Source organism: Saccoglossus kowalevskii, chromosome 13 (assembly GCF_978046115.1).
Source record: "Saccoglossus kowalevskii chromosome 13, keSacKowa6.1, whole genome shotgun sequence".
NCBI lineage: Eukaryota > Metazoa > Hemichordata > Enteropneusta > Harrimaniidae > Saccoglossus > Saccoglossus kowalevskii.
Window position 1 is genome coordinate 8,376,218 of NC_140653.1, and position 576,716 is coordinate 8,952,933.

Genomic DNA, 576,716 nt, shown 5'->3' on the forward strand with positions numbered 1-576,716 from the left:
AAAAAAAAAACATAAAAATATTTCAGATGTAATGCCAACACGGTGTAAGCTATTGCTCATGCGTTGTTTAATGTCCTTGCCTATGTATAACCACGTCGCTCCAGGCTCTAACAGCATAATAAAACTAGTATTTCTCCGGGGTGGATATTTCTTTATTTATTTATGATTTTGTGTTATATACATTACTGGTTTGTCTGCTGCGTCTGTTTTCTACCCTTATAGTGTCCAACGTAAACAATGGATTGTCTTTTAGCCTTTGAATGCTGCCCGCTACCTTCATTCTGTCCTAATATACAACTTTTAATCACTTTACGGAATCACGTCGTTAATCATTAATAATCAACAAACAACTGAAAAACATTTCAAGTCATATTTCAAGTGGAGTTACATTTTCTTCACAAACAGTCTCCGTTAATTTATTGTAATCTAGTGTCCCATTTCATCTTATTGATACTCATAAATGTATTATTGCCACCGATATGTGTAAAATATTCATCTATGTGGTTACGTCAAAAGCAAGTTTGTTCTTATTCTACATCTCGCAAATTCCCAGTAGCGCCAGTAAGAACAAGACTGAAGCCAAAGTGGGAGTTAAAACTTGAATTCTGGATATAAACAAATTAGTGGGGATGTTAATATTTATATGTCTTACACTTTTCACGCATAACCAATTAGAGCTCAATTAGGTGAGAGTTGTCTACTCATTTAACGATGATTGACCTGGTTGCTACGCTGAGCCGCGGAGGCCTCGCGTGCGTACATCGTAAGACGCGCGTCTGTTTCAATTTGGAAGTGTTCGCATTTCCAGGTTTATTTCCTATTATCCAACCACTGTAGCCACTTACAAACATAATAACGCTATAACATAATATAACTTATGATAAAGTATCTATTACTGGGGATGTTATTTTTACTTTGCATACTATTAAAGCGGGGCAGTCATCACCTGCGCATGCGTTAGATGGCCATAGCGTGTCATTGTTTACAAACAAGCGTCTAGCCACGAGTCTTTGCGTTTTTAGCGTGTGCTGTTAACGTCGCTTAGGACGACCCTCCTGCATTAAACTTTTTTGAATTGAACAGTTTGCTCTGATGTATTGTTTATGAACTGTTAACGTCTGTTGCGCTGCCATTTATTTCAGGTAATAATTTCATTTCAGCCATTTCATCAAATGCTAACGGCGCAGAAAGAATAATTATGTGTTTGACATCACAACATCAACAATTCTCACATTTGATCGCTATCGTCATTCTTTTAAACCAGAACGCGCAATCGAATGTGGTTAGATTTTATTTACTCAATATATTTATGTATCCGATACCTAGTAGTAGTTGACGTGATGGATGTCTTATAAGCCTCGCAATATATCAACAATATTCTGTACTTTTTAAAATCAAAACAACATTGCTACAAATTTAATCTCATTTCATTACAATGTACCTGTAATTGCATGGGAAAAGTTTTGATCAAATTTTAAGAAGCAGTGTCTGCCGGGTGACTTATTTGGGGTAAATAAACTAAATCTAAGGTATTTTTTTTAATTAGTTCGTTCTCAGTAATTACATACCATTTAACTTGATTTCAGGTTTTGACAAGACAATGTCAACCTAATGCAAAGACAACATAAAAATGATAAGACAATGCCAACCTAATGCAAAGACAATATAAAAATGTCAAAACAATGCCAATCTAATGCAAAGACATTATAAAAATGTCAAGACAATGGCAACCTAATGCAAAGACAATATAACAATGTCAAAACAATGCCAATCTAATGCAAAGACATTATAAAAATGTCAAGACAATGCCAACCTAATGCAAAGACAATATAAAAATGTCAAGACAATGCCAACCTAATGTAAAGACAATATAAAAATATCAAAACAATGCCAATCTAATGCAAAGACAATATAAAAATGTTAAGACAATGCCAACCTAATGCAAAGACAATATAAAAATGTCAAGACAATGCCAACCTAATGTAAAGACAATATAAAAAATATCAAAACAATGCCAATCTAATGCAAAGACAATATGAAAATGTTAAGACAATGCCAACATAATACAAAGACAATATAAAAATGTCAAGAGGGTGACAACCGAATGCAAAGACAATATAAAAATGTCAAGACAATGCCAACCTAATGTAAAGACAATATAAAAATATCAAAACAATGCCAATCTAATGCAAAGACAATATAAAAATGTTAAGACAATGCCAACCTAATGCAAAGACAATATAAAAATGTCAAGACAATGCCAACCTAATGTAAAGACAATATAAAAAATATCAAAACAATGCCAATCTAATGCAAAGACAATATAAAAATGTTAAGACAATGCCAACATAATACAAAGACAATATAAAAATGTCAAGAGGGTGACAACCGAATGCAAAGACAATATAAAAATGTCAAGACAATGCCAACATAATGCAAAGACAATATAAAAATGTTAAGAGAATGTCAACCTAATACAAAGACAATATAAAAATGTCAAGAGGGTGACAACCTAATGCGAAGACAATATAAAAATGTCAAGAGAATGTCAACCCAGTGCAAAGACAATATAAAAATGTCAAGACAATGCCAATCTAATGCAAAGATAATATAAAAATGTCAAGACAATGCCAACATAATGCAAAGACAATATAAAAATGTCAAGACAATACCAACCTAATACAAAGACAATATAAAAATGTCAAGACAATGCCAACCTAATGCAAAGACAATATAAAAATGTCAAGACAATGCCAACCTAATACAAAGACAATATAAAAATGTCAAGACAATGCCAACCCAATGCAAAGACAATATAAAAATGTCAAGAGAATGTCAACCTATTACAAAGACAATATAAAAATGTCAAGTGAGTGACAACCTAATGCAAAGACAATATAAAAATGTCAAGACAGTGCCAACATAATGCAAAGACAATATAAAAATGTCAAGACAATGCCAACCTAGTGCAAAGACAATATAAAAATGGTCAAGACAATGCCAACCTAATGCAAAGACAATATAAAAATATCAAGAGAATGTCAATCTCATACAAAAACAATATAAAAATGTCAAGAGGGTGACAACCTAATGCAAAGACAACATAAAAATGATAAGACAATGCCAACCTAATGCAAAGACAATATAAAAATGTCAAAACAATGGCAATCTAATGCAAAGACATTATAAAAATGTCAATACAATGCCAACCTAATACAAAGACAATATAAAAATGTCAAGAGAATGCCAACCTTATGCAAAGACAATATAAAAATGTAAAGAGAATGTCAACCTATTACAAAGACAATATAAAAATGTCAAGTGAGTGACAATCTAATACAAAGACAATATAACAATGTCAAGACAATGCCAACCTAGTGCAAAGACAATATAAAAATGGTCAAGACAATGCCAACCTAATGCAAAGACAATATAAAAATGTCAAGAGAATGTCAACCTAATACAAAAACAATATAAAAATGTCAAGAGGGTGACAACCTAATGCAAAGACAACATAAAAATGATAAGACAATGCCAACCTAATGCAAAGACAATATAAAAATGTCAAAACAATTGCAATCTAATGCAAAGACAATATAAAAATGTCAAGAGAATGTCAACCTATTACAAAGACAATATAAAAATGTCAAGTGAGTGACAACCTAATGTAAAGATAATATAAAAATGTCAAGACAATGCCAACCTAGTGCAAAGACAATATAAAAATGTCAAGACAATGCCAACATAATGCAAAGACAATATAAAAATGTCAAAACAATGCCAACCTAGTGCAAAGACAATATAAAAATGTCAAGACAATGCCAACATAATGCAAAGACAATATAAAAATGTCAAAACAATGGCAATCTAATGCAAAGACATTATAAAAATGTCAAGATAATGCCAACCTAATACAAAGACAATATAAAAATGTCAAGACAATGCCAACCTAATGCAAAGACAATATAAAAATGTCAAGACAATGCCAACATAATGCAAAGACATTATAAAAATGTCAAGAGAATGCCAACCTAATGTAAAGACAATATAAAAATGTCAAGACAATGCCAACCTAATGCAAAGACAATATAAAAATGTCAAAACAATGGCAATCTAATACAAAGACAATATAAAAATGTCAAGTGAGTGACAACCTAATGCAAAGATAATATAAAAATGTCAAGACAATGCCAACCTAGTGCAAAGACAATATAAAAATGGTCAAGACAATGCCAACCTAATGCAAAGACAATATAAAATGTCAAGACAATGCCAACCTAATGCAAAGACAATATAAAATGTCAAGACAATGCCAACCTAATGTAAAGACAATATAAAAATGGTCAAGACAATGCCAAGCTAATGCAAAGACAATATAAAAATGTCAAGACAATGCCAACCTAATGTAAAGACAATATAAAATGTCAAGACAATGCCAACCTAATGTAAAGACAATATAAAATGTCAAGACAATGCCAACCTAATGCAAAGACAATATAAAAATGTCAAGACAATGCCAAGCTAATGCAAAGACAATATAAAAATGTCAAGAGAATGCCAACCTAATATAAAGGCAATATAAAAATGTCAAGACAATGCCAACATAATGCAAAGACAATATAAAAATGTCAAAACAATGGCAATCTAATGCAAAGCCATTATAAAAATGTCAAGACAATGCCAACCTAATACAAAGACAATATAAAAATGTCAACACAATGCCAACCTAATGCAAAGACAATATAAAAATGTCAAGAGAATGTCAACCTATTACAAAGACACGATAAAAATGTCAAGTGAGTGACAACCTAATGCAAAGAAAATATAAAAATGTCAAGACAATGCCAACATAATGCAAAGAAAATATAAAAATGGTCAAGACAATGCCAACCTAATGCAAAGACAATATAAAAATGTCAAGACAATGCCAAGCTAATGCAAAGACAATATAAAAATGTCAAGAGAATGCCAAGCTAATGCAAAGACAATATAAAAATGTCAAGAGAATGCCAACCTAATGCAAAGACAATATAAAAATGTCAAAACAATGGCAATCTAATGCAAAGACATTATAAAAATGTCAAGACAATGCCAACCTAATGCAAAGACGATATAAAAATGTCAAGACAATGCCAACCTAATGCAAAGACAATATAAAAATGTCAAGACAATGCCAACATAATGCAAAGACATTATAAAAATGTCAAGAGAATGCCAACCTAATGTAAAGACAATATAAAAATGTCAAGACAATGCCAACCTAATGCAAAGACAATATAAAAATGTCAAAACAATGGCAATCTAATGCAAAGACATTATAAAAATGTCAAGACAATGCCAACCTAATGCAAAGACAATATAAAAATGTCAAGACAATGCCAACCTAATGCAAAGACAATATAAAAATGTCAAGACAATGCCAACATAATGCAAAGACATTATAAAAATGTCAAGAGAATGCCAACCTAATGTAAAGACAATATAAAAATGTCAAGACAATGCCAACCTAATGTAAAGACAATATAAAAATATCAAAACAATGCCAATCTAATGCAAAGACAATATAAAAATGTCAATACAATGCCAACCTAATACAAAGACAATATAAAAATGTCAAGAGAATGCCAACCTTATGCAAAGACAATATAAAAATGTTAAGACAATGCCAACATAATACAAAGACAATATAAAAATGTCAAGAGGGTGACAACCGAATGCAAAGACAATATAAAAATGTCAAGACAATGCCAACATAATGCAAAGACAATATAAAAATGTCAAGAGAATGTCAACCTAATACAAAGACAATATAAAAATGTCAAGAGGGTGACAACCTAATGCGAAGACAATATAAAAATGTCAAGAGAATGTCAACCCAGTGCAAAGACAATATAAAAATGTCAAGACAATGCCAACCTAATGCAAAGATAATATAAAAATGTCAAGACAATGCCAACATAATGCAAAGACAATATAAAAATGTCAAGACAATACCAACCTAATGCAAAGACAATATAAAATGTCAAAACAATGCCAACCTAATGCAAAGACAATATAAAAATGTCAAGAAAATGCCAACCTAATGCAAAGACAATATAAAAATGTCAAGAGAATGTCAACCTAATACAAAGACAATATTAAAAAAAATGTCAAGACAATGCCAACCTAATACAAAGACAATATAAAAATGTCAAGACAATGCCAACCTAATGCAAAGACAATATAAAAATGTCAAGAGAATGTCAACCTAATACAAAGACAATATAAAAATGTCAAGACAATGCCAACCTAATGCAAAGACAATATAAAAATGTCAAGACAATGCCAACCTAATACAAAGACAATATAAAAATGTCAAGACAATGCCAACCCAATGCAAAGACAATATAAAAATGTCAAGAGAATGTCAACCTATTACAAAGACAATATAAAAATGTCAAGTGAGTGACAACCTAATGCAAAGACAATATAAAAATGTCAAGACAGTGCCAACATAATGCAAAGACAATATAAAAATGTCAAGACAATGCCAACCTAGTACAAAGACAATATAAAAATGGTCAAGACAATGCCAACCTAATGCAAAGACAATATAAAAATGTCAAGAGAATGTCAATCTAATACAAAAACAATATAAAAATGTCAAGAGGGTGACAACCTAATGCAAAGACAACATAAAAATGATAAGACAATGCCAACCTAATGCAAAGACAATATAAAAATGTCAAAACAATGGCAATCTAATGCAAAGACATTGTAAAAATGTCAATACAATGCCAACCTAATACAAAGACAATATAAAAATGTCAAGAGAATGCCAACCTTATGCAAAGACAATATAAAAATGTCAAGAGAATGTCAACCTATTACAAAGACAATATAAAAATGTCAAGTGAGTGACAATCTAATACAAAGACAATATAACAATGTCAAGACAATGCCAACCTAGTGCAAAGACAATATAAAAATGGTCAAGACAATGCCAACCTAATGCAAAGACAATATAAAAATGTCAAGAGAATGTCAACCTAATACAAAAACAATATAAAAATGTCAAGAGGGTGACAACCTAATGCAAAGACAACATAAAAATGATAAGACAATGCCAACCTAATGCAAAGACAATATAAAAATGTCAAAACAATTGCAATCTAATGCAAAGACAATATAAAAATGTCAAGAGAATGTCAACCTATTACAAAGACAATATAAAAATGTCAAGTGAGTGACAACCTAATGTAAAGATAATATAAAAATGTCAAGACAATGCCAACCTAGTGCAAAGACAATATAAAAATGTCAAGACAATGCCAACATAATGCAAAGACAATATAAAAATGTCAAAACAATGCCAACCTAGTGCAAAGACAATATAAAAATGTCAAGACAATGCCAACATAATGCAAAGACAATATAAAATTGTCAAAACAATGGCAATCTAATGCAAAGACATTATAAAAATGTCAAGATAATGGCAACCTAATACAAAGACAATATAAAAATGTCAAGACAATGCCAACCTAATGCAAAGACAATATAAAAATGTCAAGACAATGCCAACATAATGCAAAGACATTATAAAAATGTCAAGAGAATGCCAACCTAATGTAAAGACAATATAAAAATGTCAAGACAATGCCAACCTAATGCAAAGACAATATAAAAATGTCAAAACAATGGCAATCTAATACAAAGACAATATAAAAATGTCAAGTGAGTGACAACCTAATGCAAAGATAATATAAAAATGTCAAGACAATGCCAACCTAGTGCAAAGACAATATAAAAATGGTCAAGACAATGCCAACCTAATGCAAAGACAATATAAAATGTCAAGACAATGCCAACCTAATGCAAAGACAATATAAAATGTCAAGACAATGCCAACCTAATGTAAAGACAATATAAAAATGGTCAAGACAATGCCAACCTAATGCAAAGACAATATAAAAATGTCAAGACAATGCCAAGCTAATGCAAAGACAATATAAAAATGTCAAGAGAATGCCAACCTAATATAAAGGCAATATAAAAATGTCAAGACAATGCCAACATAATGCAAAGACAATATAAAAATGTCAAAACAATGGCAATCTAATGCAAAGCCATTATAAAAATGTCAAGACAATGCCAACCTAATGCAAAGACAATATAAAAATGTCAAGAGAATGTCAATCTAATACAAAAACAATATAAAAATGTCAAGAGGGTGACAACCTAATGCAAAGACAACATAAAAATGATAAGACAATGCCAACCTAATGCAAAGACAATATAAAAATGTCAAAACAATGGCAATCTAATGCAAAGACATTATAAAAATGTCAATACAATGCCAACCTAATACAAAGACAATATAAAAATGTCAAGAGAATGCCAACCTTATGCAAAGACAATATAAAAATGTAAAGAGAATGTCAACCTATTACAAAGACAATATAAAAATGTCAAGTGAGTGACAATCTAATACAAAGACAATATAACAATGTCAAGACAATGCCAACCTAGTGCAAAGACAATATAAAAATGGTCAAGACAATGCCAACCTAATGCAAAGACAATATAAAAATGTCAAGAGAATGTCAACCTAATACAAAAACAATATAAAAATGTCAAGAGGGTGACAACCTAATGCAAAGACAACATAAAAATGATAAGACAATGCCAACCTAATGCAAAGACAATATAAAAATGTCAAAACAATTGCAATCTAATGCAAAGACAATATAAAAATGTCAAGAGAATGTCAACCTATTACAAAGACAATATAAAAATGTCAAGTGAGTGACAACCTAATGTAAAGATAATATAAAAATGTCAAGACAATGCCAACCTAGTGCAAAGACAATATAAAAATGTCAAGACAATGCCAACATAATGCAAAGACAATATAAAAATGTCAAAACAATGCCAACCTAGTGCAAAGACAATATAAAAATGTCAAGACAATGCCAACATAATGCAAAGACAATATAAAAATGTCAAAACAATGGCAATCTAATGCAAAGACATTATAAAAATGTCAAGATAATGCCAACCTAATACAAAGACAATATAAAAATGTCAAGACAATGCCAACCTAATGCAAAGACAATATAAAAATGTCAAGACAATGCCAACATAATGCAAAGACATTATAAAAATGTCAAGAGAATGCCAACCTAATGTAAAGACAATATAAAAATGTCAAGACAATGCCAACCTAATGCAAAGACAATATAAAAATGTCAAAACAATGGCAATCTAATACAAAGACAATATAAAAATGTCAAGTGAGTGACAACCTAATGCAAAGATAATATAAAAATGTCAAGACAATGCCAACCTAGTGCAAAGACAATATAAAAATGGTCAAGACAATGCCAACCTAATGCAAAGACAATATAAAATGTCAAGACAATGCCAACCTAATGCAAAGACAATATAAAATGTCAAGACAATGCCAACCTAATGTAAAGACAATATAAAAATGGTCAAGACAATGCCAAGCTAATGCAAAGACAATATAAAAATGTCAAGACAATGCCAACCTAATGTAAAGACAATATAAAATGTCAAGACAATGCCAACCTAATGTAAAGACAATATAAAATGTCAAGACAATGCCAACCTAATGCAAAGACAATATAAAAATGTCAAGACAATGCCAAGCTAATGCAAAGACAATATAAAAATGTCAAGAGAATGCCAACCTAATATAAAGGCAATATAAAAATGTCAAGACAATGCCAACATAATGCAAAGACAATATAAAAATGTCAAAACAATGGCAATCTAATGCAAAGCCATTATAAAAATGTCAAGACAATGCCAACCTAATACAAAGACAATATAAAAATGTCAACACAATGCCAACCTAATGCAAAGACAATATAAAAATGTCAAGAGAATGTCAACCTATTACAAAGACACGATAAAAATGTCAAGTGAGTGACAACCTAATGCAAAGAAAATATAAAAATGTCAAGACAATGCCAACATAATGCAAAGAAAATATAAAAATGGTCAAGACAATGCCAACCTAATGCAAAGACAATATAAAAATGTCAAGACAATGCCAAGCTAATGCAAAGACAATATAAAAATGTCAAGAGAATGCCAAGCTAATGCAAAGACAATATAAAAATGTCAAGAGAATGCCAACCTAATGCAAAGACAATATAAAAATGTCAAAACAATGGCAATCTAATGCAAAGACATTATAAAAATGTCAAGACAATGCCAACCTAATGCAAAGACGATATAAAAATGTCAAGACAATGCCAACCTAATGCAAAGACAATATAAAAATGTCAAGACAATGCCAACATAATGCAAAGACATTATAAAAATGTCAAGAGAATGCCAACCTAATGTAAAGACAATATAAAAATGTCAAGACAATGCCAACCTAATGCAAAGACAATATAAAAATGTCAAAACAATGGCAATCTAATGCAAAGACATTATAAAAATGTCAAGACAATGCCAACCTAATGCAAAGACAATATAAAAATGTCAAGACAATGCCAACCTAATGCAAAGACAATATAAAAATGTCAAGACAATGCCAACATAATGCAAAGACATTATAAAAATGTCAAGAGAATGCCAACCTAATGTAAAGACAATATAAAAATGTCAAGACAATGCCAACCTAATGTAAAGACAATATAAAAATATCAAAACAATGCCAATCTAATGCAAAGACAATATAAAAATGTCAATACAATGCCAACCTAATACAAAGACAATATAAAAATGTCAAGAGAATGCCAACCTTATGCAAAGACAATATAAAAATGTTAAGACAATGCCAACATAATACAAAGACAATATAAAAATGTCAAGAGGGTGACAACCGAATGCAAAGACAATATAAAAATGTCAAGACAATGCCAACATAATGCAAAGACAATATAAAAATGTCAAGAGAATGTCAACCTAATACAAAGACAATATAAAAATGTCAAGAGGGTGACAACCTAATGCGAAGACAATATAAAAATGTCAAGAGAATGTCAACCCAGTGCAAAGACAATATAAAAATGTCAAGACAATGCCAACCTAATGCAAAGATAATATAAAAATGTCAAGACAATGCCAACATAATGCAAAGACAATATAAAAATGTCAAGACAATACCAACCTAATGCAAAGACAATATAAAATGTCAAAACAATGCCAACCTAATGCAAAGACAATATAAAAATGTCAAGAAAATGCCAACCTAATGCAAAGACAATATAAAAATGTCAAGAGAATGTCAACCTAATACAAAGACAATATTAAAAAAAATGTCAAGACAATGCCAACCTAATACAAAGACAATATAAAAATGTCAAGACAATGCCAACCTAATGCAAAGACAATATAAAAATGTCAAGAGAATGTCAACCTAATACAAAGACAATATAAAAATGTCAAGACAATGCCAACCTAATGCAAAGACAATATAAAAATGTCAAGACAATGCCAACCTAATACAAAGACAATATAAAAATGTCAAGACAATGCCAACCCAATGCAAAGACAATATAAAAATGTCAAGAGAATGTCAACCTATTACAAAGACAATATAAAAATGTCAAGTGAGTGACAACCTAATGCAAAGACAATATAAAAATGTCAAGACAGTGCCAACATAATGCAAAGACAATATAAAAATGTCAAGACAATGCCAACCTAGTGCAAAGACAATATAAAAATGGTCAAGACAATGCCAACCTAATGCAAAGACAATATAAAAATGTCAAGAGAATGTCAATCTAATACAAAAACAATATAAAAATGTCAAGAGGGTGACAACCTAATGCAAAGACAACATAAAAATGATAAGACAATGCCAACCTAATGCAAAGACAATATAAAAATGTCAAAACAATGGCAATCTAATGCAAAGACATTGTAAAAATGTCAATACAATGCCAACCTAATACAAAGACAATATAAAAATGTCAAGAGAATGCCAACCTTATGCAAAGACAATATAAAAATGTCAAGAGAATGTCAACCTATTACAAAGACAATATAAAAATGTCAAGTGAGTGACAATCTAATACAAAGACAATATAACAATGTCAAGACAATGCCAACCTAGTGCAAAGACAATATAAAAATGGTCAAGACAATGCCAACCTAATGCAAAGACAATATAAAAATGTCAAGAGAATGTCAACCTAATACAAAAACAATATAAAAATGTCAAGAGGGTGACAACCTAATGCAAAGACAACATAAAAATGATAAGACAATGCCAACCTAATGCAAAGACAATATAAAAATGTCAAAACAATTGCAATCTAATGCAAAGACAATATAAAAATGTCAAGAGAATGTCAACCTATTACAAAGACAATATAAAAATGTCAAGTGAGTGACAACCTAATGTAAAGATAATATAAAAATGTCAAGACAATGCCAACCTAGTGCAAAGACAATATAAAAATGTCAAGACAATGCCAACATAATGCAAAGACAATATAAAAATGTCAAAACAATGCCAACCTAGTGCAAAGACAATATAAAAATGTCAAGACAATGCCAACATAATGCAAAGACAATATAAAAATGTCAAAACAATGGCAATCTAATGCAAAGACATTATAAAAATGTCAAGATAATGGCAACCTAATACAAAGACAATATAAAAATGTCAAGACAATGCCAACCTAATGCAAAGACAATATAAAAATGTCAAGACAATGCCAACATAATGCAAAGACATTATAAAAATGTCAAGAGAATGCCAACCTAATGTAAAGACAATATAAAAATGTCAAGACAATGCCAACCTAATGCAAAGACAATATAAAAATGTCAAAACAATGGCAATCTAATACAAAGACAATATAAAAATGTCAAGTGAGTGACAACCTAATGCAAAGATAATATAAAAATGTCAAGACAATGCCAACCTAGTGCAAAGACAATATAAAAATGGTCAAGACAATGCCAACCTAATGCAAAGACAATATAAAATGTCAAGACAATGCCAACCTAATGCAAAGACAATATAAAATGTCAAGACAATGCCAACCTAATGTAAAGACAATATAAAAATGGTCAAGACAATGCCAACCTAATGCAAAGACAATATAAAAATGTCAAGACAATGCCAAGCTAATGCAAAGACAATATAAAAATGTCAAGAGAATGCCAACCTAATATAAAGGCAATATAAAAATGTCAAGACAATGCCAACATAATGCAAAGACAATATAAAAATGTCAAAACAATGGCAATCTAATGCAAAGCCATTATAAAAATGTCAAGACAATGCCAACCTAATACAAAGACAATATAAAAATGTCAACACAATGCCAACCTAATGCAAAGACAATATAAAAATGTCAAGAGAATGTCAACCTATTACAAAGACACTATAAAAATGTCAAGTGAGTGACAACCTAATGCAAAGAAAATATAAAAATGTCAAGACAATGCCAACATAATGCAAAGAAAATATAAAAATGGTCAAGACAATGCCAACCTAATGCAAAGACAATATAAAAATGTCAAGAGAATGCCAACCTAATGCAAAGACAATATAAAAATGTCAAAACAATGGCAATCTAATGCAAAGACATTATAAAAATGTCAAGACAATGCCAACCTAATGCAAAGACAATATAAAAATGTCAAGACAATGCCAACCTAATGCAAAGACAATATAAAAATGTCAAGACAATGCCAACATAATGCAAAGACATTATAAAAATGTCAAGAGAATGCCAACCTAATGTAAAGACAATATAAAAATGTCAAGACAATGCCAACCTAATGCAAAGACAATATAAAAATGTCAAAACAATGGCAATCTAATACAAAGACAATATAAAAATGTCAAGTGAGTGACAATCTAATGCAAAGATAATATAAAAATGTCAAGACAATGCCAACCTAGTGCAAAGACAATATAAAAATGGTCAAGACAATGCCAACCTAATGCAAAGACAATATAAAAATGGTCAAGACAATGCCAACCTAATGCAAAGACAATATAAAATGTCAAGACAATGCCAAGCTAATGCAAAGACAATATAAAAATGGTCAAGACAATGCCAACCTAATGCAAAGACAATATAAAAATGTCAAAACAATGCCAAGCTAATGCAAAGACAATATAAAAATGGTCAAGACAATGCCAACCTAATGCAAAGACAATATAAAAATGTCAAGACAATGCCAAGCTAATGCAAAGACAATATAAAAATGTCAAGAGAATGCCAACCTAATATAAAGGCAATATAAAAATGTCAAGACAATGCCAACATAATGCAAAGACAATATAAAAATGTCAAAACAATGGCAATCTAATGCAAAGCCATTATAAAAATGTCAAGACAATGCCAACCTAATACAAAGACAATATAAAAATGTCAACACAATGCCAACCTAATGCAAAGACAATATAAAAATGTCAAGAGAATGTCAACCTATAACAAAGACACTATAAAAATGTCAAGTGAGTGACAACCTAATGCAAAGAAAATATAAAAATGTCAAGACAATGCCAACCTAATGCAAAGACAATATAAAAATGTCAAGACAATGCCAAGCTAATGCAAAGACAATATAAAAATGTCAAGAGAATGCCAACCTAATGTAAAGACAATATAAAAATGTCAAGACAATGCCAACCTAATGCAAAGACAATATAAAAATGTCAAAACAATGGCAATCTAATGCAAAGACATTATAAAAATGTCAAGACAATGCCAACCTAATACAAAGACAATATAAAAATGTCAAGACAATGCCAACCTAATGCAAAGACAATATAAAAATGTCAAGACAATGCCAACCTAATGCAAAGACAATATAAAAATGTCAAGAGAAAGTCAACCTATTACAAAGACAATATAAAAATGTCAAGTGAGTGACAACCTAATGCAAAGACAATATAAAAATGTCAAGACAATGCCAACATAATGCAAAGACAATATAAAAATGGTCAAGACAATGCCAACATAATACAAAGACAATACAAAAATGTCAAGAGGGTGACAACCTAATGCAAAGACAATATAAAAATGTCAAGACAATGCCAACCTAATACAAAGACAATATAAAAATGTCAAAGAGAATGTCAACCTATTACAAAGACAATATAAAAATGTCAAGTGAGTGACAACCTAATGCAAAGATAATATAAAAATGTCAAGACAATGCCAACCTAGTGCAAAGACAATATAAAAATGTCAAGACAATGCCAACATAATGCAAAGACAATAATATAAAAATGTCAAAACAATGCCAACCTAGTGCAAAGACAATTTAAAAATGTCAAGACAATGCCAACATAATGCAAAGACAATATAAAAATGGTCAAGACAATGCCAACCTAATGCAAAGACAATATAAAAATGTCAAGACAATGCCAACATAATGCAAAGACAATATAAAAATGGTCAAGACAATGCCAACCTAATGCAAAGACAATATAAAAATGTCAAGACAATGCCAACCTAATGCAAAGACAATATAAAAATGTCAAGAGAATGCCAACCTAATGTAAAGACAATATAAAAATGTCAAGACAATGCCAACATAATGCAAAGACAATATAAAAATGTCAAGACAATGCCAACCTAGTGCAAAGACAATATAAAAATGGTCAAGACAATGCCAACCTAATGCAAAGACAATATAAAAATGTCAAGACAATGCCAACCTAATGTAAAGGCAACATAAAAATGATAAGACAATGCCAACCTAATGCAAAGACAATATAAAAATGTCAAAACAATGCCAATCTAATGCAAAGACATTATAAAAATGTCAAGACAATGCCAACCTAATGTAAAGACAATATAAAAATGTCAAGACAATGCCAACCTAATGTAAAGACAATATAAAAATATCAAAACAATGCCAATCTAATGAAAGACAATATAAAAATGTTAAGACAATGCCAACATAATGCAAAGACAATATAAAAATGTCAAGAGAATGTCAACCTAATACAAAGACAATATAAAAATGTCAAGAGAATGTCAACCTAATGCAAAGACAATATAAAAATGTCAAGACAATGCCAACCTAATGCAAAGACAATATAAAAATGTCAAGACAATGCCAACCTAATGCAAAGATAATATAAAAATGTCAAGACAATGCCAACATAATGCAAAGACAATATAAAAATGTCAAGACAATGCCACCCTAATGCAAAGACAATATAAAAATGTCAAGACAATGCCAAACTAATGCAAAGACAATATAAAAATGTCAAGACAATGCCAACCTAATGCAAAGAGAATGTCAACCTAATACAAAGACAATATTAAAAAATGTCAAGACAATGCCAACCTAATACAAAGACAATATAAAAATGTCAAGACAATGCCAACCTAATGCAAAGACAATATAAAAATGTCAAAAGAATGTCAACCTAATACAAAAACATTATAAAAATGTCAAGAGGGTGACAACCTAATGCAAAGAAAACATAAAAATGATAAGACAATGCCAACCTAATGCAAAGACAATATAAAAATGTCAAAACAATGGCAACCTTATGCAAAGACAATATAAAAATGTCAAGAGAATGTCAACCTATTACAAAGACAATATAAAAATGTCAAGTGAGTGACAACCTAATACAAAGACAATATAAAAATGTCAAGACAATGCCAACCTAGTGCAAAGACAATATAAAAATGGTCAAGTCAATGCCAACCTAATGCAAAGACAATATAAAAATGTCAAGACAATGTCAACCTAATACACAAACAATATAAAAATGTCATGAGGGTGACAACCTAATGCAAAGACAACATAAAAATGATAAGACAATGCCAACCTAATGCAAAGACAATATAAAAATGTCAAAACAATGGCAATCTAATGCAAAGACATTATAAAAATGTCAAGACAATGCCAACCTAATACAAAGACAATATAAAAATGTCAAGACAATGCCAACCTAATGCAAAGACAATATAAAAATGTCAAGAGAATGTCAACCTATTACAAAGACAATATAAAAATGTCAAGTGAGTGACAACCTAATGCAAAGATAATATAAAAATGTCAAGACAATGCCAACCGAGTGCAAAGACAATATAAAAATGTCAAGACAATGCCAACATAATACAAAGACAATATAAAAATGTCAAAACAATGCCAAACTAGTGCAAAGACAATATAAAAATGTCAAGACAATACCAACATAATGCAAAGACAATATAAAAATGGTCAAGACAATGCCAACCTAATGCAAAGGCAATATAAAAATGTCAAGACAATGCCAACATAATGCAAAGACAATATAAAAATGGTCAAGACAATGCCAACCTAATGCAAAGACAATGTAAAAATGTCAAGACAATGCCAACCTAATGCAAAGACAATATAAAAATGTCAAGAGAATGCCAACCTAATGTAAAGACAATATAAAAATGTCAAGACAATGCCAACCTAATGCAAAGACAATATAAAAATGTCAAAACAATGGCAATCTAATGCAAAGACATTATAAAAATGTCAAGACAATGCCAACCTAATACAAAGACAATATAAAAATGTCAAGACAATGCCAACCTAATGCAAAGACAATTTAAAAATGTCAAGACAATGCCAACATAATGCAAAGACAATATAAAAATGGTCAAGACAATGCCAACCTAATGCAAAGACAATATAAAAATGTCAAGAGAATGTCAACCTATTACAAAGACAATATAAAAATGTCAAGTGAGTGACAACCTAATGCAAAGACAATATAAAAATGTCAAGACAATGCCAACATAATGCAAAGACAATATAAAAATGGTCAAGACAATGCCAACATAACACAAAGACAATATAAAAATGTCAAGAGGGTGACAACCTAATGCAAAGACAATATAAAAATGTCAAGACAATGCCAACCTAATACAAAGACAATATAAAAATGTCAAAGAGAATGTCAACCTATTACAAAGACAATATAAAAATGTCAAGTGAGTGACAACCTAATGCAAAGATAATATAAAAATGTCAAGACAATGCCAACCTAGTGCAAAGACAATATAAAAATGTCAAGACAATGCCACCCTAATGCAAAGACAATATAAAAATGTCAAGACAATGCCAAACTAATGCAAAGACAATATAAAAATGTCAAGACAATGCCAACCTAATGCAAAGAGAATGTCAACCTAATACAAAGACAATATTAAAAAATGTCAAGACAATGCCAACCTAATACAAAGACAATATAAACATGTCAAGACAATGCCAACCTAATGCAAAGACAATATAAAAATGTCAAAAGAATGTCAACCTAATACAAAAACATTATAAAAATGTCAAGAGGGTGACAACCTAATGCAAAGAAAACATAAAAATGATAAGACAATGCCAACCTAATGCAAAGACAATATAAAAATGTCAAAACAATGGCAACCTTATGCAAAGACAATATAAAAATGTCAAGAGAATGTCAACCTATTACAAAGACAATATAAAAATGTCAAGTGAGTGACAACCTAATACAAAGACAATATAAAAATGTCAAGACAATGCCAACCTAGTGCAAAGACAATATAAAAATGGTCAAGTCAATGCCAACCTAATGCAAAGACAATATAAAAATGTCAAGACAATGTCAACCTAATACACAAACAATATAAAAATGTCATGAGGGTGACAACCTAATGCAAAGACAACATAAAAAGGATAAGACAATGCCAACCTAATGCAAAGACAATATAAAAATGTCAAAACAATGGCAATCTAATGCAAAGACATTATAAAAATGTCAAGACAATGCCAACCTAATACAAAGACAATATAAAAATGTCAAGACAATGCCAACCTAATGCAAAGACAATATAAAAATGTCAAGAGAATGTCAACATAATGCAAAGACAATATAAAAATGGTCAAGACAATGCCAACCTAATGCAAAGGCAATATAAAAATGTCAAGACAATGCCAACATAATGCAAAGACAATATAAAAATGGTCAAGACAATGCCAACCTAATGCAAAGACAATATAAAAATGTCAAGACAATGCCAACCTATTACAAAGACAATATAAAAATGTCAAGTGAGTGACAACCTAATGCAAAGATAATATAAAAATGTCAAGACAATGCCAACCGAGTGCAAAGACAATATAAAAATGTCAAGACAATGCCAACATAATACAAAGACAATATAAAAATGTCAAAACAATGCCAAACTAGTGCAAAGACAATATAAAAATGTCAAGACAATGCCAACATAATGCAAAGACAATATAAAAATGGTCAAGACAATGCCAACCTAATGCAAAGGCAATATAAAAATGTCAAGACAATGCCAACATAATGCAAAGACAATATAAAAATGGTCAAGACAATGCCAACCTAATGCAAAGACAATATAAAAATGTCAAGACAATGCCAACCTAATGCAAAGACAATATAAAAATGTCAAGAGAATGCCAACCTAATGTAAAGACAATATAAAAATGTCAAGACAATGCCAACCTAATGCAAAGACAATATAAAAATGTCAAAACAATGGCAATCTAATGCAAAGACATTATAAAAATGTCAAGACAATGCCAACCTAATACAAAGACAATATAAAAATGTCAAGACAATGCCAACCTAATGCAAAGACAATTTAAAAATGTCAAGACAATGCCAACATAATGCAAAGACAATATAAAAATGGTCAAGACAATGCCAACCTAATGCAAAGACAATATAAAAATGTCAAAACAATGGCAATCTAATACAAAGACAATATAAAAATGTCAAGTGAGTGACAACCTAATGCAAAGATAATATAAAAATGTCAAGACAATGCCAACCTAGTGCAAAGACAATATAAAAATGGTCAAGACAATGCCAACCTAATGCAAAGACAATATAAAATGTCAAGACAATGCCAACCTAGTGCAAAGACAATATAAAAATGTCAAGACAATGCCAACCTAATACAAAGACAATATAAAAATGTCAAGACAATGCCAACCTAATGCAAAGGCAATATAAAAATGTCAAGAGAATGTCAACCTAATACAAAAACAATATAAAAATGTCAAGAGGGTGACAACCTAATGCAAAGACAACATAAAAATGATAAGACAATGCCAACCTAATGCAAAGACAATATAAAAATGTCAAGACAATGCCAAACTAATGCAAAGACAATATAAAAATGTCAAGACAATGCCAACCTAATGCAAAGAGAATGTCAACCTAATACAAAGACAATATTAAAAAATGTCAAGACAATGCCAACCTAATACAAAGACAATATAAAAATGTCAAGACAATGCCAACCTAATGCAAAGACAATATAAAAATGTCAAAAGAATGTCAACCTAATACAAAAACATTATAAAAATGTCAAGAGGGTGACAACCTAATGCAAAGAAAACATAAAAATGATAAGTCAATGCCAACCTAATGCAAAGACAATATAAAAATGTCAAAACAATGGCAACCTTATGCAAAGACAATATAAAAATGTCAAGAGAATGTCAACCTATTACAAAGACAATATAAAAATGTCAAGTGAGTGACAACCTAATACAAAGACAATATAAAAATGTCAAGACAATGCCAACCTAGTGCAAAGACAATATAAAAATGGTCAAGTCAATGCCAACCTAATGCAAAGACAATATAAAAATGTCAAGACAATGTCAACCTAATACACAAACAATATAAAAATGTCATGAGGGTGACAACCTAATGCAAAGACAACATAAAAAGGATAAGACAATGCCAACCTAATGCAAAGACAATATAAAAATGTCAAAACAATGGCAATCTAATGCAAAGACATTATAAAAATGTCAAGACAATGCCAACCTAATACAAAGACAATATAAAAATGTCAAGACAATGCCAACCTAATGCAAAGACAATATAAAAATGTCAAGAGAATGTCAACCTATTACAAAGACAATATAAAAATGTCAAGTGAGTGACAACCTAATGCAAAGATAATATAAAAATGTCAAGACAATGCCAACCGAGTGCAAAGACAATATAAAAATGTCAAGACAATGCCAACATAATACAAAGACAATATAAAAATGTCAAAACAATGCCAAACTAGTGCAAAGACAATATAAAAATGTCAAGACAATGCCAACATAATGCAAAGACAATATAAAAATGGTCAAGACAATGCCAACCTAATGCAAAGGCAATATAAAAATGTCAAGACAATGCCAACATAATGCAAAGACAATATAAAAATGGTCAAGACAATGCCAACCTAATGCAAAGACAATATAAAAATGTCAAGACAATGCCAACCTAATGCAAAGACAATATAAAAATGTCAAGAGAATGCCAACCTAATGTAAAGACAATATAAAAATGTCAAGACAATGCCAACCTAATGCAAAGACAATATAAAAATGTCAAAACAATGGCAATCTAATGCAAAGACATTATAAAAATGTCAAGACAATGCCAACCTAATACAAAGACAATATAAAAATGTGAAGACAATGCCAACCTAATGCAAAGACAATTTAAAAATGTCAAGACAATGCCAACATAATGCAAAGACAATATAAAAATGGTCAAGACAATGCCAACCTAATGCAAAGACAATATAAAAATGTCAAAACAATGGCAATCTAATACAAAGACAATATAAAAATGTCAAGTGAGTGACAACCTAATGCAAAGATAATATAAAAATGTCAAGACAATGCCAACCTAGTGCAAAGACAATATAAAAATGGTCAAGACAATGCCAACCTAATGCAAAGACAATATAAAATGTCAAGACAATGCCAACCTAGTGCAAAGACAATATAAAAATGTCAAGACAATGCCAACCTAATACAAAGACAATATAAAAATGTCAAGACAATGCCAACCTAATGCAAAGGCAATATAAAAATGTCAAGAGAATGTCAACCTAATACAAAAACAATATAAAAATGTCAAGAGGGTGACAACCTAATGCAAAGACAACATAAAAATGATAAGACAATGCCAACCTAATGCAAAGACAATATAAAAATGTCAAAACAATTGCAATCTAATGCAAAGACAATATAAAAATGTCAAGAGAATGTCAACCTATTACAAAGACAATATAAAAATGTCAAGTGAGTGACAACCTAATACAAAGACAATATAAAAATGTCAAGACAATGCCAACCTAGTGCAAAGACAATATAAAAATGGTCAAGTCAATGCCAACCTAATGCAAAGACAATATAAAAATGTCAAGACAATGTCAATCTAATACACAAACAATATAAAAATGTCATGAGGGTGACAACCTAATGCAAAGACAACATAAAAAGGATAAGACAATGCCAACCTAATGCAAAGACAATATAAAAATGTCAAAACAATGGCAATCTAATGCAAAGACATTATAAAAATGTCAAGACAATGCCAACCTAATACAAAGACAATATAAAAATGTCAAGACAATGCCAACCTAATGCAAAGACAATATAAAAATGTCAAGAGAATGTCAACCTATTACAAAGACAATATAAAAATGTCAAGTGAGTGACAACCTAATGCAAAGATAATATAAAAATGTCAAGACAATGCCAACCGAGTGCAAAGACAATATAAAAATGTCAAGACAATGCCAACATAATACAAAGACAATATAAAAATGTCAAAACAATGCCAAACTAGTGCAAAGACAATATAAAAATGTCAAGACAATGCCAACATAATGCAAAGACAATATAAAAATGGTCAAGACAATGCCAACCTAATGCAAAGGCAATATAAAAATGTCAAGACAATGCCAACATAATGCAAAGACAATATAAAAATGGTCAAGACAATGCCAACCTAATGCAAAGACAATATAAAAATGTCAAGACAATGCCAACCTAATGCAAAGACAATATAAAAATGTCAAGAGAATGCCAACCTAATGTAAAGACAATATAAAAATGTCAAGACAATGCCAACCTAATGCAAAGACAATATAAAAATGTCAAAACAATGGCAATCTAATGCAAAGACATTATAAAAATGTCAAGACAATGCCAACCTAATACAAAGACAATATAAAAATGTCAAGACAATGCCAACCTAATGCAAAGACAATTTAAAAATGTCAAGACAATGCCAACATAATGCAAAGACAATATAAAAATGGTCAAGACAATGCCAACATAATGCAAAGACAATATAAAAATGTCAGGACAATGTGAACCTAATGCAAAGACAATATGAAAATGTCAAAACAATGCCATTCTAATGCAAAGACAATGTAAAAATGTTAAGAGAATGTCAACCTAATACAAAGACAATATAAAAATGTCAAGAGGGTGACAACCTAATGCAAAGACAATATAAAAATGTCAAGACAATGCCAACATAATGCAAAGACAATATAAACATGTCAAGACAATGCCAACCTAATGCAAAGACAATATGAAAATGTCAAGAGAATGTCAACGTAACGCAAAGGCAATATAAAAATGTCAAGAGAATGTCAACCAAATACAAAGACAATATAAAAATGTCAAGAGAGTGTCAACCTAATGCAAAGATAATATAAAAATGTCAAGACAATGCCAACTTAATGGAAAGACAATATATAAAGTACAAAAACAAGTCTCGCGGCACTCTCGCCTTCACTGATATATCGGCGGTCATTTTGTCAAAGGGATTTTAACGCCAAATCCAATCTTTTTCTAAATTCTTAATCTATATTGATGAATTTACAAAATAAAACGAAGGACAAACTCAACACACACTATAAGATCCAATCATGTGGACCTCGGAAGGCGTACACTCTAGAATTATTCCAAGTAAGCAAACTACGTTCGATTCATAACATAAGTCATAGAAGCTGAATGTAATATGCTATGTGATATTATCTCTGCACTAGATGATATAAAGGATTGATAATTAAACTGTACATGTCTTATACGTGTCATGCATATTCTCTCTCAATCGGCGAGAATAAAAATGATATTTAGAAAGTATTCAGTATTCCTGCGATTTCTCAATCAATGATAAGCCGTTATAGATCAGCCATGACTTTCCACTAAGCATCGAGAATAACATGTAATTGCACCAATGTCGACAGGTGGTGTGTCATAAACGATGTAGCATAAATCGTCCCATCCAATTGTACCATGTAATCATTAACAAGGAATGAAGCCGTAGTTACAAGTCTATAGTAGTAATACATCGATTGGCATAAATTCCAATAAGTGTGTTTGTAATTGCAACAACACAACAACGTAGCGCTTAAACTCTCCAGCACGCTTTAAAGACATACTTGCTTGAAATGGTCAGGTATCATTGGGCCCTTTTACAATTATATTTACTAAACGATTCACATACAGATAACACATTCTTACTTTCAACGTATATTTGTGTTTAAACTTGTTTAATATACCAACAACTCTGTCATGCTAACTTGTGACAACAAAAGTGGTATGTGTGTCAGCGGAGATGAACGGGTTTGATTGCACGTACATCCATGGAAGAACAAAAAATCAGTATTAGAATAATTAAAATATTGCGGATTGAGTCAAATGTTGTTCGGATTTTAAGTTGTCGTATTTTGGATGTGTGTATCAAACAAGGGCATGCAATTTACAGTTACTGGCCCCACCAGAGGCCGATATCAAGAAGTATCGTTCCCAATACAGGCGGCTGTTTTATCGGTCGAAAAGACCAACAACTGTTTTATTATACCGCAAAACGACAACGAGGTAGTGAAACTGTCAATAATCGTTATTAAATCTTGAAAAATCACTTTCAATATATCCCAGACATGCAATATTGACATCGTAAAATAACATGACTGTATAATAACTATTTAATCTTGGACCAATAATAGAGTTACATCTCCCATACACATTGTCAATAATCTAAGCTAAATAATATAACGCCCACCAAACCGTCAGTGTAATATACAACATAATATAATTTCACCAAAGAAACATGATGGTTAAAAAAATCTGTTCACACTAATATTGCGTAATATAGTAAGTTTGAATAGTAGGAGTTCTGTTTTTGGTTATTGCTCTTGTCACGTGTTTTTCTAATTACTATACAATTATCAGCTCTATCACTGTATTTTATTTGTATGTGTCGGTGTGTCTCATACATCACACTTCATTAACTCAATTGGATGGTATGAGTCGCAGTCAGAATATATTCACCTACTCACATGTCAATGATCAGATCTGAATATATTTATAGCAATATACGTAACTCAAGTAAAATCCCCGGAAATATAGGATGACCATCAAATCTCCTATCAACGTTCGCGTACATACCAAATGAAACATTTTGGAATGGTAATATAGGTTTTGATCCATTCTATGAAACAGTACATGTGTAACCCCCCTTAACATTGTCATTATTCACACACTATTCACGAGACACTAGAAAACATTGCCAAATGAGATACACCTTTCATTAATGTCTGACATATTTTAGAGTGTTTTTTCGTCATTCATACATTGTCTATATACATTCCGTATCACGCAGTTTGTGAGATTGAAAAAAAGCATTGTTTCAGTACTTAACGCTACATACAACCAAAATAATATATAGACATATGGTACTATTAACCTTCATTTACAAGTTTAAATGCCATATTTTTTTATTTATTATCGTCGAGGTATATTAATGACATGAATTCTATTAAATTTGCTTGATATATCTCTTCACTGAGGACAAACCGTTAATTCTCACCCTATTAAACTGATCCTGTCTAATTGCATGTAGTATTTGTTGCCGTGCCTCAATGGACAGACTATTGAGCACGTGATATATATGTTGAAATGACAGCAATACCCATAATGACATCTAGTGATGTTTCCAACTCGAAGTCCTATGACTTACAAGGAAAGTCACGTCTAAATAAGGGCATTCAGTGTAAATATGTATATCAAGTAATATAGTATCATTTTAGTTCGTGATAATGGAGATAGGACGATTGTGTTTTTCCTTTTTTAGTAAACACTTGGCCGTATATTTGTTCTGTAACTTCACACATGTTTTTTCATATGCATATGAGTCACACCCATATATCTAGTTCATGCATATACATTCATATTGGCTTTTCTAACTTAAACAGCTTCGCTAATAAATTTAAGCTGTTAAACTTAAAATATGGAAAATTAATGTTAAAATATGAGCACTTAAGTTTAAATTATAAGCATTTAAATTTAAAATATGATCATTTAAATTTAAAATACGATCTGTGTACTTCTTCAATTGAGAGTTTTATCATTTTTGCGGACAGCTGACATACATTAAATCATCGACAGCGCCCACGTTCGGCATTTATGCACTGCATTGAATGAAAGCATATCAAAGCTGAAGTATATGATTCGCAGCTCTCCCACTCTTCTGTCATTGTAATGGTATTTTACTCATTTCTGGATACAACAAATTTAAAGTTGTTATTTTGGGATATTGAAATAATATCAACTCAGCAGAGCTCCTTCCGCAGATATGAATGTATTTGACATTTTACATTCTGAAGTACTCTTGAGAATGTTGCTTGAATTGCATTCGGTATATGTTGAATACAGTCCATATGACGTTGAATATTGTACATTTATACTAAGGTAACCTGACAATGGTTGCCAGAGCAGTTATTCAATATTTTGGACATAATAATTGTAACGTCTGTATTGATAAATCAACTCGAAAAGCTCTGTTTTGGATAGACGTATATTTATTGACAACTGATGGCGGCCATGCCGTTCAGGTATCCCGTAATGCTACAGAGTCATCACTATAGTAACATATCGTGCGATGTCAAAGGTCATGCATAACTATTGATATAGGACATTACATCCCCTTCCTTGTGGATACTAAAAATCTCACAATACAATTTTGATCTGATAACATTTGTTGTATACAAACTATTATTTTGTAAACGAATAAATCAAACATTGTATGGATCTTATTAAGTAACGAATAATAACGAATAATAACAAACAACAAGAATCACGATGAATGTCAAGAGTTCAAAAGTCTGAGATATACTTTAAATGTTATGAATTGACTAAGCGAATGTCACTAGATTACAAATCAAGTATTTTGCGTGGAACTGGCTTTCTTGACGATCTGCGAAGTGTAGGAGCGGGTTTTATAGAATCATCGCTGTTAGTCAATTTGTGTTCTTGTCTTAGACTGTTCACTTTTACGTTTTCACTGTTGTTAGGATTACTCGTCTTTGGCATATTTATTTGCAATGGTGGTGAATTTATGGAGCTAGATTTTGTAGATTGTTGAGGATATACCGGATCCGGTGTGGTGTCATAATCAGTAAGCGAGGGGTCATGATCATCAAAGTTAGAGTTGTTTTGAAGTAATGATCTATCTAACTTCTTATAGAATGATGAGTTTCTTGTGACCGTGTGTTCATCATTTTCAGCAGTAATCATAGAGCCTTTTTCCGCACTACTGTCATTGGAGTAGGCTCATAAACTGTGGAACCTTTGGTTTTGTTGTATGGTCGTTTTACCAATACCTTATCACCTGTCTCTATATTACATGGTTTCACATTTGATTTGTTGTCAGCACGAATCTTGATTTTGTGCTTCTGCAGTGAATCATATTTACGTACGATTTCTGATACTGGGTCAATATCATTTATTTGAGGGAGCTTGTTGTGTATGATACGTTTCAGAAACAAGGTTGCAGGTGATACACTGGTTGTAGCATGAGGGGTTGTGCGGTAGTTTTGTAGAAATATTTCTTTTCTCCAATTCTTTCCTTTCTGTTTTTGATGCTTTTATCGACTTCTTCAACGTTTTTTACAAATCGTTCTACTTCTCCATTGGCTCTAGGCCAAAGTGGGGTTACCTTGCGATGTCTCAGTCCTAGTATCGAAGCAAATTTCTCGAATTCCTCACCATTGAATGGTGGGCCATTATCAGATTTGAGAATTCCGGGAGTGCCAAACATCGAGAATAAGTAGTTGAGCTTTGGTAAGACACAACATGCAGCAGTTGACGATATTGGCTCTACAAATGGATATCGTGAATAGTCGTCAATGAGTAGAAGATTGTCTGGTAGGATAGACATTTGCAATGGTTCTCTGGTGTAAACTGGGGTTACTATCTGGCAGGGTAAGCATGACTTGATTTTGGTTTCTACCATTTTGTCCATATACGGGAACCATACTTTCTCACGCATGAGACCTTTTGTTTTCACTATGCCGAGATGAGCTTCGTGAGCTATGTCTACTGCTCGCTCTTGCAGTGCAGCAGGTATTATTATGCGATTGGATTTCAGTATTATGGTATCGGTACAGGTAAGCTCTTCCTTCACTTGTTCATAGCAAGATAATTCAGATAGTGATACTGTTGGTGGAGCTTTGTGCCATTTATCTGATCTAATTGCAGACATATCAGCTTGTAGTGTCGGGTCATTGGAAGTCGCGATCTCAACTTCCTGCAGTGTGATTGCCTTCAGCACAGCATTTTCTGTCACATACGAGATATACTCTTCTGATGTATCGGTAAAATCAGAATCAACAGGGTGTCTGGAAGCATAGTCTGCTGGGTTTGACGTGCCTGGTTGATATTCAACTACAAAGTTGTACTGTTGCAAGTCCATTAGCCATCGTTCTATTCATGCGGTGGGTTTGGAAGTTGGGTTGTTGAATAGTGATACTAACGGTTTATAATCTGTGACGATTTTAAATTCTTTTCCATAGAGGTATAAATGGAATCGTTTAATAGACCAATATATCGATAAGGCTTCTCGATCAATTTGCGGATATCTGCTTTCAGTTAGTGGATAGCTAGCGAAGTATAGCGGTGTGACTTCTCCTGTAGTTTCATCTCTCTGGGTTAGAACAGCACCCAGTCCTATGGGACTGCCATCAACAAATACTGTAGTAGGTTTCATAGGATCAAAATATTCGAGAGTTGTCTTAGTTGACAGTGCAGATTTAAGAGATTCAAACGAAGACTGTTCTTTCTCAGCCCATTGCCATTTAACGTTGTCACAGGCCTGGGTGAGCAATTGGAGCGGTCTGGTGATTATTGCGAAGTCTTTGATGAATCAAGAACAGAATGCAGCGGAGCTAAGTAAACTACGTACTTCGGTTACATTGGTCGGAGGAGCGATTTTTTGTAGTGCTTCGACTTTCTTTGGGTCAGGTGAGATACCCTTTGCGAAGAACACATGTCCAAAGAATAACATGCTAGAAGCTCGAAATATACATTTCGGTAGGTTGATTGTGAAGTGATTGTTGTGTAGTTGTCTAAATACTTGCTCTAGATGCTTGTCATGGTCTGCTTGATCAATGCCACCGATGTAGATGTCATCACTTATATTTCTAGTGCGAGGTATACCACAGATTGCGCCACTGACGATAGCCCAAAGTTGAGGCATTCATATCGATAGAATCCTATGTGTGTTGAGAATGTGGTCAGGTGTCTCGAGTCTGGATGTAGTTTCCATTGCTCTCGCAGTTTTCAATAAATCCGTTAAATTAAGGCTTTGCTCAATGGCCTTACGTCTCAGTCGTACTGATGTGGTGCCTTGAATTATTTGTCGTTTTATTTCCAGATTGACGTCATCAAACTCGCATTTTCGTGTAGAAAACTTAGAGACGTTTTATCAGGTTTCTGTAATTCTTTTCTAAATACGTATACATTTCTGTGGCTCAAAGTAATCAGACAAAGACTTTACTGCGGTTTGATATGCGTCGCGGTCCTCCGTTGGCTCCGGTACAGCCAGCGTGTCAAACACATCACATGTTTCCTCAACAACATAGTGCAGTAATATTGCTTTCTTTTGAGCAGCAGCGGTACGTTCATTGCAGCAAACATGTTGTTTAATCGCTTGATATATTTTTCAAAGCGGGTGGGCGTTGTTTCTCGAGGTTCGTTGAAAACACTCAACATACTCAAAGAGTGTATTTACACAACAAATACATTAGTAGTCTGTAGTTTTAATTTGCACAACAGCCTACTAACACTCTTGTAGATAGTGGCATCAGAAGCGGACTTTGTGATGTTACGGAAAATCTTCATTGCGTGTGTGATGTTACTGTTTATAGTGTGTCAATTGTGTTACTAAATTATTTATAAAAATGAGTTACATTTAGAAACACGTGGCATGAGTGAATATAAATCATGTAATGGTGAAGAATAATTGCCCCATTCTGAGTATTGCATGCTCATTTGCATATCGTTTTATGAAGCCAAGAGATTTCGGATTTCGACTTATAAATCTGTATAACATTTAGGTTATTATACATTCTCTTCAAGTAATATTAACGACATACATTAACGACATAAATATTGCTGAATATGACAAGTAATTTTAGACTTTTCGTTGCGTGATTAGAAGGCTTAATTAGTGCTGAACCCTTATGTTATTGTTAATAAACTGTAATACATCATAGGCGACAAAACAAAAACTTGATTCAATGTAATCTTACTTTGTAGTAGTGTAACATATTTCATGCCAATATTTGACTGGATACCTGCAAATAAATCCAAATAAAGCAAATAGCAAGCAAAAAAACTTTATCAAATAAAACGCATAACGCATGTGTCATCATAGTGAGGTCAATGGAAAATTACGTTTTATGCAACATAACGTTCTGCGCCATCAATAAGGTTTATCAATCAAACCTTATTGATGGTGCTCAACGTTGTGTTCGTATTCAAAGCCCATACATATTATTATTTATCTTTATTTCAGACTGTCAAGCATTTGAAAGTCCATATAAAACTAGTATGAAAAATAAATAAATAAATGAACAACAAATATATGTATATAGGTCAGTGTGCGTATGGCAACGTTAATAGTACAAAATATTATTCCAATGCTGGAACAAGGCAGACTTCCAACTGACATCAGAGTTACATAAGCTCACCAACAGACTGTTATCAGAGGTGTATATACGCTCTCTAAATTTAAATACAAGATTTCTAAAAATTTCGTAAAAAGACTTGACATGATTGTATACAAACATATGATTTACACTATAATCACATGGGTAATGAAAAAAGCGGCGAAACAAGTTATTATAAAATACACGCAAAGCATTAAGGTTCGTCTTCCGAAAGGAGCACCATAGTTGACAGCAGAAAAAGTTATAACAAAAAGTTTTAAATAACAAAAGTTTGACCTCATAGCTGCATTTTGAAAATTTCCGTAATAGAAGATTAGCCTTGATGCAAAATAGACATTTCTGATGATCCATATCAGTGTTCTCCTTCAAATCACTAGTATGCTTGTGACCAAGATATGTAATTACATTGGCTGTCCCGACAAATATACTGGTGGTATTTCGAAAACACTGTGTCGACTATAAAAACACATACATTTAGATTTAGTGACATCATAAATGATATCATGGTCATGCGCAAAGCGACCACATATTTCGAAAAAGTCGTCTTAACCTCTTAATAGAGGGCGATAGCACACACATATCATCAGCATAACTGAGATTGTTGAGCAACTTATCACCAACTAGACACCCACTCGGACTATCATTCAGTTGGATATTCAGATTATTAATATACACATTGGCGACATAACACCGCCTTGGCGTACTCCGTTAGATACACAGAATTAACGGGATATAGCATTCCCCCATTTAACACAATATTTTTGATGTTGATACCAATTCATTAAAAAGCGAACCATATATATAAGTACATTACGTTCAGTCAATTTGTAAAATAGTGTCCAGTGATTGACTTTGTCAAATGACTTTGAAGCGTCAAGGAAACAGACAAACACGTGACTACCGAGCGAATTATAATGAAGTACTGCTTCTTTTAACAGAAATACACACAGATCCGTTGAATGTTTTTTTCTAAATCCAAACTGATTGTCAGTTAGGAGAATAAACTCCTGGCATCTAGACATCATTATATGCTCAACAATTTTGTAAATGACGTTGGTTATCGCAATCGGGCGATAATTATCTAAACTAGTCACATCACCAGCTTTATTCTTAATTAGTGGCACAATAACAACTTTTATCATGTTATCCGGAACAGATCCATGACAAAACATTGCAGAAATACACATGGCTAGGTGCAGAATAAGTGCAGGACTAGCAAATTTAAAATGCTCGGCACTAAGACAATCCGAACCACATAATTTACCTAAACCTAAGTTGCGCACGATACTAGAAATTTCCTCCATCGAGACACGTGGTGTACTTTCTGTAGAACCATTAACATAATCGTACACTTTACTGCGAAGTTTAACATCAGAAAGTGGAGACTTAGTGGACGCAGTAGCTTTTTTCCAAAACATACGATGATTTTGATTTAGCAATGCTTCAGCGAGTTTGTCAGCTTCAATCTTAGCCTGATTCTTTTTGCATATCCGTAGGGCATGCTTAAATTTCATTCTAAAAGTACGCATCAAGTGGTATGACACACATTGTCTTGGACTGCCCATGTTACGCCACTCCAAAAAGTAATCACGGGCAACGTCATGAGCATCCTTGACTAGCTCATTCCAACCCGGAATCATTTTGTATTGCTGACGGGTTTGAACTCCGAATGCTGCACCTGAAGCATTTGTAAGTACACCAACGATTTCGTCATAATATTGACTTATCGCAGTATTATGTTCGTCATGTGTACAGTTTAGTGATTCACAAATAATAGCGTCGACAGGAACAACTATATTTTTTAAATACCTAATAGTGAGCTCAGAAAATTTAGTAAGCTTCGCCGTTGGTACTTTCGACCAATTAATTGGCGTATGAGTAGTGGAATTTGGATCGTAGGAGGGTTCTCCCTCAGTGGCGACCAACTTATCGATTTGGCAAGTCACTGATAATGGTAAATGGTCCGAAGCAATATGATCATATAAAATATTTATATCTACAATGGAGCGATGCGCATTAATCGTTGAGACACAATGGTTCAGCCATGATGTAGTTAGATGTGCATCACTAATATATGTAAAATTATTATCAGATTGACCAATATGTTCAATATCTGATAAAATTAAGTTCCTTAAGTTCCTTGCCAAATTGGGATTTCATGTCCGCATTCCAGTCTCCCATAATAAATACATTGAATGCGTTTTGATCCTGGACAATGGCATTAATTTTTCCAAGGTAGCCAGTGAACTCGTCAAAATTGTCACTGCAGTTAATTGGAAGGTATACACATAGAATGAAAAGCTGAACACATCCAAGTACAAGCTCAGCACCGAGAAGTCTAGTATCATTAAAAGACTTTATTTTAATCGAGTCCTCAAGCGATTTCCTCCATAAGATAGCAGTTCCGCCATATGGGCGGCCGGAAAGTAGACCAGACCCAGTATCTACTGCCGATACACCATAAGCATGGAAATCTGTATGAATTGATGATAAATAAGCCAAATCTTCATGTAATAGCCAGTGCTCTTGTAAGAGACAAATGTCATGACTTTCACATAATCTATTAACAGTAGGCGCAGTAGATTTAATTGATCTACAATTATAGGAGACAATATTAATCGTGGACATTGTATTATATTAATTACGACGTTGAAAATGAAAATGAAAAGTACTCCTTCTGGCCAAGAGTCAGGATTCATGAGTGATAGAAAGTGTGTTTCAGCTGTTGACACACAAAATGACGAGTACGTATTATACCTTGTATCGAGGCGTTCACAACAGATATCGGTAATATTCATAGAATTCTTAATATAGCTTTGCAGCATATCAACAATTGTGTCAGACCTAGTCTGCTTATAAAGGCGCTCATACGCCTCTGTACAACTGGTATACCATGATCGGTCTTACGTCTGCCAATGAGAAAATTACGCGATTTCTGAAAACCTTTAACAGCATAGCGATTACGTGGATGACTGGGGTTCTTGGTAACACTTTCACGATTTTCACCAGGAGTTGGTTTTCGTAACAAATCGGACAAATTAGTTCCAAATTCAACCACGTCCGCATAACTTTGGTGTCTACGTTTTTCACGACGTTTATTTCGTACCATAGTGAAACCAGTCACACTTGTTACGCCTGTAACTTTCTTAGCAACAGCACCTTCAACATCTGTGATTATGACACATTCGCTTTCATTATTGGTCACTTGCACACCACTACTTTGGCTACATACCTCATTAATTTGAGAATTCGCGACAGGTAATTCAGTGTCGTCGCATGCATTAATTAACATAGTTGTGTCAGCTTTAACCAATAGTTTTTCTTTGATTGCACGAAGTTCGTCAAATATATTCCCATGCAATTTAGACATGGAATTCAAACCTTCTTTCAATGCTTCAATGTCAAGATTCAATGTTTAGATTGAGTGTTATCTTTCAATAGTAATGATAGGTCAACATGATTATAATCTACAGGTGGTAGCCTCGACAGGGGTTTTAGCTACAAAACACGGAATATAATCCGGGTCGATCTCTTGCAACAGAACCAAAATATCTTGTACATTATTCATAGATTTTGTATGCCCTTGTCGGCGAATCAGACGTTTTGAGCTATGATCACCACACATATCAAACAATAACACCTTCAAGTTGGCGTACTCTATTTCCGAGTCCGTATAGAAATCAGTGCACAGTTTAGTAATAATATCTATAGCAAGAATATCCATCTTGTTTACAATAAAACACAGCATTTCGCTAATGATTGGAGCAGATGTGGGAGATGCTTCATTATTTTGTGACTTACGGTTAGGATACGTAGAGCCTACATAGCCATTGTCATTGTCAATGCCATCATCCATTCGTGCATGCCGTCCAAACCGTTTTTGATTGCAATCAGGACATAAATCCAGGTCGCCTTGACTAAAAGTGACATCAGTAGTTGAACCACAATCATTACATCTAGTCTTGCTCATATTTGGAGTATATGTCCAACAACATAACAAATATCGTACAAAATATCATAAGTGACGCAACCAGATAAATACACAAGCTAACAAGCTCCACCAACCTTGCGAGTGCTCAGATTGCAAAGAATTTGTACACACGCCAATCATACGTCATACGCTGTAATAGGCCATTACAATTCTGGTTCCCCTATAGTCCTGGTTTACATTAAGATTTTGCGAGATAAAGAGCCTCATATCAATGTACTAGTATTACTTGCCCAATGAGCTTGTGGATCAATTGCATCGTCGAGGGCGCTACACTGAAGTACAAGTATTAATGTACGTCGGGTGTGGGAAGGATGAATGTAAGAGAAATGTATGAACTACACCTTCGAGACGTACACATCACGTAGATCAGTGAAGCTATGCCGATCAAAGCGATAATTGTATTTTTTATGTAGTCGTTTGTCATTCACAACATAATAATTCTCTCATAATAATTACAGTGTAAATGACATATTCATCTCCTACGCTTTGTCAATAGAGGGCACTATTACGAGCAAAGTATATATATACATTAGCAGCCACCAGTTTTCAAATATATTAAAGTAAATATATTTGTTGCGACCAATGTCTACTAAATTAAAGATATAAGTAATGTAATCTCATAGCTAATATTCTTGTTTCCACCTCTGTCCGTGTACAGTCTGTTCTCCTATTGCAGTATCTCAGTTTGTTGCTGACTTAGTGGAGAAGTTACTGGGCGATTATCCTAAATACTCCGTCCGTCCAGTGAGAAATGATTCAGATGTTATTACGCTAACCCACCGAATGACGCCGATACAACTGATAGACATGGTATGTTGCAATGTTATGGGTCATTTCAACCGGTTTGACGCCTAGATCCTCCAATTGATTCTCCAGCCAATTCATGGTGAACATTTGTTTTGCATCCTCTAATGAATTCATCGATTCATGGGAAAAAAATTATTTTCAATACATTCATCAATTCACAGAACAACTGTTTTTCATCTTCCAATGATTCGCCAATTCATTATGAACAACTGTTCCACAATGAATTTATCAATTCACGACTTTGCATTCAGCAAAGGTTTTGTCAATTCATAGTGAACCGTTTTTTATCTTCCAGAACGTCCTTCGATTTGTGGTAAATAACTGTTTGCCATCATCTAATATATTCAGAAGTTCAAAGCGAACAACTTCGGACATTTAGTGAATTCATAGCAAACAATTCTTTTTATTCCCCCAAAAGACTCGTCAATTCACGATATCCCAATGGATACATCCCTTCACGACGAACAACTGTGTCGCTTCTTCTAATAGATTCGTCATTTCATGGGGAATAACTGTTTTTCATTCTGCAGTAGATGTTTAGTCTCTGTCAAGATAACTCCTCAAAGGGGCATTTTAGCGATACGATAACCATAAAAAAGAAAAACACCTTTATGATAAACAGATTTACTCAAATGATAATCCGATAAATGCGAATAATTTGCCGATATTTACTGTATGGGGCAGCCATCTTGATTCACTGTATGTGGCATACGACTTAAAACTGAATTAAGAAACAAGTTGAAAAACGGGTTTTTCAGTTTCCTACGAAAAACCTAGAGCACTTTTCCGTTTGTTTGTTTTTTCTAAAAAAAACAAAACAAAATGGCAACGGCCAGTTTGAAATACCCAGGGATATTGTTCCCTGTGTACGTATGCAATATATTTTCCCTGAGACATTAATTTTTTTGTGGCAAACCAGTGTTGTTGTCGTCAGGCTTCTCCCAAATAATCCAATTTCATGATGAAACTGTCACTTGTCACAATGTGCTAACTTGAAAACACACAGAATATAATAACCCTTGCACAATACATAGATTCGTTAGTTCATTGTGAATAACGGTTCTGCATCCGCAAATAAAAGCGTCAATTCATGACGAAAAATTCGGGCATGGCTATTGCAGTCACAAAAATAAACATGTACGAAAGGTCTCATATATTTTCAGATTGTTTTGTTGCGGTGTGTTGAGAACTTTCCATTTGTTTTGTTTTTTTCACAGGACGAAAAGAACCAAGTAATAAAATTAAAGTGTTGGTTAGAGCAGGTATGTATACCATGCCATATAATGCAGTTATTGAATGAAATAATTGTCTATTGGGTCAGGGAATCACGAAGCCTTTCCTCTACACCTGGAAGTTAAAAAAGTGTGTTTGTGATTATGCTTGCGGACGTGTACGGACATATAAAAACAAAATAACCATTGACATGCACGAATCTAATGGAATAGTAATTATAATAGTAATTTAAAAGAATTTAGTCCATTGCGGGTGTCACCATGTGACGATTGTAACCTCGAATTTTATCTTCATTCCCGTGTTTCAGGAATAGCTATATTTATCAATTTTGCTGTGGTGTTTATACGTGCAAGCCTGACTTGCTCTTTGATTATTATTTACAATGTACCGTGGAGAACGGTAAGATAATGCATTAGGGGCAAATCAATAATCTCAGAGTCGTCGAATAGTAACTTTAATTAATTTGTGATCTATTGAATTGTTGTAATAGTTCGTCTACTGTTCATATCCCATTGTATTGTTGGAATGGCCCGTCTAATGTACATAGCCCATTGTATTGTTGGAATGGCCCGTCTAATGTACATAGCCCATTGTAGTGTTGTAATGGCTCGTCTAATGTTTGTGGCCCACTGTATTGTTGTAATGGTTTGTGCAATGTTTATACTAGTAACCCATTGTATTGTTGGAATTGTTCATCCCATGTTAATGATCCAATGTCTGTTTTAATGGCACGTCTATTGTTGATGGTCCCTATCTATTGTTTTAATAACTCGTTTATTGAATGTTCATGATCTATTGCATTGTTGTAATGGCTCGTCTAATGTTCATGACCCACTGTTGTTGTTGCAATGGCTCATCTGATTTTCATAGCCCATTGTATTGTTATAATAGTTCATCTAATGTTCCATCTTCGCCAGCCAAGGACCATTTATTCGGCCGAAGCCTCAACATTAACCCTTGGCAGATTTCACCACGATTTACTGTATGTCGCACGCCCTCAAACGATTATAAGATTCACTTAGGCTCATTTGATTTACCCAATCAGAACCCACGATAGAAACGGTATATTACTTGGTAAAATCGTGGCGCTAGCTCGGTTGAATATAGAAATCAACGTGTTGCTAGCTTTTTCTCTGTGAACGAGCTTACTGACCATCAAAAGAAAAAAAACTTAGTGCTGTTTCTAAGGGAAATGACGTGTTAGTTGCAACAAAGAACGTATCGGACAAGTCGACATGTTATCTGTTTCAACAGTGTTGTCAGTTTAAAACACGGTTTGCACAAATATTTAAACATTCCACAGTCTTCATTCACTTGTCCACGAACAATTTCCAACGTTGGAATGAAAAAAAAAATGGAAACGTGTCAACGAACATAGACCTTCTGTTCTTGACTCCCGGTGAATCAACCCAAAGCCTACACGCTGCCATTGTTTTAATCTGTGATGACCCCGGATCTTCAAATTAATGATACAGCAACGCTGATTTGTAGCGCCAGCTTCTTGGCGCGCCCAATCAAATGACTCAATTTAACTGTAGTGAAATACAGCTTTTCCTGACACGATCACGCACGGGTTCGTGGGCTGGAATTGAATGGCCGGGCTTAGCGAAACCGTGCGATTCGGACGATGCTAATGTGCATGACCCATTGTATTGTTGCAATGGTTCGTCTAATATTCTTAGCCAGTTGTATTGTTATAATGGATCGTCTAATGTTCATAGCCCAGTGTAGTGTTGTAATGGCTCGTCTAATGTTCATGGCCAGTTGTATTGTTATAATGGCTCGTCTAATGTTCGTAGCCCATTGTATTGCAGCAATGGTTTGTCTAATGTTCATGAATCATTGTAGTGTTGCAATAATTCGTCTTATGTCCATAATCCATTGTATTGGTGTAACAGCTCGTTTAATGTTCATAACCCAAAGTATTGTTCGAATTGTTCGTTTAATGTTATGACCTATTGTATTGTTGTATTAACTCGTCTATTAAATGTTCATAACCCATTGTATTGTTACAATAGTTCGTCTAATGTTCATGACCCATTGTATTGTTGTAATGACTCGTCTAATGTTCATGACCCATTGTATTGTTGCAATAGTTCGTCTAATGTTCATGGCCCATTGTATTGTTGCAATGGTTCGTCTAATGTTCATGACCCATTGTATTGTTGTAATGACTCGTCTAATGTTCATGACCCATTGTATTGTTGCAATGGTTCGTCTAATGTTCATGACCCATTGTATTGTTGTAATGACTCGTCTAATGTTCATGACCAATTGTATTGTTGCAATGGTTCGTCTAATGTTCATGATCCATTGTATTGTTGCAATGGTTCGTCTAATGTTCATGACCCATTGTATTGTTGTAATGACTCGTCTAATGTTCATGACCCATTGTATTGTTGCAATGGTTCGTCTAATGTTCATGGGCCATTGTATTGTTGCAATGGTTCGTCTAATGTTCATGACCCATTGTATTGTTGTAATGACTCGTCTAATGTTCATGGCCCACTGTATTGTTGCAATGGTTCGTCTAATGTTCATGACCCATTGTATAGTTGTAATGACTCGTCTAATGTCAATGAACTATTGTATTCCAGAGTTGGGTCGATGTACATATGCAGTGGGAGTCTGAATTGTATGGAGGTGCCGATGTGATACAAATATCAATCGAGCACATATGGCAACCAGACATTGTCCTCTATGGCAGGTAATTTTATTCGCATGTTTTTTCACTGAACAAAACTTTTTATAACTGATTACGGATCATCGCCAGTCGCTCATCGTCTACGTCGTTTATCGAATGCTACATTACTCTTGCTAAGAGTACCTCGGATTAGCCTAGATTATATGTGATGTACGCCTTGGTATGATCTCAGTTAAATGACATTATTCACACCTACTTGATTGGTTGATTGAAAGTAAACCCTTGCGTGATTGGTTGATTGAAGGTAAACACTTGCGTGATTGGTTGATTGAAGGTAAACACTTGCGTGATTGGTTGATTAAAGGTAAACACTTGCGTGATTGGTTGATTGAAGGTAAACACTTGCGTGATTGTGGAAAATTCCTACACGCGCACTATTTAATGTAAACTGACCAGTAAACTTATTCAATTTCTTGAAATGCTTACGACATCTCATGCTATAGTGTTTGTGTGATGTCTGTCTAAGCTGAATGTGTCATGAGATATACTATCATCGTAACTTGGCATTTTAGAGTGGTGTGTAGTGAGTGTGCGCCACACAGATTGTAGGCTAAACTGAGATGTATTTGAAGTTACATCCTTTTCTGACAATTTCTCTTCCAGTGTAAAAGATGAATTTGATCGGCATTACGACACAGACGTAGTGATATATTCTAACGGGACTATCAAAGCCTTACAACCATACCTCATTATTGCCGAGTGTGCCATCGACGCCACCATGTTTCCATTCGACGAACAAAAGTGTGTCTTTAGATTTGCTTCTTGGAGCTACAGTAGTAGATACATTGATATAGTTAAAAGTGATGACAGTAATATTGATAGATTCGTCAGTAACGGGGAGTGGGAATTAAAGGAAATGCCGGTCGAGAACAACTCCACTGTCTACGTTTGTTGTGAGGATCCCTTCCCGTACGTGGAATACACACTACACCTGAAACGACGGTCGACGTTCTACGTGGTTAACATCATTCTCCCGTCGTTTCTGGCAAGCGTTTTAATTTCAGTAGGCTTTTACCTGCCATCCGATTCGGGTGAGAGAGTGAGTCTCTGTGTTATCAGTATTCTCTCACAGTTCGTCTTCCTTACCGTCGTGTCGGATTACATGCCGCCCACCAGCCAAGTTATCCCATATTTACGTAAGTGTTTTTTTTTGTTTTTTTTGTTTTTGATTTTTTGCTGCCATGCATTTTTTTTCATTTTTATAATAGAGACGAGACGAGACGCTGAATTGTTCGAGTTACGGATATCGAGTTATAAAAATGCCCAAGCCCATATTTAAAAAAAAAACACGCTATCTTTTGCGAACTATGTCCGTCGATGTTCAGTTAACAGTTATATAACAGAACTTCGCGGGAAATATAGATTTCTGGTTTTGTTTAGTAACTCAAACTTTAATTAATAGGAAACCGAACTTCGAGGTATGGATAACATACAGCGATAATTACAATTTCTAAATGTGGGTGTTCAACAAAAACAAAAATCTATATTACTTGTAACTCGAAGGCTCTGCTACCCGGCAGTTAGTTTGACATCGAGTTAGGATGGGCGTGGTTATATTTGTAACTCGATATTTTCGTAAATCGATCTCCGTAACTCGAACAGAGGAATAACGTTTGGTGGCTGATTAATTGGTTGATTTCAATATTCAGACAATAGGAGAGAAGTGAACTAGTACATGCCCGTACTGAGACATCGACAGTGTTGACACGATGTTCACATCCTAATTTCCATTCATCTGATTTAATCGTTGTTCTGTCGATCCTGTAACCGTGTGCGCATGTCTAAATCGTTTTGGGCTCAGTTCCGTTTTTATTATCTTTTTTTTTTTTTTGAAATGCACTCATAACTATAAACGCATAATTATATCGTATACTTCAATTTGCACGATACTGGCTCACAACTTTATAAAATGTGGCGTGACTGAAAAACTATAATTACATCTACCTGCTAGCATGGCTTGAAAATCTAGTAAATAAATAATTTGTGTTTAGCTAACTCTCCTAGTCAAAAAGAATAATTGGAAACAACGCACACACCCCTAACACCAAAATTTACTAATCCGTCCGGACCCACTACAAACTTTGAAATGAACAATAATAAAAAACAACAACTGATTATTACAATGCAATCAAACCTCTCATTATATCCAGCCGTTATACAACAGAACAATGCCAACTGCTACTATTGTAGCTTATCATAGGAGGGAAGTGTTTGAATAACCAATTTACTTTTGGATGCTTCGACTTACGTATCTCCTATGACATTGACGTGATTGACATGTCGAAAACTAAAGAACTCAACATAGACACTGACGTAGAGGTCAGCATACACAGATATATTTTTTTCATTAAATGCAGTGATATATGTATATTTGTTTTATTTTATCCAGAGGCATATTTCTTGATTTTAATTGGTATGGCCGTCATCTCAGCTTTTGTGACAGCATATACGCTGAATCTACATTTTCCGGGCCCTGCATGCGCTGAAGTTCCAGAATATATGAAAAAGTATGTTGTCAAATTCTTAGCTTACATCTCCTGCACGCAAGTTAGAATCCACTACATGTTTCGTCGATCTGTTTTTGAGATGCGACCAATGAGAATCAACGATATGAATCATCACGCAGGTGCTAAGGACGCTAATCAAGTAACGGGACTTATGAGTGGACAGGTTGAAGCTGATGAAACAATCAGAAGTGAAAGTTTTGATGGAGTCTCCCAAGAACGACGGTTACGAGAATGGCGGGAAGTGGCGCGACTTATTGACAGGGCGTTCTTGATTGTTTATACCATTTTACTTTTGTCATTATTAACTGGGTTTTTGTCCTTTCTCGCCATCCGTGGTTCAGGCTGGCATACGGAGGAAAACAATGACGGTGACCACTAAACATCTCACGGGAATTCGTGACAGTTTCAGAATACCCCGTCCCTATAAATCGCGCCCTCTAGCCACTAAACGCTTTGAAGTTCAGTACAGTCAGTCAACACAGTTATTGTTTTTATTGTGCGTGTATGTATGTTTTGAGAGAGGTCGAGTTTCTTCAAAAGAACGACTACACAACCGAACATAGCTTGTAATAAAAACTGAAGGCGAGATATAGTGGCTGTCATGTTGGTCACGGTCGTTGTCATCGTCGTCAAAAACATTTTTTTTTTCATTTTGTGGCCACGATAACTAATTATTATTAAGTGTTTTTGTCTGTTCCAGTTCAAGTTATATTTGGAGATTTATCCCTTGTCAGTGAACTTGAAAACACATAACACGATGTAACTGGATATTGATTAGATTTATATTTGGGCATTGTTGACATACAACATGACACATTCTAGCGGTGATGTGTCTTCAACATATTCGCAGAACAATGAATATTTCTTTTTGTGATCCTAACTGAAATTCTCTCATTTCAACGAATATTTAATATCGGCGTCAGGTACAGTACCGATTGTATGTTCACAGTGAGGAAAAGTCTAGTGTATTCTATACGTCCCACGTTTGGGAGAAAGGATCAAAGGTCAAGGTCACAGAATGTGTTATCTTACTATACAATAATAATAATAATAATAATAATAATAATAATAATAATAATAATAATAATAATAATAATAATAATAATAATAATAATAATAATAGTTTATTACGCAACTGTAATCTGCTGTGGATACAGTATGGTAAAACTAGTGTAAAATAAAGCAACTAAAAATAACAACAAATTTAAAAGTTCTAATAACTTCAAAAAATCAGAAAGTAATAACAATGCAGTAAGTAATATAAGTACATGTTAAAAACAGTACACATGTTAGATCACTGTGTACCTCACAAAACTTCAGCTGGGTGCATTTTTTGTTGCAACACTATGCACGTGCCGGTATGCCTCGTCATTACTTTCCATACTCTTCTGTTTCTTTGTTGATATAACTTCAATCCTCGGTAATATACTCCTTTTTCCCCTGTTACTTCATATCCTAATTTCAATACTGCTGTTATTATGGGTTGGGCATCAATAAAATGCTCACAACATATTCTTTTGATTCCAATGTTTTTTTTTTCTCATCTACAATGTTTGTTAAACGCGCCAAATCTAGCCACCTATCACGATGTTTAGATTGGCATGTTTAGTTCGGCATGTTTACTTGTATGGAGGATGGCAAAAACAATCACCAGTATTATTTAAGCATTCACGAATGCGACCGACAAGTCTGTTTCTTCCATTGCTGTAGATTTATTGTATTTGTTCGTACAACCAGATACTCCACAAACTGTGGGATATTATTCTGTTTAAAAACAAGAAAATCAGTTTCAATATAGAAATTATTTTAATGTAGTTCAAGACAAATTTAAATTTTGTTAATTTCGTGACTTTAATTCAGTAAGGGTATTATTAAAAATATATAATTCACCTTGTGTGTACGTTGCATAATCAAATTCAAGATGGTTGTCTGTCGACCATTTTAGTAAAATATCAAAATCAATCATAACCATTAATACCCAATTTATGTCGCTAGAGGGCGCGACTTAGGGGAAGAAAATATTGTCATGTCAGGGCTCATACCACTAATAGACAACAATGTTAACATATGACGAGATTGAAATATAAAAATGAAAAATCAACATGCCAGTAGTCAACCACATGAAAAAAACTGACATGTTGGCCAGCTCAAACTCTTACAAATTTCAGGTAAACAAGATACACCTACTGTATTTGGATTGCACCTAGAGAAATCACTGCAAAAACACCAAGATTACAGGTACACAGCCACTAAGTAGACAAAAGACCACAAGCTGGTCTCACCTTTGAACCAGGTAATCACGCCCTCAAACAGGGAGCACCTGAGAAAAGAAAATATATAAACAATTTCATTGTTTCTTGCAAGGCAGTTAAGGTAGAGATGCAGGTTCGTGGGCACTTGGGAGTGATTTTTTTTTTAGCTTTTTATTATCCAAACAGTTATGGCTATAGACTGTTAAAATTTTGTAGAATTTTGAATAGTGGAACATACTCAAAAACGATTTTAAAATATAGATAACAGGTGCAAACATTCTCTCTTTTGAATGCTTAGCAAGATTTAGCAAGGCTGTACATAAATAATAAAAAAGAAACATGGTGAAATAAGTAATAACGGGATCTCACTATATTTAACTTTTTACAAAACAATAATACATTTAAATTTGGAACTGCAACAGCCATTTTAATTATGAGCATTAGCAAACTTCTTACTGAGTGAATTGTTATGCAAATTATCTCAGCTTCTTTTTAGAACACATCCCAGAACTTTAAAAAAAATAGCTCCTAGACGCTTTGATCTTTTATTTTGAAATTTTCACAAATGATTGACAATGTGTTTATCTTCAAAACGCCGTCGGGGCATTGTTTTTGGTTGAACAGTGTTACAACAATCGTACAGACAACTAGCCTGAGTGTTAATTTATGCATAAATTTGAATTAGTGAAATTTGAGCTGCTGCCCTGCAAAATTGACAATTGGTAGGCAGTTTTCAAGACGGCACTTTCTTCATAACAAACCTATGTACCCGTAAACCAATTTTGACAGGAAACAGAGGCATGGTTTAGAAGCCAATTTTTTTTAATCACTTTTGACCAAAAAAGCACATTTTTGTGCACATTTCAAACTAAAGTGTCCATAAAAAAAATACTTACAAAATTTTTAAATTCATACAATAAGCTTTCCGAAAATATATAATTTTGTGGACAAGGGAGGTCATCTTGGTTTCCTAATTAACTAATTAAAATACCTGTCAAGTAAACTGCATCTCTACCTTAAATTGGCTACGAGCAGCCATTGGTTGATTAGTGGCATGAGACCGTCAAGAGGTTCCGCACACACGTACGCTCGCATAGGCACCTAAATAATCCAGGCATGTCTTCCCCTCGGCCAATCAGTGTTTGGCATCATGATTTTTACTGTACTGTAAAATATATACTGTAAAATAAATGTATTTTAGCTGGAATTCATTTTCACTGAATTTTGACGAGTTGAATGTAAAATATAGAAAAAACGGTATATTCGCTGGATTTTATTTTCACTGAATCATTCCTTCAGCGAAAATAATTTTACAGTAAATGATTATAGTTTCACATTGAATCTCAGAATAGTATACTACTACTATACTATACTAGTATACTTTTATACTAGTCTGAAATTCAATATAGTTGCTAAATTATATATTTATTTTTTTCATTGCATATACATTTATATTTATGAAAATGATAATAATTATTATAACGATATTATTTATTGTAATCTAGCCAAAGATGATTTTGAAAACATCTTTTGTTGTGCCTTGTAAACATTGTGTCTTACTTATCCTGTATGCGCATGCGGAAAAGCATCAAATTTACATAATCCAAGACAAAAAAAAGATTTAAAACAACATTTATTTTTTTTAGTAAGAAAAGGTATTTTTTCTAGCTTATATTAAAGTTGTATTGTCGGCAAATTTTGTTTGAATTATTTGACATGACAAGTAATATGTGTACTATGGCATTCCCAAGATATCCGCTGTATTAGAATCGCCCACCGAGACAGAATTCGAGCAATTATGAATGACGGGATGTTTGGTAGTGAAATAATAAATTACTTGTCGTTAAACGACGCAATGCTTCAGGTTTTGATCAGCATAAATCGCGTTCGCCGTAATTTTCAGAATTGATTTTTGTCGCTCAAAATTCAAAAGTTGAAACTAAGTTTTGCCTGCAATCCAACTTCACATGTATCATTATTATGACTTGTGGTAAAGGTATTTTAGTTGATGCCATGCATAATTGGAACTGTAGATGTTAAACAAAGAAAGCACCTATGTTGCCCCGTAAATGGAAGCTTGGTTAACTATGATGAATTTGTTTTTGCGTATCTGTTGATCGACTTAATTAGCTGATTACGACCGAATTGCTGTGTTATGTCTGTCATCGTTTAGGCAGGCGAGGTCCTGGGCGGAACTCGGCTCAGTGATTTGGAACTAAGGCCACACCGACTTAATTGTATGGATGACATCCACGCGCGCATTAGTTTTCGCCTTTTCTCAAAAAAAAAAAAAAAATCTCCAACGACGAGTCTCTACAGATCGGTTTTCTGTCCGGAACTTGCCGACTCATATTGTCGCAAAGCGCCGGCTTGTCGTAAAACTCTTTTTGGACTATCTAAAAACGTGCCAATTTTGTCGTAAATGATCTTCTGCACATGCGTATTGCGTTGCCAGGAATACGTGAGCATAACAATTCAGAGGAAAAACTGAGGGATTGTTGTAGACTGGTACGCAATTGACGTCGGCCAGGGAGATATGACGTTTACACAGCTATACGAGAGATTGGTTAAAGCTAACCCCTACTGTGTAGAGAGGAGCAAGCAAGGACATTTCTGTATCATTGCAATGTTTTGTTAGTTATTGTCATAAAGTAGTGATATGTACATTCCGCCTTGACTTGTACTGAAAATGATGTCCATGTTGTACCTTGCATGCAGTGTTTTTGACTGAAGGTACAGTAGAACGTCGATTATCCGAACTGTTAGGGGGACATGCTTTTTGTTCGGTTATGCAAACAGTTCGGATATGCGATCTTGTGTGGGCGTGCTCAAGTTTACAGGCTCACTACACACAAATTCTAACGCACATGACTGTAATGAAATCAAACAATAATACATGTAGAGTACGTCATTAAAAACATTTTTATTTAATCAGTAATATATTGTAATAAAAATGTTGCATGCTGGAATGTTAAAAAGTGTTTCAAAATGTCCGTAAAATGTAGCGATAATAAAGTTCTTGGGAAAACCAAGTCCCGGAACCAAGTGAAGACTGATTTCTCTGAATGATCGTCATAGGCTGTTTTCGTTATCTTTCGTTTCAGTCCTGCACTTGAATCCATTTTACTGAAAAAATCCAGCAGCTTTTGTTTTGTCTTGATATCGGATATCATCGATTTACCAACACCATACTCGGTAGATAGATTGCTTGCGGTTTCGCCACGTTCTAGTCGATTTATAATTGACAACTTTGCGTCCAAATCAAGCACACAGCGTTTGCATTTCACTGGGGGTAGCCACGCCAACGCTAGATAAAAGACGCTGATAAAGTAAACAGGTGAAAGGTCGCTTCGTATTCGCTGTGTATAGATCGGCTAGCGGCTCGATGTTACCAGATTGCTCTATGATTTTCGAATGGTAAACTGCTACAAGATGTCCCGATTTTATTGGATTCAGCAAAGTTTTTAACACCTAGAACGATTGACATAATAAATTGTTGTAAAAATCCAGGTTGGCTACTGTGATCATCGGACGTAAACACTTCGACGCTGTGAACCATCAAACGGCCCGCCGACTGTGGTCATTGGTTGCCGTTGTCTGCTGATAAACCATCAAAGAGGCACACCAAGGGGTTGTCGTTTCGCCTCTCTTTTTCACTGCACTATTAAACTGGCGTCGCTTCTGTGGCAAGACATCCCAGAAGTTATTTTCTTTCTTTTTTTATTCCGAAGAGGATGTGACTTCTCATAATGGACATTAAAATTAAAAATCGGAAAAAACATGGGATCGGCTCATGGCCGCGTTTCTTTGACGGCAGTGGAACACCGTACAATTTTCCCGGGAAACGTATCCGAACTGCGGTGACTTACAACTTGGTAAAGTTAAGGATCTGACTGTAAACAGTGGAGAAGACATTTGATGAAGTTTGTGTTTTTAGGACATTTTTTATTTACAGTGGAACACTGGTGTGGCGTAATAGGCTTGTCTGAATTTAGGAAATTATTGGATACTTTAATTCGTTTCATTGTTTGCGCAGACACTGTAAACAATGAACGTACACGTGAAAGACGTCGGATTACATGCTTCTTGAATTTTCAAGGTGAATGTTCCGGCGAAGCACTCCACTATCACCTTGAAGTATTTCATTAGAACTATGTGTATGTGACAATGCCCTCACAGTTTAGAATCAGTGTACCAACAGCCAATCATATTGCTTCTTTCTACAACGCGCTTGGAAAGCTCTCAAAATCTTCAAGGCGGAGCAAAGTCACGAGACGCGCACTACTCTACCATGTGGGCTCTGTGCGAGCCGGTGAAAATAGCTAAAATCGAGGAAACAGCACAAACATAAATTTGAAGAAATCCTAAACAACCAAATTTAAATATGTTGCATATGTAGGGATAATCTTTTTACACTGTTCAGGGGGTGTCAACAACCGTCCCAAAATACCGTTTTCTGCCAGGCGGTGAAAATGCCTGACCTGAGTATGAATGACGCTGTGCACAGTGGAAGTTTTTTTGGCTTGGATGTCGAGGCAATACAGCGACGACGTCCATACATCATGCAACTCACAGATATTCAGACCAAAGCTATTCAAACTATACTTAGTGCCGAGTCTGATGTGTTCGTTTTTTGTCGCACTGGAAATAGTAAATCCTTATGTTATTATGGTTTACCGGTCTTTCGACCATCGAGCGTGGTAATAGTGTTGTCGCCACTGCTGAGTATTATAGAAGACTAGGTGTTATATTTCAAAGCCCATGATGTCACTGCAACATATATTGGCAGAAATGAAGCCAAAGACATCGGAAACGCAAAGCTCCAAGCGCTTACTGGCAGTCATTGTAACAAAGCTTTCTATTGGTCGGTAAACTTTCTATCGCGCAGCCACGTGACATACACGGTTATGAATAGAATTACCGCACGGTGTTGTAGAGGGAGGAATGTCCGAACGGAGCAACACCGTGCAGGCGGACGATGGATTACATGTTGATAACAGCTTTATTGAAAGTGTTGCACCAGGAAATCACACAAGGCGACTGTAGTATTTATTGTTCACAGTTGACTTTTGTATTACTATACGGAACACAGCCAGACCTGCATACAAACTTTGGGGGACACACAGTAGGTTCGGATAACCGAACATTTCGGATAATCGACGTTCGGATAATCGACGTTCTATACTGTACTTCATCATGACTACATGTACTAGAGCTTGTCTGAAATGGTTATACCTGTGACAGTAATACAGTACGAGATGTGTATATCAACATGTGTCTCCTACAAATAAAGACTTCTTGTTGTTCTTTGATACATTGTGTTCTGTGGTCCAATTCGTAATAGCAGCTCCGTAGTCCTGTGCTTTTAGCAGGATTTTTTTTTTTTGGCAGGATTTTTTTTTTCGCCCTCTCGCATTAGTTTTGGGGTCTCCAGAGGATGTCATCCATAAAATTAAATCAGTGTGGCCTAATTACGAGATAACCGTCGCTATTCTGACTACTATTTCTGACAGTTGGTATTCGTAGTGAACGATTAATCAAAAGATATGACGTATTCAGTACTTAGTGTGATTGGCTTTATGATTGAAGGTTACGCCTTAGAGTCTTAATACTGTTTTGTAATTGGTTAGTGTTTGGAAAATGAATAAAGAGAGTTTGAGTTGGTCTTGGCGAGTACTCCACATAGACGCAGCCTTGGTCCAGTCCTGGAGAGTCTTGGGCGAGTCTTGAGTCAGCTTTGCAATAGTCTTGGGGATTTTTCCCCAGGGCGCTGTGTCTTATAGAGTGCTCAAAAGACCGACTAAGACGAGAGTTGAAACGTATTTTGTTGTGTGCGTCTATTTGACTGTAAAGCTTAAGTGACTTCCCGATCCCGTACCTCAAGGGGACGCGATAGAGAGACGAGACGAGATTCCCCCCTGGCACGTGTGGAGAACCCTAGAGGGAAAAGAATTTTCCCCTGATATAACCGTCAATTACATTTCGAGCTGGTAAATTTCATTTAACAGTTAATTCAACATCGAGTTATAATTTTGCCGTGGTTTTGCAAAATACGTGTGTTTTCTATAATATGGGCGTGATCATGCGATCTTCTAACTCGAACTTGAACAACCCAACATCTCACCGCTCAATGGCTGTTTCCGTATGAAATCGACAACACTGTCATGTTCTAACGATCTGTGGTACATCGTGGCCATTCCAGGATGTAAACTCGTTCTTACAAATAAATAAATACAACAATAGTATATTAGGCCCATTTTATATAATATTTCAATCGTGTGCATGCGACGCAAAACTTAATATATTGCCAAATATTTTGATTTTAATTATTTCCCTGAGATAGCAAATTTAGTATTTTTTGGCAAAATTTTAATTCATTATCAGTATCAGTGTGTTTAAATTTCTGCGAATTAACATTTTGGCATTTTACGTCTGTCAAATAACGGCCAAATAAATACGTGGAATCATTAATTACCAAAGACCTGGCGTAGAATTGGAAATTACTCCAAATAAACAAATGTCCAATTCGGGAACAGGATAATAGTATATTTGGTTATTAATGAAATAGTAGGGTGCCACCAGACGGTCTGGCTTAGCAAGTGCATTGTGTTTCTCTCATGAAGTTGACGCTGATTGTACACAAAGGAAGCCGCTCATCTCGCCATTGGATGGCGGCACATCGTGTATGTGGTGTTTACAAAGGACGTGCAGATGATCTGTGGTACATCGTGACCAATAATAAAATGATTGGTTGTCCAACTGTGGGCGTGTCTTTTATTTCTGTGCTAAATGTGCAACACCAAAGTCCCGCCATTTATTTCCCATGGTTGTTCAACCATAGTCGTCTGCACTAGTATCGCGAGTTCTGAGTTTGGTTTACTCAGTGTTCACTATGTTGGTAAAACCGCGCAAATTCATTTTACCGCCACTTTACAGCGGTTTTCACACAGACACCAGTTAATTCCGTTACGCAATGGCTGAAGCAATTTCACATCGACCAGACACGCCTCAAAACAGATGACGAGATTTGACAGGATCGGCCAATGCGCATGCGTATAAAACAGCTGGTACTAATATCCTAATATCCTAATAACTTATTTTGCACTCGTACAATGCAAAATACATATTTGATTAGGTTGGTTGGCCATCAAGTACCATCCTATGGCACCCAATTCATATATCACCAATACCATAGTACAGAGTTATGTTAACAGCGAGTCACAAATAAGACTAATATACTAAATTTGTATTTAATTAATTGTAAGAATGAGATTACATTGTGAAATGGCCATGATGTACCACGGATCTCTAACACACAGGAATTTTCTATTTTCTCTTTAAAATGTGTGTATTCATAAGTTAAAGTAATGTTTTCCTCGGTTAACTACATGGAAGTATATTGTAGTGTAAAAGAACACGTTCTGCACGGTGATTCGATTATCAGGGCTATTTACCCGGATTTGTTAGAGGCTGTGTCTGTCGTGGGAGATACGACGTTATAAAGTTTATCATGTTGATGACATGTGATCAGAGCCAATAAAAAGTAGTTTTTATACTGGGATACAGTTAGCCAAGGCAGCATAGGCTAGATTCAAGCATAGATACATTGCGTTTGCATAGAACACAATTATATTGCATACTAGTATAACATTTCAAACACGAGTACAAACAAGCGTCTACCCATGTGCCTTTGCGTTTTTAGTGTGTGTTGTTATCGTCGCTTGGGACTCAATTTCAGCGCGTTCGCAGGTGACGACCCTCTCGCTTTAAACCAGTAATATTGTACCTAGTTGTTTTCTAATATAGACATTGATTTCACGGATGTACTACATGAGAACATACTAATTTGGACGCTGTCCCTCCGTTAACCGGATAGATGTATACACACATACTGACATATGTATATGTCACAAACACATCTGTGTATAGTTTTTATTCCAGTGTAATTGTTGGGCATGTCCATCGTTAAAAAGCGTTTTTTTTTTTTTTAAAAAAAAGAAAAAAAAAAATGTCATAGTGGCTAATAGCGTCAAAAACACTTCGACTATTACTGTTTAATTTGTGGCATTCGCACGGCATTCATACCACATTATTAGTCTGTGGAACTGTTATTACGTGAATACGATTTATATATTTTTATAATCTTGTCAGGTCAGTCGTAACGTAACTTTCCTACATATAGAAACTTGTTCAGAGCTTCTTGTGCTTGTCCAATGCTTCACATAATTGATTTTAGCATTGCACATGTTCACTCAGCGCTCCGTGCTGGCAGAAGGTTTTAAATTTCGCCTGGAAATAGTCAACGCCATTGAATGGTTTGTTGGTAGATGCGATCAACTTGCATGTATGCCACGACGTTCGAAAATCAATACTTGGCTAGCGACGGTAGTATTAGAAATGATATTTGGTTTTTAAAAAAAAATTGTGTATTTTTCTATAAATATGTTTAGTTCAAAAATGCATTGATTGGTTCGGACATCAGTCTTTTTACTTTAAATTTAAGTTGTCATTTCATTTTCTGTTTCCACAAATATTTAAGGAAACGTGCAGGAAAACGAAGCCAATTTTATTTAAATATGACTCCCGAGTAGCGGATTTAAGGTTGTTTAGTACAGATTCATGAAAATCTTTGATTTTGCTTTTATTGATTTGTTATTAATTCACTCGTTGCTATGATACAAGATCATATGTGAACAGATGCGACGGCACGAAATTTGGCATGGGGGGGGGGTCTGCTCACCAACCTTACTAGGAGGTCTGGACCATGCTCCCCCTTAAACATTTTGAAATATAGACCCTCTGAAACGCTATTTCCTGCATTTTGAGGGGCAAATTGTGCTGACACAGAGGGGTTTAGCTTGAATTTGGAGGGGCAAAATGTTGCATTTTTGTGAATAGTGAAACACGTACCTGCATCTATACCTTAAATTATATTTGTTCGGGATTTTCAATATTCTGTTGTGAAATATATATCTTCCCCCGTTTTATACCGTGAAATAAACAAATAAACAATGAAAATGTGTTTATTTGTCATAATTGTTACGTGGGCGAATAAATGTCACGTACGCCGCCGGCGGAAGGCTGGTCGCCATTATAAATAATATGTAAGTTATTACGAACGTACATGTACTCTACTGCTGTATTGTACATTGCGTGGATAACATGTTACGAGTACACCTGGGCATTCGGTCCGGGCATCCCAACATAATTCAAAATCAGTCGTAGGACCGATGGGCCGTATGACTAACGAAATGGCACTATTTAACCGTCAGTCACGGTGGACCCACGTGCGGTTGACTGTAGCCTATGTTTAGCTAGTTTAAGGCTACAATTTTAGACAAAACAAGTATCCTATGGAATAACATACAATTGTACAAGATCCTTGCTACGGCACTGACCCACATCTGCACACCCATTAGCAACGTTTCCTCCGGTCAGATGTAACACACGTGGACGCGTCATGCAGCTACGCGAACCGTTCAGCTGTAGTACATGGGCTTACCCTGATTTACCGCTTGGCGCGGCCATTTTAACTCCGAGGGAACGCTACTCACTGAGGGCAGTGTAGATTTCCATCTGGACACTAGTAATACACTAACTATGATTGACTTTTGTTGCGAATAGTAATATATATGCTAGTGAAACAACTGTATAGTGATAGGGTAGTAAAAGCACCGTTTCTTTCGCGTGTTCGCGTGATGAATATATGTTTTGTGATTGCGCCACCTATATGTATAATGGTCGCGTCTGAAAAATTGTCAATAATTTCGGTGCGCTTCTCAAATCCCCACAGTCCAGCAAAATTGTTCATACCGTGGTGCGAGTCTTACACCAAGCGTCGACCTAACTTTATAATTCTCTAAACAAGTCGGCCATATTCTTTTTACATCGAATCTACGTCACGTTTATCACAAAGTAGCGTCATTTACAAGGTTGCGGTGACATGATGAGAGTAACAATACAACAAGCCGTGATATTAGCGTCTCTCGTTACATGCTTCTGGACGACACCTTCGTTACAACAACGTAAGTTACATATTTATATAGGTGTATTTATTTACTAGTATTTTATTACATTTACTGTCACACACCATAACTTGTGTGTCCCAATTTAGACTTTTAGCTGTGCTGAATAAAACTGAATAGCACATACAACAAAATAAATTATTCTGTGAGTGTATAAATGGCGAAAGCCATTCGCGGTAATCCGACTTATCCGATAGCCTGGAATCCAGCCATTCAGAGAGCCCTGCCCTTTCCAAAGTCTCACCGGCGATAATACAGGCATGATCCAGTCTACTTTAGGGGTAACCAGCTTTCATTATTTATACACTCTCATTATATTATATTTTATTATATTATATATGCATATACAAGGATAATTTCAGAACAATCTCGACATCCAATGACCCAACAAATCTTCGAACAAGTGTGTGAAAATAGGCGTGACATCAAATCTTCGCGTATTCAGTTAGTTTTGACTCGTACTGAATCGGACCGGGTCGTTTGTGTGTGTGTGTTTGCTGCAGTAGCCTGAACGAACACGCCAATAATCCCGGTAGAAAACACGTTCGGTTTGCGTTTTAAAATAACTCAAATGAATTATGCATTTCCGTGCAATCATCGTTAAAATGCAGTAACTTCGGGTGATAAATCAAAAAAGAGTTCTAAAATTGAGGCTGTTCGAAAAATGAGTATATCGTCTAATGCTATGCAAGTGATTCGAACGTGTCTGAGAGCCTGTACACCCGTGGTGAACACATGGTCCAAACCGGGCAGATAATTGTTTAATACGCACGGCGTGACGATAACGGTGCAGGCTGCTTGACCTCAGACGACCTTATTACATTCACTTTTTGTCCCGACTGTTTGTTTAGTCGAGTAGTTGGGCCAGGCTTATACGAAGTGAATAGACACACTTCCGGATCGGCACGTGGCCAGCACGTGCTCGCCTTTATCCACTGTAGTGTACGAATGCGTGTGGGTGTGTTTATTTCAACGACCCTCATTAACTCCAAATTAAGATTGTTGAACAATTTTATTCCGTCGAAATTGGCAAAGACGCCTTAAAATGAGCATTATTGGCCCACATCCGCTACTACAATTGGGCACGGAGCCTCTTGGGAGAGAACACTCTCTCTCAGACAGAGTACACATCAAAGGCAGTTTATGTTGCTTGATCAACTTGAAGTTCAAGACTATTCGATCTCGCGATTGGCCTATAGGATGGAGCATTAGAAACACGCGACAGGCCTCACGTCATCCAGATAACCAAAATCTTAAGGTTACTTGAATTTTTGAGAATTGTTCATAAATCGATATTCAAGTTTTTTCCTATGACACCATGAAATAACATTTTGTTTGTGTTATAGTAATAGAAAATAGAATTCAATAGAAAACAACTTGAATGTTAAAGAAAAAATGTTTGTTTTTTTTGACACTTTTTAAAACTCATATATATTGGAAATAATTCAGGTCAACGCGAAGTAACCCATCATTAACAATATATTTATTATTAAGCCTACATCACCAGCCTACATATGGCATAATATGCCATAGAAACGAATGGTAAAAGCGTTTTACTGCTGGCAAAATAGGCTAGCCGAGGTGACCCCAACCTTTTAAGTCAATATCCTTATATTCTCCGGGAATAAAATTTATTACAAAATGAATAAATTCTTGGTATTTGAAATAAATTATAAGTAGGCTTCTACCTTACAGGGCGGTGGTGATAAATATTGATTTTCCCATAGTTCAGAACGCTCTTCTAATGAAAATCACAAGTACGTGAACTAATTACCCATGATAACTCTTCCATACCTTCCAATCACCAACGAAATTACCAGCGAAACAGTCACATTAGACCCATATCTCGCGCATGCGTGGCTTGACGACCACCGCCCTTTAAGTGAATGAATAATAATTTGCGCAGTCCATTTAAGCATTTGTCCTTCCAGTAGTTTCCGGTGGTAAAGCGCTAATCAGATTAACATCAATACATGGTATAAAAGAATTTCTGCATCCATGGTGATATTTATATAAAGTTATAGATAATAACTGTGCCGTCACACCACACAGTAAACATTTACGATGAAACCTGCTGATGAAGTTGGCAACTTTAATAATAATGTCCCAACTGACTACTCACTGCAAGTAAAGGTCACAAAACAACATCGACTAGTTCGTATCATGCCATGTAACCACGCACTCAGGCTCGCAAAAATGGTATGAAAACTTGAATTTCTTACGTAGTTTCAGTCTGGATAATCAGTGTCATGGAAGAAATTAGTGAATGATTTGTTGATGTGAGAATTACTAGTAATTAAAATAAGTAAAAGTAACTAACACTATAAGGGTATCGAAAAGTTGTTTCTTGCTTCGCTCTCACAATACCCTGTGATGTTTTCTACACTTATATTTTCCGTCGTTGTTATTCTAGCCGCTGCGGAATGGAATAAACAGGCTAGAGAGTCTATCCTGAACTCCATCGAACTACAAGACCTCAACAAAAACATTGCCAAAAATGTAATATTCTTCGTTGGTGACGGCATGGGTGTATCCACTGTGACAAGTGCTAGGATTTTGAAAGGTCAGAAAGAAGGTCATTCTGGTGAAGAGGCTCAACTGTCATTTGAAACATTTCCCCATGTAGCTCTGGCCAAGGTGAGTTGCCTCATCTACGCCGTTGATGGCGCCATTATCAATGCAGACGAGGGTCCAGAGGCTGAAGCTTGCGTCAGTTTTTATTATTTTTCCGAAAATTACAAAACAATTGGATACAAAATAGCATACATGTATTCCACTTCTATTTCGTATGATGTTATTTTTATCGTATTTTTCGAATTTTCGGGGAAAAAAACAAGCGCATAAGCACGTCAGATGTCGTCTGTACTAGAATTCTTCATGTTATGTTTATTATATATGGGTATTAACCAAACCCCTTTTCTACGTGTTTCAGACCTACAACACAAATCAACAGGTATCAGATTCGGCGGGAACTGGAACAGCCTACATGTGTGGTGTAAAATCTAAAGCTGGTACCATCGGAGTGGACGACAGAGTCGAAAAAGGCGACTGTCGCTCGATAAGAGATGCTAAAGTTAGCTCCTTCATGGAAATTGCCGCTGATGCAGGTAGCTTGCCATCGTTTTCATCTAACCTACTGTTTTGACTCGTAGTCTATAGAGTCTATGGTTGGCTTCAACCCACTGTGTTTACTATCAAACATCGTGACCAACATTGACAAGAGTTCCATATATTTTGCAAGGTTGATATTTGTGTGAACTTTTCTTACACTGTATATTTTTTTGAATAATATATAAACGTAACATTACGTCATTGTCCCTGTACAGGAAGAGCCGCCGGCATTGTCAGCACAGCCCGTATAACCCACGCAACACCAGCTTGTGCATATGCACATGTGCCGGAGAGATCTTGGGAGAGAGACACCATGGTACCCGGTGGTGAGAAGGCCGCTGGTTGCTCCGATATTGCTTCTCAGCTCATAGATAGTGCGCAACGATTTCAGGTGAGAATAAAACTTCACTATTATATGCATCTTCCATATAAGTCGCGCCCTCTATCGACGATGTCATTCATAATGCTAACTGATGCATCGCAGAGATTCGGGTTGCCTGTAAAACGGTGCGTGCTGCAGTTAAGTTGAAAAGAAAAAAACACGCTCTTAAAGACTTCATATATAACGATTATACATTAAATGCATTCATTTCTCTCCAGGTTGTGATGGGTGGTGGAAGACGCGAGATGATGCCGACATCTCACCACGATCCCGAATATAGTCACGTGAGGGGTAACCGTGATGATGGGCGTGATCTCATCAACGAGTGGTTTCACGCACTGCCAGACGGAACTGATAACATGTATGTAGTAAACAGAGACCAGCTGATGGACGTAAACGTCAACGAAACAGATTATTTATTAGGTAATTTGCATATCATTTTTTAATATTTACATCGGCAACTTTGTTATTTATTCAAGTTGTTACCTTCAGTTGAATTTGTTATTTTGATGCGCTCGATTAAAATTATTACTTTGACAGAATGACTGACACTGCTTCTCAGTAAAAGTAATATATAACATAAATAAAACAGCGCGAATCAGTAATGTATGATGACCAGTGCTGACCCAAGTAAATTTGGCTCCACGAAATGTTGTGGTAAGATCTGAAACATAATCCATGTAATTGAATGCAACATTCAAACTTGTACACCAGCAACACATTTAAAATAAATTGAACACGTCAACTTGAATTCATTCGAATCCAAACTTTTAATTTCATTAATATAATATTGTAGAATTCCTGGATCGAAGCTTCTTTAATTTCTGAGACGTGATTCTCAGAAAACAGATACTACAGCACAACATTGGTGCATACTGTTACCTTCACGATGATGTAATTATTTTTCATCAGGTTTATTTGAACCAAGTCACATGCTATATCACGTGGAACGAGACGAATTGGGCGATGGAGACCCTAGTCTGGCTGAAATGGTGGAGAAGGCGATCCAAGTGTTACAGAAGAATGATAATGGATTCTTTTTATTTGTTGAAGGTAAGACTTGGCTACTTGTCACTAAGTTGATTACAGAGGATTTTTTTCAATGCAGCAGCGTATGATTGTAATTTGAATCATGAATATTGACCTGATTTTTCTATTTATTGTTCTTATTACTGTTAAGCAAAATTTCAGATATTGTAAAAAAATGTTCCGATGTGAATACACCATTCCTATAACACGCGCCCTCCAGTGACGGAGTGGTTCTGTGACGTACTACCATTTGGTTGAAGGCAATATCGTTCAAATCGACTATTGTGTTTGGTTGTTTGTTCGTCATGGTAAAGATAGTACAATTTCTCAAAAACATAATTTTTATTAAAATACGTCTATAGGGAAAAATAATATTGACGCTTTCTGAGCGACCTTCGTGCCGCCCACTTGCGTCATGATATGTCTCTTCACTTGAGGGCGCAATTTATAGTAAGGCGTAATGCGTGACAGTTGCGTACGATAAATAATGACAATGACCAGTTTTTAACATGTGTATGTTGACAGCCGGTAGAATCGATCACGCCCATCACAAAGGAAGAGCCTTCTTAGCACTGACGGACACCATTGCGTTAGATGAAGCAGTGACAACAGCCAAATCTATGACAAACGACGAAGATACTTTGATAGTAGTAACTGCTGATCACAGCCATACCAACAGTATTGGAGGCTATCCAACAAGAGGGAACCCTATATTAGGTAGCTTTACAAATATTTATACACTATACACAATAATAATTCGAAAATTTTTGTCATAACAACAACAGTCAGTCTGATTAAAATCCGATGAAGGCAGTGGCTCCATTCGCTTTGAAATCTCACTCGCATGGGGTTCCTCGCCTCCGACGACATCTATGAAAAACCATTGCCAGTTCCCGGATAAAAAACCAATAAAAACTCGCGTTTCAAGCCTTATAATTCTCAGTAAACATATTATCCCCCATTTTACACTCACATGCACACAAACCAACCAACATCGCATAGTCTGTTGCTTAACCAAATGTACAAATATTGTAGTCTCGGTAATTTATGTTGAGATTCGATGAAACGGACATTTAATTACTCTATATTGTCATGCAAAATATTGAAATTAACAAACACCAGAGTATTAAACTTCTCAGAAATTAATGATGGTGCCTGCAGATTAATTTTGCTTTTAGTACACAATCTTAGTCACTGTGTCAATATTATCGTCCCTACATTCCAGGCAGAAACAACAAAGAGCTTGCGAGGGATGGACTGCCGTATACAACTTTGTTGTACGCAAATGGACCAGGCGGAGAAGAAGTTCGGCAGAGTTACAGGAATAAAGGCAGAAGGCCTGATGTAGGAAACGATGACACATGTAAGTTATGCAGCTCGTCTGTACTTTTCTGAGACTACGTGAACATGTCTTTGCACAACGCTCATAAAACAACGGACTACATTGAGGTTTCTGACGACAATGTGTTTTTTCCTTGATGACAAATTCATGAATGTTGTTTCTCCCGTCGTCACGTCCACTGATCCACAAAGAAAATGAAACACTTATTGTTAAAGGGGAAAACACACACACACAGAAAAACAGACACTCGTGGCGCTCACACTTCCGTTCCAGTCGGTACCTTGGCTTCCACCATTGCAACACCGTATTTTTCCAATGTTCTTTATTGTCATAAACAAGTGGTGATTTGTTCAAATAAAGAATATATGCGTATAAGATATACGACCTGTTTTCGAAAAAAATATGGCGATGCTCATAAACTTGGAAAACATCTAATAGAATGTGTGTTTAGGCTGTATACGTTTGTAAGACGGTGCGTGGTCATTTCTTATCACAATTATCATAATAAAAAGTTGATTCATTTTGTTGCAGATGAAAAAGACTACCGACAACAAGCGGCCGTCCCATTGTCGGATGAGAGCCATGCCGGAGAGGACGTGCCCATATATGCAACCGGTGCATACGCACATCTATTCCACGGCACACAGGAACAAAACTATATTGCCCATGCCATCAAATATGCTTCCTGTATTGGCGAGTATTCAGATCACTGTCGTGCGCAGGCAACCACAAAAGCGCCAGTAACAGTGAAGAGAACGACTAAACGTCCCACAACTCCAGCTGTGACGAAACGTCTACAGTATGCACCCGTTCCCACGCAACAACTGCCGAAATCGGCAGACACTGAGGTTATAGAACGTTTAAACGAACAGGACGACGATGGACATTCGGGAAATACACTTACTTACATTCCGCCCAAAATTGAACTCCATTGTGTCATGACGCCCTCATCGGCAAGTACGCCCGCATTTATGGTTGCAACCACTATATTTTGTTTTGTATATTACGTTATACTGTTGCTATTTAGATGAAAGTAGAATAGTTATTAGTATTTGCTATATTTTATGACTAGGAATGGGAATTTTTTAACGATTTTAAAAAATGTAATTGTTTTGTTGTCACTATTTATTTGTTTATTTTTGGAGTATTAAAGTTTAAAAATAATAAATACTTTCATTTATGATAATATTGTGTGCACCTTTCTTGATGTCTACGCCACAAAAACACAAAAGGACCATGTGAAAACCCCGTGCTATTTTTTGTTTTTATGATAAATTTGCTTTTTTAAACACTATGTGGACATTTTTTTTTTCTTTAAGATTTACTCGTGTATATTTTTTCTGTTATTTTTTCCTGCAGTATTTTATACAGCATTTTTTTTCTGCGCAAATTATATTTTTTCTTCAATTCTTCCGCCACCTCAAGATTATATAATGGTCAACCCCTAATGTCATATTGCCGAATTAACGATGATGATAAGGTTCCATTGAATCAAACCTCATTCAAAAACGGTACGGACAATTTTCAAATCATTGGTCTCGAACATGTCTCGCCCGCCATAATATTTTCCCGCTACGTTCCAAACACTGTGGTTGGTGGCGTACTTGAGAAGTCCAGACTGATTTGGGAGCTGTGATGTGCACATTCACTAGTGAGCGTCGTGTTAACAAATAACTAATGGGGGGCACTGATCGTATTCTTCTTCAATTAGATTGATCGGTCCCCTCTGTAATGTGTTTGAATTCACACTCTTTGATCTACACATAATTTGTCGTCAGATTTCGGATTTTATCACGCCCAGAGTTAGATAATGTATATTCATCAGTGGATCGTTGTGCAACCTTAAATACAGCGCCTACATACCAAACTTTAATGCACACGAGTTCCCAAAATTCTACGACCTTTCTGTGACACGCGGTCTGCATCCACGCATATCGTCATAGACGCTCCAGGGACTTCATAGCAGATTTCATTTGCAAATAAGGGTGTTTCCTGAAAGCAGTTCGTGGAGAGCTGTTGACAGGACTCATTTTAAAGAGTTAAACGCTTTCAAAATGTATATTTATACATGTTTTGTTGCAGTTTTCAAGTCAGATAAAGCATCCTGTACATGAGCTCTTCTGGGATATAAATTCCACCGTGACGACACTATTTCAAACAACGAATGTTTCAATCGTGATATATTCTCAGGCTAAAGTGAAATTGTAGAAATCAAACACGTACACCACGCACATACATACCGTAAATGGGATTTGTTATAACATTACAAGGTTATCTCTAGATCTCACCTATTCGTAGAGATGGTTGACACGATTGACGTCATGAGCTTAGTATTATTCACACATCGAAGGCGAAGAAGTAGAGGGCAATAACCGAGTACTGGAAAGGGGTTTTGTGGGACAGAAAGAGACGAAATAAACTATAAATATTGAGGTCATATTTTTTGGAGACATTCAAGTAAGTTCCATGAAAAATGTGAATGGATACATCGAACTCGTCGTTAGATGTATATGTCGATACTTTCAGCTGGAACAATTCCCATCTATTTCCATGTTATTATCACAAATATACGTCAGTTAAGATGACTAGCACTATTGATACCTCAGTATTACATAGATTTAAATAAATTGCTGAAAAACACAATTTGTGACTTTTTAGTACTAGTTGTTTGGCCTTTGTCTCAGTAAGCCGAATATACCTCACCCACAAATCAATGCCAAGATCTCACTGAGAGCGAGACTTGATTTTGTCCACTCTTTCAAATACCATGGTTACATAAATTAGGAGAATAGTAGAAGCAATTACGGGGGTGGTGATGTTTAGAGTGAAACGTAGACTGGCAAAGTCGGGACTTCTTTTTTGTTTTACAAATAGAAATAATTAATTGTTCTTTTATTCCTTTTAGTGTGATCGTGAAAACTGACCTAACCACTAAAGAAATCACTTTCGTAGTCACGCTAGTTTTCGTGTTAAAAAGGCTAAATTGACAATTAATTATGTTTTTTTTTTGTAAAACAAAAAAGACTTTGCCAGTCTAAATGGAACGCTATGCTCGTTCTATGCACCAGGGCATTCTCACAAATGGCGCCCTATAGTGATGGAACGTATATGTGTGAAGGCAATATTGTTCTCAATAAAATCCACATCCGGACATTTTATTCGGCACTGCTTAACGATAGGAAATCACTAAAAGCTGTGGAAATTCATATAAAGTTGTAAATTGTTAATTCAACGATTCCCTATACTTTATTACAATCGCATACAACAGGAACGACACAATGAACAGATCAACAAGCCAGAAATCAGTGTACGTCGCCAGATAAGCAATAATTATATACGCAAGCAAACGTCAGAATGTTAGGGGAGTTGTCATTTTGTCATCCTGGGGTGGGATGGATTTCATTATTAGCGTCAGGAGACTATGATGACCAAATCCTGTGGAACTTGGACACAGGAAATCCAATGATGGGTGTCCTCCGCTCCTATTCAAGATGTCCAACCCTTATTAACAATGATAATAAAGACATGGCCCCTACTGATTCATCAAGGTGGCCGTCTACAACATAATCGTACAGTCAGTGTCATATATTGAAAGTAGCATACGTATTACACAATATTATGTCCGTGTTTCTATACAACATGATAACCTCAGCCGATTACTCGACACATGCGCATGCATACAAATTTGATCGCAGTTTTCGCTTATTATCATCTCAGCATCTCAAAAACAGCCTGTTGTCATTGATATCTAAACGGTATAGTTCACTTATTGAAGTGAGTGAGTCAGGGTGCATGGAAGTTCTTATCGTACTTAAGTCACTGTCGTTTATTTACACCTGGGGGTTCGTCGTTTACCGAATATTATCGAGATCAATGTTCTTCTTCTTGGTGAGACGCTTTCCCCATAATTGAAATAAAAATGAGGAAAAATAATAACAGAATAATTTGCGATAATGTGTACAAAACCATGTACGACCGGTCGGTGATTCGCGAGACTTCCCGCCATTCTCGCAGACGACGTTGCTGAGTTTCTAGATCATGGTCGCAGAATTCGGAATCAATTTCAGAATCCGACGTTGGCATGGCCTCCGTCTGTTCAAGTTGACAATTGTTACTAAGCTTTGCGCCGACTTTTTTACCGCTGAAATATGGTCCTAGAGAAATCTCTTCACTCTCATCATGAAGTCGCCGCGGTTTTGCGACACGGTAGGATTTAATGCGCACGCGCGTGCAAGCCAATCTCGCCAAGAATCTGAATGACACAACTTTGATATGTCTCGGGACTTCTGGACACACAGGCCCTGGAAAATGCATACTCAGAGTATACGCCATAACAAATGCGGATAAGACTGCAAGGCCGATTGTGACAAAAAAGTACCGTTCTGTAAAAGAAAAAAAAACACGTTATTTAACATTATCAGTAAAGTCGCTCATTTTAAGAAATATGCAACGAAAAGTGGTATCGAGATGTCATAAAATACTCACGTAAGTATGGAACAACTTCTGCCGTTGGCGGCATGTAGTCTGAAATGACGGTAAGGAAGACGAACTGTGACAGAATGCTAATAACGCACAGACTGACCCGCTCCCCGGAATCAGACGGCAGATAAAATCCAACGGAAATCAATATTGACGCAAGGAACGATGGGAGTATTATGTTTACTATATAGAACATGGACCGCCGCCTCAGGTGTATCGTGTACGTAACGTCGGGAAACAATTCCGGGCAGCAGACGTACTTTTCTGTTCTTTTCTCCACAGGCATTTCTAGCACTTCCCATTCGCCATTTTGAGTGAATCGGTCAATATTGCTTGTCGGATCGACTTCGTAATCGATCAAACCGCCGTGGTAGCTCCAAGAAGCAAACTTGAAAACACAACGTTGCTCGTCGAATGGGAACAAGGTCGCGTCAATGGAGCAGGTAGCTTCGATTACTGCCGGCTGCAGTGCCGTCACGGTGCCATTGTGGTTGATAATGGCGTCTGTATCAAAATGCCGCTGAAAATTTGACGTAACACTGAAAGAAATCAATTCGTATGTTTTAATTCACGCAAACAGTTCGGAGCTCTCTTTACGTATACAATAATCGTTTTTCTAAATACACCTTCCCATAAATCGCGCCCTCTAGTGACAAAGCGCTCCTGTGACGTGCTTGGGTGACACGACAGTCGTTCAAAGCGTGTATATTGCGTTGATCTGTAGTCTTCTGTAAAAAGTGTTTTAGAGATAGAACCATACCAGAATAATATATTACCGAGCACGGTGGTCGATTTGAACGACACTGTCTCCACCCATTATACTAGAGGGCGCGATTTATAGGAATGGTGTATTACGGTATCCTAAAAACTCGACTGTAAATTACCTTCCATATAACACAGTATCTGGCTGCCATATATTTGTGATTGGTATCTGGATTTGTTTTATACCACTATATAAAGCTGGATTCCAAAATAAGTAGTCGTCCGTCCACTCCTAGAAAATAAATGTACACAATATAAACAATATAAACAATTATTGACAGATATATTCTGGAGAATTAAATCTACGTCATCATATCATCACTGATTTTATTCAAGGAATGTAACCAAAGATATTACTAACATACTAAAAATGAAACACATATTTGGTTTGTTTTTGCATAATAATGCGAGAAAGCTGAGATTTTCGATATGTCAGGGCAATTTTGCAAACATTGATAGATATAATAGTCCGATGTCCCCTGAAACACCGAAGTCTTTTACCTGTATACTCTCACTAACCTGAGCAAGCCAAGTTTTCAATATTACCACTTGGTTCTTTTCATCCTATAGTAATAAACAAACAATACAACAATCAAGTTGTGCCCTCTAGCGGCAATGAGCTTACATGATGTCAAAATGCGCGAACAGAAATCAAAATAATACGGACTAGCTGTAGGACGTCGTGTCTGCCCCGTTTACGCCACGGGCTCTTGTCGGTAGAGGGCGCTATGTAAAGACAGTCGTATTACCTCACGTAATCGTTTTTCACGCCATGGTCATGTTTTGATACATTGTCCAATATGGCAGTGTGCACGTCACGACTACTATTTTTTTCAATGTTGTCCACGGGTAAGCGAATCTAATGCATGTATTGTTCTCAAAGGAAAGCCTGAATTGAATTAGTTATAAAGCTAAAGTCAATTGCAATTACACCCTCAATGCACAAAACATTGCCACGAGAAATTTAATTCAGAGATAAGACCCGTGTGGTAGTTGTAGAATGTGTGGTAGTTTTTTAGGAAGTTCAAAAAGCACCGTCACGCAAATTGAGTCGAAGCATAGATACAAAGCAGAATTAGATACGTCCAAAAAACGTATCAACAAAAAAATGCTCGCTTATTGGCCTTACTGTTGAGCGTTAGGGTTGGGCCAATCAGACACAACGTAAATTGTAGGCCTTTTAATGTCAGCAAAACACCCACCATATCAATCAGCTGTATCGGCGTCATTCTGTGTTTGACTACGATGGCGCTTTCCTCATCGCTAACCGGTCGTACGTAATATTTGGGATAGTTATCCAATAAATTGTTGACCAGAGCAACACCAGCTTTCGATGCAATGACGGGTTCTGTTGAAAACAAAAGAAGAAGTATGAAAACAATCAATTTTGTGACCAACCAACTCCACCAGATAATTGGAACATTTCTAAACATAAGGCCAGGGAATCAGTGTTGTACAGGAAGGGGTATTAACGATGCAGTAATGACGAAAATATATATATATTCAATATTCTGATCCCCGGATAGAGTAACATGTCGACCAAATAAAATACTAAAATCGTCGCTTTTGTAGCACACAGAACAGTATTCGTCAGATAAACAATCACATGCGTAGTAATTGTCATTGTACGTAACAAATCAACCAGTACAAATTCGGGAATGCCATTGCATTATTGAACGAATAATCACCCAATGTATTAATTAGCATACAATATCAAACAACAACTATAATTAAAAAAATATATGTACTTCAATATTGCATCTTATAAATTGTTTCACATCACATGACACCTCATGTGACATCGCATCATATTTATGTAACACGTCTCATCTTGTATCCTAAACAATACCATGAATATTCTGTTCCATCTATTTAAACATTCCCAGAACGTTATAACAATTGCACTTTCCTGATATACGTGTACCGTTAATGTGAGCCATTTTCTTTTAACGAAGACGCCGAACATTCGTTCCTTCTTTCACCGCTTGATTTATTTCTATTTACACGCACAGAGACTAGTAAAAGTTGCAATGGCAATATAAAAGCGTAGTACTAGAATGTCTAATCGTGCTGATCGTTTTGATAAGATCAAAATCTCCCACATGAGGATAATATTAACAATTAATGTGTTTAATCTAACATCTTTAGTTGCAAAGGGGTAGTTTATGTTTTAAACTATTCCGTTCGCATTTCTAAATCGTCGGTGATGCTGTAATCACATTGTATTGTTTTGAGCTAATTTATTTTACATACTACCAGCAATTCTTACAACATCGTTATGCAAAGTTATCAAGCAATATTGTAATACACTCTTCACAAATGTAACGTTGTTTGTAATTAGTATTCGGCTAACGTGTTCTTGTTCAGATAATTTCCGGTCGTAGGCAATGTTGAGCGAAACAGCGGCAGAGATTACGTAATTTCCGCATATTCTATTTATTCCCATCGTTCTTCGTTTGATCATTTTACATTTCCATCACTTAGCGAATTTTAATGGAAATATATTTTGCATAATTTATAACAACGTATTTTGCTTGCTTCTAAAACGTAAAAATAATGAACAGATTATATAGAGTGTGCCATCTGTAATTTGTATTTGTATATACACTTGAAATCCGATGGTCTGTAATATCTAATAAAATGTTATATATATTGTAGATCACACCTTTGTACTTATTACACCATAGGGCAAATATTTTTAAATATGGTGTATATGATTACAGAAGTTTTTAAAACCAATTTCCTACTGTTAAGTTAGCGAGCCATTTACCCCAATTCGTTACGAGTATGATTCACAATTATAACTGTCAAGTGAATAATGATACAATAAATGCTTGACTGTTATCTTTTTCAAACACACCGTGGGGTGATTAATTACCAGGGCGATTTTAATACATTTCACGTGTACATTTCTTTAATGAAATTATTAGGACATCTAAATTACATTTATGTATACCTATCGCTGTCTTTAATTAAACCATTTAACTGAAAGTCAAAGTGAAAAGGACAATATAACAAAAGTTTCTAGACATACAGGGTATTAGAAATTTTGAACATAACACGTCACGATAGACGTAAATTATATATAAAGTCTATCAATATACTATGAATATATGTATAATAAGTAAATGTGAAAAAACTTCCAAAGTAATCATTACCATTTTCTAGATTGAAAAATAGACGAATGATAAAACTTAAACTTCCTATATTATTTTCAAAGAAAGTTCAGAAAGAATACAAAACAATTTGTGAAATTCATACATGAATTATTTAAAAATCCTTCAAAAATTAAGATCTACCTGTTAAAATAATGAAACATCGTAGCGGTACATAGGTTAATGTAATAATTGAGTTAATTTAAAATCACATAATTTTTGCATTGTACGTAATTATGGTTTAAAATTCCACAAATATTAATTATGTTTATAAACCCCGAAGACGTACACCTGAGCCTATTATAAGTTTGCTATGTACATTATTTTCATTTTTTATGGTACCGCAATAAAGAGCATCCCGACTAATTTACGTATTTAATGGTCGTCCAAAAACAGTATTACGATTAATATAGTTATTAAAATATTTACAGTTACGGAATGGCATTGGTAACATAATTACTGGTTTCGGGGTCAATTCAAACCATGTCTATTTCACATTCCATGTAAATCTTCATGAGTTATGGGTGAAACAAATATCTGTGTGCGGAGAAGTTGACGTTGAGAAATTTTAAAAAGACGTTGACATCTAAAACCACCGGATATATTCAAACAATATAATAATTAACAACAATTCAAAAAATATAGTGTAAAAACACCAACATATTGATATATTTTGTAATAGTCAATAGTAAGTGTAGATTCATGAGCTCTCGCAGCAACAGCATTGATTAACGCTTTCGCGTTATTAGACTGCCTTGGCTTCAAACTGTTTAAATCTCGGAACCAACATACTGTAATCCACTCAACAGTGCAAAAATACCCCTTTATTCGAATGTTCTTCATTATTTGCAAGACCTTAGATAGAGTTAACTGATAGGTAAAGTACGGCTACGACACGCTAACGTTAGGTAACGGTCTGTTTGAATCGAGGCTCTAGTAAAGGCTCCACTTGTGGCAGAGCACCAAAATAAAGAAAAATGCAAAAATATATTGTATAGACACCGTGACAAACTTGTATCTATACTTTAAACATACTTATCATTAGTGATCACTTACACTACTGACCCATCTCGCAATGTAACTATTAATCGTACACAATGTTTACATCTATTAATTATGCTATTGATCTTTTTTTTAAATACATAATTAATCTACTGACATTTATATATTTGATACAGTGTATATAATATAACAATAACATTCTGCATATGCGCTGTTGTGCGTATGAATTTAATTCAAAATATCATTAGGATCTGAAATGCAGTCAAGCGTGAAATTAAAAAAAAATGCTGCCATCTGGCTACGAAAGGCATTATTCTGATTGTCTCAATCAATGCATTTTTCACAGATGACATAACACTGAGTCGAGAATGCACATCATGTTGATTTCACCTAGAGATGGCAATCCTCATTCGTTGTGTATTTCAAAAGCTATCTAGGGAGAATCTAAATAGATAGTTGTAATATTAAAATAGTGATCACAGCCGGATCATGAACTGAATGATCTCACCGGTCTGAAGTCAAACAATTCTAATAGAATAAATAGCTATATTATAATACAATTTTGTGGTAGAACACTCCACGTGTAATTCATAGGTATACATACGCATTGATAAATGTAAGGCATGGCAAAGGAGAACCGTTATATGTAGCAGCAAACATCGATACCCGTTGAATTGAATTATGTACGGCGTTAATCACGTACGGAGACAAGCCTGTTACCTATTGCATCAGCCTAACAAAAAGATTCGTTCATAATCACCATCGGATGAGACGGTAATGATAGACACATATAACGAAGTAATTCCTAGGCAAATTAATACGTACATAACACAATGTAAAACGCCAGCCATATAGGTCAGATGATATGTAGAATTATGATTACTTTTTCTTATTAGCAGTGTCGCGAAAATTGATGAATGATAATTGAAGTAATCAAGTTGAAGACACACGGAAATGACTGTACATTGTAATTGTTTCTAGTACGGATTTGAACATCAGCATGACTATACCGTTTTAAAATAAGTAAAAGCTAATTTCCGTTGAGCCTTGATCTATAAAAACACTTTATTTGTATACTCCACCCACCCATCATCAATACTGAAAATATGACTATTGGAGACATGTTAATAAAGATATGTATACATTCAGGAAAAAACATTAAATGTGACTCAAACAAATTAGTTTTGCATAACCCAGCTTGTATAGAGATTATGACTGAATTACGAAACAATGCGGGAGGTTCCACATATAAAATTCGAAGGTTCTTTACAGTTACGCAAACCAATTCAATTTATTTTTTATATAATGTAATATAGATAGACATTTGCGACATTTTTTCAATCAAATTGTTTAGACACTTTTTTAATCTAGGGAATACTTATTATTAATTAATATATTATTATTACAGAACCACGAGAACACGCGAGGTAAAATGTCAGGATGTATATTATCCGCAAAAACTAACAAAACATTTTAGAATTATTTGCATTATCATAACTATATGCTATGTACACAAAGGTAATTTAGGCTTAGTATTACATGAATACAAAATATAAAAATAATTGTAAAAAACAAAGCTCATGTGTCTTTACATAGTTTGCGATGAGTGAAAAATAGTAAAAGGAAGTAAAAAATATTAGTCTATCACACAAGGCAAACGAATACGATTGAACACGTGGATATGTGGATATATGAAATAGCCCTGTGTTTACTTTCTTGTATGCAATAAAACTATTAGTGAAAAAAATGAATGAATCACACAATGTTTTAAGTTGCAAGTGCTGTATTCAGGAATATGTCTAAGTAAATACGTTTAAGACACTTCACAATTTTGCGATGAGAACACATACATTGGTTTAGGTCAACTGTTATTTTGTTTGTAACGTATTTCACGCGTCATTAAATGCTAGTACACGAAGCTGCATGCGGCTCACTGGTTTAATAATTAGTTGCTTCATGTCTAACGTGGATAATATATGGCTTCTATACATACACGTTGCGTGATGTTGTTTAATAAATCTTGGTTGTGTGCATTTAGTGCTATCGACGTCCGGTCATTAGACAGCATACAATAGGTTTGTATATGATTTTCGCTTCATTTGTACAGTTTGAAACTATACAACAGAATACGATAGAGAAATATATTTCTGAAAAAATTGCGATGTTTTTTATCGATTTCATTCACTTTATTTCTCCATGGCTAGCGCGTGACTCACTTTGACACCTTTAATATATAGTTTGTTAACAACGTGTTCAATATATAAATTAACCGATCGGGGGCTTGTTCTGGGTCTAACTTGTGTAGACTCCAAAGACAAAATATCTCAGATATTATGTATTTATCTTGTTCGAGATGATTTTGTCCCCCGATCAAGATATGTATCAGGATCGGGTTATATATCTCGTTCGACGGATAATCCTGAATACTATATGCAGCAACATATTGAATGTAAAACGCTTAATCGCACTGACATGAGATAAAATAAAAAAGATATTCTGTTATTATTATCGTGATAGGTGTGATGATGCATAAAACTGCAACATCAGTATAAATATATATATTTTTATAGTTCAAAAACAACTGTTTCGCAATTGAATTTGTAATTTGAATCCCTTTTATTTATTTCTGCACGATTTTGCAATGTTACAAGCCTTCCCAAGAGTGTCCCATGCAATTCATGGCAGATATTTGTTTTACGAGACGCAGTTTGCAAGGAGAAAAGTTACAAATCAGGAGAATTAAAGTCACATTTACGTGTAATGTTTTAACACATTACAAGATTCATGGAGTTAATATTCATTACTGTGCTTGACGGAAAGTTAATAAAATAGTCAACAGCACAAGATCTACGGGACTTTATTATTGTGATAAGTGTTTATAGTGTACTCGTGAGGCATAGGATCAATAACAGACAACCCGCTTCGTGACAGATTACGTAGTCAATCACAGTACCTTTTAAAAACTAGGCGACGTGTGCAATATATAAATGTTCACAAGGTTAAATCGTGAATGGATTTTGCTTGCTACTTAGATTTACGTCCGGGTTCTTAACCATATGTTATCTCATAGTATAGCGTGGAGCTTGGGTAGAGACCACCCTTATGACTCCAAGCCAAACTGGACCCGATCGAAACCTGTCTAAAACAAACTTAAGACCTATAAATTTTACAGATGTCTGACCAGTTCTACAAGTTTTTGATAAGTGACTATAATAATTTTGTATTTTAAAATGAGTATTGTATGTGTGTCCGCGGAGTCAAATATGACTGAACACGTGTCAAATAGTTCAGTTAGTCATTGGTAACATGGAATTCAATTGTAATACTTAAATAATATGCAGTTACTATAGCAGTGGTTTGTCCATGTAAACCCCTGTAAATTCCGTGCATTAAACCTCCTCTCAATATAAGATAAAGTGCGCCCTCGGTATTCTGATGACTATGTTTGCATTCAATAGCCACGTGATTAACTGAATCAACTGTTATTAGTTTCACACCAATGATCAGCCTTTTCAAATGTAGTGATTCTTTCATTAAAGTGCACTTTAATAGCCAGTACAACATTCTGTATAATTAGAAAAGCAGTGGTAGGTAAGTTTTCAGTTTTGCTTCATCGATCACCGTCTGAATATCCCAGGCATATCTATGACTTGATAACAATATACGTAACTGAATAATAATAATTCATTAATTCAATAAAAAAACTACTCACTCAAAGTATAGCAAGATTTGCACGGATTGTCAATCAGAAAACAACTCGTGCGTGTTTGTTCAATAATTCACATTGTTGTCAATTTCGATATGACGTGATGCATCGTGGACAGCAAAGGTCGAACGCTACACAACTGTTCCGATTAAAACAAAACGATGCATTAATATAACAAGCCATGAATAAATGATTAAAGACTGAAAATCACTTCACCAAAACAAATGGGCATTATATGATATTTGACCAAATGTCTAATTTAATTGTATGTAGTATATAAGTTAGGCTAAAATCGAGTATTTGCGTGACTTCTCGAAGAACAGACAATGTCGTTGTAGGAGTTTCGAGTTCAGTTGCGTTTCTATTGTATCTGACCACATTGATTAGACCTACTAGAAAATCATGATGACCGATTGAATAGAGAAGCTAGTTCACCAGACAATCAACACAGTCTACAGTTCTTGACTTGGACTTGAGTGTTATAAGATATACGTTAATAGCATTTAATTGTCAAATCAGCTATCGTCATGTGTTAGCTTGTCAATGTTTACAACGAGTGAGCAACTATGTCTATACTTATAAGCGTTTTGTTGATTATATACTTAGTATTGGCTATTAGCCATTGGCGTACACATCTTCGGAGTCGTGGATATGTATTGACCTAAGTTGTGATATGGTATGCTATTGTTTTATGTTTAGCAATTATTTTGTCTTTGAAAATATTATAACCGTGATTTGTTATTTTCCACATTCACGAGACAGCGGAATTACATTGCGTGGCGTATATAGAGGAAATATACATGGGGACCTATTAATATTTCGAAATCGACACATTAACGCATTGTAAAAGGGTTGACAAGAAAATGATTAATGAATGAAAAATAATGGTGACGGTACAATATGTAATTGTGCGACACACGCAAGAAATGTACTTCACACTATTGTATGGTCTGCATTATTAATAGCCTAATGACACATCATGTATATTTCCCAGTAGAACACAGTGACATCATTCACAACCATACATTAATTCAATCGAATCGGCAAACAGTGCTTCACCTCAGTGACAGTTTAAGTGAACAGGTCAGATGTTACCATTCTTAAAAATGTAATCGTCAAATCATTTGCCAGCAGATGTAATACAAGTACTACAATATAACAAGAAAGTATATTTTATTTTTTGAAAACTAGATGACATTTAGAAAAGAATAATACATTGAGTCTGAATTTAAATTTTAACGTGTTTTCTTTTTTAAGCGAGCATTTCCCTCGGTATATTTTGTAATATCCCCAATACGATTATATTATTGGCTGACCACTACCTACACCGTGTGACCCCATAGATCGTTGAAACGCATACCCACAGTTCACGGTCATGTCTTAAACCATGAATAAGCCCGACATATAATTTGATTTTATCATTTCTTTTGTATATACTAGCTTTCCAGTTAATGGACACCAGACTTTTACCGACTCTCAAAATGCTGGTAGCTATCATCAACAATCGTGTTTTGTGACTCTTCACAAATCAAGCCTTTAAATATCTGAGTTTGGTCGTAATTTGAAATTTAACTCTAGGGGAATAATTTTAAAATGCGATTTTAATGGTAAAACAATAGGTGACATTCTGTTGTTTTATTTTCTAACCTACGTTAACAGCCTCGCTATGAGCCGTAAAGGAACAAGAGTAAAAGTTAAAACTGTGACAAAGTGCATGAACTGATAAATCACTGGAGATTGTCTTAGCACACTTAAGTTACTAATAATTATAAGACAGGATATGTCAGTTCACACAGGGGATAGCCCAAGGTCGTAAACAACAATAATATGTCTTGTTCAAGGTAATATGTTAATATCTACTTTAGAGTCTCATGTCACGTGTACATTGCATGCACAATACATTGTACAACTACACGAAAATGGAACGCACGATGTAGGACGCATGTTGCTATTAATATTTGCATGTCGGTGAAAGGATTGTCTGAAATTTGCCCCTAATGTGTTCATATAAATAACATAACGAATATTGTAACATGTAAACTGATTCAATGTATTTGTATTTATTACGATAAACAATTCCACAAAACAAACTTTGATGTGTACAGAAATTGACTTCGATGTTTGGTTATTATATACGTGTAGCGTTAGTAGATACGCCACGGGAATGGCTAGTCAGAGGGCGATCCGTGAATGTTATATTTAAAATATACAATTGCCCATATTTGGACATCATATTATGTCATCGTTGTTAGACGACAGATTAACACTTCACTGTGTTGCCCATCCCCCAAATCTGCAAATTTAATTCGATGATGAAATACCACGTGCTCTACGTAAAAAATAAAAGTATTTTAATATAAAACAGTATGTTTCAAATGTATCTATATTGATGTGCATGCGCTCGGTCGTAAAGCCGCCACACCGCATAGAACCAATGGCGCTGAAGATCGTTTATTTGATATTTGAATTCCTCAGGGTGCTGAACAGTGTTACCTATGCATGTTTTTTCGTTGTCTTAACTGTACACTTTTTATTTTTCTAGAATGTGTCAATATCTTCACCCTGCAACACTTTGCAAGCATTTTTTTCTCTCTCTCTGTCGAGCTTGCACATTAAAAAAAATCTCCCGGCCACCCCCATGATTTCAAATGGTCGATCCCTAATGTTATTGCTCTTACGGGACGGTGTTAATGTGTTAATTACAAGCTGTCTTAGTGTTAATATATAGAAAATCGAAGTTTAGAAAAAAAATATACAAGAATTCCACAGTATTGAATTTATTCACCGTTAAACCTGGGCGCAAAATCTGGTATGACCGGAAATAACGTAAGAGCACTTATACGTATTCTGTTAACATTGCATTGAGAATTACCATATACTTTTGCTCCATTTTTTTCTAACTACGTCATCGACGAAAATCACACAATTGAACGCTAGACAATTTATGAGTACGTTCAATAATTAATCCGAGACCTACAATCGGGATCACTGTGACCCCATCGCCATCGCGTGCACTGAATTATACCGTGGATTATAGGTTGGTGCGGAATCATAATAGACCTTTGACCCAAATAACCGCCGAGATCACGTTAAGGGCGCGACAGTCAAATGCTCCTCAAATGCGAAACACTCCATGATATTTAAATAAGTAGACCCAATGGCGGGAAAGAGAAAAACAATATTTGAGATGCAAATACAAGTCATGCAACTCTCTCGCTCTCAACTTTCGTCACCTTTGTCGAAATAAACCCTCATAATATTTATATTCTATATTTTTTAAAAGGTTTGATCAAGCCCTGTAGCGGATGTGACATTATGTCAAAGTTGTCTCAAAGTTGACTGAGCAGCGATAAGAAATACATACAATATATAACAGCAAAATGATGGAGGGAAAGCTATAAACGCGTACGTAACACCGTAATATGCAATACACCCGAGTGTGTAATTAGCAACATACTGACCCAGACTAAATTGATAAATCTTGTAAGAATGAAATTCTATTGAACCCAAGAGGGTAATTCAGGACGTAATGGAAATAACCAAAAGAAAACAAGCGAGCAAATGTACCCATAAATAGTAAAGGCCAATTATGTCTACAGCAACATTGTGTTTGTTTTATACACAAAATATCGCCACGATGTTAAAGGTAAGTAATATATATTACAACGTGAATTATTCTTTAAGTTCAACATGTGTCAGCAACAAACATATTCAACACTTTGATATAGACATCCAAAATATGCAAAATATTGCACATTTTTGGCGGGAATGAATGTGGAGCAAAAGATTTCATTTATTAAATATTGATCTATTTTATCTGGGATCTGTCCAAACAATGCATAATAAATGCTTTCCGAATGTTTTTATTTAATGTTGAGCATCGCACTGTTACTCATATCTATCATATTTTTACATGCGCTCATTGGAAGACGATTAGTCATCCGTTTCCAGACTGTTTGTTTACACATTTTTATCACCTTTTGAAATATTACATATTCATCATGGAAAATGAAAGAAATCGTGTGATCTTAAATCGGGACCGCTTAGTCGATCAAAAATAATCGAAAACGCAACACAATGTATTAATACTCATTGGATATCTCCCCTACCTATCATACGCTAACCCAAATATTGACTCCACACATGTCATCACACAGTATTGTAACAGTAAGTTCCAAACACCATACGCATTTTAATAGATAACGTCGGTTCCTTCATGACGCATGATTACTATTTTTTCAAGAGTGCGTGAAACAAGTTTGTTTAGTTTGGTGATTGCTATAATTTTTGAGATCGACGTACATGCAATTATACATCACGGAAAAAACACACAAAAATGGTCGACGATCTCATCTGTGTGAATAACTGTCACAGGTTAGAAACACATAATTAAACTATTGTTGCATGACTTATATATGGTGTACGCACCAAGTACTAATTAAGGAGATTTGACGCTAAACGGTTTCTACGAGGCGGGAAATGTCAAACGAATTATATTTATCAGACTAATCATCTACAGGAAGCGTTATATGTGTCCGTTGGGGGGAAATGGTGCATTCCCTTCACTTTCTCAATCAGAACTACGTATTCCCCTGGTATGTAGTATTATCTAGTCAAACGTAGTACGAATCAAGTAACATGATTATAAATCAATTAGACGCATACATTTAGTGCGATTGATGTGAATAATACACTGGGTGGTATCCAGCTAACATTCTGTGTCTGCACAGTGAGATGCACATACCACAGTCACTAACGTAACGGATAAGTTGTCAAATGTGCATTTACACCAATTTCGAACGCACGTGACCGCGACGACCATCGCACATTTCAACTTACTATGTATATTATAACGTTAATTGTCAAAGTCGTTGGTATATAAGCTGAAGTTGCTTACAATGGTCCTTGAAATTCACCAATAGTAACTGAATAAGTAGTGAAAGATTAGTTGAATATATGTCGAAAATATAGATCTCATGAACGAACCTGCAATATCTGATTGATTAAAGAAGGATACACGCATATTTGATAAATGTTTATGTCAAATATTTGTTTTGTAACTTCTGAGGATTGACATTTAACACATTGGCCGTAATTGTGTAAGCTCGTATTCAAAACGCCGTGGTGCGTTATGGCTCATTTGCATACAATATCGCCGTTCATAAACAACCGTTGCCGCTTGTTTCTATTATTATACATCTGTCACCGTAACGCCATAAGTTACGGCGTGCCGTAATTTTGGGGTATTTTACGAGGTATTTTTATCCTACCATATTAGGAAATGTGAATTCCAAATATTGAATGATTACGCGCGTAAGCGTCCTCTAATAATAAAAACAAACATGACTGCCGCCAGGTTTTGACCTGTCCCCACAAAAAGAAGTTTGCTGATTCTGTTCTAAACTTTTTGGATTTCGGCATTCCTATGTTGTATCATTGGAAGGGAAAGATGTATAATAATAAGTTTATTACGAGGATACCGCAAATTATGCACTCAGACAGTACGACGTCGCGCGTCGGTCGACACTTCCGCTGTACTGTCTTCGTGCATACTTTTAGGTACCCTCGTAATAACCTCAAACTAATACGATTACGAAATGTTATTATTTTTTGAACCATCGCAATATATGTATTTCTATTTTCGGAAATGCATTAAAGCGTAATTAGTAACTTTTGAGACAATCAAAACTACGAACATTCACAAACTGGGAAAAATAGTTAGTAGAATTAGGTGAAACAAAATCCCGTTACGGAGAAGTCGAGGTTTGGGTAATTTGAAATGAAAATATATATATTCGACTTTATATAGTTTACAGTTGACTAAATATCCAGAAATATCCGAATTAATACAATCACTAATAATAATAATAATAATAATAATAATAATAATAATAATAATAATAATAATAATAATAATAATAATAATAATAATAGTTTTATATAAGTGGTTTTAACAAAATTGAACTAGTTTTCTTTTATATCTCGTCATGCAGATTATATTTACGTTGATCTTAATAAACGTGATTAATTTAAAGTAATATTACCCAATGTGCTGAAATGCCAAGTGTTATCCATTTTTAGTGTGTTTCGGGATTGATTGAAACTGACACCCTAATCGTGGTTCTTTTTGAATCTAAAGTTTGAGTGATTCATTGATTAATGAATCCTGTGATTTCTGTGTTACTTTGAGCCAGCATTTCATCATTGGAGTTGTGATTGCAATTAGTTCTAGACGACAGGCCACGTTTAACGATTTGCAATTAAACTGAAGTAGACATTTACGATGAAGTTACTAGGGGTTGAAATTTGGCCAGACTTTAAAACATACTAGTAAAATTGCTTTAAAAACGCAGACAATTATTTTAAGGTAACATTTGTTATTTTAATTTGTCGTCATGTTTGTGTTTGTTAAGGCCATGCCTGCGAAAATTTGGTTCATCTTGCGAAACGTGCAGTAAATATTCAATAACATGGTTCTCAATCGACGTACTGTAGATGAGATTTATTTCACGTAATACAATAAACCACATCGCTAGTAACAAATTGGTGACCTCTTTGGAACCTACAATACGAGTAAATGAACATGTGTTGCCTAAGGTTGAAAAATACCTCCACTGAAGTATACAATAACAATTTTGACGTTGCTGAATAACATCTAAAATAGATAATTCACCAGCTGCTCACCGTCGTTGTATAACAATTTACGAACAATGTTATTCACAATAACAAGTATTTAATTCGTACTCTCATATGATATTCAGTATTAGTATTTAAGTAATGATTATGCGCGATTTTTGAATTGGAAATATTTGAATAGTCTTTTGATACAAATTTGGTGGCTTGGCGTTTTTTTTAATTCGCAAAATAATCCTATAGCTATAAATTTTGAAATTATAATCACAAATTCAATAAAACGAAAATATCACCACACCAATATATTGAATTCTAATATTATTTTAGAAGATGTTTAATTGTTTTTCTTTTAGAGTATAGTATACGGAAAGTTCACAAGCTGTGTTCTATACTACAGTAGTATTATTGACAATGTCTCCTTGGTAAGGTCAGAAGGTCATGTCACAGTGTTCCTAAATACGTCTCATTGAACGTAAAAATAGCCACTGGCCATTGAATTACAACACATATGTTTACAAGCAAATAATTCATCCCTATATAAAAAGATTCGATGAAATACAAATGAGCTGAACACATGTTGATTTCGAATTAGTCATAACAATATCACTGTTAGTAATCGTGAACTCTCTCAACTGGAACGATTTAGTTTTAGTCGCAATTGTCATTATAATTATTATATTAACGATTATTATGTCAGGGTTTTGGCTTTCATTTCTAGGTGTCTCGAAATTGAATAAGCATATTTCTATAGCATTGGTTACAATTAAGTTAAAAGGTGAATATTGTTTTGTTTCCCCATACAAATATATGTGTGGCGTCTGGAAACCACCAACATGGGCATTTTCGCCATAGTTACAATGTAAATCTTGGAAGCGCTTTCATGTTTTTCATTAAAACACATTATTGTGAAATTAAAACATGTGTATTATATATTAAAACACTTGTATTTTCTACCAAAACAGTAGTGATTTAGTATGTGTAGGAAAGTGTTTTTGGGAGTTATGAAAACACCCGTTCATGAAAATTAAGCACATTGTAAATACACAAAAATACACTTTTGTCAAAATAAAACACTGAATGTACTACGAGGTCCTAACTGTGTCATTGAAGTGTTTATTGATAGAACATTTATTGACTTGTGCATCCAACTTTATTCAACCGGTATTAAACAAAATTAGTGAAATGTCTGGAGACTCGTAAATAAACACTATGAATTAATTGTATGTACGCTTATATGGTCTTGCTGTCTGGAAATCGAGACACGTGGTGAATTAAGTACCTCGTGGCCTAACGGTTTTTGTCATTCCATATTTGGTAGTTGTAGTTCCTATCACATCTGAGCACTTTCACGTGTGACGTAAACATTTTTCTCGAAAACTTCAGAAAACTAAATCATCAACGATGTTTCAACCCAAAACACCAGACTATAAATATAAATATTAGTGTTAATGTATAAGGCACATTTATGTTCATGAAAATAACTAAAACACCCTTCTTTTAAATTGTTTTATCATGAAGCACAAACATATATGCAGTATTTCCACCTAAAACATCCGACTATACATGTTTCATAAGTGTGTCTGTATATGACATGTACAAGAGTTACTTAAACACATTTTTCCGAACTGTTATATTTTGAAGCACTTCCTTAAACAAACATATATGCAGTATTTCAACCTAAAACACCCGATTATATAAGTGTTCGTATGCAGGACACTTTTGTATGCCGTCTACAGTGTCTATAATGTACACAGTACTTATTATCGACTGTATGCAGCATAATTATTGGAAAAAAGCTCACACACGTCACCATTATCAGCAGACTACTACATGTAGCGATAAAAATATTGATTTTAGTATTTCAATAATAAACAGCTTTATATATCTATATATTTTGCGAGTGTGTATACCATGTACCTGTCACAAGTGTAATAACCGATGGAATTTAACATGCACGGTGTTGTTATCAATGCTCGAGTTAGTAAGCTGGATGACGCTGCGCTAGACAAGCATTAATTCCCTGTGATCTAATCATTAGATTCGTTTTTTATAGCTATTATTCTATTGGCGGAGCCTCGGTGTTGAATTCCTATATGGTGAATTCCTATATATGAGTCTAATTTAAACGTGCTCTCCCAAATCTCCAATGAATACATAACTATTAAACTGTTATTCAGAAATTTCATTAATACAATAAATACAATGTAACACATACATAGAACAATAATTCCGTTTGCTACTTTTTTTGCAAACATTTTGAAGTACCTTTCGTAAACGACGGTGTTCACGTTGAACACTATTATATGTTGCGTGTTCAAGTAACTGGTAACTTGTGTCGTGCGCACGCTCATTCAATGTTGGAAATATAATATTGAGAGTGTATGGACAGGTGGCATAATAGTTCAAGAAGCAACAACAACTTGGACCGAATGATTCCTTTTTAGATTTTCGGAGGCAAGAAGGGAACCTAAAATTACCCTAAACAAACCTGAAGGTATGATGATATTGATACTCCGTTACGAAGCGTGTGGAAAGTGTAATTTGCCAGAGCCAGCGTCAGCAGTTGTGTACTGCAATCATATTTGCAGCTGCCTTCATTCAATTCATTACGTGCGGGATAACTGATTAAACTCAACTCTACGCATTTACAGGACTAGAGAATTCCATACTGCATAACGTCTTGCCGATATTCCCAGAGACATGATCTGAGTTACCAAATCATAGAAATGTTGCAGAATTTAACAGGAAAATGAAGTCCAATTCGTGTTAACGGTTGTGTGGTCGTATTTTCACATTACGTGAGAGATATAACAACAATAACATTTTACATTTCATATTTCTGATTCGAATATCGCATTGCTTGAAACAATAATGATAATTAATTACACATTACTCAGTGGATTTTGATAATTCTATACTTTTTAGATTTTAAGATCGAAGCGGATATTCGAAACTAATTTTGTCCTGTTAATATGGGTTATTTTTGGTTCAGTGCCCTCGTCCTCTAAGCCAGAAGAAGACATGGTTAGAAAATATAGTTTTAAAATACCACAGTTCCCGTTTTAGAGATAATTTTAAAAGTGGTGAAAATACGGAATCAAACCACTTGACTTATAGAAAAGTGAAAAATGATTGTAATAGATTAAATGTAGTCCATATATGCATATTCGAGGATTGAGTGTGAATCGGACCGCAATAAATGAAATTAATGATTTTTTATTTGTTTCACTATTTTTCCCTGGAAATTTGATGTGCCCGGAGAGACTGCATTTAAGACAACAATGCAAGGAAAGATTGGCACTTTCATTTATGTCAGTGAGGAAAGGGTTTAGAGATGTTATTTTTCGTTTCAGTTTCTCGTCTGTTTTGAAGTGCCAATGTTCACAGTTATTGGGTATTGTATTTAATTTCAGTAAACACTCTTATTCTGTTGCACACAGGTCAAAGACACTTCTTAATGCGATAATATTTTTTACAACAACTATATAAATGTTATTCTCGAATACTTGAATACTTGATTATGTGATTTGTTTATCGTTTGTTATGATTACTGTACAATAGTGCAAAGTGCTTGATTATGAAACAGTGGCGGATCCAGAGGGGAGGGGCCAGGGGGCTATGCCCCCCAAACGCATGACGATTCGTATCATCTGGATTACGCATAGCTTCTCTGCGATTTACGGTCCGTATATCTTAAGCGTAGCTTGGACCCCCCCCCCCCATACATTTTGCTTGATCCGCCACTGTTATGAAACGCATTATTTGATATTTTTTTCCAAAATGATAATGTAAATACAATTTATAATGTGTCTCTGTTACAATCACTTGTCAATATTCAGTTTGTGTTTTGCGTGAAAGCACTTTCCAAAGTATTGTGATGATAAGCATATTTTATACATGTTTTCCTGGTGGAAACACTTTTCAAAATGTAACAACACTTTTTATACATTATTTTAGTGGAAACACTTTACATAATGTGTTATGTGCAAAAACATCCCTGAAATATTGCAATAAAAACAGTAACTGCAAGTATATATAATACACTTCTCGCAATTATGCAGATTATAAATACTTGAAGCGTTTTTAAAGTGGGGACAAGCTTATAAACACTTTGAATGTTTTATCTGACGAAAGCAGTAAACATGTTTTTATTTTAAAACAGTAATTTTGTAAAATAACTTGTAAAAAAACATTTAATGTGTTTAATTATATATATGACAAAAATGTGTCATATTTTAAAACACCTAGATTTGCAGTGCACAATTATACGTCTGTGTATTTAAGAACATGGAATTTAACGTTATGGCATTGGATCCTTGCAATGCATTGTCACTCAGAGATAAACAATGAAGTAGAAAACAGACAATTTCAATCAATATATATTCTTAGTATTGCTACTTGAAAACCAACATACGGGTGTAGTATGCTCTATTGGTTACAATGTAAGCCCATGGCGTACACGTGCAATACAGAAGGGAATTTGTATTGAAGCAGTTAACCACACACGTCTAGAATTTCAATTCTACTCGTCACGGTTGAAATAAAATAGTACAGAAAAAAAGATGAATCACAGCTTTAATATATTGACCCGTGGAAGGAAAAGGGCATTACAACATGTAATACCGGAATCGAAGCGCATTTAAGGCAAACACGAAATGCTATCCACTTGACCTAAATGCTATGCCCGCAATACAGATTGCGGTGTATAAAGTCAAAAATATCACTTTTTATCAAAAACTATTCACTAACAAAATTAGTAGATTGAAGATATTATTATAAAATAAACAAATCTGAGAGACGTCCACCTGTGTAATATCAAAAGCATTCCAAAATAGCACTTTTTACTAAAAATTAAAAAATATGCATCAGTGAATCAAAGAATTAAAGATATCAACAAAAGTGTGGTCTACCCAAGGTTCATATACACCAAGTACCAAATCAAAGGTAATATTGACGCGGACGCGGACGGCGACGGATCACGGATCACTCATATGAAAGCTCCGCTCGACAAAGTCGACAACAGAGCTAAAAAGAGTATTTACGTGAATTTGTATGACAGTTAGACAGTTTAAAATGTTACAAAGCCGAGATGAGCTGATGAGGTTTATAACAATTAATTTTGGAAAATTTAAGTAAGAGGAGTAAAACTGTTAATAAGGCATTTATGGATTTAAAAAAGACGTCAAGAACTTTCTCCGAGATTCAAGTGATGTTACGTTAAAACAATTACATATAACTGAATAATCAAGGACGGACGTCACGTGAAAGTATAGTAGCATAGAAATTTGACGAATCTCATTTTGACCAGTTATATATTCTGGATCAGGTAGATTCGGCGACCATAATTAGGAAAAGCATTATCACTGGCTTCTGGCGAGCGACTGAAGCAATTTAATCACATTGTTAATTAGAGAATTTATTAAATAACCAGACAAAAATATACAAAATGCACAATATTATTTCCAGATATGATCTCTGTTGTGTCAACACGATCACTTCCCGACACAATGTTAGAAGCTGCTATAAAATATTTCAACGTCATCAAGTTACTTGTATATTTTCATATTTAGCATGGTACTTTTTTATTTCATATCATGCAGTTCCGTGTAATAATTATCGTTATCTCCATCATATTATGGGATACTATCCGGGTGATCTAATTGGTTCATACAAGCAGAATAAAGAATCCGCGAAGAGAGAGGTTCCACTATCTTTGTTGCATTGTTAAGAATTCTAGTAATTTGAATACGTCTAATATCAGTATAAATGTGATATACGTTTACGCGAGGCAGGATTCCGTTGGTCATTTTGTCAAAATATTAAACCGTACATTATCTGATTTATTAAACGAGGTCACAGGTTCATGAATGCTACCAAAGTTCACAGTTTGAAAACTCCCTGACATGATAAATGTTATTCCTATTAAATCCACATGTCCATTTTACAACACATACAACCGATTGACGTCACCTGGTTGCTATAAATTTACATTGCTAAAGAATTTCACGTGTATCTACCAAAATGTCACCGTGTGTATGGTTATATGACATGACAGGCCACAGTGACTTGAATAGACGTTCATACTATGTGATGTTAAAGATTAAACATTGATGCGCTATGTCAAGTGACGCATACAGCATTGTCATTATAGAACACTGCGTTGTACATAGATATGAAATGAATTAATTGTAATAGGCTTTTGCAATCGTAGCTTCTTGCAAAACACCTTGCAAACCATCCATGGAAGTACATTAATTCTAGTAATTTATTGCACATTTTCATCAAGACGATTACATTCGATACATCGCATGTACACAATCAGAATATCTCTGCCATGTCATTATTGAATTAGATGAAATATAATACGGTATCGCATGTAAAACATTGTAGACGTGCAAAAAATCCGACAAAACAATACTATTTTCATGCCTAAAGATAAAAAGGCTTTTGTGTATATACTACCGTTTGCGTTGTCTACACGTCGATCGATGTCAACATTAATTCGATAATTAATTTCCATTTGATTCAGATTTTATTTTACTTCACGATAATGTCTTGTAGCCTTGTATGCCTGATTTGACAGAAACACTCAGTGAAACACTTGAAAGTATTAGGCAGTCACTGATCAATGGATCACTGATCTAAGGAAAAAGAAATCAGTGTAACTTCAGGTAATACCGTTGCTAGAATTATAATAACCATAATCATGACTTAGAATACTAAATGATGTATTAGTGATGATGGGAAGCGTATTAGTTAATACGCCAGTTACATTGTCAATATGCACCCCGTTTTATTTGTTTGAAACGCATAAAATGGCTCGATGGGTGCCCAAGGTGAAATCGCAGTAAAGCGGTGACTGGACCCAGGCCTAATTGACGCAAGGATTTCAACACAATTCCTCGCCTAGTTTCACGGTTTCTGTGGCGGCGTGATGCATTAAATGTACAGTAAAGACTTATTTGTAATTTGTATATCATAAAAAAGTCAGAAGAGACTAAAGAGAAACTTAACAAAGCAACAATAACAACAACAAAAACTTTGAAATGTTATTACAATCGTGTTATATATCAGGTTAGAGTAAATAATCTCGTTCGATAAGTTACTAATTTAGGTCTGGTTCAGATTATATGTGTCTGCATTGAGTGCAGCTCCATCATTTCATTAATCGTTGTTAATTATCAATATAATTATATAATCAAAAAACATTCTTTATGGAAGATATTGTTAATGGTCTCGTGTATATAATATAAACACCAACTTTTTTGACATAATTAGGTTGAAAACTGTACCAATTAAAGCTCAGACGATGATGTACAATATCTTGATAATTGAAAAATTTGCTCGATTAAAATTCATAATTAGTGAAATAAGATTGATGTTATACAGTTTCAAAATTTAATAAAGATCGCGAAGTCCCGTATTTCACATAGAGCAGCATGATTGTTAATTTAAATGTATCGCACACACTCGTAAATCCATTTGTTTTATTTAGTCATATATCACACAAAGCTTAATTAGCAATAAAGCCGATGCTAGAAAACGTTTTTTTTCCAATCTAGTATGGCGTACACCACGGGGATCATTTACCGCACAGAATTCGCCTATATTCCCGGTGGGTCAACCTAGTGCATTCAGCGACGTTTTCTGGAACCATTGTGAAATTGTATGATTGTCTTTCTATGGCTCATTGTTATTTCACAGTTGTAATGTGTCGAACGTTGTTGGCCACTTAATAGAGTAATCAAAAAACATAGATATAGCGCCTCGACATTAATAAAGTCATAACATCGATTTACCCATGGGGTGCCATGATAGCAATATTATATTGTTCAGTGAGAGTACTCAACTTGATAAATAATGTTTAGGGGTTGGAAAAATTATAACATAGAGTATCTCCCTAAAATAATTATGTTCAAATAATACCAGCGATACTTGAACAAAATTGTATTACACATTATCATCGTAGCGCTACACCAATGACGATCTTTGTTTTACTGTTCTAACAATTTTCAAAGTGTCGCCATCGCGCAAGCGCACTGGATAAATTGTTTTTAATGATGGTGACGGGTGTGTCAACTGCGAAGCAGCAGAATGACGTCTTCAATTCGTAGTTGGAAGATGTGATTTAGCATTATAAATTGCACTCTGTGATCATGGTATTTTTAGTCTTATATTTATGCATTGATACCTGGATTTATGTCTTAAACATGGCAATTGTTGTTTTCCGGGATCGTTTCAACTTTCTACTTGATCTGTAGTGCAAATGACCTGATTACGTCCTCGGACGAGAATTAATTACCAAGACAAAATGACTCAAATTCACCTATGCTAATGGACATTGTACATGGAGTCTGTTATGTAGATATCCCCACTGCCGCCCTTTTAATTCTTATTTATCCTACGTATATTTGTTTGTGGTTCAAATTTTTGTTGATGGTTGTATTTGGTTTAGAGAGAATGCCATGCATTGTATCTCCACCTGATTCATCCTCTTCCGACACATGCAGTTCATAAGCCCTTTTGGGGTAACTTTGCATATTAGTAAAAAATAAATAAATGTACACCGAGCTCTGTTGAAGTCACATGAACACACTAGTTAACCTAGAAGTGATATCATGTCATGATATCATATCATGTGATTTAAAATATGTTGCTTAATTACGTCATTTTCTTTTTTGTGGGACTCCACTTGTGTGTTTGTTTGGTCAAACATGTGTGATTGTATTTGTGTAGAATGGAAAAGTTTACAAACACTGAACCCTGTGACAAAGTGAAAAAATAAAAATTATAAGGTTTACAAAAAAAGGTTTATAACGACGTAGTAAAAAAAACAGTCGTTATTTTAAAGCCAATATGATACAACATAGAGATAGTTGCATGTCAATATTATGTAAGGTGGCAACATGTCTAGTATACTAACACATTAACAGTCAAAATGGCTCTCATAATGCGTGTGTGTGCCAAGAATATGAGAAAACATTGTGCAAACTCTGTATCAAGAAATGTACTTCTAACACACCAAATATTTGTATTAATGGCAAAAATGTTTAACGTCCAAGCAAACCATAAACTAAATATTACAGTGTTTTACAGAACCGCATATTCATTTAATAAATCAAATATATATTTAATCAATATTTTGTTTTAACATTGTTAAAGCGACGGCTAAATTATAGAATCGGTGAACAATTGAACAGTCTGCTCACTCTTTCTGGAATATTGAGCACGATGATAACGCCTTACTCAAATTAAAATATCAGAATTATATAGTTATTTCTACTCTGTGACTTTTCAGCTTGATATCGGAGTTAGTTCCAAGTGACTAAAAAATCAGTTGAATACAATGTCTTAAACCCCAGAAACTCATACACGCGATTCTCCTATACTGGCTGATTATGGATGGGAGGGTTATACTTTGTGTGATTCGATAGATTCTCATAATTAGTTCAGTTCAAGTGTGAGTAAAACAGATGGTACCTGCGGCCCACAATGCCCATATCACGGACTGCTACAAAAATAGTGCAGTGTCACAGCACTAAAATAGGATTATATCAGTAACACTTTTAGATCAATTTAGAGTTATATTTGCTATCATACTGGTAAATATCACTGGGATAGCTATTTGTATTGTGATAACATACTAGTTATATATGAGATGGGATTAAACAAAGTTGCGGGCTTTTACGAGTATTGAAGTTTCCCATCGATTAAAAAAGAACAAATATCGATCCAAACACAACGTTTATTGTGAATTTAATTGAGTCATGATTCTATAATCAGTTGAAAATCGGTAACGTTTTTCAGAAGATTACAAAAATACAAGCATCGAAAAGATACCGCGCATATAACATGGCCAAAAAACATCAACTATCAACAATCCTATCATAGTCTTACGGATTATCCAAACTTTCATACATGACATTAATTTATATGCTTATGGCGCTTTGAATATTTGGTACTACAATAAAATAATGTACGGGTGTATTTATTCACTGTATGCAGACAAAAACAGCGCGCTTAACTTATTATATATACTAATATAATACCGTGAATGCTAAATTGATACTCTCTCAGAATCAACTGATGTTTGAGCGGACAGCGTTAACGTTGCATCAGTTAAACTAACATGGTATATGTACATATTGCTTATGCATATAAGGTTGGGTTGATTTAATATTACCGGCGTTGATATCGGTCGGCTCTAATGAAGTGTCAGCACGCATCCTGTAAAGTTCTTCTGGGTCACCACATTCTGCTTCTTTTATTATAATAGGTCACATTATGTCTGTTTTCTTAATACGATTTTATCTGGCTAGAAATAACAATCGTGTGATTTACAATCTAAGTCGGTTTGTTGACAAGAAAGTGTTTTATTTCCGTTAGGTTTGTCTACAGTCCATTCAATAAAGCATATAGTCGCGCCCTCTAGCGCTTCTTTGACGTATATGGATGAACAATTCGACAATTGTGAGTCGATAATAATCAAGAATATAGTATAATCTGTCAAAAATATAATCTACATCGATGAATACGACATCGACGCTTTGCGCCGACGCCGCGTTACCATTTTCGTACTTAGAGGCGCTTCGTCGCTAGGGGGCGTGATTTATAGAAAATGTGCGGATAAATCAATCAATCAATTGTTTGCCTATAATTCAGGGGTAATGGGTGATTATGAATTGCAGATTAACCAATTAAATACGTGTTTTTTGTATGCATTATATATTTACACGCATATTACGAATATGTAACACACGAGATTCAAACTCGCGGAATGGAAATAGCGTGTAATGAACGCGAACCAACATTGACCAGATGGACATGCGCAGACGTCCACGTCCACCACCAAAAACAGATGATAGAGTTAATATAACTACAGGCATAATATGAACATATTCTCGGGAGCGAACATCCGGGTATTTTCACCGTTTGGCAACCATCACGATGAAAACAAAGCCCGGAAACTCTCAGAAAATATTTACTTTAGGATAGTTGTTGAGACTCCTCCGACTTCACCGGCCCTTCGACCGGCGTTCCACAGCAGCTCACGCAGACCCCATAAAAATACCTGGTACAGCGGTCTGCATCTCAGCAACGTAGAACGTTCTTTGACGTACCTGCACCCCGAAAATAAGCATATAACATACGACATAAAGATCACGGCAACGCGCCTCGCCACTCTAAACAGATACGCACATCACACTATCAATACGTGCAATGTTGAACCTGTTTGGTAACACATTTGGGGAATTAATACACTGCATGTTATCTGACATGCAAATAATAAACCGACTTCACCAGAGTAGCCGGTGAGCCATCATGTATTATTGTTAAATCAAAACAAACCTCTGTAATGTTCGGATGAGGCGAATTAACTCCATGTTGATTCGGTAGTCTCTATCAGTCTCATTGGTCGTCATTCAGCGTGATTTGCTCTATAACAAAGCGACAATTCATGTTTGTGTCGTGGTTAATTTGCTTACACGCCAAGCAAAAACATAAAAGTATTGGTAACCTGATTTCGCTAATCGTGTTTGCTACCTTACGTTAAACAGAAATTGAAGCGTACCTGTCACATATTACATCTCTTAATTCAGTTTAGATAACATATTTATGAGCTGCATACAAGTTGTGTTCACGACTACATGCATCACTCAATAATCTATAACACAGCAATAAATATTACACAGGGACAATATATTACTATTTGAACTATTATTGTTTTAGGTAGATGTTCCATCGCAGTAACATGAACCTCAATCATCAAGGCGGCATGTTAGCCTTTATTGGATTATGCGATGTATACCGCTAGTGTGTTCAAATCTTGTAACTACAGGGATTGCATGTAATCGCAATCACTGCATACTATTTTCTCCCCGACATCGTACGTTGCTACACTAACATACATGTATCCCAAATACCAGTTATAATGAGGATATATTTAAGATTAATATCAGAAATATTAATGATACTTTTTATATATCACATGAAATCGATTATTTCTACTGCTTCAGACACGTCGTATAATTGATATTCAGGAAGGTTTCTACGTGGCAGAAACGACTCTGATATTTTATCACAACGATGTCAGAGGCTGAGGACACCGCTCTTCAATATTATATGTTTTGTTGACATTAAGCGTACAAGGTCAACTTCAACTAATATTCAGAAATCAAAACACATGTCTCTGAAATAAAGTGACGTTGATTTAAATTTGTAATTTATTTGTTCAATAAATAGAGTGGGAAATTGCGAATAAGAAATGTGTCAATTAAAAAAAACTTTCACAGTACATATAAGAACAATATGAATTAAACAATATTGCCATGATCGACATGGTAATCTAGAACCAAGAATACACACTGGCGACTCGCCGAATATAGAATTCCGTACGCATGATTACACATTACGTAAATGTGTTTCCAATGTTGGTTATTACAGAAGTGTCCTATTGCTAGAGTAAAGCACAGAGAATAAATAATTTCATAATTTATACATAGATTCAATGAGTTTGGATTTAATACATTGTATGACGTTGTTTGTGGCAAAACGAAATGGAGTTAATACATTATTTAAGACTGTATATCTACATCAAGACGTTTTAGATAGTAAAAACGTTTCCGGCATAGCACAATTTGTCGGCTATGTGTTGGTTCGACAAGCACGTTTTGCTTTGTTCATCCTGGGATTATATGTTATGTCGGTGCATATCCCCATTTTACGTTGTATTAATGATTTACTTGGCTAGCACGTTTAGTATTTTTGTAACGTTTTACATTCTACGCGCTTTGCTCAGCATTTCTCATTTCAGTTTTCATCCAAATGTTAACATAGAACGACATGGTAGGTTCGATATTTTGGTGTACATGTCCTGATACGTTTGTCTCCGAAATAGAGAAATTATAGACTCTTATGATCACCCAGATTCGTCTTTGCGTACACTTCTGACCGATGTCGCCGTGGTATTTAGAAGAGTCGATGTAATGACGACGAGGAGCAAAGCAACTCTCGTGTGACTTTCTCGTCCTCAACGAGATGCTGGCGGCCATTTGCCCATGGAATTAGAATTCAGAGTTGACAAGTTATAATTTTTTACTAGCATCACGCTTGTTTTTTTTGTGAGAGGACTTGTACTATGGATATAGGAAACGTTTATATCTATGCTTTACTAGTTTTACATGTTCAGACTGAATTCACGTTTTTGATTTGTTATCCTGAAATACGTGTTCCACTTATTTGTACGCGTTTTTTCATTTTCATTACGTTTAAATTAAACACATTTTTTTACCTTTTACATTACTTTTCGGTTCGCCTGTATATTGCTAGATACGGGAGCAAGCTTTCAATATAATGGTCTTGAATAATAAATATAAAGTGTGGTGACGAGATCTGGTGTTACGTGTCTGCCGATACAATGTTTAGTTTGAAGACATGGCTTACAATCACAGTACTGTTGTTTGTATCACAGCATAAACTCACGTGATGGTTCGTAAACACAGTCGATTTGATATTAGTGATTGCAAACAAAAACACATGTTAAACACATAAAATTATTCTTATCACTAGCGCGCTTGGTTTAGTTTGTGTTTACCTCATAACCAAGAGATTAATAAAATAAACATTATTGTATGTTACAGAAACAAAAAAGAGTTTTATTTTCGAAAGAAAAATACCATCTTGGCAGTAACAGTTTGAAACATTAATAATGGTCATATACCTCACAGACGGACAATTATCCGAGTTACCGTTACATACATCCTAATTATATTTGCTGATATAAATTTACAATTTTCGAACAAGTTGAGTTTGTAATTAGAAAAAAATAAACTTTGCTGATTGGAAAATTAATAGACTGATTGTTAAATTATGCCCAGGCTGGCGCGTCTAACTAATTAAAAATACGTCGTTATTACTAAACATTGAACCTGCTTGGTAACACATTTGGGGAATCAATAAACGGAGTAGTCGTCGAAATAATTTAGAGATTAAATAGTGTATTAATATGAATCTATAATTGATTGTACGTGAACAAGATTGTGTCCCGGAAATAGAGTCCATCAGGATCGTGAACTTCGGGAATATATATCCCTGAGAAGACGGAACAACGCGTTCGTAAACTACGCGTTGCATTTAGGTCTAGTGTGACAAGGATCGAATCAAGACATGTATATGCATATCTTCGTCGTCATCGCCACCAATAATAACAAAAACAAAAACAATAGAAACATTAGAACCATCACCCCAACCATTATTATTACTATTATGCAAATGTACTGAGTGGTTTTAACTCCACTGTGCATATTTTATTGAGTTACACCCACGTGAGCGTGACGTCATACAGAAAATGAAAATAAAAATGGGACAGTCATAGACCCTAGAGTCTGTGGAATAACCAAACGATGTTAAACAATAAATCACGTGGAACATTACTGCGTCAATTGTCTAGCACTGCGTCATTAGAATCTACCGAGTCATGTAATTTTTACAGAAAATGGCATCGTACATTGTTGTTCTGGTTTGTATTATACATACATTGGTGTCTGCCTTTGTTTGCAATGGTCCAGAAGGATATCAGATGACAAATCAAGATTGTTGCCTTTGTTTGGTGTTTTTTAGTACATGTATCTTTATATAAAGTTAATTTATGTCTGTATAAAATATTACAAACTCTGTACTGTGGAAAGCAGTTTGCACGAAAGCTAGTTCAGTCGCGCTCAGTTGAGTTTGGTCTTTGTGACTGACATTTTCGCAACTATGTGACGTATACTTTTACGGCTAAACACTTCTGACCACATCTGATTTGTATTCAACCTGGTCGCCTAGTATCATTGCTCCCAGCATGCAACGTGACAAATGGCTTTTATTGGTGACCACTCTCTGTCTGTTTAAATAACACTGCTGTGTTGCGGCATTACAAACGGTTGTGAAATAATGTTCTGTTTTGTGAAATGTTCTTCTCGTTTTTTATATAAAATGAGCGATAGGTATTTTTTTAATAATCCCGTGTTTATGATAATGTATTCTTTTAGCGTTATTTCAATTCGTATAAATACTTTTGTTTGAAGTCAGATCAATTGAAATTGGTATCAATATCGAAATGTTTTCGTAAATAGTGTTTTTTCCCGCACAAATTAAATAGATAAATATTGCAACATCATGATTACATATCGAATATTATAAAGCCGCTATAATGCTCTAGTGAGATAAAAAAAAAAATAATGGTAATAAATTGTGAACAAATCCAAATTATTAGATTTGTTTCAAAATTTGAATATGTTTACTTGTAGGTTTTCAGGAAAGATAAGGCAGATTTCACCAATGTTCAAAACGTGCTGTTTCGTAGTACACCACCCCTCCGTGTTTCCAGCTCGCAGCGCTATAGTAATATCCCCTCAAATTACAGTGCCGCCATTTAATTAATTCGTATCGGCCTCTAAAAAATATGCACACCAATCTACCTAAACAAGGTACCTAGCATGCAAATTTTATTTGATTACAGTGGAATATTTTCATATTTTCATGTATTTTAAGGGCTGTTGTGGTCATATTTACTAAGCGAAAAACACACGTACCAACTCATTTTCAGTTCATTTTCTTTGAAACAGTCAACCTTTTCAATTTGCAATCACTTACCGTTTCAAATACGCCACTGTGTTTTCGTGGGTTACCCATCCATTGTTGCTTTCACCTATTATTGCTATTATGTTTTACCCTCACCCGTTGCCAGTAGGCTAAGCATGCACAAAAAGCATCACGTCGCGTCTGTAGGTGATTTGGGAATCAACCCGAGGAATTGTATCTATTAAAGGTAACAATATAAGAGCAAGACTGTCTGAATGTAATGTTTCAAGTACCCGTGATTATCCCGCTACCTCATTGGCTAAAAGTAACGGGATAAGTAGGCCATATCGCACATAATTCCCAAGCAGTGTCACTTTCGTCGTAATGGTTTGATTATTCACATAGAGTGAATATTCACAAATGAAAGTTGAATATTTGTTGTTTTTAGTCACTAACCGCAGATATTATGTATTACATATTTACCATTTAACCTGCCTCGGCCCACTTGAGCAAACAGCAATACGTTACTGCTTGCGAAAGACGATAATTCAACAGTGTTGCTGAAGCACTTACATTTTAAATATTTTGGAATAACCCTATTAATTGTCTTTATAAAAAAAATCAGTCATTAACAACGTAATTATATATTGTGTTTATTGACAGTTTACCGTTTCTTACGGTTGACAACTACAGTTTGCTGCGTAATTAATTACTGCTTGTTTGCCCAAGTTTGTCCATTGCATATTGACAACATTTAAATGATCAAATTCTGGTAATTATTCGAAAGTCTCATTTTTGGTCATATAAATATAAGTTAATTAAATATCAGTTAGTCAGTCAGTCATCAGCTAGAAAATCAATAAATCAAGTAATTAATTTATGTTTTGAGAAATTACACTTGTTCATGTTTTCATATAATCATTAATACAAATGAAGCGTTGCAATTATGTATGAATAGAAACCCACAATTGTAGTTTCAATTACTAACTGTCACAGGGACATACTTTTCGCAGATAGAACCATGTCAGTTTTCTGTTACTATTAATGTATTAATGTGAAGGCCGTTTTAATTAGAAATTTCATTTAATGATCTCGAAATAGGAAATAAACACGATGATGATTTTATTTTTGATATAATTGAATTATTTTTGCTGTGCATTTCTATTGAAATATACTCGCGTATCATGTACGTTAGAACTATTCCCTTCCATATCCTAGATTTCCAATCAACTTGGCACACACGGTAAACATACCGAGGTGTCCCAACTGACACATGCAATTATAACTGAATAATAATTTATACAATTGCACAATGTTATTTATGTATCTTTGCATTAAGTTTTACCTCACACGTCAAATATATAGTCACACTTAATTGGCAATTATATCAGATTATATTAACTTATCAATCATAAAGTCATCATATTTAGCACAAACACCTGCCGACCCAGCGCGTCATAAGTGCCGGGGGTTATCGTTTTGCTTCAATGTATCGCAATTAACGACTGCGTGTTCAATGTGGGGTAACATTCATCAACATTCAAACAGAAGTACTTACACGCAATTCGCGATTTAAATTAGTTAATCATTTGCGATATTCCGACCGAAGTATTGATTAATAATTAAACAAAGCCAGTCGCAGATGCTTCGATCAATTTACACTTGGTTTCACAATGACCCTTCTACACACGGTTCGTATTTGCTGTGTCCACAACTATACGCCATGGACCACACTGAATCCACACTAGAGACATATATCCGCTATATTAGATTTATTGCATTGGCGCTCATACAATCTTTGTGGTTAAATAAATTTACTGCTCAATCGCGTGACATCATTGATGAAAAACCGACCAAGTGTTGTTGTACTTTACTATTTCGTGTTTAGAGTTGGGTCTAGCATGAATATTAATAAGGGGGTCTTTATATAACCTCTGAATATAACATCCACCTGCCACAATTTCAATATTTGAGAACAATGTCCACAACTATTTAAGGTCAGCCACTCGTGCTAATGTGTACAGCCTGCACGCAAAGCGAAGTAAATGTTCTAGGACATGTATAGCATATTCAATTTAAAAAATAGGGGATAGTTTCCTTTCCCCTGAACAAAATTCGGTGCAGTATCATTGGCAGAACGTAAATGCCTTCGAAAATGAGACTGTCCCCAAAATGTTAAACACTCGTACTCGGTCTCTTTTTGGGTATCAAGTTCTCTCCAACGATTTAATATCTCAGCCTATGGCCTCAATACTTCACCTCACGTCACACTTAAAGTCCCCGTAATTGGCCTTTATAATATATTAAATACCCAAGTAACACTGGCGTAAGACTATAATTGAAAGATTTCATATATTTTATATAGAATTAAATGTTTACATTAGATTACATAGTACTTGCATAGTTGTTCATTCACTGCAAATATATACAGATACCTAAAAAGTGCATATCTCACAAAATCGAACCGATTAATGTTTAAATATATTGATTGCAAAACTTTGTGTTAGGAATCCGAGTGCCAACAAACTTGCATTTATACTGTAATACTTTTAACACGACTGAAAAGGGTATATAAACACACGATATTACATTGACTGATTTTTCACAACTACAACATAAAACCGTTTTATTAACGTTACCTGAAAGTCAAATATTATCTTAAAGTACAGAACGTTAATACTGTTCTGACCTCTCTGTGATTCATCATTTCATGAATAGAGTGAAACCAGTGTATTACAGCGTTCATTATCATTGCTGAACGCCATTAATTTAAAATGATATGGGTGAATACATTCTCTTTACATTCCACATCGTTTTCATGTTCCAGTTATGTTTCAAGACCTTTCTATTTGTTACGCATATAGAAAAAGTATGATTATAATTCACTAAAGTTATGCTTTTTATATTTCTATGATTAATGTGCTTACCTTTGATGACTCTGATGTGGTTATAACGTGGTCTACAGTGAAATCAGCTTTCGTACAATTCGAGTGATAAGGTTCTCACCTAATTAACTACGATAATTGCTAATTACGTATTTGTCAATGTCTGCATGCCCGTCTCGTGATATTTATACAACTATTCCATTGGACACCACAGCACTGTTTACTATATATACATTTGCTATATATCTTGTAGAAATATTATATCACTTCATCATTCAATAATGTTCGTTGATCATTTCCAATATTGGAAATCGTGCAGGTAAAGACGAATTTAAAAATAAAACAAAAAATAAAGGTTGGCACATTTAGTTAGGAGAGCCGATCTCGATTTCTATCGAGTGCCATCAGATTATTTTTCCAATTATTCATGGTACAGATGAAATATACAGAAGGATATTGTTATTGTCATATTGTGTACTCTGTAACAGTGGTGCCGCGTTACGCACTTGATAGAAAAGTGTCTTCGTGAAAATAATATTGAAATGTTATGATATAAACAGTTGTATAGTGATATGATATACATACATTATTTAAATTGCTTACTAAAACAACGTATATCTCTTAGTCAAGTTTATTTATGTGTATTTTAAACAACATTGCAATAATATAAGTTGCGCTTTATATAAAAACTATGTTGTTTAATACAGAGCCGTATGATCCAAGAAATTCGTATATACTATATTACACCGGGTGTACCACAGTGGTTACCGCGCTTGCCACGCATCAAGGTTGGAGTGGGGGTAAACTCCGGAAATGTGCTATTTAGGTTGGGAGTATCCTTGGAGTGAACGACGTCATATTGGACGGCATTGGGGATCAATTACAGTTCCCATGTGATTATTCTTGTTTTCAGTGCACGTTAATTATCACATACATTCTTATTGCAGAGGTTATATGCCTTTCTATTGCATAAATCCTTTTAGATATGGGGCTTACAAATTTATAATTGGACACTATGTTTACTAATCCTTCTAATAAATGATTCCTAGTAACGGTCAGAATACAAAACATGTTAGACTCACCAGGAAATAGTCACTATGTATAGTTCCCTGAGGGACATGGCTGCGAAGATAGGTATACTCGGGTATACATACATAATCAACTTTTCATCCGCCAATATTTTTTTTGAAGAATTTTAAAATGTTTGCTTGTCATGATGAATAATTCACTGGCGTATTGTTGGATTTTTGCCTCACGTGTATCTTCATAGTTACCAAAATACGCATCCAAACTCAAATTCAAACTCAATTTGTATGAAAGTCACTAATATGTAGAATATTAGGTTTAGAAATCCTATCAGCATTATGTGCTGCTAGCTGGATGACTCGGTTGATAGAATGACTACATATGCACAAATCCATATTGTTATGATGATATACTTCATTCATTGGGTAAGACAACCAGCAATCATTTACTGCAATTATGTAATGCCCGTATAATGCCAAACACTGAACTTTGAATACTACATTTATATTCTGCAGATAGAAAAGTAGTTAAGTATCATTTTCCTCTCAAACAACAAAATAAAATATGCATTTGCTCATAGTATAATCAACTGTGCAAAGAGGAAATTGATACCTTGTATAAACTGTAATTAAACTAAGCTAAATATCTTTTAAAAATAAAACTATGCAAGACTTCATAATCAATTATTCATTTGTATTCAGGGTTTACCTGTAAATTAATAACACACTCAGTACATGCATATTTAATTTATATTTGATTTTCCAATTTGACGCCAGTAGTAGTTTCTTTTCAGTGAATACAATTTACAGGTATATTGAATATAATGCACTAGAGAGGTGCAATAATTCGGATGAGTGTTTCAAAGTACAGTACATGTAATAATATTATAAAAACAACATAGTATTTTAAATATAATCATAGGCACCATTATAAGTAATATTGAACCATACATGTTAACGTGAAATGTATAAAATGAATTAGTCAATTAATACTGTAGTTGCTACTGAACTACTGCAAAACTTGATGCTGCGTTCTTTGTACACCTTACTAGTTAAAAATTGTCTAGAATATAATTATTACACAAAAAATACTGTTTATTTTTTATACCAGAGATTCGATGATGAGTGAAAAAATAAAATTTTCTGCGGGTGCGTCAATTAATCTTTTTCCGGCCAGTTTTATCACACAAAACAATGAACGTTTGACAAACAACCCCGGAACCCAAAATACCCAGAGCACATAACAAATCGTCATGCGAACAGATAATAGTAGACAACGTTAACGTTAGGAGAAGGATCAGTCAAGATTACTGAGATCTCCTCGTTGTGTGAAAAATACTGCGAGGGAAATAGCATCAGAAGAATCAATCTGTTCGAATTCATTCCATTAGCTGATTATTATTACCGGATGTCCATCTCTTTCCAGTCCATGTTTCACTCTACTTCACTACTATTCTAAAGAGAAAACAACTCGTCTTATCGGGTTACTTTGAAATAAATTAGAAGAACAATTTAACACCATTTTGCGATTATCTTAAGTTTTTCACCGCATATCACACCAACGACATATCCATATTTTATCAAACCCATCTTGATATTTATATTGCATTGTTCGGACAACAACAAAGTAGAATTAATTAACTCATTACAATATCAGAACATATACGATATTTTTAGTAATATTCTAGTAAATTGGGCATGACTAATAACTCGTAAAACCTTTTGATGGTGAACCTTCCAATGTGTGTTCGATAAATAAGCCAGGACAACACAATGTGACAAAGTACTAGTATGTGACAGATGTATTTAGTATGTGGGTCATCATACATTACGATGTATGCTTCGTCCCATAATATACACCTGTGTCGCAATAAAACATGTGAATGTGTATTTAATACCACAGGAATGGGTCAGTTATTTTTTTTCGTGCGGCGAGGATATTGTAAATCTATTATAAGATATGTGAATGAAATATAGAAATTGCGAAGCCGTGCACTCAGTTCAATGGGCGAACGCAATGAGACTGAATACATACAACTGGGAGTATGCTGAAGTTACGACGTGATTACATCTGTAGACTTCGCGATTGGGCGCAGCTCGCAATCATCACATAGACATATCATGTACTGAAGCTCCGAACACGTTTACCGCGTTGCGCCAGAGGCAGAAAAAATATTTTCATATCTACGGTTCCATGTGCATCTGTGTTATTGTTGTTGCAGTTGTTATATGGTGAAACAGTTCATACATTCAAGTTCTTGGTTAAATATTAACATGCAACGGGGGGCACATATAGGTGCAAGAACCACGGATGGGTGAGTCAACGCTTCGAATCGAGACACGATAAATCATCTTACCTAGAATTACTGGCAGCATTGCAGTCACAAGAAAAAACATTCTCATCTTCCCAGCTTCCATGGTGTCTGCAAATACACTGACGAACTAACACATATACTGCTATGTTTCACCAAGCTAAGGAGTCTACCCGGGGTCGTCACTTCTAGTGGAATATCACGGCACATCGGAGCACAGTGATGACATGGTTACCAGCACATTTTAGTAGAGGATATTTACATCGCATTTCAAGCGGTTTTAACTATGGCACTTGAGTACTATCCTGAGATGTACTATCATATGCAATAACATGTTATTATAGTAGTATTTTTTATATTTCTACATTTTTTTACAATTTGACGTGAGGAATGCAGTTCCCTTAATTTCATGAAATTTTATAATACAAACTAGCATGGTATTTTTTACAGTATAGCATGCCGTGCACGTAAATAAGAAATATACATTATTCATATTATATTCAATGAACCGTTTGTCTTAATCGAGAGCAGGTCAAGATCATGGGCATGGAAGAGTAGAGCTATATCACAGTTTACATAAGGGTGTGCTCAATACTCCAGAAGGGGCCAATTATTTTGGATTTTGTTCTGAAGGTTATTAGCAACCTGGGTGGCTGGTAATTGGCTTTGGTGTGTTAAAGTAAACAAACGCTTTGATCGAATAGTATGGATTATGCAAATTAGCAGTGGGCTTAGTGACTGTGATTCTCAGGAAACAAGTAAAAACAGTGACTACTCATACGTTATTTGCAGAGTGAGTTAATTTCACAGAGAATCCACGCCAGCCAACATTCCGCGCACGCATATCATATTACATCAGATCAGTGTGCAAATATGTTAGTTTATAATCACTCTCTAGGTGGCGACAAGAAACATCAATGATTAATAAATTGCCCGTGTATGTATTGTACGCGACAATTTATCACGTGACAGTCAACGTAACTTTACCATAAATTATAGGTGGCGCTATAACCATTATTGCACAACAAGTTACAGGACCCACGCGACAGTCACAGTGTTCATTGACGACAATGTAAACAGTTAAAAAGTATGGGTTACCGCCAAAAATACCTAGATCATTATTTTGTAATTATGTATGTATGTCAATACTAATGTTATTACATTATTTTGCAATTATTCAGGTATTTTGACATAACAATTAAATTGATTTGACAATTATTTTCTTATTTCAATATTGTTTGGTGATGTAGTGCGCGTGACATTCGCTGCTGCGGCGAGTGATGTTATGTGGCAAGTATAACATCATGTAATATCTTCGTATGTTTCAATATTGGTCCGGGCCAATATGGCGAGGGGCAACTCGGGGGGGGGAATTTGAAGTTGCTGAAATCCTCGGGACACGCCAGGAAGCAATCATGAACGCCATGGCTAGATTTGAGAACTTGTATCATGCGAAACCACCATCGGCGTCGTCGTATTGAGTTTTGGTGCGAACGACTTCGAGATCGTGCACCACATAACGTCATTGTTAAAGGCAATCCTTCTCATGTGCATTTGCGCTTTACGCAATAGGGCCTCTACCACACCCTCACTACGAACAGTCTTTTTTTCAGTTGTTTTAACTGAGAATGTACCACACAACGTAAACTATTTGTTTGATGACACTCGTACTATTATTAATGTCTAACGTGAATACGAACAATTTTATCGCGGACTACGTTGTGCAAGGTAATGTTATTGTAGAGAAATGTCACACGTGATACACTAAAACTGGGAAGAAATAACGTTCTGTTTACGTATATAGCTGGAAGGAAAAAACTAAACACTAATTCCACTCAAAGGGATTGCCTAACACCTCCGTTCATCTTGTTTTCTGGTGAATATTTCAAAACTACTATTACCTTGAACGGATTCGATTTTCCGCGCCTAACAGTCATAAATACAAGTTCTAGTCAGTTTACTATAAAGTTAGTAATTTATTGTAAAATATAATGCCTTGTCTGCTTTTAAAGGACTGCGCATTTCTAACGCAATTCGTGTATATCTAAATAAATTTTATTCAGATTCAGGGAGTCAAACGTGTTATTAAACAAATGAAAGTAAGCAGGAGACTTGAAAATAAATGTGTTAACCGACAAGGAATATATTCGAATATGCAAATGCTCGTATGCAGAGCTGTTTCGTGCATTGGCTAGTTTCCGCTTCAAGTTTTATGACGTACCAAATAGCTGTCAGCAAGACCACATTCTGACTGGTTCCTGTGAAAACCCAGGTGGTGTACCTGAATCTGGGCCATTTACACCCTATAAATGAGTTAGGGTCCACCATTTCAACTGAGTACTCTGTATGTTGCTGTTGCGATATTGTGAGACAAGTGATATATGACTGGTTTGCGATCTCTTGCTATCAGTGATGCTTTCCAGAATAACAGCGTTCCTCTGCAAGCAAGGCCCCTGTATTTCTTCGTCGTTGTGTTGCAGAATCCATTGACCGTCATCAATTTCCATATCCTGAGTTATCATTGCATCCTAGGCAAACCCCTATTTTAGTGAATTTAGTCATTGTATTATTCTGTGTTTTGTTTTTGTTTGTAATTATTTTGAAAGGTATTAAAGCCAGGAGCTTTTTAATCACATATTTTAGTGAAATCATGTTTAGTGAGTGAAATATTAATTTCATACCTAGTTAAAGCTGTTCCACAGATTGAATTAACACATGATAACGATAATGAAATTTGTTCGAAGTCTCATTGATCATTATTTAGTAAAGAAATCATAGAAACGATTTATTATATCCGTAAAATGCGTGCCGACCGACTTTGAAACGTTGGAAGTTTCAAACAACCTCCCGACACTCCTTGTGCGATATGAGTCAGATCGGTGATAAGAGGACGTCGACCTGCAGCGTCAATGAGCTGCATTCTATATTTGCCATTCTCAAGGGATCCCGGGATCCAGCGATGATAGGTTGGGCATATTGAAATTGCGCCGGAGATGTCACCAGGGGGAGCTATTCAATCTGAAGTAAATGCATCAGCCGTCCCACAGGCTATATTTTACAAATATATGAAATATTTTCAACGACTTTTTTTTACAGATAATCCTCAACGAAACTTACAAACTTTATATAGAGATATACAGCACCTAAAATTGTGTTTATCGGAGACTGCGCATGTAATCACAGAGTGATTTCTCGAAATGCAACTATGTAACTTGCCACTGAAAAAAAATTATTGAAAAATGTATGCGCAATTTTGAGCAATAGTACCGGAGTGTGATATTAACGTACCACTGTATTCCACATGTAACTTGCTACTTTCAAAAGTTTGCTGGACTTTGACTTTTCAGCCAATCATATCATGCAACTCATCCCGGGTTGCTCAATACAGTTTTCTGGAAGTGGTTGGCTCGAAGTCGGTCCGTTGTCTCGTGACATCTCATGTGTCGTAGCTTTAAAATTGGTCCTTAGCCCCATTGTTCTTTTCAAAATGCTGTTCCATTACCTCGAGTTTTAAAAAAAATTGTAATTGAATGCGTTTTACTTTTTTTCATGGATACACGTGTATTAACTTCGAAATCCACTTTACAGTAATATCACGTAGAGGTTCGTACCCCCATTTGTTTTCCCCATATAACCTTGTATAGCAATAAGCGATCTATTAAATAAAAAAATTGTATTGTGTCATTGGAATCAAAATCGTGAGGAATCGGGAAATGTGAAACACTGTGTCTAGCCGTTCACGAAGTCGAACCCGATCGATGCCTGCTGTACCAGCGCCCGACATGGGACCATGTATAAATGTGCCTTGTAGACAACAACGAGTAGGCTTGACAAAAGCAGACCTCGGAGAAAAAAAATACAAAGATTCTTGTCGGTAGATGTTCAAGATCCTCCTCGATAAATTCCCAACAATTATCAGAAGCTAGTAGATACGATATATGCCGTACATATGCCGAGAGTCTGCACCTGGGCGACATTAGAACGAAGATAATAATGCCACGCGTACCACATAGTATCACTGCAGCGAATGTCATGCGCACTACATAATATTATTATACATCTGTCACCGTAACGCCATAAGTTACATCGTGCCGTAATCTTGCGGTATTTTACGGGGTATTTTCATCCTACCATATTAGGAAACGCGAATGTCACGCGTACCACTTAATATCACTCGCAGCGAACGTCACGCGTACCATATCACCAAATAATATTAAAATAACTAATTGTCAAATAATGTCAAAATAAGTAAATAATGAAATAAATAATTAGTAATAAAACAATGTGATAATAATGTCTGAACAAAGACCTAGTATTGACATACATGAATAAGTACGAAATAATGTAATAACGAGGTTGAGGTAATTTTGGCGGTATTCTCGCCCTATAGAAAAAAAAGCGCTATATAAACATAGATCCCAAATGACAAACAGTAAGATAGCATTAAATTTTTACATGTCAATGTATTAGTCCGCCATATGAAAACTGTCCTACTCAGAATATATTGTACTATGTCATTGATACACAGAATTAAAGTGTTAAGTCTGTATATACAAACTTGTTGTACTGTTTGTATGCAAATATGCGATTTGTATCGTTGTTGTTTTCAACAGAATGGCGGATCTATGACGTACTGGCTGAATACCACGTGACACTGAACGTACAAACAACTGCAAATGTTTTGGCAGTACACGACATAATATTCATCTGAAAATGAAAAAAGGCACTAAATACGTATGTACAGTGAGTGATATTGTATGTCCCAATCAATGGACATGTCACACAGTGTGTTACAGAATGCTATTGCTGTATCTAACACGTCAAAATAAATGACAGTCCAATTTATTCACTAAACACACAATAGCAAACCTGGTGTGATCCTGGTTTTCTATTGACTAGAGTCAACAGATGGTGAAAATTAGACATTTTTTTTTTAATTGAGCTATGTCGGCCTTTATTCATAATTAAAATAAAGCAGGAAGTGTACAAGTAGCGAGTTGTTACTGGCTACGAGCTCACAGTATCTATTTGTCTAAATGCGCACGACATCTAGAACGTCAAAATACACTAGTTGTTTAATGAGATCATACGTTTCATTGAAGTAGTTACCGCCGGAACATTTATGCCGCCACGAAGTCAGGATTATGCTATACCAACACCAGCAAAAACATTCAGTAAATGTATATCTGTAATTTTAATAACGAGACCGAGAGTTGAACTCTGTACTCAATAACGATTCAGAAGATGGACTATTTATTGGTCTAAATAGCCGACCAAAGTCCGCATGTGGACGGTCATCATTTGTTAATCGCTATGTGTCGTCTGACTAGCCATACTTTGTCAAATTGAATTACGTCACCGGTGTTAAAAGTCAACAAATTATGTGTACGATTTAGCATATGTAAATTAATTGCATTGTTTGTCTTACTAAAGTTCGAGTACAATTTAAAGTGACACTACGGTTTTTAACAAAAAGATTTATTTTCAAACCCGCCATGACAGTAATTTGATGTACTAATAACGTACACAACGAATCAACTCAATATGTGGTATAGCTTATATATAACTTATACACATTTGTATGCAGTTCCCACTAAGCACCGAATTATCAATAAATTTTACTGATTCCATAAAATATCTTTATTGGATAGTTACTAGAGATACTCTCACATCACATCATATTTTTTAGATTATACACACAGTGTCATAATAAAACACTGACAACATTTTATATTTTTGATTTAGAAGTCCTGTTCAGTAGCAGGTGCATGTATAGTGTCAGACATTGTCATCGTCGTAAACCCTGCTCCTTTTGCGACACTCGGTGTGTACAATTTTTAATGTGTGTATTTAATACGGCTTGATTCATCGAGAGTAATTCAAGTCTCCTACTGGTGGTGTCTCTTAGACGTCGGATAGCGTCGGGGTTTACTCGCTGCTAGAGATGAGACTATATGTGCGGTGATCGTTGCTAGGAAACTGAAGTTACAGACACAGATCAGAGTCATAAACACTGCACAAGTAGATCGGTTTTATTCCTAATATACTAGTACATTTAGTTGGCCCAATACAGTCGTCGAAACGTATCGAGATATACCATGTAAGTTTATAGTTCGAGGTGTTGTACGTCACAAAGCCAGTCCCTAACCAGCTCAACAAACTGTCGGGGCCTATCATGCTAAAAAATTTTGCTCATAACTACTACGTCATTGTACTAATATAAATATGGTAAATTTTGTTTATGACAGTCGTTGTGAAATACGCCGGCGCTAATAATGATCCAATCAGTATGCCTCGTCATTGCAGCAAACCAATGAACCTACTTTTAGAAGATCCACGACCTTGTTTTAAAACAATCACCATTCTGTGGTTCTCATTCACTACGTTTACTCAGTATTAATATTCAATTCAATACTACTATTTTGTAAGAGTATGTTTGGAGATTAGCTGTAAAACAACCTGGCGGATGTGAATGGTCATCGTCAGTAATCCAACTGAAATAAGTGACTTTTTTTCTCAAAGCCAGAATGCCATTAGCAAAATTAAAGTCTTGATTTAAATAAAGACATCTTCTCCAAAATGGGATGTTTGTAGGGCATATCACGGTTATATGTTTTCATGCAACCGACAATTGCGTTATCTACGTCTGTATGCGCATGTACAAAATCTGGATGTTGGTTAAAATAAGCATTAACTTAAGAAGAAGAAGTTTTAAACATGTGTGCAGTTCTAAAACGTTGACTGAGTGCACCAGGATGATGTATTGTATATCCATGTCCCAGAGACTGACTGTGATATTTTGGGATTAAAGTTTGATATCTGGAGTTTTTTTCAGATTGTCTGATTATAATTTCATCCACCTCTGCTGTAATTCTGCTTTGTTGGTTATTATTTTCTTATTTTCTGTTTTGTTGTTTTCATGATCATTATGTTCAATGTGATTAGGTAACTCAATTAAATCCAATTCTTGATCTTCCATTATGTACCTTTGGCAACTCGTGATGCGGTGTTTCCATTCTACGCATTGTTAAAGGAAATACCATAAAATCATAACATGAGTATCATACCATGCATTCCAAGTCTCAACATATTTAAAGGTTGTTTGACGTAATTTATTTGGAATATAGCGAGGTCAGGCCCTTGAATGAACATCATATATAGATATTTTACTCTCCATGATTTCACTACAGAATCATTCAGTGGACACAGAAAAGTTGCCAACCTTGATTTTACTGATTGTTAGTTTTCTGCTTGCTTTACAAATAAGTATTCAAAATCATATGCCTGTATTTAACATTTATATCAGTCTAAACGTCATGATGGTAGTATATATGCAATCAATGGTTGTGACTGCAATCACTGGACACGTTGCATGTCATGCCTCAATGTGTAACTTAGTACTCACCACCTTTACTCATCATAAAATATCAAAGGCTGAGTAAATTATGTGTCAGATTATAACCTGAAATATTTGTACATTTTTATAGTTCACTCTGATAATCCCATACCGTAATTATCCACGAACATGTGCCTGGGTATCTTTGTGTATGTTATTGTTACAGTATGTATTTACTCCTTATAATTCTGATGCATAGATAATTTTTCAGCTGTCACTGAGATTTCGTTAGAATTTCCGAGAACCTTCGTTTCTTGATTATCGTCCACTTTCAATTTCTACATTGCTCTCCGTTGAACAATTGAACATTGCCAATGTGTGTACAGCGCCCGTTGGCTTCTGTATTTAGATTTGATATAATCCCATCGTCAAACAGGTCACGCCCAAATTTTGAATTGTTTGACGAATTGGTGTTCACTTTACAGACTGATAACACGTACATAATCAGATGCAATTGTAAGCCATTTAGAAGTGCAAGCTACTAGTATCCAAGTCAGTCTTAAAGCGCGGTGGTTGTTGCGCAGCGCGTGTTCGAATTTCATGTTTGTAAACAATGTATTTTACATGAGTTGTATACGTCGCTATTAGTCCCATATCGAACAGGACGCGGCACGACGACTGCCGCCCTTTCAGCCTTGAAATTTAAGTAATACCTAGGTCGGATTGGAGTCACATGTAAAGCTTGCGCCCAATTAGATTTAGTGTAGCATGCGACAATCGGTCACAACGAAACATGGTGTTGCTGATCGCATATAATCGCTGATGCACTGTGCAGCTTTCCCATTGTCATCGATGCCTTCGAACTATTTATGACTGTCAATGATCAGAGACCTTCCGTAAATAAAGGTTTTTATGTTTTCAAACGTTCATGTTACTTATATTGTGCACACGAATAGTACTGCAAATTTCACGGGGAAAATAAATAGGTTGAATATGGGAAATACAGAGAGGAAAAATAAGATTTATTTGATCTAATAAATTTAATTTTAGTTTGAGTAAACAATTTTAAAATGTCGTCTCAAGATCAAGAAATTCTTCTACGTCTCTATTTTGTCCGTTAAGAGACAATGCACTGAAGAAAATATTTCTAGTATTGTCAAAGATGACTAACGTGAACACACTTTGGCTGAATAGAGCCAGTAATGGTATAGTAATGAGGCGATGGCCAAATAACCTATCATCGGCTGGCAAAAGATGTTTCATTGGGTTGTCATAATTGGGTGCGGACTGATATTGTTATTTACGGGAAGTAAATCATTATTTTATTGCCGGATATCGTATGGTTAATAATGCAGATGCTGTCAATTCGTAACTCATAATTAGTGTTAGCTTGGTCGTAAACATTTCGTTTGAGCTTTCGACAAAAAAAAGTAAAAAGGATTGTACTTGAGCTCATTGATCTAAATTTAACGTGTTTCTTGTAGACAGTGTAATATGTTGTGATTTCTAAAAGACAAGGGACAATATTATTTTTGGTGTTGCCTAAGCATTAAGACTCCCAAACTTTCAATTCGCGCCTTTTCTTGAGTACATACAATAAAAAAATATCAGCATATTCCAATTTCAATGGACTTACTTCTCCAATGCGAATGATATTATCCGTGCCAGAAACTCGTATAAACAAATCCCTGTGCATAAGCATTACATTTTTAAATCATGTTTATTTAAAACAAATTCCCACAACAAGCGTATTAATACATCGTAGTGAAGTTATAAATTATAACTAATACAATACCACTTAAAACATGTATTGTTGATATGGACATTAAATATATCAATAATTATAACATCATTTAGTTATGATTATTATCCATGGTGTTATTATCTGGAATCGGGATATAGGCTGTATAACTATGTTTACCATTCGACTTATGGTGCATTCAAGTTAGTTGTGCAAGAATCACCACTTCGAGGACAACAACAACAACACAAATAAATGATTAAGTAAAAGTTATTGGAGTTGTAGTAATCATAACATAAGTCAAAACAACAATTGCAGCTACTGCAATATGAAGAAAATAATAAAACTGCAAAAAAGGCGACAATGACAATAAACATCTCAACACTATACTATACTATTTTTCTCGTGCAATATTCCTGGCAGGATACTATCGATTAAAGAGCAATCTCCCTTAAAAAAAACATATGGATTTTCATTACCTGACGTGCCTAATATTTGCGAATAACGGAAAACAAAATAAGTAAATATATATGACCCTGACGCATTACCCTAGTGCGTGCAAAACTCGGAATAATAAACATAGTTGTCACAAAGATCACGATCACGGGATAATTTTTGAGACTTTGTAATTCTTTAATGTTAAGTTAAGGAGTCATGTCCAGTTGTCGGAATTTTGTTCACAGAGTGCCAAGACTACCGCCATGTTGTTCACCTCCATGGTAACCTTTTTCATCATGGGAGGCCAATGCTATTACCGGTATATAGAAAATGTACATTGCCGTCAAAATGATTAAAATGAGTGAGTATATAGACAAGTAAGCCCTGTCAAGAATTCGAGCTACTTCACGCCATTCACGCAGTCGTCGTTGTTGTACTTCCGGGTCATTTTCGTCGCAATCGTTTTTCTGAGATGGTGACAATGAAATGTTCTCAACCGGATGTTCGTACGGCATCTTGTGGTTATTGCTGACGTCATTTGTAAACTCCTCGTGATTCAAATAAGCATTTGATTGTTGTTTGGTCGGCTTTGGAGTCAATCTTGACCGAGTACAGCCGATCCGTGAGAGAAAATTAAAGGCGAACTTCCGCAACCAATCTGGTACTTTCTCACATCCTGGATTCTGGAAGTGCATATTTAACGATGAAGCCATAACAAATGCTGACGCTACTCCCATCGAGATGAGACTGAATAAAAACCGTTCTGTTGGGAAATATAAACATATTAACATTTTACAATAAATCTGTTTTATTCGTGTTGCATATTGTAATGGTTGCCATAAAGTCTTTATTGGAATTAAATTTGCATTACAAATCGTGTAAACTAATTGTAAAATAATTAGCATCCCGTTGGCAGGCCAGTCACATTGGTTCTCACTACAAGAGGTCAAATGCTAAGGAAAACTGAAACATATATATATATACATATTTACATAAAATATTGTCCACCTATGCGGATCTGTTGGTGCAGGAATTTTACGATCGTATGCCCTTACTGATGTCAACCAAACGTATTACGTGGTAAGTTGGCACCCAAGGCAGACAGGTACTACACCTTGCCCAAGGGTGACCTGGAGGTAGTTGTGGCAAAGGGTAATGTAATGTAATGTAATGTAATGTAATGTAATGTAATGTAAAAATTTGGCGAATGGCACGTACTATAGTTCTATATACGTCAATGAATAAAAACATATACTTTACTTTACAGTAAATTGTTTTTGCGCTCGTAGTTTTGTTATACTAATCATCCTGATGCGTCATATAGTCACAAAATATAACCAACATTAAAATCTAAACATATGTTGATATATTATACAGAGAGAGGTGAGTATATAGGTGATTGGTATAATATACAGGTGATTGGTATAATATACAGGTGATTGGTATAATATATAGGTGATTGGTATAATATATAGGTGATTGGTATAATATATAGGTGATTGGTATAATATATAGGTGATTGGTATAATATATAGGTGGTTGGTATAATATATAGGTGATTGGTATAATATATAGGTGATTGGTATAATATATAGGTGATTGGTATAATATATAGGTGATTGGTATAATATATAGGTGATTGGTATAATATATAGGTGATTGGTATAATATACAGGTGATTGGTATACTATATAGGTGATTGGTATAATATATAGGTGATTGGTATAGTATATAGGTGATTGGTATAATATATAGGTGATTGGTGTAATATATAGGTGATTGGTATAATATATAGGTGATTGGTATAGTATATAGGTGATGGGTATAATATATAGGTGATTGGTATAATATATAGGTGATTGGTATAATATACAGGTGATTGGTATAATATATAGGTGATTGGTATAATATATAGGTGATTGGTATAATATACAGGTGATTGGTATAATATATAGGTGGTTGGTATAATATATAGGTGATTAGTATAATATATAGTGATTGGTATAATATATAGATGATTGGTATAATATATAGTGATTGGTATAATATATAGGTGATTGGTATAATATATAGGTGATTGGTATAATATATAGGTGATTGGTATAATATATAGGTGATTGATATAATATATAGGTGATTGATATAGTATATAGGTGATTATAGGTGATTGGTATAATATATAGGTGATTGGTATAGAATATAGGTGGTTGGTATAATATATAGGTGATTGGTATAATATATAGTGATTGGTATAATATATAGGTGATTGGTATAATATATAGGTGATTGGTATAATATATAGGTGATTGGTATAATATATAGGTGATTGGTATAATATATAGGTGGTTGGCATAATATATAGGTGATTGGCATAATATATAGGTGATTGGTATAATATATAGGTGATTGGTATAGTATATAGGTGATTGGTATAATATATAGGTGATTGGTATAATATATAGGTGATTGGTATAATATATAGTGATTGGTATAATATATAGTGATTGGTATAATATATAGGTGGTTGGTATAATATATAGTGATTGGTATAATATATAGGTGGTTGGTATAATATATAGTGATTGGTATAATATATAGATGATTGGTATAATATATAGTGATTGGTATAATGAATAGGTGATTGGTATAATATATAGGTGGTTGGTATAATATATAGTGATTGGTATAATATATAGGTGATTGGTATAATATATAGATGATTGGTATAATATATAGGTGATTGGTATAATATATAGGTGATTGGTATAATATATAGGTGATTGGTATAATATATAGGTGATTGGTATAGTATATAGGTGGTTGGTATAATATATAGTGATTGGTATAATATATAGGTGATTGGTATAATATATAGGTGATTGGTATAATATATAGGTAGTTGGTATAATATATAGGTGGTTGGTATAATATATAGATGGTTGGTATAATATATAGGTGGTTGGTATAATATATAGGTGGTTGATATAATATATAGGTGGTTGGTATAATATATAGGTGGTTGATATAATATATAGGTGGTTGGCATAATATATAGGTGGTTGATATAGTATATAGGTGGTTGGTATAATATATAGGTGGTTGGTATAATATATAGGTGGTTGATATAGTATATCGGTGGTTAGTATAATATATAGGTGGTTGATATAATATATAGGTGGTTGGTATAATATATAGTGATTGGTATAATATATAGGTGATTAGTATAATATATAGGTGGTTGATATAATATATAGTGATTGGTATAATATATAGGTGATTGGTATAATATATAGGTGGTTGATATAATATATAGGTGATTGGTATAATATATAGGTGATTGGTATAATATATAGGTGATTAGTATAATATATAGGTGGTTGATATAATATATAGTGATTGGTATAATATATAGGTGATTAGTATAATATATAGGTGGTTGATATAATATATAGTGATTGGTATAATATATAGGTGATTGGTATAATATATAGGTGGTTGATATAATATATAGGTGATTGGTATAATATATAGGTGATTGGTATAATATATAGGTGGTTGATATAATATATAGTGATTGGTATAATATATAGGTGATTGGTATAATATATAGGTGGTTGATATAATATATAGGTGATTGGTATAGTATATAGGTGATTGGTATAATATATAGGTGGTTGATATAATATATAGTGATTGGTATAATATATAGGTGATTGGTATAATATATAGGTGGTTGATATAATATATAGGTGATTGGTATAGTATATAGGTGATTGGTATAATATATAGGTGGTTGATATAATATATAGTGATTGGTATAATATATAGGTGATTGGTATAATATATAGGTGGTTGATATAATATATAGGTGATTGGTATAATATATAGGTGATTGGTATAATATATAGGTGGTTGATATAATATATAGTGATTGGTATAATATATAGGTGATTGGTATAATATATAGGTGGTTGATATAATATATAGGTGATTGGTATAGTATATAGGTGATTGGTATAATATATAGGTGGTTGATATAATATATAGTGATTGGTATAATATATAGGTGATTGGTATAATATATAGGTGGTTGATATAATATATAGTGATTGGTATAATATATAGGTGATTGGTATAATATATAGGTGGTTGATATAATATATAGGTGATTGGTATAGTATATAGGTGATTGGTATAATATATAGGTGGTTGATATAATATATAGTGATTGGTATAATATATAGGTGGTTGATATAATATATAGGTGATTGGAAATCGTATATTGAGAACATGCGTAGTGTCCATGTCGAGGTGGATATTTCAATCTAAAGTTCCACTGTTCTAGATTGATGGATTTCCAAAGATACTAAATACCTAAAGTAAAATTGGAACGCATGCAATTACCAGGTTCATTCCATATCAACTTTCTTCAATTGTTCAAATGTATCATTCCCAAATCTCCCATTCAATTATATGTATATGCAATGCCACATGCTCAAGACGTTTGAGAAATAAACCACACTATAAGCTCGCTGGATTGTAAATTATACTCACGTATGTGCGGAATGTTTTCTGTCGTTGGTGGCATATAACTGGATACAATAGTCAGGAAAACAAACTGGGATAGAATGCTAGTAACACACAAGGTAATCCTTTCTCCTGAATCGGACGGTAAGTAGAAGCCCACGCAAATTAAAATACTCGCAAGGAATGACGGGAAAATTATGTTCATGACATAGAAGTTCGATCGACGTTTGAAGTGGAGCGTATACGTCACATCCGGGAAGGGCTCGTCACAGCAGACATAGTGAGCAACATTGCGTTTTATGTCCATATCTCCTAGTAACCACTCGCCGTTATTGATAAAGCGTTCAATGTTACTCTCATTACTTGGAAGGACATCCAAGTACCCGCCATGATAGGTCCACGATGCAAACTTCATTTGACAGGTTTGTTCGTCGTACGGGAAGAACGTCGCATCGATGGTGCAAGTTGACTGAACGACAGAGAATTGTAACGCGACCACCGTCCCATCGTAGGAGACAATAGCGTCTGTATCAAAATGGCGAGTGAACAGTTCGCTGATACTAGTAATAAAATAAAAGCACTAACTGATTAATAAGTATATTACATTCAACAAAAATACACCCAAATTGCTCGATCACATGTAGAGAATTTAACCACACTACAACTTACCTAGTAAACAATACCATATCCGGTTGCCATATATTAGAGATATGTATCTGTATTTCTTTAATCCCACCGAAATCGTCAGGATCCCATGTCAAATATTCATCTGTCCACGTCTAAAATGAGAAGAGATCCAAAATTATAGTCAATTCGTTCGTAACAACACAATTGAATAAAATTAAGTAATATTTATTACTAATATAATATATATTGATTTCATGAAAAACAATTCGGCTCAATCAGAACAGCCTGAAGCGTGGCAAACTTGCTATTAATATACGAACTGCAAATGCAGATTGATTTGAATGACAATATAGTAGTTGGTACCAGATCCTAGTACATCGTACGTCGGTTGCAGATCTGTCCATTCGCCAGACAAAAGACCCGGGTTAAATTAAAGACATCAGCCACAGAAAATATTCACACTACACAACAAATAAGTATATGAGGTTTTTTAAAAGAACTATTTTCTGGCCAATAGTGTCATAGATTGTAAGTTCTCAAAACAAAAGAACACAACAATGTGGCCATAAAGGGCATAGTTTATTATAAGCCGCTGACACACACCGACGCCCTTCAATTTAGAATACTAGAATTAGAACGGACGATCAATAGAAACATTGTCTACACCAGTGAAGCATTTTACTAAAGGTGTTCGAGACGCCGTGGAGTAAATCCACGTTGTCCGGTGTGTCTTTATTGGCTATTGTTTTCACTTGAAACTAAAATGTATATTCACTCCATATTTAATCTAGAAAATAAATATTATAATAATGCACGGTTTATTTAAAGATTTAGTATTTGCATATATAATCACTGATATAACACATTGTTATGGCTTGCACCAACATTTTCAAAAGAGAATTAGATGGGACATTTCTCTAAACATCGTTGTTAATCAAACACACACATATACAACATCCTGTGTGGTACCGCTCGAATAAGTACTTGTTGTTATTTCTTTGTTATTTGTTGCTGATTTCTCGAATTCTTACCTGTCCAAGCCAACATTTGAATGTCAGAATCTGGTTTTGTTCATCCTAACAAATAAAAACAAATGGACATAATTTATCGACTGCTGTTGGTCACGTACGCATGATTAATGTGGACGACCATTATTGAGGACGTTCACGATTGGACACGCACATGATGGTATACATACAGTGGGTAATACTGAATACATTTTGCAACCAACAAAACGTACGTTTTACGATGTGTATTATGTTTATTAATTTTATATATAAAAACAAAGCGAACACGAATATATGGTAAAATGCGAGGAGAACTCAAAGATTCTAATGTCTTATAAGTATGAAATGTTATCACAAAAATAATCTTTGTAACAACGTGCAAGTGTCGCCTTTTCCCACTTCAATGAGTTCATACAAGGCGTGCCCTGCGTGATGACGTCGCCCTCGTGATGTGCTCTCCACCGGCCGCGGAGAAGACACTTCGCACTTATAGTGTCAGGCTAAAACCGCCCCCAACTATGATTACTTCACCGCTTGAACACATCAAAATATAGGACACGATGTACTTACCAAGTCAATAAGCTGTATAGGCGTCATACGATGATAAACTACTATCGGTGTACTTTCATTCATCACTGGACGGACGGAATATTCCGGGTAATTATCAAGTAAAAAGTGGGTTAGATTAACGCTATTTTTAGATGAAACCACTAGACCTGAAAGCAATTAAACGCAAACCTAATTATGAATGACGATGTGAATTCTGACACTTTTAGGATTTGTATTATACGATTGCGAAGGTTTTTAGTCAGTGTGATCTTTAAGTGTGCGGCATTTTAACAAATTGTATTGCAATGACTTTACTACCATTAAGTAAAATTATTTAAAAGTGCCTGGTCTTAATAGGGTTTGACAAGTATGATTTACAAAGCGTATACTATGAACTACAGTAGAATGCAATACAGTCTACTTTAAATTAAACCAATGTTTGCTTTATGGAATCCGATCATCTATAACTATTGTGATGTCTGTCATACATAACACGAAGCATAGTTAATCCGTGTGCCGAGAAACACAGACAAATACACTTGCAGAACACTCGTATGCTCTACCTCTACAATACACCCCCGCCCTCACACACACATCCACGTACTGATGATCTGACACACGCTCATAATCACGTTTAACAATCTTATTTCAGAGTAACGCTGACTTTGTTCATATAATGTAAGCCTGGCTATGATTATGGGGACACCCACACGTTGTATCCATCACCAAGGCACATAGTTATCCCACTATTCAGGCTATAACTCTTTATATTCTAATCAAACGTGAAATAAGTACATGTAAAAAGATTGAACGCAATACAGGACAATATTAAGTCATTAGACACGACGGCGTGCGTACAAACATCCCCGTCGATCCTCCTCGGTCCAGTCAGTCAGGTATGATAATAACGAGAACGATTATGAAAAACGAATCACAATTTGTACGCGCCTGTATAAAGAAATGTCACACATTAGGCAAACTCTTCCGTGGCTTAATGCGTCGCCTGTGATTGCAAATTCGGTGCGGGGGCGGCATTTTCTGAGATTATTACCTCAATACTTGTAATCGCGGCGATTTTGTCGGTAGAGACTTTCCGTTCATTCCAGAAAAGTACAGTAAGTAAAACAGTAAATAAAAACATTGTTATTAAGTTATTGTTCCTACATGGGTTGTTGAGCAAACTATATAGTTTGGAAAAATATAGAGAGAACATTACAATTTTTTTTCTGTAATATTCCTGTGTTATCGGTAAATAGGAAAATTATCAATTTTAAGTATATGGAATACATTTCGTTATGAATTATTCAGTTTGTTATCTCCAAAACAAAAGAACTTGATAATGTCAAAAACGAAAAGTCTTTATCAGACAAAAACAAATACCATTCCAAGTACTGGAAGTCTAGTTTAGTAATAGACTTGATCAGTTTGTAAAATGTAGGTCAGAATTTACGCTATTTCTTTGATGAAACCACTAAACCTGAAAGCAATTGATCGCAAACATAATTATGAATGACGATGAGAATGATGACACCTCTGGGATTTGAATTATGCGGTTGCGAACGTTTTCAGTCAGTTTGATCTATAATCTTCTAGAATTAAGACAATGACCAGTTTATAACATTGGCCATGATTTAGTGATTATCGCTAAAGTAATCACTCATGGCTGAATGTATACATAATGCGGCGAAACGTAAATCAATACACCTAAAGAAGATGACAAATAGATTGTTATTAAACGTACCAAATTTGGCGGGAATTGTTATGCGTTTATGGCTAGTTACTCAAACGTGACAAATCGAACGCATGCGCATAAGTGTCTTACTTGTTTTTGTTTGAAATCAAGACGTGGCCACTTGCCCCAAAGATTGGGGCGAGTGTTCACGTTACAGAAACTACGTGGGAAGCGTGTTCATTTCGTCTAAAATCAAGTAAAATGTTCGTCACGTGTTTAGGGTTAACAGAACAACTATTCTCATTATGGTTTACTTTGGTATTCTGAGAAAGTGTGTACTATAAACCACAGTGGAATGCACTGATTTAAATGAAACCATATAAAACAAGTCATGCATGACACAGTTCCCGTTAGTTATAACATTTAAGATATAGTTTTGTATATAGTAATATAGCTGGAAAATAACCATGTCAGGAATATGATTTTTTAACATTAAAATGATTGACATTTGTATCTGATCATCAAACAAGTACTTGTCCATATTGAGAGATATTGCTCTGGAACAGCATTCAAAATCAGCCATTTTGAATACATGTATATATCTATAACATGATGTATAACGAATATATAAAATTTGAACATAATCAGTCAAAGCATGTCAGAGACATGGCTCTAAAATCCCAATCATTAAAACAAAATGGACGCCAGTCAGTCATTTTGAATCAGATCTGAAAAATAAAATGACGTGCATCAGGAACCCGTAATGTCTTATGTATGTACCAAGTTTGAACGAAATCCATCCATGCCAGAAATGCTTGATATTTGATGATTTTTTAGCAAATAAATGGCCACCATTCGGCCATTTTGAATAGGATCGTCAAACCAATATATCTGTATATCTATGACATGATGTATAATGAATATTTAAAATTTGTACATAATCAATCAAAGCAAGTCAGAAATATGGCACGAGAACCACATTCATTGAAACAAAATGGCCGCCAGTCGGCCATTTTGAATCTTATCTGAAAAACAAAATTATGTGCATCAATATCCCATTATGTCTAATGTGTATACCAAGTTTAAACAAAATCCATCTGTAAACAGCCGGGAAATGCTTGATTTTGGTGATTTGTTAGCACAAAATGGCCGCCATTCGGTCATCTTGAATCAGATCGTGAAACAAATCGATGTGCATATGTATAATATCATGTATGATGTATGTGTGAAGTTTGATCATGATTGACCCAGGTATTTCTAAGATACCGGACGCACGGACGCACGGACGCACAAGGGTCAAAACATAAGTCCCCGTTTTCGGACTGCGTCCGAACAGGGACTAAAAAACAATCGTGTATAATTATAGTAATTTCTGTCCTACATACCACGAGGAAGAACATTATATGTTCAACCTGTAGAAGGCAAGCAAGTTCTGATTATCTGACTTCAGAGAAACACCGATTTTATTTCAATATAGTTATCCCACTATTCATGGCAATAATTCCAACTCTTTATATTCCAATCAAACGTGAAATAAGTACATGTAAATAGATTGAACGCAATACAGGACAATATTAAGTCATTAGACACGACGGCGTGCGTACAAACATCATCCCCGTCGATCCTCCTCGATCCAGGAAGTTGTAGGCAAAATGACACGATTACGTCAAACGACTAACGAATTGTACGCGCCTGTATAAAAGAAATGCCACACACGACTCGACTAATTCAACGGCATAAAACTACACCTCTAATTGCAATTCCGGTGGAGTACCTGCTCAGATTATTACCTCATTACTTGTACATTATAGTCACAGCGGTTTTGTCCATGTAGCTCTTGCAATAACCAATAGTGAATAGTGTTATGAGAAACAAATACAATTTCGAGTAATAAACTTGCCCCAGTCTGAATGATCATGTTCTGCTTCACTGGAAAACAACTAAAATTCCAGTTTTGCGAATCGGCTAAATTATTTCTTTACATGCACAGAATTTGTTTGCAGTTAGTTAGTAAGTTGTAATTTCAAATTCCCGAATTACCGATGAACGCCGCGATGTAATGCTATTTGCACAGTGATAACTTATCAAGCAACGGGCGAGGGTATGACAAAAATATGAAAAGTTAAAAGAACAATAGACTAGCAACCCCGGAAGAATTCAGCGGCATATTTCTAAAATATAGCGAGTGAGCGTGAGTTGGTACAAAATGAACAGCAGCTAGACGTACTATATAATACATCTTAGAAACATGGCTTACCAGTTGAAGGAGATTATACGTGTATGTTTCGCTTAGTAAATATGACCTTGGGGTGTTTTTTTCAAAAATAACCCCCAAAATAAGAAAATATAGCCAAAGCTAATTTGCATATTCGTTTTCCTGGCTCTTCTGGCAAATTTACAAAAGCTGATACGAGTTAGTTGAAAGATAATGTCATTTTTAGGGGTTGGAAACACGGAAGAGCGGTTATTGCGATTTTGCACGTTTGGAACATTTGAAATGTATCTTTATTCCGCTTTGTTGACCTCAGGTCACGCAATATGCGCAAGCGAAAAACAATAGACGCCAAACGCTATAAATTCGGGAATTGAAAATTGATAATTTGACAATTATCAAGAGCACAAATGGAAGAAGAAGAATAAAACCAAATACAGAACTGAAATAACATGCGTAAAAATAGCCCAAACTTTCACGTTCTCGCTCATTCGGGATATCAAATATCAAATTCTCCTATTCAATCCTTATTCAGTACTTATGTTTTACAATACGCGAAGACTTGTTAGCTTCTACTATGCAGGTGTACACCAGTACGATATTGCACTATTTCATAAAATACGTCTATCAAAATAATGTTGTTCGATATTGCGACTGCTTTCATTGACAAAATATATTAATACATTCTACAATATGTCTATAAAGGTCAAATTAATGAGTCATACTAATAACAATATACGCCCAGCAAATATATAATAATTATAATGTTATAAATGTCAATTATAAGTCGAGGTCATGTCGTGGGTGAAGTAGAAAAGAAAAACATGATTATATATAGTTCATATTTACCAGTCACTTGGTTATAAACCGAAACACAGTTATTCACAAACACTTTACATTGTTCTCTGATGGATGTACATTATCTCACTGAATGGAACAACACGGTGTAATACACATATATACTGTCGCGCAATTACTCACCTTTTTCAGTGTACAAGTCGCATGGGTTTATATCTAGTGTATTAATAGCGAATAGCTAATTTCTGTTTTACGTTCATAATATTTCAGCGTTGGTAATTTCACGATGAGAGAGAGTATTTTTTGATGAATTTATTTGAATGAATCTATTTAAGAAAATACATCTGTATCAATTAGGAAATATTATTGAATGAAGTCGTGGTTAATTAATATCGTGTTGATGACGTCAGTTCCGTTCGCCTGACAGCGCATACATGATACCTTCGTTATCACGTGATCTGCATATTTGAGGAGGTAATAGGTTTTGTTCAAGCGATTAAGTTTCCTGAACAGAATTTAGCCACTGTTTTCAACGGCTGCTGAAATTACAAGACATGAATGTCACAGTCCCTGTCATTTAATTGTAAAATACTCGTGTTAAACTAATAGATGGAACATCTGCAAACAATTGAATTAATATGTACTCTATGTGGGTAAATTTCATCATAAAGTAATTTCCCTTAATCTAGTATTGTACTGATAACTGAAAACTTCCATTGACCCATGTTCAGAATCTCAGAGTACACAAGTGCAACCAAACAATTTCTCTTACATGTAGTTCAAGCAACTGCATTCATAAATCTGAGTAAACCTTGATGTACCTTTAATAACAACTTGACTTCCTTGTTAATTCAGGTCTTTGTATATTAACAGAAACTGGGTTTGTTTCTCATCAAAATGTAGCCCTTCGTAATAGTGTGATCCATTTATACACTAGCTGCTGACAACTGAAGCTAAATTTACATCACAAGTATCAATGTGCCTGACCAACATTTATAAACAGTAACGGCGAAGTGTTTTCACTGATCATCAACTTTGTGACCAGTTATTTCAGTGATGGCTCTTTATAATGGGATGCAATTTTTACAGTTTAATAATATAATATACAACATTTCTGACTACTTTTTGTTTAATTTGTATAAAACCAAACAAAAACCAGACTGTGATTCATTTCAGACTGATTCAGATAAAGGTCATGCCGTCACTGAAAACCCTAGCATTACGATCTAACCTAATTATTTATTCTGGGCGTGCTCAGTGTTGTTGGGAGAGGTAATTTTGGATGAAAATCGTGATCCACGTAGGATTTTCAGATCTGGAAAAGAATTACGTGGATATTCAACAGTGACTTGTTCATCAACCTGCAAAGTTTCATCGATATTTGCTGCAAAATTTCTGAGAGATGTTGGAGATGTAAAGGAAACGAGACGGTCGGAAAACACAAATAAGAAACTATGCACTGGAAGCCGATGTTATTGTCGGGAATCATGTTAGATAGATATAATATTAATTTTATAATACACCAGCACAGTTGGTTTTATTACTTCGGTATTCAAATATGAAATCGTAGAAAGCAATTTTAGACACCATTTTATGACACCATACACACGCTCACTGTTGTGTACAATCTTCATATGAATACATCCATAGTAGTGTACAATCTTCATATGAATACAACCATAGGAGTGTACAATATTCATATGAATACAACCATAGTAGTGTACAATATTCATATGAATACAACTATAGTAGTGTACAATATTCATATGAATACAACTATAGTAGTGTACAATATTCATATGAATACAACCATAGTAGTGTACAATCTTCATATGAATACAACTATAGTAGTGTACAATATTCATATGAATACATTCATAGTAGTGTACAATATTCATGTGAATACATCCATAATAGTGTACAATATTCATATGAATACATTCATAGTAGTGTACAATATTCATATGAATACATCCATATTAGTGTACAATATTCATATGAATACATCATAGTAGTGTACAATATTCATATGAATACATCATAGTAGTGTACAATATTCATATGAATACATCCATAGTAGTGTACAATATTCATATGAATACAACCATAGTAGTGTAAAATATTCATATGAATACAACCATAGTAGTGTACAATATTCATATGAATACATCCATAGTAGTGTACAATCTTCATATGAATACAACAATAGTAGTGTACAATCTTCATATGAATACAACTATAATAGTGTACAATATTCATATGAATACAGCCATAGTAGTGTACAATATTCATATGAATACATCATAGTAGTGTACAATATTCATATGAATACATCATAGTAGTGTACAATATTCATATGAATACAACCATAGTAGTGTAAAATATTCATATGAATACAACCATAGTAGTGTACAATATTCATATGAATACATCCATAGTAGTGTACAATCTTCATATGAATACAACAATAGTAGTGTACAATCTTCATATGAATACAACTATAATAGTGTACAATATTCATATGAATACAGCCATAGTAGTGTACAATATTCATATGAATACATCATAGTAGTGTACAATATTCATATGAATACATCCATAGTAGTGTACAATATTCATATGAATACAACCATAGTAGTGTACAATCTTCACAAGAATACATCCATAGTAGTGTACAATCTTCATATGAATACAACCATAGTAGTGTACAATATTCATATCAATACAGCCATAATAGTGTACAATATTCATATGAATACAACTATAGTGGTGTACAATATTCATATGAATACATCCATAGTAGTGTACAATCTTCACATGAATACATCCATAGTAGTGTACAATCTTCATATGAATACAACCATAGTAGTGTACAATATTCATATGAATACAACCATAGTAGTGTACAATATTCATATGAATACAACCATAGTAGTGTACAATATTCATATGAATACAACCATAGTAGTGTACAATCTTCACATGAACACATCCATAGTAGTGTACAATCTTCATATGAATACAATCATTGTAGTGTACAATATTCAAATGAATACAACCATAGTAGTGTACAATCTTCACATGAATACATCCATAGTAGTGTACAATATTCATATGGATACAACCATAGTAGTGTACAATATTCATATGAATACAACCATAGTAGTGTACAATCTTCATATGAATACATCCATAGTAGTGTACAATATTCATATGGATACAACCATAGTAGTGTACAATATTCACATGAATACAACCATAGTAGTGTACAATCTTCATATGGATACAACCATAGAGTGTACAATATTCATATGAATACAACCATAGTAGTGTACAATTTTCACATGAATATATCCATAGTAGTGTACAATATTCACATGAATACAACCATAGTAGTGTACAATCTTCATATGGATACAACCATAGTAGTGTACAATATTCATATGAATACAACCATAGTAGTGTACAATTTTCATATGAATACATCCATAGTAATGTACAATATTCATATGAATACGTCCATAGTAGTGTAAAATATTCATATGAATACGTCCATAGTAGTGTACAATATTCATATGAATATAACCTTATTGCATTTCATCTCAATTTATCACAGTTTACTTAACACGGTCACGATAAGTTGACACTATTTTAATACGAATCTTGTGACACGTCGTATTTTGATGTTATTATAATTAATGACTCTCAATTACGTGAATTTTACACTGTACATATTTAATATATAGTAAAGCTTGAATACACACTGGAATTCAATATATAAGTCGCGAAAAAAATTGCTTTTCGACAAGCGCATTCGCGAGAAATATCAGTTATCAATATATAGTACATTGTATCGCTAAATATGTGTTAACACGTTAAAAGAAAGATGGTGTAAAGAACTACTTTAGGAAGCGTGACAATCGCTGACAGTGACAGTCAAAATCAGTATCAAATGTATCTGAATAGACGTGCGTCATACAGTTGTGATTCAGGTTTTACATGTAATAATTATCACCCCATTATTACCCCAACCTTGACGTCATATAGTCGCAGCGAATACAGAGGAGTACATGTGATCACGTAGTTATAATTATTAGCATCAATAATTCACTCAAGTGTTCTGCTCAAGTATCCCATGGGTTTATTATATGTACATAATTATCAATTGAAGACTGACTGTCTATGCCTATCAATAGCAACCTCGGGGTGATACAACATGTTATTCCACAAGGACCTACTGTACACAGACTGTCAATTCCATATTTGTAACGAATGTAATATATATCATCGTTTCGGTTTGGCGCATGGAGGCAGGGATGCGATAATAAAAGTTGAAAACACTACGAAAACCATTTAAATTTTTAATATATTGTAACTAAAATACAGTAATGTTTGACATAGATATGATAACAAGTGTCACCTCTCTCCATACGGGCACGCGAGTATTTAGACCGTAACTCAAGGATACCATAACAACCTAATAAAATATTTATATATCAATTCGGTAGATTGACAAAGGTTCACAATGTTAATGGACGCATACACCGAATGAGTCACGTAAGAATTGTATTTTCGTCATCAATTATTATTCGCGAACTGCTGGCAACCACTATTTATATTTGAGTTGAAAAAAGTGTTTATGCAAACTAATTGTAAAACCTGCAGGTACGCATACTAATATTTTATAACAGTCCTTGTCCATGTTTTATGTATTTAGTTATAGTATTATTATATCCGTATGACATACAATAGAACTGCTCATGTAATTTTTTTGAAATTCGTGATATAAATAATGACAACAAATACTATGAAATAATCAGTATTAAGTATAAGCTATGAATTGAATACGTGATTTCGTTCATTGCAGAAATGCATATAATTGGAAAGCTCTGTCTCTGACAAACTTATCTCTCGTATTTATTTTGGTGGTGCTGATGTGGCCAGGTAATACAGCTTGCAGAGTATTATTTATGGCAAGTTTCAACCTCGGCTATGAATAACAATGGCGATTGTTATGTGGCATGCTAATTTATCTTCCATGAAATTAAGGTTATAGCGACAGCTGCCTCTTAATAAAAGGTCAAAAAATAATTCAACTCTGCTATTTTATTTATAAGCGCAATGTGTTCTGCATATATTTACATCAACAAGCCGTGTTTAGTTTTAGATATTATGGATAATGTTTATGTAGAATGAATTCATAACTCTTCCCATTAGTCATGACATAGCGCCCACAGTGGTATTAACCTATTTCACGCCCAGTTGCGTTTTGCTCTGTTTCGTCCACGATCGTATTGATCGTATTGGTTAACCTTGGTTATTTTTTTATACCCCTTCTTCTTCCGAAACAACCCGAATGTAAAATTACAAACAACAGAGGTGTTGAACTGTCGTGCCCTCCACCAGAGCATATGACTAGTTGTCATTGCTTTCAGTGGTACTAAATGTGTGTATGTTTCTAATAGTGCGCACAGAGTCTGTATTCAACTATGGTAAATCCAACAATTCAATAAAATAAAACTGTTCTGTTTTAGAATTGGCTTGTCTAGCTAAGTATACCGTATTCCCAATGAACTGCACGTATCGCATGACATAACATTATCCATTGAGCGTTAAGGCGCAATTAATTCATTCCATTTCCATTACATAAACGTGCGAATCTGTCAATGCTCTGACAGTTTCATTAGGTTTCGGGAAACGTAAAAAAGTCATGTTTAAACTAACAATTCATAATAATGCAATTTAATTATTTTCACATAAAAAGGACACATGCACAGTTTTAATAATATTCGCTGCATGGGAGAACTATAAAAATCGTTGGAATGACTTGTTGATTCATCATTTCCGGACTTTATTTGGATGTTAATGGCATGGTCTATGATTAAGGTAAATAATAGGCAATATTTGATGATATTTATCGGAAATGACCATTCTTCGGCAACATATAAAAATTTACGTTTAATGTTTTTATGATAAAGATCATGAACGGATTGCGCTCCTCTGACCCACACCGAAAGTTGATTTCACAAACGTTAAGCCAGCTTGACCTTGATCTTCAGATGAGCTTATTAGGACGTTGGCGTATACAGCGCCTATAAAATCATGTATTGTCTATAATTAAATCTAACAGATTAATATATATCTGGTTCTACATGTGGAGCTGGATTTTCTCATTATTTTTGAAACAGCTGCTGTTATCTGACATATGTCAAATATCATACATAACAAATGTCACAGATATTTATGATTTCACACAAGCGTCCATTCAATCTCTCAGTTCATGTTTATTGTTTTGCGGATTATCACAATAATGAAGAAGTTGGTTATTCAAAGATGTACAGTAAGAAAAGCTGAGTTTGTATTGTTCGACTTGTTTGTACAATATTGCACACTGATCTACACGTTGAGTAATTATTGATAAATGTTCGTAAACAAAATTGTTTTCGTGGTATACACAATGCACCCACAATGGCGCATGCGCGTGAATTATTAGTACGCAATGAAACACATATTCAGATTATCATTATATTTGCATAAAGATGTTTTTTGTCAGATATTATATACGTGTATAATAGATATCTCGTGATGTATAAATTAATATGTACCCTGTTATATCCATGTCCAGGTCAGGTCAGATGTAGTCCTCCGCTACCAGCAGCTTCTTTATGAACATTGACACCGTTCGGTTGGCGATGCTACTCTAAGATTCATAGGGTCAATTACCCAATGAATGTTGGTGGTAGTATTTATATCCTGAGTTAAATGTGGTAATCAAGTGGATATACGCCAGCCTCATATCCTGTATTACGTTACCTTTATATTTAAAATATGATGGTTGAGGCTTTGATGGCATCAGTAGATCATATTCACGATTACAAAATAGTAGTATCTCTTTCTTCATTTTGGAAGCAGAAAAATCAAAATATCGAAGATGGTAATGTGTTGTTACGCCATATGGCATGTAATTCAACTTCTTTTTAGACATACTCGCGAGATTTCAATTTTCCCACAAATGTTACTTTTTCCTATATGAAATTTACAATGTGGACGAACACAAAGATGTGCGGTGTCGTATACCTCGTGACAAAATAACTTTTTTTTTTTTAAATTATACTAAAATTACTAAGACTACATTTGTAATTGAATATTAAATATTATTCAATACACACTTTACAAAGTGGTAAGGCAATATGCCACGTCACCACGTATAGGGAATTATTATTAAGCAGTGCAAATAACCCAAAATTTGTGATTACTAAAAGTATGTTAATATAATTTGGTTGCTATTCCTTTTTGACAAAACATGAGGGTATAATTTATTATAAAATTAAATTCTGCAAACATAAAGGGAGTACTGTTATGTTTGCTCCAAACACAAGAAGTAATTTCATTGTAAATCATACTCTAATGTGTTAGCAAGAATCCATATGGAAACATGTCAATTAAACAAGCCCCAAAACACTCGCATTGAATATATGTCTTTGAATACAAAGCATGAATTTGTGGGGTATCAAAATTGTTTTTAGTTGATACGAAAATCGTAGTTGGTGAAAAGATTCATACAACTTTATTAATATTTATATTGTTACAAATTATCATTAATTTAATTTTTAATTAGGATTCATAATATAGTTTCAATGCAGATTTCTTTTCCATAACGCGATCATACAAATTTCTAGTAAATGCCTGTGACGTCATATGTTTACACTTTTGCTAACCAGTATGCGAATGTCTGATAAAAAATGTCGTTTACCGCTCACAAATACATGTATATTTGATATCAACAACAACGAACAACGCCATTATTAGTCCCAGTTTTGACGCAGTCCGAAAACGGGGACTTATGGATTGACCTATGTGTGTCCGTGCGCCCGGACCTGTATCTTAGACATGCCTGAACCAATTACATTCAAACTTCACACATACATCATCCGTAATAGGATACATATACACAGCAATTTATTTTCTGATGGCCTATTCAGATGGTCGAATGGCGGCCATTTTTGTGCTGCAAAATGATCAAAATCAAGCATATCTGTCATTCCGGAACCGGGTCTCGGCTGTTTACGGATGAATTTTGTTCAAACTTGGTACATACATAAGACATTATAGGTCCCTGATGTACGTCATTTTGTTTTTCAGATCAGATTCAAAATGGCTGATTGACGGCCATTTTGTTTAATGAATGTGGTTCTAGAGCCATATGGTTTGAATATATATTCATTATACATCATGTCATAGATATACAGATATATATTTGATATATATATATATATTGCTTTGACGAGATCCGATTCAAAATGGCCGAATAGTGGCCATTTTGTTCTAATTAATGCTGTTTCGGAGCAATAGTATTCAAGTTCTCGTTAGACGATCAGATCCGATCATTTTAATGTTAAAAATCATCAAAATCAAGCATCAGATTCTGGATCCATAGCTCTGACATGTTTATGCTCAAACCAAATCACTATAAACAAATTATATATCTTAAATTTGAAAACTAGCGACTGTGCCATGCATGGCTTGTTTTATCTTAGAATGTGAGCGACCAGTTCTTGCTAACCAGTCGCTGCGCACGCTCACGTCCGCGAAACGTAAATACGTGCGACGGCCTATACTTAATTCCAGCCTATCATCGTTGTGTTAATGTGATTCCACAACAGGATGCGGAAGTGTACGTAGGAGGAATCGAATATAATAGATGCAAAACATGACACCGGCCCACTCGTTTAATCTGATTGAATTGAGTATTAAATTGATGGCATTTATAAAGAGAATGTTATTTCCTATACAAAGTTTAAACAGTATCGTAAATAATTGAATGACAAGTTTTATATCATTTTCTGCTATCTACACAGAATCATAAACCAAATAATATATTTATAAAAATCATAATCTCTCCTATTAATCAACTCCACGTGAACTGACATTTCGAATATTTCTAAGTCATGGTTTCTCATAACGACGGTCTAGTGGAATGGTGGCAGCTGCGATGACGTAATATATACTGAATGGGTGTCATTCAACATGTGTAACCAAAGTCACCATGTGCACTTTAACTAGTGCTAAATATAGTCTAGTACAGACGTTCATTATGTTTAATAGCCTTGGCCGTATGAAAGCACATTTGACATGTACTTTATTAATGCAGTAACTGTGTAGTGGCCGTGACTGTGCCATGGCGAATTCGATCCGTATCCTGGTTACGGTGATTTTGTTGGGTGAAAGTAATCCACATGACAATGTGTACTTTCGTGCGTACGAAACCTACATACTCATCAGTGATATCAACAACAACAACAACATATCTGTATCCATAACAACATCAACGTAATTGCAATATTGTTTAATCTGTAAACAAAAAAACTTCCAATGAAAAACTTCCATTCATTCACTTTGAAAGCTTGCATCGGAAGTCCACTGTTTTGGTGCATACAAGTTGCAAACAATGTTCTTTTAACCTGAAAACTTCAAGTTGATGTAAAGCAACTTTGGCATGCGGAATAAATGTGCAGGGAGTTTCGATACAGAAACGCGGAACATCGGGCGGAACATTTGGTATCCAAGAGGTTCTTAGGAAATTTAGTGAAAATAAATATAATTCAAATACTCTTTTTCTAAAAATACAAAATCTAGCAGAAATATGTTTGCTAAAATGAACTAATTGTTATATGATAGCACTGAAAATAAAATTTCCCCCACACTGCATGTCATTCAGCATTTCAAATGACTTTAATACAGCAGGCTACTAACTAGGTAAAAAGTGGACGTTGGTTTCTCTTGGACGACGCGAGACGCCGTCAAGTAATAAAAAACCAAACGAGGAATTAGCATGGAAACCTCAATTCTTTTTTTCACTCTGGTGCTATGGATCGATTTATGTTTGTTGGAACCTCAGGTTGTTTTGAAATACCTTATACAAATTGGCTTCACCCATTTTTTAAATCCTAATTATGTAGGTCTTCAATAACGCCATAATTTTCCCGCCAACATGTATGAGTTTCAATACACATTTATTTGGATCAAATATACATCATGACATTTTCACATTACCTTTACAGGTCTTGATAACAATTTCGGCAATCAAAAGGAAATGAAATGGCGTTACTTTGAAATTCAGAAATCAATTTCCAATTTATTTTAGAATATAAAACAAACTAAACCCAATTCAACACATTCAAGAATTCGTTAAAATACTTTCGGAAGACTGCCATGCTGCCATATAAGGCAAGTGTTATAACATTAGTATACCAATTTTACACAAATTCAAAGCAATGTATATCCAGTGAAAGAGAAAGGATATATTATTGTCTATGTACACGACTGAGAGCGATTCAAAGGACATATTACAAACCACTGACCACCATAAGCAGTGAGCAAAGTAATGTTTTATCATCAATAATGATTTGTGATTTAAAATTGTTAACGGGTAACACGACTGGACGAGTTGATTTTAATCACTAAAGAAAATAAACATAACTCAGGTTCAATCCACGGATACATCTCCAGCGTCACGTTAAGTAAACTCTTCACAGCACAACACGACCTTTCCAAGAGGACCATGAAGGATTGTTTTATGTTAGGACAATGCATGCCGGCTAAAATCTACTTTACACCGTTATTTTGTATTATTATTAAATTTTGTTGTGAATTTAACAAATTTCATCATGCCAAAAAACTCATTCCTCAGCTTCGAAGAGCGAGGGTTCTTTGTATTCATGTTGGTGATCGCCGCTGTGTCTGTGGAAGTACTATGGGGGATTGCATGACGGGAGTGATAAGTCTTTTGATCAGTAAAATAATTTTAAAAAAGTGAAAACTAGAGTGACTGTGAAATAAAGGCTGGTTTTAAATATTAAATATCATGAAATCTGGATGAAATAATGAAAGGAAATTGAACTTGAAAGGTCAATGAATGTAGCCAGAATGCAAGGTCAGAATCCGGGGATCAAAATACGTCCGGTCACAATACATCCACCATGGCGGCTGCAAAGCGTCAACAACTATGGATGCGGTAATAGCCTTGATTTGTAGTTTGCGTAAATGGCGGGCGGGGGGATACATGCAAATTCTGTGCTTTAATAACAGTATTTGCTGCTTTTTGCGCAATGGGAATTAAAGCGGGGGAGTCGTCATCTGCGCATGTGTCAAATGGCCATATCATGTCACTGTCTACAAACAAGCGTCTATTCATGAGCTTTTGCGTTTTTAGCGTGTGTTGTTATCGTCGCTTGCAACTCAATTCTCGCGTATGCGCAGGTGACAACCTTCCCGCCTTAATACAAGAATGTATGTTTCATGGATTAATATGCTACTCATTTGCTTCAATTCCAACTATATCTCTGGAAATATCACTTGCTGTTTAGCATTCATATTTCGATATCCTACAATGTCTCGATTGCGTGTCTGGTAATTCAAACTAACACAAAAACAATTGCCCAGTCTTGTTTCTACCAGTTATTTAAATCAACTCCCATATTGTGCCTCACAGTTAAGATTAATTCAGATACATGTATATTGTAAATTACACAGAGGTAACACTACAATACATTTTCCTTTACATTTCCTTGTATTACACAACAGTCTTGTGCCGAGGCAGTTATGATTCACAGCCATCACCAGTTCTCTTGTTAAATTTTATAAATATCTTCTTAAAATTAAATACGAAGCACCAAACGTAGCTTGTTTTCTAGAACTAGAGTTGTACCGTATCCGGGTTTCAAGAAAAACTCAGGTGGCGAGATACTCCCAGAAAGTAACACAGAAATCACAGGGAACACGCATCAATGAGGCGTAATGTTTAATCATGCGCATATAACGAATCACGCCACACTTAGGGAGTCGTTCTCAAGAATCTGACTGGTGGGTTATTTAACAATTATTCAGGCTTAACCGTCGATATGTGGATAATTAAATATATCACGGTCACAGATAGTTTATTTATTTTGTAAATGATCGCGAAGGTCATCGTTAATCAGCCGGCCACTGATCAAATTACAAAAATGCTTTCCATCGAATTATATTTTCTCGTTTGAGATTAACTAGGAATGAGTATAAACAAATATTTTCTGTGTCATACCCCCCCCACACACACACACACACACAGCCTACAAACGCTTAATCGACATTCTCCGATTGACAGGTCATCGACTCGTCTTTCAATCTAGTTTCAATGTTAACGATTAACTCCTATGTGTTATATATGTATGACGTTTTCAACATGATTAATGGTAAATTAAGCCTTTAAGGAATCCGGGTCACAGATAATGTGTCTTGTTATCTATCCGCTAAATTACCACAGTCCCCACATTACTTGGTATTTTATCACGCACTCTGGGAATTCGAAAATATAATGAAAGAAGAAACCAAGTGCCGCTGAAGTTGTAATTCATCATTAGGTGTACTTGACATCGGGATCCTGTTTGTGCGTGTTTTAATTGACTCGAACTAACACGGGTGGTCGACCCCGTCTTGATATAGGATCTGGTACACCCTGGCCTTCAGTGTATTCTGAACAGTGCTTACTGTGAACGAAAACGCAACTTGACCCAACAGGCAGTGTTGCGATTTGGCATGTAGCTCTCTATTTTGCTAACAAAATATCAATATTAATATCACTCACCATAACAAACAGTTACATTTGAAATATCAATGTTGCTATTTTGTTTGCAAAACAGTGAGTTATACTAACAATACTTCTGATCGAGTTGCTCTTTCGCTCACAGTAAATCGGGTGTGTGGATATCGGGTTCAACCATTACAGAATTTTCCCCTAATTCTCACTTCTCAGTGAGTTGAATTCTGAATCATCAACAAATTCATTTATGTTTTATAATTAAGAGCTTCTAGAAACGTGTCATAATTTCGCACTTACATTAGTCAGTGTCCAAACACATTCCAAATCGATATACATTTATATTTTTGAGCGAAGACGGTGCTATTTTGATGAACGCTATGGACTTTAGACAGTTGCATGCACTTCGTACGTGTTTTTCAACTACCAGCGGAATTTCAATTAACGACAATGAATTACCAGGAAGTTAATAATAAAATTAGACACAATTTTTTTAATGACACCAGGATGTCGCTTTTACAAAATCGTCGTCTGTGAATCATAGTATGTATCATTCATTTCCTTGTTTGTAAAGTGATATTAACAACGATTAAAATCAAAGTAGACGACTACAATACAGACAGAGAAAATAAAAATTTAACGGTGCGGACCTGACAAATCAATAATAATAATGCTAGAGAAAATGTCAGCAAATGACACAACGCGAAGTAATACTTGTCAAAGCCTGAGCACAACTCTGACGTCAACAATGCGCAGTGTTTGGGCAAATTTAAGTAAATAAATTAGACGCAATTTAAAATACACACTGACTTAAAATACGTAAAATTGTGCCTCAATTCATAAGGAGAACCCACTCAGTCTAAAGACTGTGAAATGGCGCAATGAGACTGTTATTCAACATGTTGGCACCACAGCGTGCACGATTACCGTGTCGTCTGGAATATGTTGTTTACTGACAGCAGTACTATAATTTGTGATAAGTTGACATTATTAGATCATACCGGTCGAGACATTCCAGCCACTCAATCTAAAATACAATTCTGGGAAAGTCGGCAGATCAGGGCACACGGGCTCTACCCCCCCCCCCTCGCACGGGTACATAAATCATTACAAACGGTGACGAGCTTGCATTGCAAATGAAGACAGCTTCATTAAAGAAAGTATATAATCGATACGTCGAAAACATTGGTTATTATTATTATTATTATTAATTTCGATATAGATATCAAAGTCGATTCACAGGGGAGATGATATATTTAAACTCTGAATATGTGATCTCAGGCGGAGAGCATACATAGAAAAAAGAACATGATACCATACTATAATAATAATAATACCATATAAGGTATGATGGTTATCTCGTGGCTCGTCTTCTTATTGAGTGTTTCTGGTCAGACACATGTCTAATATTCATATAATCAGTACGGTTAATTAATACACACACATAACTTAGTACTCATGCAAGGCTGTAACAATGGTTACTTGTACCACTACTACGTGTCGCTGCCGAGGCGATTGACGTGGACACGTGGGTCCCAGGGCAATACATGAAACTTGCCTAATAAGGACGTGCTCTGAAATGATTCTCGTTTTTAAGATTTTAGGTATAAGTATCGGTCTTATTTCTGGTCAAGATAGGTATAATATCGGTAATATTTTTTCGATTTGGTATAAATAACCTGAACATTTTGTTAATAATATGCTTTTATGTAAGTGACAGTTGCGTGATATAAGTCAATGTACATTACATTCAAAATTAATGACTTCAATCTTATAACAACAGGCAAGGCTATTTCGTACTTCATTCACGAACATAACAGTTAATGACGTTTATAACCATGAAATGCGAAGTGTTGTCGTTTTCCTATTAAATAACTTCCGAGGCATAACATTGTACATGATTGTTAATTCACATGGGTTTATTTCACCGTATTTCGTTTATAGCTAAAAATGCTACTGTAACGTAATTTATTTTCACGCTGGAGGAATGAATCAGTAAAAATAAAATCCAACAAAAATATATTTTTTCTAGAGTATACAGTCAACTCATCACAAATCAGTGAAAATAAACTTCACACAATACAAAATTAGTTCTAGGTAAAACAGTGTTTAGAGCAAAGTGATTTTGCACTGCATGTATTGTTTCCATCGCAGATCGGTGAATTTAAAGCCTATTGAATACTCCAACAACCATATCACCTTAAAATCATGGAAATATTCCCTCTCATACAGTACTGCTAGGGCGATCGTAATTGTGAAGTAAACATGGAATACGTGGATCAACTAACGCTATAGTATGCACGTTGCGTTAGCCGAAGACAAGAACAATTATTTCTTGGCGTGCGTTATTGCATTGCAATAACGTGAATTATCTGTGTTCTTCGGTTAGAGGTGTTCCATGCACGATGGCAGAAAAAGCCGTTGATGCAATTCACAAGTTTCGGAAAAGCGTCAGCTCAGTGGGGCGAACGTGATTATGACACGTTCTGAACTGAATGTAGAAAGTCCGATGATCACTTCTCTCCACACACGCTGTGCAATTAAATATGCTATCTCACGACAGCTCAACTGATCTCATGGACACAATCAAAACAGATGTGCTAAAAGTAAACCTCCGCAGTGAGAGGTTACTGTACTTACTGCTAAAAAAATACTAGATTTGTGACCGACGTCCACGTGTTTCACGGTTTCTACATGATGGGTAACGCCTAATTAGACATCCAACATCAATTCACACGCATCGGCACGGTCACTGTCCCGTAACGACTGGATGTGTAAATCAACTCGACCTCAGTGTGACATTTGGTGTTGTACTTACCAATGACAGTGGCTATCACCCCCAGTCTTATGAAATCCATGTGTGTCTCAGTTACGTATGTTTTCTTTCCTGTGCTCTCACGGTGTTATGTTCTACGCACTGTAACGACGGCCGCTTAATAATAACAAACACACATTAACTATACGTATCGCGAATGGCACTCAAAGCTGTCAAAACAGACCCCCTAGGTCGATGTTTTAAATTTCAACTCACTGTTGACTTTAAAGAAAAACGATGCAATACCGAATACTGTAAAGCATGTCTTTTTAGCTAGCATGTTATTTTAGCTAATTTAGATAATCTGTAATTTCGCTAATTCAAGATGTCACTAATTTAACTTAAAGTATATTCTCACAATGAGATTGTTGACACTTAAGCTATATTAAGATTCGGTTAATTCATGCATAGAGTCAAATTCGCTAAAATGGCTTGTAGCTATTTAAACATGTTTCACAGTATACGCAGTAGACATTGTTTCTGCAACGTAAATTCGCATAGTTAATTTTCATGGTTAATAGTTAATTTCGAGGTATCTAGTCAGAATATTAAAACTCAATTAATTTCACAGTGCCCTGGTGACCAATGACAATGTCAATTTAAATGCACTACAGGGTACAGGAAGAACATATCATGTGGCATTCGATACATATTGCTATTATTGCCAATGAGAACGTAGAATGAGTTCTGGAATTCGACGCAGCTGCGATGCATTTTTTCTCTACAATGAAGGTTAATATGAACGGTAATTAATTTGAAATATTTCGATGACATAATTGAATTAATTGTATGTATATACCGTTAAGATTATAGGGCACTCGCATGTCACGACCGTATTTACTGGGTAGTTTAAAGTATTTCTAACGGAGTTATTAATTGCTGTTGTCAGTATCAAATTAAATTTCAGGTACCCGTACATTTTTTAACTAACTAACGAACAACGTTCATCTTATTTAATCTTTTTGCCCTCGATAGACAACATACATTTTCAAATAATATTAAGCTCGTTAAAATGGTAAATTTAGAGACACCTTCGTGCTATTTTTGCATTATTTCCTTGAAAGGGTGTCAATGACATTGTGTGCACATACAAATACGCGGGTACGAGAGGTGAAATACGCCGGTAGGAGGCTGTCAACAGTGAGATTGACATGCAAATGAATTGAATAACAAATATCTTGTGTTTTACAAATTTAATGAATGCCCAGATGAATTGATTCATCAATTAGTTGTTATTTCGTGTGGTAATTTCACTAAAATAGACACAATGAATATCACTTCTGGTGTCTGGGGGGGGGGGCAAATCACAAGCTGCTACCCCTTACAAAGCTATTATTACCTCTACACCATTCTTAGTGAGTATAACTTTAAGTTGGATTTTCTCTAGATTAGAATTTTTTTAAAAACTAAAATTGATCGATAAGCTGGCATATGTTATCAAACAATGTATTAAACATGTTTTAAAAAAATACTCACCAATATATTGATCAACAGATTTTTTTTTCATTTCAGACAAGAACAAGTTATGCAATGATGAACGACATTCTCGAAAAAAATGAGCAAGCTTGCTATGAGCAAACGATGACGCGATCTGTTATAACAAAGTAAACACAGACAGTGGAACACTGCAAATTTAGTTTGCGAAAAAGCCAATGAATCTCTATGTGCATTGGGGTACAATTCCCAAGGTGCATCTCTCGCCCGAAACTGATAATGAATTATTTGATAACAACCCATGATTTGCCAATCTCATTAGCGAGCCGTTTGCAACGCCATGGATATTATTTTCAGTAACTATGGCAACACATACCATATTCCCATATAAAACGATTGTATCCGTTACAATATCACAATCCCCGTCATTTGCGCTTTCGAGAAATTGCACGAAACATTTCATCATAAATGATGAACTATTTTTAAACCGTCCACAGCATCATGTAATATAAGCTTTACAACGACAGACGAAACAAATTCCTTAATCATCCCGTTGAGCGTGTAATTTTCATCTTGATTTCTCACACTGAGTGTGATATCATGGGCGTGCTGGTATGTAAAAAGAAGCACGTTTGGGACATTCGTTGTTATGATGACCGAGTAATATATTACCGTTACCCAACATAGCGTTAGGAGTTCGACTGGACTCATCGACCACCCATTTGATGACATCATTACGCGAAATAAGGACAAATGTGAATGAAAAGCTAAATATAACATATACGAGAATCTCCGGAGTAACTATTTAATCTGTCAAAATCGGATGTACGCATGAACTATACTAGAAGTAAAGCGAATCAACGCCCACTACGTACCACACTGATCTGATCACCCCCCCCCCTATCAGCCCCGCTTCAACTTTCAGATACGATAAAACAAATTATATCGGATAGAAGTACACTGTGACTATTATAATTATAAAATAAAATAAATTATAATAAAATCATAATTATTGTTTCGATTTATTTTCCAATCTAAGCACCAAGTTACGAAGATTCATGAAGTTGAGCATATAAATGAATTAGATACACCAACACACGGATATCATATATGATAGGCCGTAAATTGTAAGTCGCCATGGTACTTGCTTATTACAAAACGATATACCCATTCAGGCATGTCTAGTGCCAATCTAATTAAAAGTTGGTGTTAGTCTAGGCCCATTCCTTTATATACGTCCACCGTTATACACATGTGTAAACTGTATCATGTAGACATTTATCTATCTACATTACGTTTCAATCACAGGTGATCGACTGTGTCATAAACTGTTTAAATATTTTATTGGTTTGGTAAGTACTAAAAAATACTTATTACGATAAGACTTCACTTTGAGTCTATGTTACTGGTGGATTATCGACTTCTCAGTGTTTATAAATCAACTCCATGGCTGCGTTTGCTTCATGTTGTTATTAAATATAATCATTATTATTAATATGAGCTTCTTTTTATCGTCAGATAATTACATTAATGTATAGATATGATTAACTAATACATTACGTCACGTCAACAATATTGAATGTACAATATAATCTGTAACTGCACAATATATGTATTATCAATGATTGAACTGCCACACATTTGATGTCACCAGGGACTTCATAAAATGACAGCCGTATAACTATTTCTAATTTAACATTTTGCAAATTCATCTCACGTTAAATTTAATAAATAAATACTGTAAATAAAAGAAAAAATCTCTTTCAGTCGCAAATGGAGTGTTAATGGCATTACTACTATGCTAACACATTTTTTCATTAATTGATGAATTAATATGAATTTTAAAACGGTCTTCTACGACATGCCAAGATTATCACTTGATGTAATGCCATGTCTCTATTAAATAATGTGGTACCCTCAGTGTATTATGTGTTTTCTCCCATGATACAATGCGTTCTTGCCATAAGTGTCCGTAGAAAATGGTAATCCGGCGGAAAATAAACATAGACGGGTTTCTATGATATTTAGAGCCGATAACTAATAAACAGCTGTATCTGTAAAGCCCGTGGCGACTTAGATTGAAAACATAATGATTTGGCGAACAATTGTAAACTTTGAAGGTTACGACATGACAGAAAATGAATTGGTACAAACTTTAACTCATATTAAGACTTGAAGGATACCCTCACATATGGAACACAAATGTCGGAACCTTTTACATAACTACTGTACAATCTACTCTCGCCATATATGAACACACATTGAACCCGGACCAGCTGTGTTAAACACAAAATAGACTTACATACAGAATTGCACACAGTGTCTTGTTTGTTTTACTACTTTTCCAATAAAATAAAAAGCCCGGTTAGAATGTCAAAATCCGGGTTACAGCGAAAAAAAAACGTTTGCTTGTTTTGCGGTAACCCGGCTTTCGCCATTTATACACTCACATAATATTTTATTTTATTGAATCAGAAAAAATCAACACCGAAAACAAACAAGAGTCTGTATGTAAGTTTAAACACAAATTAGTTTTACTGACAGATTGATTGATTACATATAACCTATCAACAGTTGAGTAATATGAAAATTACTACTCGAATTTTAATGTAATCAGCCCATATATAGTCATTTTGAATAAGACTTGAAACTAAATACAGGAACAAATTGAGAAACGGGTTTTTCAGGTTCTTACTAATCAGGAAAAAATACCAAACTTTCATAGCATTTGTTTACTCGTGTATTGGCTGTACTCGGTAAATGGTTTCACCAAGTTTAAGGTGCACACTCAATTCACAAAGAGTTCGTCAATGACGCCAACAGTGACCACTATATGCAGACTTCATAGACACATGGCTTTTATCTCTACATTGAACGAAGACAAATACAAGGCACATATTACCCGGTGATTTAAAAAGATCTTTACGACCAGAATGTTAACTGCTATCTCGAGATTTCACTCGAATTAAAAATCCCTACTTTTAACTAGTTCATTAGCCAGCTCTTATATTTTCATTTATTTTGTTTTTTGTCTTGTCATTATTCAAAACGCATATTGGGCATTGAATAATTCTGTATGATTTTTGAAACAGTTGGAGAGTAGCTGAAAAGGTCCTTTTAAAGGAATCATTCTGCTGTCAATATTATCTTCAAAATTACCATTGTTCGAAAAAAGGTTGTGGCGTTGAGGAGACTGCTTTAATGTGTACTATGTATAATAGTTCTACCGTACTTTGGGGGCAACGTTTGAGACCAAGTGTGTCCCCGCACTTTTAATTTAAGGAATATTTTTTGTAAAAAGAAATAATGGAAAGCAGATACTATACTGGCACGATCAGCAGCAAGAGAATCCAATATACGTATATGATATAACTATTTGTAATAACCATACCGGGACATATCACAACATATAGTACTTTCTGATAAGATCATATCATGATTTGTTAACGATATACAAGATCCATATTTCTCTCTGATAAAACGATACTGTGACATATACATAGAGATACATTATATAATATAATATATTATACCAATGTATCACTGCCATCAATGCATCGTTGTGATTGGTTGGGAGACTGTTTTAATTTATGCAAGCCATGGTTAAATGGAGCATAATGCACATTTATTGTGTTCCAAATAAGGGCCCAGAATCTGAATACAATTTCAATTCGTAAACAAATAAAGGGAAGGGCATTTAAATATTAGGGACATTTTGGGGTAATATTGATAGCATGAAGATATTATATACATATTTTATTTTGGCAGTGGTTAAATACAAAAATTGTACAACTACAATTTTTGCATGCTATTCTTTGTGACATATTTTCGTTGTCTGCAACATAGACATGACCGAGTATCATGTTCGGGAGCTGTCAGAGCAAGATTTTCTCGCAGCAACCGGAGAAATCGCCCAGACGGAGAGAAATAAACGCTTTGCCAATTCTAATGAAATTTACCTTCACGATTTCGAAACACAGGCTAAAATGCATGCTCCCGCGGCGAAAATTGTCCCGTTGCAGCATTTCAAAATGTATTTGTCCAAAATGCGTTGTTTCAGGAGCCCCGTGTAAATGTAACACCCACTGACACAGTCTGGTATTCGTGAAAATAAATTGGGATCTATGATGAAAGAGATTTCGATAGCAGCAAAATTGTTGAAACCAGACACATTATGTATTTCACGGCACATACAAACGAAGCTAGTGTTCGGTCTTACACCAACAAACTCACAAATAGTCAGAGTCAAGGAATGTCCAGTATTCTGTCTCGCAGTTTTTGGGTATAAAAACAAATCCTCTGATAGAGAATTGACCGCAGCGATCGAAGCGAGTGTTTCCGACAACGTCATCTGTACCCCTAAAAACACTGGCATAGTAGCGTCTGGACCAACTCCCGCAGAATCTAAGACCGCTTCTATTTCTAATACCCACAATCAAAGTACACATGCAGCATCTGCTTTGTTCCATAACTGCACCTTTAGTGAACCAATTAATGTCAGCATAACAAACACAAAATAGAAAATTTGACAACGATAATAAGTCCACAGCACTTGCTGCAGTTTAGCAGCTCTTATTGGCCGCTTAAGCTATTTTGATATTACGTTGGTATGTCGTGAATTGTGCAATATCTCGTGATATACCCGCCTCCGGCGGTGGTTTATTGCTTAAATAAATTATGTTATATAATGTATGATATCTGTTTGTGCACCATTAATCTGGAAAATTATCAAGATTATTTTTTAATAAGAAATTCCGTTAAACCTGCACGTTAAATAGCGATGGTCGTCGCGCCGCGTCCTGTTCGATATGGGACTCATAGCGACGTATACAACGCGTGTAAAATACATTGTTTGTTTACATGAAATCGGACACGCACTGCGCGACAGCCACCGCTCTTTAATATTGTCTTGCAGTCTGTTAAATTGTTTTTCTGTACTAATTTCACGCCTGATTAGAATTTGAAGTGTTATATATTCTAGCCATGAATATAGTGGGATTAATGAAGGATATCTATCGAGTGTCTCATGATCAGGTTTTGGAAATGAGTGTAGTAATTATCGCACGACTTTAATAAGTCTAATATCATGGGTCACAAATTTTGAGATTTTGTCTATCGCATGTTTGTTCTAGTGTTGTTACGCATTGTATATGTTTGTTACAATCTGTATCGTCGATGCATCTAAACTCGTTTGCGTGCATTGATTCTATATTCAGGTTCTAGTGAGCTGTCACTGACACAAGAAGAGATGCATAAAATGGTTGAATGGCACTTAACATTGCATTTGATAAGATATAACAATGTATAGCAAATTATTATTTCATTTTCGTGTTATCTTTACTTGATTTATCTAGACGAACTTACCATCAATGACACAACAGAGAGCATGGATTCAGCTTCCTACTGTCATATGTTCTTCCAAATTAAACCTTTTTCAAGTAACAAACATGTAAGCCATATGACGATTATCGAGTAAGACATTATAGTACACTAGCTGCAAAGTTAGTTAAAGCGGGACCAATCATGATGGGTGTAACTAGTCACCAAGGTATGCTTATTTATCCGAATACTGGTACCTCCTCTGAAATGTCATTGATTTACACACCTCCTATTGTGTCACGGCTATTTACCCCTTTCTATAACCCCACGCTGCGCAGACTTGGATTAAATAGTAATAAATTCCAAATCGTAAATTTCAAAGCACAAATGACGGTTTATTGATGCCTACCTCAGCATTAGATCTTAGAGATCAGTTGTTTTATCTATTCCTGTTCAGTTCTACCTTATTGCTCCAGGAACTGCATATACGGCTGTTCTAAAAAGTGAGGTGAACGATCACTTTGTATGTCCCTTTTAAATCATTGAGCATTGTACCCCAGTGCCGCCAGAGTCAAATCACACTTTCTTGCAAAACAATCTGCAGTTTGCAATCTAGGTGCTTTCAAAGGAATCCCTGCTCGTTTGAGCCTATGCAAAGTGGGTCTGCTGGATGCAGTCTCACTGGCACTATGTTCTATGAAAACCAGTACAGATGGCAGTAGAGATGTAACGTGTTTGCATTTTTTTTCCAGCATCAGAGAATAGCTTTTTTTATCACATATGAAATCATCAGTCTATACTGACTGTGTGGCTCACACCATAACATGGTATCCCGTGACTGGTACTAGTATGACCCACATAATGGTGCTCATGTGAATCCATATATTCCCCAACTTGTTTTTTCGATTTGTTTACTCCAATTTCAGGCCGCATATCATAGCATCTATTAACAAAACGTAGTAATATACGCATGAACAAAATCAACACATATTAAGAAGAGATACCACGTGACTTCATGGCAATATCTTGAGGTTTATATGATTCCATCAATGGTTTATGCTAAAGACAAATCAAAAACAACGTTTTGTGATTTTTTCGCTGTGATTTTTATAACAAAAAATGCACATAATTGTTACTGTACTCATGAAACTGAAACAATCTAAAACGAGATCGTATTTATTGAACCAGTAAACAATGTTGTGTATAATTTGCAACACCACCATTTATGGAAGATTAATGTATAACATAGTAGTACCTGACGGCTTGCATCCCTTCTCCTCTATTATTGTGTCACTGTTCCAGTAGCTTATAGTGGCTGATCCAGAGGGGGCAGGGGGCCATGCCCCCCCAAAAAAAACGCATGACGATTAATATCATCTGGATTAGGCATAGCTTCTCTGCGATTTACGCTCCGTATATCTTAAGCGAAGCTTGGACCGCCACTGGTAGCTTAAGTTCCCATGTAATGGCTGTATGTGAATTTTTCCACGTGTTCTTCCAGCAATCACCGAGATACATTATGGCGGTATATAAATATGGCAAAGTTCATGAATATTAGGTTTAATATCTGGGATTAGTTAATATATGTCGTTCCTGTAGGATCTTGGGTTGGATTTGACAATTTGTACCCTATTACATTGCATTCTACATGGGTTCAATCGAGTTCAGAGATCAGGTATACCGCATAATATTCAACAATGAAATTGAATAAAAAAAATGCTATTTTATAAATACAATGCTAGACAACTTATTTGAAGTTTATTTCTTTTATAGAAAAAGTCTTAAATTTTACTCAATCATCTTGCGATGGTAATTTTAGACCAATCTTTGACAGGGTTGTATATTGCGAGTCACTCAAAGTTCTGCTCTGTGCTTGGTCATGTAGTAACCAGAACCCACACTAGAGACTGAAAAGTTGTTTCGACGTCTTTATATTTTGGAACCTCTTTACACTGGGTTATTGTGACCATAACAACAATTAGTCACAAATTTAATCGTACGGTTTTATTGAATTGTTCATGCCAAATGTTACGCAATGAATGAGTACTAGCGGTGTATCGGTCCCCTTATTCCAATATACACGTCCAATACTTTTATTTATGAATTCTCTTCACATTTAGATTTGTTTGTTTTTTAATACGAATAATAATTGTGATTTGTGTGCGGCGTTCGACTTGGATTTGGAGATTTTGTTAGAAGGGTTAGGATGTTGTTGTTTTATTTCAGATTGGTTCAGTTCACATCTAACCAATACGTATCGTAGCTCGTTTTGAGGACATTAGAAATTGTATGTATAGTAACAACTTAAAGCCTCATTCTTCAAAAACATTTATGGTTATTTATTGTAATAATTCAACTTAACAAAATAAGTCTGAGCTCAGTTGGATAACCATGTCTGTCTTGTGAGTAAATCTTCATTTTATCACCTATGTAGCATCTTCTATTAATTCTAGGGACGACATGATGTGTAAACATATCACACCAATGATTTGTTTGCATCGGCTTTCAATGAAATATCGCGTGGAGTTTATGATTGTGATGACTTTAAAACCCTTGGACGTAAAACACAGAAATACATTTGTGAAATGATGACTCCATATGTGCCATTTTTGTCTGGTTTGTAATATATTGTAGCTAGAACGTTGGGTGATTAATTTCATATTGGTTTTCCTGTCTATTATGATTATTCGTGTCTCTGGATTTCCTATTTCAGTAGCTATATGCATTTTATCCAATCCGTGCTTACAAGATGGTTGCAATAGTTGTACGAGGTTCTGAGAACTCCAGGGGTAACTGTACGTTGTAATGGTATTATATGTATTTGGCTCTAACCATGAATTAATTTCACAAGTTGAATTCAACGGAATTGATCTGAATTAAAGAAATACAAATATATGGTAGTGTTTTAGGACATGACTTAAACTATTGAAGACTTTTACTTCACCGCTGTTCATTAATTCCCACAAATGACCCGTTCATACGTCACATGTCTGACGAGAAGGTATGGTATGACGTAGTATTGTTTGTTTGTGAGGGAACTAGTGAAATATATAGGGAAAACTATCCCCAATACATTCACATAGAATGTATCCATCAGAGAGACATACAATTTATAGGCGTCACATACTATAATACCAGTTAATTAGACTCTCGTTGAAATATTGTTTTATATGCGTCGGTGCAGATGTATGTGACGATAGATAGATTGGAAATTGTGAAAATAACATTGCCAACCATAATGCAATATAAGATTTACGTATTAATAATATAAACAATTACAACATGATCCAAATATATAGTACAAATAAAATGAAATATATCAAATAAAATTAAATACACGGTCTACAATACACCAGGTTTTAATCCAATGTCATGTGCCTTGCCAAATGTGTCTTGGATGACGATACCAATCTGGTTTTCCTGATATATCTGATTCTAGAAAAGGAGTCAGTTTCATTCAATATGTGTCTTCTTTAGAATGGGAGTCCATTGCCATTACGGGTAAATAAAATATGAAGACCGCCGTCATAACGATTAAAGCAAATAAGTATATAGATAGATATGCTCTGTCGAGTATTCGAGCAACTTCACGCCATTCACACACTCTTCGGTGTTGTTCTTCTCTGTCATTTTTGTTAGCATTTGTATTCTGTGTTGATGGCAGTGACATGCTCTCCACCGTGGGTTCGTACACCATCTTGTGATTATTGATATTGCCGTTATCGGCTACCTCTACATGATTCGAATATGCACTTGATTGTCGCTCCCCTTGTTTCGGAGACACCCTTGGCCGTGTACAGCCAATCCGCGAGAGAAAATTGAAGGCGAATATCTTCAACCCAACTGGAACTTTCCGACATCCTGGATTTCGGAAGTGCATGTTTAGCGATGAAGATATTAAAAATGCAGATGCTACTCCCATCGAAATCAAACAGAATAAATACATTTCTGTTGAGAGAGATAAACATAATGTCAGTTGTTAATAAACCTATTGTTGTTTGTGCTAAGGATAAAGGCCTCATCGATCAGATGTAGAAAATATCGTCTAAAATGATCAATAACGAATTGTAAAAAATCCTGGAGGGAGATGTTCTATTATCAGCACATTTCCATAAATATATTACGATATAACGATTAACACAATGCTGACAATGTGAAGTTCGTCTTATAATTCCCATTCTTAACTGTATTGTGTAATCTGAATAGAGTTCTATTTTTGTAATGGTATATTAATGCAAGAATGTTGAAATCCTATTTTGACACCGTTCCTAAAATTTGAAATATTCTATGTAATATCGGGACATGTATTTAAGCATTGTAATGTGGTTTTCATCGCCGCTCGCGCATGCTTAAAATTATTATTATATACTAATACTCGATACTCTCAGTTAGTACGACAGATAGTAAGATATAACTAACATATACTTACGTATATGTGGAATGATATCGGCCGTTGGTGGCATGTATGCTGACACGATAGTAAGAAACACGATCTGGGAAAGAATACTAGTAACACACAGAGTAATTCGTTCCCCTGAGTCAGACGGTAAGTAGAAGCCCACACACATCATAATACTCGCAAGGAATGATGGGAGGATTATGTTTATGACATAGAAGTTGGATCGACGTTTGAAGTGGAGCGTATACGTCACATCCGGGAAGGGCTCGTCACAGCAGACATAGTGAGCAACATTGCGTTTCACTTCCATTTTTTCTATTGTCCATTCTCCATTGCTAATAAATCGGTCAATGTTACTCTTGTTACTGGGGATGATATCTATGTACCCACCGTGATAGCTCCACGATGCAAACTTCATTTGACAGTTTTGTTCGTCAAATGGAAAGAACGTTGCGTCAATAGAGCATGTTGATTGGACGACGGAGAATTGTAAAGACACCACCTTCCCGTCATAGGAGACAATCGCGTCAGTATCAAAATGGCGATTGAACAGTTCGCCGGTGCTGGTAAAAAAAAAATAAAACAATAATTATTTAATTATGTATTCCAAAAAACGCACGCAAATTGTTCACACATGACAATTTGTCCACACTGCAACTTACCTAGAAAACAATACCACATCCGGTTGCCATATTTTAGAGATATGTATCTGTATTTCTTTAATACCACCAAAATCGTCAGGATCCCATGTCAAATATTCATCTGTCCACGTCTAAAATCGGAATAGATGAACAATCATAGTCCAGTTATTCATAACCACACAACAGTCGAAATATATATATACGTGTGCAACTTCCAGAATTTAAATGCAGTGGGTTGGAAGCAAATTCCTATTGCCGGTGTGCGTGTATATTGTACTTGTTTTTTGTTTTGTTTTGTTTTGTTTTGTTTTGTTTTGTTTTGTTTTGTTTTGTTTTGTTTTGTTTTGTTTTGTTTTGTTTTGTTTTGTTTTGTTTTGTTTTGTTTTGTTTTGTTTTGTTTTGTTTTGTTTTGTTTTGTTTTGTTTTGTTTTGTTTTGTTTTGTTTTGTTTTGTTTTGTTTTGTTTTGTTTTGTTTTGTTTTGTTTTGTTTTGTTTCATTAAAGTTGATTTTTATATTAACTCATGGTCTTTGAAAGCTGTACATTTATCATTACTGATATATCGCGTCGTTATGGCTGGAAGCATTATTGTATAGGTGGATTTAGATCCCCCTCCCCATAACTGTCGTTATGGCTGGAAGCATTATTGTATAGGTGGATTTAGATCCCCCTCCCCATAACTGTCGTTATGGCTGGAAGCATTATTGTATAGGTGGATTTAGATCCCCCTCCCCATAACTGTCGTTATGGCTGGAAGCATTATTGTATAGGTGGATTTAGATCCCCCTCCCCATAACTGTCGTTATGGCTGGAAGCATTATTGTATAGGTGGATTTAGATCCCCCTCCCCATAACTGTCGTTATGGCTGGAAGCATTATTGTATAGGTGGATTTAGATCCCCCTCCCCATAACTGTCGTTATGGCTGGAAGCATTATTGTATAGGTGGATTTAGATCCCCCTCCCCATAACTGTCGTTATGGCTGGAAGCATTATTGTATAGGTGGATTTAGATCCCCCTCCCCATAACTGTCGTTATGGCTGGAAGCATTATTGTATAGGTGGATTTAGATCCCCCTCCCCATAACTGTCGTTATGGCTGGAAGCATTATTGTATAGGTGGATTTAGATCCCCCTCCCCATAACTGTCGTTATGGCTGGAAGCATTATTGTATAGGTGGATTTAGATCCCCCTCCCCATAACTGTCGTTATGGCTGGAAGCATTATTGTATAGGTGGATTTAGATCCCCCTCCCCATAACTGTCGTTATGGCTGGAAGCATTATTGTATAGGTGGATTTAGATCCCCCTCCCCATAACTGTCGTTATGGCTGGAAGCATTATTGTATAGGTGGATTTAGATCCCCCTCCCCATAACTGTCGTTATGGCTGGAAGCATTATTGTATAGGTGGATTTAGATCCCCCTCCCCATAACTGTCGTTATGGCTGGAAGCATTATTGTATAGGTGGATTTAGATCCCCCTCCCCATAACTGTCGTTATGGCTGGAAGCATTATTGTATAGGTGGATTTAGATCCCCCTCCCCATAACTGTCGTTATGGCTGGAAGCATTATTGTATAGGTGGATTTAGATCCCCCTCCCCATAACTGTCGTTATGGCTGGAAGCATTATTGTATAGGTGGATTTAGATCCCCCTCCCCATAACTGTCGTTATTTAAACACATATACCCCATCACATACATCCTGCATCCGTTCTTGTAACTGTGACGAGAATGCTAGAAAAGTAGTTTCCGAAAAATATTTTATTTGTATTGATGATGCTGATTTGTGGAATTCGTACCTGTCCAAGCCAACACTTGAATACCATAATCTGCTTTTGTTCATCCTAATTAGAAACAAATATAGAAAGAATATAATACATAATGATGATTTTGTGATTAATCGTATGCCATACACCATTCACTCACCATAGAATGTGGCAACCGCAAATTAATTATTTACACTAATCGGCCACATGACTGAGGACGACCACTATAGAGGACAATGTACACACACTCATTGATGTTACCTTATACCCCTTGTAACAATGGCAGATCTATTAATGTTTAATGTTATATAAAATTACGTAAATCAGCCATGACTGAGGGAGGCCATGATTAAGGACGGAGGCAATATGCACTGTTGGGTAATGGTTACCAAAGGACTTTTGTAACCGATGGAATATTATTCTTTTAATGTGTAATTGTATATAATATCATATCGAAGCACCACTGTCATTGTCCAATTCACACTCGTATTTCGTGTAAATAAACAATGTGCGACTACTACGCGATGCGGCGGCTGAGGGGATTTCAGCATTGTAACAAAGTGAACAAGAATATAAACGGTAACATGCGAGGGGAACGGAAAGGTTCAACGAACGGAGAGTATGGCTAATTCATCAATGTCATGAAATGTTATAACAAAGATTGTAGTAACATGCAATTATCGCTTATTCAATAATTGTTTATCATGTGATCTTGTGTGACGTTGGCGCATGCGTACTATGCACTTTCTTTACCATGTGGGATGCTACGAACGTTGTCATTGTCAGACTACAACCTCCCATTACAAACAAAGCTTACTATACAACCTGATTATGCCAAAGTGCAAAACATATTAAGCTTACCATATCTATCAGCTGTATAGGCGTCATACGATGATACACCACTATCGGTGTACTTTCATTCATCACTGGACGGATAGGATATTCCGGGTAATTATCAAGTAAAAAGTGGGTCAGATTAATGCTATTTTTAGACGAAACCACTAAACCTGAAACAAATACACATACTCATAGTTAAGATGAATGACGATAAGAGGTTTGAAGAAGGCAACATAGCGTTTGCAACACCCGGCCCACCCATAAACTCGAACGCTCCTAGTGTCGGTTAATATTGTGACTACGTTTGCTTAACATGAGTCATCGAGTCATACTATTGATATAATATACTCAGGGTATATGCCCGGCAAATATATAATAATTATAAAATTAGAAAGGTCAATTATAATAAAAAAGTCATAGTGTGAGGTAAAGGTCACTAAAGACAGACATGACTGCATATATTGTATTTACCAGTCCATCATATCGTGTGTTGAAAGACGGTTTCATACAGTGCATTTTTATTTTTTTTACATTAGACTGAACAGTAACGTGGCGTGTCCAATAATATGACAGTCATAGACCACTAGTCGCCCCCCCCCAAAAAAAAAATTGATAAATTTATTTGAACATCAAAATTTTTAAAATTTCATTGAGTTAAATGATCATCATCTGAATGGAAAAAAAACAACAACGATGCTATTTCAAGCACTGTCGCACGGGTCAATGTACTTGTGCCATTACGTGACACCACGGAGGGCTTTATACAATGACACGTATGCGCCATAACACACTCAAGTTATTACTCGACTGGAACATTCTTAATAATCATAAGTTATGTTTACTTTCTGTTTCAATTTTAATGGAATTTGAAATATTAATAACAACTAAATAATGCTTACATCATGTGTGGAAAATACAATGAATATTAATAGTGCATGACATATAAGTGAAGTATTTGATATATAGTACATGATATTTGTTAATCGTAGTCCTATGTAACTATTCAAAAAAGCTGGTCGTTATCGATTGCATATAATTGTTGTTCATGTGCTCGCTGGAGTTTGACTGATTCAGTAATTAATATGAATATTTAGTTGTCTGGTAACAACGTTTCCAATATTGTGTACATTGTTACGTTGTATAATTATCATTTTTTGTAATATTTATAGACGGTTCTAGAGAGGTTGCTACGAATCCCGATTCATGTTGGGAACGATTGTGACTACAAAGTTTATGGACCTGAAACCGTTACTTGAAATACGGGACAGCCATCTAGTTCAACACGTATACTAAGTGACGTCCTGTTGTGTGGGACTGGATGAAGCTTGTGGGATTGAGACGCAATGGTGGGTATACAGTTGAAGCAATCCAGGAATCCAAATTCCGCCATTTCTGAGTAGTATTCTTCTGCAATTGTAATTCTCCGCTTTAGAGCGAATGAACATTAATAACATAACAAATTTCCATATTTCCAATTTAACAAATGTGTCAATTATATTATTAATGTAAATAGTGCTAGAAAACATCTAAATACAATGACATAAACTAATGTTCTTCACTTTACAAAATGTTGTTGTCTGTGTTAATTACGTATTGAATGAACGTGTTTATGGAATTGTTTGAGACAGTCGCCATTTTTTTTCTTTCCCATTTCTTACTATTGTCGTCTTGTTACGAAGCACGCAGTAATGTTTAAACTACACGACTGTTTGCCAAATCATTTGCTACTTTATTTCCTTTAACTCAATACTTCATAGCACAAAACCATAGATATATAGCTCGTGATCGGCGTCCTGCCTATATGTTATTTGTTGCATTCTATCTTATACGTAAACGTTACGGTGTACAAGTTACGTTAACCGAATTGGAGAACTAATGGTTCCTACGCATGCGTTACTGCATTACAAAAGCATGAGTTATTCTCCTTCTTAGATTGTATATGTGTTCTATGCATGTGCCAAACCGGCAAAATGTATTGACGTAATTAGAAGTTTCTAAAAAGCGCCAACTGATGTGGGCATATGTTATTATGCTTTGTCCTCAACTATAGATAGTTTAAAGAGAAAAAACAATCATCTCCTCTACATGAGCTGTGCAATTAAATATTCCTATTTTACGACTGTACAACTGTTCTCATGAGCACGCAATGGTATAGATGTGCTATAAATCAACCTCGGCAGTGATCGTGTACTGTACATAATGCAGATGTTGCTGGATTTGATGATCGACACGTTCCACGGTTTTTACATGGTACCTAAAGCCTAACTAAACATCTAGCTCTCACGCGGACACTGTACCGCAACCCAATGTGTAAACAAACTCGTCCTCGACGTGACATTCTTACTTACCAATGACCGTGGCTATCACGCCCAGTCTTATAAAACCCACATTTGTTCCAGTTATGTACATTATCTTCCCTCTAATGTCACTGTGTTATAGAATCATACACCCACGTAGCGTAGCGGCGGTTGGTTAATAATAACAAAACACATTAACTGTACGTATTATCAATGGCACTCAAAGCTGTCTTGAAACAGACCCCCTAAGTCAGTGTTCCAAACCCTACGTCACGTTGACTTACAGATAACTTCGACGAAGCAATGAAGGTAGACATCAAGCAGCGGCTACGTGCGAGTAAATATAAATTGTATAAAATTGACATACCTATTCAACAAAATATTTATTGAGAATGTTCCAGCATATATTTGGCATAATTAATAGCATTGCATTGGCGTGTGACGACATGATTCGTGATATTAATACTCTTAAAACATTTTTTAATTATATAAAATTGACCAAACAATTTGACTAACTGCGACATGTGCATTTGTAATATTTGCTAACACCATAGTTTAATGAAATATCTACGATTGAATTACTCGGAGTATATTTAGGAAATAAATCGTTTATTACAATGTTGTGTCGATTTCGATACCTCGGTATCTTTGTTAACAGTTAACTATAAGAAAAGACCTCCATGTTATTTCTACCTTACATTTTTTTCGAAAGGTTTGATTTATTCTTTTTACGAATTGATGACATTGACCTGAATACTAAGGTCGTTTAACTTGAGTGAACCAAATGTATTTATGTTAGTGACATATCGTGAGTGGCACGCTTTAAAGAGAGTTCGATGGTAGAGCCCCGATAGATCAGTAAACAAGATGTAGATGACCTAATCGATCAACACGAAGAAACGCAATGGGAAGTAGTGTATACAAATATAAATACGCGGGTAGTATGCTGTCAACTCCGGCATAGATATGTAAATTATTTGAATGGCAAACACCTTGTGTTTTATGAAAACAATACAGTAGATGACCAAATGACTTGGTGCCATCAATTAGTATTTCCCAGGTTTTCTTAGTAAATAAATATAATGAAGTACATTTATGGTTTCAATGGAGATAAATCCCAATCTGGTACTATATTACGCTATGTTACGATGTTCCTGCGTTATAATAATGCTTTTTTCTACTTATGAAGGAATAAATTAATTCACAAAATACCGAAATATTAAAAAAATGTGTGATAAATAATACGAAACAATGTATAGTATTGTGCAATCATTTGACTTTGAAGGAGCAGAGTGTATGTCAATTATATATAATTTTAATCATATACTTTTTGCAGCAATGTTTCTCTCCTGACTGTGGGGTATACATTTACAAGTTTATTCGCTATGCAAGGGTTTGTAAGGCTTTTGGTTAAATGCAATAACACAATTATAATCTCAGATGGCATCAATGTAACTTGTCTGACGTAGATGTATTTTATTGTTACCTGGAATGATATATGGCGGTGTCACGTGTGCAACAGGATGTGATATTTTTTTTCAAAACATCTGCAATCAATTCATGTATACTATAAAGTCAATTGACTAGTAATGTATTTACTTTGTTTTGGCCTTTCAGATTGTTTTGTCGATTGTTGTTTGTCATTTAGCTTGTGTTTTTAGACTTGTAAAATCTATAGTTGTGTGTGTTATTTCCACTCAGTTGTATACACTGTTTCAATTTGTATATCTTATTATAAAACCCAGAAAATGTTGTCTGCCTGTGGCACTCACGATTCATGTAATCTTATCCTTGTTCTTGTTATTGTATTTCAGTGTTATGAGGAGTTCCTTCTGTGATAAGATGTAATTCATCTTTTATGACATTACATTCGATTCATTTTTTGCCCTCAATGTTTGTTTTAGGTCGCCTATACTTACAATATTAATTGCATGTCTGTCATTCGGCTGCTTTGTGTAGACTTGTTAGACATATAAGTTGATATGTTAAATGTGACAATAACTGTGATTCTGGGCATTTACAATAAATGCATTTTTTCTCAACATTTTCTAATGAAAATAACCAAATAATAAGGAATTACAACTTAATTCCATTGTGATATGTGTTTGTCACTCAGAGAATTGCATTACTTTGCTATGGAATTGCTAGTTCAATACAAGACATGTCGATACAAATGTTTAAGCTCAAAGTCTTCATAATTGTTTTAACAATACACGTCTTCCTTATTACAGTGGCAATACCTGTGAATTAAAACATTTTTGTTTAAATATAATTACATAAAGATGACCAAATCATACCGAAATATTGTTTTAGAAACAATTGCAAGGATACAAAAGTCTTAAGTAAAAACTGAAGGTCGAGCATTCGTCATATTTGTTGAGATCGGTCACATGATGGGAACCGTAGACAATTGTGACGCATGACACACGCTATTATGGCATTTGATACATACAATCACCAATGCGAGGCCGACACAGAGAGCATAAAGTTGGCGACGTATTTGAAATTTTGCTCAGAGTCCCCGGAAAGTTGCCATTCTGTACCATATTCCCTGAGAGTCGCTTGCAAAAACTGGATATCAATAGATGGCGCTCTCTGGATCATGGGCGCACTCTTAAAATCTCAAGTGTTTTAATATGCAACGTCGATATGTAGCATACATGCTAGTCTTCCAATGTCCATATGTCGACGATGGCCGTAACAAATTGTTACTAAGGACACATAAAATGATATATTCGAAATAAACATCAACAGCTATTGCTGCTTTAAGTTGTGTACCTCCTACAGAACAAGATAAGTCCTTCTTGAGGCGCATCCCAAATACATTTTGTGATATTCAGAATAATTATTACTGTATTTTATTTTATTTTAGTCTTAACAAACAGAGATCATTTTCACTGTGATTCCTCATTTTCAATCATTGTAATGTACACAATATTGTCTTGTGAAATCAAATGTTTATGATTTGTATTGTAATTAACACACATGTGACAACCTTACAAAATGAATCCATTAGAACAGCTATGTTACATGTGTTGTTGCTAACATTTGGGATGTAACCACAACATTTGTTAAATTCTTCAGTTTAAGTTGTATACCATTTTCTACTATGTGCACAGAACTCTCACCTCTCCTGCATATGTCAATATTGAAATCTGTGTGGCCTCAAAAAGTTTGGTTTTAAGTGATTTCAATATTGTCATGAGTATTAAAGAATGATGTTTGTGCTTTTGCTGCTCGTATTGCTTTCTATGTCTGAGTGGTAACAAGTGATTTTATTCTCCTGAACCATTGGTGTCGAATTTGACACAACAATTTTGGTTCATTTAGGTTCTGTTAATTTTTGTTCAGTTCAGTGATGTGTCTTGTCTTGGTGATTATAATTCTTGTTATGATGATCCCCATTCATTTACATAATAACGAATAGATATTTGTAGGTCATTTACATTTTCTGACATGATGATAATCTGCATATTGACTGTGGAGAAAAGTTGTTTTGGATGTTCAGCTCATCAATTAAATTTTTAATATAAAAGTTTAACCCTTAATTTGCATCTTTGTCTACCTCAATTTTCCATCTTGAATCTTTTTGGTATGTGTATGTAGTAAGATCATCTGATCAGTTCACTGTTCATCTTTGTTTTTCTATGGTTTACATTCAGGTTGTGACACGTACTGTTTGAGTCTGCTTCCTTTTTTTTGGTTTGCAAACTTTTCTTTTGCAATAAACATTCTATAAACAATGAACATAAACTGGCATACTTTCATACTGTCTTGGGAGTGGGCCATATAGCTGTGTAATCGTCCTCACTTCTAGCAGTCATCAATGTTACTATTGCATTCAAAGTAACATTACATTTCTAGATAGAAACCATCTTAGTTATGACCGCAGTGGGACATTTTTTAACACTGTTTAATTGGTGCAGTATATATAGGCAAGCTGAAAGAGGGGAATTGTTTTAACAGCGTGCTGGAATGTCACAAGAAAACATTTTTGAGCATTTATTTAGATGATGACCTGTTAATGTCATTGCCGTTACCATATATTCATGGGGCGATGATGGCGTTCGGACCTACCGATAATCCCAAAAATAATCACCGACATATTCAGGTGTTAAATGTTTGGAGGGTGTCAATTTTCCGTTTTCAACTGTGAAATTATTCGCCAATTGAGTTGATTACTTCGTGTATCTCAGGATTACTTGCATTGCGATTTTACGAAACGATAAAATTGGAAATTCAGTCAACCACCACCCTCTTAATATAATGTGTAATGGTCATGTTCAAGCCCATTAGTAAACAATAGAATGGGTGTCACATCTTCATGAGGGATTGTGACAATCACGACTGTGGGTTGACTGGAGGGTTTATTTAACTTTGATATTATTCTCAACGCCAATAACAACACAGATTCGGATGTCAGCGAGATGACTCCAGATGGGATTACTTTGAGTGAGTCTTATGTTGTTACTTCTCCATCTGAAGAGACTTTGTGTCTGAGTCACTGCGTGAATCCAGTTCCAACACCAAATAAAAAGATGTGTGCATGTTAACACTGCAATGCATAGCATTCAATCTAGGCATTACATAGTGTTTAATTTGCATATGAGTGGTACCTAACACTTATTCGCAGGTGCTTTGCAAAGCATGTTAGTTATCTGAATACAGCTTTGCCAAACTGTGATAACTTATTTAAACACGGTGAATGTTTACAATACTCGGTCACTCGGCTCAAAAATTGGCTGAGATTAATATTATAGCAATGGTTATTAGTTGTTTATCACCACTGTAGTAATCATTGGCTTTCTACTTTTTATTTTCTACTTTTTATTGCCTGCCCATGTTGTGCAAGGTGTTTTTGCTGTTGTCAGGTGAATTCCAGGTCATTTGATGATAATATCACAAGAGCACAAGCACATTGATGAAACGCTTACTTTGAGTACACCATTTGTAGATAAATCAACGACCTCGGTGCAAAACAAAGTTGATCTGATCATCTGGGATCTGATCCTGTGTGATTTCCTGTGGTATTGAAACTAAAGTATGCTAACTTACATTATTCCAATGTGTCTGGATAGTCAACATATAGTCGTGTCTTCCAGTGTATACGAAGTACATAATTTCTACCCCACTATGTCATGGCTACCAGTTTTCCTCTGCTGTGTGGCTGGTGCAAATAAGAAAACACAGTATTAAAGCAGCGATTGACACTATATCAAAGATTAGATTTTAAAGAAAGGCTAGTATCTAGGTATGTTGTAGTACAGAATACTGGATACAATTTATGCCTGTCAGATGGCTGCTATATGTCAGTTTGCTGGTTCCTGTGAACCCTGGGTTACTGTAGTTGTTAATATTATATCCATATGATTGGCTCTAATGTAATTGTATACATTAAGGTAGTGAGAGATGTAAATGAGATATAGCTGCAATTATGGCATATTCCTCCAGTTAATAAGCGTATAATTATGACTCACATTATATATGATTTCATATGATTATGTTCTTTTGTTAATACTTCATTTCTTCGTATTTGGCCGCGGATAATTACTGATTTATTGATATATTGTTATTACTGTTGTTAATATTATAGCTTCAATAAGTCGAATCCATTGTCTTTAGTCCATCAATTAGTCGAGTTATTTAAGGTATAGATGCATGTTCGTGGGCACTAGGAGTGAATTTTTTTTTTCTTTTGTTACCCAGTACCCAGACAGTCTTGGCTAGATAGTGTTGAAATTTCGGAGCATTGTCAATGCTGGAACATGCCCAAAAAAGGATTTTAAAATATAGGGAATCGAGGCACGCGAATGTGATTAAAAGTCCCGAAAGTTTGTTTACGATGCTATTTGATTGACAAGTCACTGTTGATGTTATATGCAAATGAGTTGCTGGCCTCAGTTATGGTGCGGCGATGTGTAACTTCCTGTCCGCGACCCTGTTTAACTTACCTCAAGCGCTACCAACTAGTCTTGCAAACTACAAAAAAAAGACAATACGTAGACGCTTCCAGCATACAAGCGGAATACAAAAAACATACAGTTGTAAATGATAAGTAAGCTTTTTCACCCTTATCTCGCAACATGTCGACAACTTCTAGCCTGGCAGCTTCCAGTGGAGTACTGTTAAATATTTGTTTGTTCACGCATTTTTTTCTCCGAAGGCATTATAAAACTGACTAATTTTACATTTGTCGTTCCGCTGTAACGATCACCGTGCTGATAGCATTGCGATGTAGTAGTGGATAAACACCATTTAGACCATTGATGTGCTGTCATCGATAACTAACTTTTCAGTGGCAAAATACACAAACGTGAAATGCTCGGTTACTTAAAAATAAAAAATACCCCGAAAATTACAGAAACATCGGCAACGAGATGCTGTTTTTAAACACCGCGGAAAAATCACGCAGTCTGCGATGCCATCTTGGTTACCTTAATCGGACACCCCCTTGTCAGCTAGCATGCATCTGTAGCGATGTCGCAAAGTACGTTGTACGGCCGTGCTCGGCGACCTCTGGTACTATGGCACTCTATGAATGAGGTATTTCCAGAGGTCAGGGTTCGTTTAATTTTTATCGACCCATCGCGTCTGCTCGTAGTTGAATGAAACCTGTTTAGATTTACAATAGTTGTCTTTCATTTCGACTTTTTCTCACCGGCGATTGAGTACAAAAACTGTGAATAGCCGTTGTGTAGCAAAATATTACGGCCCATTTCAACCTGGCCGTCTAACTTCGCATTATCCATTTCACCGGAGATCGTGAAAAACTGCGTCATACAGAGTATTTGTTAAAGGTTTGAGGAAAGGTAAATTTAGACTCAACCCACCCAATAGGGATCGCTATGTTTGTATAACTGTATGAATATCTCATCGGCTTTACGTAATCCATTGTGCCCCTCCCTAAGTGGAAAAGATAAGACGACGCCATGACAGTTTTCACTCAAGGTTTTGACTCCGCGGACGATTTTACGTCCGTTTCCCTAGTATTCTAAATATTTTTATTTTATTTTTTATCTGACCATTGAACATCGGCAAGCGTCGGTGTATGATGGATTTTGGCATGTCGTCGTGATGCAATAACCATTTTTGTGGAAGATTAACGTAACTTTCATAAAACGGCCATTATCTCGGTTCGTGTTTTCTGGTTGGTTAGAGAGATTGTAAAATTAATTAGCTCCTACAGTTTTTGTCAGTTTGTCTTGACATTTTCACACTATTTTGACGACGTCTCTACGAACAAAAGGACGTCTGGGCTTATTTTTAAAGCTTTGCATTCTCGGATAATGACATTCGAAGTGTGAAATACTGACCGGGATTGACTATATGGCACACATCATGCTTGACAACTTTGTAATATGAAAACAAAACATACTAAATATACGCCTGGACGCCCATTTGTTAATAAACAACTGATAAACGTTGTGTGAAAGTTTCACTCAAAATAAACAAGAATTGTGCGAGCTATTTAGATTTGAACTTCCATGGTAAACTGAAAAACACAAGTGGAGATAATGGCTAATTTGCATAACCATTCACTCAGTAAGAAGTTTGCTAATGCTCATAATTAAAATGGCTGTAACAGTACCAAATTTAAACCTATTATCGTTTTGTAAAAAGTTAAATATAGTGCATAATATGGAGATCCCGTCATTACTTTTTTTTCACCATGTTTATTTTTGATTATTTATGTACAGCCTTGCTAAATCTTGCTAAGCATTCAAAAGAGAGAATGTTTGTACCAGTTTTCTATATTTTAAAATCGACTTTTGAGTATGTTCCACTATTCACAATGCTGTGAAATTTTAACAGTCTATAGCCAAGACTGTTTGGATAATAAAAAGCAAAAAAAAAAGAAAATTCACTCTCAAGTGCCCACGAACCTCCATCTATACCTTAAATCTACGGCAGAATGTTTAACTACAACTGGGTTTTAAAGAAAACTTAAATCACGCATATCAAGTGCAATATGAAGTTACATAACTAGAAATTCTTTGTAGTGTTTTCCCACTCCCTTTATTAATTTCATACCTTATACTAACACAATATGCCTGAATTTGAGGGAACTAATAAACTCCTTTAAAGACATTTGTTCTGTTGCATACTTTTTACCCACACTTGTAATTAAAAACATGTGTATTATATAATAAAACATTTGTATTTTCTATCAAAACAATAGTGTTTTAGTATTTTTAGAAAAGTGTTTTTGGGAGTTATAAAAACACTTTTCGATGAAAATTAAGCACACATAAAAAAATTCAAACTAAAAAACTAGGTGTTTTACGGAGATATAAATGTGTCATTGAAGTGTTTATTGGTGGAACATTTATGAACTAATGCATCCAGTTTTATGCAAGTAGTATTAACAAAATTGAGTGAAAAGTCTGGGGACTCGTGGGTAAACATTATGATATATATATATATATTAACTAGACAATCACCAAAGGTGGCGTAATTCAACGCATAATGAGATGGGTCATGACATTACCATCAGAAAATAATTTTATGTCAAACACCAACCTATATGGTCTTACCAACATGAGTACAACTAGAAATTGAGACACGTGGTGAATTAAGTACTCCGTGGTCTAACGAAATTTGTAGTTGTAGTTCCAATCACATCTGAGCAGCATTCTCACATGCGATTTAAAGACATTTTCTCAAAGAATGTTCAATTTGAAACACTTCAAACAGCAAAATCACCAATGATGTTTCAACCATACTATTATTTGTTTGCAAAATGTTAATTTATAAGACACATTTTTGTTCATGAGAGTAACTAAAACAATTTACTTCTAAATTGCACTAAATTAAAAACACTTCCTAAAACAAATAATTATGCAGTATTTCACCTAGACACCCGATTATATAAGTGTTCATAAGCAGGACACTTTTGTATGCCGTCTACGGTATGCAACTATAATATACACAGAACTTATTATCGACTGTATGCAGCATATTTATTGGAAAATAATGCTCACACACGTCACATACTGTGCATGTAGCGATATTTAGTATTTCCATAAACAGCTTTTATATATTCATATATTTTGCGAGTGTGTATACCATGTACCTGTCACAATTTTAATAACCGATGGAATTAAACACGATGTTGTTATCAATGCTCGAGTTAGTAAGCTGGATAACGCAACGCTAGACGGGCGTTAAATCCCTGTGATCTAATCATTAGATTCCTTTTCTTTACAGCTATTATTCTATTATTCTATATACTGATTACCACACAGCTGTGCAAATTTCAGTTTAATTTGAACGATCTCCCCCAAGTCTCTAATAATACATACCTATTTAACTGTTATTTAGAAATATAATTAATAGAATACAATATGAAAACAAATATTGAACAATAAATTAGTTTGCAAACATTTTGAGTTACCTTTCGTAAACGATGGTGTTCACGATTAACACTATTATATGTTGTGTGTTCAAGTAACTGGTAACTGGTAACTGGCTGTAAACTCCAGTGTTAGTGAAAGACCGAATTCAATTGGTCCATTGGTTTTGGTAAGTTCACTTTTTGCATTTGCGCATGCGTGCATAATGAATTAGGGAATATCCCTGTATTCCGTTAACCGTCAAGATGGCTCGTATTATTGTTTTTGTATAGTATCCTCTTCTTATTTCCCCCATCGACGCGGGTAACTTCGTGAATAATCAAGGATGAATAGCTCAACAGTACCTTGTGTCGTGCGCACGCTCATTCAATGATTTTATTATACTATTGGGAGTATGTGGACAGGTGGCATATTCGTTATAAAAGCAACAACAACTTGAAACGAATGATGCCATTTTAGATTGTCTATGGAAAGAGGGGAAGTTATCCTAAACAAACCGGAAGGTATAATGAAATTGTTACTCCGTTACGAAGCGTGTGGAAAGTGTAATTGATAGAGCCAGTGCAGGCAGTTGTGTACAACATTAATATTTGCAGTGGCATCCTTTCTTTTCTTTATGTACGGAAAAACTGATGAAACTTAAGTTTATGCATTTACAGGACCAGAGTATTCCATACTGCATAATGTCTTGCCATGATCTGAGTTATTACCAAATATGAAATGTTGCAGAATTTAACAGGAAAATGCAGTTCAATTCGTGGTAATGGTTGTGTGGTCATATTTTCGTTTTCACATTACATGCTCGTGAGTTATAACTACAATAATATTTTACATCGCACATTTCTAATTCAAATATCGCCTTGCTTGAAGCAACAATGATAATTAATTAATCAGATTTTAAGAGAAACGATCGGAAAGGATAAACACTTCTTATACATATCCTTGGAAGAAACACTTTTAAAATGTGTGTCTAGTGAAATCACTTTTAAAAGTGTTGTGATTACAAGCACTTTTTATACATGTTCCTTTACAAAACGTGTTTCTAATGGAAACACATTACATAATGTAAAACCATCCCTGACATGTTAATAACTGCAAGTGTTTCCATATAAACACTCCAAGTGTTTTTAAAGCTTATGAACACTTAAAAATCTTTTATCACAAAAAAGTAAACAGTAATGTTGTAAAATAACTCATTTGCGATTTTAAGAAAAACATTTAATGTGCTTAATTATAAAACACTTAAAGTGATTTTAAAATTGGGACAAAAATGTATCATATTTTAAAACAACAAGAATAACAGTGCAGAAGGAATCACTAGTCAAACATACTCCGCATTCAGCAAGATTTATATCTGGCGAATAAACCAGATTTATCAAAATTTGCATTACTAAGTTTGAGGAGTTAATAAATAATAAGACAAGTATCAGAATCCTGATTGAATACATTGTTTGTTGCAACAGTTAACAAATACAAATTGAAATTACATGGGATCGGTTGTTTGTGTGAGATGTAGTGTAAAGGATGGCATATACCCTTACAATAAAATAAACGATCCATAACAGTAATCCGCATCGCCAGAACCGTCTGAACTGACAATATACAAAATAAAGAGAGAGGCAATCCGCAAAAGAGACATGGTACGTCATATGGAGCCATTAAAAGAAGTATAAAACAGGTCATATACTTTGAATCTCGACGACCACAATGAGACAACATTAATTTACAAAGGTAATGGTAATCACTGGAGAGGTTAACACTATAATGACGGCAATACAAGCGACAGACAATTCGAACGCTTACAAAAAGTTCACATGGGCATTATTCTCCAACTATTCCACATGTATAATATGTGAAAATCACGCGAATAGTGGACGAATAAAATATACAATTTGAAATAACCAAATCAACGTAAAGCACCAAAGCCGTCGTGTTCCATGCTCCTACTAAAACGTTTGATCTTTAAACATTCTGTTCATAAAAATATCAGGATAATATTACAAGACCTTTTTAATATGGTTCAGTACGGAGACCTACACCATGTTCTTCCAAACCATGAATGTCTTCCTCCTGGTGGGAATCCAATGCCATTATTGGTAAATAAAATATGAACAATGCCGTCATAACGATTAAAATGAGTGTGTATATAAACAGGTATGCCCTGTCAAGAATTCGAGCTACTTCCCGCCATTCACGCAGTCGTCGCTGTTGTTCTTCCGGGTCAGCTGCGTCGCCATCTTTATTATGAATCGATGACAGTGAAATGTTTTCATCCTCGGACTCGTACGCTGTTTTATGATTATTGATACTGACGTTATTGTCGAAGTCTTCATGATTCAAATATGCGGTTGATTGCCGTGTGCTGGGCTTTGGACTCACTCTTGGTCGTGTACAGCCAATACGTGCGAGAAAAGTAAAAGCGAACTTCTTCAGCCCATCTGGAACTTTCTTGCATTCGGAATTTTGGAAATGCATATTTAGAGATGAAGACATTACAAATGCTGATACGACTCCCATTGAAATCAGACTGAATATAAACTGTTCTGTTGAAAAAGATAAACATAATATCAGTTGACAATGAACCAATTATTTATATTGCATATTGTGATGATGTATGGTTGCAAATGTGTTGCAAAAAAGCATCACATGAATATTGACTAGCATTATAAACCACAGGGAGCCCAGGAACTATAATCAACTGTAATACGCAGTCTGTATGAGCGGGGGGGGTATCGGCTGGTATCTAGTGTAAGAAATAGACAAGGGATGAAGGCTCCAGCCAGCTCACATTTTTTAAACTCGAAAAAACGGACGAAAAGAATGAAAAATAAAATCTAAAAAAATACCAGGTTGAAGAATATTAGTTGCTTCTTCAAATTTCGCCAAAGCCCTACCTACATTTTACCGATATCTGCAGAATAAATCAAGAAAACTACACAAATTTACTCCATTTTGGAATTCCTAACGGTTTGCCCGAACGCATGGCACAGTTGGAGGCGTGGCCTGTTCAGCATTTGTCAACAACCAATCACAAGACTGGTTGTCTTTTCGTCCGTTTTTTCGAGTTTAAAAAATGTGAGCTGGCTGGAGCCTTCATCCCTTGTCTATTTCTTACACTAGATACCAGCCGATAACCCCCCCCCCCCCCGCTCATAGAGACTGCGTATTACAGTTGATTATAGTTCCCGGGCTCCCTGTGTATAAACAACATATGATTCATACGTTACGAAAACAAATACGAGTCACATATACCTCGGCAGTTAAAATAATATGTAATTTAACACTATATTATTCGAAGTCTAATCTGCGCGTACAATGACATGGAAATTGAAGTAAAACTTCAAATTTCAATGCATCTTTAAATATAGACTTTGGAACGTCCAACCTAAATGTTTACTGTCACTTCTCTAGATGAATTACCGACAATATCCTATGCAATGTCATGGTGTATATCCAATTACATATATCATCGAACATGCTTAAAATAAAACACTTTTACATTGACTTATATTGTAAATCATGCTGTCATCAGGTTTATTCCAGAATAACTTTTTTTGTTTTCAAACGTATCCCTAAATCTCGCCAATCACTTATATGCATATAACCCAGGATTACATTGAAAGCACAACGGATTATGGGTAATAACTTATAACTAAATTATACTTACTTATATGAGGGATGTTTTCAGCCGTTGGAGGCATATAACTGGATACAATAGTCAGGTAAACAAACTGGGTAAGAATACTAGTAACACACAGGGTAACCCTTTCTCCTGAATCAGACGGTAAGTAGAAGCCCACGGAAATCAAAATACTCGCTAGGAATGATGGGAATATTATGTTCATAACATAGGAGTGGGATCGACGTTTGAAGTGGAGAGTATACGTCACATCCGGGAAGGGCTCGTCACAGCAGACGTAGTTAACAGTGTCGCGTTTTACATTCATGTGTGTTAGCAACCATTCTCCGTTTACCACGAACCGGTCAATGTTACTCTCATTACTTGGAAGGACATCCATGTACCCACCGTGATAACTCCATGAGGCAAACTTCATCTGACAGTTTTGTTCGTCGTATGGGAAGAAGGTCGCATCGATGGTGCAAGTTGATTGGACGACAGAGAATTGTAATGCGACCACTGTCCCATCGTAGGAGACAATGGTGTCTGTATCAAAATTGCGAATGAACAGCTCGCTGATACTAGTACATGTAAATAAATAAAACAATAACTGGTTAATCAATGTATCATATTTATCAAAAATCGTCAAATCGTTCACATATACAATTATATATTAATATAAAATTCAACCACACTACAACTTACCTAGTAAACAATACCATATCCGGTTGCCATATTTTAGAGATATGTATCTGTATTTCTTTAATACCACCAAAATCGTCAGGATCCCATGTCAAATATTCATCTGTCCACGTCTATAATGAGAAAAAATACACAAATATAGGCCATTCATTTGTTGCTTAGACGCATTGGAAAGTAAATTCTCATTGTCAGTTACATTACGCTATAACCGACGTCGTTTTTGAATTCTTACCTGTCCAAGCCAACACTTGAATGTCATAACCTGATTTTGTTCATCCTAAATAAAAGCAATTAAAAATAAAATAAACATAAATGATTTGTCAAATTTACAGATATATGTTACTCCCAATCTTTGTTGTCATAAACAATGAATAAGTTCAAACAAGCCATGCATGACACAGTCCCCGTTAGTTATCAAATTTAACATATATAGTTTTGTTTACAGTAATATAGTTGGAACATAAACATGTCAGAAGTATGGATCCAAATGCTTGATTATGATGATTTTTTAACACTTAAATGATTGACATCTTGTATCTGATCGTCAAACAAGAACTCTATATTGAGAAATATTGCTCTGCAACAGCAATGATTAAAACAAAATGGCCACCGGTCGGCCATTTTGAATACATCTATATACATGTATCTAAAACATGATGTATAACGAATATATAAAATTTGAACATAATCAGTCAAAGCATGTCAGAAATATGGCTCTACAAGCGCTTCATTAAAACAAAATTGCTGCCAGTCAGCCATTTTAAATCCGATCTTAAAAATCTGACTTGCATCAAAGTCCCATAATGTCCAACGTATGTATGCAAATTGTTAAGACAAAACCAGAAATATAAACAAGCAAACTTGTGATTTAATGTATATTTCAAATGAACACTTTTTCGCGCACGATAATTTTAATTTCATGATAATGACGACGCCAAGAAAATTTTGCGAGATAGTGGCCAAACGCAGCACTGTCGTTTCTATTCGATGTGGGTTGACGGTACCATGATAACGCACTTGCTCCATACGTTATGTACCGCACATTATGCTTTCAAGAAAGTTGTTCAGACGAAAACGAAATGTGTTGCAGATAATTATTTTTAGCTGAATGGTATATTTGCTCCGGAATACTACTAGAGAACACTAATGGCTTAATGATTCAGTATTTGAGTTTCCGCTTGTCGAGGCCGCAAATACCAATGAATTATTTTGAAAAACGCAGAATTTAGTGATAAGTAAAGCTTGCAATGTGATTTTTCAAAATTATATTCAAATATTAACTATAAACATATGTATTATTTTCATTTTATTTCAAAAATTTCTGGTCCGTTAAAGAGCAAGTGAGACTTATTTTTACATTCAGGGCAAATAGTCGGCAGAAGTCAAAATAACTCTTTCTTTTTACTTCCATGGTATATATTTGAGTCTCGGTCACGTCAGTGAATATTTATTCGTAGGAAATCATATTGTTTTATAAATTTCCATAATAACATATAAAATAACATATAAAAGTGCCAGAATCGAATTTTATTTTATTATAAACAATTCGATATGCATTTTTTTGCGTTGCGTGGGACCCTTATTGAACACCGTGAGATGCGACGACCGTGGCACTTTAAGCATTGAAACAAAGTGAATATAAGTACGCAGTAAAATCCGGTGAAAGTTGAAAAAGATCCATAAAAGTAGATTCTACGTCTATTGAGTATGGCAGAATTGTCAACACGGTTAAATATTATCATAACAATCGTCAATGTTGTAGCAAAATGAAAGTGTCCCTCATTTATAAATGTCATACGCTCCTGCGTGACAACGTCGAACGAGTCATACGCTCTCCGTCAGTCGTAGATAACATAACAAGTGTTAACACCATTCCCATCATTTACAGATTATTCTAGGCTTGGATATAAGACACGATGTACTTACCAAGTCTATAAGCTGTATAGGCGTCATACGATGATACACCACTATCGGTGTACTTTCATTCATCACTGGACGGATAGGATATTCCGGGTAATTATCAAGTAGAAAGTGGGTCAGATTAATGCTATTTTTAGATGAAACCACTAGACCTGAAATTAAGAAATGTAAGTATGTAATTATGACGAATGACGACAGTAATTCTAACGCTTTTACGTTTTGTAATATTGTGTCTGTGAACTTTTTGTTTATTTTTTTTTAGTTATATACAGTATTCAATTAGTTTTTCATTCGCAAATTATTGTCAAATTTCTTTGGTAGTACGAGTTTCTTTTTTTTAATTCTTCTCTTGCACATCATAAAAACATACCTATATATGTGTGGGGTTGAAGACATGGGGTGTGCGATAGGACAGTTGATTAATTTTCTGTTTACGTATTATATGTGAAACTGTACATGATAAATCAAGATTAATATGATTAATGACACAATGTCAATACAATGTCATGTCATATATATAGTCCATGGTCATCTACGTTGTCCATGTGCATGTTGCCAAGTTTGTAGTGAATATGGCTAATCTATAATACATCCCCGGGAACTACATATACACGAAATTAGTGAATTTAGATAACAAGCTAATAGTTAAATCGTTATTAATGTGCACAATATTTAGTTTAGTAAATATGAATCTATAATACATCTCTGTGCATATTCACATGCACAATATTACAAAACCCCAAAGTGTTAGAATTGCCATCTTTATTCGTTTTAGATTACATGACCAGTTATTAATTTATACATTATCCATGTGTGCAACACTCGGTTGGTAGAAAATGAATATCTGCAATACATCACTGGGAATTAGATATGCACATATTTAATGAGGGTAAGTGACTGGCTAATAGTAAAAGTTCTAGATAGACACCAAAATTAATAATTCAATTGGAAAATAGTAAATTTAAAGTAAATGTCTTCAATTCTAAGCAGTAATCATCATAACATGTTGCTTTTTTTAACTTTTAGGTTTTTTACTAGCAATGTTGTGAATTTGAATATCATGTGTCACGTGATTGTCTTCGCAATTTGCCAGTATTGTTCAGAAATAACATAATTTGAGACTGAATGTTTTAGATTAATTTATCTTGGTATTAGAAAACGGTCAATTTATCTTAAATCCAGCTGTTATATAAATTATAGTATAATTGTTTATTTAGACATGTCTAACCTAACGCTTGGTACCATATTACAGACATGTCATTATTCCTTATATAGTGCAATATTTGTAGTCATGTATTCCTGTAATAATTTCCGGTATTTTCAAATATTGCCTCCACCGGCTTGACATGTTCAGTTTTGTTTAAGAAAAAAGGGCAACACCGTATTGATATACATCTGCTAAGGAGAATCTTTGCTTCTTTTCGGCCAAAATTGAACAATAAATCAAAGTATCGTTTCTAAATAGAAGAACGCATTAGAAACAACATGTGTAGCTTTAAAAACATCGATGAAAATGATTAAAAATAGCCTTCTTTGAATGTCAAGACTTGGTCAGAAGTGCCTGTGTTTGGTTAATTAAAGGTTTGTGAGACCTTACCATGTGACTGGCTAGTACATCTATAGAGGGCGTGAGTTATGAAAGAGATTTTCAAATGTATCATAATATATGCATTAATCTGAGTAGTGTAAATAGATATTGAATGGCAGGCTTGCTAGAAGCTTTGGCTCCTCCCTGTTGCACCGCGTCATGTCTGTAAAATATATAGTCCAGAATATACACCCCGTAAATATATAATAATTATAAAATTAGAAAGGTTAAGTAAAGAACGATGTCATGACAAAGGTAATATTACCAATGCAAGCAGAGTTACAAATAATTCATTTTTTCTTTTCATCGGGCTGCCTTGTTTATAAGCCAAATTCACGTGATGTCAAACGTGTCAATAATCTAAAAACAACCTTTGAGTAAAATGATCGTTATTTACATGCAACCCAGTTATTCGCATATAAACATATTTAGTATGATTGACTTATACCAGAAAATAAATACGGTGCTATTTACCGAATCCCTATACACAAATCAATACTCGACTCAAATATTATTATTGACACTACTTCTTCCGAAATAATAAACTGTCAGCTGCTTCATTTGTTCTGCTACATTTGCTCTCATTGCTATTATTTATTCATTTATTTTTATTTTGAGTATTCCGTTGGTTGTTTTATTTTCGATTATTTTTATTATATTATGTTTCTGAACTGTGGCCTGTTTTTACTTGTCATTCAAACAATAGTTTGTAAAAACATTTAGTATCAAATTTAATTTAGCTTGTCGCAAAACAATTTGGTGTACAAAAAGTAGATTGTGATCGGCACTAAAGAAAATGCGAAAAGTATTTATTTTTCTTAATTTTTGGTTTGATTATTCGCTTGGTATTATTTTCGCTGATAGATATATGTACTAAATCAAAACCAATTATTGCGCAACCTGTCACCAGTCGAGTGTGTCACCCACATATGACACGACAATTACATTCAATTGTCTGTGTCAATATGTGTGAACTTTTCAAGCAATATATATTATGCCGTTATTCTTGTAACAGATAACATTCGAATGTATTGCGCATGCCTAGACAATGTTCACATTTTCAGACACCCCATCTGGCAAGTTAGAAAGTTCTAACCAATCACATTTACTACCACGTAAACAATAAGCTCGAGACAACAGAGGATAGGTAGTATTAACTTCGGGTGACATCATTGATACATAGCACGCATTGATGCAAAGACTCCATTCCATGACGTCGGCCAAAAGGGGCGCGTCCTAATGACGCGTCTACTCAGGTCAAGTATTGATCACGTCTATATCTTGTGAGTAATAAATCCAAGTTCTCAATCACGTGACGTCACCACGACGCTCGGAATATGTAAACACGACAACCCATGGTATATCGTATATTTAAACCACAGCTTGTATAGTTAAAAACACGCCCTCACCCAATCACAACAATGTGGTCAGGTATAATACAAAACAATATCTTCGTTCTTAGGTTATATGTGTTCCATGCATGTTCGACTATTAACATAGTTACAACGGATATTAGCGCAGTTCGCCGAAGCAGTTACATTATTCTTTATGGAGGCTCATTTCAAACACATCGCACAAGTCAAAACATGTATTGTATGATTAAAGAGCGGTGGTCGTCGCGCAGCGCGTGTTCGAATTTCATGTTTGTAAACAATGTATTTTACATGCGTTGTATACGTCGCTATGAGTCCCATATCGCTATGAGTCCATATCGAACAGGTAACTCAAAGATAAAAGAAGCTTCTGAGTATAAATATTTGGGTTATTGGATTACACGTAACTTGTCAGATCATACACAATGTACAAAAATGTCTGAAAAGTTTAACAAGTTATGCCCCATTATGATGAAATCAATTCTTGGTAACCATGGCAATGTAAATAGAGTAGATTATGGTATATCCCTGTGGAACCACAATATTAGACCTGCCTTAGAGTATGCCTGTGAGTTACTAATATTTAGTTCAACAGATATGGAAAAATTAGGACGAATGCAACGTACAGTGGGAAAGTTTATTCTAGGAGCATGTCGATACACAGCAAATGAAGCCGTTCTAGGGGACCTGGGGTGGATAACTATGAAAAGTAGAGTCAGTTTATTAAAACTGAATTATTACAAGAGGTTGTGTTTAATGGAATCAAGCAGATGGTCAAAAGTTATTTTTAATAAACTAACTGCAGTTAAAGAGAATAATCTGATTAAGACCTGGCCATGGCTAAATAGCATTGAAGATATAGAAAGAAATATAAAGATAAACAAAAGTCAATTCACTAATCTGTCTGAGAGAAATATTAAAAATTTGACGAGATTCAATGGAAACAAAAAATGGCAGAGAAATCAAGTCTCGTTCATTATAGAAAATTTAAAACAAATTTAAAATATTGTGAGAAATATTTAAATTCTTTATCTAACTTCAAGGGCACCCAATTAAAATGCAAGACACGATCCTGCACTCTTGGTTTGGCATATGAGAAAAGGAAATGGGCAAACTTCGATAATAATGATTGTATCTGTCCATGTTGCAAAAAGGAACCTGAAACACTGGAGCATTTCATATTACATTGTGAATGTTTCTCAGCACAGAGAAAAACCCTAATGGAAGGGATTGAAATGCTCCTATGTAACAAAAATGAAATAAATTTACATAATGACTTCATAGCAAACAAAGAAGTGCTATGTTTAATCCTGGGTGACAGTACAAGGCAGTATAATTCAGTCCTGTGTAACGAAATTGATACTTTTACAAAAAAAATTATAGTTGATGCCATGGAGAGTAGAAAGAAGTATACAGATAATATTTAATATTTTTAAAGTGTACTTCTTATATTTAAGTTTTCATATTTTTTGCTATTTTTAGATGTTTTTGTTGTTGTTGTTATATTTTGTTATCTTAGTTCATGTAACTTAGTTTTTTTTTGTCTATCAAAAGCTTTTTCATTAGTCTTTGAGTGAAATGTATTTTTTTATTTGGTGCAGCTCCTAATTTACATAGTGAGCCCCTGTTACAAAAGGGAGCAATAAATAAATAAATAAACAGGACGCGGCACGACGACTGCCGCCCTTTAACAACGACCTCAATTTCATCATAATTTCCTTGTCTCCTGATGGCGAATTAGGCATATACTAGGTATATATTTCTTCTTATTTATGAACAAGATTTAACGGACCTATTCAAAAGTCTAAATAGGATTCAAGGACTGTGGAGTCGCATCACGTGGTTCTGAAAGAAAAATATTTTTAAAGATGTAATTAATATCAACGAAAACATGTAATTGTTACTACTGTTGTTCGACTACACTACACTGTGATGTATTAAGAACATTGCCTTTATGTAGCATGCCTCTGAGTATTCGTTCGATGTAAACTCGCTAATACGTACCGGTTGTTTTGCGCATATGTATTAGTGGTTGTATTTTTTTTACGAATCATGAGTACTAATGTGTGTACTGCAAAAGCAAGTTTTCGTTCATATTACATTTTTAACAAATATATTTTAAATATTACTTGAATTGGAAGCAAAATCTTAGAAACAAACAAGCCTAGACTGGTAACTTATGACTATGAAATATCTCTGCTATCTGAAACTTGATTACTAGAAATGCCAAATACTCTTATTTAGGGTAACAATTCCAGTAATTTAACTGGTATTTCAAAGCAGTTCAAACAAACGTATTAAAGTTGTATTTACGGGTTTTACGAATTATAAATTTGCTAATCCTGTTTAAGACAGACTGATCGTGTACGTCCCTTTTCTTGTCACGGTAAGTTCGCCTGATGATTTTTTGTAGGTTGTTGGTTTCAACAATAAACATTTTCAATACCAGCAGTGTTCGCCATAGTCGACAACCCATGCTGTGAGCTTACGTAACCCAGTATGCTGACACTGTGTTAGTTACAATATTGTTAACGATCTCCACTAAGCGATAGGCTTTATCATGGTTATACTGAAAAGAATATTTTATTCAATTTTTCGTCGTGCTGCGCTAATTATCGCTGTGCAATTTTTTCTGAAAAGCCTCAACTCGGTGGGGCGTACGTGATTACGATGTGTCCTAGATTATAATCAACTGTATGTCTAGCCTTATGCGGGGTGGTATCGGCTGGTATTTTGTGTACAGAAAAAAATAGGCAAAGTCGAATAAGAAAATTTAATTTATAAAATTTACAAGATTATTAGCTGCTCTTTCAAATTTCACCAACGCGTTACCTTTACTTTGCCTATATCATTGGCAAGAATAATAAACATACATAAATAAACAAACAGAATAATTGCATTTATAGATTCGTAACGATATGTGCGGCTTTTCCACATAATGGGGGTGTTGTTCATTTAGAATCTGTTATGCACCAACCACAAGACTGATTACGAACCAAAACATTCATCCCTTGTCTATGAATCACACAAGATATCAGCCAATACACACACACCAGCATACATATAGTTGATTATAATAGGTTCTTGTAGTTCACCTTGACATGCAATTTAAAACAGATAGACCGGAAATACACCTGGTAGTGAGGGTCTGACTGTATATTGCAGGCCGTGCTTGATTTATTAACCGACATCACCATGTATCATGGTTTCTACATAGTGCGTAAAACTAAACATCCAGCGCTGTGTCGCAGCGACATGTCTAAATAAACTCGTCCCCAGTGTAATATTAGACTTACCAATGACAGCGGCAATCACGCCTAGTTTTATGACTTCCATTTGTACCCCGGTTATGTATATTTCCTTCCCTCTGCTCTCATGTGTTACAATCCCTGTGCACTGTAGTGGCGGTCGGTTTAATAATAACGCAAAACACTAACCATGCGTACCGTCAATGTCACTCAAAGTTGTTAAAAACAGTCCCCCTAAGTCAGTGTTTAAAACCCTAACTCACTATTGAGTACCAGTAGATATCTTCGACGCATCGTCAAATAAATACAGCAAGCACTGGCAATGATGTGTTTCTCCAACGTAAATTTCTAGGCGCCGCCTCCATTTTGACATAGACATTTTCATTACAATTGCGATATTCGTTGAGAAAAAGTGGGCATATGTTTTGCATAATTAATTAACATCGCATGACAGCATGGTTCGTGTTATCACAGTCCCTCTATATGTGGTGTTACCATGGAGGTGATCTCCATGGTGATACCAACACTCATAAGATCGGCTTCAAATCTTTTGAGTGATATATTCATCGACGTCAGGTGACGTGGGCGTGACGTCATAAACTATTTCTAAACTCAGATAACAGTCTAAACATGCCTTGCCTGACTTCGGCGTAATAAACCAAACCATGTGACTTGTACATTTTTCTAATATGTGTATAAAAATAAGAAGACATGTGAAAACACACTAATGTATGCTAGGTTGGAAAATAATTGATCAATGGGTACTTTTCTCATATGGGTCGATCTAAGTTCCAAGTACGCGGAGTGTATTCAACTAGCATGCACGGAATTTGCGGTTCATTTGATCATACAGTAACATTTGACCCCGTAGTCGATGACTTGCCAAATACGCACAACATTGTTGCGGTGCGGTTTGACATTAGCGCATTAGCAACTTGAACTTGGCGTGCTTCAATGTTCTTTTATAACTGTTTATGACCATACTGCATATTTTGTATACTTGGCATGTCAGCTGGTGATTCACGGCCGACCGAGAACGAGTAATCAAACAAAAGTCAGTTTGCGGAAGTTGAAAATTGGACATTTAAAACGTAATGTTTGTAACTACTTTTTCCAATCATTCGCACGGGTACGTCACACTGACGTCAAAAGTAGTCATACTCAACAAAACTCCATGGCTAAGTTGACCATCAGGGTCTACCGTTAACTATGGAGTATTCCGAACCGTGACAAACTTAGTAAAGTACTCGTGTATCGCTTGCAGCGCGATTGTAAAGCACGAATCTAGCTGTGTATCTAGCTGTGTATCTAGCTGTGTGTCTAGCTGTGTATCTAGCTGTGTGTCTAGCTGTGTATCTAGCTGTGTGTCTAGCTGTGTGTCTAGCTGTGTGTCTAGCTGTGTGTCTAGCTGTGTATCTAGCTGTGTGTCTAGCTGTGTGTCTAGCTGTGTATCTAGCTGTGTGTCTAGCTGTGTGTCTAGCTGTGTGTCTAGCTGTGTATCTAGCTGTGTGTCTAGCTGTGTGTCTAGCTGTGTGTCTAGCTGTGTGTCTAGCTGTGTGTCTAGCTGTGTGTCTAGCTGTGTGTCTAGCTGTGTATCTAGCTGTGTATCTAGCTGTGTATCTAGCTGTGTGTCTAGCTGTGTGTCTAGCTGTGTATCTAGCTGTGTGTCTAGCTGTGTATCGTATCTAGCTGTGTATCTAGCTGTGTATCTAGCTGTGTGTCTAGCTGTGTGTCTAGCTGTGTGTCTAGCTGTGTGTCTAGCTGTGTGTCTAGCTGTGTATCGTATCTAGCTGTGTATCGTGCTGTGTATCTAGCTGTGTGTCTAGCTGTGTATCTAGCTGTGTGTCTAGCTGTGTATCTAGCTGTGTATCTAGCTGTGTATCTAGCTGTGTGTCTAGCTGTGTATCTAGCTGTGTATCTAGCTGTGTATCTAGCTGTGTATCTAGCTGTGTGTCTAGCTGTGTGTCTAGCTGTGTATCGTATCTAGCTGTGTATCTAGCTGTGTATCTAGCTGTGTGTCTAGCTGTGTATCTAGCTGTGTGTCTAGCTGTGTATCTAGCTGTGTATCTAGCTGTGTATCTAGCTGTGTATCTAGCTGCGTATCTAGCTGTGTATCTAGCTGTGTGTCTAGCTGTGTGTCTAGCTGTGTGTCTAGCTGTGTGTCTAGCTGTGTATCTAGCTGTGTATCTAGCTGTGTGTCTAGCTGTGTGTCTAGCTGTGTGTCTAGCTGTGTGTCTAGCTGTGTATCGTATCTAGCTGTGTGTCTAGCTGTGTATCTAGCTGTGTGTCTAGCTGTGTATCTAGCTGTGTGTCTAGCTGTGTGTCTAGCTGTGTGTCTAGCTGTGTGTCTAGCTGTGTATCGTATCTAGCTGTGTGTCTAGCTGTGTATCTAGCTGTGTGTCTAGCTGTGTGTCTAGCTGTGTGTCTAGCTGTGTATCTAGCTGTGTATCTAGCTGTGTATCTAGCTGTGTGTCTAGCTGTGTGTCTAGCTGTGTGTCTAGCTGTGTGTCTAGCTGTGTATCGTATCTAGCTGTGTGTCTAGCTGTGTATCTAGCTGTGTGTCTAGCTGTGTATCTAGCTGTGTGTCTAGCTGTGTGTCTAGCTGTGTGTCTAGCTGTGTGTCTAGCTGTGTATCTAGCTGTGTGTCTAGCTGTGTGTCTAGCTGTGTATCTAGCTGTGTGTCTAGCTGTGTGTCTAGCTGTGTATCGTATCTAGCTGTGTATCTAGCTGTGTATCTAGCTGTGTGTCTAGCTGTGTATCTAGCTGTGTGTCTAGCTGTGTATCTAGCTGTGTATCTAGCTGTGTGTCTAGCTGTGTGTCTAGCTGTGTGTCTAGCTGTGTATCTAGCTGTGTGTCTAGCTGTGTGTCTAGCTGTGTATCTAGCTGTGTGTCTAGCTGTGTATCTAGCTGTGTATCTAGCTGTGTGTCTAGCTGTGTATCTAGCTGTGTATCTAGCTGTGTATCTAGCTGTGTATCTAGCTGTGTGTCTAGCTGTGTATCTAGCTGTGTATCTAGCTGTGTGTCTAGCTGTGTATCTAGCTGTGTATCTAGCTGTGTGTCTAGCTGTGTGTCTAGCTGTGTATCTAGCTGTGTGTCTAGCTGTGTATCTAGCTGTGTGTCTAGCTGTGTGTCTAGCTGTGTATCTAGCTGTGTATCTAGCTGTGTATCTAGCTGTGTATCTAGCTGTGTGTCTAGCTGTGTATCTAGCTGTGTATCTAGCTGTGTGTCTAGCTGTGTATCTAGCTGTGTATCTAGCTGTGTGTCTAGCTGTGTATCTAGCTGTGTGTCTAGCTGTGTATCTAGCTGTGTATCTAGCTGTGTGTCTAGCTGTGTGTCTAGCTGTGTATCTAGCTGTGTGTCTAGCTGTGTGTCTAGCTGTGTATCTAGCTGTGTATCTAGCTGTGTATCTAGCTGTGTATCTAGCTGTGTGGCTAGCTGTGTGTCTAGCTGTGTGTCTAGCTGTGTGTCTAGCTGTGTGTCTAGCTGTGTGTCTAGCTGTGTATCTAGCTGTGTATCTAGCTGTGTGTCTAGCTGTGTGTCTAGCTGTGTATCTAGCTGTGTATCTAGCTGTGTGTCTAGCTGTGTGTCTAGCTGTGTATCTAGCTGTGTGTCTAGCTGTGTATCTAGCTGTGTATCTAGCTGTGTATCTAGCTGTGTATCTAGCTGTGTGTCTAGCTGTGTATCTAGCTGTGTATCTAGCTGTGTATCTAGCTGTGTGTCTAGCTGTGTGTCTAGCTGTGTATCTAGCTGTGTATCTAGCTGTGTATCTAGCTGTGTATCTAGCTGTGTGTCTAGCTGTGTATCTAGCTGTGTATCTAGCTGTGTATCTAGCTGTGTGTCTAGCTGTGTATCTAGCTGTGTATCTAGCTGTGTGTCTAGCTGTGTGTCTAGCTGTGTGTCTAGCTGTGTATCTAGCTGTGTGTCTAGCTGTGTGTCTAGCTGTGTATCTAGCTGTGTGTCTAGCTGTGTATCTAGCTGTGTATCTAGCTGTGTGTCTAGCTGTGTATCTAGCTGTGTATCTAGCTGTGTATCTAGCTGTGTATCTAGCTGTGTGTCTAGCTGTGTATCTAGCTGTGTATCTAGCTGTGTGTCTAGCTGTGTATCTAGCTGTGTATCTAGCTGTGTGTCTAGCTGTGTGTCTAGCTGTGTATCTAGCTGTGTGTCTAGCTGTGTATCTAGCTGTGTGTCTAGCTGTGTGTCTAGCTGTGTGTCTAGCTGTGTGTCTAGCTGTGTATCTAGCTGTGTGTCTAGCTGTGTGTCTAGCTGTGTATCTAGCTGTGTGTCTAGCTGTGTGTCTAGCTGTGTGTCTAGCTGTGTATCTAGCTGTGTGTCTAGCTGTGTGTCTAGCTGTGTGTCTAGCTGTGTGTCTAGCTGTGTGTCTAGCTGTGTGTCTAGCTGTGTGTCTAGCTGTGTATCTAGCTGTGTATCTAGCTGTGTATCTAGCTGTGTGTCTAGCTGTGTGTCTAGCTGTGTATCTAGCTGTGTGTCTAGCTGTGTATCGTATCTAGCTGTGTATCTAGCTGTGTATCTAGCTGTGTGTCTAGCTGTGTGTCTAGCTGTGTGTCTAGCTGTGTGTCTAGCTGTGTGTCTAGCTGTGTATCGTATCTAGCTGTGTATCGTGCTGTGTATCTAGCTGTGTGTCTAGCTGTGTATCTAGCTGTGTGTCTAGCTGTGTATCTAGCTGTGTATCTAGCTGTGTATCTAGCTGTGTGTCTAGCTGTGTATCTAGCTGTGTATCTAGCTGTGTATCTAGCTGTGTATCTAGCTGTGTGTCTAGCTGTGTGTCTAGCTGTGTATCGTATCTAGCTGTGTATCTAGCTGTGTATCTAGCTGTGTGTCTAGCTGTGTATCTAGCTGTGTGTCTAGCTGTGTATCTAGCTGTGTATCTAGCTGTGTATCTAGCTGTGTATCTAGCTGCGTATCTAGCTGTGTATCTAGCTGTGTGTCTAGCTGTGTGTCTAGCTGTGTGTCTAGCTGTGTGTCTAGCTGTGTATCTAGCTGTGTATCTAGCTGTGTGTCTAGCTGTGTGTCTAGCTGTGTGTCTAGCTGTGTGTCTAGCTGTGTATCGTATCTAGCTGTGTGTCTAGCTGTGTATCTAGCTGTGTGTCTAGCTGTGTATCTAGCTGTGTGTCTAGCTGTGTGTCTAGCTGTGTGTCTAGCTGTGTGTCTAGCTGTGTATCGTATCTAGCTGTGTGTCTAGCTGTGTATCTAGCTGTGTGTCTAGCTGTGTGTCTAGCTGTGTGTCTAGCTGTGTATCTAGCTGTGTATCTAGCTGTGTATCTAGCTGTGTGTCTAGCTGTGTGTCTAGCTGTGTGTCTAGCTGTGTGTCTAGCTGTGTATCGTATCTAGCTGTGTGTCTAGCTGTGTATCTAGCTGTGTGTCTAGCTGTGTATCTAGCTGTGTGTCTAGCTGTGTGTCTAGCTGTGTGTCTAGCTGTGTGTCTAGCTGTGTATCTAGCTGTGTGTCTAGCTGTGTGTCTAGCTGTGTATCTAGCTGTGTGTCTAGCTGTGTGTCTAGCTGTGTATCGTATCTAGCTGTGTATCTAGCTGTGTATCTAGCTGTGTGTCTAGCTGTGTATCTAGCTGTGTGTCTAGCTGTGTATCTAGCTGTGTATCTAGCTGTGTGTCTAGCTGTGTGTCTAGCTGTGTGTCTAGCTGTGTATCTAGCTGTGTGTCTAGCTGTGTGTCTAGCTGTGTATCTAGCTGTGTGTCTAGCTGTGTATCTAGCTGTGTATCTAGCTGTGTGTCTAGCTGTGTATCTAGCTGTGTATCTAGCTGTGTATCTAGCTGTGTATCTAGCTGTGTGTCTAGCTGTGTATCTAGCTGTGTATCTAGCTGTGTGTCTAGCTGTGTATCTAGCTGTGTATCTAGCTGTGTGTCTAGCTGTGTGTCTAGCTGTGTATCTAGCTGTGTGTCTAGCTGTGTATCTAGCTGTGTGTCTAGCTGTGTGTCTAGCTGTGTATCTAGCTGTGTATCTAGCTGTGTATCTAGCTGTGTATCTAGCTGTGTGTCTAGCTGTGTATCTAGCTGTGTATCTAGCTGTGTGTCTAGCTGTGTATCTAGCTGTGTATCTAGCTGTGTGTCTAGCTGTGTATCTAGCTGTGTGTCTAGCTGTGTATCTAGCTGTGTATCTAGCTGTGTGTCTAGCTGTGTGTCTAGCTGTGTATCTAGCTGTGTGTCTAGCTGTGTGTCTAGCTGTGTATCTAGCTGTGTATCTAGCTGTGTATCTAGCTGTGTATCTAGCTGTGTGGCTAGCTGTGTGTCTAGCTGTGTGTCTAGCTGTGTGTCTAGCTGTGTGTCTAGCTGTGTGTCTAGCTGTGTATCTAGCTGTGTATCTAGCTGTGTGTCTAGCTGTGTGTCTAGCTGTGTATCTAGCTGTGTATCTAGCTGTGTGTCTAGCTGTGTGTCTAGCTGTGTATCTAGCTGTGTGTCTAGCTGTGTATCTAGCTGTGTATCTAGCTGTGTATCTAGCTGTGTATCTAGCTGTGTGTCTAGCTGTGTATCTAGCTGTGTATCTAGCTGTGTATCTAGCTGTGTGTCTAGCTGTGTGTCTAGCTGTGTATCTAGCTGTGTATCTAGCTGTGTATCTAGCTGTGTATCTAGCTGTGTGTCTAGCTGTGTATCTAGCTGTGTATCTAGCTGTGTATCTAGCTGTGTGTCTAGCTGTGTATCTAGCTGTGTATCTAGCTGTGTGTCTAGCTGTGTGTCTAGCTGTGTGTCTAGCTGTGTATCTAGCTGTGTGTCTAGCTGTGTGTCTAGCTGTGTATCTAGCTGTGTGTCTAGCTGTGTATCTAGCTGTGTATCTAGCTGTGTGTCTAGCTGTGTATCTAGCTGTGTATCTAGCTGTGTATCTAGCTGTGTATCTAGCTGTGTGTCTAGCTGTGTATCTAGCTGTGTATCTAGCTGTGTGTCTAGCTGTGTATCTAGCTGTGTATCTAGCTGTGTGTCTAGCTGTGTGTCTAGCTGTGTATCTAGCTGTGTGTCTAGCTGTGTATCTAGCTGTGTATCTAGCTGTGTGTCTAGCTGTGTATCTAGCTGTGTATCTAGCTGTGTATCTAGCTGTGTATCTAGCTGTGTGTCTAGCTGTGTATCTAGCTGTGTATCTAGCTGTGTGTCTAGCTGTGTATCTAGCTGTGTATCTAGCTGTGTGTCTAGCTGTGTATCTAGCTGTGTGTCTAGCTGTGTATCTAGCTGTGTATCTAGCTGTGTGTCTAGCTGTGTGTCTAGCTGTGTATCTAGCTGTGTGTCTAGCTGTGTGTCTAGCTGTGTATCTAGCTGTGTATCTAGCTGTGTATCTAGCTGTGTATCTAGCTGTGTGTCTACCTGTGTGTCTAGCTGTGTGTCTAGCTGTGTGTCTAGCTGTGTGTCTAGCTGTGTGTCTAGCTGTGTATCTAGCTGTGTATCTAGCTGTGTGTCTAGCTGTGTGTCTAGCTGTGTATCTAGCTGTGTATCTAGCTGTGTGTCTAGCTGTGTGTCTAGCTGTGTATCTAGCTGTGTGTCTAGCTGTGTATCTAGCTGTGTATCTAGCTGTGTATCTAGCTGTGTATCTAGCTGTGTGTCTAGCTGTGTATCTAGCTGTGTATCTAGCTGTGTATCTAGCTGTGTGTCTAGCTGTGTGTCTAGCTGTGTATCTAGCTGTGTATCTAGCTGTGTATCTAGCTGTGTATCTAGCTGTGTGTCTAGCTGTGTATCTAGCTGTGTATCTAGCTGTGTATCTAGCTGTGTGTCTAGCTGTGTGTCTAGCTGTGTATCTAGCTGTGTATCTAGCTGTGTATCTAGCTGTGTATCTAGCTGTGTATCTAGCTGTGTATCTAGCTGTGTGTCTAGCTGTGTGTCTAGCTGTGTATCTAGCTGTGTATCTAGCTGTGTGTCTAGCTGTGTATCTAGCTGTGTATCTAGCTGTGTATCTAGCTGTGTGTCTAGCTGTGTGTCTAGCTGTGTATCTAGCTGTGTATCTAGCTGTGTGTCTAGCTGTGTATCGTATCTAGCTGTGTATCGTGCTGTGTATCTAGCTGTGTGTCTAGCTGTGTATCTAGCTGTGTATCTAGCTGTGTATCTAGCTGTGTGTCTAGCTGTGTGTCTAGCTGTGTGTCTAGCTGTGTATCTAGCTGTGTATCTAGCTGTGTATCTAGCTGTGTATCTAGCTGTGTGTCTAGCTGTGTATCTAGCTGTGTGTCTAGCTGTGTATCTAGCTGTGTGTCTAGCTGTGTATCTAGCTGTGTATCTAGCTGTGTATCTAGCTGTGTATCTAGCTGTGTGTCTAGCTGTGTATCTAGCTGTGTGTCTAGCTGTGTATCTAGCTGTGTGTCTAGCTGTGTATCTAGCTGTGTATCTAGCTGTGTGTCTAGCTGTGTATCGTATCTAGCTGTGTATCTAGCTGTGTATCTAGCTGTGTGTCTAGCTGTGTGTCTAGCTGTGTATCTAGCTGTGTATCTAGCTGTGTGTCTAGCTGTGTGTCTAGCTGTGTGTCTAGCTGTGTGTCTAGCTGTGTGTCTAGCTGTGTATCTAGCTGTGTATCTAGCTGTGTGTCTAGCTGTGTGTCTAGCTGTGTGTCTAGCTGTGTGTCTAGCTGTGTATCTAGCTGTGTATCTAGCTGTGTGTCTAGCTGTGTATCTAGCTGTGTGTCTAGCTGTGTATCTAGCTGTGTATCTAGCTGTGTATCTAGCTGTGTATCTAGCTGTGTGTCTAGCTGTGTATCTAGCTGTGTGTCTAGCTGTGTATCTAGCTGTGTGTCTAGCTGTGTATCTAGCTGTGTATCTAGCTGTGTGTCTAGCTGTGTATCGTATCTAGCTGTGTATCTAGCTGTGTATCTAGCTGTGTGTCTAGCTGTGTGTCTAGCTGTGTATCTAGCTGTGTATCTAGCTGTGTGTCTAGCTGTGTGTCTAGCTGTGTGTCTAGCTGTGTGTCTAGCTGTGTGTCTAGCTGTGTATCTAGCTGTGTATCTAGCTGTGTGTCTAGCTGTGTGTCTAGCTGTGTGTCTAGCTGTGTGTCTAGCTGTGTATCTAGCTGTGTATCTAGCTGTGTGTCTAGCTGTGTATCTAGCTGTGTATCTAGCTGTGTGTCTAGCTGTGTGTCTAGCTGTGTGTCTAGCTGTGTGTCTAGCTGTGTGTCTAGCTGTGTATCTAGCTGTGTGTCTAGCTGTGTGTCTAGCTGTGTGTCTAGCTGTGTGTCTAGCTGTGTGTCTAGCTGTGTGTCTAGCTGTGTGTCTAGCTGTGTATCTAGCTGTGTGTCTAGCTGTGTGTCTAGCTGTGTGTCTAGCTGTGTATCTAGCTGTGTGTCTAGCTGTGTGTCTAGCTGTGTGTCTAGCTGTGTGTCTAGCTGTGTGTCTAGCTGTGTGTCTAGCTGTGTGTCTAGCTGTGTATCTAGCTGTGTATCTAGCTGTGTGTCTAGCTGTGTATCGTATCTAGCTGTGTATCTAGCTGTGTATCTAGCTGTGTATCTAGCTGTGTGTCTAGCTGTGTGTCTAGCTGTGTATCTAGCTGTGTGTCTAGCTGTGTGTCTAGCTGTGTGTCTAGCTGTGTATCTAGCTGTGTGTCTAGCTGTGTGTCTAGCTGTGTATCTAGCTGTGTGTCTAGCTGTGTATCTAGCTGTGTATCTAGCTGTGTGTCTAGCTGTGTATCTAGCTGTGTATCTAGCTGTGTATCTAGCTGTGTATCTAGCTGTGTGTCTAGTTGTGTATCTAGCTGTGTGTCTAGCTGTGTATCTAGCTGTGTGTCTAGCTGTGTATCTAGCTGTGTATCTAGCTGTGTGTCTAGCTGTGTGTCTAGCTGTGTATCTAGCTGTGTGTCTAGCTGTGTGTCTAGCTGTGTATCTAGCTGTGTATCTAGCTGTGTATCTAGCTGTGTATCTAGCTGTGTGTCTAGCTGTGTGTCTAGCTGTGTGTCTAGCTGTGTATCTAGCTGTGTGTCTAGCTGTGTATCTAGCTGTGTATCTAGCTGTGTATCTAGCTGTGTGTCTAGCTGTGTGTCTAGCTGTGTATCTAGCTGTGTGTCTAGCTGTGTGTCTAGCTGTGTATCGTATCTAGCTGTGTATCTAGCTGTGTATCTAGCTGTGTATCTAGCTGTGTATCTAGCTGTGTATCTAGCTGTGTATCTAGCTGTGTATCTAGCTGTGTATCTAGCTGTGTGTCTAGCTGTGTATCTAGCTGTGTATCTAGCTGTGTATCTAGCTGTGTATCTAGCTGTGTATCTAGCTGTGTATCTAGCTGTGTATCTAGCTGTGTATCTAGCTGTGTATCTAGCTGTGTATCTAGCTGTGTATCTAGCTGTGTATCTAGCTGTGTATCTAGCTGTGTGTCTAGCTGTGTATCTAGCTGTGTATCTAGCTGTGTGTCTAGCTGTGTATCTAGCTGTGTGTCTAGCTGTGTGTCTAGCTGTGTATCTAGCTGTGTATCTAGCTGTGTGTCTAGCTGTGTATCTAGCTGTGTATCTAGCTGTGTGTCTAGCTGTGTATCTAGCTGTGTATCTAGCTGTGTGTCTAGCTGTGTGTCTAGCTGTGTGTCTAGCTGTGTGTCTAGCTGTGTATCTAGCTGTGTATCGTATCTAGCTGTGTATCTAGCTGTGTATCTAGCTGTGTATCTAGCTGTGTATCTAGCTGTGTATCTAGCTGTGTGTCTAGCTGTGTATCTAGCTGTGTGTCTAGCTGTGTATCTAGCTGTGTGTCTAGCTGTGTGTCTAGCTGTGTGTCTAGCTGTGTATCTAGCTGTGTATCTAGCTGTGTGTCTAGCTGTGTATCTAGCTGTGTGTCTAGCTGTGTGTCTAGCTGTGTATCTAGCTGTGTATCTAGCTGTGTATCTAGCTGTGTGTCTAGCTGTGTATCTAGCTGTGTATCTAGCTGTGTGTCTAGCTGTGTATCTAGCTCTGTATCTAGCTGTGTATCTAGCTGTGTGTCTAGCTGTGTGTCTAGCTGTGTATCTAGCTGTGTATCGTATCTAGCTGTGTATCTAGCTGTGTATCTAGCTGTGTATCTAGCTGTGTATCGTATCTAGCTGTGTATCTAGCTGTGTATCTAGCTGTGTGTCTAGCTGTGTATCTAGCTGTGTGTCTAGCTGTGTATCTAGCTGTGTGTCTAGCTGTGTATCTAGCTGTGTATCTAGCTGTGTGTCTAGCTGTGTGTCTAGCTGTGTGTCTAGCTGTGTATCTAGCTGTGTATCTAGCTGTGTATCTAGCTGTGTATCTAGCTGTGTATCTAGCTGTGTGTCTAGCTGTGTATCTAGCTGTGTATCTAGCTGTGTATCTAGCTGTGTATCTAGCTGTGTGTCTAGCTGTGTATCTAGCTGTGTGTCTAGCTGTGTATCTAGCTGTGTATCTAGCTGTGTGTCTAGCTGTGTGTCTAGCTGTGTGTCTAGCTGTGTATCTAGCTGTGTATCTAGCTGGGTATCTAGCTGTGTATCTAGCTGTGTGTCTAGCTGTGTATCTAGCTGTGTATCTAGCTGTGTGTCTAGCTGTGTGTCTAGCTGTGTATCTAGCTGTGTGTCTAGCTGTGTGTCTAGCTGTGTGTCTAGCTGTGTATCTAGCTGTGTATCTAGCTGTGTATCTAGCTGTGTGTCTAGCTGTGTGTCTAGCTGTGTGTCTAGCTGTGTATCTAGCTGTGTATCTAGCTGTGTATCTAGCTGTGTATCTAGCTGCGTATCTAGCTGTGTATCTAGCTGTGTGTCTAGCTGTGTGTCTAGCTGTGTATCTAGCTGTGTATCTAGCTGTGTATCTAGCTGTGTATCTAGCTGCGTATCTAGCTGTGTATCTAGCTGTGTGTCTAGCTGTGTGTCTAGCTGTGTGTCTAGGTCAATAGGTCAAATGGAAATAAACAAAGCTTCTGCGAAATGGTCTGTTTTTTTCCACATGTATATGGTGAAACCATGCATTGTTTTTTTCCACATGTATATGGTGAAACCATGCATTGTTTTTTTTCCACATGTATATGGTGAAACCATGCATAAAAACCCTGTGATATCGCACCATTTCACATGTATATGGTGAAACCATGCATAAAAACCCTGTGATATCGCACCATTTCACATGTATATGGTGAAACCATGCATAAAAACCCTGTGATATCGCACCATTTCACATGTATATGGTGAAACCATGCATAAAAACCCTGTGATATCGCACCATTTCACATGTATATGGTGAAACCATGCATAAAAACCCTGTGATATCGCACCATTTCACATGTATATGGTGAAACCATGCATAAAAACCCTGTGATATCGCACCATTTCACATGTATATGGTGAAACCATGCATAAAAACCCTGTGATATCGCACCATTTCACATGTATATGGTGAAACCATGCATAAAAACCCTGTGATATCGCACCATTTCACTCTTCAACTTGGCTTTGTGCCTCGTAAAAATACCAAGATCACGCGATGTCACGGGATTGTAGTGTGTTAAATTAGGCATGAGTTAATAAAAGTGTTATTACAATGTTGTGTTAATCGCGCGCAACAATCTTATAAATAGTGAGACGAATACGTGATGCTTCGATAGGTAATAAAACACGTGTCAATGACATATACTAGTAATTAATCACCGCTATGACACGAAGTTGTCCATACTGTCTTTTTTAGTAACCGTGATACTGTGAACTAATATACTGTAGAATACTTTATTTTCGTTTGGAATTTATTTTCGCTATTTTCACTGAAGGGATGATTCCGTGAAAATAAAATCCAGCGAATATACTTTTTTCCCTATATTTCACATTAAACTCATCAAAAATCAGTGAAAATAAATTCCATACAAAACGCCCAAAAAGCCTTTTCAGTGAAAATTAATTCCAGCTAAAATATAGTATCTCACAGTAATCGAGGCGTAGGATGTTGCCAATAGCGGTATTGATATGCAAATTACGCGAGTAACAAGCTTATCGCGTTCTATGAAAACAATTCATACCCTATCATCAATTAGTTTTTATTTCGTGCGGTATTCTCACTAAATACATACAATGCATTACACTGCTGGTGTCACGGGGGACAAATCAACACCTGCTAACCCTTACAAAGTTATATTACGTGCATTATTCTACTTTGGCTTTTTCCTTAGATTCGATAAGTTTTATAACCTAATATTGATTAATAGGTTGGCCATTTTCTGTGAATAAACACTTTTCTTTTGAATAAAAAACTAAATATGTGAGTATGACCAACATTAATGGAAGGTGTGATGATGGATGCTGGTGGATACTCACTATTGACGCAACGCCAGTGGACCAATAATATGTAGCTCTAGATCTGCTGGCAGTGCCTGGCTGATCAGTTAGTCGATTAACTAAAAATAGAACTGACGGGAATTTAGTAGGTTTAAGCGTATGCACTGACCTTTTCCGGGTTTCCTCAAACGTTTCATTCTGCCGGGAGAGGGCGCTGCAAATACATCTTACTCTTTTGGGGTCAAAATCAATATGGCGTCTACATTGATGTATGCGAATTGAATTGCTTCATTGCTTATAAACTCATTCATTTAAAAATGTTTGCATAAAATGTCTAAAATAAATGTGTACGGTGCATATGACATGCCTTGCCATGATTGAAGCAGCGTAGTTTTAACGAGAATTAATACTCCTGGAGGAGCTAAAAATTATATATATATATATACCCTATATATATATATATATATATATATATATATATATATATATATATATATATATATATATATATATATATATATATATATATATATATATATATATATATATATATATATATATTCATTTCTACGAACTCAAAAAATGGTGTCTCTGTCATCCTTGCAAAGTCCAACATATATATACATGTCGCCTCTCTTCAATGTTGGACTTTGAACAACATTTTCACTAATATAAAATGATACTTGTTCACTGTATATTGTTCTGTGTAAGAATATATATGTATAGAAGGTTGGTTCTTAAAGCGCGGTGGTCGTCGCGCAGCGCGTGTTTGAATGACATGTAAATAAACAATGTATTTTACACGCGTTGTATACGTCGCTGTGAGTCCCATACCGAACAGGATGCGGCACGACGACTGCCGCCCTTTAAAATAAGGAAGCAATGCGAGTCAGCAGTACGTTAGATGACAACAGGTTTAATACACACTACATACATATAACAAGTTGACAGGATACAGTGAACTTGGAACAGGGAACTGCCCGGGATATGTCCGGGTGGCATTTAAATAGCCGTCAAGTTCGGGCGGGAAAAGTTTCAGATTACATAGCTATGATTGGTAGATAAGCACGATGGGTGATTGGATAAAGAAAACGACAGCTGATTGGACAAAATTAACTACAGCGGATTGGCTGACTGGTATGCTGTCAGAATCCCAAATCTGCACCAAGCTCGATGCTAAAACAATCTCCGACAATATATGTGAAGGCAAGTAAACAGTTGTGTACTGTAAAATAGTAATGCATATTTCCGAGGGAATTCACAAACAAGAATTTACAAGCAAAGTGATGATGCGATTTTCAGTCTGTAAATTGTGAGAAAAAGTCTGAAACTTGTTTGACACGTGAAAGTACTAAAATATAATTATTTAGGAAATTGAAATGCATTTTTTTGTAAATTACTTCTCAACAAAGTAGTTTGACGTGAATATTCACTGTTGAATGACACAGGCCCGGGATAAAGGTCTGTCAAACGTCTGTTAAGTACGGTTTCCACGTCGTGTCCTGAGCGTACTGTCATCAATGACTACCACCGCATGCGCCCACTTACGGTGACAATTGAATAAACTTTCTTCTTAACAAAGAACTTGGTAATCGTCATTTGCGGACGTCGAAATTAAATCTCCCACACAGAGTTCCATTTATACGAATACATCTCTGCAACCACGAATCTTTCCACTCGTCGCTGACTTTCCTTTCAAGATGGCGGCCAAAACATTGCTGTGCTGTTCGATTCTCGAAACCAATAACAGAAAAACCAATGTTTGTAGGTTCTGACAGGCATTTCAGACTTTCCCTAACACGAAGTGAGGCATATAATTCTTCGCCTGAAAATCACAAATTCAATGATAATGCAAGCAGCTTCCTGAAATCATATCAATATTTAGCCCAATATCAAATGCAGAATCAATAATTGGATGACCCAAAACAAATTGCATCTCGGGAATGGAAAGACAGAGTTTTGCTGAATCTTGGTTGGTTGCGTGGTTATCAGCCCAGTGAAATCCCGTCAACACATATTTCACAAGACAATCCAGTAGGCATACAGCATGCGTATGTATTAGTTAATTCGGCATCACAAAAACGATAATTGGTATCTATAGCAACAACAATTCATTCATCCAATAAAACACATTAATGTCCAAATTATGATATTATACTACGTGACGGCATTATGACATCATCGCATATCCGAATTTCATTAATGGCCCAAACCTTGAAATTATCAACGTACGGTTGTATACAAGTTCACCAACGTGAATACGTGTAATGCCCTGGGGTTCCTGTATTGTAATAGTATGTAATGGTATAATGTCCTCATTATGATATGTTATTACGTGATGACAACTGCAATGCACAATTACAGTGAGTTTTCACGCGTAATACATTGTATTCAGTATTTTTGTGATTGGAGAATTTTACATCCGGGACGTAACTTTCATATTATATACAATCCCACGATATTTACTCCTAGATTGACGCGAGTGATTACCACCAGAGTTTTGTTTCAATCCGAGCCGGCCGCAGGCGAAGATCGATGCTAGTCTTGGAGTAATCACGAATGTTACCATTACCTTAGTTTTCGGCCTGCACAACCTCCACGCAGCGCGTACAATAATAAGGTGAAAATTTGGGTATTTTTTATGCAAACTAAGTAATTCTTATGCATGGATTTTAACCCAAAACTAAACAGGTCTTTGCATTTGTCCGGGCACATATGTACTAAGTTTCAGTAGAAAATGATGATTAATTCTTGAAAAATCGGTTGAAACCTGAAAAGTATATATTTATGCAGATCACGTAATTATTAGGGATGTATTCAATCCCAAAACTAATTGGGTCGTTTGTCTTAGAGTATTTAAGTTTCATTGAAATGTGATGAATAGTACATGAGATATTTGTAGACAATTTATTGCGCAAATTAGGTAATGTAATGCATGTATTGTTGCCCCAAACTTTTTAAAATTGATTTTCAAATCTTGTTTTGGATTTAAATCATTACAATTTAGTTATCAAATCCATTTTAGTTTTCAATTTTTTTCTCCATGACCTATGACAGTCACGTGGTCGGTCTTAGTGACAGTTACCAGTAGTGATTTCCAAAGATTTGTAACGGATGTTGATAAAATTTAATTTAGCAATATTTAAATTACATAATTCAAAACAGCTGTTGAAAACAAATCATCAACTGACAGAAAGTCACTGGAGATGAAGTATACGATTACGTAATTGTCCAATCAGCCTCAATATCGTCCCCTATCAGAGACACCGTGGCCCCACGCATACATAGAGAGTGATATAAAACACCATCCTAATGTGAATCACAACCTCTCGTTTTACATTGAATCTACATTTACAAATATTACTTGATTTGGGGGGGGGGCGACGCCCCAACCGTTTTTTCCATGGGGCGACCACCCGCACTGCCCCCCGTACCGCCGCCACTGCTGTAATGTGAATTTCGTTCATTAATGCTTTATGGTGACGCTCTTTTCAGGTCCTATCTGTTATTCAGAGTCCCATGTTGACGATGCCCGGATCGTTTGCTTACTTAATTCTTACTTAACAGTGTCCAAGAAAATGTCACAGAGAGCTGCAAAATCAAAACAATCTGTCGCCGTCCATACCAGCGGTATGATTTTACACAGAAAAATTAGGAATCGCAATTGCATAGAAATGAACAATAAATACAGCTATCCCGACCATCAATCGAATCATCAGTCTTCATGAGTGATGTAACTGATATTTCCATATATTTGCTTAGTGGTCTGAAAGTGAATATTGATGAGTGTCTTTACGTAAGGTAACGTTAACATTATTGATACAATCAAAGACGTGTTGAGTCTATTTTTGTGTCATTATCAAATTTGGGAGAGTAGAAGAGTATCCAGTAGGGAATTGTTAAAACTGTTCGATTGGCATATCAAAATCCTTTATTGGAACAGAAAATGTGCTATATTCACCAAAATAACAATGTTCCTATGTTTGTCGGCATACAACGAACTCGAAACATAAGAAATTGTCCAATCGTCCTTGAAAATAGAGTCTTATCGCCCTTGTATTTCCGAGCGCGAAAAGGTCAGAAAACAACCTATTTCTCTCCAATCTTTCCAGCGGTTAGATATTTTTTTTATTTAGAGGTGCTCGGGAAACCAACATTTGAGATGTGAATCACTCCGGCGACAAAAAATCGGTGATAATAACCAAGGAGATGAGAGACTTATTTAGAGGGGGCAAGGGGGATAGCTGGTATAAGTACAGGAAATAAACACAGCATTTTACGTTTTTACAGAAAAATAAAATAAAAGTTCCATTTACAGTAAAAATAGGTTTTTACACTTTACAGATAAAGCAAATTCCTAATTACATTTTACGTTTTTATTATATTTTTGATGATCAAAATTTGGAATTACGACATTTAATTTGGAAAATGTTTTATACGCTTACAAAAATTAATTTTGGACGAATAAAATAGCTGATTACATTTTACACCTTGTCCATGTCTACGAATTTACGTTTTTTTATTTATTTAAATCACATTATTACGAAAATAAAAACAATTGATTACAACTCACGAAAATACCTCTTGCCGACCTTCTATTTACTTCGGCGATAGCTACAGTGATTGTGACCGAATCGATATTGGAATGATTCCGGGAAAAGCAATGACCGTTGAGAGTGAAACAAACCTTTATGAATTGAGAACATAAATTCAGTTTTATTACAGACTCCAGGGGAACAAACCTTCGTGATGTATTTCACTCTGGTGAGGGAATAGTCAAGAATAAATAAACATGGCGACACTAATGCAACATCTTATTTCCTGCCTTTGCTAGTTTTCGGGTCCATAGGGTTTATGAAACTCGTGCCAGTAAAATAGTTTGTATTTTTACGTATCTATATAATCCTTTCGTTAAAAAACATGTTTAGGCAGAAAATTGGAAAACTTTCTCATGGGATATAGATGAATGTTTCGTAAATTTAAAGTTACAGCAAAAATAAATGCAGTTCGAAAATGTCATAGTGACACCGTTTGTATTACTTGATTACAGATTCCTGGGGTATAAATAGTAGTGTTGTAATTCACGTTGGTGGGGGAAGGGGTGACAAAGGTCAAAAACAAATTTGAGGGACTCCGAAAACGTAATTTACAGCACGGAGAACCAAAATTTGCGACGTGATTTACTTGGACGACGATAATAACCAAGAGGTTATTTTTTATTTACCGCGGCGATAACTACGGAGATTGCGACTTTTAGTAAGCGAGGGTGAAAATCGTGTTTATGCCATAAGAAAGGGGAGACCTTGAACGTACTTTAGCGCAAATATATTTTTTTGATAGCCTAGAATGCCAAATACAATTTAAACCGAGTGAATTTCCCTAATAACTTGAACGTATAAATGTTCCAGAGTTGTTTGTTGTGTGGGAAAGAGTCGAGGAAAAATAAAAATGGCGACAAATGTCGGCATGTTAGTTGACAAAAAAATGAAAGATTTTTTAATTTTCTTGGCGATAGCTACGTTATCGGCAAATCGTAATTGACGGCAAATAAACATGTGAAGCATAATAACTGTTTCGAGTCGTAGCCTGAAGTAGGGGATTGTTTTACCCTTGAGGGGAATGAGGGTGTCATAATAAGCAAAGGTGAAAACCGTGTTTATGCTATAAAAAAGGGAAGCCTTTGAACGTACTTTATGTTCTTTAGCCATTGTTTGTTTGATTGCCTAACGCTTTTAGGTTCATGTGCTGCTAGAGTTAGTGTACATACCTAACCCTGGGCAAAATCGTCGATATACGATTGTATACGCAGATATACGTTTTGTGTATATTCACGGTTTACGTTTAGTATACGCAGATATGATTACGTATACAAATCGTGGATTATACGTAAATATGCGCTACGTATTTTTATGGTTTCTTTCACACATGCCCGCCTTGGGTGGCACGCAGCGTATACGTACGTATTTTACATGCATTTTCGTAGTACAATTAACGTTGTTTTACGAAGTCTGTATATTTACGCATACGTGGAGAATACTGTGCGCGTGGAATTGTCCGGTTTTATTTGGGATCGCGGCCGCCAGTACTTATAATAAATAATTTCCGGAACTGTCGACTCGCACGGCGTCTTAAATCGATCTAAAAACGTCTCCTGTTTTGCCGAGTACATGTAATTGAGAAATGGCTATGTACAGGTACAATTTATAAACGGTTGTTACTAATTTCTAAATAAAAAAAACATTTCCTGACTGAAGTGTACCATCGCTTTGATATTAACGTGACGTCTTCATTTGTCTCACTATACACTGGTGAATTCGAACACAAGATAGGAAATTCCACAACAGAGTATACGTTGATTAATTCGCAAGCCTGAATGAATGCGAACAATACAGGTATGAATATTTTGGCGAGTGTTAAAATACTTTCCATTCGGGTCGTGTGCGTGTTTCTCGGGGCCGGCTTGTGGTCTCATACACGTGAATGTTGGCCGATCGGCATTTTGGTAAGAATAGCCACAAAGTCCATACCAAGAAAGTGAAATGAATTCTCACTGAGACACATGTAACAAAATTGGTCGAATTTGCCGTCGTCGCTATTTCTAGGGATCGTTTGATTACGGAGTTTCATTTCTATTCCATTTACCATCGTACGCTGCGTTATTTTCAGAATACGATCTATATCACCACAGTCACTCTACTAGTAGAGTCACTGTGATATCACCACATACACTCGGAACACATACAGTGAACAACTCTAAACATCGCTATTTCATTTCAAACAACTTTGGAAATTTCTGGCTAGTACTCTTTGCAGTGACGTTTCAGATTTGCGAACACAATTCTCATTGTCTTCGTTGAACCATAGACAGTCTATGGTTGAACCTGCTATGTGGTACTTGGCAACATATTAGGAACTGTGTAAATGTTTGTGAAAACTAGACTGACGATTCATGTTTTAGTGCATTCACATCACGTGACATCAGTTAACTATTCATGCTTAGCAGCGCAACGGTTTACCGGTTCATGTTTTTTTTTGTACCTTTATTCAACAAAATCTTAATTTAAACTTTAATTATTGTCATGAATATAACATTGAATAACTGCAGTGATATTCATAGCCACATACATCTACTGTTTACTGCAGCGAGAATTGCAAAGAAATAATTCATATTGTTTAGAAGCCAATTTATACTTGGGTCACGACGATCCTTTTCCGAATCTGTCTGTAAACTTGTATTTTGTTATCAGGTTTCATTTATAAATTTAAATAAATGTTTGTCTCTTACTATCATTTGAATTCCTAAATACATTTTACTAGAAATTTTCCGTTTTCCATAGTCTATGGTATACGTGAGAGATACTCCAATGGTGCAGTCTCTCGTTCGGGTATATACTAGTATATTCATTTCATCTTTATTTGTGGTAGAGTGTCCCACAATTCTTTGCGCGAACAGGCGTCCGCAGAACACTGTCTAAAATAATGAGAGCGCGATACACTGGTTGGACCATGGAGGTAGATCGGACATCAATTTTCGACTTTCGCATACTTACGTTTTTTCTGACACATAAAATTGCGTATATAGCGATTTACAGGCTGTAATCAAAATCGATCCACTGAATACAAGTTATAATAGTTACAATGAAATGGTATGAACTAAGTGTGAAAAATTGAACAGTGACTTTTCTATGCGTGTTTGAAATGACACAGCTAGACACGCTACATCGACTGAAAGTTAAATACAACTTACACAAATACTGCAGGGTCAATCCGGACACGCTGATTTTCAGAACTTCTAAAAGAGTTGATATCATTCTCTTGTGGTGACTTGTAACTAAAGATCGCATAATGTTGGTGGTCCGAGATGCTTGAAGACTGTGGGCGAGATCTATCAAAACTTCCGAATAAACTTTGACTTGCTGAAGATGAGATGGGGATTGAGATCAGCCTGAACGCGGAACGTCAGACAATCGACAACTACGATGGAAATGGGACATCTTGTTCCTGGATTAATGCAACAATTACGTAACTGATTTCAAAAGGGCTCATCACTTCAGTCACGTTAGCGTATAGCATTTTGTTAGCAGGGGTGTGCGATTGCAAAATTCGACATTTCACAGTTTCATCATGTTCGATTATTATTTTATTTCCACCAGTAATATAGATATTTGTTATTTTACTATTTTGTACGTACTAAATACGTAGTGTTTGATTTGTTAGTGACGACGGTTGCAACTCAGCCCATAATGATAACGTCCAACCAGTGTATTGCGCCCTCATTATTTTGGACAGTGTTCCAAGGAAGCCTGTTCGCACAAAGAATTGCGGGACACTCTACCACAAAGATGAAATGAATATATATACCCGAACGAGAGACTGCACCATTGGAGTATCTCTCACGTACACCATAGACTATGGAAAACGGAAAATTTCTAGTAAAATTTATTTAGGAATTCAAATGATAGTAAGAGACAAACATTTATTTAAATTTATAAATGAAACCTGATAACAAAATACAAGTTTACAGACAGATTCGGAAAAGGATCGTCGTGACCCAAGTATAAATTGGCTTCTAAACAATATGAATTACTTATTTGCAATTCTCGCTGCAGTAAACAGTAGATGTATGTGGCTATGAATATCACTGCAGTTATTCAATGTTGTATTTATTACAATAATTAAAGTTAAAATTAAGATTTTGTTGAATAAAGGTACAAAAAAACATGAGCCGGTAAACCGTTGCGCTGCTAAGCATGAATAATTAACTGATGTCACGTGATGTGAATGCACTAAAACATGAATCGTCAGTCTAATTTTCACAAACATTTACACAGTTCCTAATATGTTGCCAAGTACCACATAGCAGGTTCAACCATAGACTGTCTATGGTTCAACGAAGACAATGAGAATTGTGTTCGCAAATCTGAAACGTCACTGCAAAGAGTACTAGCCAGAAATTTCCAAAGTTGTTTGAAATGAAATAGCGATGTTTAGAGTTGTTCACTGTATGTGTTCCGAGTGTATGTGGTGATATCACAGTGACTCTACTAGTAGAGTGACTGTGGTGATATAGATCGTATTCTGAAAATAACGCAGCGTACGATGGTAAATGGAATAGAAATGAAACTCCGTAATCAAACGATCCCTAGAAATGACGATGACGGCAAATTCGACCAATTTTGTTACATGTGTCTCAGTGAGAATTCATTTCACTTTCTTGGTATGGACTTTGTGGCTATTCTTACCAAAATGCCGATCGGCCAACATTCACGTGTATGAGACCACAAGCCGGCCCCGAGAAACACGCACACGACCCGAATGGAAAGTATTTTAACACTCGCCAAAATATTCACACCTGTATTGTTCGCATTCATTCAGGCTTGCGAATGATATTGCAATTAATCAACGTATACTCTATTGTGCAATTTCCTGTCTTGTGTTCGAATTCACCAGTGTATAGTGAGACAAATGAAGACGTCACGTTAATATCAAAGCGATGGTACACTTCAGTCAGGAAATGCTATGTACATAGCCATTTCTCAATTACATGTACTCGGCAAAACAGGAGACGTTTTTAGATCGATTCAAGACGCCATGCGAGTCGACAGTTCCGGAAATTATTTATTATAAGTACTGGAGGCCGCGATCCCAAATAAAACCGGACAATTCCACGCTTACAGTATTCTCCACGTATGCGTAAATATACAGACTTCGTAAAACAACGTTGATTGTACTACGAGAATGCATGTAAAATACGTACGTATACGCTGCGTGCCACCCAAGACGGGCATGTGTGAAAGAAACCATAAAAATACGTAGCGCATATGTACGTATATTCCACGATTTGTATACGTAATCATATCTGCGTATACTAAACGTATACCGTGATTACACACAAAATGTATATCTGCGTATACAATCGTATATCAACGATTTTGCCCAGTGTAAGCGGCCGTTCCTCAGCAAATGATGTTTTAAAATCGCCAAAGGTTTTTACGCAATCTGGGAAGTACGAATTGCTAAAAGAAGTACAGGACGACGAAGCTGAAATATCCAAGAACCAACAACATAAAATTCGGGATATATATTTAAGTCTAATCGGACCAGAAGTGAGAGTTTGATACTACTCTAAATACCCAAACATATTTTAATAGAACCATGTAATTACTAATATTGTATCGTTTTATTATGCTGCTACTATATACATCGTTTATATCGTCTGAGCTGGAATGTAACAAAACAGGATAAGAGATTAAACGCCATGCTAAGTGTGAACGTGAGGGGCAAGACCATATATTTTGATTGACCAATCACAGTATTGTATATTTGTATTAAAGTTTCCCGCTCAAATTGATAATCCTCACGGGGGTATGATATAATCACTCGATGTACTTGATTCAGGGCTCTTCTATGTTATGTTCACGCAGTTCAAATAAACAACTAATTATATTAATAAGTACGTGTGTCGTGTCTGACTGCTGGACATCTGGTTCAGTTTTATAAATATTACGTCCAAATATACGACTTTTCATAACACTGTTTCTCCATGCTATGCGACACACAATACCATGAATACTGTTTAAATGAATACAATCAAAGAAAGCAGTAAGACAACACCACCACGGGGCACAGATACACAATATATCATATCTGATTCGTTTGGAATCAAATTCGCTACAATGAGCGTGGTGCATTCAGCTATTAACTCACTCTCTTAAGATCGTTGTGTATTTTCTGAACTAGTATTTATTTACTTCTGAAGACGGAGACGAGATTTGACCGGGTGACACCGCCCTCACGCGACAGTGTTTTGCATATGTTTGTTGATTTTAACGATTGCTGTAGAGTGACTGGTTTGGATAAGCTTGAATACAAATACAAATCCGTCATTTCGACATTCAATGAAGTCCTGGGTTATTCACTTCAAATCTGAATAAGCCTAGAAATACACTTAGACATAGTCCACTGTCTACTACAAATAACAATAACAACAAAAAGTAACTTGGAATGAAATGATAACAAATAAATCGACTTACATTTGTGGATACCCATGTGACCCCAGCGTATGAATCATATTGTTTGTGTGTTGAAAATTATATCGTATCATAATAAAGCTACGAAGTTATAGGACGCCCCCTTTCTTGAATAAAAACAAAATCATCATCACTCTTCTCGGGTTTAGCGTGCGGTTATATATGTATTGTTATATCTGTCTCACCGATTCACAAATAATCTCTTGCTTTTTACTTATTGTCATTAAAGTTTACGTCACTGTATCAACGTAAGTCTCTTGAAAACGATTTCGATAATTGATATCTTTGCAAAACTCGGTGGGTCCGTGAAGTTTAATATCAGAGGAGAGACGGGAATTACGCTACCATCGTTTTAATAAACGCCGACATGTGAATACCATGAATGCGAACAAAATACATAAATACATAAATAAGCTGATTATTGTTATGTATAACTGTAAATGATGGATATTCTGTTGTCATTTTTCAAACATATAAGTTTGTTGATTATTCATGCACAGCCATGCAAATTATGCAAAGTGTTCACAAATAACAACTCTATTTAAAATACAGCGTAGCAGGTTACATGTATTTAAAACAACTAGCACTTTTCTCTCATTTACATAATTAAAGGGCGATGGCATGTTCTTTTCCCACCGCCCTTTAACTATATAAATGAGAAAGGTGGCTAGTTGTTTTGAATACTTGTAACCTGCTACACTGTTTTTCAATGTAGTATGCGACGGGATATCAAGCATATTTTTGAAATGTCTATATGTATATTGCGTTTCATATACGCCCTCATTTTCTGTTTTCTAACTCTGTGCATACAACTGTACCTGTTGACGAGAGTAGTTTGCACTAAATGAGGTCACGCCCTCTAATCGCACGTCACGTGATCTTAGTCATTTTAAACAAAATGGCGGACGACGAAGACGACAGCCCGAGACATGAACAGTACTCCTCTGCACCGACTTCGCCTGTGACATCTCAGCCCCGTATAGTCCACATCGTCAAATCCGAGACAGGGTTCGGATTCAATGTGAGGGGACAAGTGAGTGAAGGAGGTCAACTAAAAAGTATAAATGGCGAGCTGTATGCACCTCTGCAGCACGTCAGTGCTGTTTTAGAGGGCGGCGCTGCAGAGAAGGCAGGTCTGTTCAAAGGAGATCGCATCCTAGAAGTGTGAGTACCTGCTTTCACTATAATTGTCATCCAATAATATTGCTTATATATTTGTATTTATGTACATCGCAGCCAAACTACAGCCTTTCCATGGAAAAATGCGGAAGCGGATTCATGCAGTATGTCAACAAAAGTTAGCGTAAAACTGGTCATCAATCATACCATCGCATGTTTCCCGAAACAACTATTCCCCAGCGCAGATCGCGCACCGAGCTCTCTAAAGTACATAACCCATACGCATATATTCCACTTTGCGGCTGTATTTGCTATATCTTAGATCTAAAACGGATGTTAAATTAAGTCACATTCAGTGAAACTCTGCATTGGCAAGTATTATGCTCGTAAACGTTGTGTTGGCAAATACTTTTTTCTGTACTGCAGTGTCCTACTAGTATCCGGTTGTACTGTCTGTTTATTTGTTTAGATTACTGAAACCTAATCTATTACGATCAATCTAATGAGTTTAAGAGAAACTTGCTATTAATCTTATACAACAGGAAGTATTTTTTTTTTCATGAAAGCCTTCAGCTTTTCAGCCACTAACAGCAGAACGTATACTAGAACTGCATAATGATAAATGAAATGTTTTAATCGTTCTAATAGACCATTTTCCGTACACTGCGAGAATCACACGTTATGCGTGAGATCGAACGTAACAACAGGACAAACAAAGGTCATAGCGTCGTAGTCGCGTCAAACATCGCGTGGGATTCGACAAACGCAAAAGTATTTTGGGGGCATTTCCATGCTTAATAATGTGCTGTCCACATTTGATGATAGACAATTTCGATTAAGTGAGGGTATTCGGAAGCAATATTCCTCTGTCGAAGATCGGCCGGTCAATGTAAGCTGCGAAATAAAGAAATTCTAGTTCAAAATCAAATCGTTCGATTTTTGCGGCAGACGTTCGACGCGCGTCTTTCATGCATCTCGCGAGATCTCGCAATTGTTCGGAAAATCACCTATTTCTTCATGCTGCAATCTTTTCTTAAAAAGCCCAAATCACTGTTGGTGTTTTTGTTCAGAAGTGGGATGTCATGTTTTTAATCTGCAGTACATAACACAATGTGAAAAATGAAATTATTATAAATGTTTGTGTGATATAATAATTATACATATCAAGCGTGCTACCTTTTAAATGTAACAACTTTTTGGTGAACTTTATTTACCATTCGTGGCAAGATGCAATAGTAGTTTTCAAACATGAAAGTTCCCAAAATGGTGGGTACCCCTCTCTCCATGACTTTGACACGGACATAATTAATAAACTCACTTGGATTGCTATTGAAATTTCCTTGCAAGGTTCAGAAACTACTATGGCAACTACTATAACAATTGAATTTAATAATATCATGAAGTGTTACATACAATAGCACAATTAGTCTTTAGTGAATTAATTTTAAAACGCCAAACTTTAGAGAAAATTCCTTTCCCAATATTTGTGGCATTCATACATGAATACTGTTTGACTTCAGACTGAAAGGGATACATGTTTTACCTGGACTCAAGGGACAAATAGATTCCTTTGTTTCAGAAGCAGTTAATTCACAAGTATAGGATAAAGAGTAGGAAACATTTAGCTGTTTAGTAGGTTACCCATAATGCATCATAAACTACCTGAGACAGAATGCACTTTAAATATTATAGATTCCCTGAATCCATAACAATCCATACTACACTTGAAAGTGACAACAGTGCTGAAAGAAGAATCACCATGGCTAGAAATCCTGATGATCACCATGGAAATAACTGCATTTTGTTTCAGCTATTTGGCTTGAGGTGCTTTCACTGTTCCCAAATCCCTTGTTACTTAGATCAGAGAAAAAGTGAATGTGATTAACAAGGAGGGAATGAAAATCTATTTTTGCTATGTTGCTGTTACAGAGATCTAAGAAGCCATTTGCATCCAAGTTCAATTAGTAGCACTTTAATATAATAAAGGTGCCAGTAATCTCATTGTGAGAATAGACATTTTTACTGAATTCAGCACATCTTGAATGCAGGGTAGCTAAATTAAAAGTTACATGTTAGCTATTTGTAAACACATTAAAATATTTTCTGGGTTTTTATTTCCACTAATACATGTACATATAATCTGCTAATTTTAATCCATGTGAACATGGAATATTACAATTTATCTCATTGTTTAATCGAAAAATCTAGGAATTTAAATCAGAATCAGGATGTTGATCTTCTCTCACCCAGATGGGAACAGTTTAGTTCTGCTTGATTATCAAAATAGTGAAATTAAATTACAGTTAATATAATTGCTTTCACAGTACAAAATGTATTTAAAATAAGATGCTGAGCGTGAATCTCAACTTCTACCAAATCTGGTGCTGTTACATGTACTACTGATTATTAGTGCTTTGTGTAGTAAGACTCTCTCAATAATAGTCAAGCAATTTGCAATCAAAATATGCAATTTTTTGGAAAAATAATTTCAAAAACGTTATACTTAAATTAATAGTCATGTGACCTCTTCCAGAATATGTTTTGTGTTTCACTGTTAAGCCTGTGATCAGGTTTTGACCAATTCAGTCTGTTGAAAATGATTATGCTTGATGAAATTCTCTATTAATGATATTTATTTGAGTTATCATTAGAATTTACAAACTCTACTTCTTGTAAAACTTTTCTTCAGTTAACTGAGTTAAATAAATGCTCTAGGCACATATAATCAAACCTGTGCATAGTGACCACCCAAGGGACTTCATTAAAAAGGTCTTCTTAGAAAGGTGGTCTTTATATAGAGGTTATATGGTCGATTATATTTTGATGGATCACCAAATTATACAATTGACATAATATTTGTCCAGAAAATAATGAGATGGTACATGTATTGTTGCAACACATTTATTTGAGTTCATCAAAATTAAATTAGTTGGAAATTAAAATTAGTTTTATAAATCGAAGACTTATTATTATTTTGGTCTCTAAACAATGACAAATCTGAAACAATATTTGAAGGGGGTGGTCACATAAGACGAGTGGTCTTTATTTGCAGGTTGCTCATGCACTGTACATTATGCCTTGGGACTACTTAAAAGTGGTTACTATAGACATGTGGTCTTTATATAGAGGTGGACACTAACACAGATTTGCCTGTACATGTAATACTTATATAATGAGTATCATGTAAAATCATTTGATTTATGTCCACACTGTGGATGTTGATGCGGAATGAGGTATAATACTTATTGTCACTGTATTGGTTTCTATTTTAAAAATAGAATTCAGCATGAACCCCCTTGTCTGAAATGTACACAGCACAAATATTTATACTAAAATATAATTTCCAATATAGTATGATTTTGTCATGCAATCATTCATCAACCGTCCTTCTGGACATCAACACCTGATTGCCCTTGTCCATAGCTGGTCAAATACTAATCCCAGTAAGTGCTGACAGTGTTTATACATAAAACCTGTATTATTTCCGGTTTTATATGATGTACATGTATAACTTGTTTACAGAATACTGTTAAACAAATGCTCTGTGAATTCACAATTTTATGATTGCAATCCCCTATTCTGCATCAAATACATGTATCAATGGTATAGCTCTTTGCAGGAGGTATGGCACTTTTCTCTTGTTAAATTTTTTTGTAAGGCTTATGAAAATGAATATATACATGTACATGTTTTCGATCATCATATGCATCAGTTTAACACATGTACATCATATTATGGAAAACTATTTGATCAGATTTTTTTTTTACTTCTGGGTTAACCTTAAAAACATTTCTGGGTCTTTGAAATCAAAGTGAGATTACACGGCCGCTATTCCAGTAACACAGTAGTTAAGTCGAACTACCATGTGTTTATGCCAGTTACATCCTTCAATCGAGTCTTCTTGTCACAATGCTATCATTAATCCTCTTCCCGCAAGCTCCAGCAAGTACAAGTAAGAACTCCTTGTATTTGCTTTCTTTCACTATTGCTTTTCATTTGTGGGTTTATAATAAAGGCGACAGCAACAGCTGGAAACTACCCAACAGTGGATTAACAACAGACTACTTCAGTTATGATGTCATTGACAATTTTGAGCTTTTTGGACAATTAATTTATATGATTTACGCATTATTTCTAAGTTAGCAAATTAAGGCAGTGGATCACCTGTCGTGTGCAACCTGCACTCTGCCAGATGGGTACTACCGGTACACGCAATCCCTTTAAAGCCTCTAAGCGCTTTTAAAAATTCACTGATTCAAATCAAATCAACCAGTGAAATGAGTGAGTTTGACAACTACATATACTGTTAACAGGTTAATGCATGAAACAGGGAGTTTACCATGAGCTCAATATCTATAACCTGCCACCCCTATCTTTTCGTGGTATGGTCCATCTCAGTTTTCAGAATCTGTATGTTCCTGGGTTGTGAGGACTGTGTCATGGAAATACTAATTAAACCCCCTATTTTTTAGTGGTATAATCCTTCTCACACAATCATTACGTTACTGATGTTGTGTCAGAGTTTGCTTATTAGCATTCTCGAACTAACTTTTTTTATCAGAATTGGGAAACAATTAAATAAATTATGTTTCCTCATAGAAATCTTAACAACTTTATCTCTAGACTGTTTGAACTATAATCTAATCAAATTTCTATACTGGTTGAACCAGAATCTACTGGTTGAACCAGAATCTACTAGACTCCATGAAATGGTTGAACTTGAATCTACTGGACTCTCTAGACTGGTTTATACGGAATCTGCTGCACTCCCTAGACTGGCTGAACCAGAATTTACTAGACCCCCTAGATTGATTGAACTATAATCTCCTGGACTCCCTAGATTGATTGAACTATAATCTCCTGGACTCCCTAGATTGATTGAACTATAATCTACTGGACTGCCTAGACTGATTGAACTAAAATCTGCTGGATTCTCTAGATTGGTTCATCCAGAATCTACTGGATTCTCTAGATTGGTTTGACAAGAATTCAGTGGACTCCCACTGAACTTTCTTGAATCAACATAATTATTCATTCAATGGAAACAATATTTTTTGTTGAAAAATGAAATTATGATTTGTGATCTCTTGATCTATAGTGTATAATTATGTGTGTACTGTATAAGCCGTAATCATTAGTGTGTTTTTTTACACTTTATAGATGAATTAACCAATAAATATTCAGCTTTTCTTCACAATCCAGTGAATTTAAAACCTAGTGAATATCCCTATAACTACAAGTCCTCTAAAATTAAGCCAAGTGAATGTATAGTACTTGTTTGTGATTACTATATCTGTATTCTATATGCAATTAAAATGACAAGACAGCTTAGTTTTGCTTTCACGGTTGTGGATTATGCGCAGAAATGCTAAGATTCACAAATCCACAATGTTTATTGGTATTATTATTCTGTAAAATGTGTATTCTGAGCAATGACCTTTGAACGCTGTAGTGACTTAGCTTCAATTGTTTGCAGTGCATGCATCAAGTACTCACAGAGTCGACGAATGAAGTGAAAAATGAATTTTTCTGAATATTTGGATTAGTTGATGATAAGGCTAATATATTTCCACAAATAGTTTATTATGTAATTAGGTTTATTATTATTCATTGTAATATTGGTCATGGTGACCTCATTTTAATTAAGTTTGGAGGGGGGTTATTTGATTAAAGCGGGAGGGTTGTCACCTGTGCACAGGTATACATTATTTAAAATTTTGATACAGACTGTCAGAAAACGAGAAAAAAAGATGTCTAATGCAGACAGTATTTTGTAATGTGAGAATTGTCATACATAAATTGCAAAAGTATATTTGTGTTGTGTGTCTTGCCCAACATAGTTATGTACATAGTAACCAATTTTAGAGGAAGTCCGGTAAGCATGTCCTCTTAAAAAATTGAATACTAATACGTCTTAATTGCTGTCAGAATAATTTAGCTTGTTCAGGCCTTACATTTTGAAAATGGCTGTAGAGTAAAAAATTTCTTTTTTAAAAGCACTGAGGCGTGAATTATTTAATTTTGCACGTTTTTTTGTTTTTTTTTAAATTTTAGTTTTAGCTTCTTTTGGCAAAATTTTGCATGAGCAAATTGCTTGTTTTAAAAGGAAAGGTCTGCTAGTTGTGACCGTAAAATACTTACCCTGACTGTTATTTTGCTATTTTGATCATCGCTTTTGATGTCATATTGCATTTGAACTATTTAGTAGGTACCATATTTGCTTGTTGGTGAAAACAAAAAAATAATTATAGCACAGTGAAAAGCATACATAGATTTCTGTATTAAGCATTTAGCTTCTAGTACCGGAGCTGACAGTTCCTAGATTTGATTGATAAATTTGTGAGGTTATCTGCTCACCTAAGGCTCTGATAATGTACTTACACACCACTCTGAACTCTAATTATTTTATTTTCAATTTCAAGAATATGTTTATGTATTCTTCTTGAAAAAAATGGTTTGTGTATCATAACTGACTGTTTTTTTGTGGTTATTGAAATACTGTTTTTCCTGGAAAAGTCGGTTGACCTATTTTGTGAAATGTGTGATTTCATTATTTAGAGTTCAGTGAGTTTTGACTTGTTGGTATGTGAATGTCACATATGTTGTAACTGACATTACATTCCCATTTGTTATGAGTCTAAATTATTTCACACTTTAGATTTTAACCATATCATGAGGTAATGAAGACAGGTAAACTCTCCCTTTCCTCATAGCTGATGCATTCCCAAAATAGAGTTGAGAATAAGAACCATATTTATTCAAATTCAGGCAACAGGTCAGAGTGAGGGCCATTATTTGGTTTTAAAATAGGCATCTCAAACAGTTAAATTTTCCAGTCAACATTTTTTTTGCATTTCCACATAATAAAAAAGAATAAAAAAATGTTATAATGTCAAATGAAAATAAACAGTAGTACAGTCTGGTCATGCTGGGAAATAATATACCTATTTTTTGAGGTGTTACAACATTCATTCCCGGTATTACTACAGTCAAATCACTGGTTTGTTTGCGAGAAGCATGTAAAATTCAACTTACATGTAGTTTCACTGCAAATGAACACACAAACACTGTGAAATGTTATACACCATGGTTTTTTTCCAGGCACAATTTTAACTGAAACTACATCTTTTGACCTGATCGGTTATTAACCAATCAGAATGTTGGGTGGTTCAGCTGAAATCCAGGAATTTTTGAATATCGACGATGTTAATTTATCCATGTTTAATTGTTGATATTAATTTTGTTGAAAAAAGTATGATGTTTTTTTTAAACATGAAATTACCAGTAGTCATGATCTACTGATCATTGAAAAAGAACTTAACACTTTCACTGAGGTAACAGCTCAACACATTAACCCATTCGTTCTAGTTGCCATGAAAGTTGTCTCCTTGAATAGGTGTTAATGACTGCGAAAAAACGTAATTTAGGCGTCAGGAAAAATTGAAATGTTTCAAAAATGATGCTTTAATTAGATTACTTAATTAGATTTCCCGTCAGTGTTGTGTGTATTTCAGTATTGTCTCAAATGTCAACATTATTATATTGGCAACCCTTTTTGTTAAAACGTTCCACTGTCTGCTAATTTTACCGAGTTAATGTTGTCAGAATTTGAATTAAAGTTAGTCTGCATCAAAGTGGTTTTATCTAGTTTGCTTCATCAGTTTCTAATAAATTATTTGTTAGAGGAATGTGTTTTTTGTAAATAAATAATTAGATTTATTAATAAGTAGAATATTGAATGAGTCCATACCATTCTAGTAAAAGCTATTGGTTGATGTTTCAGTACTGCATGTGCTCCATGTGGGCTGAAATGTCAACTGACTGTGAGCTGTTGATGAGAAAGAGAATTCCAGTGAAGCATTGCAAAGTGGATATATGTATTTTGGCATTATTTGCATATCTGCCCTCAGGTAGATAAAAAAAAAGGTTTAGCATAACATCATTTCTTTAACCTGAGAGTCGTGTGAACGAAAACTGAATTCTAAAGTAGCGACTACAGACATTTGAATGCACCACAGATGTGTTGCTGTATGTTTGAGATGGTCCAATGCAACTTAAACAACACATGTATTTTGTATACACTGAATTCAACCGTGTGACGTGACTGTTGCAGCGTAAACACAAACAAACTTGTACAGTTGTTTATTCATTTGACATAAAAACATTTTTTGACATAATAGAGTAGCATATTTGCTGCATTAGAATCCACCCTGTAAATGAAGTGTTTCTAAACCATTATATATTAAATCAGTAAATTTACAATCATGACCTATTTTGATGGACACACCTGTCGTTTATGTAAGCACGTACACACATACACTACTAATAGAGCATATACAGTACACAATATACATGAATGATAAATTTCTTATTTTGTATTTGAAACCTGATCATACAGGTGTTTAACCTACATTTGTATATACAAAAACTACAGTGTTATGTTCGTGTTGGGGGTTGGGGGTTCAGTTCAATAAGCATTGAATGGGAAATGCATACAGATATGCATAATGTATTATCGGTAATTTTTTTAGTAATTTATCAATAATTAAATCTAATAGATGAAAATGGAATGACTAACAAACTATTTACATGTAACATATCCCGTTTATGCTTTAAGCTTAGGCTTAAGTATAAGTACATGTAGCGGTATATGGAACAGCTATAAGCTACCTGGAAGCAACACATGTATGAATTAATGTAGTGTACATAGAAGATAGGAAAATTACAGCAACACCTTCAAAAAATATTTTTTTGTAGTGTATTTTCAGCATCTTTTTGTTTGTTTTTTTGGTTTTTTTTGGTTTTGGTTTTTTTGCAAAAACAAAAAACTGTTTGTCCTATCTTTGCTCTGATATTTGCTTGCGTCTACATTTTGTGTAATTAAACAGTGAAAATGTCTGAAGATTAGCCAAAACTACTGGAACACCATCATAACCTTGACAATGAATGGTTTAAGGGTTATACGTACGCCTGTATCAGTTCAAAGGTGCATTATGGATGAGAACATTTCAAAATACTACCGGTAGTTGCGTTCATGCACGGCTCCTAAGCCCGTGCTAAGAAAAATTTCGTCAACGCTTTGCATGGTCTAAGTAAGGGTAAAATCTGATCCGATTTTAAGACGCTGTCCAGATCCTTAGCACGGGCTAACAGAGTGTGTGTGAATGCTTAGCCCAGAGCTAAGTGTCCTCTGTAGCAACCTTTGGGTGTGAATATTATATTAATATATGCAACTTTCTCATTTCCAAATGGCAATCAAACTCAGACGTAACCATTCAAATACATTGGGTCCATGCACGTGCACGTTGCTTCAAAAGCAGAAATTTTGCGTGCATAAACAGCGGCTTAACAAAGGTTACCAACTGATGGCACCCCTTAGCCCGTACTATGGACTGGCCCTCCCAGTGCGTGGGCGCAATTTGGTCGAGTCGAAATGCAAACATGTGAGATAAGCCTAAACCAGCTTAAATCTTAGCAAGTACTTCGTGTAGCGTGAACACTACTACTGTTTGGTACTGTACATGTATGTTGATGAATACATTTGATCATAATTTATTATTGACTCAAAGCACGCTAAATAGTATTTTTTCGATTAAACACTGATATTATCTGATATGCATGTATGATATTTGTGTTCACAATAACAATCGCTGCACATATGTATTTAGTGGTCTTAATTTTTCATCAATGTGTAGCAAAAACAACATTATTAGTTTATGATAAATTACAGTCTAATCTGATCATTGACACATTATTGAACCACGATTTAAAAAAAGGAATGTTTATATATTTAAATTAACTCAGAAACAATGAAAATCTGCATTCTATGGTGATATACATGTGGTAGGGTGCGATGCAATGTTTTTAACAACCTCTGATAAGAATCTTCAAGTTGTCTTTTAAGCAGATTACATTAGTGAAAGGTGGAAAGAATGTATTTTTTTGCTTTCTAGTTAACGATTCAAATTACCCATCAGGTGTCCTAATTCCCTGTGGTCATTCTAACGAAGGATGTGGCATTTCTTCGTAATTAGTTAAATTTTGGTAAACTGATAAAATAACTAGATATTAGTAGTAGACAACATTATACCCTTGATTTGACCCACTTCAAAACGCAACATGTATGATTGCTGAGTGCTCGTACAGATGAGAAACTGGTGCTGGAATTATCACGAATTCTCTCGTGTTTGAAAAATGTATCGTGCTCTATCTAGTAATAATAATGATGGAAATATGTTTTTGTATTTGAATCAATCTTTCTTTTCAGAGTAAGTAAAAGACTTGATTCAATGGACACAGTGTGCTGTAAAAGAGGATTGATACACGTACAGTGTTTGTGAAATGTGATTATTATGACTATCATTCTATGAATAAAACCGTGCTATGTGTCTATACACTGAGTTTATTCAAGTATAAAACAACGCTAAAAAATGAAAACAGAATCAAACTCAGCTCTCAGAAATGTTTGTGACTCAGTTTCGTTAACAGTTCAATTCCACTGTATTGTGCCAACTGAATTTCACGAAAGTCGCTGTAACACTACGTTTACAGAATTTTAATATAATTGTCACTACTATAGATTCCATCATTTTCCCCAACTCATAAAAAATTGTCTCACAGGAAATTAATATCAGAATTTAATTAATAGCATATTATTTTTCTATATTTTTCAGTTATTGATTTTTTTTACCTGCATTGTACGTTTCAAGTTGCAAAAGGATTGTTTCTATGGAAACCATATGAGAGACTTTGGCTGGTCATGAGGAACGAGATGACTTATATTTGTTTTTTGTAAACCTATGACCTAAAACTGAGTAAACTGAATGCACACACGTATGTGTACTTGTACATGGCAAACATGCTGATATTCAGCCTTAACGCAACAAGGCATTGGTCTTTTTTTCTCAATATATTGTGAATGCTTTTTGTATGTACATGGCAAATGTGGTAGTCTCAAACCTTTCTCTGCATTCCTTGGCATGATGATGTCATTAATCGTTTATTCGATTTAGACACAACAAAAAGATTTTACTGTGATGTTCAAATATTATTTTGAGAACTACATATAAAACAAACTTGCTTTAAGTTTTACATAAACACAACCGAATGATATTGCAAAATCTACTTTGTTGTTATTTAAAGTATACTGATCACAGTAATCTGTGCGAGATGTATATGTACATGTACCTGATTACTATTTTAATTCATCGCAATGCACCTACACTGTATGTTCGTGATAAGATTAGTTTGTCGGAGAAGACGTATGACAATCGCGGCTCCATCTTCACATCATCACTCGTAAGCTGATAATACGCAAATTGACTAAAATATCATCACCGACTTGATATCATCACCGACTTGATATCAGTGTAGATTACCAATCTCATTATTATGAGTTATCATGGTTTGAAGTCAGCAACTGTCAGTCAATATGATATTCCGAATGTTCAGTAAAGATGAAATCCATTATCTGATTCCTTTGTGGATATTGTAGCAGTTCATAGAACTGTGCACTGCAGGGCTGGCGACTAGACTAGTTATTTGTATGTCATGGGGCCGCCTTGCCCCGGGCAGGATAGAGCTCTCTAGCATGTTGAGTGCTGCAAATACAAACACACTGAGACTCGCTCTTAACCGCATCACCACCATGTAAACTTTTGTCGCCTTACACAAAATAGTTCCTCGCAAAATCTGCTTATTTAACACCATAATATTTTTTTATGTATTTTCAGTTACCGTTCAGATGCCATTTGAAAATGGGGACTTATGGATTGACCTCTGTGTGTGGGTCTGTGCATGTGTGTGTGTGTACATGTGTGTGTGCGTGCGTCTGTCCGGAACTATATCATAGACATGCCTTGACCGATTACATTTAAACTTCATACATAATATTATACAAATATGTACATTGATCTGATTCGAGATGGCCGAACAGCCTTTTTTTTTCTCTGCAATTCTTGAACTTGATCTTGGCTGTTTACAGATGGATTTTGTTCAAACTTGGTATATACATTGGACATTATAGGACTTTGATGTTCATCATTTTGTTTTTCAGATTGGATTAAAAATGGCCGACTGGTGGCCATTTGTTTTAATACCGTACTCGACTGCGTAAGCGCCCTGGAGCCTCAACTCAGAAAATCACGATTTTTTATGGGTGGGCACTTACCCAAGCACCCCCCTCGAAAAAGAGTGCAAATGAAAATTTTGATTCATCATGTGACAGATTACTTCTTTGAGGGAAAATCAAATTATGAAATTAGTTGCGTCGTCATTGATTTTCACAATGAAGAAACAGAAATGAACACAAAAAATATTAATTATGTACCATCAGAATTTATGAAATTAAAAACATTATAGTCTGTTGGAACACAGTCGAAGTCAAAATTCTCATATTATCTCCACTGATGAAGGTGTTGGATCGTACGCAAACTCTCGATGAAAATCACTTTCCGCCATGATGCATTTGCAGATTTGACCTGCAGCAGCGTCATTTGGGTCAAGTTGGTTATTAAGCAAACTGAATGCTGTGTTGTACCGACGCAATTCTTCGGAAATTCTCGAAGATTTTCCGGTAACGCAATGCGGAAGTGAATTATCGATGTCAAAGTACGATCTGTTGGAATTGATTTCAGTGAATAAATGACATGGTTTTTCCAAAAAACTAGTAACTAGCAATCACAGCGGTCGATATCCATGCTGTATCATATAAAAACGATTACCAAGATTTGTTACGCAAGACCAAGTTTTAAATTTTGAAGGGGTGGGCGCTTTGTCGAATGTGACCCCAAATATAAAAATTGCGCAAAAGTGGGGGGTGGGCGCTTGCCTGGGCATGGGCGCTAACGCCGTCGAGTAAGGTAAATGCGGTTCTAGAACCATATGTTAAATTAACGGGGCCTGTGCCATGCATGGCTTGTTCTATATATTTTGATAATTTTGTTTAAAATGGACAGAATTTTCTATTGGCCTATGTCTTGATAACAATTTTATAAAAAAATATGAACAAATTGTATGAATGGTGACAAAAGAATTAAGAAGACGAAAGATCTTAAAACTTAGCAAAATCTTGATATTGTATTCTGCCTGTTTACAAAAAGAAAAGAAAAGAAAACCTTGATAATGCCATGGAACTATGGGGTTTAATTTGAACGTAACATTTGCTATTGGAACTCAATCTTAATTTATTCTCTACAGTTTATTATACTTTAGGAAAACAATCAGTGAAAACCAAATCACAACCAACCAGTGAAAATATACATTCATTGAGATACCCTTATTTTATAAATCCTTACTAAAATTTGTTTTTGCTAAAAATATAATGTACCACACTTCCTCTTAGTAGCAATATCGCTTATACATTAATGACAGCTGTTTCTAGGATCAAAATAAGTCATTAAATAAATGTATTTATTGGTTTATGTATGTTTCTATATGGTACCAGTTGTGTGTTTTTTTTAATCGACCCATCTAGCAAATAAAGAAAAATATATTTGAGTGAAAACAATAGCGTCTTCAAACGACAAAGGTTGATTATCAGTGAAAAATTGACTCAATGAAAATAGACTTCCAGAAGAGTGTGTTACTCTCAAGAGTACCTAATTGCTTTGTTGAAATTAAAATCAGTCAACTCCAAATGTCAAGATAAAGTAATAAAAATTGATCATAAATCTGAGATTTGAGTGATTCTAGGTCAAGGGTCGTTCAATGAAGACTCCAATTGACTATGACTAATAAGTATTTAACATTTCTAGATTTGTGTATTACAACAAGGTGAGCCATAAAATTGATCACCATCAGTTTGGCAATTTCAGTTTATTTTGCAATCCTCGTTGCTGAGTTTTTAGTCTTCATTTCATGTAACTGCTACATGTATATCGTCTGTATGTGAAATTGGCCCTGAAATGGCTTCTTAAAGGGTGATGGTCATCTCACGGACATGTGCGATATTTGTGTTGATATTGATTTTCCCAAAATCCAGTGCGCTCTTCTAATAGAAATCACCAATTTAATAGTTAAATCTTAGTAACGTCTCGTTTTATACTCGTTGTTCTGCGCAACAGTCAAAGTCGCCATCTTCGTTCATACAAATCCATATTTCAGGCATGTGTGTCGCGACGACCACCACCCTTTAACATTGTCAGGATTTGTGTATTAATGCAATGCAACATCAGTTTGGCCATTTCATTTAAAGTACATGTATATGGAATGAGTTTTATCTGGAATGGCCAGTTTATATGGTGAAAATTCAAGCTGTGATCTCTATCATGCACATAAATCACCTAGAATTACAGGTCACCTTGCTGTACACTGTATGTTTATCTTTTACCATTCATCGTCATGGTTGCAGATAAATCATGGATTTGTGTATTTTCACTTTGTGTTGAAATATTGAACTGAAATGACTATGAATATATCAATATATGGGCTAAAAATTAGGAATTTCTCCCTGAAATAACAAATCTTGCCACTCCCTTCACATTTGTAGACTTGCTAACATTGATTTGTAATAGGTCTAAGACCTCAGACTGAAATTAAACAATTCAATCGTTTTGTCAATTTGTCTCAACTAAATAATCCTTTATTCATTAATAATCCGCATTTTAACAAACAAACAAATTTTAATTTGAGATTAATTCTGATCACGCCACTATCATAAAATAGATTAAATTTCACTGTTCATTTTTTCCTGCTTACATACTAAAGGAAATCGTATTCCATCATGAGCCTTATCGCTCATTAAACTGACGCTAAACTGTGGTTTCCATGGCAATAACAGCAGGAGAACAGAGATGCAAGTCTACTGTTAAGTAACCCCCCAGCTGGTGATGTTCCTCTGTTTAAAAGCTTGAATTGAGTGACTAGAGACAAAACAAGTGTCTTTACATATGGTCTAACAATCCTCTCTCACAGGAAGGATGCAACTAAGCACATTGTTGCAAGTAAAACGCATGGTTTATCACCATGGATACCATTCTTCTACGTCAAATGCACAAATAAAATTTATATACTTTTTTAAGAGCAGCTTTGACACGAAAATGTGTCTATACCATGGCTTTCCTCAACTCAGTGATGATGTTCTCATCTGTAGATGATTTATTTTGAATTAAATGCCAGAAAACATCTACATGTATAACCAAATGCATCATACAATTTTACTCATATGTATACAATGTAATAGGAATTATGAAGAAAAATCGTATTTGGTTAAAATTTCATTCACTGCAGTTAACCCAATCCTTCCATATGGTCAGTTGAACAACATACCTAATAAAGTTATTCAGAAACAGTTTCCATGGAAATGGGCGCTAAGATTATTAAATGAAACAGTTATGATTATCATTTTTCCTTTTCATCATCATAGTCATCTGTGTGTTGCCTTTCACATGCTTGTTCATGTGAAATGTAGATGAGATTCAGCATAATTGAAACCATGTGTTGAAATCTGTTTAATGAAACCACCATCGTTGCTATGCTGTGCTGTGTCCGCTGTTTGTTGCTTCCCAGTAATTGGCTTTTTAGCGTTGACTTTAAAGAAAATAGTCCAATTTTGAACAAACATGTATCATATTAAAGTTTGTTTTGAGAGAATCAATTATTTGATACAGCCTCAAACAGATACAATAGTTTAATTTTTCTTTGAGTTTCCTGTATCCACGAGCACATCGATAAAATGGCAAGCAATTTGCAGTAATGTCAATTTCACTCTGTGAGCTTAGGATATGAATTCAGATGAGAGCTTGATTGAAAAAAGCATGATATTACAAAAAAGTTGATAGTGCTTTTAATTTATTTCTAATATTCATTGCTTTGATTCATCATCTCGTACTTGATGTACATTCTAATAATATGATTGTGGATCCTTGACAAAAAAGAAATTAATGAGACTGAAAGAAATATGTACACGAACATACTTTTTTGCTTTGCATCAGGAAAATGATCTCTTTTATCCTGTGTGTTGCTTGGTAACACTCCATGGTGATGTAGATACGAACCCGTAGTATTTCTGATTATAGCCTTTGACAAAATAAGCATTTTAATTTTTTCATGCTCGTTTCGAGTCTTATTCTAACTCATTTGAATAGCATAATTATTTCTTCCAAATGTCAGTGCAAGATTTTTATGTAGTTTAGACCAAATGAAAATAATTTCTTACTATACTTTCCTTGGGTATAAGGTTTTTTTTTAGACATTTAGCGAGTTGAGGGCATCTCTGGGTATCTGCACAGGGTGTATTTTCCCAGGCATTAAGTATCAGTAAATATATATGCTTGTCACTAGCTAGAACTTAACATATTTGCAATCTGTATGTTGTCCGAAATCCACCTGTCGTCTGACAACAATCATAGTCCAGATGTTTATTTGGTTATTGAGTTAATATCCCCAGTACACGAGGGCGCTGTTTAAGTTGGCATTATGAGGGTGGAGTTTTAAGGGATTCATCATTATATTTCCACATTGGCAAACTTTTCAAACTCTGAAAGAGGGAATTCCATCAGCGGTATCACAAATTTCATGATATATTGTAGATCGGCAAGCGAACATTTGTTACCGAAGAAGAAAGAGAAATTCACATATTCAACATTAAAATAAAAACTGCCTTTGACAGATGTATTGTCAATATATCAATATATTGTGAAAACATACCCTATTTCTAATGGTCAACTATAGCAATGTTTTGGAGTCTAAGGAGGTGATTCACAGGAACCAACAATTTACCTTATATCTCTGTCAAGTACAGGTGGATAGACTTTACTTTTGTCCTCAGGCAGCAATATTTTACATGTATTTTAAAAGTGTGAAAACGTTGAGCAATGTGTACTTTCAATTTGACTCAGGCATTTTAGAGATGGATTCATTTATGTTTATACCAAATATGCGCAGTGTACAGTTTCATGAGAAGTGGATACAGATTATGAATTTTTCAATCAATTAGTCAACAGATTCCTTGAAATTCAACTGCAAAATTAGAATCTTTTCACCCCCAGAGTTCCTTGCCCAAATGTTTCTGCATTTTTTTTCAATATTCTTAAATACTATTTAAATAATTTTGATGCCAATGGACAAAATTTAAGTAAATTTTCAGTTTTTGACTCTCATGTGCGAAGCACCAAATGGGAGTCTTTGCAGTTAGTGTGTCTGTATGTGTGTGTGTATGTGTGTATGTGTGTATGTGTGTATGTGTGTATGTGTGTGTGTGTGTATGTGTGTCCGACTGTTCCACTGCTATCTCAAGAACCATACATCGGTTTTTGATGAAACTTGGTGCATAGATGCTCTGGGCCAATGCGCAGATTTGATTAGGTTTTGGTAAAAATCCATGCTCGTTAATTACCTAATTTGCATGATAATTAGCTAATTTTTAGCTGTTCTATGACTGTTCCACTGATATCTAAAGAACCACTCATTGGATTTTGATGAAACTTGGTACATAGATGCTCTGAACATATGCGAAGATTTGATTAATTTTTGGTAAAAATCTGTGCATATTAATTACCTAATTTGCATGATAATTATCTATTTTTTAGTGGTTCCATGACTGTTCCACTGATATCTAAACAACCACTCATTGGATTTTGATGAAACTTGGTACATAGATGCTCTGAACTAATGCTAGGTTTTGATTAGTTTTTGGTAATAATCCGTGGATACTAATTACCTAATTTGCATAATGATTAGTCAATTTTCGGTTTTTCCACTGATATCTCAAGTACTAATCATCACATTTCAATGAAACTTGGTACATAGATGTCATACGACACTGCACAGACCTGATAGTTTTTATGGTAATATCATTACATATTAATTACCTAATTTGCATAATTAATTAATTTTCAGCATTTGATATAAGTAGTTAGCATTACATTTCAATGAAACTTGGTACTTACATATTCAAGGACTATGCAGAGATTGATTGTTTTCGATAAATATTTGTGCATATTAATCACCTAATTTGCATAATTAGTTAATTTTCAGCTTTTCCACGGGTATCTCAAGTACTAATCATCGCATTTCAATGAAACTTGGTACATAGATCCTTTAGGACTATGCAGAGTCCTGATTAGTTTTAGGGTAAATAATTGTGCATATTAATTACCTAATTTGCATAATTAATTTTCAGCTTTTCTACTGATATCTAAAGTACTAATCATCACATTTCAATGAATCTAGAATTATGCAGACCCAATTAGTTTCCGGTAAATATCTGTGCATATTAATCACCTAATTTGCATAATTAACCAACTTTCACACTGATATCTCAGGTACTATACATCACATATCAATGAATGTACATGGATGCTGTAGGACAATAGACAGACCTGAATAATTGTGGGTTAAAATCTGTACATATTAATTACCTAATTTGCATAATTAACCAATTTTAAGCTTTCACACTGATATCTAAAGTACCGTAAAAACTCCAAAATTTCGACTGGTTTTAAATAATTGGTGTTAGAAATGTGACGTGTTTTTAGAGTCAAAATTAAGGTGCATTTTCGGACGGTCGAATTTTTCAGAATAGAAATCAGCAAAAAAAAATGGGGATGATAGACAGTGTGCTTCATTAGTTTTTAAAAAATGCAATGTCCGTCAATTGACGTAAACTTCCTCATGTTTCACGGTAAAAGCAAAGGTCGTGGCCGAGTTGTAACTCAAAATCTAAACAAAGTCATCAATCAGTGAGTATTATGACAAGCAAAACAAAACATCAAGACGCGGAGAAGAGGTCAGCACAAAACTAATAGGTCAAAAGACAAAGCTGTCTCGCACTACCTAGGAAAACTTGCGAATGTTCGAAGTACAGGTACCCATTGGACAAAAGATACATGGAAGTTTAGCAAACGATCTCCCCGACCCAGTGCAATGTATCCGGTTAGAATCAAAGCTCACGTGTCCCTTATTTGAGGGACCAAATTCTGCCGTAAATTCGCCCTTGGATTAAAAAATAAAATGGGATTTAAGAAAATAAAATGGGACTTTTAAGGTGTATTTTGGCGTCATTTTTCGGACATTTCAATCAATCCTGCCGGCTAAAATAGAGTCTAAGTTTTACCGTAGTCATTGACGTCTGTCTATTCAAGAGCACACGTGTATGATTTTTATCGTGACTAGTGTGAGCGGGTAAGCTTCCTTTCGAGAATGAGCTGTTATCACTGTGAACAATGTTAAATTATTCTTCAGATGACCAGTTTATTTTTTAAAAACAACTAATTTTTTTATTTAAAAAAAATCATGCCGTTTTCGCATCAAAATCCAAGCCAAAATATCGTACTACAACATCAATTTCTTCCGCATTGCGTTCAATAACATTAACATATTTAAATAAGCTATGGTAATTTGAACACGTTGGCATCATCCAGCTTTTTGATTGGTTAATTAGCTATTTGACCTATTTGACCTAAGAGAACATGGCGGATATCCTACAGCATCAAACGTTTATGCGAGACCGGAATCATTCGCTTACGATGAAACTAAGTTGACTTTTATTTGTATTTCATAACCATTCAACAAATTTATTTTGTGTACATTATTATAATCACTACTGAGTACAGTAATAATCAACAATTCAGAAACGCAGCATGCCGAGATTTTTGTGTTCGTTTTTATTTGAAACTTCGTTTATTTAGAATATATTTTCGTTACCAATAAAATAAAAATCTCTCAGTCAATCAGAAACCCGGATTCATGCCTTTGAGGAAGGTCCCGTTTGAACGCTCACATCGTTTTTTTTTTCGTTTGGGGGAAAACTAAAACTGGTCGCAATTTTCGAATAAGAATGAGTCGGCAATTTTTAGTGGAGTCGAAAATTTGGAGGTAAATAAAACACCGAAACCCGGCAAATAAATAGGCGATCGAATTTTTAGAGGGGTCGAAATTTTGGAGTTTTCACGGTACTAATTATTCCATTTCAATGAAACTTTGCTCTAGGACAATGTACAAACCTAATTAGTTTGGGGTAAAAATCTGTTCATATTAATTCCCTAATAAGCATAATAATTCATAATTTTTTGGTTCTAATCACATTTCAATTAAACTTGGAGACATAGATTTTCTGTTACATTGTGCAGACCTCATTAGTTTTACACTCAAATCTGGTCATATTAATTTTCTGATTTGCATAATTAGTTTTCAGCTAAGTAATTTCGAATTATATTTAATGTGTCTCCAATACTCTCAGCACATGGGAGTTCTTTCTAAGCTTTCTTTGATTACTGAATGTGGCTATTTTTTTCCTTCTGAAGGAAAGTAGACTATAAACAAGACTACAACAATGTATATTGTGAAAAGATCATTAAAACCATTCTCTGTCTGGTATTATAAAATCTATCTTATCTATTTTATTGGAGTAGTATATTTTACAAGTACTAGTGGTTCATGATTTTTTTTTTTTTTTCCATGCACCTTTGATGTCCTGCATTCACTGTTATATTTTCTTGTACTGGTTCTCCTACTTTATTAGCTCAGTAGAGAATACTCTTGCCATGTTATGTTTGTGTAAGTTAAATAATTAAAAATATAAGGATCTCATAATCCTGTATTAACACCAGGCTTGTAGACCACTTAGATTGGTTCATTTCATATTTAATATCTTCAATTTTGATGAATATTTTTGTAATTTTTGGTTAAAAGTGCTATGTTCGTATAGGTATCTCAGATGGACCCCTCTCATTTTCTAATGATATCTTCTATTCTTTAATTGAAATGTGCTTGGAGAGTCATTGAATACATCTAATACCTGTTGATACTAGACCAGCCAATTATTCACTCTAATTTAGTAACTATACTTTGGGTGCACATTACCCCTAATTCCAACAGGGACTATGTCATTAACAATGACTTGTTCAGATTGATGTAGCAGTATTTTTTTCAGTGCCTGTTCCTGTATCTCGAATACGAACACATGTCACTATAAAATGTTTTATGTTTTATGCATCACACAATTTGTGTAATATTTTTTTGACCAAGTCACAGAATAATATCTGTATCATGGTTGATTATTATTTATTATTATTATAAATCACTTCACCATAAAACGAGAAGCATTGACAATGTAAAATCTTAAATATGTCTATACAGTGAATGTTTAAAACCCATGTTGTCCAATTCGCACAGAGATTAAAGGTAATATGAATTCATATTTGTTGATTATTTAACATCACTGTATTATCAATGAGCATTCAAACTCAGCAAATTTGGTATGATTATAAACATTATTTATTGAGATAAACATTAATTTTTTGATCGAGGAATTTTTGTGATATAGTGATTAAGCACATTTCATGAAGGTTACTTAACATATGTATATAAGAACCCCTGGCCACTGAGCGCTAATGTTTTTCATTTTCCCTTAAAAGACTGTGTTTAATTTTGTGTATAATTTTCAGTAACAGCAGGGCTCAACATATATTAAATGTATTCACACGATATAATTTCCTCAAGCTTATAATAGTTTTGCTATGTTTTGACTTAATCTCTTATATGCACACTTAAAAGTTGCAATTTTACAATTGGATAGATAGATAGTGATTAGAACCTGCTGATAATTAATTGAAATGAAAGTATTAAACACAATGTCACCTTATCCACAAGGCCATCAGTGTATGCTCACACATGTAACTGTCACAATAGACTTGCACTAACTATTAAAACTGCTTATTTATGCTCATCTTATTTCCCTCACCTGTCACCTCATTCTGCCTAATATATTCTCCTAACCTCACTGTTGTGTATTCTTGACTATCCTGTCTGTTGTATAATTTCACCAGTCAAATTTGATAACTGAATTTCATAACCAGTAACTCTCTGCGACCTAGACTGGCCCAGTCATGGTAGTTTTATTGTTTTACTGTAAAATGACTAATTTTCACTGGGTTTAAATTTCACTGATTTATCATTTCAGGCATATTCAGTGGGTTTTAAATTCACGGTTTCGTCATTTAGATAATGTGTTCTATGCTAAATTTTACATATTCACTGTGTTTTAATTTAGCGCATTTTTCCAGTCAGCGAAATAAGCTAAATTAAAACCCAGTGAATAATTACCCCCTTTACAGTATTTGATAATTCCTCAGAATGAGTTTGTAGAATCCCTCGTCTTGACGCATAATTTCCATAACTTGTCTGTTCTGACGTGCCCTCTATACAAGTAGTTGTCACTGCATTTTTGAGGTGATAAATATGCTAATAAGTAGTATGAATTGTAAAATGGCAACCAATAAGAAAGGTAGCATTTGATCTAACCTGTTCTACACAACTATAACGCATACGTGACCCTAAGTGTCAAATTCTTTGGAAGTGTTCCACTCCCGGGCTCTATAACATCGTTACATATCATAAATAATTAATAGTAATGAATACCCCTCAAAATAGACCAGTCGTTGAGATTTTGTGTTGGACCAAGTTTAAAAAATATTATAAATAAGATTATACATGTAAATTTCCCACGTCTGGGCCAGTCTATCTCTTACCCTGCCCTATACCTGAATTGCTGTCCAGTTTATTTTGGCTCCTGTGTTTCTAATCCTTTACATTTTCTTATTTAGTCTACTTACCATAGTACACTTGTACAAATCATACACACACATCCTATCCTAAGTGTTAACAGCTTCTACTTGATCCATTTGAGCACCATGCAAAGTCGACATGTTATCTTTCACAAAACAAAAATCATTTTTTTCACATTTTTTTATCCAATAGGAAATAACGTCCATTTGGGCCAAAATTATCAAAAAGATTTTTAAAAAATACATAAAAATAAGCATATTGTTGCATTAATATTTTGACGGTATAAAGCCTGGCACCCAAATGATTAATTAGTGGTCTTTTTACCAAATATATTACTATGATAGCAGTTATTGATACAATCACTGCTTTAAACATGACAGATTTTGATCGCAGATAAATATTTGTAAGAACTCTTTTGTAAATTTCACAAATATTAACTGTCTGTCTAAACAACTCTTGTGAAATTATAATTGAAACAGAATTTTGAGAAAAAAACACGATTTAAATCTGTTTACATTCTTTCAGTATCCAAAATGTACAATGCATTTAAAATAAAATTTTTATTTATAGTTATTTTAATAGCATTATATATTCATCCTTACACCTGGTTTGAAGTTTTGAAGTTCATGCGGCATAACATTCAGAGGCAAATGTCTAGTTGATTTTCTTGTTTTCCTTAAGTACTTTTCGAAAAATACAGATATTCCCTATATAGTATTCTTCTAGGTACTTTTATTAGATTTGATCTTGAAATTGGATGTACTCTATATTCCAAACTTCAAGCCATTCCTATTGGGACTTGTGTTTATATAACCAATGCTGGCTGATATTGCTTACATGATTCATTTCCTTGTATTTGCTGTAATGTGTACCTTCTTCTAATATAATTGATAACCATATACCCTCTGGGGGAATTTCAGGAAAATGAAAATCTTAGAAAGCCGACGTCGTCATCACTATCAATCATTGATATCGAAAGTGGCAAATGGAAATACAAAACACGATATGAATAGAATTGATTGATATTCGTCTGACGCAGACCAAAAAGTACCTGATCTGCAGGCTACCTATATCTGCTTAAAATATAATTCAAAATCTGGAGGGATGTTTGGTAAAAACAAACAAAGATGCTTTCCAAACACAGGAAATCTGTTCTTTAGGGTACACAACTCTGGCTGAAAATATATGGTGAGCCGTCAAACATTCGCTGTGACATGAATGTCAAAGGATCGTTGATCAGACAGATGACTGGAGCTGAACCTTTAATTATTTCTAGAATTGATTCCCTAAATGCAATAGATGCAATATATTAATTACCATAATTGTTTCTTATCCATGACCACAAAGGAACAGCTCACAAACTTCAATGAGAATTTCTTGGAATAACAAAATGAGGAATAATATTATTTGAAATTATTTTACAGAACATAGCCAAAGTTTTTTTATTTACAAGAAGTGTGCACCATTTGAAATTAGCCGTGAATAGTCGCTTTATCACTTGGAGTGCATTGACATGTGCATAAAAGATCTGTTTCGTATTATATGCACACCATACTCTGTTGAAAGCATTGACTGTTGAAAGGATTGTTAAGGTAGATGCCTACTCATGAATTCAAATACCCAGAATTTATCCATTTTAGCTCCGCTGTCAACTTTGTCGAGCGGAGCTTATAGTATGAGTGATTGTCCGTCAGCGTCGTCCGTCAGTGATTGCTTTGATACTATACATATTGTTCATTTTCTAATGATATCATCAGTTCTTTAATTGCAATGTGCATTGCTAACAGCAGAGCTATCTCAGCTGAGAGGCTGCTTGTTTAATAAATTCTATTTCTGGGCAATATAAGAATATCGACATAAAAAAGTTTGGGGTCACCAGCCTAATTTTTGAGAAAATGATGGTTGTGTTTTAGTGGATAGTGGCCATTTTGGCAGTATTATAACGCTTTTACCATAGGTTCCTATAGCAGAGATGTTATGCCATATCTCAAATTTTAATGTGCTGACATAGCCTGCAAGAATATAATATTGATATTGATGAGGTACTTGTTGTTTTCCTGAATTATTTTTAAAAATCTGGGTTTTAAAAAATGGCGGAAAATGCAATTTTTGTTCAACATTATGCTCTATGGAATTGTTCTAAATATAGCGATTTTTGAATAATATTAGGACAAGTTTCTCAAAATACATTACTGTGACACACAAAAGAATGCTATTTTATGGTGCCCTGGGACAATGAATTTATTTTACATAATAAACCAATGATCATTGTGCTGAGATTTATGACCAACTTTCTTAAAAACTATGAGTAGGCTTCTACCTCAGCAGTCACTGAGTAGGTATGATCAACCTTTGTTTCAGTTATATTATCCTAACTGTGATTGGTTAATTAAAATTACCAGTAGTTAAAAACAAGAATTTCTTTTTTGATCAAGTGCAATCTTTAGTTTATGCTAATTCTATGCATAAAGGTGTAAGCTTTTCTATTTCAACTTTCTGCAATTAACCTGATGCAAACATCCAATTTTGTGATTTTTTTTGACTCCCATGTGCGAAGCACAAAATGGGAGTCTTTGCAGTTAGTGTGTCTGTATGTGTGTGTGTATGTGTGTATGTGTGTATGTGTGTATGTGTGTGTGTGTGTATGTGTGTCCGACTGTTCCACTGCTATCTCAAGAACCATACATCGGTTTTTGATGAAACTTGGTGCATAGATGCTCTGGGCCAATGCGCAGATTTGATTAGGTTTTGGTAAAAATCCATGCTCGTTAATTACCTAATTTGCATGATAATTAGCTAATTTTTAGCTGTTCTATGACTGTTCCACTGATATCTAAAGAACCACTCATTGGATTTTGATGAAACTTGGTACATAGATGCTCTGAACATATGCGCAGATTTGATTAATTTTTGGTAAAAATCTGTGCATATTAATTACCTAATTTGCATGATAATTAGCTATTTTTTAGTGGTTCCATGACTGTTCCACTGATATCTAAACAACCACTCATTGGATTTTGATGAAACTTGGTACATAGATGCTCTGAACTAATGCTAGGTTTTGATTAGTTTTTGGTAATAATCCGTGGATACTAATTACCTAATTTGCATAATGATTAGTCAATTTTCGGTTTTTCCACTGATATCTCAAGTACTAATCATCACATTTCAATGAAACTTGGTACATAGATGTCATACGACACTGCACAGACCTGATAGTTTTTAAGGTAATATCAGTACATATTAATTATCTAATTTGCATAATTAATTAATTTTCAGCATTTGATATAAGTAGTTAGCATTACATTTCAATGAAACTTGGTACTTACATACTTAAGGACTATGCAGAGATTGATTGTTTTCGATAAATATTTGTGCATATTAATCACCTAATTTGCATAATTAGTTAATTTTCAGCTTTTCCACAGGTATCTCAAGTACTAATCATCGCATTTCAATGAAACTTGGTACATAGATCCTTTAGGACTATGCAGAGACCTGATTAGTTTTAGGGTAAATAATTGTGCAATTGTGCATTGTATTATGACAAGCAAAACAAAACATCAAGACGCGGAGAAGAGGTCAGCACAAAACTAATAGGTCAAAAGACAAAGCTGTCTCGCACTACCTAGAAAAACTTGCGAATGTTCGAAGTACAGGTACCCATTGGACAAAAGATGCATGGAAGTTTAGCAAACTATCTCCCCGACCCAGTGCAATGTATCCGGTTAGAATCAAAGCTCACGTGTCCCTTATTTGAGGGACCAAATTCTGCCGTAAATTCGCCCTTGGATTAAAAAATAAAATGGGATTTAAGAAAATAAAATGGGACTTTTAAGGTGTATTTTGGCATCATTTTTCGGACATTTCAATCAATCCTGCCGGCTAAAATAGAGTCTAAGTTTTACTGTAGTCATTGACGTTTGTCTATTCAAGAGTACACGTGTATGATTTTTATCGTGACTAGCGTGAGCGGGTAAGCTTCCTTTCGAGAATGAGCTGTTATCACTGTGAACAATGTTAAATTATTCTTCAGATGACCAGTTTATTTTTTAAAAACAACTAATTTTTTTATTTAAAAAAAATCATGCCGTTTTCGCATCAAAATCCAAGCCAAAATATCGTACTACAACACCAATTTCTTCCGCATTGCGTTCAATAACATTAACATATTTAAATAAGCTATGGTAATTTGAACACGTTGGCATCATCCAGCTTTTTGATTGGTTAATTAGCGATTTGACCTATTTGACCTAAGAGAACATGGCGGATATCCTACAGCATCAAACGTTTATACGAGACCGGAATCATTCGCTTACGATGAAACTAAGTTGACTTTTATTTCTATTTCATAACCATTCAACAAATTTATTTTGTGTACATTATTATAATCACTACTGAGTACAGTAATAATCAACAATTCAGAAACGCAGCATGCCGAGATTTTTGTGTTCGTTTTTATTTGAAACTTCGTTTATTTAGAATATATTTTCGTTACCAATAAAATAAAAATCTCTCAGTCAATCAGAAACCCGGATTCATGCCTTCGAGGAAGGTCCCGTTTGAACGCTCACATCGTTTTTTTTTTTTTTCGTTTGGGGGAAAACTAAAACTGGTCGCAATTTTCGAATAAGAATGAGTCGGCAATTTTTAGTGGAGTCGAAAATTTGTAGGTAAATAAAACACAGAAACCGGCAAATAAATAGGCGTTCGAATTTTTAGAGGGGTCGAAATTTTGGAGTTTTCACGGTACTAATTATTCCATTTCAATGAAACTTAGTATAAAGATGCTCTAGGACAATGTACAAACCTAATTAGTTTTGGGTAAAAATCTGTTCATATTAATTCCCTAATAAGCATAATAATTCATAATTTTTTGGTTCTAATCACATTTCAATTAAACTTGGAGACATAGATTTTCTGTTACATTGCGCAGACCTCATTAGTTTTACACTCAAATCTGGTCATATTAATTTTCTGATTTGCATAATTAGTTTTCAGCTAAGTAATTTCGAATTATATTTAATGTGTCTCCAATACTCTCAGCACATGGGAGTTCTTTCTAAGCTTTCTTTGATTTTCTTTCATGCTTGTGGTTTATTTGATTTTGGATATTCCCAATAAACATGGACGACATCTTCTTGTAACTAAAAGGTATCTGCTATCAGGTGTTTTAATCTTGAGTTAGACGTAGATAATTAGTTTAAGAGAGTGATATGATAGTTGGACTCGGGCTATACTTACTCAAGATTACATCAGACGTGACTACTGTGCAGAATTAGGAGAAAACCATTTGAATATCAAGGGAAGTATATGTACATATGTGTGTGTTAGGGTGGGGATGAATTGGTATATTGTTCTACCAAGGGAAGTACATGTACATATGTGTGTGTTTGGGTGGGGATGAATTGGTATATTGTTCTACCAAGGGAAGTACATGTACATATGTGTGTGTTAGGGTGGGGATGAATTGGTATATTGTTCTAGCAAGGGAAGTACATGTACATATGTGTGTGTTAGGGTGGGGATGAATTGGTATATTGTTCTACCAAGGGAAGTACATGTACATATGTGTGTGTTTGGGTGGGGATGAATTGGTATATTGTTCTACCAAGGGAAGTACATGTACATATGTGTGTGTTAGGGTGGGGATAAATTGGTATATTGTTCTACCAAGGGAAGTACATGTACATATGTGTGTGTGTGTTGGGGTGGGGATGAATTGGTATATTGTTCTAGCAAGGGAAGTACATGTACATATGTGTGTGTTAGGGTGGGGATGAATTGGTATATTGTTCTACCAAGGGAAGTACATGTACATATGTGTGTGTTGGGGTGGGGATGAATTGGTGTATTGTTCTACCAAGGGAAGTACATGTACATATGTGTGTGTTGGGGTGGGGATGAATTGGTGTATTGTTCTACCAAGGGAAGTACATGTACATATGTGTGTGTGTTGGGATGGGGATGAATCGGTATATTGTTCTAGCAAGGGAAGTACATGTACATATGTGTGTGTTAGGGTGGGGATGAATTGGTATATTGTTCTACCAAGGGAAGTACATGTACATATGTGTGTGTTAGGGTGGGGATGAATTGGTATATTGTTCTACCAAGGGAAGTACATGTACATATGTGTGTGTTAGGGTGGGGATGAATTGGTATATTGTTCTACCAAGGGAAGTACATGTACATATGTGTGTGTTTGGGTGGGGATGAATTGGTATATTGTTCTACCAAGGGAAGTACATGTACATATGTGTGTGTTTGGGTGGGGATGAATTGGTATATTGTTCTACCAAGGGAAGTACATGTACATATGTGTGTGTTAGGGTGGGGATGAATTGATATATTGTTCTACCAAGGGAAGTACATGTACATATGTGTGTGTTAGGGTGGGGATGAATTGGTATATTGTTCTACCAAGGGAAGTACATGTACATATGTGTGTGTGTGTTGGGGTGGGGATGAATTGGTATATTGTTCTAGCAAGGGAAGTACATGTACATATGTGTGTGTTAGGGTGGGGATGAATTGGTATATTGTTCTACCAAGGGAAGTACATGTACATATGTGTGTGTGTTGGGATGGGGATGAATTGGTGTATTGTTCTACCAAGGGAAGTACATGTACATATGTGTGTGTTGGGGTGGGGATGAATTGGTGTATTGTTCTACCAAGGGAAGTACATGTACATATGTGTGTGTGTGTTGGGGTGGGGATGAATTGGTATATTGTTCTAGCAAGGGAAGTACATGTACATATGTGTGTGTTAGGGTGGGGATGAATTGGTATATTGTTCTACCAAGGGAAGTACATGTACATATGTGTGTGTTGGGGTGGGGATGAATTGGTGTATTGTTCTACCAAGGGAAGTACATGTACATATGTGTGTGTTTGGGTGGGGATGAATTGGTATATTGTTCTACCAAGGGAAGTACATGTACATATGTGTGTGTTAGGGTGGGGATGAATTGGTATATTGTTCTAGCAAGGGAAGTACATGTACATATGTGTGTGTTAGGGTGGGGATGAATTGGTATATTGTTCTACCAAGGGAAGTACATGTACATATGTGTGTGTTAGGGTGGGGATGAATTGGTATATTGTTCTACCAAGGGAAGTACATGTACATATGTGTGTGTTAGGGTGGGGATGAATTGGTATATTGTTCTACCAAGGGAAGTACATGTACATATGTGTGTGTTTGGGTGGGGATGAATTGGTATATTGTTCTACCAAGGGAAGTACATGTACATATGTGTGTGTTAGGGTGGGGATGAATTGGTATATTGTTCTACCAAGGGAAGTACATGTACATATGTGTGTGTGTGTTGGGGTGGGGATGAATTGGTATATTGTTCTAGCAAGGGAAGTACATGTACATATGTGTGTGTTTGGGTGGGGATGAATTGGTATATTGTTCTACCAAGGGAATTACATGTACATATGTGTGTGTTGGGGTGGGGATGAATTGGTGTATTGTTCTACCAAGGGAAGTACATGTACATATGTGTGTGTTGGGGTGGGGATGAATTGGTGTATTGTTCTACCAAGGGAAGTACATGTACATATGTGTGTGTGTGTGTTGGGGTGGGGATGAATTGGTATATTGTTCTAGCAAGGGAAGTACATGTACATATGTGTGTGTTAGGGTGGGGATGAATTGGTATATTGTTCTACCAAGGGAAGTACATGTACATATGTGTGTGTTGGGGTGGGGATGAATTGGTGTATTGTTCTACCAAGGGAAGTACATGTACATATGTGTGTGTTGGGGTGGGGATGAATTGGTGTATTGTTCTACCAAGGGAAGTACATGTACATATGTGTGTGTGTTGGGGTGGGGATGAATTGGTATATTGTTCTAGCAAGGGAAGTACATGTACATATGTGTGTGTTAGGGTGGGGATGAATTGGTATATTGTTCTACCAAGGGAAGTACATGTACATATGTGTGTGTTAGGGTGGGGATGAATTGGTATATTGTTCTACCAAGGGAAGTACATGTACATATGTGTGTGTTAGGGTGGGGATGAATTGGTATATTGTTCTACCAAGGGAAGTACATGTACATATGTGTGTGTTAGGGTGGGGATGAATTGGTATATTGTTCTACCAAGGGAAGTACATGTACATATGTGTGTGTTAGGGTGGGGATGAATTGGTATATTGTTCTACCAAGGGAAGTACATGTACATATGTGTGTGTTAGGGTGGGGATGAATTGGTATATTGTTCTACCAAGGGAAGTACATGTACATATGTGTGTGTTAGGGTGAGGATGAATTGGTATATTGTTCTACCAAGGGAAGTACATGTACATATGTGTGTGTTAGGGTGGGGATGAATTGGTATATTGTTCTACCAAGGGAAGTACATGTACATATGTGTGTGTTAGGGTGGGGATGAATTGATATATTGTTCTACCAAGGGAAGTACATGTACATATGTGTGTGTTGGGGTGGGGATGAATTGGTATATTGTTCTACCAAGGAAAGTACATGTACATATGTGTGTGTTAGGGTGGCGATGAATTGGTGTATTGTTCTACCAAGAGAAGTATGTGTACATATGTGTGTGTTAGGGTGGGGATGAATTGGTATATTGTTCTACCAACAAATTATGCATTCATAAGGTTGTGGTTCTGGTCATCCATGTAAAATCTATCTGTCCTACATGTATTCGTATGGCCCAAATAAACACCCCCCCCCGAATAAACGTACCCCCCCCCCTGACAAATCTTCAAAATCTAATAAACTTACCCCGGAATAAACATACCTGAATAAACATGCTGAGAAACTTTCACGCCAATCTGTACATAGGTGACATATTCCTTGAAATTTGATCTCGATTTGCGTGGCGCCGTGGGTCGATAAAAATGCATGAGCCGGTCGGCTACACCGATCAAGTTTGTCTAGTAGCAAGGCTGGCAGAAAGCAAGATACTGTAAAATACTAATTTAGGTGTCAGGGAGCAGTGAAAGGCCTTAATCTCGTTCTAAAATAGGCACCACGAATTTTGAAAAATTACAGTCAATCAAAAAACTGTTCACATGATAACAAAAAATACTCACAATATTTAATGTAATATGCATTCATTTTTGACTTCCGTGTGCAAAGCACACAATGGGAGTCTTTGCAGTTACCCTGTCTGTATGTGTGTGTGTGTGTATGTATGTGTGTATGTGTCCGTCTGTTCCACTGATATCTCAAGAACCATACATCGGTTTTTGATGAAGCTTAGATAGATGCATAGATGCTCTGGGCCAATGCGCAGATTTGATTAGGTTTAGGTAGAAATCCATGCATATTATTTACTTAATTTGCATGATAATTAGCTCATTTTTTGCTGTTTCATGACTGTTCCACTGTTATCTAAAGAACCACTCATTCATAGATGCTCTGAACTAATGCCACGTTTTGATTAGTTTGGGGTGAAAATCTGTGCATATTAATTTCATAATTTGCATAATGATTAGTAAATTTTCGACTTTTCCACTGATATCTCAACTATTAATCATCAAATTTCAATGAAACTTAGTACCTAGATGTTATAGGACACTGCACAGACCTAGTAGTTTTTAGGGTAATATCAGTACATATTAATTACCTAATTTGCATAATGAATTAATTTTCAGCTTTTGATATTTCAAGTAGTAAGCATTACATTTCAATGAAACATGGTAAATAGATACTCAAGGACTATGCAGAGATCGATTGTTTTGGGATAAATATTTGTGCATATTAATCACCTAATTTGCATAATTAATTAATTAATTAATGACACGCTATGGCCATCTGATGCATGTGCAGGTGATGACTCTCTTGCTTTAAACAAATGTTGAGGACAAGGTATATTTGGCAAATCTGTTATTTGTTATTCATCACCTGTTACTAGTTCCTTGTGAACTCCATTATAAAGAAAGTTTCAGTGATACATCTTATGTATTGGTAAGTAATCTTGACCTGCTGAGAAATTGGGCTGCCACGTACGCAATAACGTTTGAGATATCATAAAAAACATTTTTTACTTTGAATGAGAGATTGATTACTTCTTATCATACTGAATTTTAAAAAATAGGATGTCCTCATATACATGCTCACTGGTGTACTTTGTATAATGCAGTTATTGAAATCAGATAGGTCACTGTAATGGATCAGTGCCGGTTACTGTTTGTCATTTGATACTTATATGTGCCTTGGGGGACTTATCTTAGATTTGTTCATTTTGAGATGGTATCCTCATTTTTTGGGAAAAAATTGTGTTTTCGCTTTTTTCTTGAAAACTGGTAGTTTGAGTGTGTTAACTGGTAGTTTGAGTGTGTTAACTGGTAGTTTGAGTGTGTTAACTGGTAGTTTGAGTGTATTAACTGGTAGTTTGAGTGTGTTAACTGGTAGTTTGAGTGTGTTAACTGATAGTTTGAGTGTGTTAACTGGTAGTTTGAGTGTGTTAATATATGCAGGTATCACACAGATTTAACTACCAACAATAGTAAAAAAAAGTATGGAATATATGTATATGGAAAAACACTTATAAATATATTTGTTTGCAATTCCCCAGCAAATTTTTACATACTAACAGAACATGGATAAGCATGTTCATGAATAATTGATGGACCAATGCATTCCCACTTCATCTCTCAGATTTGTTCACTTTGTGTCAAAACCTCAAATTTCACAGGTATCTGCAATGAATCTCTCTTACATTTGGTCTAAGAAATATCCAAATTGTTATTTAGGTAATTATTTTAGCATTTGCATCAAAACTTATATTTTACATCCCAATATTCTAACTGTCCCCTGTTTGCTACTTTACTCCACAAAGGCAAGGCTATAATAGTTTCCCTATGTTTTCATAAATTTTGTATTTTTGGTCCAAAATTATCAAAAAAAAATAAAAAACAGGCAATATGTTGCACCATATTTTGCAGGGTAAAATTACAATGGGTTGAAGTGGCAAGGTTGGTCATTTAAATTTGTTGTACCGGTAATCTTGTGAACATGCAATGCTGTTGATATGCAACTAATGACTGAGACTCGTATTGAACACAGTGCTGTGTAATGAATACAATACATTTTATATCAAAGTTCATTTTATTTCTTCATCAGTACAACATTATTAAAAAAAATATATTATCCTTTTCACCACCTGATTTTCTTGCCCGAATTTTTCTGCACTTTTTTTCTTATAATCTTCAATACTTATATAAATAAACCCTAACTTTGGAGCCAACTGACAAAATTTGTGGCAATTTTCAGTTTTTACTAAAAAATTGAGCTATTTTTCTTCTAATCTTTTGAAGGAAAGCGCAGACTATAAACAGACTATTTTGTGAATTTGTGATGAAAAGAGGGAACTGGTGATGAAAAGGTTAAAGCAATTCCTTGAATCACACTAATGAAAGTGTTCCTTCAAAACATTCTGAAGATACGGTATATTAACTAGCCATTCATTCATTCATCCATTCAAATGTATAAATTAATGCTTGACTATACAGTATCACTGGAGACGTCTTCTACTCAGTAAATGCTGCCTTATTGAAAAAGCATTCTGCTTAGAGCATTCTAAATTGTCACGATTTAGTTATAAGTAGTCGTGTGCAAGTAAAAAGGATACGTATTAAACGTGTATTTATTGAACTAAGAAAACTCTAAATATCACATCTTGGCATGTCCAATAAGTCAAATAAGAGTCAATAAATTGTACAAATCTATAAGATAGAGGGCACTTATTTATCTCAGGCTGACAGTTTTATCAGTTCTGACAAGCTATGTCCAATTTCGTACGAATAATTACCTTTGTTATTGAAGTGTTGAAAATATATTAAAATCACACATTTTCACCATTTCGGAACTGGATCTCAGTTGCGTGTGAACAGTTTTAGTTTAAACTTGATACATACAAGTACATTGAATACAATGGAACATTGAATGCACATTATTGTATTTTTCTGATTGAATTCAAAATGGCCAACTGGCAGCCATTTTGTGTTAAAAGATGCAGTTACGGATACATATTTCTGATATGCGTGAACCAAACTTCACTCAGACATCAGACATATGCGCATGCATTTGTGTCATGATGTGATTCAAGATGGCCGAATGGCAGCCATTTTAAGGCTAAAAATGCATCAAAATTGTTGTTAAACATCATGTCATACATATACAAGAGCAATTGTGACATGATTTTTCATACCTGTTTCTAAATAGCCTTTAATGGTTTTGGTTTGAATTTTTTGTTGACAACCATTTATCATACCATGTTGCACGTTGACATTGAGCCGTTGACATGTTGTAGCTTGTTGATTGAAATAGTCAATTGCAGAGACAAGTTGAAGGTTATTGATGTCAACTTGTAACATGCCATGAGCACCGATTTGTTGTTGATGGCCTTTACATAACCAAAGGATTTGCCTGAGCAGTGAAAATGTAATACATTTCGGGAGATCACATGCTCATATCATGAGATGTACAGCTATGTACATGTGTACATCTCATTCAAGACAGTTTGATTGGCTATTGGAAGGCGAAATGCTCACGGAATAATTAATACTCCAAATCTGTGACATCACTGCACAAGCTCTTACCTTTGAGCATAGTGAACTATATTGTATATTTAGCTCTAAATACAATGGAATTCATCTTTAAAAAAGCTGTTTCTGCATTCATTTCAAAACACATCAAACATTTAAATTATACGACCAAGCTTTCCCCAAAGATGCAGTGGTTATTGAATCAATTAGTGACTAGGGCCGGAAGTCTATGGAATACTCTCCCCTGGGTATGAGGGTTCAACCCCAGGTTTGTTGTTCAATCCCAGGTTTGTTGTTCAACCCCAGGTTTGTTGTTCAATCCCAGGTTTGTTGTTCAATCCCAGGTTTGTTGTTCAATCCCAGGTTTGTTGTTCAATCCCAGGTTTGTTGTTCAATCCCAGGTTTGTTGTATAATCCCAGGTTTGTTGTTCAATCCCAGGTTTGTTGTTCAATCCCAGGTTTGTTGTTCAATCCCAGGTTTGTTGTTCAATCCCAGGTTTGTTGTTCAATCCCAGGTTTGTTGTTCAATCCCAGGTTTGTTGTTCAATCCCAGGTTTGTTGTTCAATCCCAGGTTTGTTGTTCAATCCCAGGTTTGTTGTTCAATCCCAGGTTTGTTGTTCAATCCCAGGTTTGTTGTTCAATCCCAGGTTTGTTGTTCAATCCCAGGTTTGTTGTTCAATCCCAGGTTTGTTGTTCAATCCCAGGTATGTAGGATTTGAACTTGGATCTAACAATTTGATATTATTTGCTGTAAACAATCAAAGAATTTCTATGTCATGTTATCTTACTCAGTTGAATCATTAGCTTTTATTTTACCTGTAAGTTAAGACAAATTTCTTCATTTTCCTAATTTTTATTTTATTGGCAATAAAAAATTCTTAATTTTGAATATTCTATATATAAGATTTTAATTTCACAAAGACTTGCATCTTGCTATGTAAATAAACCTTTTTGCAAACAATACCAGAAATTTCAATTATTTTGGAATTGAATGGCCACCTAGCAGAATTTTTTCTGTCTTTTTAAACCACTGTGTTTTCCCCACTATTCAGAGAATTTATTCCAGAACATTTCAACAACAGGACACTGCACAAAGAGATGTATCAATGTTTTCCCCTCTAAATTACAAAATGTACACTTGCTGAATTAATTCAATATATAATGTACTTGTGTACCCCTCCCCCCTACACCACCACCACACACACTTCACCTGTAAGGTAAGTAGTGATTTTCCACCCACTACATAGATACATGTAAGTATATGTTGTACATAGATAGCATAGGATTGAACTACTATCAAATAAGATTCCAAATAATTAAAAAAATAAAACTTTAATGATACTGGTAATACAAACTGTGACAATCGTGCATCTGTTAAATTCCTGTAAAGCAAATATGGTTTCAGAATCGGCTGGTGATAGATAGAGTTCAGATAGTCAAATTACCGACAATTAAACTTGTAGAGATAGTTATGATAGAAATCAGTTATTAATTGGGAATCTGTTCCTTAAAAGTATAATATGTTTTTGGAACTGGCTGTTGATAGATATATAGTTAGGGTTGAATCTAGGCGAATCAAATTACAGGTAATTAAACTTGTAGAGATAGTAAGGATAGAAACCAGTTTTTAATTCGGAATCCGTTCCTAAAAAGTAAAATGTAGTTTTGAAACCGGCTGTTGATAAATATATAGATAGTTAGGGTTGAATCTAGGCGAATCAAGTTACTGGTAATTAATCTTGTAGAGATACATATGTAGTAATAATAGAAACCAGTTGTAATTAGAGATGTGTTCCTAAAAAGCGAAATATGTTTTCCAAGCTACACAGATACATGTAATAAGCTTTGAACCTGGACAAAATCTGACTACCAACAATTAAACATGTAGGGATAATAATGATAGAAACGTATGCAACTGGAAATCTGTTCTTAATAGACTGAAATACGTAGTACAAAACATGGCAAGGCAAATCAGTCAGTTATACCCGTGATAATGAATTGCAACAATGATTTTGTCCGTGAATGTGAATGTTGCACATGGTCAATTGCCCTCACCTACATTTCTACATGTACATATACTTTGCTCGGTGTGCAATATAAATTTCTTGAGACTGCTTGCTTACTTAGTGTGATCTTATTATGATATTAACTCTTTGAGCGCCATTATTATTCCTACCACAAATCTTGTGTTAAATTTACCAACAATTTTATGTTTTTTTCTGGAATTGTTTTGATAATTTTGGACCAAATAGATATAATTTTATTTTATCAGCAGGTCAGATTTTTTTGGAAAAAAATGGAAAAAAATGTTTGAAGTGATTGACCAATCAGATGGCAGATTGTTTGTTGACAGGTTTTTCAACATGTCAATTTCTGCTTCAACTTAACTTGCAATACATGTCGCGTTCTTATGCTAATCAACGTATACATATGTGTATGACGTAATCTACTGAGCTGCATGATGTATCTCAATCATTAAACCTTTGACCTTTTGATCCGATTCAATTCATTACCCTACTGAATGTTTATAAATACATGTACAGGTGGTCTACGAGTCGTCACTACAGATATAATAAATCATTCTGTTTTATTATTTTAAAACCTATTTTAAGATCATCTCTCAGTTATGTCACTTTCAAATAAATTAATTGTTAGTGTTATGTTTTGTTTTTGTCCAAAAATATTTAATCAACAAATGTAGCCAATGGAAAATTATGTCCAAAATTAACAACAAAATTTCTAAAAATTTATTTAGTTTTTGGAAAATGTTGCATCCACAATTTGGTGGGGAAATCTACAGCTCATGGCTCCAAAAACTATTCAAAAACATTAAAAGTATCAGTAATTGCCTTGAAGCCCAACAGGTTTTGCCTTGGTGCTCTTCAGTATTCTCTGTGTTATTTGTATGTGCTAAGGCTATTTTATATAGTTTGGCTTTCAAATCGGGTTCTCTCAACTATGAAGTTCAAGCTCTATTTTTGATGCATCATGCTAGTTAAATACTATTCGCTGTGTTAGTAGCCAAAATGACAGAGGTGAATCTTAAGTTGTACATCTATTGCAATAAAGTCAGGTTATATTAAATGCAGCTCATACGTATGCTTTTATTGGAGATGCAGTTCTAAATAGAGAAAATACTGTAATTGGATTCCATTTATACTTCTTAGTAGCAAGTAGTTAAATAAATTAGCTAGTTTTAGAGGTCATGTGACTAGTACATAGAGGCTTATAATACAGTACATATAGTGTCATCTACTAGCATAAGTTCAATATTGGAAACAGAGTTGTTAGAAATAACAACTTATTGAACAATGGTTATCTTATTTGATTTGTATACATTTCTTTCCCTTTGGTTGATTAATATATAAGGATTAACATGAACTCTAATGGTTTAGCTTCTGCCTCTGTTTAAAGCGAGAGGGTTGTCACCTCTGCATAACAGGAATCCCAAGCTACGATAACAACACACGCTGAAAACACAGTAAACACTGGTTTGTAAACAACGACACGCTATGGCCATCTGACACATGCGTAGGTGACGTCTCCCCCACTTTAACTTGTCTGTCGGTTAGTTTCATCAATTTTAGCGGATTACAGCGGCAAGACCGCCGGTTCTGTGCCACTCTTGAATTGAAATGATCCATATCCCCAGATGTGCCGTTGTTCAAAGCTGATAAATGCAAAAGACACAATTCCTTTTGATTAGCGGACAACTAAAGTTGAAAATTAGTTAACGTTAATGGAATTACCAATTCTTTGACTTATTATAGTGGTATTTGAATTAACAATTCCTAATATGTAAAACATTTAATTCAATTACTTTGACAGCCATTACATATTTATATTTAATGATCTCAGTTGATGTGTCTATATTTAATGGATTAGATTAAATTATTGCTTTAATTACCGTCTAGGTTTTCAACTCTACATGTACATGTAGGTGGTGCTACTATTATTAAAGTACTGTTTGCATGTTACCAACACTATTGTTCTATTTATATGAATTGGTTTGCATGTAGGAATATGTCCATGTATCTTGTAGACGACATGTGTCTGTATATTATACAATATTACATGTATGTAAGAACTTTCAATCATTTACTTGGCTATTTCCCACCACTAATACATGTATCTACCCTATGTTCTCCATCACCAATATCTACCTTATGTTCCCCACTACCGATATCTACCCTATGTTCTCCATCACCAATATCTACCTTATGTTCTCCACTACCTATATCTACCCTATGTTCTCCATCACCAATATCTACCCTATGTTCTCCACTACCTATATGTACCTTATGTTCCCCACTACCTATATCTACCCTATGTTCCCCACTACCTATATCTACCCTATGTTCACCATCACCAATATGTACCTTATGTTCCCCACTACCTATATCTACCCTATGTTCTCCATCACCAATATCTACCCTATGTTCTCCATCACCAATATGTACCTTATGTTCCCCACTACCTATATCTACCCTATGTTCTCCATCACCAATATCTACCCTATGTTCACCATCACCAATATGTACCTTATGTTCCCCACTACCTATATCTACCCTATGTTCTCCACTACCTATATCTACCCTATGTTCTCCATCACCAATATCTACCTTATGTTCCCCACTACCTATATCTACCCTATGTTCTCCACTACCTATATCTACCCTATTTTCTCCACTACCTATATCTACCCTATTTTCTCCACTACCTATATCTACCCTATGTTCTCCATCACCAATATCTACCCTATGTTCTCCACTACCTATATCTACCCTATGTTCTCCATCACCAATATGTACCTTATGTTCCCCACTACCTATATCTACCCTATGTTTCCCACTACCTATATCTACCCTATGTTCTCCACTACCTATATCTACCCTATGTTCTCCACTACCTATAACTACCCTATGTTCTCCATCACCAATATCTACCCTATGTTCTCCATCACCAATATGTACCTTATGTTCCCCACTACCTATTTCTACCTTATGTTCCCCACTACCTATATCTACCCTATGTTCTCCATCACCAATATGTACCTTATGCTCCCCACTACCTATATCTACCCTATGTTCTCCATCACCAATATGTACCTTATGTTCCCCACTACCTATATCTACCCTATGTTCCCCACTACCTATATCTACCCTATGTTCACCATCACCAATATCTACCCTATGTTCACCATCACCAATATCTACCCTATGTTCTCCATCACCAATATGTACCTTATGTTCCCCACTACCTATTTCTACCTATGTTCACCATCACCAATATCTACCCTATGTTCTCCATCACCAATATGTACCTTATGTTCCCCACTACCTATATCTACCTATGTTCTCCATCACCAATATGTACCTTATGTTCCCCACTACCTATATCTACCCTATGTTCTCCATCACCAATATCTACCCTATGTTTCCCACTACCTATATCTACCCTATTTTCACCATCACCAATATCTACCCTATGTTCACCATCACCAATATCTACCCTATGTTCACCATCACCAATATGTACCTTATGTTCCCCACTACCTATATCTACCTATGTTCTCCATCACCAATATGTACCTTATGTTCCCCACTACCTATATCTACCCTATGTTCTCCATCACCAATATCTACCCTATGTTTCCCACTACCTATATCTACCCTATTTTCACCATCACCAATATCTACCCTATGTTCATCATCACCAATATGTACCTTATGTTTCCCACTACCTATATCTACCCTATGTTCTCCACTACCTATATCTACCCTATGTTCACCATCACCAATATCTACCCTATGTTCACCATCACCAATATGTACCTTATGTTTCCCACTACCTATATCTACCTATGTTCACCATCACCAATATCTACCCTATGTTCACCATCACCAATATGTACCTTATGTTTCCCACTACCTATATCTACCCTATGTTCTCCATCACCAATATCTACCCTATGTTCACCATCACCAATATGTACCTTATGTTTCCCACTACCTATATCTACCTATGTTCTCCATCACCAATATGTACCTTATGTTCCCCACTACCTATATCTACCTTATGTTCCCCACTACCTATATCTACCCTATGTTCTCCATCACCAATATCTACCCTATGTTTCCCACTACCTATATCTACCCTATTTTCACCATCACCAATATCTACCCTATGTTCTCCATCACCAATATGTACCTTATGTTTCCCACTACCTATATCTACCTATGTTCACCATCACCAATATCTACCCTATGTTTCCCACTACCTATATCTACCCTATTTTCACCATCACCAATATCTACCCTATGTTCATCATCACCAATATGTACCTTATGTTTCCCACTACCTATATCTACCCTATGTTCTCCACTACCTATATCTACCCTATGTTCACCATCACCAATATCTACCCTATGTTCACCATCACCAATATGTACCTTATGTTTCCCACTACCTATATCTACCTATGTTCACCATCACCAATATCTACCCTATGTTCACCATCACCAATATGTACCTTATGTTTCCCACTACCTATATCTACCCTATGTTCTCCATCACCAATATCTACCCTATGTTCACCATCACCAATATGTACCTTATGTTTCCCACTACCTATATCTACCTATGTTCTCCATCACCAATATGTACCTTATGTTCCCCACTACCTATATCTACCTTATGTTCCCCACTACCTATATCTACCCTATGTTCTCCATCACCAATATCTACCCTATGTTTCCCACTACCTATATCTACCCTATTTTCACCATCACCAATATCTACCCTATGTTCTCCATCACCAATATGTACCTTATGTTTCCCACTACCTATATCTACCTATGTTCACCATCACCAATATCTACCCTATGTTCACCATCACCAATATGTACCTTATGTTTCCCACTACCTATATCTACCCTATGTTCACCATCACCAATATCTACCCTATGTTCACCATCACCAATATGTACCTTATGTTTCCCACTACCTATATCTACCCTATGTTCACCATCACCAATATCTACCCTATGTTCTCCATCACCAATATGTACCTTATGTTTCCCACTACCTATATCTACCCTATGTTCACCATCACCAATATCTACCCTATGTTCACCATCACCAATATGTACCTTATGTTTCCCACTACCTATATCTACCCTATGTTCACCATCACCAATATCTACCCTATGTTCTCCATCACCAATATGTACCTTATGTTCCCCACTACCTATATCTACCCTATGTTCTCCATCACCAATATCTACCCTATGTTTCCCACTACCTATATCTACCCTATGTTCACCATCACCAATATCTACCCTATGTTCTCCATCACCAATATGTACCTTATGTTCCCCACTACCTATATCTACCCTATGTTCTCCATCACCAATATCTACCCTATGTTTCCCACTACCTATATCTACCCTATTTTCACCATCACCAATATCTACCCTATGTTCACCATCACCAATATGTACCTTATGTTCCCCACTACCTATATCTACCCTATGTTCTCCATCACCAATATCTACCCTATGTTCTCCATCACCAATATCTACCCTATGTTCACCATCACCAATATCTACCCTATGTTCACCATCACCAATATCTACCCTATGTTCACCATCACCAATATCTACCTTATGTTTCCCACTACCTATATGTACCTTATGTTCCCCACTACCTATATCTACCCTATGTTCCCCACTACCTATATCTACCCTATGTTCCCCACTACCTATATCTACCATATGTTCTCTACTACCTATATGTACCTTATGTTCCCCACTACCTATATCTACCCTATGTTCCCCACTACCTATATCTACCCTATGTTCCCCACTACCTATATCTACCCTATGTTCCCCACTACCTATATCTACCCTATGTTCTCTACTACCTATACCTACCCTATGTTCTCCATCACCAATATCTACCCTATGTTCACCATCACCAATATCTACCATATGTTTCCCACTACCTATATCTACCCTATGTTCTCCATCACCAATATCTACCCTATGTTCCCCACTACCTATATCTACCCTATGTTCTCCATCACCAATATCTACCCTATGTTCTCCACTACCTATATGTACCTTATGTTCCCCACTACCTATATCTACCCTATGTTCCCCACTACCTATATCTACCCTATGTTCCCCACTACCTATATCTACCATATGTTCTCTACTACCTTTACCTACCATATGTTCTCCATCACCAATATCTACCCTATGTTCTCCACTACCTATATCTACCCTATGTTCCCCACTACCTATATCTACCCTATGTTCTCCATCACCAATATGTACCTTATGTTCCCCACTACCTATATCTACCCTATGTTCCCCACTACCTATATCTACCACAAGTTCTCTACTACCTATACCTACCATATGTTCTCCATCACCAATATCTACCCTATGTTCACCATCACCAATATCTACCATATGTTCCCCACTACCTATATCTACCCTATGTTCTCCATCACCAATATCTACCCTATGTTCCCCACTACCTATATCTACCCTATGTTCTCCATCACCAATATCTACCCTATGTTCTCCACTACCTATATGTACCTTATGTTCCCCACTACCTATATCTACCCTATGTTCCCCACTACCTATATCTACCCTATGTTCCCCACTACCTATATCTACCATATGTTCTCTACTACCTTTACCTACCATATGTTCTCCATCACCAATATCTACCCTATGTTCTCCACTACCTATACCTACCCTATGTTCTCCATCACCAATATCTACCCTATGTGCTCCACCACCAATATGTACCTGTTTCCCACCACTATGTTCCTTATGTTTCCACCACCAATTATGTACCTTAAGTTCCCCATGACCAATATGTACCCTATGTTCTCCACCACCAATATGTACCTTATGTTCCCCACTACCTATATCTACCCTATGTTCTCTACTACCTATACCTACCCTATGTTCTCCATCACCAATATGTACCCTATGTTCTCCACCACCAATATGTACCTGTTTCCTACCACTATGTTCCTTATGTTTTCACCACCAATTATGTACCTTAAGTTCCCCACGACCAATATGTACCCTATGTTCTCCACCACCAATTATGTTCATATGCTTCCCACCACTATGTTCCTTATGTTTCCACCACCAATTAAGTACCTTATGTTCCTCACTACCAATTATGTACCTTAAGTTCCCCACGACCAATATCTACCTTATGTTCCTCACTACCAATATGTACCCTATGTTCTCCACCACCAATTATGTTCATATGTTTTCCACCACTATGTTCCTTAAGTTCCCACCACCAGTTATATACCTTGAGTTCCCCACTACCAATATGTACCTATGTTCCCTACCTCTAATCTGTACCATACGTTTCCCACCACCATTATGTACCTTAAGTTCCCACCACCATTAATACAGTGTATGTACCTTATGTTTCCCACAACCAATATGTAACTGTATAAATTTATTTATTTTCCCACCACCAAGAAACACTGACTGTGCTCATTTGTTGTACTCACTGAAACAGAAATACTATTTAATTCAGGGCTGGTAGCTTTCTGGCCAGGCTGGTGTCTGGTGCCTGGTGTCTGGTACCTCCTGGTCCCTGGTGAGCAATTTTAAGCTATTTCAGGCACTGCTGATAATTAGTAAAAAACTTTTTTATAGATAAAACACACATATTGAACTAATTTCATTCAGAATAATGTAGTTCAGTTTCTCATGTAACCATAGTGACTGAAGTACATTGACACTCATTCAACTGCCGCTAACATCAAAGCAAATGAAATAGGTTTTCTCCAAACATCTGCTGTTGCCATTGTGTGTCACGTATCTGAATTACGTCACAGCAACACGTTACACCATGTATGTAACACTGTACTAAGTACTCATATAACGTTCTTAATCGATCAAATATCAGACTATTGCGATAATGAATAAAAATGTGTTTTATTGTATAGAGCAAAAAATAGTTCCAGTTTTCACCAATTTATGTGAATACACTCGTTATTATCAGAACATCACTACGAACACTGTGCTTCCTTCTGTCTGTAATTTAAGCTTTTAGTTTTTTTTCTATCTTAATTTGTTTGTTTTTTATTTGTCAGACTAAAATTGATCATTACCAGTCTACGTCTGTATAAAAAGTGATCATTACCAGTCTACGTCTGTATAAAAAGTGTCAAGTTCAAGTGTTTAACATAACAGTTAGAAGATTAAACCGATTAGCACTAAATCAAAAACAAAAACAAATACCTCAGTTGCACCTGCTTGTTGTTTCAAGTGTCAAGATGTAATGAAATTTTAAAACCATTTATAAAGAGTGAGTGACCTAAAGTAACATTCATTCATTTTTTTTCTGTGTTTTTTTAGAGTTGTATATCTCTATTTACGATACCATCATTAGCCATAATACGACTATAAAATCAGGTTTTATGCATAATTTCTTTTTAGCTCCGCTGTCGACTTTGTCGAGCGGAGCTTATCATATGAGTGATTGTCCGTCGTCGTCGTCGTCCGTGTCAATGTTTTACTTTTTCGACTTCTTCTTGAAAACTACAAGCCTGAATGCTTTGATACTTGGTGTATATGTACCTTGGGTAGACCTCTCTCAGATTTGTTCATATCATGATGATATCTTCAATTCTCTAATTTTGGTGAATATTTTTGTCATTTTTAGTAAAAAGTGATATTTTCGACTTCTTGTTGAAAACCGCAAGTGCAATTGCTTTGATATTACATATATAGGTACTACATGTGGACCTCTCTCAGATTTGTTCATTTTGTAATGATATCTTTAATTCTCTAATTTTGGTGAATATTTTTGTCATTTTTGGTAAAAAGTGATATTTTCGACTTCTTGTTGAAAACCGCAAGTCCAATTGCTTTGATATTTACATATATAGGTACTACATGTCGACCTCTCTCAGATTTGTTCATTTTGTAATGATATCTTCAATTCTCTAATTTTGGTGAATATTTTTGTAATTTTTGGTAAAAAGTGATATTTTCGACCTCTTGTTGAAAACCGCAAGTCCAATTGCTTTGATATTACATATATAGGTACTACATGTGGACCTCTCTCAGATTTGTTCATTTTGTAATGATATCTTTAATTCTCTAATTTTGGTGAATATTTTTGTAATTTTTGGTAAAAAGTGATATTTTCGACTTCTTGTTGAAAACCGCAAGTCCAATTGCTTTGATATTACATATATAGGTACTACATGTGCACCTCTCTCAGATTTGTTCATTTTGTAATGATATCTTTAATTCTCTAATTTCGGTGAATATTTTTGTAATTTTTGGTAAAAAGTGATATTTTCGACTTCTTGTTGAAAACCGCAAGTCCAATTGCTTTGATATTACATATATAGGTACTACATGTGGACCTCTCTCAGATTTGTTCATTTCATGATGATATCTTTAATTCTCTAATTTTGATGAATATTTTTGTAATTTTTGGTAAAAAGTGATATTTTCGACTTCTTGTTGAAAACCGCAAGTCCAATTGCTTTGATATATTATACATATAGGTACTACATGTGGACCTCTCTCAGATTTGTTCATTTTCTAATATCTTCTGTTCTTTAATTGCCATGTGCATTGCTAACAGCGGAGCTATCTCAGCCGACAGGCTGCTTGTTTATAATATACTATGTAGTTTTACTTTTATTGTCAAATTTTCAATTCACATTTATGAGGTACATTTTGTATTGCATCCCAGAATTTACCGTAAAATTGTTTCCCATCTGTAGCAAATTATGGGAACGTCATATATCCTCCTAAATGTGCCTCTTTAATGTGCAAAATATTCACTATCTTGTTCCCACTAATTATACATAATCTCGCTGTCTTGAAAAACATAACACTTAAAATCGTTGCTATGATACTGATGACATCATTTGGGTTCTACAAGTTCTGTGTGATATTGAATCATATAGTCGGTATCCCATGCATCACTCTAATACTCTGTGAATCACTTTCTGTTTTAGAAGTGAGATAATGTGCTTGAATCGTGTGATTTACTGACAGACATTGAAATTTGGATTTTGAATTTGTTGTTGATTCTCCGGAGAGATTTGATGTAGATTAGATATGCTCCCGGCCTCTGATTTCTCTCTCGGTACTTGCGGTCTTCCATGCACATTACATGGACACAATTTAAATACATGTGTGCAGCTCCAAATTCCGTTAAAATTTAGCCGAGAATAATAACCCTCTCCAGCAAAAGTGTAAAATTAACAACACTTTGAGAGGGTCGTAAAAAGATTGAAAAAATCCATTATATAATAAGTTACCACTTTATTAAAAAGTAATCAGTATTGAAAATGTGGTTAATGTGTAACGAGGTAAGATTCTAATGTCCTAAATACAGCTATATTTCTCTTCTTGAAAAGCTCTTAGTGTAAGTAATGACATTTGAGATATGATGTATGGATTTTTTGGATAGAGGATTATTGAGCAAATCAATTGTCGGGAAATGTACGCGATGTGACTAGAATGCACACACTCCATCACAATTTCTCTGATACATGTTTGTACAGTGGACAGAATGAACAAAAGTAGTCGTTTTTTTTTATTTATTGAAACAGCGTCTAGCATCAAGCAGGGACTATTTAGTTTTGTGTTTATCTATATAAATCTTCTTAACTGGTATCTCAAAATGTATAACACAGCATTAAATAAAATAAATTTTGATACTACTTTTGAATGGATTGTCACAATATTTCCCACTAGTATTTTGGTGCAGCATTTCTCCTATTTTCACATATTTTTCAATAAATTTTTTTAATAATTTTGAACCAAATAGACATATTTTCCCATGGGCTACATGGCTTGATCCAAATTTTGGCTATATCAGCTGTTCATGAAATCTTTCTGTAGTCGATATGTTAACTCTGAGGTAAATATGAACAAAAAACTTGTACATCATTATTTAGAGATGTACATAATTTATCATTATATTATATCTCATCTTTGAATTAAAATTACATGTATGCTTATCTAAGTAAGTATGTACAGAATATAAACAATGGTAATTATTAGCATTTTAAGTAGGTAGTTTGATTATATTTGTTGTGAATGTTCATTGATGTACATTATTGAAGGTTTTCAGAAAGCTGGTCATAAATTAAAAAGACAAAATTAGATTTTTTTTAAGATTTTTATGTTCCATGCATAAGTTGATGATTTATGTACTCCATTCAAATTCCAGGTTTCAGCAAACAGGTGTGTTGTGTTGTGAATTATTTCTTTGGAAATCAGGTTGCCAACCCATTCAACCAGACGGATTTTTACTTTTTTATTATCATGACGGTAGAGTGAACTCTGTTTGAGCAAAGCAGTTTTGCTTTAAATCACTAAATGTAAGTGTTGTAAAACTGTAATTTACATTCCTTTCGGTCTTCTAGTTTTATATGGTAGTGTTGAATGTATTCTTACTAAAAACTCTCATATTAGCTCAAATTTTGATGTTATTATATTTTAATCTGTGTTAGAGTTTATAATAAATAAATTATATAAAACACAATAACCATAAACATATACGTACAACACAATGTAAAAGCAAAATAGCATTTTTTGTCATTTTATTATTAAAACCGAGATTTTTTTGAATAATTCATAACAAAAAGTACCCTATCGTTCATTCATGTTATACAATGTTTACCCTACATGTTTGTCTCCAGTCAACAATTTAAGCCATAATCTACATTGCATAGAACTTAATGGTTAAAAGTATCTGAATATTTACAAAATGATTGCCATTCTACAAAATATAACTGGTGATTGGCTGGTGAATTTTTTTATGCATACGGTTTTATATTGAACAGAAATACAATTGCAAAACAGATAAATGAAACTTTTTTTCTCAATAGAAATCTAGTTTTAAGATGTTTCTAATAGAGAAATTTAATAATTATTTTTTGATGAAAACACCTGCCAGTTATAAGCCATATTTAATCAATTGCTGAATATAATACGTTTTGTTACAGAACAATATATGTATGAGGTTCCACGTTCATACAAGTGTGTTTACATGACAGTCACTCTGGCTCCTATCATGATTTAGAGATGTACATAATTTATCATTATATCTTATATCTCATCTCTGAATTAAAATTACATGTATGCTTATCTAAGTAATAGCATGTACCCATGTGCCCACGTTACACAACTGTTATTGCCTACCATTGGATTTATCTGTGTATAAAAGGGACACCATAAGGAACTACATGTACATGTAGGATCTGAAGCATTCTTTAAATAGAGAGTGGTGATCTTAATATACTAAGGTTGCGTTTGATTTATTCATATTCATCAGAAGCTGGGAAGCTGATTGGCCATTCAAAATCTACACATGTTAGCTGGTAGTATCATGCAATTGTTATTCTTGGAATCCAGCCAGATAAAAGTGATACAATTTGCAAAATTTCTCTTATGTAATTTAAATCAAGGCTGGGGTTATATCTACTCACAATCTGTAGATAACATCAATACAAAATGGCCAGCCACAAATATTCAGTGATTTACAAGTAAAATTATACAACATTGATACTTACAATGTATATGTGGTAATGTGTGGAATTTCAATGTACTGCTTCCAGTTCACTGTTGTCGCATTGCATGAAAAATTATTGGTTGAAATAATAGATGGGGATAAATGAGATTTTATGTCACATGCACTGATTTTCATATACTGATATTTTTGTAGACAATGACATATTAACCTGTCTCAGGCAGTAATTTGATTTACGTGTTCGCTGTAATAACAGCTGTAATAAATTTGAATAAATTACTCTCTCTTCCAGTTCATTTGACACAAGTAACTGCGATGATAATGAATAAAAAACAAATTGATTGCTAACACTTAATGCCTGCTAGAATATTTTTCCTGGGGCTATTCATTATGGAGATACATGTATCGTATTTCCTCTATTAGTGGTGCATGCACTTTACGTAAATGACATGTGTTTATAGTCAAAATAATTTCTATTTCAATGATCTAGTGTACAGCAAAATTCATTTTTGGTTTATAGATGCACTTTTAATAGAGAAAATACTGTAATCTGTATAGATTAACCTCATGTATTATAAAAACAATGTAGTCACAGTCAGCATTCAGAACTTTAAAATTTCTTTTGTAAAACGGGCAGTTGCTGTTATTTTTTAAGGATTATTTTTCTGTTTTCCTTGTTTATTTTAAATAATGTTAAACAAAAATAAATAACATTGAATGTTTTGGTGCCATTCATGTAGATAGTTTGCGACAAAAATAAACAAGTGCATCTCCAATAGAAGAGCACTTACACTAAAAATGTTATAATTGTATGCTGGATCATTAAAATATATCTTTTGTAATGTAGTCACCCTTCTATCATTTACGTATCTTCATACTATACTATACTAGTAAAATACAGTACTATATTCCCCATCTAGGCTTATGTTTAGGGATATCTGTTCTGATGTGCGTAAAACACAAATTTACTCTATTGTCATGCTTTCATCATTTTAATTCTTACATGTACTGTTGATATAACTGATATATTGGCTCAGCTGTTATGTGTGTGGATTTCATTATATCGTACAATTGGGGCGAGGAGGTGACCATTGCACACATTACTTAGAGATTTGTCGGCTGATAGCTTCAGCACTTTCAAAACATTAAATATTTAACTGGCTGCTAAAATGGGAAAGTGTTTTTATAATAACCATGTGCTTTCCCTCGATATTACTTTATGTGAGATGTAAATGGGAATGGAAAACCAAAAATACATTGAGAATTCATTGTCACAATTGTCATTCATACTTCAATTGGCAAATCTATCATGTAGGGTGTTCAATTAACATAATCAATTTACGGTACTTCACTGAAACCGTTCGTGCGTAAATACGACTGTACCATAATTTCCCAACTGATTCCGGAATGTCAGAAAATTTTATCTCTATAGTAAATACATGCATATGGTAAAACCTTGTATGACTTTATGTAGAGTAATCGGTACTACATGTTCTTCCTGTTTTTATTAATAACAAGTGCAAAAAAGAATAATTCCCCCATCTGTGTAGCTCTAGCCCCCATACTCTACTGTCTCTCTTAAATGTCTTTCTTGTTGGATTTATACTTTCTTAAATTAAGTCTGTCACACTTACTGACAATTAACTGCCAGTTTACAACATTGGAAAATACAAAAAGCTACAGGTGGTTAATAAAAAAAAAAAGGAACAGCGCCCCCATGTGATTATAGCATCCTCATACCACCATGTTTCAAAATCTTTCTTCTTGAAATGTATACTATATACTTTCTTACAATACAATAGCTTGTGTTGGTTTTGATAATTTACTGCCATGACCAGGAAACAGGCAAAATAAAAAAAAAGGCAGTGTGCAGGTTAAAATTGAGTTATTGCTTTGGATATGACTGTCATAGCATTCATGTTTGATATTCATTTTAGGTTAGAAATTAAAATGACTTGAATTCCATCGTCTCTTTGTATTAGCCCATGGATGAATTATTTGTCATATTTTAATTTAATATTATTTTTCTAATTACTGAACTGCTGTATTCTGAATCTGTCATGTGCTTAGTTGAACACAGGGTGCTTGTAACATTACAAGAGTGTTCTCCGGAAATGATTTTCATATGACCTTTGTAAGACAATGTCAGATCTTATTAGTGTTCTATATCATTCATTTTCTGCAATTTATGTGTGTGTGTGTGTGTGTTCGTTTGTTTGTGTGTGTGTGTGCATGTTAGAGACTTGGTTTACGAGTTTTTTTTTTTTTTTTTTTTTTTTACAGCTCTTAAAAAATTAAATATTATATTGAAATATGTGATTTTACAAAGTTTCTTCTTTAAACCGATTGAGCACCAATCAACTATTATCACCATTGCATTTTTTTCCATATTTTTCCATAGTTCTTATCAAGGCCTACTGCTGCTAGTAGTACATACTGACTTTGGGCTCTAAAATTAACAAAGAAATTATGGAAAAATATATAAAAAATTTCAAATTGTGGCAACAAAGTTTTGGTGGGAAACATTGTGGTATTCAGATGGATAAAAAAAATGCAGTTTTTGTGCTTGTTTGCTTAAAGTGGTGCATAAATCTTTTGATAAAATACAGTCCCATGACCCAAGGCAGTTTATAAAGTGGATTTTTATTGCGCAAAATTTGAACATTCTTTGCATATGCTAGAAATGTGAACTAGTCTAAGAATACCAGTAGTTTTGATTGATTACAATACATCTGTGACAATGTAGCCAAATTACACAGACACATTTACATTGTGAATTCAGTCAATGTTACACTCATTAGCTCAACCTGAACGCTACCTTAAGTGACTCTGGTTTTATAAAAGGAAAGATGGCAACAGGATTTCAATATGCAAATCACACTCAATGGTCATGCATCTGCTAATTGTGCTTCTTTAAAATCTCTCATTTGTCAGTCAGAATGCTTGGAGTTTTTCACTATTCTGACCTATTCAATCATGTATATATGTATGTATATATAGAATATGATTTGACTTTTAGTTTACTAATTAGTCCCCGTTCGGATGCAGTCCGAAAACGGGGACTTATGTTTTGCCCTGTGTGCGTCCGTCCGTCCGTGATCACCTGTATCTCGAACATGCATGGACCGATTAAGTTCAAACTTCACTCATACATCACACATTATATGGGACATATGCACATGCATTTTTTTCATGATCCGATTAACGATAGCCGAATAGCGGCCATTTTAAGGCCGAAAATGCATCAAAATCGCACATTTTCACCATTCCGGACCCGGATCTCAGTTATGCATGGACGGATTTTGTTCAAATTTGGTACATACATTAAACATAATAGGACCTTGATGCACGTCATTTTTTTTTTTGGATCGGGTTCGAAATGGCCGACTGGCGGCCATTTTGTTTTAAAGAATTCAGTTCTGGATCCGTATCTGAGACATGCTTGGATTGATCGAGTTCAAACTTCACACACACAAGGTACATCATGTCACAAATATGTATGTGCATTTGTTTCATGATCTCATTAACGATAGCCAAATGGCGGCCGTTTTAAGGCCGAAAATGCATTGAAATCGCACATTTTCACCATTCCGGACCCGGATCTCAGTTATGCATGGACGGATTTCATTCAAATTTGGTACATACATTAAACATAATAGGACCTTGATGCACGTCATTTTTTTTTCGGATCAAGTTCGAAATAGCCGACTGGCGGCCATTTTGTTTTAAAGAATTCAGTTCTGGATCCGTATCCGAGACATGTCTGGATTGATCAAGTTCAAACTTTACACACACAAGGTACATCATGTCACAAATGTGTATGTGCATTTGTTTCATGATCTCATTAACGATAGCCAAATGGGGGCCGCTTTAAGGCCGAAAATGCATTGAAATCGCACATTTTCACCATTCCGAACCCGTATCTCAGTTATGCATGGATGAATTTTGTTCAAATTTGGTACATACATTAAACATAATAGGACCTTGATGCACGTTTTTTTTTTTTCCGGATCAAGTTCGAAATGGCCGACTGGCGGCCATTTTGTTAAAGAATTCAGTTCTGGATCCGTATCCAAGACATGTCTGGATTGATCAAGTTCAAACTTCACACACACATGGTACATCATGTCACAAATAGATATGTGCATTTGTTTCATGATCTGCTTAACAATAGCGGAATGATGGCCATTTTAAGGCCGAAAATGCATCAAAGTCACGTATTTTCACAATTCCAGAACCGGATCTCAGTCATGCATGGATGGATTTTGTTCAGATTTAGCACAATGTGTTGTACATATGCAGGTGCATTTCGGTCATGATCTGCTTTGAATGTATATGTCACTCAAATATGAACGGAATGGGGACGTGTCATTGACAATGACTTGTTGTACAAGATCTTGGCGTAATTCCCATTGGAAAGTTGATGAGCAGGCATGTTTAAACAGTGTTTTCTAATAAAATGGCTGTCAGTCATAGGTTTATGCAAATCAAAAGTTTTATCTAAATATGTCCGGTTTCATGGTGTACATATTATTAGCACATTTAATCAACAGGATTAATTAACACATCTGTGTTTAATATTTGTATACACAGTAAATGCTGGGTAGGCAATTCAAATTATATTTCCCATAATGCACTGGGGCAATCCCTGGGATTACATAGCCACGGTTTAACACAGTCACTTGAATACACTCAGCGACAATGTGAGTCTTTGTAGATCTCCAGGACGATGATATAAAAATCTGAATTTTACAAACTGCGTTTTTGCTGACAAACAAACAGAATACCTATGTATGGAATGGTGCATATGACAGTAATCTGAACAAATCATATCTCTGTTCAAGCAGCAACAGTGAATGCTACATGTAAGTGACCTATACATGTGACTTTATGCCTATTAGTTCCGTGATTTCCCAATTTAGACTTCAATTGCTGTCAAACATTTAACATGATTTAGCTATCCCTAATGATGATATCTGTATGTACATGTACGTACGCAGATTTCAAAATATATGCTTACATATAACATATAACAAGTAAATGTAGTGAAATATTAGCATTTTTCAAATTTAATTCTTTGAATCCATATTGATATGTAAAAAAATTCATTTCATGCTCCAGTTTACTCGTGCTAGCAATATAATTGGTTTTTCGCTACAGGAAATGAAAGCTGTTAAATTTGAGGTCATTTTTGAGGACTGAATTCCTTTAAAGTTTAATATAATATTACTTACTGTCTTTTGTAGACATTTGTCTATATATTAGAATAGTCTCTAAGAAGGGGAATAATACATGCTGGTTGAACTTTTCATCATTTGAACTTGGAATAGGAAATTTAAATTCTAATTTTTCACAATATTTTTCATTATGACTAATAGTTCAAAATTATATGAAAAATTGTTGAAAAAATTTGTAGCGGAGAGGATTCTGGTATTCAAGGGGTGACTCAGGTAGTCATTTACAGTCAAAACTTGTGTTTCGTTATCACCCAAGGTACTATACTTAAGGTAATTGTCTTTTATCCACAGTTGGTTTTTATATGGAGGTTGACTATTTAATTCTGGAATAGAATTATGATTAATTTTATTTTCGCTCATAGGGCAATTTTTTGAGGTATTTGAAAATGAAGAGAAATAAACGTGTTTGTCTTTCTTGGCAATTGAAAGTCAAGATAAACATGGAGAGACCGGTGTAAAACACTAAGCATGTTATTATATTCTATCATTCTGCCTTTCAATACAAACTCTTTTGACCAAACTGGTCACAATAGAGAGGTGGTCTTTATATATAGGCCATTTTTACATGAATACTACTTGTGAACTGTGCCAAAGTGGCTATTAACACAAGTTTGACAGTATTTCAAGATAACTCATTTTATTTTTGCGTTATGCTTGCCTATATGCGTCCGTCTAATAAAATGAATTTGTTGTCATGACGACATATATGAAATATCACAATAATCACATACAATAGCGTCATGAAATGTATATCCTTTAATCTGCGAATGGAATAAATTGAGAATTTTTTGCCAAATATCACTTTCCATTGATAAAGCGGTTTATCTCAGATTACTAGAATATGTTGTGTGAAACTCAAATGTGTGCTAGAAATCCCTATCGTGATTCGTATCTATTTTTACAGCTCTGGGCATTATCAAATTGTCACGCTCTACTGCAGTACGTCATCTAGCAGCCTTTGGATTCTTTACATTATACATAGACAACTATTTGAAGAATATTATTTCTCATCATGATTATTTACAACCAGAGGTTTATTTGATTTCTTTCTCCCTTTCACCATCACAATATCTAGGATTCTCAAATTTGTTCGTGTACAGTTATTGGAATATACACCTTCCATTTTATTACCGTTCACATGAATTTTGCCGCCATCTTTGATTTTGTAGTTCAGCGCCTATGGAGGAAGGAGTGGAGGTTTGTCTGACCTTATTAATATGTATAACTGTAATATCTCAAACACTGTTGCAGACAGGGGAGATTCAACAGCAATCCTCGGGGGCGGACATCAGGGCATTTTAACCGCCTGGCAACCCGCGGCGGTGAAAACAAAGGCCCAAAACTCGCAGAAAACGGTACTTTGGGATGATTGTTGAGACTCCTCTGAACAGTGTAACAAGATTAGCCTTACGTGTGTAACATATATAAATTTGGTTGGTTGAGATTACTTCAAAGTTGAGTTTGTGTTGTTTTCTCGAATTTTCACTGGCTCGACCAGTGTTCCACAGCAGCGCGCACAGAGCCCATAGAAATGCATGTACAGTGGTGCGCGTTGTAGCAACGTGGAACGTCTTGTGACGTAGCTCCATCCCTGAGGATAGACATTATTAAACATTATCTGTATAGGCATATATTCAACAAAAGTCAACACATTCTACTTTTGATTGCAGCTTTGCTAGAAGCCAGTTATAAAATGACAAACGTGCTATACAGGATGTTGACTTCATTAGGTTCACTCGTAATCACCCTAAAACCCTGTATACCTGTAGGCCGTTCGTTATTCTAGAACCCATACTTGTATATTCCAAGGATATGTGGAAAAGTCCACAGTGACACGTATGCTAATTCCTTTTTTTACATAGCATTACTGTTGAAATTGGGATTCAGAGGGTGTTTACATGGTAGGCCCCATGTCATTATAAAATGGTAGGTAGATACAGGTGCAGTCTCTATCCACATACACTTACAAAGGTCTAATGAGTTCCATCTTAATACATGATTACTAGAGACACATGTGTAGTCAAGTAGGCTTTCTAAATGTCAAGCTGGTTTGTACATTTCTCCTTTTATGCTGCAAGGGTAGGGCATCCATTGCATTGACGATGTACAAAAAAGCTGATTCTTAATTAAAAATAAACTAGAGAGTGATGGGCTGTGATTGGAAATGTACAATCTTAAAAGGGTTCATTAGATTCGCAAAAGATGCATTATGAGGTATGAATAATTTACTTTAAAGGCTGGCTGGCTACCTTTGGATATAGGTTTCATAGTGATGTGTACAACATATGTAGGATACATAGTTTGTTAAACAAAATTCAAATGCCTGCTATGCGACGATGACTTCCCTTTAAGAATTTTTCAAATCTTTTGATATATGCATATATGCAACATTCTCTTCAGTACAGGATTAATTTTAACTTGGGAAGTATTTTGCTAAAATCAGTGAAACTGTAAGTTACCTTATTAATATATCACATACAATTGTTAAAAAAATATGTCGACCAATTAGAAGTGTTCCAATTAGAATATAATGTGATGCATTTGTTTCTTCAAAATTTGCATAACAGTGTCGCATGATAATAAAATCAGGATAATTTCAGGAATGTTTCATTTGTTCAAGACTGTAGAAATATGATTAAATTATGAATATATAATCCTATAATATTTATTTAATTTTGACATCAGCAGTTGTGAATGCTTACCGTTATAGTAGTGTTAGTCGTTGGCTTTGACTTGGATTATTATAAGATAATAATATGTCTACTGTGTCAGAACTGAAAGAGAATATTATCGGATTATATTAAAAGAGGAAGACTCCAGGCAAATAAAACACGCTCCCAGATGAAAGAGCATCAATAATAAACTGAAAATATTCATTCCATTTTTAACAATCAAAATAACTATCTTGATTATTTACGATATTTATTTTGCCTTTATGGCAATATTTTTTTTCGTTTTTGCAAAATTCTAATTACCATTATTATAATTCCGGTATACCGGTATAGTAATATTCAAACTAAAAATTGAACTAATTCGCATCAGTATTTATCAAGTTATTGTATGCTATGATGTCATACTTTACCCATAATCAAGATGGTAGACAACATATTACTGATAAAAAGTTAAATATCTAGAGAATGAAAAGTGATATTAAAAAAAAACCCTGTAAATTGCATTCTCCTCCATTTGTAGAGCTCTTTAATCTGGGAGCATTATGTACATTGTCACGTCTTTCCATTTAAATAAGTCGTCAAGAATAAGTCTGTTATATAATAAGTATACTTTTCTACAGACGTACATTTCTCCTGTGATTGCTTGGATTTTCCCTTAATCTGCCTGCTTTGATTATATAAAGACAGTCCATCAAGATAGGGATTACAATAAAATGCCTGTGGATGAGGTTTTGGCAGGTTGATTTGTGAATGAAATAATCCCAGTTTGTGTAACTCTCTTATAAATCTATCATTATTCAGAAAGTTGTCTTTATTTTACAGTCCTGAATCCTATCTGAATGAATCTACAGAAGACAAATATTTAAGATTAATACGTCATATATTAGATAGAATCATTGTATTATCCATGAATAGCCACAAACTGGATTGTAAGACAAATAACAGACTGAAGTCTGTCTTGACTGGTTTATTTATTTCGTGATGTGAATGAAAGAAACAATGTGACTGTATCGTCATCACTGTCATTGTTAATCTCTTTGTGGGTTCAAGCCATTTTGATGACATTGCTAATGATGAAGTGTAACCGTAGTCTGACATGCTAATGATGAAGTGTAACCGTAGTCTGACATGTTGCGGTAACCCAGCTTTCATCATACAAGTATACAAGTCTACACTTATAGTTATATGGAGGGACATGTACAATTACTTGGGGGGGGGGGGTTCAGGTTAGGGATTAGGGGGTCTTGAGGAACTCTCTCCATTCAATGTAATCCCTGTGATATCATGCAGGGCCTTTATTTATATACACTTTTAAATACTTGTTTTAGTGCTTCTTTCACCTTAAATCTTTCTCTGGGGGAGGCGTATGATCTTAGTAATCCATTACCAACTCTCTAACCACAACAGCTCAGAACATTTATATTTTGTTGATTAAAAAAACACTTTGGAGTTACAATGATCTGAGAAAATTATAAAAAAATATCAAGTTTCCATGAGAATAGACCCATAATAATTAGTTTTCACACTTTGCATATGTCGCTAAACACGTACACGTGATAACAAAAATGTTGTAGCTTTTGCATTATCCATCTATGTTATCATAACAAAAGACTAACTCACTTCACTGGCTGGACGTATACGACGAGACAACGAGATATATTCATTTATTTTCGAGTAGTATTTCTCACAACAGATATGAATACATGTAATAAATTTTTATTATTATTAAATATTGATTTAAGTTGCGCATACATGCAATACAGGTTTCTAGGATCAAAGGAACTGGGAGAAAGTGATTTATTTCACTGAGGTTTTCAAATGAAAGGTCTTTTGTGCATTGGAAAAGGGAATGGTAAAGGTCTCTGGCTTTTGTAGGCATTGTCGAAGCTTTATATCTCACTAATTGTGGATTTGATATTGCTAAAGTTTCAGTTTCCTTTAGAATTTTTTAGTCTCTGTTCAGATGCAGTCCGAAATGGGGACTTGGATTGACTTCCATGCTTCCTTTCATCAGTCTGTATCTAGCCATATCTCACTATTTTTAATAGTTCCTTAGGACTACGTTTACCAAATATTATCTGCTATATATCTCACGTATGCTTGGGCCAATCAAGTTCAAACTTTGGATATATGTACATGTATTAGTTTCATGATCTGATTTAAGATGGCTGAATTAATGGCAAAAAAGCTTCAATATCATACATCTTCACTATTCCACAACAGGATTTGGTTTAAACTTGGTACATATATTCAACACCATGGGAACTTGATGCACATCATTTTATTTTTCAGATTAGTTCAAAATGGCCAACTGAAGGCCATTTTGTTGCTAAGATTGCAGTTCCAGATCCATATATCTAAAATGCCGGGAACAATCAAGTTCAAACTTTACACATACATAAGACAATATACCTGACATACCGGTATGCACATGCTTTTGTTCCATGACACCATTCTAGGTGGGCAATTAGCAGCCATTTTAAGGCCAAAAATGCATTAAAATCACACATTTTCAACTTTCTGGTAGTTGATAGTTGATGCATAGGCAAATTCAGTTCAAACTTAGTATATACAAGTTGAACATCACATCAATCAAACACACATGCAATTTTGTCACCTTAAAATCCAAAATGTGACTTGCTTTCATATTTCTTTTTTTTTTTTTTAATTATATTTTTTGTGCCAGGCGACAGTTCCGGACATTGAGTGTCACTGTTGTCTCTCCTGCCTTTTTTTTTTTTGTATGTGCAAATTGCAAGTGCTAGTGACGACACATAGTGCATTTTGCCACAGAAGTCATATTCATGTTTGGGACAACATGACAGGGCTGTGTGGCCATCTCTCTGTCAAATGGCAATTTGTAATGCGCTATCCTGGCGTCAACCAGGCCCGGTCGAACACAAGCGGACCTTAACCAAGGTTCCCCCAAAGTCGCATTCGTTAGTGAATGAATCTCGGCCAGTGGAATTGGCCTTCCCATTGAGTCTGTGGCACACTCACCCAGGGTAGGGGTCGACCTTTTTGACGTTAAGCCTATGGTAGGATTTGAACTTGGGTTTACCGATCATGAGTCTAATGCAACAACCACTATGCTATGAGTGACCGGTGCTTTCATATTGTTTAACCAAATGCAGTTCATATACATATATATCTCTGGTCTATAATTCTAACAGGGACAATGAGATTGTTACCAATAGCGACTGAAAATGATTGGCCAAATTTAAGCTCCAAATGCTTGTTTTAGGTATTGTTGAAAAGCAGCAACTGATCAGTAAACATTTCCAACTCACGCATGAGTGACTAAATTTTGATGTCTACATTTCAGTAAATGAATAAACTGCTCTGCTGCATCTTCACGTCAGGTATTACTTGTTGAATATATGTAAAATATTTCTATCATACATGTAATTAGGATATTTAAAGCTACTGGGAGGGATAATTACCTTTCATAAAAGATTGAACTTGCCACTACTGTTAAATTGCAACCAGTCACACATAGCACATGAAAAATACAACTGTTGTTACACTGTCATTGATGTCAAAATCACTAAATGTCTTCTCGTATAATGAAGATCTAGCAAAGTTAACATTAATATCAAATAAATAACATTCAAAATGTTGCACAATGTTATGTTCAATGTGTGTCATATGCATTGTATACAACATGTGCAAAATAGATATTGTGGTACTGGTACATGTACCGGTAGTATCAAGAGTAATTCTTCACACACTCAGTGTTTTTCAAAACACGTTCAACACACTCGGTGTTTTTCAAAACATGTTCAACACACTCGGTGTTTTTCAAAACACGTTCAACACACTCGGTGTTTTTCAAAACACGTTCAACACACTCGGTGTTTTTCAAAACACGTTCAACACACTCGGTGTTTTTCAAAACACGTTCAACACAAGGTCTAATTATCTAGGGTTGAGGCCTCAACAAGGTTGTTGGCATGGTTACCTCAAATTTAATGAATGAATTTATAAAATTACCCATTCTGATTATAAGTCTAGTTCATTTGTTATTGTTGTGGAAGAAATGTGGTGTTTATGAAATCAAAAGCAGGACACCGATTTACTTACCTTATTTGAAAGCAAATATTGCTGCAGTGAAAAGCTCTGTCTCATAATGTGTTTGTCTTCAAACTACTCGATCTATGTGTTGGAATTTGAGCTATAAAGTGTACCTTCTAAGTAAATCAGAAAGGTTGTGTTGTCATGCAATTAATTAATGCATCTAGTGCAAGTTCAGGTGCGAGTGTCTGAGGTCAAGTATACTATGACCGTCACCTCACTGTCTGTACAAAACTCAGGTGTGAATATATCACTGTAAAAAACACCAGTGAGCCACAAAATGTATATAGATAATTAAAAAATGACAAACATCTAAAAACACCTATGAGCTACTCTCGGTACAACAAAGGCATTCCTTTCATCTTGATAAATATTTGTACAATTTGACAATTCAAACTTTCTATTGGCACATTGAATAATAAACATTTTCAAATGGCATTGTTCACTGTTTGTTGATTGGCTGGGTTGATTTAACTGCCATTGAATTTCATTTTTTCTTGTTAATATTTATTTCATACTATAATAATGGTATAATGATTAAAACTAATTCTTCAATTTTATGCATTTGATTTTTTTTAAATGAGGTACATGGGTAGGTAATATTGAATGAAAAAATATCATCAAATTGCAAAAAAAATCTAGCAACATAAATGATCATGCTAATTTTGAGCCAATTACCATAGTAACTGTGGTTTTTACTGATGATTGTTCTGATCGATCACCTCAATGTTTGTTCACCTTGTCATTGCTCGCGGTTCTCAGTAAAAATTTTACTATCAAATTTCAAATAGTTGTTACAGTTTTATTCTTTGGAATTTATGAAATTTTGTCATATCTGTCAAAATGTGTATTGCCAATTATATTCATAAATATATACCAATATTACACCGACCATCATGCAAAGTACAAATTGGGACATTGCGTTCATCTGTCTGCCTGTCTGTTCATTTGTCCAATAACTCATTCATTCAGCCAACATTATCTTCAGTATCTGCCTTACTGTTTTCAGCTGACAGTCATTGTATTTTTAAGTCCCATCTTGAGCACACAATTATCGATAATTTCAAAAGCTCCAGAAGTAATTATGGTGCTGATTATACATGTAGTCATTTTCAGAATATTTGGTAGTTTTTGAAATAGCCACAAAGACTGACGTCACTTTATAGTGGACTTGTTCATTACTTTGGGTGAAACTGCGGGACGTGTATTCTATGATATTGCGGATTTTAATCATCTGCAGATGGCTCAGTGTGGATGTGTAGTCACTTCTTTATTATTCATGCTTTCAGTACAATTAGTCTTCTTATGACATGAATCGTGACAGTAGGATTTTCTGCTATTCCAATTGATTGTTATTTGAGCCTATTATATAACTGTTTCATACAACCCTCGTTTGGTGGCGTGTTTTTTTAGCGTACATGAAATTTATCAAGCAATTTTCATGAAATTTGGCTATGTAAATACAATGTTAAATGGGGGCTGTATTACTTGTTTATACATGGTATATATTTGTCTGGAACGATGTTGGGTAAGTTACTATGTAAGAGATGTCCTGGAGATTTAATAAATCATAGCATAAGATGGATGTTTTATTAGACATATGAACTGTTGATCTCAGCATGTAACACAGCAAGATGTTTGTATTAGACATTTGTACTTTTAAGTATATTCCATCTTTAAGATGGGAAGAACAGTGTGACAGGTTATGTGACCCTACTAATACTTCTAGTTTCACGTACGATTATTGTCGACATGTTTTATTTTTTCACGCAATTCAGACTTGTATCAAATCTTCTAGCTTCTCTTTTTAGTCCCCGTTCGGACGAAGTCCGAAAACGGGGACTTATAATTCGGTCTCCGTGTGTCCGTGCGTCTGTGCGTCCGTCCGGAGTCATATCTCAGAATCCCTTGGATCGATTTCGTTCATTCTTTGCATGTGCCTAGTACCTTATGTGGGACATATGCACATGCAGTGGTTTAGCGATTCGATTCAAAATGGCCGACTGGCAGCCATCTTGTTTTTTGAAAATGTTGTATTTTGGACATGCTTTGTCAGTTTTCATTCTTTTTGGCCTTTTTGGCCTTAGGGTACTACTATATTTTCTCAATTTATGTACCATTTTCATTCGTATTTGGCACATACATCATACATATCAGTGTGTTTCATAATCAGATCAAAGATGGCTGAATAACGACTGTTTTTATTTTGGCCATATTACTATGACACAAAACATGTGTTTTGATGTAAATAAACAATCTGTTGTATACGCCACTTGGAACTCTAGTTTCAAGGACACACTCGCGACAACCCCTCCGCTTTAATATGACGAGCACAAAGAGAACTTAACAGGGACTGTGTCATTTTTAATGACTTGTTCAAATGTTATAATAGTCAATTTTTTTGGTCACAATATATATCAAATTGTTTATATTTTCACCTGTATTTATATACAGCACCTAATGCAAAGTGATTTGACTGTTAAGAAGCATACATGTATATTTAGTTTTAGCTACTAGAATTGTGATGATTTAGCTAGCACATGTTTTTGGAAAGTCACTGTTTAGTTCTCTGCAGTTCAGTTAGACTGCAGTGAAATATTCACTGCTACAAAATTTTGAGTTTTTTCCGGAATTCATCTCTTGTGAAATTAAAGCTCTGCATATTATGTTTCACTACTCAAATATACGCTTCAAATACTCACTTTCTTCTCAGTAGGGATTTCTATCATAAATTCATGATTGCCATGGCAGTCGTTTAGTATAACTGTGTAGTTACAATACACCAACTGAAATTAGAATCACAGTCCATGATTGGCTGGTTTTAATGTATTCATGATTAACTATTGATAATTAACCAATCAGGATTCAGCAGAATATACATCTATCTTATCCTGGCCAAAAACTATGATAATAATTGTGTTTTATTTTTAGCAACATATACATAGTCTTGACACTTTAATAGCAGACAGTCAGTCACTTAACAACCTGAATTTGAATGACCTTCAAATCCTGTCTACGTCTTTGCTTCATTTTATGAACACATTAAGATCAAACCTTTATTGGGAGGAAAGAAGTGTTATGTTTTAGCACCTATAATGATTGCGTTTCGTTCGTCTGTCTATCGCATTACTGGTAGCTCTGATGGCTGTTTTGTAGGTCTAAAATACTTATGTTTGTTCATTTTTGCTTACAATTACTAGGTTTTTTTAAGACTAGGTAGTATATTATTTTACAAGGATGCAAGTTTATTGTTATTGAGATTCTGTGTAATATTGATAAATTGAAGCCACTTTGTTTGTCTTGTAGCACCTCAACACCAGTTAATTTGTGTTATCCAAGATGGTCGACTGTCAATTTTCATTCTTTTTTGAACATATTAGCATATATCACAATTTCAAGCTGTCTAATCAGGTCCAAACTTGGTTCACAGACAAAAGACAATTTTCCTTTCACTATGTGATCCTGCATTATGTGTGAAATTGAACATAAAACAGGACAAGCAAAGGCCATTACATTTTGCATCAAAATATCACATTGGATTTGACAAACACAAAAGCATTTTTTGGCTTTTCATAGTACTATAAACATTTGATGGTCAATTTTGATTAAGTAAAGGTATGTCAACAATATATTACCTTCTAAAAGCTAGGCATCTTGACATTGAACTATAAAATAAAGGAAATTTAACTCAAAATCAAATCATTCGATTTTTGTGGCAGACGTTCAGTCCACCCCTTTCATGCAATATGCAAGATCTCGTGTTCAAGCACAACGACAAAAAGTGGCCTGTGTTGTGATCCAATCCAAGATGGCCGACTGGGCAACCACTTGGTTTTACAATTTGCCAATACACACATTAGAAGTCACACTTGTTAAATTGTCTGGCAGTCTACTTTGTTTAGAAAAGACATGATACATGCACTTGTACAAAAAGGACCTTTCTGACATTTCATTTGTCATATCTTAAAATTCAAGAACAGAAGAGGGGGGCTGTAACATTCTCAACGGCATGTTCTGTTGACCTTTGACTGACTGCTGGTCATTTTAGTCCCAAAAAACAGCAAAAGTCAATATAAGCAATCTGATTCATAATGGATGACTGGTGGGCGTTCTATCCATATTTAGGTATAAATTTGCATTGCCATAGCTACCTGTTGTTTTTTTATACAGCAAGGTTTAGGTAATAGATTATTGAAACATTCTTGTGAATATAATTACTCTTTGTAATTCCCTCAATACTGTATTATTTTTCAAATCAAGCTCTTTTCAAATCCCAAGACATTTTGCGGTTACTAATTCATCAAGATATTTTGTATATTTACCTCTGAGACGCTAATTATTTGACAAATACCAGTATATATTAAAATATCTGCACCTGTCATGTCCCCACTGACAGCAATTATATTGTCTCACTTCTAACATATTTCCCTAGTTGGGCTCGCTTCTTTGCTTGAGAGGCTTCATTCTGAGTTTAATTTATTTGATGTTCAGCCATCGGAAATAAATGTCCCTTAACAGGTGTTGCCCTTATTGCATCGACTATAAAGAAACAAATAGTAGTCTTCAAACAAAGATTTCATTTCATATTGTTCATTATACCCTTGCCCCTGTATGTGACAGTTTTATCACCTCTGTTTTTTACGCAGCGTAATACCGATGATTCAAGTATATATGATTTATTCGACTGATCATTTACTATGTCGGCATTTACAAGTAGTATTTATTATCAGGTCTCGGGAGATGTACTCTGCATCTCACGCTTCATATACTAGTTGAAATCTCTGCATGTCTAGTTTTATACATGTTGATAAAAAATGACAACGAATAATTTGTGTTTCTGTATGTTCGGGATATCATACATGTATCACTCAACCCTTTGCATTTGCATATGAACTCAATAAAAGTGCGCCCTCTATGGCAAACATAGCGGCTATGTCTGTAAGGGTAACTTTGATGTCACAACTGTTGTCAAATTTATTAGAGGTTAAAGATCCAGATTCACTCTCACAAAAAAATTAAATTGAAAAGATTTTTTTTAATTTTGGGAAAAAGTCGCCAAGGAAATTTCTAGAAGCATTCAAAAATTAAGCAGTTTAGAGTGGATGTTATTACTACATCAATTACATGTAAGCCACTGTCTTATAATTCCATTCATGCTGCACTGTATGTGACTTGTATGCAAAAACAATGAATGTTGAACTGCTTTTCAAATACTTCTCTTGCTTGCTTTGTCAAGGTATTAGGCCAAAAAAAAACAAATTGTTTCATTGCCCTCGGCGACCGTCCGAAAAATATGAAATATCGGGTTGTTTTTTTGTTTTTTGTTTTTGGGCCAAAATATTAAAACTAACCATTTTAAGCAGTAAAAAGTGTTTCTTCTAAAAATTAACGACCCCGGGGGGAGGGGGGATAAGTGTAGACTTTTAACCTAAAATTCAACCAATTTTCCGACTTGAGGGCAACATACATGTAAGTTGTTGTTTTTTGGGGCCTTAGGGTAGTTAGCCATCTATTAAACACAATCCAAAAAAAACAAGGAATTCAATGTTTACTTACTGAATAGAACAATGGATGGGGCATAATCTAAATTATAGTTGGTTACAAAGTCTTATACATGTATATAAAAGTCGCATACATTGAGACCTCTCACATATTAAAGGGGAACTAAATAGAGCCTATTTTGGTGTTTGTATTTATCAAGTTATGTATATTGATTATAAATTTGAAAAAAAAAATGAAAAAAAATGATTATCTTCAGAGGTATGATGATTTAAATATGAGAAACCATAAACCTGCGAAGGACTTCCGTTTGCGCCATCTTGCCATAAAAAAACGCCCTCGTGAGGTATGAACAGGTAAGGTAACAAAGCATGATGACGAAATAGTATCTGATTAAATATAAGCAACTTAGGGAGCCATAGCTGGCTGGACTGGTGAATTGACTTCTATTCTAGGTTGTTTCGACTTTTACGTTAATGTTATTTACAAGTATATCAACATACAAACATTATGGATGTGCGATTGATCGAGACAGGCATTTTGTTTTGTTTTTTGTCTAACTGTCTAATAAATGCTGTTTCCAGTACTGCACTGTGCGGCGTGCAAATTATTCAAAGTATGGATGCTGGAGTATGCAATCTTGAGTTCGTTGGGTGGTGGTGGAAACATTTTCGTCCATGTATTCACGGGGCTGCACTGGCAAATCATGGGACAAGTGTCACAGGAACACCAAGCAGATTGTTCACAGACTTCCATGTAATTTGAAATATAACTTTCATCCGAACAAGGGGCATCGTCGACGATATACTCTCATCACTCACACTGGACTGATCTGAATCGTCACAGTATACCGTACTTCCCTGATCATAAGCCCGGAGGCATGAACACGTAAAGGGAAAGTAAGGGATGAGCTTGTACTCGAGGACCAACTCAGAAAAAATGATTTTGTTTTGGGGTTAAACACTGTAACCATCTTGCAAACAACGAAAAATTATCCAAAAAAAATATTCGTTCACCACGCCGGGCTCGGGAAAATAATACTTATTTTTGAAAAAAAATGCGTCATTGATTTGAACGATACTTACAATGAAGAAACAAACATGTTCATAAAAAACACACACATTTTATTACAATACGATTTACATACCGTCTGAATTTACGGTGAAATAATGGGTAGGGTCTGTGAGGAAACAGTGGACGAAGGCATTTATCATTATCTTCGTTTTGGTATGTTTTCGATCGTACGCAAACTCTCGACGCAAAACAATTTTCCACCATGAGGTTTTTCAGCACGATTTGACCTGGAACAACTTCCTTTGACATAACAGGTCATGTCTTTCATTAACCAATCAAAATGATGTGTCGTAATGATGAAATTTTCCGATTATTGACGATGATTTTTTAGCGCAATGCGGAAGTGAATTACCGCAATGTTAAAATGCGATCTGTAGCACTGATTGCAACGAAAAAACGATGATTTTTTTTTCACCTAAAAACTGGCGATTCGCAATTTCCGAAATATAAACGACGGTTAATAGTAACCGTGGGTAAACTGAGTGTGGAGGAAGAATTTAAACACCTTTCTCGGTCGCCAACATGTCTCATCATTCAAATCCTAGGCCTTTCACGATAGTCTCAAAGTAAACCATGCCCAATAACCAGGTACACGCCTTGACGATCACATTTTTGGCTTTTCGAAGGCTACTACTCAAAGAAATATGGATTACTTCAGAATTGCAACATCGATGTTCATCCTGAGTAAATGACAGAATAGAAACGATGCGAATCACATTGTGTACGTTCGCCATGCACTCTGAACTTGAAATTAATGCGAGTTTTCTCATAAAACTAAAAGCATGAACCAAACTAACGATTATTATGAAATGAAACACACCTTTTACACGCATATTTTAAAGAGTATCGTCGACGCCCAGTAAAAACACTCTGGGCTTATAATTGTGAATGCCCTCAACTCGATAAATACCAAGTAAAAACATAGGGATGGGCTTCATACTCGGGAGGGGCTTACGATCGGGGAAGTACGGTACTTTAACGCAATTGGGCTTTCACTCTCAGAATACTGTGGTTCAAACGCATAAGGCTCTAACCCAAGTTTTAAAAAGCACATTGTGCATATAAAAGTTGAGTTTATACTAATAGTACACATTGCTTGGCAGCATGAACGGCTATGTACAATGGCGTATACGAATGCGATCAGATACTAAAACGTCATAGCTTTGAAAAGTACCCGGATGTTAAATATGTTCGTTCGTTAATGGCCTCCATGGCAAGCACTTCAAATGCCCATCCAAGCTACAGTTATAATTAAAACAAAATTAAACCACTGCAATATTATTTCGAATACAGTTTAGAATATACACAACTATAAATTAAGGCCGCATTTAGGTTCGCTTTAAAGTACATGTGTATGCACGCTGTTGTGCTATGCATAAAGTTGATTGGCGTAATTAATGTTATTTTTACTTAATAACCAAGTGAAAACCAACAATCACTCAGGAGGTCAGAGTGATAATATTGAATCACTCAATCTCTGTCACACTTTGGAATATGTTAATAGTAACAGCTTTGATAAGAAACTAACTAGAACAAGTACGTACATCATGCGTTATCGCAGCATACAAATTATGTAATTCCAATCTTTGTAAAGATGTTTGTGTGTGAGAGACATGCACTGTCAAATGGGAAATATTCACTTATTTTCAATTCACTTGTTGTGAAAGAAACAATTCATATATATATAATCAAATAATCAACATTTTTGAAAAAATATGGAAAACATTATTCCCGTGAAATTATTGTGTGATTATTTTGAAAGCATTCAAAGGTGACTTGAACTCTTCTTTTTGAATCTTTATCTTTTCTTGAAAGAACAATTTATCTGCGTTGTTACATCATTGTAATATAGCCATAATTGAAAACATCTGCTTTAAATTTTGCATTTTTATGCAAGTTCTCAAACTAACTGTCCAGCATGATCATTTATTATTATACATCTGTCACCGTAACGCCATAAGTTACAGCGTGCCGTAATTTTGCGGTATTTTACGGGGTATTTTCATACTACCATATTAGGAAATGCGAATTCCAAATATGGAATGATTACGCGCGTGAGCGTCCTCTAATAATAAAAGCAAACATGGCTGCCACCAGGATTTGATCGGACACCACACAAAGAAGTACGCTGATTCTGTTTTAAACTTTTTGGATTTCGGCATTCCCATAATGTATCCTTGGAAGGAAAAGATGTATAATAATAAGGTTATTACGAAGATACCTCAAAGTATGCACGAAGACAGTACAGCGGGAGTATCGACCGACGCGCAGCGGAGGTCGATGCGACAGCGTACTGTCTGAGTAGAATCTGAGTATATCATCCTTTGCAGATTGTGTCTGGTGTTCTCTATTAAAATAAATATCAAGTTTTATCCAGCATGCACCATCTATTACACATGCATGTTCAAGATTTTTGGTCGAAAATGATGAGATTTAAAATTATTGGTAGTCTCAGTATGGTATTGTCAGTAAAGTCAGCGATTCTAACCAAGGTATTTGTAAGAAATCAATACTTGCATATAAAATATTAATTTAATATCTTAAAATCAGCTGGTGCCTATACCAACAGAGATATTTGATTTGTAATTACGGCTTGTAACCTAAAAGTTGAATTTAATCCTCTATCATTCCAGATTAAATTGAACAAAAAGTTAAAAGGTCTCTGAACACAAGAACCTCCTTGGTGTGTTTATGACAGTAGAGCCATTTTTATTTCGTTGAACATGTTTAATTGCATTTTCATGTACAGTGACTAGTCATCTGATAGATTCGTCTGCATTCGGCGTCCGCATAACTTATTTAAATATCACATTACAGTGTTTATACTTATCGTCATGGTATTCTGTCAACTATCAGAAGTAGATTTGCAAATATCAATAATAACATCGGCTTTATCAGAGAAATTAATGTCATTTTAATGTTATTCTAAAAATATAAAAGTACATGTATATCTAATGTTATATATTGGTATCTGATCATTGGTAAAAAAAAACAATACACAAATAATAATTTAAAATAATAATATATCAATATATAACAGTAATATTCATATTCTGACAGCTCATAATGCTGGTGTAACTCACTGTCATACATGTACTACCCCTGATGTAAAATATCCACTTTATATTGTACATATAATAATTATTAAATAATAATATTATATTATTACAAATATTATGAGGTTATTACGAGTACAGCGAAAGTGGCTTATGTGACCACATACTAAAGTGCATACTTTGCCGTATTTCCATAATAACCTTATGATTATACATCTTCTCAACGTAATCACTCAGCGTGTGAAACCTAGAACTGCGGAAATTGGTGGTTTTTTTCTTATAATCGTTACATGTTTGGAATTCCTAATATGGAACAATGCAGATACCCTGTGCTATACTGCAACATCATGTCACACTGTAACTCATGTAATTATAGCGACTGATGTATAATAAGAATAGTTATATTATTTTATAGACAGCTGACCTTGCAAGTATATATACTTTACATGGTTTTTAATGGAGGTACACGTATGAGTCGAATTAAAGATTATATGTCATGTTCGTCATACTTACATGTACTTTGTTATTGGGTCATGCCATTAGGAAACAGAACATGACGAAAATTGACGTACAATTCTGTCAGTTTTCAGATTGATAATAGATTTCTATTACATACAATGCAAATTTCTTTCCCATAATGCATTGCATATATGTGCAGTTGCATGCTCAGTAATGCAAAATTTGATTTTGCCTCGAACATTCTTAATAGTTATTCTGTTAGTAGTTAACTTAAATGTGAGTCATAAATCATGCGATAATAGAGTTCAGCGTAACCTTTTTTGTAACTACCACATTTATATATACCGATATATATAATATCTATCAGTGAAGTCATTTACTGTGTTGACAGGCTGTGTATTCTCATTCTTCTTATGGTGTGGCACAAGTGTTCTTGATAACAAAACGATTTCTATTTTATAGTCATCAGGGAGGTTAATCTATTCGAAGGTAATTTCAATAAATCGTCTAATCATGAAGATTCCTTGCATCGAAAATTAACCAGTTGATCTGTTCAAACTGTTTCAACTGTTTTATTTTTGCTGCTATCAATTTTTGCGATTTCATATTTAAGAGCGTTCGTTATGACGAAATTTCACGAATGTCACTGTGACTCGCGAAAGATACAAGATGAAATGAAATGTTCACTGCTAGTAATTTGCTGTTTTCACTAACGCAAAAATTCTTTTTTTCGAAATTAACGCAGATTACAGTACATTTTTAAAAGATATATGTGAATTTGTATGTTTACTCGCAACCTTATATACAGTTAATTATTTTAATAGCTGTATTATAGCTCATGTTATTCAAAATACAGCAAATACTGCCCCAAGTACTGTGTACCCGTATACTTTCACATTAATTATACTTAGCAATATCAAATAAACGCTGAGCTAAGAGTGTGACAGTGCATTATAAATATCACATTGATATTCATTGATTTTTTTTTGCCAATGTGTCTCAAAACACAGGGCAAGGATTTAATTGTATCTCTTCTATAATCTGCACAGTTTATTTTCTCTGATTGAATTGTTTTTTTGGCTCAAATAACTGAATTATTCAAGATGAATTCAATGAGTTAAAGGCAGTAACTTATAAATTCAGGTATGGCCAGTATCAAATCTGAGGAGATGGTAGAACTTGTCTGTACAAAATATTTATTGCACCTCTATCAAGTTCATTGTTTTGGTAATCAGCTTCGCTAGGATTGCCATTGTTTTGGTAATCAGCTTTGCTAGGATTGCCATTAGATTCACTTGTATGTGTGTGTGTGTGTGATTTTCTGTGTCTTCACGTATTAATTCTTCTGTGAATTTTTTTGACTCGGTTGATTTTTGCTAAAATTTGGCAGGCAGGTCACTCCTTCACTCAAGTTCTGTGGTAAAATCTCAAACAATTCCTGGCCCACTGTTACCATAGCAACAGCAAAAAAAAATGATTTTGGAATAGCTTCGCGCCAAATGCATTTCATCCTACAAATTTAGGATAAAAATCTCGGATATAGTTCATTTTACTCAATTTGAGTGTGGGCACAAAGTTACTATTTGTTTTTTGATATCTTTTTTCATTACCCAGAAATTTGACTTCAAAAAAAATTCCTGGCCAAACCTTTTCATTACAACAGCCATTAAACTGTTTTTTGAATACTTTCGCGCCAAATGTATTACCTCCTACCAGTCTTGTAATAGCAGTGTTCAAATGATCATGCTTTTTATTTTGGCTAATTTGCGCACCAACCAGAGATCACTCATGTCTGGCACTCACATTGCAACTTTGAATGAACTGTAAATGCTGGTTCAATCAAAGAATACAAGCATGTATACAGGAACCTGGTTTCAGTTATAAACCGACTGTTTGCTTTATGTTCATGCCCTACCATGGCAACAACCGAAAACATGTTGCATGTTTTTTGAGCGAAGCAGATCGCCAACCAGCTTACTGGCTTGTTTTGTTTGTATGTTTCTTCCCTGTAATTTTCTCTGTAGAATCGCAGCTCCCTTCTCGACATGGGTTTCATATGACACCTTGCTTTCAACCTGCGATGTTTCATTTAATTGGGCAATATAAAATTCAATATTCATAAAATGTATTCAATATTTATAAAATTCAAATCTTACCGACTTAATAGGTGTCATAATTAGAATTTTAATGTATAAGCATTATCACAATTATAGTTTTTTTATCAAAAAAATGTTAAAACGTCTGGTATATTACCTGAGGACAGAATAGGTCAAGTGACACACAAACACACCACATTCTATTGAGCTGTTATCACATAGCATCAGGTGTAAACAATAATAATGACTTGAGTTTATAGTCTCTTTAAGGTACAATACTACTCATAGTTTTTGACAAAATTTACCATAAATTGCATGACAATGTTCATTAGTTTATTATGTACAATCATGAAGCTAATGTCTCATGGTACAATGAAATATCATTATTTTGTGTGTTACAGTTATGCTTTTTAAGAAACGTGTCCTGATATTTCTTGAAAATTGTTATTTTTAGAACAATTTCATAGAACACAATGTTAAAGAAAAATTGCATTTTTTGAAATTTTTTAAAACCCAGATTGTTTAAATAATTCAGAACAACAAAAATCACTCCATCATTAACAATACCGGTATATGACTTTTTCAGCATATGTCTCCAGTCTAGATTTTGAGATATTGCATAATATCTCTGCCATAGGAACCTATGGTAAAAGCATTATAATAGTACCAAAATGGTGACTTTCCACTAAAATACAACCATCAATTTCTCCAAAAAAGGCTGGTGACCCCCAACTTTTTTTAGGTCAATATCCTTATATTGCCTTGGAGTACAATATATTGCAAAATGAATAAATTCTGTATAGTTTAATTTATGTGTAGGCTTCTACCTTAAGCAACAAAGTCAACGTTCGTTGTATTTCTTAAAATAAAACCAACATCATTTTCTCAATTTTTTTTTCTAAATTTGAAGCCAATACGAAATTATGTAAATTTGTTCGAAAATTTTCCCAAAAAATTATAGAAAAATAAATAAAAATAGGCAAAACATTTTGGTGGTGAAATATATTGCTGTTGAACTACATGTACTACCCTAACAACTTAAGGGCTATTTGTATTTAGTCGTTAGGTTTTTTTATGCATTCTGCAGATAATTTCAACATGACAGCCACAGGGATGAAAGCTTTAGTATGTTGATGTGTTGATCAATTACTCTACAATGTTATCATTCTATAGTTGTTTTTATCAGCAAAGATAATCTATTATATATTGTTACATTTAATCGTGTGCAAAAAATACTGTATAAAACTGCTTTTATTTTGCGCATCATGCATAAATGCATAATTGTGTAGCAACAGGAATTTTGTTTTGAGACAATTGGTCATAGTACCTGATGCCGCCTTATTTTAAAGATAATCTATTATATATTGTTATATTTAATCTTGTGCAAAAAATACTGTATAAAACTGCTTTTATTTTGCGCGTCATGCATAAATGCATAATTGTGTAGCAACAGGAATTTTGTTTTGAGACAATTGGTCACAGTACCTGATGCCGCCTTATTTTAAAATTAAGATAATTAATACCAATACATGTAGCATCAAAAATTAAACAGTTTACAGTACAAAAAATCTTATTTCTATTTACAAATAAACTGATCTGTGGTTTGTTTTTTTATTCCAAAATGTCGTTCATTAACAGAACCTAAAATGAGTGGTACATGTACAATGTAACTTCAACTCACAATGTTATCCACTTACAGTAAAATAACAGATTATCCTCTCTGTACTTAATTGATTTTGATTTCCATTTGACACTCTCTACTGTTTATTGCCATGACAACACCAAAATTAAGTGCAATGTGTTAATCCTATATTTTAAACACTAGGATACAATGTACCAGTACGTCATTTTTAATTTACTAAAGTGCCAATACTTTTCTGAAATGGCATGAAAATTACGAGGTACTAGTTGTTGCATGCATGTGTATGTTATAATGATTATAACAAATTGATCAAATCCGCTTGACGTGCATGAACACCAATTATACTTCAATCAACAGTATTTCCAATTATTAATCGGATGATCTTTAATATTTTCTCATTATGGTCACTAGAGGGCACTATGATTCAGGATATGTTGACTCAACATGCATTTTTCCAATCAACAGATACTATGACAACATACAGTTAAAATTAAAATCTTATCAATAAAACTACTCAGGCTATGTAGATTTCAAAAAAATACATTATGACTTGATATGAAACAGCCGTCCTGCTTTTGTGTTTTGAGAAAAGGTAATTTTTATATTGATCGTAATTCCCAGCTGAGACTTCTTTGTGGAGAAAATTGCCTTTCAAGATATTACCTATAATTCATTTATTTTATGACTGTTTGCATGGTGACTTCTTGAAAATGTCAGTCCCTTGTTGCGTACTCGTATTGCCAAAATAAGTCATGAACAAGTATGGACCAGTTGTTTTTCGTAACTGCTGGGTTTAGGTAACTGCTAGGAGCTCTAAATTATGAAAATATATAACAGCAGTGATTGTAAGCCACAATTAATATAATTTGATTCACATAAAGTCCACAAGATAAGGAAACAGGAAATACTTGTGAATCACTATTATATAAAAAGAAGAATTAACAACCTTGCCATCTGACTTAAAACTTTAAGCTTCTATTATACATCTTTCCCCTGCTTGTAGATAATGAAAGATAACAGCCTGAAACGTGTTGCACTGTGTAAATGTTTGCTTTCTGTGCAGGTTTTCCATTTCCGTAACACGCTAATAGCACTTCAGCATTTGAACGAAGGAAAGTGTTCAAATGTGATGCAAATGTGATGCACGCTTACCAAATAAGGAAGTCATTTGAACGCATTCGTAGCACTTTCGAACATGTCCATTCCGTGTATTATTGACAAGTAAACTTTATTGTTTTCGACATCAGACGTATAACTACCGGTATATATCATATATATACATGGTACTGTAAACTTTATTGTTTTCGACATCAGACGTATAACTACCGGTATATATCATATATATACACGGTACTGTAAACTTTATTGTTTTCGACATCAGACGTATAACTACCGGTATATATCATATATATACACGGTACTGTAAACTTTATTGTTTTCGACATCAGACGTATAACTACCGGTATATATCATATATATACACGGTACTGTAAACTCTATTGTTTTCGATATCAGACGTATAACTACCGGTATATATCATATATATACACGGTACTGTAAACTCTATTGTTTTCGACATCAGACGTATAACTACCGGTATATATCATATATATACACGGTACTGTAAACTCTATTGTTTTCGACATCAGACGTATAACTACCGGTATATATCATATATATACACGGTACTGTAAACTTCTTAATGTTTACTGCTAGGAATATTTACATTTTGATGCCATTCATTCGTCAAAAATTCGTGAAAATCGCAGACCCCCCCCCCCCATCTCCAAAAAAGAATTTGTCATTGCTACCGAAATATTGTGATTTTTATTGACTCAGGGGATATCACTAAAATTTGTCTGGCTAAATAAGTGGTTTACAGTATGCCTTACATGGCTCACTCCATGACAATATCACATGATCTAAAACTCATAACACCACATTTGGATCCACTAGTACCGAGTTTAATACCTTGAATTACGATTTATTCAAACTTTTTAGTCAAACGAATCTCTTTGGTTATTTTTTTTCTTTTTTTTAGAAATTATAATCATGTGTTCAGAAAGTTTATGTGTGTCATTAATAATATTTACGCAGACTGATGCTGTAGTGACAGGATTGAATTTAATGAATTGATTGTCTTGAGAGATTGAATAATTATTTCTTCTTCCTTTCTCCTAATTGACCTTTTCCTTGCTGCATTACAACATATCATTGAGTCTCAGTTTTCACATGCTCATCATTAATAGCAATCATCAAATTAATGAACAGATAATAAAAACAATAGTTCAGTAGACTGTGAGTTTCATCTTATTTTGCAAACCAATTTAACCCTTTAATTTGGTCTGGGAGACTTTTTGTAGTCCTGAACATTTCACCTTTGGTACATGTTATAATAGTCGCAATATTATCTCTTGCAGCAACAATTTATTAAAAATTAATCAATATTTTAAATAATTAAATGTGAAAACATTATGAATTTGAAGATTTTTTTTTTATTAATAAATAACAGCAGCAATTTTTTCATAATTTCAGATAGTTTCTTGAGATTTCTTAACAACACATAGTTATATTCTAATAATTATGTACAACAAAAAATACTTGATTGTCACAGCTTTTTCTCTTGTTACTAAAATTAGAATTTTAATCTGGCCCCTTTTAACCCCAACTCGGTGTTCCGGATGGGTTTAGAATTCTATAATGTGAGACAAAACACGGCAGCCTGTACATGTAGTTTGAAAAAAGGTCTTCCTTAAATTTATTTAATTGCTTAATTACAATGGTTTCATCAATCTTCTTGAAAGCTGTTCATTACTGACAATTTTACACTGTTAACACAATAGCACCATAAATCGCGAGTCATGCGTGTCTTGCCTAATTGGGTATAATAACCCAGGATCTATTTACGTCTTATTTCCATGACGTCGAGTTTATTTTAAGAAAATGTTGTTACTCTCGATTTAACCCAGATACGACTTTTGTCCTTGTTCCCAGAATGTAGGAAATGAAAAGGTTGACTAGCATTATATTTGAAAGGGAAGTTTAGAGTGAGAATACCAATTAGATTTCCTTATTTGTAGGTTTGAGTAAGTCATCAAATCTACCATTTTTATTCATCATTGTTCAGTTAGTTGTCTTAATTTCATTAATTTAAAAAAATAGACATTCTGACTTATTAACATGCACTTCTGAACATGTATTATTGACATTGTGAACATACTAATCCAATATTGTGAATACACATGATTGACATTGTGAACACACATATTTAACATTGTGAACACACGTAATTGACATTGTGAACACACATAATTGACATTGTGAACACACATAATTGACATTGTGAACACACATAATTGACATTGTGAACACACATAATTGACATTGTGAACACACGTGATTGACATTGTGAACACACATGATTGACATTGTGAACACACATAATTGACATTGTGAACACACGTGATTGACATTGTGAACACACGTGATTGACATTGTGAACACACATAATTGACATTGTGAACACACATAATTGACATTGTGAACACACATAATTGACATTGTGAACACACATAATTGACATTGTGAACACACGTGATTGACATTGTGAACACACGTGATTGACATTGTGAACACACGTGATTGACATTGTGAACACACGTGATTGACATTGTGAACACATGTGATTGACATTTTGAACACATGTGATTGACATTGTGAACACATGTGATTGACATTGTAAACACATGTGATTGACATTGTGAACACACGTGATTGACATTGTGAACACACGTGATTGACATTGTGAACACACGTGATTGACATTGTGAACACACATGATTGACATTGTGAACACACATGATTGACATTGTGAACACACATAATTGACATTGTGAACACACGTGATTGACATTGTGAACACACGTGATTGACATTGTGAACACACGTAATTGACATTGTGAACACACGTAATTGACATTGTGAACACACGTGATTGACATTGTGAACACACGTGATTGACATTGTGAACACACGTGATTGACATTGTAAACACATGTGATTGACATTGTGAACACACGTGATTGACATTGTGAACACACGTGATTGACATTGTGAACACACGTGATTGACATTGTGAACACAAGTGATTGGCATTGTGAACACATGTTATTGACATTGTGAGCAGTATGTGTTTTACCTACTAAACACATGGTGATGATATATGTAACTTTCATCATTGTCCTGAACACATGGTTGCATGTCAGCTACATTCATGTTTCACTTTCATTTCAGATTTGAAGTTGTTCATGAATAAGTATACTCATTTGAGTGCATTTTTGTGTATTTTATACAGAAATACGACAAGCGTTGAAGGAGCAACACATAAACATGTGGTGGATCTTATCAAGTGTGGCGGCAATGAATTAAAATTAACAGTTATATCAGTACCTCAATATGAATCTGAAAGATTGGAACCCAGTGATGACTCCTCCGGTTACTCGTATATAGACTACAGTGAAAAAAGAGCTTTACCTATTTCTGTTCCTGACTATAGACAGATGGAAAAAAATGGTGAAAAATTTATTGTGAGTACAGTACAAATTACATTTATATGAAATATGTTATTAATATTTTAAAATAGTTAAATGTTTTACGAGATTTTCCCTGAAAACTGTAACACCTGGCGAGTGAGGCAATCACTAAATCAGGGACATGGTTCAACACGTATAAACACATTATTAACATAAATACCATTGAACTACTCTTCAAATGACCCTCCTGTGCACATGACATTAATATTCCAAGGCGGTCCCTTGACAGTTACTTTTTCCCTCTTTTTTTTCTCAGGATTAATCAATTCACTTGTTAGGGAGTTAAAAGGGTAGAATCAATATGAATAATTGATTGATTGAAAGTAGTAGATTGATTGATGTCACCTCAGTAGGTTCTCATAATAATAAACACCTGTAATTTTCTGTACACATAAAGGTTGAAGCAGGTATCCCTGGGATTTCAAATAGTGACCAAATTGTTGCGCAGAACATGTTTAAATTTTGTTTATACACATTTTATACCCGTCATGTATGTCACATGCGGTCAATATGAAACATGATATGGTGTGACAACTGTGATGCCTTAACCTACCAAACCGCTTTCTTATTTGACAAATTAATTATCATCTGACTTGTTTTGTCTGTTTGTTTTTTTGTCTTCAATTTGGTGATTATTTTTACTAAAATGGAGGAATAAATCATAAAAGATAAAATCCAGTGAAAACATTTTCATTCATATATTTAGAAAACCTTGAATTACATCTAAGGTCACCAAATTTCTGATTGCCCGCAAAATTGAATCCCAGCAAAGTGTTATTTCTCCCTTGGACTATTTACCATATATATGTATGAAAAGCAGTATTCAACATTCACAGTAAAACTCTGTAATATAATCCTTCTATTTTAAAGTATTAGTATTATAGCATATTCAGTTTGGTCTTTTGAGTAAACATCATAGAACTCTAGATAGAAACTTGACTGAGAATTCAAGGAAATTTAATTAGTTTTACATTTGCATTGAAACCACATGTCCAGATAATTTCATTACCTTCTCACAGCACAATCAATTCATCATAATTCTCTTTGATTTAGGTACATTATTTTATTAGAATTCTATTTTTTGAGTAATTTTAATTCTTGTTCTTTCATATGATCCGTTAACATAAATCTGAGTTCTTTCTTTTTTGTGATCAATACAACACTATTTCTAAAATTGGGGAAATGTCAAATGCTTTTTAGTGAAATACACAATAAAGAAACATACACTCCCCCACCAGTGTGCGATCTAAGTCCATATGTCAGGTTACTGGCGCTTAGCAATTTTTTAAAAAAGCTATTATCGAGATTGTTCATCTGATAACAAAATTAAAGAAGAAATTATCAAAAAAAAAATGTTACACCAACAATGTGGCAGGGGAAATTCAACTTAATTTGTACATTCAGTCATATATAGTCTATCGTGTTTATAGAGACCACACAAAAGATTTTATCAAAATTGTTCTTATAAGGCGGTCTTTATATGGAGGTTGTCTTTATATTGAAGTTGTCTTTATATGGAGGTTGGATTATTCTTTTTATAGATTAAACCCATACATATGACATAATATTTGTCTGAAAATGATGAGATGATACTATGGCAACAAGAACACATTTACTTTAATCAAATTCAAATAAGTTTGACTTCAGGAAATTAAAAATTGTGCTAAAGCTAATTATTATTTTTATTTTATTATTATTATTATTTTGGTAAATCTATGAAATATTGCTGAAAGAGTGAAGGGTGGTCACATACATTGTAAGGCAGGTGGTCTTTATACACATGTTGGTCATACACTTATGCCTTTGGAGTATCTAAAAGTGTTCACTATAGGCAGGTGGTCTTTATACACATATTGCTCATACGATTATGCCTTTGGAGTGTCTAAAAGTGTTCACTAGAGGCAGGTGGTCTTTATACACATATTGCTCATACAATTATGCCTTTGGAGTGTCTAAAAGTGTTCACTATAGGCAGGTGGTCTTTATACACATGTTGCTCATACAATTATGCCTTTGGAGTATCTAAAAGTGTTCACTATAGGCAGGTGGTCTTTATACACATATTGCTCATACAATTATGCCTTTGGAGTGTCTAAAAGTGTTCACTATAGGCAGGTGGTCTTTATACACATGTTGCTCATACAATTATGCCTTTGGAGTGTCTAAAAGTGTTCACTATAGGCAGGTGGTCTTTATACACATATTGCTCATACAATTATGCCTTTGGAGTGTCTAAAAGTGTTCACTATAGGCAGGTGGTCTTTATACACATATTGCTCATACAATTATGCCTTTGGAGTATCTAAAAGTGTTCACTATAGGCAGGTGGTCTTTATACACATGTTGCTCATACAATTATGCCTTTGGAGTGTCTAAAAGTGTTCACTATAGGCAGGTGGTCTTTATACACATGTTGCTCATACAATTATGCCTTTGGAGTATCTAAAAGTGTTCACTATAGGCAGGTGGTCTTTATACACATATTGCTCATACAATTATGCCTTTGGAGTGTCTAAAAGTGTTCACTATAGGCAGGTGGTCTTAATACACATATTGCTCATACAATTATGCCTTTGGAGTGTCTAAAAGTGTTCACTATAGGCAGGTGGTCTTTATACACATGTTGCTCATACAATTATGCCTTTGGAGTGTCTAAAAGTGTTCACTATAGGCAGGTGGTCTTTATATAGAGGTTGTCATACACGCAGGTTTGTCTGTATGTGTAATATAATTTAAATTTTCATTTTCCTAGGTATACAACATTTACATGGCTGGTAGAATGCTTTGTTCGCATCGATATCGAGAGTTTTCTGCCTTGCATCAGCAGCTCAAAAGAGAATTTCCAGATTTTCAGTTCCCTAAATTTCCCGGAAAGTGGCCATTTTCACTTTCTGAACAACAGTTAGATGCTAGAAGGAGGGGTGTAGAACAATACTTAGAAAAAGGTAGGTTATGTAAGATACTATGACTTTGTAAATCTTCAGCCATTCATATTCAACTAAAGTATGTTATCAAGGTTTTGAACCCGTATGCTACTCTGTACAGTGAGACATAATGGTACCTGCATGTAGAGGGCGCTATTTATACATTGTGCTACACTTAGTCATGTTCTTCAAATTGTAGAAATCTGTTATTTTCGTGCGTCATGTGTAAAATTTCAATAGTAGTCTGAGAACGAAATCGCATTCCCTGTTATAATATATTGTATTGTTCATATCCATTTATATTTGTTATCCCTTATCTTTTAGTTACGTCAGTGCGAGTGATAGGAGAAAGCGACATAATACAGGAATTTCTTGCTGATATGAATGAAGAAAATGGAACGGTGAGTCACAAATCTCTTTTTATTCTCCTATTCCTTGGTTGATTTCTTTTGAAGTCCTTAAACATTATTATCACTATCTTGTTTCAGCTGTTGATATCGGTACTTGAAGATAATTAAAAATAAATCAGTAATGTCAAATGTGACTTCTTGTCTCAGTGTTGCGCAACGTAGACATTCTACAGTTAATTTTACTTTAAATTCTAGAGTTCCAATACTGGGACAACCGAAGTAGAACTCAGAGTATTACTGCCTGACAGAAACACATTGACTGTAACAGTTAGAAGAAACAGTCCTACAGACGAAGTCTATGAGGTAACTATCAATTCATATAATACAATGCATTATGTATTGTAATCCTTTTAAGTGCATCTTTCTTGTACTCTTGATAAAAATGAACATGCAATGGCAATGTTGCCAAACTGAAATATGTGTAGTGTATCTTTTATACATTAACTGTATGTTGGTTTTGTTGTGTTGCTAATGTAACAACATACAATGTATATGCAGTGTTTTGTTTCAGCATGCCTGCTGCTGAGTTCTCATACTGCTTGATATTCCATGGCACATGATAGGTGTTGACTGGGGATATAGTGGTTACCAGTGTCTGTTCATACAGAGTCTTATCAGGAACACTATTGCAGATAGACATTCACACAGTGTTGTATTGAAGACATTGCACACTGGAAATGATTGACATATTTATTAACCATGTATGGTCATGTGACCTTATTAAAAATGCATAAATATCATATCTGGAGCACTATTGCAACTTGATATTCTACCAGTGCTTTATTGAAGACATTGAGTTCATGATCTGATCAACATATTAACTGACCAGATATGGTCAATTGACCTCATTAAAAATGCATCACCATCTTACCTATAGCACTATTGCAGATAGACATATTCAAGACACTTTCTGATTAACATATTTAATAACTACATGTATATATAGTTATGTAACCTTATAAACAATGCATAACTATCATATGGGGAATGATATTAGACATTCAACCAATGTTTGTAATAAAGATGCCTGGGGATCTGTCATTTCTAATGGTTTTTCTTTTTGTCACAATAGGCTGTTGTTGATAAACTAGGAATGGATGAAGAAACCGCAAATGTCTTTGCTTTATATGAGATTATGGACTACACATTTGGTATGTGCTAAATATTATTTAGTTGAAAATTCTCCTAATAGCAATTCAAAATCCTTTCAAATATTTGGTACTCTTAACTCAGCCCACCATTCAACCATTCTTGACTTCATAGCTCTAACCATGCACTCACTCACCCGACCACAATTCACTCTTTACTCACTCACCCAACCACTACTCACTCTTTACTCACTCACCCAACCACTACTCGCTCTTTACTCACTCACCCAACCACTACTCGCTCTTTACTCACTCACCCAACCACTACTCACTCTTTACTCACTCACCCAACCAACCAACCACTACTCACTCTTTTCTCACTCACCCAACCACTACTCACTGTTTACTCACTCTTTACTCACTCACCCAACCAACCAACCACTACTCACTCTTTTCTCACTCACCCAACCACTACTCACTCTTTACTCACTCACCCAACCACTACTCACTCTTTACTCACTCACCCAACCAACCAACCAACCAACCACTACTCACTCTTTTCTCACTCACCCAACCAACCACTCACTCTTTACTCACTCACTCACCCAACCAACCAACCACTCACTCTTTTCTCACTCACCCAACCAACCACTCACTCTTTACTCACTCACTCACCCACCCAACCAACCAACCAACCACTACTCACTCTTTTCTCACTCACCCAACCACTACTCACTCTTTACTCACTCACCCAACCACCACTCACTCTTTACTCACTCTCCCAACCACTACTCACTCTTTACTCACTCACCCAACCAACCAACCAACCAACCACTACTCACTCTTTTCTCACTCACCCAACCAACCACTCACTCTTTACTCACTCACTCACCCAACCAACCACACACTCTTTTCTCACTCACCCAACCAACCAACCACTCACTCTTTACTCACTCACCCACCCAACCAACCAACCAACCACTACTCACTCTTTTCTCACTCACCCAACCAACCACTCACTCTTTACTCACTCACCCAACCACTACTCACTCTTTACTCACTCACCCAACCACTACTCACTCTTTACTCACTCACCCACCCACCCAACCAACCAACCACTACTCACTCTTTACTCACTCACCCAACCACTACTCACTCTTTACTCACTCACCCACCCAACCAACCAACCACTATTCACTCTTTACTCACTCACCCAACTACTACTCACTCTTTACTTACTCACCCAACTACTACTCACTCTTTACTCACTCACCCAACCACAATTCACTCTTCACTCACTCACCCAACCACTACTCACTCTTTACTCACTCACTCACCCACCCAACCAACCAACCACAATTCACTCTTCACTCACTCACCCAACCACTACTCACTCCTTACTCACTCACCCAACCAACCACCCACTACTCACTCTTTACTCACTCACTCACTTACCCAGTCAACCACTACTCACTCTTTACTCACTCACTCACTCACTCGCCCAACCAACCACTTCTCACTTACTCACACAACCAACCAACCAACCAACCAACCACTACTCACTCTTTACTCACTCACCCAAACAACCACTACTCACTCACTCACTCACTCACGATTACTCACTCACCCAACCACTCATCATAACATTGAACTATTCATCATTATCAATAGTCATGCACTTGCTTGACACTCACCTAGTCGCTCCTCTCTCAATAACTACTCACAACTTTAAAATGAACTAGTACTCATCATTATTAATTGTTGCACACTCACTCACTCACTCATCGCTCATTCACTCATCGCTCATTCACTCACTGCCAATTAGTCTGTGTTGTTTTTCAAATCATATTCAATCACTGTTACTTCTTCTTCACCTACATCATCAATTCAATGAGGAAGCTGACTAACCAGTTACTTCTTTGTCTTGATTTGTTTCAGAACGCAAGCTTTCACCCAATGAATTTCCGCACAATCTTTATATACAGAATTACTCCACTGCTACAAATACTTGCTTAGCATTACGGAAATGGATATTTGCTGTTCACCATGAAATCTTACTTAATGATGATGACATGGCAGTCAACTTCTTTTTCTGGCAGGTAACTGCATTTCATACTTTTCTCTAATAAAATTTAAGTGTGAAGCTTGATTTCTTCATATTTTTTATTCCAGCCATTGTAGTATTTTTACGACTTTCTGTCCTTTCATTTTGAGTTACTTTTCATCAAGTATTTTATTCAGTCGTACTCTGAGATTTGTCTCCTTGCATTGTGGGACACTCTAGTTGGGATCCAATCAGTGCATTTGCAACAAATACAGTTCCACAGAGCCATATCTCGTACATGCCTGGACCAATCAAGTTTAAACTTCACACACACATCACTCATTGGGTTATACATGTATATATGTATGTATCTCACATCTATAATACATATAAACAGGGACATTGACAATGACTTGTTGCCTCTTTCATTGATTATGCTGACATTTGTGTTTATTTGCCAGGCTGTGGATGACATTGGCAAAGGAAGAGTAAAGCCTGCTAATAGTTTATTACAACTAAAATCTTTACAAGAAAATCACAAAAAATTACAGGTGAGAGACTGTTGAACATATTATTGGTGTTAATACAGTGAATCTTAACTGTAGTTTTCAATTTCCACAGACTAAAATGTCTGCCACTATGATTTCAAACCTTTTGCCACCCATAGCCATCTAAATAAAGTCAAATTATTATAATTTCATTGTTATACCCACACCGTAACCTTTTGTGTGCTACAGTCAACTATTTTTGTCTCAATCTTCTGAAGGAAATTTTGTAAATTTGTGATGAAAAGAGGAAACTGGTGGTGAAAAGGTGAAGAGACAATTATGATGTACCATCATTAATAAAACACACTCATTCTACACCTTTGCAACTGCATATTCAGTAGACATTTATAGTATTTTGTTTTTGTTTCGTGCTGGCCTGAGAAGTGTACATTTTGTTCATAAAATTCAGCTCAAATTTGATTGGCCAGAAGATTCAGTTGTGACACCCCTTAACAATAAACAAAATTCCCAGTATTGCACCTGTGTACAGTGAAGGTGTTTTTGTGCAATTCAAGAGAGGCATCCAATCAAGTATATTAATTTGTGTAACATTGCTGCAATATGATGACTCAGCAGTTTATAATGAGAGTGAGGATGTAACAATTATTTGGGTCGCAACGTCCAGCTTGTAAATCTTATAATTCATGCATATTTATAATATCAAATATGTCATGTGAAACCTAAAACTTCATCAAAGAGTGCAACATTAAATTGAGACAATTAACAGTTAATCCTTGGATGCTTTTCTAAAAACTATTGAAGGATTTTGAAATCATGTGTCATTTTACTCTCAGTATTTACATCTGGCGAGAAGTCTTGATGAGTACAATGAAGTGGCCTTTCCTCACTGTGCGTGTGATGCCAGAAAAAATGGACATGTGATAGCTATCTGTAGTATTAACAGTCTCAAGTTGCAGGCGTGTTCTGAAGATGGCCAACTCGAGGTAAGTAGGTTTGACCACTTAGACGGCTCCATCTTTATACTGTGAAAATTGTTATTCTCAGACCTCAATTTTTTCAACATTTCCCGGTTTACTATATTAGAAGAATTTTATTCTCTATCACTACCTAATTTATTATATATCTCAGGAAAATTTTATGATCACTATTATAATAACTTTTGAAATAATTTTTAAGATTCCTCCAATATACATGAATGTTCTTTCAAAGCTTTCTTTGATTTTGTTTAAACTTGGTACATACTTTGCACACAATAGGAACTTGACACATGTCATTTTATTTTCTGATCATCATTTTATGTCCTAATGGTGGCCATATTTATGACATGCCTGGACTCATTAAGTAATTCTGACTTCGCATATTATATCAATTTACATCAAATCTGTTGCATCATTAGTGTCAGTCAGCATAAATAATAAAGTCATGAATATCATACACAGAAGAAAGGAAGACTCACCTGACCTGTTAAAATATAATACATTTTGAGAGATTGCATGCACTTATCACTAAATGTATGTACACATGCACTCCAATATACTTTTACATTTACATGTCATGACTTGTAAATTTAGGACCAGTGTTATTGATCAATGTTCAACATGATAATATGCACATATTTAATTTAGGACTAGTATTAATGATCAGCGTTAATAACATATTTAATTTAGGACCAATCACCAGAGTTTACATGGGATGAGATTCAGCGATGGGAGATTGATGACGAAGGAATGGCATTTTGTTTTGAATACGAGAAACCAGGAAAGAGGCCTCGATGGGTCAAAGTTTTCACAGCATATGTAAGTCAAGTGTACAACCCTCTCTCCTTCATTGAAGCTATTTGAACTGCTGATGAGGTGATTTATATTTGATACTTTTGTTCAATATTTGTTATCTGAAAGTTTAACAATAAGATATTTCATCTGTCTTGATTTAAACTAAAATTTTACTACTGTTTTGGGGCATAATACTAGGTGGAAAAATAAAAAACCTGTTTCCATGGAAATGATTTTGATACTCTTAGAACAAAATCCCATCCAAAGCCAATCCAGTAACTTGAATTTTGTAAAATTTCTATTATCTCCATTGTTACCGAACTTCAAAGTGATATTTGGTTTGTATAGTGTGTACCATGTATACTATACATATAGGTACTACAGGTGGACCTCTCTCAAATTTGGACATTTTGTGATGATAACTTCAATACTCTAATTGAAATGTGCATTACTAACAGTAGAGCTATCTCGACTGAGAGACTGTTTGTTTAACACTTTGAGCGTCACATAAAATTTTCGCTCAAAATTGGGTAAATTTGTTCAAATTTTCTGTAATTTTCACTAAATTCAATCTTAATTTTGGACTAAACAGACAAAAAGTTTATATTTCTGCCAACATTATCTGTGAAAAAAAGCAGACTACAAATGAAAATATTTTGTGGATTCCTGAAGTTTACTTTAGCACTCAGAAGGTTAAAGTAAAATCTTCAAATTATACTGTCCATGTTTAAACATGGTAGGCATATTACAAATAAATACTGTATTTACATTTATAAGTTCCAAATAATTACATCTGTTATACCATATGAACTGTTTTGTCAGAGCAGTTATCCTAGTACATACATGTACATACCAAGAACTAAAGTCACTCTTTCTGAAATTTCATATATGGATCTTTCATGGCACAAAAAATAACTTAAAATTGTATATCCATTGCAGTATAACTACATGTTTGACTGTTTTGAGCGCATCACTGCAGAGATCAACTGGATGAAAGAAAATCAAGTTACTGAGGAAGAAGATGATGATGAGGAAGAAGCGGACGATGAAGAGGAAGATGATGAAGATGAAGAAGATGAGGAGGATGAAGAGTTAATTGCCATGCCAACAAGGCCAGTAGGAGCAGTCGGTAGCAAGGTGAGCTTTTATACCAAGGTGCCAAAGAGGAATTTAGGAATTAATTATTTTTATGGGTTGCGTAAATGAATTAATGAATATGGAAAGATAGCAACACAAGTAGTTCGTCTGATTGCGACACATTAATCTTCATTTCGTTGATCGCCATGTTTTTTCCCCGCCAAATTTAGGTGCAACATTTTGCAAATTGGTATTTATTTATCGTTTTCAAACCATAGTGACGTGATTGCCCATTGGCTGAGAGCTTCAGAATTTCATGAAGTAAACCCACGTAAATTTTTCCATATTTATCAAAAACCAAAATTAACAATTTGAATTTAATATAAAAAGAAATACATAATAATTGCAAAAAGGTTGCTACAAAATGTTGGTGGAAATTTTTGTTGTTGATTTGGATTACTCTATTCTCTAATCGATTATTCACTCTGACAATAGTCAGTGGCACCTAGAATGTCAAATTATAATAATTTTGGTTTATGAAAATTTCAATCAAGAATTTGTGAAATATAATTTCCAAATTTATTTTTGTAGGCTTTTTCTTCTCGGAATATTTTTGGAAGATTGAAAAACAACGCGACGATGCAGAAAGATGTCTTTGAGGATATAAACGATGGTGATCTTTAATTATTCTGAATGTGTGATCCAAGCCTCCAATCAGAAGCTTGAACTTGTGTCATGTGACATAAGAGAACCAATCAGATGGTTGCAATCTGGCAAAGTAACAATTAGTTTAGATTATTTTTCCCCTGTACATGATTAAGTGTGTTATATACCCGGACAAGTACAACAGTGGAAGGTATATATTTTGTAACTAGCCCGAAGACAACCTTTTTTTTTCACCAGTAGAAAAAACTTATTTAGAAATACCTTATTGCAAAGTTTTGTTTTGTTATCGTTTATATTTCTTTATCCTTTTTTTTTTTGTAGTAAATAATGCCAAGCTTGTTAAGAAGGGTCATCACATCATGATTAATGATTGAGTTTATTACAGTTGTGTCATCATATACATTGTTAAGGTGGAACTTGTCGTAGATTACATTAATATGGTTTTGCTATGTTACGTCTTTATGCTGGCACCCATCTTGCCAAAAATATATTTTGTCAAGGTCTATACTAGATGCAAGATGCCAATATATACCTAGTCCATCTCTCTGCATTGGCAGTCATCTTTGCTGATATTTATTTTATCCGGGATTTGTACTAGACAATGCCAATTTTGTTTACGTTATCAATGTATCACAAACCTATGTTAATCTACAACCTCGTGGTACAAGGTGGTTTATAAATAACAGTTTTGTTCTCATGAAAATTTATAAATTTATAATTCCTATATAAATGACTGACTGCTTTGTCAGTCTCAAAATATTATGACATATGTATTTGAATCATTGTTTAGATGTGTAGATAGTAGAAAGGTAACGAATGCCATACTACTTGTAAATACTGGTTTTGGACTATACGGTTGTCACAAAAATATAATTTTTCTTTTTTTTGTCACTATGTATCTCACAAATGCTCATTACAACATTATAATAATCTAATTAGCGCTAATGCAGCCTCTTATCCATTATTACAATTGAGGGTCAAAGGAAATAAAGTTGAGCTTTCTTTTTTTTTTATTTCATGAAAATTATATAAAATATGTTCATTTTAGTGAAAGTATAGATTTACATGAATTGTCTCTACCCTCTGGATAATAAATGCAAAACTAACAATTAAATGTACAGAATATTTTAATTTATTTCCAGGAGTCATTTCATACTTGTTTTTTAGGAGTCAAATAAGGATACACTGTGATATTGAGGATCTGTTATCTATCAGCGATCCACAAATCTTGATTGCTCCGCATCTCAAAACAATCAGTTCTGTATTTTAGACACACCAAGTACGTCGCACCTACACGATGCATTATTTACCTACAAAACGCTTCTGTGATGTTAAAAATGACAAATTTCATTGAAAGCACTGTTGTTGAAAGCGACAACTGTATTTAGTTGACCACTGTGACAGCTTTCCTTTCATCTGTTCTACCCCTCACAGAAGTGCTTCATGGCCATAGAGGGCACTACTCATAGGAAATCTATACATGTATTTATGAAGTTGTTAATATTAATCATTTGAATTAACAGCTGTGAAAAACCTGACTGGACTGTGTGACTGGCATCATTATTTCCTCGTTTTGACAATCGTATTGATGTCACAGTGTTTGTGCTGTTATTGTAAAGAAATTTACAAATATATAATTTAGGGTGTGTGTTTCTAATATGTCCTGGCAAATTAGAGACTTGTTGCTCTGTACAATGCAGCTTTTGTATAAGGTCTTGCATCACTTTGCCACAGTGACAGAGTCAACATGTCTTCTTATAAATCAACTTTAATATCTTAACTTTCAAAGTTTGGTGGTGTTGTTCAGGCTCCCTCACTATATAAAATGACAGACATATTGATGCTATGCGACCAGCAGTTGTATGCAAATTGATGCGCTGTGAAATGTACGGAAGCTGCCCTGCATGTCACTACAGAGTTGTTAAATCATGAAAATGTCATTCTTTTTTGGAAAGCTGCATACAATACATGGATAATCAGTTGGTGGGCAACCAGATTTTTTTTTTGTAATTTGATCTGTACATAGTGAATGTGAGGTTTCTATAAATCTGAATAGTGATGTACAATTACTAGCACATTTCTAGGCAATATTGGAATGAGGTTTGGTGAAACAATGGAAAGATTCTTGGTTAGTTAGTTCTAATATGCTAATAAGGATTCAAATGTGTGAAATTTGACATTTTGGCTGTTGCTAATGTAAAATAAAGTATATTCTCACAATGAGATTAAGGTTCTGCTAATTTATGCATTGCGTCAAATTCACTGAAATGTCATGTAGCTATTTCAACATGTCTGACTTTACATACGTCAGTATGCAAATGATGCAGATTTAATTTACATACACTACTGTCACAACTCAAGTTATTGACAACCCTTTACATATCTGAATGAATAATATATAAAGCTGGTAGGGGCATGAGTTGGATAATGCGTAATTTAAAGGAAAAGTCCAGGCAAATGTAGGAGTTTTTGATTCCAGTGTGCGAAGCACACAATGTCTTTTCAGTGAGTGCCTCTGTGTGTGTCTGTTCCACTGATATCTCAAGAACCAATTATCAGATTTTTAACTAGGTACTTAGATGCTCTAGGATAATGCTCAGACCTGATTAGTTTTTGGTTGATATCCATGCATATTAATTACCTAATTTGCATATTAATTAATTTTAAGCCATTTCACTTTTTTTCTAAAGAACCATCCTACAAATTTTAATGAAACATGGTACATACATGTTCTGGGATAATGCGCAAATCTGATTAGTTTTTGGTTGAAATCAATGTGATATGCCTAATGTTTCAGATGACTATATATGGTCCTGTGACCTCAATAATATGCATAACTGTAATATCTTAAGTACTGTTGCAAATAGGCACATGCACCTGGTGCTATAATTTTGTGGTCTAACAAGATATATGACCAAAATATCACGTCATCATAAATGCTCATTATTTCAGTAAATATTTATAATATAGCTACTTGGAACCACCCTGTAAATTCTGTATTTGCTTTAATAGAAGCACATGTGCTACCTGTAAATATAAAGTAAATACAGTACTCCTTATTTGTACTTCATGCCTCCAATATCTTCAGCACACGAGAGTTCTTTCTAAGCTTTCTTTGATTTTTAGATCACTTTTCATCAGTATTATGTAGTCAACCAATTTGATTCTCCAGCAAGGGGTTATGGGTAAATTATGACATCGTAGCCACTGTCTTTAATACTTTGCTAAAATAACCTTTGTGATTTCAAGTGAGTAAACACAAGGCAAGTTGGTACGATAATAATATGAGAATGCCTATATATAAATATTTTGTTTAGGCAAAAATCATTGTTCATATGTTTATAAAGTCTGTACATTCTAACATTTCAATCTAGGGAAAATCTTGGTCATCGGATTATTCTTGTGAAAAACTTTGGACAACGAGCAAAATTCTCTTTCCCTTTCAAAAATGTAGTCATATTCATTTCATTATTACGTGTATTGAAAAAATGTTTTCACAACGTCCGTGGTTCATCATACAATTACCATCAGGTTTTCATTTTCAGCTTGTGTACCACACACGTTGTTTCTGCCAAATCTTTTATTTTTTCTCATCAATTTTTCTATACTATAATAATTTTAATTTAACTTGTGGGAAGGTGTCTCATTGGATAATGATAATTTTGAGGTGTTTCTTTTGTACATTATCAGTTCTCTATATACATATAATATATAATTATGCAAAATGTGTACATTTTATTGTAAGCATTGCATTCAGCATATGTAATGTTTTTGAACTTGACAGAATTAGATTTGGGAGAAAGATTGTAATTACAAACCAGTTTGAAATCTCACGTGATTACGGGAAATCATTTCCTTTTCATGTCTTTGTGATACCAATGTTTCAGCAATCAAAGTAACCATGTGGCCTCAATTTAAAAGGTGCATGTTTGATATTTTCATCGGCTGACCCCCAAATTTGTGTAACAACCCCCCCCCCCCAAACTGCTGTTATCAAAATTGAGTTTGTAGACCTGATGAATGCACTATGCGAGAGAAATTTACATAATGTACATGTAGATATATTTTTTTTTTTCAATATGACTTGAAAAACAAAGATGGAATGACTATGCTGTCATGAGAATATATCATTTTGGTATGATTTCATTTCAACCTCTTGCTTTGGCCTCTGTTACAAACAATGAATACCATTTGTTTACTGATTTTAATCACATGATTTCTATGCAGCTGGTAATGATATCTTGCTGACATACACAGCTGCATTATTAAAAGAGATCTGTGCAACAATAGACAACAATGGTTTAAATTGCCATGTCAAATTTTACATAAAGTGAAGTTTTTCTTGACTCACTCAGAAATAATTGCTTGTCTGAATTATAGAATTGTACAAGCAGTCATTACTGCGCATGGAGTAATGTTCGAATAGTGAAATTACTTGTTTAATAAGTGTTTTAAATTTATTATTATATATTACAATTTTTTGTTTTTAGCTTCGCTGTCGACTTTGTCGAGCGGAGCTTATCATATGAGTGATTGTTCGTCGACGTCCGGCGTCCGTGTCAATGTTTTACTTTTTCGACTTCTTCTTGAAAACTACAAGCCTGAATGCTTGGATACTTGGTGTATATGTACCTTGGGTAGACCTCTCTTAGATTTGTTCATTTCATGATGATATTTTCAATTCTCTAATTTTGGTGAATATTTTTGTTATTTTTAACTTCTTGTTAAATTGCTTTGATATTACATATATAGGTACTACATGTGGACCTCTCTCAGATTTGTTCATTTTGTAATGATATCTTTAATTCTCTAATTTTGGTGAATATTTTTGTCATTTTTCATTTCTGATTGTTTTGATACTATACATTTTGTTCATTTTCTATTAAATGATATCTTCTTTTCTTTAATTGAAATGTGCATTGCTAACAGCGGAGCTATCTCAGCCAAGAGGCTGCTTGTTAAATTTAAAGATTCGGCACAACTTAAAGATATTTCTGTCATTAGGTTTTACTTTGTGATAATTTGCTTGATTAGGGTATTTTTCTTTTCACATGCATGGGAACACTATTCAAAAAGAATTACCTAGCTAATGTAATTCAAACAGATTGGAATCTGAAATGATTGGCAATTGAGATTTGTACATAAATTACACATTTCATTTGATTTAGGCAAACTCGTACCATTAATAATTTCAGTGCCAAAACGCAATACACAATATAGAAATTCTCAGTGAAACTTATAATACTGCTGTAGTTTGCTTTGTGCTTACCATATTCACTACGGACATGTACAAACTACATCCAGAGTCTGGTGATTTGAAATCAAGGATATGATTCATTATTATTTCTAATCATGCAAAGCCGTTTTGCTTTGGTATATTCCCATCATTAAGGACAATGTCAGTTTTATGACAATTCTTTATCATCCTACTTGAATTATTTTATTTGCAATATGACTTACAGTTGGCTTAATAATAAATGTACCAGGATTTTAAAAATATTTTCCTCCTAAAATCTATGCTGCCTTTCACTCATTATATGCCTAGCTACAATGCTAGTATTATCTTATTACCATTCAGATTTATGCACATAAATGATACTATAAGCATCTTGAGAAATAAATACTAGTTTTGTATTCTATGTTCATTGGTCAGTATAACTTTTTCACCACCACTTCCCTCTTTTCATTACAAAATAGTTCCGTTTTTAGTCTGCACTTTCCTTCAGAAGATAAGGACAAAAATAGCCTAACATTTTTAGTAAAAACTGAAAATTGGCTAAAGTTTTGTCTGTTGGCTCCAAAATTAGGGTTCATTTCCAGAAATATTGAATATAAAAAAGTGCAGACTAATTTGGGTGATAAAGTGTGGTGGTGTAAAGGTAAAATGCCATGCACAAGCAATCACTTATAATCGTGTGGTCTGCACTGTTGACATTGATTGCCTTTGCTTTCAACTGATCAGATCAAAGCTGATCGCAATGAGTAAATCCTACATGTAGGATTGGAGCTATAGATTGGAATATAGTGAGAGAAATGCTGCAAAGATTCCAAGCTAACATGCTTGCCAGTTATGCCCAGAATATTTCTAGAAATACACGTCAGTAATTAATTTATATGTTTTCAATCCCCAACTCTTCTCAGATTTCTTTTCAAATTGTAAATTATTCAAATCCCTCAACAGAGCAAAATTACATCGGTGGCAACACATTCGGAGAGGGTAGAGGCTGAAATGTAGACTTAGCAGTTTTTGGTACTCATCGTTGCAGTTCACCACATATTTATGTAATGTATATACATGTACACTTAAAAGTTTTAGTCTTTGATGCAATATAATAATGTCCATCAGCTGTAGAAAGAACTGTTTTTTTTATTTCTACTTTGTCACAACTCATTTGTCATGAACCGGTCAATTTGGGAGAATATGTTAATACCAAAGTTAATCTGGCTTAAAACAATGCTTGGTGGATTGGTGCTAACACTTGTATAGCTTCAAATCAAATGATTGAAAGTGACGCCAGTACGAGTTGTTCATTCTTTCTTTGCATCAAGGTGCTCCTGAACTTCTCTGAAAAACAAAGTAAACATGGCAACCACCTTAGAGGGCGCTGTATATAGTTTTTGCTTTGACTGTATTTTTAGTTACCACATTTAAATTGGTAATGAGACGTTGATCACCTTGCAATTTAAATAAAAATTGTCACTATGGCATGTGTACAGTAGGTGTGAATATCAGTATATTTTTCTATTCTTAGGCTGTTGGTGGCGGACATACAAGACATAAATTATTGTCATATACCTGTATTTAATCCTTTTTTCTTGTATCATTATTAGTGTAAGTTGATGCAGCTTTGGTTCCTATCTTATATAAACCAGTTTAAATGCATTGATACTATGTAATAAAGAGATGATCTGAAAAATTGTACATGCAGCATGATGTTTTTATTTTTCCTGCAAGAGTGAAAGATTGGGTTGAACTTGATGCTCGGATCAACAAGAGCGTGGATTAACTATTCTTCAAAACTAGATCTCTGGTATGTTTGACAAAGAACTAGGGATTCTGCATGCTGAGAAAAATTCCTAAGTATCATGCTGGGAAGATGCTGTAAATTTAATTATACACTGGGTTTTATTTTTCGCCAACAAGTGAAATCCTCTAAATTAAATCTACTTTCACGTGAAAAATTATGGTACAATTGATTATTTCAATGGAAATATGATCAAAATTATTGTGCTAGACACGTCTCTTTCAAATCCTATACTTTAGGGTTGAGATAGTGATTTTTAGCTCCACTGTCTACTTTGTCAAGTGGAGCTTATATGAGTGATTGTCCGTCTATGTCAACTTTTTACTTTTTCGGCTTCTTGAAAACTACAAATCTGATTGCTTTGATAATTGGTGTATATGTAATTTGCGTAGACATCACTTAGATTTGTTCTTTTCATGATGTTATCTTTAATTCTCAAATTTTGGTGAAAAATGATGTTTTGAATTGCTTGATGAAAACCACAAGTTTGATTGTTTGATATCATACATATAGGTACCTCGGGTGGAATATTCTCAGATTTGTTCATTTATTATAAAATGATATCTTCAATTCTCTAATTGAAATGTGCATTGCTGAGAGGCTGCTTGTTATATACAATACCATGATAATATGAAGATGGATTTTGTTTATAAAATTTCATTACTATAGTAACATGTTACTTCATAACAAGAAATGTATACAAGAATCTATATCTACTGGTGCCCATTTCTCCAGTAATGTTAATTATTGGGAATGGAAGGAAAGCATACACTCTCAGACTTACTTGCAGTATTGCCATTGGGTTTGTTGCATATGTGCAGTGGTCTTGGTGTAATGGCACGTACTGTTTGACCTTGAAGTTTCTGGAAAACAGGTCTATCAAGAGCTTTCTCCACAGAATAAATAGACAGTTTGCTTGCCAGTCATGACTACACAGTCTCTGGGATGTCGCATTGGCTGCACTGTTTCTGACCCCTGCCAGGTACTTGGCTTCTCGCTCTATTCTCTACACATTGCCCCAGCAACATCTGGAGTGGAGTCAAACTTCAACAAACCTGAAAAGGATTCTCCTTGGAGCATGGTTGACTCAAGTGCATAGGAAAAAGTACATGCATATCACCCGGACCTAACACCATCACGCATCTTTCTTGCAAACACTAAATAAACAAAGTTTAGTAGCAATCACACATGGTAGAGACAGTACAAAAGTTCAATGCAATTCATATCAAACTGAACATCGTCAAAAATGACATGTATACCATTATTGAACCATATTTTGATATCAAGTAATCTGGGAAAAAATCCCCCCCCCCCCCCAGATGCCAATTCTACTGACCAGTTAGCCCACTGGGTTTGTAATATCGAATGTTGGTAAGGCAAGTATGATGAGCGTAGTAAAAAGGGTTTACAGTAATAGAACAAACAACCCCCCCCCTTCCAAGAGTCAGATCATAAATTAATTGTAAACTACTTTTTTATGCACTCAGAAAAAATATGTACATTTCATTTACTGTAAAAGCATTTATTTTCACAGGTATTTTTACTTTCACTATTTTGAGCATACTCAGAATTTTAAATTTGCCAGGGAAACAGTTCTAACTTCACATCGATTTAATTTAGCAGATTTCACTTACTGTAAAATACTTTATTTTAGCTGGAATTAATTTTCCCTTAAAAGATTTGGGGTCTATTGTAGGGAATTTATTTTCATTTATGTTTGACAAGTTGAATGTAAAATAAAGTAAAGAAATATTCACTGGATTTTATTTTCACTGAATCATCCCTTCAGTATCAGCAAAAACAAAACCCAGTGAACAATGAATGCTTTTACAGTATTCAAAACACTTCATAACTATCACACTGAATCTCATGAGTACTGTAAAATGACTAATTTTCACTGGGTTTAAATTTCGCTGATTTACCATTTCAGGCATATTCAGTGGGTTTTAAATTCACGGTTTTATCATTTAGATAATGTGTTCTATGCTAAATTTTACATATTCACTGGGTTTTAATTTAGCGCATTTTCCAGTCAGCGAAAAAAGCAAAATTAAAACCCAGTGAATAATTAACCCCTTTACAGTATCTTAACATATGCAAATGCCCATTTTTTCCCAATTCATTCCCCCTATCAGTGGAGATGATCCAGTGGGTGATTAGTGCATTTCCATAAAATTACAAGGACCACAGTTTTCCCAACACTGCACGTTTGTCGTCAGTTCCAGTGTGATGTAAAAGAGTTGTGTTGTATTGTCATATGATCCATATCTCACAAGACAAGGCATGATGAAATTACTGTGTGGCACACAATGTTTGGATTTATGTAGAAGCAGAATACTAGAGACTTGATATTTAGACATGGTAATTTTGTTTATAATAAATTTAATAAAGAATACATTACAATAAATATAACATGTTAATACAGCGGGTTATATATTGTTTTCCATTTTAAATTCACACAAAATTATTTATAAAGAAAATAATAAATCATGTGAATCTCTTTGAATATATGCAATATTTTTATATACACTAAACATTTATTTGATTGGTAAACAAGAAATGCACAGAGGAAAGACCAAACTCAGTCGAACATTTAGCACAAATAGTTTAAAGTGCTGATTTTAAATTGATGAAATAAGTTTTTCAGAACTTTTCAAAACCTTTAAACTGTCTTTAAGGTCTGAAAAATGAGGAAATGCGGGTAACCCTTTTTTGAAACTTACACAGGAACCATGTAGAGAGAATAAAACAACTATAGTCAGTATAATGGGAAGCCAAATACTACTTTTACATAAGTAACAGTGTTGGTGATAAATATAGTATCAAAACATTCTCTTTCTGGTGTGTTGACTTATTTTCAATATCATTACCAGCCAAACGATAAAGTATCATCTGACTCGAAATATACACGAAGTAAGAAAAATGTTGTACAGCAGGAGCTATCTAAATCCTTCAACATAAAATGGGAAAAGTAAATTAGCATTATAGGAAAAACTGAAAAGACTAAATTCCCACTATTGTACTGCCATGATTTTTTGTAATATTTAATTGTGCCATGTACAACATTTGGGAATTGCACAGTTTCATTTCATAAACAATTTTATGCACACAATCTAGCAAGTAAGAATGAAATAGCTTCCCACATCAAGGTTGGTTCAGTACCGCACTTCCCCGATCATAAGGCCATAAGTCATTCCCTCCAAATTCAAGATAGTCTCAATGGACACGATACCCGGAAAAGTAAAACAATGTCCAACGACCAGGTTATCATATTTTCGGTGTTTCGAAAGCTACTACTCAAACAGATACAATGTATGGATTACCTCAGTATTGCAACATTGGGTTTCATCTTGAGTAAATAACAGAAATGTTGTGAACCATGTTGTGTACGTTCACCATGCACAATTAATGCGAGTTTTCTCATAAAAGCACGAACCAAACTACCGTATCAGTCACGATTTTCATGCAATGAAACATACTTTTTACATGCATATTTTAATAAATGTCGTTCACGCCCGGTAAAAACACCCTGGGTCTATAATCGGGGATGCCCTCAACTGATTAAATGTTTAAATATAGAAGAGTGGGCTTATACTCAGGAGGGACTTATGATTGGGGAAGAACAGTAGATAGATTGAAAACCACTACCGGTAGACCGTGCATCCATATATGGAAAAAGAAACGTGTGAGTTTTAGACAAAGACAGACATATATCACACACAGAGATTAACACACAGTATCATTTCACAACCAGTAAGTCTGCGTTGATGGTGTGAGAAAAGAGAAGACAATCAGTGAATGTAATTGTCAAAACCTTGTTGAGTTTCTCGTCCATTCTTAATTCCAGTTACACGCATCCTCATCTCTTGCTCTTCCCGCTCTAGTTTCTCCATATGCTCCCTCATCCCTCTTCCTTTTCCATTGACCATCGCCATGGCCATGCCTCTTCCCATTGCTTTGTGCATCATCCCATTTCCCATCATTCCAGCATACTTGGAATCTACCATCGTCATAACTTTAATATCTTTTCCAGGCGGGATCTTGAAGCATCCCAAATCCACACTTTCCACTACAGCGGCATACAGCATGGCTTCTATTTTTGCACAGCCAGACAGACTGGTTGTTGAATAGTCCATGTTGTAAAACTCTAGACAAAGACTGAAGTACTGTTTCATATATGGTACACCAAAACAAATTGGTGGTGGATTTTTGACTGTAATATACAAGTAGACATATAAAATAAACAGAATTGGCCTACTATACCACAAACACATGCAAGGTCAGAATCCGGGGGTCAAAATATGCCACAATACATACATCATGGCGGCAGCAAAGTGTCAAACCATACCATCATGGGCATTGTATAACTTTACAGCGTCCAAATATATTAACATTGTATATGTCCTGATTCTAAGTACAACACATCCTACATTTTCTTTGTTAATTTTGGAACAATTCCAATAATTTGTGTGTTATTTTGTGAAAAATATGTTGACTTCCTCATTTATGATTAGATTGCAGTACATGTACCAAAGCATTGGTTTATTGATATTTGTTTCTTTCTGTCAATATTATTAACTATTACTTTACATGGTTTTAGTGTAGAACTCTTACCTGAAATTGTTTCATTGTAGACCACATCACCACCAAGTGATATAATAAAAGAGAAGCCAATTTCTTCTGGTAGATATGATATATTCATACACACTGTGGAAGAAAAAAAATAGTAGCGAGAATAAATGATTTGTAGTAGTTTATGGTTATTGCAAGATAGTTCAGCTTGCAAACACCAATTTAATTTACATTTAGAGACAACTAATCAAATGACAAACTTCTTGATGTAGATTATTATGAACATTTTTAGCATCGTTCAATAGGTGATGATGTATTTACCGGTACTCACTCACTCATGAATATTCAAATCATGGCTCCCTAATACATGCATTTACTCATGAATATTCAAATCATGGCTCCCTAATATATGCATTTACTCATGAATATTCAAATCATGGCTCCCTAATACATGCATTTACTCATGAATATTCAAATCATGGCTCCCTAATACATGCATTTACTCATGAATATTCAAATCATGGCTCCCTAATACATGCATTTACTCATGAATATTCAAATCATGGCTCCCTAATATATGCATTTACTAGTAGCGAGAATAAATGATTTGTAGTAGTTTATGGTTATTGCAAGATAGTTCAGATAAAATACACTTCTATTCCAATAATTCAGCAGCTTGCAAACACCAATTTAATTTACATTTAGAGACAACTAATCAAATGACAAACTTCTTGATGCAGATTATTATGAACATTTTTAGCATCGTTCAATAGGTGATGATGTATTTACCGGTACTCACTTACTCATGAATATTCAAATCATGGCTCCCTAATACATGCATTTACTCATGAATATTCAAATCATGGCTCACTAATACATGCATTTACTCATGAATATTCAAATCATGGCTCCCTAATACATGCATTTACTCATGAATATTCAAATCATGACTCCCTAATACATGCATTTACTCATGAATATTCAAATCATGGCTCCCTAATATATGCATTTACTCATGAATATTCAAATCATGGCTCCCTAATACACGCATTTACTCATGAATATTCAAATCATGGCTCCCTAATATATGCATTTACTAGTAGCGAGAATAAATGATTTGTAGTAGTTTATGGTTATTGCAAGATAGTTCAGATAAAATACACTTCTATTCCAATAATTCAGCAGCTTGCAAACACCAATTTAATTTACATTTAGAGACAACTAATCAAATGACAAACTTCTTGATGCAGATTATTATGAACATTTTTAGCATCGTTCAATAGGTGATGATGTATTTACCGGTACTCACTCACTCATGGATATTCAAATCATGGCTCCCTAATACATGCATTTACTCATGAATATTCAAATCACGGCTCCCTAATACATGCATTTACTCATGAATATTCAAATCACGGCTCCCTAATACATGCATTTACTCATGAATATTCAAATCACGGCTCCCTAATACATGCATTTACTCATGAATATTCAAATCATGGCTCCCTAATACATGCATTTACTCATGAATATTCAAATCATGGCTCCCTAATACATGCATTTACTCATGAATATTCAAATCATGGCTCCCTAATACATGCATTTACTCATGAATATTCAAATCATGGCTCCCTAATACATGCATTTACTCATGAATATTCAAATCATGGCTCCCTAATACATGCATTTACTCATGAATATTCAAATCATGGCTCCCTAATACATGCATTTACTCATGAATATTCAAATCATGGCTCCCTAATACATGCATTTACTCATGAATATTCAAATCATGGCTCCCTAATACATGCATTTACTCATGAATATTCAAATCATGGCTCCCTAATACATGCATTTACTCATGAATATTCAAATCATGGCTCCCTAATACATGCATTTACTCATGAATATTCAAATCATGGCTCCCTAATACATGCATTTACTCATGAATATTCAAATCATGGCTCCCTAATACATGCATTTACTCATGAATATTCAAATCATGGCTCCCTAATACATGCATTTACTCATGAATATTCATCATGGCTCCCTAATATATGCATTTACTCATAAATATTCAAAACACAGGTTCCTAATACCGATGTTTACCATGAACATTTAAACTGCAGTGTGCATGCAGCACACACAAAATACTAGTTTGTAGACAAATTAAATAAAGAATGGCCATACCTGCTGACAGGGAAAGTCAAAACAGAACAAATTCAACTGAACAATGGTCATAATTCAACCAAATGATCAAAATATAAATAATGCTATAGACTTACCGGATGTATTCAATTCAATTTTCTCAACAATCAAATCTGCACAGCAACCACAGGAAGTGGAGTTACAATCACATCCTGTAGACTCCAAATCTGTAAACAATTAACATTGACAACTGATTTGTAAATTTTGTAAGTGTATCATCCTTTTTCCCAAAAAAGTGACAAATTCAATCCTACAAATTATTTTTTGTTATTGTTGAGCTCCACTAAATTGGTAAATGACAAGTGACAAATCTAAGGATGCACATCTTTCAAACACATGTCAAAGTATGGTTCACACAGACATTACAATAAACTCTATTTTAAAACCGCAGCCTCCCTAGCAATCTCTTTTACAACATTGCAATATTCCTTAGGAGCGTTTGTTTTGATCTCAGCACATTCAATCCCAGCATGCCAATGTTCCTGGAAGCAACCATTTTTAAAAAGGAGCTAAGTGGTAAAAACAGCAATGAGGAAACCGTATACAATGTTTAATTTGGCAAGAATTCCCCCATCCCTAACCCTAACCGTATACAATGTTTAATTTGGCAAGAATTCTCCCATCCCTAACCCTAACCGTATACAATGTTTAATTTGGCAAGAATTCCCCCATCCCTAACCCTAACCGTATACAATGTTTAATTTGGCAAGAATTCCCCCATCCCTAACCCTAACCGTATACAATGTTTAATTTGGCAAGAATTCCCCCATACCTAACCCTAACCGTATACAATGTTTAATTTGGCAAGAATTCCCCCATCCCTAACCCTAACCGTATACAATGTTTAATTTGGCAAGAATTCCCCATCCCTAACCCTAACCGTATACAATGTTTAATTTGGCAAGAATTCCCCCATCCCTAATCCTAACCGTATACAATGTTTAATTTGGCAAGAATTCTCCCATCCCTAACCCTAACCGTATACAATGTTTAATTTGGCAAGAATTCTCCCATCCCTAACCCTAACCGTATACAATGTTTAATTTGGCAAGAATTCCCCATCCCTAACCCTAACCGTATACAATGTTTAATTTGGCAAGAATTCCCCCATCCCTAATCCTAACCGTATACAATGTTTAATTTGGCAAGAATTCTCCCATCCCTAACCCTAACCGTATACAATGTTTAATTTGGCAAGAATTCCCCCATCCCTAATCCTAACCGTATACAATGTTTAATTTGGCAAGAATTCTCCCATCCCTAACCCTAACCGTATACAATGTTTAATTTGGCAAGAATTCTCCCATCCCTAACCCTAACCGTATACAATGTTTAATTTGGCAAGAATTCCCCCATCCCTAACCCTAACCGTATACAATGTTTAATTTGGCAAGAATTCCCCCATCCCTAACCCTAACCGTATACAATGTTTAATTTGGCAAGAATTCCCCATCCCTAACCCTAACCGTATACAATGTTTAATTTGGCAAGAATTCCCCCATCCCTAACCCTAACCGTATACAATGTTTAATTTGGCAAGAATTCCCCATCCCTAATCCTAACCGTATACAATGTTTAATTTGGCAAGAATTCTCCCATCCCTAACCCTAACCGTATACAATGTTTAATTTGGCAAGAATTCCCCCATCCCTAACCCTAACCGTATACAATGTTTAATTTGGCAAGAATTCCCCATCCCTAACCCTAACCGTATACAATGTTTAATTTGGCAAGAATTCCCCCATCCCTAATCCTAACCGTATACAATGTTTAATTTGGCAAGAATTCCCCCATCCCTAACCCTAACCGTATACAATGTTTAATTTGGCAAGAATTCCCCCATCCCTAACCCTAACCGTATACAATGTTTAATTTGGCAAGAATTCCCCCATCCCTAACCCTAACCGTATACAATGTTTAATTTGGCAAGAATTCTCCCATCCCTAACCCTAACCGTATACAATGTTTAATTTGGCAAGAATTCCCCCATCCCTAACCCTAACTCCAACACTCACTTCCAGTTACCCAATTCATTTGTATATACCCCCTCTAGATAACTATAGATGTCCTTAGGAGGGGCATGTACAATTAAACGGGGAGTGCTGGAGGGTAGGGGTAGGGTTAAGGATGGGGGTACAAAAGGAACTCTTTCCTTTAATTTTTTTATTTGATCGCAAAGATAAATTTTCTTTTAATTTTAAAAACCCTGTGAAATATAGGAAGGAATTACCATATGCAAATGAGTGTTGAAGACTAAATCATAACACTGTTACGAATGTTCCGAGGAATATATTGAATTGAGTTCTGTACTGACCATGACACAGTTTTAGTGACAGACATGAAAACACAATGACGTCACGGTAATCCTGAATCAAATTTTCCCTATCATATCACTTACCGTTGTTGCTTATGGATGTTTCAGTTTTAACCACGTAAAATAGACATAACAGAACCACGGGAAGCAACAGTGTTGTCTTCATCGCATCAACGAAATAAAAGTCGGGATAAAAGCTGCCTTGATTCGACGTCACTTCAACTCCTTGTGAAAAGTAAACACTTCCGGTTGAGCGCGCCCTCTGGTGGCTATTTAATTTTCTTAGGTCATTTCTATGGTTTCATGCAAAGCTATCGTATGACGTTTCCTCGGACCTTCGGTTGTTATTGTTGTTAATAATAACAGGCGGGGCTGTTAATTTCATTTATTCAGTTTATTCAAACAGGTAGTCTACACCAAAACATGACTTGAAAACACAGTACGAATTCCAAGCCCGACACGGTTTATATGTATCCATTCTGTGATCCATTCTACAATATTTAAGTCAGGGCTAAGGATCCAGTCTGGAACGATTTCATTTAAAAGATCCGTTCTCTCTGGTACAACCTTTTTACCCGTGCACACTGCGACACGGCCAAGGAAGACACCTACTTTTAAGCAAGATTACTAGTATAACATAATACTAGTGACCAGTTATGGACAGATCACGGGGAAAAGGAAAAGCGAGCAGCAGATCCGGCGGTGCGTCTAGAGGTGCGAGCAGAAGTGATGCCAGCAGCAGCAGAGCTGTTGTGCCACGAGGTAGACAGGACATGGTCGTTACCGGTTCATCCAGTGGAGGTGCCAGAGGTAGAGGGGGAGAAGTTATGCTGGCTCCGAAAGGTACAATCACGAGTGTCTTTAGTCAAATTTATTATTCTATTTATAATAATTATTTTGATGTGCCGGTGTTGGACATTGTGTTTTTTTTTTTATTGTTTTTTTCCAAAATTGATATTTTAGGCTACACAATGAGACCAATCATTCCAGCTGAAAAGAAAGAATTAGTATCGGTTGCTAGGGCAATGCATAGAGAAAAATTTGGTCCAAGAGTTCAGGAATTATTCAATCCTGAAACTGAAGCAGCTGTGGAGGCCATCAAATCAGGTAGTTAACATGTGTTTCTGGATATGGAGGCTGACTGTGGAGCCAGACGGTCAGCGAGCATACGTGGCTAATTGCAAATCCAGACATTTAGCCTATGCAAGTGTCTCTAGCCAACTGTGGAAACGGACAAATGATCTTGTAATTGGATGTGGGATTAAAAGATAAAATGCAAAAAGTAAAACTTTTTGCAGCTATAATTACCTAAGAAGTTTAATACAGAAAATGAAAAGAATTAGGGGGGTGGCAACATCATTCCTAAGAATTTGTCTCTGGAGTCATGAACTAATTTACATATTCAATTTGATCCCCTCCCACAATTCACTAACTCATTTCCATGATCAAACATCCTGTTGAAATGGTACTACTTTATACTTGCATTTTTTTAAAGGGTGGTAGTCATAGCGTTGCACATGTGCAACATTTGTGTTGATAAACATTGATTTTCCCACAATCTAATGTGCTCTTCTAATGGAAATCACAAGTATGAGGTTTGACCTGGGCACGTCTTGAACTAATTACCGCCGATGACTTCTTCCATACATCCCAATCACCTAAAAAATACCTAATTAAAGCTTAGTAACATTTCAGTTTGTACTCGTTGATCTCCGCAACAACCAAAGTCTTCCCATCTTTGTTTCTATGAGACCCATATATTTCGTGCATGCGTGGCGCGACGACTACTGGACGTTTAAACTTATTTCACAAATACCAGTAATCACAAATAATCACAACACTTAGTGAATGAATATTGCATTAACCTCTCCTTTGACACAAACTCACGTGATCAAAAATCCTGTGGCAGTGGTACTACTTATACTTGCGTTCTTTTAAACTTATTCCAGCAATCGAATCACTGCAATTTCAAGTGTTTTAAACAAATTAAAATACACCAGACCATTTGTCTTGATGTGGACAATAGCAATAACATTGAGACAAAAAATTCCAGGATAAAATTAAGAGTTAGTTCAACATCAAATGTTTTTTATAATTAATGGGCAGTCGCAGACACAACATGACATCTGTATAAAATTAAAAGTATGGATAGAGACAATGTTGTACTCTTGTGTCAATTACAGCTGAGGGTTAGTATTTACAAATATTTATAAATGCATTTACATGTATAAGCTAAAGTACAGGTTTCTGCCATTCACTGTAGTGAGACAATGTCTCATGAATTTGTAAGTATTTCAAATTGTATCTGCCATCGATGAAGAGCTCTTTTTACAAGACGCTTTGTACACCAATTCAATATGAAGATATTGATCAAAAAGTGACAAAGGATGCACCTCTTCTATGGAGTTTTCTAAAAATATAATTTTTTTTTTAAATTATAAAAAATCTAAAAAATACAGTATGATAACAGAAATAAAAAAGATGTTTCATATTACATTGATATTATAGCCCCATGACACTGTAATGAATCAATGAACATTGTCAAGTGATTTATGACTAACTTTCTCAAAAATAATTTGTGAAGGTTTCTTTCTTAAAAATCTTATGATTGTTCACTACAGGTGTCTACATTGGATGGCGTTGTCCAGAATTTAAATGGGACTGCATACGTGTGGGCAGAGATTCAAGATGTTTCTGTGGGCATTTATTGTTAGAACATGCACCATACAATGGTAAGAATCAATTGTCCATCTGCCCTCAAGTAGGGAGATATGTATAGTGCAAATTGAGGCTGAGCTAATATCTTTCTTGTTGGTCTTAAATCTACTGATATTATGGATATTATGCATTATGGTGTTACCTAATTGCAAAGGTTGCTGAAACTTGTTCAACTTTCTATGCTCTTAAAATAACTCATCGTAATGTACATTACAAATGTTGTCCATGGGTGCGCCACCTATAGAGGCCTGTTTTACAGCATTTTTTGTAGAAAAGAGTATACAGAGAACACTTTTTTTCTATTTATTGGCTGCTTACATACAGGGTCATCTTTTGAGTTTTTTATGATTACTTAAACACATATATTTTAAAAACTGGTCTGTTTGCAATCTCAACCCTGCGTATCCAAACTACATACAAATGCAAACCGTCATTATTCTAAAGAGTTTAGAAATTCATAACCAGAAACATTTTGTGTGCCACAATGAAATAAGCGTATTCAACAAGATGTGTAGTGACACTCATTTTTTACTTTTTTTTCTGTAAATATTCACGATATTCGGAAAAAAAAGAAATTTACATGATATACACTAAACTTGTTATACTGTAGAAAAGATATTCACTGAGTTTAATTTTAGCAGATTTAGTGTTGCTGGGATATTTAGTAGGTTTAAAATTCACTAGATTGTGAAGAAAACAAAATATACTATTTGAACATTCAGTAGGTTTTAATTTAATGACAGTGACAGTTGTACCAAATTAACTGTTAACATACAATTTGTCAATATGTTGGAATTTTTTGCATATGACAGGGCGCAGTACCAGAGTTCCATGCACGCAGGGTGGTTGTTTATGTAAAGCGTTTGCCTTCGTACCAGGAAGACCGGAAGATATAGGAGAGTTTTGGCACCAGAAAAGACGAGGATTTGACCGTAGTGCATGGCGTGCAAAATGCCGATGTAAACATACGCATGAAGAACATGATCCAAATGGAATGAGGCGATGCAAGGCTGGAGGTAAGTGAGTGAATGAATGAATGAAAGACTGCCCTCATAGTCTAGTTCTGTGTTTATGACTAGATCGACCGCGTGAGCTCACATAACGCTTACTTCAATCAAGGATAATTCAGTGTATCTTAGAGCACCTTGATACAATCAATCAAGTTGTCTTAGAGCACCTTGACACAACCAATCAAGTTGTCTTAGAGCATCTTGACACAACCAATCAAGTGGTCTTAGAGCACCTTGACAAAACCAATCAAGTTGTCTTAGAGCACCTTGACACAACCAATCAAGTGGTCTTAGAGCACCTTGACACAACCAATCAAGTTGTCTTAGAGCACCTTGACACAACCAATCAAGTGGTCTTAGAGCACCATGACACAACCAATCAAGTTGTCTTAGAGCACCTTGACACAACCAATCAAGTGGTCTTAGAGCACCTTGACACAACCAATCAAGTGGTCTTAGAGCACCTTGACACAACCAATCAAGTGGTCTTAGAGCACCTTGACACAACAAATCAAGTGGTCTTAGAGCACCTTGACACAACCAATCAAGTGGTCTTAGAGCACCTTGACACAACCAATCAAGTGGTCTTAGAGCACCTTGACACAACCAATCAAGTGGTCTTAGAGCACCTTGACACAACCAATCTAGTGGTCTTAGAGCACCTTGACACAACCAATCAAGTGGTCTTAGAGCACCTTGACACAACCAATCAAGTGGTCTTAGAGCACCTCAACACAACCAATCAAGTTGTCTTAGAGCACCTTGACACAACCAATCAAATGAACAAATTCTTTATCTTTCACCAATTATCATATTCTCCTACATAATAACGTGAAGCAGTTTCAGTATAAACATCCCCATAAATGAATAAAGTACCTTAGTAACTATAAAAGCAACATGTTCATTAGTGTCCCATGCAACATATACAATGCATATAAAAAAATATATTCTTTATTTTTACAAAATTTGCATCACACTCAACAGTGGCACATTAACATATCGCTTGCTGTTCAATTTGTCTCTCCATTCAGTCAGGGGATGTGTTAAACTAAATATATACTAAATGTCACATGACATTTGAAAAATAAATTATTAATTTTCAAAATGGCAATTATAGTTGCCTTTATTTCAAACACTGGAATTTTAAAATATCATTTGAACTTCAACTAACAGTTTCACAGAATTGTGTAAATCTGATTGGTTGTTTTATTCTCATTGTAGGGTGTAGATGCAGTGTCTTTGATTCTCCTTTTGTATGTGCAGCATGTGATAGACATTACGAGGATCATGAAACAGTGTTTGAAACTGAAGATGAACGTCATAGAAATGGAATCCCATATGGTAAGTCAGTAGGAAGTGACTGTGAAATACTTTATTTTAGCTGGAATTAATTTTCGCTGAAAAAACTTTTTGGGTGATCGCCACTGCCCTTTAAGTGTTTCAATGGATCACAAAACACCTAGTATATGCTAGTAGTTGTGTAAAATCATTAAATGAATTATATGAAAGTGAACAAAATATAATAATGTCAGTTACAGATTATAATAGTTGGAAATTACGTATACTTGCAGGTGAAGACTATCTACCGTTTGCCGAGATGCCAGAATTACGTAATATGGCTTTGACAGGACACGATGATAATCCTGGTATTTACAGTGCATTAGTAGAAGGGGAAGGCAGCATACCTAGAAATCAGCGAGCCATCACCCAGGATACACCGTACCGACCTGCGCCATCTGGATCATCATTCAAACCTTCATATGACTGAATATGTCATCCATATGAAAGTATAATATGGTATCACCTCTCTTTTTCACCCAATCAAGTAGTATGTCTTTTTTTGGATTAATTTATATTAGGTGTTCCACAACAAAACCTGTATGAATAATAGTACGCTCATCCAATGTTCTGGGAGAAATTCACTGCATATGAACTCAAGTTCCATATTACATTTCAAAGGAATATTGAGTAGAATACAAAAACACAGAGTACACTTACAAATTTGTGCTTGTTTTTTGTAAACTATTGTCATGATACACAATAAAGAAGTGGAAAACAAGTATTATGCAGATTAGCTAATTAATATGCAAAGAATTATCAGTAATCCAACTACAGAAATAGTATGTGTGCACCAACCAAGTTTCCATCCATTTGAAGAAACGTTTCGGATATAAACAAATTACAGTAGTTACTTAGTATGCTAATGTTTGAAAATTACTGATTCTCGTATGCCTGAGACATGTACAGTATATGCATGTACTCAATTTCAGGTAAATTACTTACAGAATAAATTCCAAGGCTAATTAGCTAATTAATATGAATAAATTAATTAGAATTTACCAAGTTTCAACATACTTGTGAAAATAATTGTGAATGTACACAAAAAAACATAAAAATTTGTTTATTATTCAAATTACCATGCATATATTTGTACCAATATCTAATCAGATCTTAAGTTCTCCATAAAGTATCTATTTTCTAAATTGCATTCCAATCCATCCTTGGGTTCTTGACAGTGGCGGATCCAGAGGGGGGGCCAAGGGGACCATGGCCCCCTCCAAACGCATGAAAATGCATCTGGATTACGCATAGCATCGTCCGAATCGCACGGTCCCGTGTATTCGACCTATAGGCCTGGACCCCCCCCCAATACATTTTGCTGGATCCGCCCCTAATTCTTGAGATATTGATGGAATAATATTTGACACAGAGACACAGACATTACCTCAGATTTGTGCTTTTCACCCAGAGCCAAAAATACATGGTGAATAGGCCTCTTTGGTAAACCAATACCAATTATCCTGTGTAGTCATAATTATTTTCACAATCTCCTGATCTACGATTCATTGAGCCAAATTTGGATGAAGTGTCATTATAAGCCTTTTTGTTGATATTTACAATACTGTGATGAAACAGAATGCTGTCTGTATAATTTCATTCAATTGGTTGTATTTGAATTTGTGTAAATAAACAATAGATTTCACCCACTCATGTATACCTAACTATATATTCTCTGTCAATGTATACATGGCATTTTATTACTTCATGTCTACACAGACTTTTATTTAATGTATTCACTGGTAATAAAAATGTTATCTGTATTAATCATGTTGATTTTTTATCTTTCACATATACTATATACACCCGCAATACAAAATGAGTGATAAACAAAATTCTCCTAATCCAAGCATTTTATTTATATTTTTCTTGTTCCATTTTATAAGTATCGGTATTAAGTTTCAGTTCTGGCAAAAAAGTAGGAGAAACTAGACTTGTTTGCATGAAAGCAGTCCTTTTTGTTTTAATTCTCGTACAATTTTGTTTTTCTTTTCTTTATCAAATTTGTTTGTTCTGTAATTTTCCCTCTAACTTATGGGTTATATGCAAATTACCGGTAATAGAAGCCAAGCTTAAAGGTGTGAATATTATAAATTAGTATCATAGTATCCAAATTTTCATGACAAAGTTTTAATGGTGATGCCTAACATTGTATGGTCAATATTTGAAAGATGAATTCAATGTTTATTGTTTAAATGTTAAAATCGCATTTTCTTAAGTTTCCCTTTTGCTGCTAACAGGACAAGTACCATGACGGCTATGCGAATCATATTGCGTATGATATTGAATGACGTCTTGCTGAACTCCAGTGATGTACTCAGCAGGGATACATTTAACACAGTTACTCCACCAATTACACTCAGCAATATACGTCCAGCACCACTGAAAGCAAAACCAGAATCAACTTTAAAGGATCACAATCTGCAATGCTATGCAACAAGCTATTGTAATGTGTGGAGCCAGGAAAAAAAGACCATGTAGTCAGACCTGTTGTTTATTCAGAACTGCATATCTAGGGGAATTTCCAGCTATTAAATCATAAGCCTAGCTAGCTTGGTCCATAATCATCCTGTGTAACATTAACATGTGGTTTCTAGTTTATTATAAATTCATTATTAGTCTACAGGTATTATTACCTTGTGCGTTTTAATTGACAATCAGTACCCATACTGACTAACAAATTTGCAGCTACTTGCCCCCCCCCCCCCAAAAAAAAAAACAAAAAAAACAGCTATAATAGATATAATAGTACTATTCTGTGCATGATAATATGATCCATTTTGGTAAAGAACGATGTAGATAGACGATCCGATTTCATTTAATTGCATTTGTCAATGTACATCATTTCTAATTACAGATCAGCTACCTAGTCTGTCTGCAAGTCACATTTACGATAGATCTCCTAGGAAATCAACTCGTTAGAACTTGTGTTACAGGCTACTTTCTAGTAAGGTTCACTTTCCAGTGGTTGACTTGCAGCTTAGTACATGTACTCAGTTATCAAGTCACTACAGAACACTTGTGAAGGCAACTTTGAGGTTTTCTTTGATGTAATGTTCCTTGGGATTCAGATGCGATGTCGATTGTTCAACATGTAATATTTCAACAACACTTTTAAAAGAACAAATTTCATAACATAATCATGCTTACACAATGAGCAGTGGCACATAAACTAGTAGATTGGAATGAAAGTTCATTCATCGGGTTATAAATGACTTTTTTCTTTATGAATTGATCTTAAGAAACAATAATTACCGGGTATATATATTTTTATTTACTGATTTTCAAACGAGAACAAATCTATGCGATAGTATACTTGTACATTGAATACTTGTTTTCAACAACAACAACAACAAAACTGCTGGGTGATATGGATAGTTCAGGGCACATTACATAATCCTGGATGCTTACATAATAAAACATGATGCATCAACAGAAATCACATTTGGAATATCATTTTATTTCCTTTGATGTTTATTGCAGTTGCCTTTCCCTGTATTCCCTAGTGTACAGTATTACCTAATAGGTAAAATAAAGTTAGGGACGATCTCATATTCAAACACTTGGGTCAAACCGGGGTTAACCCAAACCGCTAAAATAAACTCCAATGGTTTCAAAGTCTAGACAATAGACAGTGAGTCCCAGGATGGTCGCATGAATTTTCATAAAAACAGTGGTTCAAATCATTCTTTTTCACACCTTAGGTGACATACACCAACAAATGGAATTAAAACCTGTGTGTTTAATAAATAAGTTTCTCACCTGATTGTCAACAAAAATGGAAGTATATACTCCAACACCCATGCTATTCCGCAGTCAAAGCAGAACACTATCAATTTTGACAAAGTTATTCTTTCATCATACATTGCCTGATCATCATTGGCACCTATGAACTTCAGAAATGCGCTGGTCAGCGGTCTGGATGCATACCACGAGACGACATGGCTGGAAGTACTTGCTAATAACACAGATAAAATTGCCATATTCCAAGCAGTCTGTAATTAGGTTGTCAAAGTATTCATGAATATTTTCACTGAGAATTCATGGCCTATGCATACACTGTATAGATACGATTGCTATAAATTAAATCAGATTTATTTCTTTTTCACCTGTATGCAATATATATACCTACTGTCAAATATTTTAGCTGAAGACATTTTGGATATTTTGTATAAAATCTATTTTCACTAATGTTTGACGAGTTGAATGTAAAATACGAAAAAAAGTGGATTTAAATTTTTCATCCTGAAGCGAAAATACCATAAATAAATTCTCAGTAAAAATAAAAGTACTTTACAGTATAGCCCTAGGTAAGGTAATGAGCACATGAACTTGTGACAAAAATACATCACCATGGCGAGATCAAAAACATGATAAATGTCACATCTATGTCAAAATAATTAAACATTTATTTCCCAATGAACAATACCTTGTGCACTGCAAAACAAAGCTTTGCTGGTTTTTTGCAGGTACTAAACTTTGCAGGTTCTGCACAAGCTCAGTTGATATGTACACTACACAGATTGGGTTCAATGATGTGGAGAAAAGCTAGAATGAAAAGAAGTAACCTCTGTTTTCCCCAAGAGTTTGCTTACCTTTATGAATGGTAAAGAAAAAAACAACTTCAGATTACAGGTGCAGAGTCCGAATACTAAGGTCAGTTGAGGTCATCTAGGACAACATACATGTGCTTGGGCAATCTATGTCAACGAAGCTTTTCAACCAATGGTTGGTATTGATTGAAGTGAGCAAAACAGTTTTACCGGTAATATTCACTGCATTCAATAGAAACCAGTGGTTATCACAGTTTGTTTAACTCATATTTTGTGCAAAAATAATTACCAGTAGAGGACCATATATTTTTATCTAGGTTTTGAACAAAGGAATAAAATATAAATATATTATAAAAGTCAAATAAATCCAAGTATAAAAGCCAACAAGTTTAAAGCAGGGGGAGTCGTCACCTACGCATGCGCGCCAGGTGGCCATAGCGCGTCATTGTTTACAAACAAGCGTCTACCTATTTGCGTTCTTAGCGAGTGTTATTATCATCGCTTGGAACTCAATTCCCACGCGTGCGCAGATGACAACCCTCCTGCTTCAACCTTTTCACCACCAGACTTTCCCGCCTAAATTTTTCTGTCCTTTTTTTCTTATATTCTTCAATATTTTTGGAAATGAACCCTAATTTTGGAGCCAACAGACAAAATTTGCGTCAATTTTCAATTTTTAACAAAAAAATTAGACTATTTTTGTTTCAATCGTCTGAAGGAAAGTGTAGTTTATAAACAGGAGTGTATTGTGAATTTGTGATGAAAAAAGGAAACTGGTGGTGAAATAGTTGGACAAAATGACATGAAAGTCGTCACAGGGCTTTGGTATACTGAGGGCACACAATTTCAAAGCGGACTAATTGATATGATGAACATATTGAAGGGTGGCAAGGCATTCAGATTAAGCATCAAGGCAACTGCCGCTATGGCCTCTGTGAATTTAAGCTCTGTCTCTGCATGTTTAGGATTGCAGAGTAATTTTCAACATTTCATGATTTCCATGGACTTGCGAAATTTAAAAACAATACAGCTGACATACAAAACACGGACAAACTTTTGCCATCAATTCACAGATAATGATTTTTTTGTCGTAAATGGTGAGCAAAATAAACAGATTAGGGCACACACTTCAAAAGAGGGGGTGGGTATAAAGAATCTGCTGTTCATCGCAGTTACAATCAGATAATCAATTTACAAATTTATAATAATAAGAAGGAAACATCCAGACTTTATAGTTAGCATGAAAATGTTGCTCACTATTTGATTATGGGAAGCAAACTGAATTTTCTGATCATTAATCGACTTCAACACCAAATCATGGATTTGACTCCAATATTGCATGTCTTACCATATTTGCTTTATTAGTAGCACATGTGCTTAAATGAAAGTGGCGTGTTCATGGCCAAAGAAATAATATATAAATGATTTAGTATACAAATCATATACAGCAATTCCAGACCCATATTTGACGCTGAAGTAGTGCTAGATGTTACTTACTACAATAGGTTACACACTTTGTTTTCACATTTACATAAGTTGTAACTAGAAATATAAACAACGGCTGCAAATCAGAGGAATGATTGACAGACATTGCCCACAATGTTTTCTATTTTTGCTACAAAGTCAGGTACACCTAGACTTTGAAGCACGTCTGTCTTTCATTCATCTTTGGTCAGTCATCGTGTTGATTGCGTGTCCACAAATAGGCATTTGTCCAAGATGTTTAAGCACCACAATGGAGAAGCAAGGAGTCAAAAAACCAGTTGAAGTGAGAACAAGAGTTGTCGATTTGTATTTTCGTGGACTGTCATTCGCTGAGATTGGAGATCGAAATGGTGTTTCAAAGCAGACAGCTCATAATATCGTCAAGCGGTTTGTTATCACCGAGAGTATACTGCCAGGAAACTGACGTTATAGACTATGTCCAATATTATAAAACATTGTGACCGCACATTTATGGACGGGAAATTCGACAAAAACTACTTATGTATGGCAGCAACCCTCCCTGGACGTGTGATCGTGTGTTGCCAGCTTTTTAAAGCAATTATTTTGTGGCATGTCAACCTTTTGGTTCTCATCATCAAGAACTAATAATCGAATAACATCCATTCTACTTCATGTATTCAATTTCATTATTGATATACTGGATGAAGTCTTCATAGGACATTTGTTGCAGGCACTTTGATCAATAATTCTGTAAAGATCAGTAGGTCAGCTAGTTCTGTAAAATAACTCTACGGGTAACTAATGTTCTTTACAGTGCCACCACTTTATGCACCCCTCTCACTGAAATAACATGTGACGCAAATTGAAGTACGAAACTAAGTTGAGAGCCTCGATCGTTTATTGGAGGAGAAATTCAAAACTAATGTATCGCCACTTTTATGGGCGGAGCTTTCTTACGATGCACTTCAAATTGCAGACATGCTGTCTGCATTATTTGTAACAACTTCTGTAAATGTGAAAACAATGTGTGTAATCTATTGTAGTAAGTTATCAACATTTAGCACTACTTCAGTGTCAAATCAGTGCCTGGAATTGCTGTAATGCAATTGATGGCTTACATGCACTTCTACTGGATACACACTTCTAATAGAGCAAATATTGTATATGGGCAGGGCATTACTGTGATGATGTTATCCAAACTATTAAGACGCAAAGAAAAAAAGTACTTGGGGCAATATAAACATAAACCATGCTTGACACATACACATTCTCCTAGATTTAAATTTATAAAAGAACAAAATCTTTAGAACAAAATAATGTGTTTATTAACTTCATATATTATTTCCATGGTTACATAAAGTGTTTTACCTAATCTAATTTTCTAATACCTCTTGCCATATTTCTGTGTGGGTTTAGCAATAACAAGGAGCAACAAATCTAGAAGTAACAGAAAAAGTTTTAGAACAATTTTTAAAATGTGTTTAAAACAAACATGATGTATCTAAGAAAGCAAGGAAACGTTTTAAAAAAAAAATAAACCTAACTAATGAATTTTGACTTTATATCATTACATTTTTTTCTTTCACTTTGAGAAAATGTAACTGCAGATATCTATTTTTGTCTTTAATCACTTCTGTCTAATGTTAACATAACAAAAGTCATCACTGCTAAACGCACAGTGTTGAAAGTAATGGATAAACCAAATACAGATGTGCTTCGTTCTTCATATGCATAATGTGGTGCTTCTATCATGCTGTGGATGAAGCTAAATCCACCAGCTACCATGGCAACAGTACGCCAGTTACTACCGAGATCAATTCTCCTGTTAAAAAAAAAAAAGAAGAGGAAACAATGTTTTTATGTAGTGAGGGTATGTCATCAGGGTTCACCAAGTCCCATTTCCCTGTCATGTAATATAAACCCAAAATGTTTGCAATTTATTGATAAATATTTACAGAGATTTCTAATCTCTGAAAAACATCTGTGAAAAGCTTGGTGGTACAAAATTTCAGGATTTTCTACAACTCACGAACATTTTCTTTTGTCAAACTAGATCATTATACGTAATTCAGTATCACATACACTAGCTTCTATTAGGGGAAGATACTTTGATTTCATCTACATTAAACTGAGAAAAATAATATACTTACGGTAATGCGTGATCCAATGCACAAGCCAGCCCAAGATCTGATGTCAATCCAACAATAAATGGTGTGCAATTGCTGCTTATACCCTTGCAATCTTTACCAGTGGCTTTCAACCAAACATTACCAAACATATATGGAGAATACCACGCACAGCCAAGCATTTGGCTACATGCTGTAGCACAAGCAATTGAAAGAAACGGCATTCTTCTGTCATAAAAAAAGACAGAAGATCAATCAAATATCATAATAATATAGTATAGTCAGGAAACTAATTGAACTAACTGGTTCTGAGATGCCATTTTGCATGGCAAATTGTAATTTGTAATTCAGGGCTGTAGAGGAGTTGGGGAAAAAAGATATGAATGACCCAGGGGCATGTTGGAATATTGGCCTCGATTTGAGTTAACCCTTAGGCTGAAAAAAAAAAAAGAGTACAGCATGAATAAATATTCATTTTCATTGCTGCAGAAAAATAACAGATGTAGAACCCCCCCCCCCCTTTGACATGCAACAATGTAACTGTTTCTAAATATGCCAGTACTTATGTAATGCATTTTTATTTAGTTAAATCAGGGGCTTACTATTTGAATACAAACCTAGGAGCTGCATAAATTACAAATCAAATGTGGCATTACATAACTAATTAAAAAACAAAAATAAGATCAAATGTTAGTATTAAAGAAAAAATACAAAAACGAAAGTTGAGTAAAATGTTAAATTATTGGTATTAAGGGAAAAAAGTGTAAACAAATCACTTTTAGTTTTAGATTATTCTGAAAACTTTTGTCTGGTTTCCATGGCACTGACAAGGAATTGTTGGACTAATTGGCATATAACTAGCTAATCAAACAACATTGCTCTAACGACACACTTGTATGTAAATTAGTTTTATACAAATTGATCACAGTCAACAACATTAATTCGAAATTTTCGTTTCGAAATGTTAGTTTGAAGTTAATGCTTTCGACGATCACATCTATAATTTACTATATTTCTCTGGGACAAACTTTTCAAACACACACACATAAAGGTGACTAAGACCACTGGACTCTCCCGACACCGACACCACGAGGAGAGGATGACATAGAATGGAATGTTCATGGAATCAACATGCATACTTGCAGTTGTTAGGGTCATGAAAAATGCAGTTTACCTTAATAATCAGCAACAGTGCCAGTACTTTGCGAAGTCAAGAGCCTTATTGATTTTTGAACGAGCACGCAAATCCCGAGATGCAAGTTTTGTAGCGTCAGGATGAGTTAAAAATGCACTTCCGGTGTATTGAGGGCGCTTGGTCAGCCGCGGGGGGGGGGGTCGTCATTAATATAACATTTGCATTTTTTGTAACTGGCGACTGTTCTTGCGAATATGGAACAACCATGAAAACTATAAAGAGCCTTATATATTTTTTTAACATTAGTAATTTATGGTAAATGTGTATAGGGTCGGCAAGGAGGATTTTCGTAGGCTGTAATCAATTGTTTTTATTTTCGTAAGAATGTAATTTAAATAACTAAAAAAAGTAAATTCGTAGACATGGGCAAGCTGTAAAGTGAAATCACCTATTTTATTCGCCCATAATTTGTACTGCGATCTTATTTTTTCCAAGCATTTTAAAGCATTTTCCCCATTAAATGTTGTAATTCATGCGCAATTTCTAATTTTGATTCGTAAACACAAATGGTCAAGTATAGTATCAGGGGTAAAACTCGTCTCGTCTCTCTATCTCGTCCCCTTGAGGTACGGGATCGGGAAAGTCACTTATACCTTACTGTCAAATAAGGCACACACAACGAAATACGTTTCAGCTCTCGTCTTAGTCGGTCAATCGAGCACTCTATAAGACACAGCGCCCTGGGGAAAAGTCCCCAAGACTGTCCAAGGCTGACCCAAGACTCTCTTAGACTGCGTCAAGGCTCGCCCCAAGTCTCTCCAGGACTCTCGACTGCCCAGGACTGCACTCTCTCTCTCTTCTGCGTCTATCGTGCTGTGTTCGTCAAGACCAACTCAAACTCTCTTTATTCATTTTCAAAACTCTGACCAATTACAATGCAGTAAAAAGACTCTAGGGCGTAACCTTCAATCATAAAGCCAATCACACTAAGTACTGAATACGTCATATCTTTTGATTAATCGTTCACTACATTAATAACTATGGATGTCAGAATAGCGACGGTATCTTGTAATTAGTTCCAAATCACTGAGCCATGTTCCGTCCAAAACTTCAAATAGACCTAAACGATGACAGACATAACACAGCAATTCAGCTAATAATCAGCTAATTAAGTCGGTTAACAGATACGCAAAAACAAATTCATGACAATAGTATAGTATACAAATGTAAAATGTAATTAGAAATTTGCTTTATCTGTAAAGTGTAAAAACCTATTTTTTACTTTCTATTTTACATTCTGTAAAAACATAAAATTCATTTTGTATCTCCTGTAACCTGTACCAGCTACCAACCCCCCATCCCCACCCCCGTTTGACATGAGAAAATCCGCATGCAGCAGTAGAAGTAGGAGATCCGAAAATAAACTTGAAAGTATGTTAAATATTCAAAATGTTACCAGCGTTTTTAAAACCTTAAAAACTTCACTGCCTCACATGTACTCGAAAGTTCAAGTGAAATTGATGTACTACGACCGGTCTACATGGTTGAATCTGTTGATGAGTTTAAATAATTAAAACAAGTCTTAGATTAGGACTGTAAGGACAGCGAAAATTTCATTTCAAAAATTTGGGGGAAATATTGACTTTAAATTGAGCACTGACATTTTCATTGGGCATAGTATTCTGTGTACCGACAGAAACTGGTGTGCCAAATTCCCTTTGATTTGTGGTAGTATTGCTAATATTAACATTTGCAACCCATGATGACGGAATTATGCGTGTGTTGTTGTTGTTGTTGTTGTTGTATAGTAGCTTCAAGAATCAATACAAACAATACAAGTCTGTTTTCTATTTCATATTGAGTAATGAAAAACTAAAAATAAGAGTGATTCATTGGTTTTGTCTTACACTAATATGTTCATGTCCTGTATACAGTGCTACATAAAATATAATGACTGTCAATGACAAAACGCGACAAAATGTGGGTATGTGAGCTGTTCCATGGGGTTGCCTATAGTTTTTGACTCTTGATAAAAGGCCAATTTGGCACCAAAAGTTATTGAATCGGTCATCCAGTGATCGGCATATTGCAAATATGTTGTAATAGATGGAATTATAATTTATGCATCCATTGATATATTCGTACTGTACACTAAAGTTTGTATTAACAAAAATCAGTATCAAACATTGTTACTCTGTTCTTGATTAACAGCGAGCGATAGTGACTGCGTTTGAGTTTGCCATAACAGCTGACTGTGGGAATGGTACGTGTTTCGACATATACTCCATATTACGGTCTCGAAAGTCAACATATTGATTTTGTCAGACTGAGTGCCCAATATCGTACCCACCTTGAATGGATCATATTTTGCTATAATGTACTTCGTGTCCTCACTAGAGACCGTCAATAGGTGCTTTAATATACCTGACATAAAATTTACGATGTACAGTCTTGGTGTGCTATATGCTGGGATAGTGGGTCATTGTATTAAACAAAGCTAACCTATATTGCATTGATTGTCGAACTCGAACTTATTAGTTGATGCTAGGAGCCGAACAGTTGAATTATATTAAATTATATACGTGAAGGCTGTATGAATGATCATCCACAACGATATTCCGTTAAACCACGTTCTTCTAGTAACCGTGGTTAAACCTATAGAAAATATTGCCTATAGAAGGGAACATAACTGGGCACGTGTATATAAAGAGACCACTGATGATATATACCAGGTGCATACAGCAAACTACAGTGGCGGATCCAGCAAAATGTATTGGGGGGGTCCAAGCTACGCTTAAGATATACGGACCGTAAATCGCAGAGAAGCTATGCGTAATCCAGATGATACGAATCGTCATGCGTTTTGGGGGGCATGGCCCCTCTGCCCCTCCCTCTGGATCCGCCACTGACAAACTACGTCACTGCCTGTGGCAGTATATCACAGCAGTTAATCGTTGAAAAATAAAACAAAGAAAAATTCTGGTAATGCTGCACTAACGCCCAATCACTACTGGATATTCAATTCGGTTTGGGATGGGGGATATTATTATAATTCATATAATTCTGCGAGAACCTTTGTCCTGTAGCACCTGCATTTTGATAGCGTAAATTAACGTTTGTAGAACCAAGTGACATTTGGGCAGTGTCTACTTTTATTGGTATGGTAGTTCTGAACCCAAATGATACTATAAATGTATCAGGTCCAGTGACTACATATGGAGCAACACGATATGCCATTATAATAAATGAAAAAGGGTAAATTTCTCAGTTTGTTTACATACTTGGTGTTGGCAGAAGTGCTCGACTGTGGTAACAACCAGCTCTCAAAGACACGAGGCTGATTGTCTCTTGTGCATTTTGCAAACATCAATATTCACGTTTTGGACACAATCTCTGTATTTCTCTAACCATACCAAAAGAAGTGAAATATTTTACCAATTCTGATGCAATGGCCGTGTTTTTTGTAGCTTTTAGTCACCGTTGTTGCTGTGGGTGAGGGCGTCTTCATTTGAATAATAGACTGCGCCTATTTATATACTATGTCGGTCTCTAAAGTATCAACCAGAACCAGGATGTACGTTATTTTCTGATTTGACAGGTATCAGATCTAGACAGATACGATGTATGTATAGATGCATGGTCACGAGTATACATACACGACAGTCCCGAGATGTATTGGTGTATACAAGTGCCATTACGCGCTCGTACAGTTACGTCATTACATTACACAAGGTACTGTGATTGGTCAACACGTAATGCACCCACACTGCTATGGTGTCAATAATAAAGATTTAATTCGGTACAGTTTGTATACTTAATATTCATTTATATCAACTCCTATCAAACGCGGTAATGGGAACATCATTGTACGATACACTGGCAAATAATATTTGTAGCTCGTGGTTCACCTTTTTTAGCGTGACTGCCTGGTCGTCTGAGTATTTTTCGTGATACAGCAGGATTTCGTCATAGAAACACCCATTGCAATTCAGTCTTGTATATCAGCATATATCGAGCGAGTTGCCCAAAGAGGCAATAGCACACATTCACCCTCTAGAAAATACTCGGAGAACAAAGATTAAGAAGTACCAAACGACTAAAAGAGGGCACTGAGTAGAATTAATTACCATCACAATAGAATTGTGTAACAAATGACATTTGAAAAATTTACTTCCTTATCGTTCTTAAGAAAGTAACGCTACCACAAGACTCAACCACTTCAACACGGACTATATTCTTCTACGATGTCTGGCATAGGTATGGCGTATATGATTATATCGGTATAGGCTTAATAATACAACAATGAAAAGTACGTTTCTCATAGACTATTTGTTGCCATGATTTATTTCCTTAGCTGACCAAGAAATGGTCTGCGTTGATGGGCATGTACAGCCCCAGACGGCTGTTGACCAACAACCATATCTCATATTTCATGAAAATGAACAGAAGGTAACGTCTTAATTCTTTACTTATTTTCCATTGGTGTAAAACTACATTTTGAGCTAAGTCCCCGTGTCTAATTTATAATACTGACGAGATTGATGGGATGGCATTATGCAACGAATATGTAAATTATGTGCGACGGCATTGTATTGTTGTACGATATCTGGTACTAAGCCCAAAAGAATCTTTCAAATCCAGACTTTGTATAAAAAGCAGAAAAAACTTATTATAACTAATATAATATACATTTTATATAAAACCAAAGAAATTATGCAACAGTAATAATCAGTTCTCTCAAACGTACATTTAAACAAATGGATTTTAAAAAGTGAACATGGATGGCGCTGTGGACGTTCAAGTGGGGCGGGCGGTGTTTGATTTTGTAGCGTATTTTGCGTATTTTCATTGTTTTATCGACATAGTATGTATGCTTTGCTTTGGTTGACAATGAGCTAGTCGTATCGCTAGAACTATGTCCACCACTGTTGGGGTTTGTATGTTGTCAAACATTTAGTATATTTGGTTTGGTGGAGACAAGGCGCAAGAAAGAGACGGTGTGAATATAATTAATGGTCATGTATCTTTCAAGTCAACTGCAATTAAGCGTACTGCTAGGGGTGAACCAGTGGTGGTGTTTAATTTTTTGTGAGAAAACATCGAGTAAAAGGTGTACAACATGTTGATTGTGAGGAAAATACATCGACTATTTTATTACATATTTTTTAATTTTCAAAAAAAAAAAAAAAATAATTGTTTCAGCAACCTCCTGATAGATACACTCGATAAATTTAATAAGGATGAAATTGGCATGATAATCGCAGGTGATATGAATGTCAGAACTGGGTTAATTCAAGATTGGATAGAGTAGGATGATTCTAGATATGGCGATGGACTAAATTATGATTTATGTTAAATGGCAGATGTGAAGACTCAAGTAGCGGAGAGTTCAAGTATGGCCGTAGAGCATAGTATAGGTTAGTTGTTGAGAAACCAGAACAGTGTAACACCACCACCACCACCATGTACAACGTATATAAATTTGGTTGTCTCAAAGATTGAATTTGTGCTGTTTTCTCGATTTTAGCCATATTCACCGGCTCATCGACCGGCGTTCCACCGCAGCTCACACATAACCCAAAGAAATACATGGTACAGTGCTGCGCGTCTTAGCAACATAGAACATTCTGTGACGTAGCTCCACCCCCGGGAATATCACTATTTCGACAGGTTACGAAAGTTCAATCTTCGGGGTATGCAAGCTTTATATGTAAAGATGAAAAAACGGCTGTTCACTTTCGTTTTCTTCGCAAAGCAACTAACCTTAGCTCTGAGTAATACAATAGTCGAAAGTGTATTAGAACTAGCTATTGTATTTTTTTCGCAAGGAAATAAAACTTAAATTTCTTATATTTTTCAGCGATGTATATGTGCAATACATGAATAGAATCCCAGCATTTCTCGTCTGTCTACGGAAATTCATATACGAGAGACTGAATGATTTACATGTATAAATGTTTTTTTTTATAATTGTTTTCTGTTGCCTTGTATGTTTCCCTTTAAGACTAATAAATATTATTATTGTTATTTAGGTTATATCTGCACGTGGTCAAGTAATGCTGGCGACTGCTGAAGCAACCCCAAAAGACTACTTGTGTATATCTATAATTACATGCTTATTTTGCTGTTGTCCTATTGGAAGTATTGCCATCATTAAATCGCTTGAAGTAAGTGGCATTCATTTTTTATTACCAGCCTATTCTAATTTTGAGAAAAAAAACAAGAAGAACTGTGAACTGTCTGTGTGTTAAGAAATCTGGGTGTGAGTGAACTATGGTTTAACCAGTCTAACAATGTTGTCATTGCGGGAAATTGAAGCACTTGACAATGTAATTAGAACAAAGCACAAGTCAACCATGAATGTGTGCCAAGTGACTAACATACATTGTATCTTTAAGAAAGCAACTTGGCTGCCAGTCGGCCATCTTAGATCGCATCACTAAACTACTTCAGGTGCACGTTTTCCACATAAAGTACTAGACACGTGCAACGAATGGACTTATTCGGTCCAGTAGGTTTTGAAATAAAACTCATGACAGACGGAGACCCAAATACAAGTCCCCGTTTTTTTTTACCTCAATTCGAACGGGAACCAATAAAGCTGTGTGTGAACTACGTTACGTTATTTGTAAACGAGCACAATAGCTCGCTTACAAATAAAATACAAAACACACTCCAAGAGTCTTGTTACTGCCCGACATGTGCGTAGAGTAGAGCACAAATCAGTTCATTCTCGGTTGAGTCAAAGGTTCACAACCCACGATAACGTCTTCGACAACCAGCACGTGACTTTAAATAATATACGTCCTCCGTTTTGGAGCGCCTCGTCAAACCTCCAGACTGGCGTTGACATGCAAGGACGAATATACGGCCAGTTTGTACGGCTACCATAAATCATATAGCCAAATCATGAAGAGAATATATTGCACGTATAACGGCTTAATTATAGTCTTATTAAACCTTATCTCAGGTACCAGGGGATCGATATATTCGCAACCCTTCGACCAAGCAAAACACACACAGAGATTGGAATCGTGTCAACTTCTCGTCTCAGCGCCACGTGGGGACTGGCCAAGGCTGGCTCGCCTGCCGAGAACTCCCCAAGACTCTGCCTGCCTCGTTTAGAGCTCGCCAAGACTAAGACTAGCTGTATTTACTTCTCAAAACTTTAACCTATCACATGGAAGTTTAAGAGCTCGAGGCGTGGCCTCCACACACTCCCCGGGGGGGGGGGGGCACTCGCACGTAGCCAATCACACGAAGTACTTAACACGTCATATATATTTAATTAATTGTTCGCTATATAAGAGACTACACATACCAAACTGTCAGGAATAGCAATCCCTGACTAGAGTTCCGTCCAGCTACAGCATAAAGTATTGTAAATATAATGTGAATAATAATAATAATACAAATAACACGTGTATGAACTACGTGTTAAGAAATATATGTGTGAGCTACATGTTAAGGAAGTTGTTGTGACAATTTTTCTGCTAAAATACTTGAAGCACAAATATTTTTATATATTGGAAATGAACAATACATTTGTATTCAATGCTACCGCCATCAACAACGAAACTTGTACTAACAAGTTAATGCAGAATATATGGGACACATTACAACCACCTCTAAATCAATTACAGTCATGTAATAAGTAAACATGTATTACGACACGTTTTTTTTTTATTAAACGTGATTATGACAAGCCACGACACATCTTGTACTAAATTAATAACATTGTTTTTTTCAATTATCATTACTAGGTCAGATCAGCTGTTCAATCTGGGAACATGCCACTTGCCAAAGAAGCTTCTTCAGCTGCAGTACGGATGAATGTTGCTGCTGTTGTGTACGGTGTCGGTATTGCTGCTATGATCCTTTTCTTGAGCTTTATGCGGTATATTAATTATAAGTATTACTGATAATAGGCATTGTGCCAAACTGTGCAATATTTACCCAATTACTGTAGGTCGTTAAAATGCTATTGTGTAGATATGATAGATTGCTATTTAGGATGTGAGTCCCTTGGGACATTTCATTTGATGTTATATTAAAATAAACAATTATTAGAAATAAAACCTACCCGGAACGGCATAAATGAAACCTTCACCCATCATATCACAAATGCTGTCATTAATTCAGTGTTTTGTCCATTTCATCGATTGCCTGGTAAATATATTTGGAGCCATCTGACGACGAACCAACAGCAAACGTATCCTTGTCATTCCGCACAGGTTTCCACAACCTCGGCATAAGATCAAACAATACTTTCTTCTGCAAACCCCTTGGCTTTTTTCTTCATAATAAATAGACGGGGTATGGAACATCTCAAGCTGGTCATGTTCGCCATATAGAACATGTGACCAGCAATTTTTCATCAATCTTCGCATTTTAGTGCACCTTTTCCGTTTATAAAACAAGGCTCACACCATGTTAAATACACAATCACTAATCTGGGCTCAACATCGGATGTTTTGATAATCACTACTGTGCAGCCACTCTTTATGATGCATGGCTGTCACTAGATTTATAGCTGCCATTCTGTGCATATTTAAACTTAGTTCGATGATGGCCAAAATAATATACCGTCACAGTACTGTAGCTAATGATGCATTGTTAACAATCAACTACCCAGGTAACTGATTTTTAATCATGTTTGTACCTCGGTGCCAAGATGGATAATATCGTGTTAAGATGGCAATGAGCCACAAAGCAGATGAAAGGAGAACACATATTGATATTTTATTAATAAACTGGGAAGCCATTTTGGCTGTACAGCAACAACAAAGCAAAGTGCGCATACTCAACAGCGCTAAGCATCATTATTAATTCAACGGTTCACACCACATTCCCCTTTTTGGGAAAAAGCTAGTTTAACTGCTTATAAGTACCACAAAGTGAATGTCCGATTTCAGGATAGTGTGAATAATGCAAAATACTATTAAGCCAGAAAAGTCAATTGTAAAACAAGACAGTAATTCAATGTCAGCAATATATTGTTTCAGATATAACAAAATATCGATAAACAGCAATCCAACTACAATCTCTGAACATGCAATATTGTATATTAACTGTCAGTATACATACAAATTGGGTTTCGTATTCTGCCTGTATGAGTAATATAGAGTTGTTTTACAATTGTGTATTCTAAATTCACAATTGATAGATCCAGATTCATGTTGTGGGGTTTCCATGTCAACAATAGGAAGCTTATTCAATCAGTGGGTGTTTTCACAAAGTAAGATCTATCAAGTACTTGTGATTCAACTACTCTACTCTTCTTTTAGTCTTGAATCCATACTTCACCCACCCCCCAGCGGCAGTAATGAAAGTTACTTTACACGATGGCACTCGTCAAAATTGATTTTATTTCAAAGACAAAGATGTTCGTCTTTCGACCCTAACAAACTACAATCAGGAACGCGCGTCTTTCATGCATCTCGCGAGATCTCGCAATTGTTCGGAAAATCACCTAATAGGTGGCACTATCAAAAATTTGCTTCTGAGTTTGCGCTTCATGAGTAATTCTGCAGGACGGAATCTGCAAGGAAGGGATGCACTTATGTAGCACAAAAGAGGGGCATATGAATCTTTAGCAGGAATAAGCATGTTCTTGAGTGTCCCTTTTTTGTTCACCATTGCCTGTGAAAATTCTTGGGCTCATGGTTATGGTCTTCAAGTTCATGAAACGTTTGCTGTAACTCCGCTAACTTGTCATGTACTGAGGGATACGGCTTTTGCACTGTGGTGGTTGAATGGGACCAATGTTGACAATCATCATATTCATGGTGTAATGTAGAAAACTTTGCCCCGTTGGGAAGGCGAGAGGAGTCGGTCAGGGTCAATTTGAACCAAATCTGAAAAGCTGACCTTTCATGGCGATGGTATGTGAGGTGTAGTGACTGTGCTGTTCTTATCTATGGATGGCATAAAGACAGGACACATTTGGCAAAAATGTTCATTGCGTTTCAACGTTTGTGGCATGTCAGCCAGGTTCAGAATCGAGATTTTACCTGATATGCTGGAATAAATATTAGAAGCAGGCCATTGCTTGTCATGTGATGTGATGTGACCGGGAGCGAGCGAGTTTCTAATCATATGGCTCAAGTGCAAATGTCTAACTGAGTTTTTGATTTCTGTAGGTAAGTATAGTTCAATGAAATCACCAGGCCAAAGGTTATTGACTTATGAGGTGTCCAACCAATGCGATGACTGCCCCCGTGGCAATGAACCACATGTATATGTTATTTTGTCTTTCAAAATGACTTAGTGAACACTTACGACATTAGCCTCCATAAAAGGAGTACCCGTATTTCAACGTCCTGATTCCCAACAATGAGGCCCTCAAACTTGAAATTAGTATTATCGCGACTGGTCAACTTTTTGAAACGATGAACCATCTGCTTGACGTGATGATTGACTTTATTGTGATGCCAAGACGTTTTGAGGCGGCCAGTAGAACCATGTTTCCGTGTCGCACCAATGTCAACATTTAATTCGTTACAGTTTGTATACTTAATATTTATTTGTATCAGCTTCTATCAAACGGGGTAATGGAGACATCATTGTATGTTACACTGGCAACATTGGGACTGCTATGTTTTGTTTTATTTGTAATAATATTTTTGTAGTTAGTGTTTGACCATTTTAGCGTGACTGCCTGGTCGTCGGATTTTTTCGTGATACATCATGATTTCGACTTAGAAATACCCGTTCGACTGTCGTCTTGTGAGTCTGTCGTCTTATATATCAGTATGTATCGAACGCGTTTTCCAAAGAGACAATAGCACACATTCACCTTCTAACAAATACCCAGACCGAGAAGTATTTAATCCAAACGACCAAACCTGGGCGCTGAGAAGAATTAATTACCATCACAATAGAATTGTGTAACAAATGACATTTGAAGAATTTACTTCCTTATCGTTCTTAAGAAAGTAACGCTACCACAAGACTCAACCACTTCAACACAGACTATATTCTTCTACGATGTCTGGCATAGGTATGGCGTATATGATTATATCGGTATAGGCTTAATAATACATCAATGAAAAGTACGTTTATCATAGACTGTTTGTTGCCATGATTTATTTCCTTAGCTCAACAAGAAATGGTCTGCGTTGATGGGCATGTACAGCCCCAGACGGCTGTTGACCAACAACCATATCTCATATTTCATGAAAATGAACAGAAGGTAACGTGTTAATTCTTTACTAATTTTCCATTGGTGTAAAAAGTATAGTTGATAGAGTTATTCAACTTCATTTTGAGTTTTTTGCCGGTTGGTTTTGTTGGATCCTTGTTTACCATAGACCCTACAATAGAGGATTAACAGCTATTGCATTCTTTTTTATATTACATGGTTTCGAATCATTACGTCTGTTAGCGCAACAGTCTTCCGTGTCTAATATAGAAAATGAACTGAGGAAATACATAAATCAACCATCTTACATGCCAAGGCACACACCATGTGCTCTTTAAATATCCAGCTGACCACATGCGTAATGTGTTTGAACAGAAAATTGCAACATGCAACTTTGTATTTCATTAGGTAATTGTTAAAACCACTGTTATCACCATCATGATTTTAAAAATTCCTCAATTTATTATACGTATTTATCATACGCAATATACGGTTTGTAATTGATTGCGTGATTTAAGGCAATGTATCAATGTGAATAGTATATTCATTTGTGGAGCAATCGAAATTGAGCATTAATCTAAATCCCAAATAACGTGTTTCGGAATGAGAAACATGTGACTTGAAGAAACTAAAACATACAAATTTGTTCAAAATCATTGAAGAATCGTGCACATTTTATAGACACCAATGAAAACAATGTTACAAATATCAGCTTACAGTGAATCTTTCATAAATCAACATAATACATTATAAGTACAAAATGTTTGAACATGATGTCCCCTGACAAAATGTAATCACGCCCTCAATTTGTAAATTTTTACAAGTTTATTTTTAAAGTAAAAAAGAATGTAGGATGTCTAGCAATATTGTAAAATTTAGAAATTATTCACGACAACTCACGAATACCAGTATTTGGACAGATTATGAATAATCAATCTTCAAGTTATATTAGCATTGTAATTATTGAAAATTTCTTTTTCACTTTCGCAAAGCACTTAAGAAGTATATTTTACCCAGAGCTGAATAATGCAATAGCCAAAAGTGTCATAGAATTAGCTATTGTTTTTTTTCTGCAGGCGAATAAAATTTAAATTTAAAATTTTTTCAGCAATGTTTCCTGCCAATACATTAACACAATTCTAGCGTAGTCTCACCTGCCTACGGAACGTTGTATATAAGAGACTGGACGATTTACATGTATGGTCGTTCTTTATAACTGTTTTCTATTGAATTGTATGTTTCCTTTTAAACCAATTCAAATGCTAATAAATATTATTATTATTGTTATTATTTAGGTTATGTCTCCACAAAGTCAAGTTATACGGGTGCCTGATATAGACGCCCCCAACGACTACTTGTGTATATCCATAATAATATGTATATTTTGCTGTTGTCCTATTGGATCTATGGCCATCTTTAAATCTCTTGACGTAAGTGCCATGCAATTTTAATTACCATCCTATTCACACTTTGAAAAAGAACTGTGTGAACTACTAGAATTTGTAAGTTAAGGAATTTTGTAAAGGAAGTCGTCCGAGCTATGTTTAAGGAAGCTGTATGTAAACTATGTCTTAAGTATGTTATTTGTAATTAAGGAAGATGTGTGTGAACTACTGTAAAACATGTCTTTTTAGCTAGCATGTTATTTTAGCTAATGTAAAATAAAGGATATTCTCACAATAAGATTGTTTACACTTTAGCTAAATTAAGATTCAGTTAATACATGCATTGGGTCAAATTCGCTAAAATGGCATGTAGCTATTTAAACATGTTTTACAGTATCTTAATGAAGCTGTGTGTGAACTATGTCTTAAGAAAGATGTGTGTGAACTATGTCTTAAGAAAGATGTGTGTGAACTATGTCTTAAGAATGATGTATGAACTATGTCTCAAGGAAGATGTGTGAACTATGTAAAGGAAGATGTGTGTGTGTATATGTGAACTATGTCTTAAGAAAGATGTGTGTGAAATATGTCTTGAAGAAGATGTGTGTGAACTATGTTATAAGAAAGGTGTGTGAACTATGTCTTGAAGAAGATGAATGTGTGAACTATGTCTTATGAAAGATGTGTGTGTGAACTATGTGTTGAGAAAGATATGTGTGAACTATGTCTTAAGAAAGGCGTTTGTGTGAACTATGTCTTAAGAAAGGTGTGTGTGAACTATGTCTTGAGGAAGATGTGTGTGTGTGCGTGTGAACTATGTCTTAAGAAAGACATGTGTGAACTATGTTTTAAGAAAGATGTGTGTGTGTGAACCATGTCTTGTGTGTGTGTCTTGAGGAAGATGTGTGTGTACTATGTCTCGAGAAAGATGCGTGATAACTACTTGAGGAAGATGTGTGCGAACTATGTGTTAAGAAAACCGTGTGTCAACTATGTGTTATGGAAGCCTTGTGTGAACTATGCGTTAAGGAAGCCTTGTGTGAACTATGTGTTTAGGAAGCCTTGTGCCAACTGTGTGCTAAGGAAACATTGTGTCAACTATGTGTTAAGGAAGCCTTGTGTCAGCTATGCGTTAAGGAAGCCTTGTGTCAACTATGTGTTAAGGAAACCTTGTGTCAACTATGTGTTAAGGAAACATTGTGTCAACTATGCGTTAAGGAAGCATTGTGTCAACTATGTCTTAAGGAAACCTTGTGTCAACTATGTGTTAAAGAAACTTTGTGTCAACTATGTGTTAAGGAAGCTTGTGTCAACTATGTGTTAAGGAAGCCTTGTGCCAACTATGTGTTAAGGAAACCTTGTGTCAACTATGTGTTAAGGAAGCCTTGTGCCAACTATGTGTTAAGGAAGCCTTGTGTTAACTATGTGTTAAGGAAACCTTGTGTCAACTATGTGTTAAGGAAACCTTGTGTCAACTATGTGTTAAGGAAGCTTGTGTCAACTATGTGTTAAGGAAGCCTTGTGTCAACTATGTGTTAAGGAAACCTTGTGTCAACTATGTGTTAAGGAAGCCTTGTGCCAACTATGTGTTAAGGAAGCCTTGTTTGAACTATATGTTGAGGAAGCCTTGTTTGAACTATATGTTGAGAAAGGCATGCGTGCTATGTGTTGAGGGAGTTATGTTGTAAAAATTGTTCCACTAAAAATCTGGAATTGGAAACGATAAATACATTCGTATTCACTGCTACTACCATCAATGACAAAATTTGTACCACGATTTGAGACAGAATCAGAAAGACACAACCGTGCAATCAATTCCAATCATGTGAAGGTAAACATGTATTACAACAAGTCACAATACTACTTGTACTAAAACGAATAACATTGTTGTTGTTTTTTTCAAATATTTTTACTAGGCTAGGTCAGCTGTGAGATCCGGGAACATACCACTTGCCAAAGAAAATTCATCAGCTGCAGCACAATTAAATATTGCGGCAGTTTCAATCGTTGTCATCATTATTGCTGTGTACCTTTTCGTTCACTTCATGGGGTACTACTAATTACTAAGTATCAATGTGTCAACACTGCGATATTTACCCAATTACTATGGGTCGTTAATATTATACTCATCTTGTTGTTTCGTCCTGTTGCTGGACTTCATAAATAACTCTGGAGAATCTACGAGTTCTACTGCCAGATCAACATCATTTCTGGAAATGATTTATTTTGTGGTATCCATAACATGGTTTACTAAATGCTGGACATTTTCTGACAGAACGAGTGTTTTGAGTGGCTTTGATCTGCAGTCAGTACCTGTTAGTCAGTCAGTCAGTCAGTCAAACCATCCTTTCGTTCATTATGCGCTCTTCCAATGGAAATCCCAAGTATGAGGTTTGACCTGGGCGTGACAATCACCTAAAAAAATACCTATAAATAAAGGCTTGGTAATGTCTGCACAAGTCAAAGTCGCCATCTTTGTTTCCGAGGTTTCCATACTTTCCTAGGTGTCCATGTTTCCGAGGTTTCCGACAATTCCATTCGACACACAAATTGGTGATAACTGTGGTCGAAGATTTGGGTGGATACTCTATAATTGATGAGTAGCTGAGAAAGACAGAGTATGAAATTGTTAAAAACTGTGGAATGCACATTGGTGAGTGAAATGGATGCTGGCATAAGGAGTGGGGGAAAAACACTTGCAATTATAGGCTTGTAACTAGCTCGGTGACTGGGCTGTTGCCTGTGAGATCAAATGTTTACTGACACCAATCTAGGATTAAATGGGGTGTTGTGACAAAAGGCACTTTGTCAGATCCAGTTGCTCTTGTAACAGAACAATTCAGTCATGGAAATTCTCTGTTTATTCCTTTTCATTGGGTATGGAATTGTCAGCTTCCCATGCCTTTGTCCTGCTAGTGTCAATAAAATTGCAATGTTTATCAGTCCTAGCAAAAGCAAAATCAGCAGGTGAACGAAGACTAACCAAAACATCTAAATGGTGGTTAGCAGATAATTCCATTCTGTTGGCTGAATGGAAGTCGAACAATGTGGCTAGGGTTAGGTGTGCTGACAAACAGCTGGGACAGTGCAGTCAGCTTGGTGGCCTGTGAAAAGCAGGTAACAATATGCTGTAAATCATAATAAAAAATTACTTCAACCGGCGATTGATAATGTATTGAGTTCTGCTGACACTGTAGTGGAAAGCACAGACTAACCCAGACATTTAACATTAGGCTCACTAATTTCAGATTGTCAGCATCCTTTCTTTTACGTTTTTGTCATATTACCTCAAACCCTGCAAATTGAAGTGTGCATGGAATCATGGGAAGAAATTGTGTGCATTGTGATAACTGTCATAAAGGTGATTAACAGGTCATACTTGTTTTCAACTCTGAAAGGACAGTTGAAATCTACCAGGTGTGCTTGTGATTTACATAACAAAATGTGTCTAAAACTTTGGAAGGAGAATGTGAATCTACCAGGTGTGCTGTTATTTGAATAGCAAAGGATGTTTTAATCTATGTGGTGTCACCGAACCATGCCTATAAATTGGACAGACTCGGGACAGAGGGGGTCCATCATTTCAACTTGGTATCCATCTTTTCAACTTGGTATCTTGTGTGCTGCTACGATATTGTTTGACAAGAAATACAGGCTACAATCATCATTCTGTGAAACTTGTATGAACTGCTCTGCGATCTCTTGCTTTCAGCGGTGCTTTCCAGAATACCAGCATTCATCTGCAAGCAAGACTCCTGTATTCATTGTTGTGTTGCAGAAGCATTGACTGTCGTCCATTATTACATCCTGGAACTGTGAGTTATCACCAATGCACACTTCCATAAGCAATCCCCTATTTTAGTGACTTTATTCATTGTATTTTTCTGTGCTTTATTTCTTGTAATTATTTTGAGAGGTATTAAAGCCAGGAACTTTAACTTGATATTTTGGCGTATGTATATTTCATTTCCAGTACTATTGTTTTGTCTACCCCATACTAGCAGTGAAAGAACCCCCTGTCCAGTGTGAGTTCTGTGGGTACCCTCTCATTAGCGATAAGCAGGCCTTACACTGTGACACAGAGTCACTTTTTTGAAGATGGCAAAAACGTGATACTTGATATATTCAGTGTTGTGATTCTAAAATAAAAATATAAATTTTACAATCACCACATTTAAGTCACACCATTGTCAAAATCACCATAGCTTCGACTACAGACCAAACAGATGTCATAATAGGCATTACATCACAAAGTTAATAATTGTGAGTTGGAACTCACTGTATTCAACACCAATATGGGAAGTTAGTTGTGCCTTGAGAAGGTGGGACAATTTGACAAAATTGTCATCAAACATAAACATTTCAAAGTTTCATGAAATTCAACAACACAATTCACAGTTAGAAAATGGTAAAAACTTGAACGTTATTTAAAGCTGAATTTCATTAGCAATACAGTAACCTTGGACAGCAACTACTTGCCTGAGAGGCCTCTCCAAGCAGAAGTGCTTACAATTTTTACTTCGGCAGATTTTGATATATACACAGGCTGCATAAGCGAATGAATTATATTAAAAATAGTCTTATTTCACATATAAATTTGTTTATGTACATTGCCTTGCTGTATGAAAACTACATTGATATGACAACACATAATATATATGTATTTTGATTTATAGTGTAATTTATATACAAAACAGCTGATCAATAACTTTTGAAATAATTTTCATCTAAGGTTGATTGCTACTGCTTAATGTGCCATTTTGTATACATATGGTGGTGAGAATATTTTGTGCCAAAATCTGTATTATTAATCAATTTATAATATTATTGAATAGTATGAGGACGTTTTTTTCACTGTCAAATCTGTTATGACAAAAACTGTCAAGTAATATGCACAAAATTACATTTTAGCTGCAGTTTCCATTAACCACACTATAAATACATTATTAGACATTATGTAAACCTTGTGAGCAAGCAACATTTAGTGATATTGAGATATGTTTTACATTTAGTGATATTGAGATATGTTTTACATTTAGTGATATTGAGATATGTTTTACATTTAGTGATATTGAGATATGTTTTATATTTAGTGATATTGAGATATGTTTTACATTTAGTGATATTGAAATATGTTTTACATTTAGTGATATTGAGATATGTTTTACATTTAGTGATATTGAGATATGTTTTACATTTAGTGATATTGAGATATGTTTTACATTTAGTGATATTGAGATATGTTTTATATTTAGTGATATTGAGATATGTTTTATATTTAGTGATATTGAGATATGTTTTACATTTAGTGATATTGAGATATGTTTTATAGTGACTTCATATTTATATTCATTTCCTTCAACATCAAATGGCACATACGTAAAAATAAAGAATATTGTAGTATTTTAAAAATTGTTGGGTAACATTCTACCTTGTGAGTGTTTTATTTTTACTCCTATATTGATTTTATTTTAAATAAATAAATTACCGTTATTAATTAAATCATCTATTTTTGTGTGAATAAACAAATCTAAATATGTATTTCAGATAATATGGACAATAGGCACTCAACTGTCGTTTTGTCATGCAAATGCATTGAAACAACTGAAATAATGAAAAAATGCTACACTAAGGCAGATGTCAACTAGAAAAGTTACCATTAAACACGGTAGTCAAAATGTTCCATTATCATTATCTGGACAACATAAGTCATCGTTCCATTTCAGCTGTGAGTTTTGTAACAATGTCGTCTAAAGATAATTTGTCTGCCATGATTTTCACTATCTTGCTTCGAGATCTCGACCCCTGTGAAAGACAATAAATTAAAGCATAAGTTGTATACATCACGTTTTCACAATTAAAAAGTTATCAAATAGTATAAATTCAGATGGCAAATAATATTAATGAATTATCTAATATAAATCAGATGCTAAATAATATAAATAAATTGTTAAATATATAAATGAGATGTCAAACAATGTAAATGAATTGTTAAATAATATAAATGAGATGTCAAAAAATATAAATTGTTAAATAATATAAATGAGAAGAAAAAAACAATATGGGATGTCAAATAATATAAATAAATTGTTAAATAATATAAATGAGATGTCAAATAATATAAATTGTTAAATAATATAAATGAGAAGAAAAAAACAATATGAGATGTCAAATAATATAAATGAGATGTCAAACAATATAAATAAATTGTTAAATAATATAAATGAGAAGAAAAACAATATGAGATATCAAATAATATAAATGAGATGTCAAATAATATAAATAAATTGTTAAATAATATAAATGAGAAGAAAAAAAAATATGAGATATCAAATAATATAAATGAGATGTCAAATAATATAAATAAGATGCCAAATAATATAAATGAGATGTCAAATAATATAAATAAATTGTTAAATAATATAAATGAGATGTCAAATAATATAAATGCGATGTCAGAAAAGCAGGCGATACAATCATCATACTGCTTCTGCTGATATTTGTGGTATTCTGGTGATAATCTCATATTAGTTTGTCTATAATGTTAAAAAAGAAGTAAAGCCAAACAAAATAATGCTGCCTAAAGAAAGACCTCCACAAATGTAGGAGAATGCAATTTAAATTTTTTTTATATATCACTTTTCATACTCTAGATATTCGACTTTTCATCAGTTTTATGTAGTCCACCATCTTGATTCTCCAGCAAAGGATTGCAGGTAAAGTGTGACATAACATCCTTTGTTGTGAAAAATGGAGAAAATGTAATTATCTATAACGTGAGAAATACTGATGCAATTTTTTTTCAAATTTTCAGTGTGCATACTACACATGTATATAATTATAGTAATAGAAATTAGAATGTTACAAATACACATAAAGTGAAAATATTGCTAAAAATCATTATTTTAATCGTTAAAAGTAGAATGACACTTTTTTGTCCCCTTTTTGTGGTCAATATGTGATATATCACTAATATAACCTACTCACATTGGTAAATTGTATACAATATAAGAAAATTTGAGCATTTGGTAGAAAAACTTTCAGCCAATTTGAAGTTCAACTTTTAAAGTTATAGATGAAATCATTTTCTCAATTTCTCAACAGAGGTTATGATGTCATACTTTACCCATAATCCCTTGCTGAAGAATCAAGATGGTGGACTACATAAATTAATGAAAAGTTAAATATCTAGAGAATGAAAAGTGATATGAAAAAGCTGTAAATTTCATGCTCTTACATTTGCCGAGCTCTTTCATCTGGGAGTGTTATGTTGTTAAACTTGACTTTTCCTTTAATGATAATCTTACCCTATCTAATGAAACATCACTTTTTCTTACATTCAACACTAATGCTAGATATTTCACCAAAGTAGTGTTAGCTTCCCCATCCAAAGGAGGAGCTGCAATCTGTACACCAACACTTTCACTTGAAATATCTGAATATTTAGAAAAATTACAAAAATATAAATATAAAATGAGCTTCAGTCACATCATACTCAAAAGTTGTGGTTTCCATATACATTTTTGTATTAGTATACCATATTTGCTCTATTAGAAGCACATCTCCAAGAGAAGAACACCTAACCAATTTATTGTAGTTATTGTATGCTGGATCATTAGAATACAAGATACCCATAATTTGACAACCAACAGCTAGCAGGATGCTAGGATGAAGTTGTTTACGCTTGTATGTGCACACAAGAACAGTAATTAGTTGGTATAACCAGTCACTCATCTCCCAAAGGTATGAAAATAGCATGGTTTGCCACTAGTTATTAAATTTGCACATATTTAACAGAAAACAATTTTTGGATAACTTTGTCACAGTTGCTGCTCCATGCATGCCATATTGTGTCAGACATTGAATAACTCTATTGGTTTCAATTGGAATTTTTCAAAATTTTTACAAAATAAACTAAAATGTTTTGTGAAGAGGACATTAAGACGTGTTATTTATATTTTGTTTTTGTTTTTGTTTATAGCACACTATATCTGTCTCAATTTCTATCGCTTGAGTAAACTTTTAAAGGGCTGTGGTGGTCGTGCTGCACTTGTTTGAATTTCATGTAACAAATAATTATTTTACATGTGCTGTATCGAACAGGATGCGATGCAATGACCACCATCCTTTAACAATGGCAATAGCATAACTACCGTATGTGGACATGTCTGAGAGGAAGAAAAATGATTTTATACCTGTTATTGAATTGTGTTTAGCACCTGGTTTAGCTTGTATGATAATGCTATGAGAGCCGTCTTTATTGAGAACTACTGGACCAGTTGTAGTTGTTGCTTTGCTTTCACAGCTAGCTTCCCCCTGCAGAAGAAACTATAGTGTTAATGATGCAATACTTGATTGAGTGTTCTTTGCTAAATTCATGGTATTGACTACGTTGTCTGTGGAAACCAAAATATATCAGTGTCCATAAACCGCAGTGGTTTTTGGTAGTGTTGATTATGGCCAAATTATATCTTTAAGTGAGATGCTTTCAACATCATGTATGAGCAAAGTTCACAAGAAATTAAATAAATTATTAGAAAAACAGTGGGAAAATGATATCCATAATGACAATAGAAAGCAAATTGGTGTCTCTAAGTTTTAAGATGAAAGTTACCTTGCCGATAACACTAATGTTGAGCTACATGTGACCAAAACTAGATTCAGAGTTAGTGATCATTGTTTTAAAATTGAAACTGACAGACATAAACAGATTGCAGTTAATTCTACAACATGTGATCAATGTATACAGACGAAGTTGAAGATGAAAACCATTTTGTTATCAATACTGCATCCATTTAACAAAACAGAAATGCATATAATTTTAGAACCAGTATTGAGAGTGACAAATTTATTTCCATTATGAGCAACAAACATGTCACTTCTCATAGCTCAGTTCATTAATAATAATAACTTCATTGCCTCCATGTAAAAAGATTTACATAGGATAAGTACAGCAAACAAGATATATGTAAAAATATTGTACAAAAAAAAGAAAAACAAGAACATAACTAGTATTTAAATGTTAAATAAATCTTTTTGCTGTGTAAATATAATTGGCAAGTTCTATAATTATGCCAGGATCTTTGCTTGAGAGTATAAATGTGAACTGTATATTTCATTGTTGGATGAAAGTAGTGTCATAATTTTGTGGATGAAGTTTTCCCTGTGTGTGTTATAATTTGGGCAATTCAATAGAAAAATGTTTTGCATCTTCAATTGAATTTGTGTCACAGTTATTGCATATTCTTTTGATTATAGGTTTCTTAGGAAATGAATATCTGCCTTCATTAATACCAGACAGTGACTGTGTCTTGAATGAGCTGGGAGCATTAATAGTGTTTTGTTGTTGATTTTTTATCTTCTTTATTTGTTTTGTGATATATGATCATTTTTATCTTCTCCGGGAGATATTATAAGTTAATAAATACTATTATTATGTGCGCTCTGGGTGTGCGCTTCTAGAATAATAATTCCTGGCTGTGCATTTAATTTTTTTTAATTATAATTAATTTATGTTCAGAAAATTTACACTGGTTTTCACACAATAATATAGTTTTCTTGTCTCGCTGGATATACAATGGTACATCTCTTTAACGACTGGGTGGCAAATTAGTGACCGATTTCTGATGGACTTCCAACCTGACCTTGGCTGACCCATGGAGCTAGCTCCATGGCTGACCTATAATGTTTGTATTTTACCTTATTCGCCTTTACCTGTCCTTTCTTTTTTGGCATTCTATCAGATGTATGAATACATTTTGATGTCTGTAGAAATATTAGTGGTCTAGTGAACTTTATCATTCAACCACACTTAAAGTATCGGCGGAATACCGAACCACAATAACACAAACTACGAGGAAACCCGGAAGTAAACAAATGCGCATGCGTGGGGTAGATTTTTTGCAATAATGGCAGCCTCCATTGGAAAACATGCGTCCAAAATAAAGTGAGTATTTTTCAGTAAACTAAAGTCGTAACGGTAACAGGAGACTGTCGGTACCTAAAATACCAGTGCCTACCCAACAATTAGACTGCTGTCAGTTCATCTACCAGTATCATGAATGTAGAATTTTAAAAAGCGACCTCAAATAACAGAAGTTTTTTTTTTCTACCTTTATTAAATAGTAACATGTATGAATGTGATACAAATGATAAAGAATATGTATGTATACGTCACTGAATGACTGATGAATAGTATGAAACAACGCTGGTTTAGATTGTGATAAAAGAAAAATTTCTTACTATGCATGATAATCTCTAAAACATGGAATTGAATTTGTACCTGTAATTATTTTGTAATCAAATGCGCCAGTCAATATAAACTATGAGCTTTCACCCCCCCTACAACAACAACAACCAACCACCCTAATTTGGTATGCGGGGACAAGAACAATATTTCGAGGTGCTAAATATATTATGCCCCACCCTCTAGGGTAAATAAAAATCTTATCCCAATCCAGCATATTCCTGCACTATTATTCCCTAGTTTTTTTTCCCATGTGAAATATTTCATGAGAAAATAGCAAACTCCTGAGTGCCATAATTGCCCCCACGTAACCCGAGAGGGGGGGTCAGGGTTTCCATGTCCACGACATTCAATTTCAGTGTTTAATAAAATTTGGCCTGGCCTGAAAAGAGACTTGCTTATAAATATTTTCTGTTACTAAAAACATGTTTTTTTTTTCATAGAGTGAGCTCTACTTTGAATCGTGATGTAAAACAATTTGGTAAAAAGTATATGTTTGATGATGATGAGGAAACGTGTTGGAATTCAGACCAGGTAAAAAAATGACAGTTGAATTAGAGAATAACAGCTAAAAATGAGCAAATATTTGAATTCAGTGATTGTATTTCTGTCACATGTTTTAGTACTTTTGTTTCCAATGTGAACAAAAAAAAATTGTTCAATGTTGGTGATGGTGATGGTGATGTACCGGTAGTTTACCATATAAAATAATATTTCAAACTTTGGAACAAGTGCAGATAAAATTTGGAATGGATACAGAATAATAAATTCCAATGTTTTCTGTTCTAGATATATAATAATGATGAATATAAAAGGTGTAAGGAAAGTTTCAAAATTGGGGGCACTGTTTGATCCGATTGGAACATATAATTTTTTCTTTTTACAGTATAATGAATGAAAAAACCTATGAACATAAAGTATTTACATCTCCAGTGCCGTGCCTTGAGTACATTATATTTTAAAATTTGTATGCATACCAGAATGATTTTGTGAAATGAAAACTTAATTTTGTATGTTTTCAGTACTAAAACTATTGAGCAATATGAAATATGTGAGTCTACGGTCTCCATGAATTTTGTGATTGATTGTTGTATGATTTGATTAAAAAGAAAATCTTAGGTTACCTCTAACAGTTTATTTGATACTGATCAAAAACGTATTAAATAAACTTTAGTACAGTTGTTTTTTGATGAATTTTTCTAAAAATTTATGATTAACATATGTTTTTTTATGCAATATCATAAACGTATGAGCTTTCAATAATGGAAATGCGGTACCAGTTTACTTGTAACAAAGATTGAAGCTGAACTTGAAATAAAAACAACAAATTATCTTTTCTTTCATAATAGGGCTCACCGCAGTGGGTAGTCATGGAATTTCCCCATCAAATCAGACTCCAAGAGCTGATGATACAATTTCAAGGAGGATTTGTGGGAAAAGAATGTTGGATAGAAGGTTGCCATGATGATGAAACAATGACAAAAATTCTAGATTTTTATCCAGAAGATGTGAATTCATTGCAAATATCCTTTCTTTTGTAGATGGTTAGTTAGTCAGACATTTTATTGTTGTTTGCAGCTTTCATTGATGTTCATACTATAGACAAATTTTTGTTGCATAAACTTTTATTTTCTTCGCTATATATAAAATATGACCTTCACTGTGTCCTTCATTGTTGTAAATGACCTTTGATTGTTAGCTTTTCATTGACACAAATGACCTTTCATTAAGGTAGGCAACTGCTCAAATAGATGAACATTTATCGTTATAGAAAAAAACCAATGGTTACATACATTATAATATTATGACAACATTGACACAGTTAACCTTTCATTGACATGGACGACCTTTCATTGATATGGACAGCATTCATTGACATAGATGACAGATGACCTTCATTGATATGGGTGACCATCCATTGAACAGGTAACCTTCAATGATAAAGATGTTTCATTAACAATTCATTTAAAATGTTATAAATATAAATGACCACCAAATCATTCATGCAAAAAATGGCATTTGGAAGTTATAACAAACTGATTCATACACACTACTATTCTCCTTAACTCACAGTTTTCCACTCTTTTCATTTACCCACAGATCAGCTGTTTACAAAAGTCAAAATTATATTTAACAGCAGTACAGATTTTTATGGAAGAATCACTATTTATAAATTGGACTTAATTGGAACTCAAATTACTTGAGTTTTTTAAAACTGAATAAAACACATAGAATTTTGTAAACAGTCTGTATGACTAGTCTCTTCTGCAATTTCCAAAATGAATAATTTAACTATCCTGTGCACATTGCCATGATGTGAATTTAATCATGTGCCAACATAATATGGTTGCTTCTCAGACAAATCTGATTAAAATTTGATGTTATTAATTTATTAAATGTTATTTATTTTATTGTATTAACAGTATTTTATTGTTTTCTATCATTTTTACGTTGTTTTAACATTTGATGCCCTACCTAGTGTTAATTCAAAACAAAATAAATAGGAATTGACCATGGGTTGAATTACAATTCATTAGATGATGGCACTAGAGCTCTAAATACACCAAAATCTTTGTTGATCAGAGTGGATTTGTTTTGCAAATGATGAAGGTTTAAACATAGTACATCTTAGAACATATGTGCATACATTTCTATCACTGTTCAAAAACCTTGAAAACTCTGAAAGTTGGCACTTAACCAAGAATGGATCTTTTTATAGACATGAATGAAACTCACTCAAATTTTGTATATACTGTACAATGTTTTAATTTTCGTTGCTAGAAATTTCTGTGATTTCAGCATTTCCATGTAAGTAATTCATGGGAACAAAATTTCGCAAAAGTCACTGACACTCAGAACCCAGAAAACTTATCACTGCTAAAGAAATTCATGATATTCCCTGATGCACAAACTTAAAGCAGTTTACAGCATATACATGTAGATCACAGGTTGATAAGAACTAAGGCTATGTAATAAACACAACTAATTTTAATTAGTCAAAAAGAACTCTGGTACAATTGCATTCACAACATACTATGTGCATCTCGCATATAAAAGAACTAGCTTCGTCATAGAATAAATTTAATTCTACCAGCTTTAGAAAACGAATGCACACATTTACAGTAACCTAGCATTTGAATTTTGTTTCTTAAAATGAGTTCCCTATTTGTTTGGTCTGCATAAATCATTTTTCAAGCAAATTGCATGTGCTATTGTTGTTGTTATTATTGTGTTCTTATATATTGAATGCAGTTTTAAGATTTGAACAAATTGTTAGTGATGGAGGTTATCAGAGACATTGACTAAAATTAAAATATTCCTCCCATTTCATGAAAAATAAAGTCAGGTCAGGCTTTAAAAAATGTTGTATGTTCTATTTCAAATGCAGTCAATGAATATTTGTAAACAAACCAAATTATTAGGGCCTAATTTATTTAGAGGGAAGAAATAACTGTTCAATTCTGTGCTCCGCTAGAGGGAAGAAATAACTGTTCAATTCTGTGCTCCGCTAAAAATACAGTCTCTCTCCTCCTTCACCCCTCCCCCAATGTTTTACCTATCAGGCCGTCCTCTCCCCGCTGCCCAAACAATATTAATTGAAGACCGTCCTCTCCCCACATGATTTGTAAAGATTCACTGCTACCTTTTGACTTGCCACAAGCACATTTTCTCTATCAATGGAGGAACTTGGGCTTTTGATTGTTGACAGTATTTGGTAGTTACAAATTTGTAGTTGTTGGAGACTGTGAGTAAAACTTAAAGATTCCTTCACTTTTCACGAAAATAACGTCACTGAGTCTTAAAAATTGGTGTACGTTTTGTTTGACAGTTTGGAATTCGTGGTTGTCAGAGACTTTGACTACAAATGAAAGATTCCTTCAATTTTGTAATGTTCAGTTGACCACCTGTTGACGCTGTGCTCGTGTTAGCAGTAAGCGTGGAGAGTACTATGTCGTTGGGGCGCACTATATAGAATAGCCATGGCAATAATGTAACATTTCAATTCTGGGTGTAAACTCAATTAATATCAAAACTAACAGAGAACAAAATATGAACGCTAAATAGTGAATAAAATGTTAAAGCATTGCACTTCATAAAAAAGTTTATAGAGTCTGGTTACAATAAAAAAATGTTGTTGCACTGGGCAGTTGATTAAAAACTTGTTCAACTCTACGAGAAATATTATGTTTGATACCATAATTAACTTAAATGATCATTTTCGCCAAATTCCTGATAGTTAGTGTATATTTCTTATATAATTGTGATCATTTCGTTTCTTTGGTGTGTGTAAAGTTGCATTCCATTAGGTGGTGTATTGTATGTTTCACAATAAGCTTGTGGGAGATGTAACCTCGGGGTTAAAACCTTCTGAATACACCTGAATTTAGCAGCAGATTTATAAAGCACGACAACAAACTTTGTTGACTTGAAATTGGCAAGGTTAAATGTTGTCATTGTCATTAACAAATGACCTCGAGAAGCGTATTTGTATCACTATCACAGTTACCGCTAAGTTGCCTTATTGCAATTCTCCCTTGGTCATATCTGACTACCCCGCGGGCAATCACCGCAATTGTGATGCCTGTTATGACATTATTTTTGTGTGGTCGTTATGAATTACCACTAACTGCGTACAACCATAACACCAATTCGGTACTATTAAATAAATCAGATAATAAATAAATGTTTCAATTTATATTTGCCTAAAGTTATATTCTCTTGTAAAATATAACGAACGGCTACTGCATCCTATATTATATATATATATTAGTATACTGTGTTTCTCGCTCAATATGTACCGAATGCCCGATCATAATAAAACCATATATTACCAGTACATGTAGCAATATGCAAAACACAGTAGGAGTATATAAATAGATATTGTTGATATAGTCTTGTTGGTGACAGATGTAACCTGCACTGAGCGCCGGACGCCATGATGTCCAGTACGACAGCGTATGAGCGATGTAACTGGTAAGTAAAATTTGTGTAAAAACTGGTATCAGCCGCATGACGGCCGTCTTGCTGTAATTGCTTTAACGGTCCGTGCGATTCGTCGTGTGTTGTCGGTTCGTGACGTCGTGCTCGTAACCATTTCGGAGCATTGTGTCATGGGTTACGCATCAGAACAAAATTCCACTGATGTATCTAGCCATAAAATCGAATAGAGTACATGTCCTCAGACCCGTAAATTGAGCCCTAGGGGCACGTATCAACAGTTAAACCACGTTGAATGCATTAATTCCACGTGGAATAGGTGGACATGACGTGCGTATTCAGTAAGTCTGACTTCTACGTTTCGTACAATATGGCTTGCAATGGGATAACATCAAAATGTCGAATCTCAGGAAACAATTAGAATAAAATGAGATACAATGTTTAGTCTAAATAACGGCGTAACCTAATGTAAATATTTGTGTTGTTTTAGAAACGTCACGCCCTTCGGTTCACTAATGTTTTGTTTTCCCCTATGCCCGCGACGGTGACAGTGGACACCGTCCCTGTTGAGAGATGGTGACAGTGGACACCGGACACCGTCCCTGTTGAGGGATGGTGACTGGAGAACTACATGTTGGTAAAATTCGACTCCTCGATTCTAAACTTATTTCAGTTTTGGTTATTTCACTAATTGGCTGTGATCACGTGGAGTTTGAATAACTATAGTGTTGACTTTTAATAACAAAAATATATTTATAAATTGTTTGATTCTTTGTGGTGTTTATCGTATCTGACTACAACTCTCGACTTTATGCGAATGTTGATCCTTGATTGCACATTGTAAATGACCTCTATAACTGACCAAATAATTTTAATACGAACAAAATAACATGTTATTTTTATAGTAATGGAGGTCATTTACGATGTGTAATCAAAGATTTAAATTCACATAAAGTAGAGAGCTGTAAATCTATAACGTAAACAGTGAATAAACTGTTGTAAAAACATTCGTTGCGTAAGAGCACTGTAAGGGGAGCTGTAGAAAGACAAAGGACAACATATATTTGTTCAAGTATTTTTTTCATTAAAATTATTATTCAAGCTCCCTGTGTTGTGAGTGTCGAAACAATGTCGCGTCTTTCATTGAAATACCAACATTCACAATGACCACGAGACCCGTATGTATGTTCAAAAGATACTTTACTTCTTCGAAATTTAAATTCTGTCATTTATAATGAATCCCGGACGTACGTACCTCTCTCAGAAAAGAACACCTCCGCTGCATGGTTCCCCCATTTTCAATTTTTCAATCCATGTGTGGTAGGTAGGTACAGGTAGGTAAACCATTCATACCCGTACAGAAATAGAAATTGCTTCGATACGAAGCTATTGTTTTCTTCAAAGATTGTATTGCTACAACCAATGTGACAACACTTTTTATTATAATCTAGCTTCACATCAAATATCTTGCTTGTTTGCCTCTGCTTCGTGTCCTTCTAAAAGGTAGGTATTTGCGTCAATCATACTTCCCGGGAAACCGTAATTCGGATGGTCAGGGTGGATTCTGGGGTATCAGGTCGTTTGGACCCCTCGCCCTTTCGACCCCTGGACGATTAGACCCCTCGACGTTTCGACCTAATTTTCACCTAACTACTAGTATTTTGATTGGGGTAATTTTGCTAAACAATAGCCTTGCTATAGTAAACAACATGGCGGACTGAACTCTCTCCAACGCCCAGTACAGGCATCGATCAGAAAAGATATCCGCTGTAATTTGCGACTCTGTTACCAATTATTTATTATCAACTAATTTTATACAGTGAAGTGGTTGTTGCTTTTGATCGGGCAGTATTCATATTCGTAACAAGAGTGGGTTCAAACGTTTGGGGTTGTGACGACGAGGGGTTCAACCGTCGAGGGATCGCCGTAATTCGCGATTGTGTTGTCAAAGTCAGGTATCTCCTAGTTTTATCCAGTAAAATGTTGCAACTTTTGACAAATAATGCTGGGTTCAAATGGTGAGGACTGTGGCGCCAAGCGGTGTATCGTCGAGGGGTCGAAACATCGAGGGGTCTAATCGTCCTGGGGTCTAATCGTCCTGGGGTCCAAACGGCGAGGGGTCCAAACGACTTGTAATCGATTCTGGGAGGTGTATATTCTTCACATTTATGTGACTGTTACCAGACTGATTTAAAATTTGACCCACTTTTTTCAGTATTATATCACTGTGATTATATACATTTTTAATGCAGGATTTTCTGTGCCTTTGGAACAATCTATAAATAACATTAATCCAGAAATCAGCAACGTAAATAACAACAATGTTTATAGTTGTCTCGACGAACCGGAAGAGCGCCACCTGTTGAAAAACTATAAAATGTTATCAAAATGCAGAACTTTGAACATGTGAAACTTTGATCCGAATATATAGTGGAAAGGTTCCAAAGAGTCTATGCACCACCTGGACAAGCGATAGGTCTATAGTAGTTTTGGGATAGGTCCATGGTCCATGTAAGAACTCAAAGTCTCAATGTTACTTATTGTTATTCAAATTACACAATCTATTGAAAACAATAGCTTTATAACGAGCCCTAGCAGCAAGCGTGTGTACGTTCGAACCTGTCTCGGCAGAAAGATGTATTAGTGTTACCACGATGGAATCCAACTCACCTTATAATCAAAGACTAACGGAAATGGAAACAAAGGTATGGCTGTTACGTAAGTTAGTATTTAAGCGTTAATTCCTGAATGTAGTCTTCATGATATGTTTCTGGCCATATACCCTCTAGTGAGATCTATGCTCTGGCCTATTGTTTCAAGGCATTTCAAACTCGTACCACCGGAGCTCCATGAGTAGTCTGAGTTTCAAGCAAGGGTCTTTGGCATTTCGCAAACGCATTGCGGCATTTGATTAAATCATTTTAATTAGGCCAGAAGGACCGTCGACAGTCTACCATCTACATCCATGTTTCAATACACGACCTGAAACTGTGTTCTTTGACCTGACAGGTCAAGTCCATTAGTATCCAATGCAAATACGGAATAGTGCGAATAAAGAAACATTTACATGGTTAAAAGTTCAACGACCTCATGACCAACGCAACACGAGATTTGTCGATGTTGCAGTACGGTCTTTTGGTTTTGATTTTAGTGGGAAAACTGTATGATTTTTTAATCAAGAAATTGGTATATGTATTTCGAAAGATAAACTGAGCATTGAATTTAACACTTTATACGGTTATAACAGCTCATTGTCGAAACGATGTTTACCTACTCACGCTAGTCATACTCTTGAATAGGCGTCAATGCTTACGTAAAACCTTATTATACTCTAATTTAGTCGCCAGGTAAGATTGAAATGTTCGAAAAACGATGCCTACGGTATAACATGCACAGACCAGTACCGTAAGAATGCAGCAGAAAAATATCACACTTGTGCGCCAGTTGACTGTGTTGGTAATATACAGTAAAGGAAGAGTCCATGCCATCGCGCTGTTGGTGTATACATTTCTCAGGAACCATTCACACGGATATTGGCGACCATTATCCTATTTTTTTATTTTTAAAAATTACCAGCATTTTTTTTAAAGGATACTAGTACTCGGGGTTCTCCCCAGCAGGCAGAGAGTGCTGGACGGTATGAATATTCATGAGTTCATTAATATGCTTGAATAATTAATATTCAAAATGGCCACAGGGAATGGGTACTTCTTTCGATAGGAGTCAAAATACTAACAGAAGACAGGTCATATGTAATGATATATATATTATACAGTATGGAAGATTACAACACAACACAGGATAAATAATACACAAACAAATCATCTTTGAAAACTTAAATCGTTTTTTAAAATTAATGTTTTATGAAGTCAGCCAAAATAAAATAATGTTTCAAAAAAGTACTATAACTTATTTTCTGTATTTGTGTTTTGAGAAAAGTCAATAGCTACTGGAAATTTAATGTTTGTATATTTTGTTTATTTGGACGTGGCAATATAAAATTTAGTTGTCGTAATGTATTGGTTCATTAAAAACTTGCATGAATGTGCGTCATCGGCGCCAAAAAGCAAGATGATAAAACGAAATAGAATCTACACAATAGAAGATTTTCGATCTGCAGTTAACAGTTTATAGCAAAAATAATAGCATTATGTATACAAAAAAATACATACTTAAAAGAATAATTTTCATTCGAATCGAAAGTTTGTTGACGTCTGCTTCGTTGAAAACATCTATGACTGCATGTACCCTGATACTATGTAACGATTCTTTTGATTGGACAAAGCCACGCATTGACGCGAAAAACAACCAATCAGAATAGTTGATCCAATAAGAACACAAGTAAATTTATTTTCTCCACTTATGACGCGAGTTGAAAGCATGGCCGTTTTACCGGGGTTTTTAAATCGTGATTTAAAGAAAATTCAACTTTAAATAGTCGAAATATAAACATTTACATCTTTAATCAAGCATTTGTCTGGACTTTTTGGTGATCAACTATGTTTGTGATGGTACGTCAGCTGCGCTGGTCGTTTACCGATCATGCAAGTGCATGCTGCTTTTGTTCCACTCGGCGGTGACGATGTTGCCGCTACAAGTCATGGCGTGAACTGGGTTTTAACCATAGACCTTATGTTTTAACGAATGGTTTTACCGATATCGATTTTATATATTTGACGTCACCCTGGCAGTAAAAATATGGGTACGGTAATAGTAGTAGGTAAAAGTAGGGTTTCAGGCACAGTCAGCTGGCGCACACGTGATAATAAAATAAATACGATATTTACTATATATGGGGGCCGCCATCTTGAATGACGCATTATAAACTTGTCTCTTATTTAGTTTTATGCCATAAAATTAAATAAGAGACAAGTTTATTTTATTATCACGTGTGCGCCAGCTGACTGTGGTTTGAAATATATCACGTGGTCAATAAGCGCCACCATGGTTCAATACCAGTATAGGACATTACACTTCAACAGGGCAGTAATATTTTCTCAAAAATTGGGTTTGTCACCCCAACTACTAGTATTTCATATCAATATCCTTATATTTATTTCAAAATGAACAAATTGTGCGTAATTTTAATTTATTTATAAGTAGGCTTCTATCACGTTGTGTGTCTATGTTGTATTAATTGATAATTGTGACTTTGAAATTTTGATCGTGGAACGTGATCAGAATACAATAAATGGGTGTTTTGAGAGACATATATAAAAGGGACCATGGCTGTTTTTCGTATTCTACATTCGTATCGCAGAGTGATCGTATGTTTAGCATTAATAATGAATATCACAAACTATTGTTTACTGGAATGCGATCTAGTTACACGAAGTCTGAACTATCCAACAAAGAATTAGAAAAATAGCCGTAAACAATTTCGTTCGTAAAGTAATTCAAATTCGTGTGTTTATATTACAGGTAAATGACACCGACGTCAATAAAAATGAAACTCCGAAGAAGCTAGACGGTACACCTGACAGCGATATAGACCTAACACAAGAGGTTATACTCTGCCTAACAAATATCAATATGACTCGATTCAAAACACCGTCACCGCGTTGGAAAACGGTTGCCAAAATGACAAATAACGAGAACGTCGACTGGCTAACGAGGCTAAACGAAGTATCACTAATAATTTGTGATGAGGTCATTACTATGTCAACACACCCAGCAACTTCTTCACCATCAGAGCAAATTAGTATCACCCCGATTACAAAGTGTCGAACGTCTATCAAAGGAAAGGAAACTTTGAGTAAAAGTTTGAAAATAAATTCTAGAAGAAAAAATAAACAGAAAATTCGTAGAAAATCGACAGACTCAGTGAATAGTAACACAAGTGAAACGACAAGAAAGCAAAGTAGAAATTTTGGTGAAGAAGTTGACGAATTCTACATTGATGACAGTTTCCCGCGTTTCCTTGACGACGAACATGTGGACCATGGTGCTTTACAACTTCTGGGTAACGTAGCACTTGAAAATAGCGATGACCAGACTGAGGGGGCGGCAGATGACGAAAAATCCAATACTTTGCTCGAAGATTTCGACAAAAGACTAAAATCTGTCGATAAGGGAATGCAAGAGCGAATAGCACGGTCACTACCATCTGTAAATAACCAATGTATATGCCACGAGAAACCATTGATGAAAGATGTGGCAGTTCAGGGTAAGTTCCGTAATGAAATGGAAATACACCCGATGCGAAATAAAACTGTCTGGGAAGTAGGATAAATAGTGGGCAATATCTTGCAAGTCACCAGAATTTTGCTCACAGAGAGTCTTTGTCGTAAACGGTGGGCAAAAATTTCTCTAGAAACATTTGAAATAGAGAGGGGAATCTGTTCACGTGTTCATGTATCCGGAACTTGTCGTTTTCACTTTATTCGTTCTATATATATAGCAGTATATGGTTTCTATATCAGTATATATCTATTTTCTATATCAGCATCTAAACAGAAAACCCCTTTCCCTGAGATCGTCTCTCGTGGGAGGCGTTTGTGACGCTGTGTCAAGTTTGTTGCGACGGGGTAAACCCACCGAGCGATGTATTTACCCTTTGTATGACCTGAACATTGCGATGTGTGGTAAACGGTGTCCCATTACTGTGAACGAAAAAGCAACCTAACCAGCAGTCTGAGTTTTGCAATATCTGTTTTGCTAAACAAGGTAGCTACTAGTATATTAATATCAGCTTACCAATACAAACTGTTACATTTGAACTATCGATATTATTGCTGTTCTGTGAGCTATACAAGTATATATATATATTGCAATACTGTTGGCTAGGTTGCTTTTACGTTCACAGTAAAGTGTAGATTTTATACAGACAAGAATAAATTGAACTATACAAAATAGCTAGACGTATCATAGCAACTATTATTTATTTACTCTACTGTATATGCCCATTGATCCCAGCTCAAAATGGAAGCCAGTGACAGACGACTCTTTGGTAACAGATTTTGAAAAAGAGGGGAAAAAATAGCTAATGGAGACTTTTTTTTAAATATTTGTATACTGGCTATATAGTATGCTGCCTTTCTTCGGACTTGTGCAAATGAACAACTCCCTTATTTCACGGCTTACTACACAATGTATATTTCTGAGCATGTGCCGAGTCATTTCTTGAGCTGAGCATGTTTCGCATTAATCTCCCAGGGTCCTTATAATCTCGCAGATATATTTGCTGAATGTATTTTTTAAAAATTCAATGTTATTTTGAAGCTGAAGGAGCTACAGTCGATATTTATACATGATTTGACCATCGACTTTTAAAATGCACGATAATCGAATATGTATACCATGACTTGACTGGCGGGCGCCACCGTAGCCAGTCACAATAGAGTTCCGGAATAGGGTTTTCAGTACAATGACCGTCTCTGTCCCGAGTTTCACCTCAGCGCCTAGTTCTCACCATGGCCCTATTAAATAAATAAAGATGAGACGTTTCAGTAGTGTGCGTGTAACGATGTTCCACTTCTATAAAAAGGAAGGAGGAACCTAACATGACGAAATTTGGCCAAATCTCGCAATGTCGTTTTTCCCGTGTTGGTCTGAGCATTTTTTCTATTACGTTTAAGAAACCAGAGTCATATTTACAATATTATTTAACAAATGATGAAAACATCAAACGAACTTGATGGGATGTAAATGGTATTGCGTAATAACTTTCCAACTAGAAGATAAGATTACTGAAACACAAGAAATTGATACAAATGTAATGAAAGTTTTCAACGATATTACCACAGGTAATTAGTGTGTATATCTGCCTGCAAATCCCTGCATTCTAAAATATTGTTGATATGTTTATAAACTTTGCATCATCGGCGTATAACTGACATGATGATCGCAGACAAACACTTGACAAATCATTAATGTACTAATTAAAAAACAAAGGGGCCGAGCAAAAGGCCCCGAGGCACCACTGACTTGACATGGCACCGTTGTTTGCTGATGCCCAAGTACGATTTTAATAGCGCCAAATTCTGACATAACGATTGAATTTATGAATGAGGAGTGAGTGATTAACCAAATCGAATGTCTTACGAAAATCTATATACACACTGACAACTTGCATGTTTTATCTATAAATTCAGCTAAGATCTTAATGTTTGTTTGAATTGAACGGTCATATTCATGCTACGATCCAGCTTCGAGCGGCTTTACATGATTAAACATATCGTCGAATATGACCCCTTCAAACACCTTACTGATAATACAGAAAAGCAAACCTCTGACTGAATTTGAGTTCCGTCAGTGTGACCCGCGTACGGATGTTGACCTCTACGCCTCAAAGTTGATTGGTTAATTTTTTTACATGACTGTCACATGACCACTGCCCTTATAGTCAACTGCGTAGCAGATTTCGTCATTCGATTTGCTGTTCTCGGTACCGAACTGAGTTGTCTTCGTTTACCAGGAAATTTAAGGTAACTTATATATTCTATATCAGGAGAACAAGTCTCCACCGAAGTATTTACGTTTAGTTTCTTGTCATTTCAGTCATTTGAACTGTAAAACGAACTACCGAGGTGGTCAACGATCAGCTGTTTTGTGATTCAATGAACGCCATTACGTAGAATTGACTACTCTCTGTTTCCTCCTATTGGATAGTTATTCTTCACTTTTTTCTCGCAGTTGACCCATCGTGTGACGATTTAACCAAGTCGGGGAATTTTTATCGTTTTTGTAGGTCGCTTTTCTAATGCTGCTTTGAAAACAACCATTGTTTGTGGAATTTTCCACTTCATTATAATCTATTCAGAACTGTGCATATTATATTCCACATTGTTTCATTGGCTTGACAGCGATTGTGATTTAGCCAAACCTTAAAAAGAAGGCTATAAATTAACATTTGAAAAGTGACTTGTTATAACCGCGTCTGGGAGATAACTTGTGTGTCTGTGTTGCATGTACCTTCATTCAGGTTTAAAGGTCATCTATGACATTTCATGCGACGTGCCCCAAGTCACTCCCTATCGTAAAACGTTCAAAATGATGTCATTTTCGATCCATTGTCTACATACATGACACATTGGAAGTGATCAAAGTCCATATTTGTGAAATCTGTACTAACAATTCTCTGTGAATCACAACACACACTAAAGTACATTGTTGAGATATTATCAGTAAATGAAAATGTTCGAAGTTCTCCATAAGATGATGAAATTATCACAGTTTGCCTGCATGAACTAGGAGTGATCAAAGGTGTTGATATCTCCCAACTGATATAAACTGTCCCTTCTGAATCAGTCAGTCAGCCTAGAATTATAGATGAGAGACCATTGCTAAGATCTTTTACATTTACATCTTCATAGACAAGGTAAAAGTATTTCTACCTGTAAGCTGCCATGTGGTTTGATTCTCATAAATGTATGATTTTTTTTCTTTTCAATATTTTAGCTTTCATTTTTCACCTACATTTAAAACAGGTTTGGTAATTTTTTTTTTCAGTATTTTTTTAAAACCAACTTTTCACTATGAAAAAAAATACTTCTGGTTGATTTGTTTTGGGCTTTTTATTCTGAAATTGTCATAAAACTAGGGATTTTTCGTCAAAATTGTTTTTTCTTCTTCATTTTTTCAAACATTCTGACCGAAAAATGTTTTTAATGATGCACATGGCAACAGAAAACATTTTTTTCTTCTAGGCCTAGTAATTTCTTAGTCCCAGGTTCAGCCTCTCCTCCTGCCTTCCGAGTGATTAGGCGAGCTATGCTATCAAATTTCTCAAATATCTTTGTAGTCTTAATTTTAACAGTGATAATTAGCTTTAGCGGATCTTGATTTGCGAGGGTGATAATGATCACTTGTGTCCTGCCCTGTGAGTGTGAGTCATTCATATGTTAATTTTTATGAACCAGACTCATTTATCAGTCTATCGTGTATTGCAAAGGGGAACAACCTTTTTAAAGGTAGACATCCTTGCGTGAAATAAGATATGTGGTATAAAGTACCACTCTGACCTCGGTTTCAACCTTTGTGTTGAGTCTGTACACCAGCAGCATTCATGTCATCAGTGCTTTTGAAAGCGAATAATGGCAAACGATTCTAACTGAAACCCCAATGTAGTTTCTTAGTTTCAAAACTTTTAATTTATTCATTTGAAAACCGTCCATTTATAGTTCATATAATGCAATGATATACTTGCTACCAAAAAGTTGTGTATTGTATTTGGTAGTATGAATCTAAAATTTGTTGAAAGTTGTCTCCCATAATGCACTGCACAAAAGCTCAGTAAACATACCCAATACAGTATAATTTCTTTACAGTAATAGTTAAATACATCACAACTCCCAAAATTTGTTTTTGTGCCTGGCAGTGATGTCTGAGATTATGGAAACCAAGCAAATGGAGGAAATGGCTGTAGAAAATTCATCAGAAACTGGTGAGAATATCATTGTAAGAGTCGCAGGGTTACCCATGGTGAACTCTGCCATTGGTCAAGTGTCTAGCATGTATACTAAGACTAAAGAGTGGAATGGATTGGTCAAATATACACTGGAAACTGCAGAGAAGTCTGTTGCGACCATCGCTGGCACCGCTATGCCTGTAGTCAATAAGTTGGAGAAACCAAGTAAGTGAGATTCTATTTAAGGCTGGGATAGACGACTAACTAGTAAAAATTCAGAAAATACACTATGAATGACCCCCCCCCCCATAAGCATTTAGGATTATAGTGCAGTGGCCACATTGAACTACGAATTGAAGTTTATAATTCAGAAATTAGATAGTTTTTTTTAATTTCTAAATAGTCAAAATGAAAGAATCCATATTTACCACTATACGATGCTTTGTATGTTCATTTTCAGTCAACTTGGCCAATTACTATGCCTGTACTACAATGGATAAATTGGAGGAAGCATGTCCCATCATTAACCAACCAACTGACAAGGTGAGCTTCCATGCTTATATTAGTATTAGTATTTCACTATGGGCTTTGGGTTGTCTATATAATACTTTACTTTGACATCAGCTTCTTCGCTTTGATTTTAATAACTTAAGTCGTTGTGTAGTTTGATGAGTCGCATGTGGCATATACAACACGTGTTAAAATACAGTTTTTGCTCTAGTGATGTGCATTCCTAAGATATCAACTAACCAATATGCATGTCCATATTTTATGAGATTTCTTGCTTAGATGCTTTTCCTGACTTCGTAAGTTTCTATTTTGTTGCATAAACAAAATTATGACGCATATATTTTACTTACAGATTGTTAGCAGTGTGGTTGATGGCACAAAGACTGCCTGGGATAATACTAAGAAAGCTGGCAGTGATAAAATAAACTACATGATGCAGAATAGAGTGGTACAAGCTTTCACTGGCACTATGGATGCAACATTGTCCCTGTCAGAAAAGGTTGTGGACTCGTACTTGCCACCAGAACCAACTGAAAATGGTAAGATGAGATGTTTTATCTAGACAATATTTGTAGTCATAAATTTGGCAATGTATTGGGTCAGAATGTATTAATTAGGCCTATTGTTTGCATTTCTTCATCACCACAGTAATTCAATGGCTGTGGCATTGAATGTCTTGTTTTAATGCATGATTCTTTTTTCTACCTTCCTTGAAAGAATCAGCAATCAATAACTGAAAAAGGAAACTTGGTTCTCTCCAATTTCAAAAGTTACAAGTCTCCACCTTAGTGTGGAGTTTTTAAAAAAATATTTTTTTGTGAAGCGTGTTTGAGATTAGAAAAATATGGCATTGAAAAGATTTGTGTGTAGTGTAGTGTTTTACTATTCTGCATATACAAAGGGACAAATGTAGATTTACAGGAATGAATAGACTAAGCATAGGCGTCATGAGTTTTGGGAATGCCAGCTTGTTCACTATTGATAGATGAACGTTTTGTTTTTCAGAGGAGTATGAAAAAGAGAAAGCAACTGAAGATGCAGCTAACTCTGAAAAGGAGATTATTCCTGATGCTGAGGAAGTTGGTGGGGAGTCGGCAGTTGCACGCGTTGTTAATTTGTCTGGTAAAGTACGCCATCGTGTGTATGCACGTGCCATGTCAAAGTTGCGAAATGCCCAGAAGCGTAGTCGGGAAACTTTGGATAACCTGAAATTCACTGTTAACCTGGTAAGTTCCCTTATCTAAAGTTTAGCCATCATTTCCAAATGGCCTGAAATTAGGTTATATTGGTTTGTACACAAGGCTATGTTCTAGGAAAGACATGTATACAAGGCAGTATTTGATAAGTCAAAAAAAAAACTGCTTGACAAACAAGCTATTCTCTGATTGGTTAGGGTTTATAGCTGTAGTTGGTGTATTCATTATAGCACTGTTTTATATTTTAGATTGACTATGCCAAGGAAAACATTGACTCTACAAATCAGAAAGTAAAGGATCAAGTAACGAGTGCCCAAGATAAACTGTGGAGTACATGGAATGATTGGACAACTGAAGATGGTGAACAGTCATCTATTGCAGATGAACAGGTATGTCAGGTGTTTGTGGGAACTATTGCTGGTCTTTTTGTTTTATCCCGACAAAAGTTGCTACTACTTTTTATTGTACAAATGCAAGTATTTGGTTCTAATGTGTATATTTTTGTTAATTACAGGAACAAGAACAAAAAACATTGGCTGTTGCCCGTGATTTGGCAAAAAGATTGAAAATTGCATGTGGTAAAGTAACTAGTGCTAGTCTGAAAATATTACCTGATAGCATGATGACCCAAGTTACCAAGGCCAAGAACTTTACTGATGAACTTTATGACTCCTTCAAGAATGTAAGTTTTTTAAAATGTGAATTAGTGTCAAATTGTTCTCTCCTTCCAAAATAATATTTGCTGTTAGAAACTCGTCTCCATAGTTAACCAAAACATTGTGTTTATTTGTGCAAGTATCTGTTCTTCTGTTGTACATTATTGTAACAATTAGCTTCACTTTTGGTATCATCAATATTCCTGTTTCAAATGTTCTTTTATATTTCTACCTTTCTTGTGAATATAATTTCTAGAAAACTATTTTGATTTCTTGTAAGGAAGGTAGATCAAAACTTTGTGCTGATAGGAGATATAGTGATTACTAGTGTCTGTATGTGCAAATGAAGTCTTATAAATAGCTTACAGATGGACATTCAGTGTTATATTAAAGACGATGCACACCAGATCTTATCAACATAGTTAATAACCATATATGGTCATGTGACCTCATTAAAAATGCAACTATCATATCTGCAACACTATTGCAGATACATGTATAGATGTGATCTGCTATCTCTGATGTTTTTCTTGTTTTTTTCATCTTGAATTGCAGGCCAAAGTTTTCAACGACTTGCCATCCTCATTACTAACCCAGGCTAAGGATGGACTAAATCAAGTATCTGATATGATGATGAGCGTTACTGAGTATGCTGTCAACAGCAGAGCATTGCAGTGGCTGGTAAGTTGAGCAATGTACAGCATTAGAGTGGAAAATAATTGTAGCCTAATCAAAGAGTACCGACAATCTCGTGTGGTAGTTGTTTGGTTATTAAAGCAGAGATAATCTGCACTGAAATTGTTTTCATTTGTATGCGTCAGCTACTTTAGTAGCCTTGTATATACAGAGACCACAATGTTCTATGCATGCAGTGGTTTTATTTTACTATTTTGTTTTTAAGATATTCAATTTTTCAAATTTTGCCTAATCATCTTTCCACAAACTATAACAATAGCGATGCAGAGACTTTGACAGTGTTTTGACCTTAAAATACTGACAACGCTACAATTGTATGTTAATGGAATTGTAATTTCATGATTTTATTTCAAGTTAATTGAGCTCAAATTACACACTTTTAATTTTATAAAAAACATATGTTGATGATTTTTTACCAATATTAACATTAAACATCAAGATCTTGATGAAATGTTGGTAATGCTTGACATTGTCACAGAGTTCTTGCGCGAATTGTGATGCATGATATGACTAACAAATGTGTACTTGGCGTTGTTTGCTTATAGATCTGAAATTCCACTTTCATTTCAATATGATTGTTTGGAATGTTTTCTTGACGGTTTGCTGTGAATCTGAAATTCCACTTTCATTTCAATATGTTAGATTGGAATGGTTTATTGACGTAGTTTGCTTTAATCAATAGCAGCTTGTATGGCTGGTAGTGTTTAGTAGTTAAGAATCAGAAAACCAAGCTCATCTTCCATTCACTTTCATATGCATAGTTTTTCTGATTCTTATTTTGAGCATACTTCTATACATTATTCTGCTATAATTTACAGACTGGATGAATGTTTTGAAGTGCTTTGATTTGTTGATAGATGGTCTCATAAAAAAATTTAATACAAGGAAACAAAAAATTAACTGCCATTTTAATGAAGGCAATGACACCCTAGCATTATGATCACTTACTTCTGTGTTGTATTGTCTGTGTTCGCCACAATCGGTTTACAGGAAAGAAATTACGGGAAATCGGAAAATTTTGCACAGTGAAAATTTCACTGGGGTCGGGTCGTTGACAAGGAGACACAAAAATTTCTCCTCGTGAGTACTATTGAATCCTCAGATTTTTACTGTTGTGAGACCATGAAACACTATCAACAGATTTATTAAATGCAATACAAAACTACTTCCTGATGTTATAAGTGTTCTTTTGTTTTTTTATAAAATAACTTTAGTTATTTCCATGTCTATCCCCTTTTTGTCAAACCACTTTACAGTCTTTTCAACTGCTGGTTTAATTGGTGTTGCTAGCTTGCTTGTGTTTGTGTTTTTGTGTGTATGAGCGTGTTACTTGTTGCATGCTGTTGTCCAGATGTTTTTTATTTTGCATGTTTGCCTCAATTTTCTGTAGGTCCCAAGTAAGGTGAAACAAGCCCTCACTTCAGGGGGTTATGATGTCATTTTGGAAAGCATCCCACCCAATCCTGATGATGCCCTTGACAGCGATGATGAGGATGATGAGGACGACGATGAGGACGACGATGATGATGAAATTGACATTGATGATGAATTTCATACCAATGAAGTGGTGATGTCGCAATGACAATCACGATGCGAAGCCAAATCATTGTTATCCCAGTATCTTGAATACCTTTTTCGTATTATCAATAGATCCCAAGATTTTAGTATGCACGCTAGAGTGAGAGTGGACCTGAATGACGAGAGGATTGAGTTGGCTATAGGTATACTCAACTTCAAGCAACTATTATTCTCCATATTCTCCATGGATATGGAGTCCTTGTCATCTTTTCTGCAGTCATTACCATATCCAGTGTACTGTCTCTTCTCTTATTTCTTGTCTTGCTGTCCAATATCATCATCTTTTCTACCCAGTTTGCAGTAGATGTTGTATTGTCAAGAGTAAAAAACATAAATAAATAAATAAATAAATAAATATTGTACAATTTGTGAAAACCAGCATTTTGTTTTATGATTGGGTGTGACTAATTAATTCCAATGAGCAGTGCAGATGCCCATTCTGCAAGATATTTTATTTCTGTGTAGTTTGAGATGTATTGCTAACAATTAAGTAACACGTATTGTTTTTGTATAGACCTGTATACTGTCGACATATTTACAACTTTTGAACCCAAGTAAAATTAAATGCGGTTAAATTTTGTTGAAATCAAAAAATGCTTCACCCACAGTTTCACTTGCAAAAAATAGATCTTGGACACAAATGGCAGACAATCTCATTGAAAGAGAGCTACGAAATTTGTTTTTGTCATTCCAATAATGTTTCGTTCACTGCACTCATCGTATCCACTGTTCCTCTGGCCTATGTAACCATGGTAATTGGATCAGTGGATGTGATGACTGGAGAGAATGGAACGCTGTTTGAGCGACAAGAACTTGTCTTGTGCTCTCGGCAAGATCTCTACTGCCATTTGTGTCTGGGTCTGTGTTAACCCTATCCCACTACTTGATTCGATAAATTCCCACATCTAAACTTAAAAAAAAAAAAATTAAATTTGATAATCGTACTGCTGGCAATATGAAGTTATAAATCTGGTCAAGCTTTATCTATCGCATTGCAGCTTTTTCTTTCTTTGACAATACACATCTCTGCATTGAATCTCCTTTTGAACCAGAACTTAACTGTAAAGTGGTTTGAAGTGTATATATATATATATGCTACTCTCGCCAATTGCACATGTCTGTCTTGTATGTAGGTACCAGATGTACAGTTTGATCGCCTAGATTTTGAGTTTACTGGTGATGACTCTGACAATGAAGGCGATGTTGCTGACATTAACAGTTCAAATTCAGGCTTGGATGTGGATTACTTTGACAGCAATGGAGAATTTTAACACCTTTGTTGTTGGATGCTTTGTATTTCCGACTTTGCTATGTAGGAATCTAGCATAACAACCTCTGCATATAATTTTAAGCTGTAAAGTCTTTTAAGATGGTGGTGGTGCATGCAACTAACAAAATTCTTAAATTTTCAATTCCGACTCTGAAACTTGTACTGCAATTTTACTTAAAATGTTTCTGAAAACACAACTTTTAAATTGTCAGTTATCGCTCAACTGTTATTAGCATTTGTTTAAATGATATCTAGTCATCTCTTTACAAGTTTTCACACATCTATGGCTTTGCATTCCATATATACTGTAATCAGAGACTGTTTTTATTAGATGCATGTATTACTGGATTCCTGTTTTTGTCTGATAAAGTGTAGACCAAACATGTATGCATGATTTTAAATAATTTTTTCTTTTAGGAATTACAAACAATATATGCCCTCTAAAAAAAAAAGCCAGATTACTCTACTACTAAGATTAGCTTCCTAGTAATTCTGATTGAAATTGGTAATTTTCTGCTATTGTTGAGTCTGTAAAACTTTTGATTTGTAGTGTCACTTGTGGTAATAAAGGTTACTTACTGCAAATATTAATGTGCATTTGTCTATTTATATTCTATATTGTTTAAATGTTTTAGAGGTACATGTATAAAGAGTAGTTGACCAGAAGAAGTGAGGACGCTATTTAAGCCCATGTTAATCTTATAAACATTCTTTGTCTTCGCTCTGGTTAAGCCACTTATTGTTTTTGTTTAGAAGTCGTTTTATCTACATGATAGCCGCTTATTTACACACAAAAAACGAGAGTAGATCTGAAAAAAATAAATTCCGTTTAAACATAGTCTATAAAATTGAATGTGCAAACCATTAATAAAAGAATTGTGCGCACACAATGACCTTCATCGGGTCACAAAGGTCATTTCACACTTGTAGGTACCGGAAATACCACATACAGACGCTTCCAAGATGTGTGATTACTTTTCTGATATTTTTCATCGAAATAGTCGTCCAAATTTGGACATTGATTAAAAAAATCCTGCAAATTTCCACAGTGAAATTTAAAGATAAATGATAAGTTTATAACAAGATGTTTTGACTGGGCATTTTTCATCGGTGTGCAGAACTGTGCAGATGTTGAAAATCGCGCATTTTGTTGCAATAGATTTGGGGTATTGAGTACACTCGGTGTACGTCTTTCGCTGCATTTTGTATTATCTGTTTGGGCATGCGCAGTGCGTTGAGAATCTTCGTGAAGCTTGCGAATACAGCCGAAACACGTAAGCTGATTAACGGTGACACTTGACAGCGTGTTTGCCAAATAATTACAATGTGTACTGAGTAAATAAATTCAAAGCATCATGAAACCAGCGGAAACAATAGCGTCCGCACTCCTTCTCTTTCCTGCCTCCATGATCTGGTGTACAACACCTCAAAGTGGGTGGCAGTTAATTCATGGTAAAAATGATTAAAATGATAGCTTGTAGGTTTAATATGGTATGAGAGTTGAATTCTTATATTTCAAATATTTTTTTTTTACTGTGAGCATACTGGTTAAGTGCTTGCTTAATGTTGCAACTTGCTGGAAAGGCCGCAAGGAAGCTGCTATGCATGTAGATTCAGACTTCAGAAAATGAAGATGTGCTGTCTGGGATGAAAGAAAATCAAGCTTGTGTGCAACATGGGTTGTACTGGGGTAATCTTGTTAAAGCATACAACTGATAAATTTAGCATCTGGGATAAATTTTAGCAGTTGTGCTTATTTTTTGTTAGAAAAATATGCTGCGCCAAAATTCACATTTGTCACAATACAAAAAGTTGAGCTGGGCTATATCAGTTCTAAATGTAAGAAATTCACTTGTGGTAAATTGCATAAAATTTAAAGTGCATGCATTGTTTACTTTTAGTATAGACATTGCATCATGGCGGGGTCTATGCTTTTAGGCAGTTGTATCCTTGCTGACGAAACATATTTTGACATTGGAATACACTTATTTTTAAAATCACAATTATTATATCCATAGAATGCTACTGGTTATTAGCTTTTAATAAAATGCAATTGTGATAGGTACTTGGCTCATTTGTGTATCATGTATCTACACCCTGGCAGTCTTGTTAACTGATGTGACATGGTGATGACATCAATTTCTCCAAGTGTCAAGTAGAGGGGGGTTATAACAAAGGTTACATGAAAGGAATACAGACAGTTGCACATCACTGTTTTCTAAGGTCAGAGTTTTAAAACTACTGTCTTCCTGTGATTAAAATAAAAAGTAACGCGTGTATTGTGAAAAAATATTTTCCTTTATTCAGTGTGATGTACATAAAATGTTAGTATTAAATGCCCACAAATTCATTAACTGTGTATAGCGCTCTCTAAGGTCATATGTATTTTTTTTTTAACATGTATACTGATAACAAACCAAGGCAGTAAGTAGCATGATGTTATTATGTTGTAGTCGAGGTAACTAACTAACTTTCTATTGTACCTTCAAAATGAACGAGGAATTTTGCAATTGAAGATTCTGCATACTAGAATAATTGATTAATAGTCAAGGGTAGTGTTTTATTGTTTTACAAATTAATTTGGTACTAATCAGTTCATTTTAAATGATTTTGTAAACCAATATTTTTGAATAAAAATACATACATTTATTCAAAAAGAACTAATATGTAATGTTAGACAAAATACTGTAACACATCACTATAAAATAGAGTTTACAGCATTTCTTGCAATAGGACACTTAGAGTTGAAAACAAAATAATCTGTTTTGTATAAGTGAGTGCAACTTTATAACCTTTTCACCACCAGTTCCCTCTTTTCATCACAAATTCAAAAATCATCCGGTTTATAGTCTGCACTTTCCTTCAGAAGATTGGGAAAAAAATAGCCAATTTTTTTTAATAAAAACTGAAAACTGACTTAAATTTTTATGGCTCCAAAATTAGGGTTCATTCCCAGAATTATTGAAAAAAATGCAGAAAAATGTTGGCGAAAGTCTAGTGGTGCAAAGGTTAACACATCTGCAGATGAATTTGCAAATGTCACCAGAGTGTCCCTGGCAAACAAGTATAATATTAACAATCCTTTTAGAGTGGCAGTGTTTGCAAGTCGTGAATCAATGATACAGCGAACCACCATGATACAACACTCAGTTTCCAGCTTTAGTTACAGCACCCTCAACCTACTTAAGACAAAAAACTTTTGTTTTGAGATTGCTTTGATTATCTTCAGCATTACAAAGTTGTGGCTATTTTTCACTATTTATTCTTACAAGCTTCAATACAGTGAAATCATACTCTTATCCAGAAATGGAATAAATATCCCTAAACAAGCTGATGCAAAAGGCTTCACCTTGTGTCGGACCAGGTTTGAATAATCAATTGATTCTAATTCTACACCATATGCAATATAGTAGGTAGGAATAAATAAAGAATATGGAATGATATGTCTTCTATCCAAGGATCAGTTCAAAAAATATTGTCACTGTGTTCAGAATTATCAGCGGTACTGAAAACAAAACAGAAACAAACAGTTACAATTCCAGTACATCAGTGAAACAAACCAGTTTACAAATTATGTTTGATAAGAGAAATGCATTGCCACACTTGAATGTTAAAAATTTTTGCTATGTTGTAATATATGTAAGGGCAGAGGTCAACATATCTGTGTGATTCTAAGTGGCTTCTATACTATGTATAGCATCACATGTGGTTTGCAACCAAATGTGTTTATTTTTACAAAATAAGAACACATGTGACGATCACTGTTCTTGACTATTGAAAAGCTGGGTTATGTAGGTTTTTATGTATGAGAAGGTAGAAGTTAATTGCTGGATGTCCAGCTGTGCAATTCCAAGGTGATGATCAAATGTTACAATACTGAAAATTATGGGTCTAGGGATCCTTATTAACCATGATTCAGGTTATATGTTGTTAGGATATTATGCACATGATAGATGTCAAGCACACAAACAAAGAGGGGTTATTATACTTCTGCTCATTAAGAATATGCAGTTTAACACAGTTATTTTAATGTTTCAGCGTCAACTCTGTAGAAACATTGATTCTGTAATGTAGAGATTGCCTTTAAAAGTTTATGAAATGATTAAAAATGAAAAACACATGTTTGCTCTATCACACTGATGACATGGGACAAGAAATGGATTCGAATCATGTTCGAATCAATGCTATTGCACAGCCTAAGTGGGAGAGCACAAATTCAAAACTCACTACATACAAATATAAAGACATAAAATTGAAAAAAACAAACAAACTCACCCCTCATTACGGTTCTAACAGAACGTATAAGATTGATCAATTGTGACTTCATTCCTGGTTCTTCTCCAAATCCTCCAATATTCTGATTACTACCCCATCCAACTACAACAAAGGACAATTCAGTAAGTGGTATTAAATTATTATGAACTCAATATAGAGAACTACAACTTGTCTCATATACACAAAGAATGCTTAGACAAAAATTACACTCAAGTGACCACTAGATGGCGCTTTACAATGTTAAATGATCCACAATGCTGGTTTTCACAACATTCACATACTAACACTCTGTAGCATTCCAATCATAATTAGAATCAGTAAATTGATGAAGTGTAATTATGCCATGTATTTGCCATGTAAGTGTCTAGAATGGCCTACTATGATCTGGGATATTATTGATTATGGTGTTACATTTGATTGACATGTGCATGTAATTTATATAGAATGGCCTACTAGGATCTGGGATATTATTGATTATAGTGATACATTTGATTGATGTGTACATGTAATTTATGTAGAATGGCCTACTAGGATCTGATATATTATTGATTATAGTGATACATTTGATTGACATGTGCATGTAATTTATGTAGAATGGCCTACTAGGATCTGAGATATTATTGATTATAGTGATACATTTGATTGATGTGTGCATGTAATTTATGTAGAATGGCCTACTAGGATCTGAGATATTATTGATTATAGTGATACATTTGATTGATGTGTGCATGTAATTTATGTAGAATGGCCTACTAGGATCTGAGATATTATTTATTATAGTGTTACATTTGATTGACTTGTGCATGTAATTTATGTAGAATGGCCTACTAGGATCTGAGATATTATTGATTATAGTGATACATTTGATTGATGTGTACATGTAATTTATGTAGAATGGCCTACTAGGATATGGGATATTATTGATTATGGTGTTACATTTGATTGACATGTGCATGTAATTTATATAGAATGGCCTACTAGGATCTGGGATATTATTGATTATAGTGATACATTTGATTGATGTGTACATGTAATTTATGTAGAATGGCCTACTAGGATCTGATATATTATTGATTATAGTGATACATTTGATTGACATGTGCATGTAATTTATGTAGAATGGCCTACTAGGATCTGAGATATTATTGATTATAGTGATACATTTGATTGATGTGTGCATGTAATTTATGTAGAATGGCCTACTAGGATCTGAGATATTATTGATTATAGTGATACATTTGATTGATGTGTGCATGTAATTTATGTACAATGGCCTACTAGGATCTGAGATATTATTTATTATAGTGTTACATTTGATTGACATGTGCATGTAATTTATGTAGAATGGCCTACTAGGATCTGAGATATTATTGATTATAGTGATACATTTGATTGATGTGTACATGTAATTTATGTAGAATGGCCTACTAGGATATGGGATATTATTGATTATAGTGTTACATTTGATTGATGTGTACATGTAATTTATGTAGAATGGCCAACTAGGATCTGAGATATTATTGATTATTGTGATACATTTGATTGACATGTGCATGTAATTTATGTAGAATGGCCTACTAGGATCTGAGATATTATTTATTATAGTGATACATTTGATTGATGTGTGCATGTAATTTATGTAGAATGGCCTACTAGGATCTGAGATATTATTTATTATAGTGTTACATTTGATTGACATGTGCATGTAATATATGTAGAATGGCCTACGAGGATCTGGGATATTATTGATTATAGTGATACATTTGATTGACATGTGCATGTAATTTATATAGAATGGCCTACTAGGATCTGAGATATTATTGATTATAGTGATACATTTGATTGACATGTGCATGTAATTTATATAGAATGGCCTACTAGGATCTGAGATATTATTGATTATAGTGATACATTTGATTGACATGTGCATGTAATTTATGTAGAATGGCCTACTAGGATCTGGGATATTATTGATTATAGTGTTACATTTGATTGACATGTGCATGTAATTTATATAGAATGGCCTACTAGGATCTGAGATATTATTGATTATAGTGATACATTTGATTGATGTGTACATGTAATTTATGTAGAATGGCCTACTAGGATCTGAGATATTATTGATTATAGTGTTACATTTGATTGACATGTGCATGTAATTTATATAGAATGGCCTACTAGGATCTGGGATATTATTTATTATAGTGTTACATTTGATTGACATGTGCATGTAATTTATATTGAATGGCCTACTAGGATCTGGGATATTATTTATTATAGTGTTACATTTGATTGACATGTGCATGTAATTTATATAGAATGGCCTACTAGGATCTGGGATATTATTGATTATAGTGATACATTTGATTGATGTGTACATGTAATTTATGTAGAATGGCCTACTAGGATCTGAGATATTATTGATTATAGTGTTACATTTGATTGACATGTGCATGTAATTTATGTAGAATGGCCTACTAGGATCTGGGATATTATTGATTATAGTGATACATTTGATTGATGTGTACATGTAATTTATGTAGAATGGCCTACTAGGATCTGAGATATTATTGATTATAGTGTTACATTTGATTGACATGTGCATGTAATTTATATAGAATGGCCTACTAGGATCTGGGATATTATTTATTATAGTGTTACATTTGATTGACATGTGCATGTAATTTATATTGAATGGCCTACTAGGATCTGGGATATTATTTATTATAGTGTTACATTTGATTGACATGTGCATGTAATTTATATAGAATGGCCTACTAGGATCTGGGATATTATTGATTATAGTGATACATTTGATTGATGTGTACATGTAATTTATGTAGAATGGCCTACTAGGATCTGAGATATTATTGATTATAGTGTTACATTTGATTGACATGTGCATGTAATTTATGTAGAATGGCCTACTAGGATCTGGGATATTATTGATTATAGTGATACATTTGATTGATGTGTACATGTAATTTATGTAGAATGGCCTACTAGGATCTGGGATTTTATTGATTATAGCGATACATTTGATTGACATGTGCATGTAATTTATGTAGAATGGCCTACTAGGATCTTTGATTATAGATCCTAGATCAGAGATCAAAACAACATAAATATTTATCAATTCCAATGGTAGCACAGTGCACAACGTAACTTGAAAGTGTTATTCAAAGGGCCCATAGAAATCTTTTGTTTTAGTTTGAATTTTAAAATTGATAAATAATTATGAAGATGAAAAGAATTTGTTGTGCCATTAGTGTTCACTACCACTGCACACAGTATTCAAACCCCATGCAGCAAGTTAGCAAGAAAATTTGCTAGTCAGTTAGCAATGTTGCTTTTAGAAGTATTCAGCACCCGCTTTCAAAATTGGAACTACACAAGTGAGTTGATGTGCAAACCACTACAGTTGTTTCAGAAATTGAGAAACAACCATTCCAGGTGTATGTTCCTTGTCTTTTTTTTTTGCTATTAAAATTTTATTCTGAAATTTCTACAAACTGTTTCCCCCAATCTATACAGTGCATGCAAGTGCAATAAAATACTCTAAACTTATTTCTGTGTAAAGGTTTATGGTCAAGATGAGTAACCACCCTGTTAAACATATCTCAGACACACAATAATTTCATTGTTTTAGTCTGCCTCAGATGCTGGCTGTTCTATGAAAGATATATTGGATATACAGGGTAGTTTATAAAATATCACAAAATCCAGTCTAGTATAAAAATTAAATGTTATCAATGCACTTTTATCATGGTTTATCGTTTTCTTATACAACTTTGTTTACCCAACAGTCAAAATACTGGAAAATTGTCTGTAAGCAACATTGCGAACTGACAATGTTTAACACTATGTGAGTCGGTAGTAGACTGGCCCAGCTGTGGTGACTTATTATAATTAAAATTTGGAGTGAACGCAAAACCACCACAGACTGGTCCTATTTGCAGCTAATCTATTGCTATTAGTTATTCATGTTATGCAGTGACATCACTGAACGGATACAAAAAAGGAATTGGGAGCATGCGCACTGCAAAATGAGGTAGACAATGTGGGTCGCATTAAAGGTCAACTTGTCAGCCATTTCTGTATTCGTCTGCAGACTTAACATCCGAGCAAAATGTAGTTTCCAGTTCTTTTAAGAAGTGTGGTAGTTTTTAGTATGTAGACACCATAGTTTTATAGAAAGTTGAGTTTATTGCGATACCGGTCACGAGTATGGAGCCGATGCAAAACTTAGCGCCGACCACACCAATCAAAGAAAGTAAAGAAAATTGAGCTATCGCCATGGACTACTCATATGGTATGTGTCATTTGCTGTAAAGACGTTAAGGCCGCAGCTCGGATAAAATTATTTAAAGCAAGTGAAACAAGTCATTGTCCCCGTTGGAAATAGGGGTAATGTTATTTATGCCAAAAATAAAGTAATATGCATCAAATGCATAGTTAATTTAGAGTGAATGATAGACTGGTCTAGTATCAACAGAAATTCGATGTATAAAATGACTCTTCCAAAATCAGAAATTCAGAAATTAAACACGATATGCTATTCATGCATTTTTTGTATCCAAACTGAATTTTATTTGTCCAGGCTCATGTACAGAGATACGAAATGAATCATCATGGACATGTATCTCAACATGTATAATGTTTGCAATAAGTTTGAAAACCGACAAATCCTGTCCAAGATACTGCACATTTAAAAAAAAAACACAAGATGGATGCCAGTCGGCCATCTTTGATCTGATTATGGAGCAAACCGACATGAACATGTATTTCTATATGCATGTGCCAAATATGAAAGAAAGTGGTCCATAAGCCTTGGAGATATAATAGTATGGTCAAAAAACAAAATTGTTGCCAGTCAGCCATTTTTGATCTGATTATGAAACCAACATGGACATGTATTCCAATATGTATGATGTATGTGTCAAATATGATTGAAAATGATCCCTAAGCTTTGGAGATATACAGTAGTAATATGGTATAAAAGCAAGATGGCCGCCAGTCAGCCATCTTTGATCTGATTGTAAAACAAATTGTCATGGACATGTAATCTAAAATGTATAATGTATGTACCAAATTTGAACAAAAACTGACAAAGCATGTGTAAGATACCACATTTTCAAAATACAAAATGGTTGCCAGTCAACAAAGACTGACAAAACATGCATAAGATACCACATTTTCAAAAACAAGCAGCCTCTCGGCTGAGATAGCTCCACTGTTAGCAATGCACATTTCAATTAAAGAACAGAGGATATCATTAGAAAATGAACAATATGTATAGTACCAAAACAATCAGACTTGCGGTTTTCAACAAGAAGTGGAAAATATCACTTTTTACCAAAAATTACAAAAATATTCATCAAAATTAGAGAATTAAAGATATCATTACAAAATGAACAAATCTGAGAGAGGTCCACATGTAGTACCTATATATGTAATATCAAAGCAATTGGACTTGCACTTTTCAACAAGAAGTCGAAAATATCAATTTTTACCAAAAATGACAAAAATATTCACCAAAATCAGAGAATTAAAGATATCATTACAAAATGAATAAATCTGAGAGAGGTCCAGATGTATTACCTATATATGTAATATCAAAGCAATTGCACTTGCGGTTTTTAACAAGAAGTTGAAAATATCACTTTTTACCAAAAATGACAAAAATATTCACCAAATTTAAAGAATTGAAATGAACAAATCTAAGAGAGGTCTACCCAAGGTACATATACACCAAGTATCAAAGCATTCAGGCTTGTAGTTTTCAAGAAGAAGTCGAATCAAAGAAAGCTTAGAAAGAACTCCCGTGTGCTGAGAGTATTGAAGACACATTAAAAATTAATTCAAAATTACTTGTACATGAGATATTGATGGAAAAGCTGAAAACTAATTATGTAAATCAGGTAACTAATATGAACAGAACAGAACAAAAAAATTATTAATTATTATGCCAATTAGAGAATTAATATGAACAAATTTTAACCCAAATTAATCAGATCTGTCTATTGTTCTAGAGCATTTATGTACCAAATTTTATTCAAATGTGATGATCAGTAATTGAGATATCAGTGTTAATTAATTATGTTAATTAGGAGATTAATAAGCATAAATATTTACCAAAAACTAATTGGGTTTCCGCATAGTTCTCTTTAAAAGTTTCATTAAAATCCAATTTGTGGTGGTTTATATATCAGTGGAACATTATTCAAATTAGGTAATTAATATCCAATTAAAACTAATCAGGTCTCTGCATAATCCTAGAAGATCTATGTAGCAAGTCTCATTGAAATATGATTACTACTTGATATATCAAAAGTTGAAAATTAATTAATTAAGCAAATTAGGTAATTAATATGTACTCATATTACCCTAAAAACTATCAGGTCTGTGCAGTGTCCTATGACATCTATGTACCAAGTTGTGGCTGTGATTTGGCTCGAAGTATAGCCACTGTACTCTATAGGTCAGAACAATTCACGAAGTCGGAAAGTCTCATGTCAGGATTGACATTTATTGAACTTTGAAAAGGAAACATCAACAACGGCTTGAAACAACAACAAAACGTAAAAATAATAATAAGGATAACAATGGCACGAGGACCTCAAGTGTCACATGATACAAAACTCAAGTTGTGATAGATCGGTTTTAAACCAATCACTGATCGCGGTAATAACGTCATAGGTCAAATACAATGTATGATATAATAGGAATACGAATAATCTAAACTAAACATCAAAGCTATTGCTGAACAGAAATAATACAGCGAATTGAATATTAATTATAGAAAACATTTTGAAGTCTAACTAGACAATTCAAACTTAATTAACAAACACACCTATGATTTGCATCTCGCCCCGACATACTCCGGGCGCAAACGAGTTGCTGGCAAACCTGTATCAAAACATAGTGGGTTTGCTTAACTGTAGAATCAATGTAAAATGCTCAAATATTCAATAAAGGGAACATTATAACATAGAATTATGATACAAATGAATATCTTGCCTAAATTGTGCAATATTCATTATTATGAGAAATACTGTTCTTACTTATTTCTAGTGTTCAGTAATAAATCACTGTTTTGAAAAGAGTTCTCTGGTGATATCGAAAAGTTTGTAAAAGAGTCTCTATGTGATAAAGAGTCAATGTAATTATTCACACAGAATTATCATTGTACTGCATGGTGATTCTTTGTTTGGCTAGTTGAGCTGCCTTTCTTCGTGATTGTCTGTGAATTTGCGTTGTGTTAGAATTGTCTACTTCATCATTGATTGGTTGTGAATCGATCAATGACGTCGCAGATATGTCCGTTGATATTTCTTGATCAGATTGTGTGTTGTCAGTTGATATCTCTAATGGATATAAACGTGAAATGTCTCGGTTGGTCATTCCACTTTTCGTCTTGATTTCTGCTGCGCGAACAATACCGTCCGAACCTGGTAATAACTTGGTAACACAGGCTAGGTTCCAGTGAAGGCGCTTCTTGATGTCATCATGTACTAAAACTATATCACCAACTTTGATTCTATTGGTTTTGACACCCTTGTGTTGGTTGATGTGCCGTTCGCGAAGAGCGGTGATATATTCATGCGACCAACGCCTCCAGAAGGCATCTTGAAGCATAGTGAGGTAACGATATCGGTGATTTGCAATGTGATGATTCATCAAGATATTGGGGTTTGTGACCGTTTCAGTAGCTTGTGGTAAACTGTGTATACTACGCCCGTTGATCAAATGTGAAGGTGTGAGCGGATTCAGATCGGCGATATCTGAAGAAACAAATGTCAGCGGTCGTTCATTTATTGAAGATTCAATTTCGGTCAGAATAGTCTCCAATTCGACGTAGGTCACACAGGATCACCCAAGAACTTTCTTAAGGCTTGTCTTGGTAATAGAAATCATTCGTTCGAAGAAACCTCCGCACCATGGACTGCGCTTTGGAGTAAATTTCCATGCTATGCGTTGATCTGATAAATAGCGTTGTACTGTAGAATTTTGCATGATTTCTTTGAGCTGGTGTGACGCTGATACAAACGTTGACGCATTGTCCGATATGATGAGATTAGGTGTCGAGCGACGTGATGTGAAACGTCGGAGGGCTAATAGAAACGATTCAGTCGTAAGATCTCTGACAAGTTCTAAGTGTATGGCGCGCGTGATAGTACATGTGAATAGACAGATGTAGACCTTAACAATAGCTTGATTTATTGGGTCTTTGACGAAGAAGTGTCCGGTATAGTCTATTCCAATAGAAGAAAAGGGTTCAGATCGTTGTACTCTGAAGGTAGGAAGTGGCGCTGGAATTGGCTTGGAGTACGGCGTACCGTCTACTTTCTTGCAAATGACGCATTGGCGTAGAACTGCTTTGACGTAGCGTCGCATTGAGATTATCCAGTACCGCTCGCGTAATTGAGACGTGACTGCGTTAGTACTGGCATGTTGAAGACTTAAATGAGTGTCCCGAATTATCATTGTGGTGAACGCATGTTTACCGGAGATCAATATCGGGTGTACAGTGTTGAAGGGTAAGTTGGTATTCTGCAGTCGACCTCCTGCACGTAATAATTGATCGCTGTCGACGAATAGCTTGAGTTGCTTGCAGAGAATTCCAAGTTTACCATCGTTCTTGGTTAGTCTTCGAATTTCATCAGCGTAGTACATATGTTGAATATTCTGAATCCAAACTAGCTCGGCGGTATCTAGTTCGGTCGGTGAGGGCGCTGTTGTTTGTTGATTGTTGTCATCTGGAGAGGTCAATATGGCTGTCTTCTTTGTGCGTTCTCTCAACTTGTTAATGAAACGTAATACAAACGCTGTAACTCTAAGTAGATGTGATAAATTTTGATAATGTTCGATCTGGAATACATTGTCAATATTGTAGTTGACTTCTGTGGAAGTTTCTGTGACTGAGATTGATAGTTCGCGTATCGTAGGCGATTTGAATGGAGGACCTAGTTGTGCGTTTTCTAAATTTGGCATTGTTGTAACAACAGTGTGAAGTACTGTCTGTTCAGAGACTTCAGTGGGCGTTGAAGATGGGGCTTGCGTATATGTGGATACTGAAGTGTCCCCTGTCTTCACACGTTGATCAGAATTGGTTGTGTTTGGAGTATCAAATAACTCGCATCTGGGCCAGTGTTGTCGATTAGTTAACCAAAACGGTCCGTTCCACCACAATTTTGATTCTGATAGCTCAGCTGGTGTGATACCTCGGGTTACTAAGTCGGCTGGGTTCTCTGCTGTATTGACGTAGTGGAGTTCCTGTTGAAATGAGTTGATTTCTGTCACACGATTGCGAGTAAACACATTCTGTTTACCTCGTCCATGTAGCCAATGTAATGTTATCTGACTATCTGACCATAACACATATTTTGAGATTGAGTATTTCCGTTCAAGGGATTTACCAACAAATTGACTAAGTCGTGTTCCAATCAGGGCTCCCATTAACTCTAAGCGTGGTATTGTTAGGGTTTGCTTGTTTATGGGAGCAACTCGTGCTTTTGCCATCACTAATGTAGATTCGGTGTCAGATACTAAATACACTGCGGCTCCGTAGGCCTTGTCTGATGCATCAGAAAATGTGTGAATTTCAACACTGGTCGGATTGTTGACAAAATATTTGCGCTGGATGTGATTGTTCGTCACTTTGTAGAGATCGTCGGCTGTGTTTTGCCATTGTTGTAGTATTTCAGAGTCGATGGGTGTATCCCAGTTGTGATTGGTGATCCATAAATGTTGAATGATCAATTTTGTTTTGATATGAACAGGAGAAAACAAACCTAGTGGATCATATAGACTAGCGCTATATGCTACGATATCTCGCTTAGAAGTGAATTGTCCGAAGTTCGACGTTTTTAATGGTTTTACGCGCAGAAGGTCAGCTTTAGAATCCCAGCGGATCCCGAGAATTGATAAGTCAGACTTTGAGTTGGATCGACCATCAATATCAATAACTTGTCTCAGAAATGCATCATTAGTGTTCCAGGAACGTAAGTTAAACTTGCGTGTAGATAGGATATTGATTGATTGTTCATAGAACTGTAATGCTTCCATTGAAGATGCGCAACTAGAAACTACGTCATCGACGTAAATGTCCTGTTGTAGAACTTGGGCTGTCGATTTTGAAGAGTGTTCATTCGTTAAATGTTTGATGGCTGCATTCAATATGAAGGGTGAACATGTAGCGCCGAATAGAACTGACTTGAACTGGAAGGTTTCGAAAGGGCTATTAATATTGGTTGAGTCCGTTAACCATAGAAATTTAGTGTATTTCCGGTCGGCTTCATGTAGACTAATTTGTAAGAAAGCCTTTTCAATATCTGCGGTTAATGCTATGGGGTCTGCTCGAAATCTCAGTAGTATAGACGTTAATGAATTGAGAAGTGGGGGTCCTGTATCTAAACACTGATTGAGGCTGGGCTGGTCCTTACCAGTAGTTGCTGAACAGTCGTACACTATTCTAATTGGAGTAGACTCGCTGTTCTTCTTGACCGAGCGATGAGGTAAGTAGTGCCCGATATCTGTACTATCATCGGTGACTCTCTCAATAAAACCTCTATGCAACTGATCATTGATAATGTTGTCGTAAACTTTGACAAGTTTGTCTGGTAGCTTGGCGATCATTTTTCTGGTGCGAGTATTTGCTGCTTGATAGTTGGTATGTAAGGTAGGGGGATCCGGTTTCCAAGGTAATTTAGCTGTGTATCTTCCATCTTCGGTGGTGAGGCAATGATCAATATATTGTGTGTATTGTTCATTTTGTGCTACTTTGAGTTCGCTTGACTTGATTGTATCGTAAACACCAACTGTCTCTAAATCCCAAAATGAGCTGACTAAACTATCGAGTTCAGTATCTGGGGCTTTCACACTGGATATATGAAAAGTCTGGATATTTCTTCCCCTCCGTCTAGTTGAAGGAATAGGCCCTGATAAGAGATAGCCGAAAGCGGAAGAAACTGCGACAGGACTGCAACCTCTAATGATGTGGGATCCAACATAGTCCCAATAATGGTCAGCACCAATCAATACATCCACAGTCATGTTAGTGTCGTGAGAAAGTGGGTGTGCTAATTTGAGGTTGCGTATATGTGATATATTGCGTAAATCGTGTGTGAGATTGTTATCTAAATTATCGGAAATTTCATTGACTATGAGCAAGTCGATTGCGCTCTTTATACCATCTATCTGTAGAAGACCGACAGTGGTACGAGGTATCGTTTTATACCCTGTTTTCGAATTGGAAAATGATTTCAGATTGAGAGTTTCCGAGTAATTGGAGTTTGCATTTATCGAATTTGCAAACTTTGTTGTCACAAAACTCCTATCAGCCCCCTCATCAAAAAGGACTGTAGCGACCCTAGAAACACCATTGCCAAACGTGGTGATTCGTGCGGTTTTCAGCAAGACGGGTGGTGGTGGGTCTGTATTTGACCGCCTATTGAGAAATGGTCGCTTGGGAGAGTGATTTGATACATGCGCGAAATTTATGTGGGTATCGCTTGATTTATTTTACTGCGTGTCTGTCGAAATAGTCGAGTGAATTGAAGTGTGATGCTTGCCTTTGCATGTGCGACAAGTCCAACGGGAGCGACATTCTCGCAAAAGATGATGACCTAAACAATTAAAACAGAGCTTGTTATCATGTATAAATTTCAAACGATCTGTGCGTGTTGCTATGGTACGACAGTCTGTGGTATAATGTTTACCATTACAGTAAGTGCAATGTGGTGATCTGGGTGTATACTGCTGTGATTTAGCATTGTTTTGTGCAGTGTGTGTTCTGGCATTAGCAGTATATTTTGTTTTGTTAGAGACATGTGGATTGCATTGATAGTTACCATGGGTACCAGCTGCTTGTTTTGACTGAGGATACTGACTGTTGGTATTGAAAGCAGCAACAGACGATGGGTAGTAATCGCTATCAGCAGCGTCGTCTGATCCAATGTTGAGAGCTTTGATTTCATGTAGCATTGCTTTGCTGAGCGTCGCCAAAGTCCATGTATCATCCGTGTTGGATCGAGAAAGTTGGCGTTGAAATTGAACTGGCAGTTGCTTGAGTAAAAACGGTATCAATAGCTTTTCGTAGTGAGATTCATCCTGTCCAAGAGCCTTGAGTGAGCGAATAGTTGTGTCCAGATTATCGTGAAATGTTCGCAAAGATGTGGCGTTATAATCGGGTGGTGCACGCGTCCATAATGACTTCATGTGCGCTTGAATAATAAGTTGTGTCTGTCCGTAACGCTTTTCTAGTAGTGCGTAGGCCAGTTTGTAATTTTCGGTGGACATCTGATAGCCGTCTATGAGTTGCTTGGCGTCGTCGGCAACAAATGATCGCAAGTATGTAAACTTCTGTACATCGGTAATCTGCGTATTTGAATCAATTGTGGCCTTAAAATTGTCGTTGAATTCGTTCCATGTTAGTGGGTCTCCGCGGAAAATGGGTATCTCGAGGCGAGGCAGTTGAACAGTTTTGAGTTGAGGTGGGTGGCGTTGTACGCTGACTGGTCGTTGATTTGGGTCTAGAATTGAAGCAGGATTGTTTTGATTGACAAATAAAGTAATAAAAGCAACACGATTTAGTATATCTACCTCATAACTGTCAGTAGCGGCGAATTCTGGGTCGTCGATATCGATGAGACCCGTGACATATCCGTCGGCGGTGACCAGGGCTTCGACTCGCGTATCGACGGTTAACTTTCTTGCGGCGATTTCCCGATATGCGACGGTCTTGTCTTGAGCTGTCTCGTAGTTGGATACTAGTTGTTCAATGGGTTGTAGCACCGCTTGTAGCTTGACTCTTGCTCTATCTCTGTTCTTGATTAGCGTGGTGATTTTTGGTGCCATGTTGAAAACTGTGCTGGTTGAAACTTTCACTGTGTCGCGCAACTTTGAATTGCTCCGTTGAATCCTGGTCTCGGCACCAATATGTGGCTGTGATTTGGCTCGAAGTATAGCCACTGTACTCTATAGGTCGGAACAATTCACGAAGTTGGAAAGTCTCATGTCAGGATTGACATTTATTGAACTTTGAAAAGGAAACATCAACATCGGCTTGAAACAACAACAAACGTAAAAATAATAATAACGATAACAATGGCACGAGGACCTCAAGTGTCACATGATACAAAACTCAAGTTGTGATAGATCGGTTTTAAACCAATCACTGATCGCGGTAATAACGTCATAGGTCAAATACAATGTATGATATAATAGGAATACGAATAATCTAAACTAAACATCAAAGCTATTGCTGAACAGAAATAATACAGCAAATTGAATATTAATTATAGAAAACATTTTGAAGTCTAACTAGACAATTCAAACTTAATTAACAAACACACCTATGATTTGCATCTCGCCCCGACACAAGTGTCATTGAAATGTGATGATTACTACTTGAAATATCAAAGGCTGAAAATTAATTAATTATGCAAATTAGCTAATTAATATATACTGATATTACCCTAACAACTATTAGGTCTGTGCAGTGTCCTATGACATCTATGTACCAAATTTCATTGAAATGTAATGATTACTACTTGAAATATCAAAAGCTGAAAATTAATTAATTATGCAAATTAGGTAATTAATATGTACTCATAATACCCTAAAAACTATCAGGTCTGTGCAGTGTTCTATGACATCTATGTACCAAGTGTCATTGAAATGTGATGATTATTACTTGAAATATCAAAAGCTGAATATTAATTAATTATTCAAATTAGCTAATTAATATATACTGATATTACCCTAAAAACTATCAGGTCTGTGCAGTGTCCTATGACATCTATGTACCAAGTTTCACTGAAATGTGACAATTACTACCGAAATATCAAAAGCTGAAAATTAATTAATTATGCTAATTAGGTAATTAATATGTACTTGTATTACCCTAAAAACTATCAGGTCTGTGCAGTGTCCTATGACAACTATGTACCAAGTTTCATTGAAATGTGATGATTAGTACTTGAGATATCAGTGGAAAAGCCAAAAATTGATTAATCATTATGCAAATAAGGTAATTAATATTGCACAGATTTTTACCCAAAACTAATCAAATCTGCACATTAGTTTGGAGCATCTGTGTGCCAAGTTTCATCAAAATCCAATGAGTGGTTCTCTAGATATCAGTGGAACAGTCATGGAACAGCTAAAAATCAGCTGATTATCATGCAAATTAGGTAATTAATATGCATGGATTTTTACCAAAACCTAATCAAATCTGCGCATTGGTCCAGAGCATCTATGCAACAAGTTTCATCAAAAACTGATGTATGGTTCTTGAGATATCAGTGGAACAGACGGACGGACACACATACACACACACACACATACATACACACATACATATGTACACACATACAGACACACTAACTGCAAAGACTCCCTTTTTGTGCTTCGCACACGGGAGTCAAAAAGTAAAACATTGACACGGACGACGACTGACAATCACTCATATGACAGTCGACAGCGGAGCTAAAAATGGCTGCCAGTCGACCATCTTTGATCTGATTGCGAAATGAATTGTCATAGACATGTATCCTAACATGTATAATGTATGTACCAAATTTGAACAAAAACTGACAGTCAGTAAACAGTCAGTAAACCATTGCAAGTGCATATGTCCCAGATAAAGTACTAGGCACATGCAAAAAATGAATAGATTTGGTCAACATGTTCTGAAATATGACTCCGGATGGACCTATGAACAGACATACAGATACCGAATTATAAGTCCCCGTTTTGAAAGGTTACTCTTTGATGGCTGTCACTATCTGACATTCCTGCAATTTAATTGGTACTGACAAAAAATCGTCGGGAGTGAAAAGCTAAATCATTCTGTCAGCCATGTGTTGAATTTGGAGCACTGCGGAAGGTGCAACCAAAGACACTAGTGTCTTTGATGCAACTCAGGTTACTCTGATTGGATAACATTCTTGCCTGTCATAACATAACATTCATTAACATAAAAATAACAACATTCATTAACATAAAAACTAGTATGAAAACACACTAGTTCTTGCTTTCACCACAGAGGGCGCGGCAATTGTGTTCAGTCTGGGTGATTTTGCGGTTACAGGGGATTTCGCGCTTACACCTCCATGTTGTAATATTTTTATTTTAATTCAAACTTTAAAAAGAAATAAATAGCCCAGACTGTGCCATGCGCTAGTCTAAGGCAGTAGTAATAGTATTGAATGTCTATGTGCATTTGCAAGCTGCTACTATCTATAACTATTTAAAATTGAATTGGTGGCAATAGTATTGCAGTAAATAAAAGTAGTGTGCTAAATTACCCGGTATATCATTGAGAAAGACACTGATTAGTTTAATTCCATGGTCGCTGTGAAGCTAAAATTTTGTTTAATTCCCATACGGATTTTTAGATTTTCCAATATTCTCCCACCTCTTTGCCCACCTAGTTATTTAAAGGGCCATATTACAACTGAATTGGGGGTGGAGGGTTAAAGTTAGAGTAAGGGGTGGGGTACATTGGAAAGTCTTTCCTGTCACGGATCTCGTGTATATCCTAAGTGACCTTTTTATTAAAGACATCTGAATAATTGTTATAATATAATTTTTCCCGGCGGACTGTAACTGCAGTTCATTGCCACTGCAATGAGGTAGTAAACCTCCGGGGATTTCAATCTGGATTTGGTTATCGATCGGGCGTTTTGACTTTATTTCTAACAGTGCTTACCTCTGTTGAGAAATCGTTCCTCGTGAAGAATTGCTATACCATTTATACACAATAAGACAGCTTCAAAAAGTGAGTAAATCGTGAAGGCCATGATTGACTGCCAGCTTTGCTGCGTTATCGGCTGGACAACTTAGTTTTGCGACAATGAAGCACTGGCATTGTCCACCATAATAACACTATTACTAAAAAACGAAAATTGCTCATACGTTGTTTCTTTTAATAACCCATATCAAGTATTACATTTATATGACTAAAAACCAAAACGAATGCAGTTTTAACGACATTAACCATATTTTGCCTTTTTGCGGTATGGAGAAAGTTTGAGTGTTAGATGTTTTCTCCACTGTTCTCAGAAAAATCCAGGTTCACCGCTCGGTCATTGACATTTCTTATGTGTATACTTCCGAGCTCAAACATTATGGCAAAACAGACATTTGCATATATTATGTTAAAATATTCAATTAATAGTGTCTTAAAAGGAGTCGCAGTGGACGTTGGATAGCAGACGATGTTTGGCAGCATCTAACAAGAACAGTTCTGAGTTTCGTTCACCGGCTGCATCTCTTCAAGTTCTGTTTGTCAGGTAATTTTACAAGTTGAAAATGGAATATCGAGAAAAGGCTGAAAAGGCCGGCGAGAAACTGATGGAATACTACAAAGCTACCGACTGGAAAATCTCAAAAATATCTGTGAGTATTCCCGGCCTCAATTTAGCTTTTTATTTGCCGTTGTTCGAAATTCGTTGTTCATTCGCGGAAAGGTGGCTTCAGTTAATTTGTGCTTCGTTTTTCGCTTTCGAACTTAACATTTTAAAGAAAAACTATTGCAAATGTTGTCATATTGACATGGGAGGCGAGCCGAGGTTTTCTTGTGTGGCTTTAATCATTTCATTTATAAATACATTTTCCAAAACAACTTTGCAGCAAGAGGTATCAGTGGAAAATTTTGAGGTGAGGTTTATATTTGTAAATTCTGTTTACAGACCATTCTGTTATTATCAGATGTTTTGTGAAATTGTAATTTTTGTTGTTTGCAAAATCGTACTGTTGCATGCTTTTCACTCATCTTTTAAACAAAATTGTTCTCACCCCACCCCAGACAACATTTTCAATTTTATTCTCTATTTTAGTTTTGAGTAAACATTTTATATTGTGTCAGTTGTGCCCCATGTTTATTAGTTTTGTAGTTGGCTTCCAAGTACAAGTTCCAGTACAGTATGTTAATTATATATCTGTGCATTATATTATCATTAAAATACTTATATACATGTAGTACCATTACTATATAGTAATCCTATTAAACCTGTGTTGCCTGACGACAACTTTTGTCACCTTTACCTAATTACTGGTAAACCTGCATAATTGTGTCCATACTTGACCTGTAGTCAATAGAAAATAATGTTCATTTGGTCAAATGGACAAAGAAATGCTAGAAAAATACCTAAAAATGTGAGAAAAGTTGCACAAAAACTTTGGAGGAAAAAATGAAGGCATTGAATATTTTTTCTCCTGAAATCTCTTTATCACAATTCACAAACAGATCTGTTTTATTTTTTAGAGCACTGATTTGTATGTGACTCTCTCTTTTAGTTAAATAAAAGCTACTACAATAACTAAACACAAAAATGTTGAAATGTTTGCATTGAAAATATCCTGTAACATTTCATGCCTACACTATAATCAAAGTCATTCAGTTACAAAATAATGTGCGTGGTGACTAAGGAACAATAAAAAGTAAACAGGATACCATTCTTAGGTTTCAAGGGTTTCATTTCAGTGTGTCTGGCAAACCATGATATGTCTCTTTGTAATGTATATTTTACATAGCTTGAGCCATGGAAAGTGGCATGCTATACTGTGTCTACCTTCATTGGTTGTGATCACAGTCCACTAGGTTTCATCAACAGTTCCTTTATTCTACATTCCAAAAGATGCTACACTGCCTACCTTCAATGATTGTGAGACAACCTATCCACTGTTTCATCAACAATTCTTTTTTTTCTACAGTCTGAAAGGGTAATTGTTTCAGTATACATGTTTCCGTGGCTAATGTGTTACTAACCAAAAACTCCCACACACATCTCAAATGTACATAACCGGTATTTGTATTGAACTGCAATTAAGTCTGACACTATAAATTAGAATTTGTAAAACTTGGAAAGTGGCATATAATATGTAATTATACAATAAAAGGTTATATTATAAAATGGTTGTAAATTTAAGAAATTGAGAACAAATTGTGACTGCTATGTCATGAAATTCACATAATAAATTTGTTTTTCATGAAATCAACCTTTTGAGTGCCATCATTTTTTTTGCCAAAATGTTGGTGCAAAATTTTGCTTATTTTAACTTTTTTTTTTTTAAATTGGACTAATATTAGGTAGTACGAGAATGAAAACAATTTTATGGGTTTTACTTTTGATCAAAGTTGAATTTGGAGCTCAAAGGGCTAATGGTTTTATACTCTCATGCACTTTTTTGATGAATTATTATTTCAAGTAAATAGTACATCCATACATCTCTGTGGACAAGTGTACCCTGACCCCTTTTTTTGGGTTATGGAAAGTTCTGTAATTTGATATGCTTCAAGGCATTTTATGAGAACTAATTTTTGAAGCCATAACATGACTCCCCTCTTCCTTCAAATGTTCACTACTACATAAATTTGTGAATAGGAAAAATTTGTCCCTGGTGAAATTAAAGATGTATACTGATATGTTCAATGACCTCTGAACCTTTCTAAATCTGAACTATTTTGTTGTCTTTCTAGAAAGAAGTGACAGTCTCTCACAAGCAATCTGCTGAATTTGATGGACATATGTAAGTATATGAAACATCTAGTTTTAACAAATCAGTAATGTAAAAATGAACCAAAAAAATCTATTAATTGTTTTTACTAATGAATCCTTCATATACTATTAATAAGATAAGGAAATAACAATGTCATGTTGCCATTTCTGGATGGATTTCTGGATGATCTTCAATTCTCCCAAATGTGGGATTTTGGCATATTTTTCTTCAATATCAATTTGTCCAATAGACACCCACACAAAACAGCCATTTGCTATGTATTAATTTGTTCTGCTTGCCTAAATGGCTATTTAATCAAAAAAGAAAATCAAAAAGTTTAGTGAAATTGTACATTTATTATTGAATTGTCATTATTTTTGAATTTATATTATGAATTTATATCAGATGTGTGTCCCGTTTGTTATCAATTTATATTAATGCTTAAATTCAAGCATGTACAATTTTCACTGATTACAAAGGGTCTTTATCAAACTCAGCAAATATAGTAATATGCCAAAGAATTTCCTGTAATAAATTTTGTTCTACAGCTGCAATAAATGTTCCGACCAATACTTGAATTGGCCATAATGTCAGAAACAACCTATGCTTTCTTTTGAGATGCCATTCTCACTAAGAGCAAAATTTTGATACTGGAATTTAAAGCAAACTGTTTTACTTACTTCTGACTAAACAAACAGTATTTGAACTTTAAGATGTCTATCCCAGTACTGGTAAGTCTAATTACATCAGTGTGCCCAGCTGTTTTGCCCATGTCTTGATTTTCTGTTTGTCTATTTCTACCATGTCATGTGTCAAATTATTTAAATTTGTTAAGTTTTGTGTACTTATCGAATGAAATCTTGTTAGTGTTCAGTACTGTGCCATTGATTTAATTAAAATAAGTTGATCCAATATGTTGACCTTTAATTTTGAAAAATAAATTCATGATACCATACACGTATACAACCATTCTACCATGCAATCAACATTCCTATGAGTTTCTGTAAACTGATTAAGTTCTCGCAATCACTATATGATAATTTAATTAAAGATGTTTGTGAAGGCAAAACTGAGACCAATGTTTTAAATACCAATGTTTTAAAGTGAAAATTTGTAACTTGTTTGCCTCTGTTTTGGATTTAGATGATGCAACTAATACAAGCTACATAACAGTTGTTCTTGTAATGGTTCTGAGAATTACTGAATATTCACTTATTCAGTTGGTGCTTAAATGCAGCTTTTAAAATAGCTTTGCTTAATTTTGCTAGACTTCTGGCACTATTGACTTATAATATTGATGAGAATTACAGCTATCACATCATTCAAATCTGAGTGGTAATCTGATGCTACCCAAATTCCATGATTATACATGAGATCAGATTGTATTTGATACATTCTCCTGAAAAAAGTAATGATGATGATTACTTGTTTACTAACTAGATCAAAATTATGTACACCAAAAAAAACAAAACTTTTTTATAGTTTGTTTATCTTCAGAATAACTTTGTTTTGTTTTTTGATTGGTGACTAAAATTCTTTTTAGCTCTGCTGTCGACTTTGTCAAAGTGCAATTGCTTTGATATTACATATATAGGTACTACGTGTGGACCTTTCTCAGATTTGTCCATTTTGTGATGAAAAAAGTAATGATGATGTTGATTACTTGTTTACTAGATCAAAATTATGTACACCAAAAAAAACCAAAACTTTTTGCTCTGGAGAGGTCTTAGTTTGTTTATCTTCAGAATAACTTTGTTTTGTTTTTTGATTGGTGACTAAAATTCTTTTTAGCTCCGCTGTCGACTTTGTCAAAGTCCAATTGCTTTGATATTACATATATAGGTACTACATGTGAACCTTTCTCAGATTTGTCCGTTTTGTGATGATATCCTCAATTCTCTAATTTTGGTGAATATTTTTGTCATTTTTGGTAAAAAGTGATATTTTTGACTTCTTGTTAAAAACCGCAAGTCTGATTGCTTTGATATTACATATATAGGTACTACATGTGGACCTCTCTCAGATTTGTTCATTTTGTGATATCTTTAATTATCTAATTTTGATGAATATTTATGTAATTTTTGGTAAAAAGTGTTATTTTTGAATTCTTGTTGAAAACAGCAAGTCCGATTGCTATACATATTGTTCATTTTCTAATGATATCTTCAGTTCTTTAATTGAAATGTGTGTTGCTAACAGCGGAGCTATCTCGGCTGAGGGGCTGCTTGTTATGTAAAAACTTAAAAATTCACGACGAAACCATGGTAGAGTACATTATACAAATGTTCACCCCAACAGAGGTAGACATACAGTTTTAGTGACCCGAAGAGCTCATTGTCAACCAGGGTGAAGCTGAGGTTGACAATGGGCTCTGAAGGTCTCTAAAACTGTATGTCCACCGCTATTGGGGTGAACATTTGTATTATTATACCGAATAAATCTTAAAACAGAAATTGTGGCACTAAATCATGGCAATCATCCTGGTTACCCTCGTTCCAGTTGCCATTAGAACACTGAAACGAGCTCCATGCTGCTTGAGTATAGGTTTATGTCAATACCAAATTGTTCAGGTAGATGAACTATGTTTCTGTCACGGTGCATACATTGATCTGTACATCGGCATGTGTTAGACTAATTTGGAGATAGGAAATTTTTTTTATACATTGATTTGATTGTTATTTATTATTATTCAACGTTGAACATTCCAGTTTTTAATGACACATTCTGAAACTCAACAATATGTAAAATTGATATAGAGATACAAATTGATATCTTTGAGTTATAGTACAATAAACTTCAAGGTTATATATAACCTTTATTTTCAATTTATTTTTGGCTGTTAAAGACATCCCAAAAAATGTGTTATTCCGATAAACCCAAGCCTCTTGAGAGTTTAGTACATGTAGAAGACCCAAAGTGCTTTGCTGAATGTTTCAAGATCTCATGAGATTTGAGAATTAAGTGATGATTGTGGGCATTTGTTCATGTACATAAGCGGTAACTACTACCGGTATATAGGTTTTAAATATTCACTGAATGCGTGAAATAAAAATCAACAAATATTCAAAATTCCTAATAGAATGTTTCTGGTTTCTGGTCATCATGCACATTAAAATGTACATATAACATTGTTATGAAGATTTTAAAAATTCATAATCAAATTCATTTATAGAAATAAAAATGCTTGCACAAATTTTATCAATCCAAAAAAGAGGAAATAAAAATTACCCATTATATTTCTGTAGCTTATAAATGTTTAATGCTTTTTTTTTATATGCCCATGTACTGAGAAAGATCGTTGAAAAGTAAGGTATTATATTTTTTGATTTTATGTATTACATTTCAGTTACAAAGCCGAGTGCATATTGGATGGGGAACCAGATGAGATCATCAAGTATGTTATCCCAGCACCTTTCGGTGTCAGAGAATCATGGGATAAAACAATAAAATCCTCTGAAATTATTCATTCTGAGGACGAGGTATGTACCATATATACGTTACAGTGCCAAGATCTGTAACGTGAATGCCACTAATGTCATCACAAAGTGCATGTTGAAATAATGTTTAAGCAACCAATATATTTTACACCCATTCTGCAGTTTTACGAATGCTGTATATTGAGCACAATGCAGAGCTTGATCGCTGTGGTACTTTGGTAAATTTCTCAAAAATTATGATGCCATCAAAATGAATATTTCTGATTAATACTAGGAAAGCCAGAATTTTGGCTGCTAAAATTTTGCACATTTTTATGATTTCTTTCTTAACATTGGGCCAATTTGACATAATTTTAAATTGGCTTACAGGTGTTCATCAAAATTTTGAAAATAAAAAAAAAAAAAATTATGCGAAAAGTGACAAAAGTTGACTGACATTCATGTATACAAGATATAAGACATTTAATGCAGAATGTTGGGAAAATATATAAAAAACAAATCTGATTATGAAAAAATTTATCAAGGAAATTAGATTGTAATGCATGTCATGTTGTGTGAAATTAGGAATGAGTGGGCACAGGTTTTGACTGGTTGACATTCCTTTATGATGTTGTCTGGGAGACCAATTGCATTATGAATAAGAATTTGGTAGCATTTGCATTAAAAGAAGTAAAACTAAAAAAAAATTGAATTTGTACATCAAGTAAAAACCAATATAAGTTTTATGCATATAAAAACACTATACTAGCTTATAAATTTTCAGATGACAGAGAAATTTCGGTCAGACTACTTATAACAAACTAGTTAAACCTTTTCCTTGAGATTTATCTCCCCTGACAGTTTTAGAAATGATTGAATGACATGTCCTTGTTTCATTTGATTTGATTAAGGACACATGGGAATAATAGAACATCTGCATCTTTCATTTCCTCAGATGTGTCTTTATACTCATGAGGAGTACATCAAGAAAATTTTAAAAACGAAACGTCTAGCTATTTTTAATAGTTATTTAGGACTATGATTACCAAATATTATCTTCAATATATCATACTTATCAGTCCGAGCAGCGTTTATTTATTTATTACAACTTTTAGATGGACCACCATGTATTTTTAGAGACCACAATTATCATTAACACCAAATCATGTTGAAATAAGTTGTTCTTGATTGAGTCTCTGATTCTGTGTCTGAACCAGCTTCTGTCTGAAAATTTCAGTTTATTGCTACCCATACAGGAATTAAGATAATTTTTTTATTGTTTGTACATATAATATTTGAAAAAGAAATTAATTTTCATTAGTTATGCAAGTCATGTCTCTCAATCAGATGCTGTTTCCTTTGAAGCTCAGATTAGTCTTTGTGTAAATATCTGAATAAACTGACTATGAGTCACTACCAGTATTTACATAACTGCTGGAATTTAGATTACTCATTATATTGTAATAAATTGCAAATTTGTATAATCATGATTAATTGCATTCATAAAAAAAAAATATCTGACGTCTGCATTAAATTTCTTACCAAGGTAGTAAAAAATCTAGTTTATAGGATATAACATGTATGAGGGTTGAAGTAGGGGATTGTACTACTCCTGGTTTTGCTGTTTTAAACGTTACATCCATAGATTTACCCTATATTAATTGCTTTTTATATAATTGTGGCTTTTCCTGAAATTTTAATTAGCACAAACAAACATTTATGTCTTCATAATTATATGTAAACACATTTAGTTGTTGTTGTTGTGTATTTATTGATTTTTAAAGTCAATATATACAAGTAAAATACATTCCGGTTATTACTTGTACCCAAGTATTAATTGTGACATAAGTTTTTCATATTTGATTATGTTTGTTGCTATAAGTTCTGAGCCAGTGACTTTTCACCATAATTCTCATCCACAAATTGACAAGGAATAAATAATGAACATTACAGAAATGAATTATTAAGCTAATGAAAAATAAAATTCTAGAATTTTAGTGAGAAAGTTGCAGATGCCAGGTGACAACCACTTTTATTTCCACTCTTAAAACATTCAAGTATACCAATAAATTAACTTAGGATATTACGACTGTGAAGTATTAAAATTAAAACCATTACATTTTTATGTTTTGAGGATTCAGAGATGCATTCCAAGTAGTAGTAGGTACTGTAAAATATTTTATTTTAGCTGGAATTAATTTTCGCTGAAAAGACTTTTTGTATGGAATTTGTTTTCACTGATTTTTTGATGAGTTGAATGCAAAATATAGGAAAAAAGGTATATTCGCTGGACTTTATTTTCACTGAGTCATTACTTCAGCTAAAATATTTTTTTTTTTATTTCCAAGCGAAAATAAAGTATTTTACAATATATATATACATTAATATATACATGTATAATATACATAATATACATTAATTGTGAGAAATTATATTTAGGTTTTGCCAAATTTCCAAATGATTGCACAAAAAATAGTTTCCAAAAAACATATAGTACCATTTTTCTGACCAAAATGTTGATGCAATATTTTGCACATTTTTATGTATTCTTTTCATACTTTCTTTGTAATTTTTGGCTCAGATGGACATAATTTCAAAATTAAAATTTTTATAAAATATGGAAGAAGTTGTAAATGGTTTCTTTATCTTATAGAGAGTCATTTGAGAGCCTCAGTTTTTCACAAGTTGAATACAAAAACGTTTCACTCAGAGATATCCTACAAATGTATGTATGGATATCCAAATGTTATAAATTATATACTGTCCAGCTTGATTGTGTTGAAAAATGAAGTGAATGAAAAACATGTTTTTTATATTCTACAAACACTTTGTAACCTGGATGCCTACCATAAATAATCAACATGTTTGAACTGAATCAACTGAAGCTGGTATAATAAAATATAGTATTTCTGCTTGACAAAAGTTCATCAATCCCCCAAAAATTGCTAAAAAGACTTGAAAATATAAATCAATATACCTGCCAGTTGACCATTTTGATCAAAATGACACGTATTAGTAAAAAAAGAAAATTAACCTACGATGAGTGATGTCAATACAAAGTTTGAATGAAATTGCAAAAAAATGACTGCAAGTGATTTCAAGTGCTTGTGTATATGATTGATTCTTGTCTTTGTACCAACCAAGTGATAGCTAAGGACACATAAAAAAAATGACTGCAAGTGATTTCAAGTGTATGTGTATATGATTGATTCTTGTCTTTGTACCAACCAAGTGATAGCTAAGGACACATAAAAAAAATGACTGCAAGTGATTTCAAGTGGATGTGTATATGATTGATTCTTGTCTTTGTACCAACCAAGTGATAGCTAAGGACACATAAAAAAAATGACTGCAAGTGATTTCAAGTGTATGTGTATATGATTGATTCTTGTCTTTGTACCAACCAAGTGATAGCTAAGGACACATAAAAAAATGACTGCAAGTGATTTCAAGTGTATGTGTATATGATTGATTCTTGTCTTTGTACCAACCAAGTGATAGCTAAGGACACATAAAAAAATGACTGCAAGTGATTCCAAGTGCATGTGTATATGATTGATTCTTGTCTTTGTACCAACCAAGTGATAGCTAAGGACACATAAAAAAATGACTGCAAGTGATTTCAAGTGTATGTGTATATGATTGATTCTTGTCTTTGTACCAACCAAGTGATAGCTAAGGACACATAAAAAAATGACTGCAAGTGATTTCAAGTGTATGTGTATATGATTGATTCTTGTCTTTGTACCAACCAAGTGATAGCTAAGGACACATAAAAAAAATGACTGCAAGTGATTTCAAGTGTATGTGTATATGATTGATTCTTGTCTTTGTACCAACCAAGTGATAGCTAAGGACACATAAAAAATGACTGCAAGTGATTTCAAGTGTATGTGTATATGATTGATTCTTCTTGTCTTTGTACCAACCAAGTGATAGCTAAGGACACATAAAAAAATCAACATGACCAGCAGTTGGCCTTTTTGTATCAAATCACAAAACCAAATGAGGTCATTAAAATCATTCAAAATCATGCTGGAAAAATGGTTGATGAAATGTTGAAATTTCAGATTTTTTTTACAAAAATAACTGCAAAAAATGATGAAATAAAAACAAATTGATGAGCATATGTATACCACTATATCTGATCTTTGTATTAGCTTTGAAAAAATTAGTGAAAGACTATCTGAAAACATAAAGGAAACTTGTGAAAAAAAAAATTATCATCAGTCAGCCACTTTGAATAAAATTGCAAAACAAAATGACATTCATCAGTAACCCACCATAAATTATGTCAATGCCAAGTTTGAATGAAATCGACTCAAGCATACCTGAAAAACTGTTGATATGTTAAAATGTGGATTATTGGTGTTTTTGGCACAAAATAACCACCTGCTATCAAAGGTCAATGAATTGAAAAACTATTCCCTGTTCCGGACTGCCATCCAACAGGAAGAAATAATTCACTCAGACTGAAACAATCAAACAATTTATCACTTCTTTGAAATTCGCAGCTGTGATCTCTTATGGCCTATCAGTGGGGAAAAATAACCCTGGCTTCAGTCTCACAATAGTTTGAACCAAGCTTACTTTCAATGATCTTTCAACTTTCACTACTAGTTTAAAATTTCTTTCTTTCTGAGGCCAAGATTCATACAGTTACAATTTAGAATGTAACCATATGGATAAAACAGAATATATTTAGAATGGGAAATTGACTACATGTGGTCTGCAACTTTATTTTTGACTCCCATGTGCGAAGCACAAAATGGGAGTCTTTGCAGTTAGTGTGTCTGTATGTGTGTATGTGTGTATGTGTGTATGTGTGTATGTGTGTATGTGTGTATGTGTGTATGTGTGTATGTGTGTATGTGTGTGTGTATGTGTGTATGTGTGTCCGACTGTTCCACTGCTATCTCAAGAACCATACATCGGTTTTTGATGAAACTTGGTGCATAGATGCTCTGGGCCAATGCGCAGATTTGATTAGGTTTTGGTAAAAATCCATGCTCGTTAATTACCTAATTTGCATGATAATTAGCTAATTTTTAGCTGTTCTATGACTGTTCCACTGATATCTAAAGAACCACTCATTGGATTTTGATGAAACTTGGTACATAGATGCTCTGAACATATGCGCAGATTTGATTAATTTTTGGTAAAAATCCGTGCATATTAATTACCTAATTTGCATGATAATTAGCTATTTTTTAGTGGTTCCATGACTGTTCCACTGATATCTAAACAACCACTCATTGGATTTTGATGAAACTTTGTACATAGATGCTCTGAACTAATGCTAGGTTTTGATTAGTTTTTGGTAATAATCCGTGGATACTAATTACCTAATTTGCATAATGATTAGTCAATTTTCGGTTTTTCCACTGATATCTCAAGTACTAATCATCACATTTCAATGAAACTTGGTACATAGATGTCATACGACACTGCACAGACCTGATAGTTTTTATGGTAATATCAGTACGTATTAATTACCTAATTTGCATAATTAATTAATTTTCAGCATTTGATATAAGTAGTTAGCATTACATTTCAATGAAACTTGGTACTTACATACTCAAGGACTATGCAGAGATTGATTGTTTTCGATAAATATTTGTGCATATTAATCACCTAATTTGCATAATTAGTTAATTTTCAGCTTTTCCACGGGTATCTCAAGTACTAATCATCGCATTTCAATGAAACTTGGTACATAGATCCTTTAGGACTATGCAGAGACCTGATTAGTTTTAGGGTAAATAATTGTGCATATTAATTACCTAATTTGCATAATTAATTTTCAGCTTTTCTACTGATATCTAAAGTACTAATCATCATATTTCAATGAATCTAGAATTATGCAGACCCAATTAGTTTCCGGTAAATATTTGTGCATATTAATCACCTAATTTGCATAATTAACCAACTTTCACACTGATATCTCAGGTACTATACATCACATATCAATGAATGTACATGGATGCTGTAGGACAATAGACAGACCTGAATAATTGTGGGTTAAAATCTGTACATATTAATTACCTAATTTGCATAATTAACCAATTTTAATCTTTCACACTGATATCTAAAGTACCGTAAAAACTCCAAAATTTCGACTGGTTTTAAATAATTTGTGTTAGAAATGTGACGTGTTTTTAGAGTCAAAATTAAGGTGCATTTTCGGACAGTCGAATTTTTCAGAATAGAAATCAGCAAAAAAAAATGGGGATGATAGACAGTGTGCTTCATTAGTTTTTAAAAAATGCAATGTCCGTCAATTGACGTAAACTTCCTCATGTTTCACGGTAAAAGCAAAGGTCGTGGCCAAGTTGTAACTCAAAATCTAAACAAAGTCATCAATCAGTGAGTATTATGACAAGCAAAACAAAACATCAAGACGCGGAGAAGAGGTCAGCACAAAACTAATAGGTCAAAAGACAAAGCTGTCTCGCACTACCTAGGAAAACTTGCGAATGTTCGAAGTACAGGTACCCATTGGACAAAAGATACATGGAAGTTTAGCAAACGATCTCCCCGACCCAGTGCAATGTATCCGGTTAGAATCAAAGCTCACGTGTCCCTTATTTGAGCACCGTACCGGTGATTTGAGGGACCAAATTCTGCCGTAAATTCGCCCTTGGATTAAAAAATATAATGGGATTTAAGAAAATAAAATGGGACTTTTAAGGTGTATTTTGGCGTCATTTTTCGGACATTTCAATCAATCCTGCCGGCTAAAATAGAGTCTAAGTTTTACCGTAGTCATTGACGTCTGTCTATTCAAGAGTACACGAGTATGATTTTTATCGTGACTAGCGTGAGCGGGTAAGCTTCCTTTCGAGAATGAGCTGTTATCACTGTGAACAATGTTAAATTATTCTTCAGATGACCAGTTTATTTTTTAAAAACAACTAATTTTTTTATTTAAAAAAAATCATGCCGTTTTCGCAACATCCAGCTTTTTGATTGGTTAATTAGCGATTTGACCTATTTGACCTAAGAGAACATGGCGGATATCCTACAGCATCAAACGTTTATACGAGACCGGAATCATTCACTTACGATGAAACTAAGTTGACTTTTATTTGTATTTCATAACCATTCAACAAATTTATTTTGTGTACATTATTATAATCACTACTGAGTACAGTAATAATCAACAATTCAGAAACGCAGCATGCCGAGATTTTTGTGTTCGTTTTTATTTGAAACTTCGTTTATTTAGAATATATTTTCGTTACCAATAAAATAAAAATCTCTCAGTCAATCAGAAACCCGGATTCATGCCTTTGAGAAAGGTCCCGTTTGAACGCTCACATCGGTTTTTTTTTTCGTTTGGGGGAAAACTAAAACTGGTCGCAATTTTCGAATAAGAATGAGTCGGCAATTTTTAGTGGAGTCGAAAATTTGGAGGTAAATAAAACACCGAAACCCGGCAAATAAATAGGCGGTCAAATTTTTAGAGGGGTCGAAATTTTGGAGTTTTCACGGTGCTAATTATTCCATTTCAATGAAACTTAGTACAAAGATGCTCTAGGACAATGTACAAACCTAATTAGTTTGGGGTAAAAATCTGTTCATATTAATTCCCTAATAAGCATAATAATTCATAATTTTTTGGTTCTAATCACATTTCAATTAAACTTGGAGACATAGATTTTCTGTTACATTGCGCAGACCTCATTAGTTTTACACTCAAATCTGGTCATATTAATTTTCTGATTTGCATAATTAGTTTTCAGCTAAGTAATTTCGAATTATATTTAATGTGTCTCCAATACTCTCAGCACATGGGAGTTCTTTCTAAGCTTTCTTTGATTACATTTTGCTGTGCGTATCTTGCAAAACTATTTTGCTTATCCTGGAATCAGTGGTGTTGATATCAACCTATTTTGCTACTGGATGACCTTTTCAGTATAAATGTATTTTTTAAATACCGCATGTTTCCCTATTTCAAAACATCCATACTAAGAGACTTTTATTTCAAGCTTAAATATATTGTGTTTTTTTGCCAGCCTTTTTAATCCTTTTTAATCCTTTGATAGCCAAAGTCAATCAACTTTTAATTATCAGCTTTCACAAAATAAATTTACATAATCAGGACCTGTAGCCAATGGGAAATTGTGACCATTTGTTTCAATTGAATTTCTATAAAGTCACATATTTACTTATCCTATCACAGCTAGATTAAGATAAGATTCTAGTTAATTTTAATATTCAGAAATCATTTTCGATGCTTTTTCTACTTCAGATTATCATATTTTTTATGTTATGAATATTTTTTGTAGGATTTCTTCATTGTACGATCTCAGACGCATAGTTCAGCTATGGGACTTATTTCGTCCCGTGACTTTGTTGATGCGGTGATATTGAAGCATTTAGATGATGATGGTATAGTATGTACTAACTCTATCAGTATAGAACACCCTGATTGTGCTGCCAAAGATGAATGTATCAGAGGGTTCAACCATCCAGGAGGTACATTCTGTGTTCCAGAACCAGGGTAGGTATCTATCTCTATATCTATACCTTGTGACTCGTTGTTACATTGTATAATCTTTCTGTACATTGTATGTCTGTATGTATGTTTTTGTGTTTAACTTTGCTGGTTAGGTTTCATGATTTTATAGCATATTTGTAGTTTTGTGAATGTGTTTTGTGTTTTTCTCCAGTTCACAAAATTCAAGAAACTTTGTGTCATGCATTAATTCTCAAAATGTGTATCTTGTTAAATATAGGTAGTTTATTAGCATTTGGTTCAAACTAAGTAAATAAAGAGAATATTTGATGTATATGATATTAGTTTATGCAGATTTATTTATGTAAATGCTAAACTCTTTGTGATTATACCTTATAAATTGCCACCAATATTGAACATAAAATAAATCATCAAATTAGAAAGCCATTAAATTAGTTTAGCAATGTACCTTGCCCCAGTTTGTATAACCCTAATCCCAATTAAAAGCTGTTAAAATATTAACTTGTTAGTGTTGAAGTTAAATGTACTCTTGGCTGTTAAAGTTATACAAGCTAACACATGTGGCTTCACTATGTTGCCTAATTGGCATAATCTTATAATTGCCAGACATATCAAGTACACTTACTCATTGATATATGTGTCTGGTTTTCTACTTGAGGGTTGGGTATCATCAATCCACAGTTTCAAAATAGCTGAAATAGCTATGGTTTAAAATATTTAAATTGGCTGTCAGTCAGACATGGGTGTCAATGACACCAAGTAATGCCAAAGAGACCCCAGAGAATTAAGTGCTTTTGGTAGAATATAGAGCAAAGTTTCTTGAGAAACTTAATGGTGAATATACTATCTGTAGAAGATTCATTTTGACCTATGTTAGGAATTTAAGCTTATGTATTTATATACAATTTATTTCTTTTAATTTTGGACAAAATAGTGAAATAAAAATATATAAAATAAAAAAAAATACACACAATTTTAATATAGTCATTTTGTCACTTCTGTAACTTTTACAACTTTGTTCATGTATTGATGTTTTATCACATCTCAAAATTGTGATCGAGAAGAATACATTTCAGTTCAACTAAGTTATTTTAATTTTCACCAATGCAAAAAAAAAAATTGTAATAAAGCAGGTGGAGTCACTTACATTAAACATTTTATATTTGATAAATGTTGGTCAATTAAACAGGATGCTATTATCCTTTGAGAAACTCACATTCCAAGATGGATTTACTAGTAATCTGTATAAATCCTAAGGCTATTGATAGTAATGGACCTTCTGATCAAGCTGGGTATAATATAATGTTTCCCTACTTCCGATTTGTGAATAGACAAATCAGATCAAGTGAAGCAAGCAATAAAAAACAATGATGGAATCGTGCCACTTTGAATTGAATATTTTTGTCCTTTACATACATACATACATACATACAGAGTATAATGCCCAAAGGGCAGACTTAAGAGGGATCACTCTGTAAAAAGGCTAGGGATGGTAGTGAAAAATTAGATATGGGAACTTTCTTAAACAATCCATAGTAATTATATCTCTGAAAAAACAACCTTGATTTCAAACTATAAAGCCACACCAGAGTCTTAGCAATTTCATCACATTACGACTCATTCTGAATAACACTACATATATGGAGAGAAGAAATGAAATAATTGTCTTCATGAAAGTATTTTTCAGAACTGAACCTAATAGGTTTATCAAACTGTAATTAAAAAAGCAATGAAAGTTTAGTTCTGGAAAATTGTCCATAATTAAGCTATGACATAAATTGGTAAATTTTCTAACTGCACCAAGCTTCCTTAAGACTTCCATGTTCAAGAAGTGAAAAGTTCATAGGGTTAAGAAGATATACATAATGGATTTAGTAGACAACATAAGGTTCGGGTCATAAGCTGAAGTTTGACACAGATTCTGCAAGAAAAGATGTTTAGGGATTAGCTTTTGTGAATGCCTATTCATCCTTAGCTTTATATTATGAACAATTTAGTTTTGAAAGTTTTCCTTAGACAAAAATTCTACTTTTCAACAGTGTATTTTAATTTAATATTCAAAAATGAGCTATCAGTTGTGCAACAAATCATTTTTTTAAATTGTAACATGTTAAAATGCAAATTAAGATACATGCTTTGTTTTATATACCTTTAAAAATCTTTTCATCTTGTCTCAAATATGCATATTCCTGATTGTGGGACATAAAATCTGGAATATTATTGTTAATTCTGTAATAAATATACATCTAATTTTTTTCTTCATCAGGGATGCTATGAAAACAAAGGTCGTCACTTTCCTACAATCTGACTTGTGCGGCATGTTACCACGTACCTTGGTGGAAACCGCTCTACCGAACACTATGATAGACTTCTTTATAGGATTGAAAACAGCAATTGATAATGATCTTCTACATAAGCCACCTAATGCTGATGACAAGGCCTAAAATCCTTCCTATACCAGTCTTCAATTTATTGTCAGTGCTGTATATTCATGGTGAACATTGTACTGTATTTCTTGAGTAATCTCTCCAATGTTAGCAGTACCAGAAATGCATTCAGTATTCATAATACCAGTAATAGTGTTACAATATAGACTTTAAAGTTTTAAAATTAAAAAAAAAAAAAAGCCTGGTGATGGTGAACTGCTTGTTCTCAATCTCAATCTAAATGCTGAATGAATAAATAAAAAAAAAAAAAATGGCTGGAAGATACTCAGATTGCATAACATCTCATTTTGATACAATACTTGTTGTGGTATATATCATGAATTACTATTGCCAGCAGTATGGGAAACAAATTTACCAGTAGCATTATCAAAGTTGCATGGTAAAAGTAAGTATTAATGAAAAGTATACAAGCTCATTTTCAATGGGCCATCAAGTAAAAGCAAACAAAAAAACAGTTATTCATGACGCATCTTATCCAAGCAAACTTGTGTCCATCATTTCTTTTTTTAGATTGAGAAATACTTTCACCCTGTTTTTTAATCATGGTTTTAAAGTTACGCAGACTTTCTCGGTTAATGCTTAAATTTTGTAAAGTCTAACAAATATTTATAGTAATATTGTTTAGTTTAATAGAAAAATATGAATGTATCAGTTTGTATTTTTTATTTGTGTTTCATACATACATTTCCCAGAGTAAGTTAAAACATTATTTTTATATTTTTGTTAAATTTGTCTTTTCAGTTATTAGCAAAGTTCCAATAGTTTCATTTATTCTATTAGCAAAAATAAATGAAACTATTTTAAACATAATTTATTGCATATTTTTGTTAAAGTTTATTAAATTACCATGTTTTCAATATGAATTGTCAAATTATATATTTCCTTATTCATATTACATATTTCAATAGAAATCTAATTAAGTTTTTCAAAAAGACCTGTCAACTGTTAATTGTACAAGGAAGTATCTCTCTGGGGGTGAACCTTTACAAACTGTTTTGAATGACAGAAGGTGTCAGTGACATCATCACAGTTGCACTTCACAATGCATCCTGTAAGAATATACTACAGGTAACATATACAATATTTTATATAATATTAACTGTTAAAAATGTAATTAATTATGAATTATCTTGGTCTGCTACAAATACTGACAGGTTGAATTGGCATAATAAAGTATTTTAAAACTGCTGCATACGATTAGTAATATTCATGATTTTGACTAGCTTTTTTGTTATCATGGAACAGTTTTTTTGATTGACTAATTTTTCAACATTTCATGATGCCTATTTTTGAACCAAATGATGGCCTTTCACTCTTCCCTGATGCCTAAATTAAAGTGACGCCAATTCAAGAGATTATATGATACTTCGACTAGTGGGAATCATCACACTAGAACTCTGGCATTACTGGTAACTTAAGTCATTGTTTAATTCAAAAACCTCAAACATTCTTTAGTTGAAAATAAATTGTTGCTTTCCTGTTTATATAACTTTATTAGAATCGCATTCAATACCTAAATGATAGTGGTTTGTCTATGGTCAAAATATGTGATTATTTCGAAAATTGTAATCCAGACCTATAGTAGCTTTACATCGGGTAGATGAGTGAACATTTCTAAACTTATCGTATGTGTATCAGCTATATGTTTCAACTTGCATGCTTGTGGAACTTTGAATAATAATACTATTTAATATTTTGCTATATTGTTAGATATGAATTAACTGTTGTATATTGTCAATTGTATCAGTAAACCAATATTTAAATGTTTCAAAAATATATCCTGTACATGGTAATGTAATAAATGAATGAGCAATAACATATGCAGCTATCTAGTGTTTTGCCCCTGACTGGACACAGTCTGGAAACTTATGGATTAGGTTCTGTCCATCTGTCTGTTCTTTCCGTTGCATTTTCTCTGAAGTTCATGGACTGATTTCCCCAAAACTTGGTACATGGTTGATACATGATAGTATCAATATGCCCCAATTTGTTTTTCTTTTCAGATACAAAATGGCTGACTTATGTCCATATTTTACTAGAAAACAGCCTAAAAGCCAACATTTTATATATGTAGAAAACTATCTCCAGGTTATGCTGGCTAATTCTGTTCAATATAGAGTATGGGTACCGTAACATACTGAGGCACATCCATTAATTTTCATGGCAAGAGTTCCTTTTGTAACCCCCCCCCCCCCATCCCTAACACTCACTTCCTGTTACCCAATTCATTTGTATATGCCCCCTCTAGATAACTATAGATGGCCTTAGGAGGGGCATGTACAATTAAATCGGGAGTGCTGAAGGGTAGAGTTAGGGTTAGATTATAAATTATTATGCTAATTATGGAAATAATAGATTTTAACCCAAAACTAATCAGGTTTGCACATTGACCTAGAGCATCTATGTACCAAGTTTCATTGAAATTGAATAATTAGTACTGTAGATATTAGTGTGAAAGCTTAAAATTGATTTAATTATGCAAATTAGGTAATTAATATGTACAGATTTTAACCCCAAATTAATCAGGTCTATCTATTGTCTTAGAGCATTTATGTACCAAATGTTATTGAGATGTGATGATTAGTATATGCTAGAGAATCTATGTACCAAGTTTCATTAAAATGTGATGATTTGTACATGTACTTGATATATCAGTGGATGAACTGAAAATCAACACTGGAGTCAATTAAGGAAAAGTATACTTCAAAGGTCAAATTAAAGAACTATTACTTCCTCCGTAATTTAGCTATTCTGTAATATTGAGGTAATAAAAATCTGTTTGGTCATTAAGAGATGTACAATTATATTCTGTGACAGGTATCAGGGCAATATTTCTGAATTTAATTATCATTTAGGTGAACAACCTCGATAGAAGCAGGTGAATAACCTTGTTGATAATGTATGGAATAAGCGTAATGCATGACGTGATACTTATGAAGGATGAACAGCAAAGGTTGTATATATAAAAGTAAAACTGAAAGAAATATATTAAGATGCATTAATTTTTTTTGAATCTGTAATTGTAGCAGGGAATCCATTTAAATTTAAGTACATCATACATAAAGCCAGTTAAAAACAGAAAAAAAGCTCTAAATTCTTATATGAAATATTTACTACAGTAACTGAAAGAGGGCGCTGTTCATGCGATTTTCGTAGATATCGCTCTTTACAGAAACACACTATACTGTCTATATGGCACTCTAATGATTGAATACTGATGATTCTTTTGAATTACGTTAAACGTAATGTTAATTACAGGAAAATAACTTAAAATCTGCAACAATTTGGCAGGAAAAATTGGCAACCCACAGATTGAGAAATTTTAAGTTGGCAAAGCTAAGTTATTATATCTGATCTTTATTCTAAAACTTGTTAAAGTTGCATTAAATACAAACACAATACAAAATATTGTATGATCTAGAGAAAAGCTCTCAATGACCCAGGTGAGCACAGTACATGAGAAATCTTAATCAACAAAATCTAGAAATGGAATTTGAAGGTTTTCTAAAATAAAAAAGACTTAATTGAGTTATTACAATGATAATTATGTTATGTTGTGACAGAGATCCATTATTACAGGATTTGTTGCCAAACTGAATTCTAGCATCTTCACAGTAAGTGCAATAATCAGAGGGAGGTATGCTATAAAGTGAGAATGCAACATTTCACATCAAGTTCCCTTTTTTCATCACAAATTCACAAAATAGTCCTGTTTATAGTCAGCACTTTCCTTCAGAAGATTGAGACAAAAATAGCCACATTTTTTGAGTAAAAACTGGAAATTGACTGTTGGCTCCAAAATTAGGGTTCATTTCCAGAAATATAAGAAAAAGTGCTGACAAATTTGGGCAAGAAAGTCTGCTGTTGAAAAGGTTAATGGATTATCAGCTACTATTAAACTATATGCTAGAATGTAAAAACGATATTACCATAACATAAGATTCATTACCACATAAATTATGTATGTATTTAATCAGATCCTGTTTGAATTCAGCATAGATTAACAATCAACCTTGGAGTTCACTCCAACAAAGAGCCAATATAAAACCAACCTGGTTGTCATAATAAATCAACCTGTCAACAAAATGGGAGTAGAATGTATGACAGCTGTAATGGTTTTTTTGCAGAGTGATGATAAGCCCGGCAACCAGTGAAAGACTCATTTATCATAAAATCCGTTACCATGGTGACAGGTAATATCCACAGTATGCAACTACTGCTTGAATATTCCAGTGTTCTTTAAAAATGTATTCTGACGTCAATCCTAAATTGTTATTGGGGTCTTGGGACCGCTATGTAAAATAAGTGGCGTCCTCTGTGGCTGCAGTAATTTTAGAACACAGGAACTCATCAAATATATCCATAATTCCTACATATTCATGTACATAGTATCATTAAATATTTCATAAACATTCCCAAGATTCCAATAAACATTTAAGAAAGCTATTAGAGTGAATAGAATAAAAATGAATTGTATTTAATCACTATATCTGTATATACATATTATTAAATATAATTATCTAATAATAAATATAATTATCAAAGAAAAAAACTCGATGAATTTTTAAAAATGGCGATACAACCTAATTCAAAACAATTCAAAACAAGATTTTGAAATCTAATAGGCCCAATGTGCCAGACATTATATCAGAGGTTGAATGGTTTAACTATTTTAATGATTTATTTAACCCACTAACCTTGACGGAGGACGAAAATCAAAAAGAGTTTTTCGCATCAATCAAAAAATACATGGATGATTTAGAAGATAATGTGGTGTTAAATAACAAATTTAATGTTTCTGAATTTGATAGGCCTATTTCTTTGGATGAAATTAGGGAAAATTTAAGTAAATTAAAGACAAATAAAGCCCAAGGACCAGATGGTATACCCACAGAATTTTGGAAAAATGCTCCCATAGAAATCCATGAAATGTTATTTGTTTTATACAAGGTATTTGACCGGGGAATCTTTCCTGATGAATGGGGTAGGGAATTAATACCGCCTGTATACAAGAAGGGAAACAAGGATGACCCCAGTAATTATAGGAGTATTATGTTATTAAACGTCATAAGTAAAATTTATACAAGTATATTACGTAATAGGTTAAATACCTGGTTAAAACATTATAATGAAATTGAGTAAGAACAAAGTGGTTTTCAGAAACATAGAAGCACATTAGATAATGTTTTCATTTTACGTACTCTTGTGGAAAAATATGTCTTTCAGTTAAAAGGTCGTTTCTATTGTGCATTTGAGAAGGCCTTCGATATGGTACATCATTGCTCATTGTTTTACAAATTATCGAAGACCGGCCTCAAAGGCAAATTATTTAATTCCTTATATTCAATGTACCAACATGTAAAGGCAGCAGTGAAAACTCCCTGGGGGGTAACCAACTACTTTAATATTAGTATGGGTTTGCAACAGGGCTCTGTGATTTCACCTCTTTTATTTTGTTTCTACATTAATGATCTTCATAGAACTTTTTCGACAAGGTCATGAAACTGTAGTATGCAGATGACCTGGCTCTGTTTAGTAGTACACCTGTTCGTTTACAACGATTATTGAATAATTTGGTCGACTATTGTTCAAAGTGGAGACTTACAGTGAACCTTAAGAAAAATAAAATTATTGTTTTTCGGAAAGGGGGTCGTTTAAAAAACAGTGAAAAATGGTTTTGGAAGGGTAAAAGCATTAAAACTGTTTCAAAATATAATTATTTGGGGGTTATACTTTTTCCAGTTCTGGAAAGTGGTACCAGGCACAAAAATATGTTTCTCAACAGGCTAGTAAAGCACTTTTTTGTTTGGAAAACAAGATACAGAATCTGGGTGGTGTGCCATCTGATGTTGCTTTTCGTATATTTGATTGTAAAATCCTCCCAATTCTCCTCTACGGTAGTGCTATTTGGGGCACACATTCTGATATTAATAATGTGGAGAAAGTACACAATAAATTTTGCAAATATTTACTAAGTGTTAGTTTTGTTGCCACTAATTCCGCTGTTAGGGGAGAATTAGGTCGGCATTATCTCAGAGTGTATGTAAATGTTGAAATTATTCGTTTTTGGTTAAAATTAATAAGTGATGTTTCTCCACATATTTTAAAAGAATCGTATGAATTTCAACTTAATATGGCAGGAGCAGGTACTATCTGCTGGGCTTTGACAGTTAAAAATCTTCTCTATAAATATGGTTTTGGACATATTTGGATTGACCAATATGCAAGTAATTCTATTGTATTCCTGGAACTGTTTAAACAGAGGTGCTTTGATATTTCCAGACAAGATTGGAGCTCTGAAATTAATAGAAGTCCCAAACTTGTAACTTATTGTCAGGTGAAACATGAATTAACATGTGAGAAATATCTCACAAATATTGGTCAGTCTTCTGCAATATACAGAAATGCTTTATGTAGATTAAGGATCTCGTCCCATGCACTACAAATTGAAAAGGGTAGGGCCAGTGGTACTCGACATAACCAGAGGTTGTGTCCTTTTGGCTGTAGTGTAATTGAGGACGAATACCACTTTACATTAGTTTGTCCCAAATATAACTCCCTAAGGTTGAAGTTTATTGCACAGTATTACTACTCCCCACCTACAGAGATAAAGTTTATTTCATCATTTCAGAATAAAACCCCATATATACAATTAAACCTTGGTAAATTTATATTTTATAGTTTTCAAGTACGACAACTTATGCTGGGAGAGAACACTTAATTATGCAAATGTTATGTATTATGATTTTATATTTGTTTTTCTTTACTTATTTCTGCGACCATTCCAATCTAATTTATTATGTATTTATTTGTATCTGTACATAAGGCCAATGGCCACAGTATGAAATAAAGATATTATTATACATATAATTATGTATTCACAAAAACAGATTAATGGTATTGTTACCATTTTAATTCATAAACAAATTTGATAAAAAAGAAGTACATATATACTGTTTACAAATTTATTTGTACCTGTTTGTATTTATTTGTCATGAAAATATATAAGAATACAAGTAGTAGACTTTCATGGAGTAAAAATCTTGTTCATAAAAAGTTACTGATTAAATGCTTAACAATCAATATATGTTATTGTAGTTCTTACAACCATCTATTCACACGGTTATAAACACAAATTTAGTCACTAAGGTAAAATACTAAGGTAAAAAAAAGGTTATGCTCATTGTCCAGAGAAAATCACAATCAATTGAATCAACCAAACACGTCACCTTTCAAAAAAAAAAAAGTATTTGCAGGTACAGGTTTTCAAACTGACGCACGTAACGATGAGAAGCAAAATCTATATTTTGATTTTTTTGCTACAACAACATTATACTTTAACCAGATTTTGTGTACATGTACACCCTCAAATTATTTATATATAAAAATCCACCACACATTACTGGAAAAAAAAAAGTTAGACATGGAAAGTGTTGGTGAACATTAAATATGAATTATACATTTGTAAAAAGAAAATAGCTACCACTTCTATCAATCATCTATCTTTGATTAGATTGAAAACAAAATAAAAATAGTAATAAATTTACAATCAAATTACAGTAAATGCAGAGCTTAAATTTGAAAAACTAAATGGCTGTTGGTTAACCATCTATGATGCATACATCAAATGTTTATATGCAATGTTTTAATGATATTGAAAAAAGTTTCAAATGCTCACGAGGTAGACTCATGGTTTCACCCACAGTCAGTTGGCGCAGAAGTGATAATAGAATAAATAAAGTATTTACTAATTTACTATATGGGGCCGCCATCTTGAATACGGCATGAAACTAAATAAAGAGACAAGTTGTGAAACACGTTTTTTAGGTTCCTATATAAAATCAGGAAAAAAATACCAATCTTTCATAGCCAAACGTTCTGTCTGGGTAATATTAAGCCAATCGCTAACAAACCGAATTCATTGTTTTCGTGTGGAGAAAACACTTGCATACAAACATCTTCATGTAATTACACAAGGAACATAGAACAGTTTCCCGGGTGTTGGTGAACCTGAAATCGTCATTCAACTCAGAAGCAAATCAGTGACGGTCTTACAGTTAGATTACAATAAATATATATCCTATGCTTTCAGTGCCTCGGCGATGGCCGTTACAAATTGTCACAAAAAAAGTTTGATTAAAAATAAAAAATGAATAAAAATGATCGATAGTTACAGCTATTGTAGCTTTAAAAAGTGCTTCAAGACAAATCTAAAAGTAGCTTAATTACTAAAATAGGTAATTAACACATACAGATTTGGATTTGCCACATGTAACCCAAGTATTAAATGTTATTGAAATCTATAAAGTTGTCTTAAAGTATGCTAAATAAATAAATTAAAACTTTAGTGTCATGCAAATTAGGTAAATAATTAAAATATATACACATTTAGTATTTATGTCTTTGGGTCATCTTAAAGCAGTTTTGTATCAAGTTTCATTAAAATATATTATGTTTAATGTATATTATTCTTCTTCAATTATAACTGAAAATGTATTTATTATTATGCAAATTAGATAATAAATAAGCAAAGATTATTAAGAAAATTATGTCTATCAACTTTAAGAATTTTATCAAATACATGATAGTAAATGCTTCCAAAATAGAAAAGATAATCTAAAAATTGGCAAATTTGTATGCAAGTTGGATAATTAATATGCAAAGAATTAATTAATCAACGTGGTTCTTCCAATATTCCATGGATTCTGGAATCTAATAATTTTCTGGATTTTTATTATGTACAAATCAAGTAATCAGGTCTATCACATTTGTATCACTACCAGTTTTGTCACCTTGCAAATCAGATTGTGAAATAAAAAGAAAAGCACAAATCTATAAATTTTTTTCAATCAAATTAGCAATTATTTAAAAAAACAAAGGTCATTCGTAGACCATTGGAATAATACAAAATTATATACCTGGTACATATTCAATAATGTCTTGTTTTTATGCAGACTTTGAATCAAACTGATCTCTGAAATACTAGTGTAGGATGCACTAAAGCAATCAATATACTTTTGATATACGTATGATTACATTTACCATTCCAAATACCAATAGCAGATCTAGATGGTAGTTGAATATGGGTGCATATTAGTCTCACCATAAGAACACCACACAATGAATTACTGTAACAATTAAGATTTTACAGACCTAGCGATAGGTACAAAGCCAAAAGCATGGGTTGTGTATATAAACATATATACCTCCATGTGTTAAGGTAAGATTTTGGATTTACAAGATTTCAGATTTACCGGTATATAATTTATATAAACATTGACAAATTTAAAATGGCAGTATGTATCAAACTACAAAACCTTATTTTACACCAATGCCAATTAATATTTACAGTCGTTCTGTGAATTATTTGGACAGTCAGTTAGCAAATTGGCTTGCAACTTTGCAAAACTCTTTGGACTTTGCCCAATCTAGACTTGTCAGCGCCACTTGATTGACGGGCGCGTGGTTTGGGATTACTAGTTTATAGGGGTTGTCGGCATGGTGAATTGCAAGTATTATCCAGTGTGCGTATACAGCAACCATTCTTTATTTTTATATTTATAATGTATTATTATTTTCAGTAATTTTAAAAATCTCAAGTTGCGAAAATTTGTCGAAAAATGTCAACCCTCGCTCATTTAAGTCAGTTGTACCCGTTACAAAAATGGACTAAACATAATAACGGTCGTCATACCTTCGTCATTTTCAAAATGCAGTTGAAAAAGTGATTTGCTCAAGGAAGGCACTTTTTATTTGACAAAGTCCATCAAACCGGTATAATCAAGTTTTCCGTCAGTGTATTCCTGACGTACTCTCTCACCTCAGTATAAAATCTGAATTTGATACATAATGCACCAGTAATGTAAAAACAACTTTTAGTTTGGCTCAAAACTGTCGCAAAGCTGCAGCACGTCCAATGCTAAGAAACTTTACTTTGAACCTTCCCGCCAACGAAGAGTTCATCAATACCTAAACACTTGGGGGGGGGGGGTTGTTTTGTAAATTGCGCATTGTCAGGTGGACTTTGATGGTCATAACAATTTAAAATAACACTTAGTATGCATATACAACATATAACCTGTTAATGTATGGTAACGAATGCGTGTCGTTTTGAAAACAGCGTTTTACCTGCATCTAGCAAGATATTCGAATGATCCCAATTGTGGGCGTGTCAATACAATGGCGTCATCAAGTCTAGATTGGATTGCAATCAAAGTTCCAAGATATATTGCTATTATAAACTGACTGTCTGAATAACTCTCAGAATGGCTGTAATACAGTAAAAAGAATTGTTATTTTCACTGGTACACGTATTTAATTTCACTATTTTATCATATTCACTTGCTTTATAAATTCATGGATTTTCCCATAAAATGATCAGATTTACATGTTCACATTGATTTAATTTATGAGCAAATTTATACTTGTGAAGTTGTCAGCAAAAATAGCCAAATTAAATCCCAGTAAACAGTTGAAGTGCCTCAGAAATGCAAGGGTCATATTTTTAAAACACTAGTAGACAGATAGTATGAATACGTGTTGGAAGTTTGGACAGCATTACAATTATTTAATCTCAAAAAGACATTTTTTTATATACATGTAGTCGGATACCAACCCGACTACATATATATAAAAAAAAATGTTTCATGAATCTAACTCCTCACCGCCAAGACTGGGTTAGATAATAACACAGCCAACATTATGTACTTTTATAACTGTTGTTTTAGTGATAGGTAAACTCCAGTGTAAACAGTGACTTGGCAATTGAAGGGCTAAAATAGAATGTTCATATGTGGGGACATGGCTTACCATCCAGGGTTTTCTTATTTTTCTATGACACACATGCATAAAGATTTAAAAGTGAAATTTACAGTGCCCATTCTTCAACAGCTACAAAAGATAAAGGTGATGATTGGAATTTCTCAGGTACTTTAATGATTCACAGTATCAGGAATTATCAGTAGATACATGCTGTTTATTTGCAGTTTTTAGTTGTCTTTGCGCTTTATATGCCGCAAGTTTATTTTGCCAATCTGAGTTTCTCACACGATGAGATTTCCTCCGCACGGTGAAAACCTCTTTTTCTTCATCTGAAGACACCAAAGCAGAAGTGCGAGATGTTGAAGATTTTCTTTTCCTCACAAACACTTTCTCATTACTTTCATCACTGGATGGAGAGCAATCAAACGACTTCTTTCGTTTTTGCCCAACTTTATTTTTCTGAATAGCCTTTGATCTCCCGACTTCATCACTGGTACATTCCTCATCCGATGATAAGATAGTTGCTTGCTTTCTCTGAGATGATTCAGCATATGATTTTTTTCTTTTGTTTCTACTTTTTATTTTCTGCCTATCTCTACTGTTCCCACACCCATGTCGTCCCCTGTTACATGTAGAAAGAATCTTTGCATTAGCACACTCTGATTCAGAATCTGCGCTTTTTGAAGAATCAGCATCTGTTGATTCACTGCTACTCTCTTCATCTGTGTACTGTATAAAATCATCTTTATCATCTCCATCACTTGAGTAATCAGGGTCATAGTTGTACTGATTATGTCTGTAAAGTTAAAATATAGTGAAACAGCTACAGCGAATTCCATGAAGGCATGAACTTTTTTCATGGAAATTTCTATAATATTTATCCTGAAAGATTCTTGTGCTTTATTCAAATCCAAAGATCATCCATAGAGAAACCACTTTGTTACACCCATAACCCATATGTCTCTCTGTGTTTCCTTCAATCATTGGTCAATTCAGTGCTCTTTTTCCCTTTTATATTAATGTGGTGCAATTGGTTTAGTTGTTTTTAACCATCATTTGAAATTAATAAACATTTATAAATATTAAAAAAAAAAATCATGAAATTCATTGCATAAAGGTACATAGTTTCTTAGTCAATGATATTTGTCATGTTAATTAAACTATGAAGTCACTGTAGTTACGACATGATTTGCTGATTTACTGACTCAAAGAACTTAAGAAATGAAGGAATGTTATTCTCAGATTTCTTAAAATTGTTATATATTCAGAACCAATTTCTGGAAAACCACATAAGGTAATCAAATCCCTTGAGAATGTCGCTACACTTTTAGCACTTGTTGTATTTCACTTAAATAAGTGAAATATTATGAGATGGATAATTATTCTAGTCAAGACTGACAACACTGACAAAGTTAAAGAAAATTGAATCAACAAGTCATTGTTAATGACACAATCCTCGTCCAAAATTTTGTGATCTGACATATCAATTTGATGCTAATGAAGTCATTGAGATTAGATTGAAACCATTAATAGGAGATGGATTTGTAAAAATTATGATTTAGTGCTTTTACACGAGAATTGGACATTGGGCAGTCATATTGAATCAAATTACAAAAATACGGTAATGTTCATGTTGATGTATTTATTGGTATACTGTTTTTGTATAAAATTTAAACAGAAATGTTCATTGCATTCATGGGAAAGTAGGCATGGGTATCATGAAAAACAAAATGGCCACCAGTCAACCATATTAGTTTGAATCACAAAAAAAATATGACATGCAACTATAACCCAATATGTATGATCTTCATATCAACTTTGATCAAAATTGGCCTAGTCATCTCTGAGAAACAGCTCCGGACATGCAAAAATTAAGATTTAGCACTTTTACATGAAAATTGGGCATTGGCCGGCCATATTGAATCGAATCACAAAAATAATGTTGGTGTGCATGTATCCCTTGGTATACTATCTTTGTACAAAATTTAAAGAGAAACGTTCATTGCATTCAAGAGAAAGTAGCATGGGTACCATGAAAAACAAAATAGCTGCCAGTCAGCCATATTTGTTCGAATCACACAAAAAAATTACTTGCACTTATAACCCAATATGTATGATCAACATATCAACTTTGATCTAAATTGGCATAGTCATCTCTGAGAAACAGCTTCGAACATGTAAAAAATGACGATTTAATGCTTTTACAGGGAATTTGGGCGTCAGTCAGCCATGTTGGTACAAATGTATCCCTTGGTATGCTATCTTTGTACAAAATTTAAAGAGAAACATTCATTGCATTCAAGAGAAAGTAGCATGGGTACCATGAAAAACAAGATGGCTGCCAGTCAGCCATATTTGTTTGAATCACGGAAAAAATATGACGTGCACCTATAACTCAATATGTATGATCACCATACCAACTTTGATCTAAATCGGCTTAGTCATTTCTGAGAAACAGCTCCGGACATGTAAAAATGATGATTTAGCACTTTTACATGAAATTTGGGCGTCAGTCAGCCATATTGAATCGAATCACAAAAATCATGTTGATGCAGATGTATCTCTTGGTATACTATCTTTTAACAAAATTTAAACAGAAACGTTCATTGCATTCAAGATAAAGTAGCATGGGTACCATGAAAAACAATATGGCCGCCAGTCGGCCATATTTGTTTGAATCACGAAAAAAAAATGATGTGCACCTACAACCCAATATGTATGATCATCATACTAACTTTGATCCAAATCGGCCCAGTCATCTCCGAGAAACAGCTGCGAACACGTTTAGGTATCAGAAATAAGAAATTTTACATCCAAAATGGCCGCCAGTCGGCTATTTTTTCTCCGATCATAAAGTAACTTAACGAGCACATGTAAGACATTATGTATTGTCTTTATGTAAGGTTTGAATGAAATCCGTCAATGGGTGTCTGAGATATAGCTCCTGACATACGGACGAACGGAACGAACCCAAATTAATAGTCCCCGTTTTCGGATTTCGTCCGAACGGGGATTAATAAATATTATCGCAGTAAAAACAACAGGAAAATACTGATATTAAGTTGTATTATAACAAATAAAGTAATTTAGCAAATTCATAATTGCACTAATTTGAAATATATAAAAATATAATGAGATTGTTGGTCTTTCAGCTAGCTTGAGATTCTGTTAATTTATGCACTGAGTCAAATTTGCCATGTCAACGTATTTTATAGTAGTTTATTAAATATGTTTGTCGCACCTCTCGTTTCTTTCCTCTGCTGTTGGTGTAGGGCCAGCTAGCTCTGGGACCCCACTGGTGAGAGTATACGATAGAATTTTATCTTCAGGGGCGATTCGTGGTGTCACGAGTCGGTATTCAAAAATGCTTTGATGGGTTGAGGTGATGACTCAAAACAGATACAGGACAGCACAGGAAGCAATAGGCTGACAACAAAATCTCAGTTACAAGTCAACATGAGCATTTAATAAATAAGGCAAAATATCAACAAAATGTGTTAAATTTCATACACAATAGTACACAAACATTGTATAAAAATGCACAGCAAAACTCAGCTCATAGCTAGATACTATGCAGCAGTCAATAATAACTATGTTGGCAATATAATATAACAATATAACAACTATCCAAGTTCAATATCACCGTAAATGCACTTCAACAAGCCTTGCACTGCTATAAGTACATAACACAGGTGACAATATAATGAGAAATACACACTAAAGGTACACAATAAATTGGCTATATTCAATAATATCAATGTAGGCAAGGTACACATAAATAGGCTATGTTCAGACTAGTAAACTTGCCACACTCGAATGAAATACAATTACTTTTGTGTCAATAAATAAAGGAAATCACACTATTTAGAATAGCGTGCAACCTGTTGCCACTCACTCACACATACGGGTAGTCTTGCTACGTATAATGTCAGCTGGCTAAAAGTGGAATCGATAAACGCAAAAGGAAATTCGCGCGGCACAGAAATATATTAAGAGAAACCCAACTAAACACAAATGGGTAAAATTTCCTCAAATACTGTCACCACCTAACACAAGTGACCCCAAATATTAGTACAACGTCTAAATGCAAGCAATAAGAAACAACAAACTGACATTTGAGCTAACAAGACACTGACGTCTCTCACGCGCATACACAGATACACACAGTGACAAATAAAAAAGGGGAAATAACCCAAGAAAAGTCTGAATAAACAGAAATAAGTGCACTGATAAATAACTCACAAGTCAATGTTCACTATTCGGTCTTTAGCTGCTTTTCCACGTCAGAACACATAAACGGCGATTTCCTGGGGGATTTCTGTCACAGCGAGGCAAAACAACAATATACGGCACCACAGGAACAGCAAGATTTCACACACTAGACTTCATACACACGTATTATACATACGTTGCGCTGTATTACAACCAAGTCCGACTCAATTTCCTACAAGCACTTGTCGCAAACAATACAAATCATGTACTGCGCAGTGTTCGTGTCACGATAAGCCTGTCCAACACTCACTCTTCCCCACAGCCTTTCCGTTGCTACCCGTCCTTCCACTGTTTTTGTACCCGTTCCCCCCGTCCTCGCGCTGTTTCTCCTGTTTCCTCCTCCTCGCGATGTTCGTTCCTTCATTCTCGCGCTGTTCGTCCCTCTCGCTAAGTTCTGATCTAGCGTTGAAGCGTACTCAGCCCATTGCTATGCGCGAGTCACATCATTCATAACAACTTTGTACAGATTCCACTGTTTCCTACGAGGTTCGCCATGATCACATGACAGTGTTCTAGAAGTAAACAACCGATGATGGGCGAGACCATTCATGAAAACGGGGGATGTCACTATCACACAAGGTTGAGCACAGCATACAAACTTACAAACAATGTGGCAACAACTTACACAATCTCACAACAAGGGACAGGAAGCGACTGTTGCCCCAAAGTTTACAAGAGAAAACTATGGGTGCGACACTCTCCTCCTCCAAACCCAAGGTCGTCCCCGACCGCATTAATCTTTGACAAAAAAAGTCAAAGACCATCGATCGACAACTCTCACAGAGAAAACAACTTTGTTCTTCATCACCACTATCTTCTCATTTTGCCATTGACTAGTTATCTTCATGTCAACTTCATCTTCACACTGACGGCTAGACCTTTTGACTTAATTATATAAAAAAAACTAACAATATCTCCCCAACAGAAGCTAATTTACATACAACAAAAATGCAAATATCAACACCATATACTTCCAAGTGTGCTAAATTTGGTATTTTAAAGTAAAAGGAACTGGGACCCCCTTCTTCATCTTGCTTCTCCGAAGTTCCACTTCCATCTACTTCCAGAACATCCTTTATCCCATCTACTTCCAGAACATCCTTTATCCTCTTCTCTCACATAAAGAGCAGATGCCAAACGACAACTATGGTGTCTCAACTAGAAGCATGATGAGAGCCTTAGCCTTTGACTCACTGAGTAGTGACACCAAACCACTGACTCACTTGCGACAATACATTCCTATGACTAGATTCCAACACTGGCACATGCATGATGGATTCAGTTGCGCTTGGAACTACATCTCCAACTTTGGTCTTACGACATGCCTCCAATTCAGACATCAGCTTACAAACTTGCTTCTTACAGTCCTCAAGTTCACCTTTAATAACCGCATATTTCTCTGTCTCAGATGGCTTCGGCGCACCATCACACCGCTGTGTACTGGCTATAAACTCATCATACCCATATCTCACAGGTGGTCTAGGTGCTCTCTTTGATCTCCTCACACTCTGACCCACAAATGGTACATCACTGGCTAAATCTCCATCAGGTGCAGGTTCTTCAGCAGTGGGCTCCTCCCTACTACCACTTGACTGGATCAGACCAATCTCCTCAGTTTCACATGACAATGGTTCAGACTCGGCCATACCTCTACAAGCTTCAGATTCTGCCAGCTGGATTTGTCCTTCTGCTGCTTTATTGGGATAGTTCTCCCGGGCATGCACTCTATTTGGAACCACCACCCACTCGACTGAGTCAGAATCAGTTTCATCTCCATCACTAGAACTGCTGTCTTTCTGCCTTGAGCGGGTTCTCACTACTCTTTGCCTGGGTAACTTCTGTTTTGACTGACGCATGGGTCTATCAGGATACTGAACTGGCAAGGAGTGACACGGGAGCAACATATTACGATGTAGAGTTCTATGGTTACCACTACCCTCGGGTCGCAGTTCATACACAGGAATGTTTGGACTTGTCTGTCTAATGACTATGTAGGGTTCTTTCTCCCATCGGTCTGCAATCTTATGTTTTCCTCGCACCGACAAATTCCTGACCAAGACCCTATCTCCTGGTTCCAAATCAGCTGTTCTTGTGTGTTTATCATATCGCTTCTTATGTTGAGCTGCTTTCTTGTCTGCATGCTCAGATGCTAACTTGTATGCCTCTGCCAGACGCTTGCGTAGATGGACAGCATACTCTGCAGCGCTCTCTACAGCATCCTCCTTAGTCTCAAGCCCCAGGTACACATCAACAGGCAATTTGGGGTGCCTCCCATACATCAAAAAATATGGAGAGTACCCCGTAGCATCACTTCTCGTGCAATTGTAGGCATGCACAACTGGTCCAACATGTTGCCTCCAATTCTGTTTCTGTTCCTCAGTAAGTGAGCCTAACATTCCAAGCAATGTCTGATTGAATCGCTCACACTGTCCATTCCCTTGCGGATGATAAGGTGTTGTCCGAGACTTGATAACACCTGTCATTTCACACAGATGGCGTATCACTCCACTTTCAAAGTTGCGACCTTGATCTGAATGAAGCCTAGCCGGGAAACCATAGTGATTCATAAAATGATCTACAAGGGCTTCTGCAGTGACCTTTGCTGTCTGATTTCTTGTGGGGATAGCTAATGCATATCTAGTGAAGTGGTCAGTTGCAACCAATATATCTTTATATCCCCCTTTAGATGCTTCAAGTGTAAGATAGTCAATGCACAACAACTCCAGTGGCCGTGTAGTTTTGATACTAACCAATGGAACCTTGGTTCTCCCCTCAGCAGTCACCTTGCGTCTGATACAGTTGTCACAGGACTGTACTTTCTTTACTACATCACCTGCCATCTTTGGCCAATAAAACCTGGCTCTCATCAACTCAAGTGTCCTGTCTTGTCCCAGATGCCCAACATCATCATGCAGTGCTTCAAGGGCAGTGCCGCGAAACCTTTTTGGCAAGAACAACTGATACATCATATGGCCGTCAGCATCTTTCCTCTGTCTGTACAGAACGCCCTTCCTCACACACAGTCGACTCCACTCCTTGAGGGCATCTAGCACCTCAACAGACTCAGTTTCGCGTTCCCTCTTGTTGGGTTTATGTCCTCTCAGAAAAAGCTCATGCACTCTTCCAACGACTGGATCCTTTAATTGCTCTTCTCGCCACATCTCAGGTGTCATTTCTGGAAGTGTCCCTTGACATACGTCAACACTTGGTTCACCTAGTGCCAAAGGCACAGCCGTTGATGCAGCACCAATCACCTCTACACAGGGAATTGTGTCAGCCATTTGAGCTCGACAAACAGCTGATACTTCTTCAGATGTCATGACTTCACTATCACGTTTTGTAGGTGGGCACCAGTCTAACCAATGAGGTTTCTCCTTCCTGTCTGTTGAGTACCCCTGCTGCGGTCGACGTGACAAGGCATCAGCATCACCATTCAATTTTCCTGGTCTGTACTCAAGTGTGAAATCATGCTCTGCAAGACGCGCCAACCACCGATGCCCCGTGGCATCCAAACGTGCTGATGTCAGGATGTAGGTCAGAGGATTGTTGTCTGTGACCACTTTGAATTTGTTTCCATACAACACATCCCTAAATTTATCACTGACTGCCCATTTCAGTGCTAAAAACTCCAGCTTGTGAGCTGGATAATTCTTTTCACTCTTGGAAAGCCCCCTGCTGGCATATGCCACTACTCTCTTCACTCCGTCATGGTCTTGATACAGGGCCGCACCCAGTCCTATTTGACTAGCATCTGTGTGCAACTCAAATGGTTTCTCGTAGTCAATATAGGCCAACACTGGCGGTGTTGTTAGACGATCAATCAATATTTCAAAAGCAGCTTGACATTCCGCAGTCCATTTGAACTCAGGAAGTTCTTTTCTGCCACAATATTTCTTCTTATTGTTCTTTCTTACATACAAACCCACGGTCAGTTCATTCAGTGGTTTTGCTATCTTTGCAAAATCCTTTACATAGCGACGATAATACCCAGCAACTCCCAAGAGAGTCTTCACTTCCTTGGCACTTCGTGGAACTGGCCACATACGCAGGGCTTCTGTTTTGGCAGGGTCTGTGCGTACTCCATCTTTAGAAACAATGTGTCCTAAGTATCTCACTTCCTGTCTGAAGAACTGGCACTTTTTGGCAGTGACCTTCAACCCATTGTCACGCAGCTTCTTCAGCACTTCTCCTAGCCTCTCAAGGTTTTCACGAAATGAAACAGAGTAGACAATCACATCATCCTGATAAACCAAACAGGTCTTAATGGCTAAGTCGCCTAGACATCTCTCCATAACTCTCTGAAATGAGCTGGCACTACCAGAGAGCCCCATAGGAAGCCTATTGCACTCATAGTGACCAACTGGTGTCACAAAAGCAGTCTTCTCTATGTCACGTTCATCCATGCTCATTTGCCAGTACCCACTCTTCAAGTCTATGGTTGAGAACCACTCTGCTCCCTTCAATGCGTCCATGCTTTCCTCTATTCTGGGCAGTGCATAGGCATCTCGGATGGTTTTCGAGTTCAATTTGCGATAGTCGATGCAGAGTCGCTTACTCCCATCCTTCTTCGCAACCAACACAATGGGAGCAGCATAAGGGCTGTTTGATTCTCTGATGATTCCACCATCTAGCATCCCCTGGAGGATTCTCTTTAGCTCACTGTACATTGAAGGTGGCACCCTCCTGTGTCTCTCTCTAACTGGAATATCATCAGTAAGACGTATCCGATGTTTCACTAAATCACACTTGCCTAGATCATTTTCATGCTTAGAGAAGGAATCAACATGATCTCTGAAAAAGTTCTCAGCCATCTTCAACTCGTGCTCATCAATAGGTGCACCATGCAGATCAAACTGGACTCCATCTATTTCTAAACAATGTGGTTCATTGTCAGCAAAATCTGTCCCAGAAAAATGTGACTTCTCCCCAGTACTACTCACTTCAATCACTGCGGTTGCTCTCCCAATCACACATCCTGGCTTGACAGTGATACTTTTCAGTGAAGTGTTAGATATTCTCACTGGAACCCTTGACTTCTTTCCCTCACATTCCAACACAGCTACTGCAGGCTCTGCTTCTATGGGCGCCCATGAGTTTCCAGTTGGCTCTACAGCCACCACATATCTGTCCCTTCTAGTGCCACCTTTAACCTTGCCCCATATGATTTGGCAGTCATCAGGACGAATCATCACTGGCTTGTTTATATCAGCCCTCACTTCTCCTACTTGACCTTTCGGCCCTAGGAACTTGTCTCGTGCATCCAAGTCACGCTGCACCAGTCTAGCCGCTGTTGACCTCATGTATCTAGCAGCACCACTGTATCCATGACCACTGCCACTGTTTTCATATGAGCGGTGACATTGATCTAAGACATTTGTGCCAATGGTCACAGGAGTCTTTAGAGTGTAGTCATTGTCTGGCACAACGAGAGCTACTGCATCATGATTCTCTGTTCTACCAAACACCCTAGCTGGAAACTTGACAGTCACCTCAATGTGCCCCAGAAAAGGTACTTCTTGGCCACCAGCACCAGTAACAATAAAATCCTCCTCCATTCTCAGCATTGGGCAAGACTTAAGGTGCTCCTTATAAAAACGTTGCCCAACTGTTGTCACTTGTGAACCAGTGTCCATCAAACATTTGCTTTGTTTGCCCTCAATAAAGACAGTCTCCTCACGGGCAGATCCAACCATTCTGTTCCACACCACAGACTGCAGCATCATTGGCTTGCCTCCATCTTGAGCCATGTGTGCATCTTCTGAAGAACAAGGTTTTGCATTGGGCTTCCCAGACCTCCTGTGTCCTCTAGATATTCTACTTGTTGCACAGCGAGAACCTGATCTCCCACCAGACCCATCCTTCTCTTTGTCCTTTCTTTCAGGGCAGTTTCTGGCTATGTGGCCAAATTTATCACACTCACGGCACTGTATGTTCCGTTTATCACACTTTATCTTGCGTGGACAATCTCTTGAGTAGTGTCCAACCTCTCCACACGAGTAGCATGCATTGCCTCGAGGCTTGGTGTCAGCGCCTCTGATTGGTTGCTCTTTGTCTGCAACCTCACACTGCTTCAGTCGGGTTTCAACTGCCTCAATGCGAGCCACCAATGACTCAAGTGGTGTCAGCACTTTCTGTAATGCTTTGACATGTGCAGAACCAGCTGGACTATCCTCATCGCACACATCCTCACCAGACAATTGTTGCGATTTGGCACCAATCAAACGCTTTGGCTTGGCCAAAGCCTGAACCTGTTCTCTCACTTCTTGCTCAGCTTCTCGGGTCACACGCAACAACTCATCGTAAGTGCTGGCCCCATGGTAGCCATGGCGAGCTATGGACTTCACTTTTGCATCAGAAATGTTGCGCCAGAACACTGTTCTCAATGTCTTGTCTAACTGACTAGAGTCAATGCCACCCCGCTTCCTAACAGTCTCCAATGCAAGTTCCAATCGGTTCCCATACTCAACTATGGATTCACTCTCCTTCTGCTGACTGTTACTGTAGAACTGGGCCAGCAGGGTCTCTCCAGTCTCAACTTCGCCAAACCTGCCTTCTAACTTCGCTATGATCTCATCAGCGGTTACACCCATGTCCATATACATCACCAATCGAGCTGCACTACCATGTAGAGAGGCTCGAATAGCTTGTAGCACTATCTCTGGAACCTGCCAGTTTGTTTCCCGCAGTAGTTGAGCTTCATACTTCCATACCTCAAAGACTACATCTCCTTTTCGACCAGGGTCACCTGAGAATGAAGACAACCTAGGCCTCTGCTGCACATATGTCGGCCTAGTCCACTCACGCTTACTATAGTGCTCAGGTTGAACTTCTGGTGCTCTCACAGGAAGGCTATCACCAAACCCTCTACTCCTGATCTTGCCTGCATTGTCCATCTGGACACCACGTTCAGACAGGAACAGGTTCTCTGACTCTCGCTGACGCAGTCGCTCATTACTCTCTCTCAGCTCCTGTACCAACTTACGTGACCGCTCAATCTCTTCTTCTAACTCACGTTGATGAGCCACAGTATGCAACTCAGACACTCCTGAAGCAGGAGTTCCATCAAGTTTAGGAACTTCGTCATCACTGCCACTAGAAGCCATGTCTACTGATTGCTGAACCACTGGTTACTGAGCCAAAAAAACAAGCCGCAAGGGACCACAATTGAAACCTCCACTGTACAAAGTATATCACAAATCAAAGCGTCACCGACACGTACTTCGTAATCGTAACACGCCGCCCCACGTTGGGCGCCACTGTCGCACCTCTCGTTTCTTTCCTCTGCTGTTGGTGTAGGGCCAGCTAGCTCTGGGACCCCACTGGTGAGAGTATACGATAGAATTTTATCTTCAGGGGCGATTCGTGGTGTCACGAGTCGGTATTCAAAAATGCTTTGATGGGTTGAGGTGATGACTCAAAACAGATACAGGACAGCACAGGAAGCAATAGGCTGACAACAAAATCTCAGTTACAAGTCAACATGAGCATTTAATAAATAAGGCAAAATATCAACAAAATGTGTTAAATTTCATACACAATAGTACACAAACATTGTATAAAAATGCACAGCAAAACTCAGCTCATAGCTAGATACTATGCAGCAGTCAATAATAACTATGTTGGCAATATAATATAACAATATAACAACTATCCAAGTTCAATATCACCGTAAATGCACTTCAACAAGCCTTGCACTGCTATAAGTACATAACACAGGTGACAATATAATGAGAAATACACACTAAAGGTACACAATAAATTGGCTATATTCAATAATATCAATGTAGGCAAGGTACACATAAATAGGCTATGTTCAGACTAGTAAACTTGCCACACTCGAATGAAATACAATTACTTTTGTGTCAATAAATAAAGGAAATCACACTATTTAGAATAGCGTGCAACCTGTTGCCACTCACTCACACATACGGGTAGTCTTGCTACGTATAATGTCAGCTGGCTAAAAGTGGAATCGATAAACGCAAAAGGAAATTCGCGCGGCACAGAAATATATTAAGAGAAACCCAACTAAACACAAATGGGTAAAATTTCCTCAAATACTGTCACCACCTAACACAAGTGACCCCAAATATTAGTACAACGTCTAAATGCAAGCAATAAGAAACAACAAACTGACATTTGAGCTAACAAGACACTGACGTCTCTCACGCGCATACACAGATACACACAGTGACAAATAAAAAAGGGGAAATAACCCAAGAAAAGTCTGAATAAACAGAAATAAGTGCACTGATAAATAACTCACAAGTCAATGTTCACTATTCGGTCTTTAGCTGCTTTTCCACGTCAGAACACATAAACGGCGATTTCCTGGGGGATTTCTGTCACAGCGAGGCAAAACAACAATATACGGCACCACAGGAACAGCAAGATTTCACACACTAGACTTCATACACACGTATTATACATACGTTGCGCTGTATTACAACCAAGTCCGACTCAATTTCCTACAAGCACTTGTCGCAAACAATACAAATCATGTACTGCGCAGTGTTCGTGTCACGATAAGCCTGTCCAACACTCACTCTTCCCCACAGCCTTTCCGTTGCTACCCGTCCTTCCACTGTTTTTGTACCCGTTCCCCCCGTCCTCGCGCTGTTTCTCCTGTTTCCTCCTCCTCGCGATGTTCGTTCCTTCATTCTCGCGCTGTTCGTCCCTCTCGCTAAGTTCTGATCTAGCGTTGAAGCGTACTCAGCCCATTGCTATGCGCGAGTCACATCATTCATAACAACTTTGTACAGATTCCACTGTTTCCTACGAGGTTCGCCATGATCACATGACAGTGTTCTAGAAGTAAACAACCGATGATGGGCGAGACCATTCATGAAAACGGGGGATGTCACTATCACACAAGGTTGAGCACAGCATACAAACTTACAAACAATGTGGCAACAACTTACACAATCTCACAACAAGGGACAGGAAGCGACTGTTGCCCCAAAGTTTACAAGAGAAAACTATGGGTGCGACATGTTCAATAAAAGAAGTCTGTTTTATTACGTTACCAGATGCTTATGTAAGTACGGATCAAAGTGTTTGTACTCAAGTGTGCATTATTGTGTGTGAATCCAATCTTATCCAAGCATAGGGGAGATCACAGTAGCCCAGGTGGGGTTGAGTCTACACAGAGACAATACAGATGGAAGGAATCCAAAGTATGAATGGCAGAACAAAATACACAAAAAAATACAGAACATCATTCTGGTAAAAAAAAAAGTACTCAAGACCAAGTGCAAACAATAATTAGCACCCCCCCCCCCCCATTTTTTAGAGATCCATCACTGAATGAAGTATTCCCCTTATGGATCTATCCAAGGGAAACTGAACTTACACTTTGAAGAAATTATTAATTAACTTTCTTGGTCTCAGGTGATTATAACCTTTGCTTGGTGTTCCTTGTGGTACCAATGATTTCAATATCTCATCTCTTGATGGTATGTGAAGTTTCCTTTCAGCTCTCTCTTTCAGTCTTCTTGAGAATCGAACATCTACAGACGGCGTCTCTTCCTTCCTCTGTAGCATAGGATAACATATTTTATTTGGAACATACTGAATTCAACAAGGCCATGTACAATATAAGTTATTTATAAACCTAAATATAAGCAATTACATAATGTATAATTTCATTCAAAATATCTAATCATTATATTTTGTGTGATCAATACTTGAGAGTTTATGGGAATGAAAGGCATTAGCTAGCTAATTTAATCATATCGCTCAGATTCAAATGAGAATGATTTCAAATGGGTTTATAAATTTATAAGTACATGTTAGAATAAATTTACCTTCAGGATACAACAATAATTAATTCAAAACACATAAAAACAAATTACACCTTCCAAAAAATCCAAATCGTCATCACGATTTGTAGCTGAAATACGAAATCCTTTCGAGTGTTATTTTTGAAAAGGAAACTAATACAATAACAATAAGACATACTTCATTTTCATGCTTCTGAAATATCCTCTTCTCAGCGCAACTGTTTTTACTCAAGTTAGCTTTGTCGCCACTGGAGTCTATTAAATCAGTTTGTTTCACTCGCTTGAACTTCTTTGTGCTCATTTCGCTACTACTGCACACAATAGTTGCAAGCTTTACGAAATAGTGTATCGACATACATGTATAAAAAAAACCGCGAAGGGAGACATTCCGGGAACCCCCGACACGTGACTGAATACTCTGACCCCGAAAAATAATTAGTCTGGTTCATTGACCCAATTAAACACTGAGGGCGGTTAACCAGACTTGAAAAATAATAACATTGGAAACAGTAAATATTGATAACTTTGTGAGCCTCCGATTATTCGAAAAGATGAGAGTAACCCTTTATCATAAAGATTTATTTTAGTAGAAAATTAAGAAAATCATGAGTTATTAATAACTCTATAAAATAAGATGATTATTTAGTTGGTCTTCTGATATTATATAATTTCACATATAATAAGAACGCCGTACAACGTTCTGTAAATGTAAGACTAAGATCTGTTACGTTTGTGGTTGGGGTGCATGTGTACCAGCAGTGTTTTTTGCATATTCCCGGCAATTAACGTATATTATTACGACATATTGTAACCAGGCAAAACAATATGTCTTTGGTAAATTACGGAAGCAGTGACGAAAGTGAAGGTAGCGACAATGAAGAGATTCAACCGGTAACATCGAGTGTGATACCGCTCGACTCCAAGGCGTCTTCATCTGCGAGATCGTTGTTGTCATCCTTGCCGCCTCCAAAGACTTCGAACACGATAGGTATGTATACTTTAACGCTCTGAACGTATAAATTAGTTCATTTGTTGCGCAGAATACTCACGATAATATAGAATATTAGCAATATTACAATAATAATCACATTGTCAGAGCAGCCTTCGGGCTTTATCTAGAATAAATTATAGTGAGAAACGTCAATGAAAATATCAGAAAAGAAAGCTTTATATTTCACTGAATGATGTAGCACTGCAAAACGTAATGAAAACCGAAAACATTATCAAACCAATTACAGGTTATTTTCTAGAAAAAGATGCAAGAGGAAGCACTGCAATTCAGCGGCGCCATCGAGTGGGGGAGATAGGGTTCTCCCTACCAGGGTGTGGAGTTTTTGATAATTCTAAGTTAAAATGAAGTATTCTATAGCTTCCTTAGGGCCAAAATTACAATCAGACAGGTCACAGTTGAAGACTGTGGTCACATGTGATCCCTGGTCAATCAGAATTTTAAGATTGCTAGAGGATCTGCTCCCAAGGGCGCATGATTTCTAGTCACCTCGACCCCTATCCCGTTCGACCCGGGACACCTCGACCCCAAGTTAGACACCTCGACCCCTTGCGCCCTAGTCACTTCGACCCCCGGAGTTGCACACTGTGCGTCACTTCGACCCCAGAATTATACAACACTGTACGACAATATCATACTTTCCCTGAGTGTGTCGGCCACCGATTTCATTTCACTGACTAGTTAATGTTCGTTGCTTGTCGATTTCTGTTCATTCTATCGCATATTGTCAACAACTCAAGTTGTCCCGTCTTTTTCTTTCTAAATTTATACATGTTATGTGAGATTTCATAACATCCATCCTTGAATGGATTTTATGGAAGAGCCTCTTGCTTCATTCAAATCCAAAGATGCTTTCAGATGAAGACATTTGGTAATGCCTTTTACCCATAAGTTTTTTATAATTTATTTTTTAATCATTGGTCAAGTTGATATTTAGTCATTTAAAAATTATAAAACATCATTATAGTATTTTATTTTATTCTTCTTTAGTCTTTTTTCTTCTTTTTTTTCTTCCAGAAGTGGATTCATCAACTGTTTCTCCTCAACATAGCAGTGGTACTATGAATCTTAAGAAAGTTAGAAACACTACAACACCAGTTGAAAAAACAACAAAGTCATCCTCACTTAGTCTTCCAGCTCCAAAAAAAGGACAACCTGTGAAGATTACATTACCATCAATGCCAGAGGTATGTGTATTGGAATATGATTTCACATACAAAGCAAAATGTATGCTAGATTTTTTTTGGTATTGCCAATGCAATCTAATGTACTGCATCTATCAGTGTTTCTACCAGGTGGATAAGTGCTTAATTTGAATACTGTATTTGGGTTATTGAAATCTTCAATAGATATAAACCAAAAATTGCATTTGTTGTATGCTGTACCATCAAAATATTACTCATTTTTGCTTGTAGAAACATACCTGTGATGTATATGAGTGCATGTGCTACAAATACAATATCCGACTACCATTCCAATGCTTCAACAAATCAGCCACTTTTAATTATTTATTTATGGCAATCACAGTAAAAATGAGTGAAAACCTTTTTGAGTGAAACTTATGTTTGTTAATTTTAATAGATTGATTCTGATGAAGATGAACCAGTTGTGAAGAAATCCAAACCAGTACCACAGGTAAAAGATATATTGTATCAAATTATCCACCACCTGAACTGGATCTTGTGAAAGTCATTAAAAACCAGTTCTCCCAGCACAGTCAAACATCATCTATGTTTTCAGTGTTCAGTTGTGTTAAATATATTGTAAACCACCAGTTCTCCCAGCACAGTCAAACATCATCTATGTTTTCAGTGTTCAGTTGTGTTAAATATATTGTAAACCACCAGTTCTCCCAGCACAGTCAAACATCATCTATGTTTTCAGTGTTCAGTTGTGTTAAATATATTGTAAACCACTAGTTCTCCCAGCACAGTCAAACATCATCTATGTTTTCAGTGTTCAGTTGTGTTAAATATATTGTAAACCACCAGTTCTCCCAGCACAGCCAAACATCATCTATGTTTTCAGTGTTCAGTTGTGTTAAATATATTGTAAACCACCAGTTATCCCAGCACAGTCAAACATCATCTATGTTTCAGTGTTCAGTTGTGTTAAATATATTTTAAACCACCAGTTCTCCCAGCACAGTCAAACATCATCTATGTTTTCAGTGTTCAGTTGTGTTTAATGTATTGTAAACCACCAGTTCTCCCAGCACAGTCAAACATCATCTATGTTTTCAGTGTTCAGTTGTGTTAAATATATTGTAAACCACCAGTTCTTCCCAGCACAGTCAAACATCATCTATGTTTTCAGTGTTCAGTTGTGTTTAATGTATTGTAAACCACTAGTTCTCCCAGCACAGTCAAACATCATCTATGTTTTCAGTGTTCAGTTGTGTTAAATGTACTGTAAACCACCAGTTCTCCCAGCACAGTCAAACATCATCTATGTTTTCAGTGTTCAGCTGTGTTAAATGTACTGTAAACCACCAGTTCTCCCAGTACAGTCAAACATCATCTATGTTTTCAGTGTTCAGTTGTGTTAAATATATTGTAAACCACCAGTTCTCCCAGCACAGCCAAACATCATCTATGTTTTCAGTGTTCAGTTGTGTTAAATATATTGTAAACCACCAGTTATCCCAGCACAGTCAAACATCATCTATGTTTCAGTGTTCAGTTGTGTTAAATATATTTTAAACCACCAGTTCTCCCAGCACAGTCAAACATCATCTATGTTTTCAGTGTTCAGTTGTGTTTAATGTATTGTAAACCACCAGTTCTCCCAGCACAGTCAAACATCATCTATGTTTTCAGTGTTCAGTTGTGTTAAATATATTGTAAACCACCAGTTCTTCCCAGCACAGTCAAACATCATCTATGTTTTCAGTGTTCAGTTGTGTTTAATGTATTGTAAACCACTAGTTCTCCCAGCACAGTCAAACATCATCTATGTTTTCAGTGTTCAGTTGTGTTAAATGTACTGTAAACCACCAGTTCTCCCAGCACAGTCAAACATCATCTATGTTTTCAGTGTTCAGCTGTGTTAAATGTACTGTAAACCACCAGTTCTCCCAGTACAGTCAAACATCATCTATGTTTTCAGTGTTCAGTTGTGTTAAATATATTGTAAACCACCAGTTCTCCCAGCACAGTCAAACATCATCTATGTTTTCAGTGTTCAGTTGTGTTAAATATATTGTAAACCACCAGTTCTCCCAGCACAGTCAAACATCATCTATGTTTTCAGTGTTCAGTTGTGTTAAATATATTGTAAACCACCAGTTCTCCCAGCACAGTCAAACATCATCTATGTTTTCAGTGTTCAGTTGTGTTAAATGTATTGTAAACCACCAGTTCTCCCAGCACAGTCAAACATCATCTATGTTTTCAGTGTTCAGTTGTGTTAAATATATCGTAAACCACCAGTTCTCCCAGTACAGTCAAACATCATCTATGTGTTCAGTGTTCAGTTGTGTTAAATATATTGTAAACCACCAGTTCTCCCAGCACAGTCAAACATCATCTATGTTTTCAGTGTTCAGTTGTGTTAAATATATTGTAAACCACCAGTTCTCCCAGCACAGTCAAACATCATCTATGTTTTCAGTGTTCAGTTGTGTTAAATATATTGTAAACCACCAGTTCTCCCAGCACAGTCAAACATCATCTATGTTTTCAGTGTTCAGTTGTGTTAAATGTATTGTAAACCACCAGTTCTCCCAGCACAGTCAAACATCATCTATGTTTTCAGTGTTCAGTTGTGTTAAATATATTGTAAACCACCAGTTCTCCCAGCACAGTCAAACATCATCTATGTTTTCAGTGTTCAGTTGTGTTAAATATATTGTAAACCACCAGTTCTCCCAGCACAGTCAAACATCATCTATGTTTTCAGTGTTCAGTTGTGTTAAATGTATTGTAAACCATCAGTTCTCCCAGCACAGTCAAACATCATCTATGTTTTCAGTGTTCAGTTGTGTTAAATATATTGTAAACCACCAGTTCTCCCAGCACAGTCAAACATCATCTATGTTTTCAGTGTTCAGTTGTGTTAAATGTATTGTAAACCACCAGTTCTCCCAGCACAGTCAAACATCATCTATGTTTTCAGTGTTCAGTTGTGTTAAATGTATTGTAAACCACCAGTTCTCCCAGCACAGTCAAACATCATCTATGTTTTCAGTGTTCAGTTGTGTTAAATATATTGTAAACCACCAGTTCTCCCAGCACAGTCAAACATCATCTATGTTTTCAGTGTTCAGTTGTGTTAAATGTATTGTAAACCACCAGTTCTCCCAGCACAGTCAAACATCATCTATGTTTTCAGTGTTCAGTTGTGTTAAATATATTGTAAACCACCAGTTCTCCCAGCACAGTCAAACATCATCTATGTTTTCAGTGTTCAGTTGTGTTAAATATATTGTAAACCACCAGTTCTCCCAGCACAGTCAAACATCATCTATGTTTTCAGTGTTCAGTTGTGTTAAATGTATTGTAAACCACCAGTTCTCCCAGCACAGTCAAACATCATCTATGTTTTCAGTGTTCAGTTGTGTTAAATGTATTGTAAACCACCAGTTCTCCCAGCACAGTCAAACATCATCTATGTTTTCAGTGTTCAGTTGTGTTAAATGTATTGTAAACCACCAGTTCTCCCAGCACAGTCAAACATCATCTATGTTTTCAGTGTTCAGTTGTGTTAAATGTATTGTAAACCACCAGTTCTCCCAGCACAGTCAAACATCATCTATGTTTTCAGTGTTCAGTTGTGTTAAATGTATTGTAAACCACCAGTTCTCCCAGCACAGTCAAACATCATCTATGTTTTCAGTGTTCAGTTGTGTTAAATGTATTGTAAACCACCAGTTCTCCCAGCACAGTCAAACATCATCTATGTTTTCAGTGTTCAGTTGTGTTAAATATATTGTAAACCACCAGTTCTCCCAGCACAGTCAAACATCATCTATGTTTTCAGTGTTCAGTTGTGTTAAATGTATTGTAAACCACCAGTTCTCCCAGCACAGTCAAACATCATCTATGTTTTCAGTGTTCAGTTGTGTTAAATATATTGTAAACCACCAGTTCTCCCAGCACAGTCAAACATCACCTATGTTTTCAGTGTTCAGTTGTGTTAAATATATTGTAAACCACCAGTTCTCCCAGCACAGTCAAACATCATCTATGTTTTCAGTGTTCAGTTGTGTTAAATATATCGTAAACCACCAGTTATCCCAGCACAGTCAAACATCATCTATGTTTTCAGTGTTCAGTTGTGTTAAATATATTGTAAACCACCAGTTCTCCCAGCACAGTCAAACATCATCTATGTTTTCAGTGTTCAGTTGTGTTAAATATATTGTAAACCACTAGTTCTCCCAGCACAGTCAAACATCATCTATGTTTTCAGTGTTCAGTTGTGTTAAATGTATTGTAAACCACCAGTTCTCCCAGCACAGTCAAACATCATCTATGTTTTCAGTGTTCAGTTGTGTTAAATATATTGTAAACCACCAGTTCTCCCAGCACAGTCAAACATCATCTATGTTTTCAGTGTTCAGTTGTGTTAAATGTATTGTAAACCACCAGTTCTCCCAGCACAGTCAAACATCATCTATGTTTTCAGTGTTCAGTTGTGTTAAATATATTGTAAACCACCAGTTCTCCCAGCACAGTCAAACATCATCTATGTTTTCAGTGTTCAGTTGTGTTAAATATATTGTAAACCACCAGTTCTCCCAGCACAGTCAAACATCATCTATGTTTTCAGTGTTCAGTTGTGTTAAATGTATTGTAAACCATCAGTTCTCCCAGCACAGTCAAACATCATCTATGTTTTCAGTGTTCAGTTGTGTTAAATATATTGTAAACCACCAGTTCTCCCAGCACAGTCAAACATCATCTATGTTTTCAGTGTTCAGTTGTGTTAAATGTATTGTAAACCACCAGTTCTCCCAGCACAGTCAAACATCATCTATGTTTTCAGTGTTCAGTTGTGTTAAATATATTGTAAACCACCAGTTCTCCCAGCACAGTCAAACATCATCTATGTTTTCAGTGTTCAGTTGTGTTAAATATATTGTAAACCACCAGTTCTCCCAGCACAGTCAAACATCATCTATGTTTTCAGTGTTCAGTTGTGTTAAATATATTGTAAACCACCAGTTCTCCCAGCACAGTCAAACATCATCTATGTTTTCAGTGTTCAGTTGTGTTAAATGTATTGTAAACCACCAGTTCTCCCAGCACAGTCAAACATCATCTATGTTTTCAGTGTTCAGTTGTGTTAAATATATCGTAAACCACCAGTTCTCCCAGTACAGTCAAACATCATCTATGTGTTCAGTGTTCAGTTGTGTTAAATATATTGTAAACCACCAGTTCTCCCAGCACAGTCAAACATCATCTATGTTTTCAGTGTTCAGTTGTGTTAAATATATTGTAAACCACCAGTTCTCCCAGCACAGTCAAACATCATCTATGTTTTCAGTGTTCAGTTGTGTTAAATATATTGTAAACCACCAGTTCTCCCAGCACAGTCAAACATCATCTATGTTTTCAGTGTTCAGTTGTGTTAAATGTATTGTAAACCACCAGTTCTCCCAGCACAGTCAAACATCATCTATGTTTTCAGTGTTCAGTTGTGTTAAATATATTGTAAACCACCAGTTCTCCCAGCACAGTCAAACATCATCTATGTTTTCAGTGTTCAGTTGTGTTAAATATATTGTAAACCACCAGTTCTCCCAGCACAGTCAAACATCATCTATGTTTTCAGTGTTCAGTTGTGTTAAATATATTGTAAACCACCAGTTCTCCCAGCACAGTCAAACATCACCTATGTTTTCAGTGTTCAGTTGTGTTAAATATATTGTAAACCACCAGTTCTCCCAGCACAGTCAAACATCATCTATGTTTTCAGTGTTCAGTTGTGTTAAATATATCGTAAACCACCAGTTATCCCAGCACAGTCAAACATCATCTATGTTTTCAGTGTTCAGTTGTGTTAAATATATTGTAAACCACCAGTTCTCCCAGCACAGTCAAACATCATCTATGTTTTCAGTGTTCAGTTGTGTTAAATATATTGTAAACCACTAGTTCTCCCAGCACAGTCAAACATCATCTATGTTTTCAGTGTTCAGTTGTGTTAAATGTATTGTAAACCACCAGTTCTCCCAGCACAGTCAAACATCATCTATGTTTTCAGTGTTCAGTTGTGTTAAATATATTGTAAACCACCAGTTCTCCCAGCACAGTCAAACATCATCTATGTTTTCAGTGTTCAGTTGTGTTAAATATATTGTAAACCACCAGTTATCCCAGCACAGTCAAACATCATCTATGTTTCAGTGTTCAGTTGTGTTAAATATATTGTAAACCACCAGTTCTCCCAGCACAGTCAAACATCATCTATGTTTTCAGTGTTCAGTTGTGTTAAATATATTGTAAACCACCAGTTCTCCCAGCACAGTCAAACATCATCTATGTTTAGCTCCGCTGTCGACTTTGTCGAGCGGAGCTTATCATATGAGTGATTGTCCGTCGTCGTCGTCGTCCGTCGTCGTCGTCCGTCGTCCGTCGTCCGTGTCAATGTTTTACTTTTTCGACTTCTTCTTGAAAACTACAAGCCTGAATGCTTTGATACTTGGTGTATATGTACCTTGGGTAGACCTCTCTTAGATTTGTTCATTTCATGTTGATATCTTCAATTCTCTAATTTTGGTAAATATTTTTGTCATTTTTAGTAAAAAGTGATATTTTCGACTTCTTGTTGAAAACCGCAAGTGCAATTGCTTTGATATTACATATATAGGTACTACATGTGGACCTCTCTCAGATTTGTTCATTTCATGATGATATCTTCAATTCTCTAATTTTGGTGAATATTTTTGTCATTTTTAGTAAAAAGTGATATTTTCGACTTCTTGTTGAAAACCGCAAGTCCAATTGCTTTGATATTACATATATAAGTACTACATGTCGACCTCTCTCAGATTTGTTCATTTTGTAATGATATCTTCAATTCTCTAATTTTGGTGAATATTTTTGTAATTTTTGGTAAAAAGTGATATTTTCGACTTCTTGTTGAAAACCGCAAGTCCAATTGCTTTGATATTACATATATAGGTACTACATGTGACCCTCTCTCAGATTTGTTCATTTTGTAATGATATCTTTAATTCTCTAATTTTGGTGAATATTTTTGTAATTTTTGGTAAAAAGTGATATTTTTGACTTCTTGTTGAAAACCGCAAGTCCAATTGCTTTGATATTACATATATAGGTACTACATGTGACCCTCTCTCAGATTTGTTCATTTTGTAATGATATCTTTAATTCTCTAATTTCGGTGAATATTTTTGTAATTTTTGGTAAAAAGTGATATTTTCGACTTCTTGTTGAAAACCGCAAGTCCAATTGCTTTGATATTACATATATAGGTACTACATGTGGACCTCTCTCAGATTTGTTCATTTCATAATGATATCTTTAATTCTCTAATTTTGATGAATATTTTTGTAATTTTTGGTAAAAAGTGATATTTTCGACTTCTTGTTGAAAACCGCAAGTCCAATTGCTTTGATATTACATATATAGGTACTACATGTGGACCTCTCTCAGATTTGTTCATTTCATAATGATATCTTTAATTCTCTAATTTTGATGAATATTTTTGTAATTTTTGGTAAAAAGTGATATTTTCGACTTCTTGTTGAAAACCGCAAGTCCGATTGCTTTGATATATTATACATATAGGTACTACATGTGGACCTCTCTCAGATTTGTTCATTTTCTAATGATATCTTCTGTTCTTTAATTGCCATGTGCGTTGCTAACAGCGGAGCTATCTCAGCCGACAGGCTGCTTGTTTCAGTGTTCAGTTGTGTTAAATATATTGTAAACCACCAGTTCTCCCAGCACAGTCAAACATCATCTATGTTTTCAGTGTTCAGTTGTGTTAAATGTATTGTAAACCACCAGTTCTCCCAGCACAGTCAAACATCATCTATGTTTTCAGTGTTCAGTTGTGTTAAATATATTGTAAACCACCAGTTCTCCCAGCACAGTCAAACATCATCTATGTTTTCAGTGTTCAGTTGTGTTAAATATATTGTAAACCACCAGTTCTCCCAGCACAGTCAAACATCATCTATGTTTTCAGTGTTCAGTTGTGTTAAATGTATTGTAAACCATCAGTTCTCCCAGCACAGTCAAACATCATCTATGTTTTCAGTGTTCAGTTGTGTTAAATATATTGTAAACCACCAGTTCTCCCAGCACAGTCAAACATCATCTATGTTTTCAGTGTTCAGTTGTGTTAAATGTATTGTAAACCACCAGTTCTCCCAGCACAGTCAAACATCATCTATGTTTTCAGTGTTCAGTTGTGTTAAATATATTGTAAACCACCAGTTCTCCCAGCACAGTCAAACATCATCTATGTTTTCAGTGTTCAGTTGTGTTAAATGTATTGTAAACCACCAGTTCTCCCAGCACAGTCAAACATCATCTATGTTTTCAGTGTTCAGTTGTGTTAAATATATTGTAAACCACCAGTTCTCCCAGCACAGTCAAACATCATCTATGTTTTCAGTGTTCAGTTGTGTTAAATGTATTGTAAACCACCAGTTCTCCCAGCACAGTCAAACATCATCTATGTTTTCAGTGTTCAGTTGTGTTAAATATATTGTAAACCACCAGTTCTCCCAGCACAGTCAAACATCATCTATGTTTTCAGTGTTCAGTTGTGTTAAATATATTGTAAACCACCAGTTCTCCCAGCACAGTCAAACATCATCTATGTTTTCAGTGTTCAGTTGTGTTAAATGTATTGTAAACCACCAGTTCTCCCAGCACAGTCAAACATCATCTATGTTTTCAGTGTTCAGTTGTGTTAAATGTATTGTAAACCACCAGTTCTCCCAGCACAGTCAAACATCATCTATGTTTTCAGTGTTCAGTTGTGTTAAATGTATTGTAAACCACCAGTTCTCCCAGCACAGTCAAACATCATCTATGTTTTCAGTGTTCAGTTGTGTTAAATGTATTGTAAACCACCAGTTCTCCCAGCACAGTCAAACATCATCTATGTTTTCAGTGTTCAGTTGTGTTAAATGTATTGTAAACCACCAGTTCTCCCAGCACAGTCAAACATCATCTATGTTTTCAGTGTTCAGTTGTGTTAAATGTATTGTAAACCACCAGTTCTCCCAGCACAGTCAAACATCATCTATGTTTTCAGTGTTCAGTTGTGTTAAATATATTGTAAACCACCAGTTCTCCCAGCACAGTCAAACATCATCTATGTTTTCAGTGTTCAGTTGTGTTAAATGTATTGTAAACCACCAGTTCTCCCAGCACAGTCAAACATCATCTATGTTTTCAGTGTTCAGTTGTGTTAAATATATTGTAAACCACCAGTTCTCCCAGCACAGTCAAACATCACCTATGTTTTCAGTGTTCAGTTGTGTTAAATATATTGTAAACCACCAGTTCTCCCAGCACAGTCAAACATCATCTATGTTTTCAGTGTTCAGTTGTGTTAAATATATCGTAAACCACCAGTTATCCCAGCACAAACATCATCTATGTTTTCAGTGTTCAGTTGTGTTAAATATATTGTAAACCACCAGTTCTCCCAGCACAGTCAAACATCATCTATGTTTTCAGTGTTCAGTTGTGTTAAATATATTGTAAACCACTAGTTCTCCCAGCACAGTCAAACATCATCTATGTTTTCAGTGTTCAGTTGTGTTAAATGTATTGTAAACCACCAGTTCTCCCAGCACAGTCAAACATCATCTATGTTTTCAGTGTTCAGTTGTGTTTAATATATTGTAAACCACCAGTTCTCCCAGCACAGTCAAACATCACCTATGTTTTCAGTGTTCAGTTGTGTTAAATGTATTGTAAACCACCAGTTCTCCCAGCACAGTCAAACATCATCTATGTTTTCAGTGTTCAGTTGTGTTTAATATATTGTAAACCACCAGTTCAACTTTTCATGAATTTCTGGAAAATTATGCTATTTTGTAACAGTAAACAACACGCAGGGATGATTTTAAAGACATAAAGTTATAGTGGCTTTTAAAGAAATATGTTCCTGTGAACACTCTTGGCAGTGAAAATATAACACAATCCTCCATGGATAACCAAAATGTGTCAGCAGGCAATGTGTAGTAGTATGTAGTTTGAATTGTTCATCATAATTTCTTTGCAACAGTTTGTTTTTATTTTTCTATTATTTTATGAATAATTTTGGACCACATGGACATCATATCTTATTGCATTCAGGTCTTGATCAAAATTTAGAAAAACAATCTGAAACAAATTATGTGTGTTAAATTTTGTGAAAAGGTAATACACATGTAATTGATTCTTATGACATAAAAATGATTTCCAATAAACATCATGTTTCTGTTGATTGTGTACATTAAAGTGCAAACTTTTTCATTGGTAATATATTAGTACTGATTTTTTGAGGATTATTCAATCAATTTTTTGGAATAGTTGAAAATTGAAAAATTGATTTTTCTTATTAGGTCATCACAACAATACTGTGAAGTATGCTCAAAGGCAGTACGGCAATTGTATGTGTCGATCAATGCAACTCGTACTGCCTGAGTGTATACTTTGCGGTATTCTTGTGATAACCTTATTATTATACATTTTTTTAATGCTCGAGATAATTATTTATTGAGAGATTACAGAACGAAATGACAATGATAAACATTTTGCGTTTTGGTAACGTTTGTGAGTGATGGGCTTTTATTTCTATTGCAAGCTATAGCCATTTTGTGTCCACTGTAAACAAAGGAATGTGTTTGAATGAATGTCAATAACCTGGAACATGTCAATATGGATGATGTAGTTTACCTCATATAAGGAAAAATTTGAGCATTTCAAATGAGTGCTGATACGTTTTAGAATGTGATATGGCTTTTTATGGAATGAAAATTGTATTGTTTTCGGTGTTAGATGTATAAGAGTGTATTATATTGTACTGATTCAAAATCACTACCATTGATATTTTTACAGGGCACTGGTTTATTTGCATTGCTTCCCAAACCAAAGCATGCAGTTACAAAAGAACATAACAGAATTCTAATTCCGCATACACTTAGTCGAAGACCTGAGAAGAAACCAGTCTCTAGGAAACCTCAAACAGTATCTTTGAAAAAGACAACATCAAATCTTATTCAAGCTTATGATGACGATGATGATGATGATGAACCATCCAGTTTCTTTTCATTTCATGAAAAGACCACTGAAAGGGAAACACAGAATATTCAAACTGAAATAAAAACATCTGCTGCAGATGACAATGACCTGAAGGATACATTGAGTAGGACTACTGGGATGGAAAGCTCTCAATCAAGTTTACAAACAACACTCATTACACCCCAGGAAAAGCCACTGAGTTTTAATGTGTCAAGCTCTGATGATACTCCATTATGTTTTAACCCAGCGACGCCTGCTGATGGTTCTCTTGATTTCCAACATCAGACAGTTTCATCTACTGCTAGCATAGATAAGACAGCTAGTAGTCAATCCATGACGTATAATGTACCTTATGAGTACAATGTTCCCTATCAAGAATACACTAATCAAGATTACTACCAAGTAAGACTAAGACACTTGTTTTGCATTTACCTACATTTTGATGGTTCAGTCACCAGCAGGTCTGTCCCGGAAACTATTGTTCGCGTGGTTTGCCCCACATGCAGACATTATTGGCGGGAAAGTCAGTGTAATTTGCATAAATAGAGGTATATTGTGATTATTCATTCCATGTAGCTGGCTTGCTTCCATTCTGACTATAAGAGATGATAATACAAAAAACTTTAATTATTCAAACTATATATTGAAGACAAACAGTATGTGAATGTGCATGGATAAAAAGACTTGACTAAGTTATTCTCTGTCTATTAACCATCTGTTCTGTCTAGTACTCTGAGAATGCCGAACAACATGTCATATATAATAATGAACAGGGCCAGACATCAGAACAAAACTATGCTAGTGATGAAGGGGTAAGTGTTTTTTTTTTAATTTTTTTCATAGCACCTTGACTTTTAAGCAGTTAATATGGGTACTGACCATTGTGAAACCTGTATCAGCTGAACACCAACAGAGTAAAAAAAGAGTGTTCAGTTTATATAGAGTAGTTAATATATTTCACATTCTGGAAAAAGTGTTTGGCTTGGACAGGTTTGACTGCACAATACCAAATTATGGTACTGTACATATACCGGGTATGTGAATTCTATATTTGTGATTGTAAACATGTAACCTTGTTACCTTCTTATTATTAAATGGTTGTTGATCTTCTCCATACTAATCTTGAAATGTTGCCTCGATTTTGCTCATTAACCATGTGAACGTAATCCAATGTCACAAGGGGTAGTAACGCTTTCATCTCTGTCAACGATCAGTTGATACAGCGCGCACAGAGAACATACAACTGTCATCCATTGGTCAATACATTAGCATATTCAGATTAACAGCATGCTATGTTTATCAACCAGTCAATGTTTCATTCACCCACTGACCATACAGGCAAAATTAAGCAATGTTTGCAGATTAGATTATGGAGAGGGCAGATGGACCCCCAAAACAATAAGAAGGCTAACAGTCTAGTAAACATCTGTTTACTATAAAACTGTCATTTCAGTTTTTTTGAGTTCTGTGAGTGTTCACCAGTGTACATTTTTAGTCCCTGTTCGGAAGAAGTCCGAAAATGGGGACTTATAATTTGGTCTCCATCCGTCTGTGCGTCCGTAAGGAGTCATATCTCAGAATCCCTTGGACCGATTCTGTTCATTCTTTGCATGTGCCTAGTACTTTATGTGGGACATATGCACATGCAGTGGTTTAGTGATACGATTCAAAATGGCCAACTGGCAGCCATCTTGTTTTTTGAAAATGTTGTATTTTGGACATGCTTTGTCAGTTGTCATTCAAACTTGGTACATAGATTATACATGTTAGGATACATGTCCCTGACCGTCCATGAGTTCCTGAGTCTGTCCATCCGACCATGTGTCCGTCCATCCCTGGGCCTGTCCAGAGTCATATTTCAGAATCCTGTAGACCGATTCCGTTCATTCTTTGCATGTGCCTAGTACCTTATGTGGGACATATGCACATGCAGTGGTTTAGCGATACAATTCAAAATGGCCGACTGGCAGCCATCTTGTTTTTTGAAAATGTTGTATTTTGGACATGCTTTGTCAGTTGTCATTCAAACTTGGTACATAGATTATACATGTCAGGATTCATGTCCATGACGATTTATTTCTCAATTGGATCAAAGATGGTCGACTGGCAGGCATCTTGTTTTTGTTTTTTTATGCGGTATCTTGGACGTTCTGTTTTCATTCAAATCTGGCACATACATGTACTTTATACATGTTAGGATGCATGTCTATGACAATTTGTTTTAAAATCTGGTCAAGGATGGCCAATTGACAGCCATCTGACAGCCATCTGACTTTTTGGCCTTACTACTATATTTCCACAATTTATGTACCATTTTCATTCGTATTTGGCACATACATCATACATATCAGTGTGTTTCATAATCAGATCAAAGATGGCTGAATAACGACTGTTTTTATTTTGGCCATATTACTATGACACGAAACACGTGTTTTGATGTAAATAAACATTCTGTTGTATACGCCACTTGGAACTCAAGTTTCAAGGACACGCTTGCGACAACCCCTCCGCTTTAATATCACGAGCACAAACAGAACTTAACGGGGACTGTGTCATTTTCAATGACTTGTTGCAAGGGGATACATCTTTCTTTGATTTCTTTCAAGTTCAAAAGAATACAAGGCAAGAAACGTAAGAAGGAAGATATTCAAATAATTGACATTCAAGAAGATCATTCTAGTTACAGTACTGCAGAGTGGTTGAAGACACACATCAAGGAAGATGATAAACAATACATGAGTAAACTTGTAAGCATCAGTCCAGTAGCTGGGTGGAATCAATCTGTCTGCCTGAATTAGGGAGAAAAACTGTGAGAAAAATTCTTACACAGTGGAGAATTAAACTAAATGGGCTTCCAAGCTTGTCAGTGTTGATTCTTAATTTTAATTATTAGTGCTTTTATGAGCAGTTACGCAAAATACTGTCTGCTGCATATTTTCCACTCAGTTATTATAGCCAACAAGAATAGAAAAAAACAAACATCAGCAATTCCCAGTGTGTTGGTTAACAGGTTTCAAAATAAATTTGTTTTGGGTAAAAGTGATTGTTGACAAAATTTGCATCAGGTTATGGGGATAAATTATTGATTTTGCAAAAAAAAAAAATTTCTAGCCCCGGCAACATATTGAATAGTAGCTTTGAATATCCATTCATTGTGTTTTAGTGAAGATATTTCTCTCATTGTACAAACTTTTCTTGTTCACAGAGAAATGAGGTATTGCCAACATCACAGCAGAGAAGAAAACATCAGATAACATATTTAGCACATCAGGTGAGCATTGAAATGCACATTATTAGGAATAAGCAGTCACCATGAATTGTGTGTATAGCTTCAGTTTTTGAATGATGCTACAAAACATTAATTCAGTTAATCTTATCACCTATAAACACTGACATTTCAGAGACTATTTTGTAGATGTGTCAGAATACATAATTTTATAATGCTATTATATGTCACCTGATCCTTGTATTGATACATCAACATTGCAAAATGGTAATGCCAATCATAAAACTGCCAATTTGGCAGTGATGTCTCTTTATGAAGACTACATTTTGAAAGTAAAACTTACTGTTGATCAAACCACAATGAAAGAACAAAGTTCAAATCATGTATATTCACAAATACTTTATTTTCAGGCAAAGGAAAGAGAATTGGAGCTGAAAAACTCATGGGCTGAAAACAAATTAACAAGGAGACAGACACAAGCCAAATATGGTTTTTAATTCCATTATAGGATGATATTTATGTGCATAAGCTGAGCTTCTACACACAGTGACTCGAACCATCAATCATGAGTGTATGGAAAGCTGATCACCTGACTGACATGTACAGCACTGATCACCTGACTGACATGTACAGCACTGATCACCTGACTGACATGTACAGCACTGATCACCTGACTGACATGTACAGCACTGATCACCTGACTGACATGTACAGAACTGATCACCTGACTGACATGTACAGCACTGATCACCTGACTGACATGTACAGCACTGATCACCTGACTGACATGTACAGCACTGATCACCTGACTGACATGTACAGCACTGATCACCTGACTGACATGTACAGCACTGATCACCTGACTGACATGTACAGCACTGATCACCTGACTGACATGTACAGCACTGATCACCTGACTGACATGTACAGCACTGATCACCTGACTGACATGTACAGCACTGATCACCTGACTGACATGTACAGCACTGATCACCTGACTGACATGTACAGCACTGATCACCTGACTGACAAGCATTGTACATGAGATCAAGGAATTCATACCTCAAACATTTTTTTCCAGACCAGTCTATAGAGGGACTGTGAATTGATAGTGTATATTAAGTGCACCATGATACTGGTTGTTAATATTGTCTCATCTTGAAATAAACGATTCATTTATTCATAACAAGTTCTTTTATTTATTATTATTATTATTAAACTTTATTTCAGGATAAGAGTAAATATAAAAATACAATGTCTCGTATCAGGAAACACTTAAAAAAACAAAACAACAAGAGCAACAAAGAAACATTATTGGCTTTGTATCAGTAGTTCAGTCCTGGTAATACATTTCCAAGTTTATTTATTTATTATATATTTTTGATTAAAGATGTTATTGTACTGAGTCTTTAAGGTAGTAGAACACAATCATTTCAATTTTTTACCTATTTTTAAATCACAAATTTTAAGTTAATTCAAGCATAGACCTTAGAAAACAGGGACATACTACTGTGGGCATCCCTTTGATGTAACCTTAGTTATAATCCTCTACCCAATTAACACCTCAGTGAAACTGACAATAAAGCTATGTCAACACCACTGTTACATCCTCTCAAACATGGCCCCCAGGGAGTAGCTACACAAAATGAACCAACTTTGTGGTTAGAATTTAATCAGAAAAATTACATTTGATTAAAACTGAATAGCCAAGTTCATTCTATTGATGGGAGTGAAACTAAAAATTGCAAAGTTAACAGTTTATATTCCACTATGAAAACAGGAAAGGGAAATAAAAATGGTCAGTTTTCTCTACAAGAAAACAAAACTGCCTAAACGTAAACAATGACCTGTCAACATCTTGTCGTAACAAGTGGATTTTTGACTCCCGTGTGTGAAGCACAAAAAGGGAGTCTTTGCTGTGTGTGTGTGTGTGTGTGCGCACTGCACAGACCTGATAGTTTTTAGGGTAATATCAGTACATATTAATTAGCTAATTTGCATAATTAATTAATTTTCAGCTTTTGATATTTCAAGTAGTAATCATCACATTTCAATGACACTTGGTACATAGATGTCATAGGACACTGCACAGACCTGACAGTTTTTAGGGTAATACGAGTACATATTAATTACCTAATTTGCATAATTAATTTTCAGCTTTTGATATATCAAGTAGTAATCATCATATTTCAATGAGACTTGCTACATACATCTTCCAGGATTATGCAGACACCTGATTAGTTTTAATTGGATATTAATTACCTAATTTGCATATTGTTCCACCAATTAGTTTTTGGTAAATATTTATGCTTATTAATCACCTAATTAACATAATTAACACTGATATCTCAATTACTGATCATCACATTTGAATAAAATTTGGTACATAAATGCTCTAGGACAATAGACAGGCCTGATTAATTTTGATTAATATTGTTTTGTTCTGTTCTGTTCATATTAGTTACCTGATTTACATAATTAGTTTTCAGCTTTTCCATCAATATCTCATGTACAAGTAATTTTGAATTAATTTTTAATGTGTCTTCAATACTCTCAGCACACGGGAGTTCTTTTTAGGCTTTCTTTGATTCATCATATTTAGAACAGATATAGCATAGTGCACCCGTTACCATGACAAATGTGAATATTGGCACAGCACAACTTATCAAACATATAAAAAAAGCGTAGAAAGGTAAGAGCTAAAACTGTTTCAGATGTATAGGTATATGTATTAATGGGATTATCTATACAGGAGATTATAACCCACATTGCACACAGGAAACTGGATTTTCCTTTGTCTCAGACAGAAGTTGCATGTCCCTGTTTTCTAAGGTCAAGACAACAATAAGTACCCTGTTGATCATGATACATCAATTTAGTATATTGGGAGATGTCTTTATTATAGGGACAAATGACAAAAAGGTTCCAAAACTGACAAAATGGTCACCATTACTGTATTAAATTATAGTTTGGTGACCCCAATTTTTTTCTCGTCAATATGCTTAAATTGGCTTTGAGTACATGAAATTGTGAATAACAAATTTCTACTTATTGTCATAATGATTTTTTTAGATTCAAAAAAAAAAAAAAAGACCACTAAAAATAGCATGTTTTGGCTTGTATTAGCACATTTTACCATTGTTTCCTATGCAAGGATATATCTAAAATTTTTGTTTGGTGACATATAGTGAAAATAAGATATGTAGTGTCAAACAACTTACATTTTGATGTCTATGTAAAGCATTGCTAAAATCAGTTTTTGTGCATAATATCATTTTCTCATAAAACAGATGGTCAGCTAAACAAAAAATACCAAAATCATTAATTGTAGACAGATTTTGAAAAGAAATATTGTCACTGCTATATGCGCTAATAAATGCACACATTTCTCAGAATCTCAGAAGTAGCTTACTAGAAGCCTACCGGTACTCATAAATTAAAAAAAAATAGAATTTATCCAATTTGCAATAAATTGTACTCCAAGGCAATATAAGGATATTGACCTAAAAAAAGTTGGGGGTCACCAGCCTTTTTTTCAAGAAATGGATGGTTGTATTTTAGTGGAAAGTCGCCATTTTGACACAATTATAACACTTTTACCACAGATTCCCATAGCAGAGATATTATGCAATATCTCAAAATCTAGCCTGGTGACATAGGCTGAAAAAAATCACATATTGTTAATGGTGGAGTACTTTTTGTTGTTCTGAATTATTTAAAAAATATGGGTTTTAAAAAGTGTCAAAAAATGCAATTTTTCTTTAACATTGTGTATTATGGAATTGTTCTAAAAATAGCGATTTTCAAGAAATATTAGAACACATTTCTCAAAAAGCATTATTAGTAGGCTTCTACATTTTCTTAACACCCATAGTGATCTTGACAAATTCCATCTAAAATCGTTAGAAATATCTAAAATTGCATACTATATTATTGTATATCAAGTATTTTGCTACACTTTTAATTCAGGGTAATTCCATAGACCACAATGTAAACATGTAACAAATAAGTGTTAATTAGGGAGGACTATTTGAAATATTGTAAGGGGGGCCTTGGAAGTTTGAGGAGGCAATAAATGTTTATTTCCTACTGTATGTTCTGAAATTCTTGTTTTATTTATACAAGCTTATAGTGGCTGGAGACTGGTTAACATGAAAAGATAAACTTTGTTCACCTCAACTCCCCTCTCCACAAAGGATTAGTTGTCATGATATTACTGCAATATTGTATCAGTATTATTTAAGCATTACTGTATGTATCGTATTTAAATCTTTTAATGCAGCTACTATTTTTCCCACTGTAATCTTATATATAGGATGTATCTTCCACTACATTTTCTAGTGTACATACTTGTGTAGGTGTTTGGTCTACCTCAGAACTTGATTCCACCTAAATTTTGTATTTGGCAGCTCTGCATTCAAAAAATTAAGGTAGCTATCAAATCAGTTGAACGAGGTGAACATTAATCAAATGTGTGTGCTTTAGAAATTGGTCAGTTTCATCTTTCCATAATGGAATGTTTTTATAATTAGAATACAGTTATTAGTGTGACCATATTCGGTGGTCTACACAATGTTTTCTGTTCTATTAAAATAAATTCAGCCGGCCTTTCTCATAGTACATTTCATAAGGTACACATTGAAGTAATGAAAGTGAATTTTCTATTTAAATATACTAGTGGCCAACAGTGTAGCTTGTCATTGATTTGAGATGAGGTACTGCCATGTTATTGGTCAGAATGCTGTTGGAATGACACACTAGGAACTATGTAGAAAGGCAAGTACCCAGGTAGCACAGTTTAATTTGAAGCTACATATGACAAGTTCTTAGGTAGATTTGGTGGAGAAGATTGTCGTTTTTCAGTCTTCAAACATCATGAAGTTACTTCTCTAGCATTTGTATAAAAGTAAATGTAATTATATTTAATTGCACATAAATTAATAAACTTGCTGTTAAACCTACACACCATTCTCATCAATCATGGAATGCATTAATTTGTTATCAATATAAAATTTATTACAAATTTTGTAAAAAAAACAATACATTGACACAATGAATTATTGGTACAAGATGTGGTAGGCATAGAACCCACAAGCTTATAGGGTGTTTGCCACACGGATGATGTCAGCTTCACTTGGCCTCGCCATTTCAAGTGAAAAGTACAAATCCCAAAAAATAGGAAGAGGTGATTACAAATAAAAACTTTACTTTCAATATGGAGTTATAAAATAAATAAATAACAAAATTATAGTAGGAAAATGTGTAAATTATATTCTCCCTGAATTCTAACTGTTGAAATGCAACACCAATGTTACAAAGCAAGGTGTACAGTATATGTCAAGTCCTTAATAGTGTTCGTCGACCACTTCAATAGTGATACCATCATCATTGTGTTCTTTTTCAAATCTTGGTGTTTTACTCGTCGCCATAGGAACATCATCCATAACTATACCAGTTGCTTTGTTCATCTTTTTCAGTTTTATCCCAGATTTAAGATTATTGCATTTTGCATCAGATTTTCTTTGGATCCCTTCACCTTTTACTAATAATTTGGAATCAATTAAAGGAATGTGATGATGATATTGTAATCCCTCTATTTTCAAGGTTCCATCTTTTTGATAGTTTGCACTCAGACTTCCTGTATCAATCCCCTGAGGAAGTACAATCCTTCTACTGAGCTCCCTTTCAAAACAGTTTTCATGGCATCTACATTCATGCTTTCCTTCAAGTGACAGTATGTTGCCATGTGTTGTTATTGTAAAATCCTCCGGATCATAGTCTTTCATCATGAGGGATACAACTTCAACTTTTCTTCCTGCTGGTTTGGAACCATGTTGCTGGTGTCCATTTGGTTGGTTTCTGAAGTTATCATTTCTTTGATTTTGTGTCTTTTCATGTCCCATTCTAGATTTCTGCCAAAAAGAAAACAAAAAGTAAAAATTGTGTCATAATACTAAATAACAGATACATAAATAATGTACTAGTATCTATATCCAGGGGGGTGTTGTCATGACAATATGTGAGGCGTGTGTCACCATAACACCCTAAACATGCAGTGAAAATTATGTCTCTTTTACAAATTGACTAGATTTCTTTACTTGTTTTGTATGATATGAGCTGATTTTCCACCACAAACATTTTTTGTTGATTTTCAAGGATTATTTTTAGTGGCACGTGGTATATTTAGACCCCATTACAGATTTTGTGAATCAAAAAAACACTTCAATTAGTGACACACTCCTCTGTACACCATCTAGGAGTTGGAATATACTGATGCAAAAACACTTCAATTAGTGACACACTCCTCTGTACACCATCTAGGAGTTGGAATATACTGATGCAAAAACACTTCAATTAGTGACACACTCCTCTGTACACCATCTAGGAGTTGGAATATAACTTTAATTTGTTAGATATTTTTAAAGCACTAACCTGTTCTCTTTGTCTATGTAATTCACGTTGCCTCTGAAGTTCAAGTTGTCTTTGTCTTTCAATTTCTTGTTTTCTGATTTGTTCTTGTCTCTGTTTGTTTGCTTCTCTTTCTTTTCTTGACTCCTCCATGTGTCGTCTTTCCATTTCAAGTTCCTGTTGATGCGCTAACTCTTGTTGTTTAATTTCACGTTGTCTCTGACGTTCCAGTTTATTTATTTGGGCTTGTCTTTGTTTCTTCTCTTCCATCTCGCGTCTTAGAGCCTCTTTGCGTTGTCTCTCCATTTCAAGTTCTTGTTGTTGTGATAATTGTTTTCGCTGAATAAGCTCCTGTTCAATTTCTTGTTGGCGCCTGAGTAGTTTGTGTTTCTCTTCTTCAAGCTGTTTCTGCTGTCTCTCATTTTCAAGACGAAGTCTTTCAACTTCTTGTTGTCTGGCAACTTCTCTCTGCCTTTCTTCCACTGCCTCTTTTTCACTCCTTAGATTTAGACTTTTCTGTCCTTTATTATCTCCATTCTGGGAATTACAGCAGCCGCATCTGGTCTGGACATTTTGCACATCCCTTACTCGGTCACCACTTTCAACACCCTTTGGATTCTCTGCTACCAATGAGTTATGGAGTTTGAAGGAATTTCCAAACAGGTCGTTATGAAAGTTTGATATGAACGGATCTTTAAACTGTTGCCATGGATACCAGTTCCAAAATTCGTTGGCATGATGTCCGAAGTCCCAAACTTGTGACAAGAGAGGTGAGTTCCTGAAATAAACAACATAATAAAAATGGTTAGAATAAAAACAACGTGTTCACCCTCCATCGTTCAACCACAAAGTGTAGAAAAGTTGTCTATAGTTCAAATAAAATCAAGTTAATAAATATAGAATCCAATGATCATCGGGTTGCATGTTAAACATGCATATTATGACAAATCTATCAACATTAATTAAATTATAATTTGTATGTGTCCGAACCAGCGAGAATAATAACTATCCCACAATATGACAACTTACCGGTTCCCCACGTGCATACGAAATGCATTGCTGCTTTGCCATATCAAAGCAACCACGGACAATGTAACGATCATTTTAAGCAATCTACCCATAATTGTCGGTATAGCTTAGAACACTAATGTCGAATAGTGAATTGTTTCGTTTGGTAGAATTGGGCAAGAATCTCCGCAACGAGCCTGTGGTGAAGAGAATACTGTAGTTTACGCTAAGACCAGGTAATGTCACACTCGGAGTCGTAGTTTAGTGTCGTCTTCTCGATAAAAAATAACTTATTGAGGTAGTGCTTATGTTCATCTAATTTATACCTACCGCTAGTCGCTAACGCCACGTCAGTTTTACAGATCCATGTCCAATGAGAAACGTCCACGCTGCAATGACTTATCGCTGATGTGTCCTTTCTCGACGATTATTGCATCAGAAGTTTGAGGATTCCCTTCCGGTGTCTAAAAATAGCAACATTCATGACGTATGTTTTTAAAGTTGTGATTGGCTAAAGCGCGATTTTTCTATTGCGCATGATCGGAACCGTGATGCGACGGCGAAGTGAGAAATATAACGAATGACGAAACTGTTACTGTTGATTGCCGCATAAAACAGGGAAACATGAATTTCCACGATTTCGTTGGTCGACTTTTCGGGTTTTCTAATCACAGAAGTCCCCCAAGGTAAGTAAGAATAGGATGACAGTAGAGAGTCAAAATAGGGAGAGCCGAGGAGCCCCGGTCGAGAGCCTACAGCCTGATTCTCGAAATTTCCCCCAAACCTCCTCTATTAGACTATTTACCACGGAGACGTGACGATTTATGTGTGTGGTTCCTGAAGTCAATACATGGAAGTATAGATGGCTGAAAGGGTATGTCCTGATATGAGCGTTATCCTTGTCCATAATAATACAAATTATAGAATTAAAACAGATTAATTATTCTCTTCCCGAAAGTACCAGCATCACTATTTCTTGTTTCTGTGCGATCAGCCTGTCTATCAATGTTTGTATCGGGACATATTCTGTCACCCCCACAGACGTCCATGTATTGAGCTCAAAAACCATTGACGATTGTTATATGACTTATATCAAACAGCGGGTTATTGTTGGCTCCTCTGTGTATAAGAAACGATATGGGCAAACAGTATCCCGATGTTTGATAAAAGTCGTATTTATCATCATGTTACAAACAGCTATTGTTAAATTAAGTATTAAAATAATAATAATAACTTTATTACACAACTGCACCACCGGTGGGTGCTGTATGGTAAGGATACGAATACGAGAGAACCCGGCACCAAAACCAACCCGGCACCAAAACGATCCCGGCACTCTATAACCTATCGTTTTGTGCTAATTCGCTTTATTGTGTACTGTTGTACTTTCCGAAGTCAGTGCTATGTCAATAACATAATAAAGAGGAAGAATAACCGTCCGTACTTTACGTTTGTACCAAAGTAAAACCAAATATGCCATTTATGCTAATTCGCTTTATTTAAGTATCGGTATACGTGCACAGAGGTTCCTCCATGGTAGTGCAACCGACAAACGTTCACGAAATCGACAATCTACATTTTGTAAAATCGACAACCAAAAAAACAGGTACGAGTAGCCGGTTAAAAGTATGTGTATATCTGCAAATAAAATAAAAATGTTTGTTAAATCGACATAAATCCAACACAAATGCGTGTCCGTTCAAATTGGTGCCGGGTTCTCTCGTACATTGTGGTGCCGGGTTGGTTTTGGTGCCGGGATCTCTTGTTTTCAAGGATACAGATCAGAAAAAAACAAACCAACAAACACTGTAATCGTTAAATCCTCTCAGATTTTAATTGTCAGCCTTAATGATTTAATTTGAAGTGGATTGAGTAATCCAAGGTTAGATTTGGTAAGTGCGCTGAAACTATTTTGTAGGAATTTTGCAATTTGAATTCCTGATTAAGCACAAATCATGGCAATGGGTTTGTTGATTTGGTTGTAAGGAGGTTGCAACAAGTAGATTGATTTTTAGATCCAAAGTTTGTGATTATCTTTCAATTCATTGCTTCCAATTGTGTGTTCATTCTTTTAGACAATATCCAGTAGATGATGATGATGACGATGATCCCGGAGCATTTGGTTTTTATGGTGATAGTGATGAAGACCACGATGATAATGACCAGAGCATCTTTTTTGGAGATTCCAATCCAGACTTCTTCAGTGAAACAGATGACATATTCAGACATTTTGAAAAACACTTCCATGATATGTTTAAAAATTTTGGTTTTGCAGAATTTCCTCCAATGAGTAAGTTGATTAAAGTGACACTTTTGTAAAGGGTCATTCAACCCTTTTCCACTCTAAATGAAAGTTTTCAAATGTAAAAAAAAATGGAACAAACATGAAAAAAACAGCTCAGTGCAGTAGCATTGGAGGGTGTCACCCTGCCAAAATCAAGCTGAAACCCTTTGTGTCAGCAAAATTTGTCCCTCAAAATGAAGGAAATAGCGTTGCAGAATGTCTAGATTTCAAATTTTTTAGGGAGGGATGCCCCTGGACCCCCTAGTAAGGTTGCGCCTTTGGTTGGTGAGCAGATCTCGCTCCCCATGCAAAATTTGGTGCCGCCGCCTTTGCAGTGTAATTTTTGTGCACATTAATTTAAAATGACTTTCAATCCAAGATTATGTTTGTGTTGTGGTATTCATTTTTTGCAGATCTGCCATCAATTGGTGGTCCTGAAAGACCTAAAGACGATAGTGGCTCATTAAGAGATAAGATGTTAAAACCAGGCGCAGAAAGAAAAGAATACAATCGAAAATCATTTGAAGACCGTCAAAGTGTAAGGATATTTTCTAAATAGTTATGCAACCACAAATTAAGACATAAAGTGGATTTAGTGTACTTTTATATGGAAAATCAGCAATAGACCTAGGCAATTCTTTACTGTTATGCATATTCAACTGCCAATTAAAACTAGTAGAAAAGGATGTGCTAATCTCTTCCCCTCTCTTCCCTTTCTCCTCCCCCATGTATTTTTCATATATCACGTCTATATGTTTATGTGCATGTGTTAAAATCACAAACAGGAAGTAAATTCTAGGCCATCATATACTTATTAGTTTCTATAAAGAAAACTGAACTTGATTCCCTTGGGTGAATTCAGATTGGAGGTAAATGTGAATTTCTGGGTAGATAATGTGATGAATTTATTTATCAATTGATTTATTACAGCCACTATATAAAGAATGGAAATGGGACTGGCCATACAGACTACCTAGATCTCATCCCCATACTGACGAAAAAAGAGACAGAGGTATGCATTTTTTTATAACACATTATTAATTACTATTTGGACAAAATCAAGGAACAGGTAATGCAGGTAAAAGCTGTGAAATACAAAATTATGTTGAAATTTTGAACTGATGTAATCAGTGCCATCTAGGTTTTATTGTATCAAACCATGTTTTGATCTTTCCAGTGTCAATACTACTACGTAGTGTCAGTTCAGTGGTTTTTGTTTTCAATAATTAAAGCCTAAATTAGAGTTGGATGAAATTTTAGAGAAAAAACAACAATTCTGTGATCAATAGGGATTATAGAAGTGAATGAATTACAAAAATCTGTTTAATAATAAAGTGGTTAAATTTTTAGAGTAGGTGAAATTTGGGAGTTTTAAGGTAGTTTGTGCCTCCCAAATCCATATCACATATAAGCATATTTGGATGGATTTCTGGTACATATGATAATACTATGTTTTTGTTTAGACTTCAAACTAATACATACATATATTGTATAAACATTATACTGTGTTTAAACATTATGTCATATATATATAAGACACATAACAAACTACGGTAGTTCTAAAAGCGAAATCTATATTTTAGCTGACCTTTTCTTTCAAAATATTTGTTTGGAGAAAAACTGTCTGAAAAAGGGAAAAATGACTGTAACAAAAGTTGTTGATTGTAGTACAATGGTTACTACAGCGATACCTGTCTGATCTGAACACCAAACTGACTGAGAACGTTTACCGGTATATATTTCATTTATATATGTGGAGAAGGGAATAAAAAAGATCAGTTCAGAGAGATTCTACTGTGAAAATGTTTATTTAAGAGCATTTCATTTTTTTTTTTCAGATCTGGATAGTGAAGTCTCTTCTGGGAATTTGAATGATCTTTTACCCAATGTAAAAGAGGACAAAGTGATTGAACCACGTATTCCCGAAAGAAGATCATATTTCCGCAGCGTTTCTGTACGCACTGTTAGGAAACCTGATGGGGTATGTATTGAAGGGTCATTTGTAAAAAAAAAATGGGGTGATGGACTAAAAGTTTTGGGATAAACATGGTTTGCAGATTACAGTTAAAACATAAGAATTGGAAAATTTCTTTGAAGCTTAACATATTAAAACAATGTGTCAGATATAACAGGTTTCCTGGTGAGAACTCTTGCATGTCCATTTTGAACCAAGTCTCATTAATCACATAGAATGTGGATAAAATAAACATTCTATTTTGCATTCCCTAAAAAATTGCAAATAAATTTGAACTTTTTGTTTTTGTAGATAGCGGCCACAAGTCGGTGCCAGCGAGATTCAAAAGCCAACTGTTCAATCAAAACCCAAGCAGTTAGCTAATTCACTAGCGAGTTTGCAAATTGGCTGCCCTAATACTGAAACTTGATGTAGCATATATTATTTTTATTCCAACAATCAACTTTTAAAAATGAATTGAAGTTAAACAGAAAATGGTGAAAACCATATTGATCATTCATAATGGTATTGATGAGTATGAAACTCCATACAAGTCACTGTGACTGAACCCCCACCCCCACCCACATGTCAGATGTTCACTGCTTCATTAATCATGAACATTTGTCGTGCAAAAAGAAAACGGTGTACAGTATTGTGATCTTTAGTTATTCACTATAGAACTTAACTAAAGAAATCATATGTAGATTGTTTTCTTCCTTGGGACAACTCAGTGCAGTGCGCACAGTAGTATCAAAATGCTTGCAAGAGTGTCTATTCTAATATTTTGTATTCTAATGTTTTGTGTTGTTTACGCAGTTTCGTATTAAGTTAAAGACACACTGCTGAAAAATAAAATGTATTGTGTCATTTCACCAACAGACAGTAGAAGAAAGAAGAACTGTGAAAGACGAGCATGGGAATGTTGAGACGACAGTGACGAAAACAGAAGGTGGTGCCAGTGGATTTCATGTGATAAAACCTGAAAAGCCAAATGTGTATGGAAGGGATATAATACGAGAACCACTTATACCAGATGGAACAAAATCAATATTTGAAAAATTGTTTGGTTCAAGGTGACCTCGATATGTACCATTGTGCTATGTTGACAATATTTAAAATCATTTAGTAAAGTATTTTATAGTTCGGTTAGAATTTGTAGTATTGCTTTGAGTTCTGTTGTGTTCCTTGCTATAGGAAAATAATAATAATGTACATTGTGTCTGCAAATAAAAAATTAAATTAAACTTTGTTTCATGCTTATCTGAATGAAATGATATGGTCCGCGCTTTTTGTAGGCTCGGATTGGAAGACAAAGACAGAACTACTATTACAACCTCTGGTTTTTACCAAGATATCACAAAGTATTGTATGCATAACAGCATCAGAAGTTGTACTACGCAGTACATTCACAACAAATTTATTATGTATGATCTGGGTGCTTAGTGTGAAGCCCGGGGTCTAGAAATGTGGCAAAAATTAGCAGAACTTTCTTGCTAGAAATTGTTTTGATACGCACCTGTCTATCTTGGAACTATCAAATGATTGTTACTTATTTGATGTCTGCATTACCTAATCTTGGGGTAAGGTAAGATGCAGATACTCTCATTTCCAATTAGTTGTGGATGTTAACACTAAACTCAAAATTGTATTTATCTTCATCAGTAATATTAGAATCACATGTAATTTCATCTGTGGGTTTTAAATGATAAATATTTATAAAGGTGGCAACATCCCTGGATAATTGAATAATGAGTACTAGACCCAGTACCCTGTTTAATACTGCAGAACAACTGAATATTTAATATGTATTTGCACACAATGGGAAATTAGGCTTATTTGACTTTAAACCTGAATCAAGTAGTTCCTGGTGAAAATATGCACAATTTGAATAGAGAATATTTTAACTCGTACCTGAGGCATGGTTGTAATGGCCATAAAATTAACAATGTTTTAGCATTTTGATGCTGCAGGGACTGATTTGTCAAGGAAGCAATATATGTTATTGTTAAATTTCTATATTGACTGGGATTTCACTATAAACACATGTACTATAATATAAAATAATACAAGTGAAAGCCCCATACCATATTTTTTTGAATAATTTTGGCCAATTTGTCCTAATTTTAAATAATGTTAGAAAAATTAAACTAACATTTTGGCAGAACAAAAATTGCAACGTACACAACACAGAAATGATGGCAATATTCCGGTACACTTTTTGTTTTACCAAATGAGCAGTAATACAACCCATACAAGACAGATATTTTAGTGGAAAAAATCATTAATGCCTGTAGTCATATCAGTTTTCACAGCAGTGTACAATTTTAAAAACAACCATAGTTAATGCCAGACAAGTCATGTGGTGATAGTACTGGCTGTGATGTGGATTTATAAAGATTTGTTGATACAAATTACTGTGATTTAATTAAAGGGAGAGTCCAGGCAAATCTTTAATTATTTCCCACAATTCCCATATTCATACCATCAATATTTCACAGAATAATCCCAAAGACACAAACATAATGTATACTTATAATTTTTTTATTCATATATACAAATTTCAAACAAAACAAAAAGACATCAAAAGCAAATAAAAACAAATGAATGACTGTTTTAAATAAAATCTTTTTTTTCTATCTTGTGTATTTTTGTACAGATATCTAAAATTCCACTGTATTTCCTGTCTTTGTCTGTGCAATAATGAAGATGCACTAACAGTTATTATTATATTTAATTTGATCAGTGATAATGTACCAGAAACTGATTTCCATGTGTATAGTGCACATTGACTTTAAAATAAAGCACCATGAACTACCATGTGGCCAGAAAGTGGCTTTCAAATAGAGCATTATGAAATACCGGTAGTACCAGGGTATGTTGGCAGAAAGTAAATTTCATATGAAACAGTATGAACTAGCATGTGGGCAGAGCTGACTTTCATGTGAAGCACTATAAACTACCGGTACCGTGTGAACAGAAACTGTCCTTGCTAGATCCATGAACAACCTTGTGGGCATAAACTGACTTTTATGTGGAGTGTCTTTAAACTACCACTGCCATGTGCCTTTAATAATGTGGTCATAATCTTCTATCTTATGTGCTATTAAATACTGAAAATACACAATACTGAATTGCAGGATGACCTTCAAATAAGATTATGATATAAATTAGATAACAAACAGTGGTGAGTAATTACAAATTTAAAGCCTGAATAAATATGTATAACTGAAATAACCTGTTATTAAAAGCAAAAAAAATAGTTAAAAAAATGTCAAACATAAATATTGCCATCTCCCACTGCAATGTGTTTTACATACAAAAAGAATGTACACTATACTTAATTTGAAAGCCTTAATTCTAATGTAGGCTACATGGAGCCCACTGATGGACAAGGTGCACAGAGCCCAGTGATGGACAGGATGGAGCCCACTGATAAACAGGATGGAGCCCAGTGATGGACAGGATGGAGCCCACTGATGGACAGAATGGAGCCCACTGATGGACAGGTACATGCCGGCCAGTGATGGACAGGGTGCATGGAGTCCAGTGATGGGCAGGTGGAGTCCAGTGATGGGCAGGGTACTCGGAACGCATTGATTGACAGGGTCCTCAAAGCTCGCTGACACAACATACTGACAGGGTAGTTGGTAATCATGGTTTTTTTGAGAAATATACATGTCTTATTATGCCAGAGATTGTGATTTCCAACCTATGTTAAAACCAATGTTCACACACTTTAAACAATATAATTGTGACTCCACAAATAATCCAAAATGATGACTGCAGAGCAGAATACTAAGTAAGACCTGTACAGCATATTATCATCGGTGCATCTGCACACTTACAGTACCACACTGTCACTTTTATTATGTTTTTATATACACTATAATGCTAGCAGATCTGGAATATGTCTGATGTACTTGTTGCTTTTTTTATCTTCTTAAAAGTATTGGAGAATGCTTGGATTATCTCGAGATATTTGGATTCCAGGTGAACAGGTCTGGCTGTGTTATTGCTGTCAAATGGTTCTGCAAAAAATAATCGTTAAAACCATAATAAGCCATGAGTGTATTTTGATGTTGATAATTTCTATATATTTATTAATCTATGTGATTTGTTCTTATTTAATGAGTAATTTCGTTATGTGTTTATAGATGTTATACATAATTATTTTGCTCCAGTTTGAATAGTATGTATACACTGATTGGTTGACCTCCGTCTGTGTAGAAAACTTTAATGTTCCATTCCCTTTTTGACTCCCATGTGCGAAGCACAAAATGGGAGTCTTTGCAGTTAGTGTGTCTGTATGTGTGTATGTGTGTATGTGTGTGTGTGTGTATGTGTGTATGTGTGTCCGACTGTTCCACTGCTATCTCAAGAACCATACATCGGTTTTTGATGAAACTTGGTGCATAGATGCTCTGGGCCAATGCGCAGATTTGATTAGGTTTTGGTAAAAATCCATGCTCGTTAATTACCTAATTTGCATGATAATTAGCTAATTTTTAGCTGTTCTATGACTGTTCCACTGATATCTAAAGAACCACTCATTGGATTTTGATGAAACTTGGTACATAGATGCTCTGAACTAATGCTAGGTTTTGATTAGTTTTTGGTAATAATCCGTGGATACTAATTACCTAATTTGCATAATGATTAGTCAATTTTCGGTTTTTCCACTGATATCTCAAGTACTAATCATCACATTTCAAATGAAACTTGGTACATAGATGTCATACGACACTGCACAGACCTGATAGTTTTTATGGTAATATCAGTACATATTAATTACCTAATTTGCATAATTAATTAATTTTCAGCATTTGATATAAGTAGTTAGCATTACATTTCAATGAAACTTGGTACTTACATACTCAAGGACTATGCAGAGATTGATTGTTTTCGATAAATATTTGTGCATATTAATCACCTAATTTGCATAATTAGTTAATTTTCAGCTTTTCCATGGGTATCTCAAGTACTAATCATCGCATTTCAATGAAACTTGGTACATAGATCCTTTAGGACTATGCAGAGACCTGATTAGTTTTAGGGTAAATAATTGTGCATATTAATTACCTAATTTGCATAATTAATTTTCAGCTTTTCTACTGATATCTAAAGTGCTAATCATTTACATTTCAATGAATCTAGAATTATGCAGACCCAATTAGTTTCCGGTAAATATTTGTGCATATTAATCACCTAATTTGCATAATTAACCAACTTTCACACTGATATCTCAGGTACTATACATCACATATCAATGAATGTACATGGATGCTGTAGGACAATAGACAGACCTGAATAATTGTGGGTTACAATCTGTACATATTAATTACCTAATTTGCATAATTAACCAATTTTAAGCTTTCACACTGATATCTAAAGTACCGTAAAAACTCCAAAATTTCGACCGGTTTTAAATAATTGGCGTTAGAAATGTGACATGTTTTTAGAGTCGTGGCCGAGTTGTAACTCAAAATCTAAACAAAGTCATCAATCAGTGAGTATTATGACAAGCAAAACAAAACATCAAGACGCGCAGAAGAGGTCAGCACAAAACTAATAGGTCAAAAGACAAAGCTGTCTCGCACTACCTAGGAAAACTTGCGAATGTTCGAAGTACAGGTACCCATTGGACAAAAGATACATGGAAGTTTAGCAAACTATCTCCCCGACCCAGTGCAATGTATCCGGTTAGAATCAAAGCTCACGTGTCCCTTATTTGAGGGACCAAATTCTGCCGTAAATTCGCCCTTGGATTAAAAAATAAAATGGGATTTAAGAAAATAAAATGGGACTTTTAAGGTGTATTTTGGCGTCATTTTTCGGACATTTCAATCAATCCTGCCGGCTAAAATAGAGTCTAAGTTTTACCGTAGTCATTGATGTCTGTCTATTCAAGAGTACACGTGTATGATTTTTATCGTGACTAGCGTGAGCGGGTAAGCTTCCTTTCGAGAATGAGCTGTTATCACTGTGAACAATGTTAAATTATTCTTCAGATGACCAGTTTATTTTTTAAAAACAACTAATTTTTTTATTTAAAAAAAAATCATGCCGTTTTCGCATCAAAATCCAAGCCAAAATATCGTACTACAACATCAATCTCTTCGCATTGCGTTCAATAACATTAACATATTTAAATAAGCTATGGTAATTTGAACACGTTGGCATCATCCAGCTTTTTGATTGGTTAATTAGCGATTTGACCTATTTGACCTAAGAGAACATGGCGGATATCCTACAGCATCAAACGTTTATACGAGACCGGAATCATTCGCTTACGATGAAACTTAGTTGACTTTTATTTGTATTTCATAACCATTCAACAAATTTATTTTGTGTACATTATTATAATCACTACTGAGTACAGTAATAATCAACAATTCAGAAACGCAGCATGCCGAGATTTTTGTGTTCGTTTTTATTTGAAACTTCGTTTATTTAGAATATATTTTCGTTACCAATAAAATAAAAATCTCTCAGTCAATCAGAAACCCGGATTCATGCCTTCGAGGAAGGTCCCGTTTGAACGCTCACATCGGTTTTTTTTTTCGTTTGGGGGAAAACTAAAACTGGTCGCAATTTTCGAATAAGAATGAGTCGGCAATTTTTAGTGGAGTCGAAAATTTGGAGGTAAATAAAACACCGAAACCCGGCAAATAAATAGCCAATCGAATTTTTAGAGGGGTCGAAATTTTGGAGTTTTCACGGTACTAATTATTCCATTTCAATGAAACTTAGTACAAAGATGCTCTAGGACAATGTACAAACCTAATTAGTTTGGGGTAAAAATCTGTTCATATTAATTCCCTAATAAGCATAATAATTCATAATTTTTTGGTTCTAATCACATTTCAATTAAACTTGGAGACATAGATTTTCTGTTACATTGCGCAGACCTCATTAGTTTTACACTCAAATCTGGTCATATTAATTTTCTGATTTGCATAATTAGTTTTCAGCTAAGTAATTTCGAATTATATTTAATGTGTCTCCAATACTCTCGGCACATGGGAGTTCTTTCTAAGCTTTCTTTGATTTAAAGTTTAAAGGTAGTTCTGTTCTTGTTCAGTCCATGCTAAACTGTATAGGTCAGTTAATTCATCTGTTTATGCAAACGTTTATGTTTTATGTGTAAAAACAATGCACAATGTTACACAAGACAAATCAAATTGATGTGCCATCACATATAGTGACATTTTCTGTAACATTAGGTGTGTACAAAATTTAATTATTTATTGCCAAATGTGCTTGTGAAAGTTGATGGGTAACAAAGTATGTACAGAGGTGAAGTAAGTTTCCATATCATTGGTCATTGAACCTGTGCAAGTTTTCTATGGCAATTTTTTTTCACTGCAAGTGAAATCACATAATCACGTGACATCCTCCAAGAATCGACAAGCAAAGTGAGTGTTGTCTTTCAGCTCACGCTTAATTCACAGGACAAAAATAAATTAAAACCCAACCTGAATAACTTGATTGGTAGCAGCTCAAAATGAACTACTGTAAAATCAGTATTAGAAGCCACGGTACAATGCAACAGAGGGGATGTGGCTTCTAATAAAGATTTTACAGTACTAGTAACTATATAACCCTTTGGTTCAAATTATGCTTACCTTCAATACATATGTATTTCCAATTGTATAGATCATGTACAGATGTTAAAGACTGCTTTGGATAAGTTATACCAAGTCTAATAGAGATCACCTGCTGTGCAAATCTGAATAGTGGACAAATAATTTGATTAGATCTTGTAATATTTCATAATTAATGTTACAAACACTAATATTTTACTATCACACTTTCAATACTTGCACTACTGGGTATCAATGACTTTACTATAGGTATAACAAAACGTAGCATTATTACAGGTTGAAGGGTACAGGTAAATGAATAAAACTATAAATATCACAGGAAACCTGGTTTATCAAAATTCAAATTTGCTTTCTAAGACGGTCAAATCTGTATGTAATGTAAACAGTTTCATTTTTATTGCTAGAAACATTTTCGTGATTCTAGGATTGTTTAGCATTCATGAAGGCAAAATTTTGTAAAAGTCATTAAGACTCCATGTTGTAGGATCCCAGAGAAATTTTCACTGTCTCACAAACTTTTAAAACTAGCGCCGAAGGCGCATATTAGTTTTTATGTTTATATAAGAGATTGCATACTTACCTTTGGTTAATGAAATTTTAATTTCATAAACAAATGGGATAATTGCCAATTATCATATATACTGGTTAAATAAAATCGAAATAACAGTGGATAGCTCCCGTAGGGGGCGTCCTTCCCCTGTCATCTGATTTGCATACTTCCAGATCTTTTTGACCATGATATTGATTCGTAGCTATTTATCTGGGGTGGTTTTGGGTGGGAAGGTAAGTATGCAATCTCTTATATAAACATAAAAACTAATATGCGCCTTCGGCGCTAGTTTTAAAAGTTTATTACAAAGTATTGCATACTAACCCCTTTGGTTAATGAAATTTTAATTTCATAAACAAATGGGACAGATTACCAGAGAATATCTCTTGGCAGATAAATACTACCCCACCTGATTATGGAATTGAAAAAATTCCATCCCCCTAACTGTATAACTCCCGCTAACTGAATAATTCTTGCAGTTGCGGGAAGTTACATGCCCTATTGTTTCGTTACAACTTGGCCTGTCACTAGGTAGCCTAACGAGTGTAGGCCCTGTGACTCGGCCGCTAGGTCTTTCAGGTAATAAGAGAGAAAAGTGTTGCTAGTTTTCCAGGACCCGGCTGCTAGCACCTGGGCTAAAGAAGCTCCGCTAGCAAATGCCAGTGTATTACCTATGCCTCTTAAGTCATGCATCTTGGCAGTGACTTTGCCTGCCTCTGTGCTCAAATACTTATCACTATAAGCGTGGTAAACTGTCTCTTTTACCCATCTCGCTAACGTGAATTTCGACGCCGCTGAGCTTTGTTTACCTTTTTGGTAACAAACGAACATCGACCTTTGACCCCTTCTGACCCCGGAAGTACGTTTCTTATAATAAGCTAGCGCACGTACCGGACAAAGAATTCTGACTTGTTTTTCATTGGAAATATTGCTCAGTGCCGGGATAACGATCGGAGTCGCCGTCTCGTGCAGTTTCTGATTTTTTCCTCTGAATTTTACTGATGTCATTAAAATCGCTTTATCGGGATAAAACACCGTAAAATTGTCTTCAAATGACAGAGCGTGTATTTCGCTAACTCGCCTCCCTGAAGCGAGTGCTAGCAGAAAAACAGTCTTTTTCGTCCAGTCCTGTAGTGACGCCAATTCCTTCGGTTCGTATGGGAATTGTCGTAGCGCTTCAAGGACTACTGACAAGCTCCATGCAGGTGCGTTGTACCTCTCAATGGGGCCCGCCTGTGTAATAAAGCCCTTGAACAGATCGGAGATTGTCGGGTCATCCAAAATGTTTTTGCCTAGGCTTAGTTTGAGTACAGAGTTGATCGCCGATTTATAGTTTTCTACTGTCCCCGGTTTCAACTTTTTTTCGTTGATCAAATAAGAAAAAAACTCCGCTACTTGGGGCAAAGAGGGATAGAGTGGATGTATATCCCCTGCAAGACACCAATTACGAAATTTTCCCCAGTGGTATTGATACAATCCATTTGAGGAATCCCTAAGCCCGGCCGTCGTTGTTTGCGACACTTGGCTTGAAAACCCTTGCGCAATTTTAAATTGCTGGATAGTTTCCACACGTGAAGTTGGTACAGCTCCGGGTTGGTTGGTGTATAACCGCCGGGTTGTGTCAACGTGATTTCTTGTGGCAGGCTTCTCGGATGGTCCGTTAGCAGAGACAGCAGTAACGGAAACCAAGTCTGAGACGGCCAGTTCGGTGCCACTAGAATCATGTGCGAGTTCTCCGATTGTTCCAGTTTTTGTAACGTTCGGTGGATCAATGGAAATGGTGGGAATGCGTAACTGAACATTCCGCCCCACTCCATCTGAAGTGCGTCCCACGTCAGTGACTGTTTGTCCGTATAACGCGTCACAAAAACGGGACGTTTTTTGTTTTCCGGTGTTGCAAACAGATCTACCTGGGGTTCCCCCCACATGTCGAACACTAGGTTTACTGCCGTCCGTGACAGCTCCCATTCTGTGTCGTCGTAGGGTTTCCCCCGGGATAGCGAGTCCGCTACACCGTTTTGGACCCCCGGTATATGTTTGCACATCAGCTCGACTTTGTTTTGTGCACACCACTTTAGCACTGCTACAGCATGGTCGTTTAACGACTGTGATTTCGTTCCCCCTTCCTTGTTGAGGTAAGCTACTACAGTCTGATTGTCGGATCTTATTAACACGGCCCGGTTTTTTACCGCTTTTTTGAAGGATTGCATGGAGAACTGCACCGCTAGCATTTCCAGTCGGTTTATGTGAAATTTCCTTTGTTTTTCGTTCCACTGACCGTGTGCAATCCCGTCCATGCAGTGCCCTCCCCAGCCCGTCATGGATGCGTCCGTCACCAACGTTACTGTCGGTTTCGCCTTGTCCATGGGAATCCCCGCCGTGAGGTTCTTGAGGTTGCCCCACCACGGAAGTGATTCCAGAAAGGCCGGTGTGAACAGTACCGGTTTTTCGTATTTTATCCCGTCCTTTGATAGTCGCATTTTTAACTGTGCGTCTAACACTAGGCGTTGGATCGGTCTGGACTGTAGTGCCGCTCTCGGTACTAAGCCCCTCATCGAAGTTAACATCCCCACTAGTCGCATTACCTGGCGTAGTGTGGCTTGTTTTTGTTTTAGAAATGATTGTATCATTTTTTGTACATTGTCGATTCTGTACTGGGCTGGTCGGATCATTTTCTGCGTCGGTATTAATTCTGATTTTTCCATATTTATCAGAAAACCTAGCTTTAGCAGTAGACTGACAGTCCGCTCGGTTGATTGACAAATCAGGTTCCGATTTCGACTTTTTATCAGCCAGTCGTCTAAGTAGGGGTTGACGTCTGCTGCGTTCTTGTGCAGTAACGCCACCACTGTGCGTAGAACTTTTGTAAACAGAAGTGGGGCTGACGTCAGGCCGAAAGGTAGGACGGTGTACTGATACGTTACACCGTTCACCACGAATCGTAACAAGCGCCTGCTTTCTGTGTGTATTGGTATGTGCAGGTAAGCGTCGGTCAAGTCGAGGGACGTCATCCAGTCCCCTTTTTGAATTGACGCTCTCACTAGTGCCGGAGTTAACATTTTGAACGTTTCTTTCTTCACAATTTTGTTCAACTCCTTTAAATCCAGCACCAGCCTGTACCCACCGTTGGATTTCTTGACGGGAAATAACCTCGAGATGAAAGAATTTTTCGGGTTTTGTACCCGCTGAATTACCTTTTTTTTTTTTTTTTGAGTAGTATTTCCACGCTTTCTTTCAGTATTGTTGACTGAGTAGAGCCCGGTTTCCCCGAAATACATGTTCTTTTTTCGCATTTCGGTTCTTTTATCAACGGTATTCGATACCCGTGTGTTATTATCGATATCACATACGGATCGTTTATCGTTTCTTTCCACCGGGGAATACATTTCTGCAGACGCAGTGCCACCGGCGTCGAGGGACTCACCAACCCTCGGTTGCTTGTGGCGGTATACATTGACATCGCCGATTTCTCCATTTCCCCCTGGAGTGAATGCGGCATTATATCCCCGTTTAACGTCCTTCCCCCCCTTTTTTTCCAACCTGGAGGGGAGTAGGGACTCTGCCTTACGGGTTTCTGTTTTTTCACCGGTCGATGCGTCATTCTCCCTAGGTCCACGCATTCGGCCGGTTGTTTGTTTATACGATCGCCCACCGACCTGAGGTGCGGCCGACCGTGTTTTTGTTGTGCACAATTGAGTTCCCGCCATCCTGGGCACTGAACAAAATCGCTTAATGCACGATGTTTTGCACGACTTGGTTCCCACCGACCTGGGCACTGAACCGAATCGTTTAATGCAAGTGGTATATGTGTAAGGGGATCTGTGGTTTGATTTGTTTGACAAAAATACTCGAAGACTTGAGTAATATTTGACATGTTTAATCGCACCTTGTTTTGATACATTACCATATTTGCTGACGTATAGTCAGGAAGACTTTTTAGTGTTACCAGTCTGTTTCGAGAATTGTTTATTCTGTCGCTGCTGGTCTCCACTTTTTCCTTTTGCCTGATTCGGGTTTGCCTTTGCGTTTCCCTTGGGCTGACCCGTAGTAGCTTGGCTAACTGGCTTCGCCTTAGTCGCGATGCTCTGCTTGTTATTAGCGGCTTGCTTGGCTTTAAAGGCGCCTTCGATCATCACACGGTTAACTTTTGCCGCTGCTTTCTCATCCAACTTAGAATTCACAGCGCTGAGTTTTCCGTCGAATAATTTGGTCCCTCTGAAATCGATCGTCTCCAATTCGTTCTTGATTTCATCGTTGGCGGCTGTCTTTAGCATAGTGGACCAAACTGCTGCACGGCGAGAGTGTTGAATAGTCGCTCGTAACTGGAGATGACTCTGTATTATGTCAGCGTCGACGACGTTAGTAGCGACCAACAGCGGCTCTAATGTGCTAAACAGTTCATCCTTGGTGATGTTGCCTGTTTTGAATTTCGCCAACTGAATTTGTGTAGTAGTAGTGAAAAATTCTCTATGGCTTAATGCAAGAGAAGTGTCCCAAACGTTGTTTTCCAATCTACATAGCGTTGACTGGGACAGGCAATACGGGATGTAAACTTGTGGTTTGCAGAGTGGATGTTTCGTTATACTTCCTTCGGCGGCCATTTCCCGGACGCATGGCTCCAGTTCTGGTGGTTGTACGCCGGGAGGTCGTTCGTGCAGGCTGGCGTCGGTACCGAGCGGTGTTTTCCACTCATCAGCGGGCGGTATAACTTTTTGGTAGCGTCTGCTCCAATCGTCCCGGTTAGTCCCCAAGAAGTCGTCCTTGGTGGCTGTAGCGGTTTTCTCGGTAACTTCACGATCCCATTTGCCTCCTCCGATCACGCGTTGTGTTATAGCAGCGCCCTGTGTCAGTCGGGGAGACCATGGTAGCATTGCTGAAGTCGCAAAAGTGTCCTTTTTCGGCAGTGTAGACAAACCGATCGAGAAACGTGGGGCGTCCGCCATCGGTGGAATCGGTAGAGGTAAGATTTTCTTGACCATAACCGCACCTTTCGTGATAGCATCGGAGCGGATTTTGAATTCGGGGTCCTCCTTGTCGGTACCACTCGCTGTTGTGGTTTTCGACGAGCCGGCCTCTCCCGCATTGCTTGTAGCATCTTCAGTAGAAAAAATCACGCCTGCCTCAGCCAGTGCGTCTTCAACATTTTCTCGCACCACTGTTGTGTAGGATTTTTTCTTTTCCACCTGGAGAGCGCTGACACTCCATAGTTGATGTGCCCATTACATTTTCTGCCACATGAAATGCAAATACGGTGATCATCGTAAGTGAGCATCGATATATGGCACTCTTCACACTTTCGTTCGAAAGTGTTTGAATCCGAAGTGCTGGGATGAACGGTGTTCAACTCTCCGGTATCCATATTTTCCGCCATCTTGAAACTGAAGGCGGGCTTTTGAGTTTCGTTACTAAAACTACAATTTTTTACTCAAGGTGACTAAGTACGAAGTTTTTGATGTCCACAAGAGCTTCCTGACACACTAATAGTTCGGTGGCTGTGTTGATGGGTGGTAACAATGTATTTCCACCGCAAAAACAATGATATTTTGGCAAGCCCAAATTTCAACCGTGAATCAATCTCGTGGTTAAAAATGGAAATATGCAAATCAGATGACAGGGGAAGGACGCCCCCTACGGGAGCTATCCACTGTTATTTCGATTTTATTTAACCAGTATATATGATAATTGGCAATTATCCCATTTGTTTATGAAATTAAAATGTCATTAACCAAAGGGGTTAGTATGCAATACTCTGTAATAAACTTTGTAAAAATATGTCTATTTTAACAAATTTAAGGTTTGCAAGTTAGGAAAACAGCCTAATCTCACTTGGCACTTTAGCTGAACTGAATTTATCAAAATCAGACATCAAAACAAATTCACTGTAATTAACTCTTTAAAATTTGTCACTGTTTCCTGAATGAATTCTATATTTAAAAAAAAATAATTTCAAGGCTTGTTGGTCCAAAAATTTACAAATAAATCATAGAAAAATACACTCACAAAATGTTTGACTAACATTTTGGTGAGAGAAATGATGGTGTTTAAAATACAAAGACTTACTTATAAACATTCACATAGTAATAGAAAAATCCTCTTAGAAGTCCTGCCAGGCTCTGTGTGTTCTGAGATCGATACCTCAAATGATCAGGTAAATCTGTTTCCAGAGAATTTTGAGGAAATAAATTTTTGACATCTGAATCACTTCTGAAATAATACTGAGGGAGAATAAGAGAAAACATTGCATTGTTAAAATATTGTTACTGTTACCATGCCACTTTTAATCACAAAAACACTAACGCACAACATGTATAATGAGAACCAGTTTTTCTGGAATATCTAGGAACTGGTTGCATACACATTTTAGGATTAATTGTATGACCAATATGGCCCCCAGTCAGCCATATTTGATGAAACCCCTAAAAATACGTATGTCAATGACCACTCGATACCTGAGAAACGTGACTTTTTCCACCATGTTTTTTTCCCCTCAAAATCGTCAAAAAATATTTTCAAAAGACGCTCTGGGTATAAAATGTTTACTTACTGGATGCAACTGTTGCAAAGCAGGCAGAACTGCAGGATTACATCCAACTAGAAGAAACAATAAAATATGGTTATTATTTTATATTAGGGCTAAAAATAAAAATCTTTTCCATTTCAAAGACACTTCAAGATGCTTGTTTTGCTTGTTGTAAGTACAAGTATCTTGAATCATAATAAAAACAATTTGTAGCTTTCAGTGTCACATGATACTTCGTCTGGATAAGTCATCAACACTGCCATTGTGCTCATCCTCATTCACAGCTAGTTATAAAAACAAAAACAGTGACAGTTGCTACTATGTCTCACTAACCTTGTAAATAATGTAAAACCATGAGAGCTAGAGTATAACTAGACAGAGTGGACTGACTTGCATCATTTATATTGTTTGCGCTAGCCCATTGTTTTATCGTTAACATTAATGGTGCAACTCTCCAGTCACCTGAATAAATAAATAATAAATGTCAGTAAATATGTGCCATATCAGTATATTCAAACCTCAAAATTTGCAATCAGGAAGAAAATATTATATCTATCAAATTGCCAACCGGTGTGCGAATGTCTGATAACAAATGCCGCTTACTGATCGGCACTGGCTTGTGATCTGCTGTGAAGACATTGCCCATTACGATGGTTGTTTTATTAACTGGGACACAAGCATGTATATTTAATAACTACATGTACATCAGCGAACAATGTGGCTATTTTATCTCCGAGTGTGAACGACTGGTCACATGCACAAAATGTCAACCATTCATTCCCAAATTATTACTAGTAGTATAAGATATTTAATAATAAAGTTTTCACAGGATTACTGAATAGTATGCATTCAAGGCACAGGGTTATGATACTGCCCTTTTGTGAATGTTGCAGTTTTCTCACAATAACCTTTTAATAGTATGTAATATAGGACAAAAGAGGGATCAACAAATGAAATGATTTAGAAGGGTGACACATCAACAGCTGCCAGGACACATCAACCATTTTATATATACAATGTATATATACGGGTAGACATGTAGGCCTATAGATGCATGACAATTGAATTTAGTCTACATGTACTTACACTTAGAGTAGGCTTGAAGGAGATGTGTATTTCTTATACCCTGTGAATCAGAGAAAAAGGAAAATTAAATTTAATACAGCAAATGGTTCTTTATATGGTACCACATTAGACTTCACACGTGGGATGGGCCTTCACAAATTTTTAATTTTATAGAAATATAATTATATATAGTTACTCACCGTAGCATTATTAATATTAATATCACAATCAAAACCACTGAAAAAAATATATAACAAAAGTCAATTTGAATCCAGAGTAAAACTACAAAATAAATATTAATCAGTTTTGATTAAGCTTATTGTCATAAAAACTAAATATGAAATTGTTGTTGATGTGAAGAAGAGAAGTTTGTTACAATACATTGATATCTGTTTGTTTATATATATGTGTGTGTGCAAGTGCACTGAGCAGTGTTCCTAGACAGGACAGGCAAATTTGAAAAATTTTCCCCATCAACACCAATTGTTAGCAGAAAAACATTTAATTCATAGTACAATGACCCCACGCTAAGTCGGCCTCAGTAAGTCACAGTTTTGGCTAAGTGTTTTGTTGCATTGTGTATTTAATTGGCCGTTAAAACGCTGGAGGAGACAACTAAACATCTACTGGCCATCAACTGAGATACAAAAGGTGATGGCGGCCTGACTTGAGGTGTCGTCAGGGGTATGAAGTCATGACTTTATGTACTTCTTGGCCGGTACCCTTTGATAAAGCTCTATAAAACTTGCTGCAATGAGTTCATTCCATGCGTACATGGACACAGTGATGTTGTTGAATGAAGAAAACTTACTATAAATAAACCCATGTATGTATATACTATTTATCCATTTTCAATGCATTTTTTGCTTGGATCTCGACACCTGCGACTTAGCGAGGAGTCACTGTACCATGAAATCCTGGATATCCTGCACGCCATGCACAAACTTCAAACAAGTCTGCGGCATTAATCAAACAACATATCGCATACACTTAAAACTGGCTAGCCCTGAGTACAGTTCTGTAGGTTGGCCTTCTTCCGCTGATCATTCGACGCCCTGAGAAGTCGCATAGACCGGGGATTCAAACTATTGTAAAGGAATGTATCGGGCGATTTAAGAGGCATTCAGCTTTGCAGTTAAAAAATAGGCAGGTCGATACGTCAAACTATTCTAAATACCTTAACTGGAAGCAAAATTACATAAGATTTCCCACGTATTTATTAACAAAACATTGTTCCGTTGCCTAAAACTAGCTTTCGCCAACGTTCCAGTACTGTAGGTTCATTTTTCGACCACAAAAAAAGTATTTGTGATCGCTAGATTGGTCGATAGATGTTTTAGCTGGTTACAATTATGAAAACTGCAGAATGGTTCTCCACCATAAATTTGTAGGCGGGTGTCGAATCCTCGGTTATGCGACTTCTCAGGACTGTGGGGCCGAATGATCAGCGGAAGGAGGCCAACCTACAGGAATGTACTCAGAGCTAAAAACTGGCAAATTGTCGGTGACAGTGACAGTGAAGTACAAGTATTCAGGCCCCATGTGAACATGTGATGATTTAAGAGAGTTGTGAGAGCATGTACAGTAATGCGAGAACAGTATTATTCCGGGCCGACAAACAAATTTCATGATAATTTGACTCAAAGTCATATAGAATTACTGGTGCTGGAATTAAGCAAACCAATAGGTCATTTTCTGATCGCTGCGAGATCTACGTAACAAATGAAATCAAATGTAAAAACAAGACGAACAAATGTCATAGCATTGTAGTGACACATGGGATTTGACAAACACAATATTCAACAAATAATAATGTGCTGTACACATTTGATGATGAAAGGGTATCTCAATGACATATGCCCATGTGAAAGATTGACATTTTGACACTGAGCTACAATCTTCACCTCTCTCCCATTAAGCAAGATCTCGCAGTGAAAGGAAAATCATCTATTGCTATTCCTACCTTTTTGTATCTGTGAATCTCAGAATAGGCACTCTGGCTCGTATAACTAATAAACTTTTACAGGAAGCTGAATGCAAAAATATAATGATAATTTACAGTAAGGAAAGACACATAATACTGTAACAATTCATTCATATTAATAAAATGTTTTAGGAGAACAATAAAAAAATGTATGCAATATGGATACACTGTAATTGCCCCATTGAATTGTTTACACTTATATAAATTAATGATATGTGTGTGTGTGGCCAAATTCATATTTTAACCCTTATCTTACCAGCCCCATGTACTTTTACATTGACTTGACCAGTTAAGTATACAATTAGTTTTAATTATGTTCCTATTTGTGATACATGTACAATTCTAATAGAACAAATACCATAGTGCAAGAATGAGTCACGCAAGTTGGACGGTTTATTTTTACTTACGAATATCTTGTTGAATTTGTCTCATTATACGGTGAAGAAGTCTAAGTATAAGTGTTTTGGGAGGCTGACAAATAAAGAGAAGACAACAACATCTTTATTAATTTTAATAGCATATGACTACAATGAGGTTGGGATGATGAGATTTCTAGAATTAATCATTTGATCATGTCAATCAAATGAAAATAATATCCCAGTTTGGGCTTTGTTTTTCCTTTTGTTTTAAATATGTATTTAAATATTTTAAATACTGCATGCAAATAATTATTAAAATTAACATGAAAACAAAACTAATACATATTTAATAAAAATAAAATAAAAAAATCCCAAACAGTGTATGATTTATGATAAGGTAAAACGAATTACTACAAGCATGAATAAAACTAAATAAATGATACCCAATCTACTAATTGAAGAACGATAACAAGAACAATATAACAGGATGTTTTTAATAACTGCCAGTCACACAGCTCAATGTTTTATCAATGTAGGTCAATACAAGATCTTATTTACTGAAATTCTTAAAATGAAGGACACAATATTAAACAGACTTTTGGTACCTTAAACTTGAGTGATACAATTGATTTTTATACACAATGTGATAGAATGAATATTTACCGATGACTGTGGCAGAGAGACCATAAGACACATATCTAAATCACTTTGCTTGGTACCAAATCCATTTAAAGTAGAACCAGTGATGTGTAAACCAGAAGAATAAGCTAGAATAAACAAGTACAAGGAGACGGTTGAGTAGGAAGAGAAGATTTGGTGATGAATGCCAAGTCTTTGACATACTGGTAATTTGTGGACTGCATGAATTGACATTTGACAAGAAGAATGTTATGTAAATGTATATGCAAATGAGTACGTCTTGCCACTGTTTAAACAGATCTGAGGAATGAGTGAAGACACTTGAAAAAGAAAATGATTGACCAAGAACCTATTATGTATGGTGTCAATACCAAGTTTGAATGAATTTTGCCCAGATATGACTGACAAACTGTTGATAGCATGCTGGATTGTTGTCTTTTGGGTAACAAAAATCGTTCTCAGTCGAACAAATGTAATTGAATCTCAAAATGAATTGATGTGTGCATGTATACCAACTTTGAATAAATATTAGTCAAGCCATATTTGGGAAATGAGGATGGAAAAACAGACACACAGATCATTACTCACCTGGAAGAGCAATAGACACACATCTGAAAAGTTTGTTTCTAAGTTCTATCTTCTGTGCAAGGTCACTTGGTGTCTGTCGATTTTGAAGGTAGAAATTCCAAATCTCCTGAGAAAACTAGATCATTAAAATCAAAATATTGTTACCATAAAATCATTTAATGCAAGAAAAATGGCTATGAAATCCTCCCCCATCCCCCTTACTATCCTGACCTTGCACCCTCTGTCTTTCATCTCTTCCCAGCCATGAAGTTGTTTTTGAAAGGAAAGCGTTTCCCAGATGATACAGCCTTGATTTCTGAAGTTATGACATGGTTGGAGGACCAACTTGGGGTGTTCTACAAAAATGGTGTCTATGAGCTGCATCGAACGATGGGAGAAATGCATAACTCTGGGTGGTTCCTATGTAGAGAAAGACTAATAACTGTGCCAAGTTTTCCTACTATGGGAAATGGGTCAGGGGCATTACTTATTGAACGCCCCTCGTATCTACCAAAATCGATTTTCATTTTTCAGCTGCTCATATCCACATACATGTACTGTTCAATGTTCATTGTGTATACAACTAACCTTGTCCATATAAGATGGTGGTTGGTCTAATCTGAGTGGTCTGACGAGAAGAATCTGCTGCGTTTGTAGATGGTTGAATGCAACACCAATATCCCCTGTGGAATTCCTTCGACTATCAAAATGTGTTTGCACTGCTGAATAAGAACTAGCTGTTCTGCTCATTTTAGTTTGCCCATTTGGCAAAGAGCGTCTGTTTTGAGAAACAACTGGGGCATCACTCTTTCTTTTTCCCTGCGAAAGTAAATTACTATCATGTTGCCTCCTCCTATCTTCTCCAGGTGTTTTTTGTTTCTTTTCACCATGGTCCTGCTCTGGCTCTTCATCCAAACTTCTCCTACAAGTACAAAATAGTACATGAGTACCATAATATCTTACTTGCTCAATTACAAGCAGCATATAACTGATAAATTATATTTTGTTAGCGTGCATTTAATGCAGTTTTTGGTTTACATAAGCTTTTATTTTTTTTTTTAACGGCAATAACATGTTTGTGCCAACTTGCAAGTATGAGTGATATTAGTGCATTTTACCATAGAAACCATATCCCAGTTTTGGAGTGCCAGACATGGCTGTGTGTCCATCTTCCTATCATAGTGACATCATTTCAATTCATTATACCGCTATCATGCCATCAACCAGGCCCGGTCGAACACAAGTACATGTGCACCTTAACCAAGGTTCCCCCAAAAGTCTCATTCATTAGTGAGTCTGAGGCACATTCACCCAGGTAGGGGACGGGGGGCTGACCCTTATTTAGTTTTCAACTCCAGGTCCGATTTAAGAGCAAAGATGGTATGTATGTATAGGTGCATTGTTCATCTACTCACAACAGTCATAACCCTGTCAACACAAGGACTGCTATACATGTAGTAGTAACACATAATTTTTTTTGGAAAATTCATTTTTACCACAAATTATCCGGCACCGAGACACCTATTCAAACACATACATGTAATCTGCAGTGTTCTCACATTAACACACATATCTTCACTATTAACACTTATGTACTTTAGAATGGAGTATATCAGCACTTACTTCCTCTTGCTTCTACTGACAGTACTTGTAGACTGTTGTGATAGTACAGTATTTTCAACAGCATGCTTTACACTATTAAACTTCCTTGCAGAAGGCGATATATTGAATCCTTGGCTTGTGCTAGAACTTGTACCAGTTCCTTGAATTCTAGCCAAGGCTTGAGCAGTTAATACAGGACTGCTATGTAATTGTGGTCCAAATAAACTTCTAATAGTATTTTGTGGGGTATGCAATGGCAGATTCATTACAGATCTGCTGGCATTCTGTAGGTAATGAGTTGTAGGGCGGTTGTGCTGAAGAGAACGATCTATGACTTTGAGTCCATCTAAGTACGCTTGATTCCATTGTAAAAGTTCATTGCCCGACATTTGATTTCTTCCAAACATCGTATAATAATTCATTTGTCTGAAAAAAAAAATGTTAATTAAATACTCATGCTAACAGTGCATTTGACATGTACATGTACTAGTATACTGGTACTATAAACAGTTTCAAAATAATTTACAATACTATGTCTGTCATGAAATTAAAGCATTTTACATTACATTGTAGCTTTGTTGTTGGCTGCTCAAGTATCTAAGTGTAACTTTCATGACCTCTAAAGGTCACACATCCTGGTACTTTCACTTATCGGTATTTCTTTTAGCTACTTAAGTAAAATGTTTTTGTTAGGAACAAAGAGACAGATTAAAATGCCCAATTGTGCAACAACTTAGGGTATTGGGGGATGAGGGGTCCACCTTTTTTTTTTACTAAAAACATAGTTGAACTCTGGTGACCTTGCCCTTTGTTATATAATATAATTCCCTTTATCATAGTTTGTTTCAATATAAATATGCATTGTCATAATTAATTTTGAATACAAACAAGTTTTGGAATCAGTCTACCGAATGTCCTTAAAAGATGTAAATATCTTACAAAAACATTGGTGCCTTATTTGTTTAATTATTTTAAGGGACATAATTTCCAGCTTTATTCAAAGTAAAGATATTTTAGTATAAAAACAATTGCCTCATCGCAAAAAAATAAGTGCTGCATTTAGACGTGAATAGATTCATAAAACATGCAAGATAACAGAAAATCTTAGCTGCCTTTTGTCCAAGTATTTCGTACAGGTGTCTGTCAAAAATTAATGATTCATTGAAACAAATATGAACTGCCTCATTGTGTGACTACTGTATTATATGAAAAGAAAAAAAACACCCTTTATGAATAGCTATCATGTTGCAAGCTCTGCTTTGTATGCAAATCAACTTAAATAGTTAGTTTGTGTCCAGTGGAGGGAGAAGTCAACAGTACTGTTGCCTCCTGAGAATCTACATCTTCAAACACTGCAAGTGCGTTTTTAAACCAGTATTATAAAAACTCTATCATTCTGTTCTAATAGCTGAAACATATTCCTGTGAGTTTTCATTTGCCGAATGAACTGTTTGTCAAATACAGAATACATATATTTTAGAACAATTTTCTTTTTAAAATGTGGATTAAACGTTTTGCTGTTTATGTATTTTTTATGTATTGTTTTTGATTTGATAACTTTGAACCAAACAGATTTTCTATTAGCTTCAGATCTTGATCAAAGTTTGGCACCCAGTTCATAGGAGTGCTTATATTGATTTTCTGACATCTTATTTTCGATAGGATTTTATTGGTAGGTTTGCAAATGTGTATCAGACTGTGCATTCTCTCCATGAGTTGGTTTTGAAACCCAGTATGGGATTCTGATATACATTACCAAGGATATTATTACAAGATAAATCATTTGCTTCATTGAACACATACAACAATGCATATTTCCACTGAGATCAGTGACCTTTGATGTGTATCACCAGTGATCAGTCAAGTAGAAATAGTCAAAATATTTTATCAGATTTTCTCAATTTTTGCATGATATTTTTATACAGGACATCTGTTGTTCAAACTCAGGGAAGACTTTAAACTGATGAATAAGGTGACCAAGTTTGGTTAAGTTTGGAATAGAATTAGTAAAGTTATTATGCACACAATAACAATTATTAAAGACGACGGCAACGACAACGCCGGACAAAATTTTTCCCTTAATATACCTTTCCCTTCCATCTTTGATGGTACCGGCAAGGTAAAAAGGGGGTGGGGGTGGGGTGGGGCCGGGCTACCTCATTTCTTGTCTATGGCTTCACAAATACAACATTTTTAAAGATCGCATTCAATGCATCTGTCACTAAGACATGTATTGACCAATGACATCACATAAAGCATTAAAACTAGGACCTGGAAATATATAGATACAAATATTTTCTTTCAATAAAATATAAAACAGGTAAAATATAATGTGAAATATGTTCTATCAAAAGTTTGTGCAGCTGTTATAATAACATTTAACCTATTTCTATGGTAAATATGTATTGGATACAAAGCAACAGACAACATTGTATCTATTGTAGGTACAAAATTGTAATTATAGTAGATATTCTGTATTTTGCACATTTGATGGCCAATTTTTACCTTGCCCGTACCATCAAAGATGGAAGGGAAAGGTATATTAAGGGGAAAATTTTGTCCGGCTTTGTCGTCGTCATTAATAATTGTTATTGTGTACATAATAACTTTACTAATTCTATTCCAAACTTTATCAAACTTGGTCACCTTATTCATCAGTATAAAGTCTTCCCTGAGTTTGAACAACAGATGTCCTGTATAAAAATATCATGCAAAAATTGAGAAAATCTGACTGTTTCTACTTGACTGATCACTGGTGATACACATCAAAGGTCACTGATCTCAGTGGAAATATGCATTGTTGTATGTGTTCAATGAAGCAAATGATTTATCAGAATCCCATACTGGGTTTCAAAACCAACTCATGGAGAGATTGCACAGTCTGATACACATTTGCAAACCTACCAATAAAATCTTTACAGAAAACAAGATGTCAGAAAATCAATATAAGCACTGCTATGAACTGGGTGCCAAACTTTGATCAAGATCTGAAGCTAATAGAAAATCTGTTTAGTCAAAAGTTATCAAATCAAAAACAATACATAAAAAATACATTAAAAGCAAAACATTTCATCCACATTTTAAAAAGCAAACTATTCTAAAATATATGTATTCTGTATTTGACAAACAGTTCATTCGACAAATGAAAACTCACAGGAATATGTTTCGGCTATTAGAACAGAATGATAGAGTTTTTATAATACTAGTTTAAAAACGCACTTCAGAGATTGCAGTGTTTGAAGATGTAGTTTCTCAGGAGGCAACAGTACTGTTGACTTCTCCCTCCACTGGACACCAACTATTTAAGTTGATTTGCATACAAAGCAGAACTTGCAACATGATAGCTATTCATAAAGGGTGTTTTTTTTACTTTTCATATAATACAGTAGTCACACAATGAGGCAGTTCATATTTGTCTCAGTGAATCATTCATTTTTGACAGACACCTGTACAAAATATTTGAACTAAAGCCAGCTAAATTTTTCTGTTATCTTGCATGTTTTATGAATCTATTCACATCTAAATGCAGCACTTTTTTTTTGCAATGAGACATTTGTTTTTATTCTAAAATATCTCAATTACTTTCAATAAAGCTGGAAATTATGTTCCTTAAAATAATTAAACAAATAAGGCACCAATGTTTTTGTAAGATATTTACTTCTTTTAAGGACATTCGGTAGACTGATTCCCCACTGTTGGTTCAACCCTAAAACTTGTTTGTATTCAAAATTAATTATGACAATGCATATTTATATTGAAACAAACTATGATAAAGGGAATTATATTATATAACAAAGGGCAAGGTCACCAGAGTTCAACTATGTTATTCATTGTAAGAGGTATGTATGGGGGTTTAAAAACTAACTCTGCGCCGTGATTGTGCGACTCGCCGAATGTTGATTATTGCACTCTGCGACAGGATCGCAGAGTCATTCTGCGAAGAGCACGATTCCCATTGGTTGGTTGGTCGAAAAACGCGAATCTCAATGGTCGATCTATGTAAAGGTACACAGCATGCTTTATTATAGAAATGTTTAGTTTTAAATGGTTATTTCGCAGACTGCTTGTGAACTACGGTAAACAAGTATTTACCGACGACATGCCGCACGGTTCAGTAATCAGCAAGTATTTAACATTGATTTATTAACATATAAAACATCCGCAGGAGGTGATGAAAGGGGTTACAAAACACATTGTTGCCTGCCTAATTACGGTGTAACATCAGGGAGCTGGTAACATTAACGCCATCTTGAAGTTGTAAGGCTTCGTCCGCAACTATGCTCATTTGCATAGGCGGGCAGCTTTAAAGCGAGTAGAGCGTGAAGTACGTTTCACGCGATGTTACGTTCTTTTTTTGTCATTAGCAAGTATAATTTGTTATGACTATATTCATCACTTTGAATTCCCAAATAAAGCGTGTAGCGGGTCAAACTGTTTTTAGGCAATCAATATCGTTTCATTAAGAATATTAAGAGAGAAAAAACGTAAAGCTGTGTGAATGGATTGAAACTACTGCTGAAGATAGAAAACTAAAACGGCAGTGTCAACGGAAAATTAGATGGGTGCACGCTCTCTGCATAAACGGAAATAATTTTATGCAGTTTAACCCCCGACATTTTAATTCATTTTGAGTTCACACATATTGGGCGTGTTTGTCGGCGGGGAAATCCTAATTCAAATGATTCTTCAATGTAAATCTTTAATATTCCTGGTTTATTTGTCACATTATAAGCAATACATTATTTTTGTTTTACTTCTAATGCTGCATATTGTTCATTCATTTCCATTGCATGTTTTCATTGACATTCTATTCCCTGCCGCAGTTCGATCTGCGTGTTGTCAATTTTTGTGGATTTTCATCACTATTTTTTGGCAATTTTCCATGTTCAGGACCCTGGGCACTTACCCGGTTAAATATGATAATATATTTGGAATATAAACATGTCGGAGATATGGATCCAGAAGCTGATGCTTGATTATAATGATATTTTTTAAATTGAAATATTTGACAATTCAGTATCTGATCTCTGGAACAGCAATAAGTAAAACAAAATAGCCACCAGTGAGTGAGTGAGTCATTTTGAATACATCTGTAAATCTATGACATGATGTATAATGAATATATAAAATTTGAACATAATCAGTCAGAGCATGTCAGAGATATGGCACTTAAACTGCAGTGATTAAAACAAAATGGCCACCAGTCGGCCATCTTGAATCAGATCATGAAACAAATTGATGTGCATATGTATAATATTATGTATGATGTATGTGTTTGAATGTAATTGGTCCAGGCATGTCTAAGATATAGGTCTGAACGCATGGATGCACAGAGGTCAATCTATAACTCCCCGTTTTCGAACTGCGTCAGAACGGGGACTAAAACATTATGTCAGTTGCTGGTGTCAAGATAGCAGCAGAATCACAGTACTAGTAATCAGTCAGTCATCACTGTCCACAGCAGGGATATGATTTCACACACTGAGATTGAGAACTCCAAATGACATAGTAATTATACAGAGCTAACCTGGATAGCATTTGAATCATCGATCGCTGCGTAACGTAACCAGGGTTTCCATCTGTTTGATTCAATTCTATTCTCACTACTAAATAAATAGCTCAAGTTAATGTTGTTGAGTTCGTGAGTGTATGTTTTAACATACAGTAGCATTGACAGTGCTACAATAAAAGACACACTGACTAAGAAGTCCATTCTGCGCTAGTACTATTGTCAAATTTTAGAGAGTCTAGGACTATTTATACAGGAGACGTTTGAGTAAGGAATTGTTAAAATTTTCCATTGCCATATCAAAATCCTTTATTGGACAAAAACATGTTCTATATTCACCAAAAAACAATGTTGCTATACTTCTAGACAGACAACAGACTCAAAACAAAAGAAAACGTCCAATCAAAACGACCTGCATCCTTTAAAGTCAAATCTTATCACCTGTTTTCGAGCGAAAACACATTGAGGCCAAAAACGACTGATTTTCACCCATCACCTTCTATGATTTTTAAATAATATTATTGTCACGAGGTTGATTTAAATATTTGGATAAATTATACGAATGTCTAAATGTCGGGTTCCAAATATCACTCGTGTTGCGGGGTTCTTTTACCCGTACCAAATTAATGGTATATACCTCTAAATGAGTAGTTGTGACCTGTTCAGCAATATGTTTGGGAATACGAACATACAAACACAGCATACTAGAGAAGACGAACTAATCAGTAACAAGTAAAGGAATTTAATTAATCACGGAAAACAAATGCATTACAAATAACATTAACCGCTCCCTAAATAAGGGAAATAAATATATACGGTTCGCTTCCTAAACAAGGTTCGCTCCGGGTTATGAGCACCAGCGCACAAACACGAGCGGGTAACTTATAATAAATGATAGATTAATAATAAATAGACTTCATCGTGTAGCTACACAACTTTCAAACAAAATACGGCATTCCCCGTTTCAATTGTTGTCTTAATTAACCGGTTTGTGCACGTAAAATAGAATAGTCATAAAAGATACAGAATGCATTTCACAAAAATACAATAATTAAACACTTGACAGCTAGTGCCCTAGACTAATGGAAAGTGTGGGTGTGGGGTGCATGCAACTCACAGTTATGTCCGTACGAAGTCGGCGCTCGTTGTACGGAAAACTGAGTGTAGTCACCACCAGGATAGCAGAACTGACGAAGAAACGATGTTACGCGTCGAGACCATTCGCTCGCAGAAACCCAGCGCAGGGAATATTCGAACAGCCATGTGCGTCACCATAACTTCAAGAATCTGGGACCAACTTTGTCAAGGGTCTTCCTCCACCGTGATGTCTGAAGAAGCAACCCAGATGACGTGGCATTCACACATTATATAGTCGTACACCTGGGATTAACATCACAATACGCTGGAACTTACGGCGGAACCATTTGATGCACAGGGATAATTGACACCACTCAATTACACAATGTAGTGTCACGTTCCACACATTCGCAGTAAACTACTGGAAGTCAATTCAAAACGATTGCTGTGTATAATAGAATGCATTTAGCATTTCTCCGGTTCAGACTGCCACCTCGGTAGCTTTACAGTTATTTCCGACGATCCCTGAAACAGGGTTCCAAAGTCACTGTGACGTGATTTCCATCACGTGCAGGTCACGAGTCTTGACTGTACGTAAAGTTAACGATCTTTCTGAACCGGGGAAGTTGAAATAATCGCAACATAAATGTACCGTATGTAAATAATAAAAATCTATCTCAGCTGTCATATCCTACCTCGCTGTCATATAGTGGATCTTATCCTTAACTGACCACAGTGAATGTATTTTAATACAGACCTTGTGACAATCATTTATACAGTCCAGTAATTAGTTATTTATTAAAGGCACTAAGGGAACCAAAATTTGGGATATGAATCACTCCGATGATGAAAAATCTGTGAGGGACTGCATTTCAAAAACATATTTTATATATAGGGTATATACATGTAACTAAGAAATCAGTTGCAATCAATAAAATGATACATTAGCACCTACTACCGTACTTGACCGCGTTAGCGCCCAGGGTCCTCAATTCGGGAAAATCATGATTTTTTATGCGAGGCGCTTACCCGAGCACTTCCCTCAGAAATAACAATTTTAATTCACCATGTGACAGAATGAGGGGGATATTATGTCTTTGAGGAAAAATAAAATTACAAAATAAGTTGCGTAGCCACTGATTTTTACAATGAAGAAACAGAAACGGTCACAAAAAATATGCAATTTTTTTTTACAATTACGTAACACCTTAATTTACGAGATTAAAAAAATATTAGAGTCTGTTGAAACATTGAAACACAGTCGAAGTCAAAATGAATGTCTTGAATCATACACAAACTCTCAATGAAATGTACTTTCTGCCATGATGTATTTGCTTAATTTGACCTGCAACAAAGTCCTTTGACCTAATGGGTCAAGTCTGTTATTAACCAATCAGAAAGCTGTGTTGTACCGACACAATTCTTCAAAAATTCCCGAAGACTTTCTGGCAACGCAACGCAACTGAATATGGCATGAAATATTTACCGCATTTTACTTTTATTAACAGGTCATTGTTGAAGCATAGTTTACACACGGTTACCATGGTCTACGCATTCACAACACGACAGTCGATATCCACGATTTGTCATATAAAACCAATTACCAGTATTCGTAAAGCAATGATCAAAGCCCAAGTTTTAAAATAGTGGCATTTTGAAGGGGTTTGCCAAATGTGACACCAAATATAAAAATTACGCAAAAGTGGGGCGTGGGTGCTTGACCCTGGGCATGGGTGCTGATGTGGTTGAGTACGGTATGTTTCAGGAGCCAATTTACAAATTCATTCATTGAACAAAGACACTGTTTTGAGTAATACAATTCAATGTGAGGTTTCCTCCTCTACAGTGGTTTGGGAAAAATTGGTATAAGCATATTGAGAACATATCCTTTGACATTAGCTAAAAAAAAAATAGGCCAATGGCCTGTTGCTCAACGGCTATTGTACAAAAGATTAGTGCTGTATATGCCACAACTTTTCGTTTAAATTTGTACTTTTAAATGAAATATCGCCAAACAAACACACAAAATTAGAGAATTAAAGATATGACTATGGGATCAACAAATCTAGTAGATGTCAACACAAGGTACATACACACTAAGTATCAAAGCATTCAGGCTACTGGTTTTGAAGAAGAAGTCGAAAATAGAATTTTTGACCAAAAATGACCATTTTAAAATAGTCTGAAATCAGGTCGGGTCGTAACAGCCATTTTATTTTAATTATTTTCGCCTTAAGTTTCTACCTTTCTACTGTCGATGAGTCCCGAAACTATTTCATCAATTATTTTGAGGGCGATGGTCCGAAATTGGTTGATTTCATGACAAAAACCGTGTGAAATGGGAAAACTATGAGGCCTCGTGGCGTCACGATAACTTCTTCAAGATGGCGGCAAAACAGGGATTTCGCTGTAGTTTTCTGCGGTTTTCGTCTTGAAATCTTCCAATTTCAGACCATCGCCCTCAAAATAATTGATGAAATAGTTTCGGGATCCATCAACAGTAGAAAGGTAGAAACTTAATAAGGCGAAAATAATGAAAAAAAACACAGCTGTTACGACCCAACCTGATTTCAGTTCGGTAAAATAGGGTAACTCGCAAAGGATGGAACTGTAGCTCCATTGTTTCGCGTTAACACCACAATGAACGAAATAACCAACAGCGAAACCAAGTGAGCTAAAGAACTGCAACTAGGTTCAACCACGGTTTTGTTCAACACAATGGCAACAGCAGACTGCAACCTCTGCGCTCAATCCACACAATCACAACTTTTGGAAAAGACTTCTGCCAGTCAATAAATTCCATGCAAACACGATTTTGTCTGTCCCAAGAGTTCCACAACATCCATAACCACTTTAGTTCAGTCTTTGGAAGGAATTCAGTCGATTTAACAGGAGAATCGACCTGCCCACACAGACGGAAACAATTCGACTGACCAACAGAACGCACAGACTTATTCATAAACAAAGTTATTCCAACACCATACTATAGATGGCGCTCTCACTATAGACCGCCACAGTAGAGTTTTGGGGGGCTAATTTGTATAATTTTTGGCAGATCGACTTCTCATGAACAAATTACCATCTACACTCATCAAGGCATCCACACACCAAAAATCGAGTCAAATGGTTCGGCGGTTTTTGAGAAGAAGTCGTGCACAGACAGACAGATAGATAGACGGACGACAGACGCAGGACAGAAACTCATCCTATAGGCTCAGCGGACCTATGGTCCGTTGAGCCAAAAATGAAAGCTAGAAACCGAGAGAACAGGAATTGCTGGTACAATTCAAGAAAAAGAAAAATGTACAGACATACACCGCAAAAATAAATTGCACTGGTCACACTCTACCTGCCACCCCCTGATTTCAAATGTGGATATAGTTTATTGAAACACATAAAATTCCTCAGAAGGAATTAAATTGGTTACACTAACTGCTAAAACGATTCACAGTCAATTCGTCCCAATTCACATTCGTCCCAACACATTCGTCCCACAAGTCGATTCGTCCCAATTCACATTCGTCCCGCAAGTCGATTCGTCCCAATTCACATTCGTCCCACAAGTCGATTCGTCCCAATTCACATTCGTCCCATTTCACATTCGTCCCAATTCACATTCGTCCATTTTTTTTAATTTTTGGTCAGCGTTACGATCTTGAGCAGGGTCAATTTCTATGCCAACTGTTACTGACACGCTAACTAATAACTCCACGTTGCGTGTACGGTGTATTTGTATTTATTAACTAATAACTCTACGTTGCATGTGCGGTGTATTTGTATTTATTAACTAATAACTTGTACGTTGCATGTACGGTGTATTTGTATTTATTAACTAATAACTCTACGTTGCGTGTGCGGTGTATTTGTATTTATTAACTAATAACTTGTACGTTGCATGTACGATGTATTTGTATTTATTAACTAATAACTTGTACGTTGCATGTACGATGTATTTGTATTTATTAACTAATAACTCTACGTTGCATGTAAGGTGTGTTTGTATTTATTTATTAACTAATAACTTGTACGTTGCATGTACGGTGTATTTGTATTTATTAACTAATAACTCTACGTTGCGTGTACGGTGTATTTGTTTATAACGTCGGCAAAAACAAAATTGCATAATGAACAATTACGCATGCCAGTGCATGACGTGTACGTGAACAGTTCGTTGTTTGGATTTTTTGTGTTTATTTGGCGAGTTAGTAGTGGGCGAACCTTAAATCTGACGAATCGATCGACTTGTGGGACGAATCGACTTTGGGACAAATCAACTTGTGGGACGAATCGACTTTGGGACGAATTAACTTGTGGGACGAATCGACTTGAGACGAATCGACTTGTGGGACGAATCGACTTGGGACGAATGTGATTTGGTACGAATCGACCGTCCCCCGCTAAAACACATAAATGTGTGACCCCCGAGCAAGACCGTACCACTCATCAGTTGACTAAACCCATGTACTTCACCTATTGGTAGAAAGAAAGGGAACCCCGATATCACGCACGCCAGCTGACTAGTCCGTGGAGCTGGTACACATAAATCATGAAAGCTTTTTGCTACGTAAACTAAAACATATTTCCCGCCGGTCTACTGTCACCATTCTATCTCACACAGGGTTTCTAATGGTCAGTCCTTTTAAAATGACTATTTTTGATGAGTTTGTATAAAATATACTGCGAACCAGACTATGTTAATGCACAGTCCCCCGACACCGTGTTGAGGGGCGGGGTTAATGCATGTTGTTCTGAAAATTCTGCATCTGTTAAATTGACTTTGGTTGCCTTCCCGAATTAAGCTCAGCTAGTCCGATGCCGGAAGTTGGCTTTTCAATTGATTAATAACACATTATTTTAGCAGAAACATGTTCACTTACCTTCTTTGTACAACTAACTGTTTGGGTAATCGAAAAAAAAATTCATCTACCGATTAATTAATGGCTTAATTCGAGATTTCGACGATATAAACCTTCACAGCACAGAAAAATTTTCAACATTTCATTTTGTTAAACAGCGCCACCAATATACAAGCGCTATAAACGTCATCGATATTTTTAGCCGTGACGAAAACGTCATCGAAACATGCGCAGTGTGTAAACGTCACCCATTTCCGCGAAAATGGCTCGTGCCGTCGTGGAATCTTAAAGTTTCGCTTCTGTTCAACCGATTTGTTGAGGATTCAGAGCTTCTAACGGAACATAAACTAACCATTTACTGTTGTAATAATTGCTGATTGCTCAAAGGAAAATCTGTGCATTAGCATAGCGAAAGATGAGTGTCGACGCATACGGTCCAAGCTCGCAAACTTTAACTTTTTTAGACACGGAAGAAGGTGATCTTCTGGGTGCGGACACGCAGGGTTCCGAGTTTGATTTCACCGATTTTACACTCCCGTCTCAAACGCAGGCATCACAGAGCCAAGCATCTCAACTCGATTCACAGACACAGAGCCAAAGTCAGGTGAGTTTGAGCGTTTTATATGTTATTCATTTTGAAATTCACGTGCACCACCGAAAAACCGAAGTAATAAACTACATCGCACAAGTAGAATCGATTTGTGTTCTAAAGTTGTGTGCCATGCGCCGATTATGGCCGACATGGTTCTTTGCCCGAGACCGCCATGCGTAAATATACCGGTAAGTTTGGCATGACGTGACAAAATTCAGTCTGGTTGGTTGGTTTGTTTGTGTGTATTCAGACAATATCACACGTGCATTCAATATGGCGATATTAGATCAGTTAATATTACTAAAAAATTAGGAAATCATAAGATTCTGTCGACAATTTACTCGCATTTCACCTGTTTGATTAATATAATAAAATGTAACAAACAAACAAATGTATGTATGTAAATTCATAAACCGCAGAATGTAAATCTATTTTTATCCAGTGATATCATCTAAAGTCAACTTTTTCGGTATATAATAGGATGCATGTTTAATTGTGGTGGAATCTAGGTCACTGGGGCTTTTGTTTTATATTAAATATTAGACGTTGGTGTAGTTGAAGGGTACATCAAAGTCTAGCTTTATGAACACCATATTTAGTGTTGGGGCTAAGTCAGGGGTTCGTATAGTGCAACGGCTTGGGTGAAGTTTCAGTAATTGATGTAACATCGTTAAAATATACAGTGTTGACCTGAAACATGAAAATACTCGCTAATGTTGTAGAAAACGCATGCTAAAACCAGTGATGTAAATTTGTTTTTAAGTGAGGGCAAAAAATGGAAATGTAGGTCATCCCAACAAGACTGAAAAACACAAAAAAAATTAGCTATTTTATTCAGAGCAGGTGGTACTTTTGGCCGGCTACCAGCTCTTTTCTACATCACTTCAAAACAAGCAAAATGTTCTTCCCTTGCTGACACTGTTAATTAATTTAAGTGTTTGTTACATTTATGGAATGTTGAATTGTGCTTGATACAGATGACACTCAAACAACAACTCTATTAATTTACACACCCATTTCATTTAAAATAAAAAATAAATAATTATTAAATTTATCCTATTAATTAGCAGTCTTCTAAAACAGATTTTAAATTGTATGTATTAATTCATGTTCTAACTTTATACATGTATGTATAAAACATACAGAAATCAATTAAATCAAGGGAATTAAGAAACAAATAAAACATGTTGCAAAACATGCAATGCATTGATGTACATTCAATCTTGAGTTGCCACCTTGGATGTGTACTGGTATATGGATGCCATGATATCTGCTTGACAGTGTCATAATATTTTGTGTGGTACAGTCTCTGCCTGCCAAAAGCTCCCACTTGCATAATTTTGAATTTCTTATTCAATCCAAATGATTCTTACGAAGAACCTTTATAATATTTTTTTGAGAAACGAAAGTACATAGTTTTCTGAATATTTTCGTTTTAAATTTTTTGCAGACTTGTGTCACTGGTCATTGTACCATATGAGTGAACAGTACAGTACTTCTTTCTAAACCTGTTGTCAGATTATATCGTGATAAATGTTGTATTATCTGTTTTTTTTTGGAATAATGAATTTATTGAACAATAAAATTGTACCCCTTTTTTGAGCACTTTGAAAAAAATATTTCTTATTTGTAGCCTATTAATTTGTGCAAGAAACAATCATTTTTACAACTGTTAATTAGACTTTTTCACAGTATTTTTGATGGTACTGACCTTGTGACATCAAATTCAAGTTTATCTAGATCATAGCTAACCTTAAACATTTCAAAAATTACTGCATGTGTCACTAATACACAAATATGTCACTTTATCATTTCCATCCACTTAATTCCACTTTTTCAAATTAAGGTAGAGATGCAGTTTATTTGGCTTGCTTTTTAATTGAGTAATTAGACAATGAAGATGGTATTATATATCCAACATGTTATATATTTTCTGAAAGCTTATTATACAAACTTTGTAAAACTTGTCTTTATTTTAAATATCCAGAATGCGTTTTTGATTTTGGGTCAAAAATATGCTTTTTTGGGCAAAAGTGGTTTAAAAAAAATTAGCTTAAAAACTTCAAGTCCGTTTGTGGGTAAAATTACATCACTGGATACCTTGGTATACTACTAATTCAAATGCGTCCACTCATCTCTCTAACGGCTTTCAAAGTCGCACAGCATGACCTCAAAGTTCACTTTTTTCTATTTTTGCATAATTTATATATCCATGTTAATCGCGGACTTGTTATTTTTGTTCCACTCGCCGTAATAAACTGTCCGGACGCATTTTGAAGGGGGAACACCTTGTCAATAATGTGTGAAAATTTCGAGGCAAATGGCCAAAGCGTCTATCAGCTATTTTAATTTAAAACCCAAGAATTCACCAAAAATAGAAGACTAGAAAAAGGCTGATTTGCATATTTGCGCGTTAAACCGGAAATTACTGCTTTGTCATACTTTGTCATACTTTCTAGACTATTGAAATTGAAAGTTAACGTATAGACATAGACATTTTATGTAAAATCGTTGGACCAGAACAACTGCTCTTGAATTTATAAATCAGAAACACGTCATTCATACCAGTGTTTTGATGGGGTCGGTAAAAACACGTGGCAATGCCCAGTAAATATGACGTAATCTCATGAATTATTAAACAGGGGGCGGTCCTAGGAAGGTGACCTTTTCACACGATCAAAATATCATGGCTTCTCTTCGATGTATTTTCAATAAAAAATCTACGAGTATTTCAGAGCCTATGGTTTACCGTGAAGAGTACAAAGTGGGATATTAAATTATTTATCCTTGATGATTTGTATGTAGTATTGAGAACCAACTCCAGGAAGCGAACGCACAATAATGAATAATCGCGTAATCCTAGAATCGAAACACGAGGCACAGAAGTTTTGTTCATCGTTTCCAATCCCATTTTTCCCAGTGCAACATATTTGTTAAAAGAAATATTTGAATTCTGCTCGTTTTTTATGGAGGCATTTTTTTATTTTTCCGATTTTGGCAACGCCTTATTCAGGGATTTTCTAAGACAGTCGTACAAAACATGCTGTTGTACTACCAGCGACGGTCGCCTGCAAGAAGAGAGCTCCAGCTCCTAACGTAAAAGTTTTAAAATTTCGACCGGTTTTAAATAATTAGTGTTGGAAATCTGACATGTTTTAAAAGTTCAAAATGAAGGTGCATTTTCGAGCGGTCGAATTTTTCTGAATAGAAATCGGCAAATGAAAAAAATAGGAGTGCGAAACAGTGTGCTTCGTTAGTTTAAATAAAATGGAATGTCCGTCAAATTGACGTAAACTTACCCATTTTTCACGGAAAAAGCAAAGGTCGTGGTCGAGTTGCAGGCTAAAAAATTCAAAAATCAAAACAAAATCATCAATCAGTAAGTATTATGACAAGGAAAAAAACATCAGACGCGGAGAAGCGGTCAGCGCGTCAAAAGAGTTGTTACCGTAATGTATCAAGTTACCTCTCTCTGTGATTTATTTTTCATTGAAATTATTTGGTTGTTTTCAATTAATTTTAGCGTACCTCTGCAATTTATTTTAGCATTGTCAGTTGTTTGCTTCATTGAATTAAACGGAGTTCGTCCGGTTGCAAACAAAGCTGTCTCGCACCACCGAGCAAAACTTGCGAATGATCGAAGTACAGGTACCCATTGGACAAAAGATACACAAAAGTTTGTATCTCCCCGACCCAGTGCAATATATCCGGTTAGAATCAAAGCTCACATGTCCCTTATTTGAGGGACCAGGTTCTGCCGTAAATTCGGGATGAGATTTAGAAAAACAATAAAATGGGACTTTTAAGGTGTATTTTGGCGTCATTTTCGGACATTTCAATTATTCCTGATGCCTAAAATAGAGTCTAAGTTTTACCGTAGTCATTGACGCCTATTCAAGAGTATGATGTTTATTGTGACTAACGTGAATGGGTAAGCTTCGTTTCGACAATGAGCAGTTATCACTGTAAACAATGTTAAATTATTCTTCACATGCTCAGTTTATTTTTTGAGAACAATTATTTAAAAATAAAATCTCTCAGTCAATCAGAAACTCGGATTCATGCCTTCAGGGAAAGCCATGTTTGGACGCTCACCGGACGCTCACATCGATTTTGTTTTTCGTTCGGTGGGCTGATGCCTTCAGTGTAGCTTTTGCCTCTTCCGACATAGAAATCATCTGAATCTTCTTTCTACCCCTCTTTCTTTTCACACCACGCATAATGTATTGATAAAAATTAGGAAAAAACTCTGAGGAAATATAATGTTTGGTTTGCTAGCGAGCGAGAACTGATTTGAGAATAATTGCACATGCGCGTGATCTGAATGAACTATGACCCGTACAATTTCGATTTGCATATTGTCAATCAAAGGTCCTGTTATTTGGTTACTCATGCAAATTAGGCAATTGGACATAAACATTGCCACGTGTGAGTGTTTTTTTATTTTTGACCAGAAAATAAACAGCAATTTTAACGGTGTTCCAATAAGAATTCATTGGTCAAATTTTCACAGAATGTTCTTTAGATAAAAATCTATATAAAAAACGAAAAAAACTATTTTTGATTGAAATTCACAAATAAACTGCATCCCTACCTTAAACCATTGTATGAAAAAGTATTAATGCTATAGAGTAGAAATGGTTTGCATAAATTCCGTATAACAATTTTACTTAGAGAATATCATGGTGTTAGAGATTGCTATTTGAGCAGAGTGATTGTAATAGCATAGCTCGTTGATTGACTCTCTTTACTGTGTTCAGGAAAGTCAGCCATGGACTGATGTCTATGAAAGTTTTTTTTATCCTTTCTGTGTTTGTGTGTTAATTGTTACTTGAAAAATCTGTGAGCTGATTCTCACTTGCACAAAGGAAGACGCAGATTTAAATATTGCAATATGCTGTGAGCTGATACAGGTGATCCCATGTGAACTGAACTATGTGTGAACATTAAATACATTAATATCATCAAAATCATGCAGTATCTTGTTTTACACTCACAACTCTCTCAAGTTACCCATATTGAATTGTGTTCAACCCTTTGCTGTGTCATTGTTCAGTAATTATCTCATAATTTTTGAAATCTAAACAGCTAAATGGCTCAGACTCCATATCCCAGAATGGACCAGTTGAAGATGGTGTTGCCATGGCAACCCAGGCTATGGGGGAGTTGAATTTTGAAGAAGATGAGGAAGAGGCCTTTTACATGAAAGATCTGCCAACATATGCGTGCAGGTGAGAGTAGTTTCATATAGAGTCCTATGTATAGTTTATTTATTAACGCAATGCAGGATAATATGTGCATAGATTCATCATGTTGACCCAAATTATTGGCTCATAGAATATTATTTGCATGTGCCAGTCATCTAAGCTGAGTGTTAAGTAAAACAATGCCTAAAAGATATCTAGTGATATGAATAATTACAAAATGTTAACCTCAATTTGATAGAGAAAACAACGAAGACACATATAATAAAAGTATTAGTTTCTCACATTTTCTGTTTTTTCTATAAAATTTATTGCATTTCTAGAGTGTTAGTTCTGTCATAACATATACACTGTCTCAGATTATGAAGACTTCAGGTATTATGATTTTGAACAAAAAACCTGAAAAACATCACTACTGCATACTCAATTAATTTGTTATTCATCAATAATTCTTATATACTTTTTATTTATTAATTTCTAGCATAACTAACATGCCAAAGGGGCATTTACCAATCAAAAAAATAAATTTAAATGTATTTTTTGCAGATACTCACTGTTTTTTTGTTTTTTTTTGCTGGTGGGGATTGTTTGACTAAATTATTTTCATTTTTATATGGCCTTGGGAAATCAGCGAATTTGAATGGATCACGATATTTGAGTTTTTTGTCTAAAATATATGTACAAATTGAAAGATGTGTAGATAAGAAATTTGTTATTCAGCAAGGGAAAATGGGAAAATGTAATTTCGTTGTTGTCATCATCAGTCAAGTTGACATCAGGTTGGGGTTGAGGGTCTACTCGAATTTAATAAAACTGAACTTATAGGGTCACAATTTTGAATCACTTACTATAATTTTTGCTTTTTTAGTAGCACATTTATTTACATAAATTATAGAGATTTTTCTATGCTGAAAATAAATAGTATATTTAAATGATTTACCGTTAGTATGCAGCCAATGCAATTTTTGGTTTATATGCGCGTACTTTATTACAGTACTATATTTGAAAGGTGCTATTTGAAAGAAAGTATTATGCACTATAGCAATGTGTAATACATGGAATCACGGTTACTAAAAAAGTCGGTTAGGAAACGCTATTGTTAAAAGGTGTGAATCTGCCTAATCCATCAAGGATGCGTGTCGCGCTGTGTACGCCCTGCCCTCTATTGCTTGAGATTTCAAGGCTCACCATTTTGTTTCATTTTTGTGTCGATCACTTGATGTTCCGCGAATTTGAAATTTTAAGCTCGTTTTCGATAGAATATCCATGTTTAGTGCACAAGCGCTACGAAGAACTACACGTACGTCTCGGATGAGTACTCTTTGTGACTGTGATAACATTCAGAATCGAGAGTCGTCATTTATCGTTTTCACTGTTGTCATGAAAATAAGCTTGGGTCCCGGAAGAAAAAGTGACGAAGTCACTATTTTAAAATACATTATATTATAAAAAATACTACCAAATGAATTTTTAGTATACTACTGTGCATACTTATGACGGCTGTGTGCCATTTGGGGGCTTATTAAAGTAAATTTTATCGTTTTGCTTTCGCATCACTGTATCAGCCATTTTGTTTAAAGTCGTAACACTTTTTTTTGTAGACGCCGTAGAAATCGTTAAAAATGTATTCAACATTATCCGCCAGTTTTATATAATGCCTGTTTAATTGTTCTTGTCTGTCCTTGTTTCAGTTTTTTGTCAAATTTTTCATGTGGCAATATTCAGCGTGCCGTTAAATGCGGTTTTAGTCAACGCTACAATTTTTGAACACATTGGACTGTCGATACAACTTTCTAGCAGTCTCTTCGCCAAATCAATTTTTCGAATCCTTTTTAACCGTTTTTAATTTCATTGGAACTGCCTGTTGTTGCATATTTCGTCTGCTTACATGCATTTTGTAGAGCATGGGCGGGTCATTTCAGTTATCTTATCGCATATTTTGTTTATTTCCAACAAAATGTATGTGGTATCATGGTTCCTCATTAAAACTCTCGCATGGCTGAAATATAAACACTTGTATGGTTTCTTTGACGTTATTTTTTCTGATCATGTTTTGTTAGCTTTTTTATTTCAGTTTTCTGCCAATCTTGTTCTTTAGAAACGAAAATGCCATATAAGACAGGCAAATTTGTATTGAGTTTAAACTGGGCGACCGGTTTTGTCAGGATTCACTGTAACAACTTACACTTTAGTATTACTGAAAGTATCGACAGAGACACAATAAAATGGTGTGCAGTTGTTGATTGTAATGAACTCTGGGAAAAATGATGTTTTATTTGCGTGATTTCCTGTCTACAATTTATGTTAATGATTTATGTCTTTTGTTTCAAATGTTTACCCGCGACACGCATCCAATGAAAAGAACATGGTTTGTTTCCTCACTGTTTTTAGCTCCGCTGTTGACTTTGTCGAGCGGAGCTTATCATATGAGTGATTGTCCGTCGTCGTCCGTGTCAATGTTTTACTTTTTCGACTTCTTCTTGAAAACTACAAGCCTGAATGCTTTGATACTTGGTGTATATGTACCTTGGGTAGACCTCTCTTAGGTTTGTTCATTTCATGTTGATATCTTCAATTCTCTAATTTTGGTGAATATTTTTGTCATTTTTGGTAAAAAGTGATATTTTCGACTTCTTGTTGAAAACCGCAAGTGCAATTGCTTTGATATTACATATATAGGTACTACATGTGGACCTCTCTCAGATTTATTCATTTTGTAATGAAATCTTTAATTCTCTAATTTTGGTGAATATTTTTGTCATTTTTGGTAAAAAGTGATATTTTCGACTTCTTGTTTAAAACCACAAGTCTGATTGCTTTAATACTATACATATTGTTCATTTTCTAATGTGCATTGCAAACAGCGGAGCTATCTCACCTGACAGACTGCTTGTTTGATTTCAAAGCAAAATTTTTATATTATAATAAATCATATTTTATTTTTATAATCAGGAAACAATATCAAACCAAATTATTTTAAAATATATATGTTCTCCAAGTTTTAATTTTATATTCTCGGGAAAATATGAAATTACGGCTCACAAAAAATAAGATTTATTAGAATGACTGGTAAAAATTTATTAATTATTAATTTTTCAGATACTGTGGAATCCATGACCCTGCTTCTGTTGTTATGTGCAATAGTACCAAGAAATGGTTCTGCAATGGACGAGGCAATACATCAGGAAGGTATGAACTCTTGTTGAACCTTAATATTATACTATGCATGCATTATTGATGGCTGCTAGTATTACGTCTCTATTTGCATTAATCACTGTTCGCAAATATTAAACATCTCCGTTTTTTCAGAAGCTCCAGAAATTAGCTATCTATACGCTCAATAAGGCCCTTTGTGAGCATTCAACCTATTAAAATAAGAATGAAAAAATATATTTTAAAACAGAACTATAATTGCTTATTTACGGACAAGTCGTCCACTTTTTTGTAAGAAATATTTTTTTTGAGAGGAAAACTGTCTGAAAAAATACAAAAAGGGGTATTTTGGATCTATGGTATTACTATATGAATTGCTTAGTTTTTGCTGCTAGGAATTTTTGCGATTTAATGGTATTTGTGTATTTGAAAGTTGCTGACATTTGGTTTTTGGCTCGAGAAAAATTTTCACTGAATCGCGAAATTCATAAAAACTTGTCAGCATCAAAATTTTTGAATTATTCAGAACAACCTAAAGTAACCATCTTAGACACATGATTTTTTCATCCTGTGTACCTGAACAAAATTTCGAGTTATGACACACTAAAGGTAAATGCCATTATCATTTTTTTGTGTGTTTGAAATTGCTGCCCACCCGTACGCCCGCTGCGAATAACTATTCAGTCGAGCTGGTGAAAATCTTGAGTTACTAGCCCTGTGGTCGTTAGATTTTTGGGGAAAATAAAAAAAAAATATTAATTTTAACAAAATGTCTATGGATGTATGATTGTTGTCAAAATTATGTACCTAGAGGTCTGATGCGGCCGTTTTGACAGATATAAACGACAACAATCAATGGAAGATGCGTGATTTAGCAAACGCTCACACTATGCATGATTTAAACGCTATGCGAGAGTTCTGGTTGAACCTACCCTTTTCAGAGCTGGAGTTGACATGCATTTCATCAGTAGAATAAACACCATCATAGAAAGCTTCAATTTATGTAAGGCAAGAAGGCAAAAACTTTTGAACATTATGCAACAGCTAGATGAGGCAGTAGAGAAGGGACACATAATCTTGTATTGACATGTTTTTTTTTTGGTCAAAAACGACGTTGCCTTTCAGTTGACTCGCGAGAGTTTACCGATTTTTTGAACAAATGTTAAGTACGGTAACTATATCGTTTTGCGTCAAACTGGGTGGCCCGAATTTAAATGTCAGTGCGTGACCACTCATTGAGGTCATTGCCCATTGCCACACATAATTCAAACACGTGGTTATTAGAGTTCAGTCGAAGTGTAAGCGAATAATGCGATCGAAGTGTGCTGCAAGTTTATTATAGAAAAATTTAACATTACGCATGATATTGTATATTATTGTATAGTTAATATTACATATTCACTTTATTTCGAATAAAATAATTTACAGATGAGTCACAAGTATTTAAAATATTTTCTCCACTTTCGTTAGACACCTGACTCCGGGACCTGACTATCTTTTTCAATGATTTATTTGCCTAATAATTACGAATACAATGCATTATCAAGTCGGTAATATTGAAATATTCACAGACCCAATAGCCCGGGTTAGTGTCCCAACAATAATAAAAATAACTTAGTTTGCGTAATTATTATAAAAGCAATACATTGCAAAGTTGAAATACTTAGAGCCCGTGCAATACTGTAAACATATTTGCGTTATTAGAAAAGCAGCACACTAAGTAAACGATGTTGAAATATTCGAAGCCAATACAGAGTTGGATACAAGTTGGGTTATTACAGTACCGCCGGATATAATAACAAATTTACGAGATTGAAGCGCGGACCAAGAAAGAAAAGGGTTGCTAAGGTAACACGCCAGTTCAGTGCGTGACTTGGGGTCAAACTTCGGTCAACACACACTTGATGTCAGCATCGCCGCGTAGCAAGTTTTGCAACGTACTTGAAGTTCAATTGTGCCCCAAAATGATGTCGACGATCACTCAATTGTCGCAGCGCATGTTGTACCAAGTCCATGATACGTCCCGTTTCGACTTTGGCTTGCTTTTCCTTTTTAGTGCATGTTCTTGTTCACGTAAATGCGACCTCGCACCAATGTATTAAAACACTTTGAATTTATACTTATACGTGATTATATTTGGTCTACGTGAAACATTAATCTTTCTAAACATTTTCTGAGACCATGCATGATATATATTCACAAAATAATGCGATCATATTTTATATTATGTTGATCTCTACGTCTTTCTGGATCGTTTTGTGATTTTATTCCAAGGCTCAGGCAAATAAAATAATGTCAACTATTATAGACTAGTTTCCTAGCTTTTGGCTCAGCCAAATTGGTTTAATTTTTCATTAGAACTTTGTGATCCTTTTAATTTCCCAGTTCTTTGTGTTCATTAATGGTCTTGTCAATAAGTGTGAATTTATGCATGAATTTGCATAAAATGCAGTCGACCGGCGAGCACCCATCATTTCCGCGGGAATGATCGCTGTGCACCGCCCGTTTGTTTTCCTACTCTCCCCTAATACAGTTCACTGAATGTGGGTGGTTTTGCAGTATATGCACAGTTTTCATGCGAGAACACGTTTTATTGCCTATGTATTCACATCAGAGAAACTGTTGAAACTACTGTATCTTACCAAACAGATCAGTACCTTAAATTTTTTTTTTAAAATATAGTTCAATACACATTGTTTCATTATCTTGAGTTTCCAAAAAATTTAATTTCTAATTCAACTGTTCGTGTTTTAATTAAATTTTACTATGGAGTCTTGTGTATATTTATTTTCCTAAAGTTGTTTATTTCATGAAACTGTAATAAGCATGGCATATATACTGAAAAATACTTTTTTTTCACTTGGAATTAATTTTTGCTATTTTCGCTGAAGAAATGATTCAGTGAAAATAAAATCAAGCAACTATACCATTCTATATTTTACAACTTGTCAAAAATCAGTGAAAATAAATTCCATACAAAACGCCCAAAAAGTCTTTTCAGTGAAAATTTATTCCAGCTAAAGAAAAGTATTTTACAGTTTTTAAACTTCATGGTTTAGCAACTTCTCTAACAGCACAATGGACTTTGTAACTTTCTTAATTTATCTCAGTTTCAACTTGCATTAAATAAATTATTATACTTTGTTTTTAGCCATATTGTAAACCATCTTGTTCGTGCCAAATGCAAAGAAGTTACCCTGCACAAAGATGGCCCCTTAGGTGAGACTATATTGGAATGCTACAACTGTGGCTGTAGGAACGTCTTCTTGTTGGGATTCATTCCAGCCAAGGCTGATTCTGTTGTGGTGTTGCTATGCCGACAACCATGTGCCACTCAGAGCAGTTTGAAAGATATGAATTGGTAAGTTGAATACGTATGTTATTTGTATCGGGTTACAGTGTCTTGAATCAGGTGACACTGTCTTGTATCAGGTGACAGTGTCTTGTATCAGGTGACACTGTCTTGTATCAGGTGACAGTGTCTTGTATCAGGTGACACTGTCTTGTATCAGGTGACAGTGTCGCCTGTAACAAGTGACTCGATCAATCTCTGATTACATTTATCTCTTAAATTTGTATATCAATTTTGATCAGTGACAGGTAATACCTAACCAGTGAGTGTTGCTTATTGATGTTATCATTCTTCATGCTGTATATCAGATTTTCTAAAAAATGAAATGAAATGAAATGTGGTTGTTTTTATCTTCCATCCATGAGTCAAATGTCTCTTATCACTACTAAGTTGCCTTGCCTTGACTTAAAAAAAACATTCAGAGCTAAAATGTGGCATGTTCTTGTTAGGAAAAAATAGCAGGGAAAAATATTGTTATATGTTTGATGCATTGTAGCGTGTTGGTGATTTATTAGGCTGGTTCATTTTGTGAAGTAGTAAAATAAGGACATTGATACTTCCTCAATCTTTTGTCATATAGCACTCATGCTTGGTATGTCCATCCAGTTTTTTGTCTCTTTTTTGAGTTTTACCTCACACACTTTTTCAAATCCATAGCAAACCATGCAGAAACTAGAATTTTGGTAAATTAATCACGTTGTGTGCGAGTGACCATTGGAATCACATTGGATTTTGCAATATTTCATCCCTTTGGCTTTGAGAATTAGAGATTTATTGTTTATGCTTAATTGAACTGTCTTTATTGTATTTTCCACATACAAATACAGAACACATCTTGTACTTTGCTAAACATTGTTGTGACATTATGTTGATCTTGCTGCAAATAGACAGAGACAGAGCTGATGACAGTGATTATGTCTTGAGTGACATTTAAAATATGACCTGAGGTTATGTTTCTTGTTATCTAAATAGCATCCTAACCTAGTCGAATCGAAATACATATACGGATTTCCGTTTACCGTTCTAAGACATTTAACACTACCTCATTAACTATTTATTCTCCCTATGGCTCACTTACTAATGGCTTAGTCAAATGTAAAATGCTCAGAATATTTTAATATTCTATATATTGTACTGTGATGCAAACCTACCTTTGATTGTTAATTTTTTACAGTGTGTGTAATATTATATATATTGTGTGTCGAAATCTGTCTACAATTATTTATACAAAAAACAGTAAAATAATACAAATAAATTCTATTATAGCAGTAGTTTCCTTGGACTACAATGAAAACACATTTCTTCGTGAATACTTCCCAGTGCCTGTAGTAACAATAAATTGGAGAAGTCACGGAAGAATCTATGCGATTCTCACTAGAAGCTAATCTAGCATCCAAGGGGATTGCCAAAAATGCTCTTTATAAAAAGCAGTTAACACAAACAGATTGTTTTGCATCATGGCTGCCAGATGTCTTTTCACAAATTTCCCAAATGTAATTTTCCCAAAATAGATTCTGTTATAATGGGAAAGCAGCAAATGCGGATTGTACACAGCAGACAACTAGGATTATTTTGTATCTGAGCCAACAAGACTGGTGTCATTTCCCAAAATAAACAAATTTGTATATCAAATGAGAAAATCTGAGTGCACACATCACAGCTAATAATATATTAGAATAGCAGTGAACAATAATTAATTTAAACATTTTTCATATGATACAATTTTTCAATTTATGATTAGTTATTGTTTCTATTTTGATATACTGAGTGAATTTTTATTATTATTGGATAGCATGTTGGTGATCAATGATATCTCTAGAGGTTTGAAGGTCTGACTTAATGTATGTTTGCTTCTTTGAAATTCCCATAGGGGGGCAGAGTAACCTTTCTAAACAAATGTGTGATTATTTTTGCAAAACGGAAGTATCAGTTGTATTAAATTTGTTGTTACACTATTAGTTAATTTCTCAACTAAATAAACAATAACCTTTTCTTTTGTTTTCTTAAATGGAGAAATGCAATGTGCACTGTTTTGTTGGAATAGCGAGAGAGACACCATGTTCATTTTATTTATTTGTTTGAAAGGTTTTTCTTGTCTGTTGATTTTATCTTGCATCAGCGTAGGCGTTTAATTTATAGGTGCTTCCACAGGTTTCAGTGCTTTGCCTGGTGAGACAACCTCAAGTCCCAGCATTCACGACTTCTTCTACAGGTTTCAGTGCCTTGCCTGGTGAGACAACCCCAAGTCCCTGCATTCACGACATCCTCTGAAATGGAGATTTGAATAAAAAAAAAGTTGTCTGAGTTGTTGCTTATTTTTTATGATCACCAATGTTGATTTTTGTCACTTTTAACAAAGTGGTTCAAAATTACATGAAATTGTTTAAAAACAAATGTTTTGCGAGAGAATTTATTTAAACATTCAAAGTCCATAATAAGTACCGGTAATATTAAAATTATTATAGTAAGAATAGTTTGGTTACCATGGAACTACAAACCCATGGTAACGCTGAGTTCGGATTGTTTACATAAATACACCTAGTTGTAATAGTATGTCATTGTTCAAGTAGTGTCAGTATGTATTAAAATAGAACTTGCTATTTACCTATGGTGACCTTTGAACTTTCAGAAAAGTTTAGTTTTCAATGTCAGCAACTCAGAACTGAATTATTTTTTTACAAATTATAATTTCTTATCACAAAAACATAGTTATAATAAAATGAAGTTAATAATTGTTGAAAAAATAATGGCAAAATTTGATTTGAACTCTTACCTGTCCATTTGCTGGGTTGTGATGTTACCAATTTCCACAAAATGTATTATCTGGCAAAATATATATTGTAGTTGGTGTGTTTTCCAAGAGTCACACGCATTTATTTTCTTTGCCAAGTTTGCTACTGTGATGATTTGAGGTTGTGACTGTAAGTTTAGTCATTTTCATAATGATATTGATATATAGTATGGGACATCTCTTGATGACTTGGGCTCAGTTCTAGACCTAGAAATTGAGTAATGAGCCTCTCCAGTGCGTTATTCTCCTGTTGAATTTGGTGACAAATACTTACTTGAATCTCTCTACTCTGAGAAGTCAGTACAGTGTTTATTGTAACTAGTGTGAATGCGCAAACTTCTAGTGAAATATTATTTATGAAGTTTGTGTCAGATCACTTCAGCCGCTTGTCAATCATCAGTCAGGAATTACAAGTCACAAAGCATGGTTGTTTAAAACTAGGTTTAGTTTTCTTTTCCAACTGAATTGTGTTGTAAAGTAATTAATATAGTATATTCAATACTAATTTCATGGGGACAAAGTTTTTGTGTCGATTGTAAAATCTTATATTGCTTTCCAAATGGTTGTCACTGCGTGTCGTAATCTGTTTTATGATGTCTCCTATTGTACATTAGTAATTTATAATAATATAAAATTTGATATTTGATTGGCTTTGCAAAATTTATATTATCTTATTTTGGCCCGTTTTATCACTGATTCCAATATAAACTTTTTCCAACAATTCTGATCTCTGTAGATCTCATTCATATTACGGGCTTACCCTTGGTATTGTCTGTTCGCTTTAGTCTAAAAATTTGTGATTGTGATTTTATAGCACCCCATACAACCATATTCAACAGTACCCATTGTGGTACAGATATTATAGCATCCCATATGACTTTGAATAGCTACTCATTGTAGTGTTACCCCCCCCCCCCAATACATCGACACCTCATATACTGTTTTAGAGTCCCCATACAGTGCCTCATGTGCTGTTATGGCACTGCTATCAAGAACAAGTACTAACAGTGCCCCCCCCCCCCCCATAACTGATGTTACAGAGCCCTTTTCTGTATTGAATTGCACCTTCCTTCTTAATCAGTGTCCCATGTGACATGTGTTCCTCCACAGTCTCTTTGAACCCACTCAACAGTGCCATAATGTACTCCCAATCTTACCCAATCACCATTTTTATCCTTTTACTGTATTATAGTTCTTCAATATTGACTTATTCAGAACACTGGTGTAATGCTCTGAAAAGACGGTCTAAAAATAGACAATTATATGTCGATTTGAGAATTCACAAAATGTGAATATCTAAAGTGAGTGATGCAGCTTGTTTGTAACGCTTCATTTTGCACATAACTGGAAATTGAGTGTTATGTCACTGAAGACATTATAATGTGATACCAATTGCTAATTTTAGTTGTTACGACATGTATAACTGCCATATCCATTCAGACATCCTAACATTGTCAGCTAAGTTGATGACAGGTTTGCTATTCTTGTCTCAAGATTGTTATGTGATCATAACTTGGTTAGATCCAGTGTGTGGTGTTAGGCTAAATCTATTAGCTTTACAACACATATTAGACACACATCAGTGAATATGTTCTGACATGTGAGACTACATCTTGCCTAATTTGTCTGTCCTTTGCCAATTTTTACCTTGCCCGTACCATCAAAGATGGAAGGGAAAGATATATTAGGGGAAAAATTTTGTCCGGCGTTGTCGTCGTCGTTGTTGTTGTTGTCGTCGTTAATAATTGTTATTGTGTGCATAATAACTTTACTAATTCTCTTCCAAACTTTATCAAACTTTATCAAACACCTTATTCATCAGTATAAAGTCTTCCCCGAGTTTGAACAACAGATGTCCTGTATGAAAATATCATGCAAAAATTGAGAAAATCTGATAAAATATTTTGACTGTTTCTACTTGACTGATCACTGGTGATACACATCAAAGGTCACTGATCTCAGTGGAAATATGCATTGTTGTATGTGTTCAATGAAGCAAATGATTTATCTTGTAATAATATCCTTGGTAATGTATCTCAGAATCCCATACTGGGTTTCAAAACCAACTCATGGAGAGATTGCACAGTCTGATACACATTTGCAAACCTACCAATAAAATCTTTACAGAAAACAAGATGTCAGAAAATCAATATAAGCACTCCTATGAACTGGGTGCCAAACTTTGATCAAGATCTGAAGCTAATAGAAAATCTGTTTAGTTCAAAGTTATCAAATCAAAAACAATACATAAAAAATACATTAAAAGCAAAACTTTTCATCCACATTTTAAAAAGAAAATTATTCTAAAATGTATGTATTCTGTATTTGACAAACAGTTCATTCGACAAATGAAAACTCACAGGAATATGTTTCAGCTATTAGAACAGAATGATAGAGTTTTTATAATACTAGTTTAAAAACGCACTTCAAAGATTGCAGTGTTTGAAGATGTAGATTCTCAGGAGGCAACAGTACTGTTGACTTCTCCCTCCACTGGACACCAACCAACTATTTAAGTTGATTTGCATACAAAGCAGAGCTTGCAACATGATAGCTATTCATAAAGGGTATTTTTTTTTACTTTTCATATAATACAGTAGTCACACAATGAGGCAGTTCATATTTGTCTCAGTAAATCATTAATTTTTGACAGACACCTGTACAAAATACTTCGACTAAAGCCAGCTAAAATTTTCTGCTATCTTGCATGTTTTATGAATCTATTTACATCTAAATGCAGCACTTTTTTTTTTCAATGAGACATTTGTTTTTATACTAAAATATCTGAATTACTTTGAAAAAGCTGGAAATTATGTCCCTTAAAATAATTAAACAAATAAGGCACCAATGTTTTTGTAAGATATTTACATCTTTTATGGACATTCGGTAGACTGATTCCCCACTGTTGGTTAAACCCCAAAACTTGTTTGTATTCAAAATTAATTATGAAAATGCATATTTATATTGAACAAACTATGATAAAGGGAATTATATTATATAACAAAGGGCAAGGTCACCAGAGTTCAACTGTGTTTATGATTGGATGAACAAAGTGAAAGGGAATTGCATCGTCTATTGATATTCAACTTCTCCCATGCTATTAGTTTGACATCACTGTTGCGGTTGTCTTGATCAAACTTTTTTAGACGTGCATATAACAAATCATAGAATACATAGCAATGTTACTTGGTGTCCGGAACATTATGGTGGTGCCAGTAATCCCAGTAGGACACGGACTATTATTATGTTTATTATTTTCTAGGGATCCTACACAGTGGCAGCCTTTGATTCATGACAGACAGTTTCTATCGTGGCTTGTTAAGGTACCATCAGAACATGAACAGCTCAGAGCAAGACAAATATCTGCACAGCAGATTAATAAACTTGAAGAATTATGGAAAGATAATCCAGATGCCACGCTTGAAGATCTTGAAAAACCAGGAGTTGATGAAGAACCAAGTGCTGTACTACTAAGGTAACACTACAAATTTGTCATTTCTACAGTGGATTGACATACTAGTCGCCTTTTTTCTGAACAGATCTGATTCAGCCCAGCCTGGTGTCCAGTATAATAACCAGTTAGGCCTTGTGTGTCCAGTCTTGCACATTCTAGTCTGGTGTCTCATCCAAAACAATTCAGCTTGGTGTCCAGACACAGTTCAGACATTTCCATTTTTATGTATGCTTTATGTTATTAATGTTATAGATATGAAGATGCATATCAATATCAGAATATCTTTGGTCCATTGGTCAAATTGGAAGCTGATTACGATAAAAAATTGAAAGAATCTCAGACGCAGGATAATATTGTAATACGATGGGATATAGGTCTCAATAAGAAAAGAATATCTTATTTCAATTTTCCAAGACGAGATGGAGGTACGTTTGTGATCTTTAAACAGGTTTTGTATGCTGGGATTTTATTGTTTTTTTTATCAATTATTAAATTACTTAATATTCAGTACCCATGCTTGATTCAGTGTATTTGGTGTATTGATATACCTGATGGGAATAGACATGATACCGGTAATCTTAGTATAATGATGCCAGTGCATCAATACGCTTGTTACTTTGTTAATCAACAAATCCTATTTCTCAAATCCGAGCTTATGGTAGTGGTTAGACATTTTTTTTTCGTTAAGGTTAATCCATTGGCTAATGATACACAATCACAAAATGTACCATTAACTCACTGGCAAACTAAAGCAAATTAGCGACTATTGTATTTTTATGTTATACATACAGATGAAAAAATAATACTTAAAGTGCCTGTGGAACACCCACCTACACATTTATGTTTTGGTTAGGCTGAACAAGTTTGTAAATTGACTAAGAAAACAAAGTAGTATTTGGCCACTACAACTAATACTATTCTTTAATAGCAGGAGCTCTGACCTAATTTAACATGCCTGTTTATCTCAAGCTCACTTTTTTTTCTTTAACCACTCACTGGTTATTTTTAATTCATGCTATTGTGTACTTGTTACCTTTGAGGATTACTAAATTATTCATGTGATCTGATTTCTCTTTTCACTTCTGTACATATATGCATTTGATATAATGTGAACCACTGTAATTTCACTGCAGACATGTTAATAGGGAGGTCCAGAATTTTGTAAAAGTGAACATTTGAGATCAGTACGACTGAGTTTCGATGACTGCTTCAATGTTGTCGAACTATAAAATCACAAAAATAAATAGCAGTGAAAATAAAATAGTTTACAGTACTGTCATTGTCTGACCATTTGTCCATATGTCAGTGTGTCTGATCATCTTATCTGTTGGTACTTATTGTGTTTGGTGGTAATAACAAAATAAGTTGATTATTTAAAAATTATGTCAAAAGCACGCTAGACAATACAATTTGAAAAAGAGAGATTGTAATCTAGTATTGTCTAATATGCATGTATTCTTCATATTTCAGATTTAAAGTTGATGCATGGAGATGAACTGAGACTTCGTTACCTTGGAGAACTACATAAACCGTGGTCAGGTGTTGGACACGTTGTCAAAATACCAGACAGTATCCTCTTTATTTTTATCAATATAATGTTAGGAATAACTAGTTCATTCTTATCCGTGTTGGTTTCATGATTCTTGCCACAATGATCAACTCAAAATACTGTATTTGTACCAGACAAATTTCACAAGTTTGTTGCAGGAGATTTTTTTTTTACCCCCGCCACTAACCCTAACTCTCACAGCATCCTTACAGAGTGAAAATTGCAACCTCCTCCAAGGGTGTTATTAAACGATCTATAATTCGTAATGATCTACAAATGTGCACAAATATTTAATGAATAGTTTTTCTATGACATTTTGAGTTGAATGTACTGATATACCCTTTAATTGGTTATATTTAAAATATCAAAGCCCCCTAGGGTGTCATTAAATAGAAAAACCAGATCAAATTGGAAAAAACAGTAATTAATTCTTTTCAACTCGATGGATAACCCATTCCCAGGATAATATGTATCCGAAAAAATCAAACTGAAAGTTTTTGCCTGTATTAAATTATTCATGCAGTGTTTTACAATGGTTTTAATACCCCTGCAGTCGATAGCGTATTTTCATGTTTATTATCGGTTAAAAGTAACTGCACAGTTAGATTCTGTGTTGACTTACTTTCTTAAAATAAGTAATTTGTTTGTTTTACTAAATTGTTGATTTATATGGAAAATTATGTTATAGAAATAAGATTTTGAGTGAGGCGAGGTGAAATCTATTTTTACATGTATCATAATATTGGGGGGGGGGGGGTAATGACATTTGCCCTAATAGAATAGAATCAGTATACAATAAACATAGTTTATTGTATACTGAGTGGGTCATTACGTGTTACGTACCTCATTTACATAAGTGTATACATAAATAGAGCAAATGCTTTTAATGAATGTCTCATAAAGATATAACATTGAAATAAAAGTCTATCAATAACAGTAAAATATGAAAAACTGACATTACCGGTACTGATGTAAAGAATAGTACATGTATTACAAAAATTACATTGGTAAGCTGAATCTTAATATTTGTAAGAGCAATATACAGTGCATTCCGTCATGTGAGGGACAATGTGTAAAAAAAAAAAAACTGTTGCCATGGTAATTGCATTAATTTCCAATTCGGAAATTATTCTATTTCTTTAGAAAATTTATTAGTATTGCAGTCTAATCAATTTTATAATTGTTGCCAGAGAGTATTTTTAATTGGTTTGTTTACGGAAACCTGTTTTAGAAATCAAATTACCAGTCTTTTATGGATTTTTTTATATGCATGAGGTTGATTGATATTTTCACATAATGGCGTGAATTCTAAAAATAGTAAAAATTAATTGGAAAGATGGTGCATGTACCGTCAAATCATGTAGTTATACTACATTCATTTGTTGTTTTGTTAGAATGTCTTCTCAAATAGAAACCCATTTGGACCAAGAAGATTACTTTGGTGTACCAACCTTACCGCTGAGGCTTTACTTGCTTTTATATCCTGTTTGATGGTGTACACTTCCAGCTACATCTGATCAAATGACTAATCAACCGATCCTAGGAGGGCTTGCGGTACTAGAGTGGTCTGTAACTAAAGTAAATTCCTGAACAAAGATTTGTATTGGTTACTAAATACTAAAAATGCTCTGTTTACTCTATGTGCGGAAACACAATAGTGATGTTCATGTTAGAGATCTTGAGCGTGAATGGTCGGGACAACGCTTGGCGAATTCTGCTTCGCAATGATAGGAAGAGCCGACATCGAAGGATCAAAAAGCGACGTCGCTATGAACGCTTGGCCGCTACAAGCCAGTTATTCCTGTGATTTTCTGTCTGAACGCTCGACACAAGCTAAAATCACGCCCTCAGTGGTGTATTTAAAAGAACATGTACTGATTCATACTAGTATGACATGACGATGGAGAGAAGTGAAGCTAGATATGGTCGGATGCTGTTGTTATGAATGAAATGAATGTAAACTGGATAATTATATGCTGCTGCAACCGTTTTTTTCTTACAATGCGTGAACAAATAATTGTTTTTTGAATCTTCTTTGCTGTTCATGTGCATGATAAATCGAAATAAATGCCATAACAGCAAATGGATATAATTTCAATCTAACTATTATTATCATTGTATGCGTGTCGTTTTCCATGTTTTGGTCAAAAACAGATTGACGAATGAGGGCGTGATTTTGGCACGAGCCGAGTTGGTCCCAAGTGGGACCCAACTTAACGTGGCCGCAACGTCTGTAATCTCTCTCTGCAAACACAAAAGATTAAAAATTTCGGCACGAGCTGAGATCCCATAACGTAGCAATAGTGTCTTTAGTAGCAAACTTGAGAAATAAATCAAACCAGACGCATGTGCCATCCATTTTGAAATGTGATAAACTCTTCCTTAACCCTACTTTTCAAGACTACGGTGATGAGGTCGGTATTGAATTGAAGAGCAATGCTGGTGTTCCGACTGAGTGCACTCATAACTTTGTTGTTGACTTTGTTTGGAAATCAACTTCTTTTGACAGGTAAGATTTATTGCCATTATTTTCTGTTTGCAGGCTGAGACTGAACAGTTCATTGCTGATGAAAGTGATAATAGTCTCATCTCTTTGCAACTAAATTATGTTGAGATGCTGATGTCTATTTTGAGAGAATACACCAAGCCCACTGTAGGTCATACGTGTATTAACTAATTAAAAGTAAAACAATTAATAGTACTGTGTGAATGAAAAATATGTCCATTTGATCCATAATTAGCAAAGAAATTATAGAAAAATACTGTAACATAAAAATGTTGCATTGAAATGTTGGCAGGAAAAATAATTCATTCAAACAGTTGATCATAATTTTGTGTGCGTTTGTTCTTGTGAACAATGTGGCAGCTAATATACGCCTATTTTTATAACAATCTTAATTTTGTGTATTAAAAAACTTCAACATCTAATATCTGTAATTTTCATTTTATGTTAACAAAACCGTGTGTCGTCTTTCTATTATAGAATGCAAAGTGCAATGAAGACGTTTGCCGTAGATGAAACGTCTGTGTCTGGTTACATCTACCATAAACTGCTAGGACATGAAGTAGAGGAGGTGGTTGTTAAATGTAATCTACCAAAACGATTCTCGGCGCCAGGATTACCAGAGTTGAATCATTCGCAGGTCTATGCTGTGAAAACAGTGTTACAGCGACCATTAAGCCTTATCCAGGTATCAGTTTTATTTATCAGTTTTAGTTGATTTTGATGATGAAATGTCCAGAAATGGATCTCGGGCATGCATAGACATATTTCATTCAAACTTGTTATGGCCATTAAGCATAAGGGGTCTTTGATGCACATCAAGGTTTGTCCAGATTTGATTAAAAATGGCCGACTAATGGTTATTTTGTTTTTAACGATTGCTGTTTTTTGAGCCATATTGCTACCTCGGCTGTACTGATCATGTTCAAACTTTACACATACATGCAAACATGCATCTGTTTCAGAATCTGTTTCATGATGGCTAATCATCTTTCGTGCTAGAAATGCATTATGAATATCATGGTCAGAATAAAGGAAAGAATTGCACAAATAAATTGGCTCCACTTTGTATCATGTCTGTTGCATGAGTGTAAATAATTATTTGGCACTAATGCTGACAGTAACTAAACCTGGACAGGAACTTGTCATTAACAATGAATTGTTATATTTGAAACAATTGATTAGGTCTGTTCTTATTTCAGGGTCCGCCTGGTACCGGTAAGACTGTCACTTCAGCCACTGTTGTATACCATCTTTCAAAACAGAACCTTGGGTAAGATTTCAGTTTAATAAAGGTCTTTATTTTTTCACCATATAAGACAAGTTGACTGTCAAAACCTTCTTATGAGTAGAGAAAATGATAGGTGGCCAGAAATCTGATCACAAATTAAGGATTTTCTGATTGGCTGGAGTTTACATAATTATTTTGGGAAAATAAATGTACTTTAACTTGACTACAGTTATACCTTACTTGATTAGCTAGAATTTCAGATGTTATTAGTCCCCGTTCGGACGAAGTCCGAAAACGGGGACTTATAATTCGGTCTCCGTCCGTGCGTCCGTCTGTCCGGAGTCGTATCTCAGAATCCCTTGGACCGATTCCGTTCATTCTTTGCATGTGTCTAGAACTTTATGTGGGACATATGCACATGCAGTGGTTTAGCGATTCGATTCAAAATGGCCTACTGTCAGCCATCTTGTTTTTTGAAAATGTTGTATTTTGGACATGCTTTGTCAGTTGTCATTCAACCTTAGTACATAGATTATACATGTTAGGATACATGTCCATGACGATTTATTTTGCAATTGGATCAAAGATGGTCGACTGGCAGGCATCTTGTTTTTTTTATGTGGTATCTTGGACGTGCTCTGTCAGTTTTCATTCAAATTTGGCACATACATGTACTTTATACATGTTAGGATGCATGTCCATGACAATTTGTTTCAAAATCTGGTCAAGGATGGCCGATTGACAGCCATCTGACTTTTTGGCCTTACTGTGCTATATTTCCATTTATGTACCATTTTCATTCATATTTGGCACATACATCATACATATCAGTGAGTTTCATAATCAGATCAAAGATGGCCGAATAACGGCTGTTTTTATTTTTGGCCATATTACTACTACAAGGAGCACGTGTTTTGATGTAAATAAACAATCTGTTGTATACGCCACCTGGAACTCAAGTTTCAAGGACACGCTCGCGACAACCCCTCTGCTTTAATATGACAAGCACAAAGAGAACTTTCAAAAATTTAACGGGGACTGTGTCATTTTTAATGACTTGTTATTTAGTAACCAATAGGGAAGAACCTTGTGATTTTCTTTTACAGACTATAGAAATTGTGGGTGGCTCACATCTCTTTCCACAATGAATTATTTCCACGCTTTACATACAATGTAATAATATACTGATGATACTAGTATGTGAATTATGCATTTTTAAAATGTTTTTCTTCTTTGCAGTCAAGTATTGGTGTGTGCTCCTAGTAATATAGCTGTTGATCAACTAACTGAAAAGATACACCGTACTGGCCTGAAAGTCGTACGTCTATGTGCAAAGAGCAGAGAAGCTATTGATTCACCGGTCTCATTTCTGGCATTGCATAATCAGGTAACATTGATATTGTCAGCTTTTGATTCGCTCCTCTTCTGTAAAAAAAAGGACCAACTTGTTTTTATTTACGTGCTCTTCACATTAGATTGCAGGCTTGTGAATGAGTGTGTCAGTCAGTTCATGTGCTTGATTGGTTGGCAAAAAGTCATCATTTCCTATTGTTGATTTCACGTTATAAATGACGGATTCATTTTAGGTTCGTAACATGGATGCCATTCCTGAGCTACAGAAACTGCAACAACTGAAAGATGAAACCGGGGAATTATCAAGTGCTGACGAAAAGAGATATCGTTCTTTGAAAAGAAATTGTGAAAGAGAACTTCTACAGGTATGTAGCGTCATCCAGGCATTCTCATTCCAGATTGTAAATTGTTTCTACTACATGCTAGCCAATTTATCACATCTATCTGCTCATATTGTTTACTGGGGTTGAACACCAATTCTTGTGCACATAGTGAATGTGTCAAATAGATTTGCTAATTTTGTTTGCTAATAGATGTGCATGCAACCATGGTGAGGGTGCATAGGTCATTGTTTCAATCACGCCTTGTTTGATTTCCCGGGATAACATGTTAAATTGTTGATGTGTCATTATGATTAGATGATGGTCACACAGCCCAGTCATAAACATGTACGTTGAATGTCTTGCCGCCGCCTGCCAAGAAAATATTCTTCAAACCTGCCTGTAATACTTTTTAATATGAAACGTTTTTTTCTGTCTTTGTAGAATGCTGATGTCTTGTGTTGTACATGTGTTGGTGCAGGGGATCCAAGATTGGCAAGGTTCCGATTCCGAAGTATTCTAATTGATGAAAGTACTCAAGCCACTGAACCTGAGTGCATGATACCTGCTGTGCTTGGTGCCAAACAGGTAAGGAAATGTACTATAGTTTACATTCAACAATGTCTTTACTGTGTGTTAATGCAGCATGTTGTAGACCCCATGTGTGGCTTATTAGTCCCCGTTCGGACGCAGTCCGAAAACGGGGACTTATGTTTTGCCCTGTGTGCGTGCGTCCGTCCGTGCGTCCGTGATCACCTGTATCTCGAACATGCATGGACCGATTAAGTTCAAACTTCACTCATACATCACACATTGTATGGGACATATGCACATGCATTTTTTTCATGATCCGATTAACGATAGTCGAATAGTGGCCATTTTAAGGCCGAAAATGCATCAAAATCGCACATTTTCACCATTCCGGACCCGGATCTCAGTTATGCATGGACGGATTTTGTTCAAATTTGGTACATACATTAAACATAATAGGACCTTGATGCACGTCATTTTTTTTTTTGGATCGGGTTCGAAATGGCCGACTGGCGGCCATTTTGTTTTAAAGAATTCAGTTCTGGATCCGTATCTGAGACATGCTTGGATTGATCGAGTTCAAACTTCACACACACAAGGTACATCATGTCACAAATATGTATGTGCATTTGTTTCATGATCTCATTAACGATAGCCGAAAATGCATTGAAATCGCACATTTTCACCATTCCGGACCCGGATCTCAGTTATGCATGGACGGATTTCATTCAAATTTGGTACATACATTAAACATAATAGGACCTTGATGCACGTCATTTTTTTTTTCGGATCAAGTTCGAAATAGCCGACTGGCGGCCATTTTGTTTTAAAGAATTCAGTTCTGGATCCGTATCCGAGACATGTCTGGATTGATCAAGTTCAAACTTCACACACACAAGGTACATCATGTCACAAATATGTATGTGCATTTGTTTCATGATCTCATTAACGATAGCCAAATGGGGGCCGCTTTAAGGCCGAAAATGCATTGAAATCGCACATTTTCACCATTCCGGACCCAGATCTCAGTTATGCATGGACGGATTTCATTCAAATTTGGTACATACATTAAACATAATAGGACCTTGATGCACGTCATTTTTTTTTCCGGATCAAGTTCGAAATAGCCGACTGGCGGCCATTTTGTTTTAAAGAATTCAGTTCTGGATCCGTATCCGAGACATGTCTGGATTGATCGAGTTCAAACTTCACACACACAAGGTACATCATGTCACAAATATGTATGTGAATTTGTTTCATGATCTCATTAACGATAGCCAAATGGGGGCCGCTTTAAGGCCGAAAATGCATTGAAATCGCACATTTTCACCATTCCGGACCCGTATCTCAGTTATGCATGGATGGATTTTGTTCAAATTTGGTACATACATTAAACATAATAGGACCTTGATGCACGTCTTTTTTTTTCGGATCAAGTTCGAAATGGCCGACTGGCGGCCATTTTGTTAAAGAATTCAGTTCTGGATCCGTATCCAAGACATGTCTGGATTGATCAAGTTCAAACTTCACACACACATGGTACATCATGTCACAAATAGATATGTGCATTTGTTTCATGATCTGCTTAACAATAGCGGAATGATGGCCATTTTAAGGCCAAAAATGCATCAAAATCACGTATTTTCACAATTCCAGAACCGGATCTCAGTCATGCATGGATGGATTTTGTTCAGATTTAGCACAATGTGTTGTACATATGCAGGTGCATTTCGGTCATGATCTGCTTTGAATGTATATGTCACTCAAATATGAACGGAACGGGGACGTGTCATTGACAATGACTTGTTGGTTAATGAATCTGCTCAACGTTTTGTCCATGTAAGCGTCAATCCTAGTTGAGCTGGTGACTTCTAGACTGAAATCTTCAACAGAGCTTTTTTTTTTTTTACAGTGAATAAATAAATGAGAACAATAAAAATATGCTTTCTTAAAACTTTAATGCATTCATTGGAACATTGTTGCATTATTATAATGGTTAATTTAATGACAAGCTGAACCATTAAGAAAATTTACCAATTAGATTATAATTGTAAAGTAAATAATCTGAGATAAAGTGATAATCTGTGATTTTGTCATTGAGGTTGGTCTGTCTACATTCACAATATATTTACACATAGAAATAATGTAAATATGTCTTGACTGTAGACAAAAATCTGTCGGTAATCAACATTTTTTTTGAAACAAAGTAGGTAATCAGTTGTTCTGATCCTACAACATCTAGAGTAATCTCAAAAATTTGTTCCCTGGGCGATAAACTATTTCTTTCTTATTGATTATATTGGAAATACTGAATTAGATGAGAGAAGCTGATTCTAATACTGTCACTATAATGAACCTGTCAGATATTCATTGTGTTCCATGGATTTATTGTTTTTACAATTATTTTATCTCTTAGTTGATTCTCGTGGGCGATCACTGTCAGCTTGGTCCCGTTGTAATGTGCAAGAAAGCAGCCCGAGCTGGTCTTTCTCAGTCTTTATTTGAACGTCTTGTTGTATTGGGTATTCGTCCAATACGTCTGCAAGTACAATATCGTATGCATCCGATACTCAGTTCTTTCCCTTCCAATATCTTCTACGAGGGATCCTTGCAAAATGGTGTCACCCCAGGTGAGTTATTATTGTAGTTATCGGTTATTATTGTCATTGGCAAGTACTCTTGTGAATTGTGAACAAATTTTGCCAAAAAAACTCAAAAGCCCTCATCTACAGATTTGGTCAAATCAAATTTATTTTACGTCTGTAGGTGAAAGAAGCAACAAGTCTCTGGACTTTCCATGGCCGCAGACTGATAAACCGATGTTATTTTATGCTACCACTGGTCAGGAAGAAATTGCTAGCTCCGGAACCTCTTACTTGAACAGGTAAGCAAATCTTGTACACGCTAGCTAGTTACCAGTAATGGTTGTAAGCCATGTTCATTACATGCTGTCCTATTGATATTGAATGCGTAGTGTATACGATATAGATAAATGTACGTCAAGGATTATGGCGATACTGGCCCTTGCAGCAAATGCCAAAATTTAGCATTATAACTATTTCAAAGTTAATAAATATGAGATTGTTTATGCACTGTATTTGTTCTATTAGTATTCTATTAGTATTGCATGTGTTTATGTAGATAACACAAGTGTGTCTATATGGTTCAAATCCAGTGTACTTTAAATGAATTTATGCATGCTTCTATTCAGTATGTGATTCTCATGAACCAAATGCGTTTTATCATAAAAGAAAAATTGAAAGATAGTAATAATATTGTGCATGTTTTCAACAATTGTTCTTGTGCAGAACTGAAGCGGCCAATGTGGAGAAAATCACCACACGCTTTTTGAGATGCGGTATTCGGCCAGAACAGATTGGAATCATCACTCCCTATGAGGGTCAGCGGTCGTTTATTGTGCAATACATGCAACACAATGGATCACTTCATGCCAAGCTGTATCAGGAAATAGAAATTGCCAGTGTGGATGCTTTCCAAGGACGTGAAAAAGATTACATCATATTGTCCTGTGTTAGAGCCAATGAACATCAAGGAATTGGTTTCTTGAACGATCCGAGACGTCTGAATGTAGCATTAACAAGATGCAAGTATGTAGTCAATATTTTTTTTGTCTTGATGACATTGTTGTCATAGTAACACATCACTTTATAGTTGTATCATTATATAGTTTTCATATTAACTTTCTCTTTTACATTTATTACCATGTGACTTTTTTCACCCATTGAAAGTTTACCTCATTTGCTCTGTGAAGAAAGTTCGTTGTACTGGTATATTTTAAATTATTGAACCAATTTCTTGCATGAATGAGAATTTTGTGTAAACAATGGATTTTATATGCACTCTGTTTATTGCATTACTCTAGGACACAGTTGTGATGACAGTGAGGCTTTATCTCGGGCTCTAGTTATCACATTTAAAATGTTTGTTTATTTCAGATTTGGAATCATTATTGTTGGCAACCCTAAAGTGTTATCTAAGCAAGCTTTGTGGAATCATCTGTTGAACCATTATAAAGAACAGAAGGTATTGGTTGAAGGGCCGCTAAATAATCTGAAAGAAAGTATGATTCAGTTCAGTAAACCACGTAAACTCATCAATACCACTAATCCTGTAAGTATCTGATGGCCATGTGAATTGTATCACCTGCTGCCCTTACTCATGAACCCTTGATTGTGAATGCTATGACTATCTCCATGCCGGTGTATCAGGTTGGGAATAAGCCAAAATAATTTAAGAGTTTTACCAAAAAAAACAACAACATATTTTGAACGGTATAACATGTTTACAGCATTTTATTGCCTTGGCATACATTGCTATATTTATTGAATATGTAGTTCTGTTCTGATGACGTCTGTCTACTTGCATTCCTGCACTGAACATGTTGAAACTTCACACATATATTTCTTTTGTAATTTGATTCAAAATGGCTGACATTTGGCCATTGCTTGTAATATCTCCTGTTAACGAAACCATAATTAATGTGTTTAGACAACTTTCATACAATTAGACTCTGTGGAATGAACTCAAGGATTTACTCTGTACATGTGATTCCAATCATTTCATGAGGCATGCAATCTCTCAATTGTTGTTCATAGGGTGGTCGTTTTATGAGTACTGCAATGTTTGACGCAAGGGAGGCAATGATTCCTGGCAGTATTTATGATAGATCTGGAGGCATGGCTGGTGGATCAAGTAAGCACAAAATCTAAATAAATCTTTTATCTGAATATTCAACTGATTTAACAAATCTCTTTATGAGTAATACTGTTATACTGCTATATTATTACCATTAGAACTTTTTGTGAGAGGTGTTGTCTTTACTCCCTCCCCCCATAGAGTTACATGTATTAACTCCAAAATATACATACAGTAATACCATGTTTAATTAGGTTCATACCCTCAAATTGATATTTTTCACATACAAAATGTATAATCTATTCACAAAATGTTTAAAAACAAATCCAAATGCTTTCTTGAAACTGTATTGAGCCACCCTAAGCTGATCTTTTTTTTTTCCCCATCATTAAAATATTCAGATCACACAAATTATGATAAATACTACCATACTCATGATCAGATGGGTTTTATTAACTCTGAGAGAGCACACGCTGCCGGAGCCAATCTACCCATCCCTGTCAACATGTTCATGCCGCATATGCCACCACCCCATTCATACTACAACCAAGTACCGCCTGGAAGGCCACCACCCAAAGGACGAGGTCACGGGCGTCGGGGAGGTCACCATAGAGGGCAAAATCATTACAACAGTCAGAATGCGTCGCAGTTCACGACTGGTGGTCCGAGTCAAGCTAGTCAGGTAAGTGACCTTGCATAGGTGTGTCTAAGCATGGTATAGTATAGGAGTCAATTTGTTGGCCTTGTATACCCTTGGCTGACTGCTCAATCAGCAGTGTAAACTAGAATAAATTCTGCCCGAACCACCGAACATGTGATATTGAGTATGGGAAAATGGCATCCTATCAGATGGGGCAATTAGATGCAGATTTTTCTCATGACTTGAGTCTCCTCTAATGGAATATAGAAATGGGGCTTGGTATAAATTAATAAATGAATGTAGATAAAACCTAAATATATATTCAATGCAACTGATACTTACCTATAGCATCTGCTATATTAAATATTTGTTGATGATTCTTGTGATTGTATGTTCACCTCAAAATAGGTAGCAATATTTTATGGGTAAAACCTTAACTTGTGTGTGAACTGAAAACCTAAAACTAAATGTTATTTTTGTGCTTTTTATTAGCTCCGCTGTCGACTTTGTCGAGCGGAGCTTATCATATGAGTGATTGTCCGTCGTCGTCGTCCGTGTCAATGTTTTACTTTTTCGACTTCTTCTTGAAAACTAAAAGCCTGAATGCTTTGATACTTGGTGTATATGTACCTTGGGTAGACCTCTCTTAGGTTTGTTCATTTCATGTTGATGTCTTCAATTCTCTAATTTTCGTGAATATTTTTGTAATTTTTGGTAAAAAGTAATATTTTCGACTTCTTGTTAAAAACCAATAGTTCAATTGCTTTGATATTACATATTTAGATACTACATGTAGACCTTTCTCAGATTTGTTCATTTCGTGATGATATCTTGGATTCTATAATTTTGGTGAATATTTTTGTCATATTTGGTAAAAAGTGATATTTTCGACTTCTTGTTACAAACCAAAAGTTCAATTGCTTTGATATTACATATATAGATACTACATGTAGACCTTTCTCAGATTTGTTCATTTCGTGATGATATCTTCAATTCCCTAATTTTGGTGAATATTTTAGTCATTTTTGGTAGAAAGTGATATTTTCCACTTCTGGTTAAAAACTGTAAGTCCGATTGCTTTGATACTATACATATTGTTCATTTTCTGATGATGTCTTCAGTTCTTTAATTGAAATGTGCATTTCTAACAGCGGAGCTATCTCAGCCGATAGGCTGCTTGTTTAATAAACAGGTTTATTTGAATTTATCTTGTCTTTTTCAGGACACTTCTCAACCATTCTCACAGGGCCCCCTAACTCAGGCTAATATGTCAATGAGTCAGCCACTGAGTCAGCCTGGTTTGTCTCAGCCGGGGCTTTCACAGCCAGAGCTCTCACAGGTTTGTAACGTTAAAGTTTAATTTCTTTTCTGTTAAAGTTGCACTCTAAGACCAGTAGAGCTGCTGAAATATTGTGTACCGGTACTTTGTGCGTACTACTGGCCACAGTAATTCAAAACAGTATCATCAATTATTTTTTACAGCACTTGCAAATGCAGACCATCAAATATTTCACATAAGGCTCCAACAAAACTCTGAGTCAAAGTATTTATACAAGACGCAATTTGATTTGTTAAAAGAAACTGTCAACAAACAAGGTGCTTTCCGATTGGCTTGTCTTTTAGCTGTTAAGGTTGTGTAGCCAATCAGCAACAGTCTTGTAAATCACTTTGACTTGGCTCACTTCATTTATCAAGTAAATTACAATCAGCTTTATTGGACAATACATTAGCGTTAACATCTGTTTACATAAATTAAAATAAATAAATTTGTTTACTCTTCACAGGACAGTTACCTGGGTGATGACTTCAAGTCGCAAGCAGACGTGGTACTGTCGCAAGATTCCACCTATCAAGGTGATCGCAATTATCAACAAGGAATGACAAACTTCTCTCACTATTAGACGACAACGTCAAATGTAAACGAGAAGATGTGAAAAAAGAGAAGGCATGAACGAAAAATAACATCTAAAATGACAACCTATAGGGAAAGTTCACAGAACAGTGATATTGTTACCATGGTGACGTGTCATTGTTGATGAGAGCAGCAGCAGCATGTGATGATTGCATCACCCAAACCCTAAAGGGTAGAGATGCAGAGCTGGAAACGATAAGACGCTAATAATAACAAGAATGATTCTCAGAACAAACGGTTAATTGGAAAATACTGATTAGGAATTAAAGAAGTTATTACAACTGCAACTTGGAAATATTTCATGAGAAAAACTATGCAATATTTGTAATATTGATTGAGATAATTCATACAGGCTGATAGACAGAGAGAACGCAGGTGGACACACAGACAGGTGAACAGGAATACAGAGATTGTGAAAGTTGTATTGTAACAGTTAGACAAAGACTGATAATAGAATTTGTCGTTATGATTATTGAGTCATATTGAAGGAGCTGTTCACATACTCGGTACTGGTGTATCGATATTCATCTTTTTTCTGAATGCTAGCAAAAGTGACAATGAATCGTGTGTACCTGGGGACAATACAACTTTCAGAATGCTCTGTTAGGAGCAAGTTATAAACATCATGACCATATTTTCTTTATTAGAAGCACATGGGGATAATAATCTCTCAGATCAACTCCAGTGTCGAGTAGACAAGTTTGGGGAAAACTGAATGATTCTAGATGTGAAAAAAGGGTATTCTGGTACTGGGTGATCATTTTAAAAATTATAATAGCTGGTATTAACATTTCAATTTTGAAGTCTGAAATTCAGAGATGCACCCATGGATACAAAATTTGTAGCGACGTTCTAGCATCATTTACGTCCATGGATTCATTAGAAATTAATTTGAGGGGACGTATTCTTCTGGCTCGGGATGTGCTTCTAGTAGAGAAGAGCATGGTTAAACTTGCTGTTACACCACGATAATGTCAGTATGGTAATGTTGCAGATGCTGATAAAACACTCAAAGCATCACCACTGCATCTCGAATTCGCTCGACCACAAACGTTGCAGAGTTTGATTCAGAAACCAAAAACATGAAAACTAAAGTTCTAAAAAAAAAAGCTAATGCTTGCATTCATAACTTCCCTAGGTGTCAAGAAGGAGGTACACCCTCTCTGCGGTGGATTAACAGTAAAGAGTAGTACCGGTAATAAAAAAACAAAAAACAAAAAAACATGGTGGCCAATACATTGGTCTCATTACTATGTCAACCACACACACACATGGCTGACCCACACCATAGTCGAGTACAGATTATAAACTTAGATACAAGTGATTGGTATTCTGATTAAACACCTACTTTTGTCACATTATGAATGTATGAATAGATTATTGCGCTTGAAGCAAAGCGCTTGTCAAAACCGATACACAGGGGGCAATTTCTGTACTTTTAATTATCACGATGACTGACTGGCAAATGTTTGATAATATATTTTTGGCCTGAAATGTGAACTTTGGAAATACATTATTGGTTTGTTAGGTATACGATTGTCAGAATCAGTACCTAAGATGGCTGGCCACTCTGCCGGGGAGTGGTTAAAATGGCCACTATTGGTTTATTAATCGTATGTTTTCATTTGTTCATATACCATTTCTTTCTTTTTTAACACAAAATGTGAAAATCCATCACTTGTCTTTTAAAAACAAAACATCCTGTGAAAAGTACATTCATAAGTCTTGATTGGTATATTGCAGGAATACTTGGTGACCTTGGGCCAGTCATTGCTGATGTGTTGTGTTGTGGTGACGTGATGAATTATTTTATTTTAGTCTTATTTTATGCATTTGTTGCTTTGTTATAATTTTACCCAAATTCTCCTATCTTGTGAACATGGATTTATTGTTTTTGTCAGCTTTAGAACAATTTAAGTATTTTATTTGAAAAATGTTTGAATTATAGAAAAGTACTAAAATATATAGAGATGTGAAATGTGCATCTGCTGTATTGACTCAGTGTTCTGTAATTCTCATTGTCTTGAATGTGATTCACGCATTGCATCATAGGAAAAAAATGTCATTTGCTTTCAACAATATGATTGTATTTCATCATCTCGGACATATTACTCAGAATGGTCGACAACACCATTTGTATTATGACGTTATTAGCCCGTTGCAGCATTTTGTCGAATACCAAATGTGTTGACTGCTGAAATTTTGAAAGTCGCGTGATCTCCATCGATTTAAACAGCTGCACACTGTATTCAAGAGACTGAGAATTGTTTGTGAACAAATTGAGATGAATTCTGCAACACTTGTAGTTTAAACTTTTTAAGCACCAAAGTCAACTTAAGCCACCTTCACAAAATATAACCCGCCTGATTTAATTCAAATTTTTTTTCAAAATATTCATCAAGACCTGCAGCCAATAGGAAATTGTCTGCTTCGTCCAAAATTCTAAAAAAAAACATCTAGAAACATCTTCAAAATTTGATGCTGTAAAGGTTAAACATTCAAACATGGTCAAAAATATTTTCGATGTGAAATGTTTTATTGAGAGATGATAGGGTTTTTGTTTTAGAAATGAACTCGCATAACATGACAATATTAGGAACATAACATTTGACACTGGGGAAGAAAAGGTATTTGAAATGAAAAAAAGGTAAAACTAGTAGAGAAATGTATTCAAGGGATGCATTTCCCAAATACGGCAGTAGTGATTTCAGATACATTTTTGTTCGTTTATAGAAATGTACGTTTTCATAATTTCAGTGTTTTAGCGCACATTCTTATTCATGTATTCTGTAGATTTTAATCGCAACCAAACATTTTTTGTAAGTAAATACTTTATTTTGCATGTGTGGATAAGTACACTTGTAAACAAATCTGATGTGGTTATTTTATGTACAAGTATACATTACACACCAATGCTAATTTGTTGTACCCCTTGTTGTCAAAATATGGTATTTGTAGAAAGAGTTAATACCTGGGGAGCGTAGTCTAGAATTGATTTCCAGAGGTTCAACACATCTAAAATAATCACTTATTAGCAGTGCAAATGTATTCAAAAGTTGCCAACTGCGACTGAATGCTTTCTGCTTAAATGATGCATGCTCAAAATGCAGGATTGGGACATACTCAATACTTGTAGCTTTCTGCAATCATAGTCATTTGTGTTATTTGTAGAAGTTTCAATGACATGGTAAATAGATTCTTGGCCATCCCTTTTTATATCACGTTATGCATTGTTGCAAAAACTTTTTTTGTCATTTGTAATTTTAAAAGTACAAAAATCTCCCATAATGCATTGCACATGTGAAGTAACATGCTCAGTAGTGCAACATTTGAATTCAGCTTGAACTGCCTTTAAGTGTGCAGTATTGTCATCACTGTGCTCACTTGATTCAGATGCTTGTATTAAAGTCTGTGTTATTTCAGACCATTTGCACAAAATGAGACCAGTGGTTTGTTTTAATAGTAACCAATGTCGTGATCTTGTTTGGTGTGATTGGTCAGGTAATTACTTTTTCAAGCATACTTTAGGGAGGAGGGGAAGATGTGTTCTCCCATAATTGTTTTAATTGTCAGTTGCAGTGTAATTGTACTTTGTACCTTATAAATTTCTCACTTTTAACTCTTATTTTAATGTACATGTTCTCCAGCATTCAAGCTTCATAATTGGATAGTCACCACCACATGGTAGTGCCCTGTACATTCTATTTGTTTACATGTTTTATTTCCAGTACTAATTTAGGATAAATAGATGTTTTTACTCACTTTCGCTATTTTTTTAATTTTGTTTGACAACCTCAAGCAAAATTGTTTTTTTTTTCTCTGGTGGTAGCACAATTCAGTGCGACTGATATAAATACTGACTAGTTTTGATTACAAGGCAGGCGTGATTACAAGGTTCTTTGCCCAAAAAACGCAACAGCTGTGACTGTGTTCTGAAACAAACTAAGTTAGTAGCTTCAGAGGACTGATCTAAGATTATTTTCCTCTTTGAGAGTAAAACTATGAATGACTGCTTCACCAATATAGATGTACTCTTATGGTTGTTTGCAGGTTTTTTAACGGATACACTGATTCCCATGATTTTTACACTATGGTTTTATTTTATGTTTTTCACAAAATTGACATAAAAAACATGGTCATGGAACTACTTTTAGTGTAAAAAAATGCTAAAAATACATTTAACATGGTTAAAATAATCTATTTTCCAATGACATATAGTGAACAAATAGCATATTTATAAGGTGGATAATTATTACTATTTGGATTACCATTTGTTCTCGAAATAATGCCTTTATACCTGATTAAAACATTCAAAAGGCTATGGCAAATATCCAAAGCTATAATTAAGGACCACTTTTGAAACCACAATTTTCACCATATTTAAGAGGTCAAATGCCTGCAAACAACCTTAAACTAACATCTGTAATAATTGTTAATCAGTTGAATACTTGCAAAATAAGTCCAGTCAGATATATCTTGTTAATGATCGTTGTGATAGCTGCGCTATGAGCATCTTTCAAATCTGTATGATTTGATGTACGCCAGGGTATTATTGCCATAATCTGTAGTTATATTCATTTTGTTAATATCGTGTGAAATACCATCTCCCAGATTTTTCTACAGAACCATACATGAAATACATATTTACTTTATTTAAGTTACAAAATCACATCTACATGTACTTCCAGTTTAAAATTTAGGGCTAGAAATTAAACCAATGTATGCTTTGAAAAAAAATAGTATGTGTGTTAAAGCATCAACCGCTTCTGTGCCATGTCGATTTGTAAAATCTGTTTACATGAATTTCAAATTAATTTATTTGCTTATCGGTGCTTGAATATTGGCTCATCATACTTACCGCAAAGTGTTAATACAAATAAGTGTTTGGTACCCTTCTGTAGAAGTTAACTTCTTACAGTCAGAACGGTTTACTCTTAATTTTAAGCTACAGTGTTGCATGTATACCTTGTTTCCCAGCTTGCATAGTCTGTTGCTGATGTCCAATAAATTTGGTTTGCTTTAAATAAGTATGTATATTGTCTTATTGATGCAGCTGTCAACTCTAAACAATGACCCCCACCCTTCTTGTATCCTGGAATCTATTCCAGTAGTATCATGGTACAGTGCTTGTATCTCCTTACCCAATCAGTAGTATCATGGTACAGTGCTTGTATCTCCTTACCCAATCAGTAGTATCAAGGTACAGTGCTTGTATCTCCTTACCCAATCAGTAGTATCAAGGTACAGTGCTTGTATCTCCTTACCCAATCAGTAGTATCAAGGTACAGTGCTTGTATCTCCTTACCCAATCAGTAGTATCAAGGTACAGTGCTTGTATCTCCTTACCCAATCAGTAGTATCAAGGTACAGTGCTTGTATCTCCTTACCCAATCAGTAGTATCAAGGTACAGTGCTTGTATCTCCTTACCCAATCAGTAGTATCAAGGTACAGTGCTTGTATCTCCTTACCCAATCAGATTTATGCTAAAATACTTGGCTTGTTCCAATAATATACGAATTGTCATGTACAGACCCACCAAGATAAAAAAAAAAAAAATGCCATGTCTGTTTGTAAAGGCTTGTTCAATAACGTGCCTTAGGTGAACTGTCCTGTTACTAATTAACGTACAGCCCAAATGTCTCAGTTTTCAACTTTGACACGAGACTGAGAACAAAGCTCAGTAGATTGAAATGTTAATTCCCCATTTTAAACACCCCAGAGATGAGGGCGCTCTTCAGTCATCAGAGCATTGACATTTATTAGCACATGTACTTTCAAACCATTTGGCCATAAAACTTAACTTCAAAGACCATTCAATACTGGACAAATTTAGACGGATATCTCCATGAGAGGATGTACCTTTAAGCTTTTCAAAGGATTTGATTTGAAAAAAATAGTATTTGAATCTTGTTTAGAACTACAGCAGGAATCATTTTCGTACCGACACACGTTTTATTCAGCAGTTAGACTTACAGTAATCCATGGACCTTTAAACTCCTTGGGTCAACGTCGAGTTGCTTGCCACCCTGCTCTTGTCCAAGTGATGCAGTGAGCATTATACAAACATTAGCACATGTTCAGGTGTCGGTACCATGTGTATCCATGACAATGCCGACTGCACAAAATACAACTTCTAATACAGCGGGTACTGGCCAACTGACTATCAACAAAAACGTCATCTAAATTGCTGCAATCCCTTAAATTCAAGATATTTCAAATCTATGGTAATAGTGCCTCCTACTAAGGTACAATGTATACTGGTATATACAGACATGTATACAGGTACGTTACTAAGTATCAAATCAATCTGAGTAGGTTTTTTAGGAAGTCTTTTAAAGGTAGCAATAATCAAACTATTCAGCAATTTACATGAAACTATTGATCAATTTTAAATACATTTATCAAGAAATACATCACATGTACTTTGTTGCACCTCTAAACATGTAATCAGCATTTGCCAATGCAAATATGCAAGGAATACTTGCAATAACAGTAGGGTACCAAAGTTATTTTCACTTGTCGTGCTAGCCCTGCTGCATTACCAATTGAAATTTTCCACAACCAGGGAAAGTCATTTGACGACTGTTATTGGCGAGAAAAATTGGTCAACACAATTTTTTCCCCTCCAGTAAACACATTGAAAGAAACATAACAGAAATAGGCCAGATATTCAACTTTTATTTCGTAAATATTGCAGTATATTTAACATTTTTATTTCGACTTAGACTTAGACTTAGATGTTGATTCCCTGATGGATTCTCTCATAGAAGCTGATCTCTTGCGCTTCAATACTGCCTCACGCTTTTCTTTTGCCCTCTGTGCCAATAATTTGGCATATTCAGCGGCGTCTTCCTTACCCTTGATAGCCCTGCGTTTCTTAAGAGCTAGGCGGTGGCGTTTCCGTTGTAGCACAACTGGTGTTATCAGTCTTTGAATCTTGGGAGCCTTGGTCTTTGGTTTTCTCCCTGTCAAATATTTAAGAATGAAATGATTGTCAACCTAATGTTTCCACCCACTAAACCTCCCTATCAATGGGGGAACATACTATATTCTGCTCAGTGATATTTACTAATCAATATTCATGATAATATAGCAAAACTAACAAATATTACCTGGTGAAGAATTTAATAAGTGGTAGTCAAACATATTAGACAAAAACCCTTTTTCGAATAAACTGTTTTAATTTTGAGAGACAAATTTTCACATAATTTTTGACAGTGAACATTTCTCTGGAGTCCAAATGACAGTAACTTGCTAACTGCCTTAATGAATGTCATAAAATCCTTAATCTTCGTAATTCATAACATAAAATTATATGGTTTACAGTACTGTAATCTTTTTAACAGCATTTTTTGGCACCGATATTTTGGTGCAATAGTTTATTCTTGCATGAATGTAGTTAATCACTGTCTACTGATCCAATTGGCACTACTTTGAAAACAAGCCATGCATGGCACAGTCCCAGTTATCAAATTTATAATGTATAGATTTATTTATAGTAACCATAGATTGAACATAAACATGTCAGAGCTATGGATCCAGGAGCTGATGCTTGATTATAATGATTTGTTTTAACATGAAAATTCAGTATCTGATCCAAGTACATATCCATATTGAGAGATTGCCCTGGAACAGCATTAATTAAAATGGCTACCATTTGGCGATTTTGAATCAGACAGTCAAACCAATACATCTGTATATCTACGAAATGATGTATAATGAATATTTAAACATAATCTGTCAGAGCAAGTCAGTTATATGGTATTAGAACCACATTCATTAAAACAAAGTGGCCACCAGTCAGTAATTGTAAGGTCCCATAATGTCTAATGTATATACCAAGTTTGAACAAAACCCATTTTAAAACAGTCGAGAAATGCTTGATTTCGTTGATTTTCCAGCACAAAAATGGCAGCCATTCGGCCATCTTGAATCAGATCGTGAAAAAAAATTAATGTGCACATGTATAATATTATGCATGTGTGAAGTTTAAATGTAATCAGTCCAGGCATGTCTAAGATGTAGGTCTGAACACACAAAAAGGTCAATCCATAAGTCCTTCTTTCAGACAGTGTCCGAACAGGGACTAACAAATGCATTGCATCATGGGAAAAAGAAGAGGTACAGCATGCAAATCAATATAATTTCAGCAGAGGAAAAAATTTACAATGGAAAGTCTTTCCTTGGCCGATAATAATACACATCTTCCCTCATTTTACAAGACCGTTCCTAATCAAAAGAATATTTTGCATTGTATGAACACCAAATATAATGACCTTGAAAGTCATTGCTGAAACAAATAGAAACCATCTACATTTGAAATATTTAAAAAAAATATTGAGTGGTGGTGGGTTTTCACCAGTTGTAATAAAATTCCAACTAACATGGCAGAACGTGCTCTATATACCAATTTCTTTCAGCAGACGATCGTGATCCATTTTTCGTCTATCACTTTACATACCTTCTTTTTCAGGAAGAGGACGTTTCACAACATACTGACGTACATCATCTTTTTTGTCTAAATTGAAGAGTTTTTTTATTTTACTGGCTCTCTTTGGACCAAGACGACGTGGGATAGTGGTGTCGGTTAGCCCAGGAATATCAGCATCACCTGTGAAAAAAAACAAAAAAAACACGCGATTCAATTCCTGATGTTCAAACAGGTCAATAAATTCACACCACAGCCAACAAGCCAAGCATGGCACAGTCCTTGTTAGTTATCAAAGTTGTATTATTTTGTTTATAGTAACATAGTACAATACTTGAGAGACATTGCCCTGGAACATCATTAATTAAAACAAAATAGCCACCAGTAAGCCATTTTTAATCCGATATGAAAAACAAAATGACATGCATTAGGGACCAATAATGTCTAATGTATGTACTAAGTTTGAACAAAATCTATATAACAATTGACATCTGTTTCCAGAAAGCCAGAAATGCTAGATTTTTTTTCAGCACAAAAATGGCCACCATTTGACCATTTTGAATTGGATCCTCAAACCAATATGTCTGTATATCTATGAGATGATGTATAATGAATATTTAAAATTTAAACATAATCAGTCAAAGCATTTCAGAGATATGGCAATAGAACCACATTCATTAATACTAAATGGCCACCATTTGAATCTGTTCTGAAAAACAAAATCAGGGGTTGCATTAGTGTTCGATAATGTGGAGTCCCTGGGACCCACCCCTTATAAAATGTGTGGGTCCCTTAAAAATATGTGGGGTCCCTGCCGCTACCGCACTTTATTTTTCTAAAATTGTTTTTTGCACGAACTATTACACAATAAACATACAGGCATTAATCACATTTATATTGTACTTTATTTACATGTTCATTCCAGCCTTTACATGTCAGCAATCTGCATTATTTACATGGTTTACTTCTATTTTTACTGTTATTAAAATGTAATGCTGCTTGTAAAAATTTTAAATCATTACTGGGTTTACCTTCAAGTTCTTCATAAGCCAAGATAAATGAGCTGGTGTCAGACTTAATTTAGACTTAATAAGATTCTGACAAGAAAAGGCATTGCCACATGGAACCTGCCGGGGAGGCGATCTTGCAAATAACGAATCGATCCATGGCTTCTAGAAAAGTGATTATTTTTTTCCCAAAGTCACTTGTGTTATATAATTAAATAGTTCATTGTTTCGATTAATATTGCCCCCAGAAAACAATACACCCAAAATTTGTACATACTAGTACTCAGTAGTACCAGATTCTGCAGTAAATTCGCATCTGGGCAGTTATGGTTTTAAAAAATAATTAAATGGGACCAAGAAATCGGCGATTTTTCGGCAGATTTTATTTAATATTTGTTATTTAAATATTTTGCCGTCATTTTTCGGACATTTCAATCTTTCCTGACACCTAAAATAGAGTTTAAGTTTTTATTCAATTTCAAGAGTACGTTTTTTGTGACTAGCGCGAGTGCGCAAACTTCGTTTCGGTTTGAGTTGTTGTCACTGTAAATTATGTTAAATTAGTCTTCAAACGCTTAGTTTATCTTTTGAAAACAACTATTTTTTGATTTGAAAAAAAAAATCATGCCGTTTTCCCGTAAAAATCCAAGCCAAATAATCGTACTACAACGTCGGCAAATCTCTTTCGCGTTGTGTTAAATAACATTAACATATTTAAATGAGCTATGGTAATTTGAACACGTTGGCGTTATCCAGCATTTTTATTGGTTAATTGGAGATTTGACCTACTAGTATTAGGTCAACCATGCAAGACGAGGAACATGGCGGATACTCGACAGCATCGAGCGTTAATTTGCGACCGGAATTATTTGCTTACGACGAAACGAAGTTGAATTTTATTTGCATTTCATTACAATTCAACAAATTTGTTTTTTTTAAACGTTATTATAATCACTACTGAGTAATAATCAACAATTGTGAAACTCAGCATGACTGGATTGCGCAACCGTGATCATTTGTTGCTCGGCAGTTGTGATCGTTTTTACTTTGTTTAGAATATAATTTCGTTACCAATTAAATTAGGAAAATAAAGTTTATTTCACGTACCAGGTTCGTTAAAGTAATTTTTTGGAGAAAAATTACCCTGGGTGACATTGTAAGTTTTAGGCGGTTAAATTAGCAGGTCTCAGTATTGACCCTGGTATTGACTGTCTCGCCGTACTTCAGACGGGACTTCACACTTTCTATTGTGAAATGTAGATGCTAATAGGTGTTTTTGAAGACAATGGCACAGTATTGTACGTGAATTTAAAAGCTCAATGAACTTTGTATGCGGGACAATGGCATTGCAAACGCACACAATGCCTTTAGACCTATCATAATACGACCGAGACGTGTGCTCACCGGATGCATCCCAGGGACTCACCAGTTGAAAAATTCATGCGTCCCACAGAAAAACTATGCTTCCCGGACGCGTAATTCCGCGTTAACGCAATCCCTAAAAATGACATGCAACACCGTCTCATAATGTCCAATGTATGCACCAAGTTTGAACAAAGGACATCTGTATACAGTTGAGAATTTTGATGATTTTGCTCGATTTTTCAGTACAAAAATGGCTGTTATTTGGCCATCTTGAATCAGATCAGGAAACAAATTGATGTGCATATGTATAATATTATGTATGATGTATGTGTGAAGTTTGAATGTAATAGGTCTAAGATAAGATCGTGATGCACAGAGGTCAATCCATAAGTACTCATTTACTGATTGCATCCAAACACTAAATTTAAAACAAAAATCACAGATATTGCCACTTTAATGATCATGAATTTTTTTAGCAGATAAAATTTGACTGGACAGCAACACTAAATTGAGTTTTGGGAAAACTTGTATGATGGCATGTTACCGGATTCTGCCGTAAATTTGCTCATCGGAAAAATCGTCCTGGGCAGTTTCATGGCTGGTAGGCCCTTATTTTCAAAAAATTATCAAATATTTTTAGGGGGGTTTATATTTTCAAATATTAGTTGTTTTCAAAAGATAAACTTAGCATTTGAAGAATAATTTAACACTGTTTACAGCGATAACAGCTCATTGTCGAAACTAAGCTAACCCATACTCTTGAATAGGTGTCAATTACTATGGTGAAACTTTTAGGCATCAGAAAAGATTAAAATAACACCTTAAAAGAATGGGCAGTTTTTCTTGGTCCCATTTTATTTTTTTTAAAACCCTAAATTGTCACTCAACGGCCCTGGGCGAATTTGCGGCAGAATCCAAATATTGGCAGATAAAAAAATGGACACTCACCTTTCTTCAAGATAACGAGATTCAACACACTGAGATTGGAATCAACAATACATCCACGCACAGACTTGCGTCTACGTTCTCCCGTACGACGGGGGCGGAAACAGGAATGACCTTTTGACAACAACAGACGGACACGTCCATTTGTCAGTACACCCTGCTTCATTGGAAATCCTTGTTTGTCATTCCCTCCACTTATCCTCACCAGATATCCCTAAAATTGAAGAATTAAAATTTTTAATTATTTAAAGAAATGTACATCTTGGTAAAATTTGGGAACATCCAATGAAAACATAAAATGATTAGATGACTGTGCACCATCACATCAAAATACTTGAAAATAAAATCCAGCGAATATACTTTTTCCCCTAAATTTCACATTCACCTTATCAAAAATCAGTGAAAATAAATTCAAAACAAAACGCCCAAAAAGTCTTTTCAGCGAAAATAAAGTATTCCACAGTATTCTGGAAGATTTTCAATAAGTAAGGTTTAGGCTATATACTGATTAGCAATTTAAAGTTTACTGTATATACATATTGCTCAATTCTGATTGACCAGAACAGGGTGTCAGTAGAAGACAAGTAACTTTTTTCATTAGCTTTGGGGAAAAAACTAAGATGTTAATCCACACAACCAATTGCCTTGTTTGTGATTGATCCTGGCAATGTTTGTTGATTGTGACATAGCTCTGTCTTGTGAGTGTAATAAGGGTTTCTCTTGTATAAATTCTGATATACAAAAATGTTAACAGTTTGGCGTGTTTTAGACATCAATAGGAACAACCATCTCAAGTTGTGTTTATGGTGTAATGTGGATATTGCAAATATCACTTATTTTAAATGACTACTGCTATGGACTAAATTAATTGAAAAATTGCACAGAGCTCACTAAATCATAGAACAAGGACAAGAGATTTAACTACTCTCAGATCAACAAAACTAATCAATATGGCATCTGACCATGGTTCCCCTCTCAATCTTGTTGCCAACAACTCATCCATGTGAATAAAAAAAGACGGCAAACCCTAATGGTAAAAACACATTTACCAAAAGTGTTAATTTACCTTCCACTCATCGCCTAATGGTTCAGCAGACACTTCTTGGCTCATACGTTTTTCATAGAAAGGCCGAAGTTTTCGTTCATCGTCCACTTCAATCATTTTTTGACATCCAGTCGCCGGAAAGCTTACGTTGACCTGTTATTTGTTGAAAAAGATATATATATTCAAAACATATTTTGACATTAAGGAACACACTTTCTACACTATTCACTCAACGGAATGTGTAATCGTGAGGTAAGCCCTCTACTTTTCATGGACGTCGCCATGTTGTGTTCACAGCCAAGCGTGGTTCACTCAAAACAATCCTTGTCATCCTGCACACATATCACAGTTAAGACTACAACGTAGGGACCGAATGATAGTTGAGATACTGTAGATAATATCTGAATAATTTTTTTCTTTACTTCGTCGCGGATTTATTTGAAACAACGTGATTATTTACCTTCATGTTGGTATAACACTATGGCCTAAGCCACGACCGAGAAAAGAGAAAGATGAAATCACGGACTGAGGTATCGTAGACGACGAGACCTTACAAACTACTCCGACATTTCAACGTAAGGGGCGCACTCTAATAGGACGTTCGGCTCTGGACAATACTCTCATTCTTTCATTCATTCATATGCATATCAATGTAGAATTTGTTCGACACGACGACGCGGTTTCAGGAAGTTTGAAACGTACTACCTTTACCTCATACTTAGACTGGCCCAGCTGGAATAAATAGTTTTGCAAAAGGTGGGGTGAACGCGAAACCACCATTTCGCGGTTACAGGGGATTTCGCGTTAACACCTCCATTTCGCTATTTTTTTAATTTAATTTTAAATTAAAAAAAAAAAAATCAATCGCCCAGACTGTGCCAATCTACCTAATACTATAATATCAACACTTTGGTTTCACATCCTTGATTAGTAACTTGAATTAATAACCAAATTTAACTCGAATGTTACTGGTCTAGTATGTATTAATATTTGCTATTATTTATTCGGCACTGATTAAATTACCGAAACTATAGTATGTCGCAAATATATGCATACATGAAGGGAGATGGTCGTCGTGCCGCGTTCTGTTCGATGTAGGACTCTGTCACACGCAACGTAATATTACCGTAATTTGTATAGTACAGGTGTGATGGTTCAAATACCAAAATGGCAACAGTAACAGAAAGACTTCCCTGGCGACGATGATAAAATACGAACACGGAGCCAACAGATGAGGTTTCAACTGGTACTGGTATTATTATACTCTGCAAACATCAAGTACAATAACGCGGTAAAATTCCACTACTCCAATAACTAGATACAATTCAACGAGATCTGATCTCAGTGCTGAACAACTCTCCTATATATACCCACACTGTCTATAAATAGACCATTACATCAGCATACATAATGAGTCTGGAATTTACTACAAATTTCTAGAATGTTCCATTACCTTCTATTGCCTCCTACAGTGTTCTATTACCTATTCAACCAGTTTCTAAAAAAATCTAGAATATTCCACCCAGACACAGTACAGTTCTAGAACATTCTCAGTGACACGGAAGTGGTAAATAAGTTGTATATGCGACATGCCTCCCCTCTCAAGAATATTATAACATATAATACTACATGACTAGCAACGACGTCAATAATACGAATACGATAACAATTTCAAATAAAACAACAATACAATATATCAAATCGAACTGAATAAAGCTCTGAATACATTAATTCGAAATTCACATACAGTGGAATATAATAAAATATGAAATATAGTCATAAACGAATAACATTCTACTATACTGTTCAAAAGTTCCTCAGTCCATCAATCTTCTCAGGTAGTCCGCTACCACATTGTTCCGTCCAGGAATATCCTCAACACGATAACTATATCCTTGAAGAGTCATCGCCCATCTCATCACTCGGTCATTTGCAAACTTGGCTTTATCCAGGTAAGACAATGGTTTATGATCCGTCTGTAAAATGAACTCCACACCGGCTAAATAATTATTCACGCCCCATACAATGGCCAAACATTCCCTTTCTACAGTTGAATATTTCTTTTCTGCATCGCATAACTTCTTACTTGCATAAGCAACTGGATGAAACCTCTCACTGTGATTCTGCATAAGTACTGCTCCAATTCCTACCTGAGACGCGTCTGTCCGCAACACAAATGGTTTCTGTGGGTCTGGCAACTTCAGAATTGGTTTGCCCAATAAGTATTCCCGCAAAGTGTTATATGCTTTCTCCTGGGCCCCCCATACAACTTTGTTGGGTTGTCCTTTCCTTAGTAGGTCACTCAGGGGTGCTGCAATAGTTGCGAATAAGGGGATGTGGTCTCTGTAGTAATTGACCTGCTCAAAGAATGATCGGACACCTTTCTTGGTCGCTGGTCTTTGCGCTTCTCGAATTTTCGAATGTTGTCGTGACTTGGACTCACCCAGTTGTCTCCAATTTCATGACCCAGGAATTCTACTGATGTTGCACCCAGAACACACTTGGATGGTCTAGCTGTTATGTCCGCTGCCCTCAGTCTTCGTAACAACTCAGATAATACTTGAACATGCTCATCCCAGCAGCTTGAATAAACTATCAGGTCATCTATATAGCTTCCAACCCCCTCCATACCTGACAATAATTTCCTGATTCCCCGCACCAGAGTAGCTCCCGAATTCTTCATTCCAAATGGCATTTTTAAAAATTCATAAGTTCCATCGGCAGTAACAAATGCCGTCTTTGGTATATCTTCTTCAGCTACTGGTATCCGCCAATAACCCTTACTTAAATCAATTTTTGACAGGAACTTACTATTATGTAGCCTCTGAAATATGTCCCCTGTTGTTACCATTGGCTCAGGGTCTGTTACAGTGACCTTATTTAACTTCCTATAGTCTACACATATGCGATTCGATCCATCCTTCTTCTTTACAATCACCACCGATGACGCATAGGGTGATGTAGTCTTCCTGATTACTCCCATTTTTAACATATCTTCAATATCTTGCCTAAGGTTCTCCCTTATTGCATACGGTAGTGAGTATGGCTTAGATCGTATTGGTGTATCATTTGTCAGGTCAATCCTATGACTGATTATCCTTGTCTTTCCTGGCAAGTCAGTAAACACATTATCATAAGTATTGACTAAACCCATCAGTTCTTTTCTCTGATGTTCTGTCAGGTCTGTACCAATTTGAACATCTTTACCCGACTCCTTGGGTTTACAAGTTCCTAACTCTAGAAGATCATCTTCGTCTACAGCATTCTCTTCATCTGACTCGTTGCACCCCACTGTAGCTGCGCGCACAGCATTCATCAGGTCTATAGCCGTATTTGGTGAGTAACTTGTCTCACTTCCATCTGGTTGAGGTGACGTCTCCCGCTCAACATACAACTTTAACATATTTACATGATACGTCTTCACTTTGTCACCTACCCTCACTCGATAATCGTTTTCGCCTATTACCTGCTCCACCACATAAGGACCTTTCCACTGCATCAACAGCTTGTTGTTGTCAGTTGGCAGCAAAATTAACACCTTATCTCTTTCCTTAAGCACTCGCTTCTTTGTTTTACGATCATTGTAACACTTGTATCGGTTCTGTGCCTTCTTTAATTCTTCTCGAGCAATCTCTAAAGTCTGTTCTAACCGATCTCTCAACTCAAACACATACTGGTAACTATTAACTATCTCAGGAGTATCGCTTTCTTTGGTCACTAACGCTTTAAGGATCTTCATTGGGCCTCTAACCGTTTGACCATATATCGGCTCAAATGGGGAAAAACCAGTTGACTCCTGTGGTACCTCCCTATATGCGAAGAGTAAAGCACTAATATACCGATGCCATTGCCTTGGTTGTTCATGGCACAACCGCTTTAACATCTTCTTCAAAGTACCATTAAACTTTTCCACCAGTCCATTGCAGATGGGGTGATAGGGCGTAGACATCTGTCTCTTAATGCTGAGCAATCTTGATACTTCTTGCATACATTCTGACACAAACTGAGTCCCCATGTCACTTAGTACTTCTTCTGGAACCCCCAATCGGCTATAAAAGTCAATCAACGCCTCGGCTACAGTCTCCGTATCTATATTTTTAAGTGGAACCGCCTCTGGATACCGTGTAGCATAGTCCACCATAGTTAAGATGTATCGATGACCCCCGTCACTGGCTGGCGTAATTGGTCCAACCAAATCTATAGCCACACGCTTGAATGGCATATCAATTAAAGGCATCTTACCTAATGGGGCCTTCATAACTGATCCCTTTGAAACAGTCTTCTGGCACACATCACACGACCTACAAAAACTGGTAACATCTTGATGTAGCCCAGGCCAATAAAAGCTAGTCACAATCCGGCCTTCTGTCTTCTTTATCCTCATAACACGAGTCCTCAACAGTTTCAGCACAACCACTTGACGTACCATCTTACTTCCTGGAACTGAACGATCCTGATACACACGATATAGCAAGCCCCATATCCTGGAACTCAGTTGTATGGTTCCCTCTCACTTCTGGTTCTCTCTTATTATAATACTTTTTCAACGATGTGTCTGCTTGCTGCATCTCGATTAATTTGTCTTTTGTTACATGTGCTCCAGTCTTTACATCACACACTTTGAGTGGCTTCACCTTACCAGATTTCTTCGCTTGCGCTCTGGTTGTTACCGCTCCACTCACATTTCACACTGGATCCAGGTCACCTGGTGGTCTTGCTCTAGGCACATTCCCAACAATTAACTCATAGATTGGGTCTTGCACACATAATGCTTCAACCGTGCCTCTCAAATATGGCGTATCAATTTCCACCATGGCGACTGGAACCCTTCTTACAGTACGATCAACCATCAATATATGACCTATCTTTTTTGTATACTGGTCATCTGGTACCAAGCTCTTCTTGACTATAATGCCATTACACCCAGTGTCTCTCAACATGGTCACAACTGTGTCTCCAACCTTCCCTTGACCCACAGGCAAAGTCCTGTCCTCCACAGCACCACTCCGTTCCATACATGCACCATTCACAACTTTTAACTGCTCCCCTGATGCTAACAACAAATGGTCCTTCTCAATCATTTTAGGCACATCACTATTAATTTGAACAGCACAGCTAGCACTGATATTAGACTCGTCTTTAACCACTGCAGCTGCACCAGGAGTAGTGCTGGGTTTGACACTCTTTCTTTCTTGACCCCTGTGTTGTCCACTACAGCAGAACTTAGCCACATGTCCTATGGCACCACACTGAAGGCACTGTTTACCTTTGTCATGGTTGACATCAGTAATGCGGGATGGACATTGTGCTGCTCAATGACCAACACCCTGACATACAAAACACCGGATACTACTGCCCTGTCCCACATCAGTATCTCTAATGGCAGTCTTATTATCGTTACGCCTCACCTGGTCCTTCGTAGATAACTGTCGACCATGTGCCACTAGGTACTAAATCTTTGGGTGCTCTTTCTCTAAGATAAACTGCAAGATCTCTTGTACAGGCACCAATAAACTGCTCCTTCACCATCAAGTCGGTAACACCATCATATGTTGCTGCAGTGCCTGATAACTCAACCCATTTAGCAAAATAATTCTTAAGCTGCACAATTAACTGGTCAGGACTCTCGGACCGTTCAGGTTTAATTTCACGGAATCTCTTCCTGTACCCATCCTCTGTGAAATCGTATCTTGTCAACAGCGCCACCTTCACACGATCATACTCAACTGCATCAGTGTCGGACATTCTAGAATATACTTCCAGTGCTCTACCAGTCAACAGCGCACTCAATTGTGTGGTCCATCCGTCTCTATGCCAACTCACATTCGTTGCAAACCTCTCAAACCGCAATAAATAACTATCAAGTTCATCCTTACCATCAACAAATGCAGGCAACTTTGGCGACTTTGCATCACTGACCACATTTCGTTGACCGCCAAAATCAGCCTGTTGGAGCCCCGGCATTGCTGCTTGCAGCTCTAATTTCCTCAACTCAAATTCTCTTTCCTTTTCTCGCTGTTCTGCTTCCATTCGCAATTTCTCTCTTTCGCCTGCTTCCGCTTCCAGACGTAACTTTTCCTTTCTTTCCTCAATCTCCCTTTCCGCTTCCAGCCGTAACTTTTCCTTTCTTTCCCCAATCTCCATTTTCCTCACCTCTGCTTCTATTTCCATTTTTTCCCTTCTCTCTTCCCTCGCGGCTTGTCTGTCAGCCCGCTGAGAACTCAGTTGCTTCAAAATAAATTTCCTTTTGTCTTCTCCAGTCATTCCCAGTTCATCCGCCCATTCCATCAACTCTTTTTTCGACATATCTTTTATCTCGCTGGCCATGTTGTCTTCTATATGTCTTCACTGTTCCCGGACGAGCCCCCAGATGTCACACGCAACGTAATATTACCGTAATTGCTATAGTACAGGTGTGATGGTTCAAATACCAAAATGGCAACAGTAACAGAAAGACTTCCCTGGCGACGATGATAAAATACGAACACGAAGCCAACAGATGAGGTTTCAACTGGTACTGGTATTATTATACTCTGTAAACATCAAGTACAATAACGCGGTAAAACTCCACTACTCCAATAACTAGATACTTAAACTCCAATACAATTCAACGAGATCTCCGATCTGAACTCAGTGCTGAACAACTCCCCTATATATACCCACACTGTCTATAAATAGACCATTATATCAGCATACATAATGAGTCTGGAATTTACTACAAATTTCTAGAATGTTCCATTACCTTCTATTGCCTCCTACAGTGTTCTATTACCTATTCAACCAGTTTTAAACAAAAATCTAGAATATTCCACCCAGACACAGTACGGTTCTATAACATTCTCAGTGACACGGTGGTAAATAAGTCGTATGCGACAGACTCATAGCGTCGTTATTATTATTATTAATTCGACTGAATTACCCCAAAGAGAAATTCTGTATGACAAATAACGAACAATTAAAAAATAATGTAAAAACAATTCTGGGTGTTAAAGATTAACATTTATTTGACACTCCAGAACAATACTACATTTGCACTATATTTGTCCTTCCAGTCTAAATGCAATAACTCTCAGAAGTTTCTCAGATGTAGGTGAATTTATAGATAAATATCCATTGAATTGAGCAAGCATCCTTAATTTTTGAGATGCTGAAATGAGCATAAATTATTAATTTTGTCGCTTCATTTAGCAATATTACCAACATCATCATTTAATAATAACCTATTTAATTATGGTACAGTAACTGTTGATGTATGGATGCTAGAATCATCAGCACGCATATCTACCTGTGAATGACTAAAATGACATAAAAAATAAAAACAAAAGGTGGTTCTAAACAGATTAATCGCCCCTTTAAAAGTTATAATACGTGATCTGTCCGTAAATTGCGATAAACATCACTGAAGGACTCGGATGGAACGTCATCGCATTGGTAGATGGATATCTTCTCACATGGTAATTAACAAAATCAAAAGTTTTGCGCAAATCCAATAAACGTACTACATAATATACTTAAAAAAACCACAATTACACATGTTTCATTTACGAGCCCGTTTTTTACATCATTCTCATGTAATCATTCTCCGAGCATCGACTTTAACGCTGTGACCTTCAAACACGCCACCAACGGCAGTGATCAGTCAAGGCTTAGCGAATACTTTGTCAATGCATGGAGGTATTATACCCCCATGGTCAATGTAATATTTACATACAATATTAAAACTCCGCCCTCCAATTTTCATGGTAAACGTCGCTTGGTGGATTAACTTAAGTGTTGGCCACTCTGAACTGTTGGGATAGATTCAAAAGAAAAAAAATATATATTCACAGAGAAAAAACAAATATTCACAAAAAATGAAGAGAACAAATCGATAATTACAACATCATTCAGATGAAAGCGAACACCAAACTTAGTAACAAAAAACCACATATTCATTTTCACAATTTGTCCAGCATATCCCTTCAAATAATCAGCTTCTTCAGACGTACGACAGTGATCTTTAAGTATTAGCAGTTCGAATTTCTAATAACAGATTATCGTGCCTCTTAATAAAGTTAGTTTTTCTCAATTATTTCATAGATATTTATGTGATTGTTCGAGGAACTCTCTAGAGATCACTAATAGAATTTCTCGAAGTTTTAATATACTTGTCATATTATATAAAAATAAATAAACCTGTCTCTTCATCGTCGGTTATAGAGTTCTCGCCGCCACAGTGTCGTGAACTAGCTTAGGTGCCGTAAAAGACTGGGCTTTTGCGACGATATGTAATGATAGAAATTGCATACAGAATCGAGGTTATGAGTGGACAGAACAACATAGTGAGAATTACTTCTAACATATGAGTAAATGAACATAATTTCTTTCATTTCAATTTATATAAAAATAGCTTGTGGGGATTTAAAATACACATACATTGTATGCAATACAATACGGAGCTGACAACAATCACTTTTTTACGGTAGTTACGAAAAAGCGACCCAATTTAGCTCACTCTTTTGTCAACAAAGTAGCAATATGGAAATCAGCGAGATGCTGAATTGTTCGAGTTACGAAAACGTCAAGTTACAAAAGTGACAACGCCTATATTTTTTTTAAACTACATCCACGTTTGCGAAACCACGCCCGAATTGTAACACAATGATAAATTGCCAATTAACAGAACTTTGAGTTACGGGAACTATACCGCGCCAGAGATTAATTACTTCACCTTTCAAAGAGATGGTCATTGAGTCAAAGGGCATTGACAGAGATGCGTTGCAATAGTAGTTTGTGATCATTTAGGCGTATCGACTGTTGGATTACACATCGATGTAAAACGGTCTCACCTGAACGACCATTGACGACAAAGAACTCCAAGAGTTCAGGAAATTTACCTCGGCTTACGTTCAGCCGCTAGGTGGAAGGATAACAACATATTTTGCATAGTCAAAGCTCGGTGTCTTCCGTCACAGAGTACCTATACCAAATAAGTCAAAAGGTTACATGTAATACTTTACAAAAAATATAAAACCGACGAACCATTTGACACATTGTTTGTTTGCAAAGTAGGATATGTATCCCATATAATAATAACATAATGATAACACAGTTAGTGTAGCAATTTGTCATGAGTTGGACGGACGGACAAACAGCTCACAACATATTATTTCTTATTAGCTCCACGATATCACTTACATGATCAACTCCGTAATTACATAAACATACCTAGAGATTGAAAAAAACAACTCGGGATTAATACCTTACATTTGCATAAACCCATGACTGACAGCCAGTTTGAGCAGTCAAAATGAATCATGCTTTTCCATCGCTTTTACGCGGAAATCACACTGACATCGCACCGAACTCGTAAATTAACATCGCAGTTGTATCGCGGATATATTCATGTTTGTGTACGACATGAAGATAAAGCACCACAGGCGTTAAGATTGCCGAAAAGAGTGATTTTGCGGAGCACCCCGAAGAGATGTTTCACGCTTGAGTGTCATTTGCATACTGAAAAGTGGCGGCCATCTTTCCTTTTATACACCCAGACCCGCGGTTACTAGTATTTTGAGTTTTAAGTTTTTGTTCATAGTGCGTTTTGATTAAAGTTGGCCATCTGTGCATGATAATCATAATACACGCCTATGCTTATTTGTAGGAATATCTTCCAAAGGGTGTGGTAAATGTTCATCGTCAAAAAATCAAAATAATAAAAAAAATAAGAAATATGAAACAAATCTGACCATTAAGTTTAACATTGAGTGAGTCCGGTTGCAAATACGAGAAATAGAAATATAGAGTGTGGGACCATATAATAATATAATTAATAATTTACTTGTTAATTGATAATGAGAATAGTACTGAATATGTAATACTTTATTAGAAGCACGTGACATACAAATGTGTTTCATTTTATTAATGTTGACTTGCATAAACGCATGTGATTCTGATAGAACAAATAAAATAATTGTAATATTGCGTATATCATTTTGTTTGGCAGTTCCCCCAAATAAAAACAATGACTGAGAAATGTACTTCACATGTAAGTCATTTTCGTTCACCAGAAAGCAATATCTAAAGGTTGTGGAATTGATTTATAAAGTTAGATATTCAAATAAGTGATGAAAGCTGATGTTAATTTTGTTGATATCAGTCGCTTTTAGACTATATCACTTACTGTGCCACTTATTGTGACTGATATATATGCCTGACATATGTTTAGAACATGAAATTCCAATCAGTGGTGAGAGTGAAGTGAACTCAAATGTAGTACATGTATGGAAAGATTTCCCTTTGAGATGTATAATAGATTATGAATATATGTAAGATGAAGGGAACTGCATTGCCAATATACAAATTTCCACATAGAAGTTTTAGTTTTGTGAATATGGAATCACAAAAGAAGATTGTTTGAGACCAGTCTGCTATTCAGAAAGCAAATTATAGGAAGTAGAAAGGCTAAAAAAACACTCCTTAACCACAGAACGGTATCATCGGCGGAAATGTTTTGTCACGTGCCACTAGAGTTGATGGGATTGATCCCTTATTGAAAAGATTTATAATGCAATATAGAGATCGAAACCTTTCACAAAGAATTCCTGCTTTAAAATGGGTTTAAAAAATGAAGGTAAAGCACTCTAGTAACACATAAAGATTTATAACACGTTTTATAAATTAATATAATAAATATGTAATGTAATTTCTTACGCACATTGGAGAATGTGGTTATACCTATAAAATTACATAAATTACAAAACTTCATTTGCCTAGTCATTCCTTGTTGTCAATGACAAACGCTTCTGGATCTATCGAGTACTCTTCGTTATTTCAAATTTAGCAATACGTGAAATATACAATTCAAGCGTATCGTATAATTTCTATAATATATAGTGTTTTTTTACTTCTCATTGCAGCCCATCATTCTTGTTATTTTGAGTCTTTGAATCACAAACACATTTAAAAAAGGCGTACATTGCCAACTACACGTAGCCAAAACCAGAATGAACCAAACATGTTTATTTTAAATTGCCCATATACATCCCATATACATTCGTCCATCTATATTTTATAACATCATATAAGTTTTAAGCTATAGTCGGAGTTCAGATGCTGGTGCCAATACGTTTCATAGACCCTATAACCCTTGTAGGATATATGGTTTCACGTGGCAACAATGCATACAACCGCGCCCGTACAGTCAAGGATGGGTAAGTGGTGAGCAAATTTGGTGAGCATTTACCTCACTTTCATAAAGCAGAGCAGCTGGCAACATTACTCGGTGAACCCAAATACTTTTGGCAATGTGCGATATCGCACACTTTTGACCCACCAAACTTTCGAATCATAAAAGACGTGTTGCAGCTGAGATCGTATTCATAATGGCCGACTGATGGTCATATTGTTTTATTTCAAAAAATCAAACTTCACACATCTTAAGATACATAAGCTCGTGCATTCCTGTAGTAATCCGATTTGAGTTGGCCGAAAATCAGCCATTTTAATACTACCGATTTGAGATGGCCGAATAGCAGCCATTTTAATGCTACCGATTTGAGATGGCCGAAAATCAGCCATTTTTATACTACCGATTTGAGATGGCCGAATAGCAGCCATTTTAATGCTACCAGATCGTATATGAGCGGCCGTTCTTGAAACTTGATACATACATTGGACACTTATTGGATCTTGATGCACGTCACTTTTTGCAGCTTGAAAACGACCGACTGTTGGTCATTTTGTTTTAATGAAAGCCGTCCAAGATCGATGTTTCTGACATGCCTTGATTGGTCGTGTTGGAACTCCATTCATAGTTCATACACATGCATTTGTTTCTCGATGAGACTCAATATAAAATCATCAAAATCAAACAGTGTAATTTCGATTCCGGATCAAATTAACCTTTACAAACACAAGTCAAGTTCTGGATCAAAATGGCTGACTGCAATATTATAATTAGCCTATAGAGGGCGCTTTATAACCTAGGATGACCAAAAACAAATTGTACAAAGTAAAAAATCGCTGAATCATATTGTACATTGCATAAAGATGTAATGTGGTATCCTTGATTGAGCATGTTTAAATAATTTGGTTTGAGATTGCAACAAAACCTTATTGTATGATAACATAATGTTGTCATTATGATATCCGCGTTTTTATCGAACAAATACTGCCTTGGTTGCTGCCAAAATAGGTTCATTTTAAGAAAAATTATATTGTGTTTTTATCAAAATGTAATACACAAAAATATTTAAACATAAAACAAAAATACTTGTTACTTGTATTTTCCTATATACAAAATATATTTTTGAAATGTATTTTCTCAACTCTTGGCTATCATCACTGATTTGTCATCAGTGGAATGATCTACCTTACAAGTTGTGGTTGCCAGGTGTCTTTAATTATTATCTAGCCACTGAACTGAATTATTGTTTTTTATCTAAAACATATTCTAGGCGTTTTTTGTCTGGAAACGCGAATAGATTCAATTCTATGTAGGAACAGATGTATTCAGGTGACGTTTCGATGTATTGTATGGGATATGTATATGTCAACACAACAGTCAATCCGTCACTGTGTATGTGCAGCTGACGGTTCCACACAAGCGTTCTATTACGGGCAAAATGGTAAAAAAAAAAAATATAACCATGATTTCCTTAAAAAAAGCAAGTGACCCCACCACATTTTAATGGCTGTTAGTACTATTTATTTCGAAATGGATAAATTTACACAATCATTTTCAGCTACAGTATTACAAAATACTATATTTGGTGACGATTTTTGTTTTAATACTGTCAACAGTAGACATGCTTTTCTCTGTGTAAACACGTGACGTAAATTGTTTACCGGTACATCATTTGTGACTTCATGCACATAAATGTTGTAGTATGAAAAGATTAGACTATATTCAGTTACCAAAACTAAAATAATGTCAGAATCGAAACTGGACAAATGTTTCAGACCTTGCATATTTTAAAAGCTTTACCAGTGTATTAAGACGCCCACGTGTGGTAGGCAGGGATAAACACTAAGGGTATTGTCATACTCATTGCGGAGGGTGTGTGTGAGTTGGAGGTCACTCGATTTAGGTTTCCTCAATAAAAATCTGTTTTCGGTTTTTAATTTATGCAAACGCGAATGTTTTCAAATCACGAACGAACGAGACATGTATGAATGAAATTAATAGTGTCTCATACCGCAACAAACAAACAAAAAAACAACAACAAAAAACGAATACAAAGATTCAATAAGACGACTTTGAAATATGGATTAGCAACACATACTGACTCGAACATCTTCACTATTCCCATTAATATGTTTAGAAGCTCATTTATTCTGTTGTTGTAGTCGCGACTAAAAATACAGGACAGAGATTACCCGGGAGGGCACAAGAAAATGCCGCCAGTCGGCCATATTCTATACACGAGCTCGTGAAATTTGCCAAGGCGTATCTGATAAATGTGCGTGCATATAACAATTTGGCTGAAAATATAGTTTGCTTTAGGTTTTTGTATTACGCTTATGAAATTAACCTCCTGGGTATGCGAGCGAAAGGCAAACCGCATGATGCGGCCTTGTTGCGACAGCAGCTCCGACGCCCAGTCAGTTATATTATAGATTGGAATTTATATTCCCATAGACTGTGGTGGGAACGAGGGAGGGGGAGGGGGCTGGAAATTTAGCAAATATTGGATTTTTTGTTCACGTATTATGGAATTCTTGATCTATAGAGGATGTATTAAATACAATAAGCTAATTATGAAATTATAAAAAAATATGCACTCAATATAATCCGTTATTATTTCGTCTGTTGAAAATCAACACAAAACATGCCAGCTGTCATAATTTCTAATCTGGCGTGATGTGAGCTTTACATTGGTTATTTTGTATTGCCTATACAATAGGACTGGAGAAAATATAAAATTTTATACAGGGCTGACAGAAAGATGAAAATTGTTATTCAACAACAATGTCAAATAAGGAGTTTTTATTTGCGGCAGCTGGTGCCCGTAATACGCTAAAACAATTGACTAATTGTTAGTTTATAGCAATATTTGTAGTTTATGCAGATGTCTATAAGCTACTTCAGCTGGTACACATTGTACCCTGGATTCAACGGTGACCGAGTCATTCCGGCGCGCGAGTTTCCGAGCTCTACTCGTCACGATAAAAACACAATTCTACACGGAGCGTTGTGGAATTTTTTCATCGCCTGCTTTGGAAGTTTCTAACAGCAGAACCCGAAGTATTGCCTTGTGTACACTCCCTACCTGACTTTTTGCTCTGAGGATTATGCACGCATTACGATATTCATGGTACAAAAATAGCATTTTGTCAAAATGGTTGGAAGATAAAACATGCAGTGGAATAGACTTGTGATATAGGAAGATGACAATTCCATCCAAGTAATGTGACAACATCAATATTCATTTGAAATAATGAATCAATCGACTGCTTTGACCAACATCTCGTACTCGGTGAGTAATGACTGTGTCGAAGAAGGGCCTTCAGATGTTACATCGGCTGTATTATTTACCGCCCAGCAACTACGACATGGCGCAGTTGTGATACCAATTTTGGTTGTTCTGTATATGGTGTCTGCGATGAACACTGTATCCGCTCGATATTTCATACCTGCCATCGAGGCCATGTGTATAGGTAGGTTTATTTAAATCAATTACCATTATTTTGATTTCGTAACCACAGAATTGTTTGCGTGATTCTTTTTATAATATTTCTCGTGATGGAAAAATCGTTGTTTTACTTTTTTCTCAAGTCGAAAATCTCGTGATCAGAGTTCACGGTTTTAGAACTACGGAAAAAGAGGCACGCACACGGAATACGGCCACAATTCGTAAAGCCGAAAAAGTACGGCGACTCGGGACCTGTAGGATAGATGTGTACACAATATATATAGACTATATTGTTTCAAATCGCGGGTTTTCCGGTGTTTTAATGCATATTCCCATTGTCAGAACACAATTCGTTTTTATGTACTAAACTTTCTATATCGGTACGATTATATCGACGAGAAGTATGTTTGAAAGTTGTTTTTGTAAAACACATTTCATTAAGACCGGAAGCCTGATATGTCTCCGGTCTCCAAGCATATCCGAACATTTATATGCAAAAGATAAATACACATCGAAGAGAATAGTCAAAGTACTCATTGAACCATATCGAAGAGAATAGTCAACGCACTCATCTATAATGGCAAACGACGTGTTCGTAAAGTGATGTGGCTTAACCCATCTACAACATGGTATCGGCACGAACTCGTTCTGGCATCTGCCATTTTATTAACGCCTTGTTAGTATGTAAAAAGTGAACTAGCAGTGCACTTAGAGATAACAGTTTCAGCTATTTCCACGGGAAAATTTATATAAGAATTGTGTTAATTAACAAAAACGATTAAAGAGCATTGAAAGCTGACAATGTTTTACAGGTAAACACAGACCACTTTATTTTCAATGTTAGCGTGTTCGGCAAAAATACTAACTGAGCTTAAGACTGATACCGTGACAGCCGTCTACTTTCACGTAACAGTTGTCACACATTTACCAAGGCAACAATGCCACGTCTGACAGTATCAAATAATGCTTCAGGGTGAATTAATGTAAATTGTGCTGTTCAAGTTGCTGTAGATCAGATAAACACTACGTTCATTAGAACGCCCCCACTAATATCTACATTATATACTGTGTACAGGTCATATTGGTATTATATGGTTAATTGTTCCATATTATATATGCAGCAGTCACACGAGAAAAACTACATTTCTACATTTTTAAAACTAACATAACATCTATAATTGCACATTACAGAATTAAAAATATCGAAGAACATTGCCGGGACAACGTTCGTTGCTGTGGGTGGATCACTAGGAGAAGTTCTCATCACCACGATTAGTACGTATCCATGGTAATTAGCATCTGCCAACTGGCAGTCTCGAAATTAAAAGAGTGAGGACCCTCTGAAACGCTATTTCCTACATTTTGAGGGTCAAATTTGGCTGACACAAGGGGTATCAGCTTGATTTTGAAGGGGCGACAACCCAAACATTTGTTAGAGGGGTGACCGCTCCCTCTGCCCCCCTGTGCCACCACCATTGCTTTAATAATGATATAATCCGTTATTGACTACTAGCAATACTGTAGTTATATAATAATATAATTCACACTGTATTTTAAAGGGAGATGGTCATCTCGCTTGCACTAGAATTTCGTGCAAAGCCATGACTCAATTCACTTACGTGCGATCCGCCAACGTGGCGCGTCTCCGTCTACACGTGTTAAGTAAAGTCGGCTCCGTGTAGGCGTCAATCAAATTTTCGTTTGCGTGACCAACAGCTGTTAATTCACAGTTTCAATTGCCTCAACTATTGTTTCTAGTACAATTATTTTTTTTATTTTTTTTAAGTTCGTGATATTATCAATTATGAAAACAACTACTAAGAGGTGAAAGTGATAACGATGATGATAAGGAAATCACACTGTAGCTGCAATATATTATGACTTTTGGTTAAGAATACATTAGAGAGACACCTCTGACAAAGAGTACGGTCTAATTCATAGGCACGAGAAACAAACGTCGGCGGCGGGTATTCCTATTCCAATTTATAATAATTGTTGATTTACACACAAACTTTTGTTTTGTTGTTTTTAACCGGAACAAAAAAAAATAGAAAGATGTCTGAGAAGATGTGATATATTACATGGACATTACAGAAATATTTCCATATGAATCCATGTTACTATAGCATATTTGTCTGACATTTCACTCATAGCAGTCGATCGTTTTGGTGACAATCCTGGATTCCCCTGGGTTTACAAACAATTGCAATTTACGATAGTTGACATACCGGTATAAACGATATGTATGTTACAGTTGGATATCATTAGAAATACTATTATAGATAAGTTTAAGTGTTTGATAATAATAAACAACTAACATTCATATGTATGATACTGTTCGCAAGGTCATTGTGACATTAATTCCTATTTCAAATCTCAAATTTGCATTTGACCCATTGATCTCTCCATACGTGTGGTTATTTCAAACCAACACTACCAAGCTATTTTACCGAACGTAAAAATAAACATTCGATAGACTACATCAAGGACAAAATTATATTCTTCTCTAACTATGTTTGTACAATTATTGCTAAATTATCGTATTTTGAGTGTTTTTAAAATGTGTTTTAGTTGAGGCGGTTACTAAAGCGCAACTGTTGTATTGTGGCGCTTTGGAATTTTGCGTAAACAAATAATCTATTTTTACAAGCGTTGTATAAATCTCGCGAGACCCATATCTAACACGACGTGGGCGACAACTTTCAGGTTTTGAGTATAAACGCCAGCTAATTGTAGCTGACATTTTTTGATTTACGAGTTGAACTAAATTTTCCTCTACTGAGTATATTATTGAGTATATTATACTTTTGTCAAATGTACATAATCAAACACTGCTTATAATATTCAAGTTTTTGTTTTGTGTGGTACCAGTGTAAATACTTAGATGTTATATTTGATTACATGTATATGTTTAGCATTGATGTTTTTATTTATTTCTAGGCACAGTTACGGGTAGCAAAGGCGTTGGTTTTGGGACAGTTGTTGGTTCTGCCTACATTTTGATGTTCATAGTTGGAATATGCGCATTCTTATCGCCATCGGTATGTCACCTGTCGTCACGTGTTTAATACACCGGGCAATCCATGTCTTTTTGTGTGTCAGAACGAGTATTATAGGTGAAATGGCCGGAAAATGTTAAGTTCGTCTGTGTTAATTGAATATACAAAGACACTAGTAGAATAGGAATAAAGTACGGATCGTTTTAGCAAAAATATCGAACAAATGTTTGTCCAGCCACATATTCGACAGACAGTTCGCTTTTCTCAAGCAAACAACTGTTAATAAGAGAGATACAATACCATGGCCACGGGTTTACTCGTGCAGCTATTGCGGTGACTGGTATATGGAAGGATGGCGTGTGTGACAAGAAAGCAGTCGGTGATTTAAAGTAGATCGCTACAATTAAAAAATATATTCAAAAATCCCCGAATTCAGCAAGAGGGGTTGAATTACTGTAATGTTCAATTCGGAAATACAAATATATGGTCACTGAACTAAATTTTTAACAAAATTGATCAATATTTTGTGTTTGTGTTATGGATAAGAATTGGTTCCTAAAGTAGAAACATTCCTTCATGATCATATCTCAAAGTTGTGTTTTGTCACCTATCAGACCTAAGCTAGAAACATGATATGTAGTGTTATGAGGGATACATATGGATGTCAGGAAAAATTTTAGTATTATTTGAGTTTTATTATAAGCTCCATGGAATACAGTATTCACATATATTCCTATATAATGTTCCAAAATGGCCGTTTTTAGATTATTTTGCATATGACAACAAATCATTTTTTCTCGTAAAATATGTAAATATGAATGAGTTGCATGCATATTGTATATAACTCAGTAACGATAATAGTGAATTAAAAAGATTATTGAATTATAAAAAGATTACTGTACGGTTACAAGTAGACATTCATTTGTAAAATAACGCTTTAAAAACTCCAAAGGTTGAGATACAATGATATTGTTTAGTACATTTGACGTATTTACAAGAGTAATGGCGGCCATATTCACAGTAAATATATACGTATCGTCATAGTTTCACATTGTTTGGGGTGACATAGGTTGAACACGTCTATATTATGACAGACATGGAACACTCAGTAGTTCTAAATTTGTTTGAAAAATCCGAATTTAAAAAAGGTTAGAAATAACATTGTTAGCTTTATTTTATAGAAACTAATATTCGGCCAATTTTCTCAAAAAATGTATTTTAAAAATAATTGATAATAACAATATCCATGAATAAGTTCACAGATACTTAGACACTAGGAAATGTCGCGTGGCTTTGTTCTATACATTTTCTAAATAAAATTAGAATAATAACTAAATTGGCTCTTCTAGCACTGCATTTATTTTTGTATATCGGGGTTGGAGATTGGACTAAAATAAAATGCTTGAAAATTGATTGAATTATCTAGTAATTTAGTCATGGAGCGCTAAATAAACAAAATAGTTGACATGTTATTCACATAGTTCATCATACCTCTACTTTCCTTTTTCATAAAACAACAAGTAGTGACATCATAACCCATAATTCCATATTAAGCATGGACGTCGTCTTTGCACGTCATCACTTTGTGTGTTCGATTGATCCCATAAGCTTTGGCAGTAACAGTCATTCTCCATGCATGCATATAATCATACACATGCACACCTGTAAGCTATCATTTTGAAAACAAATTAAACAATATTAGAGTTTATATCTATAGTCAGCAATATATATGGCGGATGATATATTGTCTCGCGCATGACCTCCGCATGGTACCCATTCCCGATTTCAAAGGGGAACCATAGCAAATCAAAACACATATAGCCGATATTGATTTGCTTCTCACCTAAACCGCTATTACAATCTGGTGATGTATTGTGATCACTCCCATCTTCGCACTGAATCCAATTTACGTTTATAATTCTAACGTTTTCTTACAGACATTGCTGGAATGGTGGCCGATTGTGAGAGATACCTTACTGTACAGTATCAGTATAATCCCTATGGTGATTTTTTTAGTTGACGGGGTTGTTTACTGGTAAGTGGTATACACAGTACAATATTTAGGGGTGTCATTCAAATTGGAGCATGGGTACGCACGCTCTACAAAGGCATTTAAAAGAGCCTCTAAATGCATACACACATTTTATTTTGCATGCGTCGCTTCCATATCCAACACGACGCGGCTCGATAACTATATTTCATTTCGCATTTCATTGCTTATCCACGCCTAGACACACGGTTTGGTGCATTCTTAGGGGCGGTTCAGTGCGGTACAATTTACAGTGAGGTGACATGATTTAAGATAACAGTGCACCACGTAATTATTTCAATTACCAAAATGAACCTTTGCATATAATCGAATTATTTTCCTTCCAGGTATGAATCAGCCATATTGCTGTTCCTCTACGTTGTCTACGTGGTGGTCGTTGTGTTTAATCAACGTATTGAGGCGAGTTTCCGAAAGTGTTGTTATAAGAAGTTCGAAAAAGGAGAAAAACAGCACATTATTGAACACAGTGTGTTCGCCGAATCACACACTGACGAAACTATTATGGATGTGTTCGAGGAGGCAGCCACTGAGGGAGAAGATGGACATTATGTACATTATTTACATCACTTTCCCAAAAGTAAATTGGGGAAAGTGTACTATGTATTCGACGCGCCAGTAAGCGCTGCCCTCTATATTTCAATTCCGGATTGTCATAACCCGCGCTGGAGAAAATGGTATCCCTTAGCAATAGTGATGTCAGTGGCGTGGTTGGTGTTTTTCACATTGGTATTCTTGCTTATGTTAAACATCACCGGTAAGTAACTAGCTAGTTGATAATGTTAATGGTTAAACCATTTTTGCACTTTGGACATTCTAAAAAAAGAAATATATTTTTTTAAAGGTCTATTAAGTTTCTGTTCTGTTAAATAGTCGCCAAAGAAAAGAGTTTCATTGGCAGCGACGAGAAAACACGTGACTGCCGCAAACGTGCCTACTTCGTCTCTAGCGTTCGTTATCGTGTAGTTAGTGTCAACATAACCGCGAAATCTATTACATGTATATCTATCTAATATTAAATCTATTTCATATTCAAATGAATGTTTTTATTTCAGCTGAAGTATTGGGAATACCCGATACTGTAATGGGGTTGACGTTTGGTACTCTCGGAGCTTCGGCGCCTACAATAGTTCTCAGTGTGGTGGCGCTGCAGAAAGGTCAGTATTAGAGTCCCCTTATAAAAGGACTCTCGTCAGTATAATCAACGTTAAATTCACAGTATTTCTCTATTGTTTGATTACCGCCGAATCTTTACCGAGAATAACATGCCGTAGAATGTAGTAGATTTCTCCCTGTGTGAAATGTTTTAGTAATAGCTTATTTACTGCCCCCAACGCCGGCTTCTATCAATCATTGATGTCACCCTGTTATTAACCCCACACTCAGGTGGCGTACAAGAGATAATAAAATACATGCGATTAATTAACCTATATTAACTTACTATATGGACGCCGCCATCTTGAATATGGCTCTTTCTTATAAATTCGAAAATCATAGTGAGATTGAGAAAAAAAAATCACGTAGACCAATGACGAGATTGTCTCACACGCGAAATCCTCCTCATCGCATTCTCACACTGATTGCACGGCATCGGAGACAATCTTTAATTGTGTGCTTAGTTACTTTGAATAAGTTAGTAATCACTTACATTCGAACTTTCATTTTTAGGACATGCTGACATCGCCATAGCCAATGCTCTCGGTAATAACGTGTTCAACATTCTTGTATGTGCCGGACTCCCCTGGTTTGTCTATTCTCTCGCACATAAAACGAATGGCCAACATCTTATGGCGATCGATGTTTCAGGTGGAGTGGCATTTTCCGGGTCGTTATTGTTGGCAAGTGGACTCATACCGCTATTCTTTTTGGCAATATCTCGTTGGCGTTTAAATAGGCTGAACGGAGCGATTCTAGTGATGTTTTATATCGCTTTTACCGTGGTAACCGTGATATTTGAAGTGAATGGCAAGAGAAAATGCATTACTAACTAGATGAGCGGATTGACAATACACCTTAATCATAAATGGTCAACGAGATCTCGTTGAGAGTGATAGAGTTGTACGACTGGTTTTTGCCCTTTTCTCATTTACTGTCATCGCGTCTACTGTTGCCACGATTACCATTTTTAGGAGAAATGATTACCATTTTAGGAGAACAGTGGACACGATAACTTAGGGCGGGCAAAACAATTCTCGTGACATTATCTCTGTCACTCTTGGCGGTTACTTGTGATTAAGATCTCCTACATTGTTGGGAAAAACAACCCTAAGCATAGATTGTAGGTGTGGACGGTTTACTGCAAATAAACACACATTTTAGAATTCATGAATCTATGGCAATACCATATGATTTCAGAAAAACTTAATTTAAAATTTGTTTATTTGAAACGTATTCTTGAAAACAATTGATGAGATCTGTTTCCACGTAGTTAAAACTGGTAAATCGGCCGTGACTGTATGAACTTTATTGGTATTACCAAGCATATTCAATATCAAGACTTCTTCCTTGAATATGAATTTGAATCATGGTGTAATGCAAGCGCAAAGTTTAATTACTATAACTAAACGTCCACGCCATCTTTATAAATATTGCAGCGGCAAGTGCCAACATTAGTAGGTTTACGTGGTTTCATATTCATATCAATAATTTATATGAAGATTAGAATTTGTGTTTTCTATCTGATCTGGTCTTAGAAATTAAAATCGTGGCTCGGACGAACCGGCCGAACTAATTATTGTTAATGAAAGTGTTCAACCACAGTCACAACCTTTAAAAAAATATACTGACGTACTGACGTTTTAAAAAATATTTTTCCATCCAAAATTTTCAACTCTTCAGTTCAAACATGGAAAATACATCATGCATTTTAGAATTGGTTCTAAATTATAGTAACACTTAGTAACAAATTGTAACATTTTGGCGACATCAAATCTGTTGAACATTGTTTGTCGGTCAGAAAGGCTGGCTGCAAAACGTGCTTTCCACCAGTAGAACCACCATTAGTATGTTTAAAGTATACATATAATTATATCAGTTGATTTCTTGATTATTTCATTATTACATTCAATATTGTGCAACATGTTTTGCGTGCCAATGCCCTCTTTTTTGAAGACGGGGGGGGGGGTAGACTGGCCAACTGCATGCGAGGCTGTGTGGCCCTCTGTGTGGTCGGGTCGAACCTCATTTACTTGTTAACTTGGCTTTAATCCTTTCTCGTATTTTAAATATTATATACACGGGTACAAATTCTGAAATCTGCAAAATTGTAAATATGATTTTCGGAGAAATTTGGTGTTAAATAGTATAATCGTATATAACCTCTGTATGTGAGTACGAATACGAGTGACGTATACAGCACGTGGAAATACATTGTTTGTTTACACGACTGTGTCAACTCTACAATTTAAATTATTTTTCGGGTTTCTCAACATTTCTTCAAAACCTATGTAAATATGTTAAGTATTTATTATTATATCCATATCATATGTTTTATTTTATTGTATATATGTAGACACTTTTAATATACTTTTTTCGAATCTGTATAGTGTAAAATATAAACAAATAAATTCCTCGGTATATCCTTCCTATTTCTTTGATTGTTCTTTGTTAATATGTATTCATGTTTTCTAATCGGTAAAAAAACAATTTGACATTTTCTCTGAATTCAGTTGTCGGTTTGTCAGTACAAATACATGTAATAGTACAGTTAATCGCACGAGTAGCCGTTCTGTTTATCAGTACAAATACATGTAATAGTACAGTTAATCGCACGAGTAGCCGTTCTGTTTATCAGTACAAATACATGTAATAGTACAGTTAATCGCACGAGTAGCCGTTCTGTTTATCAGTACAAATACATGTAATAGTACAGTTAATCGCACGAGTAGCCGTTCTGTTTATCAGTACAAATACATGTAATAGTACAGTTAATCGCACGAGTAGCCGTTCTGTTTATCAGTACAAATACATGTAATAGTACAGTTAATCGCACGAGTAGCCGTTCTGTTTATCAGTACAAATACATGTAATAGTACAGTTAATCGCACGAGTAGCCGTTCTGTTTATCAGTACAAATACATGTAATAGTACAGTTAATCGCACGAGTAGCCGTTCTGTTTATCAGTACAAATACATGTAATAGTACAGTTAATCGCACGAGTAGCCGTTCTGTTTATCAGTACAAATACATGTAATAGTACAGTTAATCGCACGAGTAGCCGTTCTGTTTATCAGTACAAATACATGTAATAGTACAGTTAATCGCACGAGTAGCCGTTCTGTTTATCAGTACAAATACATGTAATAGTACAGTTAATCGCACGAGTAGCCGTTCTGTTTATCAGTACACATACATGTAATAGTACAGTTAATCGCACGAGTAGCCGTTCTGTTTATCAGTACAAATACATGTAATAGTACAGTTAATCGCACGAGTAGCCGTTCTGTTTATCAGTACAAATACATGTAATAGTACAGTTAATCGCACGAGTAGCCGTTCTGTTTATCAGTACAAATACATGTAATAGTACAGTTAATCGCACGAGTAGCCGTTCTGTTTATCAGTACAAATACATGTAATAGTACAGTTAATCGCACGAGTAGCCGTTCTGTTTTGATTTTGAGTGTAACAGTCACAATTATGGTCAGGCTCTTGGAACATCTGTTACAAGGCGCGATGAGCGACTTATATCACGACACTATGACACAAATGTATGCAAATACTACTCCACACCATTGTTGTTAGTGGAGCGAATATTTGCACGAACATAAATGCTCTATTCATTGCATTATAGTACATGTAACACGTAGGCGAACTAAAACTGTGGCTGTTACTGTGGACTTATTATTGCATTTCGTCGCCTTCATACTTTTAGTATTATTGGTTAATACGATTCAGTGAACGTCCGGTACGATAATAGATTTCCAATACACACACTTCCATTACATAATGCATTGCCCAGTAGTCACAAATTTGAATTCGGATTAAAATCTCGCGATTTATAACTCAGTTTAGTATTACTGTTTCACAAATAGGGTAGCAGCTGAAGAAACACATGGCAATACGAATGGTCGCATGGCCTGACTATTATTCTTATGATATCATTGTAAGAACGAAAAATAATCTCCCAGCTGACGCTTTCAGTTCATGCCACATGAACGTTATCTAGAAGTTTGCATATGCCCTGTTAAATACGATCTCTGGTAACGCACTTAATTAGCACAGGCTGCAATAAATGTGGCAGATCAGTGCAACGAACACACAAGTAATAACCACAGTTTATGTGTTCGTCGTTTATTATTTTTTTCACCTAATATTGTGAGATTTATTTTCTGTAATTTTACTTTTCTACATTTTCCCTGAGAAGATTTATTTCTTCAAAACCTCACCCTCAACAGAGTTTCTAATGGTCCCTTCTAAAATAACTTGCCGTTCCCACTAATCAGATTGAAGGATTCACGATCTCTATTCTCTATAGAAAATAAAAGTAAGAAGTTCCATTTAGAAAATGGGCCGCCATGATGGATGTGATTTTGTAATGAACCACAACATCGTATTACACCGCTGTATCACTGAGTGAGGGAATGCATTTGAACAGTGGTACTACAATTCTATGCCATGTGACTGCCAGGAGAATAAAACACTGGCCCAAAATTTCAACTTTGGTTATCCCGCTATCTATGTTATGCTACAAAGAAATAACAGAACTTGTTGTTATCCAGATAAATTAAATCGTAAAGTTGAATTACGATTGCAGAAATGACAGTTTTGCAAAACACTCGACAATCTGGCAGCGCTGAGATTCGAACCCACGCCATGACTCGTGCTTTGAGCGACTTATACCACGCCACGCTAACCTTAATTGCTTTGTCAAAACGAAGAAATTACATTGAAATATCAGCAATTCATGTTCGTTCTGGTTATTTACTAAGAGTACTCAAGTGATGTTTGTAATGTAACATTGCATTAGCGAAAGTTGACGGGCGGAAGATACATCTGAATATATTCAGTAAAATAACCTATTATTATTAAAGAGAAACTGAATCATACTTTTATTACTAGCAGGTAAACATACACAACTAGAAATTGACGTTTTACTTGTAATATTTATGATGAGATAGAAACAAGTGCTAATACACTATGAACATTTTACGAGATAATGAGAATGAATTGCGATTACATAACATAAATAAGGCATTTTTATCTAAACATTAGGTCACACACCTGAGTTATAAGTATAGTTATAAGTTAATTGCAAGAAATTAATGCCAAACATGAATTGTTCTGAACATTTCTGACGTTGTAGTTACTCGGAGGTTTTAATTGAGCCGTCAGATTAGGTTAGTCCAGCTGTGTTACCATAACATGACAGAGGCAGTTGTGAACACATAATAACGAGGGCGCTATCTTCATTGACCGAATCACACAAAACAAGTGAATTCGAAAATACTAGCCAAAAGATACTGTCAAGTTATAACTCATGTTTTTTTCAAAAAATTCTACTTTGGTTATCCCGCTATAAATTTCGTATACAAACAAATTGCGCCCTACATTTGTCCTATGATTTTATGAAATAAACGAGATTAAGATGATAATGTTAGTGATAAGGGAATCAAACCCACAGCAGCTGCAATATATTATGACTCTTGGTTAAGAATACATTAAAGATGTACCTATAGTAAAGTGTACGGTCTAATTCACAGGCAGGAGAAACAAAGAGCTGAGAGAAACTTGAGTCGTCCACGGGCGTTCTAACTATTAAATATAACAATTTATAACAATTGTTCATTTATACATAACACTATTGTTTTGTTTATTGTCCGGAAAAAATAGAAAGATGTCTAATAAGACGTAATATAAATACTGATTTTAGAAATATTTCCATATGAATCAGTGTGACTAAAGCATAATCTTTTGAAATATGTTTCTCGGACATTTCATTCATAACAGACGACTGTTCTGGTGAAAATCGTGCATACCCTGGGTCAAACAAGTTACGATACATAACATACGGGAATAAAAATATGCATATTTTACACATTGGACCACTATTCCACTACTTTACGCTCTAGTTTCACACTTTGCACCACTATTCCACTACTTTACGCTCTAGTTTCACACTTTGCACCACTATTCCACTACTTTACGCTCTAGTTTCACACTTTGCACCACAATTCCACTACTTTACTCTTTAGTTTCACACTTTGCACCACGGTTCCACTACTTTTCACTCTAGTTTCACACTTTGCACCACTATTCCACTACTTTACTCTTAAGTTTCACACTTTGCACCACTATTCCACTACTTTACGCTCTAGTTTCACACTTTGCACCACAATTCCGCTGACTGGCACTCTAGTTTCACACTTTGCACCACTATTCCACGACTTTACTCTCTAATTTCACAATTTGCAACACTTTTCCACTACTTTGAACTCTAGTTTCACACTTTGCACCACTATTCCACTACTTTATGCTCTAGTTCCACACATTGCACCATTGTTCCGCTACTTTATATGCTTTAGTTTCACACTTTGCACCACTACTCCACTACTTTAGATTGTGATTGCATATTTTGCACCACTATTCCACTACTTTACACTCAAGTTTCAGACATTGCACCACTATTCCACTACTTTAGACTTTAGTTTCATACTTTGCACCACAATTTCACTACTTCAGGTTGTAGTTGCACATTTTGCACCACTATTCCACGACTTTACTCTCTCGTTTCACACTTTGTACCACTATCCCACTACTTTAGACTTTAGTTGCACAATTTGCAACACTTTTCCACTACTTTTCACTCTAGTTTCACACTTTGCACCACTATTCCACTACTTTATGCTCTATTTCACACTTTGCACCACTATTCCGCTAACTGGCACTCTAGTTTCACACTTTGCATCACTATTCTACGACTTTACTCTCTAGTTTCACAATTTGCAACACTTTTCCACTACTTTGCACTCTAGTTTCACACTTTGCACCACTATTCCACTACTTTATGCTCTAGTTCCACACATTGCACCATTGTTCCGCTACTTTATATGCTTTAGTTTCACACTTTGCACCACTACTCCACTACTTTAGATTGTGATTGCATATTTTGCACCACTATTCCACTACTTTACACTCAAGTTTCAGACATTGCACCACTATTCCACTACTTTAGACTTTAGTTTCATACTTTGCACCACAATTTCACTACTTCAGGTTGTAGTTGCACATTTTGCACCACTATTCCACGACTTTACTCTCTCGTTTCACACTTTGTACCACTATCCCACTACTTTAGACTTTAGTTGCACAATTTGCAACACTTTTCCACTACTTTTCACTCTAGTTTCACACTTTGCACCACTATTTCACTACTTTATGCTCTATTTCACACTTTGCACCACTATTCCGCTAACTGGCACTCTAGTTTCACACTTTGCATCACTATTCTACGACTTTACTCTCTAGTTTCACAATTTGCAACACTTTTCCACTACTTTGCACTCTAGTTTCACACTTTGCACCACTATTCCACTACTTTATGCTCTAGTTCCACACATTGCACCATTGTTCCGCTACTTTATATGCTTTAGTTTCACACTTTGCACCACTACTCCACTACTTTAGATTGTGATTGCATATTTTGCACCACTATTCCACTACTTTACACTCAAGTTTCAGACATTGCACCACTATTCCACTACTTTAGACTTTAGTTTCATACTTTGCACCACAATTTCACTACTTCAGGTTGTAGTTGCACATTTTGCACCACTATTCCACGACTTTACTCTCTCGTTTCACACTTTGTACCACTATCCCACTACTTTAGACTTTAGTTGCACAATTTGCAACACTTTTCCACTACTTTTCACTCTAGTTTCACACTTTGCACCACTATTCCACTACTTTATGCTCTATTTCACACTTTGCACCACTATTCCGCTAACTGGCACTCTAGTTTCACACTTTGCATCACTATTCTACGACTTTACTCTCTAGTTTCACAATTTGCAACACTTTTCCACTACTTTGCACTCTAGTTTCACACTTTGCACCACTATTCCACTACTTTATGCTCTAGTTCCACACATTGCACCATTGTTCCGCTACTTTATATGCTTTAGTTTCACACTTTGCACCACTACTCCACTACTTTAGATTGTGATTGCATATTTTGCACCACTATTCCACTACTTTACACTCAAGTTTCAGACATTGCACCACTATTCCACTACTTTAGACTTTAGTTTCATACTTTGCACCACAATTTCACTACTTCAGGTTGTAGTTGCACATTTTGCACCACTATTCCACGACTTTACTCTCTCGTTTCACACTTTGTACCACTATCCCACTACTTTAGACTTTAGTTGCACAATTTGCAACACTTTTCCACTACTTTTCACTCTAGTTTCACACTTTGCACCACTATTCCACTACTTTATGCTCTATTTCACACTTTGCACCACTATTCCGCTAACTGGCACTCTAGTTTCACACTTTGCATCACTATTCTACGACTTTACTCTCTAGTTTCACAATTTGCAACACTTTTCCACTACTTTGCACTCTAGTTTCACACTTTGCACCACTATTCCACTACTTTATGCTCTAGTTCCACACATTGCACCATTGTTCCGCTACTTTATATGCTTTAGTTTCACACTTTGCACCACTACTCCACTACTTTAGATTGTGATTGCATATTTTGCACCACTATTCCACTACTTTACACTCAAGTTTCAGACATTGCACCACTATTCCACTACTTTAGACTTTAGTTTCATACTTTGCACCACAATTTCACTACTTCAGGTTGTAGTTGCACATTTTGCACCACTATTCCACGACTTTACTCTCTCGTTTCACACTTTGTACCACTATCCCACTACTTTAGACTTTAGTTGCACAATTTGCAACACTTTTCCACTACTTTTCACTCTAGTTTCACACTTTGCACCACTATTCCACTACTTTATGCTCTATTTCACACTTTGCACCACTATTCCGCTAACTGGCACTCTCGTTTCACACTTTGCACCACTACTTTAGGTTGTGATTGCATATTTTACACCACTATTCCACTACTTTACACTCAAGTTTCAGACATTGCACCACTATTCCAGACTTTAGACTTTAGTTTCATACTTTGCACCACAATTCCACTACTTCAGGTTGTAGTTGCACATTTTGCACCACTATTCCACGACTTTACTCCCTCGTTTCACACTTTGCACCACTATCCCACTACTTTATATTTTAGTTGCACAATTTGCAACACTTTCCCACTAATTTGCACTCTAGTTTCACACTTTGCACCACAATTCAACTACTTTAGGTTGTGGTTGTATATTTTGCACCACTATTCCACTACTTTACACTCAAGTTTCACACTTTGCACCACTTTTCTACTACTTTTAAATTCTTGTTTCACATTTTGTACCACTATTCCAAACTTTACACTCTAGTGGTGGCTATCCTATGAAATAATAGATAAGTTGAAGTTAAGTGTTTGACAGTAATAAACAACTAAAATTAGTATGTATAATACTGCTTATAGAATCGTAAGGGTATTGTGACATTGGATCACATTTCAAGTATAAATAGATGACCAATTTACATTTCAGCCATCGATCTCTCCATACGTGTTGTTATTTTAAACCAACACTACCAGGTTATTTTACCAAAACGTTAAAATAAACAACCGATAGAATACGTTTGTGCAGTTATTGCTAAATTGTCGCATTCTATGTGCTTATAAAAATGTGTTTAAGTTCGGGGGGGGGGGGGTAATTAAAGCGCAACTGTTGTATTGTCTATATTTATTTTTACACGTGTTGTATCCATCGCGTGGGACCCATATCGAACATGACGCTTTGCAACTGTCGCGTTTTGAGTTCAAACGCCAGTGTATCAAATGAGCTCAATGTGGCTGATACTTCTGGATTTATGAGGCGAACTAAATGTTCCCCTACTGAGCATATTATCATAAATTTGTAACAATACGATGGGATGAAATAATTTTCTCGTGGGTATACGATTGTGTGATACCAGTGTAAATACTTAGATGTTATATTTGATTACATATATATGTTTATCATTGACGTTTTTTATTTATTTTAGGCACGGTTACGGCACGGCACGGTTACGGCACGGGTGGTAAAAGCGTTGGTTTTGGGACAGTTGATGGTTCTGTCGATATTTTGATGTTCATAGTTGGAATATGTGCATTTCTATCGCCATCGATATGTCATATGTTAATACACACCAGAAAGGTAGCATTTTTAGTTTGATAAAGATGAAATGTCCGAAAAACTTATTTCAAAAAATGTCGTCTGTGTTCAATGAATACACATAGATACTAGAAAAATTAGATTACAGTACAGGGCATTTAAGTTCACTTTTCCCAAGCAAACAACTGTGAATTACAGAAATACAGTACCAGGGTCACGGGATAATATTGCATTGACTGGTATGTGGAAAGATGACGTGTGTAACAAGGAAGCAGTCAGTCATTTAAGGTAGATTGCTACCATACTCAGAAATCCCCGAAATTCGACAAGAAAGGTTGGAATACTGTAATGTTCAAAATTCGGGAAAAAAAACATGTCTACCTAACTAGTTTTTCCTCAAAACGGCCTGAAAAATTGATCAATATTAAGTGTTTGTTTGGTTTCTAAGGCAGAAACATTACATCATATCTGTCATCATTTTTCTGTTACCCATGCTAAAAAATGATATGTAGTGTTATGTGTTATGTTATGAAGGGCTTCATATGGCTGGCACGAACATCTGGGGGAATTTGGAATATTATTATAAGTTATCTATGGAATACAGTGTGCATATGTTTCCATGAAAACACATAATTCTTTCTCCGTAAAAACTGTAAATATGAATGAGTTCATGCATATTGTATATAACGCAGTAACAATAACAGTGAATAAAAAAAGATTATTGAATTATAAAAAGGATAACTGTGCGGTTACATGTAGACGTTCATTTGTGAAACAATGCTTTAAAAACTCTAAAGGTTGAGATACAATGATTTTAATGATGGTATTGTTTAGTACATTTGACGTATTTACAAGAGTAATGGCGGCCATTTTCACGGTAAATATATATCGTCATAGTTTCACATTGCTTGCGATTACATAGGGTAAACACGTCTATATTATGACAGACATGGAACATTTAGTGATTCTAAATTTAAAAAAAAAATATTTTTAAAATCCGAATGAAAAAACGGTTAAAATAACATTGTTAGCTTTATTTTATAGAAACTAATATTCGACCCATTTTCTCAAAAAATGTATTTTTAAAATAATTGATAATAACAATATCCAATGAATAGTTGCACACATACGGTGAACTGTCGTGTGGCTTCGTTCTATACATTTTCTAAATAAAATTAGGATAATAAATATAATGGCTCTACTAGTTTTGTTAAAAACATTTCTATATTTTCTATACTTGGTTAGTAAATTAATGTTATTGGGATTATTTTTATTTTTTGTAAATAATTTATATTTTGTGTGGATTGATTTTAATAAACCGTTAGTAAGCCAGGTTTTTTCCGCTTAATTGAAACTTATTACGAGTGGATTTGAAATGAAGATGCTTAAATGAGATTTCGTAATATGTATCGTAGAACGCCGAAAAACCGATTGTCAGGACTCATTGACCATGTCGCATATAAAGGCGTTTTGATCATATATTTATTATCTGACAAAAAAACGTGCTTGAGGCCTTTAATTGTGCAAAATAGAGGAAAATAATCGGTGATTTTTGACTCAATAACACCAATGTCAATGAAGTAATCTTTAATATTTGTGAGCACGTGATCAATAATAGTATTTGAAACATCAGTGACCCACGTGGGAGTGTTGATTATTTGACGAAAATCATACCTGTTTAAACGGGGCTGGTACTGTGTCAATGTTTACGCCACCAACAATAAAAGACTCGGTGCCCAAAATGTCAAGGCATTCATTGTAAGGAGTATTTGGTTTACAGTTCACAATGCATAATATTAATTGTTTTAATGGTGGCAAAAGATACAGTGCCACACCCCCTCCCTTGGTTGTTTTCCGATTAGAAGTAAGTAACGAGGAATTTGAATACGAATTTATCAAGTCTCGGAGAAAGCAATGAATTGAAATGGAGGGACAAAATACTTAATATCGCGACAAACTCGTCAAAATGTTTGTAAAAGGATTTGATGTTTAGATGAGCGAATGAACATGATTTGGGATAATAAGCATCCTTTGAAATAAACTGATCAATAGAATAGGGTTTGCAATCGGATTTGATCGGGGACAGTTCTTGGTGAGAGTTCATCAAATGAAAGTGGCTATAATTGAAAAAAAAAACATTGGGTCATTTAAACTATACAAACCAGGTCTTTCTTGCTTCGAACATGGACGACTGGAAGGGCTATTCGTACCTACTAGATTGGTATTTACGAAAAGTAGCTAAAATTGTACTAGGTCATCGCCATGGAGCGAACGAAGAAATTTAACTTTGATCTTTTTGGTGAATATGTATTTCAAAAATGAAACTAATTCTTTTGTTCGGTCGGTTTCGTATTTTATTTCTCTTCGTTTGTATATCGTGTATATAAATAGTTCGTCTGCGCCTACTCATATTTGTCTGACTTATCGAGTGTCCCAAAAAGTATTATTTCATGTACATTTAATATATTAAGTTTGGTAAACTTAATTATTATGTAAAAAAAGTACTTCCACAGCGCTTGAATAGATTGACACTCTGTAAACATGTGGATAACGCTTTCGTTATGATTAGTAAATGGTTCGTTTCGCTAACTATAGATATTTGTTTTATGAAGTTTTATACACGACTGAAAGTTAAAAATACTGGTCAAGTTTCGTCCGATATTTGTGATTATTGTATCTGTAATTTAATAAGACCCTGTTTCGCCGCGTGATTGCAGATTTTCGATTATCTGGAATTAGCGAAACGAACCATTTACTGATTAAATTGTTATTATCGGCAAATGTTTCATTTCGTTATATACTCTTACTGAAAGGTGAATATACTGGTCAAGTTTCGTCGACAGTTGTGAATATTGTACGTGTCAGAGTGTATATCATAACATAAAACATTTGCCGAAAATAACGGGATTTTAATTAGTGAATGGTTTGTTTCGCTAATTACAGATAATCGAAATCTGTAACCACCGAAGCAAACCATTTTCTAATTAAAATCCCGTTATTTTCGGCAAATGTTTTATGTTATTGTTTACACTACTGAAAGCTAAATATACTGGTCAAGTTTCCACCGACAGTTGTAAATTTTGTACGTGTAAGAACCTTGTTTCGCTAATTACAGATTTGTGATTATCTGTAATTAGCGAAACAAGCCATATACGTATTAAATATTATTATTTTCGGCAAATATTTTTTAAATATTGAGCATATAAAACCCATATTCACTGAATACAGTTCATTTTTTATTATGTGTGTTATCCTGTTTCGTTTCGTTTCTTCGATTACAATAAGCCTTCTCCGAATGCTCGTGTTGGAAATGCCGGGTAAGTCCCAGTGGGAAAATTCAGGCGGACGTTTGCGGCCTAGTCGGGGCTATGGGTCCGCCAATTCGGGGCCTATTGCAGACATTAGTATTTTAAAGGGGGCCTTTTTGCCTCCCGCGCGGGCCCACTCTGGAAGGTGAAAAACAACCCGCTTTCCCGCTAAATTTGGAACGCACATGGGGCTATTTTCACGCCAAAAATATCTATTGATACATAAATATTATTAATTTTTATTTTTCTAAGCATAAATTAAATAAATTAGTGAAAAAAATGTGTTTTAAGCTCCTCATTATCTTCTCATTTGCATACAGAAATTCCCCTTGTGACGTCAGAAGGGGAAGTTGCTGGGTAGCTTGCATTGCCATTACCATTGCCATAATGAACACACAGTATCAAGTTTGTTGCATGGGGTTGAGTCAGATGCGAAATATGTCACCGTCATCGGCGCACGTTTGTACACTGTCGCTGGACTCCGCAACTGGACAAAATCGATTTTGACGCCTGGATCGTCTTGTTATTTAGCAGGTTACTGGGCACGTCACTACACTGTTTTATTTCATCGATCGTCTGAGTAAAAAAAAAACACATTCAAAATTAAAATAAAAAGAGAACATATTTTGACATTCTAAACATTAAAATATAGTGATCAATAAAATAGAAAAATAATTAAAAAAAAACAACAAAAAACACGACAAATCACAGTTACTAAACAAATGACAGCCGCGTGGAAATAAATTCGATGTAATGGGTGAACGCGTCGGATCATGACGGGGACAAGTGCGTGAATGGCGGCGTTTAATTGGATAACAACAATAATTGGGAGCGACTCACACACAGACATATTCAGAGTGGATTTAGCGTGATTTTCATAATTATGACATCATATTAAACAAATACTTGTTGGAAACACATTGACAGCCCAAGCCCGGATTCTTATTCCATAAATTATTACGCAGATCAAGCTGCAAAGAAAGGCAACAAAGGTGTGAATTCGACATTCAATACCAATCACCGAACAATTCAGACACTTTTCGCCTGCGAAAATGAAAACAGCCTGAGGGCTGCGTAATTTCCTGTTTGTCCGACGCTTCGTTTTCGTGTCATTATCAAAATTACTGCTACCTTTTACATAACACGGGTGGTCTCCATGAAGCGATAATCAAGATCGCCAAAAAAGTCAAATCATTTGAAACACTTACCCAACGTCTCTCTCCCTTCTGAAATCCGCCTCAGTGATCATGGGCTGGTCCGGAATCTATTTTTTTTTTCAAAAACGTTTTGTAGTGCGCAAGGTTTAAGTTGTTGGCGTTTCTCGTTAAAACCTAGTTGTTTTGTCATGGACAAGGACAGTTTTTCGAAAAAAAGAATCTGAAGTCCCTCCAACCTTTTCTCGTTATTTTTACAGCTTTCCTTCACCGATTTTGCTCTTTCGGATCGATTGGAAACGTGTAAATACTTTACGCATTACTGCAACCGCCCACAACACAACGTTTAACCATCATAAATGTTTGTTGTAAAAACAACTTCTAAAAACTCTCTCTCTCAAAAATAAAATAGACAAAAAAAAAATGAAACGCCGATCAAAAAATGTATATCGTTTAAAAGTATGTTGAATGACACAGTGATATAAAAGTACGGCCATAGGCTTTCTCTCATATTTTAGCATTTGGTGGCACACTTTCGGCGAGAGTCGGAAATCCGGAAAAAGTCGACCGTTTCAGGATAGGTGGGCGTGGCTACAGCACGGAAAATATCTCAAATTTACTTTGATACGAGTAATCATTTTCAGCAAAAAAATCAATAACTGCCAATTTCAGTGGGGCACAGATCTAAAATGGGAAACGTGTGGGTGGGCATTGCACAGGCACTTTAAGCTGCATCGGGCGTGGCAGTACTTACATGGGAGACCGACTGAGAATGTAATGTGCAATAGGTGCAGCAACATTTTTATTCCACCGTACATACTAACTTATTCCCGGAATGTCTTGCATAGCCCAAGCATTAAATAACATAAAATTTCAACAAATATTCAGCCTACTGCCATACCACTGCAGAATACACCAGTTCCCGCCCAATCACTAAAGTTAAGCTGCATCGGGCGTGGCTAGTACTTACATGGGAGACGTGCTGGGAATAACACATGCAGTAGACGCATTATCATTTTCATTCCATCGTACCTACTAAATTATTCCCGTGATGTTTCGCGAGCCGAATCATAAATGGCATAAAATTTCGACGAATATTCATAAATGGCATAACATTTCGACGACTATTCAGCTTACTTCCATACCATTGCTGAATACACCAGTTCTCGTCCGATCACTGAAGTTAAACTGCATCGGGCGTGGCTAGTACTTACATGGGAGACCGTGCAGACCGTCTGGGAATGCAATGTGCAATAGGCGCATCAACATTTTTTTTCCATCGCACATACCAACTTTTCCCGACACGTTTTGCCAAGCCGAAGCATTGGATGGCATACAATTCTGACGAATATTCAGTCAACTGCCGGTGTGGCAGAATACACCAGTTCTCATCCGATCACTGAAGTTAGGCTGGGCATGTGTGTTATGAAGCCTTGTCTTCCATGCAAGTACTAACCACGCCCGACTGCGCTTTACTTTTGACACCGGTGGATCACCTAACCACAGAGCAGCAAGAGCTATTTTAAATCAAGTGTAATTGGCGGCTATTTCATGTTTTGGAATGTTTTAAAATTGGTATCGGTTGCATAAGTACCTTCTCGAATTGACCTACGAATTCCATATGCTTCGAGGAACACTAGGCTAATTTAAACCAATTTCCAAAATATTTATTCACATTTTCAAACTTTTAACTATGGGACATGTTAATATCATATCACAGGTAACAATCCCAAATGAATCTACCAACTTTGCAATCGATTTTCACAACTTTGTAAGCAGCTGTTCGTCGATTTTTCTGTTTGCTGTTGGGATAATCTGCTAATATATGAGGCAATTTTGAGACGTTTACTTAATGTTTTCGACATTTAACTGCGGAGTTTTCATGACAATTACTTAGGTTAATTATACAAGAAACTGCGCCAACATTTCAATGTGGTTTTCCAACTTTGTACGCTGTTTTCTAACATTTTACGGCCTGCTCATAGGGAAATAATTGATAAAGTGCTTACAAAATTTGCCATTACTTTGCAGTACTTTGCCACTACTTTGCAGTACGTTGCCACTACTTTGCAGTACTTTGCCACTACTTTACCGTACTTTGCCACTACTTTGCTGTTCTTTGCCACTACTTTGCCGTATATTGTCACTACATTGCAGTACTTTGCCACTATTTGACAGTACTTTGCCACGACTTCGCCACTACTTTGCCACTTCTTTGCCGTGCATTGCCACTAATTTGCCGAACATTGCCTCTATTTTGCCGTAATTTGCCACTACTTTGCATTATTTTGCCACTACTTTGCAGTACTTTGCCACTACTTTGTCATACTTTGCCACTACTTTGCCGTACTTTGTCAATATTTTGCCGTACTTTGCCACTACTTTGCCGTACTTTGCCTCTACTTTGCCGTAGTTTGCCACTACTTCACAGCATTTGCCACCTCTTTGCCGTACTTTGCCACTACTTTGCCTTACTTTGCCACTACTTTGCCACTACTTCGTCGTTCTTTGTCACTAATTTGCCGTACTTTGCCACAACTTTGTTGTACTTTCCCACTACTTGGCAGTACTTTGCCACCACTATGCCACCACTTTGCCACTACTTTGCCGTATTTTGCTGTACTTTGTCACTACTTTGCCGTAGTTTTCCACTACTTTACAGTATTTTCTACTACTTTGCCGTACGTTGACACAAATTTGCCGTATTTTGCCACTACTTTACCGTACTTTGTCACTACTTTGCCATACTTTGCTATTGCTTTGCCGTACTTTGCCACAACTTTGCCGTAGTTTGCCTTTACTATACAGTATTTAATACGACTTTGCCGTACTTTGCCACTACTTTGCCGTACTTTGCCTCTACTATGCCGTACTTTGCCACTACTTTGCCGTACTTTGCCACTACTTTGCCCTACTTTGCCACCACTTTCCCGAACTTTGCCACTACTTTGCCGTATTTTGCCACTACTTTGCCGTAGTTTGCCTTTACTATACAGTATTTAATACGACTTTGCCGTACTTTGCCACTACTTTGCCGTACTTTGCCTCTACTGTGCCGTACTTTGCCACTACTTTGCCGTACTTTGCCACTACTTTGCCCTACTTTGCCACCACTTTCCCGAACTTTGCCACTACTTTGCCGTAATTTGCCACTACTTTGCGTAATTTGCCTCGACTTCGCCATACTTTGCCACTACTTTACCATACTTAGTCACTACTTTGCCGTACTTTGTGACCACTTTATCATACTTTGCCTCTACTTTACCGTTCTTTGCCACTACTTTGCCGTACATTGCCACTACTTTGCCGTACTTTGCCACCATGTTGCCACTACTTTGCCGTACTTTGCCACTACTTTCTTTTAGTTTGTCACTAATTTGCCGTACTTTGCCACTACTTTGCCTTACTTTACCGCTACTATACCACCACTTTGCAAATACTTTACCGTACTTTGTCACTACTTTGCCCAACTTTGCAACTACTTTACCGTACTTTGCCACTACTTTGCCGTATATTGTCACTACTTTGCAGTACTTTGCCACTACTTGACAGTACTTTGCCACTACTTGACAGTACTTTGCCACTACTTTGCCGTACATTGCTACTACTTTGCCGTAGTTTGTCACTAATTTGCCGTCCTTTGCCACTTCTTTGCCTTACTTTACCGCTACTTTACCACCACTTTGCCGTACTTTGTCACCACTTTGCAATACTTTGCCATACTTTGCCACTACTTTATCGTACTTTGCCATAACTTTGTCATAGGTTGGCACTACTTTCCCTTAGTTTGTCACTAATTTGCCGTACTTTGCCATTACTTTGCCTTACTTTACCGCTACTATACCACCACTTTGCAAATACTTTACCGTACTTTGTCACTACTTCACAATACTTTGCCATACTTTTCCACTACTTTACAGTACTTTGCCACAACTTTGTCATAGGTTGCCACTACTTTCCAGTATTTTCTACTACCTTGCCGTACTTTGCCACTACTTTGCCATACTTTGCCACTATTTTGCCGTACTTTGCCTGGACATCGCCGTACTTTGCCACTACTTTACCATACTTTGCCTCTACTTTGCTGTCTTTTGCCACTACTTTGCCCTACTTTGCCACCACTTTCCCGTACTTTGCCACTACTTTGCCGTATTTTGCCACTACTTTGCGTAATTTGCCTCGACTTCGCCATACTTTGCCACTACTTTACCGTACTTTGCCACTACTTTGCCCAACTTTGCAATTACTTTACCGTACTTTGCCGTATATTGTCACTACTTTGCAGTACTTTGCCACTACTTGACAGTACTTTGCCACAACTTTGCCGTACATTGCTACTACTTTGCCGTAGTTTGTCACTAATTTGCCGTCATTTGCCACTTCTTTGCCTTACTTTACCGCTACTTTACCGCCACTTTGCCGTACTTTGTCACCACTTTGCAATACTTTGCCATACTTTGCCACTACTTTATCGTACTTTGCCACAACTTTGTCATAGGTTGGCACTACTTTACAGTATTTTCTACTACCTTGCCGTACTTTGCCACACCTTTGCGGTACTTTGCCGTGCTTTGCCACACTTTGCCATTACTTTGCCATTCTTTGTCACTAATTTGCCGTACTTTGACATAACTTAGTCGTACTTTGTCACTAATTTGCCGTACTTTGTGACTACTTTGCCATACTTTGCGACTACTTTACCGTACTTTGCCACTACTTTGCCGTACATTGCCACTACTTTGCCGTACTTTGCCACCACGTTGCCACTACTTTTCCATACTTTGCCACTACTTTGTCGTACTTTGCCACTACTTTGCCGTAGTTTGTCATTACTTTGCCGTACATTGCCACTACTTTGCCTTACTTTGCCACCACGTTGCCACTACTTTTCCATACTTTGCCACTACTTTGTCGTACTTTGCCACTACTTTGCCGTAGTTTGTCACTAATTTGCCGTACTTTGCCACTAATTTGCCATCCTTTGCCACTACTTTGCCTTACTTTACCGCTACTTTACCACAACTTTGCAAATACTTTGCCGTACTTTGTCACTACTTTGCAATACTTTGCAATACTTTGCCACTACTTTACCGTACTTTGCCACAACTTTCTCATAGGTTGCCACTACTTTACAGTATTTTCTACTTCCTTGCCGTACTTTGCCATTACTTTACCGTACTTTGCCACTACTTTGCCGTACATTGCCACTACTTTGCTGTATTTTGCCACTACTTTGCCGTACTTTGCCACTACTTTGCCGTGCTTTGCCACACTTTGCCATTACTTTGCCGTACTTTGTCACTAATTTGGCATAGTTTGCCATAACTTAGTCGTACTTTGTCACTACTTTGCCGTACTTTGTGACTACTTTACCATACTTTGCCTCTACTTTACCGTTCTTTGCCACAACTTTGCCGTACATTGCCACTACTTTGCCGTACTTTGCCACCATGTTGCCACTACTTTGCCGTACTTTGCCACTACTTTCCCTTAGTTTCTCACTAATTTGTCGTACTTTGCCACTACTTTGCCTTACTTTACCGCTACTATACCACCACTTTGCAAATACTTTACCGTACTTTGTCACTACTTTACAATACTTTGCCATACTTTTCCACTACTTTACAGTACTTTGCCACAACTTTGTCATAGGTTGCCACTACTTTACAGTATTTTCTACTACCTTGCCGTACTTTGCCACTACTTTGCCATACTTTGCCACTATTTTGCCGTACTTTGTCACTACTTTGCCGTACTTTGTGACCACTTTATCATACTTTGCCTCTACTTTACCGTTCTTTGCCACTACTTTGTCGTACATTGCCACTACTTTGCCGTACTTTGCCACCATGTTGCCACTACTTTGCCGTACTTTGCCACTACTTTCTCTTAGTTTGTCACTAGTTTGCCGTACTTTGCCACTACTTTGCCTTACTTTACCGCTACTATACCACCACTTTGCAAATACTTTACCGTACTTTGTCACTACTTTGCCCAACTTTGCAACTACTTTACCGTACTTTGCCACTACTTTGCCGTATATTGTCACTACTTTGCAGAACTTTGCCACTACTTGACAGTACTTTGCCACTACTTGACAGTACTTTGCCACTACTTTGCCGTACATTGCTACTACTTTGCCGTAGTTTGTCACTAATTTGCCGTCCTTTGCCACTTCTTTGCCTTACTTTACCGCTACTTTACCACCACTTTGCCGTACTTTGTCACCACTTTGCAATACTTTGCCACTACTTTATCGTACT

General features: G+C 35.4%; 26 protein-coding genes across 29 annotated transcripts; 13 read left to right on the top strand and 13 right to left on the bottom strand.

Moving 5' to 3' along the window:
* The first annotated feature begins 35,053 nt into the window (after window positions 1-35,053).
* On the top strand, window positions 35,054-42,394 carry LOC102805295 (neuronal acetylcholine receptor subunit alpha-10-like). The gene is made up of 6 exons (XM_006812095.1): window positions 35,054-35,081; window positions 35,441-35,574; window positions 36,789-36,833; window positions 39,402-39,511; window positions 40,112-40,644; window positions 41,898-42,394. Exons 1-6 carry the CDS (start codon window positions 35,054-35,056, stop codon window positions 42,392-42,394), a joined length of 1,347 nt encoding a protein of 448 aa, XP_006812158.1.
* An 11,802-nt stretch (window positions 42,395-54,196) lies between these two features.
* On the top strand, window positions 54,197-61,342 carry LOC100367611 (alkaline phosphatase-like). The gene is made up of 9 exons (XM_085506700.1): window positions 54,197-54,292; window positions 56,706-56,929; window positions 57,225-57,399; window positions 57,619-57,794; window positions 58,004-58,208; window positions 58,698-58,838; window positions 59,340-59,531; window positions 60,040-60,177; window positions 60,688-61,342. Exons 1-9 carry the CDS (start codon window positions 54,211-54,213, stop codon window positions 61,185-61,187), a joined length of 1,833 nt encoding a protein of 610 aa, XP_085362826.1. The 5' UTR covers window positions 54,197-54,210; the 3' UTR covers window positions 61,188-61,342.
* Window positions 61,343-63,376: 2,034 nt separating this feature from the next.
* LOC102807131 (neuronal acetylcholine receptor subunit alpha-10-like) lies at window positions 63,377-101,763 on the bottom strand. Its single transcript, XM_006813941.3, has 6 exons — window positions 101,725-101,763; window positions 66,600-66,745; window positions 65,917-65,961; window positions 65,520-65,629; window positions 64,642-65,174; window positions 63,377-64,538 (listed from the first exon to the last, which is right to left on the bottom strand). The coding sequence occupies exons 1-6, from the start codon at window positions 101,741-101,743 to the stop codon at window positions 64,027-64,029; spliced, it is 1,365 nt and encodes a 454-aa protein (XP_006814004.3). The 5' UTR covers window positions 101,744-101,763; the 3' UTR covers window positions 63,377-64,026.
* Window positions 101,764-111,365: 9,602 nt separating this feature from the next.
* Window positions 111,366-138,119, bottom strand: LOC144348048 (neuronal acetylcholine receptor subunit alpha-10-like). Its single transcript, XM_085506701.1, has 6 exons — window positions 137,979-138,119; window positions 117,926-118,071; window positions 117,380-117,424; window positions 116,391-116,500; window positions 115,749-116,281; window positions 111,366-111,957 (listed from the first exon to the last, which is right to left on the bottom strand). The coding sequence occupies exons 1-6, from the start codon at window positions 138,016-138,018 to the stop codon at window positions 111,434-111,436; spliced, it is 1,398 nt and encodes a 465-aa protein (XP_085362827.1). The 5' UTR covers window positions 138,019-138,119; the 3' UTR covers window positions 111,366-111,433.
* Window positions 138,120-148,022: 9,903 nt separating this feature from the next.
* Window positions 148,023-154,842, bottom strand: LOC100367916 (neuronal acetylcholine receptor subunit alpha-10-like). The gene is made up of 6 exons (XM_085506702.1): window positions 154,722-154,842; window positions 152,398-152,543; window positions 151,570-151,614; window positions 149,790-149,899; window positions 149,158-149,690; window positions 148,023-148,676 (listed from the first exon to the last, which is right to left on the bottom strand). The coding sequence occupies exons 1-6, from the start codon at window positions 154,780-154,782 to the stop codon at window positions 148,186-148,188; spliced, it is 1,386 nt and encodes a 461-aa protein (XP_085362828.1). The 5' UTR covers window positions 154,783-154,842; the 3' UTR covers window positions 148,023-148,185.
* Window positions 154,843-166,033: 11,191 nt separating this feature from the next.
* On the bottom strand, window positions 166,034-176,633 carry LOC102807384 (neuronal acetylcholine receptor subunit alpha-10-like). Its single transcript, XM_085506839.1, has 6 exons — window positions 176,522-176,633; window positions 170,271-170,416; window positions 168,577-168,621; window positions 168,348-168,457; window positions 167,691-168,223; window positions 166,034-166,566 (listed from the first exon to the last, which is right to left on the bottom strand). The coding sequence occupies exons 1-6, from the start codon at window positions 176,559-176,561 to the stop codon at window positions 166,034-166,036; spliced, it is 1,407 nt and encodes a 468-aa protein (XP_085362965.1). The 5' UTR covers window positions 176,562-176,633.
* A 24,901-nt stretch (window positions 176,634-201,534) lies between these two features.
* On the top strand, window positions 201,535-299,184 carry LOC100368066 (sorting nexin-27-like). Its single transcript, XM_002732674.4, has 12 exons — window positions 201,535-201,819; window positions 281,535-281,766; window positions 284,525-284,717; window positions 285,021-285,097; window positions 285,302-285,409; window positions 286,179-286,257; window positions 288,133-288,293; window positions 288,700-288,789; window positions 289,581-289,730; window positions 290,415-290,543; window positions 291,459-291,656; window positions 292,188-299,184. The coding sequence occupies exons 1-12, from the start codon at window positions 201,554-201,556 to the stop codon at window positions 292,278-292,280; spliced, it is 1,776 nt and encodes a 591-aa protein (XP_002732720.1). The 5' UTR covers window positions 201,535-201,553; the 3' UTR covers window positions 292,281-299,184.
* Window positions 299,185-301,638: 2,454 nt separating this feature from the next.
* Window positions 301,639-308,635, bottom strand: LOC100368219 (uncharacterized). Its single transcript, XM_002732675.4, has 4 exons — window positions 308,466-308,635; window positions 306,145-306,234; window positions 303,902-303,994; window positions 301,639-303,500 (listed from the first exon to the last, which is right to left on the bottom strand). Exons 1-4 carry the CDS (start codon window positions 308,545-308,547, stop codon window positions 303,079-303,081), a joined length of 687 nt encoding a protein of 228 aa, XP_002732721.1. The 5' UTR covers window positions 308,548-308,635; the 3' UTR covers window positions 301,639-303,078.
* Window positions 308,636-308,706: 71 nt separating this feature from the next.
* On the top strand, window positions 308,707-315,214 carry LOC100368368 (protein FAM221B-like). The gene is made up of 6 exons (XM_002732676.4): window positions 308,707-309,224; window positions 309,345-309,488; window positions 311,003-311,113; window positions 311,912-312,115; window positions 313,331-313,450; window positions 313,681-315,214. Exons 1-6 carry the CDS (start codon window positions 309,038-309,040, stop codon window positions 313,875-313,877), a joined length of 963 nt encoding a protein of 320 aa, XP_002732722.1. The 5' UTR covers window positions 308,707-309,037; the 3' UTR covers window positions 313,878-315,214.
* Window positions 315,215-315,282: 68 nt separating this feature from the next.
* On the bottom strand, window positions 315,283-317,430 carry LOC144348049 (uncharacterized). Its single transcript, XM_078007548.2, has 2 exons — window positions 317,210-317,430; window positions 315,283-315,829 (listed from the first exon to the last, which is right to left on the bottom strand). Exons 1-2 carry the CDS (start codon window positions 317,428-317,430, stop codon window positions 315,646-315,648), a joined length of 405 nt encoding a protein of 134 aa, XP_077863674.1. The 3' UTR covers window positions 315,283-315,645.
* Window positions 317,431-320,748: 3,318 nt separating this feature from the next.
* On the bottom strand, window positions 320,749-322,850 carry LOC100378757 (uncharacterized). Its single transcript, XM_002732660.2, has 3 exons — window positions 322,747-322,850; window positions 321,597-321,800; window positions 320,749-321,268 (listed from the first exon to the last, which is right to left on the bottom strand). The coding sequence occupies exons 2-3, from the start codon at window positions 321,794-321,796 to the stop codon at window positions 321,070-321,072; spliced, it is 399 nt and encodes a 132-aa protein (XP_002732706.1). The 5' UTR covers window positions 321,797-321,800; window positions 322,747-322,850; the 3' UTR covers window positions 320,749-321,069.
* A 4,034-nt stretch (window positions 322,851-326,884) lies between these two features.
* LOC144348059 (uncharacterized) lies at window positions 326,885-330,810 on the top strand. The gene is made up of 4 exons (XM_078007564.1): window positions 326,885-326,964; window positions 327,062-327,156; window positions 328,740-328,874; window positions 330,471-330,810. The coding sequence occupies exons 1-4, from the start codon at window positions 326,952-326,954 to the stop codon at window positions 330,627-330,629; spliced, it is 402 nt and encodes a 133-aa protein (XP_077863690.1). The 5' UTR covers window positions 326,885-326,951; the 3' UTR covers window positions 330,630-330,810.
* A 2,842-nt stretch (window positions 330,811-333,652) lies between these two features.
* Window positions 333,653-339,178, top strand: LOC146734949 (uncharacterized). Its single transcript, XM_085506887.1, has 4 exons — window positions 333,653-333,709; window positions 333,807-333,901; window positions 335,146-335,280; window positions 337,152-339,178. Exons 1-4 carry the CDS (start codon window positions 333,697-333,699, stop codon window positions 337,293-337,295), a joined length of 387 nt encoding a protein of 128 aa, XP_085363013.1. The 5' UTR covers window positions 333,653-333,696; the 3' UTR covers window positions 337,296-339,178.
* Window positions 337,421-345,138, bottom strand: LOC102805114 (UPF0235 protein C15orf40 homolog). Of its 2 annotated transcripts, XR_014931384.1 has the most exons (5): window positions 344,935-345,138; window positions 343,431-343,551; window positions 342,543-342,670; window positions 340,893-341,040; window positions 337,421-337,839 (listed from the first exon to the last, which is right to left on the bottom strand). XR_014931384.1 is itself a non-coding variant. In XM_006813930.3 (4 exons), exons 1-4 carry the CDS (start codon window positions 345,034-345,036, stop codon window positions 340,945-340,947), a joined length of 447 nt encoding a protein of 148 aa, XP_006813993.1. In that variant the 5' UTR covers window positions 345,037-345,138; the 3' UTR covers window positions 340,648-340,944. The 2 variants fall into 2 exon arrangements, 1 of the variants encoding a protein (XP_006813993.1); XM_006813930.3 differs by lacking the exon at window positions 337,421-337,839 and having other exon boundaries at window positions 340,648-341,040.
* On the top strand, window positions 345,071-347,906 carry LOC100368518 (nuclear receptor 2C2-associated protein-like). Its single transcript, XM_006813943.2, has 4 exons — window positions 345,071-345,181; window positions 345,925-346,015; window positions 346,831-347,004; window positions 347,563-347,906. The coding sequence occupies exons 1-4, from the start codon at window positions 345,144-345,146 to the stop codon at window positions 347,683-347,685; spliced, it is 426 nt and encodes a 141-aa protein (XP_006814006.1). The 5' UTR covers window positions 345,071-345,143; the 3' UTR covers window positions 347,686-347,906.
* Window positions 347,907-350,357: 2,451 nt separating this feature from the next.
* LOC100378902 (perilipin-2-like) lies at window positions 350,358-367,258 on the top strand. Of its 2 annotated transcripts, none has more exons than XM_085506886.1 (10): window positions 350,358-350,455; window positions 355,841-356,585; window positions 360,738-360,992; window positions 361,228-361,310; window positions 361,630-361,816; window positions 362,283-362,503; window positions 362,722-362,862; window positions 362,988-363,155; window positions 363,685-363,810; window positions 365,216-367,258. In XM_085506886.1, the coding sequence occupies exons 2-10, from the start codon at window positions 355,952-355,954 to the stop codon at window positions 365,405-365,407; spliced, it is 2,007 nt and encodes a 668-aa protein (XP_085363012.1). In that variant the 5' UTR covers window positions 350,358-350,455; window positions 355,841-355,951; the 3' UTR covers window positions 365,408-367,258. The 2 variants fall into 2 exon arrangements, with proteins under 2 accessions (XP_085363012.1, XP_085363011.1); XM_085506885.1 differs by lacking the exon at window positions 350,358-350,455 and adding an exon at window positions 352,994-353,124.
* Window positions 367,259-369,919: 2,661 nt separating this feature from the next.
* Window positions 369,920-386,805, bottom strand: LOC100366396 (immediate early response 3-interacting protein 1-like). Its single transcript, XM_002732663.3, has 3 exons — window positions 386,664-386,805; window positions 370,949-371,050; window positions 369,920-370,178 (listed from the first exon to the last, which is right to left on the bottom strand). Exons 1-3 carry the CDS (start codon window positions 386,752-386,754, stop codon window positions 370,123-370,125), a joined length of 249 nt encoding a protein of 82 aa, XP_002732709.1. The 5' UTR covers window positions 386,755-386,805; the 3' UTR covers window positions 369,920-370,122.
* A 326-nt stretch (window positions 386,806-387,131) lies between these two features.
* Window positions 387,132-404,064, top strand: LOC100379050 (stAR-related lipid transfer protein 5-like). 2 transcript variants are annotated; one of them, XM_002732662.4, is made up of 6 exons: window positions 387,152-387,352; window positions 387,587-387,613; window positions 389,436-389,485; window positions 392,802-392,934; window positions 401,163-401,377; window positions 403,620-404,064. In XM_002732662.4, the coding sequence occupies exons 1-6, from the start codon at window positions 387,266-387,268 to the stop codon at window positions 403,795-403,797; spliced, it is 690 nt and encodes a 229-aa protein (XP_002732708.1). In that variant the 5' UTR covers window positions 387,152-387,265; the 3' UTR covers window positions 403,798-404,064. The 2 variants fall into 2 exon arrangements, with proteins under 2 accessions (XP_077863682.1, XP_002732708.1); XM_078007556.2 differs by lacking the exon at window positions 387,587-387,613 and having other exon boundaries at window positions 387,132-387,352.
* Window positions 404,065-414,712: 10,648 nt separating this feature from the next.
* LOC102807862 (uncharacterized) lies at window positions 414,713-429,085 on the bottom strand. Its single transcript, XM_006813944.3, has 3 exons — window positions 428,794-429,085; window positions 428,186-428,367; window positions 414,713-415,357 (listed from the first exon to the last, which is right to left on the bottom strand). The coding sequence occupies exons 1-3, from the start codon at window positions 428,968-428,970 to the stop codon at window positions 414,748-414,750; spliced, it is 969 nt and encodes a 322-aa protein (XP_006814007.1). The 5' UTR covers window positions 428,971-429,085; the 3' UTR covers window positions 414,713-414,747.
* Window positions 429,086-429,341: 256 nt separating this feature from the next.
* Window positions 429,342-450,038, top strand: LOC102805642 (proline-rich protein PRCC-like). Its single transcript, XM_006813933.3, has 8 exons — window positions 429,342-429,603; window positions 430,642-430,811; window positions 431,206-431,259; window positions 441,669-442,253; window positions 442,580-442,663; window positions 444,458-444,598; window positions 445,057-445,122; window positions 445,488-450,038. The coding sequence occupies exons 1-8, from the start codon at window positions 429,441-429,443 to the stop codon at window positions 445,572-445,574; spliced, it is 1,350 nt and encodes a 449-aa protein (XP_006813996.1). The 5' UTR covers window positions 429,342-429,440; the 3' UTR covers window positions 445,575-450,038.
* A 33-nt stretch (window positions 450,039-450,071) lies between these two features.
* On the bottom strand, window positions 450,072-452,902 carry LOC100368828 (uncharacterized). Its single transcript, XM_002732678.4, has 4 exons — window positions 452,824-452,902; window positions 452,515-452,690; window positions 451,510-452,263; window positions 450,072-450,989 (listed from the first exon to the last, which is right to left on the bottom strand). Exons 2-4 carry the CDS (start codon window positions 452,604-452,606, stop codon window positions 450,423-450,425), a joined length of 1,413 nt encoding a protein of 470 aa, XP_002732724.1. The 5' UTR covers window positions 452,607-452,690; window positions 452,824-452,902; the 3' UTR covers window positions 450,072-450,422.
* A 126-nt stretch (window positions 452,903-453,028) lies between these two features.
* LOC100368977 (HCLS1-associated protein X-1-like) lies at window positions 453,029-457,975 on the top strand. Its single transcript, XM_002732679.3, has 6 exons — window positions 453,029-453,179; window positions 454,569-454,783; window positions 455,191-455,315; window positions 455,708-455,789; window positions 456,616-456,758; window positions 457,611-457,975. Exons 1-6 carry the CDS (start codon window positions 453,118-453,120, stop codon window positions 457,806-457,808), a joined length of 825 nt encoding a protein of 274 aa, XP_002732725.1. The 5' UTR covers window positions 453,029-453,117; the 3' UTR covers window positions 457,809-457,975.
* A 1,276-nt stretch (window positions 457,976-459,251) lies between these two features.
* On the bottom strand, window positions 459,252-489,228 carry LOC100369124 (poly(A) RNA polymerase GLD2-like). Its single transcript, XM_002732680.4, has 14 exons — window positions 489,085-489,228; window positions 477,643-478,047; window positions 476,608-476,941; window positions 476,041-476,155; window positions 475,477-475,580; window positions 474,862-474,925; window positions 474,434-474,500; window positions 472,671-472,707; window positions 472,492-472,531; window positions 471,739-471,867; window positions 471,430-471,476; window positions 470,946-471,100; window positions 464,357-464,460; window positions 459,252-460,759 (listed from the first exon to the last, which is right to left on the bottom strand). Exons 2-14 carry the CDS (start codon window positions 478,041-478,043, stop codon window positions 460,623-460,625), a joined length of 1,734 nt encoding a protein of 577 aa, XP_002732726.1. The 5' UTR covers window positions 478,044-478,047; window positions 489,085-489,228; the 3' UTR covers window positions 459,252-460,622.
* A 78-nt stretch (window positions 489,229-489,306) lies between these two features.
* LOC100367396 (regulator of nonsense transcripts 1) lies at window positions 489,307-527,331 on the top strand. The gene is made up of 21 exons (XM_085506888.1): window positions 489,307-489,667; window positions 494,744-494,886; window positions 497,959-498,048; window positions 501,164-501,373; window positions 507,418-507,630; window positions 507,862-508,034; window positions 509,080-509,178; window positions 511,559-511,667; window positions 512,142-512,349; window positions 512,864-512,934; window positions 514,132-514,279; window positions 514,479-514,610; window positions 515,010-515,153; window positions 517,513-517,726; window positions 517,863-517,980; window positions 518,405-518,704; window positions 519,053-519,227; window positions 519,713-519,809; window positions 520,154-520,434; window positions 521,615-521,731; window positions 522,177-527,331. Exons 1-21 carry the CDS (start codon window positions 489,479-489,481, stop codon window positions 522,291-522,293), a joined length of 3,348 nt encoding a protein of 1,115 aa, XP_085363014.1. The 5' UTR covers window positions 489,307-489,478; the 3' UTR covers window positions 522,294-527,331.
* A 1,632-nt stretch (window positions 527,332-528,963) lies between these two features.
* On the bottom strand, window positions 528,964-535,671 carry LOC100367243 (small ribosomal subunit protein eS6-like). Its single transcript, XM_002741686.3, has 5 exons — window positions 535,556-535,671; window positions 535,117-535,248; window positions 534,054-534,264; window positions 530,767-530,916; window positions 528,964-529,270 (listed from the first exon to the last, which is right to left on the bottom strand). The coding sequence occupies exons 1-5, from the start codon at window positions 535,559-535,561 to the stop codon at window positions 529,017-529,019; spliced, it is 753 nt and encodes a 250-aa protein (XP_002741732.1). The 5' UTR covers window positions 535,562-535,671; the 3' UTR covers window positions 528,964-529,016.
* A 13,522-nt stretch (window positions 535,672-549,193) lies between these two features.
* On the top strand, window positions 549,194-558,343 carry LOC100367550 (sodium/potassium/calcium exchanger 5-like). Its single transcript, XM_002741688.2, has 7 exons — window positions 549,194-549,735; window positions 550,902-550,985; window positions 552,651-552,751; window positions 554,647-554,744; window positions 555,086-555,513; window positions 555,812-555,913; window positions 556,425-558,343. The coding sequence occupies exons 1-7, from the start codon at window positions 549,516-549,518 to the stop codon at window positions 556,745-556,747; spliced, it is 1,356 nt and encodes a 451-aa protein (XP_002741734.1). The 5' UTR covers window positions 549,194-549,515; the 3' UTR covers window positions 556,748-558,343.
* Window positions 558,344-576,716: the final 18,373 nt, after the last annotated feature.

Excerpts from the sequence above, each read along its gene's own strand:
- LOC102805295 (XM_006812095.1), top strand. The coding sequence starts at position 35,054 with ATGTACGTCGGGTGTGGGAAGGATGAAT. Across the intron at positions 35,082-35,440 it reads CGGGTGTGGGAAGGATGAAT|TATCTCAGTTTGTTGCTGAC; the intron begins GTAAGAGAAATG and ends CTCCTATTGCAG. Across the intron at positions 40,645-41,897 it reads CCAAGTTATCCCATATTTAC|AGGCATATTTCTTGATTTTA; the intron begins GTAAGTGTTTTT and ends TATTTTATCCAG.
- LOC100367611 (XM_085506700.1), top strand. The coding sequence starts at position 54,211 with ATGATGAGAGTAACAATACAACAAGCCGTGATATTAGCGTCTCTCGTT. Across the intron at positions 54,293-56,705 it reads GACACCTTCGTTACAACAAC|CCGCTGCGGAATGGAATAAA; the intron begins GTAAGTTACATA and ends TTGTTATTCTAG. Across the intron at positions 60,178-60,687 it reads TGTAGGAAACGATGACACAT|ATGAAAAAGACTACCGACAA; the intron begins GTAAGTTATGCA and ends ATTTTGTTGCAG.
- LOC102807131 (XM_006813941.3), bottom strand. Across the intron at positions 65,962-66,599 it reads CGATACAGCTGATTGATATG|GATGAAAAGAACCAAGTGGT; the intron begins GTGGGTGTTTTG and ends TTATTACTATAG. Across the intron at positions 64,539-64,641 it reads AGAAGTTGTTCCATACTTAC|AACGGTACTTTTTTGTCACA; the intron begins GTGAGTATTTTA and ends TTTCTTTTACAG.
- LOC144348048 (XM_085506701.1), bottom strand. The coding sequence starts at position 138,018 with ATGGATTTCATAAGACTGGGGGTGATAGCCACTGTCATTG. Across the intron at positions 118,072-137,978 it reads GGTGATAGCCACTGTCATTG|GTCTAGTGGTTTCATCTAAA; the intron begins GTAAGTACAACA and ends AATTGCTTTCAG. Across the intron at positions 116,501-117,379 it reads TCAAATGTTGGCTTGGACAG|ACGTGGACAGATGAATATTT; the intron begins GTAAGAATTCGA and ends TTCTCATTTTAG.
- LOC100367916 (XM_085506702.1), bottom strand. The coding sequence starts at position 154,782 with ATGTACATAACTGGAACAAATGTGGGTTTTATAAGACTGGGCGTGATA. Across the intron at positions 152,544-154,721 it reads CGTGATAGCCACGGTCATTG|GTTTAGTGGTTTCGTCTAAA; the intron begins GTAAGTAAGAAT and ends TATTTGTTTCAG. Across the intron at positions 148,677-149,157 it reads CGATATCATTCCACATATAC|AAATGTATTTATTCTGTTTG; the intron begins GTAAGTATATGT and ends CTCTCTCAACAG.
- LOC102807384 (XM_085506839.1), bottom strand. The coding sequence starts at position 176,561 with ATGGAAGTCATAAAACTAGGCGTGATTGCCGCTGTCATTG. Across the intron at positions 170,417-176,521 it reads CGTGATTGCCGCTGTCATTG|GTCTAGTGGTTTCATCTAAA; the intron begins GTAAGTCTAATA and ends TCTTAATTTCAG. Across the intron at positions 166,567-167,690 it reads TGAAAACATCCCTCATATAA|AACAGTTTATATTCAGTCTG; the intron begins GTAAGTATAATT and ends CTTTTTCAACAG.
- LOC100368066 (XM_002732674.4), top strand. The coding sequence starts at position 201,554 with ATGGCGGACGACGAAGACGACAGCCCGAGACATGAACAGTACTCCTCT. Across the intron at positions 201,820-281,534 it reads GGAGATCGCATCCTAGAAGT|AAATACGACAAGCGTTGAAG; the intron begins GTGAGTACCTGC and ends TATTTTATACAG. Across the intron at positions 289,731-290,414 it reads CTGAAGATGGCCAACTCGAG|GACCAATCACCAGAGTTTAC; the intron begins GTAAGTAGGTTT and ends TATTTAATTTAG.
- LOC100368219 (XM_002732675.4), bottom strand. The coding sequence starts at position 308,547 with ATGAAGACAACACTGTTGCTTCCCGTGGTTCTGTTATGTCTATTTTAC. Across the intron at positions 303,995-306,144 it reads AATTGAATTGAATACATCCG|TGTGTATGAATATATCATAT; the intron begins GTAAGTCTATAG and ends TTTCTTCCACAG. Across the intron at positions 303,501-303,901 it reads CTACAATGAAACAATTTCAG|TCAAAAATCCACCACCAATT; the intron begins GTAAGAGTTCTA and ends TGTATATTACAG.
- LOC100368368 (XM_002732676.4), top strand. The coding sequence starts at position 309,038 with ATGGACAGATCACGGGGAAAAGGAAAAGCGAGCAGCAGATCCGGCGGT. Across the intron at positions 309,489-311,002 it reads TGTGGAGGCCATCAAATCAG|GTGTCTACATTGGATGGCGT; the intron begins GTAGTTAACATG and ends TGTTCACTACAG. Across the intron at positions 311,114-311,911 it reads AGAACATGCACCATACAATG|GGCGCAGTACCAGAGTTCCA; the intron begins GTAAGAATCAAT and ends TGCATATGACAG.
- LOC144348049 (XM_078007548.2), bottom strand. The coding sequence starts at position 317,430 with ATGGCAATTTTATCTGTGTTATTAGCAAGTACTTCCAGCCATGTCGTC. Across the intron at positions 315,830-317,209 it reads CCATTTTTGTTGACAATCAG|TGGTGCTGGACGTATATTGC; the intron begins GTGAGAAACTTA and ends TTTTGCTTTCAG.
- LOC100378757 (XM_002732660.2), bottom strand. The coding sequence starts at position 321,796 with ATGCCGTTTCTTTCAATTGCTTGTGCTACAGCATGTAGCCAAATGCTT. Across the intron at positions 321,269-321,596 it reads GCATTGGATCACGCATTACC|GAGAATTGATCTCGGTAGTA; the intron begins GTAAGTATATTA and ends TTTTTTTAACAG.
- LOC144348059 (XM_078007564.1), top strand. Across the intron at positions 327,157-328,739 it reads TTCATGAAAATGAACAGAAG|GTTATATCTGCACGTGGTCA; the intron begins GTAACGTCTTAA and ends ATTGTTATTTAG. Across the intron at positions 328,875-330,470 it reads CCATCATTAAATCGCTTGAA|GTCAGATCAGCTGTTCAATC; the intron begins GTAAGTGGCATT and ends TATCATTACTAG.
- LOC146734949 (XM_085506887.1), top strand. Across the intron at positions 333,902-335,145 it reads TTCATGAAAATGAACAGAAG|GTTATGTCTCCACAAAGTCA; the intron begins GTAACGTGTTAA and ends GTTATTATTTAG. Across the intron at positions 335,281-337,151 it reads CCATCTTTAAATCTCTTGAC|GCTAGGTCAGCTGTGAGATC; the intron begins GTAAGTGCCATG and ends TATTTTTACTAG.
- LOC102805114 (XM_006813930.3), bottom strand. The coding sequence starts at position 345,036 with ATGATAAAGTTCACTAGACCACTAATATTTCTACAGACATCAAAATGT. Across the intron at positions 343,552-344,934 it reads GACAGGTAAAGGCGAATAAG|GGGGAAGCTAGCTGTGAAAG; the intron begins GTAAAATACAAA and ends TTTCTTCTGCAG. Across the intron at positions 341,041-342,542 it reads GTGATGTTTCATTAGATAGG|GGGTCGAGATCTCGAAGCAA; the intron begins GTAAGATTATCA and ends TGTCTTTCACAG.
- LOC100368518 (XM_006813943.2), top strand. The coding sequence starts at position 345,144 with ATGGCAGCCTCCATTGGAAAACATGCGTCCAAAATAAA. Across the intron at positions 345,182-345,924 it reads AAACATGCGTCCAAAATAAA|AGTGAGCTCTACTTTGAATC; the intron begins GTGAGTATTTTT and ends TTTTTTTCATAG. Across the intron at positions 347,005-347,562 it reads AAGATGTGAATTCATTGCAA|TCTTTTCATTTACCCACAGA; the intron begins ATATCCTTTCTT and ends ACAGTTTTCCAC.
- LOC100378902 (XM_085506885.1), top strand. The coding sequence starts at position 353,074 with ATGGAATCCAACTCACCTTATAATCAAAGACTAACGGAAATGGAAACA. Across the intron at positions 353,125-355,840 it reads TAACGGAAATGGAAACAAAG|GTAAATGACACCGACGTCAA; the intron begins GTATGGCTGTTA and ends TTTATATTACAG. Across the intron at positions 362,504-362,721 it reads TGAAATTCACTGTTAACCTG|ATTGACTATGCCAAGGAAAA; the intron begins GTAAGTTCCCTT and ends TTTATATTTTAG.
- LOC100366396 (XM_002732663.3), bottom strand. The coding sequence starts at position 386,754 with ATGGCCTTCACGATTTACTCACTTTTTGAAGCTGTCTTATTGTGTATA. Across the intron at positions 371,051-386,663 it reads GGAACGATTTCTCAACAGAG|TTGGATGGGGTAGTAATCAG; the intron begins GTAAGCACTGTT and ends CCTTTGTTGTAG. Across the intron at positions 370,179-370,948 it reads TGTTAGAACCGTAATGAGGG|TACCGCTGATAATTCTGAAC; the intron begins GTGAGTTTGTTT and ends TTTTGTTTTCAG.
- LOC100379050 (XM_002732662.4), top strand. The coding sequence starts at position 387,266 with ATGGAATATCGAGAAAAGGCTGAAAAGGCCGGCGAGAAACTGATGGAA. Across the intron at positions 387,353-387,586 it reads GGAAAATCTCAAAAATATCT|CAAGAGGTATCAGTGGAAAA; the intron begins GTGAGTATTCCC and ends ACAACTTTGCAG. Across the intron at positions 401,378-403,619 it reads TTCTGTGTTCCAGAACCAGG|GGATGCTATGAAAACAAAGG; the intron begins GTAGGTATCTAT and ends TTTCTTCATCAG.
- LOC102807862 (XM_006813944.3), bottom strand. The coding sequence starts at position 428,970 with ATGTCGATACACTATTTCGTAAAGCTTGCAACTATTGTGTGCAGTAGT. Across the intron at positions 428,368-428,793 it reads TTCAGAAGCATGAAAATGAA|AGGAAGGAAGAGACGCCGTC; the intron begins GTATGTCTTATT and ends CCTATGCTACAG. Across the intron at positions 415,358-428,185 it reads ATTAATAATTTCTTCAAAGT|ACATAATCAGTACAACTATG; the intron begins GTAAGTTCAGTT and ends TTAACTTTACAG.
- LOC102805642 (XM_006813933.3), top strand. The coding sequence starts at position 429,441 with ATGTCTTTGGTAAATTACGGAAGCAGTGACGAAAGTGAAGGTAGCGAC. Across the intron at positions 429,604-430,641 it reads AAAGACTTCGAACACGATAG|AAGTGGATTCATCAACTGTT; the intron begins GTATGTATACTT and ends TTTTTCTTCCAG. Across the intron at positions 442,254-442,579 it reads CTAATCAAGATTACTACCAA|TACTCTGAGAATGCCGAACA; the intron begins GTAAGACTAAGA and ends TGTTCTGTCTAG.
- LOC100368828 (XM_002732678.4), bottom strand. The coding sequence starts at position 452,606 with ATGGGTAGATTGCTTAAAATGATCGTTACATTGTCCGTGGTTGCTTTG. Across the intron at positions 452,264-452,514 it reads CGTATGCACGTGGGGAACCG|GAACTCACCTCTCTTGTCAC; the intron begins GTAAGTTGTCAT and ends TGTTTATTTCAG. Across the intron at positions 450,990-451,509 it reads TACATAGACAAAGAGAACAG|AAATCTAGAATGGGACATGA; the intron begins GTTAGTGCTTTA and ends TCTTTTTGGCAG.
- LOC100368977 (XM_002732679.3), top strand. The coding sequence starts at position 453,118 with ATGAATTTCCACGATTTCGTTGGTCGACTTTTCGGGTTTTCTAATCAC. Across the intron at positions 453,180-454,568 it reads AATCACAGAAGTCCCCCAAG|ACAATATCCAGTAGATGATG; the intron begins GTAAGTAAGAAT and ends TCATTCTTTTAG. Across the intron at positions 454,784-455,190 it reads TGCAGAATTTCCTCCAATGA|ATCTGCCATCAATTGGTGGT; the intron begins GTAAGTTGATTA and ends CATTTTTTGCAG.
- LOC100369124 (XM_002732680.4), bottom strand. The coding sequence starts at position 478,043 with ATGAATTATTATACGATGTTTGGAAGAAATCAAATGTCGGGCAATGAA. Across the intron at positions 476,156-476,607 it reads CACCATCTTATATGGACAAG|TTTTCTCAGGAGATTTGGAA; the intron begins GTTAGTTGTATA and ends TTAATGATCTAG. Across the intron at positions 472,532-472,670 it reads TTAATATTAATAATGCTACG|GGTATAAGAAATACACATCT; the intron begins GTGAGTAACTAT and ends TCTGATTCACAG.
- LOC100367396 (XM_085506888.1), top strand. The coding sequence starts at position 489,479 with ATGAGTGTCGACGCATACGGTCCAAGCTCGCAAACTTTAACTTTTTTA. Across the intron at positions 512,935-514,131 it reads CTTTCAAAACAGAACCTTGG|TCAAGTATTGGTGTGTGCTC; the intron begins GTAAGATTTCAG and ends TCTTCTTTGCAG. Across the intron at positions 514,280-514,478 it reads TTCTGGCATTGCATAATCAG|GTTCGTAACATGGATGCCAT; the intron begins GTAACATTGATA and ends GATTCATTTTAG.
- LOC100367243 (XM_002741686.3), bottom strand. Across the intron at positions 534,265-535,116 it reads CATTAGGCGATGAGTGGAAG|GGATATCTGGTGAGGATAAG; the intron begins GTAAATTAACAC and ends CTTCAATTTTAG. Across the intron at positions 529,271-530,766 it reads TCCTCTTCCTGAAAAAGAAG|GGAGAAAACCAAAGACCAAG; the intron begins GTATGTAAAGTG and ends AATATTTGACAG.
- LOC100367550 (XM_002741688.2), top strand. The coding sequence starts at position 549,516 with ATGAATCAATCGACTGCTTTGACCAACATCTCGTACTCGGTGAGTAAT. Across the intron at positions 550,986-552,650 it reads AGTTCTCATCACCACGATTA|GCACAGTTACGGGTAGCAAA; the intron begins GTACGTATCCAT and ends ATTTATTTCTAG. Across the intron at positions 555,514-555,811 it reads GCTTATGTTAAACATCACCG|CTGAAGTATTGGGAATACCC; the intron begins GTAAGTAACTAG and ends TTTTTATTTCAG.